The sequence below is a fragment of the Rhinolophus ferrumequinum genome, chromosome 3 (genome assembly GCF_004115265.2).
Source record: "Rhinolophus ferrumequinum isolate MPI-CBG mRhiFer1 chromosome 3, mRhiFer1_v1.p, whole genome shotgun sequence".
In the NCBI taxonomy this organism is placed as follows: Eukaryota; Metazoa; Chordata; class Mammalia; order Chiroptera; family Rhinolophidae; genus Rhinolophus; species Rhinolophus ferrumequinum.
Window position 1 is genome coordinate 11,800,271 of NC_046286.1, and position 508,858 is coordinate 12,309,128.

At 42.5% G+C, this 508,858-nt stretch overlaps 8 protein-coding genes, 1 long non-coding RNA gene, 2 other non-coding genes and 1 pseudogene across 30 annotated transcripts; 6 read left to right on the forward strand and 6 right to left on the reverse strand.

The window, feature by feature from the left end:
* Positions 1 to 5,141: 5,141 nt before the first annotated feature.
* On the forward strand, positions 5,142 to 5,749 carry GUCA1ANB (GUCA1A neighbor). The gene is made up of 2 exons (XM_033100283.1): positions 5,142 to 5,249; positions 5,384 to 5,749. Exons 1-2 carry the CDS (start codon positions 5,142 to 5,144, stop codon positions 5,747 to 5,749), a joined length of 474 nt encoding a protein of 157 aa, XP_032956174.1.
* A 7,668-nt stretch (positions 5,750 to 13,417) lies between these two features.
* Positions 13,418 to 19,194, forward strand: GUCA1A (guanylate cyclase activator 1A). The gene is made up of 4 exons (XM_033103461.1): positions 13,418 to 13,635; positions 18,156 to 18,305; positions 18,691 to 18,784; positions 19,020 to 19,194. The coding sequence occupies exons 1-4, from the start codon at positions 13,435 to 13,437 to the stop codon at positions 19,181 to 19,183; spliced, it is 609 nt and encodes a 202-aa protein (XP_032959352.1). The 5' UTR covers positions 13,418 to 13,434; the 3' UTR covers positions 19,184 to 19,194.
* A 3,206-nt stretch (positions 19,195 to 22,400) lies between these two features.
* Positions 22,401 to 31,692, reverse strand: GUCA1B (guanylate cyclase activator 1B). The gene is made up of 4 exons (XM_033094835.1): positions 31,486 to 31,692; positions 24,570 to 24,719; positions 23,255 to 23,375; positions 22,401 to 22,528 (listed from the first exon to the last, which is right to left on the reverse strand). The coding sequence occupies exons 1-4, from the start codon at positions 31,690 to 31,692 to the stop codon at positions 22,401 to 22,403; spliced, it is 606 nt and encodes a 201-aa protein (XP_032950726.1).
* Positions 31,693 to 39,356: 7,664 nt separating this feature from the next.
* MRPS10 (mitochondrial ribosomal protein S10) lies at positions 39,357 to 49,469 on the reverse strand. Of its 2 annotated transcripts, none has more exons than XM_033103676.1 (7): positions 49,322 to 49,469; positions 46,888 to 46,940; positions 46,718 to 46,787; positions 44,626 to 44,762; positions 43,512 to 43,620; positions 42,324 to 42,413; positions 39,357 to 41,410 (listed from the first exon to the last, which is right to left on the reverse strand). In XM_033103676.1, the coding sequence occupies exons 1-7, from the start codon at positions 49,367 to 49,369 to the stop codon at positions 41,327 to 41,329; spliced, it is 591 nt and encodes a 196-aa protein (XP_032959567.1). In that variant the 5' UTR covers positions 49,370 to 49,469; the 3' UTR covers positions 39,357 to 41,326. The 2 variants fall into 2 exon arrangements, with proteins under 2 accessions (XP_032959567.1, XP_032959566.1); XM_033103675.1 differs by having other exon boundaries at positions 46,718 to 46,790; positions 49,322 to 49,468.
* Positions 49,470 to 57,917: 8,448 nt separating this feature from the next.
* On the reverse strand, positions 57,918 to 251,442 carry TRERF1 (transcriptional regulating factor 1). 15 transcript variants are annotated; one of them, XM_033103430.1, is made up of 19 exons: positions 250,904 to 251,025; positions 250,407 to 250,488; positions 188,786 to 188,858; positions 175,029 to 175,111; positions 118,991 to 119,105; positions 92,512 to 94,203; positions 90,978 to 91,024; positions 89,926 to 90,076; positions 88,606 to 88,908; positions 84,722 to 85,106; positions 83,592 to 83,658; positions 82,363 to 82,502; positions 82,130 to 82,233; positions 80,496 to 80,571; positions 74,477 to 74,565; positions 72,198 to 72,368; positions 65,861 to 66,064; positions 62,890 to 63,137; positions 57,918 to 59,579 (listed from the first exon to the last, which is right to left on the reverse strand). In XM_033103430.1, the coding sequence occupies exons 6-19, from the start codon at positions 93,943 to 93,945 to the stop codon at positions 59,255 to 59,257; spliced, it is 3,744 nt and encodes a 1,247-aa protein (XP_032959321.1). In that variant the 5' UTR covers positions 93,946 to 94,203; positions 118,991 to 119,105; positions 175,029 to 175,111; positions 188,786 to 188,858; positions 250,407 to 250,488; positions 250,904 to 251,025; the 3' UTR covers positions 57,918 to 59,254. The 15 variants fall into 15 exon arrangements, with proteins under 15 accessions (XP_032959321.1, XP_032959320.1, XP_032959329.1 ...); XM_033103429.1 differs by lacking the exons at positions 188,786 to 188,858; positions 250,904 to 251,025 and adding an exon at positions 251,336 to 251,442; XM_033103438.1 differs by lacking the exon at positions 188,786 to 188,858 and having other exon boundaries at positions 62,890 to 63,101; positions 72,255 to 72,368; positions 88,666 to 88,908; positions 250,904 to 251,357.
* LOC117020943 (U6 spliceosomal RNA) lies at positions 86,801 to 86,907 on the reverse strand. Its single transcript, XR_004422768.1, has one exon. It is a non-coding gene; the product is annotated as a U6 spliceosomal RNA (small nuclear RNA).
* Positions 225,044 to 227,158, forward strand: LOC117018942 (60S ribosomal protein L32-like; annotated as a pseudogene).
* A 1,188-nt stretch (positions 251,443 to 252,630) lies between the features above and the next one.
* Positions 252,631 to 255,859, forward strand: LOC117020766 (uncharacterized). The gene is made up of 3 exons (XR_004422733.1): positions 252,631 to 253,042; positions 253,396 to 253,474; positions 255,271 to 255,859. It is a non-coding gene; the product is annotated as an uncharacterized LOC117020766 (long non-coding RNA).
* Positions 255,860 to 350,850: 94,991 nt separating this feature from the next.
* On the forward strand, positions 350,851 to 458,404 carry UBR2 (ubiquitin protein ligase E3 component n-recognin 2). Of its 5 annotated transcripts, none has more exons than XM_033096838.1 (47): positions 350,873 to 351,363; positions 359,000 to 359,259; positions 378,876 to 378,954; positions 380,809 to 380,922; positions 386,749 to 386,879; positions 388,790 to 388,928; positions 389,852 to 389,914; positions 393,064 to 393,184; positions 395,067 to 395,174; positions 395,561 to 395,649; positions 396,615 to 396,713; positions 407,043 to 407,206; positions 407,296 to 407,395; positions 410,073 to 410,201; positions 411,292 to 411,475; positions 413,798 to 413,859; positions 414,518 to 414,628; positions 415,477 to 415,542; positions 416,924 to 417,046; positions 417,184 to 417,247; positions 418,216 to 418,340; positions 420,150 to 420,202; positions 421,206 to 421,308; positions 422,113 to 422,161; positions 422,583 to 422,737; positions 424,746 to 424,848; positions 427,094 to 427,203; positions 427,313 to 427,393; positions 427,724 to 427,902; positions 428,449 to 428,648; positions 430,973 to 431,066; positions 431,829 to 431,990; positions 433,483 to 433,586; positions 434,290 to 434,368; positions 436,753 to 436,901; positions 437,305 to 437,360; positions 442,736 to 442,832; positions 443,089 to 443,156; positions 445,534 to 445,669; positions 446,158 to 446,248; positions 447,397 to 447,527; positions 448,643 to 448,751; positions 450,391 to 450,447; positions 451,981 to 452,058; positions 452,999 to 453,169; positions 454,854 to 454,955; positions 456,230 to 458,404. In XM_033096838.1, the coding sequence occupies exons 1-47, from the start codon at positions 351,286 to 351,288 to the stop codon at positions 456,369 to 456,371; spliced, it is 5,268 nt and encodes a 1,755-aa protein (XP_032952729.1). In that variant the 5' UTR covers positions 350,873 to 351,285; the 3' UTR covers positions 456,372 to 458,404. The 5 variants fall into 5 exon arrangements, 4 of the variants coding, with proteins under 4 accessions (XP_032952729.1, XP_032952735.1, XP_032952719.1 ...); XM_033096844.1 differs by lacking the exon at positions 396,615 to 396,713 and adding an exon at positions 396,784 to 396,882 and having other exon boundaries at positions 433,486 to 433,586; XM_033096828.1 differs by lacking the exon at positions 396,615 to 396,713 and adding an exon at positions 396,784 to 396,882 and having other exon boundaries at positions 350,875 to 351,363.
* A 3,899-nt stretch (positions 458,405 to 462,303) lies between these two features.
* On the reverse strand, positions 462,304 to 476,554 carry PRPH2 (peripherin 2). The gene is made up of 3 exons (XM_033103367.1): positions 475,960 to 476,554; positions 465,339 to 465,585; positions 462,304 to 462,553 (listed from the first exon to the last, which is right to left on the reverse strand). Exons 1-3 carry the CDS (start codon positions 476,538 to 476,540, stop codon positions 462,341 to 462,343), a joined length of 1,041 nt encoding a protein of 346 aa, XP_032959258.1. The 5' UTR covers positions 476,541 to 476,554; the 3' UTR covers positions 462,304 to 462,340.
* On the forward strand, positions 467,297 to 467,403 carry LOC117020946 (U6 spliceosomal RNA). Its single transcript, XR_004422770.1, has one exon. It is a non-coding gene; the product is annotated as a U6 spliceosomal RNA (small nuclear RNA).
* Positions 476,555 to 493,152: 16,598 nt separating the features above from the next.
* On the reverse strand, positions 493,153 to 494,568 carry TBCC (tubulin folding cofactor C). Its single transcript, XM_033093462.1, has one exon. It carries the CDS (start codon positions 494,517 to 494,519, stop codon positions 493,479 to 493,481), a length of 1,041 nt encoding a protein of 346 aa, XP_032949353.1. The 5' UTR covers positions 494,520 to 494,568; the 3' UTR covers positions 493,153 to 493,478.
* Between the last annotated feature and the right edge of the window lie 14,290 nt (positions 494,569 to 508,858).

The following is a 508,858-nucleotide window of genomic DNA, read 5'->3' on the forward strand; positions in this document are numbered from 1 at the left end:
CTGTAAGGGCAGAGTCAGGCCCTGAGCTCAGGCCTTCAACCTCCAAAGCCCAGGCACATCCCATAGGACCAGCTGCCCCAGGAGGCTTAACCAGCAGCCTCACCCAATGTCATTTGCATTTCAATAGGGCAGGAGGCCTTCCACCAAAGAGTGAGGTGCTAATAAATGGTGAACTGTCAGGCCTGGGCCAGGCTAGTGGATGGGCCAGGGGGCCTGGAGTATCTCAGAGTCCAGAGTGTCTTCCCAGTAGACCTGTGGTACTGTCATGTATGAGGTTTGCTTGCCCTACTTAGAAAGCCCCACTCTTGAGTCCTCCTCTTGCGCATTCTAAGCCCTGGTATAAAGGACAAAAACATATATGTGTATGTCTAAAAGGCCTTGGTGGTCTCTGCCTGTGGGGGTAGGGGGTATGAAGGGAGAGTTCTATTTGCATTCCTTCTTTTGGCTCTAGCTCAAACCCCAAGTGAAAATAGGGAGAGGCTGGCAGGACCCTCTACTTGCCCTTTAAGCTTCATTGCTCGCTGTGGAAGGGGAGGCTTCAGTCAGGGCTGTAGGAAGCAGGGAGGGGAAAAAGGGTCTGCCTGAAACCTCTAAACCGTTTTCTCAACCTGGGCACTATTAACATGGTGAGCTGATCTTTGTGGTGGGGCTGTCTGGGCACTGTGGCACGGATGGTTTAGCGGAATCCCTGGCCTTAACCCATTAGATGCCAGTAGCACCCCCGCCCCCAGTGTGACCACCAAAAATGTCTCCAGGATTGCCAAATGGCCCCTGGGGATAAAGTCATCCCCAGTTGTGAACCACTTTTTTCAAGTCTCTCTCTCTCTCTCACACACACACACACACACACACACACACACACACACACACACTGCACTTGACAGGGAAGACCTGATTGGGGAGGAGATGGTTAAATGAAACCAGATGTTAACCTAGAAAGTATGCAGTCAGGCCCCACCCTCCCTCCAAAGCTGCCTGTGCTGGTCCCTGGGGAGGAGATGGAGTGTTCTCAGCCCTCTGAAGTTAGTCACTGGGAGCCTGGCAAGGCCCCTGGAAGGGGCAGGGCAAGGCTGGGGCTCCCCCTCCATCTCCTCTTCCTCTTTCTTGCCCAAGGTCTTCTCTTCCTCTCCTCTCTTCCTCCTCCCTCTCTCCTCCTCTTCTTCCTTCTGTCCCAGTTTCTGCGAGGGTCTTATCCCTGGATGTGCTTGGGGCCCTGGTCTCCCCCCACTAGGGTCCTGAGTATTGCAGAAGCAGCGGCTGGGACATAGCTGACTAGTAGGCCCAGGGCAGGTAGACCTGAACCAGGGCCTGGGCTGGGACAGAGAAGGAGGGGAGTGTTCAAATTAATTCTGGTTCCTGCATTAACTAGGCACTTGTCATGGGACTTCTGCAAGGCTCTTACACACCACTTCGCTAACTATATGAACTTAGACCAATGCTTAGCTCTCTCTGAGCCTCACTTTCTGCATTTGAAAGATGGAGAGTGACATGTCAAATGGCTCTTAGGAGCTTTTGCAGAGCTGAGTGGTTAGTGCCTGGCACGTGATGGATGCTCAATTCTGTTATCAAAGAGTGTCTCCCTTTCCTCTGTGGGGTCTCTGGTAAGACCCCCCTCGCCCCCAACCATTCTGAAAGCACTCGCCTCTGTTACTCCTGAGCCCGAGGTCCAAGTGGCCAAGACTGAAGGGTGGGCTGGGGAGCAGGTGTGGGTGTGGCTTAGGGCCTCTGCAGTTTCATCGCCACGGTCACAAGCTGAGCCCTTCTGTGCTGTCAGGAGTACCAAAACCCCACGTCCTCAATATCGTGCTTAACAGGAAGAAACCTGAGCCACATCTGTGACCCAGGAAAGGAAGAGTCTACAGGGCCAGGCTTCAACATTAACACGGAGGATACAGAGATTGTGATGGACGCGTACAGCGTGATTCTCACTGCCCCCAGGTGGCTTTGGCAATGTTTACGGACGCTTTTGTCTGTCGCACCTGAGAGGTGGGTAGAGTGAATAGGGAGGCCAGGGATGCTTCCAGCCAGCCTGCAATGCACAGCACAGCCTCCACCACAAAGAATCAATCATCCAACCCAAAGTCAGTGATGCTGAGGGCGAGAAGCCAGGCTCTACACAGCTTCATATTTGTGATGTCTTTGTTACCTGCACACTCAGAGCCTGGCATACAAAAGGAGTAGTTCTGAAGGAATAAATGAACCAATGCCATGTGCTCAGCTCTGCTAAGAGATGATAACTCATAAAATAAGCCTCACACTTCTCAGTGTGTCGTCCTATCCATGCAGGGTACAAGAACCCAAATCCAGCATCCAGAACCCCAGTGTTGCAGCCAAACTGGGCATTCTGGCTGCCTGAGCCTCCAGCGAGCCTGGGGTCTGTGGAGGGTGGTCTTGGCTGCTCAGCACACCTGGCAGGAGCTCGGCAAGTTGACGGAGCAAGGGCAGAAATGGCGTGGCAGGCCTTATCCCCATAGTGCAATGGACCCAGGAGATACATCATGGAATGTAGAGGGTGTGGAACTTGGGGTCAACCAGGCCTGAGTTCAAACCTCAACCTGGCTCTTTACTGCCATGTGACCCTAAACATGTGACTAACCTCCATACTTAAGTCGTCTCACCTGTACAAGGTCTGACAATTCGCGAACTTGTTGCAACGCTGTTGCTAACCTTTTTTTTTATCAGAGGGATTATTTGTTATGAATTTGTACCCACTGGACAAACAGTTCACCAAGTTTACTATTTGGAAGTGCTGAAAAGGCTGCGTGAAAAAGTTAGACGACCTGAACTTTTCACCAACAATTCATGGCTCTTGCGTCATGACAATGCACCAGCTCACACATCACTGTCTGTGAGGGAGTTTTTAGCCAGGAAACAAATAACTGTATTGGGACACCCTCCCTACTCACCTGATCTGCCCCCCAGTGACTTTTTTCTTTACCCGAAGATAAAGGAAAGATTGAAAGGAAGACATTTTCATGACATTCAGGACATCAAAGATAATACAACAACAGCTCTGATGGCCATTCCAGAAAGAGTTCCAAAATCGCTTTGAAGGGTGGACTAGGCACTGTCATCAGTGCATAGCTTCCCAAGGGGAGTACTTTGAAGGTGACCATAGTGATATTCAGCAATGAGTTATGTAGCACTTTTTCTAGGATGAGTTCGGGAACTTAACTGTCCGACCTCGTAGCTGGGGTTAATAATAATACCTTCCCTAAAGGGTGAATGTGAGCATTAGAGGAGATAATCCATTTTATTTGTTTATTTATTTATTTATTTGAAAGCTTATAAGAGTTTATTTGAGCCAAACTGATGACAGTTGCCAGGAAACAAAATCTCAAGGGACTGAGCAAATGCTCCGAGATAATCCATTTTAAAGAGTTTGGTGCTGCGCTCATAACCCGTGGCGAAGACAGATCGCTGATGATGACCATCACAGCTCCTTTCCGGCGCTTGCCCCTCTGCTTGTAATCCCGCATTCCGGGGTTGAGCCTGGAAGACTCTGGAAGGCCGCTGAACACCTGTTCACACTTTCTCCAGCTTGTCTGTGTGCCAGCACTGGTTAAGCCCCAGGAACACAGAGCTGAATAGGGTATGGCCCTGACTCCTGGGAGCTGTTTACAGGCTGTTGGAACCTCAGCAGGAGCCCAGAAAGATCATGGCTTGCAAGTAGGATGAGGCAAACAGCCCCCAGGGTGCCACACGAAAGGAAGCGCTCTCACTGTGCCCTGGCAGTACTGAGAGACAGCACCTCCTTAAAATGTAGGCATTTGCCTTACCCTATTCCCAGCCCAGCAAAAAGGACCACAAGTGCTGAAGGCACAGTGGAGGATGAGAGGGGGCGGGGGCTGCAGCATCAGAGGCCTTCCTGGAGGAGGTGTCTCCAGGAAGTGAGCAGCTGGCTTGGAAAAATAGGAAGAATTTTGAAATGCAAAGCTGGGGCACTCCTGACTAGGAACCTGTAGGAGCAAAGACTGCCTTGAGGAAAGCCCTGAGCAAGTTCGAATTGTGCAAACAGCTTGTCCGTTAACTGCAAAAGAGCTTACGTTGTGACTTGAGTACTAGAGATTTCTTTTGTAAGATGGTGGGGGCTCAACTTCCAGTAACTGTGGCTAGGGATTCCTTCCCAGGTCCTGGGGCCTGCGAGGCTGGCAGAGAGGAAATGGGTTCTCCTGACAGTTGTAGCCTAGGGGAGCAGAAGAGAGTCAGCCTGACACATGAGCCTCTCATCCTTTGGGTTGTACTGTCATGGCTCTGAAAATCCCTCGTGAAATGGGCATCCAGTAGCTGGGAGACAGTCTGGGGATTCAAAGGAGGGTGCAACAAAGAAGCAAGTAAATGCTAGTACGATGTGATACATGGGGACCTCCTAGAGGGGCAGACCCCCATACCTGGTCACCCAACAGCGGGCTTATGGAGAGCAGGCATTGTTGGGTAGGAGACACCCCTAACAATGAGAGAGATTTTACAATAGAATGGACTGGCTGGTGAGAAGGGGCGCTACCCCTGACTGGAATTCAGTTCATTTGAACCTCCTGTTCATTGTGTGCTCACTAAATGCCTTGGTCTGGAGTAAAAGAAGGAATAAGTTTTGGAGGCTGTTATCAAGGGTAAGGGTCAAAGGGCACTGCCCTTAGGGAGCTCATGACTGAACAGGAAAAGACACAACTTCCCTGATGAATGGGAGGGAGGGCCCGAGGCTGGGGAGACAGCCTGAGCAAAGGTCTCTGGCTGGAGGCCCGATAAAACCAAGTGTGACCTGGTAAAAGAAAGTGGGAGACAGTGTGGTGGTTCTAAGGTCATAGGACCGTCAAGGAAGGTGGTGACAAAGAAGCAAATAAATGTCAGGTAAGGCTCGAACATAGGGTAGGGGGAAGCCCCGTCCTTAAAGTTCTTGCCTTCCAGCCTGGGAGCCTTGGGCTTTCTTTTCTAGGTGGTAGAGAGCAAAAGGTACTTTGAGGAGGGGAGTCACACAATCTGGCCATTAATACAGGAAGATGAATTCAGTGTGAGTGTAAAGCACAGGCTGAAAAAGCGAGAGATCAGGAGAGGGAGGACAGATGGCTGGGTGGAGCCGTGGCAGAGCACAGGGAGAGCGGGCTAGAGGAGAGTGATGTGAAGGACGCTGATGGACAGATTAGATGTGGGAGGACGGGATAGAGGTATTTGAGGGTGAGCCCAGCTTCCCAGCCTCTGAGCTGGCAGAGGCCTCTGCGAAGCAGGCCGAGGTCCAACTTAGCAGGCGGCAGGTCAGCAAACCTGGAGAGCCCTCCTGTGTTTGGGCATCTGGCTCCACAGGCGGCAGAGCTGTGCTCCAGGTGGCTCTGTGGGCCTCTGACCAGAGTGGCCCCTTACTCCCCTCCCTATCGCTGGCCCGTGGCAGATGCCCCATCTCTCCCTCTCTCTTTCTTCCTCCCAGGACTCACAGAAACCCTCAGTACCCAGCCATGGGCCGAAGACACCATCAGGCAAAAAGGTGAAGGTTCCACACCCTCCTCTGTCTCAGTCGTGGAAGCTGGGCCACGAGCAGACTTTGGCAGCAGATTATGTGCCAGTGGTGGTGAACTCCGGGGGCCTGAACCTGGACAAGCTCAGGTTCAATTTCTACACCTGCCAGTGCTTCAACGCCCTGAACCCCTTCTACACTTTGCAGAAGCCTACCTGTGGCTACCTGTACCGCCAGGACAGTGATCACACCCGCAAGCGCTTTGATGTGCCTCCTGCCAACATGGTTTTGTGGCGCTCCTAGCCAGTAAGAAGCCCCCCGCCCGTCCACATGCACCCTCAGTCCAACGATTCCTGCTCCTGGAGGAGATCGTGCCTGGGCTAAGACGGCTGTGACATGCCCACTGTCAACAATGGTAGCAATGAAAGTCTGTCATTCCTTTCCCCGGCATCTTAATGAGTGGGTAAACTGAGGCTATAGGGGTGGTTTACAGAAAGGTTATGTCCAGAGATGCCTGAAGACTTAGAAGGGCTTGATTCTGAGTCCCCTCACCCTGAGAGTAACCCCCACCCCTCCACCCCGCTCCATGGTTTGAGTCCCAAGCCCATGCGGGTCATACCCTCCCCATGGTCCAGGCTGGGCAACCCCTCTAAAGAGAAGAAAGAGATACATCAGCCGATCAGGGCCCCCAGCTCTCTCAGGAGGCCCTCTCGCCCCAGGTTGGAGCAGCCACTGGAGAATGCAGGAGTAAGGTACCAAGTGAACCCAGCCAGTCTCAAGGAGAAGAGGGATGAAGGCCAAGGGCGCTTGACCATAGCAGTGGCCTGAGGGAAGCCCTGGTCACTGCCGCCCAAGGTAAATCTGTGGTGTGCTGGATGGAGCCTGCTCTGACCGGCCTGTGACAGCTGCCTGTGGGCCTCTCCTCCCAATTCCACAATCGGCAATTTCATGTTGGCAGCTTGAAACCGGCCTTAGTGGGAATATTTACACCACTGACATCAGCAAACACCTACACATTGGGGGTTTCTTTTTTCCAGAGAGCCAGTTGTTAAATATTTACCAGCTCACCACTGGGTGAATCCCGCTGGTTTCATTTCTAGGAGTCACATCTCATTCTAGGTAGAGCGGTATATTCAGTGGAACATACTTTTAGAGCCCAAGAAGTTGGGGCAGGTGGGATAAGAGGACAGGATGTCTGGGAACTCAGACACGCAGCCAGTGCAGTGGCCGGGCCTCCCTGGATGCCTCTCTCTGCAAAGAAGATGGTAAGGATACCAAGCCTTCCTGGAGGTTATCCTACCAGCCTTGAATCCAGCTTTTTCTGTGTTTATTGTAGACTCTCTTTCAAGTTAGAGGCTGTCCACAGGTGTCTGATGGTCGTGGCTGGCCCATTTGGCAGCTGTGCCAGGTCTCCCCTGCCTGGCTGTGGGTGTTTGAGGAGCCAGCATGGGAAGGAGCTGGAGGGGCGGGGGCGTCTCACTCTTCATGTGCAGACTTCCCCTTCTTAACTCCCCAGTTTTCAGAGCATCCCTTCTCTCTTCCTGACCTGTGGCCAGAGGCGAGGGCCCTTCTGGTTCAAATCTCCAGAATAATCTTCGGGCGGGGTCAGGAGGGGATAGATGCCTTGAGATGCCTGCCCATCCAGCTGCCTTTGGAGGGCATCTGGGGACGCAGGTGCTCCTTACACAAACTTCCCCGTTTATTTACTTCTACCCCATGTCCCGCTCCCCACCGTTCAGGGCACCTCTTGTGTCCACCTCCTGAGTTCTGAGGCAGGAATAGATCGGCTTCGTGTCTGCACCAACCTCTCAGTCCTCCTTTTCCTTGAAAACATTTAGGCTTCAACTTTCTGCTCTCTAACCAGGCAGTTAGCACTTGTCCATCTGCCTCCTGTTTTCTATAATTTTATTAAGATCTCTCGTCTGCTGTCTTCTCTTTGCCACCATGGATGTGTAGCTTTGAAAAATGCATTTGTTGCCATTATAGTGGAATTTGGAAAAGGAGCAGAGATAAATACAAGTTTCCCATCTATGTAAAACCCAATGTCTTCATCTTCCATCCAGTCAATCATCCAATAGACATTTGCTGAGCACCTAGTACTGACTGGATCCTTGGGCTGCAAAGATAAACAAGAACCACCTCTGCCGGCCCAGACCTGATAGCCTTGGTGATGGGGGGGCGAGGCCAGCATTTTCACTCCCCCAACTGATGCCTCTTCCTGTCCCCTGGAGAATGGTCTCCCTCTTGAGGTTCACCTTGGTAGAGCAGCCTCCATGGAAGCTTCCAGGAGCCTTTTTAAAGAAGCCGGCTCAGGTCCCACGTGGGTCTGGGTGGAATGGTTCCAGGAGGCAGAAGAACTGCTCAGTTGTGTTTCTGAGGGGCTGGCGAGTGGGCAGGCAGCCCTGGAGGAGGATCAGTTAGGCCTGGGATTGCCTCCCGTCTCTTCCCAACTTCCACCTCTGGCGCCTGCCCCACCCATCCGTCTCCTTGATGCCATTGGATCCCCTCACTCTGGTATGGCATCTGCCCCAGGTGGGATTCCTGCAGACAAAGCAGCCCAGGAAGTACAGGCTCTCTCTCCATGTCTACCACGTGAGCTGTCCGATCCAGCCTTCTGGACGCCTCCCATATACTCACCTCTTCCTGGAGGCCTTAGAATGTATCCCAGTCTTCCCTGACTTGGCACCTCTGTCTTTGTGGGGAGAATGGACAGTGGGACTGAGAGGGGCCACTGAAGAGGGGGAAGCTGGGCTCTAGGATTGGGAAGCTGTGGGATTCCATTCCCGCCCTGCCCTGGCCTGGAGACATGGGATGGGGGCCCCTGCAACCAGTGGTAGCCAGCTCTCTGTCAGCGGGATCGTGCAGACAGAAGGGCCACAGGGGAAGGCACTGGAGTGAGGGCCTGGAGGGGTCTCCCGCTCCACCCAGGCGTTGCTCAGAGATTTAAAGACAGGCTATAAGCATGGTGATGAGGTGCAAAGACTTTGGTCCCGCCACTTAAAATTTTCGTCAGACTCGGATTGTGATTTGTCTGCTCCCAATTCCGCTTGTCTCACGTAGAAATAATACCCACCCCACAGAGCTGTGGTGAGCTTATTCAACAAGCCAAGCATGGTGCCTTGAACACAGTAGGTGGTTGATAATAGTTCCGTCCTACTTCAGCTGTCTTTAATCCTTGCTTTCATCATGCATGCATGCATTTACTCACTCCATGTTTTCTTGAGCTCAAGCCCCTGATAGTCAAATGTTACTTTCAAAAAGGTAATTGAGCAGGCGGCGGATGGCTCAGTCGGTTAGAGCGCGATCTCTGAACAACAGGGTTGCCGGTTCAATTCCCGCATGGGATGGTGGGCTGCGCCCCTGCCCTACAACTAAAGATTGAAAATGGCAACTGGATTTGGAGCTGAACTGTGCCCTCCACGACTAGATTGAAGGACAACAACTTGGAGCTGATGGGCCCTGGAGACACACTGTCCCCCAATAGTCCCTAATAAAATAATAATAATAAAAAAGGTAATTGAGGAGAGTTTATTGAGGGGACTATTTAGAAAGAAGTGGGATGGTTAAGGGACTGGTGATGTGCCCAGACCATGGCAACAGAGGGAAGGGAAGCCATTCTTATTCCTCAGCCTGTGGGGTAAGGAGAGAGGGCTTTGTTTTAGGAGCCCAGAGGGAGCTCTGGTAGAAGCTGTGGCTGAAAGTAGAAGAAAGCAACCAAACTTTCTCTCTCCTACACTCCAATCTCCATCTAGTGCTTCTCAATGGATGGAGCCTGGGTGACCCAGTTCTTGGGGGTCAGCTTCCTGGGGCTCAGAGCAGACAGAGAAAGGTGAATGAGTGGGGAGGTGGCAAACAGAATAAGCAGCCCAGAACCATGTGGAACCTATGCTACCATGTTCTAGGAAGAAGCAAGAGATGAATAAGGCAATGGTCTCTACCTTCTGGGAGCTAGCCGGATTCTTGAGGGCAGGCTGGCACTAACAGCTGCTTGTAATTCCAGAAAGAAATGGATGTTATGTCTATAGTATTGTAAAGTATGAATGTTGTCACAGACTCTAGGGTGACCCCCACTGTTTCCCACCTCCTGTTATCCTGCCTTTGTACAATCCCCTCCCTCTGGCTGTGGGCAAGACCTTATGCTATACGTTACATCCCCACCACTAATATGTAACAACCAATTTGTACTTCTTAATCCCTTCCCCTTTTACACCACCCCCCACCCGCTCCCCATTTGGCAATCATCAAAATGTTCTCTATATCTATGAGTTTGTTTCTGTTTATTTTGTTCTTTAGATTCTACATATAAGCAAAATCACACCGCATCTGTCTTTCTCTGTCTGACACTCCACTCAGCACAACACCCTCCAGGCCCATCCCTGTCGCCACAGATGGCAAAAACTTTCCATGACTGAGTGATATTCCATTGCATATATGTACCACCTCCTCTTTATCCAGTCATCCATCGACAGACATCCAGGCTGCCTCCACATCTTGGCCATTGTAAACAATGCTACAATGAATAAATGGATGCACACGTCCCCTAGAAATAGCATCTTGGGTTTCTTTAGATAAATACCCAGAAGTGGGATTACTGGGTCCTTCTTTGTCACTTGTTATAGCCTTTGTTTAAAAGTTTATTTTGGCTGTTATAAGTATTGCTATCCCAGCTTTTTTTTTTTTTTACATTTTTATGAAATATTTTTTTCCATCCCTTTACTTTCAGTCTGTGAGTATCTTTTGATCTAAACTGAGTTACTTGAAGGCAACATATTGTAAGCGTTTTGTTTTCTTATCCACTGAGGCACACTATCTTTTGATTGGAGCATTTAATCCATTTACGTTGAAAGTAATTTTTGATAGATATGTAGTTATTGCCATTTTATTATTCATATTTTTTATCTGTTTTCCCCCCAAATCTTAAAGAAGTCCCTCTAACATTTCTTGTAATGCTAGTTTGGTGGTGATGAATTCTTTCAGCTTTTTCTTGTCTGGGAAGCTCTTTAACTGTCTTTCAATTCTAGACGATAGCTTTGTTGGGTAGAGAGTAATTTTGGGTGTAGGTCCTTGTTTTTCATTACTTTGAATATTTCATCCTAATCCCTTCTGGCCTGCAAAATTTTTGTTGAGAAATCAGCTGACAGTTTTATGGGAGATCCCTTCAATTACATACTTTGGCCAGAACCATATCATGTGGCTACTCCTAGCTGCAAGAGAGGCTAGGAAAACAATTTTTCGTGTTTTTCAAGCTTCTTTTTAGTAGAAGCAGGCAACAGGACAGGGAGTTGGGAATGAAGTTGGATTTAGTACTGTTTTTTGTTTTTTTTGTTTTCCTCTTCTTCTGCTTTACCCCACAACCTCTGGTTCATGCCGTTGTTTCTCAGTCTAGTTGTGTAGGACACAGCTCCCTGGCCCATGCTGGTATTATGAGCCTTGCGCTCCCCCTGGCTGAGGCAGTCAGTCACCGGTCGTCGGTCGGCTGCTCACAGCAGCTCATGGCAGCTCACAGCAGCTCTCACCGGCTGCCAGCCATTCTCGCTGGCCACCGGCTGCTCACGGCAGCCCTGCTCCAGGGAGAGCTGTTGTTCACAATCTTAGTTGTAGAGGGCGCAGCTCAATGGCCCATGAGGGAATCGAACTGGCGATGTTGACGTTAGGAGCACTGCGCTCCAACCACCTGAGCCACCGGGCCGGCCCCTGGATCTAGTACTGTTTTAATGACGGTCTCCACATTCTCTAGTGTCTGACCACAGCTGGTAGATGTCCTGTGTGAGAAAGATGGATGTCTGTCCTTACACACAATCCAGGGCCATGGTGAAAGGGGCTAAAGGGACAAAAGGCATGATTGGCTGTCATCTTAGGGACACTGCTGTGCCCAAGATGCACTATAACTACACCTAGATTCTAAAGTCAACAGCATGACAGTCACTGTAACAGATATGAAGTAATAAAGTGATAGCTAATATGGGGCAATTACTCTATGTCAGACCCTGCTCTAAATGCTTTCCATATATTAATTTTAATTCACTTAATCTTAACAACCCTATCAGGTGGGCACCATAATCTCCATTTTAAGGATGAAGAAACTGTGACCCAGAGAGGTTAACATACTTGCTCAAGGTCACCCAGCCAGTAGTGTGAGCAATAAACTTGCGGTGCTTTAAGTCACTGAGATTTTAGAGTGATTTTTCACTATAGCATAGCCTGGCCAATTCATATGTATGTACTCTGATATCTAATATATGTTACATATAATATAGATTATAGAACATATTTATATAAATTAATGTATATGTAAATATATATTTATATGTCATTATATATTTATATTCTACAATTTATATGAATATAAGTACATGTACATGCATACACTGTATATAAAAATCTTCCTTAGTTTTCACTTGGAAGAAAAAGTGCTTTGCAGCCTGGAGTAAAGAAGGCTCTCCTGCAGCCTTGCAGTCTTGGAAGGACTTGAAATGCTGTTGGGGTTCCTGAGAGGGGCTCGGCAAGCCTGTGCTGCTAGAAAGACTCATGACATTTTGTGCAGTATGTAAAATTGCACAGTCTTTGTATTAGTCAGGAGAGGGTAGATAAGCGGCAGTAACCCCCTTCCCCCGCAACACACACACACAAAGGAACCTCTTCAAATACACTTTGTACTAGTGTATCAGTGCACAACCTGAACACATGTCCAAGTGTCTGCTCGGAAAGCAGAAATGTGGTTAGTGGTTCCCTCTGGCCAAAGTAGGGGACCTGGCATGGTCCACATGTAAAGGAGGAAGGGAACTCAGGGGAAGAGGCAGAGTGAATGAGTGCTGGTTCTGGGCTTTTCCAGTAGCATCCAGCTTAAGTGCACCTAGATGTTGGTTCCATAAATAAACCAACCTGAAAGTCTATGGCCGGAAAACATTCCACTACGGGTCAGGGAAAGCTATTGCTGCATAGACAGGCCCCTAGGCTTGGCCTGGGAGCATTCCAGGAACACCAGGTAGCAGCTCACCCATGCACACGTGTGCCAGCTCTCTCACTCACACACTAGGCACACACTCAATGGCCCCTATTCCCATGCCCTGGGGAGGTGATGGTGTCAGGTTCGGAATCAGATGCAGGGCTGAATTCAAGCCTCCCAGGATGGGAAAGATGCAATCTCTGGGAATATGAGAATGTGTTCAGAGAAGGACCAGTGATTGTGTATCTGTATGGGTATGTGTACTTGTGCAGGTGTATGTAGGAGGGGTTCCCTCTGAGTGCTCAGGACTCGTCTTGGAAGCCCACACACACTGACTGCATCACCCAGGTGCTCTCAGATGTTAATTACCCATGGTGTCATTAGAACCCCTTCGTTGTTATGGCCAAGTGCACTGCACAGCCTGGATGGCTGTACATAGCATCCCTGTGAAGAGCCCACAGCCGGCCCAGCTCTGGAAGAGGAACCATCGTCTATCTCATATGTACCTCCATTCCGAGTCTGAGAGAGAAACCAGAAACGTTGAGAACCCACTCAAAACAGGAGGAGAAGGGAGTAGAGGTCACAGGATCAGAACAGCCGTTGGCTGGCCACCCACTCTGTCCTGGTAACAAGCGATAAGGAGACTACAACCTGGATAAGAAAATCCTCTCACCTATTAGCTCAAAGCTGTAATCCTGGGCCTCTGCTCCTCTCAGCTTTATTCTATTTTCACTCCTCTTTCCCAGGGAGTAGTCCCATTGGCTGCAAGGATTTAGTGAGGACTTGTAACAACACTGGTTCTCTGTCATCCCCTGGATTTGGGTGTAGGCTTGTACAGCCCCCATCACCTTCTCCCTTCTGCTTACCTCCTCCTGACGTTTCCCTGCACTGATTCCTCAGGCCCTTTCCTGCTCAGATATGGAGAACTCAGGCCCGTGAGTGAGGAGGGCACAGTTCTAGAAAGCCAAGTCTCCCTTGTGCAGGGAACAGCGGGCCACAGTACTTGTCCGTCTTGGGCCTCGGCTTCCTGCGGGCCTGGGCAATGGGCAACGTGATGGAGGGTAAGTCGGTGGAGGAGCTGAGCAGCACCGAGTGCCACCAGTGGTACAAGAAGTTCATGACCGAGTGCCCCTCCGGCCAGCTCACCCTCTATGAATTCCGCCAGATCTTTGGCCTCAAGAACCTGAGCCCGTCAACCAGCCAGTATGTGGAGCAGATGTTTGAGACCTTTGACTTCAATAACGTGAGCAGGGATCTGGGTGGGGAGTGTTGGAGGGACACCTGGGGACATCTGACCAGCGTAGGGGTGAGGAGGAGCCAGTGTGAGAACAGCAGTGTCTGCTGGCGGAGTGACTTCATTTACACAGCCCTTTGTTTAGCGGGGAGGCTGAGTGTCGACATTAAGGATTTCATGGATCTCACGTTCATTGAGCGCCCACTGTGAATTAGGCACTCGGACCCCATTCCTGCCCTCACTCTCCAGGGAAAGAAAGAGAGGTCTGCAGTGAGTGAGCCCACAACCAGAAGTGAATGGCTCCCTCTGTTTCTCCTCTGCGCACATTTCGGTTTATTCCAGAGCAGGTGTGAGCCTTTACAAGACAGTCATTGAGCCCCTACTAAGTGCTTGGCACTGTCAGTTGTGCTTTTGCACAGGCCCCTAGATGCTCACAAAGACGCAGAAGGAGGAGTGGAGAGCAGAGAGTAGGGTGAGGAGGCTCCAGCCCGGGCTGGTCTGGGATAAGCAGGCCAGCATTTCTCGGGTCACCCATCGCGCCCTGTGGGTATTAGACCTGCGCATGGGCAGGGTGGCCTGGTCACTGGGGAATCCAGGCCACTCCAACTCCAAAATACCGAGTAACCTCAGTTCACCTTTTCTCAAGTGGGTGGAAAGGTCTGCGAGAGGCCGAATATGTCTCCCCTGGACGCATTGGATGAGGACCGCTAGATAAGCCAGAGGGGACGCTGAAAGAGGAGTTAGGCACCGTGAGTTTGGACCCCTACTTTTCATCAGCTGGATGACCTTGAGCCCATTCTCTCCCCCTCAGCCGCCACTTATTCACCATGGATGTATCTGCCGTGGATGTTGGGAGCATTAGCTAAGATAGTTGTTGGTTTTCAATAGCAAACGTTTCCATTTGTTTGGAACAATTTAGTCAAGACGAAGTGGTGGAAGAACCCAGGCCCACAACCCTGTCTGCCTGCACCCCGCCCCTCGGCTGATCCCCACCCAGCTGGCGCTCACTCGAAAGGTGAAGACATCATGATGTGTTGCCATGTGTCCACCGCAAGCCGGGAAGAGGCTGCCCAGAGATTTCCAGACTCCCCTCACTGCCCGGAGGTCCAAACACCATTGTAGGCGAGGTTTCTAGGGAAAGCTGGGGCTCAGAAGCTATTTAAAACTTGCTACTATTCGGGGTGAAGGGGCCAAAGCAGATTATGGGCTTAGAGTCCCAGCCTCAAGGTCAGTGTCAGAGGGCTTTCCTGCAGGGGGAGCAGGGAGCAGCGTACTGGAGCTGGAGGGAGGGAGACCAGGAGGGATGGCGCCAGCAGGCTGGACCCCCAAATCCTCCAGAAGCAGCAATAATTGCTGAACAGGAGGGGGAAGAGCCTCAGCACCTTACACCCAAATGTATCCAAATAACTTAGCTTCTCACCTGCTAAAGAAACCCTTTGGATCAAGACAGGTCTTCAGAAAGAGCCTCTAAAGTCACACATATGACACCAGAGAGCGGCAACCCACCCACCTTGTATTAGCCTAACCTGAGTCATTCATATGCCATCTCTTCAATTTTTGTACAGCACCTGTACTGTCCCAAACCTGACTTCCTCGATTATGCCACACGTTCCCCGACCTCAGGGCCTTGGTGCTGCCTGGGACCCTCCTCCTCCAGAATTCTGCTTGGTTCTGCTCAGATGTCTCCTTCCCACTGACACCTGCCCTGATGTCCTGGTTTAAACCCTATTTAACGGGGACTAGCCTCTCTCCCTGCATTCCCAGTCCCCTCCTCCCCCCAAGCACGTCTCATCTCCTAATACATGATGCTGACTAACATTTGGCCACTCTGTTGATTGTCTGTCTCCCTGCTGGAATGTGAGCTCTACGAGGGCAGGGATTGTTGTGTCTTGTTCATTATTGCATCTTCAGCACCTAAAACAGTGCCTGGAACACAGTAGGTGCTTAATAGATGTTTGTTATATGAATGAATGAATAGATGAGAAATCAGGAGTTTATGGGCTGGTTTTATATTTCGTAATACACGTTAATTTAAACATATGTTTATTTAAATGAAGAGCATCTTTGTAACATCTAAAGGGCCTCATAGACACCGTGATGTAAATCACAGTTGGGACATCGTTGCCTGTATCCATTGTCATGAATACAGAGCCGTGTAGCAGACTGGCTAGGCGATGGCACACAGGACTGGGACATTCTGAGACAGAGAGGAGTTAAAACAGATGTGCAAACGATGGCTTATGGGCCAATTTTATAAATAGTTTTATCAGAATATACCACACCCATTCGTTTACATATTGTCAAAACTGAAATATTTGCTATCTGGACCTTTGCAGAAAAAAATATCTGCCAGCTCCTGAGTTAGAAGAGAGTTGTATCCTAGGGAACTGCGCAGGCTTGGTGGGGCGGGGTACAACAGTGGGAGTGGGGGTGTGACCTGGGGGACAAGCATATGCTCTGCTTGCTTCGAAGTTTTGCCTGGTTTTGGCTATGCCTGGTAGTCACCCAGGCGCCCCAAATCAAAGTAAATCTTGAATAGGATTTAGGAGACCCAGTTTCTGGGCAAGGCTTTGTCATTTGTTAGCTGCGTGGCCTAACTTCTCTCAACTTGAGCTTTTCATCTGAAAATGGGACCAAAAATATTAATACCCACCTCCTGGGGGTGCTTGTGAGATTAAACGAGTAAAGCGAATAAAACACTCCGCACAGGAAGCAAGTTAGTATTGTTACAGTAATGTGGTATTGGTCCTGAATCTAATCCGTACCACAATCTTGAAAAGCACATAATGTCGTTTCCATTTTACAACTAAGGAAACTGCGCCTCAAAGAGGCCTCGTGACTTGTTCAAGAAGTGTCCCTAAGAAGTGGTTTAGGTCTTTCTGGCACAAAAACCCATAACTGTTCCAAAGCTCCTTTTTAGCCATTAAAAAAAAAAAATTACAAAAGCAATTCAATTCCCTCATTGTAAAAATTTCCAAGAGTACAGGAAGGTAAAAATCGAAAAGCAAAAATATCCTCACTCTGTGTCCCCCGCCCTGAGGAAAACTCCGTGGCAGTTTCCTCGCTTCTCAGCATATTTGCACAGGGGCCTTGCTCCAGTCTGACAACGGTTCTGGGAAGGGGTTGGCCAAGGATTGAGTAAGCCAAGGTGTGTGCGAAAGCCCTTGAACACGGGAAAGCACCACGTAAGTGTTATGGTCCTGATACTCACTGTGGGGCTCAGAGTGCTGAAGGCCCCGCCAGCACAGCACCGGAGCTCAGAGGCCGCCCTGCCCAGCCGCTGCCACATCCCTAATAGCAGTCCTCCAGCTTCTGCTTGCACACCCTCATTGACAGAGAGCTCATTATTGCATGAGGCTGGCCCTTCCACAGGGGCAACCCTGCCTGTTAGAGCTCACGCGGACCCAAAATCTGCCTCACGGTAACTTCCCAGTTCCAAAGTCATGGGTGTAAGTGGAGGAACAGGGACTGGACTCCAAGTTCAGGTGCTCAGCCTCTCTGCAAGACACAGGCTTCCCTCTCCCAGCCTCACGGGGCTTGTGTGTGTGTGTGGGGGGTGGGGCTGGGCAGAGGCTGCCTATGCTTCCTGCTTCCCTGACCCCACTGGTAGGGCTGGCAGGGCCGAGCAGAGTCTCAGCCAGTAAACATTTGCAGGACCCTGGAGAGATATCCCACAGGAATGTCCCCTGTGGCCAACCCCTCCAAGACTCAATGAGGGCATCACCTCCCTCAGGAAGCCACCTTAAGCCCCTCTCCTGCTCTGACCCTAGCAAAGTTGGGTGTTCCTATTCTGTGATTCTATAATGTCCTGTCCAGATGTGTTGTTGCTGAATACACATCATGATGGCATAGTGGTCTCTTTATAATAATAGTAATAGCAGTAATAATAGCTAATGTTTATTGAGTACTTACTATATACCAGGCAGTGCTGAGTGCTTTACATACATGAACTCATTTAATCCCTTGACCATCCCATAGACGTAGGTACACGTAATTATTATAGATGAAAAAATCGAGGGCCAGAGACATATTGAGTCCTTTGTCCCAGATTCCACAGCTTTGAGAAGGTGAAACCAGGATTCAAATCTGCACCCTTACCTGCACGTAGTAGGTACTCAGTAAAGTTTGAAGAATAAAGGAAAGAATGAGAAAGGCTCCCCTTACCTCCACAACTACCTTCTGCCCTTTCCCCATCTTAGAAAAGCTCCTCCAAACCACGCCCCCATCCCTCGGAATTCGGTTTCTCTCCTCCCACCTACAAGCACCTTCTTGCAACTTGGAAGGGCTCAAATTTGAGAAACAGGAAAGCAGACCAGTGACAGCTAGAACCTAAATGCCTGTGAAGAGATAGCATCAGACATTCATAACCGAGTGGGAGTTAGTTTATCGAATTTGATCAGCAGGCCCTGGGGCAGGCAGGTTATGTGGTACGCAGGGCGTCCAGGACAGATGGGGGTGGGCATCAAGGGGAAGGGTCGCGGGGCGGGGCCGGGACTGGGCTCAAGGTGGCCTCGCCCCGCCCCGCCCAGGACGGCTACATCGACTTCATGGAGTATGTGGCGGCGCTCAGCCTCGTTCTCAAGGGGAAGGTGGAACAGAAGTTGCGCTGGTACTTCAAGCTCTACGACGTCGATGGCAATGGATGTATTGACCGCGATGAACTGCTCACCATCATCCGGGTAACTCCAGGTGCAGAGGGTCGGGCTGGGGGCGGGGGCGGGGCTGGGGGCAGAGCCCCAGAAGGATCCGAGAGCCCAGAGGTTGGGTCTTCAGGGCATGGGACTGCAATCTCAGAAGGGGACAGGATGGAATGAAGGGGTTGGAAGCTCTGACCCTCACCACGTGCGTGACCCGCGCCACATTTCTTTCCTTCTCTGGGCCTCAGTTTCTTCATCTGTACCTAGAGACTATACAAGCTGTTAAGTCCCAGCTCTGCCTCTACTGCCTGCTCTGCTCTTCGGGCCACCTCGGCCCTACTCAGGCTGGGAGCCAGAGGAGCTCTTACTGCCTCCACTCCCACCCTGAGACCAAATTAGGATGAGTCCTCTCACTTCTTCCCTGCAGGCCATCCGAGCCATTAACCCCTGCAGCGACTCCACCATGAGTGCGGAGGAGTTCACCGATACCGTGTTTTCCAAGATCGATATCAATGGGGATGGTGAGGAGGCCGGGGTTGGGGGTGGGGATCCCCAGGGGAGGGGTCACCAGGGTGTAGGGCTCCCGCCACAGAGCTGGGTTTTAGGGATCCTTGGACCCGTCTCTGGCTCCTTTGCCTGCCCATTCACCGCCACCTCTTCTGGCATTGGCCTGTCCCCCTCGAAAGACTCAGCTCTGGGCTCTGGTCGAATGCTACCAGGTAGACGTGGACACCCGACTCCCTTTCTCTCTCCCAGGGGAACTGTCCCTGGAGGAGTTCATGGAGGGCGTCCAGAAGGACCAGACGCTCCTGGACACACTGACACGAAGCCTGGACCTTACCAGCATTGTGCGCAGGCTCCAGAACTGCGAGCAAGATGAGGAGGGGGCTGGCGCTGGGGCCGTTGAAGCAGCTGGCTGAGCCCACCACCCCGATGCTTCTGTGTTGGGGAAGGGGTGTATGGTGGTGTTGGAGTCACCATTGTTGGTTTAATCCTAGATAGAGTCTACTGGACTCAAAGGCTCAGCTCGCCTCTTTAGGGTGCACGGTGGCAGCAGAAGGGCAGAGATAGGGATCCAAAGCTGGGGATGGTGAAGGATGGTATCTGATCCCTCTGGGTGACTCAGCTGTGGTGAGTGCTCCCGGCTAGGGACACTCCTCAGCATCCCTCTGCCCTCAGGCTCCTCCCATGCCCCTTCTAGCCCCTCCCCCAGCTTCTGCAGTCCCACTGTCTTCTAGACATGGAAGCCCTGAAGCAGAGATGGGCTTTCCGGGGATTCTGATGGAATCCTACAGATCCTGTGGCCGCAGCTTCCATCCTGGTATGGCAAGGAGCCCCAGGACCATCAGAGCCTACCTGTGTGCTTCACATTGATTCGTTCTTATCACTTAACAGGCATTTATTGAACACCTACTATGTACTAATGCTAGATGTCAGACGTGCAAAGAGGACCATTCTCATCCTCAAGGAACTCACAGGCTAAGCATCATTATAATAAAATATGCTGAGAGAAGCTCTGAATGGATTCCTGTAAGAGCACAGGGAACGGTGAGCGAGTCTGACTCAGAGACTGCCTCCCAGAGCTGATCCATGACTTTGAACATGAAAGAGGAGTTGGGGGGATGCGTGTGGAGAAGAAGGTGACGTGTGTGGGAGGTTGGAGGTACATTCTATGTGATGTATGTGTGTTACATGTAGGGGCTGTGTAATGTGGGGAGGAGCTTTCTTAGGTGTAAATTGAGGGTATCTCTTAGGATTTACATTTTACCAAATTTGAAATAATAAGGGGTCAACATGTCCATTTTTAGGGAGCATCTCCCAGGGCCCCAGTTATAGGAAAAAAACAAACTCCTTCAAGAAGTTACAGTGTTACCAAGGAGACAAAGAAGGACTGTTTGGATGGCAGTACAGCTCTGAATCATGACTGAATGAATGACCAGGCATGGTGTGTGTACTCCTACCTGGTCATTCACTCGGGGAGGGTCCGTTTCAATTGGATGTCGGCCAAAACGTGAGAGAAGGTGGGGTGGTACTGTAGAAAGTCCTCCTTTATCCCAAGGAAGTCCTTATTTATTCAGAAGTGACTGCACAACACCCCATACTTCCCCTGCTGGCCCCTGGGTGCCATACGGTGCTGTGTGGTTTCCCACAGGTCTGTGACTCATTGCATGTGACCTGCCCATCCTTGGTCCCAACGAAATCCCTCTTGCTGCAGTGACACCTGACATCAGTTAGGGAGTGGAGCAGTCTGCTTCGGGGGGGGGCATCATCCCCACTCTTTGTACACCCCAACTCTTGGAATACCTGTCTAAGGACCTGAGGAGAGACAGAGGCTGGAGCAGCTGTGCCCATTTTTTCAAAGATGCTCTTTCTTCTGGGCTTTGAGTTTTCACTTCGGCTGGATGTGAGGGAGTACGGGGGATAAATAAAAATCCAGGGCAGGAAGGAGAAAAAAGGGGAAAGGGGAGTGCAGCCCCAGGTTGCAGAGAGCCTCCTGGAGAGATGAGAGGGTGTGCTTTGCTCACCCCCGCCCTGTCCATCTCTTGGACCGCCTCAGACTGGGAAGCCAGCCAGGGCCTGCGCACAAATGGAGAGGCAGTGGAGGTCAATGCCAGGGCAACGTGGAAAAGCAGGGAGTGGACATTTCTGCTCCTTCTCTTGGTGACTGCCTCTTGGGAAATCCTGAAGGTCAGCATTGGGAGGGTATCCGCAAAGAATAAGGACAACACTTCCCCAACTTCATTTACATACCACCTTCATGTTTCAGGGCATATCTGGATTCTTCCTTTTTTTTATCAATGAATTTTTACCCAAAATTTATTCCTAAAGGAACCTTTTTATATGAATATCATGCCTATGAAATCACAGGTTCAACAAACTTAGTTTTATTTTTCATACATCAACATGAAAACATAGCTATTCAAGGTAAAGCAAGTGTTTTTCCAAGTTCCACTTTAAATGGTCTCACAGGCGTGACACTGGTCCAGGACCCTGGTTTTTAATTTGTGTTTTCAGAGGTGCTTCTGGCTCCAGGGGTGGGAGGGGTCTGAGTTGCTCAGCCCCTCTTCAACCAAAGCGACTCCCTTTTAATCTAGTTTGTATGTTGGGGTTGCACACAACAGTTTGTATAACAAAAATAAATCCACATCTAAAAAAATAATAATCTGCCTATGAATATCATGCTGGTCTAGTCCAACCTGCTCACTGTGTAGAGGAGGTACCCAAAGTCGGGGCAGAGAAGTGGCTGTCTTAGGTCACATAGAAGTTGGAGGCAAAACCTGACCTCAAACCCAGGTCGTCAAGCCTCCAAGTCTTCCCCAGAGACAGAGGGAAGGTTTCTCCATCCGTGAAGAAGACACAGTTCAGCTTGTGGTTGGAAAGCGTGGAAGATCCATGCTGGGGAGGGGATTGGAGAGGAGAATGTGGGGGATGGCGGAGGTCGGGATGGGGAGAAGAGGGGTGGGGAGGTGGAAGCAGGGCTGGGGGAGCAGTTCCAGGGCAGATCTGAAACAGCCCCTTTAAGGGCAGCTGACCCCTCCAAGGACAGGAGACCACAGCCTGATTTGTTGTTGCTTTCCCTTGTTGACATCCTTGGTGGGGACAACTTGGGGGGGAGGAGCCCTGCATCCTCTCATGACCACGCGTCAGGATCCTGGGGGGATGTAATTATTATCCAGCCCACCACCTCTTCTTCTGACTCACCACCTTCCGGCCCTCGCCTTCTACCACACTGCTTCACACTCTGTGGGCGCCCTCTTTGTTAATTTGGTCTATGGGACCCCGCCTCTCCGTTTGCCCCTGCTTCTAGCTAAGAACCACGTAGGAATTTGTGGGAGTCCCACAACCACCCAGCCAAGGCATAGTTCTCCCAGAGGCAGCTGGAGGGGGTGAGTAAGCCATTTCCTTCACCACCCTAGTAAATCCTGCCAACGGACTGTGCCCTGTTGACAGCTTCAGACCAATAACCCGTACCCCACCCCACGCAGCCCCACCCCCTTCACAGGGCTGCCAGGATAAGTGTGGCCATAAGCAGGCTGAGCCAGGGGCCCTCCCACTACTCCGGAAAACTGGGGAGCCCAGAGGCTTGGGGTAGGGGGCGCTGTGGACTCCTATAGGGCTCCCAGGGTCCCAGACCCCTCAGAACATGGCACTTTTCCGCCTCTGCTGAGAAATCCAGCCACCGGGATTCACATCCATCTGCAGCATCTTCATCACCCACTTGTCACGACGGGCCCCTTCAATGAACTCATTCAGAGACAGCTGGCCTGAGTGAGGGTTAGGAGAGACAGTCATGCAGGAGAATGGAAGAAATGAGGTTGGGGGCAAGAAGAGAAAAGGGTGCGCCTACAGCTCTTATCCAAACAAGCCTGCAGCCTCAGGGTCTATCTCAGCTTGGGGCCTGTCAATTCTCTGATTCTCCAGGAATCTCCTGACACCTACAAGGGTTCCTTTAAGGGGATTTCTTTGCAAATTAATTAAAGTTTTGCTTTTGCCCCTGGTACCTTTGAAATGTTCTTCAGGGGTCTTCTGGGTGTGTTCCCAAATAGCTCCCTCCCTGCACAGCCTTGGGGCTAGGCATCCAGCTACAGGAAGGAGAGCGCCAGTAGCCTTAATGGAGGCCTACACTATACCTGGTACTTAAATACATTGCTCCTTTTATTCCTCTCAGCATCATTATCCCCATTTTCCAGATGAGGAAACTGAGACCAAGCTGAGAGGTTACATGTATCATTCTGTCTGCCTGACTCTAGAGCCCCTACTCTTCCGCTATGCTTGCCTGGCCTCCATCAGCAACTCCAATAGGAGTTTTAATTTTTAATCACTCTTACAGACATCACATGCTAGTGACGCCCTTTGTAATTTCATGTAGTCCTCTCCACACCCAGTTCACAGATGAGGACACCAGTTAGGAAGAGGAGAGCTCTGCCCAAGGTCACATGGCCAGGAAGCGGGGGTGCTATGGAGTGGGCCACCATCTCTGCCCCTGTTACCATCTCCGTTCTCATCCACCAGAAGGAAGATCCTGTCCACGACCTCCTCTGGTGTGAGCAGCTGGCCTTGCTGCTCAGCGTCCAGCTCCACCCTGCAGGCTTTCTTCAGCTTGTAAATCGCCTGCCAGAGAAAACCCAGAGGCATTGATGGGATCCTGCAAACTCCACCCCGCCCGTCCCAACCCATGTCCCTCAGCACTGCGTCCCCTGCAGGCTGTGCATCTGAGGACCACAGGACCCAGATCCAAATCAAAACTGACCTGTCCTAAGGCTATTCTCTCAGGGTCCCATTGGCCTAGTTCCAAATGAGGACTTCCTGACCCCACATACCGCCCCACCCCAATGTCATGGGCGTTTCCACTGTAAGCGCCAGAGCTGAAACCTAAAACCGCTAATGAGGGATGTATCTGTGATGATCTAAACTGCACTTTACAGAGGAAAATGGAGATTCGGAGAGGAAAAGAGAATTTAGTGTATCTCTGGATGTGTGTGTCTATGAGTGTGAAATAGGATCACGGGAGATTCAGGTGTTTGGACTAGACGGGATGGGGACGAACAGGTTTTTCCTTTGCCCTGTTCCCTGTCCCAGTGAGATAATGTTTGTGAAGTGAAATGGGGACGAGACACACAAACATGAGGATTAAGCATAGTTCCTAGAGTGGATGCTCTCTGCCGGCCGCTCATGGCAACACACAGCATCTTATGCCAACATCTGGCTGCTCACCACAGCCCAGCTCCAGGGAGAGCTGTTGTTCACAATCTTAGCTGTAGAGGGCGCAGCTCACTGGCCCATGTGGGAATCGAACCGGCGATCTTGACGTTAGGAACACTGCTCTAACCAGCTGAGCCACTGGGCTGGTCCTTTTTTTAATTTCTTGAGATGATTTCTTAGATCATTGATTTTCCTCCTCTCTTATTTTCTAATAAATACATTTTGAGGCTATGCATTTGTTTCTGCAAGCCCAGTTTTAGCAGCATTCCACAAATTTTGTTATGTTATTTTTGTATTAGTATTCAGTTTCAGTTCACAACAGTTTGAGTGCGTGTGTGTGTGAGAGAAAGAGAGAGAGAGAAAGAGAGAGAGAGAGAGAGAGAGAGAGAGAGAGAGAGATTATTTCTTTGATTCATAGCGTATTTAGAAGTGTGTTGCAAACACATGGGCATTTTTTTCATTATCTCTTTGTAACTGATTTCTAGCCATGGTCAGAAAGCACACTCTGAATGACGTCAGGGCCTCCTCCAGCCCCCCAGCCCCAGGAGCCCCTGCTTCAGCCCTCAGAGCCCCAGGTGCCGGGCCCCACGGGCAGACACTGGCCTCCACGATGTCAAGCAGCTCCAGGCGGTCGATACAGCCATTGCGGTCCTTGTCGTAGATCTTGAAGGTCCACTTCAGCTTGTGCTCCAGGGTGCCCCTCAGCACCAGGTTCAGGGCTGCCACATACTCCAGGAAGTCGATAGTGTTGTCCTGCATGGGGAGTGGGAGCTGTGAGCCGCCTCCTGCCCACTGTCCCACCTGCCCAGAGTGCACGTGTGTGCCCTACTCGGGGCCATCCTTCCCTACAAACTCAGGCTTTCGCCACTTCCTTGCAGCCCGTATGGCCTCTGACTCTTTGCTCGTGCTGTTCTCCATCCTGGCATCCTTCCCCAGTCTCCATGATCACCCCATCCTGCCCGTCCTTCAAGGCTCAGCTCAAGGACCCCCTCCTCCTGGAAGCCTTCCTTCCTGCCCATGTCAGCCATAGGGTTCTCTCTCTCCCTCTTCTAACATTCACAGCCCCTGCTACCTATTCTGCACAGTTTGGGACTTACTCTGGCATTGTCGCCTGTTTCGTATGTCGCATTCTCTAGCTACATGATATGCTCCTGGAGAAAAGAGAGGGGTTTACATCGGTTCTGTTTCTCTTTCACGCCTAGCACAGTGCCATTCATGCCCAGATTTGGGGTCTTATAAATATTTATGAATCAATGACTAAATAATCGACTTAATCTGGATTTAAATCAAGGTAGTTTTGAAAGGAGATTAGAAAGCAGTGTTCCCATTGAAAGATTCCTTTGCGCATTTGTTTGCTCTGAGCCCAAGGGCAGGTGGACAGGGCGGTGGCTCCAATCCCCACTCACCTCTATGCCCAGGTGGACATTCAATTGAAGAACAGGCCTGCACCCCCACCCCCACCTAGGAAAGCAGGGGCCAGAGCTTAGGGGTTCACTGGCCAGAGGATGGAGAAAGGGCAAAGTCCACTTCTAAGGTGACTCTGACCAAGAAACAGAACCTTCCTCAAACAGAAATGGGACAGCAACCATTATTCCCAAGGCAGTAAACAAGGAGTAGGGGGTGACCAAGCTTTGAGTCCAGAGGAGTTTGAGATGAGAGGCTGGTGGTGGAGGCTGCAGTGGGTCTGTCCGGCCAGGGTCTTGGGCTGAGCTTCACAGGCTGTTCCCACATACACCTCGTGACCTCACGTATTTCAGGGTGGGGAATACCTCTTCAAATCCAAAACCTGAGTCATCGGCTCCCCCAAGAGTGTCTGTCATTCCAATGACTGTAATCAGAAATGGCATTGCTGGCTCAGAGCACCACTGTCCCCCTGGGTCAGGCCACTTGTTGACGCAGCCCGAGATAGGGGTGCCTGTGTAAACCAATAGGAAAACATGGCAGAAAATGAGGGAAATCGCAAAAAAGCCTCAGGAAAATCCAAGAAGAAAATAAGATGAGGCTACCTCAGCTCCTGAAGTTTTTTATTCAGCATCTTTTATATAATTCCTTCTGGCCCTCCACACCCCCGACTATGTATTTACCTAATTGAGGTCAGACTGTAGCTATAGTTTCATTTCCTGGATTTTTTTTCTTTTTAAATGTCCCATGTCTTCAAAATTATTTGAAATCATTTTTTTTGAGGGGTACCGGGCAGTCCTTCTTGCGGAACATGATTTTAATATTTTACTTTACCTAATGAACCTCTTTGGGCATATACTATATTTTTTCTTCCATCTGCAATAATTTCTTTAGGTTAGATTCTATCAGTGGTTGGTTGTTCCTCCCCCTCCACCCCCACTAGTCTTTAATGCACTGTTTTTGTGGATATACACTTTCATGAAATTTTATCACATGCGTAGATATGAGTAACTATCAACACAAACTCTCCTGTGTTCTCTCTTCATAGTTGCATGCTTCTCCCAACTGTATCACTCGGCAACCACTGATCTGCTCTTCATCACTGTCATAGTTTCACTTTGAAAATGGAATAGGAATAGAATCATACAGTATGTAACCTTTTAAGATTGTTTTTTTTCCCCCACACAGCACAATGCCCTGGATATTCATCCAAGTTCCTTCCCTTTTTATGGCTGAGTAGTACTCCACGGAGTGAATGGTCCCTCTTCTGTTTTTCATTCACTCACAGAAGGTTATTTGACTTGTTTCCAGTGTTTTCCGCCCAGCTTTCCTGAGATTGATTGCAAATAGCCTTTTAAGGAGCATTGTGTAAGTTTAAGGCTTACAATGTAACGATTGGTTGTTCTTTAAAAGGCTACTGTCATTAGTAATTGTGATGTATTAAGCTTACTAAAAATAGCTCATACATTTCTTTTTAAAAAAGAGTTGAATAAGGAAATGTAGGGGATGGCTAGATAGCTTAGTTGGTTAGAGCCCAGTGCTCTGAACAACAAGGTTGCCTTTTCGATCCCCACATGGGCTACTCTGAGCCACCCTCCACAACTAGATTGAAACAATTACTTGACTTGGAGCTGATGGGTCCTGGAAAAACACACTTAAATAAATAAAAGTTAAAAAAAAAGTGGCTGGTAGGGACCATCTATTTTACGTACCTCATCTCTTTCAGGTCTGTTATCCCCATTTAATGGGTGAGGAACCTGAGACTCAGAGGTCGAATAAATTGCCTAAGGCAGAGCTTTCCAAGCTACTTGTCTTCTTTAATTCATCAAGTGGGGAGAACTTTCTTATTCCACTCAAGATCTATCATGGTCTAAAAAATGAGCCTGGTGTCTAGCACTAAGGGGAAAGAAACAAAAATGACAACAATAACAACAAAAACAAAACCACTGGCAAATCCCTGCTCTCTAGATCTCTGGATTCTCCTCCATTCTTTGTCTGGAACCTTCTCACAATATCCCCTCTCAGCATGATGCACTTTCCACAATGATCCTGTGGAAACTCAGAAGAAACCACCGCACGATATGCTTCTGTGGTATGTGGATTATTTTCAACTAAAGGCAACTTTAGCCACGGGCTCAAGAGAAACTTCTGCCCCTCCCTTAACTACCTAGAAGAACTGGAATTAGGGGTCTTGCCTATAATAAGAGATTATCAGAGATAACCTCTTTTGACCTGTCTATAGGGCAGGGCTAACGTTTATGTAACACACATCTGCTCTTCCTACCATCCTGCAATGACCCTTTGAAGCCCCCGAGACACCTTACCTCAATCCTAGCTCAGAATGTCTCATATACCCATGTTCCCTTCCTGTCTCTGAACCTCTGTGAATGTGGGGGTCTCTGACTCTCTCACGTATATGGGGTTGCCATATGTCTGCATGTATTAAAAGTTGGTTATTTACTCTTGTTAATCCAGCTCATGTCTATTTGATTATTAGATCAGCCACAAGAAACTTGAGGGTAGAGGCAAGTTTCCTCCTCCCGTACAATCCCTCTGTAATGCGCAAGAACAAGAATACAGGATATGGAGAGGCCAAAAAGGAACAACAACGGAGCTATAGACAGGGGAGTCATATCACTATATTCTCAACAGCGGTTGAGACACAAAAGCAAACATCCCGCCAGTACCCCAACAGGGGGTCTTCCTGCACCCCAGTTGGCCGGGCGAGACACAGGAATTAGGATGGACAGGATCTGCACTCTGCCATCCACGCTTGCTAACCACACGTGCTAGGTGCAATCCGCCATCCGCTTCTCTGCCCCCAATCAACTCCTTTGCTAATAGTAATCGCACTTGCTAGCGTAGCCACGGCAGTTATATTAGTGGCTAATGGCCATCTGATCACAGCTGATGACCATCTACTGCCTGAGCCAGCACCTTTCCACGTGAGGCTGAGAGTCTGGAAACTGCTCTCTGGGACTCTGTCCCCACACCCTTGCTTTACAAGACGCACATTCTAGAGTAGCCCCTTCCTGACAGGTGAGCTCACCTGTGAGGTGACCGCAAACCCCAGGACCATTTCTGGGGAGCTTCTAGCCCGCACTACTCTCGTCAGCTGTGCGCCAGCCCTTCATTACCCACAGAGGCCCAAGGCGATGGAAACATCTCTATCTGCTCTAGAGTAAGAGCAGAAGCGACAGGTGTGTGATCTGCTCTGTGGGATTATCTGCCCTGTTTCTCCCTGAATTGGGTATTTGTGCACCATCCTGACCCCAACACAAGTTACATGAGGATCCCAAATGACATTTGGGCTTCATTCTCCCTTTTCTTCCATTCCAGTGCGTCACAGGGCAACCACCAGAGAGGAGTGTCACAAGGGAGAGTGGCAGCAGAGACGAGATGCTCCTCCCTCCTTGCCTCCACTAAACCTGTTTTCATCACCCCAGATTTTGACATGTGAGCTAGATCTATGAGCTCTTTTTATTTTATTTGACCCAGAAATCTCAGACCAGTTGCCCAGAAATGAGACTAGCTGATATAAAAATTCTCAAGGTGGTTGGGGTGGCCGGTTAGCTCAGTTGGTTAGACTGTGGTGCTGATAACATCAAGGTTGCTGGTTCGATCCCCACATGGGCCACTGTGAGCTGTGTGTGCCCTCCTTAAAAAAAATTGTCAAGGTGGTAAGTGAAGTTAGGTGTGGGTTTGGAGAGAGAGACTAAATGGGAAGAGAAAAGAAAGAAGGCTCAATCCCTGACAGAGGAACTTAACACACCTTCTAGTAGAATGCCAGTAGAATGCCAGCTAATAAATAAATAGAGAAGGGATGGTGGAGTTAGAAAATTGTCAATGGATGCCAAACCTAGTAGATGAAAATTTGATGAGCAACAGGATATTTGCTTCGTCTGAAAGTACCCCCCATAAGTTGCTTATTGATTACGAAGGAAGAATAGTCGCTTTACAGTGAAGAGAAACATGGCCAACACCACGTGACCAAATGATGACGTTAACCACCCCAGTAACGGGACAAACCAACATCATGTGCCCCTTGACGTGATGCACTGAGGACAAATGTCACTTCTATGGCATTTTTGCTAGAAGTGTAAAACCCGAATCTAATCACAAGACAACACTGGACAAGCCCAAATAATTGGCAGTCTTCAAAAATGTCAGGATTAGATAAGACAAAGAAAAGCGGAGATTCAAGAGTGCAAATTAAAGACTAAGTCTTAAAAAAACAAACAAACAAACAAGCAAAACAACCAATAAAATCTAAAAAAAAAAAAAAAATCTTAAAAAAAAAATAAAGACTAAGGAGAGAGAACAAGAAAATGTAATGCATCATCAGAACATGATGAAAAAAAAAAAAGCACTGAAGGACATTATCAGGACAAACTACCAAACTTGAATGTGGATTGCCAATTAGGTAATAGAACTGTATCAGTGATAAATTTCCTGATTTTTATAGTATTAAGTTATTTAAAAGAATGTTCTTGTTCTTAGGAGAAACACACTGAAATACTTAGGGGTAAAAAAGGTGTGATGTCTCCAACTTTCTCTTAAAAAAGAAATATATATATATATATATATAGAGAGAGAGAGAGAGAGAGAGAGAGAGAATGATAAAGCAAATAAGGCAATTGGATAAATTGTACATGGGCGTTACTTGTACTATTCTTGCAACTTTGTGTAAATTTGAAATCCTATCAAAATAAAAGTTCTAAAAAATAGAAAAAAAAGCCATTGATTAATGTATATGCTAATTTATAAGACGAGATAAGGGGTACAGCTATATTATGCCCAGGGACTTAATAATCTCTTTTGGATCCTGAATTGTTACATTGGATTTTTAGGTGAATATGGGGAAGATTGATATATTTATGACAATAAGTTTTTAAAAAAAATCACTTTCTCTCCTTCAGAAAACAAACTTATTTCTGGGCAGGTGCACTTGCCTGGAGTCAGGACTTGGGCAAATCAATTCATATCCTTTTGCCCTAGTTTTCTCATCATTTAATTTGAAGTAACAAACTCCGCTTGCTCTCTTGCAGGGCTGCTGCTGACTCAGAGACTGAGGAAAGGAGGAGCTTTGGGAGCTCTGCCCTCTCTGTGCCCTGAGAGGGAGTTTATAGGGTTCATCTCCAAGGAGGTTTCTGTTGCACTGAAGACGCTGCCCCCACCCTCCCAGCCCCCACCCCGTGCTGAGGAGATAGGCACTGACTGGTACCAGGCCCAGGTCAGACCTGACGCGGCATTCCCGTGATTCAGCCTAGAAAGTGAAGTTCTCCATGCACAGAGAAGTGGGGTGCTGAGGCTTTGTTATGATTAATTATCTAGGTCCAACCCACTCCCCTTATCTGAGAGCTGAAATAGGTATTTGAGGCAACCCTAGTGGGGTAAAGCATTACAGAAGCGCTGCACTGGACACTGGATGACCTTAAGTAATGAAGGAGTTTCAATTTTCAAATTCAATTTCTAGGTGCGCATTTACAAAATGTATTATCTTGTTAGCTGCTGGTGTCCTTGGAGGGCTTAAAGAAACCCTGTGGTTGAATGACATCATGGAATCTTCCAAAGCTCAGGGAGTCAAAAGGGACTTTCACAATAATCCATCGGATGTCCCAGTCCAAGAAGGAGCCTTCTCCAGCATTCTTGGTGGGAAGACCTGACCAGTTTCAATTCAAAGGACCCCAATGAGGACGAGCTCACGATCTGTGCCAAGATAGCTCGTCCTATTTGGGACAGCGCCTTTGTTAGAGTGGCAGGGGCTCTAGAGGGGGAGAAACCAGGTCCTGGGGCTACAGAGCCCCGGCTGACATACACAGAGAGGACTGGCCTGTGTGCCCTTCTGCCGAGCCTACCTTCAGCTCTCAGGAAGAAGAGAGAGGGAGAGTCAGACGAAAGCACAGAGACGGGGAGGAGGGAAGAGAAGATGGGAAGAGGCAGAAAGATGGGGGAGAGAGAGAAGAGTTTTAGAGAAAAGGTGAGAGGGGAATGGAGAGAAAAGAAGAACAGGAGGACTGGGGGGCTGGGAGCCCCCATCAGGGATGATCCTTTCACTCAAGGAGGAGAAATGTGTCAGGTGGACCGGCCACCAGTCCTCCCCTTCAGAGGGCCTTACCCCGTTCTTGTCGAAGGCTCGGAACATGCCCTCTACATACTGGGTGGCCTCCTCGTTGCCTGTGACCTTGAAGAAACGCTTAAACTCGTGCATGAAGAGTGTGCCGCTGGGACACTCCACCACGAACTTCTTGTACCACTCCTGGAGCTCTGCCACGTCCATCTCACCCTCCGTCTGCACCGCCTCCCAGCTGAACTGCTGCCCCATCTGTGTCCCCAGGAATGTCACAGACCGAGCGTCGGTGCCTCTTCCCGGGCTTCTGCTGATTGATTCCTTAGGTTAGGGTCTTCTTCCTCCCTTTCCTTTGCTCAGCCAGCCTCTTCATCATCTCCTGGACAACGGAACATGACGGGCCGTGTAGGGGGCCAGAGACAAGGGGGCGGGACCAGGCCAGCTAAGCGCCCTAAGATCATTAGAAGATTCCCCTGGAAGGTCTGACCTCCAGCCTGCTAAGCTCCCCCAGTTTGACCCCTCCTGTTCATCTAAGCCATCCAGCAGATTCTGAAAAGGGGGGGACTGAGAGGTAGGCAGTGGGAGGGTGGAGTGAAGACAGTTGGGAACAGGCTGAGACCCTCCCACCTCGTACATACTCCCTGCGCCACACGGCTCCAGAGAGGACCATCTTGGAGACACAGGAGACTCAGAAGTCCACAGAGGAAGCAAGACCAACTCCTAGCCCATAAGATAGGATTTGGTGGGGAGCTGGGGCTTGCTCCTCCACGCGCTCTAATGAGGAGCAGCAGAATCTGTGATGTGAAAGGTACCAGGTGAGCAGATCTGTCCCCAGCCTAACTCAGTCCCCAGCACGATTATCTTTAGATCCATCACATATCACAACGGAGTCTTGGAAGTTTCCCATTTTCCAGTTTAAAGTACAAATACTTCCCTCCAACACCCACCCTTCACCCAAGACCTAGTGGCTTTTCCTAGTTTCTCTCCAAAATGTGAACATGTGAGTAGGATCTGGGAGCACGGCTTAACATATCTCTGAAGTCTCTTACTTTTAGAGAAAGGTTCACACACATTGGTTTTTGAGTCAATTATATACGCATGCTTATTTTAATGTAACATAAAAATGACACCTCCAAGCAAGCAGAACACCTGGAGCACCGATTTTTCTAGAAGATTTTTAGGGGCAGTCCTACCAGTGAGTCTTGTAGTCTCAGGGGCAACACTGCGTGTCTTCCATTGAATGTCCATCCCTGAATTATTTTGCATATCTCCAGGTCTGACCTCCTCTCGCAAGGCTTTCTGCCTCCATTGGTCTCTAATCTCTCAAAGTTGTTTAGTTTCCTTGCTATTCCCAACATAGGAACCTCACTTCCTCTGTCATCCTTTCAAGTGCTGATGAATTTTTCTCCCACATCCCTCAGGGTCGGAAGAATAGGGCTAGTTTCCTCCTCTTTCTTCATCGTTGCCTCCACCTTTTCTTTCTTCAGCCTCAGAAATGCCAGTCCCTCCGAAGCCACGTCTGACTGGGCCCCTCCATGTACTCATTCTTGTTGCCCTTGTTCACTGGTGACGTCACCAAGTGTCTCCAAGTGTCAGCTCAGAGTCATCCGCCTCTAGGTGGAAAGCCGGTTCATCCCACACTCTGGCCTCACAGGTCCTTGATCTCCTTCGTTCCAGAGTTTTTCTTCCACGTCACGTTGACCTCCCATCCACCTGTGGTCCCTGGGCCAGCAGCTGCAGCATCTGGGAGCTGGTTAAAAAGGCAAATCCTCAGGCCCCACCTCGCCTACTGAATCAGGAACTTTGGGGGTGGGCCCAGCGATTAAGTGTTTTAAAGAGCGCTCCAGCTCTTTCCAATACACGCACAGTTTGGGAGCCATACCCCAGGCCTGGCAATCAGGCATTTCCGTGCTCCCTCTGAAACATTCAAACATCATCACCACCTTTTCTTCCAGCTCACTTATTCTAACACCTTGTGGGGACAGAGCCAGGAGGGCAGTTTCCAGGCTCTCGGCCTCATGTGGAAAGGTGCTCACTCGGGTAGTAAATGGCCATCAACTGTGATTGGATGGCCATCAGCTGTGGCTAGTTGGCCGTCAGCTGTAACCAGTGAGCCATTGGGCACGAATATAACTGCCGTGGCTACGCTAGCAGCAAATGGGGGCTAGCAAGAAGATGGTGGCTGGGCTGGCAAGTGCAGATTGCAGTTGGCAGGAGAGGTCGGTTGGTAGAGAAGTGGACGGCAGGTTGCGGATAGTGTGGCTCCAGTTTCCTGTGTCTCCAACCCAGCTGCCAGCGACACTATAGTGGTATGACTCCCCTATCTATGGCTCCGTGGGTGTTCCTTTTTGGCCTCACCATGTCCTGCGTTCTTATGTGGGGAGTGGGAGCAGAGACCCCGCGTGCCACCCTGCATGACACCTGCCCTCCGATAACTGAGACGGGCAACTTGTTGATCTGATGTTGTTTTTTTTAACATCTGTCACCTCCCGCATAGCCTCGCTTTCTTCCTTATCCTTATCTACAGCCCAGCACTCTTGCCATTTCCTTGACCTTTGCACCCCTCTCTCCCTCTAACTACTTACTTGGCAAAACCTGAGCCTGGCTCAAGTTAACCACTAACTATGCACGAACACCTCACCTGCACCCAGGAGGCTGAACACGGCTGGAGAAAATCCTAAAATCATGCTGGCTGCACACCCGTCAAATAAAACCAGACGATCGCATTACATACTCTTCCCTCCTGACTTCACTCTCCTTCTCCCGACGATGACAATCCCGTGCTTCCCGCCCTCACACGCCCCACTCACTCCCATGTTCAGCTGATGACCTGGTCATAGTTTCGCTTCACAGACAGATAAATAACGTCAGACAACCACCTCATCTTCCCACCACAGACACAGTTCTCTGCATCTTGCACCTAGGTCCTGTGCCCTGTTCCTGGTTCGGTGGAAGAAGCGTCCCTTTCCCACTTCCTCCACCTGTCAGCTCCTCCACTGGTTTTCTAGAGCTCATCTCTCTGCCCACGGAAGCACTTCCTACCCACAATTATTCCTTTTCTCCATCCTCAGTTTATCCTTCTCTGATGGACCATTTCCACCTGAAGACATGCTTTAATATCATCTTTATTAAAACAAAATAATGTAACAAAAATCCTGCTTTGACCCCCCCCACCTTCACGGTCCCAATATGACTTTCATGGGCGACCACACTTTCACCTTCATAGGTCGTAAGATAAATATGGATTAAATGCTATTTAAAATATTTTATCACTCATTGGTATAAAGATGAATATGATCCAGTCCTGTCCTGACGGGATGAAACTCATTCTTCTGATTTTCAAAGGAATTAAAACACTTAAGAGAAATTAAAAATATTTTTTGCTCTCGGCACTCTGGTTCCCTAGATCCATTAGCCCCGCCCACTTCCCCCTCCACCTAATGTCCTAATTTCGGCTCCCTTTTCAACAAAACCCTTTGTGGCAGAATGTATTTTTCAAAAATGACGCAGAAGTAGGTCTGGTCTAACATCTTCCTCCCATCAAGGGAGGAGTCTGTTTCTCCTCTTCAACTTGAATGGGACTCTGTGGCTACCTCACTGAAGAGAATGGGAAGAAGGGACACGATGTGACTTCCAAGGCTAGGTCATCAAAGGCGATGGGGTTTCTGCCTGGTTCTGTCTCAGGACTCGCCCTTGGAACCCAGCTGCCATGTTGTGAGGAAGCCCAGAGCACATGTAGGGGTTCTGACTGACAGCCTCAACCACCAGACGTGTGGGTGGGCGAGTGACTCCGGCCCCCAGCTGATCCCAAAAGGAGCTGACAATGTCCCCACAGAGCCCTGACCAAATTGCAGATTTGTGTGCAAAGTATAAAGGTTGGCACTGTTAAGCCACTAAGGGCGGGGTGTTTTTTAAGGCAGCAATAGACCGACCTGTTTTGTGTCCTCGTCTTCTTATTCTCACCTCAACTTCCTCCAGTTGGATCCTCATCCCTGTCACTCCATGGAAAAGGCTTATACAGTGGTCACAAATGACCTGCTTTTCTCACTCAACTTGCCAGCAGATTCACCAAATGAATCTTTTCTCCAAATACTCTCGGTTTCAAGGGCCCCATACGGCTCTGATTTCACTCCAACCCCACTGATTGCCCCCCTGCTGTGCTGGCACCTCCTCCTTCTTACCAAGTATCTGCCTGCTTGGGGCTTCCCAGGCTTTTCCTCAGTACTCTCCTCTTGTTGACTTACCTACGCTCTCCCTACAGGAACTCCTTTATCTTGACATTACATACTATTTGTAGGCTGATCGCTTCCAAATTTACATCTTCAGCCTGGACCTCTCTCCGTAACTCAAGATTCATGAACCAGCTGCCCACTGGACATCTATACTCAGATCGCAGACTTGGCAAAGCCAAGACCAAGGTCAAATCTAAACTATTCATTTCCTCCCCCAATCCCTTCTCCACATCTCCACAACATTTACCCAGTTGTGTAGGCCAAAATCTAGGAGTCATCCTTGAATTCTCTTTCTCTTAGATCTCATTTTAATCTATCAGTAGGTCATTCCATCAGCTCTACCTCCAAACTATATTCTGAATCCAACCCCTTTTCATCATCACCTCCACTCCGGCAACTCCAGTCCAGGCCACATCCTCTCACCTGGTCTCCTGCAGCAGGTCCTAACCAGTCTTGCTGCCCCCTCTTGCCAACCTCCACCCTACAGTCCATACCCAGCAAACAGAGTAGTGTGTTCTAAGGTATAAGTCAGATCCTGTAACTCTCCTGCTCCCCACCTCCTATGGTTTCCCATTTACTCTCAGCGTAAAATCCACACTCCTTCCCACAGCCATGACATTACATGATCTAGCCCCTGCCTACTGGGTCTTCATGTTTCTCTGCACTTGTCTGCAGACACACCAAGCTCATTGGGTCTTGTATTGATTGGTCCCGTGGCTTGACTGCTCTCCCCCAGGGTGGAGACATGGCTGCCTCCTTCTTGACATTCTTCCCTCTTCAGAGAGCACTTTCCCAACCCTGCCTTAAGTAGCCACTCAGGTAATTCTGACATTATCCTATTTCATTTTCTTCACAGCGCGTAACTGCAGCTGAAACGATCTTATTCTTTTTTTCTCTTATTTATCATGTCTTCCCCATCGAGTCTAAGATCCTTGAGGAGAGGGACTTCACCATATACACTGCAGAATTCCCAGTGCCTAGAACGGTGCCTGGCCCACACAAGGAACTCAAATACTTGTTGACTAAGTGACCAAAGTGCTTGGCACAAAGTCACTGCTGAATTAATGTGAGCTCTTACTCCTTAATTTTAAAAGACAACTCCTTTTGACTCCTTTGAGAGCAGCTGGGTTAGCAAACATTTGTTGATGTGAAAAGATAATGGGACTTTAGAACTGGAAGAGGCCTCAAAGATCACCTAACCTTTTCCCCATCTCGTCACTCCTGCAGACAAATGTGTCCTGCAGCTGCTGTGGCTCTGAACGAAGAGCAGCTCAACTGGCCTGGTGTGGAGATGGTGTCACCCTGGCCAACTCTTCATAGTTATTGATATTTAAGTAACATTAAGGAGCGATTCAAGGACGGTACCTGTGCTCACGTTAAGAAATTCATGAATGAAATATAACTTGGTTTAGCCTCTGGCTGAGGAATCTCAAATCCGATTGGCTTTTCATGTGGGTCTGTTGCTCCTGACTTGCCCCAGAAATACCGCTGAGCTTGTTGAGCTATAAATATGTCGTTTTAAAGAGGATTAGGGCTCCATAGAGAGAAATGATAGCTTGGAGTAACAACAGTACGGATTTAAGGAGGGCAGCGTCAGGAACTGAGCGGGGGTTTGCAGAGAGCCCTGGGGATCGCAGGCAGTCAGCCATAAGCCTGGCTCCCGGAATAAAGAAATGTTTGAGCAACAAGTCTACGTCTGCTAAGCCCTAGGTGAGCCTGGCCTGAAGCCCTACTGTAAATCACCTCCATGCCGGTGTTCTTGTGACCCAGTAGGTCCCTTCTTGCTGAAGCCTAAATTCACGCCCCCCCAGACACTCGGGATCTTGAGACCACAGGGAGTCCACTGTATGTGACACTTTGTGTCATATACATACATACATATTCATACCAGTTACAAATTTTATTCCTTACATTTTTTTTAACTTCTAGTAAATCTCTTTATTTTTAATCTTTAGGGGAAATAAGTACATTTTGCTAATGTGAAAGGGGAAATCACTCTGGATTTCAGGTTTGCATATTCTGTATTTACTATGTGGACATCAGAGTCCCTCAGTCTTTAAACATTAGGTTCTGGGCTGTCTTGTCACTAACTTGAACTCAGACACATCAGTTTTATCCTTTTTGTCTCAGCTTCATCTGTAAACTGTACGGGTGATGAGTGGGCAAGTCCTAACTTGGTTTCCTCCCGTGTGAAATGGGGATGATAATAGTAACTACTTTATTGGGTTGTTATAAACATTAAGTAAGATAGTATCTGTAAATGACCGTCTATGGAAAATGCTTGGCGTAATGTATGGTGATTCTAATAAGCACGTTACATGTTTTCTCATCGAAATTAAACTTCACAGCCACTCTCAGGTAAGTATTATCCTCACCTTGGAGATACTCGGAGGTCCTTTCCAGCTGGTTTTTAAACAGCACAGCACACAACTGTCTGGAGTATCATCAAATCTGTACTGCCGCCTAGTATTAACTATTATTTATTGAATGTCTATTATCTATGCAGTATTGTGAGGTGCTTTCTAAGTTGTCTAATTTAATTCTCCAGCCTTAGTCAGTAGGTATGATTACCCACATTTTACTAATGAGTAAACTGAGGCTCTGACAGAGTTCAGTATCTTGCCCAAGTTTATCGCAGTTAATGGATTTGAACTCCTGACTCAGGCTTTCTGACTCCAACGTCTACGTTTTCTCTGCTACTCATTAGTGTTATAGTAAAACTAACTTAATATAACATAGGAACGGGGAATGGGAGCTGGCAAATAGAATGTTAAGAAAGTAGACGGCTGGTCCTAAGTTTGGTTTTATACTGAACTGTCTGGGAATTCCTCTATTGTTAGACATCATACGGGCTCGTATCCAGGAAAAGCTCCCCTGCATTGGAGTCCAGGCGGAGATTTGAAGGCTGGCACTTCAGAATTTCTGCTTGCTAATTAGTTTTTCTATTTAATACAATTAATGATGTTACTGGTCAATATCTTTATTCCCCCAACAAATCATTGCCGACTCATATCTAGTATGATATGAGGATACCAGAGAAAATCCCATTGGCCCTAGATCCTGTTTTTCATTACTTTTCAAGTATCTGCTTTGTAATTTACCCCATCAGTCTGACCTTTATTTCTTACGTCTGAAACTGCTATTTCAGAAGAAAGCAACGGGAAAAGATCCTAAAGCAATGAAACAATGTGCTCAGCTTTAATAGCTTTGATAACATGGGACATTTGAGACTGAACTATGTGAACTTTTTATTGATAGTCATGATAGATCGTCTGATCCATATTTGGCAGGAGAGGAATTGGCTAAGGTTCAAATTCTTAGATGTCCCCCAGACAGGGTGGAAAGGCTACAGAACCAGTTGTTCATTCTTTCCTTCTGGTCATTTCCATACTTGCAATGTTCATTTTGTATAATTTTTTATAGATTTAAATAATTCAGTTATTTAATGATATTTTGCTTCTGATACATCTAGTATTTTCCCCAAGTCTGCTAACAAGATGATTAGAAGATGTAATTAAAGGAAGTGATAGAAAAAAAAAATTAGACTACTTGTTTAAAACAGTATTTTTATATTGCTTTGTGTATTTACTATGGCATGTCTACGTGACCAAAGGAACATATAAGTAATTCTCTTTGAAAGCAATGAAACTCGGCAGTGAACAAGTTTAATCTGTAGAGTCCTATCAATAATTTTAAACAGACCATATTTTATTGAACATGAAAAGAAAATATACTTCAAATCAGAGAAAGCAACAATGAACTCAGGGCTACACCTCAATAAAAAAATAATCTCACTTTCTACCTGCCTTCTGGTTCATTCTATCATCAGGTCCCCTTTTCTTTCACCACTTCCCATCCTCACCATGGACAGAAAGTGAGACTTGGGCATTAGGGCATTAACTGTAATTTTCAGAATAAGCATTTTACTTGGAAAACCCAATTGAAAAAAAAACACCTTTCTCAGCTTACCAGGCTAAAGAAGTTACCTTGTTTGTATCAAGAAGTTGGCTTCAAATATGCCAAATACTTTTGTCAAAGAAATATCACTGGTTTTTGTCATGTGTGTAGTTTATTTGCGTATTTATCTTAAAACAAGATTTTAACATATAACTTGAAGTGCTGAACTAAGAAATCTGGTTTACAGGTTAATTTAGAAAACAGCTGGAAATGGATGCACGCCTTCCAAGGCACCACTGGAGCTGAGTGTGCATAAATCATCCTACTATACTACAGTGATTCATAGTGTCGGTAAGAAAAATACAAAAAAGCTACACTTATTTTTAAAGAAGTATTTCTTTAAAGTAAAAATGGGCCACAAATTGCTGCTTTGCTAGATGTAATTACCATTATATGGCTCTTGTTTTGTGGACTGGTTCTTAATCCCCAGGCTTCTATCTGCGATCAGCGTGCTTGAGGCATTTGTAAGTGACACAGTCAACAACGGAGCTGCGAACAGAATGAGGTCATGGGGCACAAGGCTGTCATTCTTCCCATGGTAATGACAGTAATAGAAGTCTGATACCTAAGCAGTGTGCATTCAAAACATGACACCTGATAGGCGGCCAGGAAAACAGAATAGGAATTCCAGTGTGAGGCGGGGGGGAACTGAGAAGTCCTAACTACTCCAAAGATGTGAAGGAAACCACAGAAGACATGGACCTGATTCTGCTGTAAAAAGGAAACGAATCACTCCCTTGGGTTTGCTACTCCAACAGTTTCAGCCCATTGTAGTCTTGCCTCTTTCAGGGCTTGAACGACTATTTAATTTCATGGAAAAGTAGACATCTCCAAGCAAAAAGAATGCCATTTACCAATAGAAAAAGGGCTTCTTATCAGTGAGGAACTTAATAAGGAAAATATTTTGTGCCTTGCACAATTTTCAAAAGCCGTTATATCTATTCAGTTTTTGGTATTTACTACAGTGCTGGGCACAAAGTTAAAATAAAAGCCTCCTGAATGGATAAATCACAGGAAGAGCGAAACAACACAGGCGGTAATTTCTTGAGAGCTCAAATTCCATCATAGTGGCCCTTTTAGGCAGCTCTGTAAGGATCTGGGCTACAAGAGTTCAGGGCATGCCCCAAGTGTGCCTGATGTGCTGCAAAGTATACTCGTTTTCAAGAATGTAATGCTTAAATGAGATAAAAGTGGAGGTCATCACCCCCAAACAAGCATACGCCAGCCTGCACGAAGATAAATTACAAAAACTTTAATTGCTCAGTGTTAAACTAATCAAATTAACTAAAGGTTCCTTTTAGGGACCTCAGAAGAAAAAAATGTGGGCGAGGAGTATTTCAAACATTCACTTTCAGAAGAATGACATAAATGAAAATCAGTACAAACTAATAACTGAACAATAACAGAATGACAAAATATAAATGGACTCTTGATGCATAGTAGTCAAAATGGTTTACTCACACTTGTTAAAATCAGAACTGAAATAAAAGAATGTATAAAAGAACAGATAAAGTAGTTCTTTCTCCGTAGCCCACTGTATCATGACCGTTCCATCCGTTTTCAACTGATCAGGACACGTGGACTCAACACAACAGTTAGGTGAACTCAACCTTGTCTCAAATGGAAGCTCTCTCCATTTCTTTGTACGTGCCTGGTCCATTCTCATTCCAAAAGCTGGCCCAAGTGGTCGCTCTGAGACTTTATGACTTGCTTTCTTCTTTTTCTTCTGGTACCGTTTCCCAGATTGGCTCCTTGATGTGTTCTGGTAACCGTTCTAATTTTGTCTAAAAAGAGAAAAACAAAACTATAATATAATGTAGACTTAATTAAACTCTTCGGCCACAAATTAGGTTTATTAATTTTGTTCCCTTAAATCCTCCTCTTTTTCCTTTACCCCTCTCATCTTTTTGTAGGGTTTTGAAATGGAGAGAAGAAAACTTGATGGTATGTAAAACTCTCACATATATAATCCATTAATATTTGCTCCTCAATGATCTCCAGGGACTGCCAGCTAATGTGGTCCCCATGTCTAGACAACTACTAAGAGGGAGGGAGACTTCAGAAGTTGCTCAGGGAGAATGTGGCTGCAGTGGCAGAATTCTGTTGAGCTGCCACCACTGCCTGGGGACGCGGAGACCCCATCCACTGTAGCAACTCTGCCTCCAGGTCCACCACAGGCCCTCCTCTCTCCACTCAGTGGGCCAAGTCCAGGCTGTAGTGCATCATAACAATACAGATTGCTGGGGAACGTCATCAAGACAACGAGACTGCCAGACCTGCGAGCTGGACCCGGGCAATCGGAAGCTCCTTGTTCCCTCCCGTTTCGGAATGTGTGCTCTGCTTGCCTTCCCTGCTCCCAGAAGCTGCTTTAAGGATACAGCCTTGGGACAGAAATGTGGTTTTGAGACTATCTGACTGGATACGTGGCCGACCCCAGTTAGGGCCTCTAATAAACTTTTAAGATTTGGCAGGTGGGTGAGGAAATCTAACCACCTTGCAGCCACCCAAGACAAACCTGGTAAGTAAGTTCCCTTGCTTATTAAACCTGCCACCTACCATTCTGGAACTGTCTGCCTCTTTCTTTCTCTCTCCAAGTCCTCCGCATCCAGAGGTGCTTTCAGATTGCACCTAGGAAGCTCCCGAGAAGGCAGCGAGCCAACACAGATCTCCCCCAAAAGAGGCAGAAATTAGTCATACCTTTGTAACTTCCATGGCAACTCCCTCAGGTAAATTCCGTTGAATGTATTCCAAATAGACATCTGCTGTACTTCCAGTTAGATGTTCTAACTAAAATTTCAAACACGAAATTGGTTCATGCTATGCTGCTAAAACAGAAACTTTTACGTTTTACTGGTAAAACTGGTAGAGCCTTTCCCCCCTCTATGAAATCTTACACAGAATCCCAATTTAAAAGAAGTGTAGATCCTCTGGTTGAACAGGACTGAGCATGGCCCTGAAACCCCCTTCCTCCCAAATGCCTTAAAGCCAGGGCTCCATGACACCCAGCTGTGCTTTGCACAGCAGCAAAGCAGTATACTGATAAGTTTCACAACACAATTCAAGACAAAAGGAACACAAGACTAGATTATAAGATAGACTCGGTGTAAGATTTTCTGCAAGCTCCATGGTAGAGTGTTTCTGTTGCACATGGGATAAAAATTTGGGGTGGTTTTTTTTTTTTTTTAAGGGTGGGACTATGTTTTAATCATATTTGTATCCTCAATGCTTCCAACATAAGAGGTGCATAAACACTTGTTTTAATAACATGCATCAATCATTTACTAAGTGATGAAAGCATTTTCAGTACTTTAGATAAACATCTCATTTACTCCTCACACTAGCCTTATGAGATGGGTACCATTATTATTCCCATTCTACAGATGAAGGAACTGAGGCACAGGGCACACAGCTAGTAAGTGCCAGGAATGGGCCCTGGCCTGCTGACTCCAGAACCCATGCTCTCTTTAACCCCAAGACTATGCTGACCCTACTCGATGCACAAATGAGTAACAGATGAATGAAAAGCCTTAATGCTGCCCACCACAGACACGGAAAATCCAGTTAGCCTGTGAAAAGAATTCTTAGATTGTGTGAAAACTTAACTAGAATTTTTGAAATGTAAGCAAAATCAGTCCAAATGCTATCTTACGGTATAAAAATTAGTCAGCATAATCGGCATTACTGAGTTAAAGTATGAGCTACTCGAAAGGATGGCTTTATTTAAGTTTGATTTCACTATCTGTCGCTTCCATAAACACAAAACGACATTTACCTTCTCTATAGCTATCAGGGAAATCAACCCAGTCAATGTAAAAGGAAAGTTGTGATACGCTAGTATGAAACCTGGGCATTTCAAAAATGCCTGAATGTCTGAAACAAACTCACCTCTAAACATCTGTAAAGAGTTCGCATTTCATACTGAACTCGGTGCTTCTTGAAAATATGCACTGATTTGAGAAGAGTAAATCGCTCTATTTTCCTTGGAGGTTCATGTCTGAAAATTAATGGGCAAAACAAAATACTTAAGCTAAGTGATGTTACAACCTTAGTCACTGATATCAAAGCATGGTTCCACAATGTTGTAGGTTGGGCTCACACTCAATTACAGGCATTAACTACCATTTACAGACGTCTATTTGTCAAGACTGTCATCTATGCTATACTAACTGCTGTCATAAAGCCAAAATAAACACCTCAGACAGCAACAGAAATTGAGCCTTGACACGCAAGTGCACGCGCTCACACGCACGCACACATACACACACGCCTCCAGCTCTCACACCCTGGAAGTCCCGTATTGACCAAATATGTGAACTGTGAGGAGTAGCACCATTGTGTTGGACATAGGTGTAACGTCTGCTGTATGTGTGTTATTTTAGGAAAATCTATAGACACATCGATAATCACAACACTACAGTCTGTTATGGGAAACGTGGGTTCCTTCTACTCGGATTTTGTTCAAAGGCAAGACTGGCAAAGCCCCAAATGGGCCTTGTTTTACATCAGAAGGAGGAGGTGACAAGACAAAGGAGGTAGTTATATTTGGCTCTGCAGGGACCTCAGGGCCATACGAAGCTCACCTTGCTCAGGCATGAAATTACTGGTGAGTGGTGTTTCTTGGGGCAGTTTTGAAACAAGGAATATATTAGCCAAAGATCATTAAATCCAAAGGATCTAAAAGGATTGCTTTTTCACCTCATCTGCCTCCCGGCCCCATGGGGATCCCAGACATGAGGACTCCTTGGGTCTCCTTATGTCTATGCCATTCGTAGAAAAAGGATTGTCTTCATTTTCCTGGTTCACTCATTCTAGTATTTAAACATTCTAGCAGACGGGACGGGCTGTTCCTACTTAGGATAATATGACAATCTACACTCTACCTCCCTCCCAGGAGCTCTAGCCCGTTTTAAGAACTCAGAGCTCGCGGGGTCCAGCACCATTTTCCCGGTACATCATGCTACAGCAGCTGACAGGTCAGATTAGGAAAGATCATACTTACACTTTAATGGAGATGCCGAGTTCTTTAGCAGCAAGCACGGCAAAATACTCATAACTGTCCAATACAGCCTTATCGTGGCCTTTTACTAAAACTGACAGGCGCTTATATAATGTGTCCGGTTCATCAGAAATGGTTATCTACAATTTTCAAATCAAAAAGAAAAGTTTCAGTCATGATTCCCCTAATATTTACAACTAGAAAATTTAACATATTAGCCTCAATTCAGCAACTTCAGAGTTTAGTAATAAATGGGGAGAAAAATGCTAAGTAATATCTTAACACTGTTAGCTTAAGTATCTAGATCCTATCGCATTCAGATCTGCACAATAACCTTTAGAATCTGTTAAAATACAGTTTAAACCAAAAGGACTTTCAAGGCAACCTACAAAATCACTAATGGAACCTTCTAACTTAAGAGTTATCGAGCCCCAAATTCACAATGGGAAAAGATTTTTGGGTCTGTTAACAAAAGTAACTGGTCAGAAGACCTGCACTGAGAATTAAACTCTGCTACTTCTACTGAATGACAATGGGCGAGTCATATAATCTCACTGAACTTCAGTTTTCTCATACACAAAACAGAATACTGAGGCTACAGCTCATAGCATTTCTTTAGGGAATAAGTAAGAAAACACACATTAAAGTGCTTATAAATGATAAAACATTGTTATATAAGGGTGAGCAACTGCTATCCATATTTTTATTAGGTTTTATTCATGTGTTTTGCCTGCCATAACAGAAAAATTACTCATTTCTAATTAAAACATTTATGACACTGACTGTACATTAACTTCTACCTCTTTCACCCTGATACTTAAAATCTTAGAAATAATGGTTTGACATTTCTGACTTTCTTCCAAGAGGTGAATTACCTTCACTTCATCATCCATTAAACCAGTAATTTATATTACTAATCCAATGATTCAGGGTTAATTACTTTGCCCCTGAAAGGAGTTCTATTTACTAACCTAAGCTAGATATTTACTCTCAATTACCCCAAATAGGGTTGGTACAAGAACAGAATATACTGATATACTATCTCACAAGTTGGGGGACAGGGGAAGGGGGGATATAGCCTTAAGATATGTTCTGATTGGTTCCTATAGTGCTTTAAAGATATTTTAAATCTATTGCAAATAATAAAAATCAGGAGACTTCACATAAAAATTTGGATTTCAGTTTAGCTTAGAAAATTTAGACCATCAGGCATCACTAGTTCTGATTTCCCACACGGCAACAAGTGGCTAGAATAAGTAGCAGCTGTCTTGCTTATCAAGGGCATAGCTGGCCATTGCATCCATCCTGTCACCTTTCCTACAGGCCTGGCCCATGCAGGCATCTGAGTTGGAGACCCAGGGTGTATATGTATTGCCATGGAAATACATCCAGTGTCTACTAAGTGAAAAAAAAGAAACAGCAGTATATTATGTATAATACAATTGCATTCTGGTGTGCATGCGCATAGATATAATGATTACATGCAAATGACTAGAAGGATGCACACCAAACTGTGAAAACGGGTTATTTTTGAAGGGTGGAACTGGAAAGATTTGAAATTTGTACGGTTTCTTTGTAAATTACAAATAACACAAAAACTGGGTTAATGAAATCATGGCTTTTACTTAAATGAAACAAGGTTACACAGCTACTTCTGGTTTTCTTTACTTGTGCTAATGTTCTTTCTCACGATGAACATAAGCACTGTCCAGGCCCAGCCTCAATGTCTTAAAACAAAAACAAAGACTTGACGGCTATAAGAAAAATATTTTTTCTAGAACATATCAAGTCTTTTGCATCATGAATTACGACAACTCTTCACATTAGGCTGAGTTAAAAGCAAAAGACTACGCATTCGCACAGTTATGTGGGGTAAATAATTTATTCCGTTAGAATTTACTTTGATACCCTAGAAGAGAATATGCGCACCCTGGGACAGTAGAGAATACTTTACTCAGGCACAGTGTGCATTTGCCAGGATTCCAGAACAAAACTGTTTTAGTCATCAAGTATTTGGGAAACAACCCCACATAAAATAATGAAAAAATTGTATTGCTAGTGTAGCTTCTTATATCAAGAAATAAGGAGTACATACTGTAGGCTTGGTCAGATCCTTGGGAATATCAACGTGTAGGTTTGAAAACTGTACCCACTTCATGTTGGTACTGCTGTGTGTGGGGAAAAGAAAAAAGAGAAACCTACGTAAAACAGCGCAAGAGCCCATTTTCTTGTTCAACTTAGCACATCCAATTACATAATACTTACAGAAGAAAGCCACCATTTTTGGTTGAACTGTTGACAGAAAAATTCCTCGAACTCTTAAAAAAAAAAAAAGAAAAAGGAAATGTGTTAGAATTAAAGTCAATCCCCCAATCAGTCTTAGTTTCCAAAAAATCAAAATATGTACAATGATGCAAATAAAGGGCTATCTCATTATTTTAGCTATTAGGGTAACTAAAATGCCAAATTAGATTTTATTTTATAAAAAGGGGACAATGGCAGAGTTGATAATCAAAAAGGACTCTCAAAATACTATAGAATCTATGTATCTTAAAGGTTAGAAGAACGTTAAAAAAATCAGTTCTGACATTAAAATAACAGCTATAAATTAAATATGTGGCTATCAAAGAAAAAACGTGGCTTGATTTTCCCTTTTTTAAAAAATTAGGTTAATGCAAAGGTAATTGCGGTTTTTGCAATTATTTTTAACCTGTCAACCCACAATTACTTTTGTACCAACCTAAAACATATTAAAATGTCCTTCAATATAATATTTATTTTGCCTGAATATTTTTGAGCAATGAAAAAGTGTTATTATAATTTAAGAGCTGGAATAAGAATTCTAAAGTATCTTTCTTTTGAAATTTTCATACATTTTTTCCCCCCAGCATATGTGTTTCTTGGCCTGGCTGGGATAACTAGCTTATAAATAAATCGAAATGTACACTAAAACTTACACCCATCTTACACCACAATTGTGGCTTTTCCAAATCCTTTATTGTCAGCTCCCCCTAGTGGAGCAAAACTTCTAGATGTAGGAAACCTATGGCACTGTATATAATAATGGAACTTGCCATCTGCTTTTCCCTCAAACTTTCCTGAGATTTGAAAGTGTAACCTGAGAAAGAGGATGCATTATAAAATCCTCAAAAATACTTTGAAGATCAGAATAACAGTGTAGCACAAGTAAAAGTTAAAACAATTGAAGGTCACCTAAGTATGTTTAAAAACATACTTAGTATGTTCTTAGCTTAAAAACATACTAAGTATGTTCTTAGCTTATTGTCTTTCTTCCTTTTTTCATCCAAGATGGAGGTAAATAAAAACTTTCATTTTCTCCCTTGGATCAAAGGTAAACAAGAAAGAAAGGAAATCAGGCACAATACAAGATAGGAAGAGGTGAGTGCCATTCTCCACACATAATCAAAGAGAAAACTCCCTCCGCCTATTTGTGCCAAAAACCCCAACAATCAATCCAGTCGCGGGTCTAAAGAATATGACACTTCCCAATCCTATTCTCCCAGTATAAATGCCTGCTTTTAAAAGTTGTTAAAGTGCTGTAACATCCACAAATCAACCTTCAGTTGTTTTTAAGATTTTTTTCTTTTGAGCGGGTGGAGAGATGTCTGAGTAGGTGTGTTTTAGTAGTTCAAAATTTCAACCTACTAACATCATCTGACTTTTTTTCTTAAGAACAGTTGTTCTCCAAGTGTGGTCTGAGGACCTTCGGGGTGTGGGGGTGGCCCGAGACACTTCCAGGGGGCTTTGGAGATTAAAACTACTTTCATAATAATACTAAGGTGTTATTTGCAACGTGTCCACTCTCATTCTCTTAAAAGTGTGCAGTGAAGTTTTCCAGAGGCTGCGGGGTGTACGTGATATAGTAGCACTGACGAGGCAAGCAGACTTGAGAATCCCCGTCTTCTATGAAATCACACATTAAAGAGGTTTGCAAAAACCGTAAAACAATGCCACTCTTCTCGCTAAATGTGCTTTGGAAAACTTATTTTCCATAAAACTGTTAACATGTAACGAGTTTATCAGTATTATTTTAAATGAATTAGTATTTTTAAGAGTCTCAGTTTTATTTTCTAATAAGCTAAATACCGACAGCTAAACCCAGGAAAAACACAAGTTCTTTGGCGTCCTCGACCCCTTTTAGGCTGTAAAGGGATGCGGGCCGAGGCCAAAAAAACCTTGAGAATCGCCTCTCCTCCAAAGAACCACGCAGAGGGTCTTTAACCCACTCCTCTGACTTCAGTGACTTTCCTCTAAATCTCAGAACCCCCGGATGCGAGGAGGTTATCTCAGTTTAGTTTCGTGGGAAGAATCTAAGCTCTCGTGCCGGTTCAGCCCCTAATTTTCGCGCGGCCAGTTTCCTTGTCTTCTCTGCGCCTCGGTTTCTTTAGCAAACGTGAAATGAGGGGTGTAGAACATCCGATGTTCAACATCCTTTCCAGCTCTCGCATTCTACGATTCTTTTTGGGCCTGTCTTTGCCCTAACTCATTAATTTATGTTTTATTCCATGAAAATCAGATATGAAACCGGCCCCTTTCTTGCCCCTTTCCTGCAAACAACGAGCCGAGGGGCGGAATCAACATAGGAGAAGGCTCCTGAGGGGCAGAACGACGGTTGGCAGTCAGACTTTGTGGCCACTGTCCCTGTCGGCCCGCCTCGGTCCCCCAGCCTGCACGATACCTGCCACAGGCGCCCGCACACGGCCCGGAGCACCGCGCGCGCCGCCATCTTGCCGCCCCGGCCTCCCAGGATCGCTTCCGGGGTCACGGCTCGTCCTCGGGCCGCGGAGTTCCGCAGGAGAGCGTATATGCTCGTGTTCTGGCGCAGGCACAACCACAGAGACGTAATTATGTGCTTCTTGAGGGTGGGGCTGAGACTCCAGCTGGCTTCACGTAGGTCGGCTACCAGCCCCAAACCGATCTTGATAAAATTCCTTCAGCCGATATCTAGATAGTTACCAAGTTCCAGCAATGTTTTCCAGTACAAATCGTGTTTGTCCTGTGTGGTTCCTGTTTTGTTGGAGGCAAACATAACAAACACATGATTGGAAAAAAATGTAACTAATATATTGACAGCAGTTAGCTCTAGGTAGGGGATTCATGGTTGATTTGATTTCCATTTCTGTATTTTTAAAACATTTAACAAAATCCTAATTTCATGAAATGAAAAAGTTGACCACTCCTTTGAGCCCATGTGCCATCCCTTTACCTCATTGGAATAACCTTGTAGCTACGGTGTTTCCCTGAAAATAAGACCTAGCCAGACAATCAGCTCTAATGCATCTTTTGGAGCAAAAATTAATATAAGACCCCATATTATATTGTATTTTATATTATGTTATATTATTATATTAAAGACCTGGTCTTATAGTAAAATAAGACCGGGTCTTATATTAATTTTTGCTCCAAAAGACGCATTAGAGCTGATTGTCCAGCTAGGTCTTATTTTCGGGGAAACACAGTATGTCCCTTAATCCTACCTTCCTTCCCCACACCAGTTGACATTTTTGTACTCCAGCCATGCTGTACACCACTGTCCTACTGATCTTCCAAAGTATTCATTTACTTATGTTAACTCCAGTATTTCAGAATTCACAATGGCTGTCTTCACCTAGTACCACAAACCAAAAATTATAACCAAAACATGTCTGGGTATTAATGTCCACCATAATTTAGCATCAACTAAAAGGCTTATATCGAATACACAATGTGATATATATATATATATATATATATATATATATATATATATATATATATGATATATTACAGAATTGTACACCTGAAATCTATGTAACTTTACAAACAATTGTCCTCCCAATAAACTTGAATTAAAATAAATAAATAAATAAATAAAGGGCTTATAACTGGGGTTTGCTGTAATAAAACTTTCTTCCATTTGTGCAGTTCTCTAAGCTTTATTTCCCCCAAATGCTTTCACATATGCAATGTAGTCTAATGGAGAACTCTGGACTTATGATTGGGAGATCTGGGTTGTAAACCACATTTACCACTCAGCTGAGTTACTGTGGGCGAGTTACTTCCCCATCTGAGCCTCAATTTTCTCATATGTATAAACTAGAGATGATAATAATAGTTCCTACTTTAAATGGTTGCTGTGAGGATTAAATGAGATACTGATGTATGATGTTTAGTACAATGCCCCGCATATAATAAATGCAAGATAAATGTCATCTGTTATTCGTACTATAAAGTTCTTTCTACCTGACCTGCTTTGCAAGATTGTTGAGAAGATTAAAAACGTGTTTTTTTTTTTGTTTTTTTTTTTTAAAGATTTTATTGGGGAAGGGGAACAGGACTTTATTGGGGAACAGTGTGTACTTCCAGGCCTTTTTTCCAAGTCAAGTTGTTGTCCTTTCAATCTTAGTTGTGGAGGGTGCTGTTCAGCTTCAAGTTGTTGTCCTTTCAGTCTTAGTTGTGGAGGGCGCAGCTCAGCTCCAGGTCCAGTTGCCTGTTACTAGTTGCAGGGGGCGCATCCCACCATCCCTTGCGGGAGTCGGACAGGCAACCTTGTGCTTGAGAGGATGCGCTCCAACCACCTGAGCCATCCAGGAGGCAGCTCAGCTCAAGGTGCGGTGTTCAATCTTAGTTGCAGGGTGTGGAACCCACCATCCCTTGTGGGACTCGAGGAATTGAACTGGCAACCTTGTGGTTGAGAGCCCACTGGCCCATGTGGGAATCGAACCGGCAGCCTTCGGAGTTAGGAGCATGGAGCTCTAACCGCTTGAGCCACTGGGCCAGCCCTAAAAATGTTTTAAAAATCAACTTTATGAGAACATTTTGTAGCATCTTACTAAAGTATTGTGCAAATGTAAAGTTGTGTTTAATTTTCCCCTCCTCACAGGTAGGTAATATCCTATTTTGCAGGCAAGAGAACCAAGGAAGAGGTAGAATGATTTGCCCAATATCACACAAATTGATGAAAGATCTAGGGCCCCAAACCAGTCTTCCTGCCCCTTAGATTGGCCTGTGTTCACTAGAACTCAGTCCGTGTGGGGCTGTGGCAGAGATGCCCAGTGCCCCAGAGTGTGGAAACACCACACTTTAACCTGCGTGCATCTCTGCTGTGCTCAGTGGTGCCTCACTTTGGCAGGCTGCCCAATGCCCTTTGCAGAACTAGGCTCCCTCTCTGAATGGCGACCTTCAAAATTGGCTGTTCTCTCTCAGCCAGTAGGGTTTTCCAACAGCTCTCCAACTCTGTTACAGCTTCTGAAGTTTGCATCAGTTTCTCTGTACGGCACTTCCATGATGGCCCCTCAGCCGGCCTCTGCCCTCTTGGAGTAGTCTCTTGGAGGGCAGGTACACACATGCAGACCTGGAAGATTAAAGGTAATTATTTTTTTGTAATTAATGAAAAAGTAGCTGCTAAGCACCTATTTTAAAATGTTGGGTATGTGTGGGTGATGGTGAGAGGGTTCGAATATTAATAAAACATGACCTTTGCTCTTCCCAGTGGTGGAATTGGATCAGTTCCCAGGGCCCTGTATGTTCTAGGAATTAAATTTCTTGGCAGGAAGGAATGATGCCACAGTGATCTTTATACACTCAACTCCCCCATGTATAATATAGTGTGGCAGAATGCCTGGTGCCTGGGGCTCATGAGTACTGAATGAATGACTGTAACAGTAGGAGAAAGTCTTCAGGTTGGACATCTGAGCCCCTGGAAGCTGGGTGAGGATTCTGCAGCCACAATGATGGTGACATCACAGCTTTCAAACAACTTTCACCTACGGTACCTAATCTGATCCTCGTAAGAAGACATACATTTTATTCTAATTTTATAGATGAGGAAACTGAGCTCAGAGATGAAATGACTCAAAGACATTTGGTTAGTTAGTTACAGCTGAACCAATAACCCTCTTCAAGACCCTTATTCTATGCCTTTCCACCTCTGCAGTGGGCGGACTCTATGATCAGCACCAGTTGTATTTAAGTTTCTTTTGGATTCGAAGATTAGCTATCTCCACTTCCCCACCCTCCTGCAAGAAAAGGTGTTTAGTTTTTATTTTAAAAAATGTGTGGCCTAGACTGCTCCTGCCACTAAAAGAGTAGGCTCAAAGCAACCATAAGGACTGGCTGTCCAGTCCATTCAGGAGGCCAAACATGGTCTCTTGACTGATGGGCGCTCTCTGCTTACAAATAATTTCTGCTTCCTCAGAACTCTGCCGAGCACGTGGCCACTGCCTGTTGCCTTTGGCTCACCAAATTTCTCCATTCTTACAAATTTGGGAATTTTATTTGGTCCCCCCATTTTCCTGGGCTAAGCTATGCCATGTGTCACCAAATGGCTTATGGGCCTACTAGCTTGATATAAAAAGGTGCCAGTCCTGGTTCAATTAGCAGGGGGCAAGGCGGGTGTCATTGTGAGGGACAAACAGGATTTGCCAACAGTGGACGGGCTCTCGGCACGGTGTGTGGGCAAGAACAGTGTTCTGAAGCTTGGCCTGTCTATTACAGGTTTATTACCTATGACCTAAACTTTCAACCTCCTACCTAATGTAGCTGAGCAGGTCCCATGATTCTGGATAGCTGATGAAAGTACTCCTTGCTTTATGTCCAGGAAAAATAAAAAGTATGTGCATCAAATATTTCTAAGTTACATCACATTTTGATTGCACTACTTGTTTTAAAAGACAGCCCTTTTCTCTTGGTTGTGATGTTTTCCTGATTATGCACTCATCTTCAAACTCATCAAGTCGTATACAATAAATATGTGTAGCTTTTTTTATGTCGATCATGTCTCCAGAAAGTGGTTAAAAACGGCACTACCACCAAAAATAAAATTATGCAAGCAGAGGAATGACTCAAAACAGTCAAAAGTGAGATCAGTATTGTATGTAACAGCATGTATGTTGGAATGCAAAACAAGCATGTATGGCTGTTCTGGCCTTTACAACTCAAACAGAAACGTTCAACACTTCCCCTTGGCCAGTGGGTGGGGGGAGGGCTGCTCTTTTCAAAAAATTCTCTTACATAAAGTGAATAATCAGCCCTTTGACTCTTCTATACTGGGATATCTGTGATGCAAAGGTCACTACGGTGCACTTAGGGCTATATTATTTAATTTGCAAACATGCACTCCTCATTATGCTTTGCTTTGTTCAACATTAAAACTCCCTCTCATTCCTAGAGCGAACCTCAGCTGGCTGGCTGTGGCTGAGGAAGTCTGGGGAATTCAGAACTGACTTTAGGTATATTCAGGTTTTATTTACACACACACACACACGAATACCTGGAAGATTAGAGGTATTTAATTTTTTGTAATTAATGAAAAAGTAGCTGCTAAGCACCTATTTTAAAATGTTGGGTATGTGTGGGTGATGGTGAGAGGGTTCGAATATTACTAAAACATGACCTTTGCTCTTCCCAGTGGTGGAATTGGATCAGTTCCCAGGGCCCTGTATGTTCTAGGAATTAAATTTCTTGGCAGGAAGGAATGATGCCACAGTGATCTTTATACACTCAACTCCCCCATGTATAATATAGTGTGGCAGAATGCCTGGTGCCTGGGGCTCATGAGTACTGAATGAATGACTGTAACAGTAGGAGAAAGTCTTCAGGTTGGACATCTGAGCCCCTGGAAGCAGAATTTAAATTTACAACACTGGCTCAATGCACACTGCTTCTAGAGGAATAGCTGTTTTATTTGATAGATATAGGACTGTCTAACATTGACAGCTAAAATTAAAGTAAAAAACAACACAACAAATCTAGAAGATCAGTCTTAACAGGTGTGTCCCACTTAAAGCAAACTGTATAAATCCACAATTTCAGATTTTTCTTGAAGTTTGTTGTTGACCATTAAAAAGTAAACATACTCTTTAGAATTTGGAAAGTCTGACTGGCAATGCACAGAAACCAGGGTGGGCTGGACTTTGTAGAGGGCTCACTGTGAGATACCTGTGTGGATATGCGTGCCCCTACACCCCAGTTGACGACTATGGTTAGAGACTACCATCCCTGCAAGTGGCTCATCCACTGCTTGAGTAGCAGACATGTAAGTCCTGGCCTCCAGAGTGGGGTGGGGGCACTTTAATGAGTATTAAATCTGACTAGCAGACCTCGAAACGGGTCTACAGAAACCAATTAACAGGCAAATGAGCATTTATCCAGCATTGAGAAGTCATTTCAGTAGCTAGAAATAAGGAATGTTAAAGCCAAATGAAACTCAAAAAGATAACATTTTATTTTCAGAGCAGCTGATGCAATATTGAATCAGGTTTTCACAAATAAATAGGACAGTGTCTATTTGGTTACATCTCTATTTGAAGAATGCCTCTCTATAGGAACTGTAATAAATTTCTGAGAAGGCTAATGACTGGAACCTTTAAAGTAAATTCTCCTGGCTCTCTTTCTGAAAAAATTATTGTGATAATTAAAAAAAAATAAATGCTTACCACTCGGGGAAACCAACCTAGAATGCCCCAGTTGTTTTTGTTTTTAAGGAATGCACCTTTTTAGGACAAGTCTATAAAACATCTTTATTTATTTGTTACATATGATGTTTAAATATAACTTTGCTTTCAAGCTTCAAACTTTTTTTTAAACCCCTGGTAAAATAAGACTTTTGGTTCACCTTAACAAAAACTGACCTAGGAAGAAACATTTTTAGCAAAATGTATTATAAAATTCACTAGAAAATACTGTCCTCTTTTTGCCAAAATGTTACATAAAATCCTTATTAAAAATACACACATTACAAAAGAAAAATTATGAATATGCTATACATAGTGCTCTTGTTATGGACCAAGGGACCTGCATTCCGGGAAAATACAGTTAAGCATACTAGATATTATGATGTCAACTTATAATAGTGCAAACCTGAATAAATTACATCCTGAAATGAGAAGGCATGCAAGTCATTTGCTGAGAATAGAACATAACGAAGCCAGAACAGGAAGCAATCACAACCAATATTTAAAAACGTTTTAATTTTTATTACATTAAGGTTTTTCAAAAATACTTTTCTTTACAATAGAACTCCTAGAAAATATTTACAACCTTCCTCTAATAAAATATAACAGCAGTTAAATATATTTGAAAATAAGATGGGTTTTTCCATAAAATATATCTGTTAACTTTTTATATACAAGCTTTCTCAAAGAGATCTAAATTCACTAATGAAAAACCATCTGATAGTAAACAGTAACCATGTTGAAGACATTGACCTTTAGGAAGAAAAGTTCTTTGGGGTTGGGAGGGGTGGGGGAAGCTAAAACACAACACATACATGCAGGCAGAATCATTTCAGAAAAGAAATAAGTACAATGCTTTACTATGAAGTCAATTCTTTTAAGTTGATATTGTCAAGAAATACTAATTCAGAAATTTGAACTGTCTCATTAAGGAGGAGTTCTTTGGTTATTTCAAGTCAAAAATGCTTACACTATACTGCATGAAAAATCAAAATTAAATTGTGCATTATATTTTTTCCTTGGCAACTCAGTTTATTTTTAATGTTTAAAACTGGAACGGCTGGGCAAGTCTCCAAACAGAATGAATACATTTGCTTTATAAACATTTCTCTGGGTGTTTGCTCCTTTGATAGATAAGCTTTCATAGAGCTGAGAGCAGAACCTTTCCAGAATCACTCTCAGACATTCACAAGCAGAAGGAAGTAGTCACTGGAACAGATGCCACTGGCCCACATTAGCTGGAATGGTTCTGGAACGGTTCTGCCACGAAGTTGATGCATACTGCCCAGGCAGTTATGAACTCAAAACATACAAGAGAATAACCTGTCTGAAATGGCAGCAAATAAAACTTATTTTTCCCCTAAAGGAAAGATGATGGGAACCTCCAAGACCTCTTTTCTGAAAACAGAATGACAGCAAGGAAAAGACCTTTGTATTTATCTTCTGCCCATAGCTTTCCTGAGATTCAGAGAACACTGCCCGCAGGGGCTGCTGTGGGCCACTGAGTTATGTGCTTCTGCGGAGTCAAACTTAAAAAGGATGCTCGGGTCTTATCTTCATGCTTCCGCTGACATTTTCTCTAACGTCAAACTATTAATGTGCCAGCAAAGTGGCCCAGCATCTACACAAGCTGGGGAACCAGCCTACCTGGGGCGGGCAAGACTGGGAAGCCCCCTCTCCGGGAGTCACACAGCATTAAACCGGAAGGGGGGGCCTCCAGCGAGGTCCTCTCTGTGCTGGGGCCTTGTACCAGCCTGAAGGGGCACACTCATTTGCCCAAACAGTGGGACGGATCAGTCTGACTCAGTTCAAAAGCCTAAGCTAAATGACAGTTTTGAAGGATTACAGGTTTATTACCTTCAAGTACAAATAGCAATCCCTGATGACAGGGACAGGAGGAGGCAGAGTTACGTAGCTTGGAGAATTCTAGAAGTGCTTTGGTAAATGACTTGAATGAATACATTCATTGTCTGAATGCAAACATCGTAGCTAGAGTGGTATCTGAAACCATTTTTGTTGGCTTTAATGCTATTTCCCTTGTACGAGGTGTGATCAAAAATACCGTGAATGTTTAAATACAAAACAATTTATTACAGCAAAAGATTAATTGCCATTAATTCCCCTGAAAATACTCCCCCTCGCTTTGAACACACTTATCCCATCATTCTTGCCACTTTCTGGAGCAGTTCTGGAAGTCCTCTTTCGTGTCTTTAGTTGCGCTGTCATGGCTGCCTCGATGTCCTGAATCAATTCAAAACATTTTCCTTTCATGGTCATTTTGACTTTGGGGAAGAGCCAGAAGTCGCAGGGTGCCGGATCTGGTGAATAAGGTGGATGAGGACACACTGTAATGTTTTCATTTGACAGAAACTGCCGTACCAGAAGCGGTATGTGACATAGAGTCTTTCCATTGTGATCACAAAATACGGTAAATGCTACTGCCGAGTGCCATCCAACAGAAAGGCAGGGATCTTCAATACGGGAAGTGGTGTGTCGAACCTTAGTAACAGTGTGTGATAAGTTTCAACTTGTTCGGTCTAGTCAGTCAGGTGTGAGCTATGGTTGAGGGAAGGTGTGTTTTAAAGTGTGCTGTAAATCATCCTCCATCATGACAATACTCCGTGTCACACTTTGCTTCTGGTATATGGCAATTTCTGTCAAATAAACACATTACGATGTGTCCTCATTCACCTTATTCACTGGATCTGGCACTGTGCGACTTCTGGCTCTTCCCCAAAATCAAAATGATTCAGGACATTGAGGCAGCCACGACTGTGCAACTTAAGACACTCATGACAGAGGACTTCCAGAACTGTTTCAGAAAGTGGTAAGAATGATGGGATAAGCGTGTTCGAAGGGAGGGGGAGAATTTTAAGGGGGATTAATGGCAATGTGTCTTTTACTGTAATAAATTATTTAAACATTCACCGTGTTTTTTGATCACACCACCTATTTGCTATTAAATTTGTTAGAAAACTCTTTTCATCATGGTTAGCGTCAAGGTAAACTTTGGTCCAACACAGATGAATTACAGCAAAATTCCAAGTGAACGAGATTTCACAGTACTTCCAAATGGCAGAGTCATTTCACAACTCCACTGATCGTTAACAGTGTTGTAAAAAAGAATGGGCTCTTCCAATTCAGTTTTTGGGCAAAAGAACACTTTTTTTTTTCTGCATTCTAGGTATTTAACGTGTGCCTCTCAACCACCCTCCCTCAAAACAGCCCTGGCAAGTTAATAGTTGGGGTTATTTTCCTCCCGACAGGTCTCCAGGGGGCTCACACTGAAACACAGCTCTGAGACCACTGAGCCCACAACAGAGCCACCCAGCCCCCAGGGAAACACAGGAAGATACTGCACTTGCTCTATGAACCAGGTCTTTAGTAAATCATTGCCAGGGAGTTTAAGCCTGAAATTATACAGTACTCAGTTCCTAGAAACAGGCCAACGAGTGACAGGCAAGGCAGGGAAAAGACTCATTTTCCCATTTGGTCAACTCTTCAAACGATGTGTGTGCTAGAGGAAAGCATGGCACATGAGGGCGTCCTTTGCTCTCTGGAAAGCTACCCACTAGCACAGTCTCCTGGCAGAGATGCCAACTTCACTGCAAATTACAAAATGAGGTCAGAACAAAAAATAACTCGGTGGGAAAGGAAGGCCCAAAGCCCCAGCAAGAAGAGGGCAGCGTGCTTCACTCACTCACTCACTCATTCACTGCAAGCTTTGGGATAAAAGGCAGCCAGGACGCTTGACATCTGTGAGCCAAAGAACACAAAAGTCAGGTTCCTTCCCTGCCAGGAATGAGTTCACGGGAATGTAGCCCACGGTGTAGCTCCTTCTTCCTCCACCCTCTCCGGCTGCACTCTCATCCCTGCACTTCAGCCCAAGTGTTCTTCTCAAGGTCACCAGTAACTGTAGCTCATGGGAACTGGCACACCTCTTACACAGAGTTGTGCCAATTATTTATTTGCCCCAACCTTCCACAAAAACAAATTTTTTTTTAAATAAAAAGGAAAAGAAACTGGATTTTTTTTTTTCCTCAACCTGAATAAAACGACCACTTTTTAAACAGGTAGTTTAAAATGGTTACAAAACAAGCAGGCAGTCCAGGTTTCCTGACTGAAGATGAAGATGGAGGCCGTTGAGTTTTCGATGTCTCTAGGTGACAACCAGGGCTTTAGAGTTCCGTGTCACCCTGAAGCAAAACTGAATCCTGATCATCCAAGAGGAGATTGGTGTCGACGACCTCGGCCTCTTCCATGACACCTCCTAACTGCTGGACAACGTCGTCATCAAGGATGTCCACGTCCTTGATGGGTTTGATTAGACTCAGCTGGTCCAGGGGCAGCAGCCCCGGCGCCCCCACGGGCCCCGTAGTCCTTTCGATTGTGGCTGCCATCTCAGCTGCAAAAGCTGCCTTCTGAGCCTTTTGCCTCTGCTGTTCCTCCTGCTGCCTGTGAGTCTTCATGTGTGCATTCCGGCTTTTGATCTTGAAGAAGACTCTAAAAATACAGAAAAAGAAGCATGTAAAATTTCGAACGAACGGGGTTCTTGGAAAGCCAGGCGTCCTACAGGAAATAGCAGGTGTGTGGTCTGACATGGTCTGGGGGGGCTTTGACAGAGTCCTCAGCTTCTGAGCTCTTAGGACCTCCCCCCCCCCAGGGACCTGTCACCTCACCTCGCTCCTCTCCAAGTATTACAAGGAGAGGAGATGGGGACAGGAACACATTTAGAGTGTCAGGCTTTCTTCCTGCGGCAATGGAGGAAAAATTCTCAAAGGGCTTCCTGTCCGTCTGTGGTCTGAAATACGTGCCTTTTCTTCTCCTGCAGCTTCCCTCATTCTCTCCATCACTAACCAAATCCGCTCTACCAATCTGAGAATCCCCAACCCAGGCTGCCGAGCTCTGGTAGTTCCCATTGTAAAACAACCCATCATCCCCCGCAGGCCCCCGGCCCTGTTCTCCCGCAGTCAGGATTAAGATCTGCACACACTTGGTATAGCTCCTCCCCTCCTTCCTCCACCCTGTCCAAGCCCAGTGCTCTCCTCAAGGCCACCAGCAACTGTGTGTGGCCAGATCCAACAGCCCCTCTTCTGTCTTTGTTGTACTTGACTTCTGAGCTGCGTCCACCACGCCTCTTCATCTGAGATTCCTTCTTGTCGGTCATCCGATTAGCATTATTCCTACTGTTTGCTTTAGAACGAAATAGTGGTTCTCAGCTGGGGATGATTTTGCCTCTGCAGGGAACATCTGGCAATGTCTGGTGCCATTTTTGATTGTCACAACTTGGGGGTGGGGTGGGGTACTTCTGGCCTCTACAATCCTACAATGCAGAGGGCAGCCCTTCTTCCCCAAACACGAAATTATCAGGCCCGAAATGGCAGTGCTGAGTTTGAGAAACCCTGGGATAAGGAGTCTGCAAACTACGGTCACTGGGCCAAATCCAGCCTGTTGCTGGTTTCTGTAAATAATCGTTTTACTGGAACACAGCTACGTCTGTTTGTTTATGTGTTGTCTACAGCTGCCTTTGCAATACAATGGCAGAGCGGAGTAGTTGTGACAAAGATAATATGGCCTACATACTAAAATATTCTAGCTGGGCCTTTTTCAGGAAAAGTTTGCCCAGATGTGAGACTGCCTGTTTTTGGAGGGGTGGGTGGTATAAATACTCTATTCATTCCTGAGCTCATAAAGGGAAAAAATATATCTGATTTCTAAGAACAGTCAAAACAGAGTTGATGAATCACAACTGGACATGCTGAAAACTGAATTTCAGCAGCTAAAAGGGGCATTCTGCAAACATTTACCTAATGCTAATTCCTACTCAGGAAAACCAGAAAATATTTCTGTTTTCCATCAAATCTTAACTGGAGTTATGGTAGAAAGATCTCCCAAGCAGCATAAAAACAAGACATGAAAAACATTTAATGGATGCCACTGAAAGAACCAGAAGCTGGAAATACTAATTTTTGTTAAAATGTCCTTTGTCTCCACCTGGTGGAATAAGGGCTTGCAAACTGAGCAGAGTGAGTAGAAGATGCTGGCTCCTCTTACAGGAAACTGGCAAGACCTAGACCACCCCCCCCACCCTCCATGACCCCAAGGAAATTGGGTGGTAGAGAACAGGTGTCAGTCTGAGGCAGTTTCATTATTTAAGGTAAATAAGCTTAAAGGTGAACTCAGGGGTCATTTTTTCCATGGTGACATAAAGATGGTATCACGTCCTGGTTCAGAGCAGAGAGGAGAGGACTGACACCTAAATCCATCTCCCCCATTTCTGTGCTTCAAAGAGGGAAGAGAGCCCCCAGTTCCAATTCACTTTGGCAGGTGCCACCGAACTGAGTCGAGCTTAGAGCACGGGCCCGGGGCCAGCCTGCATGGTGTGAATCCCTACTCGGCTATACACTGCGACAAGCAGCTTAACTTTTCTATGCCTCAGTTTCTCTGCTTGTAAAACAGCAGTTACTGAAAGTATGTACTTTGCAGGGCTACTGCAAAGATGAAATTAATCAATACCTGTAAAATCCTTTAAAAGAGTACCAGGCCAATAGTGAGTACCTGATAAATGGCAGCTGAAAGTTGCCTGAAATACATCACGAGGATGCATATTGTAAATAGAGATCCCAGTTGGTCTCACTCATACAACTAGGGATGTTCTCTTGGTAGAGTTAGAAGCTACCTGGTCGACATCTCTCCAGGTAACACTTCTCTTCACGTTTGAGGCACTGGAGATTATGGGCAGAGAAACTCCGCCAGGGTGCTAAAGGATGTCACTCACGACCATGTATTACCCCTCCAGTCTGGCAGCCTCACTGAGAAGTAAACTGGAATTCTATACTGGAGGCTGTGGGAAGGAACCATGTGCGTCTTACCATCAATGGTAGTTTCCACCTGAAGTAAATAAATAAACGAGGCAAACCAACAGGATGCAGCACTGGTCAGGAGCCCAGGCTCTGCCTTTGAACACAGCCGGGTTCAAATCTCAGCTCTGCTCTTATTGGTAGTAAAACCTGGGGCAGGTCATTTTACCTAATTTTCAATCCTTATTTGTAAAACAAGGATACAAACAGTATCTGCCATCACGTGGAGTTTCTGCGTAAGGATTCAATGACCTCATGCATATAAAGTAAGTGCTCAGTAAATGTTAGCTGTTATTATTACTACCCACTGTCAGTTTCTCCCCTTACTTATTGTTTTAAATTATACTTAAAAGAGCATGGATGACAAATGGGTTTTATTTTGTGAATTAACTCTGATCAATTGGTTGGGTCAGCTTGAAGCATTATGAGCTTGAAGCATTATGATGGAAAGGATCTGAAGTCTTGTCTTAATGTGGTAGCAAACAGTGCGGTAATTAATTAGTGATGTCTGCCCTGGGTGCAGGAATGAGCAGGAGTGGTAGGAAAGCTATCTCTGCTACAGAGTTCCTGATTAGGTGACTCAGAGCCATTCTCAAAGTCAGCAGGATGCAAAGAAAGCAACACTCATGAATATGGTTTGGGTGTGAAGGGAAGAAGGGGGAATCAGAGTCCCCTCTACCATATTTGGAAAAGAGTGAAGTTTCGCCACTTGAGGTTTGCTCTCTGAAGATGTCCATCCTTATTAGGCTTTAAGACATCAGAATGACCCTCTTCTGAGTCAGAGATAAGGTCCATCCACCCTGAGGCACCATGAGGCCCCCACAAATGGTACGAGAAAGAATTTGGAGAGTCTGGATTCTCTTTCTGGCTGAAGAAGCCATCTCGGCCCAACCCCCAGGGAGTGATTATCCATCACAAACTTAAGATGCAGTCCCTGCTCCAATTCCACCTACTTGCCACACTCCTTGCAGGGGAAGATGGTGGTGGGGTCTGTCTCGCCACTGGTGGTGCTGTGAGAGGGTGAGCTCTTCACTGAGCAGTACCCGCTCTGGGCACTGCCAGGCTTCTGCTTCCCAGAGGGGACAGCACCCCGAGCTTTGGTCACCTGGTTGGTGCCACCATGGATGCGGGCGTGGCCGTTCAGTGCCTGTCGGGAGCTGAACACCTGGGGAAGAAAGGGAGTGACATGACATCTACAGTCCTGAAAAGGAAATTAGGGTTATTAGTTACTCATTGGTAAAACATGGGATATTTGCAACAGTGTCTAATGGTAGGGCGCAGTGGTTTTACATGAGCAAACTTGGGGCATATGCTACAGAAAGTAGAGATCAAAGAGCACAACCACAAATGCTGTGCCAATCAAATAACCCCATCGTTGTTATAACCAGAAGACAAGAGGTGGCATGGCACAGTGCGAAGGCCAGAGCTGGAAGTCAGGAGGCTCGGGGGCCACATAGATCCAGCACCTCTGTCTAACAGGGTGGCTGATGGGCCATTCCCCCTCTGTCCGCCTTATTTTTTTCCATCTGTAAAATGAGGGGGTTGGACTAGCTTTCAAACTTCTTTTAAGGAGCTTCCTTTCTCTTCCACTTTCTTTTCCTTCTTTCTTTCTTCACTTTTTTTCCCTCCAATTTAACAAATCAGCTCTTACTCAAAAGATCAAAGTTAACAGCAGAGGTGCTCCAGTCGAAATAGAGACGGCACCCCAAAATGGAGCCGATTTGCTAAGCTCCCCACCACCCCAGGAAGAACTAGCACCCTAAGAAACACAATAGGAAAGACAGTGATTGGCTGCTGACAGTCTAAAGGTTATGTCCAAACCCCAATCAGTAGCCCATTACTGAAGCAATGTTTCAGGACCCCCAAATTTGATTACAGGATGATAAAAGGGGAAAGACCTTGACAATTTTTTAAAGTTTGCCATGAAGCAGGGTTTTCCAACCTCAGTACTACTGACATTTGGGGTTGGATTAACTTTGTTGTGGGGGGCTATTGTGCAGAATGTTTAGCAGCATCTCTGGCTTTTACCCACCAGATGCTACCTACCTCCCCAGTTGTGACAAAAATGTCTCTGAACATTGTGAAATGTTCAGGGGGAACAAAATCATTCTCAATGGAGAACCACTGCTGTTAAGGGATATAATCCACAACCCCGAATTCCAAAAGCCCTGACTCCCAGCTTGCTAAATACATCAGCTACAGGAATCCCTCAACCCACCCCCCAGCTGTAGGTGGCTACTCTGTGTCAAGTTCATGAGCTGTTTATGGTCTTACAGGGAAAAAAACAAACAAAAACCTATTGCTGATTTAGCAACCCAAACTTCCATGGTTAGTCAAGGATTAAAAAACTAACATGCTTTTATCCCCTGTGATTTGAAGAGCTCATTAAAAAGTATTCGCTGAGCCCTTCTGATTGGAAAAAATAAAAGATGCCATCCCACTCGGTTAAGAATTTACTGTACATTAAAACTATGACTTGAGGAAGCATCCAACTTCTAAACAAATTCACCACGAAGTACTGTCACTTAAAGTCACATCTTAATTATCCCTAAACGGAAGTGCTCTATACAGAATGGCAATGATGGAGTGAGAAGCATCCCGGTCATTAAACATCAAAGATAGAAACAAGCTAGCAATTTCTTATGTTCTTTTCAAAGATAATGCAAAATGCATACATGCTTTTTTTTCCAGCCTTTTCATTTTTTTCTTAAACGTAAATCAAATGAATTTCTGCTTTAGGATCTAAGTATTTTGAAGACTTGCTTTCTTTATCTAAGTGACAGACTCAATAAACAGCATTCAGTATACTCTGGAAAACAGTATTGTTCTATATAATGTACAAACAAAGATAAAGTGCTAATCTGAGGAAAACAGAGCTTCTTGTGAAAGAAGCAAAATTTTCGTGCTTTTTTTTTTTTTTTTTTTTTTTTTTTTTTTTTTTTTTTAAGAAGGGTGCATCTCACAGTGGCCTGTGAGGGGATCGAACCAGCAACCTTGGTGTTACCAGTCCCATGCTCTAACGAGCTAAGCTAACTGGCCACCCAAAATGTTCATTTTTTGAGTAATACCTCTAAAACTTGTCTGTGCAGGTATGCCTGGCTTTAAGGAATCTGATTTGGGAAATCTCATTAATTCAGACTAGTGGGGGACTAGTGGGGGGTATTGAGAATCCAAAGCAGACAACTTTAAGAAAATATCCTTTAAAATACACAGGGAGCCTTGGACTAGGCCAGTATAGATTCTGTAAGGCCTTCCTTTAGTGCTAAGAATGATCAAATGGTGAACTGGTTTTATGTTAGCTAAATGGTACTGCTACCGTACTTGAAAAATACTAGGCTAAGTAATTACACAGACTCCCATTTCATCCTGTTTACATGATTAGTTTGCCTAATAAATCTTTTTTGTTTCCCCCAAAGAATACAAAGAAAGTGGAGCTAAATCTCTGAAATTACGTTACAGAAGGACAATCCTCTGTGGGCTCTCCCAGTGTATTTAAATCAACTGGGCATGACCTGGTGTGACACACAGCCCAGAGGAGTGGAGAAGCACCGAGAGGAGTGAAGAGGCACCGAGAGATGGAGAGTGTTCCGTTCTGAGGCCAAGGCGGCATCGACACTGAACAGCTCGGAACCACACGCTTCCTGAGGGCAGGGATCTATTTCATGGCCTCTGAGCATGCAGCACAGTGCTGGACACAGAACACAACACTCCAGAAATATCTGCTGGCCGAACGAGTAGTCAATGGGATGAACGAAACGATACCACGGCAACATGGAATTCCCTCTGCCAAACCTTCCCTGCAGAAATGCATCATCCCTTCCCTTTCTAAAATGCATCATCTCTTCAAAAACGCCAGGCACAGCCATCTGTCTGGCCCTCGCTAGTCCCAGATCCCCGGAAGACGGAGGACGCAGAGACACTTACAGCCCCACAGTTGGGCATTTCACAGATGAAGGAGCCCGAGGGCTGGCCAAGGGCCTGCAGGGGTGGCCCCTCTGCGGGAGCCAGGACTGGGCCTGGCTGTGGCTCTGGGGACTTCGGCGCTTCACTCTCCTCTTCTCTTGTGGATTTCCTATCTTCTTCCGGATCCTCCTCCTCCTCCTCTAACTCTTCTTCTTCTTCACTTGTCTAGTGTTAAGGCAATAAAAGCAAAAGGGGGAAAGTCCCCAATGGCATTTTTAGTGATGAACAGAACCCACAGGCCTGGAGAGGGGAGAGGGGCTGGACGCCGGGGCTGCATCGGTTTCTTTCTGCCTGAGGAACGGCTGACAGAACCCTCTGTGGAGGGACACAGTCTCTACAAGGTTGGCCACTGGACGCGTGGAATTCTGAGGTCAAGGAAGGCCCCCTGGCCCTACCCCGGGTCCCATCATTTATACAAAAATATTTTAAGGCAGAGAGGAGAGATTTCTGTGTGGAGAGCTTCTACCTCTTGTTTGAGACCAGCAGACCAGACCTTGAAACTAACACCCAGGCAAGCTGCCCCACTTGCGTGTCTCTCTGCCTCACTCTGTCGCCCCAGAGCAGTGAGGAGGGTTTTCAAACAATCACAATATGGTGGGACCCTTTGGAGAGAGACTAAAGACCTATCACGAACTGTTTTATAGGCCTTCTCACACACTTCTATGCAAGACACCTGAGGTGTTGATTTGATCTGTGGAGGCACGTGACACACCGTATTCTGATACACTCCTGCTCTGTTCTTGTCAGGAAAGAGAATCAGAGAATGAACCACAATGACTTTGAAAAGGGGTGAAAAATGGAAGGGGGTATTCCTTCCCTTTTATTTATCATGTGCTTTTTTTTCCCTGGCCTCTAATCATGGGCTTGGAGAAAAAATGCCTTCCAGAGGCATTCTATGACGAACCAGAAAAATATATTTTTGGGGGTTGGAGGAGGGCAAATGAAAGAATGTAGGTAAACTGTCAAGCAAAATTTCTGGCACGCAGAGACAGATGAGGGGACTATACAAAGATGGGTCACACGGATACCACATGACCGATTTCTTTTTTTATTTTAAGCTGGCAAAGGAAGTGTATGATTTATTTAATGAAGAAATGTTGGCAAGTCTCTGGGTAATTAGTAATGCTTTTTAAACGAAAGCTTATTGGGGTGACAGAAAAATATTTTCTATGAATCATTATCCTCTCTGCTACCGTGTCCCCTCTCTCTACTTCAGAATGGCAACCAGGTGCAGAATTAAGCAGATGGGCCTCGCCTTCCTCAAGGCTGACAAGATAGTAAGTTACCGGAGCAGCTAGGAGTAGACACCCAGGATGGGTTGGGGTGGAGGGCAGGGATCTAGGAGGTTCCACAGTCTATCCGCTGCTTAACTAACAACTTTATTCTGCACTGTCTGTCCTCAGTGGGGGTGGGGGTGGTGAGGGAAGCTGGCTCCTGCAGGCTCGGAAAGGACTGCGGACCAAGGAAAGGGAATTCTATGTTACGTCAACCTCGTTTCAGCTTCTGTGTTAACAATTTACAAAGTGCTTTCACATTTGCTATGTCACTGAATAGGCTGTAAAAAGTCCTCTCATTTTACAAAGGAGGAAACGAAAGGTATGCCCAGCTGCCTCTAACCCTGATGATGGTCATTTGTCTTCTGCCACGCTCTCTTTGCACACCCATTGCTTAGAGCACGTGGGCTCCAGTTTGCTTTACCCCCAAAAGCGATGTAACTCTGGGTGAGCCTATGATTCTTAGAACCCAGAACCAAGAATTTCCAAGAAGAGTGAAGACTTCTGAGAGTAGTTCTGGACTCTGGGATTCAGAACCACAAGCTCCCTCTCTCCAGTTTGGATCAGGGGTGAGGGAGACAGACAATATCAGTATAATACGGGGCATTTAGCACCCCACTCACTGGCTCAGGAGTGTCTGTATTTAATATCATATATGCGTATTTTGAGAAATGATCCCAGTTTCCAATGAGTTAATTAGGATTAATTAGTAATAACTACATTTGCTGAAACACTTCAATGAATACAGATGTAGGCTTTAGACATTTACAGTAATTTATAATAAAAGCTGTAGGTTTCTTACTAATATATAAACACACAAGTTGATTTTACTTAAGTGGTCTTATTCCCATAGGAATCCACCATCTTCCGAACTCAAAGAGTTTCAGGTAAAACCACGTTGTGTCAAACTCCAAGGGTTCACTCCATTCCTTTACAGAACTGGAACTTTTTGGCCTCAAATATCAGTTCATTAAGCAGCCCAGGGCCCAAAACTTGGCATGTAAAATAAATTGTGTAATAACTTTAAATGACAATGGTGTTATTTCATGGTACTTGTTATAATTACAGTTTTCTCACAATGTCATTTTTTGGCTTAAGAACTCTTAGAAGAAATGTTCCACACAGCCAAAAAAATTACAGATTCAGTTATACTGTCCTGTCATTATATACGTCTCAGGAATTTAGATTAGGTTTGATTTCAACTGGTGATCAATACATGTTCTCAAAATGGTTTAATATCAAGTCAAATGGCTCACCAAAGTGACTAAGATATACAAAGATAGGACAAAAACCCTAACATGGAGCACTGTGTGTCAACAAGCTGGCCATTTTCTGATGTATTGTGAAATGAAACATTTAGTAATATTCTAAAATCGGTAGAAGGCGGGCAAATACAGGGTAGGGAGGTGGTTATATGTTAACATAGTCTGCAAAGCCGGGAGTGTCCACAGTAAGAGCTTCTTTTTTTAAAAAAAATTAAACTTAGTGGGGGGTGACACTGATTAATAATATTATATAAATTCCAAGAGCTTCTTGAGGAGATTTTTATTTCTCAGGCATACACATGGAATTTGTATGATGAGACATTTGTAAGTTAAACTGCAAATGTTCAACGACCCAAACTTACTCTAAGACCAGTGTGAGGGTTACGAACGATGGTGATGACAACATACTGAACGCCTGCTGTCAGGCTCTGCATACACACATGCCTAGTCCTCTCCACAACCCTGTGCACACGTTTTGTCTTTCAACAAACGAGGAAAACTGGCCAGAGAACTAATTCTCCCAAGGCCACTTGGCTGGTCAAGAAGTTGAACTGAGATGTAAAACCTGGGCTATTGGATTCTAGCACCTCTGCTTTCTTCACTCCTTGGCCGGCTGCAAATGTCCACAGATGCACAAGTGTCCACCTGGACATGGCTTAGGTTTTCAGCTCCAACACAGAGACCCTAAGCCTCTCAGAACCATTAGAACCAGCTGCCTGTAAAGGTCAAAGGGAAGGAGGACGTGCCCCTGGTCATCAATGGATCGTGATGCAAGTACCTAAGACGCTTAGACCGAGGGGTGAGCTTTGCTCTTGGAGCCCTGACCGCTGTCTTCCCAAGTCAGTTAACTGTGTCAGCTGGTTCCTTGAATTGTGCTCAATTTTGGTCACAGCCAGATGTACAGGTTTGTCCTGAGCGGGATCATGAGCATGGGCACGGGACAGGAAGGTGTGGTCAGCAACCTTTCCTCCCATCTCTTTAACAGAGCCCACCCTGGCCACCTTCTACTGTCTGCAAGGGTGGAAGGGCCTGTGATAGCTTCAGGCCAAAGTCAAACTACCTGCTGAGTGAACAGCTGGGCTCTCTGACCACTGACTCCCTCAAGAGCAATCACTCCTCACAAACTCTCCCCTTCTCCCCACGAAAGTCCTTAAGCCACCTGAGAATGTTCCATCTGGGGGGAAATGGTCACCTGTCTCTTTAATGAAACACTGAGGACACATATCAGGAGGGCCACGCCAGGTGCCCCAGAAAGGCGTGGAGGACCAAGAGCAGAAACCTGTCCTAGGATAGCATCTTTTGCACCCTCTCCAGTCCTTGCATGGTCCCAACTTTTCACCTCTACCTGGTGAACTGTCCTCAGAAGGCTGAGTGCGCCTTCACAGTGCCCCGAAGGGAGCTGCGAGCTACCGCGCTGGCCTTAAATGAGGCTTTTCTTCTTTTGGGGGGCCGGAGTTGTGTCAGCACATACCTTTGTATTCTCCCTAAGCTCACAAGTCACAAAGGTGTGCCTGCTTCTGACCCAGGCTAATCCTGGCTCCTGGTGAATAAGCTCAAGGGGTGGCCCCTCGGGCACCGTCTTAACCTCTCCTCCTCAGTCTGAAGCTCCACGCTGGCCTGGGCCTTTCTATCCACCTGCACAGCCCTGCTGGCCCACGATGGTTCCTCTGCCTCACGTGGTAACATCTCCCTGAGCAGCACTCCTCCGCTCAGAATCTCCTTCTTCACTCTGTCTCCCTCCAGGGAGTTTATACAGGGGTTGTGGCTCTGAACCTTGGAAAAATGTTTACTCATCAACACATCAGACATGTGTTGAGTGCCCCTGTTACGCCGGACACTGTCCTAGGCCCTTGGCAACACCCAAGCTGAAGAGACCCAATTTGCCTTAGGAAACCATAGCCTCTGATTTTGCCCTCTTCCAAAAACATGGCTCAGGCAGAGCCTAGAACATTCCAGAACTGGAAGGGGTCTTTCCAAATCATTTACGTCATGTGCCCCATTTTACAGGTCAGCATGTCTAGGGGCCAGGTCCTAGGTCTCCCAGGCCAGGATTCTTGATGCTTCCTTGGTTACCGTCCATTCGACTCATTTGGGAAATAATGCTCTGTGACCTGGGGAAAGCCCCTTGCCCTCTCTGGGCCTCAACTGTCTGCCTGTGGAATGGTGGAGTTAGATGAGAGAGAGAGCCTAAGGCTGTATCTAAGACTTTCTGGCTCTCATCTCATACTGCTCTTAAACTCTTGGGGTTCACGGTAAACTTTCCACTGTGTATGTCACATCTTCCCAACTGGAATATACTCGTATGCTCTCCTGAGGGGTGGATAGGGACAGAGGCCAGTTAATATCCCTGGTTCACCCACTGTGCTACAGACGTACTGCTGTTTACATTGTGGGGACTCGGTTTTAGTTGATTGAACCTGATGAGGCCACAACTGCTTTTTTAAACATTAGGTCACAGATGAACAAAAGGCTATTCTGATATAAGAAATCACTACTTAAATCAGTCAAACAAAAGCCCTGGTCACAGGAAACCCTTACTGCAGAATATGGCCTTCTCTGATGGACAAAATGGCAATTCTGTTCTATTCCAGAGATACCTACTTTCTCTGATATTTGGGACCAAATATAAATTCACACATGCATAGCTATTTCATAGCTGGGCTTACTTGGGCTTTAGAGCATTAACGAGTCCACGTGTTTTTACACTTCTTTAAGCGAATTTGCATTTGACTTAACTCTGAAGTATTACACAAGGGAATTGGGCTCAGACAACACACTCACCAGCCACTGACCATGGCTAAGTTACTCTGTGCCTCAGTTTCTTACCTCAGAGAACTGGTACGAGGATTAAATGAGTCAATATTTATCAAATGCCTAGGGCAATGCCTGGCACGTAGAAAATGCGATGTAAATGTCTGCTCAAGAGAATAATCCACACGTGTGCTAACACTTACACTGACTGGGGCACTACTGGGCATGAAAATATAATTACAAATATTCACACCATTCATGAGTTCCAAACACGTTCCCTGATGATGACAGAGGCTGGGGTTTAGTAACTTGTTTAAAGACATGTAACTTTTACACACACGTACATGGTAGGTAATGTTTTCCACAGTGGGCGAGAAGATTTCCCCTGGCTATGGATGCAGACAGGAGTTCACAAGGATGAAAAGTGGTATTAATTACCAACGTCACACATAAGGGGTTCAGAGATGATTCTGACTTCTGTCTTTAGTATGTATTTAATCTTAATGTGCACACAATTTTGATTGTCTGCTAATGAAGGAAAGATTGATCGGGGATATTGACCAGGGATGAATGTTGATGTGAGCATTAGAACGATTACAGACACCCTGCTCACCGATTCCTCAATAATCGAGCACTCCTGGCACGATGGAATGCTTTATGAAAGCTGTGGTAAAAGCTGAGGGCTCCTTCATCTTTCGGAGGCACGTCACATTCTCTGCTTAGTGACATCCGTGATGTGGAAGGATCAGGAAGGGACATGCCAGGGGTCCAGGGCACCTGCTTATAAACCAACCACCCAAGGCTGGGACCACCCTGGCTTTACTCCCTAGTTTCTATGTCACCTCCTTAACTGAATGCTGAGCCTCAGGTCAAACCCTAAGCCATCTTCCCTTGGCCTCTCTACACCAGGAAGTCAAGGCCTGAATCCTGGCAGAGAGCTGGCCTGTCACCCACTCACTGCGGCTACCTCAACAGCAAAGCCAAACCAAACCCCAGTCACTTACTAACCTGCGTGTGGGGCGGGAGTGGGGCCAGAATAAGCAGCGACTCAGCAGCGTCACTCACCACACAATCATCGATGATTTCCGCGAGGCGTGTCCGGTGCTTCCGCCCTAACCGCATAATTTTTTTCCACGTGTAGTAGTACTCCACACACTGAGCCACCGTCTTAGACTTCACCTGCCAAGAAAGCCATCTCAGGATCAGCTCCAGCTGTGTGTAGGGTGCAAAGCAGCAAGCTTTTGCGAAACTTTAATTTTGTAATAGATCATAGGTTTATGCCATTCAATTAAAAGATATATACCGGGGGGGGGGTGCCAAAAAAAGTATACACATTTTAAGAGATGTTATCTCGTCTCAAGCAGCAGTTTGCCATCATCAGAAGCATCTGGACGCTGATGGTAACCACTGTGAGTGCCTCTTGTAATTGCAGAAGTCAAACGTGACTTGTATTCATCTTTTGTTATCGGTATATATTGAGTATTACAATTATACAGTTTTATCCTTTCTTAAAAAGTATATACATTTTTTTGGCACCCCTGATAGTTATAGTGAAAAATCTCCTTCCCCTGCCTGTTCTCCATCTATCCAGTTCTTACTTCCCTCCCTTGCAATACAGGTAGTCCCTCTTACTAATTTCTTGGGTATCATTTCAGAATTTCTTTACGCATATATCAACAAACACAGAAATACATTTCTTACCCGCCATTTTCCTCACAAAAGGTAATATATATAGTTTTGCAACTTGATTTTTTCACAATATAGTCTGGAGATTTTCTCCTGCCAGTCCATAGAGAGCTTATTCCTTTTTTTTAACCTAGAAAGCAGCATGATTTTCATTAAACATGCTTGAACGTGTTTGGTTCTCTTCCTTGTTGACCTTCAAAATCTATTTATGAAAAATGTCCCTTAGTAATTGAACAGGAACATAAGGCAAAAGTTATGACAAGAGCTCAGTTTTTGCAGGAAATAAGCCTTGCTCTGTTCATCCCCGAAATGGGAAAAGGTAAATGTATTTTAAAGAGAAAAATTGCTTTGTTTAGCTCACAGATCTCTGAGCTAAAACTGAGGTTCAATAATGTGGGTTTTCTGGAGGCAGGTAAAGGCTGCTAGTAACCTGAGGGGTGAGAACATGGCCCACTGCATGGTGAGATGGGAAGGGAACCCCCAGAAGTCCTGTCTCCCCAAAGTTGCCCCCTTCACATCCACCTGACATCTTGAATTTCTACCCTAGAATAACCAAGCAGTGAGCATAGTGTCCCAGAGAGCCCTTGCTTAAAAACCTGCGCTGCCTGGCAAGCATGACACACGAATCTATCAATAGCCAGCAAGGAATGAGGCCTAGGACAGGTCAGTCCTGGGGAAGGTGATTCCAGAAATATGAGCATAGGAGATGCTGGACAAAGAATGTGGCCTCCAAGGCAGGGAAAGGCAAGAGTGAATATAGACAGACTGGAGATGAAGGCAAGCTGGAGAGAAAGTCCACTTATTCTGGTTCTCCTTCATCAAGGCCCTAGGTGAAGGACAGGAGACACGTACCCAGGACACCCCTGGGGATCATCGGCCCAGCCTGGAGCCAGTGGAAGCTGTCACCTGTGACCCTGTTCTCTGTGGACCTGCACACGTTAATGACCCTAACAATACATTACGGCTCCATCATTCATTCATCAGACTGCTGAAACACACTTTGAATTATTTTTAACTTTTAGCTTAAACCACCTCTCAGCCAATTAAGTCTTATTAAGTTCATTATTTGCTGTTTAAAGTGCTATTTCATCTATGTGGAAGAGTTCTCCTCTGCTGTGAAATGCCGTCCATGCATTGTTTTTATTATCACTGTCATTACGATCGGGGGCCCCAAACCAGAAACTGCTACTGGCTAGGAGGAGGGCACATATCCTCCCTTCTTTAATTTCTCAGGAAAAAATTCTGTCAGAAACATGACAGATCATCACATATACATGAAATCAGAGACGTAAATTGTGAACCAAAAGCCCCAGCTCTATTTATTCTGACAGAATGCAAAACGTACACATTTTTGTTAAGATAAAAATAACCCTCATCAATGCCATGTCCAAATGATCTGTGTCTTCCTTTCTCCCATGTCCCCGACACCAGGGCCATGCCACCCCATAACAAATGCCACCCTTCACCATTGGGGGGTGGGGGTGGGGAACAGACATCCTTTTGGAGAGCAGGAAGCCAGTAACCAAATATATCTATGTATCTTTAGGTGTACAATTTCCCCAATTCACTTTCAAGCGAGCAATGGGAAAAAGCATGCTTACCATCTTCTGTACAAAAATAAAGTCTTTGCTGTAAGTGGCTAGTGCTTTATTAAACAGTTTTCTTTCTAGGGAGGTCCACTTGTCCGAACCTACAACAAAACACAAACTTCGTAAGAACAGCTCCCAGTTCTCCCCACTTTGCTGGTTCCAGCTTCACCGGTCTCCCCGCTTGATTGGCTAAGTTACAAAATATAACTGTTCAGTAAATGATGTAATACCCATCAAACTCCTTTCTGAACAAAAAGCCAGTGTAGTGCCATGGTTAGCAGCCCTTACACCTCGGTTCAGATTGCAGCTATGGTCTCGACCCTGACACGTTAGGGAACCTAAGACTCAAGTGGGAATAATTCTGATTGCCCCCACCTCTTAGTATTTTTGTGAAGGTTAAAGATAATGAACAAAGTGTCGAGCTTAGTAACTGGAAAACAGCATTCAGCCAATTTTAGTTACAGTTTTTATGTCACGATAATGTTCATGCGTGCAAGTATTTATGTAGCAAGCGCTCCTCAAAATGCGGTGGGTTCCACAGTCGCCACCTCCTCACGTTCAGTCTAGTGGGGAGACAAACCAGTAAGCCACTGCATTCACAGTGGTGACTGCAGTGAGGAAGGCAGAGATCAGGTGCCAATGGGGCAGGAGGGAGGAGCACAACACTCAGGTGAGGACGAGGGCAGCTGGGAAGGCTTCCAGGTAGAGAAAAAATCTGAGTTGACTTTTCAACTCAGAACAGAAGCAAGTTAGGCAAGAAGGAGATGGAAAGGAATTCTGGGGAGAGGAAGTATGTGTGCAAAGTCAGAGAGCAGTGAGACAATGCCTTCCTTCCTCCCTCCCTCCCTTCCATCTATCCTTCCCTACAATCCCCCCTCCCTCCCTTCCATCCACCCATCCATCCATCCATCCACAGATATTAGGTGTGTACTGCATGCAAAACGCTGTGCTGGGAGGGTGGGGAAGCTAACATTTGTAATTGCTTACTATGTGCCAGGTTCTAAGTACTTCACAGATATCAGTCATTTGGTGCTACCAGCAACCCTGTAAGACTGGGTGTTACCCATTTTATAGCTGAAGAAATGAAGGTGTTCAAAGAGTGAGCAGGGATCCAATGTGGTTCAACTATGGGTTCCAGCAGAGGGAGAGCAAAAGAGGCTGGAGAGGTGAGTGGGACCAGTTCCTGACAGATCTGCAGACCAATAAAGAGGCCCTGCAGAGCTGGGCTGGTGCATCGGCCTTCCTGGCTAAACTTGATATTCAGTCGTCTTTTTCCTCCATAAAAGAGAAAGTAGGATATGCAGATGGTCATAGAGAATGGTACTGGGCTGTTTGGAGCAAGACATAAGGCCTATTTCTAAGGGGAGCCCTATTTTGGGGGGTCCAGGGAAGACTCAATCACTGTGGCTGGTTTGCATAAAAGTCAGCCTCCTTCGGGTTTTTGTGAATTCTCCATCTTCACTGCACCCTGATCATGAGATTCCCACTGGGCTGAGAATCCACCCCTGGGCTCTTGGACTGAATTCCCAGGTTAAAGCCTGGTATATAGATATAATACTTGAATGTGCTCTCCTCAGTGTCACTGTGCTCTGATCGAAAAGGGTGATTTGAATCAGGAGACCATGTGCTGGGAACCTGATTCTGCCACTTACACCTTCTGTGGCCCCAGACAGGTTTACATCATGTCTCTGAGTCTCAGTTTCCTCTCCCGTGACGTGGGGATTGGGACACCCTGGGACGGAGAGCGTTTGGTGCTAAGCAGGTACACACAGTAAAGGCTTTAGATCTTCACTGGCCTCTTGGAGAGCAGATTCCCAAGCAGCCTGCAGCTACGGGACACACGCTGTCCCCGGCTGATCTAGGCCTTAGTGGCACTCACAAAGACCACCAGGTCTTGCAGTGTTCTCTGTGCTGTGTATGAATAAATCCAGCCTTCCTCCCGGCTGCTGGTAACTTGTCTTCTACTCCCTGCCCCGGAAACCCTGTCTGTAATCGTCAAGGGACGGCTCAGGCATCTCTCGTCCCTGCAGTCTCTGTCAGATAGGAGCACTCTCCTCATTCTCAGACGAGGTTTTCTAAGCCAGCCCTTCTTAGATTATGCATCTTGGACCAAGTCCAGGATCAAACGCAAAACCAAGGCAGGGGGCTGCCGCAAACCCTCCCCTTGCCTTCCTCTCGAAGATCCCTGCTGTCCAGTCGGCATGCACACAGGGTTAGTGGGCTGACATTCCCCCAGCACTCATTTGTTCTACCTGGGGATTCCTGGCTATCGGGCTAGTATCAGCAGGGGCCCCTAACAAGACAATTAAGGCTAATAACAAAGGGCCTAATTAGCTGCAGGAAACTGCTGCTGGAACAGTATCCAGAGGAAAAACTGTTCTGAGCGTCTGTTGCTGGGAAACAGCCTCTGGACTGTGGCTAAATTTGGGGGCGAGCTACAGCGAACCCAGGCAACTGAAAAAGAGACTTGGAGACAGACGGTTTGGGCACAGCATCTTTTAAAGAGGGCCGTTCCCTCTTCAAGATTTTAAAAACTTTTATTGACGCTGTTGTTAATGCAGTTATACAAGAAAGACACGTGCACTGTAGGAAAAAAAAAGACTGTTTTTATACCAGACCTTCATTTCCGTGAAAGGTTTTCCATAGTGGGTGAAGGCTGAATATATTTTTAGGGGTGCAGGGTGAAGCAGGCTGCTACCAAAGTTCCCTCTGGAAGCACAAGGAAGGGAGGCCTCAATGTGAATGTATAACTTGAGCCTGGTCCGCTAACCCTGGTCTTTACAAGTGCGGTGTCAGGCAAAGCAAGAGAGTAAGTGTGAACTCAGTTCCTGCCTTTCAGAGGACCGGCTAAGAGTGCCTGGAAAATGATATCACATGCTGTGTTTCTTGCAAAGTATTCTCTTGAGTATGTAATGCTGTCTCCTCATCAAACGGGGGCAGCTTCCAAGACGGAGAGCAGGCTGCCCCCAACTGAGTGGGTGTTTATTTCCTCCAGGTCTCCCTAACTCTGACTTAGGTCAGGCTTCAGGAGTACTTGGGCTGTGATGGGGTCTAATAGTAGCTTCTGTTGAACACCGGCCAACACGCCCAGCGCCGGTTCTGACGCCCTCTGCACTCTGCACCCATCTGCAGGAATGACCACTTGAATGGAAAACCAAGGATGCTGCAGGCTCTAATCACAAACAGGCATCCTGACTCCCCAAGCTCAAGCTCTCCCCACCCAATCCAACTGCCACCTGGGAGCCACTGCAAACAACTGCTACCCACACCTGGGTGGAGGCTGCTGGGAGAGGGCTGGACCAAGCACCTTGGTGTGGATTAAAGCGTGTGGGGAGCCACTGCGACAGCACCTTCCTCTGGTCTTGGCAAGCCGCTCCAAGATTTGGGCGAGCCAAGACACTGCCCACCCACACCAGTGTCTCTGCTGGGTCCCCTGCGTCAGTCACTTTTTCCTTTTCTTACTGAACTGCTCGGGGTGGGATGGGAAAGGGAAGGTCATGAACAAAGTAAGGAACGTGATTTTCACAGGCTTCTGTTTCTGTCTCCCCCTAACTCGCAGCCTCCCTCCCTGAGCCCAGCCTTTTCACCTTCCCTCCAGGACACAGATAGGCCTAGGAGATCTGACTTCTCTCTCTGGACAGCTGGGAGCCTGAGGAGTGCTTCTAGCGCCAGGAGTCAGAGCTGGGAGTCGGGGTGGGGTGACACTGGCCACAGCCACAGAGTTGGAAGCCAAAAGACATCCACAAGATAGCATTCCTGGTGACGAATTGAACTGACAGACAGTCCTCCTAGAGAGCAGCCCAGTGGGGCTTGGCACAAAGGCCAAGGCAGAATGGGGCCACAGAGATGCGATCCGTCAACCCCCCAGAACCAAATAAGGAGCATGAGAACGGGGCAAGGAGCCCGTGATGGGGTACACTCTGTGGTTTCCCCTGTGGCTTGGAAGGGAAATGTTAAGCGGATGGAGTCTGGACAGACTTTGGAGACCAGTGACCTCTGCCCTTTTTGCTCATAATTCCAGGAGGTTCTCTGGGGCCCAGTCTGTGATCACTTCCTGGAGAAGGCAAATGACTGATAAATGTAGGCGAGCACTCTTTTCTTGGGGAGACACAGCTAGCAAGATACCAACCCCCCACACCTCTGCCCCACCTCTCTTGCCTCCAAGGGTTGAAATGATTCCAGGAAGCAACCCCGTTCTTCCTGGTCTGCCTGTAGGGGAAAGGGCCAGGGGATGGGCACAGGATTAGCTAGGAACCCCCCACCCCAACAGATCAATTCATTTTAGCAGAATTAAAGGCCCTCGAATTTCAAAGTTCCTCGTATTATTTTAGTGTTTTCATTTTGTTTTGTTTGGGGTGGGGTGGGGGTCTGCTAGTCCTTAACTTTCTGATCTTTTGTTTTAATGTCATGTCACACATAAAAAAATAATATTTGCTTGACACACTGGGAAGAACTGGAGGGGACTGGGGTCCCAGATGAGGTTGCTCACAGCTGGAGCTGAGCAGCCCAGAGGGCCGAGGGCAGCTGTATCTCGCAGCAGACGGTTCGGAAGCGCTTTCTCATCTACCGTCTCACCCGCTATGCAAAGAAGCTTGAGACAGGGTTTAATGGATGGTAGATGACACTCAGAATTAGGAGAGGATCGAACTGCAGATTAGGGAGATCTCTTACATCTTTCTACCCACATTCATGGCAGATACCAAGCAGGAAACGATGGAGACAATATTAAAAAACCGCTCCTTTAGGCCACTGATGGATTTCTTATCCTTTGTCCATGTATGTGTGATGTGACATACAAAACGTTAGAAACTAGTGGCCTGTGTGCTGACAGTGACCCACAGGCAGACATCCTGGGCTTGCTGTGCTCAGGTGACTAGCTTGAGGCCTTCACCCTGTGAGGACAGGCAGGAAGGTCAACTCCTAAGAGGAGCACGTTCAGTGAGGCCAGCGATGGAGGGGACGAGATGCCCACGGAGGACGCGCCAGTGTTTGTAAAGCAGCCCTCCGCTTAGGCCTACCTGGCTGCCTGGGCCAAGGACTGGAAAAGGTATTACTAGGTCCCCAAACCCACTCAAGTATTTGGCACCTACCTATGTAGGGTCTGCTCGAAGCACTAAGGAAACCTGTAAAGGATTAATGACCAAGGGGCCCTGGAGGCCTCATCCCCTCTGAAAGAGAGACCCCGGCAGCTTCGTGGTGACCCTCAGAACGGACGGGTTTGCCAGTTCATGGAAATAAAAACGCTGACCTCAATTTCATTTGTCATCTCTTAGGGTCCCCAACCTGTTTCCTTCTTTTGCATGATTCTTACTCCATTCAACGCTTCTCCCTCCCTCTTTTTGGTGATGCCATCGTTAACCCACATCCTCAGAAGACACACGCGTGTGGAGATGTGTATGTACCACTGCTCCTCTCAGTGGGATCCGCTGTTTAACAACTGCCTCCTCCGTACACTCCACGCTGCATGAGGTAGGACTCTGTCCATGTCTGTTTCATCTTAGTGCTTAGCACAGTCCCTTGTACACAGGAAGTACTCAATAAATGTTTGATAAATGAATAACAGTAGCCTCCAGGACGTGCCAGGCATGGGGCTACCTATACTATTTCTAATCGTCACTGCAGAGATGGAGTACGAGCCCCGTTTTCCAGGTGAGGGAACAAAGACAGCAGAAGAAGGCCAAGGGTGAACACAAGAGTTGAACCATGTCTCTACTGCTTCTAAAGCTGAGGGGCTGCTGTTCAGTGTCGTTGTCTCTGTGTTGTACCCTCTGTGGCTCTGTACCCCGATGCAGTCTCGCTGCCACCCGTGCAGGCATTGTCCACTATCACCCAGCTCTTGGCATACCCATGAGGGACAGGAGACCAGCCAACAGACCAAACTACCCCACCAGCGATGCCCCAGAAGGCCTTGAGATCACAAGTGGCGATTAGGACAGCAAACGTGCTATCTCCTGTTAAAAAGCGACACAACCAAACATGCAAACAAACCCCTCCCAGGAAGCAACAGGGCACAGGGCTCCTGGCAACCTACCGGCATAGTGGTAATTGGCTAAAGGATGACATTTTAACCTGACTGGTTTCCGCAGCAGCAGCATCTCCAGAGCAGCCTGCAGACCCATGGGAGAGAAAAGGCCAGAGTCAGTAATGGGTCTGTGTGTCCTGGGAAGACCGCCTACCTAATGGGGGGTCAGCAGGGCAGAGCTCAGGGTTGGGGGTGCTGGAAGGAAAACCAGAGGGAGAGTCCCCTAATTGGGGTTCCTTTCTGGTCAGCACCCAACAGGGCTTGCTCCTCTAACTCTCCCCCAGCTCATGACTGCAGCTCATGCACCAAGCCGGGAGAGTCCGACCCCACTCCCTGCTTGGTGATGGCCCCAGCCTGAGAGAGATGGTAAGACCTCCTCTGAATGGAGGCTGAGTCTCTGGGGAAGGACGCTAAGGAAATGAGTGGGTGATTTGTAACTGTGCAGAAAACTCATGTTCCATTCCAATGGAACATAAACAGCTGTATTAGTGACGACTGTATAAGATGCTGTCCTCGCAGAGAGCCTCGCTAAATAAACCCTTTCAAATCTACCTTCTTCAGCCTTATTGACTTTTTTTTTTAAAAAAGTTGAGCAGTGGATGCCTTAGGGGTAGACCAAGGTCTAGAATCTTGCTACTCCAAGTGTGGCCCACACACCAGCAGCGTGAGCCTCTCTGGGTGCTGGTTAGAAAGGCAGAACCTTGGGCCCCACCCCAGAACTCCTGAATAAGAACCTGCATTTTAACAAGAGTCCTTGGGTGCTGTGTGTACACGTTAGGTCAACAAGGGCTGCTCTGCAACACCAATCTCCAAGGGTTAAGGAGAGTTCTCCAACATTCTAGAAAATCCTTAAAGGGTACCAAATAATCTCAGGAGAAGGTAGAACTGGGGCATTTGCTTCCTTTCACGTTTTCATAAAATCAAAAAGGAAAAGGTAGAAAGCTAGATCTGGTAGAAGAATCATGTATTGACTAGAGGGGAAACAGGTTAGTGCTTGAGTGATCTCGCCAGGAGTCCAGGTTGAGGAAGCAAATGGTTAGCTCTGATTCTGGGAAGATGGCGCCACAGTTCTGGTTTGACCAAAGAACTGTGTCGAGGATGGAAGAATGAAGCAAACACTTCATCTTGGTTAAGGGAAAAAAATGTTTCTATGGACATCAACTTTGGCGGATTTCCAAGGTAATCAGCAGAGCACGATGGGCTGTTTTAGACCAACTACCTCCATTACTGGAGATGTTTTATGATGTAAAAACACAAGATTGCTTCAAAGTAATTCTAATTTTCCAAGACAGGGGTGCCCCTAATTATTACTCATATGTTTTAGACCAACTACCTCCATTACTGGAGACGTTTTATGATGTAAAAACACAAGATTGCTTCAAAGTAATTCTAATTTTCCAAGACAGGGGTGCCCCTAATTATTACTCATATGTGTTAAGAGAAGTTCCACTGGAGGTTTTCCGGCAGTTTTTAAAATCCTGACCTACTCACTGAGATAAGGAACATGGAGGCATGTTGACTGGTCATCATCTTATGAATTGGTTATATATGGTATGCGGGACAAGAGACACTTGGGAAAATACTTCTCAGAATTCTGACATGCAGAAAATGAACTGCGAAGCCTACTTTTCATGGTTCCTTACCATCACGTCACCTTTGGCCTCGAAGAGAGAGTGCAAAGCAAATTCAGAATTGGTCCCTCCACCTGGCAATGCACTTGAACAGCAAAAATTCAGGAGATTCTCCACTGTTGGGAACAAAAGGCCACTGCATTAGCGAGAGCTCAGTATCACGGAAAAACACACAGATCCTGGAGCCAGACATCCCTGGGAGAGAATCAAGCCTTCCCCTCCCACTTCTTCCCACATGCCAATACCTCTTTGCTGGAGGTCATGGTTTTCCAGCTCCGGCCAGGGCTTCCAGACCAGTGTGGCCTTGTGTGTGTCCTGGGCCAGGGCAGAGACATCCTGGAGTTCTGGGATCTCTGCTTGGAATCTCAAACCAATGTTGATGCGTCTTTAATGACAACAAGAAAAACAACAGTGTGGTCTTCAATTTGAGGCCAAGGGTAACTGACAGAAACTTGAAAAAGAAGGAAACCGGTTCCTTCTGCAAGAAGAATGTCGGGGCATTTCCTCACAGTGTGAGCCTAAGATTCCAGGCATGGCCTTTTCACTGGGATAAGGAACAGCTTTAAGATTGGGGAGAAAAATTAAAAAAAAAAAAAAAAGATTGGGGAGAGATGCGGGAAGGAGCAAGAGAGAAGTCAGCCTGGGGCTTCATAGCTCTAGAACTGAGAAACAGAGGGTGCCAAGTCCAAGAGAACAGCTGCCCAGGACATAACTGATGACACCATTTAACCAGGAAAAAAATGGGACAAATACAAAGTGCTTATTTCATTTTTTTAATCCGTTTCAGATCACTTTCGCATGAATTATGCCATCTTAACTTCACAAAGACCTGTGGTGTAACCAAGGCAGTGATAATTATTCCCATTTAATAGGTGAGTTAACTAAAGCCTAGAAAGGTTAATTTGATTAAGATCAAATAACAAAATGGTGCAGGAACTCAGGTTTTCTGATTCCTGACTCAATCTACTCATCACTCTACCATAGGGTCATTTCTGTGCTTATCCATGAAAAGAACTACTTTCCTCTCCTTTTATACCCCTCACCACCCACCCACTACTCAACAAGCCTGTTTGGAGGACTGGCCAAGAATCTTAGGGAGGGGATGGGGGAAGCAAGGACATTTGAAAGAAGCCTCATAGAGAGCTGGGCACCGTAAGAGAGATGCCTCAATGTCACTGGGGATGTGAAAACATGTGGCCACAACCCAACTGGCCTACGGAGCCGGAGATGGGGATGCCCTAAACACAGGGCTTCGTGCTTTACTATTTAGACTTTGGCAAAGGTCTCAGAACACCGGCAATGACCAGGAAACAATGGTACTCGAGAAATACCATGATCCATGATCCTGTAATTTCTACAACTTCTCCCTCAGTGGACACTCTGACCCCAGGAGTAATAACTCCACTTCTCAAAGCTCCTCATCCCTTTCCTCAGCTGAGGCTTAGGTTCTCAAGAATAATTGGCTTTTCCTTACGGTTCAACATCAATGGTATGCTCTCCAGGCCCAGGGGTGACTGTCACATTGCTGCCATCGATGCTGTCTGAAGCACAAAAACCAGAGGTCACTGGTCAACAGGGAAAAGGTGTTGAAGAAACTAAAACAAATGAGCAGTTACCTACACAGTTACATTAGGGCTCTCGCCTTTCTGTCCACCCCAGAGGTACTCCCAACTGTCTGCGAGGAGCTGGATGGAGTGTGGTGCCAACTGGCTTAGGGTTACCCATTTCTCTCCTCCGGGTAAGGAGAAACCAGCTGTCCCACTCTGGCCTGCTAAGCTGTATTGTTTCTATGAAACTATTCTTGCTCTAGAAAGAGAGCCTGGCTATAGACTTCTCTATCCTTGATTTACTTATTTTATTTTTTAAAATAGAAACGTTTATTTTTTTTTTGGGGGGGGGAATATTGGGGAACAGTGTGTTTTTCCAGGACCCATCAGCTCCATGTCAAATTATTTTTCAATCTAGTTGTGGGGGCGGGGGGAGGTGCAGCTCACTGGCCCATGTGGGACCCGAACCAGCGACCTTGGTGTTATGAGCACCGTGCTCTAACCACTGGGCAAACCAGCCACCCACTGGTGGCTCAGCTCCAAGCTGAAGGTGTCATCTTCAATCTTAGTTGTGGAGGGCGCAGCTGGGAATCCAACCATCAACCTTGTTGTGAAGAGCTCCCGCTCTAATCAACTGAGCCATCCGGCTGGCCCCGCCCCCCCATCCTTGATTTTTATACAGGCTTCGTCTTACTTATCATACCTAGTCCTTTTTGAAGTCTACTTAGCACATTTATTTTGGGTGTCTTACACGATTATCCACAGCAGTCTTATTTAGTGTATGCACACTTCAACTGTTTCCTTATCTCAAAGAGACTGTAATTATCGCTTTACGGGTTTGTCTCCCCAACCAGACTGTGATTCCCTGAGGATAAATACACATTTAATTCTAAGTATTTCTAGTATATCTAGTACAGTGCCTGGTACATAGAGCAGAAATGCTACAGAAGTTTGTGGCACGAGACAACTCAAGAAAGTGAGACCTCCCAGGGTAGTGCCCAGCACAGGCAGGGGTGAAATCCCGGGGACCCCCGAGGAGGAGCAGGGGGCAACTCACTGGAGCGACACAGCAGCACTCGCGGTGTGGGCGTCAGGGGCGTCAGAGGCAGCTGGGGGTGGGCGCCGGGGCCGTGCCCCGAGATGAGGACATTGCTGAAAAGCCCCGAGCCCTGGCGCACTGGGCTTAGCATGGGCGGGGGCGTGTAGGGGGGCAGCTCGTGGGCGGGGTCCAGGAGCAGGTGGTCCCCCAGCACGCGCGGGGAGCGCAGCTGGCTCTGGTACAGGGTGGCGCCCGAGTAGGAGGGCGCAGGGTTGGGGTTGTACGAGGGCGGTGGCGGGATGAACAGCGGCTCTGGCCGGTGCCGGAACTTTTTCTTCTCAGGTACGATCTTGAGCGGCTCTTCAGCTTTGGCCACGCCAGGCTGATGCTTCCGGGGAATGTCCTATAATGGGGACAATGATCTGATTCAAACACGAATGCGTTCCTCACAGACCGATTCCACAGGGTGAGGGAAGGGGGAACTTTCATTCTCACGGGGACCCCCTTCCACTTGTCTGACCCCAGCATCCTCTGCCTTAAGAAACAGCCACATCCGTTTTCCGACAAGGCAAGTTCTGGTGGCTTGACCAAGAGAAAACTGGTTTTGGAGGAAATCCCTACCGTCTGCAGAGACATGGGGTTGGTAGGAATACTGGGTGGGCCAGAAAGAAGAAATTCACATTCTTTCTTGCTTATCACTGCATTCCCATCTGGTGTGTGGAATCCAGCTGAGTGGGCCCTTTAATTCCCCATTGCTCCCAGGGGACAAATATCAGGGACAGAGAACACATGCTCTGAGAAGGGGACAGAATAACCTATCAGGGAAGCTGGGCAGAGGCTGTGGGGCAGGAAGAGGAGGGTCAGGCCTCGCCAAGGCTCCCAGGGCCAGTGACCCACACTGGGCCTTCCTTTGAGGTAACTTGAGGGCTGAGGGAGAGCCCTCTTAAAAAGCCCAGCTCATGTGCTCTCCTAATAACGGATCTGGTTCACCTCCCCCCTCAGCACCCCTCCACTACTGCTCCCAGCAATGGTGGCACATGTGTAGCAAGCCCTTTTCCTACAGTGACTTCCTGTCAGGGGGGTTAGTTTATTTTATGGCAGCAGAACCAAGTATAGTCTGGAAAGAAGATCTAGTAATAAGTAAACATATGCACGTAAATAGATAAGCAGGGCATGCCGAAGCCAAACAAACAGACTTGGGTTGTGTGCCAGCATCAGCCCAGGAAAACCACAAGAGCCACGTGTGGCTGCAGAGGCAGCTGTGAAGTTGGGAGAGGCTGAGGAGATACCTGCAGGAAGGTTCTGGGCAGTCTGTGGTAACTTCCCAGGTCGTGCAGGACAGTGCCTGTCACAACTGCAGTCCTTGGCAATTCCTGAGCCCAGGGTGGCGCCTGAGTAGAAGGCAGCAGGGGTTGATGGGAAGGGCTGGTCATGGTCATGTGACCAACTGTCTCCAAGTCATGTGACCTGCCCCAGTACCCCTCAGTTCTGGGCTCCTTTTCCCTCTCTCTCTCTGAGCCCCTGCTGCTGCCTTCAGCACTGCAGGCTGCCCTCTCCTCTTTCTCCCTCAGCTTCATAGTCTTCTGGATGCTGTCCCATCCCCTAGGAGGGGAGTCTAGGAAAGCAGGGAGGTACGTAAACGAGGAGGGGCAGAGGGCTCCTAGGCTCCCCAGCTCACCCTCCTTCACCACAAGAGGGCTATTCACCCCCTGAAGCTGAGGAAGACAGAGGGGACTGAGGAGAGTGGGGAGAGGATGCACGTGCTCCCCAACTTGGGGAGCAATCCCAAAACTTTACACCCTGTTCCTAAGTGACTGATGAGGTCATCTGAGCACATGCTGACCTCACACGTGACTTCAACCCTGCACCGGAATCCAGACCTCTGATCACAGGTCCAAAGGTACCTTTTGGGCTCCTTTACTTGAGGTCCTACTACTCCAGTGCTAAACCCAGATTTTCGGATCCTCCAGGCAAGGCTCTAAGACCCGGGCCACAGAAGCCACCCAGAATGTCAGACCTGGATGTCACTTGAGAGGACGCATTTATAGTGTTCTACCCCTAACAAGCTATTATTTTTTTTCTAATTTATTTATTTATTTAAATATGGAATGCTTCACGAATTTGCATGTCATCCTTGCGCAGGGACCATGCTGATCTTCTCTATATCGTTCCAATTTTAGAATACGTGCTGCCAAAGCGAGCACCTTACCGAGCTATTTAGATTCTGGAGGCAGGGCTAAGCACTGAATGGTTTTAAAAGCTCCCCATTGAGTCCAACCCCTGATGGACTGGGGAGAAACTGAGGCTCTGAGAAGAGGAGGGTGTCAGCTGCCTGTGTCCTAGCGGGGTACGAGCAGTGTTGGAACTAGAACTCAGGGCTCCTCTACAAATATTTTAAAACATTTTAAAAATATTTAAAAAATGTTTTAGATATTTAAAATATCTTTAAAAACTCAAAGATTTTAATTTCTTTACATCAAGTGTCACGTACTCAATCCCACCTACATGCTTCCACTTGAGCTTATCTCCCCACTTACGATGGTCTCACCCTTTCCACAAAGCCAAGTTCATCTCCGCCTTCAAAACCCTGCTCAGCACTCCCCTTGTGATGATCTGAGCAAACTCATACCAAACTCCCTTGCCTCTCCCTAGTTCCTACTCTAGCTACCCATGTGTATCCCCTCCAGCTACACCCAGGGCTGCCCTGGTCTTTATCTGTCTTGAATTGGGGTGGGTACGCTGCCTGGGGCTTCGCCTCCTGTGTGACTCGGAACCATCTCTCACAGCTTCAGGCTGCTGAGTTCTCCAAGGGCAGAAACTGTCTCTCCCACCAAATCAGGAACTTGCTGGGCAAAGAGGGAGTCTGGCTATATCATGTCATCTCTCTGCCTGTTGCTGGCCTTAACCCTGCCAACTTATGAGAATCCTCACCCCCAGAATTCTCCATCAGTCTCTCCTCTTCTGAGGCTTTGATATTACATAGAAAATTTAAAAAAAGCTCTTTCTGGACTTTTCTCTTCTCTTAATTAACCTCCCTACTCCTGATCTGGCCCTACCCCACCTTCATGCGTCCTAGAACCCCAGCAACCACCTATTCTTGGACAAATATGACCCAGCAACCTCTTGTGAGGAGGGGACAAATCTGATGTAATCAACAATGTGGGTTACAGACTCACTGGGGGAGGGAGGGAGGGAGGGAGGGAGGGAGGGAGGGAAAGAGAGAGAGAGAGACAAAAGAGATAGAGATCTCTGTTTCAGAGCCAAGCTGAGCTACTTGGGTGAAGTACTTGGAATTTGAGAAAGAAAAAGAAAAGTGAGCAGTGAGTAAGAAACACAAATCTCTTTGCTTTCCTGAGATTGGGGGTGGGTGTTTCTCAGTGGAATTCCTTTGGAGACCTTAATGAATTAGGTCCTCCAAGGGTATTTACACAGATGTGATGCTGAAAATATTAAGCATCTGGTATGACCGACCATCAGAATGGATGCCAAGGCTATTTACTGCCTGAAGGGGTTGTATCTTTGGTTGTTGAATTTGGGGAGCTCTGGAGATGCTGTGGGAGGAGCCAGGGTCCTGGGCAGTAGCTACTTATTATCTGGGCTAATACTTCTATATTTCAATAACTGTGATGACCAGTGATCATCTCCGTTTCAGTGCGGGAACACCATCAGGTCTCTCAGGATCTAACCCAGACCATTCGCCTGGTAGAGTACCAGGTGTTTCCTGGGTATCGAGCAGTGTGGACAAGGATGGGATTCCCCAGGCAGCCTTGGGGGCTCAGTGCTGAGAGGCCAACCCCTCTCTGAGCTCAGGCCAGGGACCCTGGGATGATGGTCTGTCCCCATCTCCAAGAAAGCAAAGGGATGTCCCCACCCCAGGCAGGTGGGGCAGAGCAGCAACTCACAGCAGGCGTGCAGGGGACAGCCCCTTGGGGTGAGTGTGGGGGAGAGAGGGTCATCCTCACGAGCACGGGCATCTCGTCGTCCGACATCGAACTGGCTGGCTTGTCTCTGGCGGAGGGGGCAGCAACGACGCTGTTGGCGAAGCCCTGAGAGCCGGGCTTGGGTGCGAGAAGCTTGACAGGGACAGACACGGGCATGACCATAGGCGTGAGGCTTTCTGCCTCGGGAGGGAGCGGCGGCGGCGGCGGTGGCGGCGGAGGCTGCAGTGGCTGAGGCGGAGGTGGCGGGGCCTTCTCTCCTTCCTCCTACACAGACAATAAAGGCTTTCATCCCGGGCTGAGAGCAGCTCTCACGGGGGGACGCACTGGGCTTTTCCTGGGAGCTTCCAGGACATCATGCGTGGGTGACAGAGGACCACGGCACGGTGGTTTCCTTCCTGCAACTCGGGGTTCCTGGGCTTAAGGGACGCCAGTCGGCAGTGGACACCACCACGCATTCTGTTGTCTCAACACATCCTGACCGTGCATCCTTTGTGTATTAATACAAATCTTAATAGTTTTGGTGGTGGTCACGGCTTTTCCAGTAAAGGATATGGACTTATCATCAGAAAGGAAAACCTAAGCTCTTGTGGAGGACCTTTTCGTTCTATGGGCCTCAGTTTACTCATGGGTCAAACGGAAGGCAAAGCTCTTGTATCTGGTTATGGTCAAGACACGGCGTGACCTGGGCAACCTCAAGGTTTGGTGAACAGAGAGTTAATCCCAGAGACTTACATCAAGAGCAACAACGTTCAAAGAATTGAGGAAATTCTTTGAATTTTAATCTAACTCTACTAAAACTGAATGGATATCCTACCTTGATAATCGTGAGGGTATTTAAAGATCTTTGGAAGTTAGAGTCTTAAGACTAGTGCGCTGGGGAATAAACGAGCAGGCTGACAGCCTGGCGGTCACATTAGCTTTCCTTGGCCATTGACTATCGATCTGGAAGGCCCCAGTGATCTTGATCTTGGGTGCTTCAAGCAGCCAAGTTAAAAATAATATCGCATCTACATGTTTTCTTGGCTGTCTTCTCCAGGAGGTGGGGGGCTGGGATCCCCAAAAAGGATTTTGTAGCACCCGTTTTTGATCCTTGTTCACGAGGCCAGTAGAAGTGGGAACTGTTTGACCTGACCGGCTCACAGCATCAAAGCTTAAGCCTTCCCACTGGGAAAGGACTGTGCCTCCCAGGTGCCCTCACGGGGCTCACCTCACTCTTTGACGGCAGCAAAGCAAAGCAAGCAGCACACGGCCTGGCAAGGACAGGGGCTGGCTCCTGCTAACCTGTTTGAGGCTGGGGGAGGCCCTCATTCCCCCGTGGGACCGCATGTGGCCATTCAGGGCAGGTAGGCTCTTGAACTCCTTCAGGCAGATGGAGCATGTCAGCTTGTTCTTGGCATCAAACTGCTCCCCAAACACTCCTTTGGCTTGGCCACTGCTCCAGGGTAGGGCCAAATGGAGAGGACACACACGTTGAGGAAGGGGAACAGTGATTTACTGCAAAACCTCACACCCCACAACAAACCCATTTTATTCATCCAGTTCTCCCAGGTCCATGGCCCCACTTGTATCACCCCAATACCCTTCAGGGTACTATACCCAATTTACAGATGGAAAACTGAGGCTCAAAATGGGAAAGGGCTTGTTCAAAACCATGTAACAAAATGTCCTTCATTCAAGGCCTTCAGGTGCTAGGTTCTTCCCACCTATGGCTTATTACCCTTCTAGGGTCAGCTTAGGTGTGCTTCCTCCAGAACCTTCTCTTAGAGACATGTGTCTGAGTCCTCTGTTTCAGTTTCCAGACCACACGTTATAGCACTCTATCAGTTCTGGCTAGGTCTTTATTTACCATGCCCATGAGGGGAGGAAAGAAGTCTGAACTATTTTCACTGCGTCATTCTCAAAGATGAGCTCTATGCGTGGCACACAGTAGGTACTCAATAAATACTCACTGACCGAATGAACGGACAGTGCACAGAACATGGGCTTTGGAGTCAATCCCAGCGTTGCTACTTACTTGATGTGCAACTTTAAGCCGAGCTTCAGTTTTCTCATTTGCAAAGTAATAGTAATAACAGCTAACAGTGGTTGAGGACTCACTCTGTGCTAGGCTCCTGGTAATCATTAATCATGCCCATCCTCACTGGGTTACTTCGTTACAGATCATATAGAATGCCTAGCACACAGGGAGCACTCAAACACAACAGCCGCTATTATTATTCCTATCAACTTCTTTGAGGAATTGACTTTGAATTTGGAAATGAATCATGAGAGACAACCCAGGAAAACCTCCCAGTCTCCTGCAATACCAACAAGCCTCCCTGTACCCATCCTACCTTGACTCAGGGGAACCTGGCTGGGCTCTGCCATCTGGTAGGTGCATCTAATTTTGAGCCATGCAGGACACCGAAAGAAAGAAGCAAGAAAAAATGTGTTTCTGACGGGAGGAGTCCTTGAGCAGCAGAAACCCCAGCACTGCACTTCCAGGACTCTGCCCACTCTCCGCCTGACACTGACCATGCTCGCAGCTGCTCGTGCCCTCCCTCTTCCACACCTCACACTTCTTTCCCTTGACTGCTCCCTAACTTGAGACCATGGCCCACTCCAGGAACTGCCACCAACCACAAGCCCAGCAGGACTCAACCCCCGACTCGTTCCTTCCGTTCTCCCAATCCACCCACTCTGTGCACAGACAGGCTCCATTCCCGTGAGACACACACAATAGAGAGCAAACAAAATAGCATCACGCCAGGGGACCTCCTGCTGGAATTCTTTTCCAGCCTGACCATGTCATCTTATTCTTATATCACAAAGGCCCTCAGTTACTACTGGGCCTGAGGCCCAAACAAAACAGAACTAAGGGGAGTTCATCTCTAGCCATCAACCTCCATCAGAGCCCTCTCTCCATCTAACCTGGTCCTTCTATTCAAGGTCCCCTCCTCCCTTGACCATGCTGTCACATGACTGTAGCACTCGGAACAAGCCAAGGCATGAACAGTACCCAGCACACAGTAGTCTATTTTGTGGTCAGATACATTTGGGAAACAATCGAAGTTTAATAACTGTGGCCTACGGGCTGAACCTGGCCTACAGACGTGTTCTGTTTGGGTACACTGTCGTTACAAGTCCTGAATAAGAATGCCGTTAGATGGGGCATCTGCTCTCCAGGCCACCACAGTTGCCACCACTCCTATTGTCCCATAGCAGGCCATTTTGCTTATTCACTTTACCTGCCTGGATCCTGTGGGCAGCTAAGGTTTTCATTTCTGCACCTACGTGTGTTCTTCTCTTTGGGAGACTCAGAGTGCACATTAGAATGTTAAAGGCACTGAGAAGCCCTGCAGCATTGTGACCTGATTCATTTTAAGAAACCCCAAATTTATCCACAGAACCTCCCCAACCCCCTCCCAGGTAACATACATTAAACATTCTATGGAACTCCTGAGTAATACTTTGAGAACTGCTGTCATAATGTGCTCTCCCTTGCAAACGGGGAACAATTTCACAGGGCATACCCTGAGGATACAGACCCAAGGGGGACCAGACACTGCCACTGTGTGGTCCCTGACACTTGACTCAAGGCCTTGATCGTCACATGCATCATTTAGGACCTGATGCGATGCTTTAGCCATGCCCTTAGTGAGATTAGAAGCTCTATGGGCAAAAGACTGAGTCAAAATTGATTCTGTATTGCAAGTGCCTGGTATAGACACATGTGCCAAGTGGCTGGCACATGTAAGTTAACATTTATGGAATGAATAAAGAACACAAGGGTCGAAGGGGATGGACAGAGGACTGGACACTGCATATACTCAGCCCTGGTTGGCCCTGTAGCTGAGGTACCAGAAGAAACTTCCATTGTGAGAATACCTGGGGCCACATGGCACTGGGAGACAGCTGCTGGTGCTGAGGCCCCATGTTGTTGAGGTGGATCCCACTGGGGGACAGGAGCGGCCGATGGGGGAGGGCACTGCTGACCCGGTTCAGGTCCGAGCTTGCTGGGTCTCCCATTGCTGTATCAGGAGGCCCCAGGTCCCCGTGGGAGCTCAGCATGGCCTGGGTCTGCCTGTCGCTTGGGTACGTCTTGGGCTGACTGTCCTCACGCTGCTGGTGCTGGGACAGGTGGCTCTGCTGGTAGAGGGGGTGGCTGTAGGGCTGTTGGGGCTCCTGGTAGTAGTACTGGGGCATGGAGCCCAGTTGAATCAGCTGGACAGCGTGCGCCTGCTCTGGGGTGTACTGGTGGGGGTCCCTGTGATAAGAAGGGGGCTGCAGGTGCATCTGTTGCTGCTGCTGCTCTTGCAAGTGCTGCATCATGGGTGGGGACTGGTAATACTGAGGTATCTGCATCGAACCCTGCCGCTGCTGCAGCTGCTGCTGCTGTTGTTGGGGCTGCTGCTGCTGCTGCTGCTGAGGCTGTGGTGGGCGAATCTGCTGCTGTTGCATTTCCTGCATGGACATGCGCTGCTGCCCAGCTTGCTGCTGTTGCTGCTGCGGGTAATACTGGTGCTGCTGCATCTGTTGCATGTGCTGGGATAGCATCTGTGGGGCCTGCAGTGGCTGTCCTCCCTGCACTGGCATCTGAGCCAGCGGCTGCTGGTAGTCGTAATACAGGTGCCCTTGGCTAGGGTGCTGCCCGACCTGCAGAGCTGGTTTGGACAGTCCACCAGTGAAACCAGGGTGAGGCTGCTGGGGCACCTGCTGGTAGCGAGAAGAGAGAGCTGGTGCTGGGGTCTCCATGGGCTTCTGGGACAACAGCTGGCGGAGGGCACTGTCAGGGGCTCCATCCATCACTGCTGACTGGGTGTGCAGCACCTGGGCCATATTGTTGACCTGGATCCGCAGGTTTTGGTTGGCAAACACCTGGGTGAAAGAGTCTAGCTTGTGCAGGACACCGCTGGTGAGCTTCTGGGTCCGGATCTCGCTGGCCTGGGAGTAGGTATATTGGTAGCCATCGGGGGGCTCGGCCTGGGCTGGGGCCCCCCACATCATGTTTGAGTTGGTCAGGTTGCCACGTAACTGGACATGATTTCCAGGCCCTGCATGGCTTCCCCATCCTCCCTGCCTTGAGGTATCCACCTGGCCAAGGTTTTTGGAGCCAACAGGCAAGCCTAGGCCATCCCGAGTGTCTTGAGGGAAGTGGGGGGAAATGGGTGATGCCTGAGGGGCCTCCATTCCAGCCCCCGTGACTGTATTCCCATAGTTGTGGTTCAGCCCGCCGTGGATGCCAAGTGGTGGCTGTTGGTAGAAAAGGTTCTCACCACCGTGGGCCACGTGGTTGGTCTTGTACAGTTGCTGATCTCCCATGGTGCCTGCCTTGGTTGTGAAAGTCCAGCCACAAGACCATAAAAAAAGGTCAATGAAACAAATCCAATAGGACTGAAACCCTGAGAAGGTGAGAGAAACTGTCCACACTACTCCACGGCTGACATGTCTGTGAACGTGGCTGGAGCCAGGTGTTCCTGTTGGCCTGTACCACTCATGTACAGACTGGGGAGTTTTACATCCTCACCCGGGCTGAGGTATGGACCAAACACCACCGTGGTGAACAGATGCCGCTCACACCTGCAAGACAGATGCAAAGAACAGGAAGGATTTACGTGGATGTTTTGCAATGAGCGATTATATCTACCATGATCAGTTACAGAAATAAATACAAGACAGGAGTCTTGATTAGAGACAGCCAGTTTCATACACGCCATACCCTTTATACTGATTCTACACATCTTGACCCTCACGTGAGATGGGACCCTCTCACTTTCAAGCCGTTGCCCAATGGCTTCTTAGCTTATTGATTTGTTAATTCAATTGTTTTGCTCACTGGTTAATTCATCGATTTTTCTGGGATTCTGCTATCGAAAGCCCAGCATTATTCTAGGATCTGTACATATGAAGAAGTTTAAGACATTCATTAATCAATGTATCTGCTCAACAAATACTTAATAGACGCCTACAAAATATAAGGCACGTGCAAGGAAATGATTGAGACATGGGCCAGCTCTTGAGAAGCTTATGGTAAGAAAAGGTGATGGGTTATCCTTTTGTGAGGGGTGTAAATGTCTAACTATTAAATTGTTTTGTACACCTGAAACTAAAAAGTAATTTAAAAAAAAAGGACAAACAGGAAAAGAAAAGGTGATGGGTCACATGAGTAAGCACATGACATCAGGGAAAGAGATGCATGTGATAAAAAGGTAAAAATTATAGATATGGAATCTCATAGACTGGAGAGTGTATATTACTGGCAGAACAGAACTGGAGACAGTTTCAAGGAGGAGTAACGCACTTGTCAGTTTGCCTGTTAGGTCAACAGTTACCTGCTTCCTTCTGGCCCCTGCTCAGGGAAACATCTGTGCACAGAGCTGACCACCTGGCTAGAAGCCTATGTGTGGCCTGGCACAAAAAAACAGGCTGGGCCAATCCGATTCTGTCTCTTAGAAACCTGAACTAGGAATTTGGAGACACTGGGCTAGTCTGGTTTGAGTCCATACAGATTCTTTCGGGGACTTCAAACTGAGGTGTGCAAACCCTTGGGAGTACTCTAAGACTTTCTAAGCGCTATACATGCATTCAAAGTTTTAGGAGAAAGTTTCAAGAGAATCAATTTCCACATCTTCAACTTCCATAGAAACTCTTATCTAGAACTGATGGGTGCCAAAGGTGCAAGGTGTTCTTTTATACCTGCTCTTCCACAAAGCCGTCCTCCTTTACAAAAGAAAGGCAAACCTCTTACCCATCCCATCCAAATCTCGCCTGGGTTTACTGCCCCAGGGATTAAGCCAGTGGTCACCACAGAAGAGGACACTTAGAAAATTGAGAAAGCAATTTTAATGTGTACTATATCTTTTTTGCAAGCTGGGTTTTTTCCCATTCTTTATTATTATTATTATTATTATTATTATTATTAATAGGAGGGCCAAACAGAAGTAATTAAAATATAATTGTTTGTGATCACTTATCAGTTACAGAAATAAATACAAGACAGGAGTCTTGATGAGAGACAGCCAGTTTCTATGTGATTTTTGGCATGTAACTCAGAGGCAGATCAAGAACTGAGAGACTAACAAACTTGTATTTCTATCTAGTTCACTAGTTCATTTCTATCTAGTTCATTTTTATCTAGTTCTACCTGATTCACTAGTTCATGTGAATCAGGGTTTTCAGTGCACACAAATGAAAAAAGGGAAGACAATCAATGCGGCTCCTTGTCTCATGTCTCATGCAATAAATAACATTCTTCCTTGGATAAACAAACAAATTAAAGAAATAACCCAGTACCGGCAATATTCTATTTCTGGGACTGGGTAGTAACTGCACAGATGTGCTCACTCTGTTGTGATAACTCAAACTGAACATTCTGACCTGGTCACACATAGATGCGTATGTTGTATGTCAATTATGTCACTGTGGTCTAACCCCTCTTACCATCTTGTCCAACGTAGGCCCTTCCCTCATGCTACTTCCTCTGTCTAGAACGTTCTTTTACTCTTTTCTCACTTGGCCAACTGCTACACATCCTTCAAGTACGACCCTAACTTTTAGTTCTACAAAGAACATGTTCTTGCCCCCAGAATCTACTATATTCCCTGCTCTCATAGTTCCATGTACTTCTCCTTTCGGCATTTAACACAATGAAATTCAAAATATTAATTGTGGAATAAAAAAAAAAAAATTAAAAAAAAATCATCTAGCATCACCATCTCACTAAGAGATGCATTTTCAATATAATTTTAGTTTTTATGGTTATTAATTATTTATCCAAATTAGTAGTACATTTATGTGGCTTTGATCAATTGCATACTATTAATAATTGTAACGATAAATCAAACCAGAAGAAAAATTTTAATACTTAGAGCTCTATGATTTCAGGAAATTAAAAAAGTTTTAACTTCGTATAAAATTGTTAGAGAAATATGATAAACAAATGAAAAAGTTTTAATCATAAATATATATATATATATATATATATATATATTACATTACAAAATTCCATGGGGAAAGTGAAACAAATAAAATTTTAAGAAGAAAAAGGAACACTGGCTATTAACAAAGAGAGCGCTCATGCATTTTTAAAAAGGATGATGGTGGGTATTTATTAGGCTGCTATGATGTTTAGATGCTACCAGGTAAATTTAAAACAATGATGTAATAGTTTTTACTTAAAAATATCAATGTTCAGGGGTGCCAGATGATTTAATTGGTTAGAGCGAGCTCTTAACAACAAGGTTGCCGGTTCAATTCCCACATGGGATGGTGAGCTGTGCCCCCTGCAACTAAAGACTGAAAAGGGTGACTGGACTCGGAGCTGAGCTGCACCCTCCACAACTAGATTGAAGGACAACTTGGAGCTGATGGGCCCTGGAGAAACACACTGTTCCCCAATATTCCTCAATTAAAAAAAAAAATCAGTTCACAATATACTAGGAATTGCCTCTTCTACAAATGTATGATTAAAAATGTAGATGTAAGCTTAAAAATATGTAAGGGGGCAAACAGTTTTACAAAATCCTTTTAAGGGGGCTCTTAAGCAGAAAAGTTCAAAGACCACTGCAGCAGTCCCCCTCCAACTAGGAGCTAGCCTGAGTTGGTCTCTGACCCTTTCTGAACAACAAGAGGAGACAGACAAATTCAGAGGGAGGGGTTTAGTTTGGTGGCATGAAGGGTGGATGAAGGGAAGCAGTGGGAGGAAACAAGGGTTGGCCAAAGATGGCTGGAACAGATCCTGAAAATGAAGTTATGCGTGAGCCATGAATGGCCACTGACGGCTTCTGAGCTGAGGCATAAGGATTCTGGGTTTTGAAAGCAATGAGCTTCAGAAGTAGGGAGACCAACTCCCCTTGCTGCTCAAAATGTGGTCCATATCACCTGGGAGCTCATTAGAAATTCAGAGGCTTCAGCCCAGATCTATTAATCAGAATCTGCAATTTATCAAGACCCTCCCAAGTCACGTGTGTGCACATTCAAGTTTGAGCAGTGGGTGAGCCCCTCGCAGGTTCCTTATGCATCCAAGTGAGACATAATTAGACCTGAACTTGGATAACAGTGAGCAGAAGGAGAGGGAGAAATGAAACATCCCCATGCTGCCCGTGGGAAGTGATTCTCCTTCCTCCAAGTGCTCTGCCTTTCAGGGGCTTTTGACCCAGTCTGAGGAGACACCCCCCTTTTTTTCACACATGCGCTCTCTCGACATCCTCACCCACCCACATACACCTTGCTGATCCCAGTGATTACCCCAAGCTCAGAGGGGTACGCTCCTGATCAGCTGCTTACTCCACACCTCGCCACTTCCATGTTCAAAGACAAACTCAACATCCTCGCCCCCAAAATGGATGCTCTTCCAAAGTCTCGCTCTTGATTCTTCCCTCTCCCTTAATCAACTACCGCCACCTATCAATTGACCTCCTCGTATTTTCCTAGCTCCATCCATTTTTCTCTGGTTCCACCACTATCACCCTAATTCAGGACATGGTATCTGTCTTCTAGGCTACTTCAACAGCCTTCCAATTGGTCTCCCCGTTTTCAGTCTTCTTCAGACAGCAACAGCAGAATGAATTTTTCAAAACGTAACTCTGACCCCATCATCCCCCTGTTTAAAACTCTTTGATGGCATTCTAGCACTGTCAGGTCAAAAATCAAAATCATTAACAAGGTCCATAGGGTGCCACGAAGTTTGTCCCCAGCCTCATGATGAAGGTTCTCCTGTTCTTTACCCATTTTCCATCCCTCACTCCCAGCCATTCTGGTCTCCTCTCAGTTCCTTGAACCTCCAATGCTGCCTCCCAAAATAGGAACTTTGCACATGCTGGTCCCCCCAAGTTGGAGAGCTTCCCTCCCCCATCTAGCCAAGTCCTGGGCGTCCTTCCAATCTCAGCTCAAACTATACTTAACTTAGTATAGTTTACCTCAGGGGCTTTTCTTATATATGTTCTCATAAAACCATATTGCTTTCCTTTGACCACTCTTCTCAGTTTGTAATCGTACTTCTACCTGTGTGATTATTAGAGTGATGGATCTTTCTGTATTGGAGCAGGGATCGTATCTATTTTTGTCTTATGATTCTATTCCCAAGCCCAGCACATTGTAGCCCCTCCAATAAGGAGGGGGTCATATCTGTCGAACAAATAAATCAATGAATAAAAAAAATAAGATGATCAAGTGTCTCAATGAATTGGTAGAAAAAGATACTCACTGTAGGCTCTGAGCAGATAAGTTCTCATGGAGAAGAGCTAGATTTCATCTTGATGAAATCAAAATGGATAGATAGTCCTGATGGATAGATAGGGCTTATAGAGGTAAGAGGACCAGGAAAGGTATTCCAGAAGAGGGAATAGCGTGCACAAAGGCATGGAGTCAGGATTAGGGGTTCATGCTGGGGCACCATGTCCTTGTGAGGAAGTCACCGATGACCAGGCTGAATTAGGAAGGTAGGGATAAACGGTAGGGGCCTTAAAAAGATGTCCAGCGGTGTTATACTGTGGGCATTAGGCCTGCTGATTTCATGGCTGGCTTAAATCTCACCACTTAACCTTCCTGGAAATCCTGTACAAGTCACCTCCTCCAGGAAGAATTACTTGTTGAAAGTCATGAGAGCATGATCTGATTTTGTGTCTTTCCTCCCTGCCCCTGTGGGTGAAATGGAAGCGGATAATTTTACTTCTGCTGGCGTGTGTGCTTTGTTATGTGTTCCCACACTGCTGGGGGAGGGGATCATTCTGTGTTCTGAGCTACAGAAACTATTCTTCATTCATTGATATTTTCAGGACTGGAAAGGTAGTTTATACGCACAGAACCCTAGAAAGTCAGAGGTGGGCTCCCAAAGTGTAGTTCCTGGGCCAGCAGAATCAGCATCACCTGGGAACTTGTTATAAATGCTAATTCTTGGGCCCCGCCCAGACCTACTGAATCAGAAACTTGGGGGTGGAAGGGGGCAGCAGTCTGTGTTTTAATGTTGAGTCCTCCTGTTGAGTCTGATGCTCTCTCAAGTTGAAGACTGCCTCACAGTTCCTCTAATCTCCCTACATAACAGATGAAGAAACTGAGGCCCAGAGACGTAACTGCTGGGCTGAGAACAGTGCCTGGCTCACAGACAATCAAGAGTCATGTTACATGAAAAAGAGGGAAAATGACCTCCCTAGAAATACGTAAGGAGGTAATGGCAAAACCGTGTGCTATTTATTTTACATTCAATTTATATATTTTTTTGAATAGGTACTATATTCACATGGTTCAAAATTCAAAAAGCATAAAGGAGTATACAAAAGAGTAAAAATTACTCAAATACATGCTTAAATATAAAGTGAAAAGTTAGCGCAAAATTTTTTAAAAGGTTATCTTCAAAGTCTCCCTCCCACCCGTCCCCAGACACCCAGCAGCCCTCCTGGGACAATCACTCAGGTGCTTGCATATTCTAAAGATATTTTATGCTCATATAAAATGCACACATCCCATTCCCACCCCTTTTACACAGAAGTTAGCATGCCAGGCCCTCAGTTCAGCATCTTCTCAAAAGGCTATTTTAAACATACCACTTAAAACCTGGAGACTGTTCTTCTTGGTGGATTAGTCAATCTCATAGAATTGTGATAATACCCACTCCGGATTCAAGTCTTTATTATTTTTCTAATAAGGTAACTGTTTTACTCATTATGTACAACATTTCCTATTGGGTAATTGGCACCAGGAGCTTTTTCATTCATGAAGTAATTAACAGAACTACTACTTTTACATTTCTTTGGTCAATTCCTTCCTTAGAATAAGACTCTGGGATTCTGGAGTGGGCTCAATAAATAAATGCCTGTTCAGAACCCGAGGGGCCCTCTATGCTCCCCCCGCAAAGCCGTACAGTCAAACGACCTGCTTCCGTGCCCATCTCCCCTCCAGCTGTGCAGTCATTCCAAGGCAGGGACAGCATCCTACCCGTCTTGTGTCCCCAGGGACTGGGACACAGCAGATGCTCACGGAATGGAAATGCTGAGCCAGGCAAAAGAGACCCAGAGACCCAGAGCAGGCACTTCACCCCAGGTTTTCATGCTTCTGATAAGGACTGAGGCCCGGACTTTTCCAGTTTCTGTTGCGGGCACAGTGCCCTAAAGCACACAGACCTCCCAGCATGGGGGGTGGGGGAGTGTTTGTGTACAGGGCCAAGCGTAAATAGTTGCAGCTTTGCAAGCCATACGCTCTGTCACAGCTCTGCAGGTGTAGTGTGAAAGCAGCCACAGGCGATATGTAAATGAACGGGCGTGGCTGTGTTCCAATATAACTTTATGTATGGACACTGAAATTTGAATATTATATCATTTGCACATGGTAAGAAATATTACTGCTCTTCTTTCGATTTTTCTTCATCCATTTAAAAATGTAAAAACCCTTCTTGGCTCACAGGCCGTACAAGAGTAGGCGTGGACTGGATTTGGCCCGAGCCACGGTCTGCTGTCTCCTGTTCTATGCATCAAAGTCCCTGTCCCCTCCCTCGGCATCTCCAGGGGCCCCAGGAGACGGGGCACAGTCTGCAAGGAGGATATCTGTCCAAAAGGACCATCCTTTGAACCAGAAAGAGAGAGAGAAAGAGAGGAAGTTGACTTTGGCCAAGGTCTCAGCAGACTTGTTTGCTTACAATTCAGAAGGAGTAACACCCTGTGCCTGCCAGACCACCACCGCTTGTTTGAGGAAGAAAAACCAAAAGGATTTTCCTTTTTCCGACATTCAGAGACTGTATACACAATTCCCCAAATGACTTGGCTTGGGTTGCAGTCAAGCCTTCCTCTCAGGTCTGTCAAAGGAGCTGAACTTGGATTCCTCGGGGAGTCTTCTTCCTCCAGCCTGCTCCCCAGCTCCCAAAAGGAGGCAGAGGCCAAGGCATTTCTCCAAGATGTGGGCTCATGGTTCACGGTCTCCTTTATCGCAATGATGTTGTTCTAAACGCTTTCTGATTAGTCATTTAAATAAAGCCGGTGGGTGTTTTATAATCCAATAACCCAATGACTGTGGCTGAGTTCTGCCAGGATGGCAATTGGCACCGAAATCTCCCTCTGCACACAGGGACTGGCTCACTCTTGTTTCTTCACGGCCCTGGGTTTCCTGCTGACGCTCAGCTGTGAGAGGATTTTCAAGGCTTCCTTCGGGCAGCAAAGGATCTTTATTACTCGATCTTTCAGTCTCACCCTGTGGCATCAACTGCTCCCTCCAAGCCCTAGGAATCAGGAAGAAGCCTAACTCACCGCCTATAAAATGGGGAGTTTGGACTTTTCTGCCTGTGGACAGCTCCCCATCAAGAAAGGAAGCTTGGAGCTGGTTCACTTTCTGGTGGCAAGCTCCTGGTCCTCACTCTCACTGCTCTCTCCTCTGGGTTAGCAGTTCTCTACCAGGGAATTCACATCGTCTCTCCCTGGCGACCGCCACATGCCACTCCTCTCCTTCTCTAGCTGGCACGGAGCGTATGGATGCTGAGGACGTGGGGAGAGGAGAGAAAACCGCAGGAGTCTACGGTGGCTTCCTGGAAGAGGTAGCCATGGTCCCGAGTGTAAAAACCTTTCCACTACCCCCTTCCACAAATGGCTGGGACAAGGTAGGGAGATGAGCAATATGGGCACTGACTCTGAATAAGGTGCAGTGCGAGGGGCAATGGAGTAGCTGGAAGTTGACAAGAGGTCTGCAGAGGGAAGGCAGGGACGGGGACACACTTGAACAATTCACACGCGAGTTCCTGAGTGACTCAAACCCTCGTGACTTCATCATCACAAGTTTCTCCTAAGGAAGATCTGCTAGGAGAATTTCAGGATCCGCAGCCATACTGAAGACCTAATTTGTGCCAGATCTGACTGGGTCATGGCTGCCGGCCTCGTGGTCTGGAGACTGGCCTCTGTGTCCTGTCTTGTCCTTTACATTCTTTCATACAAACTGATACTGATGACCTACTGTGCTCGGACTACTCAGGGAGATAAAACCCGGCAAACCGTGTCTTTAAGCTTATACTCTGGGGTGGGGGGGCGGGGCTTCCTAAAGACTCCTAGAAATTTCACAAGGAGGCAGCAGAGAAGGGCCTTGAAAGAGGTGAGGTCACTCCAGCCAGGGCCCAGGAGGCACAGTGGACAGACCCCGGCTGTTGGGGACTCAGGGAGGGTCTCAGTGGGATGCCAGCTGGAGGAGTCTGGGCCTGAGCCCACAGGGAGGATCCTTCACTTCTGTCCCCGAGGATTTGGGGCTCAGACCTTATGAATCAGCACTTGTGACTACAGCCAGAGAAAGGCTCCTCATCCCCGCAGCTGTCCTGGGTAGGGCAGGGCAGGGCAGGGCAGGGCAGGGCAGGGCAAGGCTGGGAGAATGGAAGATTTCCTTCCAGCTGCTCTGAAAAAGCCCCAGGGAGTGAAGACAGACGGGAAGGGGTGGTGGTTGGAAGGTAGATCTGGCCCCCGTGGCACCGTCCTCAGAGTCAATTATAAACCTAAGAAAATACTAGTCAAGCACCCAAGGGCTCAATTTCTATCAAGCCACACACCCAGCACCCTGGTTGCTGAGATGCGAAGAAAGCCTCCAGCCAGGCACAGGCTGGCTTCCTCTGCAAAGGGCGATGGGGAGAGGACTGGCCAGCACTGCCACCTGGATGGAATCACACCTGCCCCGCATTTTCACACCCTCGGATTCCAGGGAGGCTCCTGTACTTAGGGGTTCAGTTCCCACATGGAGCAGCAGTTTGGCCTGGCCTGTGGCCTTCAAAGACATCAGACTGCGTGAACAAGAAGGGGTGAGTGTCTCAAAGGAACTCCCCTTGCCCCTTTTTTCTGGAAACAGCTCACAGCTCACTGAGTAACAAAGTCTGCGATGCTCCCTTATGTGTTAAATAACTGCATTGGTGTTTCCTTGTGCTTGGGGTGTCGGTCTCTCTTGGCTCTCCTGCCTGTGATTCAGATGGGAGGTACCCCAGGTTATGACGTGAATGCCACACCAAAGCATTCTGTAAACAGCGGCAGCAAACACGCCCCATCCTGGGGCCACTTGTAAGATAAGGGGCTGAGATAAGCAACCCCCGTGGCCCTTCTGGCTCAGAGCTCTAAGACTTTTGGGAGAATTTTGGGAGTCAAGAAACAAACCAGAGGAGCCTCTGGTGTCTGGGGCCGGAGGCCGTCCCAGCAGCATTTCCTGAGTGGCTCCCTCCTCCAGACCCCTGTGGACTGGTTCTGGCCTCCTAGAGATAACCACCGGTCACCAGTCACCGCTTACAGCCCTACCTTCCCCGTGGGTATGAGCTCTCTGAAGGCAGCCCTGTCAATCAGAGAAGAAGGGCTCCTCATTCAAGGGTCCGGAGGAGCCTCGCCCATCCCAGGGGCACCCTGAGCAGGCTGCCAGGGCCCATGGAAAGCTGCTGAAGGAGGGGAACCAGGAATGACCAGACAAAGGAACGAATCGGGAAGCTCTGCAACGGACAAGCCAAAGGGAGCTGCAGAGACCAGTTTTGTCAGGAGGGCCTTGTTCCAAGCCTCAGCATGCCAAGGTTAAGGAAAACGGTACGCTTTAATCTATAGACACATCTGAGAATTCAAGTAGTTTAGAATACAGCTGGAAGCGAACATTCCCCATAACCCTCTTCACCTGACATTCCCGCTGGCAGGAGTTTTGTGTGCAGATGCCGGGAAAGACCACAAGGTTGGATTCTGTCCACCAAATGACACTGAGCGGCCTCAGGGAATCAAGAGGGTATCTTGGCCTTTTTCTGGGTTTGCTCCTTCCTCTGCTAATCCTTTACACCCCCCTGGGAAGCCCCCAAATCTATCTGGACAGGCTCAAGACAGATATTCTGTTGGTCATTGCCCCCCATTATCTCACTGTCCCAATTTCTTGCCCTAACAACTTCCTTTTACTGCTCCGAAACCAGGGGACTGAAGTGACATATCGACCAGGGGCCCTTGCAGCTGCCATGGAAGAACAGAACCGGGGGCCCCCAGAGCCGGGGGCCTTGGACTGAGCATGAGAACCAAATCCCAGGTGAAGGTTTAACAGGTCCAGGTATCCTTTTACTTGTTGGAAACATTACTCCACCAGGCCAGTCGCCTTGAGTGTTGTATTTTTCAAGTCATACTGGATTTTAAGCTCTACAGTAGAATTATGTCTTAATACCTCTGTTTTAATGTCTCTCCCTCCCTTTTCTACCATGCCACAAGCAGTGTTTAGACTGTAGTGGATTCACTCAATGTTTATGAAATGCATCAGACAAGTTTGTCAAACACCAACCCTGTGTGTATGGCTAAAGATCAGGAAGTGAAGGAACCAATCCCCTTCTCAGGGAGCTGAGGTGGTCCAGTTAAGGCTAGGACACCCGCATAAACATGTGCCCAGCACTGCCCAGGCATCTTCCAGCCCTGTGTGGAGACGGATCACAGAGGGGGTGACCCGGCTGCAGCTGAGAGCGCAGCAGGAAAGACAACCAGCCGTATAGGGTTTGCCGAGGGGTTGGACTAAGAGGCCGCTGAGCAAATGGGAAGGAAGAACGATCATGATAGCTAACATGTATTGGGCGCTAACCTCAGGACAGGCAGGTGTCAGGTCCTTCACACGCCCGTCACAACGACCGCACCAGGTGGAAACATGCATGCATCGCACTTTATGACCTTGTCAACTTGCGGTGAACACTCTTAGACGTGTCCCCTTATAAATCTTTGTGAGCACTTTTTTAGGATAAATACCTGGGAGTTCAGAATTCCCTTCCTAGTAAGTTGGTTACAGCAGAGACTCCTAACCTATGATAGCATGAGAGGTGAAACAAGATGGCAGAGTGTCACCTTGATCCACCTCAGCTGGGTGTCAGGTGACTCCAATGTTTCACTGCTCTTTCATGTCTGCCAATGACTGCAAAAGCGCCACGAGTATTGACTTTGGGGTTACAAATGAATTTGAGAGAGTAGGAGAATTTGTGAATGTGGAATCAGTGAATACTAAGGATTATATTATTATATTCAATTACTTGTTATGCTTAAAGAAAATCTGGAAAGATCCAAGAAACTAGTAATAGTTGTCTATGGGCTGACCGGGAAGGAGAGTAGGGAGGAGACTTTTCACTTTATAGCTTTTATATTTTTCTAAATTATGGAACCATGGGAATTACTTCTTCAAAAACTAAGCAGATGTAATAAAACAGTGAAAAACGCTGTCTGTACACTTAAAAGCAGTACATTCATGCCTTAAAATTTTATTTTAACAAATTTCTTATTAATCTTTTGAGGCAAGGTCCAGGCCTTTTCTTTGCTCATAGGTCTGTTAAACAGAGCTCTCCATTTGTCTTTTATGTGTAAACCATCCCATAATGCATAATCTATCATTTTTCGTCCCAGTTCTGTAAAAAGGAGCCGGAAGTCAAGGATACCAGCAAAGGAACGGTGGGTGCAGAATCCTCTAACGCGTTCATATTCTCTCACCCTCTAATGCCCGTCTTCAACAATCGTCTCGCTGACAACTTGGCAGCAATTTCCTTTGGGTGTCTTGCTTTTATAAATTCTTTACAAAACATTCAGTTTACTTTTCAGAAGAACAGTATTTCTTTTTTTTTTTTTGCATGCATAGGTCATCAGCTTATATCACATTTAATTAACTTGTGCAATTACAATAACAAGTACAACGGGCATAAGCAGGTTTGGGAACACAGCCAGTGCTGGCTTAGCTCCAAATCCACTCGTGAGTGTGCAGGAGTGTGGGTGCTGTGGTGGAAGGAAGGTCAGTGGCCAGTCACTGGGTAGAAGTTGGTTCATGACAGCTTCACCTGTGTGATTGTGCCTTGGGAACTTTAATACATGACAAAAACGCACAATGTCGTTGAATTACAGCTTCTTGCATTGTTGTTCGTGTATTTCACACGTTAGTTATATGTCTATGGATCAGGCACAGACTCTGGGGGCAGAGAGCTGGGTTCCCCGTGGTGCTGAGCAGAGCTGGAGTGGGGTAGGCTCTTTTCTGAAGTGAGAGAAACTATTTTTTTTTCCCCTCAAAAGGCTTCAAGATAGGATTTCCGACAAATTAGACATCACATTTTTGGAAAAGAATGAGGAAAGGTAGGTCTGTAAGATCTCCTACTAACTTCTTAGTGTCCTACTAACCCCCAGAGGAGCCGTTTGGGATACAATCTTTAGTCGGAGTGCCCAGCTGCTCCTGGCGGATGCAAATCCCCCCACAGTTAAGGGACCTGACCCTGACCCCACTTCACAGAAACTAATGGAGGCTGCAGGCTTTTACCCCCTCCGCTTCCTGGCCCCCAAATAAACTTTCGCCTCTCTACTCCTGCCCTAACTCTTTTCACTCACCTTAAGAACTGGAGGAGTTTGAATCAGAAACCTGGGACCCCAAGAGCCCACCTCCCCACCACTTCCAATAGGTTATCAATTCCCGATGACACCCACGGCATTTCCCTGACCATCTTCTCCTCTCATCCCCGCTGCCTAGTCTATGGTACAGTGTCTTCATAGCTGGCCTCACTCCGCCAGCCCCTCCACCCCTCTGCTTAAAACCCACAATGCTCCCTCTGCCAACAGGAGAAGCATCCAAACAGCTCAGGCTAGTACATGAGGCCCCTCACAAATTGGCCTCACCTACCTTTCCAACCATTCACCCAACGACTCACCCATACACACCCTGAGCATCTGACCTAGAGAGCTGCCATGTCCAGAATGCTGGGCTCTCTGCCTGAAATCTCTCTCCTATTCACCATCTTCTTAGTCTATAAGTCTTGTTCAACCTTAACATCACATTTTTGTGATGTTAACATCACATCTTTCATGAAGTCACATCTTTCATGAAGTCTTCCCCTAATTCTCAGCCAGTCACTGTAACAAGATATTTACTGAGTGCCCTCTCTGTACCAGGCGCAGTGGATTTAATGGGTACATGACACGGTGTCAGCTTGCAGTCCGTGCTGTGGAGTGTCACACATGGTCCAGTGTAATGCTATGAGTGTGGCGAGTGGCTAATGAAGAGCCATGACCTTAGCAGAAAGGTCAGGGAAGGACCCCCTGAACAGGTCACGGTGATGTAGCCATCTCTGTCACTTAAATAGGGAAAACAGAGCGTGGAAAGCTGCATTCCACAGGCCCTGTGGCAGGTGGGGACGTGGTGGACATAAGGAACTAAAAGAAGGCCAGAGTCGTGGGAATGGAGGGTCAAGGATGGTGAATGGGAGGAGCAGACCACCCCAGGTTCTCGAGGGTAAGGAGTTTTACCTTTATGCTAAGAGCAATGGGGAGCCATGAAAGTGTTCTGAGCAGAGAGAGAGAGAGAGAGAGAGAGAGAGAGAGAGAGAGAGGAGAGAACAAAAGCATGTGTGACTGACTGGATTTTCATTTTGAAAAGGCCGCAGTGTAGACCAGGGTCAGTCACTTTTCCTGTAAAGGGCCAGATAGTATATATTCTAGACTCCACAGCCAAGAAACAAAATATAGGCTATGCTGTAGACACTTACATAATGAAAGAAAAAACAGATTTCTACAAATTTTTTTTTTGAGGAAACTTATAATAATAATTGAGTATAATTTTTTGTAATACAGATCTACCAATGAGAAGAATGGAACTTTTTCTTTCTTTTTTTTTTTTTTAGAGGGATATCATGCTGCTTTATGGGTGTTCAAAGTCAGTGTTCCCGTATTTCCAAATGTTCATACGTACAAACGATTTTTAGCTTGTGGGCCGTACAAACCCAGGCAATGGCTGGGTTTGGCGCATGAACCATAGTTTGTGGAGCCCTGGTGCAGGCAATGGACTGGGGGAAGATAAGCAAGGACATGGGGAGACTTAGCTTTAAGGTGGTCCAGGCCAGGCAGTTTGGATGAGGGTGGTAAGAAGGGCATTTTGAGATGACTCGGACAGAACTTAGTGACGGAATGGGCATGGGGGTGTAGGAGTGGGGTGTCAAGATGATGCCTACATGTTAGGTTTACATCTGGGAAGATGAGTAGCACTCTGTAAGGGTAGTTTTGCTTTGAGACCTACAACAGGAGCTGTCACTGAGGCAGCTGGACCAAAGGCTCCAAGGCTCAGAGAGATTTGTGAGTCCCCTGACAATAGGCGGTAAGTGAAGGCAGGACCATGAAGAAAAATGTCTTGAAAGCAAGTAAGAATGTGCTTAGGACTCAGTCCACATGTCTTTATTATACCACTTAGCATCCTGTTCCCAACTGTTCTATCTACCGCCACCATCAGACTGGGACGTCTTGTGAGGAGTGCCTCATCAACTCTGTCCTCAGGGGTCAGTGGAAATGGGGCCAGGGCGCCCACTGGGTGCTAAGGACATGAGAGAGGAAAGGAGGGAGGGAGGGAGGAAGGGAGGAGAGACCTTCTGCTTCCACAGGCTAACACAAAGATCCCCTCAATTCACAATGGAAGACGGCTTTCCACCCCCTCTTTGAAGAGCTGACCATCTCCTGGGGCTAACCTTCCACAGGAACTGATTTTGATTAAGGGTCACTGGACCCTCCCAGTCACTTTAAATAATCCAAGTGTGTTCGAGCACACATGCATTTACACACAAATCTCCCCACCTACCCTTGGAACATGATTTGTGGTGAGGGTGTGTTGACAACAAACCCATCAGCTGTCACTTCAACATGTCTAAATATTATGTTCCATCACCCAGAACGCCATTTTTTTAATTGAAAAAAAAAAAAAGTTAACTGGCAATTCCACTCACAGCAAGGAGGCAGAAAGAAAAAAGCCACAGGTTGAAGAGAATCATTTTTTATCCCCTCCCTCTCTTTTTTTTCTCCCTTTTCTTTTTTGAACAGAAGGGTTAAGAAGCTCATGGCTCCATCTTTTTAGTAGCCCAGGGATGAGGAGATCCATGCTGAGATGCAATGTGACCTGCCCTGGGGACCACGGGGTGTGTTTGCCTGACGTCACTGAAGCTCAGAGTTGACCAGGCCCCCTGGGCCACAGCCAGGAATCCTCTGGACCAATGTGGAGTCTCTGATAGAGACACTGAAGGGTTCATAGGAGGGTGTGAATGTCCTTACAGCCAATAGGAACATTCTGGAAAGCACCATACACAGCACAGGCATACACTATTTTATATTTTGTCCCCACTACAAACTGTAAGGTCAGAATTATTTTCTTTACTTGAAAGTTGAGTCTATTCATATACAGGGGATGATCTGCCCAAGGCCACACAATTAGTGACAAAGGGCTAGGCCTCCAAACCTCTGACACCAGGAGGAGGCTTTCTCTGATATTTCTCAGCAGCCCTGGTTCACCCATTGCAGATCTGATTAGCATGATGTTACTACTTCCCCCTTGTTGGATCCTTCCAGCTCTGTTCGTGACTTCTGAAGGGTAGAAGAGACCTAACTCGGAATTATGAAAAAGAAATGGATGCCCTTTAGACCAAAAACCTTTCTATTCCTAGGCTTTCAGGGCTAAGCTCCCGCTACCTGGAAAATGCTTTTACCCATCAGGCACTTTTCACGGAGATAAACAAAGGGGTTATATAACAAGCATTTTCCTCACAGAAGTACCAAGATCATGAGTTCTGGTGTCAGAAGACCGGAGTTCAAACCCTAATCTTCCACTGGCAGGCTGATCGAACCTTTTTTCTTTTAAATTTTGGGCCTCAATTTTGACATGTGTGAAAACGGAACAACTACACCTACTGGTCCGGGATTTTGTGAAGATTAAACAGAGAACGCACGGAATGTGTGTGGTACCCAGTGAGGTCTCCTAGACGCTCACCACCTGGGGTGGGGCTTTTCTGTTGTTTTGTTTTGACTTGGGTACAGTATAGATCAAGCTCAATGACTCAGTCGTGATTGAATCAGTTTAGTTATTTGTTTCCTGGGCAACCTTCAAGTCCTCCCTTTGTTTCAATTAGCAGAATGGTCTTTAGGGGCGGGACCTGCCAGAAGTGGAATCAGAAAGGAAGAGAGAAAAACCATCTACTGGAAAACCTCAGTGGTCTGGGCCCTTTGGGATAGGGACCAACAACCTCACGTGCCCTGCTATCCCCTAAAAGCACCACTACATCATGGTACGTTCACTTGTATCTATAATGAAGCCTGAGAGACACTGGAAAGACTGAAGTGCATTTAGTATACTATTCCCCAGGCAGAGAAATAAACAGAGTGTAGATAGATACTCCCGTGACTTGCTCACTGTTCAAGGAAGCTTTCTGCGGCAGGATGGCCTCTGCAAGAGAAGCTTACAGTTCTCCAGGGCTCAGTGCAATTTAGCAGGTACCTACGAGGGGCTCTGAGTGTGGCCCAGGGTCAGGCCAACTTGTCCAACGTGGCTATTGGTAACGAAGGAGGGTTTTGCTCTCTGGGGCCTAGCTCTCAAGCAGTTCAAGACCCCAAAAGAGGAAAAGATAAGTCATTATTTAGTGGCCATCTAATGCTTAAGAATATCTTTGGTTATCATTAAAGAAAAAAATTTAAGTGGGTGTGCCCCAGTTACCCGGAAAGAGTCATTTCATTCCCTCATGACACCAGATAAGGAGACAGTCTACTTCCCTTCCTGTTTCAAGGGGGCCCTCCGGCTCTCAGATTCTAGAAAATTGGCAGTAACTCTGTCCATATCTGCCTCGTGGCCTGCTTAAACAATGGCCTCCTTTAAGGAACTTGGGACACACTATCTGGCAGAGCTGTTCCAGGGAAGCAGGCCTGGGGTGGCCTTGGTGGCCCACATCTGCTACCTGATTGGATGGGGAAATGAGACCCTTCCCGGTGGAAGCTCCTAACTCTCACAGAGCTCAGTCAGCCTCGCAGATGTCAGAGAAGAAAAGATGAGGCATTTGCGGGGCACCGCTCACACCCATTGTTTTTCTGTGAGGCAGACTCATCGGGAGGTTTAATTCCAATTTTGAGCTAAGTTGTGGAAGCTCCGAGGGAGAAAGAGATTGCCAAAGGATCACATGTGCTGGTGAGAAGCAAACCTGAGGGAGATAAGAGCCGGAGGCCTCTGGTCCCTGACCAAAGAGCCCCCAGCAACCACGAAACCACTGCCACTAAAATGAGACCAGAGCCCCCACGTGACCTGAGAGTTCTCCAAAAAAATACAAACAAGAAGGCATCATGGAAGTGCAAAGAAACAAACTCCTATTTATTTCTATTCCATCGATAAAAATGTCATAGGCTTCTCCGAATAGCTCTCATTTTGTTCTCCTTGTTCCCTCCACTCTTGGTCTTATGGACCTAAACCAAGTCTCCCTCTGTCCTCTTGATTGTGTGCTCACAGATTATCTCCTTCTTCGTGGGACACTCACAGGAAATTTAAACATTCTCAGACAGTGTTCTTTTAAGCCCACTTCCCCTGCCCTCCACCCCTACCTCCCACCTAGTTGCTATGTGTTCAGGAAATGCAAACCCAATATAGAGATAACCCGGACCAAACAGAAAAGGAGACTGGCCCTGTGACCTTGTTGGGCCAATGACTTCCCCTCCCTACACCTCAGACTTAGCTTCCACAGAATGAGCTTGGACCCAGTGGGCTGCACAAAGCTCCCTCTGGCTCTGACTTACAAGGGCTCAGCTGGATGAACCTTCCTAGACCCTGCCTGTCTCAGGGACACTCAATAATTCTGAGCCAGGATACTGAGGCAGTAGGGTTTTCCACCACTGACACCTGATCCCTAAGGATCCCAGCCTAGTGGGGGGAAGAAAGAGCCGGGAGTCAGGACACCTAGATTTCAGTCTCAGTTCTGCCATCTTTTGAAAAAGAGAAGGGAGTGAGTAGAAGAACTTATCCGAGGAGACTTGAGCTCCAGCTATAGTGTTTTAATTAAAAAAAAAAAAAAAAAAAAAAGAATTATATATGTGACTAGTACAATATATTTAAAAAATACTTTTCAAAGGTAGATCACCCAACAGTAAGAAGGAGATGGGGCCAATGTCCAAGCACCTCATAACGACTCCGTTTATGACATATTCCCACTGGCTTTTACATGGCCGTGCAGCCTACGAATCCTTTGTTTGGGTGCCTCTTATCTCTACACCCACAATAACCCCAGCTCCCCAAACTCCTCAGACAGCCCCAGACATGATGTGTCCCGACTTCCTGGTTCTGGAAATGGTCTCCACATCTGCATCTAGGACAACCCCTCGTTTCACTGTGAAGGGTTTGGCAAACAGGAACTCAACCTGGGGTGTCACCTAATGAAGACTATTCCATCTCCCAGTTGAGCTCCCCATGGGCAAGGCCAGTTGCATGGTACAAGTAGTCAGTCTTGGCTCACAGCTCTGAATAACTAAAATGGAGGCGGCACAGGAAGCATGAATCATCATCGGGACAGAGGCTGTTAGACTGAGGTTTGCAGGCGGGGTAGGGGATAGGCTGGAGTTGTGCCGGGCACCTCAGCTGGGTGTCAAGTACCCAGAACATAATCTTGGGAGTGTGGAGAAGAAAGAAGCCCCTCCCTAATTCCAGCGACATCTATGCTCAGGCTTCTAGAAACCCTCACCCTTCTAGATATTTGCGCAACACTTGGAAAAAGAAGACAAGTGGTTTAGTCCCAAGAATTTTTTTCATCCTCACCGACTGCATTTTTAAAGAAAGTTCCCCCAATCCCTGTTTTACAAAAGTGAGTTGGTGGTCTGGAGTGAACGGAAGCATCGTTAGACAAAAGCCAAATGCAAATCTACTCAAGACTATACCATGTTCCTGGGCCATGAGTGGTCAAACACACTTTGGGAAACCTGGTGAAGCAGTCACACATTAACTGTAGGACTTCTCAGGGCCTTTGATATGCTAATGGCTCTCCAAGAAGGGCCACAGAGGCCATCTGTGGGGCTGGAAGCACCATACTGAGTCTCAGTGAGAAGGCCCACCTCAGTTCACACTACTGCTACACTCAGAATGCACCAGGCTCCTTTTCAGTGCCTCACCCTACCCGCCTCCAGATGGCCAGCTCCAATCTACCTCCTCCAGCCTTCCCTGCCGGTTCAAGGGCCCGGTGCTGTCCCCCTGGGAAACACACTCAGGATACCTGACACTGAATCTTATGAAGATGGTTTATCCTTTGTGCATTTTTTGGTTACAACGTCTTTTAAATTAATAGGCTTTACTTTTTAGAGTAATTTTAGAGTTACAACGACTACGCAGTTTTTTAATACCACTTGCCCACTGTACAAAACTAGAATACTACAAACAGCAGGTGCTGTAAAAAGTTGTTGCCTGATAGATATCAAACCAGGAAGTGATATAAATTTGAGAGTGATATAAAGCCACTTACTAGAAGGAAGTGTCTGAAATAAAACGTGTCACAACAACTGTAAGAATGGAAGTAAAATGGACAGTGAAAACCACCCCTCCAACCCCTGCTAGACATATGTCCAGCAGAGCGGCTGCGCCATCCCTCGACCTGGGGGCTCCACAAGGGACAACTCCCCAGTGAGTGGTGTCATGAGACGCCAGCCCCTCATGGCTCCGTGACAGGGCACACTTGGAAGGAGGACAGAGATGCTGGGGTGTCCCATTTCCAGAACCCATGCAAACACTGGCCAGAGCAGTGTATGTTTTCCCTCATATTAATTTTAAAAACACCTCAGTTTGGAGAACATAATAGTAAGGCTGGGAATCCCATTTTAACCCTAGATTTCTGCCTCCATTTTCATCACATTTCATAAACCAGTTCTGTCAACGTAAAAGCATCACTGAACGACAGCATGGGCCTTGAAGGGGTCTGTTCTCAGTCATAACAATATTAACTACCATGGACTGAGTGCTTATAATGCTCCAAGTTTGTGTTACGAGCTCTATGCATAGCTCCGTCTATTGTCCCCATGTTACAGATGAAGAAAGTGAAGCTCAGAGAGACTAAGCCAGTAAGTTGCTCTTTCCCTGTCCCCCCAGCCATAGTCTCATATCACTGTGCTCTGAGGCCTCCCCTTGGAAGAAAAGGGGCACCACTAGGAGACAGAAAAACCAACAGCAGGAAGGATGAGGGTGTGGGGAGGAAGAAGGGGCACAGGGAAGGGAAGAGAGAGAAAAGGACAGAGTAGCATGAGGACAAGAGGAAGCTGGCATCTGGAGGGGTGCCCTGCGACCTGGCTGTGGCTCCAGGAGACCTTTGCGGGATGGGGACGAAGCAGGAAAGTTGCTGGTGACGGCCAGAGAAACAAGCCACAAAATATGCAGAAGCCATTTCCTCTCCCGAGGAAGATAAACAATAGATGCATAAACAAATTTTACAAAGCTGTCCAGCTATTTAAAGTGTTCTGGTAAGAGCTCATATCCTTTGTGAGCATAAAGCTAATTCCTAAAAAAAAAAACACCACCAAAAAAAAAACCGGTAAAGGTTATTTTGGGGAGAGGAAAGGTGGGGAAAAGGGATAGGAGAGGAACATACTCCTTCCTGGTCCATCACCTGTTAGCCCTGTGACTATAACCAGTTACATGTCCTCTCTGAGCCTTGGGTCACTTTTCTGTGAACAAGGACAGTCATTACCCCACAGGGCTATGGTGGAGAAGAATGTACTTTTCAGCTAGATACCTACTTGACTTTCTCAATTGAAGTAACTAACATGCTGGATAAAATTTAAAATACAGAAGTTGTATACACTGTAAGAATGCTGGGCTGGTACAAATGAAAGGATTCTTCAAAGACCAAAAGCAAACCAAAAGCAGGAACCTTGGGAGGTTATCTAGCAGCAAAGTTGGCTTTTGCCCTGAGGATTCCTGCTGAACCCTAGAGATTCGAGATTCCCCACGGCAGATGCACAGGATTCAGGAAACAGGAGAAAAAGCCTGGTCCATCCTCAAGTTGGGACTCCAAAAGGCTCCACCCTCAGCGAATGAGAAATAAAAGCACAACACAGAAGGAAACCTGGTGAGGGGAAATCTCTCCTGAAAATCTGTAACCAAAAGCTGGATCTCACACAGGCTTGCAGTTTGAATTCAGGCTACTTGTGAAACCAGAAAAACCTTAGGTAGAAAATGAAAGTGATTTTTGGTTGGTGGTGCCCCCAGACAACTAGCAGAAGTTAATGCAAATCCTCTCTGGAAAAATCAACATCAACCCATAACTCAAATAATTCTCAAAGATAAAGTTGCAACAGAAACAAGCAGCTCACAGAAGACAACAAAAACAGGAAACAAAGCCCAGTGAGTAGAACCAACGGACGGCAGAATCAGACCTGCACAGATTTCAGATTCTGGAATTACTAGACATGAAATTCTATAATTTTAAATAGCTACTTCAATATATTAAAGAAACAGAAACAAATTTGCAAATATGAGCAAGAAATAAGGGGCCAGAAAACCACCAAGAAAAATAATGGACCAGAACTAGAAACAATAAATAAAGGAAGTGAAAAGAAAAAAATTCAACGGATGGATTAGACAGCATTTGAGACACAGAGTAAATTAGTTAAATGGAAGACATATTTGAAGAAATTGTTCAGAGATCACAGAGACACAGAGATTAAAAATATGAATAGAAGTTAAGAGATACAAAGAATAGAACGAGAAGGTCGACCATAACTATAGTTCTAGAAGGAGATATTAGAATGGAAAGGAGGTGATATTCAAAGAAATAAAGGGTGAGAATTTTCCAAAAGTGTTGAAAGACACCCATCTTTAGCTCTAGGAATCCTAACAAAACCCAAGCAGAATAAAGACAGAGAAATTTACACCTAATTACATGACAATGAAGCTGCAGAACACCAAAGAAAACAATATCTTTCACATAAAGAGAGAAATGCCAGGTGACTTATAAATGAATTAGACTGACAGCCAACTTCTCAACAGCTACATTCACAGCCAGAGTCAGTGGATTAATGGCTTCAATGACCTATGAGAATATATCCAGTAAAGCTACTTTAAAAATATATATATTTTTATTAAAAATGTAGCTAACATACAGTATTACATTAGTTTCAGGGGTACACCATAGTTATTTGACATTTATACACCTAAAGAAGTGATCACCGTGATAAGTCCAGCAACCATCTGACACTGTACCATGCTATCACAATATTATTGACTATATTCCCCATGCTGTACATTACATCCCCGTGACTTAATTTGTTTTTTACCTGGAGATTTGGACCTTTTATTCCCCTTCACCTTCCCCCACCTTTCTAATTTTTCAACTACAGTTGACATTCGATATTATTTTATATTAACCACAGCATAGTGGTTAGACATTTGTATAATTTAAGAAGTGATCCACCTGACTAATGTAGTACCCACCTGGCACTATACTTAGTTATTACCATATTATTGACTATATTCCCTATGCTTTACATCCCCATGACTATTTTTAACTACCAATTTGTACTTCTTAACGCTTTCAACTTCTTCAGCCTGCCCCCCCAGCCCCTTCCCTTCTATCACCCCAACAAATCTAGTACCCACCTGACAGTAAAGCTACCTTTCAAAACTGAGAACACAATAAGATATTTTTAAGCCAACAAAAACCAAACCAAACCAAAAGAGAAAAAACTTGAGAGTTCACCACCAACAGACTCTCCCTAAAGGAAAATGCTAGAGGATTTATTTTAGGCAGAAGGAAAATGATCTCAGATTCATGAAAGAATGGTGAGAAAAGATACTGATAAGTATGTGGGTAAATCTATACACTGTATAGAATAATATCTAACCATTAAGGGGAAAAAAACCAAACAAAACAGGACAGAATGAAAACACAAAATAACAACTGTATATACATTGGAAGAAGCAATGGTTAGAATGATGGTATTATTTTGAATTATAGTCTTTTTTGTTTTGTTTTGTTTTTTTAGAATTATAGTTTATGGTGCTTGTATTGGTTGGGAGGAAGGCAAAGACACTGATTAATTTTATACTTCATTAAGCATGCCTGTTAGAATAGCTGGGGTAACCACTGAAAGAACAGATACAGAGCATATAATTTCCAAATAAGAAGATGGAAAATGGAATGAGGGGGAAAAAACACCTCAACCAAAAAAAAAAAGGCAGAAAAAATGGAAAACATATAAAGATGGTCCCAACTCATCAATTAGGTATACCTACTGTAAACATCTATGCACCAAATAGCATTGCCTTAAAATACATAAAGCAAAAATTCCAGCACTGTGAGGAGAAATGGACAAATCCAGTGGGACATTTTTAACACACTTCTCTCAGTAACTGATGGATAGATTAATCAGACAAAAACAGAAAAGGACATATGGTAGGTGATTTGAACAGAATAATGAACTGACTTATTTTGATGCTCTTATGAGTACATGGAAAACTATATCTAATAATTAGAGAATACACATTCTTTTCACTCACGGAACATTTAAGAAAAAAATTGAAAAGAGATAAAATATAGAAAAGGAACACACAGAAATGGTTCAATGCTTATTTCCAACTCCCTCTAAGGATCCAAACCTATTTTGTCTTAAAAAAAGACAGAGACCCTGTCTTTCTTGTTCACTCATGTATCTCTAGAGTCTAGCATAGTGACGGTCACAAAGGACGCTCTTAATAGGTATAGTAAGGTATAGTATGTCCTCACTTAATGTCACCAATAGGTTCTGTGACTTTAAGCATAACGCCATATAACGAAACCAATTTTACCACAGGCTAATAGATATAAACAAGAGTTAAGTTCCCACAGCATCTCATCAACATTATATTGAAATGACGTTGAACAAAATGACATCATTCCAGGACCACCTGCCCTAATGAATGGTGAATGAAGGATTCTCTGTTGAGGACGGCACAGGTTGAGCGAGTAACCGGAGGTGATGAAGTCCTTTCCTACACAGAGGGGAACTAGAGGACAATGTGAGTGGCGCCAGTGTCTAGGCAGAATTTATACAAAAAAGGAAGCAGAGTCATGACAGCCATCTTCAAATCCGAAGAGAGGGTCATGTGAAGGAATCTGTGAAAACCCAGTCTTTGTGGTTCCCCATGGCAGAGCAGAGATGAGCAGGCAGGAATCCCAGAGAGGAAGAATTTGTCCCAACAGTAAGAAGAATTTTCTAACAATGCACTGTTCAGTATTGGCTGGGAATTGGCCTGGCTGAAATGAACCTCTGAGGCCTCTTATGAAGCTGAATGGGACAGGAGGTTCAGTCCAGTCTGACCGTCCTTTTGATTCCATCCTGTTCCAGAGATTCCTTCATCCCAAATTCCCTGGGTCCCCAGTCCCTAAAAGATCTGTCCAACGTCCCAGATTCAGGATGTGGGGAAGGAATAGTGAGAGCTTCAGTCCCCAGAAACTCAATTCAGTGTCCTATCTCCTCCACCACTGGCCTCCCCATGAACCAAAACGAGCACGTTTTTCCCCATTAGGCTGACGCGCACTAACTTTATCCATGTCCCAGGAAAGCCCCTTTTTCCAGCACATGGTGAGGGATTACAAAAGCAACCGGAGTTTTAAGATGAGAACTCCTAAACTTTCCAAGAGGAAAAAAAGTAAGCTTACCTTGACCTCCGCAGCAGATGGTTGAGTTGGGGGTCTGGCTCTGGGGGCTTTTCCTGCGGCCGGCCGGTCATGCTGCTGTCATGCTGCTGGGCAGGTGGGAAACGGAGACCTGGTTCTGTGGGAAAGAGAGAAGGGTAGGTCACTTCTTCATCCTTTGCTCCCAGCTCTCCATCACCGGCCTGTAGAAGACACTACCCAGAAGCCCTGGGCGTTTCCGAGGCTGGCCTCACCCACTCTCGTGTCACTGGGGAGAAGGCAGGCAGGCATTAGACAAATGTTTCCCACGCCCTGCAACGTGCCAGGCAGGGCTGTAAGGAATGAGGCTATGAAGATGTATTAGATGCAGTCCCTGCTCTCAAGAAACAGGAGAGAGAGGGAGAGAGAGAGACACGCGCAGACAGACACGTGTTTCATTACAATATAATGTGGTAAGTGCTGCGATTTCCCCAAATTCATTCAACAGCCTACCTGTCCCACGGGGGAGCAGAGGCAGCTTACAAGTGCTACAGCACAGGGCTTCTCAAACGACTGTACTCGTGATGAAGGACCAGTTGTCTTTAATTTCTAATCCATCACAAATGAATACTTTTATAAAATATAATAAAAATGAACTGCTAAAGAAATGAAATGAAAAAATGTTCATACAAAGTACAAGCCTACTTTTTAAGTATTCAATGCAACCGATTACTCTGTCCAATCGGTATGAAGAGTTTCTAAGGGCTTACTCTTAAAATCTGTACTTATCTCGTGGACCGGTAAACCGTTTGCAGACCAGACCATCCCAGGAACCACACTCGAGAAGCACTGCTACAGTAGAAGTTCACAGAGGGCAACTTTCCTAAGATGTCTCGCTGATCTCTTGGTTCCGAGTTCAGTGAGTCTCTCTCCAGGAAGGAGAATCATGGCAGGGACTTTGGGAAAGTCTGGCTTTGTGGTGTTTGGACAGAGGCAGTGGGTTCAGGTAACAGAGCAGGAGGCTCATGGAACCTGGTCAAAAGTTGTGGCTTCACCTTGAACTTCCAACCCTAACTATGGCAACCCCCGCTGAAGCTACCGCTCTGAATGGGAAGAATAAAATGTCTTCTATTAACGTGTAACGGGACATTTCAGAAAATAAATCATTTCCAAAATGTCAAGAGGGCTGCCGGTGTTCATTCCTACTATTTAATGTTATAAAAATAATTTTTTTAAAAAATTGAGAAATCCTTTGTCTGTGACAGCCAGCTCAAAAAAAAAAAAAAAAAAAAAAAGCCTCTAAGTACCTATTGCCTTAATACTTGAGGGAGAGATTACAAGTCATTTTCACCCATTTGAATGTTTAAGAGAAAGTGCTCATTCCTCTAAACTCTCCGCTTTTAAGTAGTTCTTATTTTAAACTTTACAAGAAGATAACGCTGCAGAAAAAAATTTCTTTTCAAAGTCTTTTTTTAAAAATGCAAACACACATACGCTCTTTCTCCCGGCTTCAAATGCTAAATCATCTGCAATTTGGGAGTTTGTTACTCATGAAATACTAGCGATAAGCACATTATAAACATTCCTATAGCAATAGAACGCTTTTGAAGCCATGTCTGTGATGTTACAAAGATTGTATATCATTATCTCTGAATGTTGGCGAAGAGAAGGTTATGGAAATAACTATTTATATACAAATAAGTCAATACAGTAACTGGCAACCTGAATAGCAGACCATGGCATAGGCTGGGATGCAGGAATGTACTTCCCTCAGCTTCCACGAATAAATGTGCTGGCCTTACTCTCAACATGGGAAAATAAGTCTCCAAGGTTCCCCATGAGTCAGTCCTTGGAGCTAGTTGTCTCATGGGCAAGCATTAAGCTTAGACAACCACACCATGTGGTCACCTTTTATTGGCCACCTACTGTATGGTAGGTGCTGTGCTAGACCTTGGCGTTCTCAAGATGGGTTCTTCCTCAAAGAGGCCCAGGCGAGACATGTAAACAGGTGATTACAATTCCCTTTCCCTGCTAAGAAGTCTATTGGCCGGCGTTAAGGGAAAGTAAATGAAGTTACCTAGCTCAATCCATTCATCTATCCAATGCTGACTGAGCACCTAATATGTACCACGCAAGTGCAACGCAGTAGGCATACAGCAGTTGAGGCCAACGTGGTCCCTGCCTTCATGGAACTTACAGGATAGTGGGAGAAAACAACTTTAGTAATTAGAAATAGCTATAATAGTGATATGCTCTAAAGAAGTACGGCTACTGCTAGATAGCACATGACGGGGTAGACGGAGCACGGAAAAGGGTCGGTGGTCTTTCCTAAGGAATTCGTCTTTAATCTGAGCCCTAAGAATAAATTAGAGAAGCAAAATAGGGAGGGCAGATAGCCAGCACAATAAATACCCTGTGCAAAGGTCCTGGGACGAGAAGAAACAAGGCCCATTTTAGCTATGAAAGGAGGCTCTAATAAAGATCAAATAGGGTCTTGACCTTACACCAAGCTTGCATCCCTGTCATATTAAGGGGAAGCATTAAAGACGTGTAGGTTTTCCAAAAAGTGCCCAAGAAGTTCCCAGGACAATAAGGTGCATCTCTGCTAAATTCTCCCTCATTTCAGGCTGGCACAAGGCAACCAAAACAGGGGTCACCTTGTCCTATTTTATAACAAGTTTAGGACTCATGTATTTTCTCTTCAACAGCAGTACCTTGGCTAAATCCAGTTTGGCCAGTGGTAAAAATTAGTCAATGCTCACTGACCCAGAGTGTGGCTTTGAGGGTGTACACGAGCATTCTATGATTAATTATGGTTGGAGAGGCCTCATGGTGGATGTTACTTTACGAAAAATCATACAAGTTCACGTACAAAACATGGGCTTTGAAGCCAAGCAGACCTGGGTTCACATCTGGCCCCATCCCTCACTGGCCCTTTGGCCTCGATCTTGTGTAAATCGGGGTTAGCAGTGCCTTCCCTGCAGTGGTCCCAGGGACGTCATCAGCAAGCATATAAGTCCCACACTGAGCACACTGCTGGCTCCCAGCAGGCCCTGGGTAAGTGGCAGTATTCCTCTCCCCGCACACCAGTGAGTGGGGACAGCCATGCCCATCCCTCAATGAGAAAAATCAACAGGAATCCACAAAACAAATTTCCCAGCCAGTACTGGGGCTGCAAAGCAGCTTTGCAAGGGCAGAGGGGCCAGCCATCAGGGACCATGGGTCCTGATGACTCACCATTTCTTGGTGTGCCCGCAGGATCCCCGGCCACTGTGCTGAGGGGTCCTCGCTAGAAGTTCCACTCCACACCAGGGCTGTCCATCACTGAGTCACAACGCATCAGCCCTAGGCTCAGTCTCCTAGGAGGGATCCAAATGTCCTCTCCGGGAAATGATAGATCGCTCCACCCAGGAGCTGGGCAGGACGTTCTAGATCCACAATGAATGACTGGGATTCCCGTGAACAAACAACCAAGTCCCAGAGGGTAGATGAGATGGAAGAGCTAGCTACCCCATCCTGAAAGCCTCATACAGGCAGGCATGGTGCTGGGATTTCCCAGACGGTTCCAAGCCCTACTAGGGCACAGGCAATGTCTGCTTTTTTCACCACTGTGTCCCAAGGGATAGCAGAGCAGTTCTCAATCCTGACTGCATATAGCTCAAAAAATGCTGCAGTCACCGCTGGTATCACCATTTTACAAGTGAGGAAACTGAGGCTCACTGACTTGTCCGAGACCACAAACCTGAGTGGTGGAGCCAGAATGTGAAGCCCGGAAGGTCTTCCTTTACTTCATTACGACACCACCTTATGGGATGGAAATCTTACTTATCTCTTTCCCAGCGAGGACACGGCCCTGAAAGGCTGTGTGCCGTTCCAAGGACTCCCGGCTGGCAAGTCACCAGGCTAGGCCAGTCTTCCCACTGTCCCTAACTGCTGTCTGGGCCTCAGTTTCCCTTTTGCACTGGCGGTGACTCATGCTATCTTACCACACTGTTGCTAAAGTTTAGTGGGGGGGATGAAGATTTAAGAGTCCTGGGGAGAGAAAAAAATAATATATAGAAAGGAACACTTTAAATGGCTAGTAAGGGGCCCAAACCAAAGAGAAAGGGTCCTCTTTAGCCACAAGGCAGTTGAAATGAAAAGAACAGCTCACATCCCACTGGGCCAGGGGGAGGGTTCAGCTGAGGGAGGGACGGGACACAGGATAGAAACTATGGAGCTTCTGAAATGGAAAGCAGGGCCAAATGAAGTGTGAAGAATTCCTTCCATGCCATCTACAACACATTAGAAGTTGGCACAGATTTTAAAAAGCAGGAAAAGGAGAAGGGGGAGGAAAAGGAAAACAAGGAGGAGGAAGAAGAATTAAATTTGTAGATTGACTCTAAGAACACTAAGAAATAGTATGGAGAGTAATCAATGCTATGAGAACTCTTAAGACTCTAGTCACTTGGGGGCCAACCGTTCTGTCAAGTGAGTTCTCCTACGAAGAGATGATGGTGACATGGGAGAAGGCCTAATTTTCAAGCGAGACACCCCACACCCCCAAAAGCCAGGGAAGCCTGAAAACGTTCCAGATGTGGGCAAAACTGCCATCCCCTCTCCAACCACCTCTCCTCTTCTTTTGCGGTCCCATTTCCACACCCATGGACGTTGGGAAAAGAATAATTTGCGTGCACTAGAGGAGGTGGTTCCTGCTCAGATCATTATGAGATAAAGGCAGATCCCTTAATCAGGCCTTTATGCACCTGATTATTCCAGAACACAGAAGCCGGGCCATTCACATCAACATCAGAGCCACTCAAACATTGCGAGCACATCAGATGGACTCATCGTAGGCCGACAATGGACGGCAGGCCACCATCCACTCTCCACCCTCCTCAGATCCTCTCACCTCCACTCACAGCTCCAACCAGCTTGTCTTTCAGGTCTTTACACACTCCACGCTCTTTCCTACCCCAGGGTCTTTGCACGTGCTGGTCCCTCTAACTAGGATACTCTTCTAGCTCCCCTCTCATTCATGTCTAGTTAGCTTTCAAGTTATAGCATCCGCGAGACTTCTCTGACCTTCCAGAAATTTAAATGTGCAGCAGCACTTATTACCGTTGTAATGAATTAATTATGTGACAAACAAGTTAGTGTCTCCAGACTGTGAGCCCTACTAGGGCGTGGGCACTGAATTTTTCACCATTGTATCCCATGGGCTAGCAGAGCAGTTCTCAATCCTGACTGCACGTCAAAGTCACTCAGGGAGCTTAAAACAAAACATAGATGCCTGGGTTCTACCACAAACCTATACATAAGTGTTTAAAGCTTGCCAGCTGGTTGTAATATGTGGCCAGGGGTGAGAACTGCTGACTCAAGGAGGCCGCAGGTGCTGCCGGGCTTACCTCCTACTGGCCCAGGGAGATACAGTAGGACCTTGCTCCCTTTGCTCGTGCGGATACAATGTATAACTTCCATGTTGTTTTCCACCCCAGAGATTAAATGTGAAGAAATTCTGAAGAGGGAAACAAACTCCTTATTGTTAGACAGAAATGCTGTTCCTTTCGGTAAGTGCTTCTCCGACAGCCCCGCCCCCGACACACCTCGTCCACTAACCCTGGTTTATCACCTTTATCCTCAGAGCCACAGATTAACCTGATGTGTTCCCGAAATACACATAAATATTTGGGGTGAAATCCCCTAATTAAAAAAATTAAAAATAAAACCGGCCTAGCTATACTATGAAGCAGAATGCAGAACTTTACATTAAATTGCATTAAAACAGGAAGAATTCAAAACCAGTTAGTGCTGGGACAGGTCCTCCAGGCCAGCATCAGGCCGTAAGTATAGACGCTTTGCAAAAACTCACCCATGGGGCACTGGGGTGGGAGAAGTCATTCATGGGAGGCAAGCCATCCACGCTGATCTGGCCTTTCCAGGGCAAGCCAAGAGCAAGCCGTCCCTACTCACTCAGTTAACCCTTAGTAAAGGGGAGGGAATAAGTGCTATGGTCTCAATGTCTGTGCCCCGCCCGCCATTCATATGTTGAAACCTAAACCCCAAAAGTGATGGTGTTAGGAGATAGACCCTTTGGGAGGTACTTGGGTCATGAGGGGGGAACCCTCATGAATGGGATTAGTGCCTGTATAAAAGAGACCCCAGAGAGCAACCTAGCCCTTTCCCCCATGTGAGGACACAAAGAGTAGAGGCAACAGCTACGAACCAGGAAGAGTGCCCTCACCAGGACACAACCTTGATCTTGGACTTTCCAGCCTCAAGAACTGTGAGAAATAAATTTCTGTTGCTTATAAGCCACCCAGTCTGTGGTATTTCATTACAGCAGCCCAAATGGACGAAGACAGTAAGATGTATGGGGAAAAAAAATCCAACCTCTTAATCAGCACACGATGCAACAACTCCAATTACCTGATGGTTTCATCAGCCCAACCAAAGCCCTGCTCAACCGAGTCCCACAATGCTGTGCAAAGCAGACTGTCATTTAACTAGCTGTAAGGGTGACCTCTCCTTCAAGGAGTGGTTCTCTGACTTTCGTGTCCATAGGGACCACTCGGAGAACTTAAGAATGAACCTTCCCAGGGCGGCTGGATGGCTCAGTTGGTTAGAGCGCGAGCTCTCAACAACAAGGTTGCCGGTTCAATTCCCGCATGGGATGGTGGGCTGTGCCCCTTGCAACTAAGATGGAAAATGGCGACTGGACTAGGAGCTGAGCTGCGCCCTCCACAACTAGATTGAAGGACAACAACTTGGAGCTGATGGGCCCTGGAGAAACACACTATTCCCCAGTATCCCCCAATAAAATGTATTAAAAAAAAAAAAAAAAAGAGTGAACCTTCCCTTTGCACCCACTAGGTTGGCCAGAGAATGAAAAACAAACAAACAAGTATTGTGAGAATGCGAAGTAGGAACCCTTGCTGGTAGCAATGGGAAAATAGTGTGGCCAATTTGGAAAGCAGTGTGGCGGTTCCACAAAACCTTAACCATGCAATCACCATATGATCCCGTAATTCTACTCTTAAGTACAGAGCCAAAAGAAAGGGGGGGGGAAGGTACTCAACCCCCCAAAAAAACTGTTCACGAATGTTCAAAGCAGCTCTATTCACAATAGCCACAAAAGTGGAAATAAATGTCCATCAACCGACTAATAAACAAATCCGGTCTATCCGTACCATGGCATATTATTCAGCCATAAAAAGGAAGGAAGTACTGATACATACTATAACATGGGTGACCCCCGAAAACATTTTAAGTGAAAAAAACCAGACACAAAAGGTCCCATATGGTATGACTGTTTTTATATGAGACACCCAGAATAGATAAGTCCACAGAGGCAGAAAGCAGATCCGTGGTCGCTGTGGGCTGCGGAGAGGGGAGAATGGGAGGTGACTGCTTAGTGGGTCTGGGGTTTCCTTTTGGGGTGATGAAAACGCCTTGGAACTAGGCAAAGGTAATGGTCCCGCAATACTGTATGTGCACTAAATGCCACACATTTATATACTTTGAAATGGTCAACAGTTACTTTTATGTTATGTGAACTTTACCTCACCTGGAAAAATAAAAAGTTTCCTGAGCCCCCCCATGACAGAGTCTGACTCAGCAGGCCTCTGCTGGGTTCAGGGACCTGCTTTGTAAAAGAACTTCTGTAATTATTCTGACACGGGGGTCGCCGGCATGGCCTCAATGCCAGGGCTGAACGGTGTAAATGATGCTTTTACTTTAGATGAATCAGTAATACTTGTAGCTATTCCCTGAGTGCCAAGTACTCCCTGTGCCACGTACTCCCTGTGTGCCAGGTACTGAGCTTGGTGCTTTCAAATACAGTATCGCGGAATCACCCTGCAAGGAAGGAATGATCACTGCTTTGTTTCAGAGATGAGGCGACTGAGGCTCAGAGAGGTTAAGTAAGTTGCTCAGGGCACACAGCTGATTAACAGTGGATACTGTCTGATTCCACAGACCTTATTTTCCCCATCATCCTATACCATGCCACGGTGTCCTTTAACAATCTCTTCCAGGTGGCAGAAATGTCATTTTTGTGTTCACATGTACAAAATACTCTTGGTTAGAGACTTAGGTCGTTTTACTGAAAGCGTGGTCTTCAGTATCCCCTAGGAATTTACTAGAAATGTAGACTCTTGGTCCAAATCCAAGGTATACTGAATCTGACTCTGCTATCACCAGACAGTCATGTGTACACTGCTCTGAATAGCACTGTCTCTCTATAGCTCTGCTCCCCAACATGGTAGCCAAGAGCCACAAGCGGCTATTTAAATTAAAATGAAATAAACATAAAAATTCAGTTCTTCAGTTGCACTAGCCACGTGTGGCTAGCAGCTGTCATGTTGGACAGTGTAGAATAGAACATTTCTGTCATTGCAGAGAATTCAACTGGACAGCAGTATTCTAGAACTTGGCACTACTGACATTTGGGGTGGCATAATTCTTTGTTGTGAGGGGCTTTCAGCATTGGTAGGTAGTGCAGGAGTTCTCAATCTGGGGTGATTCTGCCCCTCCAGGGACACCCGGCAATGTCTGGAGACACTTTCTGGTTGTCAGAGCTGGCGGGGGTTCTACTGGCATCTAAGCATCCGGTCATGCATAGGACAGCCCCACAACAACACATCTGGTTCAAAATGTCAGTAGTGCCAACGTGAGAAACCCTACTCTAAAGGAGTCAAGAAAAACGTCATTCTCAGTAAAACCGGAGGCAGGAGACTCATGAGACCCAAGTGCCCCGCCCCCTCCTTTGCTCAATTCAGAACCCCTAAGCAAACAGGGGTCTATTTTTGACAAGAATGAAGAATAAGAAGTCCCGGTTCATGGGGCCGGCCCGGTGGCTCAGGCGGTTAGAGCTCCATGCTCCTAACTCTGAAGGCTGCCGGTTCGATTCCCACATGGGCCAGTGGGCTCTCAACCACAAGGTTGCCAGTCCGACTCCCGCAAGGGATGGTGGGCTGCGCCCCCTGCAACTAGTAACGGCAACTGGACCTGGAGCTGAGCTGCGTCCTCCACAACTAAGACTGAAAGGACAACAACTTGAAGCTGAACAGCACCCTCCATCCCCAATAAAGTCCTGTTCCCCTTCCCCAATAAAATCTATTAAAAAAAAAAAAAAAAGAAGTCCCGGTTCATAATCTATGAACTCATTACTAAAATGAAGTCTCTACACTTCGAATCCCATGGGCTAAGAAAGGCACACATTCATTTTTAGCACTGTTGTTTGGAATGGGTGATAAATTCCACGGGCAACCAAAGTCTGCCTGTTGGTCAAGTGCAGACAGCATTCATTTGTTCATGCATCTATTTATTTAAAAGCCTTTATTGAGCACGTACTACATGTCAGGTAGTCTTCTCGTGTTGGAAATAGAGCAGTAAAGAAAAAAAACCAGGTCCCTGCCCATGTGGAGCTGACATTCTGGTGGAGGAGACCAACAGTACTCACATAAACAAATACACAAGTAGCGTAACGGTGTATGAAGAAAAATAAGCCAGGATAAGGACACAGAGGAGCGATGGGGGAACAGTCATTTGATGTCACCTATCTGAAGAGTGACCAGAAAAGGTCCCCTGAAGAGGTAACATCTGGGCAGAGACCTGAATGAACTGAGATTGAACCAGGTAATTCAAGGAGGCATGAGAGTTCCAAGCAGAGGGAACAGCAGGTGTTGGGGTCTTTGGTGAAACGAGATTGGTGGAGGGGGAGAGCTGGCAGTGAGGTCAGCGAGGCAGGCAGGGGCCAGGAAGCAGGGATAGAAAACACTGGACAGCTCTCAGCAGAGGAGAGATGGGTTTGATTCAACTTTTTACATGGAGAACAAACTATGTGAGAATAAGAGCAGGAAAGGCCAGACCAGTTACAAGGCTGCTGCAGTCTTCTAGGCAACCGATGGGGAGGACTTTTTGTGAATGAATGAATTAACGGAATCATTACTGTTAACACTCGTTCTCTACTTGGCCAGTGCTATTAATATTCTATCTCAGATATATCACGGGTAGACCAAGCATGAAGTTCAAGCGACTTCTACGGGAAAATGCATTCTGGGTTCCAAATGATCGACTTGGGTTTTAAGTTGAGAGCTGTGTGATCTGGGAGAAGAGAGCAGGAAAGGGAGGTGGGGGCTAGGGCAGATTTGCAGGAGGAAAAGGGGATATTCCCCTTTCTCCAAAGCTATCAGAGGAGAGAAATCTGAGAGGGGCCTTGCCACTGTAATTCCTCCAAGGGCTGTTGGGCAGCGGATGCATAAGACCCAGCTCTTCTGCTACAGGCAGAGCAGAAGGGAAAGGATTGGTGCTCCCAGAAGGATGGCACTACAGCTGTGAATGGAGGAGGGCGTGGAGTCTTTTCCAAAAGCAGGAAAAGCTCTACTTCCGGAGTCTCTTGAGTTTTCAGGGCAACGCAGCCACGTCAGGGAAACAGACATGGAGCCGGGGGATGTAGGGCAGAATAATTCAGCGGTGCCTGTTCCTAACTGCACAGCAACGGGTATGCCTCCCAATCTCCCCGATCCCCTGTAAAGTGGAAACAAGAACCCCGTCTCTCAGAGTGCTTATGAAGGGGCAAAGGACACGATGACTATGCAGAGAGTGATGACTACTTCTGGTCCATGGGCCAAAGTCTGGGCACGCACCTCTGGAGCAGATGCCGAACCGACCACCCCCCACGTGGGTTCCTGCTATCCTCATATCCTGGCAGTTCAGCTTTACCCATGGAAGGAGGATTTCTTTCATTAATTCACCCATTCGACACACTTTCACTGGGGTTTCGTGCCAGGCATGGCGTTTGGAAGAAACAGTGAGTAAGATGCAGCCCCTACTCTCAAAGAACAAACGGGCATGAGGAGTGGCAGGAGACATGAAAACAGGTTCCTCTAATCCTCCTTTTCTCTCGGTGCACGGTGCCCACTGTGCAGATAGATTTCATTCCTTTAGACTAGTGCCACCAGCCTTCTGGGGCCTGCAAATCCCCTTGACTACAGGTAGCCTGCAGCATCCACCCTGGGGACAGTGTCCTCTGCTCCTGTCTAGACTGGCAAGTAGGCCTGGTACTTTCTGCTGGAGTGGAAAAGAATGGTGAGAAAAAGGCAGGGCTGGCTGGGCAGAGGGAAATTGGAGAAGCTTCTGCCTTCAGCCAGGCCTTCCTCCCTCCCATGGACATGGCTCCAAGAGAAAAAGAAGACCAGGATGGGTCAGGGACCAGGTCACCCACTCCTGACCCGCAGCTCGCCTAGGGCACAGCCATCTCTCCAGCACTTCCCAAGGAGCATCTTTAAGAGAAAGCTCCAGCTCTGAGTCATCTGAAGCACAGAGGAGACCTTGTAAAAATAACTCCAAGTATGAGGCTCCTGTATTCACATTATTCAAGATATAAAGAATTTAAAAGCAGGGCAGGAAGCAGAGGAGGAAAGTGTCGTTCACATCAGTTTTCTTCACATGACAAGCAGCCAGGAACTCATTTGCAGAGGGAGCCCCACTGCTCTCTCTTCTTGGAGTGGTTACATAAGCTAGAGACAGGGTCTTCTTTGCACCCTTCTGACTCTCCCACCCACCTCTCTTGATCTGTCACCTCCGAATCTGAGCCTTCCCAGTAACCCCTGCCAGGATTCAGAGGGGCTTGGTTGTGCCTTCTCCTGGATGTCTTCCCTAAAACAGGGAGTTCACTTGAAACCCAAGAACCTCCATGAAGCCCCAGGGGTGGGATTTCTGGCACCATGACTGTGTGATAGAGAATCTCTGAGGGGAGGACGGCAGGGTTGGCCAGATGCCCGATGGCACACGTGGTGGGGCTTTCTTGGAAGACCCTGGATTTCAAAATGTTAGGCTACCCACGCTGGGTGGCCTTGGGAACTCGCCTGGTCATATTTAGGGTTTCCTGGGCTCCAAGAAGGGAGATACTGCTGACTCACTTCCACTCAGCTTTGGAGAAGATGTGGATCTTTAGGGGTCATAGAGGTAAGGATCAGGATTTGCAGATAAGGAAGAGAGCCCAGTAAGAGGAAAAGCAAAAGAACAAGATGGGAGTACGGAGAGATGAAAACCAAAACGATCCTGGATAGTAGGGGACAGCAGAGGTTTTTACTTAGCACTTATTAAACATGGCCCTTTATAGGGAGCCATCCTAACGGTGGTCCTGACCTCCTGTGGCTTATAATTAAGGACAAACTAATATCTCCTTTTAGGCAAGTGCACATACATCTTAGGAAAGAGAAACCTCAACCAAGGAGTGGTAAATCTAAGTCACAGCGACAGTCACAACTCTGCCTCATGCTAGTAAAAAGAACTAGTAGCAAATTCATCACTTTGTGCTTTGTAAATATCCCTATTCACAAGAAAACATGCTTGAGAGGATGATTTTACCCTGACTGCAGACTCTTCATCCACATTAAGTTTCTGGCTTCACAACAAGAAGCCCAGCTCACTCCATGCTTTCCAATGTCCACAGTTATGTTAGGGCAGAGACATAAACATGCCTTGCAAAATAGAGCTTGTGCATCCAAAAAATATTTGTTGAGTATCTGTTCCACGTGAGCCATGGTTCTATGTGAATGCATACAATGGTGAACAGGAAGACAAAACTCCCTGTCCTCGTGGAGCTTTCATTTTAATAGGGGAAACAGGAAATAAAGTAAATAATTAAAAGACATGGTATGTTAGATGGTTATAGATATCGTGGAGAAAAATAAAGCATGGGATGGGCAGCAGTCAAAGAAGGCCTCTCTGAAGTGGTATCTGGAAAACGACCTAGAAGAGGTGAGGGAACTATGGGGAGACCTGGGGGAAGGGCATCCCAGGCAGAAGGAACAGCAAGGCCACAGGCCCCGAGGCAGGTACCTGCCTGATGCAACGGAGGCTTAGGAGAACAATGGCGTGGCTGGAAGAGGCAGCATGAGGAAGAAAGTAGAAGGAAATGAGGTCAGAGAGATTCTAAGGATGATTCAAAAATGAATAAAACAGAAACATAAATATGAAGGAGCGACCAGATTATTCACATAGGGCACCGAGGGAAGGCCTTGGGAAGGAGGTGTCAGTTGAGCTGAGACCTAGAAGAACAGTGAAGATCTGAAAAGATCTGAGAAGAGACCATTCCAAGCAACAGCAGAATGGCCCTGAGGCGGGCTGAGCCTGCGCACAGCAGGGGCACAGTGGGTGGGACAGAGACCTGAGTGGTGGGAGGGGCTTCCCATCTCGTAGGGCAGTGGCTCTCAACCTGGAGTGATTTTTGCCCTCCAGAGGACATTTGACAATGTCTGGAGACATATTGGGTTGTCACAACCGGGGAAGTGCTATTGGCCTCTGGTGGGTAGAAGTCAGGGATGCTGCTAAACATTTTAGAACGCACAGGACAGTCCCTCTCAACACAGAATTATCTGGCCCAAAACGTCAATAGCACGGAAGTTGAGAAGCACTGGTGCCTTGCAAGAAGCCTGAGCCTTGCAAGTCATGATACAAAGTCTCTATACACAGAAGCCCCGAGTACTAACGAATCCCAGTGCCTGCCAGCGTGTGTGATCCTCACACAGGGCGCATCCATCACATCTCGCTCCAGGATACGTGTGCGGAGACGAATGAGAAGGACGCCAGGATCAGCTCTGACGACGCAGGAGTCAGTGTGGGAGCAAAACAGCTGTGGTAAGGTCACGCCGGCCAAAGTTAGAGCTAAGAGGGGGCTCCTGAAGCAGAGACAAAGGAGACGGGATGTGAGGTGGCCAGTGAGGTTACGTGCAAGCAGACAGATGCCACCGAGAGCTGTTTTCCAGCAGTTGATGTCCCTGAGAGTGAAGGCCGGACCCTGGATGAGGGGGAGAGGAGCCACCTTGTTACGGTAAAGGGGGCAAAGGGCTGGCGAACGCTACAGGTCTGACAAGTGTGACGGGCGCAGGTGGAGGCCACTGTGGAGACAGCCCAGGACTCAGGAATGAAACTACCGGGAGAAATAGCTATGGGTTGAGAAGGGACTTGGGGGGGCTTGATATGGGGGGGGGAGACTGTCAAACCCAGCCACACAATAGCAGGAAGAAGCGAAGGAGGAAGCAAGAGGGGCCCAGAAAACCAGGGGCATGTCAGTATGATCTCAAATTTGGTGATGACTACAGAATGGGCTGTTCTCTGCTCCACTGGGGGTGGCGGCGCCCGGAATCAGGCCTCCTGGCTACTGACCAACACAGACAGCACTTCAGGTGGCAAGCTTTCACTTCTCCCCCGAGTTAAGTCCACAGGTCTGGGGAAGTGGCAGAGATGACCAATGACTCTGACATGCCGTTAACCGCACCCATGGCCCTCCTCCCCACCCTCCTGATAATCCCCATGAGTCATCAGGAGAAGCTGGTCCCGCTTAAGTGGAAAGAGCATCTAGATGAGGTTTTCATCACTTAGAAATGAGAAAAATGTCTCAGTGCAGAAGCAGGCCAGAACCCTTCCACAGTCACTGGGTAGGGAAGCCTTCCTAATTGTTGGGGGGTGGGGGTGAGCAGGAGGGGCTGCCTCATAGTGACTCTGTTCCACCAGAATCTCGGGTGGTGTTCTGAGGTCCGGGTATGTGTGGGCACAGGCAGTTAGACACCCTCACTAACACTCACTCAGCGCTAGCTCCCTTCCTCTATGGTTTTTTCCCAAATCACATTTATTCTTCTCCACCTATAAAATATGTTCGTTGTAAAAATTTTAGCAAACATATACAAAATGAAAAGGAAAGCCACTCATAATCCTGTCACTTTAGGAGAATATTTCTTTTTTTTTTCCCCTGTGGCTAAACTTTTAAGACACTGTGGTTGAAATCATATTGTATATATAATTTTGTATCCTGTTCCTAACGTAGCATTTTGACATGTTATTAAAACCTCTTTGTAAATACCACCTTTATCCATTGAATAATAATCCATTGGAAATGATGGCATATTCCATAATTGGAATGGTGTAATATTATGAGAAATAGAAACCCATATCCTCCAAGGACTCATTTCACCTAGTGACCCCAGAGCACTGAATACAGGAATTGTCAGCATTTTCTTAGTACTTACTACAGTGTTCTGCTGGGTACTCTGCTTCCTACTATGTCAGGTGGCTGTGGGGGTTAGATGAGGGAATGACACAATATCATACTGTCACATGCAAAATGTATTTCCTTTCTCCAGACTTGGTACTGCTACACTTCACTTGGTTGAGGGTCATATCCCATCCATCCCATTCTTCTCACAGGAAAACCAGGGTCTCACCCTCCTCATTCAGTTGAGGGGAACCTCCGGGTCCTATTTAGGCACGAGGAATGGAGATAACATGGGTTAGGTCCTGAGAAGCAGAGGAAATGTGGACAATGGAAAAGCTCCTAATGGTCATCGGGTGTAGACATACGGCAGGGCTTGGTCGACTACAGCCTGCAGGCCAACCAGCCATCTGGTTATGTAAATAGAGCTTTACTGGGACATAGCCACACCCATTCATTTAAATATTATATATGGCTGCTTTCAGCCATAATGAGCAGAGTAGTTGTGACAGAGACCATACGGCTTGCAAGCCTAAAATCTTTACTCTTTGGCTCTTTTAAGACAAAGTTTGCTGAGCCCTGTGTTTGTAGGCCAGTCATCCTCCAAAAGCTATGCTCTCCCTTATTTAGCTGAGAAGCAGCTGCCCAGCCAGGAACTACATCTCCCAGCTCGTCCTGCAGCAAGGTGAAACCCCATGATTAGTTCTCACCAACGAAATTTGGGCCAAGGGATGTGTGTCATTCTGGGGCCAAGCTGGTTAAGAAGTGGGTGAGCCTCCAACACCTTCTTTTCTCCCTTCCACCTGAACTCAGGGAACTCTTAGGCCCTGCAGTAGTGTTTCTCATTCTTTTTTCATCATTTTCATCATTATTCCCTCGGTAAGGATCCTTTTCAGACACTTTTTTCCTAGTCTCCTTCCTCCATAAAACTGTAATACCAAATACACTGTATATCTGTTTAGGTACCATATGTGTATGTGATTTATGTGTAAGAATATACGATTTTTTGGCCCCCTTGAATGAATATTACCCCAATGAGAATATATCCTCCAGGGCATAGCAGAGCCACAAGATAGAAGGTGTCTGGGTCTCTAAATACCTTGGGGGAGGAATGCTATGCCCATTTGACTGAGAGCAAGAAATGACTTCTATCATGTTTAACCCACCCCCCCCCCAAAAAAAGAAAACTAGGAGATGATTATGGCAGCTAACACTGCCATAACATGTTACTATAAGATCTAAATTTCCTTATTTTTTTTTAAAGTACAAATTGGATAGGCATATAATATTAAAAACAACAGGGAACCTCTCCTACATCCTAAAGGAGGTAAATTTAGGATTAAAAGCCCCTATTTCAGACGGGGTAGAGTTTAGCCTGTTGGCTCTTGAAGTGATATAGGCAAAATTTTTTTTAAATATTTAAGAAGAGTCGAGATCAATTCATGAGAGCAATCTATTAAAGACGGACAATAAATTAAGTGCATTCATTTTTATCCTCTCCATCTGACATATCACCAAGATGGCTGTGAAAAAATTTTAAAGACATAATTTCAAACAGCAAAGGAAACAGGTGAGGGCTACTGGGAAAGAGACTGAAGCAGCTGTATGGAAAAGAGACCAACTACGAAAGATTAGAACTCACGACGCAGGCTCACGAAGCCGGAGCTTGGAATGGAGTCGGATATTACGGGACTCTACCAGCCTGGCAGAATGACCAAGAGGCTCATGACTCAGAGATGCCAGGGCAATGGAGGGCAGGAATCAGAAGTGAAGGGGAACAGAGGGATTACATAAAATCTGAAGTCACAAGAGTCAAAGTCCTGCACAGTAGCAGTAGAACTCACCTAGTAAAATAGTATAGGAAAATCCCAGATGACAGTTGTGCAGCAGGCCTAGGGAGCAACCAGGTCAAACTCGAAGAGACTAGAGAACTCTGGGAGGAATGGAGAATAACAGAAAATACCCAACTGGCTAGAGCGTTTGGGGGAGCGGGGAAAGGAAAATGAGGATATGATCATGGCAAATGGTTAAAAACAACAACAATGAGATACTCTTGGAAAAATAAAAAGCTGTTTTAAAAAAAAAAGAATTCATAATATATTAGTTGGCTCCAAAGAAGGTAAGAGATCAGGCATCAGGGTCACACACTTAGATGTCTTTAGGGTCAGGCAAATAAGTAAACGGACTAAGCAGAAGAGGAAGGTGAGCACACACACGCATATACTGGATGAGTGGCACAACTGTGGCAAACTGGACCGGGCACACCCACTGCAGAGCAGGCAGCCTCCAGCAGAGTGTCACCGTATGGGAACCCAGACCCCATGTCAGATCTCCCGACTTTTAGAACAATAACCCAAACGTGAAATCTTTTGTGAAAATGCTCTCTTTTTTAAAACATTGGCTGAAATTTTTTAAAAAAATCACTAGGCAAACCAAACACGTATGTCCGAGGGGGGACTGTCCACGCATGACTTGTTTGTTGGTACATTCACAATGACAAATTATCTGCTGATTTTTCAGTCTTTAGGATCAACCTAGAGATAAAGTATAGAAGATTTATTGGCAGTTGCAAAATAAAAATGCTATCATGCTATCACGCTACGTACAAGTAAAGAGAGAGATGACGGAAATTGGGAAGGGGAAGGCAGCTGGAGTAAGGACAGGAACACCTTTGTCTCTCGGAGCAGGGAATCAAGAGAGACTCTTGTTAACGAAGAAGAACTAGGATAGTAAGAATCTCACTTATCAAGCTCATCAAATAGAGGAACTATAAATAATGATACAACTATGTTGTCAGGATGTGGGGAGGGGAGGTAGAAGGGCGGTCGGTATAAGTGAGCTAAATTGTCATCTATCACAACAGGAAGTAAGTTGATAATGTCTCAAATAGGAGTAACAGTAAAAGGGCATTCTTTTAAAATAAGGAGTTAAATGCCAGAAAAAAAAAATAACTGAAAGAGTTAAAAGTGGTTGCCCCAAGGGAGTAGGGCTGGGTTAGGGAGAGAAGGCGCCAGGAGACTGTTATTTTTATTATAAATTCTTCTGAATGTGTCCCCCCCACACACACACTCTGGTGTGTGTGGGGGGAGCTTTTACAAGAAAACAAAACAGATCAATTCATGGGGTTAATTACTAGGCCAGATAACTAAGCCTGTAAGGTTGACTTTCCCTAAGATATTATAGATGGCACTCAAAAGGGTTTAAGTGAAAATAATTGGATGAATGGACCAGTTACAGAGATGTGGGAAGGTTAAGGGAACCAATATACGTAGATGGTGCAGCACCCAGAGACTAGCACCAGCAAGAAGCCCTTACCACCCCAAAGTGGGGAAGGGCACGGGGAGGAAACAGTGCTCCTGGAGCTCAATGAACTCAGATATATTTATACTCCAACTCATCTTTCCTCCTGTTCTTGGATCTGCTGCTGGTGTCTCCGACTGGCCAAACCCAGTAAAACCCAGCAGATAAAGTAAAGGAGCCAGCTGACGCAATCCATTGGGGCCAGGCTCCCAGCACACAAGAGGGCAGAGAATGGAACTGGGAGGAGAGGGACAGATGGAGAATAACCCTCACATATTTCATACTCTCTATCACCGAACCAAGAGTGAAAAAGTGGATTAGATAAACCACACATTTGCCCAGAGTGGGAATTTTGACCTTCTTTAGTTCAGCAGCAGAACTGAGGGATTGCCCGGAAGAAGTGATGAAGGACATGTCATTTCCCTCAATTTTCATTAGCGAATATAGATAGATGACTTCTATCTGTAGGCCCTGCATTTAGTCACAGAGGAGAAACGAGGTATATGAAGCAAGGATCCCATTGACTGACAAAAGGACAGTGAAACAGAACCGCACAGAAAGATAACAATACAGTGTCAGGTGATAAGCATCCAAAGGAAAGTGCAGCCACACGTGCCTCCAATCCCCAAACCTGGAGGCAACACGTCTCCCCAGGGTTTTCTGAACAGGGAGAGTCATGTTCTGCACTTGAAGGGTGAGTGGAATTAGACAGACAGGAGAGGTGGCGTGTGAGACATGTTAGGGGGTCAGCAAGGTCTGTCTGATCACGGGAGGAATGAGAATCACGCTGGTTGTCAGGCTGGGACAGCATAATGGAGGGATCCAAATGTCAGGCTCGGGAGCTGGAGCTTTATTTTTGGAAGAGGACATTGCCAAGGTTTTTGGATCAAATGACATGTTGAAGCAGAGGGAAATAACATGGGCAGGACCTGAACCCATGTCAATGAGAGAGGAGGTGGGGACAAAAAGGTGGAAGACTTGGTCCTACTAGGTGCTTATATCTGTGGAAGGAAGAGAGGCAGGGATGATGGATATAGGGAAGCACTTAGCTTGTCTTTTAAGACTCAGCTACAGGCTCATCTCCTCTATTAAATTTTTCTTGACCAAACCCTGCCTTTCCTTGATAGTGGGAATATTAGACCCCAACTATCTGAAGTTGGGAACTTCACTGATCTCCTGTTTTCTGCTATTAATGTATGAATCCCAGGGATGCAAGGATGGTGACTTATTCACGTTTATATCACCAGATCCTAGCTCAGGGCCTGGCCCACAGTAAGTGCTCCACGGGACGGATGGACGGATAAATGGATGGATGGATGCAGATGACGGGGTAACAGGGGCCTGCGTTAGGGTGGTAACAGCTCAAATGAATGAAACACCAGACTCAATAAAATTTGACACCTGGATGCTTCCCAGATTGTACAGACCTGATGTCTGTTTCTTTTGGAAAATGGGAGATTATAACATAATTGCTTTATCACTCAACAAATATTCTCCAGCTTGTGAGGGCATGTTTGGTTATTAACAGTTCGCGTAACAAATGAGACACAGGAAACAAACCATGGATGACAGAAAGGCAGGTGGGGCCCAAGGCAAGAACCAGAGACCAAAGCACCCTCTTACATCCTTTTTAGGAGGATGGGGTCAGACACGTTAGCTTGCTTTCTTTAAAGGTTTGGCCACTTCATTCTTTATCTCCCCCTTTGAGAGGATGACGAGGAGCCCCTTTCCACAGCACTGTTTCCCTGCCACACACCAACCTCTCATTATTACCACGGCCTTGTTTTTAACTAATGGTCTTGGCAAAAAACATAGGAAGCAAAACAGTGTTCTTGCATTAGGTTCCAGAATAACACCAGCTGTTGGAATTAAACAGCCAGGCTGGTAGCCTAATGATGAATAAGAACAACTTCCTTGAAAAAGTGCCATTAGTAGTAGGCAAAGGAAGGGACTTTTGGGTCCCTGGACAATAAAACTCACCACCCTCAATCAGGTGAGGCTGCTGCCCTCACTCCTGCAATCCTATTGACCAGTTGGTTATATAAGTACACTGTCGCATACATCAGCGGACCGAAAAATGATTTTGAGATCCTAGCTAGAATCTGTGAGACATTTAAGAATCCCTTGATACTATAAAATGCCTCCAAATAATGGGAGGGGGTGGAATCTGGTAAGAACTTAGGACGACCAAGGCAGCGATGTGTGGTGGCTAATTCTCCCATCCAAGTACTAAACAGGCCCGACCCTGCTTAGCTTCCGAGATCAGGCACATTCAGGGTGGTATGGCCGTAGACATGTGGTGGCTAATTCTCGATCTTTCCTCCATCCAGGTAGGAAGAGAGAATATGCCGTCTCCTAGTCTCAGAGCGAGGCTGCCCAGTGACTCCGCATGTGTACTGCCCTGTGCATTTTCCAAAGTGATTTCACCAACAGATCATCTAAGAACGCCAAGGAGTCACTAGGGCAGCTTTCTTGATTCCTATTTTACAGATGGGAAAATGAAAGCACATGACTTGTGTAAGCAACTTGCCCCAGGGTCTCCGAGAGGACAGAACTGGCCCAGTCGGTTCTGGAACACTGGTCTCCTGATGACTTAACACAAGGACTGTGACTTATTTTGATACTCCCAGATCCTAGCATGGAGCCTGGTCCTGGTCCATAATAAGTGCTCAATAAATGTTTACTCAATAGAGGACTCACAGTATCCAACTACTACATTAACCTCTCTCGGGACTGGATTTTATTTTTTATCATCTCTAAAATGGGAATAACAATATTCTTCTCATAAGATTAATGTGCAGATCAAATGCATTCATGTAAGAAAGCTTTTACCACACTGCCTGACGTGCTTGGGACGCTAATATTAGCGACTATTATCATTGTTGATGTAAGTGCTACGAAGAGAAGAGAATATGGTAATATGAGGGCGAGTGGCATGGCGGTGGGGGGCGGTGCTACCTGACCTAGGGCTGTAGGGAAGGCCTCCCTGAGGAAGCGACATGGGAGTGAGAGACCTAAGCGAACAAAAGGGTCAGCCCAGCCCGATCTGGGGACGGGCAGGGCAGGCGGAAGGCACTGCCGGGGCAAAGGCTTGGAGATGGGAATAAACTCGGAGTGCCCGAGGAGCAGAGGGAAGGAGTCGTTTTGTAATTACGGTTTTTTTATGTCCCAATTCCTATCCCTAATTTTTAGGAGGAAACGTGGAATTACCCATCCTGAAGGGTCACCCCACCCTAGGTAGTCTTAAAAGTCACTCTGGAAATTCGGTCAAAGTATCTCAAATAGGTCTGAAGGACCCGCTCTGCTGAAAGTTCAAAAAAAAATTCCCTTCAGCGCTGTTCTATAATTGACCTTACTTTCCAGGCCGGGGAGAACAGGGCTTTAAGCCACCTCGATCCTGGAAGTCCCCGCTTACGCTCAGCAGTAGCTGCTGAGAGCAATTTACCAGCATCCACCCCCAGTCGCCTCCTCCCCGGGCAGGTCTCCCCAGGAGCAAATCTGATAAATGCAGAAGGAGGAGGCAACTCAGTACAGTAAGCACTGGGGAGAGACACACCACTGGAAGGTAAAGCCACTATATTGAAACAATAGTGTCCCGTATCATCTGAGGCTGTGCTGTGCTGTCACCACCACAGGAAGCCTGAGCTGAACCAAGTCATGTGGGCCCTTTAAAGCCCTGGTCCCACTCGTCTTGTCTTAACTTTCTTTTAGGCTTAATTAGTGAGAATGGATTTGGACCAGAACAGCTTCTCTCCTCTTAGCAGCAGCCCTAGTGGTCAACACTGCCCCCTGAGGCCAGTCGCTAGAGGCAGGAGGGACTCAGGGAGATCCGCAGCCTTGCTTGTCCACATCATGTCCATACCCCCGTGACATCCCCCTCCGCCGTGGATCACCCCAATGTGAGGTGGGTCCCAAACACTGTGGCCAGTGGCACCCCAGGTCAATAACATGGAGTCCCAGGCTGGGGCTGCCTCTTCCCCAGGGCCAACCTCCCCCCTCCACCCCCTACCCCTACCATGACTAAGCAGCCCCCAGGGGCCCCCAGAACTTTAAATGGTGAGCTTGCCCTTCTTCTGAAGGAACTGAGGACCACAACGTGGAACTCAGCTGCAGACACATTGGCAGCCAGCCCATCAGTCAGGCCTCAGCAAACCAAGTAAAGGAAACCGAGGAAGCGCAAGGTTCAGGTCATTCCAGAAGCATACCATGAAGGCAAAAGACTGACACATTTTACTATTTAAAACTTAACAGTTGTCTGTGGAAATAAACAATGAAGGATGAACAAAATTAAATGTCAACAAAATGAAAACATAATTTGCCACATGCATAATAATACCTTTAATATATAAAGTGCTTAAAAATCAATAAGAAAATGATAAACACACAAAGAAAAAAAATGGGTTATGGGTAATCCATGAAAGGAGAAATAGAAATGGCATGAATACATGAAAAATTGTCAGCCTCAGGAGAAATCAATAACATGTAGATGAAAATAACCTACCAAATGAGAAAAGATTTTTATATCATACTGCAGCACTGGCAAGAATGTGGAAGAAACGAGCGTGCTCAAACACTGATGGTAAATTGACCAACGTCTATGAAAACCTTTAATGTGTGCGCACTCTGACCCAGGAACCTATCCTGCAGAATGTTCACATGTACACAAAACGACACGTTCAATGAGACTGGGCATTGACTAGAGTGTAGAAAAGCAGGTACATTCATGTCCTGCCAGTGGAAATGCAAATTAGCATCACATTTAGGAAGAGAAATTTAGCAATAGGCACCAGAAACATCTTAAAAGTTTTGCATATCCTTTGACCCAGAAATTCTACCTGCGGAAATTCACCCTTAAGAAATCATCATGACTACGCGGGGGACGACACAAATGTGCAAAAGGCGAGACTGGGTAAGTAGAAAGAACACACAGAGAATGGAATACTACGAAGCCATTCCAAATTAGACTGCAGGCCTCCTTTTCCTTCTAAGACTCCACTAAAATGACAGCAAAGGAATTTTTTTAATTGTATTAACTTACAACATTGACAAGAACAGGAAAGAGGGAATTACCAACACATTATAGAAGACCGCAAATGGACAGGAGGTGTGGCTGAGACGGCAGGACGATCGGCTCATAGAGGACAATGACAACTAGAAGGGCGCCTGTGCTCTGCTCGGCAGACTCCAGATAGTGAGAAAAGCAAAGATATTAACCTGCATATGACAAGCTTGAGGGAGGGTGAAGGGTGGAGGGTGAAACAAGACTGAAAATGGGGACTAACTGGAAGTCGGAAAACAGAAGACTGCTCTGTCACTCCCTCCCTCCCACGTGCATGCACCTTGCAGGTAGGAGACTGGAGGTTCCTTTTCTAGATGAATTGAATGACAAACCGGTCATCCCCAGTAGTGGCCAGTTCCCCGGGGGTCACCCAAATAAGCTCCCCAGCTGCTAACCGTTAAGTCAGAGGGGAAAAGGCAGAGACACAGGACAGTGAAGGGCCATTGGGTGCTGGAGATCCCCGAGCAGGAAAGTGAAGGGATTCAGAGCCTGGGGGAGGGTCTGACCTTAGAAGGGAGGAGGCCCTGGGCAAGTGCTGGCTGCCATTCCTCCCAGCCCTGGCATTCTGGGCCACTCCGAATCCCGGGTAAAGCCGGACTAGCAATGCTGCCACGGACCTGTACATCCCCAGGCCACATGGACAGTCCCGTCTGCTCTCAGCCCCCCTCCTTCTCTTGACACTGCCAAAGAATTGGGAATGGAGAACTTTCCAGGGAAGTAAAACATGTGTCACTAGCCATTCTTTTCTCTGAAAAGTCAGAAAATGTACTAAACCAGGAGTGACAGCCTTGCAAAGAACGGGTCCAGTGAGGGATGGGTGGGACGTGGGGTTGAGCCCAAGGAAGCTTTGTCCACTCTGGCTTTTCCTTACATCTTCAGAGAGAACGATGGCTCTGAAAACAGACTATCCATTACAGGATTCCTGTGGACCATCAAGTCTCTCTCAGAGGTGAAGCTCACGGCAAAGCTACCTTACCTCCTTGGGGTGTAGGCGAAAGTGAAAGGGAGACAGAACTCATGTGGGTGGGGGCTGACGGCAGGAACATCTCTGTTCAGCCATTTAGGCAGGCAAAAGTCTCAACTCCCCGATGGATGGGACAGTCCCCTCTAAGGCAAGGAGACAAGCCTTGTTCCTTTTATAGACCTCTCTCCCCATCACCGTGAATCTTACCTCTGTAACTGTGCTCCAAGGGCTCTCGCAACTACCTATGGCCCGAGGAAGTCTGCTTCCACTGGTTTCTTACAGCAGACAGTCAGTATTTATTTTCCTGTTATAGTGTTCACTCTTTCTAAGAATTCCAGAAGGCTGTGTTCTGACCATTAAGACATAGGTCAAGGAGGGAAAACGTTTCCCACTGGGTAAAACGAGGGTCTTCTAAGGAGTCTCTAAGGTGTGGCTCAGTGATGCCACACCTTTCTGCTGAGCAGAGAGCAAAGGACAGGAACCTGGCCTGCTTTTATGGACCGGCCCTCTGTCATGTTTCCAACAAATATACGCGCATGTCGAGAGAGCACCCATGATATTCCAGGGACTGTTGGAAGGCAAAAGAACCAATCGTGTCCCTGAGGAGGTTCTAGGAAGTGTGGGTGTGTGAGCCAACAGAACGACCGGGCTTCCCACAGCCCAGCACAGACGCACTCATCAGTGAAGGGTTTGTTCCTTCACAGCGGCCAGTCCCGTGGTGGCTGGTGTTAACGCAGATGGTTCCTGATTAAAATCATCAGTAAATGAGAATGTGTCTTAATTTTCAGAAGCTGATTTCACTTCTCACTTTTATCTTTCTTGGACTCCACATAAACCGTGGAGTTGGGCTCAGACAACGTTTTGGGGAGCTCACGACTGCAGCCAATGCTTAAGGCCTTACGTAGAGTAAGTTACCACCTGCTTCGTGAGAGCTGAATCAGGCGTCCAGGGGAGTGTTTTCCAAAGGTTCTGTAATGTGTTTCTATCACGCAACTGACTCGTTGGTCACTTAAGCTTCTTCCCTGCTGGTACTCACTCTGCCTGAGAAGAACTAACCTTGGTCCCTGAACAAGGATGCAGTGCTCATGCCACCATTAGGGAAAGGGACCTCCCCGCCCCCATCCAACTGGCACAAGGGGTGGAGAACAACTACAAGATCCAAAGGGGCCCTGTTACTGACTTCAGCCTCACTGGCGCCTCCAAGGGCCACATGGGCCCCTCTAGTGCTTACTTAACGTGAAGAGGAAATTGCCCCACAGACACCAACGGATGCAGAGATGCTGAGGCCAAGGGCAGTGACGAATCCCAACGGCCACATCCGACCACTCCCCACCATAAAGAAATGGAAAATTTCAAGGATGCAGCAAAGATATTTTTTCTTTTAGGCTGGCAGTACTAGGTAGGCTTTCAGCCAGGGTCACTAAAACAAACATGTATATGTATATACACATACGTATACATATATATGAAAGCTAATACCATATATTGAGGGTGCCAAAAAAATGTACACACATTTTAAGAAAAGAAAAAACTGTATTAAAATTGTAATACTCAATACGTACCAATAACAAAAAGATGAGTACAAGTGTATATATTTTTTTGGGCACCCCCAGTATACCGTATTATATATACTAGAAACTACAATATGTATACATAAACATATATATGGAAGTTAATACATAACACACACAGACTCAAAGGGGTACCCACACATATATATGTGAATGTGAGCGCGGGCGCACGCGCACGTGTGTGTGTGTGTGTGTGTGTGTGTGCATTTTATATGCAAGCCAAGAAGCCCTGGAAGGATAAATGAGGAAATCTAAAAATAAAACAAAGGAAACTTCGGAAAGGCAAGTGGAACCCCATGATTTGAAGGCAGCTGAGTCGTGGGGGGTTATGGCAAGCTTAAGATAGGAACCCCAGGAGCAACCACTGAAACACTCACTCCTTCCAGAACAGCTAATCTCAGGTCCCACCATTACTGCACTCCTTCACATTTTAAAGCAACCCAAGTCCAAACTCTAATATTCTCAACAATTACATAACCCAGCAATTTTATACAGGCCAATCTCATATATCAAATCTCATTACAAGAAAGAATTGCTTGGATGGGCCAAGTCATGGTGATGTTTTGATGTGGGTAGAAAAAAGCCTGTCTGGGAACTCATTCTACACAGCAAATCCCCTATGTAGGCTTGACAACTTGACTTAGAGTGGTCCCTCTCGATGCTGAAAATAGCTGGTTCTTAGGACAGACATGACAGAGGGGCCAGAATACATCCTGGCTCCGCTGAGGGCCTCAACTGCCTAATGGGAAAAGGGAACTGGACTCTGAGACCCCACCCAGGCAAGGGACCCCAGAGGCCCTGGAACTGACAAGGCGAAATGCAGGGAGCGCGGGGTGGGGGGGGGAGAGGGGGCGGGGGTGCTCCTCCCTCTGATGTTTCCGAGCTGTGAGTGAGCGATCTGGTCGTGGTAGCAGCAGACATCAAGACACCCTGCATGCACCTGAGTGACACAGGGTGGGGGACAGGAAGGGACACTGGGGTTCCAGTCTGAGGGACGATCCTGGCTCACTCAGCTTTCTCATCAGCTAGATCAGCGGTGTCCAAACTGCGGCCCACCGCCCAACTGCAGTCACAATCCATTGTTAATTGGCCCGCAGCAAATTCCAAAAATATATTTAGTTTACTTAAATAACCAGGTGAGGCAATACGTACTTCACCTCGAGTGAGCGGCCCGGCTGTTTGTGTATTTTACCGCATGTGGCCTTTGGTGAAAAACGTTGAAAAAAGTTTGGACATCCCTGAGCTAGATGCTCCTTTCTCTCGAGTCCTAACATTCGCAATGATGTAAATCTGACACGAGTGTCAGCACTGCCCTCGCGGATGGTTAGTAGACGCTATGGCACTCGGGACACAGAAGTGACTGTAATTGCTGTGCCGTCTGCACAGCCAAACCAAGCATTTATGGGGTCAGCTGTGAGGATTAAAAGCAGAGAGGAGGGAATTGGCTGGGGAGGGGACAGTAGGGAGCCTGGCAGTGGGAGCCAAGAGCCCAGAAGCCTTGCTCCCAGGTGCTGGGACTAGCACCAGGTACCCCTCGATTCTACAGGCAGCTTGAGGAAGGGCATCCCTCTGCTGACTAGTCAGGGGCACTGGGAACAACAATAACAGCCAACACTTAATAGCACTTATGGTGTGCCAGAAACCTCCAGGTGCTTTACATGTATTACATGAATTAATTCGTTTAATCCTCACAACAACTCTATCATGTACATATTATTGTGCCCATTTTACAGGGGAGGAAACTGAGGCACTAAGAGTAAACAGAACGGAACCCAGGCAATGTGGATCCAGAGTCTGTGCTTCCACACGGCTCTGGATTAAACAGTCAACATATGTGTGTGCAGGGCCAGCCATTTACCGCATACGCCAGCAATATGCTACGTCTAGGCATTTTCTCTTGCATTAACTCTGGTGTTCTCTCCCTTCTTCTCTGCTCCCCAACTTTCCTGTCCACCTGCTTGCAATCTGGTCCCACTTCAGCTCAGCCATCACTTCCTTAAGGAAACTCTGGCTGCCCCCAACTCGATTTGATCCCCATTATTTGCTGACATATCCCCCTCTACTTCGTCTTCCTATCGCTTTCCATGGCTCCATGTGATGTGCTTGTCTGCTTATTTAACAAATGCTTCTCTCCCTTGCTAGACTCAAGGCCAGTGCCGTCCAGTAGAACTTTCTGCAATAGTGGAAATATTTTACATTTGCGCTGTCCAGTGTGGTAGCCATTAGTCTGCTGAGCACTTGAAATCTGGCTAAGTGATTTGGCCAGAGGGGTCTGCATTTTAGGTTTCACTTAATTTTAATTCATTTAAGTTTAAATATCCACATTACTAGTGGCGATTATATTGGACGGCGAAGCCTAATCCCCATGAGGACCTGTTTTGCGTTGCAATATCCCCAGAGACTGACACAGCCAGGACTTAATAAACATTTAAATGAGTGAGGAATGAACAAATGAATGAATGCAAAAACACGTAAGAGGGAAGCTGATGAGGAAGAAAGGAGAAAGATCCCAGGAGGCACCATTCTTCTTCCCCGTTTCCTCCTCACGGTCCCACTAACCTGCGACATGCCACCATCCCATCCCTGATGGTCACACCCTATCCCGGTCTTGAGAGGCTCCCCGGAGCAGCTTCCTGCTCCACCTTCCACAGTCTCGGAGGTCCATTAGAGTGGGGAGCCGTAAATGCCCGTTTCTATCCCTCTCCACTTTTCCCAGAACGTGTGTCTTCTGTAGGCTGTCTTTTTCCACCTACTGCAGATGCACAGGGGACAACGAGCCATCCTCTGCAAGAAAGATTGTCCCAAAGGAAATGTCATCGCCCCTCCCTCCCCACTCTAAGCTCTGCATCTCCTGGGCCCTTTCAGGGGTTCCCATCACACCTGCATAGAACTGAGTGGGGCAAATGAAGATCGTCTTATCAGATCCTCGCTCCCAACCCCTGGCTGAGAAGCATGACCTGAGGAAACAGTGGCTTGTATGGCTCAGGGCAAGTTCACAGCATCCCGGACTGGGTGGTCTGCAGCTTGGGGTCAAACTTCAGTTCTGCCGTTAACATACCACGTAGCCTGGTGAAGTCTCACAGCAGCTGGTGCTCAGTGTTCATTCAGCTGGCATTTATTAAGCTCCTACTTCGTCCAGGCTACGTGTAAGATACTGGGAGAATGGTGGAGGGTAGTCATGGTTCCTGTAGGCCCCAGAAAGGGCCAAAAGAAGAAAAATACATGATGATTTTCTTTAAGGAGGGCATCCAGGGGCAACAGGGTCCTGGAGGGCAAGGGAGAGTGTGTATCTGGAAAGGGGAGAAAAGGGAAGCAGGAGGGTGCCAGAGAAACTCCAGCTACTGGTGCGTCCTTTGGGCACCTTGAGCTGTTCAGTGCCAGTGTAGCACGAGGAGTCTGAAACACGCTTTCTGCAGGGGTGCTTGCCCCAGGTCCAGCGGGATAGCAGCTGGTCAGAGAAGGGCTGTGGGCAGATGGCCAAGGGACCCATCTCAGAGCTGAGCTGGATGAGCTGTGTGCAGCCGGAGGGCAGTGGAGCAAGAAGCGTAATATCCTTGACCTTCTCCCACATTCAAAGCACCTCTTCCCACATGGCCTTTTCCTCTTGGAAAAACTGGGTTGCAAGTGCTAATTCCTCTCCTGCTCCTCAAGGAGACTAAAGAGAAATTAGCTGTAGCAGGTCTGAGGCCCCTGTGAGTTGTCCCTGGGCCCCGGAACAATCTGACTTACTCCCGAGTCCCCACTTGTAGATGAATGTGTGGTCCCCATCCATAAGGCCAGCCTAAGCTACTGGGAGAGGCAGCCGTGCTCAGACCACCTACACTGTGAGGGGGAACTGCAAAGACAGGCAGCTGTGACATCCTCCATGAGGGTGCAGAGGGAAGGGAGAGTGGTAGCATTGTGGGGATTGAGAATGGCTGCCAGGAGACACAGCGTTTGAGCTAAACCTTGAAGGACGTATAGCACTCTCATGGGGAAGGTGTAAGTAGAGGGACGGCATAAGCAAAGACGCGGAGGTGGGAAAGTCCCAGATCAGTGGTGCTCAACTTGGCCGCATATTAAACTCACCCTTGGAGCTTTTAAAACAGACGGATACCCAGGCTCTGCCATCCAGAGACCCTGATGTAACCGGTCTGGGGTGGGGTCCCAACACTGGAATTTATTACAAACTCCCCATCGCTGAGATCCTTGCTACCTGGGTCAGCAGCATCAGCATCACCTGGGAGCTTACTAGAAATGCAGAGTCTCAGGCCCCACCCCAGACCTGCTGAATCAGAAACTGCATTTTAACAAGATCCCCGCCTGCGTGATTTGTGTGCACATTGAAGTTGGAGACGCCCTGCTGGAGAGTATTAGAGGAAGCGCAAGGAGTTGCATTTAAATGAGCCAGCTTACATTTTTTTGATCAAAGGCATCTGGCTCACTGCTGTGGGGAAGTGGCAGGACTCAAAATGATAACCAAACGACCAAATGCAGCAAGAACCATGTATCATAGATCTGGCTTCTGCTGAGCACCACAGCGAAGGAGGGTCATCACATGAGAGATAAAGAAAAGACGGAAGAAAGAAATTGGGAGACAGGGAACCAGTTTTATGACAAGGCTGGGATTCTGTGAGGCAATGAGAAGAAATAGTGACCTGGGCCACAGGGACGTGAATAAAGGGTGCATGTGTGTGCATGCGTGCGCACACACACACACACACATACTCTCTCCACACAGGCATGACATTCAAAATGGTGCTAAAGATGCATCAGGCTTTGAGCTACTATCCGAAGCCAAGTGTCCTAAAGGAAATGCATCTTAAAATGAAATGTAAGAAGCAGTTAACAAGTGCTCTACTATTTACTTCTGAAAAGCAGCAGTCTTGCTTCTGAGAATATGGGTTGGAAACCGGAGCAAAGGTAGATCCACAAAGACACTACTTTTACCCACAAAGGGCTGCCTTCTGGTCTCTGCTCCCGCCCAGCAGTATTTAACATGGCTTTCCCTGAATCCAGTCTGCATTCTCACACACAGACTTTGGGAGTGATCAGTCACATTGCTAGAATGGAACCTAAAAGAGGGCTTCCTCACCCTCACGCCAGGGTTCCTTCCTATCTGGGATTCCATTCACAGACCATACATAGGAAACTCCCAGGACCATCTGATGTTTTGTGGTGACAAGTCGATATATATTTGTGATTTATTTCCCCCCCACAACTGATCTGTGCCCAACAGGTGGCTGGATAACCCACCAGCCTTTCCTAAGCCCTCGTACCCATCTCTACTACAGAGGCTGGAAAAGCTAAATAATTCCTTCGCCAGCCTCCCTTGCAGCTAGGGGTGACCACATCATACTCTGGGAACTGACAAAACAAGAAGCATGGGGACAAAAAGCCAAAACATTAAGTAAGGAGGGCAACGCAAAAAGACTGAAAAAACTCCTATCCTTGACGTCACTGTTGAGCTGCCAGACCAACACCAGATGACAACGACATCCAACCAAACTTGTCTGATGAGAAAATGTGTTACGCAGACCACTGTTTGGTTTTCTGTTACGTATAGCCAAAAGCATGCCTGCGGTCTTCTCCTATCCTCACTCCTCTCCCTCCATTTCATCACCTTAAGTGGAGCAGTACAGTCAGATGCCCAAACCTCATTTTGAAATGTCAACGGTGAATGTCCAATCCTTGGCCCTCACACAGCAACCTTGTCTGATCTCTGGAAACTTTAGCATACATGCCAATTTTACCCAAAGCTGTAAGAACAATGAGCAAATTCCATTATGTTTCTTTACTCCTTGGATTTACCGTTATGAGCTAATGAAAGTACATAAGGCTATTTCTCAAGTGCATTTATATTTAACAAACCTTGAGTTTCATAGCAGGTATCAAGACTCAGCCAACTCATCCAGGGTGACACATCAACAGAGACAGGAGGCCCTGAACAAGTAACTACTTCTGAGAACAGATGTGTAAATAGACACAACATTTTATGAATTAGCCTAATGCTCTTCCCAACGTAGACTGATGCAATCCGGACACTACCTGGCTGGGCCCTGGAGCCTTTCTCCAGCATCTAATTGGGTATACGATTGGGAAAATACATTTTAATCTTTATTAAGTTTCAGATTTGCATCTTTCAGTTTACCACCTAACATATGTTCAAACCGACCTGTTTTCTGCAACTCTCAAGATGCCTCTGCCTCCTTCAGGTTGTGAAGAGCTCCCAGGCAAGAACTATGTCCAAATGGCACTGTGTCCTTCCACACTGCACCCACCATGGGGCCAAGTCTGATTCCATCCCCAAAACAACAGCAACCAGTCAAAATTAGAAATTACATGGGAGTTGCCAGTCACAACCAAACAGCCATTTCTTACCTGTACATGCTACAGAAATTAGTCACATTTTCAGAGCTCCCTCATTTCAAGACTGATTCACAATTTTTTGTGACTCAAACACACCACCTATTCCTGCTCTAGCTCATAAGGAGTGTGGAGTGAAAACTTCAAAGGATGGACAAGTACCCCAAGATGACCCTGGGGGCTGGCAGGCAGACCAAGGAGGGATGGGAGTTCATGAGGAACGCCATTGAAGGTGTAGCATTTTTAACTGCAATGTGCCCCAAAAAGGAATATTGTCGCCATGTTCAATATTGATCCATCAGTACATGAACTAATCTATTCGTGCTTTTTTACAAGTGGTACTTTTTTCCCTTTCTTAGCTCTGTTTCTTCTTCACATACCACACATGAAGCTTCAGAAGGGTCACCTTTCCCCAACCATGAATGCAAAAGAGAAAACGCTCTTCTCCGATCACATTAAATGGACATTCTGAAGATTCTCCTGAAATGATCTACTCCTTTCTGGAACTTTCTCTGACCAGTACCTCACTCCTTCATAACATACCCAACTGACTGGTTTTTAAGGAGTAATCTTTGTGCACCTGGCACTTGGCGGTGGATGATGGGAAGTAGTTCAGAACCGGTTACTCCAAGGCTCCTGCCAGTGAAGGCGCCGAGAGCCCATCGGTGGTGACTAGCTCCCAAGCAGTTCCTGTGTACAGTGGTGAGCCCAGCCTCGTGGCTTCCCCTCATGTCCTTTCAGATTTGGGTGCGGGACTTTCATGACCCCAAGTCATTTACCAGCAGAGTTGGGGGGGGGTGGAAAGAACAAGGGGATTTATATACAGAAAGCTCTGAGTATGAACCCAGCTTTGTGTGGCCCCAGGAGTGTTACTTAACTTCTCCAAGCCTCAGCTCTCTCATCTGTCAGTTAGCATGTGCCGGGCAGGGTTGTTTCAGGGACTACAAATAGTGTGGGAAGTTTCTGGCCTAGTGGGGACCCTCAGTGCTGGGCCATCACCAATAATCAGCACCCTTATCATCACAGTGAGAAGCTCCAGAAACAAACACTCACCTAGGTGAGGCTGAACCACTTAAGTACAGGTACTGCCTCCATGCAGGGGTTTCATTCTGTGGGGGTATCCATGGGTCTGCCCTAGAGTCTAAGTAAGGCCCCGGGGACAGCAAAGGGCGAGGACAGGGCAAGGTTTGGACAATGCAGTGGAGGAAGGAGCTGAGGCGCCTGTTATTTTTCTGGGAGACCTGACTTACTATCACAATTCAGTGGTTAGCTAACGGAATGATGCTGGAGCCTGATCCTGACGGGGCTCCCTCCTCGAGAGCCACGAAGCCCACACCCCTTCCATGGCTAGCTCTTACGTGAAGAAAATGATCACCTGTCACAAAGAGCAAACGACCACAACTTCCTGGCACAATCAGAAGAAAACCAAAAATCTGTTCCTCAATCCATCTTGGACACGATGGGGAGAGGAGTTTCAACTTTATTTGTAGAAAGGATGGCAATTAAATGTTCAATATCAATTCATATGCTGACACACACCACCCCCACCCCCACCCCCACCGCCCGCAACCCCAGGCTTTGGTAATTATTAGTGCAGCCATCTGCTCAGTCTAATGAAATGTGCAATCTCCTGTTCATATAATTAGTGAAGTCATTTTAATTAATTAAGCAAATTAATTAATTGCAAGGATATTGCAAGCATTTCCCAGGAACTGCATTCAACTCATTTATTCTGCGTGCGTCTAACTCAGTTCCTACTGAGGACAGAGCCTCATGCTCATGCTCTGAGCAGATCAAGATAGTCATGGCACATCAGGAGTAGAAACAGAAGCCCAATGCACAGTTGCTGATAACCATACCTGGGACTGTCAATTTTAAAACTAAAGTCCAGGCCCCAATGACTCCATCAAACCAGGGCAAACCAGAATGGTTGGGCACCCTACTTCTGCTTGACCTGAGTCAAAGTTCACCAACAGACAATCACCACTGGAAAGGAGATGGCTAACACTGGGCCTCCTGCACCCTGGCCCCTGCCACGGCAGACATTGCGAATCAATCAAGGAGCTCCGACTTGCTAATCCCAGACTAAGCCAGCCCCAAACCCTTCTCACCTTTGCTCCAGGCAGCCACCATTAATCACCCTGAATAGGAGGCCCCGAACATTACATTTATTTTCCACCTATGCCCTAGAATCACAGAAGCTCTAGGTTAGCAAAGATCTTTGAAGTCTAGTTTAATAACTCATCCAGGGCTTAGTATCCTTCACAAGTGGCCAGCCAGTCTCTCCTTGCACACTTCTAATGCTGGGGAACTCACTATTTATTAAAGCAACTCATTTCCTATCTTCAGTAGTTTTGGCTGTTAAACTCTTTCCTGTAATTATTACAATGTCTCTCTTATCAGTCTCTTTTTGGGGATCACATGATGATGCTTCCCATAATGAAACACAATTAAATTTCTCCCAAGTCTTCTCTTTTCTAGGCCCCCTTTCTTCATCTGCTACTCCCATGACTTGGCTTAAAGTTGGAGTCCTGTCCCAGTCTTAAAGCATCCCGTCTAAGCCCGCCGTGGGGCCCAGTGCCCAGGTACGCCGCCCACACCGGTCACCTTGCTCGTGGTGGAGTCTCTGCTCTGTCATAGCATCTGGCAGCCCCACCACACACTGACTCATACCAACACCCTGACGCCCTTTCTGAACATGCTACTGTTGAGCCCCAGCTCCATCCATCTGTCACAGGACTTCCCAGGAGCTTACTTTCCATCTGGAATCCTGGGATATGAGAAACCCCACGAGGTGGTTAAGAAAATACACTATAAATTAGCGACTGCCAATTTCCCTGTTACAAACAACTTGCTCTAACGGTTTGCTTAAAAGTAATTTCTTTAGAATCCTGCCAGCATGTAGCCACAGAAACCATATTTAAAATGATGGTTAGACTCCCAGGCCAGGCCCCACACAAAAGCCTTCTGAACTTACAATGTACCTGCAGCATAAAACTAATAGTGCTATTTTAACTGCACGTAGCCACCATTTATGCTATGGTTTCTATGGTAACACACGCTCTGCGCTCCATTTCGGAGAACTAGACATGAGGTATATGAGGTGCTGCATTACTTCAGGTTGTCTATGCGCACTGGGGAGGGGGGTGGCATTGACTAAACCCTAGTCCCCCCATTCCGTTCAGACCCACGGATCCTTCAAAGTGTGTTATGCTAAGTACTACGGGTACAGCCTCCACACACAAGGGTCTGTTAGGACCTGGTGAGCTGTGAGGCTGCTACCAGGAGACCTTTGGGAAGGAAGCAAATGATCACAGTTTGGGGGTTTGGTTGTGTTGTTGGTAGTGGTTTTTTTCAACAATTTACTGTAGACCCAAGGGGAGGGGTATTTCTCAGTCAGAAACTTCAAACTAGAAAGGTCACTAATTATCGTGTTGTTCTCTGAGTCCTCACGAGGGATCTTCACAAGTTAGTATCTACAACGACTGGAGGGGAGGGAGGGAGAAAAAGATGCGCTGACACCAAATTGACAGCCGTGGCAATGCCACGCAGAGCTGCTGAGCCTCAGTTCTTCTCTGTGGAAGCTCCATATGCTTCCTTTCTCCTACCCAGACCAGTCCTGCTTTCACCACCCCAGAGGGCTGCATCTCCTCTGAGGAATGTATAGAGCAATCAGGAAGGCAGGGAAGGGAATTTGAGGCCGTGTCTCCTAGGCACCCGCTTAAAGCAGGAGGAGCAGCGCCCACCTGGAGGAAGGCGTGTACTTGCCTAGACCAGGCTGGGCGCCGACTCTGAAGCCTGGGGTTTGAGACCCCGCTCCACCATGCACTAGCGCTCTGAACTTACGAACTAGTGGTGCTGACCTCCTTGCACCTCAGCTTCCTTATCTCTGAACTCAGCATACCATCCGCCTCGCAGGACTGTCTCAAGTAATAAATGAAACAAAGTAATAACAATAGCTGAATTTCTTGGTAATAGCTCTTATCAGCACTGTTCTGTGTACTTGGATGAACTCATTTAAATGTATCGGAATCCTAATATTTCATAAATGAGGAAACTGGGGCCCAGAAAGGGTGGGTGATTGCCCAAAGCTCTATGCAGCTAGTAAACAGGGCCAGGATAATAGATTTGAAAAACTGCTTTGCAAAACTAACATGTTCTACCAGTGGTGCTCATTATTTTTGTTAATGACTAACATAGGACCGTGCTTAGATTCTCACGTCTGCATCTGCTACCACAAGGGATCTGAGTGGTCCCTGCCTAGCACTCCGAAGGCTCAGAGGGTATGTCTCCTCCAGCCACAACTGCAGACCTCACCCCAGCGGTCACCTTAGCAGTGCATGCTGTTCACTAAACATTACGGCCCCAGTGCGTGTTCCGCGGCCTCCCTCTCACTTGACCATCCTGTTTAAAATTGTAAAATGCACTCCCCGCCCTCCCCGACATTTCCACTCATCTTCCTTATCTCATTGTTTCCCTACAGCACTTATCACCTTCTAATCTACTATATATTGCCAGTCACCCTAACTAGACTATAGGTTCCATGAGCACAAGGAGTTTTACTTCTTTTTTTTTTCAATGCTATATTCCCAGCACCCAGAACAGCGCTGGACACATGGTTAGACATTCAGTAAGTATTTGCTAAATAAATGATAAATTACTCTTTATTGGCACAGAGAAAATGTCCATAATACATTGTGTAGGAAAAGAGGCCCCTAAATTGTATATAAAATGATCCCATCTGTGTACACATACTATTGTGTGTGAGGATGTGCGTGTGTCTGAGCATATGTGTGAATGCACAGAAAAAAAAATCTATAAAGATAACAGACGAAAATGTTCATTGTGGTTATTCTAAGAAACAGGAGTAAAGACAGTTTTAACTACCTTCTACATCGGGGTATCCAAACTGTTTTCAACGTTTTTCACCAAGGGCCATGTGCGGTAAAATACACACACAGCCGGGCCACTCACTCGAGGTGAAGTACGTATTGCCTCACCTGGTTTATTTAAGTAAACTAAATATATTTTTGGAATTTGCTGCGGGCCAATTAACAATGGATTGCGGGCCGCAGTTGGCCCGCGGGCCGCAGTTTGGACACCCCTGCTCTACATGTTTTACAAAGACTATGTATTATTCTTATAAAATTTTTAACGCTGTTTACGTTTGAAAATAAATACACTTGCGCGCGCGCACACACACTCACACACACACACAGCAGAAGCACGCAGCTGGTTACAGAAGACCCAAGCAAGAGGTTAGGACTGGCAACAACTTCAAGTACCCACCTTCCTGGTAGAGGGCCAGAGCAATGCTGATGGAAAGAACAGAATTAGGTCTACAGGGTCTGGGACTCGGCAGCAGCTCCTCCGGAACTCCTCCAAAAAGGGAACGAGTCAAAAAAAGAAAACCTCTATAAAAATCAAAACCCACTTTCCTGCATCTCTTGAGAAGTCTCAGAATTGTTTAATCTTCTGTGATTATTTTAAAGTTATACTGGAATGTTCCAGAAAATGTAAGGCTAATACATAAAATGAGGTATTTTGCAACTAAAAAGTCACTTTAGGTTCGAGAAGCCTCATTCCCCCGTGCCAGGATTAAAGAGGAAGTCGGGATAACTGAATCGACCTGAGATCCTGGGCCTGGCTCAGGGCACAGTCTCAATTTCAGCCTTCCTCTTCCTCATGCTGCCAACGTATTGTGTGTACAGGTGTGCACTCGGAACCAACCTACTGTCACCCACAAATCACTGATACCTATTGCTGCCCATCAACAATAGGTAGCAAGTAAGAGGCCAGCTGTGGGCCCAGCGCAAAGCCAGGTGCTGTGAGGTAGAAGGAAAGGAAACATAGGATAAGAAGCTTGCCTTCAAAGAAGGACGAACAGATGATAAATGCGGAATAAAACAATTACACTCACTTAATGGAGTAGGACTTACCGTGTATGAAATTAAGGGTTCTGAGAACAAAGAGGTAAGTGGGGACAAGGAGGCTTTGGGGAAGAGGGCAGGCTGCAGCTAGGCCTCATAGAGAGCTGGAGGCCATGGTGCAAGGGGAAGACAGCTGAGGGCCGAGACCCAGACAGGGAGGTGGGCCTCAGTGCCCATCGCATGGTACTGAGGGCAGAGCCACGCCACACTGCTGCTCCCCCTGCCTGCCTGACTGCAAGTGTACAAAGAGCCTCCCGCAGACAGGGCTCACTCTCCCTGAAGGCAGACAAGTTCTAACTATGTGACAGAAGCTTCCACAGCATAGTTGATTTCAGGAGCCCAACGGAGCCCGAGAGGATGAGAAGGCAGCACCTACCAATACGTCTAGTTTCCAAGAACACTGCTCAACCCAGTGATTCAGAATACCGGTGTGCAAAGGCCCCTGAGGGAGAAATGCAGGCATGGCTGGATTAGCTTGAAAAAGCTAGGATAGAAGCAATGGAGAAGGCAGGAAGAGGAAAAAGGTCAAATCAAGGAACTGAGAAAGAGAGCTGGCGGCCAGGACAGGGAAGGGAACAAGTAGCATCTCAAGTGACCACCCAGCCTGGTTTGCCAGGGATGCAGGACTTTCAGGACTAAAACCAGGATGAACTAGTCAACCCAGAGGTACCATATGCAGGGATGCTAAGGGGTTGCTGACCTTTCCTTTCTCCCTTCCTTTGTGGCTCATTAGCACCTACCCCCACCCCCTCCCAGGGCAACTGGAAGGAAGAGATCAACACAGGGAAGTGACCATACGCTCCTCCTTCTGGCTTTCGTCCTCTCATCTCAACCATACAGATTTCTAAAGGAATTCAGATAGAAGAGAAAATTCTTTATTGTTGTTGTTACAAATAAAACCTAACGTCATAGCCACTATTCCTTATTCAACTATTTCTCAGGCGTTGAACTCACCTGGCAAGAAGACGCAGACAGCACTCTCCCTTAGAGAAGTGCCTTAACTGTGCCTGGAAATCAAAGGAAGCAGGAGAGGTTGGCACACCCAGCTCTTGAACCCATCCCCTCCAGTCTCAATCACCCTCCTCCCGCTCAGAGCTTCAATTGCCATCTGCTTCTTTCCAAGGCAGGTACCAAATGGCTTCTCCCCACCCATGAAATCCATTCACTCAACAAGGATTTATTGAGCATTTACTATGTAGCAGACACTGTTAGGTACCATGGAGAACACAAAGAACAATAAGCTACAGTCTCTGCCTTTAAAGAACTTATGGTTCCATGAACAGGAGAGTGAGTGGCAGGGTGAGAGGGTGGGAGGGGGTGGTATAAAGAAGGTGAAAATCATTCAATCAGTCAACGCATATTTACTTTGCCCTTAAAATGTGCCAAGAACTATACTGGAGAAATAGAGAACAAGTAACCAGACAACTAAAGCCTTTAGTAGCAGGATGGTGAAATGAAAGCACCCCGGTGGAGCACCTATGCCAGTCACTGAACCAAACACCAACTGATTACCCGCTTCACTTCAACATGGAGGTAAGGGCTGTGGAGGATTTTAAAAAAAAACAAAACAATTAAAAACACACACACACAAAGACCCACTGACTTCAAAGGGTTAACAGTGATTAAGGAGATATTAATAAAACCCATACAAATGGAGCAATTAGTGCATCACGGGATACAGTGCTAACTGTGGAATGCCGACCTTCAGCACAACGAGAAGCAGAGCCGGAGAAAGTTTCCCAGAGGAAGTGGAAATAAAACCTGAGAAGAAATATTGATGATGGGGGAGGGCTTTCTGGGCAGGGAGAAGACAATAGGTACCTGTGATTTGTTTTCAAAACATGAAAAGCAAATGCATAGTTTTTACTCAAACTGTTTCTAAATGGCGCCCCTATGCACAGTTCTTTGGTTTGAGCAAATGGGGACCTTGCCAATACTGACTTTCACAAAGTTACACTGAAATGGAAAGACAAGCATCAAATCTAATTTCACCTGTCCACACTAAGGAGGCGGGACACTGAAACATACTTAATTTGTAATGCAGGTCTGTGTGCATGCATGCACAGTCAGGGTACACACACACACACACACACACACACACACACACACCCACCCCTTAGCTCCTTTCTGTATGTCTGTCCTCAAGTGATTCAAACTCCATCCTTCCGTTAGAAAAACCCCATAACTCAGGGAAACAGAAACTGAATTACCAGGGACAATGTACAAATTCATAACCTGGAATCGACCACATTGCGTTTTTGCTACAATGATATTCACAAAGTATGAGCAGAAAGGCCACGTTTGGTCTGATGGCACAGCGATCAGTCAATAACAAGTTAACAACTATTGACTGTCTATTTAATGAAGAAGGCTGAGCCGGCGTTGGGGGAATGGGAAGGAAGGGCTGGTGGGATGGATCGGTAGAAAGAAGGCAGCATTATAATGAGGACTAAGAAGGCACTGAGTCTGGTCCTAGATCCACCAATGACAAGGCCTGGGGTAAACTGATCCCATGGTGAACTTCCTCATCCATGAACATGTCCTACCTACCTCTCAGGGTCATTTACAGTCCAAAGGAGAGAATGTAAGCCTAAGTGCTTGGAGAAGCAGAAGGCTCTGTATAATGAATGCATCTTGGAGGTTTGGAAGTACCAACCAGCTTCCCTACCCTATCTACTTTCCCAATAGTCCCCTGAATCTCCCAGATAGTCAATTTGTCCAACCCCCTCCACATCGTACTAGCTCAGGAGAGCACAGGATCCAAGGCAAGCTAACCAGGAGCTATTAGACTCAATTCCAAGCCTTTGGTTGACCCACCAAGGAAGCCATCTTCTTTTCTCTCACTGGATGAAAACAAGGAAACAGGCCAACTCAGGAGTTGTGGGCTGCCATCTTGGGGAAAGAAGATTTAAGGAGAAAAACTGGGTCTTTGGCACTTCAATTGAGCCCTAGATAAAGAAAGTCTCACCTGATGCCAGGATCTGGATTGCTTGGTCACATTAGCCAGTGCATATTCTGCTTTTGCTTAAACCAGTTTGAGTTGGTTTTCATTTACTGTCACCTAACTTATATAAAATGAGAAAAACTGGCTAACGCAACACTATAAATCTCTCTAGTCCATCACCAAATCCCTGTGGCTCCATAAACTACCTAGGGAGCCATTTCATACCTAGTGTCCCCTAAGGGGGTAAAGACATCAAGGAGATCAAGCAAGGAAGAAAAAGAAGAAAGGCAATCATAAGCAATAAGACTTAAGTGATGGAAGGGAGAAAACAAACCCTAAATGATAAGCTGAAGAATGAGAGTTCCCATCTCAGCTCTACTTCTGCATGTTTCCTCCAGATGTTTACCTATTCTCTTTTATGGCAACCAATGAAGGGCCAGAGAAACAATACCAGTACCCTACTGATTTATATCTTAAAAAATTACTCGGGGCCTGCAGTACTGAGCTCATGTTTAAATTAAGTTTGTTAGAAATCGAATTTCGGATGAGTAATTTAATTTGGCTACTACAATTAAAAGTGGTGCAGTATTTGTGTTTTAGAGGAAAACCATATTAGATTCGTCTAATCTTATTAGGAGAATATCATATTTAGATCACATTATATCTGGAACAGATATATACTGGATTGATTTCTTTCATAAATCACTCAGGAGACCAAAGGGACTAACCTTCTCCCTGGTCCCCGCCCACCCACCTGACACAGGTCAGCGCAGGCAGTGCATGTGAAAAAGGCCTTGTGGAGAACCCCACCACAAAGCCATGGAATTCCTGCACCCCAAATATCGCCTACAACAACCCCTCACGTTTTGCTGGTGAGTAAACTGAGAGCTCTAGTGGTCAAGTGACTTGCTCAGGGTAACAATCTTAGTGGCAGAGTTGAGACTACAACTCAACTCCTTGACCCCTAGTTTGGGTTTCTGCCCTTCTACCACATGTTTTTAATAAGATCTAACTGAAAAACAGCCAGAGGGCCTCTGAGACCCTGTTGCTACTCAGCTAAAACCATGCAGTCCTCAGATACCATCCTGGAAAGAGAAAGAAGTCGATTTCACTATCTCCATGGGTAACTTAGACCAGTGCCCCAAATCCTTCTTGTCAAGTCCATTTTTTTGACGACTACTTTAAACGCCCTCACTCCCAGATAACTAAAATTCATATTAAAACTATTCAAACCATATGATGGGTCAAAAAAAGAATCTGCTTTGCTTTTTAAAATGGTATTAATCTCAGGAGTACAGCTAATCAGGCAGATTCAGTGGGTGTGATATCACACATTAGGGTTCCAACTACAGAGGTTAATCTAAAAAAAAAAAAGAAAACTAGGTTATGGAACAAAATCAAGGGAAGGAGAAGCTGGATAAAAATATTTGTAACATATGACAAGTTAACACAACATACTGCATAAAAGTCTCTTTAAATGATTAAAAAAAGATGGAACACTGAAAAATCAAAATGAGAAAGGACTCAATGAGGCAATACACACACACACGAAATCAAGATTACTAATAGTTTCATGAAAAAATGTTCAAACTCATTACTAAGTAAAGCTTACAAATAAAAACAATGCAGTACTGTTTTCCACAAATTGGCAAAACACACAACTGTAAAGCCCAGGATAGTCAAGAATATCTGAAATAAGGATCCTCAGACACTACTTGATGAGAGTGTAAATTAGTCCACATTTCTGAAGGGCTATTTGGTAATATGCATCACCAGCCTTAATTCTGAGCAAGTTCATTCCCAAGAATTTTCCCCGAGGAAATAATCAGAGGAATACACAAAGATTTATGCACAAGGGCATTTATAGCAGCACTACTCACAGTAATAAAAATCTACAAAAACCTAACTCTACCATAAGAGAAAAATGAATTATGATATATCAATACAGGGAATAATAAGTAGACATTAAAACTCAAGGTTTTGAAAAAAATTTTAAAGACAGGGAAATGCTTACAAAATTATGCTAAAATTCAAAACTCTTAATAGGATGATTCCATTTTGTATGGAAAATATATATAATACACATTATAAATATATTAAATGGTGGCAGATTCAGCTAAATGTCCAACAAATATTCATGCTCTTTCCAGAATGTAGAGTTTTCTGTCCAGCCAGTGACTACATTTCCCAGCATCCCTTGTATCTATGCAGTGCCATGTGACTATTCCCATCAATGAAATATAGGTGGAAATGATGTGAGGCTCTTTCAGGCAGACGAGGTTAGAAAGTGGCAAGTCTTCTCCATGCTCTCTTCCTCCATCTGCCAACTAGATGCAAAGGACCCCAAAGCCCTAGGGAATAGAATAATCATAAGATGGAAGGAGCCTGGACCACTGAATCATTCATTGGAGAACTGTCAATCAATCAGGAGCATCAATGTTGGACCAGATAAGAAAAACTAAGCCTCTACTGTGTTTTAAGTTATAATTTGGGGTTTTAATTGTTTCTTCAGCAAGTGTTACTCTTACTAATATATACACATGTAGAAATGTTACTGAAAGGAAAACTACCAAATTTTATTCAATGCATTGAACAGTAGTCAAATTATAGGTACATTTTCAAAATGTATTCTTTCCTACCACAAACATGTCTTATTTGACAACCAATCAAGTTTTTAAAATAAAAAAGCAAACTTTAGAGGGCAATGCTATATAATGAAATCTCTTACTAAAATATAGAATAAGGGGCCAGCCCGGTGGCTCAGGTGGTTGGAACTCCGTGCTCCTAACTCTGAAGGCTGCCGGTTCGATTCCCACATGGGCCAGGGGGCTCTCAACCACAAGGTTGTTGGTTCAATTCCTCAAGTCCCTCAAGGGATGGCGGGCTCCGCCCCCTGCAACTAAGATTGAATACGGCACCTTTCTGAGCTGCCTCCCAGATGGCTCAGTTGGCTGGAGCGTGGGCTCTCAACCGCAAGATTGCCAGTTTGATTCCTCGATTCCCACAAGGGATGGTGGGCAGCGTCCCCCTGCAACTAAGATTGAACAAGGCACCTTGAGCTGAGCTGCAGCTGAGCTCCCAGATGGCTCAGTTTGTTGGAGAGCATCCTCTCAACCACAAGGCTGCCGGTTTGACTCCCGAAAGGGATGGTGGGCTGCACCCTCGGCAACTAGCAACGGCAACTGGATCTAGAGCTGAGCTGCGCCCTCCACAACTAAGACTGAAAGGACAACAACTTGACTTTGAAAAAAGTCCTGGAAGTACACATTATTCCCCAATAAAGTCCTGTTCCCCTTCCCCAATAAAATCTTAAAAAAAAAAACATATATATACACACACACACACACACACACACACACACACATACATATATATATATATATATATATATAATAAGGTTCCAAAACTAAAAACATAGAGAATTACAAAGGCTTAAAAGGGGGGAAAAATCTAGATTTATAACCTTTAAAAATCTACTAAAACAATTCCAAATGATTATTCAAAAATGACCCAAGGTTAAATAACAAACGACAAACCGGGGGGTAGGGGTGAGAATTGGAATTCTTACAATATATGAAATATTAATGTCCTCTAATATGTAAAGAATGCTTATGAATCAATAAGTGAGAGATAATACAAAAATTGGCGGAAAAGATATAAATACCTAGTCACAAAATAAGAAATGAAACACTTTAACTCACTAATACAAAAAAATGAAAATTAAAACAAGACATTCTTTATCTATCAGATTGGTAAACATTTAAAATATTGTGAATATAGCACCCAATGTTGCTGAGATTATGATGAAATGGATAATCATATACACTACAGGAGAAAGTTCAAAATGGTATCACATTTCCAACAAGCAGTTTGGCATGATAGGAAAAAAAAAGACTTAAAAACTCTTTGACATTCTAGATATTTGTCAAAAGAAATAAACAAGTATGCAGAAAAATTGGTTGAATAGAAAAAAAATAAAACAACTTAGATACCCATCTGTAAGGGACTGGTAAGAAAAAATAAATTATGACATGTGTGTGTAGTCACATACTAGAATAATTTAGCCATAATTTTACATTATGATGAAGATCTAAATGTACTAAAGTACAATAGTGACCACAATATAAAAAAGCAGGATACAAAACAGATAGTATAATTTCTTATTTAACAACATATATAAGTAAGAACACGTGTTGTAACTGCATAAGAAAAAACTATAGAAAGATTTTTATCAAAATGTTAATAGTAGTTATCTCCAATGGGGTGGTATTACGGGTGACTTTCATTTCCTTCTTTATACTTTTCTATATTTTATACATTTTTAACTACGAACATATATTAATTTTATTTTATTTTTTGTTTTATCATGAAAAATTCCAAACATATACAAAAGAACAAGAATATACGTACCCACTGTCCAGTTTTAATTACCATACACAGTTGACCTTGTTTCATTTATATCCCGCTATGCCCCATACCCCTGGATTTTTTTTAACATAAATTCTAGATATATCATTCATCCAATCCATTAAGGATTTTTTATATGTAACATATTCAAACTCTTAATTGCTCTTTAATTATTTTAAAGTAAATATCTGATGTTTTAATAATTGCCCATAAATACTTCAGCATGTATCTTTAAAACATAACTAAGATAATAACAGTAACATACCTAAAAATTAACAATAATTTCTCAATATCAAATATTCAGTCAGTGTCCCAATTTCCCCAATTATCTCATAAATGCCTTTTTACAACTGATTTATTTAAATCAGGATCCAAACAAGATTTACATTTGCATTTGGTTATGTCTTTGAGTTTTTCTAAATTTATTACATAGCGATCCCACCCCATTTCCATGTCATTTTACTTACTGAACATACGGGTCATATATCCCAAGAGCTTCTTTCGCATCCCCGTGGTATCTTTTAAACATATTACTCTATCCCTTGTATTTCCTTTCAACTGAGATTTATTGCTAATGTTTAATCAACTTAGGGTTCTATTATTTTTCTGTAAGAATATTTCAAATTAATGGGAGTATTTTTATAATGAGACAAAACAATAAAGCTAAGACAAATTTTTAAAGGAACCCAAAGAAATACTGACCTTGATAATTCATCCATTTCAGTAATTCAGCAAAACTCAGTGTCCAAAAGTTTTTTCAGACTACAGGCTAGGTCAATGCTTTCTCACACAAGATGATCAGTGACTATTCATGGACTGACTTTTTTTTCCCCCAAACACGTTCCTTTTACATTTTAAATCCATTTCCCCTTGTGCCTTAGTGGTGAAGTTTGTCCTTCTCTGAAACAATGGTATTCCCTCCACTTACCGCTTAAATCATCTTATGATTCCAGTTGTCTTTATTCCTTTCTTTTCTTTCTTAAAAAATGTAATGTAAGCACATAATCAAAAATGAGAAAAAAACGATAGAACAGACCACCCATAATTTCATCCCTCCAACAGTCACTGTTGTTACCTGTATACATATTTCCTTACAATCTTTCTTAGGGATAGATGTTTTGTACCTAATTGTAATCAGTGAATATGGGTTTTAATATTCCTTTAGTTAACATTAAATACATTAAACATTTTGTAGTTTATGTTAAGGGTATAAAAAAAATAGTGATAATATATACATATGTCCATATCTCAGCTTGAGGAAGAGAACTTGACCACTTCCCTAGTTAGCCCCTATGGGCCCTCCCTCATTCTGTCCTCTCCTCCCTCCACTATCCAGAAATTTTGTCTATGCTCACTTGGTCTTACAGGTCTTGCCACATGCATATGGATGTCTAAACATCATATCGTTAGTTTTGCATGCCTCTGAACTTTATGTAATTGGGTTCACACTGTAGCTAATTTGCAACTTACACTTTTATTTAAGGTTATATAATTCCTGAGATTCTTCTGTGTTGTCATATGCAGCTATGGTTCATTCATTTTAACAGCACAGCTATATATAGGTGTATTCCACCGTGAAACTATACCACAATTTATATTGCAATTTCTGCACATAAAATTATATTGTAAATATCTTCTCATATTGCTACATATCTTCACAAAATAATTATTAATCATAGTAGAGCATCATGCTGAAAGAAGACTATTTTATTTTATAGTTACCCAACTGTTAGACATTAATTGTTTGTGTGTTTGCTTTGAAAATAATGCATCAGGGAGTATCGTTGTCTGAATAGCTTATTTAATATTTTGTATAATTTCCTTCATGGGAGGATATGGGAAGATGATTCACAAAGGTGATATTACTGGATCAAAATGTATGAAAGAATAATATGGATTCTTCAACATGTTTTAAAATTGCTTCAGAACATTGCAATAGCACCAGAATTGGGGATAATCATTAAACATGTATTTTTGGCTAATATGTTAAAATAGTACTTTACTGTTATTTAAATCTATGTATCTCTTACTACAAAATTGAACATTTTCCATATATTTGTTTAGTATTGTATGTAGTTATCAGTTCAAATGTTCTACCAAGGTTTTAGAACTTTTCTTTTTAATTTGAGCATTTCACATAATAAAGATATTAATTCTGTCATGTTACTGCATATCTTTTCCCAGTCTATTGTTTACCCATTGGTTTTTTTTACATGAAGAAATCTTTGATTTTCCTGCAGTTTGACTATCTTTTCCTTTTTGAATGTCTCTCTTTTTTTTCTAAGCAATATTCAAGTCTATAGATTTCCTGTGCCTCTACATTTTGCACTTAATTGTTGAATCCATCCATAATTCATTTTGGGGAAGTCAAAATAATTCTTTCCAAATTGTTAACTAGGCCTCAAAATAATTTACTAAATAATTTCCTTTCCTCACTGATTTGTGATGATTTCTTTATAATTTATTGATTTATGTGAGGGTCTATCCTAGGTCACTCATCTTTTAATATTTCCTACTCTTACGCCAACATTATAGTATTTTAATTACAAAGGCTTTATAATGCATTTAAATATCTGGTAGAGCTATATATTTTAATATCCAATAGATCTAACTCCCTTCCCCTAAAACCATTTTCAGAATTTCCCTTAGGGTTCTCCTCTACTTATTTTTCCAAATAGTCTTAGAGCCATATTGTGAAATTTTAAAAATCCTGATGGGACTTTGAGAGGAATGGCATTTAGACTTGTGAACTAACTTCAGAAATAGCCAAATCTTTCATTTTAATCTCACCATCTAGAAATAGAAATAAGTCTTTTTGGCCTGCAATTAAGCAATCTGTAGTTAATGATAATTTTATCCTTTTCTTTACAATATTTATTCTTCATGTTACTGTTTTATAACTTTCTGCATCGGCTTTTTGTTTTGATCTCAATAATATCCAATGATATCTTTATTAAGGCCCCAATAAGTATAATGCCAGTGAATGTCTGAATTCAGTCTTCCTTATCATATTAAGGAATGGTCATTTTATATATTCCTCTTCAAGCAGTTTGTAAAAATTAGAAGCTGAATTGATTGAATGCAGTTTTGGAATTAATAAGATTATTACATAGTTCTACTTAAACAATTTATGTGAATCACATAAAAATATATGCATATGAAGCCATTCCTGCATTCCAGGAATATAACCTACTTGGGTAGGTAAAACATTCACACTCTATTGTTGAAATCTACTCACCAGTATTTTATCTAAAATTTTTACATGCGTAAGTAAGACTGGTATAGAGCTTCCCTTTGGGGGCTTGCCAAAGTTGTTATCAGTCAGGTTTGCTCGAAAGAGGATCTGGAAGTTTTCCATCTTTTTATAAATCCTGGAACAGTTTATATAACACAGGAATTATCTGTTCCTTGAAAGTTTAAGAGGATTTTCAAAGGCCTTTTTATGATTTAAAATATTCCACCTGGCACAGGTGTGTGTGTGTGTGTGTGTGTGTGTGTGTGTGTGTGCATGCGCGTGCCTGTGGCCAAGTGGACATTAGCATGTTTGTACACATTTTAAATGATCCTATAAGATATTGATCTCTAATGGAACAGGGAACATTTTTATTATAATTTATTGCCTTTCTTTTCCCCACGAAAAGGGAGTAAATGCCCAAGATGATAAAGTGCTAAGAAAAAAACCCCATTTTCCCAGGCTTTGGTTCCAAGGGCCTCCCTTTTCAGAGGCCCATAAAGGAGGCTATGGAAGGTGGTCAGGGAATAGTAAATACTGAACCATCCAAATGTCATTGAGGCTGACCAAGTTCAGCAACCACGACTTGATCGCTGACATATGGAAGCAGGACAGTAAGTTCTGCAAGGCAAGCAGATAAATGGATGCCAGGTCACCTCTAGTTCTGTGGTAAAGGTCTTCCAACTTTTGGTCCACCAAGCCACCTTCTCCAGATGTAGGACACTGCACCTCTTCCACAGCCACTGAAACTTGCAAGCCTAAGGCTTTCTCTATTTACTGCAGGGTTCCTGGACTAACGACCTTGTGAGCATTCAAGGGGCCACCAATAAAGATTCAGAATTGTTATGGACTGAATGTTAGCATCCCACTCGCCAAGTTCATAGGTTGAGGCCCTAGCCCCCAATCTGATACAATCAGGAGGTCTCTGGGAGTAAATCAGGTTAAGATGAGCCAGGATGGTGGAGCTCCCATGATGGGATTAGTGTCCTTATAAGAAAAGGAAGAGACACCAGAACTTCCTCTCTCCAGAGTACACAAAGAAGAGGCCATGTGAGCGTACAGCAAGATGGTGGCCACCCACAAGCCAAAAGAACAGGTCTCAGTATGAAACCTACCCTGCCAGCACCGTGATCTTGGACTTCCTGGCCTCCAGAACTGTGAGAAACAAATATCTATGTCGAAGCCACCCAGTCTATGATATTTTGCTATGGCAGCTTGAGCTGACTACCACGAGGGGGTTGTGGTAACGTCTGTCCAAGAGAACACTGAGCTATCGCTATGTGGATCGATTGGCCTGCTGTAGAGCGAGATACACCTTAGGAGAAACAAGTGGTAAGGTGTTTCAACAAATTAAGATGGAGTATCTGCTGGAACATGCTGTATGAGCATATGCAAGACTATAAACAGGACTCAAACAGTAACACCAGGCCCGAGAACGAGGCTGGGAACAGAGCCCTAACTGCAGGTGTGAGTGAGCCACAGAACAGTCTGCTTCTGCTTGACAAAGACACATTTTAGTCCATGTCCTTGCTCACAGAGAATCCATGAAACGTTTGAGCTCAATGCGAAGTGAGGATTAGGACAGCTCTTGCCAGTCAAAGTGATGGGCATTAGGATAACCCGGCAGGAAGACAGGGACCTCAACACCCTTTTAGGTTCTAGAATTCCACAGTTCCATTCAGGATTTCATGTCGGCAGGCAAGCAGTCTTTTTCTGCCCCTCAACCAGCGCCGGGAAGTTGCTTTCACACGTCATGGCCTCACACGGAAGCTTAATCCCTGGCTGGAAGGCAAAACATGTTTGTGGCCAAGCCAAGTGGGCATGTGAAGTGAAGCAGAGAGAGGAACATTTTTATTACTGTTTTGGATGCCAGGGGTGATTGGGTGTATGTTTGGGGTTTAATGACTCCAAAGGCATCTTAAAAAAGTCATACTTTTTTGGCAGCTCCAACATCCAATTGTTGCTACAAGTACTAACACGTACCAGTGACTGATGTACACACTGCTTTTCTCAAAAACACCCTTTCCTTATTGGGGCTTTTCAGACCAAACTAAGGGGTGTGTGTGTGTGTGTGTGTGTGTGTGTGTGTGTGTGTGTTTCATACCACACACAACTGAAGGCCAAATCAAATTGAACAGATAATTCATGTTTTAGGATTTCATTGTGGAAAAAAAAAATGTTGACATATCTTTTAATTTGAACAATTTAGGTATTGCAAGATTTTCTTCCTACTGGTGGAACATTAAACTAACAATTCTAAGTTAATGACTTGAGAGTAAACAGTTTCTTCCTTATAAAAGGAACTGGATTTATCAAGACGTGTTCAAGGGAATTTCTCCCATCCTTTTAAATCAAATAAAGACATGACTTTAGAGAATGCCTAGGCTCCGAGACAGGCTTCAAAAAAGTATGATTTCCACCCCCTACAGTTGCACATTAAATAGATAATTTCTCTTCTCCCCAACACTTGTTATGGATAGATGGCAAGGCAACCATCCTGGATGTAGTTTTCACAGGTGATGTCAGAAAAATAAAAACAGTTTATACATTCTTCCTAAAGCTGATTGTTTTCAATGTAAAGGTTTATGTTTTAGTCTTATCTCTTTCCTTCTATTTTAGCCTCAAGATAGTCTTCTGTTAGGAAATTGTGGTGATAGATACTAGATTTTTAAAAACATCATTCCTTGTAAAAATAAAAAATTGGTAGCCCTAAGCCAACCCCACCAATCTTTTTATTTTGGAAGTTTCTTGGTCCAGGCAATCTGTATGTGAGAATCACTTGTCTACAGCACCTCCTGAACCAAGGAATTTAGGGTCGATCATGTAGTTATCACTAATTCTCATCTATTTATCACAATGGTGACCAGACGTGGGGGCAACAAACAACCTACGGAAAATTTAAGTCTATCAATATTCAGGGGAGAGGGGACGAAAATTTTTATGGTCTATACATTTATAGTCCACAGAACTTTTTCCTCTATCTGCAGACCCCTTGCTGCACCCTATCCACCCCAGATCCACAAATCTGTCTCTTTCAGATTTTGGAACACAGGTGATAAGACTTTGGGGGCACTGTGCAATCTGTGCTCTCTCCCCACTGCTAATGTGGAACCCCAAATCAAGACACTATATCCTCCTGGGATTTTGAGAGGTCAGCCTTATGGCATCAGAGGCTCTAGAAAATGAATCACAGTATTTTGTCAGCTGAAATAGATGTCCAACATTGCTTCTGGTTACTGCAGAATCTCTCCTAATCCAAGCGATCCTAAAATCCATCCACCCAAAAAAACCTGACTGCGTGGCTGGTTTGGGAAACCAAGGCCCAGGAAGGTCACTTGCACCTCCCCAGACTCCAAACTCAGAACAAAGGCAAGAAAATCAGCTGGAATAGGTCATGACGGGCCGTCAACTACTTAAAAGATTTTTCAACTAAGAACACATTAATATTTTAGAGCAAAATTAAAAATCCCTATTTTCCAGGGATTATATACCTACCTTTAACTTAACTGTATGTTACCTAAAATTTTCTTTATTTAGGTTTTCCCCAAAATAATTTTTTTTAAAAACCCACTTCAGTAAAAAAAAAAAAAATTCCATAAACACTAAATTGTTAAATACTTTTATTTACTTCATCTCTAACAGAACTAATCAGTGGCAGATAATATATCTGTGGCGAAGAGAGTTAATTTCCTAGATTAGATATGCACTAAATACATAAATGTGACAATATTTTGAGATATATGACTCTAATAAAGGTAACATTTATTGGGCCAGCCGCTGGGCCACTGGGCACTTTACTTAAATTACCTCAGTTAATCCTTACAACAAGCCTATAAAGTAGGTGCTATTCTTATTCCCATTTTATAGATGAGGTTATAAATGAGGAACCTTATTACTGTAATTTAATCTCCACTGACCCAAAATTTGAGTTCAGTGTTTACTCTGGCTATAAAAAGGTTGAATAAGCAAATTAGAAATTAAACAGGATTGCAGGGGGCATATTTAACCTACTAGAAGGTCCTAGGTTTTAAGATGTATGCTAATTGCCAGTCTTCCAACAGGAACTGTTTGGGAAGATTCTGTCTGAAACTAAGCTGTGTTAAAACACTTTAAAATTTAGGCTTTTACTAGTTAAGAGTCGGTTTCCTCTCACTATTACCTGCAACAATTAGTCCAAATTATAAGGTTATTATAGATGATACAGTATGGTGGGTGTCAGCTGCCACTCTCCCAGTATCCATTTCCCCCCCTGAACAGTGCCCAGAGTTCTGTGTACCCAGAACCCCACCCTCACGCGGTGCTTTGGGGAAAGTTGACACTATCCCCTCAATAGGGGGATAGGCCAATCAGAAGAAAAATCTCCCCGCCCCACCAATCAACAGAGGGCACTCACCTCGCCATTGGAATTGGCTAAGGAATGAGCATGACTCATTCTGGCCAATGAAATGCCAGGGTTGGTTTGCTGGGGAGGGACTAGTAGGGATGTTTCCTTACTTTTAACCACAGGGATGTGCAACTATGAGCCCAAAAACTTCTGCAGTCATTCCATCTCCAGGAGAGAAGCCAGCCTGAGGGTGAACTGACACCATGGAAGAGTGAGCAGAGACGGAAAGAAACTGGATGGTTGATGATATGCTGAGCTGCTGTTTCTAACCTCTGCAGTGCACACCATGAGCTGATAAATTAATCCCCTGTACTGTGGAAACCCCTCTGAGTTTGGTTTTCTGATATGCACGACTCCAAAGAATCCAAACTGATAAATGAGAAGCACTAATCCACAGATTCTTCTAGCACTTGCTCAGATTTTGCTTTACACTGTCTCTTAACTGCGCTAAGTGTTTTGTGTTATTTTCCTACAGAAAATATAACGGGTTCTGAAGAAACACTTTCATGAATTAATGAATAGCCTTAGGCAAGTCACCTGACTTCCCTAGATCTTTTCAACTATAAAAAGGACTAAGTCTGACTAGAGGATTTCTGTTGCCCCTTCCAACCCTCACAGCCAACGGTTTGGGTTCTACAGTAGAAACATCTTTTATGGAACCTTAATACACTATTGGTGGGAATGCAGATTGGTGCAGCCACCATGGAAAGCAGTGTGGAGGTTCCTCAAAAACTTAAGAACAGAATTACCATATGACCCAGCAGTCCCTCTCCTGGGTTTTTACCCAAAAAATCTGAAAACATTTATCCTTAAAGAAATATGTGCTCTGATGTTCATTGCAGCTTGATTTACAGTGGCCAAGATATGGAAACAACCAAAGTGTCCTTCAATAAATGATTGGATAAAGAAGATATGGTATATATACACAATGGAATACTATTCTGCCATAAGAAAAGATGAAATAGCACCATTTGCAACAATGTGGATGGATCTTGAGATTATTATGCTACGCAAAATAAGTCAAACAGAAAAAGTAAAGAACCATATGATTACACTGATACGTGGGATATAAAACTGAAAACAACAAAGGAACAAGATAAACAAATAAAGAAACAAAAACTCAGACACAGACAATAGTTTAATGGTTACCAGAGGGTAAGGGGGAAGGAGGGTGGCAGATGAGGGTAAAGGGGATCAAATATATGGTGATGGAAGGAGAACTGACTGGGTGGTGAACACACAATGGGATTTATAGATGACGTATTACAGAATTGTACACCTGAAATCTATGTAACTTTACTAACAACTGTCACCCCAATAAACTTTAATTAAAAAAAAAAGAAAGAAAAGAAACATCTTTTATAATATAGACCAAGCAATCTGTATCTCACGCTCCAGATGTTTTCCATTTGCATCTCTATATCTACCCTCCACCCTTCTTCACTCAGCTCTGCACCCCCAGAGGTCCCGATCTCGGTGGACAGCATCAACGTGGCTCCCTGCCTTCTGGCTTCCCCTGAGTAGGCCTATTATTGGGAGGCATCACTAGGAGACAGGAGAACTGAGGGGAGTTCAATGAGGATATTTATTCTCTTGGCTCGTAACCAGCCATGTTGGTGTTGACTGCATCCTTCTACCAGAGACCTTTCCATACGGCTTTTCTTTCCAGTTCTGCTAATCAATCCTGCCCCCTTCCTTTCAGGCCTAGGCATGGGAACGGCTCCCTGACACTACCAGCCCTGAGATGCTTCAGCATCCCGTGCTGATTTCTGTTACCCTGCCCACGCCACTATAAACAGTCCCCTCAGTAGTCTCTTGGAGTACTCCACTTGAGTGAACCATCTGTTTCTTACTGGAACCCCAAGACACAATGGCTTAAAAGTTCGATCAAAATTAATCACAACAAAAAAGAAAGAGAAGGGATCAACTCTGAGCTTCACGTAAGAGAGATAAAACACGTGGCACTTGCTGAGAAAAAAAGACCCGCACACCCCAAAAGAATCAAATTAGACATCGCTACCCTTCTCCCCCAGTGTCACTGAGAAATTGCAGAAAATAGCCATCTCTTTTTAGACCAGGGCTTGAACCTCAAAAAAAGAAAAAAAAAAAAAAAAGCTGTTTATACACAAATGTATTGACCCTTCAGACAGCTTTTGTGTGGAACCTGGCAGGGGAAACACAGCTATGTGCCCATTTTCTAGAGGGACAAACTGAATCTGGAAGAGAACACAGGGCTAGAGCTGTAAAAGCACTAGAAATGCCCCAGGGCCAGCTCTAAGGCTCCTTGATCCGGGAATCTGCCTCTGAGAGGCTCTGTGCATTTTCTAAGGGCGGCCTCCTACCCTGTTTCCCCGAAAATAAAGCCTTGCCGGACCATCAGCTCTAATGCGTCTTTTGGAGCAAAAGTTAATATAAGACCCAGTATATTATATTATATTATACCTGGTGTTATATTATATTATACCCGGTATTATATTATATTATACCCATATTATATATTATATTATATTACATTATATTATATTATATTATTATATTATACCCGGTCTTATATTAAAATAAGACCTGGTCTTATATTAATTTTTGCTCCAAGAGACGCATTAGAGCTGATGGTCAGGCTAGGTCTTATTTTGGGGGAAACACGGTACAATACCCTTCTCCAGAGATGTTTAATTCCCTCCTAACACGTGTAGAGCTACTATCCATGAATGTCTTTTGGACCCTTCACTAGTCACAACTCTGCAAAGTTGCCCTCAGCCCCATTCCAAGTGATGTTGAATTCCAATGTGTGACTCCACAATCACTGACCATTTCCCAGGCAAAGTTTTCCAGAAACCTAGAGGTGTTCAGGCCCAGAGCAGCCATCCCCTGCTTCTCAGGCCATTTTCCACACCATAATGATTAAAGAAATGATCTTATGACCCCCTTCGTCATAAAGCATTCAGATACCAAGAGTTTCAGAGAAGCTACCTGTCTCAGGGTTAAGACGCTTAATCTTTCAGGGTTGTCCTGCTTCTGTGTCTTCCTCCTTCAGCATCCTCCAGAGCCAGGGCCTGTAGGAGTGACCCAAACAGCACATTCAGGATTTTTGGCTTCAACATGGGAACAGATCATATCGATCAGGGAAAGAGACTAGAACCAGCCAAGGATGGAGCCCTAAAAACCCCCAACAGTTGATGGACCTGCCCAGGAAGAGGACCCTGCAGAGGGCGCTAAGGAAAAGTTCCAGAGGAAGGAGAGGATTTATGAGAGAAAGACACCCAACTCCATTCTTCTATTTACTCAGGTCCCAAACGCAGGAGTCACTGTGACTCCCCTTTCCCTCCATGGGGGACCCCATGTCCAATTCATCAGCAAATGATGTCAGCTCTATCTTCAAAATACATCCAGACGTCCACCACCTCTCACCATCTCCTGAGCTACCACTTCGGTCCAAGCCAGCAACTTCTCTCACTAGGTTATTGAAGTAGCTTCCTAACTGGTCTCCCTACTTCCATCCTCGCTTTTCTACAATCCATGTATTATGTGCACTGAATTGTGTTATGGGTTGAATTGTATCTCTCTCTCTCTCAAATTCTTATATTGACGTCCTAACCCCTAGTACCTCAGAATATGACCTTATTTGGAAATGGGGTTGTTGCGCTATAATTAACTGGGAAGATGAGCTCATACCGGAGTAGGATGGGTCCCCATTCCAATATGATTTGTGTCCTTATAAAAAGGGGAAATTTGGACACCGACACCCACACAGGGAGAGCATCATGTGAAGGCTGGCGTTATGCTGCCACAAGCCCACAAACTACCAGCAGCCAGGAGAGAAGCTTGGACCAGATCCTTCCCTAGCGCCTTCTGAGGGAGCATGGCCCTGCCGACACCTTCATCTTGAACTTCTAGCCTCCAGAACTGTTAGACAATAAATTTCTGTTCAGTTGCCCAGTTTGTGGTACTTTGTTTTGGCCGCCCTAGCAAATTATTACATCATGCTCCCCACAGCAGCCTATGTGATCATTTAAAAATCACTCTCCTGCTCAAAACACTCCTAGAGTGTTTCATCTCTCTCAAAGTTAAACACAAAGTCCTTGAAATGACCTACAGGGCCCACATGTCCCTTCCTACTCTGCCCTTTGTCAATTTCCTCCAGCCTCGATGGCTTCCTCAAATATCCCAAGCAGGCTCCTGCCTCAGGGCCTTTGCACTTGCCCTTTCCTCTGCCTGGAACACTTTCACCAGGCATCCTTTACTTCCTTCCGGTTTCTGCTCAAATGTTACCTTCTCCATGAGGCCTTCCAACCCCATTCCTACACCTTTTCTATCCCCCTTCTGTTGTACTTTCCATTGTAGCTTTATTAAAGCATTGTAGCTTTAATGTTCCTAACATTTGTTTATATTTTTATCCCTTTTCTCTCGCACTAGACTATAGCCTCCCTGAGAATTAAGGACATCGTATTAAAGTACGTCCCAGAGCCCGGCACATAGTAGGTGCTCAAGAAATAGTTGTTGAAAGATTTATTTGTGGAATGAAAAAAGCCAAGAGAAAAGAGAGTTGCAAAAAGGAGGAAGTTGTCCACAGTGTCAAAAGTAGCAAAGAGTCCAGAAAGATAAGGACTGAAGTGTCCGTTGGGTGTGGTAATATGGAAGCCACGGGTGACCTTAAAGAGGGCAGTGACTGTGGAAAGCAGGAGCCCTCTGCAGCAAATCCACCAGGTAGGTCCCTTCCCTGTGCCAGGCACCCCTCCCACAGCAGAAGCCAGCCTGAGTGGGCTGTGTCCACAAAGGAGCAAAACCGAAGGGCAGATGCTTTCCAGTCTTCTGTCTATGAGGAAAGGAGAAAAAAAGAATGCGAAATAGAGGGGTGTGAAAGTTTGAGGAAAGACTTTATTGCTGAATGACTGAAGAGAGTGAGGTCCCAGGAGCTACAGGTGACAGGGGGACCCATGTACCAGAAGGTTCTCTGGCCAGGGGGAGGGAACATGTCCTTCTCTGAGTGGAAGGAAACTAGGCTGGGGTGAGCCCAGATGTCAATAACCACCTAGGAGAGGAGGCAGGAACCTGAATGGTCTCACTGCTGGGGGGACTCATGCAAGAGCAGTGCCGGTTCTGAAATGGAGCACTTCCTTCAATTTGCCTCAATTTGCCTCAACCAATACCAACCCTTATCCCCTGCATGGAGAGAGAGCTGGCTTCTGGCCAGCAGCACAGAGGGCTCAGCTGAAACTAGAGCTTTCACACAGGCACAAACCCCGTGGCTGTGGGGTTTCTGGAACAGGCCCTCGGCAGCCTGGATGTAGGAGAGGCTTCCTAAGACTGAATTCGGGGACCCCAAACAGCTCCATCCATTTCCATCAAGGTTGCATCATTCTTCCAGACTTCCAGATTCAACCCTTTGAGGACTCCCTCCCCCTCCGCCAATCCCTCCCAATGAATAACAAAGCATGCCTCTCACACCATGAGAGCACTCCTACTTACTGGCTGAGCACCTACTGTACGCTGGGTGCGACACAAGTTAAAGCCCTCCCACAACAGTCCTGTGAAGTGTTTTCAGCTTCTATTTACAGATGATAAAACTGAGGTTCAAGAGATTAAGTAATCTGCTCAAGGTCACACAGGTCCTAAGTGACAGAGCTGGGATTTGAAACCTTCCATCTTTCTATCTACTTTTCTTATTTTATTTTATTGGGGAATATTGGGGAACAGTGTGCTTCTCCAGGGCCCATCAGCTCCAAGTCACTGCCCTTCAATCTAGTTGTGGAGGGTGCAGCTCAGTCCCAAGTCCAGTTGCCATTTTCAATCTTTAGTTTCAGGGGGCACAGCCCACCATCCCATGCGGGAATCGAACCAGCAACCTCGTTGTTGCGAGTTCACGCTCTAACCAACCGAGCCATCTGGCCGCCCCCTCTCTATCTTGTTTTCTATATTCATGTCACCACCCTAGCCCAAGCCCTCAACATTTCATCCCTAAAATTCAACGTGATAAATGTCACCTAACTCACCTCCCCGCAACCCCCATTTACAGTGCACACTTTCAGATGAACCATCTTCTGGCACTGTTTTCACCTATCCCCGTCCTATTCGATTGGCTTTGGTGGCTCCCCAATACAGGAAAATCAAACTCCACAGCCATCCTTTGGGATCCTCCATAAACGATGCACACCCCCTTCTTCTATTTTGTTTCCCACATGCACCCCCTGTTGCATCCCATCCAGTAAGCTCCTCCCCGTTCCATGACTCCCCATCAAGGTCCCAGTGTTGGGCACATTCCTCCCCCCCTCTGACCAGCCTGCTCCCCTGCAATCCACTGAGCGGCACCACCCCAGCTTGCCGAGCTCACCCCTGCTCTTCTGAATCCACTGTATTTAGCTTCTCTTGGCAGGTGTTCCATTTGCCCAAGTAGACTGCAAACCCCTTGAGGATAATTAACATCTGTGTTGAAAACGCCTGGAACTGCACACTGCTCAACACAGGGTCTTCACTGGAAAACATGACTTGATCCACAGAGCAATGCTGATAAAACTCAGAGAATATCTTTCTAGTGTTTCAGAAAATACAAGAGACCTGGGAAGGGTCTCAGGGCCTTCTTGAGGTCTTTGGAAGCACACCTATTCTTCCTTTGCAGGAGCACCCAGAGTCTGACACCCTAAACAGCTCTCCTAATAAGGTGAAAGGTGGCTAGATTTAGCTCTCCCCTTCTCCTCCAGCCCTTATACACTTCGTATCCTTTCTTAGCTACCCCATCACACACTTTCATAGACATAAAGATTCTATCTTCTTCCCTTTTCAAGGAAGAGCTTGAAATGTGAGACATCTGGCTCAGGAGAGTTTATGGTGACCACCGAAATGGTTAATGCTGGGTGCCCAGAAATAGGAAAAGAATTCTCCAGTTCTGGGAAATTGGGACTTGGTCCTAACACACTTCGATCGTCAGCCATGGACCACACAACAATTCTGGGATTCCCGGGGCCACATGGGGAGAATGGCTGGGAAAAGTGAAAGTCAGCAAAGCACTCAAGGGCCATCAAATCACACACCCCACACAGACAGAATGAGCAGCACCTGAATAGCGAGGGTCTGAGAGAAAACTGTAGAGACCAAGGTGATACTATCTCCAAGATGTCCAATAAGAAATCAAGATCTTCCCACACCAGTGGAACCAAGGGCGTAGTGTGGGCCCCATGACATAGTTGAAATAACAGGAGCTCTAGAGTTGGGTCTGGGATCGAATCCTGACTTAGTCACCCAGTGGCTGTCCAACCTTGGGCTCGTCACTTAACCTGTCTGAGCCTGGTTCTGCATGAACTAATGTGAGGCCTAAATAAAACAAGCAATGTATAAAAACATCTAGCACTGTGCCTGGCATTATATAAAGGGCCCAAAAAGTGTTGTTCCCCTCCCTCCTTCCAGCTTTTTCAGATCTCACAGCCCTAACCCTCACTAATCAGAACAAGTACGGAGGTTACAGAGCATTTCCCAGCGAGAAGGTCTGCAAACGCTGGCAAAAGTCAGCAAAAGGGAGGAGAACAGAAGGGCTACCCCATGGCCGCTAAGCGAGAAACGCTGGACCTCTGTGAACGCCTAGGTTTCAAAACACACAATGCTTTGAGCCTCAGACCAAACCCAAACAGGAAGTTTGTGACAAACTTAGCAAACACGCATGCACAACTGCAGGAGGTTGCACACCACTCAGAAAAGACGAAAACCAGCACTGGGTGTGTGTGTGGGGGACGGGGGGTCAGTGTGGAATACAAGGGGTGTGCCTGACCGATGTTCCAAATGCACAGAACTCTTCCTGGGTGCCAGGGAGCCCCTCACCCCAAGCCCTGGGTCAGTCACACAGAGCTGCTCTGGTTTTCCAAGGCCAAGGTCTGTAGCAACTCCCCACTGTGCCCCTCTCCCACCTCTCCTCAGGCATGTAGGACATCGAACACTCTGAACAGTCATGAGGGGCCTGGGTGACAGGTGTGTGGGATCATTTTTCAGCTGGGAGAACTCAGCACAGAAAGAGGCAGTGATGTGTCGGGGTCCCACAGCTCCTCGATCTCCATGCGGTTGCATGGCCAGTGTATTTCATCAGGCCCCCTCCACAGTGGGGTCCTCAGGCTGCCATTTTTTTCTCCTCTGAACTCCTGTCTGACCCTAACATTTTCACGTGCACCATGGACACGGGTACGGTGCGCTATAACTTCGGTTCATTTCTTTGCAAACGTGGGCAAAGATGGACACGCCTAACCTCCATGATTTGTGTCCCGCCTCCCCAACCAGAGTGAAAACTAGGTGGTTCCTTCCTCTTTGTTCACAATGTCCCAGCATCTGTGGATTGAGCCTTGATACGAGGTGGGTGGGCTCCAGAAAATACTCGGCAAATTAATAAATAACATCAATACCATTTCCACTGCCCTACCCCCCATCAGGTTGTGTCCCACTTGCCTAGATCCACCCTCAGCACACAGGTCCCTGGCCCCACCCCTCCGGGGTGAACGGCCCAATTATAAATTCAGTCCCCTGACTGTCAGCCTCACTGCCGGCCCCCACCCGGCCCCCACCCTCGGCACCTCCGGCAGGGCAGTGGTTTCCCCACCTCCCCAAGTTAGGTTCCTTTTTAAAAAAAAATGACTCATTTAGGAAGACAAAACCAAAAACTTCAATGGTAAAGATAAAACAGCACCGAGTCTCTTTAAACACCTCCTACTCCATGCAGAATTTAGATCTGATAAAGCCTCCCCAAACTGGACCTCCTAATTTGGAACTTACAGTATACACAAATCTTCTAGCAAAAACATTTCCAGTAATGTCTTCTCTCTGAACTTTTCAGGGTCTTCTTTATAAATGGATGTGGCTTGAGGCCTCCAGTCAGTAGCTTTTTCAAAATGGGAATAAAAAACATTAAAGTCCAGGTTTTCAACTCCTGGGTCAAAAACGAATTATTTGATGTTTTATTATGATTCTGACTTACTGGTGAAAGAACGTTGGCATTACCTCCTTGGCCTAATGAGAATTATGGGGAGTTTTTCATAAAAAGACTTCTTGGTATGTAAGAAGTTTACAACATTTGTGCACAGTATTTGAAAGGTACAAAACTATAATGCAATACATAGAATCACAACCCTTTAGGGCTAAAATGAGCAATTAGGATGATCCAGGGTTCTCAAACGTTGGCTGCATTAAAAAAATTCCCACTCCCCGAGATTTGGATCCATTTGGACTGGAGTGAGGCTCTGGTACTGGGATTTTAAAGAAAGTTTCCCAGTGATTTTAATGTGCATCCAGGGTTGAAAATCATTGATCCAGGGCAGATATGAAAGTTGAGATCAGACGAAATTCAGGTGCAGTCCAAGGCTGCTCAGCCAGAGACAAAACCAGAACCGCATCTGACACTTACAGCCCCCCGTCCAGTTCTGCCGTGTTGCTCAGATTTTAAGTATTTACAGATTTGTGAAAATCTTTTTGGTTTTTGAATTTGGGGACTAACACAGAGTTGCCGACTTTTTCTTTTGTCAAGCAAGGGTATTTTTATAAATACCTACCAATTACTATCACTGCTTCCTGACAAGTCTCTTGCTCATTTGCATACTGCCACCCTCTCCATCCCAATCCCCTTCCAGGAGGTAAGAGGTGACCATACCTGGTCCTGGCCCACAGTCCCACTCACCTCTACTCACCCTGCTCCTCACCAACACCTGTGTGACACACCCAGACAAAACCCAGGCCTCAGAAAGTCTCCATCGCCTCCTTTCCCTAACTTCACAATTTCTACTTCTGAAAATCCCTTCACGGAACACAAACTACTGCCCAGTCCCGCCAAACCCACCCTATACCTTTCTTCTGATTGACATCTGACAGCTACTATTTGTACGAGTTACAACAACCAGGATTTACAGTCTGTTTCTCCATACACATTATCTCTTCTAAATTTCTTCCTCATCAAAGATATAGTAGAAACTTTTAAGGAGGGCTACCTCTGAGGAGTAGAATTAGGGGGGAGGAGGGCAAGGGGAGTTTTCTCTTTACACCTTCCGTTTGAATTTTGGGCAAGTGTGTATTTTTTTAAATGGGACAAAAATCACACACACACACACACACATACACACACACACACACACAGAGCAAGTTACAAAATATATCTATGGTTCGCTTCCACTTTGTAAATACAGAAAATCGTCTGGGAAGGCTCCGTACCCAAGTTCTAAATGTAAATGATATCTGGGTGGTGGAAGGATGGGTGACATTAATTTCACTTCCCTTTCCTCTTTATCTTTATTATGTTTTATTTATGTAATAAAGGAATAATGATCATTTAAAACCCGAACCAAAGCATTATCTGATCTCTGGAACTTCTATGGTACTGAGAAGCAAAGGCTCCAGAGCCCGTCCCAGTCTGGCATGTAGAAACATCTCCTTTTCGTAAAATGAACGATTTCTCTGCCGTCTTGCCCTGGCTTCTGTCCCATGCCTAAGGCAGAGTCTACTGCTGCAACTGACCCCAAGCCACCCTCAGGTCCTGCCAGCCCCCAAGGACAGATGTAGAAGAGGTGCCCTAGCACAGCTGTCAAGCCTCTTCTGAGACCTGACTTCCTTACCTTTATCTCCTCCTGCTCCCCGAGTTTCAGCCACATGGACCAATTGTGTCTCCTCTAAGTGTCTCCTCTGATCCTGTTTCTAAGTCTCTACCCAGGCTGTGTCACTCACCCCTATTTGGTTTCTTCCCAAGTCTTCATGAAGGCAAGCAGCCATCCCTACTCCAAGTAACAGTCAAACCTACAACTGGTAGATCAGGAGCCCAGAAACTCTTTACATGGAGTGTACACTGTGGAATTCTCCGCAGTCTCCACTCCTCCCTAATGCCTGGAGCATGTCCAAGGCCCAGCAGAGAGAAAAATCCAAAGATGCTTAACAGCAAAATGTACAAGGGCCAGCAAAGAGAGGCCCAAGCAAAGGGTTCTCCACCTCTCATCTGCTACTCATCCTTCCAATTGCTTCCCCACAATTCGCTCTACCCTTCCAGTGTCTAGTTGGGTCTAAGCCAACAGGAGTGGGTGGAAAAAATAGGAATAGAGAAAAAAGAAATGAAATTAAGCAACACCACACTGAGGAAGGCTGAGGTCCTCCCGGGGCAACATCACGTCTTCCTAAGTGGTCTTGGGTCACTTTTGAGGGGGGCATGGTACTTAACCCTCTCCTTGATGTCAGCCCCAAACGGGAAGGACGTTTGCCAATTATCAAAACTTCTGGAGACCCGCAAGAGACACTTCTGAAGAAATTGGAAACTCCAAAACACAGACTGGCCGTGCTCCACCCAGATGCCTCTGTGCCCTGTGGGGCCTTTCGGGAAACCCACGTGGAGGGTATTAGACTGGCACCCACGCTCTGTCCTGTAAGAAGGAAGCCTTTACCACTTTTGGCTCCTCCTCCACGTCCATTAGGCCTGACTGCTTGGTTGATGTTACCTTCATCTGTCCATGGAGAAATGTTGCTCTGTAAAATTGTGCTGTTTTACGCAGGGCTATGTGCCACCTTCTCTGCTCCACACACTCAACTAGACTCTAGGCTCCTACTGGACTCAGCTCTAGCTTCGTCTTCTTCCTTCTAAAATATCCTGCATTGGCTTTCAGTGGGCTTTTACTAACCAAGTAGAAAACCAATCCTCCAATCTCTCAGCTCTTATCAGTTGGAGTCTTCTTGGGAGATTGAGGAGGTCTATGCACGCACACTAGCTGGGTAACACCCTGCCTCTGGAAAGGTGTGTGTTTGGGTCGTTGGGGGTTGGAGAAGGTCTCATAGAGGAAGTGAGATCTGAGTTGGGTCTTGAAAAAAGGGTTCAATTGGGTTCAAGTGGAGAGGAAGTGGGAAGACCATCCCAGGCAGTGGAACCAGCACACACGTGGCACTGACCACAGGGTGGGGAGGGCCCCACTGTGGAGGAATGAGACCGTGAGGCAATGAGAGGTTATGAGTATGCATTCAGGAGGCAGACAGACTTCGCTCTGCCTCTTGTTAGCTGTGCACCTGGGCAACTTACCAACTCTCTCAGTCCCGCATCCTTCACCAGCAGCATGGTGCAGATGAGAGTAATAATGGCACCTACGTGCTGGGGTTATTGGAAAGATGTGATGAGAAGATGCACGTAAAATGCTTAGGACGCTCAGGGCCGGCCATCAACGAATGTTACTGTGTCTGTTATTTTTGCTACAGTCGAAACTACCCAGTACCCGTCTTGCTAATGCAGACAGAGCACTTTCCTCTTTATAACAGCCATGGTGCTAGGAAGAAGGGAAGGCTGGTTGGCTAACTGGTCACATCCTGAGGAACCTAAGAAGTGTAAGTAAGAGCCAGCTGAACATAAGAATGACCAGGCAGCCAGGGTATTCTCCACTAAACACACACTCTCTCTCTCTCTCTCTCTCTCTCTCTCTCTCTCTCTCTCACTATTTTCTACCCATCCTGGACCACCAACTTCCTCGTAATAAATACAAATTTATTTCCCTCTTCCTCCCACCTCTCCAAAGTTTGGCATTGTGTCCCTTCAGCATCACAACTGTAGTGGGGTGGGGTGGGGGGTTGGGGGGTGGCGCCTTCTCCTCAACTCTGGAGCTCCCACCTCCTGGCCTAGGGAAGGTAACAGCTTCCTACTGTTGCCCGCCCTGGGGTGCCTCACTAACCTTTGGTTTCCCTAACCTGCCCACACTTCTGTAAACACTCCCCTTCATTAAGTCTCTCCAGTTAAACCCTTAGCATGTGCCAGCCGTCTCATGCTGGGACCCTGACTGACAGAGCCAGCCTGATTCACCCGAGGCACGGGGCTGAAGTGTAGACCTGTCTTCCTCTTCCTCTTCCTCCCTTCCTCCCTTCAGAGGCAGTGTGAATGGCAGTGTTTAAGATATAAGCACCCATGCCTTTTTTTTTTTTTTTACCCAAGAGCAATCACGTGCAAATTCACTATCCCTAGAAATCGAGATAAAACTCAAGAAGCTGAGGGAAAAGCAAAACCCAGGCAGGGCATATGCAAAGGCCCTGGGCTCCCCCAAACCCATCGCACAACGGAGCTCCTCCAAAGTGACAGATTCTAGATCAGTACTTGGCACACAGTCGGCACTCAGTAAATATTTGCTGATGCACGTCCTTCTGGCCAAGGATGGAAGCCTGAAATCTAAGACACCTTTCAAAAAAGGAAGCAACTACTCCATGGGGCAGCTCCTGTGATGTCCTGAGCTCACCATCTCACATGACATGAAGCTCTGAGATGCCCCCATCCATATCCAGCAGGAGTTCAGATTCCCGTCCTTCTTGTCACAAATGCCATTTCCTTGTCTCTTATCGATTAATGACTGAGGCTTATAGTTTACCCCGCATGTCTCTTGCTGAGTTCGTTACTCCTACTCCCTCACAGGGCCAAACACAGCCTTGGTTCAGGGCAATTCAAAAGCATTTATTAAGTGTTTACTGTGTACAGGAATTGTGCCAGGCACGGGAGATCCAAAGATGATTAAGAGAAAGGTCTCGGGATCTGAGGACCACACAAACAGGAAGGATGAGGGCTTATTACTGACTAAGGGGATTCTCAGGTGACAACACTTGAACTACACTGGGAGGTGGAGGGTGGGGCTGCGACAACGGGGAAGGAGGAGGAAGGCCGCAGATGTCGAGAGGAGCAGAGGGCAAGGATGAGTAGGCCCAAACTGATAGGCACGAGAGCAGAAAAGAGCTGGGCAAGGGGTTTGTCTCAAATTGGGACCACCTGATACAAAAACCAACCTCACTGGGTGGCCGGTTGGCTCAGTACACCCAGGTCGCCGGTTCGATTCCCACATGGACCCGTGAGCTGCGCCCTCCACAGCTAGATTGAAAAAACAACAACCATGACTTGACTTGGAGCTGATGGGTCCTGAAAAAACACACTGTTCCCCAATATTCCCCAATAAAAATTAAAAAAACAAAAACCCCCACCAACCTCATTAACGAGAGAAATGAAATCTGACCAGTAGGATATTTCCTCCCAGCAGCCTCCAAAGTCAAAATGTCCCCCTTTGGAAAACGTTAAAGGTAGCCTGGCCAGGTCAGGGCAAAGTTGCTTGTCCTGAATGGAATGTTTCTTACCCTGCCACTCACCACCAAGCTGGCCCTGCCTTGGGATCAGCTGGATCTGTGTGTGAAAAGGAGACCAAGCCACCCCTAGCTCCAGAGCCACTGAGAACACCCTTACCCCACGAAAAATAAAAAAACCTTCCACACATGCTTGCTCTTACTTGGAATTCTAAAATTAAACGTTCATCCCTTTCACCTAAAAGCTTTCTCCCTTTATAAGCTAATATGCAAATGCCTTGGGAGAGGCTAAGTCTTAGCAGCCACATATCCGCTTAGCATGAATGCTTCCAGAAGATCTTTCCTGGAAAACAAGCTTTGCATAAAGGGTGCTCAACAGGTTATCTGTGACTGAGGGGGAGGCAGGAAGGAGAGAAGGGGGCTCCCGCACTGAACCAACAACACCCACCAAGGGCAGAGGGGTAGAGAGTTTCACGTTAAGCCTTCAAAAGACTTTTTTTTACTACTTGTTTTTAAATTCAGATATAATTCATGACCCATAAAATTTACCATTTAAACTGCATAACCCAGCGGTTTTTAGCATATTCATAAGGTTGTACAACCATCGCTACTACCTAATTTCAGAATATTTTCATAACCCCCAAAGAAACCCCATTAGTAGTCACACCCCATTCTCCTCTTTCCCCAGCAACCCTTTCCTCTCTCTACGGACTGGACTTGTCCATTCTGGATATTTCATACAAATGGAACCATACAATAGATGGTCTTTGTGTCTGGCTCCTTTCACTTGGTATGTTTTCAAAGTTCATCCTGTTGTAGCACGTGTCCGTACTTCATTCCCTTCTCATGGCTAGATAATATTCTCTTGTACATATGTGCCACATTGTGTTTACCCATCAAAAGACTTTTTAAAGGGCCAGTACCCTTGGGGCTGCTTGGGCAGTGCAACCATTTGCACACTACCCTTCTCTGTTCCTCCCACCAGCACTCATGGACCAAACCCTCCCCACTGGGCTGGTGTGATTTTCCAAACACACAGTACAGCGGCTCAGGTCAACAACCCTGAATCACACCAGCTGTGACAGAAACAACTCAAATTCCTTCTGAGGGAATTTGTAATGACTCTTAAAACGTGTTGTATAAATCTCCATGGTCCTGGTAACGTAAGATGCAAGAGCAGAGCTGGCTTCACGGGGCATGTGACCTGTGCAGACTCACAGGGCCCCCCGTGCTTGGCTTAATGCGCTGCTGTCACCATCTTGGAAGTCTTAATTTTTAAACAAGAGGCCCCACCTTTGCATTTTTCACTGGGCCCAGCAAATTATGTCGCTGGTCCTGGGCAAGAGGCAGGGGTTTGGGAAAGGACTGAAACTTGACATGCTTCCTAAAGAGACTGCTGCGTAACAGCTCACCCAGCCAGGAAGGGTGCTGAGAAGGGGGACTGCAGGTAAATTGGGGAGAAGTGCCAGGTCTACCTACTGTAATGCTGAAAACTCAGCTTCCAAACCGCCCAAGACCATGTCTTCCTATCCTGAGGGCTAACAGTTGGCTGATAAGGCCTCCACGTAACAGCCAGACTAGTTGAAAGTAAATGTGATAAGTCAACTCCGTACAGGTTCAGACTGTAACGTAGGGGGGACTCAAACTGAAACTTGTTTGATCTTGTAATCACTTATAGGTTGAGATCAAGAAGAAAGAAAAAAAAACCCACACTTACTAAAGTAACTGGTACTGAGAAAACTTTTTAAACATCTACTCTTCTAAATAACTGTCACCTTTATTTCCAGCATATTAAGGAAGTCAGGGTTTCGCCAAAAATCTGGTATTTGATCCAAACAGAAGAGTAAATTTAAGATGCAGCTGTCTATGCCGATGTCTAGACGGGACCTTAGGAATAACACTTCCATATGGATCCCCAGGAGCCTTGACCCCCCCAACCCCCAAATTTAGTCCAATTCTCATTTTGTAGATGAGGAAGCTATGCTGTGAGAGGGGAAGTAACCGGCCAGGGCCACCCACAAAAAAGGGGGCAGGACCAGAACCCAGGAGCTTGCAGCTTCCCCTTCCAACCTCCCAATTTCATGAGTCCAACCAAAACTCATATACTGGGTGTATGCCCCCGATTTTCTCCTGGATCCTCCACTCAAATCTTCGAGTACTTGTCTTTGTCACTGGGGAAAGAGAGTCAAGTTGTACAGAAAAACTGAAACTTTTATTTAAAACCCTAAGGAAGAAGATATGGCTTCCTTCTACCAGTGCAATATTCCATCATTCAGTGAAGGGTCAGAGAGCTCCAATGTAGGGTTCAGGGCCTTTCTATATCCAAGGCATTTAGTAAACACAGTTTTTCTGGGAAGAGTGAAGTTTAGCCCAGTTTTTCCCAGTGACAGGTACAAGGATCGTGCAGGGTGGGGCAGACCGGAAGTGCTACCATCTCATCACACCAAAAGAGACAGGTCCAGACGACCCCTGGAAAGTAATGGGACTCGGCCACCCCATCAAGTTTCATCTTTTTTCTAAAGCACAGACAAACCAAATCAAACCATCCTTAACACCAAGTGCCTGGATTCCTTCAATCTCAATTTGTTTTATCCTCCCTCCCTTCCTTCTTCCTTCTTTCCCTCCTTTATTCTTCCTTTCCTCCCTCCCTCCTTTCCTCCTTTTCTTCGTTGAACAAATAGATTCTGAGCACTTACTATGTGCCGGGCACGTTCTGGTTGCTGGGGACACAGCAGTGAACAAAACAGATCGTGTTTTGGGATTTATATTCTAAAAGGAGGAAACAAGGAAAAGAGTTAATAAATAAATGAATAGATACCATGTTAAGATGGTGAAAAATTCTCTGGAAAAAAACACAGCAGGACAAGAATGCCAGGGGAGGAAGGTATTTTATTTAGGACGGCTAGGTTAGGGCTCTCTGAAGGAGGTGAAGCAGTGAGCCATACAGATATCTGGAGGAAGGTATTCCAGGCAAAAGGAACAGCAAGTGCAAAGGCCCTGAGGTGGGAATGTCCTGGTTCGTTCAAGGAACAACCAGGAGTCTAGTGTGGCTCTGAGCAATGGAATAACTGACTGACATAGGCTTCACCAAACCCACGCTGACGGCTGTTATTACCAGGCTGCCTGTGCTAGGGGACTAGATTCAGAAATCAGATCCAGCCCAGCCTCTAAGCAGCAGTGCAAAAAATAGTTCCCTTCTCTGGGCCTCCACACTTTCCTCTGTGAAATGGGAAGATAGGACTCGATGTCTAATGTCCTTTCTATAACATTCTCATTTTCTGACCCTAAGATGGATTGCCCAAAGGGTCTCTCACCCTCTGCCTCGGAGAAAGGCAAGGAACAACAGCCAAGTGTCAGAAGCCCCCAACAGCTCCCCACTGCCTCCCCTGACTGACAGCAAATTTTCACCCCACAAAAGACAGAGCTCTCTAGGGAGAAAGGTCCAGCCCAGGAAGCAGCCACGTCAGCAACGTCCTCTAAAGATTACGCAGGGTGACCACTAAAGATAGCGCAGCCTGCACACATGTTTCAGGGTGGGGCTCGGCCTGCAGAGGCCGGTGAAAGCGGCTGCTACAGGCAAATCAGGAGGCACTGCTGAATCTGCTTCTTCCCTGGGCCGCCACAGCTCGTCTATCTCCCCCACTGCTAGCATGGAGCGAGAAAGAAAAGTCATGGGATTAAGAACTGCTCCATTCCATCATTTCCTTGAGGGTTCTGTGTCTCACATCATCAAACTGGGTCAGTAAGCAAGACTCAGGTCTCCACCATCAGGCTGCATTAGCAGGGTTTGTCTCTCCCCATCCGAGTGGGAGCTCCCCAAGAATATGAACCATCTCCCCCAGCAGACTGTGAATTCATTCTATGTTCTTCTGACGCCTCCTCCTCCATCAGACTGGGGGCTCCATGAGGGTTGGGGCGGTATCTCCCGCCACAGATTGGGAGCACCTGATGTCAGCGACTGTGCCACCCCCGCTGGACTGGAAGCTCCTGGGGGACAGGGCTTATCTGCCCCTTTGCTTCCGTTGCCTCACTGCACCCCAGAGGTCTTCTGTATATTCAGTGATTTCTTAAAACAAGGTGCTGATCGAAGCACTCGAGATTGAATCTCCCACCCATACATGCGACCCTGTGATCCCCGGCCATTAAACAATCCATGAAAACGATCTGAATACAAACTTCCCAGCTGGATGAAAAGAAATTAAAAGTTGGCTTCACTGAACAATGTTTTGGTATCCTGTTCGTATGTTCTAGCCAGAGGCTGTCCCCATTTTATAAATAACCCTTTCTGAGGACTGTGGCTGAGGCCAGGCTGAAATGCACCTAGGGAGCCTACTAGCCCAGGCCTGACCAAGGCCAAGTTCTACATGGGAGGCCGGCGCGCAGCCCAGAGACAGCCATCCCCCCAGCTTCCAACTTGGGCTTTTCCAAGGCAGTCACACCAAATGATGCGGTGGGGAGTGGGAAAATGGCTGTGGGAATTGAAATCAGAAGAGTGGAATGGGGAGGAGACTCATCTCAGAGAGGCAGGTCCATGCTGCCCTGAAAAGAATGGAGGAGCAGAGATGGGGTCGGCTCAGCAGAAGCTCCTGGAGCCTCCGGGGAGAAGCAGAGCCCACCCTCCCCAGGCAGGGGAGGGGCGCTGGTGTACATGTGGACTCAGGGAAGCCACTAGGGGCTCCCATGGCATCTGGGATACTGGCTTCATTTCCACGATGGGTTTCCACAGAATTGCAAAGGAGGGGCAAGAAGGTTGGAACTTCCAAAGGCTGAAACCAATAATAATAATAGTAAATAATAACAACTAACACGAGCACTGTGCTAAGTCCTTTCCACATACTCAGTTAATCTTCACAACTGATGCTTGCTAATACGACTGCTTGTTTACAGATGAGGCAATTGAGGCCTGGCCAAAGTTACACATACGGGAGGAATGAAGATTTCAGCTGGGCAGCCGGGGTCCCCAACACGTGCTCCTAGCCACCCCCCTCTCTGAAAACAAAGAGGAAAATCCTAGGGTATTTCTGCTGGCCCCCCGAACCTCTGGGTTGAAAGGCCACCTGGCAACAGGCATCCTGAAGGCTTGGGAAACTGGGGTGCTGGAGACTCAGACAGCCCAGCAGGGTTTCAGTGCCCTCTTCCCACCGTGCTGAGAGCCTGGAGACCCTGAAAATGCCACCCTGCTGGCATTGATGATTTTCCTTTCAGGAGTCTCAGGTTAAAAAAAATTCTTCCCTTTCTGTATCTGGCATATCTTTAAGTGTGAAAGGAGAGAGCAGGAACAAGTGGAAGTGACAGCTCTTAGCTGCCATGGGAGGCCCACAGGGTGTCTGAAACTCAGAAAACATAGGAAAGACATTTTTAAACAGTGTGCTAGTTACATTTTCAAACAAAATCCTCAATGTGTTTTTCCTCAACCTCCACACCTTTTCAGGTGAAGTGCATCTAAATGTAATACATTGATGGGTCCCACGGTGACACTGCAAAGGGTCCAAAATGTCTGAAAACTGAAGGAAAGAGTGGATCGATTGTATTTTTTTTCCAGATTAACAACTGGACCCCACTGCTTCATATGAGAGCTGTTCTTGTATTGACACTATTGGCATTTCAGGCCGAAAAATGCTTTGTTGTGGGGGGCTGTCCTGTGCCCCGTGGGATGTTTGGCAGCATCCCTGGCCTCTACCCACCAGACGCCAGTGGCACTTCTCCTCCACCCCAAATGTGACAATCAAAAAAATGCCTGCAGACACCGCCAAACGCCCCGGGGCAGCGGTGGTAGTGGGATGGGGGGCGGGGGGCAAAAGTCACTCTCGGTTGAGAACCACTGCTTTCTGTTTAAAGTTCAATGAAAAGGTGTCTAAAGGTTGTAAAACAAGCATATTCTATTGTCCCTCACTTCTCTGATACCAAGTATTTGACATTTTTCAGTGTAGCTGCCATGCCTCTTTCCCGTGAATCTGCTTAAATGGACATGCTCAGTACCCTGGATGCCCACGCCCTGCTCCTCCTCCCAACCCCAGCCTCCCCCATCTTATGTCCATCCCCCAAAGCCATCAATCCTTGTGTGTTCCACACAGCAGTAGGCACTTGCTCTCTGCCTGAGTCAGGCTGCTGCCAGCTCTGCAGGGGTGAGACCAGAAACCACTGGGGCTTGGGGACTCCACATCCTCAAAGGCCGCAATGGCCACACCCAAGAAAATGCACCCATTTTCCTCACCAGGGCCCTCGATCCATCCCACTCTCCAAAGCCTCCTTTGAAAATATAGTCTGCCTCAGGCCCCGGGAGTGAGCAATGCCAAACACAGAAATGGATCACTGGATACCAAATTAAAAAGACTGTGAAAGACCAACAACCTGATTGAAACATGGGCAAAGAATATGAACTGCAAGCAAAGGAAATATAAATGGATTTTAGACTTGTGGGAAAAAATGCTCAACCGCACTCATAAAAGAAATGCAAATGACAACTAACTGAGATACCAATTTTTATCTATCAGGTTGGCAAAGATCAAAAAGTTTGATAACTCACTGTGTTGGCGAGGATACCTCATTCATTAACGGTGTTGGTGTACATCGCTACAACCTTCTTGAAAGGGTACTTGCAATGTTACCAAAATCACAGACGGATATATGCTTTTACCAGCAATTCCACTTCTAAGAATCAATTGTGCAGACATACTCCCACACATGCAAAATGGTGCATATACAAGGACACTCGCTGCAGCATGATTTGTAATGACAAAAAAACTGAAAACCGCCTCAGTATCTACTGTCAGGGGATTGCTTTAATAAATCATGGTTCATCCATGGAATGGAATGCTCTGCAGTTGTGAAAAACAGGGAGGGCATTCTCCACGTCACGATACGGAGTCATTTTCCACGTATACTGTTAGGTAATACAAGTAAGGCACAGAATGACAAGCACGGTATGCCAGTAGTTGTTGAAAAGACTGTGTTCATATGTGCATTTAAATGCATAGAAAGATAACCAAAAAGCTAGTAACTCGTTACCTTTAGGAAAGGGAACAGGGAGACTGGGGGCAGGAAGGGAAGAAAGAACTGCTATACACCACGTTAGACTCTTCCTAACATCCACCTTTTATACCACGTGCACGCACTAACTATTCAATCAATCAATCAACAGAAAAAGACTGTAAGTAATTGATCTAGCTCTACCGTCATTATGCATGTGTGTATGAAACAGATATTACAGGTCAGTTTCAATTATAAATCTTCTCTTCCTATAAGTATCCATATTTGTCAGTTCCAATGCCCCAGGTGATTTTGATTCAAACGTAGGAGGGTCCAGAACACACGAGAAACTCACCAGTCTCCCTCCTCAATTAGGTTTTGAAAGCATTCATCCTCAACACTACCTTCCTTATCTGAAAAGTGTACTGTTGGCCCCATAGTGTAATGGTTAGCACCCTGGACTCTGAAAAGTGTACTGTCATGGACACGGGACCACTGCCACCCTGAAGTTCCACATGCAGGCAAGTGGAGGTGCATGCAGGATCCACTGCTAGGGTCCCGGGGGCACTTGCGCTTTTAATCGTGCACTATGAGCTGGAGCTGCGCATACATGACAAAGGGACCTGGACTCTGATACCGATGGGGAGTGGCAGGAACCCCAAGGGGCACTGAGACTCCTCCTGCAGCTCTGCCCCTGGCAGTGTTTTAATGGCATATCACTCAAAGGTCGCACAGCCATCGCTTTTAAACCTACCCCACTACCACTGCCACTTCATCATAAAATAACCCTTATGTATATTTTAAGCTGTAAATCAGCATTTGTCAAGTTCTAAATTGGGCTACGGTAATATTTATTCATCAAAGGATAAATCTTCCCTGCACAGTCATAAAACTGCCTAATAATTTAACATGCTATCACTCTTACCTGAAACTTGTCAAAAAGTAGCCTGAAAGAGGCATGTGTTTTATAGTTGACTGGTGGTTAAGTCTACAGTTTATTAAATAGTTCTTATTTTTAATTCTCTATGTGGGGGGGCATGGCACATGGGACGCATCCTATGCAGAACAGCAATTTGGAGATTCAGTAACCTGTTTGGGGGTAGAGAAAAGCAGATTCCCCACGCAGGACCAATGGCCTGTCCAATACAACCTTAAGATGGTTGGGTTAGGTAGAAAAGCAAGAAAAATTATAGCATTTCAAAACACACTAAATGAGAGAATTCATATTGGAAGAAAGATCCGTGGAGCAACAAGATGGAGAATGGTTAGAAGAAAGGGTGAAAAATGATTCTACCTGCAAAATTATTACCGCTGGACCAAGATGCCAATTTGGGGGACCCTTTTAGATCTTTGGAGCAGTAAGCTTTCCGGACCTGGTGGTTTCACTCCAGTAGAAGTATGTACTTCCCGTAGCCCAGGGTCAAGACTCTACTTCGTTTAAGGATGAACGGACAGAAACCAAGCCCTTTGATCAAGGTTTCTCCAACTCGGCACTACTGACAGCTTCGGCTGGTAATTCTTTCTTGTGGGGGCTGTCCTACGCATTGTAGGATATTTAGCAGCATCCTAGGCCTCTAACATAGTCCCCAACAGTTGTGACAACTAAATATGTCTCCAAACATTGTCTCATGTTCCCTAAGGGCAAAATCGCCCCCAGTTGAGAACCACTGTCCTGGATGAATTAAGTCTAACTTGACAAAGCTGGGCTGATGGAGAGAAATCCATTCCACTCTAACAAATGTGATCTGTTTCCTTTATGGTGCTTTTCCTTGGAAGTTTCAAAATATAAATCTAAGGAAATGGAGAAATCAGAACACCAATATTTAGTTCACAATATTTAATTAACCTTCTCTCATTAGCAAAGTCCAAGCCTACCTAAGGGCCAAGTGTACCCAGCCACACCCTGCCTTCCCTTCTCCTTCTCTATTCTGCAGCCCCCACCCACCAGTCTTTACCTTTTGCTTCTAACTTACCCTCCATTTCCTTTGTTTTCCCACAACCTTGCGGTTTACTTTGGCACAAGAACATGTTTCAGGCTGGCATTCTCTGGTGGTTGATGACAAGGTGGGTTTCTAAGCCACAACTACTGTCAATGTTAAACTGTTCAAATGCATGCTCCCTGTCCCTGGTCAAGCAGGGGAGGTGATCTCTCCCCAGTGCTGTACACTGAACTCCTTACAGAACTTAAGTAATCAAGCAAAGATAGAGAACCGCCTTTTAATTAAAATAAATAAATAAATAAATAAAAGCCAAGTTCATATGTTCATGGCCCATAAGAATTTTATAATCAACACAGACCAACATGCTACACTGAACCTGCAAGCTTCCATCCAGGGAGCCATCTAGCTTTCAGGGCACTAAAAGCAACTGGGAGAGATAACAAACAGAACCTGGGGTGAACGCAGATATATGTTGTTAAAAGATTCAGCTTTGAATTCATTGTAGAGTTAAAAAAAAAAAAGGTAATATTGGAACAGGATGGGAAATATTAAAATGAAACTGGACCAAAGGTTTAGAATGGCTTTTCATCTGTATATACTCATCTGTCAAGCAGTCAGATGGTGCCCAGCTCCCAAGGGCAAAAGAATGGGAGAGACGGGAGCTGGGCCCAAGTGTATGTCCTTGGACTTGGGGCTGGGTGGCCTCACATTAGGGCTGCACTGCGGCCACTGACCAGTCGAGTGACACAGCTTCCAATCACGCAAACCAACTTTTCTGCCTGTTTGATTCATAAAAACCTGAAAACCAGATGGCCATGAGATTTGCCTTAAATCTCTACCTTTCTTCCCCTAGTTCTACCCACTTGAAAAATGCCAGCTAGCACCACCACTGCCTAGCACACTTCTAGACAGCTTGGTGGCATTGCCAGAGTAAGAGACACCTAAGGTGTGGGCTCTTCAGAAGGTGGGGACTCCACTAGCAAGTTGTTGGGTACTCCCAAAATTAGCCCATAAATGCCAAATTTCCACTGGAAGCAGTCCTGCTTGAGTTTATATAAAGCTGTTTCAGTCCCATGCCCTATTTGTTCCGTTCACTGTGTACAAGTTTGCTAAATTAGCTGACCGTCCAGCTTGCTATGCCCCCCATACTTCTACTCCAAGAAAATAAAATTAAAAAAAACCCACAAAACAGTAATGAAGCCACAAGCAGGTAGGAAGGTGCCCAAGTTATGTGCCCCAAGTCTCGCAAGTGAAAAGAGCCTCTGTCACACAACCCTTCCACCAAGACTTAAACTCAAATGCTCAGAGCAGCCCTTACATATAATCTGATCGTGGCAAAGCCAAAATGCCAGAGACATAAAATAGAACTGGGGAGAGAAGTGGCTTAAAAAAAGAAAGAAAAAAAAACCCTTAACTTTTCTTTAAAATAGCCTGTGCCCTGATATATTTCCAGTTGACAGATAAATCTGCAAGGCTGTGGCTGTGGTAGGTAGCCAGGTATGCTTGTGTATCAGTGACAAGGCTGCCTATCCATCAGTGAAGCTAACGGAGTCAGGCTCAGGACGTCTCCTGGACCAGTGAGCTTCCCCCAGAAAGATATTCAACTGCCAGGCCACAGGCCACACCCCAAACCCAGCCATCTCAGAAACTGATGCCAGTGAACATAGAAGGTGACGTAGGTCACAAGTTGTGACACAAGTGAACTAAGGGACAGGACACCTGCTCCATCGTTTCGGGTCATTAAGCTTATTGTTCCAGGCCTCCACTGCCCATCTGTACAAGGGAGCTCCCTCAGCATTAAATGAGATCATGCCTGCGACCCAGCATCAGGCCTTTGGTGCCCAGTAAGTGCTGGCTTACCATTCCTGCTTTCATTATTTCATAATTAATAGTATCCAGCCATCATTGATTGAGTACCTCTAATTCCTCCCAACTTCATAACCTTGGTAGGAGGGTAAACGGGGGGGGGGGTGGAACTGCAGATGAAGCTTCTACATACATGCAGCTCTTATCACTGGCACTGTTATTTGTTGGCTCAAACCCCACTCAAAGCCCCAATGTAGCTAATTCAACCTGAGCTAATTGGGCTCCAAGATCCAAAGAGCTTCTATCAGTAGCTTCAAACGTATGCCCATATTTGCTCTTCAGATGAAAAGCTATCTGTCTAAACTAACATCCCTCCCTCCATCTAGCCAGCCAGTGATCCCCCCCCACGTGTGAAGTGTGTCCCCGAACGTGTGAAGTGTGCCCTTGCCCCTCCCCCCTCAGAGGCATCTTAGGGAGCGACAGTTCTCGCAATGCTTGACGGGGTCTCGTTAAAGTCAACTGACGTGGGCCCTCACCATACCAGAAACTAATTACTGAATTTGCCCTCTCTCCTTTTTAAGTCACTAGTTAGGAAATGAGAAACTAAGGCAGAGGCAGAAAAAGAAGAAATGTGGGGGCAGAATTCCACTTTCCCCACCATCTTCAATTCAAGAAGAGCTAAATCAAGTCCTATAAAGGAAAGTCTAAAACAGGAGCCATTTAAATAACTTTCCCCAGCCCTCAGTAAAGAAAAGTGGAGTGAAAGGATCAAACAGACCCGGAGAACACTGACTGACATGAATTTGCATACCTTCTGCCAAGCACAGAGGGGGAGGGTGGTTTGCATCTTCCCTAAACTTGTTTTACACCGACCACACGCTCTCTCCATAGGCTTAAGAAGCTGAACCTTTAAAAACAAACAAGAACTTCTACCTCAACAATTTAAGATAACTATATGATTTTTAAAACTAAAAAAAAAAAAAAAAAAAAGGTCAACAGCGTTCTGAGTACACATCGCAAGCTTTGTTCTGCTCACTTCCCCACTTCCTGTTGCTTCCTCACCTCATCACTTTTTAGTTTTGAAGCGTATGTTTGCTCTGGTATCACTGTAAGGTTTCAGTGGGAGGCCATGGGGGGACCAGGATGAGGATTAGACCGTTTTGAGACACAAAATCACAACCGCCCAACCATTAGGAAAGTACACCCAAAATTTCATCCCCTTCTGTCAACAGCGGTATGCTAGGAAAACACTTGTGGGCGAGCCTTACTTTGTGGGGAACGTCCTGTGTGGGCAATGGCCACCTAACCACTAGCGAATACCAGGTGGCTTAGAACTGGGAACCAAGCCGGAAAATACTCGGCACCCACAGACCAAGAAATTCCCTGAAGGCGACACATTCCAACCCTTAAATCCTTCCCCAAACCTTGCACTCCAGGGAGCAAACCCCATTTGAGAAAGAAACTGAAAGACTTAAATGCTGTCTAATCTCTGGCTTGGAATAAAGGTCAGAGCAAAAAGGGACATCAAAAGCCATTTGGCCAGCCCCCTCCATTTACAGAGGAAGACGCAGAAACCAAGACCTATATCACAAAGCTAATTTATTAAGAGCAGAGAGGGTACTGGATCCCAGTACTTTTACTTCCCAAGGCAGGGTTTTCAGTATCTTATTGAATGAACAGGGAGCAGATGCTCAATAAATGTTGGCTCCACCACACTGGACAGACTGGTCCACAAGGCATACGGGTGGGAAAGGTGACCCTAAAATACTTTTTGTCTGTTACACATTAGAAGTCCCCATCTTCTAGAAGTACGTTTTTGGGGGTAGAGTAGCCTGTCCTCATAACCCACTCTGGCCCCTGGATGCCTGGAACCAGGGGGCTGCCCTTCAGCAGTTCCCTAAACCCATCTGCCATGATTCCCCACCAGGGAATAAAAAAAATAACATCTGGGAGATGGTCGTGTTGCAAAAGGCACAGGACTGGGAATAGAAGACTGGGCTCCACCCTCAGTGAACAACGGGGTGGCCTTGGAGGAATCATCCTGCCCTCCGTGCCTTCCTGTGTCCATGTGTATCATGAGAATACTGACCTCCCCGAAACCACTAGCCCCGGGGGTCTCAGATTCTTAACGTGCAGTTCCTCTCCCACCCCGACCACTACAGAGCTCATTCTCTTCCTGCCACGTTCACTGCTCAGCCCTCCTGCCCGCTCCACCTGCCCAGCACATTTGGGAGCCCTCGGCATGTGTGTCAGTACACTGCAGGGTCCTGGGTGCATCTGTCCCTGATTTGAGCTTACTGGGAGCTCTCAGGGTGCCTTCCTACATTATCCCCATGGATAAGGCTTTGTTCCCAATCACCTAAGCAATAAAATTATGATGAGAGGCTACAGTGCGCAGGGCGCTAGGCTAGCTACAGGGTGGGCTGCCTTTCAAGGGCAGTGCGACAGACATCGAGGGATGAAATCCACACAGCCAAACCCCAGCCCTGCCCCATCAGCCTCTACGTCCTTCCCCTGATTGATTTTCTTTGTAGCCCTCAGCAACACCTGGCATTGTAGTATATGTTTGCATGTTTATTTATTATCTGTCTTGCTCACCAGAAGGACTGCTCCATGAGGGAAGGGGCTGGTTTTGTTCATCCTGGCAGCGCACAGCACTCAGGCACATGGCAGGAGTTAGATGTTGGATGGATGTGATAAAAGAGAACTGGCATCTGAAGATGACTAACCATAGAGCTGGGAGGACTATGGGCAGAGCTGGGCCCCTTGTTAACTCTCTAGTCCTGACTTCCTGTTAAACTTTGTGGTAACTTCCAGGGGAGGGATGCCAATAAACAGAATAGCCATTTAGGAATTGGGGCTTTTTCTGCTTCATGTGGGAGGCTGGTGGGAGTGCCGGTCAGAAGTGTCCAGTTGCACATTTCTGGGGTGACCTCGTTTTTTTTTCTTTTCCCGAATAAACTGTTCTTTTGGTGGATTTTCTGGAGTTATTTTTGCCAGCAGACAGATGAATGGATGAATGAATGAATGAGCAGTCAATCCTAGATATTCCTCAGTCATCACCAAGTTACTTACGGTCTCTAAGTTTCATGTTGTCCTCATTTATAAAACAAGGATAATATTAACATATTCTTTACGTAACTGGAATGAGGCTTAAACAAGAAAATGACTGTAAAAGCATTTAGGATGCACCTGGCACACAGCAAACAATCAATAAATGTTAGCTATTACTTGTGAGCCATTATTATTACAGTCACCGATGGAAACACAGGCAAATAAAATGTCTCTATTATTCCCCGGGCAGTTTTTAGGCTAAATAACTAACACTCTGTGTATGTAAGACCCATCTATAAAGGATCGTTAAGAGAGGACGGGGCCATGGGCCTGCCTGGCTCCTGTGGATTGCTCAGAGCTTAACTTACGTCTCAGTGAAAAATGTTTTCATATCAAGTCATGAGCCCATTTGTGTAAATGCTGCTTTATGGGTCCCTATCATAGCCATCATCCAAGCAATTGAAGTCTTAAAATATTTAATTCCTGCCCTCAAGAGCTTGTAAGTCCAGCTGGGGAAAATGAGACAGTAATACAGACATACCTTGTTTTATTGCACTTCGCTTTATTGCGCTTCACAGATGTGCTTTTTACAAATTGAAGGCAAAATCCTCCACCAGCAAAAAGAGTATGACTCACTTTATTGTGATACTGCTTTGTTGGGGTGGTCTTGCCAGTATGTGAAAGGAGACTATATAAACTCAAATTCAAAACAATCAAATGTCAAATAAGTGCACTAGAGACTGTGAAGTATTGGTAAATGCTGAACGACCGCCTCTCAAAAAAAAAAAAAAAAAAAAAGTCTTGATTTTTGTGTTTGTCACTTTCCATGGTGTAAATACTCTCACTATGGCCAATTTCAAGTAATCAATGTGAGGACCAGTGGACGTGGAGTTGGGAAGAGATATGCCCAATCCACTCTCATGAGCTGGTGTGAACCAGCTGCAGCACCCCACTCAACTAAGTCCTATAATTATTGGACTTACCTCAAGGTCAAGGGACATGGGCCAACTGGTCAATGCTAACAACTAACATCTTTATGGGACTTCAGGTAACAAAGCTCATTGGAGGCCATGACTGTTGTTTCACCCTCACCATCTCATCAGAAAGGCATTATTGCCCTCATTTTGCAGATAGGGAAATAAAGAGTGTCAAAAAGCTAGTGAGCGACACTGTTAGGGCTTGAACCTTCTGGGGAAGCAGTGAGCTCTCATTGTACCCACTGACGCTGATCACTAGGGCTTCCTAGAAGAGAAGGGGGTTGGAGGGTGAGCAGAATGGGGAGAACAGTGTTCACCTAGGCGCTGAATTCACTAACAGAGCCCAAAGATCGAGGGAGCACGTAAGGGCTGAAAAAACTTGAAACTCATGAAACCGTTTGGGTTCAGCATGCTTCACCAGAGAATTGTTACTGAAATCTGCATTCCCCAATTCACTGCAGCATGAGGTGAAGGAGCAAAAGAAACGGAAAGCAATTTAAATGACGAACAATAGGGGGGCTGGTTAAATAAATTATGGAATATCTGCATCACAGAATGCTACGCCACCACCCAAAGTCATGTTTTAAAGAACAGCTTACAACTAGGAAATGCTCGCAGGATATTGTTTTAAAAGCACATTACCTAATAATACGTGCACTAAGATTCCAGTTTTATAAAAATTAACAGGCAGGCGAACACATCCTATGTATATATGCACAGGAAAAGAAAAACTGGAGACAGAGACTTCAAAATCCTCACTCTGGTTTCTTCCCGGAGGGCAGGATTGTGGATATTTATGTTCTTCTGATTGCCTGTATGCTCCAACTTTTCTCTAACACGTTGCTTTTATAACCAGAGAAACAATAATCTGACCGTATTTTAAAATCGGGGTTTTCATAGGCTGAGAAGGCTAACAGCAAAGAATCAGAGACAGACCCCTCCCCCTCCCAGGAAGACATTCTTCTGGGGCCAAGGTTCAGGGGCTCAGGACTCTGATACTTTCTTCATATCCCCCAAGGGGTCAATCCAGGTTCCCCCAGAACTCCAACTCCCCTGCACCAAACACACACCAGCACGTGCCTCCACACCAATCTCCTGCCCTGTCCTCTCAACCTCATCCCCTGATCCATTCCCAACTTGGTGGGGTGCAAGGCCTAGAAGGCACAGAGGATGGGCAATCAATAAGAACTCATGAGAACCTCCATAACCCATGCAACATGCCAGGGGCTTCACACATGGGAATTCGGACGTCCAGCAATTCTAAAACGCAGGTATTGCTACCAACATTTTACAAAGGAGGAAGATGAAGTTCAGAAAGGATATCCAGGATCACGCAGCCCACAAGTGTCCAGAATTGGAAACGAAACCCAAGTCTAACCAGAATTGATCTACAGACGTTTAAGTAGCTTGCCCAAAAATTGTACTTGACCATCATGAAAGGCAAAAAATTCCAGTTCAACCTACTTTAATGTATAATCAACCAGGCTGAAGTGGAATGCACCACCAGTCCTGATTAGAGAACACAAAGATAATAATTTTAAAAAGAAAGAAAAGGGAAAGTGGGGGGGGGAACCTCAGCTCTGTGCTCATTCCTCATTCAGTGAAGTAAAAATAAAGATTGAACCTTCCCCCAACACATTGTGTTTTAATGAAAGCACCAAGCCAATCTTCTTCACTACCACCCACCCCAGCCCACTTCATTTAAATTTAGGCAACCACCAGGCAAACTGTATCCAACTGTATTATCTGAAATGAAGTCATGAAGTTCTCATCCAACATGCCAGCACTTGCTCCAAGGGAAACGGGGCAGGGCAGAGAGGGCTGGCATCCCAGGGCAGTCTGGGGCGGTGTCTTGGAAGACCCCTTTCCAAAGAGCGAGTTCTGTGAGCTGGCTCTCTGCCTGGAGCTGTATGACCTTGAAGCAGCCAATTTCCCCTCTCTGGGTCTCAGCCACCCCTCTACAAAGTCAGGGGTGGGTGGACAAAAGGGATATGGAAAGCCCATCTCAGTGTACAGCTCTATGGTTCCTAAGACCCAACCATGCAGAGGGCAGCCCACTGGGCTAAGCGTGGACACGTCACCCCACCTCCCGACACCCAGAAAATGAATGACCAGCAACCCAAGAGTGGGTGATCAGGGCTAACTGAGGTGTCCAGAACTGGAGCTGGAGTTCTTAAGCTCCCGCTTTGGAGTACTCGGTTCTCAGTAAATGTTTGGCAACAGGAGGGAGAGGGGGCTGAACCACCAGTAAGGCTTCAGCAAGGAGGGCTCTGTGGTCTGTCACCCGCTGGCCCCGTCCAGGCAACAAGAGAGATTCTGTCCACTGGGACTCAAGGAACCTGGCAGTCCCTGATCCCTTCTCCCCACATTTGACTTTTTAAATGGGATCTGGCCAGAGAAAGGAGAGTTACTAGCTAATGGAAAACTCTCCTTAGTTTTCTGGATGTATCTGAGGCTTTGGGGGGCCCACAGGCTACCTGTAATTTTCTTCCAGCAACCTAGTCCACGGATTTCTTTTCAAGTTTTCCCTCCAGAGTTTCATTAGTGTGTCTAAGCCCTTATAGTAGGTCTGTAGTCACTCCCTCAAACAGAAGTATGTATGGAGCACCCTAGAAAAGGGAAATCAAATTAATATTCACAACTCAAAGAGAAGTATTGCCTGAACAGAGCACAACACACAGTTCCATACCGGAGACATTAAACTACTTTGTGCTCACTGAGACCTATGGATTGAGTGCACTGTTTAACCAGACTAGGACCCCAATCTCTGCAAAACATGGACGAGCAATACACATCTCAATTCCACTCCACTCCACACACACGCAATTCCAGTCCTCCTTGGGCCCCGCCCCCTTCACACCTAAAACCTTCCAAGCAGGTTGTTCCAGGTTCCTCATCTGCTGAGCCACACTCCAAGGGTTCCATCAGAAATCCAGAAGAAGACCAGAAAGAGTGAGAGCAAAATTTAGAGAAAGAGGAGGGCAACCAATGGCCTAGTGCTCTGAACCTCCCCGATGTGTGACTTTACTATCTGGCTCAGGGTCTGGGAGCCTCCCAGACCTCTCCTCTCACCCTGACTTTCACTGAACCCAAGAACTCGGAGCCTGAGCCCCCAACCCTCCTACCTCGGCCAGTCATCAAAGCCCAGAATGCCTGACCATCCAAACACAGTACTTTCAAAGTGAATAAAAGTGAGAGACACATATTACATGACTTTACACAGCGCTAAATTTACCCAGCCCACTTGTCAAGAGGGGGCAATGATGGAGAATGATATTTTTTACTATAGATAAAAAACATGGTTGATGCACCTGGTAGTAAAAATCATGAATTCTAGAATCAGATCTGGATTCAAGTCAGAGACCCTTTCATTTATAAGCTGTGTGACCTCCAGCAAGTCACTCAACCTCTCTGAGCTTCCTACTCTCAGAGGGATGAGTATTATAGCAGAGAGTATATATATGTAACTTGGGACTTATTCATTAACTCACAAGTTGTTTTCCTCAGCAGGCTAAGATGAAAGGAGGGGAATTATGAGTACCCCAAGAGCTAGAAGGACCCAAATTCCAGAAGCAGAGTAAGAGCAACAGATCAAGCACATCTGTCAGAACGCGCCCCCCCCCCCCCCAATGCACCTTGCAGCAGGGGGTATGGCCCTCCCTCACAAACCCCCTCAGGCCACCCTGCAGACAATGAACACTGAAGAAAAGCTCTAGGCATCTGGTTTCCAAACTTTTTTTTAGGAGCCGAATCCCAGACCCTATATAGAGAATAAAGATAAAAGGCAAGATGTGTTGGAGAAGCGGGTTCTAAGATTAACTGATCTGCAGCCCTGGAAAAATCCTGCAAACTAAAATTGTACTGTAATGGAGAAAGGGGGGAAGGAAGGAGAGGAAAGAGGCAGAGGGAATCAACAGAGGAGAGTGGGGACAAGAAATTAGCTGTGTAACAGGATTGGGACCTGCCATGGGGATGGCACCTCACTTATGTGACAAAACCGACCGGCTCAGGCACCTTCCTCACACAATACACACTACACAAACCCTTCCTGAGAGGGGTCCAACAATGACAAGACAGAGGCACCACTGAGCTATACTCCAGAATTACAGTATTATTTCATTATTGCCAAATATGTATTAAGATTCAAATACCCACCCTACTCCCTGAATGACGATCACCTACCTGACACACCCCTCATGTCTCAAGACACCACTTGGGAAAATGGGTCTCAAATTCCCAGCGCCCGTGCCCCAGGAAGTGCCATTTCTTACTCAGCCACACTGTTCCTCACCCCTCTCACTCTCATTATTTCCCCTTTCTGGTCTCATAGGAGGGCATTAGTTTGTCCAACAAAAATTCACCACACCAAACAGAAGGAAGGACAATGGGCCAATTCTGCCAGCTCGAAAGCTTATCTCCACTAGGAATGTATTAACAACCCACTCAAGCACAGGATGCGACTGCCAGTTCAGGTCATAGGTCAGAAAATACCTGCTCCTCAGAAAATAATACAGAGGGTGCCAAAACATGGAGACACATTTTAAGAAAGGAAAAAAACTATATTAAAATTGTAATACTCAATATATACCGGTAACAAAAAATGAATACAAGTCATAGGTATACATTTTTTTGGCACCCCCAGTATACATACAGTTTATCATCTGATAAACCGGTCAAACAGTACGCCTCAGAGGGGCTTCCAGAAAGCATGACCACAATGGAAATATTCCTTCCACTAACCACAGAAAGTTTAAATTATGTGAGTTAAGACAGCAAATGATTTTCACAAGCATTCCTACCAGTCAGAAGCCAATTCTACTTTGCAACCTGAAACCTACCGTTTGAGAATGACTGTTAGCATCAGTGACTCCCCAGGGAAAGGTGATAAGGCAGTGGTAAGGAAAAGATCAGGGGTCCTGGATTCAGAGAGTTCTGAGTTCAAATCCAGCTCCAGCACTTGCTGGCTGTGTGTTCTTCATGAGATGATGTATGTCGATTGGATAAATGTAATTAAAACACTCAATCAGTACTAGTCTTCTCCTAATGCCAATCTTCTATTTCCAACCCTAACTCCCAAGTGAAGCAGGTCCAAGCATTTTGCAAAACCATTATTGGGCAAGTAGCACTTAAAACCAGGATGGGATGACATGTGTGTGCGGTGTGGTATTAAGGAGTGTGGCCATGGCATACCCTTGGTCCTTCCTTCCCCAAGTGCCTTTTCATAGACTGCCCAGCACCAAAATTTTATTCATCCTTCAAAACTCAGCTCCAGTGCATCTCGCAACAAAAATAAACCCTCCTTCCAATACTCCATTTTGCTTGCCTGCTTATTAAAGTACTTACTTTGTTCTGCTTTGTATTACAGTTGGGTTATGGTTCTGTTCCCCAGCTCCAAAGAAAAGATTCTTCCAAAGTGGGATTTTGTCTCTCTCATCCCTCAAACCTTCCAGATCTGCCTGGCATATTGCCCTCTGCAGTGCAGGCCAAGAAATATTTCGGATAAATGGATGGATGGGGAAGGAATCCATCCAAGATTGTCCAGACCACATAAAATACGTTATTATAACAATTTTTTAGTGAGAGCTCATGTTAAGTAAGCCAATGAAACCGCAAGGAGGAAAGGCTAAGAATACACACCGACATAGAGCATATTCCAAACCTAATACCAGTCCTCTGGGGAGATGCAGAAGCACTAGCCCGGAACCTAAGCAGTATACACCTGATTCTAGTCTTACTCCAGTGTGGACTTCAGTCAATTCCCATCCCCTCTATGGGCGTGCGTTTCTCCATGTCAACATCTACCTGCCACACAGAAAGATGCAACCAGATGGTGGGAAGGAAGGTGCCACGGAGGAAAAGTGCTGTGTATTCCCCTGGGTCCTGTGTTATTTTTCTAAATGGTTTTGGTTTTCACAGTACATTGTTTGTGACTTTTCTACAAGAAAAGTCCAGAGGAACAGAAATGAAACAGATTGTACAGAATTTTTAAAAATAAAACAAAAATCAAGAGGAAGTGGGTCCCTCTCACAGGTTTCTCATTGAACCAAGTCAAATTTTAGTAATCAGTTTGTGTTATGGATTCATGACAGATGAGAGCGTATTAAACCTACAACAATCAAACAGAAAGTATAGGCCCCACTGCAACCAGATTCCAGCCTCAGAGCTCCCTAGATAGTGAGGTCTTATCTTTCCCAATTCCCATCTGCAGGTCCTGGGTTTCCTCGGGTACCTCCTTGCATAAAAAGAAGATGCACTGCTGAAGGGAAGGTGATCTCAGGGGCCAACACTCAGGCAGAAAAGGACCCACACCTTCTGAGGGGCTGCAGCCCTGGGGCGCATGGCCAGTGCAATCCTGATGTAGCTTTATATTAAAAACACTGGGACTAGAGAGTTCTTCCAGATTGAAGGCTTTAGAAAAGGAATGCACATTGCTGTAGACACTGCCAGGCCCAATGCTAATCTGAAGTAACCAGACACTGACAGTGGGGTCTGAGAGGGAGTAGGCAGGAGAGAGGAGCTCCAGGGCTCGCTGGGAACGACGGTGTACCGAACCTGTGCGGTGGTCACTGAGGGCTCTGGGAACAGAGTCCAGCTTCTCTGTCCCAATTTCTGATTCCCACCCCTCAAGGTCAAAGTGTCTTAGTGCGGCAGGGAATACAGAAAATCACTTTCGGTGACCAACACTTATTCACACTCTTTCTGTTCTCCAAGCAGGTCCCACAGGACGCAGGGCGGATTGGAATGCCAGTGTTAGAGCATTCTAGTATTCCAGGAGTCAGTGCAGCACACGGAACACTACCTTTGGAGTCAGAACCGCATTAGAATCCTGATTATTACGCAAGGGGCCACCCAACCTCTCCGGTCCACCGACATGAGTAGGCTTTTTTCCTCCCATTGGGTCCAGTGATCATGAAACAGAGGTCATAGGACCTGTATCTCTTGTGCAAGAAAAACACTCCTGGTGCCAGTCACGAACTGTCCCCCTGTCCCTGGCCAGCCATATCCTAAAGCCATACCATTACTACACTAAGGAAAACCAAGCCGAGGGATCTCTCTGCCTCAATGTGGTACAACTAAAAATGACAGCTACCCAGCCCAGCACACAAACACATACAAAGAAAAGAGGAGAATAAATTATAACTGCCCCCTTCTGGGGGGGTCGGGGGCAGTAATTCCATCCTGTCTGAATTTTCGCTCATTGTGAGGGGCTTTCGCGGGGCCCTTCATTCATTCACTCCCTCCCTGGCTTACTGAGGGTGCGCTCTGGGGATACCGCTGCAAACAAGACACAAAGTCCCCCCACCGAGGCCTGTACCCTCTGGAGGGCAGTAAACACCAGGCTGGAAGAGGCAACAATGTCACTGTGGCAAATTCGAGAAGCAAGGGTGCTCTGCTCTAGGTAACAACCCCCACCTTCCAAAGCTGCGGATGGGAGAAGAGAGAATGGATTGGGAGACACCAACAACGAGGAAAAGGGCAGAAGCAACGACGGTCCCTTTCTCCCTGGTCCTTCACTGCAGATAATGTCCAGCAATGGCAACCATTATTCTGAGTGTCCCCAAAGTCCCGATTGCAAAGAGTCTGTCACCACTGCCCCCACCTCTCCCCTATACCTTGGCTATGTCCCAGAGAGCCCCAAACTTCAGAATCCCAAATAGATGTTCTCCTGTTTCCATACGAGGCACAAAAATCTCTGGGAGACTCAAGGCCTGACTCATGCCTTAGGATCACCGTCTGACTGGCCAGGGCACGTGGGAGGGTGTAAACTGAATTACAGGGGCTCATGGTCATCCTCTAAATACACCAGAAAAGCATGGTCTGGCCAATTATGAGAGAAGCCCAAGAGGAGGGGAAGGGCCAAGGAGGAAGGGAAAGAGGGTATTCCACATAGATCAACAGCAAATCCAAGGTGGAAAAGCAGAAACCAATCAAATGAACACAGAGGCCAACTTAAGACATGGATTTAATTACCATCAAATAAAAAAAAAGGGAGGGGGGAGTTGCCACTGATTATCTAAGTGGAACAACTTAACTCCCCTCTTCTGAACACCAAAGGGCTCCCTCCATCAATCCTGCTCTCAAAATAAAAGATTCAGAGAACTTCTCATAATTACAACGAGGTACCACTTTTTGAGCCCTACTATGTACCAGGACTGTAGTAGGTGCCTTAAATATGTCATCAAATCCTTAAAACCACCCAACTGAGGAAAGTGTCAGTAGGCCCATTTTACAGATGAAGAAACTGAGGCTGAGAGGTTGCATAATTTACCCAAGGCCCCCGTGGCACAGATATACACACAGACACGCACAAAACTGTTTTCACTGTTCATCAGATTTTTAATCTCATGAATGCCCCAAGCCCTGCCATGTAACCCGCTTGCAGTTCTTAGAATGGTGCCGGGCATGTACAGGGCACACCATGAAAGCCTCTCCAGCCACTCCCCACTCCCCACACCCTACCCCACCCAGCCCCACCTGCAAGAGGGAGCCTTTTTGCCTGAGAGGCTTTTCAGTTCTTCACAACTGAGTTCATCCTCAAAGACTGAAATGCCCCAAGCCCTATCTACCACTGCAGACCAAATGGAATTTCACAGGTTTATCTCTTGAAAGGAAAAGAAAACCATCACCTGCAGGCAGCCAGGAGCCAAAGAAGTTCCTACTTCAAAGGATAAAAAGGTCTCAGGATATGAATGAAGCTTTGCTCTCAGGGGCCCATGATGAAGAAACAAGAGTAGGTCCCTTAAAATTTTTTTTTAATATTCCACGCAAAACCCAAACCAGACACAAGCATAACCTCCAGTTAAGAAACAAGCAAACACAAATTTGCACAGACTTATTTCACTGACTTCAAAATATGCTCGTGACTGTTTTACAGATCAAAATAAAACAGGAGGAAATTTGGGAAGGAAGGAGCGTCAGAGGACTGTGGGCCGTCACCCAAGATCTTCCTGCTATTTGGGCCCACAAGAACTATTGTATGTGTCTTTTTAGGGGCTCATAGTTAGATCGCCTGATTGCGGGAGGCCTTGCCTCTCCCGACTGGCATGTGTCTGCCGGGCATCTGAAAGCTTTACAGTAAATGGTGACTCATATGTTGCAGCCACCATAGGTACCGCTAATGTAATAAACCAAAGTTTGTTCCATCCACATGAAAGAGAAAAGCTGGGTGCAGGGCTAGGAGCCTGACTCAAACTGCGACCCCTGTTCACCGCCACTCGCCACTCGTCAGCATTTAGCTGAAACTCAAAGTGTAATTACCCAGCTCTTAGGGACCTGAGGGCAGGAAGAAGGGGGGTTTCTAAGGAAGGGTCACATCCATAAACAAAGAAGTGTCACTTCTCATCAAGTCTCCTCACGCGGTCACTCATCCAACAAATATTTATGGAGCACCTACCAAGTGCCAGATCCACAAAGGAAAATAAACAAATGTGGCACCTACCCTCCTGGACTTCTGAGTCCTGCACTAGCTGCTGTACACGTTTTCTCACTTAATTTATTAAATTTTCACTTCAGATGGGGAAACTGAGGCTGAGAGGGTAGAGCAGGGTCACATGGTCAGTCAGGCGGAGAGCCAGGACTCAAATCCCCTTCCACGGCACTCCGGGGCTGGGCTCTCAGACACCACGGTACCTGCACTAAAGAGAGACGGGCAAGGTCAGGTCACATCTCGAGGAGCTCAAGCCCCGTGGAGGACGTGCACAATAAAGAGCGTCGGGGTGCACGTAGTGGGAGAAGCTCACAAGAACATGAACCGCAGCTGGGATGATTCTGGACATCTTCCCAAGAGGAGGCCATGGTGGGGGAGGTGGGAATAAGGCCAAAAAAGCAGGTCCAAGTGAGGCCTACGCTGCGTTGAACAGTGTCCCCCCACAATTCACGACCACCAGGAACCTCAGAATATGATCTTATTAAAAAATAGGGTCTTTGCAGGTGTGATTAGTTAAGATGGGGTCGTTCTCATCTCAAGCCCACCCTAATCCAACGACTGGTGGCCTTATAAGGAGAGGAAGCAGAGACAGACACGCAGAGGAGGCCACGTGACCACAGAGGGAGATTGGAGGGATGTGTCTAAAGCCAAGGAAGGTTAAGGACTGCTGGCAGCAAGCAGAAGCTAGGAGAGAGGCATGGAACAGATTCGCCCTCAGAACCTTTGGAGGGAACCAACCCCGCCGACACCTTGATTTCGAACTTCTGCCCTCCAGAACTGGGAGAGAATACGTTTCTGTTGTTTTAAGTCTCCCAGCTTTCGAGACTTTGTTCCACAGCCCTAGGAGGCTAACGCAAGGCCTGCTCTGGACAGGCCTTACACGCCGGGTCAAGGAGTTTGGATTCTCCTCGGCAGGCTGTCGGGCAGATTTTAAGCAGCAGAGTGGGGGTACATTCAGGGTGGGGCTGTTTCATAAAAATCACTCAGGAGCTTATACCCACCCTTTAAATCTGTGGACTCCAGACCTCCCATGTTTCCCCGAAGGTAGACCTAGCCGGACAGTCAGCTCTAATGCGTCTTTTGGAGCAAAAATTAATATAAGACCCGGTCTTATATTATATTGTATCATATAAGACCGGGTCTTATTTTAATATAAGATGATATAAATATAAAGGTAATATAAATAATATAAAATAAGACCCGGTCTTACATTATAGAAAAATAAGATCATATTTTTTAATAAGATCATATTCTGAGGTTCCTGGTTGTCATGAATTTTGGGGGGACACTGTTCAACCCAGTATAGGCCTCACTTCGACCTGCTTTTTTGGCCTTATTTACATTATAGTAAAATAAGACCAGGTCTTATATTAATTTTTGCTCCAAAAGACGCCTTAGAGCTGATGGTCCGACTAGGTCTTATTTTCGGGGAAACGCGGTATACCTGTGAGTGCCTTCCGGGGCTCCACCTCCATATGCGTCTGCCCGCCCACACTCTGCTTGCTGGTCTCATCCACCACTGTGGCATCAAGTACCAGCACTGGCATGCAGATAGCACCCCAACCTCAGCCAAGACATTCTTTTGACCAGATGCCCCCACCTGGCATTCTCACAGGTTTCTCAAACTCAACATGACCCCAAGTGAGCTCAGCTCCACATCTTTCCACTGTGTTTCTGTTGGGTTCCCCCCACCTCTGTTGGTGGTACTGCCAAACCCCCGATCATCGCCCTAAAACTGGGGTTCACCCTCGTCTCTCCTGCACACTTCTACATCCAGGGTGTCCGTCACCCACTGTGTCCATTCTACTCTCACTTTTTCAACCTTATGACGAGCACAATTCTACCTCCTTTCCCACCCAGATTTCTCTGTGGCCACATCATGGGTTTTCATTCCTCTAGGAAGACTCCTCCTTTTCTCTCTACCCCCCCCCACCCCGATCCAGTCGTCCTGAATACCACAGCCAAGACCAACTGGGAGAAGCACAGCTCTCAGAAAACCTGTCCTCCGGTCCCACTGCAGCCAGCCTGACGGATTCTGGCTGATTCATAGGCCTTTGCTCAGTCAGGAGCCCCACCCAACCTCATTTCCCTATCCTCCCAGCTCAGTGAGACACTCCCCTCCCGCCTGCCTCTGGAACCTACCCTCTCTCTAACTGTTCTCGCCGCTAATTCCTCCTTCCTGTGCTAGCTAAGCAACTGTAGAACCAAAGGCCCCAAGAAGTCTGCACAGTACCTTAGGGCTGCCTGCTTTCTCTTACCAGAAATTCTCACATTGAGCTTCCTTTGGATTCATCAAAAGTGGAGTTGAGTTCACACTTGCAGTTCTCAGACACTCCTCTTGCCTGAGGGCACAAACGGCCGGTTGGAGAGTCACTACAGTATTTACATAGTTAGTCAAGGCTAATATACCGACTCTGCAGGCTAAAACCAGAAAATAGGTCCCTTTCCTGGGGGGCTGGAGAGTGCCTGAGGTTGCAGCCACCACTTACAGCTGTGCTCCATCGCCTTGGGTATCAACTTCTTTAATCTTCCCAATAACCCCGACACTGCCACTTTACAGAAGAGCAAGGCACTGAGGGGTTAAGTACCTTGACTCAAATTCTTACAGTTAGGAAGGAAAAGGGCCGCGATAAAGGACCACCCCAGTTCACTGACTAGGAAGGGGCAGGAAATTTGGCTCACTCGCCCCCCGGCCACCAGGCCCAGCACAGTGATCCACTGTATGTTTGCTCAGGGATCCAGACAGAAATCTCCTCCTGTGGGACGCTCTAAGCCTCAACTTCCTTATCTGAAAAACAAAAATAATTAACCTGCCCTCAAAGAATTAGTGAGTAGATTTCAATGAGCTAATGTATGTACAATTGCTGAACCAAATGTCTGACGTGTAGAAAGTGCTTAATCAAGGTCAGTTGCTTTAAATTGAAACTAGAGACGGGCAGAGACAGAGAGAAGCATCTACCCTCACATCTGCCTATGTAAAGTAAAAAGTGTTACTGACTCACTAGACAGCAAATCCAATAACACAGAAACACCATCATTTCCGAGAGGCACCAATCCTTCGTGATCACAAAAATAATAATGGCCACTATCGTGTATGGAAGTCTTAGCGCCAAACATTTTCCATGCACAACTCCCAATGACCCATATGAGGTGAGATGGTCATCCCCATTCCACAGAGGGAGAAAACGAAGCTCAGAAAAGTGGATTAACTTGGTCTCGGTCAGGGTGACTGGCAGTTGTACAACTGGGACTGATCCCAGGTGACTGACTCCAGGTCCCATGTCCCAATCACTGCCTCCCAAATGTCAGTCTGACCCCCTTCATGACCTTCACTTTTCCTCTTCTCTACCTCAAAAATTTCCTGCCCCTCTTTCATCCTCTACCCCTCTCTTCACTCAGAGAGAGAAGCTGAAATCTCATCAGTCAGAGTCCACGACTCATCTTCTTGAGAGGGAAGGCGTGTGGTACAGATGAAGGAGCACAGGAGAAGAGGCAAGAGGACTCTGTCTTAGGCCCGAGTCAGCCTAGGAAGTAGCTTACACCCCTTCAGTACCTGCAAAGCTCACCTCACCTTCAAGGTTGCTAGAAGGCTCCCACGAGGTAATAGACATGGATGTGTTCAGTGCATCCTACAGGGCTACACAAATCCATCTCAGGCCTTCCAGAATCTTCCCCCTCAAATACTAACCCTCTCTCGGACATCCCCACGTTCTGCCTCTTGACTAGTCACTAGCCTCTTGCCCTAAATGGCCCCAGTTTCCCTCATCCTAAAAACACCATCCCTAATCTTGCTGCCTTCTCATGACATACCTTTGTAGGGATTTGGGTAAAGCGCCCCAGAGGCAGGGACAATAACTCAGACAGTTCTGTATTCCCTATGGGATTCCAGCATCATGCCTTTTTTTGACATGCATCCAGGGAGAAAATCCTGACAAACTGTAACTGAAAGCACAGAGAACATTTAAGCGCAACAGCCTAAGTCATTCTTACAACAAACTAGGGAGATGGAGTGTTTCCTCACAATGAGGAAACTGGGGCTCGGGTTAAGAAGGTCCAGGTCACCTAGCTGCCAAGTAGAGGAGTTTGCCACTAGAATTTATTAGTTAGGCCCCAAAGTGTCCTGAACACACCAGACAAGTGGCTGGCCTCCTTCCCTTCTTGCCTTGTCTACAAGCGAGTCTTCTAAAGCAGTTCAACAGCATGGTAAATCTGAATCCTATTGCCAAAATGTTCTCTTGAAGTCTCTTCCTCTCGAGCCATGTGGGGTTCCGAATGGAAGGGCACACCTTTGTTCCCTGGGGGCTGCAGTGCCTTCCCAGGGTTATGTGCAACGGCGCTCTAGGTTGCTTATTTGGGAACATGTTCGTCTGCCTCCGCTTTCTGCTGCCACACTCGAAGTGGACCTGCCACTGAACTACAGACATTCTGCAGAGATGGGGACAACATGAGGGACAGCAAGGGACCCCAGCACTCTGCAAAGCGGTTAATGAAAAGAGTGTTTGCTCGGAAGCCAAGAACCCCTGGGGTCTAATTTGTGGGTGTCACCATTACCTCCTTCTGGTGTGGAAACAAGGGAGCTGGGGGAGATCGGTGAGTTGCCCCAAACCACATGGCAACGCAGTGACAGTGACAGTGACTCAAACCCAGCCCATGTGGATGCTCTGCCCAGTGCTCTCTCTACCACAATACGTTGCCTACGTTTTCTGTTTTTACTACCAGAATTTCCCCCCTTCCTTTTTTCTTTTAAAAACCTGAATTACATATTAACAATTTGACAGGGGGCGGGGGGGAGGGGGGGAACCCGATCGAAAACACATCAAATAAGCCCTGCACTTTTCCAGATTCTTATCAAGACGTGCGCATCGACTTTGGTTGCCACTGACACAGGTAAGCTATCCATGTTCTTCTTGCTGCACTGAACTTTATGCCACGTAACTATAGGGGGCATAGTATTCCACAGTACTGTTGTCACAGGGTTTACTTACCCATTAATTCCCTAATTACCTACATTGGGATTATTTCCATTCCACACCCCGCCCTCCCCCACCCCATCTTTGGACAACCTGGTTTTCTGCCCTTTTGAGATTGTCTCTGGGACTTATTCCCATAAGTAAAAATACCGGTCAAAAGGCATGAACAGTGTCACGGCTACCGTCACCCAAAGCCGCCACGCTCTCCAGAAAAGCTGCTCCACTGTTCAGTAACACTAGGGGTACCCTGTTCTCTTTGCCACGGGCCTCAGCAATGGGCTTTATAAATTTGATCCATCTGTCACTAATATAATAGGCCAACTGAAGTACTACCTCAGAACTGTTTTAACATACCTATCTTTTGTGTTTAGGAAGCTGAACGCTTTTGCACATCTCAGTTTATCAACTGGGCTTCATATGAAATGATCTGTCCCTATGCCTCGTTATTTTACCAATATCATCTCAATATTTGCCTTAAAGATCTTTACCAGTTCTGACACATTCTCATCCACCAATTTATCACAACTGTTTCCCTTGTCTATTACCTTCCCCTGTAGCACAATTTCTATTACCTGTTTCCCTGAAAATAAGACCTAGCCAGATAATCAGCTCTAATGTGTCTTTTAGAGCAAAAATTAATATAAGACCCGGTCTTATATAATATAAGATCCAGTCTTATATTATAGTAAAATAAGATCTGTTGTGTTGTGTTGTGGTGTGTTGTGTTATGTTATGTTATGTTATACCCAGCCTTACATTATAGTAAAATAAGACCGGGTCTTATATTAATTTTTGCTCCAAAAGACGCATTAGAGCTGATTGTCCGGCTAGGTCTTATTTTCAGGGAAACAGGATATTATTATTATTTTTTAAAATCCATTTTATTGAGTCTCACCCAGCTGTAAACATGTCACTGTAAGAGCTCTACCCCAAGCCCCAGGCCACACCGTCTGTAATAAAATGACTGGGTACATGGGTATTTTTTTTATTTTACAGATTCTAGTCCTTTATAGTTGAACACATCCCATTTCATCAGTGATCATTTTTATAGAATTTTCACAAAAACATTTGCTCTCATCAGTGAGGATAAATATTCCACCTGCTTTCTGAGTTTTAAAGAGTTTCTAACACTAAGTTTTTAATACATCTAAAATTTATAACATATGATGAGACATAAATCTGAGTTCATTTTCTCCATATTGTTATCTAGTTTTTCCCATGAACCATTTACTTTAAATCATTTCTTTCACTATTGGTCTGCCTTTCTAAATTTGCCATTTATATGTCTTCCATTTATTTAGATCTATTTTATTGTACTGATCCTCCCATTTTTCCATTTTATGCTAATACTGTACAGTTTTAATAACTACAGCTTACCTGCTTAGTTTGCTTAGAGGAACCCACTGCTAAAAGATTTTCAAAACATATTTCGGTATGCTTGCCCACCAATTTTTTTTTATTATTATTATTGTTCTTCATGCTTTATAAAGTATTTCATTGAAATTTGAACTGCCAGGACGTGAAATCTAGGCAAAACCCTTAGGATATTGACCTTCCAATGCTCTAACTTCTGATCAGAAAGAAGCAGCCATGTAGGATTTTGTAATTTTCTTTGAATAGAAATTGTGTCATTTGCAAACAGCGATATTTTTATCTCTTCCTTCCCTATACCAATCCCTCTAGTTTCTTTTTGTTCCTATATTGTTACGACAAGAGTCTGTTAAACTATGTTAAATAAGAGTCGTGATAAGGGACATTTTGGTTTAGTTCCTGTTTTTGGGGGCATGCTTCTAGTATTTCTCCACTCAGTATCTGCAGGGAACGCTGGGTATATGACTATACACAAGCAAGCTTTTTATCATACTTAGGGGTAAATCCCCCCAACACACCTACTTTTAGTTTTATGATGCTTTATAATGCAAGCATAATTATTTCCAGTATTTTTCTACATCTACTGAGACCAACTTCATTCATTCATGAAATATTTGTTGAGCATTGATTATATTCCAGGCACTGTGCTAAATATTGAATGTTCTGATTTTTATGGTTTATTTCTATTAAGATTAGCCTTTGTATCGAACCAGACATGTATTTCTGGAATGAGCCCTGCTTGGTAATTTTTCAAGCGCCTAAGTGACTATAAAATTCATCTGGAAAAATTAACAGACAAGAATACTGAAATATCAAACTCCAAGAAGCAATTCAAATGTCATCTACTCCAAGAAGCCTTCCCAACTCTCACTTTCCCAAAGCAGAGATCTCAGCTCCTTTCTCTGGGATCCCACTGTCCACCCACCCTCCATTATCACATTTGTCTCGGGGACTAAAATGCAGTAAAATGTGCATGTGTCTGCTTCCCCAGCCCGACTCGATTACTGCCCTGTACACAGAAGCATGGGTAGCTCACCAATACTAGGCACCACGACTAGTGGATGGGAGCTGCTCAATAAATAGTTCCCGAAGTAGTTAGGTCATTCACCTATTAATTTATTTCACTGATGATTTTTGCAGCCATATTTTTAAGTGAAATTGATCTGTAAAATCCTTCTTGGGATCAGCAGGGCATGGACAAGCCAGCCCGCTTCCATGCACACACAGAGGAGCTGTCGTCCCTGGGCAGGCCTCCTGTCCGAGGAAATACTGGAGATCACCAGCTAGAAGTTGGGCTCACAGTGACATCAGGGAAGGAAGGGGACAGCATAAGATGGAAGTGACAAATAGTCCCAACAAATGGACAAAGCCCTGTGATGGAGGGAGCCAGGACAGATGACCGTCTGTAACACAGGCATCGGGACCTCTATGGAAGGTCACCAAGGTTACCCAGCTGGCTGGATGAGGCAAGACTCCCACCCTTGAAAGTAGGACCAGTCATGCTAGTTACTGGTTATCAACACGTATACTATGAACCTGACACCTTACACAATTATCTTTCCAACCACCCTCGGAGGTATATTCTATAGTTCCCATCACACACAAGAACCTGGGCCAGTCAGGTTACGTATAATTTACCCACAGTATCACACAACCAGTAAGTGGATGAGCTAGAATTCAGACTGATGTTTTCCCACCACTACTTGCTATCTCTAGCAAAGGGACTAGGCTGGGTCTTGGTCCCCACCACAGAACCCGGATACCAGGCACGTTAGCAGAACAGGAACCAACAACACAGAAGCCTCTTAGAAGAACTGAGACTTAGAGAAGGAAACGGGACACAGGAACAAGGCAGGAGGCCCTGCCATGTCAAATCCAGAACAGTGTCTGAACCCAAAATTCTGGCCAGAAGGGATCTAAGTCTCTACTTCCTCAGACCACATGTAACTCTAAGAGCTAAGGTCAGGGCTGAACTGCAGGAAGTTACCGGTGGCGCTGACCTCACCTGGGATGATGCAGGCTGGGTGGGTCTGGGGTGGGTATGACCCTTTCAGCTCTACAAGACAGCAATAAGAACCAGGGTCTAGCCAAGCAGGCCCTCCACTGCCACAGACAACACCGCCTGCATTTAGAACGGGAGCTTGTGGAACATGGAGAATCTGACTTCGAATAAACGGCTGAAAACCTTGACCTTTGGTTTCCTTCTCTTGTAAAGTGGACAGGGCTGGACCAGATGGATTCTGTTCCTCATCTTGGGAGTCTTCCCCTTAGCAGTATCCTTGAAATAAGGGGTCCTATGATATATTCACAGGCTTCAGGATAGTTGAAGCCCATACAAACAAAAGAAAAATTGGGGGTTTTGGTGTGCGTGAATAGGGGTGTATTTCTGGAGAGGACGTCCATAGCTTCCATCATATTCCCACAGGGCTCCATGGATCAAAAGGCTCAGAACAACTGATCTAAATGTCAGCTAAATCAGTGGAGGCTAGACAGCAGTCCTGAGCCCAGGCCAGTCAGCTCAAACAACCAAGTATGAGCAAAGCCATTCTATAGCCACAAAGGTTCTTCTACCATCTCAGACCATCTGGAAAGTGTGTGGTCACTACTGAAACCAGAGAAAGTGATTGGGTGGGGCAAGGCTTTGCATCTTCATGACTTTAAAGGAGAACAGTATGAATTTTATTGCAATAGTTAGAAGCATCATCTTTACACAGCTGATGGATTTGGTGGATCGCCGGACACTTGGAGACTTAGTGCCCTCTGGTCAGAGGAAAAGCAAGTGCCATTCCCGCTATTTTCTGGCTCCCCAGCAGTCGGCTCCTCCTGGAGCCAGTTCGAAATGTAGAATCTGGGACCTCATTCCCCACCTGCTGGGTCAGAACCTGCACCTAACAAGGTGATTCGTGTGCACCTTAAAATTAAAAAAGCACTGCTGGATTTTTGTGGATGGAAATTCACGGAATTAAAAAAGGAAGGGTAAAAGAAAAGTTGAGAGTGAAAATAGAATTAACAAATGAGAATGTGAGCAAACATCAGGAAAGAACAAAAGCCAAAAGCTGGCTTTTAGAAAAACAATGAAATTACTAAACCATAGGCCCAATTAATTTCAAAAGAATTAAATTGCAAAAGTTAGAAGAGAAGTAAAAAACCCCAATAAATGAGCCACTGATATACACTGTTCAAGGAATTTTAAGTGAAACTGGAAACTAATAACTGAAAAACAATGTTAAGATGATACGAATTTATAAGCTACCCAAATTGAAGCAAAAGGAAAGACAGACACTTAACTGATCAGTAACAAGATGAATTTTAAAAAAGGCAAAAAAAACCCGAAGGAAAAGCACATGGGGTCAATGGGTTCCTTGGAAAGTCTTTCCATAATGCGCAAACATTTTGTAATCACTTAAATGATTAAGTATAAGCAAAACATTCATACTTTCCGTTTTACAAATGAAAGCATGCAATTTAAAGCTGAGGCCGGTCTAAATATCACTCCAGTCCCCAAAGGGCACCCTGCCAAGCCTGCTGCACATCTTTGAGGCCTGTTTTGTATGAATACAGGATTCCACCATACATATGATACTATCAAAAATATGCCGTTTTCTTTTTCAAAAATGGCATCACATTGTACATACCGTTCCGCTTTCATCAATTTGCTTTCATCACTCAACATCACATTTTTGAGACCTACTCATATCCCAAGGTATCGATCTAATATGTTCCTTTCAACTACTCTTGCAGCGTTTCTCCAAGTTTTTGGACTGAGCCCTACAGTAAGAAATATATTTTCTATTGTGACACTTGTGAATATGCAAAACTGTTCACACTTGTGAATATGCAAAACTGAAACAAAAATCTCACCAAATAGTCAACCACACTATGTACAATGCACTCGGTTATTTTCTATTCTGTTTCACACTGTGTCACAACCCATTAAGTTGATTTACTGACCCCACTAATGGTCTGAACAGTCCCGGTCTTATTTAGCCCTTACTAAATAAATATTTATTTATTTATCCATCCCGCTGATGGATATTTACATTGTGGTCTTCAATTTTCCACTATTACAACAATGGTCAACGAACACTGTGCACGTGAATGTTTCTCTGGGGCAGATACCCAGGAGTGGAACCACAGGGTCCTAAGACATGGGCATTTATAATTTAGATAAACATCACACATTGCCTTCCAAAGCAGCTGTATCCATTAACTTTCACCAGCAATGCACAAAAGCACCTTGTCTTTCCCCCCTCACCAACTCAGTGTATTAGCAAATGTTCTGATCTTTTTTTTCCAATGTGATAGGTCACAAATGCCATTTCACTGTACTTCTGATTTGCATGGTTTATTTTAAGAGAATTTGTGCATCTTTTGTTTTTACGAGTCATTTATCCTTCTTTTCCTGTGAATTTCTGTTCCTGTCTTTTGTCCCTTCCTCAAGTCTACGATCTTTCTTTATTTTTGCATGTTAAAAAAAATTAGCTGCTTTTATCATATAGTTGCAACTACTTTTTTTTCCCCGATTATCACCTTTTCACTTTGTGGTGTTTTTCTAATGCAGAAGTTCTCATTTTTATGTTATCAAGTTTATCAATTTTTTATTTTATGTCTTTTGGGATTTGTGTCAAACTTAAGAAGGTCTCTCTATTCCAAGACTGTAGAAAACTCTTCTAGTACTTTTATGCTTTCATTTTTTTCTTTAAATCTTTGATCTATCTTTGATAGACTTATTTTGGTCTAAGGCACAAAGTAGAGATCCTGCTTTCTGCACACTCGCCCCCGCCCCAGACAGCTATCTAGTTGTGAAGATACGATCTTTCTCCACAAATTTGAAATACTGCCTTTATCGCAAATTACACACACACACACACACACACACACACACACACACACACAAGTATTTATTGGGGGGCTTCTCTATTCTGACCCATCACTTGTTTAATCTGTTTAATACTAAATTATCTTAATTATTGTAGCTTTTAAAATACTTACTATCTGTTAAGAGCTAGACACTCCCTTTTCTTTTTCATAATTTTTGGCATGTTAATTTTTCCAGATGAACTTAGAATCAGCTTTACTACCATCAAAATAATCCTACTGGTAATTTTATTGTGATCACATTTTAAATGTATAGACGTCATATTTTTGTAATACTTGACTCTTTCTTGCTGGGGTTATATTATCTTTCTGTTTAAGTGTTTCATGCCCCTTTGTAGCACTGAAGTTACACGTAAACATAATTTTATTAAGCTTGTAACTAGATATTTTATCTCTTTTGTTGCTTACATAAACGAATTTTTTTTCTTCCATCATGCTTTCTAGTTGGGTCTTGTTTATGTGGGCAAGGTATTGATTTTTGTGTATTATTTATTCACCCAACTACCTTACTGAATTTTTTAATTGTTTTACTTTTGCCTTCTTCTAGTTTTCATATCTCTTATGTCTTTCTCTTATCTAATTATACTAGCTTATCCCTCCAAAACAAGGTTATATAATTATGGTGCCTAATCATAATTTTAATGGGAAGGCATCTAAGACTCACCATTTCTACGCTAAGCAAAATTTGGCTACCAGCTTGACAAAGATGTATTTTCTCATGATGATATCTAATTATTCCTACATTATGAGTTTTTATTAGAAACAGATGCTTAATTTTTCATAAACCTTTTCAGCATCTTATTTTCTCCTTAGATCCTTCAATATTAATAGAACTCCTAAAAGTAACCTATCCTTGCATTCCTGTTCTGAAACCCATATGCCCATGGGGTGTTTTCATTGGGCTGCTGGATTGTATTTGTTAATCGTGTTATTAGGATTTTGCATCAATATGCAAAACTGAGATCACTCTGCAGTTCTGTGTGTGCACACGCTGCTCTTTTGTCACATTTTGTTACACTAGTTTCATAAAAAGAATTTAAGCATTCCTTTGTTGTTTGCTCTAGAATAATTTAAATGGCACTAGAATCACCAATGCCTTCAATATTTGAAAAAGTTTACCTGTGAAACTGTCTGGTCCTACAACTATTTTAAGGAAACACTCTTTAATAACTTTATCAATTTCTTCTATGATAATTGGTCTGTTTAAATTTTATTCTATTCTGGTGTCAGTTTGGGTTTTTGTTTTAATTTTTAAAGAACACATACTCTCATGTTACATAAACTGTTTCTAAACTTAGAAAAAGATCCTACCAGCACTACTGTAAGAAGTAAATATAGCCTCCACCCCAAACAGCCTGGTTCCTAATTTCTGCACCCATCCCCCGACTCCTCCTAAGACCTTATCCTTTCTTCTCACCACCACACTCATGTACAAAGAGAACAGACAGGTTTGCAATAAACCAGAAACACGCTAGCGCTCCTTGTGCACCTCCAGTCCCATCAAGGAAGGACTGTAGGCAACTGACCCAACTCCCTCCACCCCCCTCAGTGAAGTCCCTTCCAATTCTTCTGACCTGCTTTTCAGAGCCCTCACCCTACCCCACCTTTGAGGCCGGCAGCCACTTCACCTCACCCACACCAAATCCTCAGCCTCCTGATGGAGAGACATCATCCAGGAAGCCACAGGTGTTCATCACCAGGCACCTGCCAGATGCCTGGGGTACCTGGCATACAAGGGTCCTGCCCTAAAAGGATGTTATCTGAGTGACAGGTAAAGACCTGCCCACAAGTAATAACAAGGCCCAGAACGACTAGGTACAAAGTAGCTCAGAAGAGCAAAGAAGAGGACAGAGGACAGAGAAATCTCTGGGCGTTCAGAAAGGCAGTGGGGAATACACTTCAAGCGAGGGACCCAAAGGAGGATCAGCCCCGTGTGCTGATGGTTATGCGGTAGGATGCTGCCTGGCCAGAGAGGGGGGCAGGCAGATCAGCCTGGGCCCCAGGGGACCTGAGAGCCCCAGTGAGAAGTTTAGACATGACACAGCAGGCAGTGGGAGCCACTGGGGGCTCCTTGGCCGGGCAGTAACAGGAATAAAGTGAAGTTTTGGCCACACCCCCATATTCTATTATGTCAGACTCGCATTCAGAGAAATGACTAGCTGTGCCAAGAACTCGGTGAGCTGTGGGGAAGGGCCGTAAACCACAACCCTATGCTGATGCCACAAGTGACAATGGATACACACACACACACACACACACACACACACACACACACACAGGGCCCAGGTTCTAATTAAAGATTGGAATCATACCAGGGCACTAGGGTTTAAATAGTTTATTGCACTGCACAATAAAAACCACATTGCCACAAATCTCTAACCTCAGGGGGCATCTGTGCTCTGCCCAGCTCTTCTCAAATGTTACAGTATACCCGGATCACCTGAGGATCTTGTGAAAAATGCAGATCCTGATTCTGCAACTGTGGGTTCTGCACTGATATCTAAGAAGCGGGGCGGGGGGAAGGGGGAGTGATGCCGGATGCCACTGATCCAAGGACCACGCTTTGAGTAGCAGGCAGCCGACTATGGGCATTAATTACAGGCAGAGAGAGAGCTGAAGGGTGTCTGGGGTCTACAGCAGAGCACCCAAACTAACCAACTCATTATCTATTAAAAAAAATTCACCGCAGGGTTCAGTAACAGACAGGGCTCCCTCGAAGCTATTAGTAAATGGAAACCACCCCTGCATTTCACAACCACCATCTAATTACTCTCCCAGTAACCTTTCACAGCAGTCCTAAGCCAGCTCTTTCAAGTGTTGATGCCACTAATCAAGTCATAAAGCCTTAAAGCGTCATATTATTAACCTTGATAACAGAGCGTAAAACAAACCCAACAACAACCCCATTTGCCTTTCCTCTCAGCTGAGGCCATCAGTCAAGCTAACATTTGCGTTACATTACATCTGGATCAAGGGAAAACACATGTAACCAGTGAGAATCTCCTATCCGTGATGGACCATACAAGAGAAATTTATCAGCTCTTTTATGATCCTCTAAGAAGATTCTGGAAACCGATCGCAATCTGCCCCAATCCTAGCAACTTCTTTACTGCTCCCATCTCCTTGGGTATCTGGGAAGCCTGGAAGAAGTTTCTGCTCCTCCCCACCTCCCCTCAGGTCACCTACTTAGGCACAGAGTGACCCACTTCAACCCCATCACAAACCAGAGAGCTCCTCAACACGGCTCTATTCTGAAATCAGGTGGCCTGTGTTTCAAGCTGCATGCCTGTGATGCTTGGAAATGAGACGAGTGGTCCATCAACAGATTGTTCAAAGGTAGACTTGGACCCCGCCTCCATGTGACCCAGAAACTACACACACACACACACACACACACACACACACACAGAGCTATCAATTCAATGAATCAGGTGTCTACCATGTACAGAACCTCAACACCCTACTGTACTGTGGGCATTCAGAAAACACAATACCTGAACTTGAGAACTGGACGAAGAGGAGATACCCATGATCATGCAGCAACCATACTTTAAGTTCCCCGATGGCCGACACCCACCAACCTGGAGAATTTCCTGTATTGTCGCCTAAAATTCTACAGAATATAGCTAATGACAACTTTTCGGTGAAGACTAGGCCTTTGGCTCTGAAAGGAAATACACCTGAGGACATGTTCTGCTCGGGGTGAGTTGACTAAGCAATACCTAAGGAACAAGAATGAATCTGCCCTCCAAGGGCCGGGGGCAAATGACTCACCCAAGATCACACAGTGAGTTTCAAAGCTGGGAGCAGAACTTAGGTCCTTCAACTCCCAGATCGAAGTTCTTTCAACTAAATCACAATCCGCTCACCTCCACTTTGGAACTTCCCTATGAAATCAGAAAGTTTGCCACTGCTTTGCTTTCTTTATTCCCCTCCAACCACAACCAGCCGTTAGGACCCCCTTTCTCTTGGGGAAGCAACATATGTTATTCAACCCATCGGAGAGTGGGTACGGTTCTGCCCTCTGTGAGTTGGGCAGAGGACAAAGCAAAGTCACATCCCCTCTTCAGGACTTAACGTGAAGAGGTTAATGGAGATGACGTCTAAGGGTCTAAGACCCTTTCCTGCTTTAAAGGGAATCAACGGAAGCTACACTTTGCAGTTAGGAGGGAACAGGGGGTCCCCCGAGCCACGGCCCTTACGTCATCCCGTGCTGTGCAGGGAGGATGGGCTGGTCCAGGCAACTGATAAGCTGTAGTACACAAAGAATCTATCCACCAATCGCTTCCCATAATCCACACAGAGCTCCCCTAGCCCACAGAAGAGGAGGAACGGCCAGCTACCAGCTGTCTTCGCCAACTTGCCAGGAAGAATTCTTAATTAAAGTTCTTTGTTGCATTGCAGTATTATTTCCTTTTTAAATTATAAAATTGATTTGTGTTCATTACAAAAAACAAAAAAAAAATTTTATTTTTAATAACTTTTTTTAAAAATCATAAAATAAATATACAGTCATTACAGAAAAATCAACACTTGTTAAAAGGAAGTCCCAATTGCAAACAAATCTAATTCTATTTGTTAATTAAATCACATTCCCATTGAGACGCAAAGAAACCCAAGAGTTGGAACTGACCTTAGAGACGTACAGGTAGCATCCTGAGCCATGCCATATAATGTCAAGGGGAATAGTTAGGGATTCAGAGTAATGATCCAGTCCAAGCCCCTATCTCCACTGTCCCTAACAGGTGGCCACTCAGCCTCTGCTTGAACACTTCCTGCTTTCCAGCCCTTTTCCAGGCAGCCTGGGCCATTTTGGGAACACTCTCAATGGTTATTCCTGCAGTAGAGGGTAGTCATTACACCCAAAGGCTAGTGAGAGCCTGGACGGTTCAATTACACACACGGCCTCCTATATGCTCCACGACCCTGGGAAAGTCACTTAACCTCTTCGAACTTGAATATCCTCATTGCTAAGATGAGGATGATAATACCTGCATGAAAAAGTCATCGTGAGATTTCAATGAGAAAATGTATACTCACTCAGCAAAGTGCCTAGCCCAATGTAAGTGCTCCATAAACAGCGAGTAGCAGTATTAAATGGTAGCTCATAACAATAGTTTTCCAACTTTTTCCACCTTACCCCAATCAAAGAAATTATACTTTATATCATGACACAATACACAAAATCTCTATCTACCCATATAGCTCTCTTCCTCAGCGCTGCCTACGAAGGTGGCAGCCACCTCCTGCTTTAAAGGGAATCAACTCAGCATCATGCTACCCTCAGACCCGTCATGAAGCCCAAGATCGTCAAAAAACGACCAAGGTGGTCATCCAGCACCAGTCAGACAACAGATATGTCAAAATTAAGCATAACTGGCGGAAACCGAGGGCATTGACAATAACCAGGTGCACAGAAGAGTCAAGGACCAGATCGTGATGTCCACCATTGGTGATGGGAGTAACAAGAAAACAGAGCACATGCTGCCCAGTGGCTTTCGGAAGCTCCTGGTCCACAATGTCAAGGAGCTGGAAGTGCTGCTGATGTGCAATAAATCTTACTGTGCTGAGACTGTCACGTCTCCTCAGAACCGCAAAGCCATTGTGGAAAGACCAGCCCAGCTGGTCATCAGTCACCAATCCCAATGCCAGGCTGCACAGCAAAGCAAATGAATAGACAGCTTTTGTGCACATTGTATTGTGTTAACAAAACCACAAAATTCTGTCAAAAAATATACAGAAAACTGAACAAATATTTTCAAGAAACAATGCTAATCCATACACATCTGATCCACTCATGATTTTTCTGCCCCTATTCTATTCCTTCCTTTCTATTCTATTTCAGTTTTTTAAATTGCTGGTCTTGATTACTACATTGACAATTGATTGCAAATTGCACTTTGAAAAACACTGACTTACAAAGACCAAATATCTCCCCCTGTAGCTTCTACCTTTCAATCCTAGCTTTACCTTCTGGAACCACACAGAACAACTTCGCACCATCATCCACATGGTGAATTTTTAAGCGTTTGAAGCATTCCGTGTTCTCGCAGTCACTCACTGTTTGTGATCTGGCTTCCCGATCCCACTTCATCTACATCTCCTCCTCTGGACTCTTTCCTTCCTTGGCAAGCTTTCCTCCTTTATTCACTGCTGTCCAGAAGGGCCACGCCCACTTAGCAGGTGCTCTGCTCCTCAGTGGCTTCTAGGTCACCTCAGGTCAAGCAGCCTGACCCGAACATCTTTTTGTACCTTCCCACCAGATGCGCTCTTCATCTCCAGAGGAACTCATCTACTACCGTCTTTCCCTGAAAATAAGACCTAACCAGAAAATAAGCCGTAGCATGATTTTTCAGGATGCTCGTAATATAAAATAAGTCCTAATGCATCTTTTGGAGCAAAAATTAATATAAGAACCAGTCTTATTTTTGGGGAACTATGGTAGGGCTTATTTTATATTACGAGCATCCTGAAAAATCATCCTAGGGCTTCTTTTCTGGTTAGGTCTTATTTTCAGGGAAATACGGTAGATTTTTTTCAGCCCAACCGACTCCTCTCTGGTTCTTTCATACTAAGGTGTTCCCTCTAGTTCCTACTCTGTCCTTCCACAAATGACATTAGGAGGCCTCAAGGCCCATCGCCGAGAAGAGCGAAAGTGAGGAAGAGTTTCAATATGTATATCAGAACCCGAATCTACCCCCAGAAAATGCTTCCTTCTTACTCATTTCTGAACTAGCTCTGCCTGCTAAACCTGGAACCAACCCGAGGGGCCTCATCACCCAGCCAGCCTGTCCCTTCATGGTGAAAGCAGCCCTGTGATAGGGAATCTCCCACCTGGTTGCAAACCCAGCCCTTCAGAGCTGAGATCTCCCAGCACCACCTTGCATGTGCAGGAAACGCTAGATATCAGATACAGCCACAGTTTCCCATTTCCTATCTGCACCTGTGGTCATCAAAAAATCCGTTCGTGGTAATAAAAAATAAATAAAATGCATACACATGTACCAAGTGTCGCTACTCTGATGGTTAACATTTTGTAATTTGGGTTTAAAGAAAAGAAAAAGTTTCCAAAGCAGAAACCAAAAAAGTCTACTAGGCCTTCAAATGCCGAGCCAGTTCCTCCTCACGCCCGTTTCTATCATGGTACTTGGAGATCTCGTCACAAACATTCAAGAGAGTCTCTCCGCTAGAAAGGAACTTCCCACACCCACCACCCAACACTTACGGTTTTATTACATATATGTACATATATATATACACACATACATATATATATATGTATGTGTGTATGTATATATATATATATATATATCTGCATCGCTGAACAATGTATTTTAAACTTTTTGTTGACTTTAAAATGTACTGAAAAGTACCATGCTGTATGGAAAATTCTGGGCCTTGCTTTTTAAAATTCGACCTTAGGTTACTAAGACTCACTCCTATGGCTGCAGATACATGTTGTTCGTTCATGTTGCTGCTGCTGTAAACAGCGCATCAGATGCCATGGTGTGTTTACCCATTCTCCAGCTGATGGACATTTGAGTTTCCAGCTTTCTCCCAGTGCTACTGGGAACATTCTTAGTATACATCTCCTGGTGCCCACGTAAATGCGTTTCCATGATTATTATGTACCTAGCAGTGGAAATGCCAGGCCACACAGTATGTGCATGTACAACTTTACAAAATGATAATACCAAACTGGTTTCCAAAGTGGGTGCATCGGTTTACCCTCCTTACCAGCAGTACGTAAGGGACCATAGCAATCGATGTCTTCTCCGACGCTTGCTATTACACAACTTCTCGATGTTTGACAATCAAATGGGGATAAGATGGAATCTCCTTGCGATTTTTGTATTCCATGATTACTAATGGAATTAAGTGTCTCTCCCAACCTAATGCCCTATAGTTTTCTTTCACAGCTCTTATCAGAGTCTATAATTAAACATTTGTGGGATTATTTGATTAAAGCCCATCGCCAGGCCTGTTTTCTTTACCACTGCACATTGTACAACAGGCACAAAGTAGAGCCTCTGTGTATGTGTTGCATGAATAAATGCATGAACAGCTGTGTAAATGAGACAATCCAGTTAGTCTTCAGGCTCTAACCTGATTTTATTAAAAGCCTGCGCTCATGAGTCAGCGTCTGATCTCCCCAACTAAGGTATCAAGGTAGGGATAGAGATAAGATATTATAGAGCCTCTGAACTTGGATTGAAGGGAGGGAAGGGTCCACAAAGGACAGAGCCAAGTCCAGTCTTGGTCCTTAAACCAATAAGAGTAAAATAACTACTGTTGTAATCGTGAGCCTAATAATGGACCACACACTTCACAGCAAATAGTAACAGCTCTTATTTATATAGCATGCTTATTATACGGCAAGCACTGTTACATGCTTACTGGATTATTCATCTGATCCTTACAACATCCCTAGGGAATGGATATGACCGCCCCATTTTACAGCAAAGGAAACAGGCTCAGAGAGTCTAAGGAAGTATCCATACGGCACATAAAGGACAAACCCAGAGTCAGAGTCAAATACAGGTCCGACTCGCCCCAGAACCCATTCCCTTTCCACACACCTGTGTCTACCCTGTACCTTGGGGTTTTCTGACTTCTCTGCAGGGGGTTGCCTTTCCTCCCCAATCACCCCCACAAAGCTCCTCAGATTCCAAGTTGTTCTCCACAGTCCACAGATGCTCTCCCTGCACTGGGGGAGTAGTACTCAAGTAAAAGGTCCATCTGCACATAAACATTTGCACTGGACACACACTAACCTGGCAGATCTCTGGCTGCAAAATGCTGGATGCCACCCAGGAGGTGACACAAGGATATCACCCATGCCTGGCTCTCCCAATTTCTTCTAACCAATGGAGGTTCTGCAGAAAACAGCTCCTTTTTCAACTTTGAAAAGATTTTTACTGCAACTGGAAACAAACATCTAATAAATACCTACTATACCTGGGGCACATGACAGGCCTTACCTCAGCAAGAAATACTATATAACCATTCAAATTATACAATCCAGGCCAGTGCATGGAAATATGCAGGTGAAATTATGTTAAGTGGGGGGAGAAAAGCAACTCAAAAATAGTATCTATATGCCAAATCAAGTATACACAGTACCCCCAGGGACACTGGTAGATAATATAAACGGAACTGAGTGTTCACTTGAACCTTTTCTTTAGTCAAGTTGCTTAAGTTTCCTATGCCTCCCCCGCAGAGCTACTTGTCAACTATGTATAAAGGGTTGCAAAGCAATGCTACCAATGGTAGCAAAGAATTATTCCCAGCAAGAATGAAAGCTCCCTGAGGGTCCTGTCTGTTTTGTTCATAGCTGTGTCTCTAATGAAGGAGTTGAAGGGGTGAGCAACTGTAGCCTGCCTGCTAAATCCCACCCACCCCCTGGTTTTGTAAAGCCAGTTTGATGGCAACGCATCCATGTATGTCTATAGCTGCTTGTCTATACTATATGCCGTCTATACCATGGCAGAGTTGAGTACTTAGGACAGAAACATGGCCCACAAAGCTGAAAATATTTACTCTCTAGCCTTTTATGAAAAGTTTGCCAATCCTTAATCTAATGCTTAGCTTGGTATTCTGCATAGAGTGAGGATTCAATAATATTTATTGAATTAGTTATTTCAAATAAGCTCAAATCAATCTAATACATAAGAACAAAGACTGTATTTATTAGCCAGGACACATAACAACAGATGCCCAGCAAATAAGAAAACAAAGCGGGGGAGAGACTCCTGACGTCCTAGAGCAGTTTCTTCTCTCGTGGTGGAGATGGATCACACTGAGTCATATAGAGTCCAGAGATGCAGTGACAGACAGCAGGTAGGTGCTTGGCAGGCCACCTGGGCCAGTAGCAGGAGTCAAGTTTGGATAACCCGTCAAGATGCTGTAATAATACCCAAGTGGGGCTCAAAGCAGGATTTTGGCTGCCGTAGCCTCATATTCTAAACAACTAAGATACAGGCCGAAAACCAACCAGGCTGGAAGCACTTCATTTATCTCCTATGTAAATTCTGGCCGGGACAATGCATCAGTAAACAATTGTAAGCTCTATTATTTTCCCCTTAATGTATCAGTACATCTGCATTATAAGGCAATTGTATATTTTTAGTTCTGCAGACTCAATTTCTCAGAGGCTAATCATTCAGCTAGTGGCTTTCTGAAGCTCATTATGGCCCCAGAACCAGAAGATAGGAGAGAGGAAATGAAAGGAGGTGAAACTATAATCAGTTGGTGTTGCTACTTTATTAGCAGATGAGATACCAAGATTGGGGTGGCAGAGTGGTAACGGGTGAAACCCCAGGTCTTAAGAGCCAAGGCTCCCATCAGGCTTATTCTCAGCTCTCCACATCTGACACCACTACACGTTGATAGCCTATCAATAACTCTGTTGTACTCTTGTATTGATCCAAGACTATTACTACTCCTTTGTTCATGAAGAAAAACCAAGAGTCCAAAGGAGATTCAGAATCAGAGCTCCAAGGCCTACAACAAACCCTTGGCCTGCTGAAGTCAGGGGACAGGTCTACCCCACTCTGAAAAGCCTGAGCATGGATTCATTTAGGGAAATGTTTCAAAAAGAATGCTGGGAGGAGTCTATGCCACTTCCTCATCGGCCGCTGCCCCCTCCCTCCCTTCCACACACATTAATTATTCCCAGCAGGCCTTCCCACTTCCCAGGAACCCACAGATCCAGGAGAAGTTCAACACACTGGCTCTCAGCCACTGGGCTACACCCAAGGTCCTCTGGTTGTGTCCCTCCTGTAGAATGAGCGGTGACTAGAGATTTGACTCCAGTCCCAGGCCCGCAGCCCCTTCAAGCCTGTCTGTAACCACAATAGGCACCCCATAGCTGCTACCAAACAAATGAATGAAATGCACTCATTATTTTAAGTGAAAACGAAGTCACACTCAAGGAAGACCACATCCCTAATTCCTCCAGCTGAACCACGGGAAACCCACCTCACTTCTCACTTCTCTCTTCTCTCTCCTCTCGGCTCTCTCCAGCCTGCCTTTTTCCTTCCACCCTGAGTACTGGTGACTGGAGAAACCCTTCCCTGCAGGAAGGTCGCGTTCTCCTTTCTGGCTGACAGTAAACCCTTCCTCAGAGGTACCCTAGGAGGTCTGGGGCCCCTGCTCACCTTACCCAGTGGACTTCAAGCCACCCTAAGTGGACCAACCACAGGAGAAAACCAGGCAGGGGAATACAAGGAAGCACCCGCCACTGCGGCCTCCTCTCACTTTCCCCGGGGCCTCAGCTCTGTCAGATTTTGAAGCATAATGAGTTTTGTTTCATAACAGTCTTAAGTGAACTGGAAGGGGGCAGGGGATGACAGTGATAAAAATCTTAATTTAAAAAAAATTCCTACAGGCAAAGAGATTTTCCAGATTCTAAGATGTGATAAGTCTCTTGAGCTGGGGTTCCTACACAGCCGCCCAAGGACCCAGCCTTCAACATACATTTCCTGGGTGCCAACTAGGCGTCTGGCAGGATTCTGGGTGTTTAGGATGCTGCAGTGAGCAAATACACAAAGATCCCTGGCTTCTGGGAGCTCATATGCTAGGAGGGAGGAGACAGACGATAAAAATAATGAATAAGTAAACTATATGAGACGTTCGAGGTTAAAGTGTTTAGATGAAAAAGGAAAAGAACAGATAAAGGGGATGGGGAAATCAGGCAGAAGGCAGGGTGCAGGGTTAAATATAGCAGGCTCAATGAGAAAGAGAGACACCTGAGCAAAGACCAGAAGGAGGAGAGTGAGTAATACAAGTGGGTATCTAGGTTCTGGAAGAGCAATCAAGCAGAGAGAATGGCCTGTGCAAAGGCCCTGGCAAGATCATGCCAGGTATGTTCAAGGAACAGCCAGGAGGCCAGAGTGGCTGGAGCAGCGTCAGCAAAGTGGAGAACAGTAGAACGAAGCTAGTGTCACAGAAGCACGGTGGAGAGGGGGCAGGACTCTGGCTTTCAATGACTGAGGAAGGGGCCACTGAAAGGCTGTAAGCAGGGAAGAGATAGGTTCCCCTTTAATTCTCTGCCCTCCCGCCATTCTTCCTGGCCACTTCCTTTGATACGATTGAATAAAAGGGCTCAAAGCGATCCCTCCTGCAAAACCTTCTCCGACTAATCATTGCAAGTTATCCACTCAAACAACTCAAAGTAAAACAGGCAATTCTCATACCTACACTCCCCTCCAATCAACTCTGGACCCAAAAGGCAAAGTGGGTAATAAGATGCAGAGGGGAATGGGTACCAGGAAAATATGACAGACAGAGAGGGACACGAAGATATACACGGAAAAGTAAAGAAAGCTCCAAAGAGAGGCAAAGTCCATCAGGTTCCTTCCTCTGCATCCACTCCCTGCAGTTAGTTTACTAGGTCCAAAGCACCAGCGCTTAACCTTTTCAGTCTCTACTGCCCTGTGGCTGGCCTGATACTCCAGTCAGCGGATGAGCCCTCTCTTTATACCTCTTTACTCTTTATCCTGGTGTTAAGTGGAAATGGGAAGAGAGGAAAGAGAAACATTACTTTACTCTTTCTCTCTAAACTGCAAAGGCAGTGAGCGGCCTAGCTAACACTAACCAGTCAAACCAGAGATGGAAGCACAAAGTCCCTTGTCATTAAATCCACATCAGGGATTGCCAACAGATTCACCCCCAGCCACTAGGCAACCTTACCTGGTCACTCTATAAAGTGAGCTGCCATCACACAGCCCCAATCCCAACAGCAACTTCTGTCCATGGCACCTCCTTCCCCAAACTGTTCCCCAGCAACCACACTGCAGAGGAGATAAATAATGCCCAATGAAGAAAAGGCTGGGGAAGCCCTGGAATAAGCTAAAATTGGTAGAAAGGAAGTAATACATTAAAACAATTAGCTCAGGGCGGCCGGATGGCTCAGAGCGTGAGCTCTGAACAACAGGGTTGCCGGTTCGATTCCCAAATGGGCCAGAGAGCTGAGCCCTCCACAACTAGATAGAAGACAGCGAGCTGCTGGTGGGGTGGTTGGATGGGCTCAGTTGGTCAGAACACAAGCTCTCAACAACAAGGTTGCCAGTTCAATTCCCGCATGGGATGGTGGGTTGTGCTCCCCCACAACTAAGATTGAAAATGGCGACTGGACTTCGAGCTGAGCTGCGCCCTCCACAACTAGATTGAAGGATAATGACTGATGGGTCCTGGAAAAACACACTGTTCCCCAATATCCCCCAATTAAAAAGAAATTTTTTTTTAAATTTATAACTAAAAAATTAAAATAAAACAATTAGCTCAAAGTGGTACAGTGTAGTAGCTAAAAGCATGGGCTATGGGATCTAGAGCCAGAATGTATGACACAGCTCTGCATTTGGCTAAGTGTGTGACTTTGGAAGTTACCTGTATGACCGCAGACAAGTTACCTACCCTCTCAATGCCAGAGATTCCTCACCTTTCAAAAGGTGAGAAAGGAGGCCGTGCCTGGCCTGAGACAGGAAGGAGGTGACCCAGCAAGAGGACAGTGAGAGGACAGTCCTGAGGACAGTTCCAAAGACAGAGGAAGATAAGGAGCCAGTAACTAAGGAATAGGCACTAGAAATAGGCACTAATAGGATCATTATTAGTACCTGTGTCCTGGGGCTTTTAGCAGAATTAAAGTTTGTATTATAAAAGCATGTAAAAGAATGTCTGGTACATGGTAAGCATTATATGAGTATTTCCAAAGAAAGAAAAATACTTTTTTTTAAAAAAGGGAAACTTCCTTCTGAACCGTCAGAGAAAAAGGTCTACAGTTTTTTATATGTACATGACTTATGCATGAACACAATTCCTACTGATTAATATTTTCAATTCTGGTAATTCCTATTCCATATTTTTAAAATATTAATAAAATGTTTTGGCACAAAGATATTCATTGCAGCATTATTTACAAAAGTAAATTATGGGAAATGACCTAAATATCTGACAATAGAAGAATGACTGAGTAGATTATAAAGTAAACAGGGGCTTTGTGCAGATATTAAAAATCACCTAATGAAGAAATTTTACAGACACAGAAATACGTACAATGCCAAATAATAAAAGATAAAAAATTAGACTTCACTTTCAGCTATTATGACAAAACAGCGATTAAACTAACCCTCCTATACAGAACACCTATAAAAGATAGATAAAATACCAAACAATAATAACAATAATAACAACTGTGTGAAAGTATGGGAGTACAATAAGACAGCTAGTACTTGAGGGACTACGCCCCATAAGGAAAGGGAAGCTCAGTGAGGTGTATATCAGTAGCTAACATTTCCCCTCAGGACATTTTCTAATCTGGTAGAAGGAACACTGAGGTAAAACAGAAAGCAGCAAATTAAAGCTCGCAGCAACTTTCTTCCTGGACTGGAAAGACAAAAACTGGAATTCAGGGCTATGAAGATATCCTGGATTTGACAGGCCAAGGTCCCAGAGAAAAGAGAACCACACAAATGGTGAACTGGAAGATAGGTCAGTAGAAAAAAAATAGTCATACTGAGGCACAGAAAATATAAACAAGTTTCAGGGACATGTAGGATACCATGAAAGGGTATACGATATCTCAAGAAATCTAAGAGGAGAGAAATAATGAGGCAAAAGTACTATTTGAAGAGCCCAAGAACTTTCTAAAACTGACACACACACAAAAATCAAGCCATGAATTCTGGAAGCTCTCCAAACTCCATGTGCCCACTTGTGCATATGCATATCTTAGTAAAACTGCCAAAAAATAAAGCTAAAGAGAAAAAAATAAGTTACTCTCAAAGGAGCCACAATAAAATTGACAGATGACTTTTTAATAGAAATGAAGGAATCCAGAAGACAACGAAACAATACCTTTAAAGTATTTTTTTAAAGACAAACTATAATTCTATACCCAGTGAAAATATCCTCCAAATACGAAGGTGAAAAAAATCATTTTCAAACAAATAAAAACCAAGAGAATTATGATACCAGCAGACACTCTATACACACACACACACACACACACACACACACACGAAAAACTGAAGTGAGTTTTCAGACAGAAGGAAATTAATTCAAGAGAGGAGCAGGAGCATGGTTATACAAGAAGAAATGAAAAACACCAAAAAGAGTAAAACCTGTGGATTAATCTAAGTTATTATTGACTTTTTAAAACAATGACTTATGCTGTTTCATATAGAGATAATTAAAATCACAAGGCCTCAAAAGGCATTAAGGTGGTAAAAGGAGTCTAAGTGTCGTAAGAAGCTTGTATTGCCCAGGAAATGGTTAAAGAATTAATTTAGGGTAGGCTCAAAAAAAAAATCATACACACAAAGCATCCAAATAGATGATAGATAGATAGATGAATTAATACTAGAAAGAAACACACCATTTTGTTAAACAGAGGTTCTATCAAGATGATGAAATTACTGGTTTTCATTTTCTTTATACTTTTCAGCATTTTCAGTAGAATAGTTTTTTCCTTAATATTTAGTTTCATATAAAAATACTACAGTATTTTCTTATAGTTGAGGGAGGTGAAAGTAGCCTTCATTTTCCTATAAAGTTTCAAAAAGTACAAATTCCTAGAAAATTGGATAGAGATCCTATAATTCTGCAGCCAATTAGCAACATTTGTTTGTATGAGTGAAGAATGCTGTTCGCCTGCCTACACTGACCAGATATCTGATATATTCTGCACCCCAGACAGGGAATGACTCCTCACTCACTCGGTGTTTGGTGTGAGAGAAGCACTCCTGAAGTCGTCTTCCCATAAACATGAGGAAATTTTAACTCAGCAGAAAGAATCACTTTTGATAGTAATGCAGGTTATTTGCATAATCTTTCCACAACAGAAATCCAAAGATCTTGCTAAATTAACAAATAATAGTCATCATGCAAGAGACATTCATACTCCACCTTGCAGCAAGAAAAAATGGAGCCCAGAGCAGTGACGTTTCTTGTTTCGAAGGTAATCTATGCTATACAAGAATTACCATTTTTGAAAAACAATATTATTAGGGCTGCTGAAGAGAGGTGGGTGCTCTCATATGTTGGTAGTGTGAATAAAAATTAATTATTAAATTTTTGTGAGGCACAATTAGGAAATATTATTGAGAACCTTAAAAATGCCCACTCTCTTTAACATAGGAATTCTCCTTTCCAGGAATTTATCTTAAGAAAATAATCTGAGATGTGATCAAAGACTTAAGTACAAGGATGTTCATCAAAGCATTATTTATACTAGTCAAAAATGATAAACAATCTAAGTTTCTAATAATAGGGACTATTAATTAAATAATGAGTTAAATAAATTAGGGGACCCAGTGGCTGGCACACAGTAGGTGCTCCATAAATATTTACTGAACACTGAATCCATTTGAGAAGATAGTAAACAAGTATTTAAGAAAGATAGTTTCCAAGGAATTTTTTTTCCCAAGGAATATTTAATGATCAATATATTAAAGCACATTCAAAATAACCCCAATACTATTTTACAGTATAATATAATTAATGTTTATTGAGAACTTAGTATCTGCCAGGCACAGCCCCAGATGTTTTACATGTGTCATCTCATTATACCTCACCCAGCCCTACAGGTCATTGTTATTATTTCCAGTGAGTGAAGTCTCCTGGATTCAAACCCAGGAAGTCTGACTCCAGAGCTCATACTCTTAATTACCAGACTATATTGCCTAGAAAAATTCTGGAAGGAAATTACTAAAATGTTAACAGGAAGGAATAAAGACTATTTTTATGTTCTTCCTTATACCTTTCAGTATTTTCCAAATTCTCCATCATTACCGTGTACTATTTGTAGTCTCCCTCTCCAAAAGAAAGTTTTATAAACTACTCTTACTTATCATTTACACAACTTCAGTGAAAAAAATTCTTAGCTCTAATGAAGCTTTGAATCACATCTTCTCCAGGCCTTAAAAGCAGGAGAGAACACTGTGTAAATCCATGATATTGTGTAAATCCTGAGCCGTGACATTCTGACCAGGGAAAGGGGATGGCCCAAGAGTCTGCTCAACAGACTGGAGTCCATGACTTCCAGTCCACAAATATATGTCACCATATGGCTTACCGAGGTGCTGGTTCTTATGTATATTCTGCCATTAATCTTCCCAATGACCCATCCAAGTCGAGGTGACCATTTCAGGAAACAGAGGTTTAGGAAGGTGAAGTGACCTTATCCAAGGTCATGCAGGGCACTCCAGCTCTGGTCAAAGGTCGAGCGCCTCCCCAACCGTTCCCTCAAACCATGTGGAACAACTAGGGTGGAGCTGAGAGCACGTTGAGGCCCGAGCACTTCTGGAAGTTAACGATAGAGATTGTGTGACCCACACACACATCCTGCCCAAAACTCAGATACAGCCCTGGGACCCGACCCTCACAGAACTGTGCCCCTTCAGAAAACAATTACGCAGAAGAGTGAAGAATATGGCTTATAGTTCTTCCCGGCACGTTTGCATCTTTTATCTCCTTTGACTCTCAAAGGAAACCTTTTCAGCCAGTAAAGCAAAGGTACGAAGGACAAGCAGGATGAGGCTCTTGAGTTCGACTGCTGTCCCAGAATACCCTAGATGGTGGGTGTGGTGCCCATTCCACTCCATTATAATAGCCGTATTTCTGAACACAACGCAGGCTACGCGGACTGGTAAGGCAACACTGGGAAGAAAGAGGGTAAAAGCACCTGCGTTTATAGTCACCCGGGTCTAAGTTCAAATCCCTGGTCTGCCATTTACTAGCTACCCCTTCAGCAAGCCTCTTCACCCCTTTGTGCCTCCATTTCCTCACCTGTATAATGGGGACAATGATGCCTTCCTTACATATATGACCAATGAGGTAATATGTGTAAAATGACGGCATATGTCTGCACTTAGTAGGCAGCTGTTATATTTTGAAATGTATCATTATCCCCCAAACATATACAACGTGAGCTCACCATGGCCAAAGCACACTGCCTCCACCTTCCTTCCACAAGAAAATAATCCTCTTATGCATCTCTAAATTTTGCTATCCTGGTTCTTTCTTAACTGTCTCAAAAAGACTAGATAGATCTCATTATTTCCCAGATTCCTTTTCAAAACTCTCTCTGCAAGCTTCTGAAATATAAGCACCCAAAACTGTTTTCAGAGAAGAACCTGGCACAAGCTGATGAAAACAGAAGGCTAAAAACCCCTCTGCTCTGAGCTTCTGCTCAGATTCCATCTTAAGGGTTTAGACATGAGACAACATACCCCAAGGGGAAACAAACAGGTGAGCACAGGGCGGAAAGGGAAGGGGGAAAGAGGGCAGCCCACCAACCAAGCAGACAGTGGAAAGGGGAGGTTACAGCACACGTGGCCGGGGGCCTCAAAGAGGAAAAGGGCTGAGGGACCCAGAAGAAGTGAGAGGAAAGTGTTTCTGCAGTTTCCCTTGCAAACTGAAGAGCATCCAAAATGGAGACAGAAATGGTAGGAGGTCCCTGACGTGGCAAGAAGGTGATACTACTCTTTCAACATCACTGCAACGGCCTAAGAGCCCAAGCTTTAGCTATCTTGCCCGTGTTTCTAGCACTTTCCTAACTGATATCTTGACCTGCAGGCTCAGCCATTCCAGCCTGTCCTCCACACATCTCAGAGGGATCTTCCGAATACATAAATCTGCCTCGACCCCGTTCCCCCCCACACACACCCCTCCTCATCCCAAACTCTGTGCAGTGACCCCCACAGCCTACAGGGTCAAGACCCTACTGGGGCAGGGGGTCCTCTCTGCCCAATCCCCACTTACCTCTCCAGCCTCATCACCTGCAACTGTCACAGAGAACATCCTACAGGCGAGGCTCCAGCCAGGTGCTGGGGACACAGTGATAAGCAGGACATGACACAAGGATAAATGAGACCCAGCTTATGCCCTGTAAGAAGCTGAAAGTCCTGTGGGGGAGACAGACACAGAAAGGGATTGTTGCAATCCAGATGGACAGTGGGATGGAAGCTCAGCATGGGGTGTTTAGGGCAGGCCTCTGGAGGAAGTGGGAGTGAGCCAGGTGAGGGGCAAAGGAGGAAACATTCCATTCAGAAGAAACCTCATGTGTGAGCAGCGTTAGTAACAGAACTTTCTGCACTACTGCAAATGTTCTATATGCTCTCCATGTTCCCTTGACATGCGGCTAGTGCAACTGGGGAACTGGACTGTTAATGGTATTTAATCTGTCACTAATTTAAATAGCCATGCATGGCTAATGGCTACCGTACTGGACAGTTCTAGAGTATTACACTGAAGGTGATAGAAAATGAAGAGGTAGGTAAGCCTTGAAGTGATGACTCAGTCAGGCCCGGCTGCACGTGGCTTCCTATACTCACCATGCTATCGGTTGCTCCCTCCCCCTGAACCCACACAAGCCCACCCATGTACCACCTCTCTCTGAAGACTTCCAAGGCCGTTCTCCACAGCCTCTCCCACTTACTACTTCTGAAATGTTGTCTTTGTCTAGGCAGGCCTCACTGTGCATCGTATTTATATGTTCTCATAACCATCTTCCACTAGACTGTGAACTCCATCTCTTATTTGTCCTGGTATTTGCAGCCACTGGTTCAACCTTGGCACATGGGAGGCACTCAATAAATGCTTGGTGAACAAGCTGTCAGCAAAGTCACTGCAGCCTGGCAGGGATGGGGGCGGGGCACTGACCTCTTCTAACAAAGATGTGAGTCCCTAACCTTGACCTTCCTTAGAATGACAGTTCTGTCCAGGGACTCGTGATAAGTCCTCATGAACTTCTTGATCACTCTACCCATAAGCATCCACGGCAGGCCTTGTGGGTGGCTCTATTTTGCCCTGGTTCCTAGAATCCAGACGTCTGTACAGGGAAAGCAACCAGCCAGTTTTTAAAGGCAGCACAGCCTAACGTTCAGGAACAAGTCTTCGGAGTTAGTCCTAGGTCTGGGGACCAGATTGACAACTCATCACCTGAGTGTCCTGAAGCAAGGTGCTGAAATGCCCTGAGGCCATTGCCTCAAATGAAAAGTGGGCATCACATTTGCCTCCGACAGTTGTTGTGAGGCTGAAATAACTAACACATCTGCACAAGGCCAAGCACAGAGTAAGATCTCTATAAACAGTAGCTACCACCACTAAAGTGCTCTGGAACCCCCATCCGGATAACCCCCACAGAATATGCAAATTTCTCAGCCCCTAAATTGCTGCTTCTTGGTGCCCTCTGGGATGCAGGGGCTATGATCCAATCTCTGACTCACAAAGTGTTGCCAAAATTCTCCTCGGGTTCCCAAGAGAAAACGTATTTTAATTCCCTCTAACTTTAAAAATTAAACAGTCCTTACAGCATTCGGGGCGGCAGGGGTGAGGAAGGAGACCATGAAATCCAACAAGCAGCTTTGAAAAGGTTACAAACTGATCCCAGAAAGAAAGGAGAAGGCAGCTGGAGGGGGCGAGCAGGGGGGATGGAGGCCATCCCCTGAGTTTCTGCTATTATTGACTACCCCAACTCTCAAAGCAGCCCAGCCGCCTCCTCCTCCACGTGGGCTAAGCTCTGTTAATGAGAAAGCAGAGCTCTGCCTGCATTACCACAATAATGATTTCCCCCTTGCATTTGTACATGCCAGCCGCTTTATCATAGCAGAAGTAGACATATATTTTCAATAAATCCCTTCTCTCCTTCCTCCTCCCCAACTCCAGCTCTCCCAGTAAAAGCCGTTCCCTCTGCGCCCTCCCCCAACGCAATCTCAACCCCGGAGCACAATGAGTTCCACTAATCAAAACAGAAAGAAAAAGAAAAATGGAAAAATCACAGCTGCTGAAAAACAGCATTCGCTACAAGTCAAAGCCCTCCACATTTTTTCTGCACGCAGCAGCATTTACTTCTTCAAGGACACGGCACCCCTCCCCTATCAGAAATCTTACGTAGAGTTGCTCAAAGGGGAGGGCGGAGGGGGCGGGTAAAGAAATCTAATATTCACTCTCTTTCCTATTTTGACTAAGCCAGCACAGACAGAAATATAGATAAGGCCTTGAATAACTGATTTAACAAAATGTCACTTATTAAAGGGGGTGGGGGATGGGGCCAAATTTGCATTTGAGAGCTCAGTTCAACCACCCCAGCTAAAAGCTGTGGGGCCAGAGGGAAGGAAACATTTTTCTCTAGTCTGGTCTCCTTCAGCGGCTGCAAGAACTGACCCTGGTGGCAGAGAGGCCTGGGTTTCTTCTCCAACAAGAACCAGTGGGGAGAAAACCAGAGGCAAAACAAACAACCCCCCCCACATAAAAAAACCCCCAGCTGATTCTTAAATAGCACTTACCCTGCACTAACTAGTGCCAGGCTCTGTGCTAGGTGCTGGGGGTACAAAAATGAGTGATGACCCAGTTCTGCCCTCCCCAAAGGTGGAAGTCACGCCCAGTGGTTAAGTATGACAACAGCACCAAGGGCTGCAGGATCCCAAGTGCATCCCCTCGGGACTACCCCATGGCCCTAACCCATAACGCGGCACATAAGAGCCCTGAAGAAAGATTTAAGGAATGAGTGTCTGCACGGTGAAATTTTTTGAATTCCATACCGGTTTCTAAAGGAGCTCATACTCTTCAAAAGGAAGGAGGCCCCTACACGTCCTACCTACTGTGGCTCCCCATGAAAACCCCTCAGCTCACATGTGTTCATCCAATTAAAAAAGAAAAGTGAACAAGTCCCAATACTTAAGAATCAGCCTCATTACTGGTATCGTTCAGTTGAATGTTAAGAGAGTTTGGTATCTCCCATTGGGATGACAACAGAGGGAACTCAAGAGACACTCCTATTAAAACTCCCTGGGCATCAAATCCATCTTTTTTTCTTTTCCTTTTTAAAAGCATCTTTCAAAGAAGTTAGATTGGAGGCGGTTTCCCAAAGACAAGGAGAGGCCCTGAGAGCAGCCTCTGTTATGACAAAAACCCCTGGGGCCCTCAGGAAGCTTTGGAAGGTAGCAAACTGCTCAGGGCCCAGTTATATCCAAAGCTGGAGCCTGGAGACTAAAGGTCACACTATGTAGAATCGACCACGACTGTCCTGGTCCTCCACGGAGGGGCCCCCAGAAGGGACAGGGCTGAGAGTAGGAGGCTGATGCAGAATAGCCATGCGATTTGTTAAAGTCAAGTTTTGGCTTTAATTATGAGGCAGCCTTAGAGCTGTGTGCTCCAGACTAAGCCAGACAATTCAAGTTTTTAAAAAATGTAATGCCCAAAACATGCTTAAGTCATCTGAGTATTTCCAACTAAGGTCACTGGAGTAATAAGCCTGAAATTCCAAGATGACCGTGTTGGTTTCCATGATCTTTTGCATATATTCTGTATCACATTTTTATGTAATTCTGTACGGCATTATCTATTTGAGAGTACATCAAATTTGGAGACCGTTCAAATTTTGGCATTAAACAAGGGCTTTGGATGCTTGCTAGACATGTGACTCTGGGTTAATCACATATTTATATTTTTTCTATTCTTCTTCTTGAGCTCCCCTTTCTCAGCTACAAAATGAGAATATTAGCTACCTCCTATGGTTGTTGCAAGACACAGATAAAATAAGACATACCAGAAAGGCTTTGAACCTATAAAATGCTAAGTAAACATTAGTTATTTCAGTGACGGCATCCATTTCCTCTCTCTCTGATTTTTCGTTGATTATTCTCCCCTCTATGAAACAAGATTGATATCGGCTTCACAGATCAAAACTGACAACTTATATTTATCATATAAATGCAAGAGGTCCCGTTATCCACAGGTGTACAAAATCTGACTGCTAAATCTAGGTGAGAGGTGCCAGGGAATTCGTGACACTAATCTGTCTGCTTTTGTGCATGTTTAAAGATTTTTCATAATAAAAATTAATTAACAGAGGAAGAGAGAGAGAGAGGAAGGAAGAGAGAGAGGAAGAGAGAGGGAGAGAGAGAGAGAGAGAGAGAGAGAGAGAGAGAGAGAGAGAGAGAGAGAAGAAAAGGAAAAGAAAACAAACAAATAAAGAAAGGCTCATCCTATTAGGCAGATACCCATCAGTGAAAAGCACTGGATATTTTTTAAAACTGGAAATGATTTTCCAGATTTTACAGAGTAAAACTAAGTAAGGGCTAAGGGCTGTTTTTAGGTAGACTCGCCTTTATAGAACAATCTTCATTTGCAAACGAAACACTAAATCCACATGAAGACTGCTAGACCACGGAACTATGGTGGGGTTTCTGGGGTAGGTGCAAGGTTCCCCATGTTTGGCCACAGAGGCTAGCAGTCTATATAGCATGTTTTTATGAAAGGTAGCCTGAAACAGAGGCGGCCTTTTGCTTTTTTTTTTTGAGCTTCTTGTTCAAAACGTATGACACAGTGCCCACCAACTTTTGAACAGGGCTGAAAATCACAGATGTCTTTTTCCAATCATAGTTTTCAAATACATCTAATATGAGGCCCAAATTACTTTAACTGAAGACTCTTTTCCCCCAGCGAAAGAATCTGCTCTTTCCTCTGTACTGCTCAGTAATGCAGTCAAATGTTCAGAAAAATGCAGTATAATTTTCTGATGCAGTCTTAACCCTTGCAGGCTCCGGTTGGTGTCAAGTTCTGAGCCCAAAGCCCTTCCCCAGGAGGGTGTGGCTTCAGCCTGGACAGGCAGAACACCTGAGGGTCCACGCACAGCTCCCTCACCTTCTCTTCTCTGATTTTCTCTCCAGCCAAATGGAGGAAGTGTCCCTCCCCCAGGAAAGGCCAGATCTTCCCCCATAGACCTCAAGGGCTTTTGCTCAGCTGACTCAATCCATTGCTCTTGATCAATAACCCCCTCTCCAACGATCTTTCCTATTAGCACACAAATATATCACCAGCACCCCCCCAAAAAAAAAATCACAAAAAAATCCTTCCCTTTACCATATATGCTTCCAGCTCCTGTTCTATTTCTCTGCCACCCTTTCACGGTCAAGCTTTGCCCAAAAGTTGTCTACACATGCTACTACCAGTTTCCTCACTTCCCATTCCGCCCCCACCCCCGAACCCTCTCCGTTCTCACTCCTACCCAATCCATCACTCCACTGAAACTGTTCTTCAAAGTCCCCGATGGCTTCCATTTTGCCAAATCCAATGGTGATTTTTCTGGCCTTCTCACTCACACCCACATACACGTTGCCTTTTCTCCTCTCTCTTCAGACTCCTTGGGACATCTCATCCAGTGTCCCGGATTAAAATACCACCCCTGGCCGGTGGTGCCCCCATTTTCATCTCTTGTCTGGCCACTCCTCTGTATCAGACTGCCTGCTTAACATCTCTACTTGTGTCTAACAGGCATCTCAAATTTACCGGTGCCCAAACTGAAACAGCTTGATTCTGTTCCCCTCCTCTCCATCTCAGCAAATAGCATCACCCATCTCCCCAACTGTCAAGCCAGAAACCTGTTATCCTAGATTCTTCCTCCCCACCCCCTACCAAATCCATCAGCAAGCCCTGCGCATTCTACCTACCTCTAAAGTGCATCTCACATCCACCTGCTTCACCTCCTGTCACGTCCTGTCACCTCCTCACACGGCCTGCTCCAACTGCCTCTTCACTGTGCTCCCCAATTCCACATCTGTCCCTCTCCACCAATGCAATCCCCTTTCTATGTGAGTTAGGGGGTGTCACTTCCCACTGCAAACTATCAATGACTTCCCACTACACTTCGAATGAAACCCAAACCATTTCAAAACCCCCAGAGCCCTGCACAAGCATCTCTCATCTCATGCTGCCGTCTCTCCCTCTGCCTGGTCCACCTGTGCCTCCCAAAGCTTACAGTCCTTCCATGCAGGTTCTCCTCTGCCTGGTGCTCTCTGTCTCCCCAACCCCCAATCCTCCGAGAGGCTTTTCTAGGCTACTTTACCTAAGTAAGTCCACATCACTGCTCCCTGGGGTTTCATCACATTTTGCAATATATATTTCTTTGCATGTCTACCTCCCCTCAGGACTGTAAATCAGGGGGTGGTGTGGGGGATGGATAGAGAGATGATAATGTCTGTTGGAATTATCGACAGAGGCTTAACACAGTGCCTTACAAATAGTAGGTGCTCAATAAGTAGCTGCCAATGTACTAATGAGTAAACCAGAGCCACTTACGGCATGAAAATACCTTTCACCTTCTATGAGCCCAGAGTTACCACTGCCATTTAGCCACCAAGGTTATTTTTCCCCTTACTCGCAAACAAAAAAGTTTTAACACTGTTGAACCAACAGCCCAATAGCTCGGCATATCCTACCCACCCCCAGCTTGTTGCCGTCCACGAGAAAAAAGCAAAAATTATCCATTTCCTCGGTAAACCCAAATTAACCAGAAGACCATACAGGCAACTGCCCTGAGAACTGGAAAATTCTTAGAAAATATCACAGGGGCTTTTTCTTGTGTATTTTCTTTAACACAGAAGAAAAGATGTACTAAGAGAGCCATGGGATCAAACTCTCGTTATCAAGCCTATATATTATTCCTTAAAATGCCACCAAACCCTTGTTGAAAAGCATGCTAATAACTGGAATCCAGCTGCTCTTATCTCCCTCTCCCCATAAAAGAAATCAACTATGTTTTATTTTCCTCTTTACTGGTTCCCCTCCAACAAGCAAATGCAAAAATATTACTAATCCACAAGATCCCAGCTGATTCTAATCCTCTCTCTTCCCTAAATCACACAGTTTTATGAAGTCAGAAGTAAAATGAGTTGAACTCAGCTGCTTTCAGAGCAGGACAATCAGCACCCACTTGTCCTGCCCGGGGTCTGAGTCACTTATCTGGATCCTTACTTTTCACATCAATGTGCAACAAAAATATCAAGAGCTTTTCCCCAAAAAATGCCTGTGGTGAAGTATCTGATATGCCAGAAGTGACAGCAATACAATATCATCATCATGAATCCTAATGCAAATATACAACCAAATCCCAATTACCAACATGAATTCTCCACAGAAGGTGGTGTAAAGCCACACTAGGCTTTCTGGTCTCCCACTCATCTGCCAGACTACCTCTTTCTGCTGCCTGGAATAACTGCTCAATTAACCTTAGACTTGACCAAGCATAATTAGATAGGTGAACCAGCTGGCTGTAGGGAAACTTCCAAGATGAACTGAAATTATTTTTGGTGCCTGAAATTATGTGCCCCATTCTCTACTAGCACAAATAATTGGGTATCAATCATGCACTTTTTTTTTTAACCAAGACAGCGGCAGACTTTTCATAAGTATTTCCTTGCGTTTGAAGGCCAAGGTTAACAAGCCACTCAAGAGTCTTTTCTGGAATGCCAAGGTACAAATCCACTCTCTCCATGAGAAGACAAAAACAGAAGTTAATCAACTCACCCAAGTCCATGAAGCAATTTGGCCGTTGGCCCAGGAAGACACTGTAGAGACCTCTGGAGACCTCTCTCTCTCCATAAGACCGAGTCGTAGAACTTCCGACACGGATGGAACTCATGGATCAAACTGTGCTTTTTTAATATAAAACATCCAAAGCCTAGAAATGCTACAAACTGGTACCCTCCCCACTTTTCAATGATGTTTCTCTCTCTGCTTTGAGCATCAAACCACCTTAAAAGTCCTTTGTCACTTTACAAATACTATAAACTTGAACCAACTGAAGAATGAAAGACAATGCTAACACTTTCTAATTAATTGACCTTTGACCTTATGGAAAATCCTTATACTTCCTCCCTCTTCCCCTAAAAAATGCTTTTGATTATTATGACCAACCCAACCATCAAAGGAGGAGGAAAAGAATATTATAAATAAGCTTCGGTTTTGTGACCACACCTTTTATTCTATTAGCCATAGTCCCCTCTAATAATTAATGCTCATACCTCAATAAAAACACAGGCCCAAGCAGGTTAAAGGGGGCAAAACTGAGCACTTTCCACGCACACAACAACTTGCTGTTTTCGCAGCAAGTTCACAGAAACGCTATGTGATATTAACACATGCCTCTACGTGAAAGCCTGATTACAAAGCTGTGAAAAGCCCCATGTTTACTATGGAACCTGTAAAAATTAATCTTCTCAGTGCCTATAAAGCAGAAAGGACATGCTCTTTTTTGAGATGTCAAGCTGGCTTCTAAACAATCCTTCAGCAAAAATGGACATGCCTAAAAGGGTGGGGCCCAAAGAGGTGTGTCACTCCCGGTATCAATTCCTATAAATCAAATCCTGAAAAATCACCGCAATATTTTAAAAAAGGATGAATTATGATTCATGGGCCTTTATTACCACAAGAACATCCCCAGCAGAAGAGGCGGGAAAAAAGCTACTGTCAATTGATTAATGGCCAAAGCAAGACAATAAAATAAATCTCATAAATATAAGGAAAAACCACTGAAGGGCTGTTCTTGGCTTCGAGGGTAGGCATGACAATAATTCCACGATCCTGGGATAAACACACATAAAGATCATGTTTACCCTTCCAGCACACACACCAACCAGACTCCGATTTTCAGCAGGGTAAAAATAATAGCTAATTTGTTTAACTAATGCTTAGTTAGGAACATTTGATAAATGGCAATAATATTTAATTTCCAACAAACTCAACTGTCAAGCTGCCAATATCAAATTCTCAGTCTGGAAATCTGATGGCAGGAAAGAAAGGAAAACAGTCTGTCTGTCCATCAGTAACATGTAGAGAGCTTTTTTCCCCCCTGCTATTACTGAGTCTGGTTACAGAACAACAGAAAGCTTAACCAACTTTTCGTTAACCGCACTGTCTAGAGTTTACCCTGACCCTACTAAACATGCCTGGGTTTGTACCTCTTGCTGCTAACATTACCCTGGCAAGCTCAAACTCCCAGCATCATCCAGGTACCTGACAGAACTACAACCCATCTGCAGAAACCAGTAGGCTGAGAACCAGGGACACAGAGGCAAGCAGAAGCAAAGACTGCTGTTTAACTAGTTAACTGCTGAGTACTCTGGCTTGCTATAATTCCAGTGGGCATCAAAACCACATCCTCCCTCACCAGGCTGCTGTCTTGAAACAGTTAATGATGCAGGAGGTTGGTACCAACTAGGACAACTACAAACTCCTTTCTGAAAGCTCTTCTCCACGGTCTGCTAAAAAGTGCATCTAGCCGGCTTTCGGGAGGCATTTTTTAAAGAACTCTTCAGCCATCCCTGGATCCCTCGTTCCTAAGCATCACTTCCATGCACTTCACAAGACAACCCAGGCCATGCTGTCAGCAACCGGCTTCAGCACGTTCACTTACCAAAGCCGCGTCTAGCTGGGAAGAGTTTCCACAAAGCTGGCTCTAACCGGCCAGTCGAAGGCACACGGAGGAACCAGAAGTCATTTTCTTTTAACCTAAGGATGGCAGGCGCACATGCAGCCCAGGGCTGACCAGAGGTTGCCGGCCAGGTGCTCTCGGCCTCCGCCAGTGAATGGGTGGTTTTGTGTTGTTTTCTAATATCTATTTCTTCAGACCAGCAGCAGCAACTTCCCAGTCTCCCAAATTGAAGTTTGGGGAGTTGAGGGGCAGGTTTACCCCTCACACATTTCTCCCATCTAGGTGGCCACTTTAACTTCTGGGGGGTACCCAGCCCCCACAGAGCCCACAGGCGCATATACATACACACATGCATCATGTCAAAAACCCCAAAAGGCACATCCCTAGGGTCCTGCGGTTTCTTGGCTGGAAGAATGAAGGCTTTATAACATCACAACCTTCAATTGCAAGCCCCACCACCACCCTTTAGGCCGGGGCTGCCAATTATAGCGCCCACCTCACCCCTCCCCCTTTGCTGGGATGCCGTGCAGCCCAGAGAGGGAAGAAGGGAAGCAGAGAGAAGGCCCTGCTAACATACTCAAAGTAAAGAAATGGGGGGAGACTTTCCCTTCTCTGTCCCCCACTTTATCCCTTCCCCTCCCCCACCCCCGTCTTCTCACGGAGCATCCCCCAACTAATTTTTTTAAAAATGAAACTTAAGCTTCTTGCCTACCTTGGCTGTTTCTGCAACAAGTGCATGGGCAATCCGACAAGACCAATCTCCGCTCGGGGGGTGCGATGGGGGGCGAGCAAAGCTGATGGAGTAATTTCAATATTAATTTATGTCAGAGCCGCCTTCTCGAAGCGCTACTCACTTACAGTACTGCCCGCAGCCTGTAAACAAATATCGCTCCGCCAGGAAACATACTCCCCAGATGTAAGCCCCTCTCCCCAGCAGGGAACCTGGCCCCTGGCCCCCCTCCAACAGCGCGTGCTCCCCCACCCCCGGTAGGAAGCTCCGGGTTTTCAAAGCACCAACCCACCACCTCCGCCACCACCCTAGCAAGAAACTTACTCGGTCCGTCTACGCCTCCACCCTCCCTTCAGGAAATCTACTCTCCATATGCATTCAGCCTCCCCGCAGGAAATCTGCTCCCCCCTCCCCCCTTCTATATACATGCACCCCTCCCTCTCCTCCTCCCCACGCGCCCTCCCCGGCCAGAAACTTACTAGCAAGCAAGCGTGCAGGCTCTCCTGATCCTGGAAACTTACTCCCAGATATAACGCCCGCCAGCCCCCTTCCCGGCCCTGCTCCCCTTCCTGTCCTCCGCCGCAAGCAACTCCAAACTCTCCGCATCCAGCCACTCTCCCTCCCCCGTGAAAATTTGCAGCGCGGGGCCGCGCGCGTGCATCCACCCTCCCCTTCAGGAAACTTACTCCCCATCTGCATGCACCGCCTCTCAGCCATCGCTTAGAGGGAAGGGGGTGTGCTAGGGAGACAGAAATACATATGTATCTCTCGCCCCTCCCCCGGCCGCAGCCCACTCGGGGCCGAGCCGCGGTAACCTGGCCTTACCTTTTGCATTGCTCCCCAGCCTCGCCCCCTCCCTTAACCCTCCTTATCCGCTCCCCGGCGCCCCCCTTTTTTCACCCATTACCCACCCCTAGCAACCGTTCCCAAGCTCCTCTCGGCCTTTTTTTTTTTTTTAATCCAGGATGCAAATTCCTCCCCTGTCAGCAAATCGACTGTCAAATTATTTTCTTGCAAAAGGAGAAAGGCGGAGTGGGGGGGGGGGGAGCAGAAGCAAAAAAAGGGGGGAGGGCGGGAGAAGGGAGAGAGGGGGACAGAGGAGGGGAGAGATATCCCTCCGCAGAGCTGGGTCTGGCCGCGGGCGGGGAAGCAGGAAGTAAGGTGTCCAGCGCCGCGGCCGGCGAGTCCTCAGCCCCGTCCCCCGCCCGCGCCCCCTGTCCCCCGGGGCACCGCGCTCGGGCAGGCGCGGGCCGTCCGGCGCATTGTTCGCAATCTTCCCGGCGATGCGCCGCCGACCTTATTTGTGTGCTCTGCATGTGCGTGAGGTTGCACCTTTTGTAGGCTGGAGAGACTCTGGACGAGGATGGGGCGGGGGACGCGGACCGAGTTGCGGCCGGGCGCGGGACCTGTCAGCCCCGAGGTGTGGCAGACTCTCCGGCGTAGCCGGAAAATCGAGGCCCAGGAGAAGGCGGCGTGGCCGGGAAGCTGCCGCCTTAAACCCAGACCAGTGCAGGATTGCTTCCTGCGTAGCCGTCCCGGTTATTGTAACGCGCTTTGCAATCTAACGACTGGGGTTTGGCTTTTTGGCTTATTTTGTTAAAAGGGCTCTAAAGATACCAAGGTCTAGATGGGCTGCGGGGAGACGGTCTGCGTCTACCCCCACTGCACCCCCGCCTCGGAGGGGCTGGGAGAGGAGTCGGGGCTCCCGGGAAGGGGCTGGAGGTTCGTGAAGCGCGCGGCTCCATCCCTCCGCCCCGGTGGGGGCGGGGAGCGGGTGCTGCAGGCGGCGCTGGAAACGCAGCTCTCTGGGGAGGGGGTCTCCATCTCCGCGGCGCAGTAGGCTGGGGAGGGAGGTTGCCTAGGAGAGGGGCCGGGCCGGGCGGCGGAGGGGAGGGGGCGCGGGTGCAGCCGCGACGCGGGCTCGCCCCTCCTCGCGCGCCATGACTGTGGAACGTGGTGCCGGGGAGGAGGGACGGCCGCCGGGGGCCGCCCGGGCCGCTCGGCATTGGTGCGGAAACCCGAGCCGGGAGTCGCTCCTCGCTCTGTCTCCTCCTCCTCTGCGGGGGAAACCGCTGCACCCAAACCGAGAGCAGCTGCGAGCAGGGGGCAGGGCGCGGGCTGAAAGGCGAGCTCAGGGTTCAAACCTCGGCGGCGCCAGGAGGGCGAGACCGGGACAGCCCCCAGGTCCCGCGAAGGCTCTGCGGCCTCGGCCTCTCGGTTCAGCCCAGGACCCCAGCATTTCCAGGCTTCTTTCCTGGTCCCAGGAAACGTGAACCAAAGATGGTTCAGCTCAGCAGACCACCTCGAGCCAGGTTCGAGGTATCCACGGCGGCGAGTCTTTTTTGCTCAAGGGAAAGTTAAACCATGCTTTTTGCAGAATGGGGAGATCGTGGCGCCCCTTCCCTCAAATCTCACGCAGGATAAATAAGGTTCTCCCGCTCCCCAGGCCATCGCCACTATCCCCCACCCTACCCCCACTCGGCGATGGGTGTGGACAGGGCGGGGGAAGGCTATAAGGGAGCTTAAAGCGTGAGGTCATGGACCCAGGAGTCTGCTGCCAAAAGCGGCCGAGGTTTTTGTGTATTTTGAGGGGTAACGGTTCTCCATCTTCAACAGTGGTAAGTTCTCTCGCATAACCCTACCAATTTGGGGGCACCTGGGCCAGAGCCCCCGAAAGAGGAGCGAGCTCTGGGCTGTTTTGCTCAATGAGAATTTGGCCGGCGCCCAGCCCCCTGTGGGGCCCTTCCACATAAGCAGAGAAAATCGAGGGATAGCGCCCAGTGTCGCGGAGACAGAAAGGCTCGGATGCTCGGTCCTCGCCCCCACCCCCTTCCTCAGTCGTCGGTCATCTTCCAACCCGACTGCTTTCTGTGATAGCCTCCTATCCCTGATCCATTCTTCCCAAGAGCGGCTAGAGGAGTCTCTAAAACTCCTGACTACATTCTTCCAAACCCCTCCCAATTTCTCTTAGAATAAAGCCAAGCTCTGAAGCCCCCTTGTGATTTCGCCTCTACGGACCACTTCACCCTCACAGCTCCTCCTCCTATACCGTAAGCGGGTCGTGCTTCTTTGTTCTGGGGCTGGAGGGTGGGGTGAGGGACGCTAACCCTTCCCTGTCCACTTCTTACTAACTCCTGCTAAACCTTCAGGACTCAACTGTCACTACCTCTAAGAAGCCTTCCTGAGGATACAATAATCTCTAACTCCCTCAAGGAAAAAGACCTACCCTAGACCTCCAGGCAGTGGTCGGAGCTGGCCCCAGTGGCAGCCCTTTTCTAAGCGAAGGAGTGATTGCCGAGCTCTAAAAGCGCGATCATTGCCTGGGGGCCTGACCTCCTGGTAGGGAATTGGCCAGGACAGACCCTCAAAACACCCTATTAACTCAAGAGACCTGAGAAAAGCAGCGCACTGCCCAGAAACCTCTCCACCTCCCACCCCCCAGCACACACCCACACCCATGGTACTGCGAGGAGAGGTCTTTTAATCTATAAAACTCCTCCCCGGCACAGATAAGGAACCTGAAGCTAAGGGGGAGTGAGTAAATTGCCCGAGGTCAATGAGGAAATTCACACCCCGGTCTTTCCTGCTCCTAAACCAGAAGCTGTAGAGAAGGGAGGATTTGGGATTTGGGACTCAAAGTATTGCTGCTACACAGCTAAGGATGCTTGTGTAACCGTCAAAGGACCACTACGTGATTGGCCCGCTGCCAACCGAGAGGTAGTATGGCCTAACGGTCAGTCTGCAGTCTCTTGGGCAAGTTACTTAATCTTACTTGGTTCTGTTTCTTTGCCTGTAAAATCAGAATAATGATACCTACAGTTAGTAGTAGTATGAGATTTAAATTAGTTAATATACATAAAGCCCTTAGAACAGTTCTTATGCAAGTTCTTGATTATTTGTGAGTGGGATTTTATGCTCCCTCCCTTCCCAAGGACTCTAGAAAATAAGGTCTCCAGATTCTTAAGTGATTTAAGTATCAGAAATGATCTATGGCCTAAAAACCTGGGAAATGCACAGACAATCCATACAGACACCTTATTTAGCCAATAGATTCAAACCTCAACAATGCATTTGCTTAAAGACAATCCAAGGGGTGAACAATCCCAAATCTGACTGGTGGTTGTGGACTCAATGAGTGTCAGGGAGGATGACTGAAATTGAAAACTTACCTTGGGTCTTTGAGATCAGAGTCAGGCATAAATAGTCCCAGTCCTGGTGCAAGTCCTGCCCTGTATGACCAAAGCTCTCCCAGGGCTGCAAAAACTGTAAGGGGATTATTTTTATTATCATTAGATTCTAGTCTTCCCATTCTCAGCACTTACCCCACTGGTAAAAGAGGTTTTTTAAAATACAATTCATTTTTTGGAACATGTTGAATGCATTCACATAGCTCCAAATTCAAATATTGAAAAGTCAAAAAAAAAAAAAAGTCTCTCCCGCCCCGACTGCCACCCAATGGTTTTCCCTCTGTGGAGACAACCCGGGTTAGCCTTCAGGAGGCATTTAACTGTTTTTCCAAGTGAGGCCTCAGGAAAACTCCTTGGGTGCCTACTTAATACTTTATGTCCAGGGCTCCCTTCTCTAATCCAGGCAGAATCATTACCATACTCCCACCCTTCCCAGCCCTTCAGCCTCAGTCCCAAACAGGTTGTATCAACAATGGTGAACCATTGTTTCCTGAGTTACTGACAAAAGCAAACACTTCATGGTTCTTTCTCCTCCTCTGCACTAATAATATTCACTAAGATTTATCAAGTGCTTTTTATGTGCCAAGCACTGCTGAGACATGCATTATCCTATTTAATCAGCCCCAAACCATCATCATTACAGTATTCTTATTTTACAGATGCAGACAGAAGTGGAGGATCAGAGAGATTACATAACTTGTTCCAATTTTCATCCAGGCCAACCTGAGCCCGAAACCTCTGTCTTAACCACTTGCCTCTCTCTGCAACAAAGAAAAAATTCTGGGAGCCTGAGGAGAAGGAATAAAATAGAGTCTTTGGACTTGAGCAGACCTTAGTTCAAATTCTGAGTCTGGCCCCCACCAGCAATGAGATCTTGGAGAGGTTTCTTAACTTCTCTCAGCCCCAGGTCACCCACCTTTGAACTGGGACCATACATTTTTCATTGGCTTAATGTAAAGGTCAAATGCATGTAAATAATGCTTTTTAAAATGCCTAGTAAACCACATGCAATGTTTAGATCTTGTGTGGCTCTGGTTTGAATAAACCAATGTCAAAAAGACATTGTTGAGACAACTAGGGTAATAAAATGTAACTTGACATAGATGTTAAATTATTAATTTTATTAGATATGGTAATGGCGTTGTCATTAGGATTTTTTCCTCAGTTCTTATCTGTTAGAGATGCATAATGAGGAATTTTGGGCGAAAGTATATCTAGGATTTATCTTCAAATACTCCAATCACCTCTTCCCCCACAAAAAAACAGGAGATAAAACAAAATTAGCCAAGTATGGATAATCGTTGAAACTGTTCATCATACTGTTCCTTCTACTGAATGCTTGAAATGTTTGAAATAAATTTAAAGATAAAACATTCTAAAGCATTACAATTTTTAATTGTCAGGCTTATATAACTTGTGAATTGTTATTAATAATTGCGAAATTTTAATGTAAATAATTGAAATACAGTACTGGCTTATAGTAGACATGTAAAAATGGCAATTTTGTTACTGTGAGACAGTCAGAACAGCACCTGCGTCAGGCCGGTAAGCCAGCTGTGGGGTTCGGGGAGTGGGAATGAACCCTGCAGATAGCAAGGACCCATGACTAAGGACCCAATCAACCACACAGAGGACAATGTACAGGAAGGAAAATGGCAAGAGGACTGGGTGACGGGAACAGGTAAATTAAAATTGGGGGCAGAAGTTCCCCCAAAATGTACATCTCTGCAGAGCCACTTCAAAACCATATGGATCAGGGATCAGATGAGCTGGGTGAAACTCTGCGCTCTGCTTAACAGTTCTGTCACCCAGCCCAGAACTGCAGCTCTGCGTTCCCTCATTTGTTGTTTGGGTGCAAGACCTCTCTGGCCCCTTCCAGCTGTCCAGACTGGAAGTCTAAGGAATGCTGGCGGCTTTCTCAAGAGAAGGACCATTTCTGAGGCCACACTGGTTATTCGCCTATTTCAAGAATAGATCAGAGCCGAATGGAAATGAAAATGTAGCCAATTCATAACCAAATGAAATGTTTTAGGCCCGGCAAGCATCCATGTGTTGTTCTAGGAGTAATTTTTCCGTGCTCTGAATTTCAACAGCTGGAATTATTTTTACATATGATCCTGATTTGAAATGAAAGTTTATCCTCTTTGACCGAAAAATTTGTGTTTTTCGGAGAAAAGATGAGAATATATTTGGTAACTCTTCAAAGAAGTGAACACTTCTGCATAATACGTCCCTTTATGTTAAAGTGGCTCTTCAGGAGAGCTTCTTAAAAGCTGGAAAAACTGGAGGCATGGAGAAATGGGGGGTTGTGGGGAGGCAGAAGAGCTTGGAAAGCAAATATCACCTGTGCTTCCTGCACTCTCCAAGGCTACAGAACAAGGCTCTAAGGGGCCACGTGACCAAAACAGGTACCCTGAGGACAGAACATGTCCAGTGTATGCTTTAGGAATGAGTGATGGATGTCCCTTACTGTCGAAGGCTTAGTACTCAAGAGCAAAGGAGTCTGTGGCGAGTTCAAGCAGTGAAACAATATGGTTGTGGGGTATTTCTCAAACTCTAGTTTCTTTCCCATCCTTGAATCAGTAAGAACCAATGAAAGGAATGAAAGCAAAAAGTTATGGCACAGAAGGGCTTATAGGACTCCCATTTTAAAACCAGTAAGACAGCATAATTCGTCGATAGTCACCTCAACCTCCAAGTCTGTTAAGGATGGTGTTGAGAGAGCAGGCCTTAACCAAGACAGGAGGCCTCACTGGTGCTTGTTTAGTAATCAGTTTCAGGGCAGTTTCTAGCCAGACAGAGAAAATAGGTTCCAGGTTATGACAGTGTTCTCAGTTGGTCATATTTCTAAGAGAAAAAGCTAGGATATGTAGTAGATCCTGTATCTAATACAAAAAATAAAAAGGGACTAATTGGTTGAAATCTCTGCTAAAAGTTCCTGCACCTGCCCAGAAGGTATGCTTGGGAGTCACACGTTTCAGCTACATGGTAGGTGGTACTCAAGGGCTGTGGTGGGCCATGATGGTTCCCAAATGAGTGGCTTTATTAGTGGTGAGGGTGAAGGAGAGATTAAGTGAATTTTCTGCTGTGGATGCAAATCTATTAAATTGCACAGTGTTTAAATGTAAGTATAGATAACTATTTTTCCGGAACCCCTAATGGAGCCGCGATTTTTTTTAAGTAGTAGAGAGAACCCATGAGACTTTGTATTTAGAAAGGATCCTGGCAGGGAACAGGTGGCACACTCACCAGGTAACTGAGGAGCGTTTTAAGTTAAGTGCTGTTTACAATAGTGTACAGGCAGGGCGCGATTCTTGGATGTGCAACCTATGCAGTCACGCAGGACCCCCACACTTAGAAAAGTCTGGCACTTATTGTTAATGCCTTGTGGTTGCCACCTTGAAATTCTTAGTAATTTTTGAACACAGGTTCCTGCATTTTCATTGGGCACTGGGCCCCACAAATGATGCAGTGAGTCCTGTGTGCGGTGTTATATACCATAGAAGGGATGGTTTAGCACCAAAGGACTAAAATCCGCGTAGAGCCTTTACCACCCCTAAGTCAGAAAGGGCAAGAAAGAGAAATAGCTGGAACAGGGAGAGAGCTGTTGCTAAAGTTACAGCTATGGCTGTAGCTATAGGAGAGGGTCACACAACAGAAGTGGTGGCCTTCTATGAAAGAACACAGCCATAGTCAACCTGTAGCCTAAGAGAGGGAGGCAGGTGATAAATACCCAACTTCTCTCTAACCTGCCCTCTGACCCGCATGTACCTCCCGTAGGCCGAACCAACAAGGAAGCTGGAGGGTCTGGGAGCCCACTGATGAAATCAGCCTGCAGGGCATAGAGTATGATGGGAAAAGGGAAGAGTGAGTCTGGAAAGGGCAGAAAATACCCAGCTCAGGACTTTTACCTGAAGTACTCAGGATCAGGGTTAAGAGTAAATAAAGTGGAAATGACACAAACAGTGCATTTCAGTAAAGGATTTGGGGGTGATTTTTAAAGGATGATGATTTGTATGCAGCATGCACAGGTTTATACACACTTTCAAAGGAAAAACAAGATGAACTTTCATGAAAAGAGGCTTGAGTATTTGAAAGAGCCATTGTGAGTGAAGACAGAAGCCCAAGATTTCAAAATTTTAGAAACGTGCCAGGCCCCAAATCAAATTTTGCCGACAACACCCCATTCCCGCTCACCTTTACTTCTCTCACACTTAGGCCAACGTCACAACAAAAGGTATCTGTGGTAGGCACAATGTCCCAGGAATGGCAAGGGCCACTAGGGCAATAGCAGCTGGAGAGATGTATTCCACCAGAGGATTTTGGTATAATTAAGTGTTTTGGAGATACCTTTTGCACATGAGGAGCATTAGAGAGCTCGTACAAAGGGAGTTCACTATGATTTGTAGCCATTCCAACTTCTCAATTCCTCTGAACATTTTTAGACTATAGTAGTTCCCTCTTGTCCATGGTTTTGCTTTCAGCAGTTACAAGTTGCCCATGGCAACCGAGGTCCAAAAGTATTCAATGGAAAGTTCCAGAAACAAACAATTCATAAGTTTTAAACTGTGCGCCGTCCTGAATCGTGTGATGAAATCTCGTGCCATCCTGCTCCATCCCACCAAGGATATGAAGCATGCCTTTTGTCCAGAGTATCCACGCTGGAGATTCCACCCACCCATTAGTCACCCAGTAGCCATCCGGGTTGTCAGATTGACTGTCATGGCGTTATAGTGCTTGTGCTCAAGTAACACTTATTTTACTTAATAATGCCACATTCACATACCTTTTATGACAGTATATTGTATTAACTATACTGCAGTTATAATTGTTCTATTTTACTATTAGTTAATGTTGTTGATCTCTTACTGTGCCTAATTAAAAATTTAAACTTTATCATGGGTATATATGTATATGGGTAAAACATAGCATATATATAGGGTTCAGTACTATCTATGCCACTGGGGGTCTTGGAACTATCCTGCTTGGATAAATGGGGACTATTGTATTCAGATCACTTTAAAAAAAGTACATATCACTGATTAATTTACATTCAACTCAGAGTGCCTAACTATTCAGATATGGGCTAAACTAAATTAATCCTTTATCATTTCCTTGGAAAACAAAAATTTTGCTACAAATGCGAATAAGATTGCAGGGACTCACTTCGTCTTTTTTTTTTTTAATTGAGGTAAAAGTCACAGAACACAAAATTAATCATTTTAAAGTGCACAATTCTGTGACATTTAATATATTCACAATGTTGTATAGCTATCACCTGTCTCTAGTTCCAAAACTTTTTCATTACCCCAAAGGGAAACCCCAAAGGGAATGTTCAGCAGTCACTCCACATTCTCCGCTCCCCCCAGCCCCTGACAACCACTAACAGGCCTTCTGTCTCTACATTTACCTCTTCTGGATATTTCATATGAATGAATCCTACAATATGTCACCTTTTCTCTCTGGCTTCTTTCACTGAGCGTAATGTTTTTGAGATTCATCCACATTGTAGCATGTATCAGTGCTTCGTTTCTTTTTATGGCTGGATGATATGCCATTGTGTGGATATATAACATTTTCTTTACCCATTCATCAGTTGATGGACATTTGGGTTGTTCCCACCTTTGGGCAATTGTAAATAATGCTACTATGAACATGAGTGTGCATGTACTTATTTGAATACCTGTTTTCCGTTCTTTTGGGTATACACATAGGAGTGGAATTTCTGGGTCATATGGTAATTCTAGTTTAACTTTTTTGAGGAACTGCCAAATTGTTTACACTTAATCTTTTTAAGGGAACTCACTGTTTGAAGTCCTTTTAGAAGCACTTGTTTACAATCACTTGTTTCATACCTAGAGTAAGTAAGCCCATTCTTGCCTACAAAATAAAACACTGTCCCAAAAAATTTCTATGTGAAAGATACTCTAGTTAGTAATTCACTTGAGTTTTTATAATTTATTGAAGTTCTTGGTTTATAAAAGTAATACATGCAAAAAGAAAATAGATTGCTTATAACCCATTGTGAACCCTTCTACATACACTTTTGTAAAATAAAAATAGCTCCAGAGTGCTTATCAATAGATCCATCCTGAAATAGAAAATGAAATTAAGTCAATGAAGAAAAACAACACAGTAGGACTCTGAATGGTAACAATTTCACATCAGAAAGCACTCCAACCTAGGTTTTTCTAAATTCAGCTTGTTGCCTTTAATAATTTGAAACGTGATTGTATAGTTGTGTAGGATAGTATTTACCTAATAAATCAACTCTGGTATTGTGTTGAGACTACATATAGTAGGTGTGATTTTGGTTTGTTTTCTTCTTGCTTTTTTAAACAATTTATTTATTTGATTTAAGAATATTTGTTTTCTCCTTTTGGAAAAAAAAAATTGGAATTGAACAGGAAACACAAAATTTTGGCAAACTGTATCTTTCAGATGGATTCAGATCTCCTGCCTAGGTGTAGGCTTTCTTTTCTTTCTCTTTAAATTAACATATAGTAAATAAAATTGACGTGTGTGTGTACAGTTCTGTGCGTGACATTCAACACATCAGGATAGAGACAGATCTATAACCCAACCCAAAATCCCTTGTGCTGTGTCTTTAGAGTCACACTCTTCCTCTACCCCTAACCCCTGGCAACCACTGGTCTGTTCTCCATCACTCTTTTACCTCATCTCTGTCCTGAATGTTATATAAATGGAATCATACAGTATATAATCCTTTGAGACTGGCTTCTTTCACTCCACATAATGCCTTTGAGATGCATTCATGTTGCTGCATGTAATAACAGTTCATTCCTTTTTATTGCTAAATAATATTCACATTATACTAGCAAGAGTATTTATTGCTAAATCGTATTTTAATGCTAAATAGTATGAATGTACCGAGTTTATCCACCCATCGAAGGGCATCTGGGTTGTCTCCAGGGTTTGGCGATGATTGCAAATAAAGCCAATATAATGTGCAAGGTTTTGAATGAACATTAAGATTTGTTTCTCTAAAATAAATACTTAAAAGGGGGAATCCCTGTGTCATATGATAAGTGTGTGTTTAACTTGATAAGAAATAGGCAAATTGTTTGCTGAGTACCATTTTATATTTTCTACCAGCAATGAATGAGCATTCCAGTTGCTCCACAAATTTGCCATCAGTAAGTACTGTCAGGCTTTTGTTGTTACTGTTTCTTTTTTTTCCATTCTAATACAGTAGTTGTCTAGTCGTATCTCATCATGGGTTTAATTTGCATTTTCCTATCAACTAATGATGGTAAGTAAGCATCTTTTTATGTGCTTATTCTCCACCTACATATCCACTTTGATGAAGTGCCTAGATGTTTGTCTTTTGCTCCTCACCTATTTTTTTTTTTTTTGGTAACCATCTAACAAACTACATATTTCACCTATTTATTTTACTTATTGTCTGTCTCCCGCATAAAAATGTAAGTTCCACAAGGGCAGGTATTTTGCTCTGTGCTAACAGCTATATGCTAAAAAGCTTATAGCTTACAATTACCTATAATAGTGCTTCACACATAGTAGATATCTCACTAATATTTCTTGAATAAATGAACGAACATTTATTGAGTATTTACTATGTATCAGGCAACATTCTAAAAGCATCAGATTTATTGGGTTTTGTTGTTGTTGTTGTCATTTAACTATTTTATCAATAATTTTTTTTCAAGCCTTTAGCTGTTCAACAAACCCACGGAGTGATTACTGCTTGACAGTTAGTATGCTAGGGTTTAGGAAGAAAGTGAAAGGTCCCCTTAAGACACAGACAGCTTAATACTGTAAGATAAGGAGATGCTGTGACAAAGATATGTACAGGAACCTGGCAACGCACAGCAGAGGGACACTGAAGTCATACTTCAAGGTCAAAGAAAACTTTCTGGAGGAGCTGATCACTTGAATTAAAAGGAAGTGAATAAAATGCTTAGCTTTTCCCATAATATTAAACAGAATTAAAATTTAAAGCTCAATTACTTTTGTTCTCATTTATAGTGATGCAAATTATCCAGGAAGTACTGTATTTTAGAAAGTCATTGGAAATGAACAAACAAAAGCTATTGGTCATTAGTTCCTAGTATCACGATAAGTATCTTTGTTTTAAGAATTATAAGAATTAAACTAGAACAAGATGGTCATTTTTTTATTGGGTTGTTTTCATATTATAGAGTTTTAAGAGTTTTTCTAGGTGCCAGTTCTTTGTTGGATATGTGATTTGAAAATATTTTCCCCTAGTCTGTAGCTGTTCATTCTATTAGTGTCTTTCAAAACGCAAAAGTTTTTCATTCATGAAGTCCAATTTATCCATTTTTTTTATTTTTGAGATTTTAGTATCAAGTCTAAGAAAACTTTCCCTAATCCCAAATCATTAACATTTCTACTATATTTTCTTCTGAAAGTTTTTAGTTTTACATTTTATTTTTACATCTATGATTCATTTTTGTTGTTAATTTTTGCATAAAGTGTGAGGTTGAGTTCAAAATTTTTGTTTTTAGATTTTTTTTGTGGGATACTTTTGCCTGTGGATGGTCAGTTGTTCCAATACCATGTGTTGAAAAGACTATCCATCGAATGACCTTTGTACCTTTGTCAACAATCCACATTTTGTGAATCAATGACTGGAATTCTCTTCTGAACCATTGATCTATGCCTCTATCCCTTCACGTTGTCTCGATTACTGTTTCTTTGTAGTAAGTCTTAAAATCGTGTAGACTGATTCCTTTCATTTTTTCCATCTTTTCCAAAAATCGTTTTGTCTATTCTGGTCCTTTTGTCTTTCCAAATAAATTTTAGAATCAGCTTTTCTATATCTCCAGAAATCCTTTTGGAATTTTTATTGGAATTACATTAGATCTATAGGTTTATTTGGAGAAAATTGCCCTGTTTAACTAAATTGAGTCTTAAAACTCATAAACACAGTATGTCTCTCCATTTATTTATGTACTTTGATTTCTTTCCTTGGTGTTTGTAGTTGTCAACATTCAGATTCTGTACGAGTTTTGTTCAATTTATACCTAAGTATTTCTCTCTTTTTTTTTTTTTTAAGTGTGTTTTTCCAGGACCCATCAGCTCCAAGTCAAGTAGTTGTGTTTTTTTTTTTTTTTGGGGGGGGGAAGGGGAACAGGACTTTATTGGGGAACAGTGTGTACTTCCAGGCCTTTTTCTCCAAGTCAAGTTGTTGTCCTTTAAATCTTAGTTGTGGAGGGCGCAGCTCAGCTCCAGTTGCCGTTTTCTAGTTGCAGGGAGCACAGCCCACCATCCCTTGCGGGACTCGAGGAGTTGAACCAGCAACCTTGTGGTTGAGAGCCCACTGGCCCATGTGGGAATCGAACCGGCAGCCTTCGGAGTTAGGAGCATGGAGCTCTAACCGCCTGAGCCACCGGGCCGGCCAGTATTTCTCTTTTTAAATTTTTAAATTATATATTTTTTAAATTTTGGTTTCCAAATTGTTATTGTAAGTATATAGAAATATGATGCATTTTTTGGTGAATTGACCTCATATTCTGTGGTTGTGTGGAACTCATTTATTAATTTAGGACATGTTCTTGTAGATTCCTTGGGATTTTCTATATGGAAAACTGTGTCACCTGCAAATAGGCACAACATTCTCTTTCTAATCTGTATGGCTTTTACTTTCTTTCTTGGCCTTATTGCTCCGACTAGGACTTCCTGTACTATATATTGAATAGGCACTATGAAAGAGGACATCCTTGCTTTGTTCCTGCTCTTAGGGGAAAGTCCTTCACCATTAAGCATGATGTTAGCTATAGGTATTTTGTAGAAGCCTTTTATCAAAATTAAGGCAATTCCCTTCTGTTTGTAGATTGCTGAGAGTTTTTATCATGAATGGGTGCTGGATGTTTTCAAATGCTTTTTCTGCATTGTTTGATATGCTATCATCATTTTTCCTCTAGTTTTTTAATATGGTGAATTACATTGATTTTTGAATTTGGAACCAGCCTAGCATTCCTAAAATAAACCCTACTTGGCCATGGAGTATTATTCTTTTAGATATATTGCAGGATTTCATTTCCTAATATTTTTATGAGAATTTTTGTGTACTGTTTATGAGGGATATTGATTTGTAGTTTTCTTTTCTTGTACTGTCTAGGTCTAGTTTTGGTATGAAGGCAATTCTAGCCCCATGAAATTAGTGTTCCCTTCTCTTCTATTTTCTAGAAAAGAATGTGTAGAATTGGTGCAATTTGTTCTTTAAAAGTTTGGTAGACTGCACCAGTCTACCATACAGGCCTGGAGTTTTTTGTTTGTTTGGTTTTTAGGTTTTTACCTATGGATTCAATTTCTTTAATATATATGTTACCCATTTGTTCTTGGGTGAATTTTGGAAGTCTGTGGCTATTGTTTTTCTGTTTTCAATGTCATCAATTTCTGCTTTTTATTACTTCCTTCCTTCTGCTTACATTGTGTTTATTTTGCTCTCTTAGTTTCTTAAGATGCAAGCTTAATTTGTTGATTTGAGACTTTTCTTCTTTTTTAATATAAGCATTTTAATGCTATAAATTTTTCCTTTAAGCACTGCTTTCACCTCATCACACAAAGTTTTATGTGTTGTGATATATTAAAGTATAGTTGACATATGTGTTGTGTTTTCCTGTTTGTTCAGTCAAAAATATTTTTTAACATCCTTTGGGACTTTCTCTTTGACCCATAGATTACTTAGGTGTGTCTTTAATTTCCAAGGGTGTGGAGATTTACCAGTTATCTTTCTGTTACTGATTTCTAGTTCAAGTCCATGATAGTCAGAGAACATACTTTATATGATTTCAATTCCTTTAAATGTGTTGAATTTTATTTTATTGGCAGGATGTGGTCTGTCTTGATAGTTTCCATGTTTATTTGAAAAAACATGTATTCTGATGTTATTGGATGGAATATTTTACAAATGTCTGTTAGATTCAGTTGTTTAATAGTGTTGCTGTTTTTATATCCTTACTAATTTTCTGTCTGGTTGTTTCATTTATTAATGAGAGAGGAGTATTGAAATCACCAACTACAATTGTGAATTTGTCTGTTTTTGTTTCATGTATCTTGAAGCTCAGTGGTTGGTGCATATACATCAGGAATATTATGTCTTCTTAATGAAGTCACCCATTTATCATTATGTAATGTCCCTCTTTATGCTTGTTAATTTCTCTTGTTTGAAGTCTATTTTGTCTAATATTAATATAGCCATTCAAGTTTTCTTTTGCTTAGTGTTTGCATGATATATCTTTTATTTATGTTATTTATGGTATTATGTTTAAACTTTGTTCCTTATAGACAGCATATCTTTGGATTTCTTTTTTAAGAAAACAATTCTGACAATCCCTGTCTTTTAATTGATGTGATTAATTCTTTGCTTTTCATGTAATTTTTGTTATATTTGGACTTATATTTACCTTTTTTTTTACTACTTGTTTTCTGGTTTTTGTTCCTCTGTTTCCCCTTCCTTATTTCTTTTGGATTATCTAAATACCTCATGACATGTATGTTAGAACTTTAGGTATGGTTTCATGGATCTCTGAGGCTCTGCTCATTTTTTTCTCTCTATTGTTAAGATTGAATCATTTCTATTGATCTGTCTTTAAGTTCATAGGTTCTTTTCTCTGTCATCTCCATTCTGCTACTGAACTCATCCAGTGAGTTTTTAATTAATGTTTTTTTATTGAAAATGTTTCCATTCAATTTTCTATCTCTCCTATTTCTTCACTGAGACTTTCTATATTTTCATTTGTTTCAAGTTTGTTCATCCGTACTTCTTTGAGCATGGTTATAATTGTTGTTTAAAACTTTTTGTCTCATAATTACAACATTTGTATCTTCTCAGGGTTAGTGTCTGTTGATTTTCTTTTCCTTTATTAGTTGAGATTTTCCTGGTTCTTGTATGCAGATTAATGCTGGATTGTATCCTGGACATTTCTAAGAGTGAAACAAGAGGCCTCAAAAATTAGGATGTGTTTGTCAAGTTTAACTGAGTTCTATAATATCATTACAAACCACTGGAATATAAAAGAGGATTGGACATACTTTTTGGAAAAATGCATACACTGAATATGTACCTAAGCGTTCATGTTGAACTCTATTGTTGTTTAGCAAATGAATAAGAGTATTGCTTTGTTAATCAATAATATGTTGTATGGATATACAAGTTAAAATACTTGTTAAAGTATTAAAATATTTTTGATAGCTGTGGCCCTAGTCCCTCAATCGCTTTCCACTAGGCCCCCATTACCTTAACTTCTCCTTCAGGAAACCCCAAACCTTCCTTTAATCCAGCAACTAAACAGTTAATGTCTGGCCCAGCAGGGAGCCTACTGGACCCTGCTCTAGAACTGTTCTGTTCTGAAGACTATTCTGATTGGTCAAGGCCAGTGCCTATCAGTCATTAAATATTTGGAATATAACCTCTGCCTGTACTTTGTATTTATACAGCATTTTATAGTTTACAAAAGATGTTTACATATATTGTCTTAGTTAAGCTTAGTGCCAACTGTGATATCAGTAGGAATTATTATTGCCATCAGAAAATATTATAATTATAAAATTAACACATATTAGTGTAGAAATGAATTATTATGAGGGAACTATAAGCTCAGAAATGTTATCACTTACCCAAGATCACATGGTTATGGGAGCTGGAGTCTAAACTCCTAATACCCTCAAGAATGGTACATATCTTAAGTGCTAGGTTTTGGGGAGGAAGATTTCACTCTAGACTGGTTAGATCTGGGAAGGCAATGATGGGAGGACGGCACTGAGCTTATACTGAGGCACTGAAGCATACAGGAAGAGCAAAGATATTTTATTCAGACGAGTGTAAAATGTGGTCCAAACGTGGTAAAATATCTTATTTCCATGATCATTTCAAGACCCCTTTTCTGGAGGTGTTGGAATTGAAATTCCCTAAGGTTCGGTCACACAGACCCCCTAAGGCAAAGGTCTCCTATATTACACTGTTTGCTCAATTCTGGATTGCTGTTGAAGGAGGCAGGAAACGAACATTCAAGAGCTGCTGAAAATGAATTATACTTATTGGGCCATTTTTTGCCTTCACACCCTGGTCCCTCCAGATAAAGCAACTGGTGAGAAAGAGAGTGAGGAAGTCTTACGTATTAGACACAGCTCCTTAGCTGCTTTTGCCAACTCCACAAAGCCTGATCCAAGGACAGAAATGATGCTCTAAGCATAGCGACCATAGTCCTAAAGTTCTGTGGTTACCTGTGTCCTGTCTGCAATAGTAATGGGAACAATTTGCTCACATCACACGCCTTCAGCGCCTTTTATCAGTAGGACTGTATCCAAGGTATGTGGAGCCCAAATCTTCTACAATTTGGGGCCTCTTTTAAAAAAGAAAACACAATTACATATCAAAAATTAGATACAGGACTTTGGTAAGAACTCTAGAAATGAGGGTCAGGAAGCTCTAACGTCATTAGCTTCATATCAAACATCTACCCATGTTTGATAGTAATAACAAACCTGGTAAGAGGGGAAATTCTTCAGTTAGATAGCATGGGAGTATTTTTCACTCTATAGTCACTTCTACTTAACAGTAATTTTTTTAAGTCTGCTAAAAGAAAGGGAAATTATCCGATTAATAGCATGGGAGTATTTTTTTTTAATGGTACTTGTGCTTCCAGGCTGTTTTGTTTTTCTTCCCTCCCCAGTACTTTTAAAACAGAAAAATATTAGCAATCTAAACACAAGGAATTAAAGAGATGCTCCCTCATGGTAAGTACAGTTTTGAACAGAGAAACTAGAAGAACAATAATCCACAGAGAACTCCCTAATCATAAGGGCAAAAGTGGAGAGCACACCTAAGAGGTGCATCCAGTCCAGAGGGATCTTTCTTTGCACACTCATAGATGCACTTTGGGATGTGGTCATCAATGCAGAAATGATATAAAAGAAGAAAATAACAGACTTTCCCCCTACATTTGACTTGTCATAAACACACAATGAAATCAATTTTGGTTTCTGTTTTCGTGTCTTGTGCCTGCAGTCTGAGAAGGCTATGAGCCACTATTATGCTGCATTTGTACTTGGGCCCAAAAGAAGTTTCTATATGAATTCAATAATTGTTCAATGCTTCACTTCGCTTCAACAGTGCTCACTGAACACCTGCTGTGTTAGGCCACAAAGGCAACGTGGGGGTCTGCAGAGATGCCTGCATCCTCCCTCACCCTCTGCCTAGGTGCTGGCAGATGCCAAGCTGGTTTATCATCTGAGGCTGGTTCCACGGGCCCGTCCTAGGGCCACTCAGCCCAATCATTTTTTCCTTCCGTAGTACTTTGCAGTTGTTCATTTAGTTCTCAACGAACACTGTTTCCTGAATACCTTGTCTTATCTAAATATTGTTCCAATATACGTTCTCTCTTATGAATGCTATCAGAAACGTCTTAAAGGCAAGTACATATTCCTATGACTTCTTAGCAGCTCCTACTTTTTAGCATCTCTGTCCTCATCACAGAGCCTAACACAACTTAATATACATTTATTTTACTATAATATTGTTATATAATTAACACTTGTTCATAATGAAAATATTCATTATGGAAATGTTAGATAATGCAGACAAGCAAAAATTTTTTTTTTTAAATTTTTTTTTATTGGGGAACAGTGTGTTTTCCAGGGCCCATCAGCTCCAAATCAAGTCGTTGTCTTCAATCTAGTTGTGGAGGGCGCAGCTCACTGGCCCATGTGGGAATCGAATCGGCAACCCTGTCGCTAAGAGTTTGCACTCTAACCAACTGAGCCATCTGGCCGCCCAAGCGAAAAGATTTTTAAATTACCCATAATTCCACCCTCAAGAATAACCACTGTTTACATTGTGTGTAGGGTGAACACCAAACTGGACATATGTTTGCCTCAAGGGAGCTAAAATGTTAATGCAATGAATTGAAATATATACAACCACAAGTAAGAAGGGGTAAAAGGATAGAGTTACATTCCTTGACAAGCCAGGCTTCTTGTGTTTCTTGTGGCCCAGGGTGGGCAGCATAAGTTTACTTTTAGAGACTTGGCCAAGCATGCCCTCTAGAAAATAGTTCTCCCATCAGTTCTTGGAATCTTTACAGCAGGAGTAAGGACTGTCCTTCCACAGTCACGTTAAATGACTTAAGGAGAAGTGTGGTTCCAAAACCAGCAGCATCAGCATCACCTTCACCTGGGAATTTGTTGGGAATGCAAATTCTCAGACCCTACCCCAAACCTCGTGGATCAGAACTTCTGGGGGTGAGCTGAGCCGTCTGTGTTTTAAGATGCCCTCCAGTGACTGATGCACAATAGAGTTTGAGAACCACTGTCGAAAGACTGCGATTGTATCTTGTTCAGTGTTGAGTTCTCTGTCTCAGCACCTGGTGCCTAGAAGGTCGAAAGAATTTGTTAAATCAAGAATACAAATACCCGGGCTGGCTGGTTAATTCAGTTGGTTAGAGTGCGGTGCTCTTAAAACAAGGTTGCCAGTTTGATCCCCACATGGGCCACTGTGAGCTGCGCCCTCCACAACTAGATTGAAACAACTACTTGACTTGGAGCTGATGGGTCCTGGAAAAACACACTTAAAATAAATAAAACAGTTTAAAAAAAAAAAAGGTTTTTTAAAAAAAGAATACAAATACCTCTTAGAGATGCATCAATTTTAAAATTATTTTTATTATGGTATATTTCTCATAGAAATACATAAAAGATGTAATGAACACCTAGTATATCTAGCACTATTGGTAGCAAATTAAACCTTAACAGTTTGCCACATTTCCTTCAGATATTTTTTTAGAGAACAAAAACATTGCAGATACAACTGAAGGCTGTGTCTACTCTTCCCAATCTCATTTCTCTTTCTTCTTCTCCAGAAATAACTAAGATCAGGAAGTTAGTGTTAATCATTATCATACATGTTTTTTGCTTTTACTACATATTCATGTATCTATAAACAATATATGGTACTGTTTTGCAGGGTTTTAAACAATTTTAATGGTCACGCTCTACATACCCTGCAATTAGCTTTTCTGTATTGTTTTTAAGATTTATCATTGTGCTGACACAAAGCTGTGATTCCTCATTGGAACTGCTGTCAAATATTCCCTTGTATGAATACACGATGATATATGAATCTGATCTATTAATGACATTTAAATGGTCCAGTTGATTTAGTTTTTCACTATTCAAAGCAATGCCACAAACATACATATCTTCTGGGGCAACCAAATAAAGTTTCTCTAAGGTATAGACCTAAGAGTAGATTTCTTGGGATGTAGGAATATGAGCATTTCCAGTCTTAACAGATAAAATCATACTGCTCCCTAAAGTGGTTGTACCAATTTCTCCACTTTTTCCAACGTTTGGTTTGGTTGCCAGTTTGATGACTGAAATAGTATCTCATCATTGTTATACATTTTTCGCTACCTTAATTTCTAGTGAGGTTAAGCATCTTTTTTATATGCTTATAGGTCATTTGGATTTGAGAAATATAAAATTAACACCTATTCATACCAAGATATAAATTCCTGCTATCATCTCCACTTCTGAAAGAGAGTTTTAATAGGGAGAAAGCCTGAGATGGAGAAAAAAGTGGAAAAGGCCCTGCGGATAAAGGAGGACATGAAGTTAGAAGAAGCTAGAGGTACCATTTACCTTCTTCAAGGTCCCTTCCAGGGCTGGCTCTAGCCACTTGTCCCATCAGCTCTGCTCCCTTTCCCCAGAGATGGAGTCCTGCACTCTGGGAGAGGTTGACACAAAGTGGAGGTTGTGGTAAAATCTTCACTGAGAAAGGCTTTTTCTGGTCTTGAGTTTTTCAGGCTTTTTTGATTTAAGACCAGTTCACCCAGTGGTTCTCAATGATAGATGTGTATCCCCACTAGGGTGTGTTTTTGGAAATTTGGGGGGATTTTTGATTATCACAATGATTAGAGGATCAGCATTACTGATATTAGTGGGCTGGGACGAGGGGTTCTACACTTCCTTCTATGCATGGGACAGTCCTACTCAATGAAGAATTTCCATGACGGCTCCACACAGCGTTCAAAAGTCCTGCTGGACATTTATATGGGGGGAAAGCCTATTCACAATGATCAAGCCTAGCGCCTAACTCTAATCACAAAGGGTCTTAATGAGTTCACACTGATTATTCCAGGAATGCAAACTACTACCTAAACTGAGAGACGATTCTAACTTCGTTTTGTTCAGAGCTTTGCCAAGATTAAAAAAAAAAAAATCTGACACTCAACAACATTGATCACGGCGTTTAAGTCACCAATATAAGCTACACACTGGTCTGCAGTTGAAGCTCTCACCTTCACAGTGATTCCATACGTAGAGAGAAGCATCTGACAACTTCACGATGTTTCTATTATAGTTAGGCCTGTACATTTTATACAGTTTGATGATATACTGCTCTTCTTTTCTTTTGTCTTTATATCTGGCCATTATAATTATTTTTTAATTGTATGTGTAGAATGATCATATTATCTATGAATTTCATGTTGGTATAGATAAAGGACATTATAAAGTGTTTATTGAGAATCAGTAAACTCATGGTTTATTGATAAGGAAATTTTGGATATGAGAGTGAATAAAACCTCATTTACCCCAAGATGGCGCAGTTAGTAATTGAGAGAGGAAAGGTTTACACTCATTGCTGACATCAAATCTGAGCTCTTTCCGTTAAGTCCCTACCTTCCAAAGCAATGGCCTCCATCCCGATAACAACAACAACAACAATAGTTTATACTTACATGGCACTTGCTATGAGCCACACATGGTCCCCTAAGCTTTTTCCATTTGCTAACTCTCCGACCCTCATAACAACCCTCTAAGGTAAGTATTATTAAGATCCTCATTGTACAGATGAGGAAACCGATGCACAGAGGGGTTAAGAGCTCTGCCCAAAGGCACACAGCTAATGTGTGGCACAGCTAAGATAATACCTGGCTATCTGGCTCTTTATCACTTCATTGTATCATATCAAAGACAGAGTCAGAAAGCTGGGCAAACACAATGGAGGCATTTGGCCTGTAGAAATGGAGGGAAATGGAAACACCCATGCAAAACCACCACTCAATTATTAGACTGTCCCAGGATGAGCTTCAGGGGTTATGTGGATCCCCTGAAACTACATGCAAATTATGTATATCAGTGTGGGTATTTGCACATTATTCTATGGAGCAAGTCCATGGTTCTCATTTGATTCTCAGAGCGGCCCCTGACCAGAAAAGTTAGAACCACTGGTACAAAGGAGTATCAGCAGGACTTGGTGAGCAGGAGTATCCAGGCCCAGAACGTGCCCACCCACGCTGGTGGGCAGGGACCGGCTGAGGACTGGGATAGAAAGTCTCTTTCCCTCAAGTTTGCCAGAACTTCTTTACTCTTGTTGGCATCTCCTCCAAGGAGCAGCCTCTTAATTTCTGTTCCTCTTAAAGCAAACCTTGAGGAAACCAATACGCTGTACACATGGGATCTTTTCTATGTGCTCAGTTACATGCAGAAGATCGGAAGGTACTGGTTTAGAGAGTTAAGGGGGAGAGAGGACAATATTCTAAGAACATGAGTGAGGTCTCAAGGGCCGCTCAGTACACAAATGACTCTCAAGCCTTTTCTGTCTCAGCACATTGAAGGAGGGCACAAAGTGCCCGTGGCCATGTCAGGATCTGATGTGTGACCGGGGTTTCTGAGGGAGACGTTGTCAGTGCCCCTCGGTGCTCCACACTCCCTCGGCCCACCTGGGAGCCCACCTGCAGCAGAGGTGGGCATCCCTGTGAATGCCAGCAGCTTCGTGTGCCAAGCACCTGCTTCTCCTGGCTCGGAGCCTTCTCTGGTCCCAGGAGCATGTCAGTCCACACTCCCAGGAAAAATCGTTAATCAATCAGGGTGGGAGTTAGTGAATAAAAATCTCGGTTTCCTCGCCCTCAGTGAGACAATTGGAAGGTGCGTGTTATACAGTCTTTCAGAGGGTCCCCAGGGGGATCGGGCCCAGCCGCCCACTGCAGTAGCCTTCTCAGTGATGCATTCTCTATTGCCATTCCCCCTTTCCTTGTCTCAATTCCCCAACTCCTTGCTGTGTTTCCTGGGACCACCTCTGAAATAAACGATTTAGAACCAAATCCTGGTCTTAAGGCCTGCTTTTAGGGGAACCCCCGCTAAAACAGTCCCCTTGGGGATCACACATCCCTTGAGAATTCTGGCTGTTCTTGGCCCATATCTTGCCAGGTGCCCCATGACCATGACGTTGTTGAGGGGTGGAAGATCAGAAGACCCTGGTAGGATGAATCTGAAGTGCATCTAAAACCAGGGGAAAAGCATTTGTTCAAATCCTTAAATGGGAAATTCTATCATAGAGAACATTCTTACTAAGAAGGCTGCATATCATGAGTCCTGTCCTGGGGTAGAATTAAGGAAAAATATTTCAGAGAATCAACTTACAAACAGGCCTGAAAAGAACAATCTTGTGCAACCAGGGCCTCTGCAAAAGGTTATAAGTTGTGGCCTGGCTGAGGGGGCAAATGGAGCTGAGTGCCAGCCTGCGTTCCACTCCCCAAGCTGTGTGCCCACGTGAAGGGTCTACCTTTTAAAACATGCACAAAAAATTTCTCACACGTGGCCCTGTGTGCCACCACCACCATCGTTCGCTCTATAACATCAGCTATGTTTCATCTTCAAATCCAAGTTATCATTGCTAGAAATACATTCTTTATAACAATATTCCACTGATCTAGAACAAAAGCAATTTGAGAGCCCCGGGCTGTTTGTTGTAATGGAATTTTCCTCATGTGAAAAAGTAAGCATTGCTGTTGTATTATTAATGGAGTTTTATCCTCTTCTTTCCACCAAGTTGACAGTTTTAGTATCATGTTGGTACGATTTATTCTACTAAATGATTAGAATACTTCTATGTCACATTTCTATCTTCCTTTGCTAAATTGGAAATGTTTGTATTCGTGCTGCAAAGTCCGACATTTGATGAGATTTGAACTTGTTTGCTTTGTGTGGAATGGGATTAACCCCCCGCTCCCCGCCCCGGCCAGCACCCATTCTCAAGTCTTTGTGTTGTGGAGGCTCGAGTTATGTGGGCAAATGGATGGTTATTCTCAGCAATAAAAGTGAGCAAATAATGTGAAAGCACCCATACCTCAAAAAGCAGAAGAGTGACCTCTGTTTGACCTTGAGGTCTGTGCACTGAAGAGAAAAGTTCCTAACAGACAAAACAAGCTTTGAGCCAGAGAGAAAGAGAAGAAGATTGCTTACTTTCTGATTACTTTGTTTAAACCAACCTCCTCGCTAGTTTATAATCCTTTATGGGAGCGTATTAGGAAGGGGCAGGTTAAGGTCTGTTTAGAGCTGAGAAGAATCATGAAGTAAACAATTAATATTTAGCAAAGGGGCCCAGAACCTTCTATTGGTAGACTTGTCTGCCCCCTCCGTCATTTCATAGCCTTGGACTGTGGTCTTAGTCGTCCCATGTATTTATTTTGATTACTATTGTCATCTATTCACTTATTACAGTCTTTGTGTTATTTGGACAATCCAAAACTAGGGGAATTCATTCAAGTCAATTAATGCGATCATTTCTGCTGGCGTGAGTCACGTATAGAATATAGGAGTGTCCATTCCAGTAACTGGGAAGCAAATTCAGTATTCACATTTTATCCTGGCAAAGGGGTCTTGGAACCCTTTCGCCTTGGGTAATTAAAACACAAAAACCAGTCATTATTCCTTCCCTTCCAGCCAAAGACTCCATTACATCCCAGCTTCACATCTGGTCAGTGTTGCTCCTGCCCAAGGCTGATCTGCGTTGTCTGGCTTCCAGGCTTCTGCTCACGTCAGTGCCGCCTGCTGCCATGCTCTCCCCACTCTTTGGTGCCTACTGAACCTGTCTCATATCTTCAAAGGGCAGTTCAAATACTAATTCTTCCAAGAAGCTGACCCAGGCTGCCCTGATACCATCTCTTCTTCTTCCAAACTGCAGCAACACATTGCTTGGCCCTTCCCAGTGTGCTATAAATCGTATTTTCAAGCCTACACTTTCTTATTTCCCCAAGTAGATTTTCGCTTCTTAAGGCAGAAATTGTAAGTTGCCACCAATATCCATTCTCCCCCATCTTTTAGTAACAAAGCCCTAATTATTCTGTGTGGCAATAAACCCACATGGAAATTACCCTCTCCAAGTATGGTCATGTGCCTAAATTCTGATCAATGAAATATAAGGAGAAATGTTTTCTGGAACTTACAGGAAGACTGCTTAAGGAGAATAGATTCAGGTGGAAGGTTGGACCTTTTGTCCTTTCCTCCTTCCACCTTCGTGCTGTCTGAGGTGAAGAAGGGATAGCTAGAGCTAAGAAAGCCATCTTGAATCATGGGGTGACCTTCAAGATGGAAGCCACCAGCAAAGGATAATGGAATAGAAAGACAGAAGGAGCCCAGTATCCAGTGACTTCACGGAACAACTATTCCTCTCCTGGATTACTTCCTCTAGACTTCTTTTCTGAAAAAGAACAAACACTTTTATGTTTAAGCCATTGTTGTTTCACACAGTTAAATCCACTTCTTGTCTAGTCCAGCTTCTTGAGGGCAGATCAGCTTTTTAACCATTGTATCATCAACAGTGCCTGACACAGTATACGAGGTCTGACAATTAAGTTCCCGAACTCATCCTAGAAAAAGTGGTACATACCTCATTGCTGAAAATCACTAAGATCACCTTCGAAGTACACCCCTTGGGAAGCTATGCACTGACACCTAGTCCACCCTTCAAAGCAATTTTGGAACTTTTTTTCTGGAATGGCCATCAGAGCTGTCATCTATGCCTTTGATGTCCTGAATGTCATCAAAATGTCTTACTTTCAATATTTCCTTTATGTCCGGGTAAAGAAAGAAGTCACTGGGGGCCAGATCAGGTGAGTAGGGAAGGTTTTCCAATACAGTTATTTGCATACTGGCTGAAAATTCCCTCACAGACAGTGCCGTGTGAGCTGGTGCATTGTCATGATGCAAGAGCCATGAATTGTTGGCGAAAAGTTCAGGTCGTCTAACTTTTTCACACAGCCTTTTCAGCACTTCCAAATAGTAAACTTGGTGAACTGTTTGTCCAGTTCGTACAAATTCATAATGAATAATTCCTCTGATAGCAAAAAAGGTTAGCAACATCGTTGCAACAAGTTCGCAAACTCAATTGTCAGACCTTCACATGATAAATTCTCCACAGCTATTTATTAAAGCTTGAAAATATTTTCCTTCTGACCCATAATGTCAGATAGGACAAGGGTCTCCATGACTGGGCAGTTCTTACTAAATGCTAAATGTTAAAACGTAGCACAGTATTGTGCAGATGCATCTGGAAATAGGATGAGCTTGACGGAAACTCACCTTATGGATAAGTGTAGCCAACAGTAAAGAAGAAATCAATGTGTAATTAACCAAATAATGTACATAAGCAATGGCTAAGCCTCCCTTCAGGGAGAAGACCTTTGGCTATGAACCCCCTGTCTCCTTTACTTGCTGCAAGTAAATAAAACTAACGACAATCACGTTGTGTTCTTGAATAGAACAGCCCAAGCGGTGAACCCTTTGAGTTCGGTAACAATAACAGTTCTCATCCTCATTAATATTGCAATTGCTCCCTTTAAAATCATCCCATTGATCTTATGCTCCAATTTCAAAAGTTGCTATTGTTTCCACTGCATAGTTTTTATCCTTACAGATGAAGTCATTATTTAAGAAATACTTTCTCAAGTCAGCCGTGCGGATTGCAGGTGGCCTGAGCCATTAATCCTAGATGCTTCAAAGCCTCGTTAAAACGTTTGGGTCTCCGTGAAGCCCTAATACATTCACCCAGGTTTATCAGGCGATTTGGGTAAGAATGAGGTTGATGGACTTCATCGTTTATACAATTAGGAGAGCTGATAAAAGAAGTTAAGCTTTGAAACTTCGAGTCCTGCACCTGCTCAGGGTCCTTAACCAGCTTTACTTGAAGTGTATTTTAGATGGATGTCTGTTTGGCTGTAAATTTCAGCAAGCTATGTTAGATAGGAACATGGAACATCGCTGTATGCTTGTAGATGTGCCATTTTCTTTGGGGCATGAATAAATGTACCTGTAAGATGCAAAGAAAAGAAAGAAAAAGAAGAGATGGCAGTTAAAGACAAGGGAGAAGGCCATTATTATGTCACGGGTTGAATGAGGAAACCTTTCCCGATGACCCAGAGGAGCCCACAGGATGAAAGGTGTATGGGGTGGGTTTAATTTCATCTGGTCAGTTTTGTTACATTTTAGGCAAAGGAGAAACAAGGACTTTATATGCCTGTACAATTCTCTTTAGCCATGTCTTCTTTCATTTATTTGGCCTTCTAATGCTGACCTCCCTGAATCGGCACCTATAACCTATGATATGGACCCCAGCGATCTAGCATGAAGAAGTCCCACAGTAGATTTTGAACCATATGGCCCAATGTATCAGTCAGAGCTTGATGAAGAAATCAGAAGCCATTCCAGATATTTCAAGAAGGAAAGGATATTGTTTTTGAGAGTGTGGGGTTATCGTGACATTTTCCACCTTCCTACTGTTTCCTATTTTCCAAATTTTCCACAATGATCATGCACTACTTTCATAATCTGGGCAAGTAAAAGAAATTATGTTTTTAAAGAAAACGTTTATTCCAAAGACTTAAGACATCCCCATACTCTTGGAAGAGAAACACATTATGTGGTCAGTGATTAAAATATAAGAAAATGATCATCAAACTGTCCCTAGGGATCTGTAAGTGGACCTTTGACGAATCACTTAAATTTCCTTTGCAGCCCTTTGGCTGTCTCTAACATTGTCACACACGTGTACCTGTTCTTTCACACAAACGTGACTGGGATTAATGAGGTCACCATTTCTACATGTTCTTCAAGGTCCTTCCAGGGAAAAGCACTTTGCAGGCAGAACAAATGATTATTACCCTATTATTATTTCCTAGAACATTGATGGCTGCCAACCTTGAATAAAATCTTATTTACAAAGAAACACTCTTCTTTATGCATTTCACCTAAATACAATAATTCTTAGGAATAAATGGAAGAAGAATTCTGTTCCAAACCTGCATAGAATTTGTGGCAAATAGTACATTTGTCCTTTTCAGGGAAAACAAGTTTAAATTCAAGTTTACATTTTTTCTTTCCACTTAGCATTTCTGTGTTCTATGTCAAACTTATGTATCTTGGGGGCAAAATAAAATGGGAAGCTTAAATTTTATTTGTGCTTTAAATTTTAAATATGTAAAAACCCAAAACTGGAAAAGGACCTTGAAAGAATATCTGATTTTGCACTCTTTCTTCAGATAGATAGATGAACAGCTAAACTATCAGGACAAGTTTCAATCCCTTCCTTTCATAAAGGTCTCTAGGAATCAGAAAACCCATTGCTCTCTCAGATCATTTTGTCTAGCCTTTAAAGATTCTTTCATATTTGATCAAAATAGCTACATCTCCAGCCACACAACTGTCCTAGAAAGATAGTTCTAGAAGGACATCACCAATATTTGGAATCTCTTATTAGAAACCCAATTATACATAGTGACAGGACAGGGATAGTGAAAGGAAAAATCTTCAGGTCCAGTCCCTGACTTGCTATAATTTTCTTTTAATTTTTTAAAATTAAAAAAAAAAATTTCCCCCCTTCTTCCACATTCTCCCCCCACCCACTGCCGCATGCCCCCCGCCCCACTCCGGTTCAAGCCGTTGTTTCTCAGTCTAGTTGTGTAGGACACAGCTGGACCATGCGGGGATTATGAGCCTTGTGCTCCCCCGGCTGAGGCAGTCGGTCACCAGCCGCTCACAGTAGCCCACGGCAGCACACAGCACCCCATGGCAGCTCACGCCGACCTCCAGCTGCTCACGGCAGCCAAGCTCCAGGGAGAGCCATTGTTCACAATCTTAGCTGTAGAGGGTGCAGCGCACCGGCCCATGTGGGAATCCAACCGGTGACCTTGGCGTTATGAGTAGGGCACTCCAACCACCTGAGCCACTGGGCGGGTCCCTAAAATTTTTGATTGAACATAAACAGGCACACCTACACACAGGACACACAGTAGTTTTTTAAAAAATCAAATCAGTAGCTAAGCGGATAAGGAGTTATTCATGTCATAAATAGAGAGCCTTCCCTCCATTGTCCAGGTCATGAATTCTCTCCTGGAAACTCATTTATAGAAGGGAGTGACTTTTCTGTAGAATAAGGGAACATCTTTCCTGGGAAAAATATTCCCCAAAAGAGAGGATTGATTGGGGTGAGACCCAATCTATTTGAAACCCATATATAAAATTAGGTCATGCATTTTCTTTATACACAAATAATTATACCCAAATAATTATTACTCAAACTCCTAGTAGATTACTTGCTCTAAATTACCACACACATCCCCCAATGTGTTTAAGAAGCTCCGCCTCAATCCACACCTCAGAACTCAATGTTCTCCTAGACACAACTCTCTTCTGCTGACTGGTACTGCTAACCATCTCTGCCCAGGGGCAAGGGATTCCACTTTTCCTTCTAAGTCTTTGCCCCAAGCCTGGGCACCAGCTCTGTCCTAATTTCCCCAGCAGTATTGGGACTGACATATAACATTAATTATACCTACTGGAAGTTAAGAGTAATCGGCAGGGTGTACCACTCAAGAACAAGTTATAATTACTTCCTAAGCCCAGGCAAGTCCCCGGCCATATTCCTGGCCTGCCTCCAAGTGGCTCAACCTCTACCACGGAAGTCTTTCTTTTCTACGAAGTATGGGTGTTCCCACCACCAATCATTCTGCAAATCGGCTTATTTTCCCTCGGAATATAAAAATGTAAGAAGACTCTTAAATGAGAGTGGGAAAAGTGAAATTTTATTTTCCTTCTGGGAACTAGAGATCAGTGTTTCCAAGACTTGGAAATGTGGAAAGACCTGGAATGACAGCCATCTTGATACCAGTCTGAGGATTAAGCCAACCCATGAATAAGTTCAGGGCCAAGAGAAGTGCAGGAAAACAGAGCTAGAGATACCGGATTGGATCAAACTTGAACTTGCCCTACCTCTTGATCTTTAGTAATGAGAGCCAATACATTTCCTTACAATCCAAGTCAAATTGAATTAGTGTTATTGTTGTTATTGGGGAAAAGCACCCTAACTGATATACTTCCATATTCCTAAATATGTTTCTACTGCCATTTCTTGGTTTATCAATATTAGACATTATCTATTTAATCTGTCATATGATAGATGAAAAAAATCAGCTCTTTCTTTAGCTGTCTTCTACCTCCTCTTTTAGTTGCTCTGTTGATAACCTTTATAACTATAAATAACATCCAAACCTTTATCTTTTGTTCTATCAACAGCTTTTAATGCTCCTTTTACAATTTAGATATTAGCTCCCCAACCCGTCCATTCAGCAATTCTACACTTCACTTTGTACCCTCTGTCATCTAGACTTGACTTTTATATTATCAATGTTCATAACATTTACATTATAACTAAGTCTTCTGAGCTTTATCTACAGGATGGTTATAAACAACTAAAAATCAATTAAATCTCTTTGCTGTTGGCTATGAATGCATCATGATTTCAGAGTTGGACACTGTTCAATAGTAGCATCATCCATCTCCTCTTGTTTTAACTTCATGGCAGTCCTTGAGAACTTGACTTGCTATGTAGCTGACATACAGATACAGATATAGAGATAGAGATAGAATTAGAGTTAGAGAGAGACAGACAGATAGGGATGATGTGACCATAAGAAGCAAGGATGTAGTCTGCTTGGGAGTTATATTTCACACTATACATGAGCAAAATTTTATTATGGCATGAATTTTTGTGGACATAAAATACTTGTAGAAATTAATATACTCACATATGTGTGTATATATATTATATACATGTATATATGTATTATATATACACACATATGTGAGTATATTAATTTCTACAAGTATATATATTATGTGTATATATATACACACATATATTCATTCATTCATGTATGTATGTATATATATACACATATATATATTCATTCATGCACACCTATGTAGAGGGAGAGAACAAGAGAAAAAAACAACAAAGAAAAAACAAAAAAAAACCCCAAATCTCAAATGCTTTACATTATTGAGAACGTGAAATATTGTTCATTGTTCACTGCAGAAGCCATGATCATTAGAGCCACCTTTTCTTTCTTACTACTTTTTATTTTTCCTAGAGTTTCTATCTGCCTTTGTTTTTATTCTGTACTATTTACAAATTTTTATAAATAATGTAGGAAAATTTCCCACCTTACTATTTATATTTTTTCCATAGTTACCTTTTTAAAAAATCTTTCTCTAATCATTTGCATATGTGTGTGTGCATGTGTATGTGTGTCTTTGTAAAGAGAGTTTTATTTTGTGGTTTTCGTTTTCCGTAAGTGTTATAACATTGTACATATGGTCCTTTCACTTGTTTTTTCACTTAATAATATGTCTTGGAGATGTTTCCATGTCAAAAAACACATAGATCCACTTAATTATTTACCTTTAATTCTCACCTAAGTATTGGTATGGTTGTATCATAATTTTGTTCTTTTTTGTTTTTCTAACTGTGTTAGACCTCAGTTGTACAAATGGATTGATGTGATTTGATTATTCATATTCCTCAGTTATATTCAATTTTGAGTTTTATTCCTTTACCACTACTCTTCTCCATTCACCATAGACATCTTTGTCCAGATATTTAATGTATACGTTTCCAACCCACCTGCCATATTTTTCTTATAAAACATGCAGCATTATTTTGTGAATTAAAAATTTTACAAAAATTGTATCATGCTATATGTCTCACTTCCTTTTATAAGGCAATTTATGTTTGAGTTCCATCACATTGATAAATATGTTTGTTTATTCCTTTTAACTGTTGCATAATAATGTATCATATAATTAGACCACATTTTATCTATACATTCCCCCATGGTTGTCATTTAGGTTCTTTACTATTTGCTATTCCAAACAGTGATGCAATGAACGTTATTGTACATGTCTCCTTATGTACATGTACGATATACAGATTATTTAACCATTTCACCATTGATGGATAGTTGGTTTGTTTTAAATTTGATTATTATAGATCTCTTTATCATATGTACATATATATTAGGTTGGTGCAAAAGTAATTGTGGTTTTTGCAATTATTTTTAACCTTTTAAACCACAATTACTTTGTTTTTTAGATTTTATTGGGGAAGGGGAACAGGACTTTATTGGGGAACAGTGTGTACTTTCAGGCCTTTTTTCCAAATCAAGTTGTTGTCCTTTCAATCTTAGTTGGGGAGGGTACCTTTCAGCTTCAAGTTGTTGTCCTTTCAGTCTTAGTTGTGAAGGGAGCAGCTCAGCTCCAGGTCCAGTTGCTGTTTTTTCTAGTTGCAGGGGGCGCTGCCCACCATCCCTTGCGGGACTCAAGGAATTGAACTGGCAACCTTGAGGTTGAGAGCCCACTGGCCCATGTGGGAATCAAAACGGCAGCCTTCGGAGTTAGGAGCATGGAGCTCTAACTGCCTGAGCCACTGGGCTGGCCACAATTACTTTTGCACCAACCTAATACTTCAAGTGTATGCTGTGTAAGTATCATTCTTACATAAAATAGTATGCATTTTTTTTAGTATTTTGATATCACTAAATTATCTTCCATAAAGATTATATCAATTTAAATTCCCAGCAACTGAATATAGAATATCAACTTTCTATATATTTGCCTGCCCTTGACATACCAATATGAAATTCTTGTCTACGTCACAGTTAAGAAATAGTATCTTGTTGTTGTTAAGATCTGCATTTCCCTGACTAACTATAAATGTTATCTTTTAAGATCTTTATTGGCTTTTTGTTTTGCTTCCTTATAGTCTATGATAATTTTTCTTTTGAATTGCTTTTTTCTTGCTGACTAATATATTTTTTTATTAACTTTTTGTTACTGTATATATGATACAAATCTTTTCTTCTAGCCTCTTGCCTTTTCTTTCACTTTTGTTTTGGTATATTATATAAGAATACAGTTTTATTTTGAGTATAAAATTTATCAATCTTTTCTGTAAAGCTTTTTGTGAGTGTGTGTCCTGCTTTAGAAAATTTTCCCTATCCCATGGGTTATAAATATCTGTCTATGTTTTCCTGCATGATTTTGTATGTATGTATGTATGTGTGTGTTTGATTTAAAGGATCTTTCCTTCTTCTCAGAATATATATATAAATTATATATATATATATATAATTTTTTGTCTGTATTTTCATCTATTACTTTCATAGCTTGGTGGTTTTGTTGTTGTTGTTGTTGTTGTTGTTTTTATGTTTAGCCCTTTAATTCATCTGGAATTTAATTTTGAGAATGGTAGCTTTATTTTTTCCCCCCAATTATCCCAACACCACTGAATGTGAAATAACACTAATATTATATACTAAGAAAAAATGTATATGATTATCTCAACTGATACTAACAAGGATTTGGAACAGAGCAAAAACCCATTGTTGATTTTTAAAAACACCCCCAAAATATAAATAGATGATGTATTTGACATGAATGACATGATTTATTAATCCTGAAACTAGAGTCAATCTTAATAAAGAAAACTCACGCAATAAAAGAACTCATGCAAAAGTAAGAAACAAGGCAAAAATACCCACTAATATCACTGCTATTTTCAAATGACATGATTTTATATTTAACAGAATCAACTGAAAAATTGCTATAAATAATAGAATCCAGTGAATTGGAGGATATAAAATTAATATACAGCAATGAATAAGTTTCCTATATAAAGCAATACCAGTTAAAAAATGCAATGGAAAACAAGACCACATCTGTAACAGCAAAAACAACACACATAGATAAACTACATAAGAATAGAGTTCCAGTCAAGGTGGCACAGCAGGTAAACACTGTGCTTGCCTCCTTTAACGACCACATCAAAATTACAACTAAACTATAAAACAAAATTACAACTAAACAACCATCACTGAGAACCACTTGAAGTCTAGCTGAACAGAAGTACTACAGCTAAGGACATACAGAAGAAGCCATATGGAGACTGGTAGGAGGAGCAGAGCTGCAGAATGGGCTGGTCCCACACTCACAGGTGGTGGTTAAAAATCAGGAGGTATATCTTGGCTATAGAGGACCGCCCCCCCCCCCCCCGGAGGAGCAAGGGGTCCCAGCCCCATAGCAGGCTCCCCAGCCCAGGGTTCCAGTGCTAGGAAGAGAAGTCCCCATCACTTCTGGTTGTGGAAACCAGTGGAGATTGTGTCTGAGTGAGTTGGAGGGTGGAAACAGTCCCAGGTGTTAAAGGGACCACACACAGATTTCTGGTCAAGATGGTGGAGTAGGTAAACACTGTGCTCACCTCCTCTCACAATCACATCAATTACAACTAAACCACAGAACAACCATTATTGAGAATTACTTGAAGTAGTTGAACTGAAGCCCTTCAACTATGAACACACAGAAGAAGCCACCTCAAGACTGGTAGGAGGGGTGGAGATGAGAAACAGGCTGGTCCCAAACATGTGCGTGATCATTAAAAATCGGGAGAAATATCTTGGCTACAGAGGTTGCTCCCCTGAGTGAGAGGTCCCAGCCACTCCCCAGCCCAGGGTTTCAGTGCTAGAGAAAGAAGTCCCCATAACTTCTCGCTGTGAAAACCAGCAAAGATTGTGGCTGAGTGAGATGGAGGGTGGCTGTACTGCCAGGTGCTCCTCTTAATCACTGGTCATAAGGATGCACAGACTTACTCGCTGATGGATTCACTCGCTCTGAGCTCCAGCCCTGGGGTAGCGACTTGAAAGGCTCCAGGAACATACAAGGAGGAACTGAATTGTCTAGCTGCAGGGTGAAGGCTAGAGGGGCAGCTTTCTCCCAGATAGAGGAGCTGGCAGAAGCCATTGTTTCTTTGTTGAATCCTCCCCAGCCCTGCATGCAGATGCGGGCAGACACCATATCTGAGTCTCCAGCAAATTGGCTATCACCTTTTGTCTGCCTCATCCTAGTGATTCCCTGAGACCACACCCCACCCAAGCTGCTTCCAGTGGCTTTTCTGTATAAACAGCCTGCCTTGGCTCATGCTGAGGACTTTTTTAAAGTCTCTCAAAAGTTCACAAAACCCAAACAAGCAGCATCTGGCTTCAGCATGTCCTGTACCTCTGGCTGATCAGCCTTCAGCCCAGTATTAGCGACAGCTGGTCTAGGTTTGTGGCTTGGCCTCTCAAGGCACCTCCAAGCACAGCACATGTGGCGGCCATCTCTAGATTGTTCTGTGGCTCATGCCAGGTGGCTTTGGGCAATATACAGACTGCGGCTGAACTTGGCCTGCAGTGGGCCCCCACCTAGGAGGCCCCAGTACTGGCAGGCCCAGTGGCCAGCTTCAGACTGGGCCGGATCATCACCTGGCTACTTCTAAGGACAACACACACAAAGGGAAGGCTGGACAGGCACTAGAGCCACACTAAAGTGAACCATGCTCTCTAGGGTCAGCACTTCACAATCGCTCCTCCACTGTAGTCACAGCCAGTCCTCACAACCAATCAGCCTGTGGGTCAATCCCTCCCACTGACATGCAAACAGCAATCCAGTCTCAACAACAAAAGGAGGGCACACAAGGGACATACCTGGAGCACTTGGCTCTGATGACCAGGGAGACTGCACCGCTGAGTCCACAGGACACCGACTATGTAAGGCCACTCTACTAAGACCAGGAGGCATAGCAGCCCTACATAGACACAAACACAGGGAGGCAGCCAAATGGGAGACAGAGGAACATTTCCCAAATGAAAGAACAGAACAAACTTCCACAAAAACAACTAAACACAATGGAGACAAGCAATCTACCAGACACAGAGTTCAAATCACTAGTCATAAGGATGCTCAATGATCTTAGATAGAACTTCAACAAAGAGATAAGAAACATAAAAATGGAGGTAGAAAACATAAAAAAGAACCAGTCAAAAATAAAGACTACAATAACTGAAATGGAAAATACATTAGAGGGAATCAACAGTAGATTAGATGAGGCAGAGGATCGAATTAGGGATTTAGAAGATAAGGTAGCAGAAAACACCCAATCAGAACAGAAAAAAAAAAACCCAAACAAACAAGTTTAAGGGGCCTCAGGGACATCAAGCAATCAAGCATACCAACAGTCACATCATAGAGTATCAGGAGAAGAGAGCAAGGAATTGGAAACCTATTTCAAAAAATAATGACTGAAAACTTTCTTAACCTAGAAAAGGAAGTAGATATACAAGCCCAGAAGCACAGAGAGTCCCAAACAAGATGAACCCAAAGAGGTCCACACCAAGACACATCATAATTAAAGTGCAAAATGTTAAAGACAAAGTGAGAATCTTAAAAGCAGCAAGAGAAAAGCAGTTAGTTACCTATAAGGCAGCTCCCACAAGACTGGCAGCTGATTTCTCAACAGAAACTTTGCAGGCCAGAAAGAATTGGCACGAAATATCAAAGTGATGAAAAACAAGGACTTATAACCAAGATTATTCTACTCAGCAAAGCTATCATTTAGAATTGAAGAACAGATAAAGAGCTTCCCAGATTGAAAAAGCTAAAGTCTCAGTGGGTGGTGAGTGTAAAGTGGGTCTCAGTGTAAAGAAAAGCAAACAGGTTAAATTCTGAAATCCTTTGGGGGGAAAAGGAGAAAAACAAGAATAAAGTTAAGAAATATACATCTTTATGAAGAAAATTTCAAGACATTACTATGGGACACAAAACTAGAACTGAACAATGGAACTAGAGATCATTTTCTTTGAAAGAAAATTTCAATATGGTAAAAAGTGCATTCTCTGTCAATCAATCTTAAATTTATAATTTTTTTCCAGGAAATAGATAAGTTTCTACATTCATTAAAAAAAATAAATAAGCAAGATTAACTATAAAAAACTTTGAAATGGAAGAAAAATGTGGTGGAGCTATTCATAACAGATATTAAAACATACTAACAGATCCCAATAATTACAATAGTATGATAATGGTGCATGACTAGACAGACTAAAGGAGAATAAAAAGTGCAAAAATAAAACAAAATACATCCAAAATTTAGTGTATGAAAAAATGGCAACTCAAAATCAGAGTGGCAAGAAAGAATTTGAAATAAAAAACTGGTAGCCACCTGGAAAAAACATAAAATTGAATCGATACCTCTCATCATGTACTAGGAAAAAGGCAAATATCTTTAAAAGCTTAATATTAAAAAATGAAACCATAAAACTATTCAAAGAAAACAAAGGCGAATTTCTTTAAGAGCTAACTATGACTCAAAACATAAAAGACACACAAAAAGATTAGTAATTTTGACCATATAAAAAAATTTTTTTAAGTGCATGGAAAAATATGCTATAAGCAATGTTGAAAGGCAAATGACAAACTGGGAAAATATATTTGCAACTTACATTATAGATGAAGCACTGATTCTCCAAATATATAAGGAATTATATTATCAATATCAATACATCAATAAAAAACAGCCAATAAAGATCAATATTTTAAAAGAAAAATAAGCAAAGTACAAGAATAGAAAGTTCACAGAAAAAAGATATACAAATGGTCCTGATGCATATAAAAAGAAAGTAAGCTTCCTTTAACTCATAATAGGAAAAATGCAAATTAAAACTTAACTGAGATAACCATTAAATCAGGAAAAACCCAAAATTAAACAGTAGTTTCTGTTAGCAAGGCTATGGGGAATCAGGTCATCTCACACATTGTCAGCAGGAGTGAAAAAGACACAACTATAATGGAAGGCAATTAGCAATAGTTCGTTTACCCTCTGACCTGACATTTCCACTTCTGGAAATGTTATATGTTCCCTGAACACTGACAAAATGACGTATGTACAGTATAGGGTAATTCATTGCATCACCATCTACAATAGAAAAAGATCGGAAACAGCCACATGCCCATCAATAAGAAACAGGTGAAACAAAACTGTTCTCTATTTACTCGTGGAACACAACACAGCTCTAAAAAAAAATTGGAAGATTTTAATGTACTGATAGGAAAAGACCTCTAGTATCTGTTTTAAGTAACAAAAGAAAGGTGCAAAATAGTAATAATGTTCTGCCTTTAATGCAAGAGAAAGGATAAAATAATATATATTCTTATTTGCTTGTATCTGCTTAAAGAAATATTGGAAGCATTCAAAAGAAACTAATAAAAGTGTTTGACTACAGAGGGAAGAGGGACTGTGGTAGCACATCAGAAGGAAAGGGAGTGACTGGATTTATTGTTCAGAAGGAGGATAAAAATGTTGATTAACTTTAGCTTTCATTAATCAGGTCAGGACAGGCTTGGTTATGCTGCAGTAATGAGCACATCAAAATCTCAGTAGTGTAAAATCTCAGTAGTCTAACAACCAAGATTTTCTTTCTTTCTTTCTCTTCATCATGTGAAGACTGTGAACTCTATTCTGTAGATCTAGGATGGGAAAATGACATAGTTCTGGCCATAAGATGTGATGAAATATTCTGGAGTGCTTCTGGGAAACATTTCCTCAGTCTTGAAAAGAGGCAAATAGGAATAAACACCACTTTGGTGTCACAGGTTTACTTATATAGGATGCTTGATAATATGGGAGCCATCTTGTTGCCATGAGAGGGGCAAACTTGAGAGAATGGCAAATCTGACCTCCTGGGTATATTAGAGTTAAAAATAGAAAGAACCACATCTTCTTGAGATTATTATGCGAAGCAAAATAGGTCACACAGAAAAAGTCGAGAACTGATATGTGGGATATAAAACTGAAAGCAACAAAGGAACAAGACAAACAAAGAAATAAAAACTCATAGACACAGACAATAGTTTAGTGGTTACCAGAAGGTAAGGGGGAGGGTAGTAGATGAAGGTAAATGGGTCAAATATATGGTGATGGAAGGAGAACTGACTCTGGGTGGTGAACACACAATGTGATATACAGATGATGTATTACAGAATTGTATACTTAAAACTTATGTAACTTTACTGACCATTGTCACCCCAATAAACTTTAATTAAAAAAATATAGAAAGAACTGGGTCCTTAATGATGTCTATAAAGCACTAAATTAACCAACTGGATTTCTTATGTGAGATAATAAAATTTATTTATTGTATAAGCTATTTCAAATTAGATTTTCTGTTACTTGTAAATGAAAACATCCTCATTTATAAGTTTCTTATTTATTTTTCTTTTATTCATTGACTAGATCTCCCAGTTTAATGCTGTATAGTAGCATGAAAGCAGGCTTCCTGGTCTTGTTCCTATTTTAATAGGATTATCTCTAAAATCACCTCTAAGTATTGCGATAGCTGAAGGTTTTTGGTAGGTCTTTTTATTAACTTAAGAAATTTTCCTTTGGTAGCTGGCTGCTTAGAGTTTTCTTAAAAAATCATTAACAGATGTTAAATTTTATTAACTAATTTTCAGATTAATTTTATTAATTAGTAATCAGATACTTTAATCTGTAAATGTAGTGAATTATATAAACTTTCTAAGTTAAAATTAGATTCTTGAATTTCTGTGATTAACCTCTCTTTGTCATGATATACTGTTGTATATTGTAAATTGCTGAAATTTAAATAGGATTTTCACATCTGTCTTTCAAGTGAGGTTGATGTTCAGGTTGGCATCACTGCTTTGCTGGTCTCACAAAATGAGTTGGATAGCTTTGGAACACTAGAATAATATACGAGTATATTACATAGAAATTCTCTTTTTGGAACGTTTGGTAGCACTTACCCACTTAGGCTTAGTGTCTTTTTTCTAACTTTAAAAAATTTATCGAAATACAGAAAATAATATGATAAACCCCCACTTACTAACTCATAGCCAAAAATGACCCACTCATAGCAATTATCATTTTGAAGCAGATCTTTGACATCACATTTCATCTATAAATATTTCATCATGTTATCTCCAAAATATAAGAACTTTTTAAAAAACATTACCACAATATCATTAAATACCCAGTCAGTGCTCCAATTTCTCTGCATATCTCATAAATATTCTAACAGCGTATTTGTTTGTATCAAGATCCAATTAAGGTCGATACATGGAATTGGGTGGTATGTCTTTTAGGTCTCTTTTAATCGACATAGCACCCCGCTGCCCACCCTCCATCCCCAAAAAACTTTCTTTCTTCCTTGGATTCTTTTTGTTGTTGAAGAAACTGAATCATTCGTTCTGTAAACTTTCCTTACAATCTGGATTTTAGTGATTATATCCCTAGGGTGTTGTTTAATGTGTTTTTCTGTCCTGTTTCTTACACAAAGCGACCAATAAGGATTTTTTTAAAAAATTATCGCATCATACTGAACTTAAATTTGAAGTGTTTTAATACAGTGTAGTTATTATTTTTATTAATGCAAAATTGTCACCTCTTCGGCCAGTTGGAGCCTCTTCAAGTTTGTTCCTAAGTGTTTCTGACATTCTCTGTATTTAGCTTTCTTGTCTCTGATACAACTTGTTCATCTTGTACTTTCCTGCCCCCGACCTGAAACCAGCCTTTTCCCAATTGAACACTCATTCCTTTTGGTGGGAAATGATGTTTAGAGACCACTATTTAGGTACCAGTGTCACTACTACTGGGTACATCCACTTTCTAGGCCTTTCTTGAATTCTATTTTATTTGCTTTAAATATAATCAAATAGTTCACTTTTATTCATTTTTTCTTTGAATATCTTTCTCCATCACTTTTTCTTTAAAAAAAAATTTTACATTTAAGTATAGTTGGTATACAATATTATATTGGTTATATTAGTTTCCGGTGAAAATATAGTGATTTGACAGTTGTATGCCTTATAATGTGACCACCCCACTTATTCTAGTAATCATCAGTCACCATGCAAACTTTTAAAAAATATTTTTTCATTTCTTAATACAGTTGACATACAATATTATATTAGTTTTAGGTGTACAACACAGTGATTAGACACTTATATAACTTACGAAGTGATCAACCTGATAACTCTGGTACCCATTTGACACCATATATAGTAATTACAATACTACTGACCATATTCCTTATGCTACACTTTACATCCCCATGACTGTTTTGTAATTGCCAATTTGTACTTCTTAATCCCTTCACCTTTTTCACCCATTCCCCTCAACCACCCTCACATCTGGCAACCATCAAAATGTTCTCTGTATCTATGAGTCTGTTTCTGTTTCGTTTGTCCATTTATTTTGTTCTTTAGATTCCACACATAAGTGAAATCATATGGTATTTGCCTTTCTTTGTCTGACTTACTCCACTTAGCACAGTACCCTCCAGGTCTATCCATGTTGTTGCAGATGGCAGGATTTCATTCTTTGTTATGGCTGAGTAACACACCATTGCATGTATGTACCACCTCTTCTTTATCCATTCATCCATCGATGAACACCCAGGTTGCTTCCATACCTTGGTTACTGTAAATAATGCTGCAAGGAACATATGGAAGCTAACGTCTCTTCGAAGTAGCATTTTGGGTTTCTTCGGATAAATAGCCCATTCAGTGTCTCTGCCCCTCCTACCAGTCTTGATGTGGCATCTTCTGTATATTCTTAGTTGTAGGACTTCTGTTCAGCTAGACTTCAGGTGATTCTCAATGATGTTTGTTTTGTAGTTTAGTTGTAATTTTGATGTGGTCATAAGAGGAGGCACACACAGCATTTACCTCCTCCGCCATTTTAACCAGAACTCTCCATCACTTTATTATCAATCTTCTTAGGTGATTTTATTTTACATGTGTCTCTTATAAAAGCTAGATTTTTTAAATCATATGTAAGATTATCTTGTCATCCATGAACTTAACCCAATCACACTTAGTGTGATATTGATACATCTGAACTCCCATCTCATTTTGCCTTTTTTACTTACTCTGGATTTTTGTTGTTTCTTTTCTCTTTTGTAAGATTGATTGCATCTTATTTGTCCTATTTTACCCTTTTTAAAACATGGAACTTGTACTTACTATTTCTTCCAGAGATTACCTTAACATACGGATTTACAATAAGTTTCACTGGTTTCTTCAATAACGTGTTTCCCCGAAAATAAGACGGGGTCTTATATTAAATTTTGCTCCAAAAGACGCATTAAGGCTTATGTTCAGGGGATGTCATCCTGAAAAATCATACTAGGGCTTTTCTGGTTAGGTCTTATTTTCAGGGAAACACTACTGTGTTTCCCTGAAGATACTGCTTTGGGGATTACATTTTTCCCTCCATTTTTCTAGGTAAGTGCAGCCTCTATTAATACTTTATTTGTGGTAAATTTTCTGTGTCCTTGAATATCTATAAATGTATTTATTTTCCATTCACACTTGAATAGCTTAGTATAGAATTCTAGACTCATAACCATTTTTCTCTCGAAATTTGAAAATATATTTCTATTGCCTTCTTGTGTCCAACATGTCTCCATTGAAAATTCCGATATCAGTCTTTGTAGAAATTGTAGAAATGTTTTTCAAAAATTTTGGATGTTTTTAGGCATTTTTCTAATGCCTATTGTTCTAAAATTTCACTCTGTGTATCTAGGTGTAGTTCTCTCTCTCTCTCTCTCTCTCTCTCTCTCTCTCTCTCTCTCTCTCTCTCTCTCTCTCTCTCATCATTTCTTATTTATTTTATTTAGTTCCCAACCTGAAGACTTGTGTGTTTCTTTAACTCTGGAAATTTTTCTTTTATTATATTTATAAATTTCCCTCCCTTTCATCTTCTCTGTGTTTTTTTTTTTCTTCTGCAAAATAAATAGGTTTGGGAACCTCTGGTTCTGTTGTCCATGTTTCTAAACATTTCTTTCATACTTTCTGTCCTCTTGTACTACATTCTGGAAGAATCCCTTGGCTATCGTGTCTAGTTCACTAGTTCTTCATCTGTATTCATTCTGCTCTTTCCCCTTCTTTTGAAAACATTTCATTTCCAAGATCTCTACTTGGCTCTTTTATATAAGTTCCTTTTTATCTTATGGGTTCAATTATCTCTCTTACCCCTGCGAAGACTGTAATCATATTTCCCTTAAAATCACCTTCTGTGAATTCTATTAACTGTTTCATAAGTACTAGTCATGTGTTGCATTTTGTGCTTCTCTTTTATGATGTATTAATAATTCTTGGCTCCGTGGACATCATTTCCTTTGAGAGTCTCTGTTATCCTGACTATGGGAGCTGTTTATTAAAACCTGCTTCCAGCAGCTGTTGGGGAGGAAGATGGGGATGAGCCCTTATCTGGCCTTCTGAGTGTGGGGAGGCTCTCTGTTTCTGGGTATCATCAGCCTCCCAAGATGCTGCCTTGCCTCTTGTGCCCAAAGGGTTCCCTTCACTCTGCTATCCACTGCATGGCACAAAGTGGGAAGTGGTGAAAGGTAGAACTATCAGCCTCTTCCTACTCGAGTGCACTGGGTTGACTGGTGTCCACCCAAAATTCATGCTCACCCAGAATCTGTGATTATGACCATGTTTAGAAGTAGGGTCTTAGCAGATGTAGTGAAGTCAAGGCAGAGGCCAAAATCAGAGAGCTGTATCTACAGGTCAAGGAAGGCCAAAGTTTGCCAGCAACTACCAGAAACGAGAAGAGGCAAGGAACAATACCTTCTAGAGCCTTTGAAGGGAGCATGGCCCTGCTGACACCTTGATTTCAAACTTCTAGCCTCTGAAACTGAGAGAGAATACATTTCTGTTGTTTTCAGCCAGGCAGTTTGTAGTAATTTGTTACAGCAGCCCTAGGAAACGGATACATCACATAACCCTACCAGTCACCCTTGATGCCCTCTCCGACCTATTTTCAATCTTTTCAATCTTTAACTGTAAGACTGTTGGTTCCATGACATAAGCCCTCTCCATCTCCCTCGTAGATGATGACAATAAGTTGACCACATGCACGCACACACCCGTCTCTTCAGCCAAGAGAGAGAGACTCACCACACAAGACAGTCTTTCTCCCTTGATGTCCCCGCAGTTAAAAGTCTGTATGCCTTTCTAGATATCAGGTCACAACGGATTATCTCTTCAAGTCTCAGTTTACCTACCTAGATAATAGAAATATAACACCTCCTACTCTGTAGAGTTATTATGAAGATCAAAAAAGATAAGGTTGGTACAGGGGAGGTATGAGTTGGGACATATTAAACATAAGCACATTTTCCCCTATGCTTAGATAAGCAGATAAGAATAGCGATGATGACACATATTAAAAGTAACACATGTCATCCTAAAATTTGGACGAATAACCCTAATTCTTCGAATATACCCTAAGAAAATAACAAACTATAGAACCATCATTATGCTTGGAAAACTGTTCATCATAGTAATCCTTACAAAAGCAAGACACTGGCTGTAACCCAAATAGCCAACAACGGTGGAATCATTACATAAACCTGCCTTTCCTTATATATGCACATATATGGACACAGATTTTTTTTTTTTACTATGCAAGTATCCTTTGCCAGCTCATGTAAAATCTCATAAAATTCATAGTATTTGTAAAAATCATGTTGTAATTTTTACATTATTTTTATTTAGCAAACAACACATATAATACTTAATATGTGCCTGGCATTGTTCTAAGTGCTTCAAAAATATTGTATTTATAAACATTAGTGCATTGACATATATTTTTAAAATTTTTGTAAAATATTTTATTTTTAATAAACTACTATTAAAATTATATGATAAATATTATTTTACTACAACCTTCATTAATATCCATGTTATTCAGACAAAATTTAACCTTCTATTAATATGTGACATAACTTTAAAATAATTACATAAGAAAAAGCATAATTTGTGATATACATTTTTAAGTGGAATCATTTATTATGTTTTGTTTAGGGACAAAAATCTATATTTAATATAGATTGAAAGAAACTACATACCATGACATTAAAATGGGCAAAAATTATTTTCATTGCCTAATGTATAGGATTCTTACTTTTTAGTTAAAATATCAACTGTTTTATTTTTATAATTTTTATATTTTGTTTCCAAATGAAGGCAAGAGACAGATATCAGACTGTTATTTGCAAATACTTCTCTACAAATACATTTAGGAATGGAATTTGGGTGTGGATAATCATTATTCCCCATTAATGAATTCCTCCTCCCAACTTTCAAAACAGATTTTAACATATCAGACATGTTTTGATTGAATTCAGGTTATTAGAACTATAAATTAAATAAAACTTACGTATCTGGTAAGGACTATCTCAAGGAAAAATTTCAGAATTACAATATTTTATTGGGGTAAAATACACGTAACATAAAAATTACCACTAGTGACATTTAGTACATTTACGATGTTGTGCAACCATCACCACTAATTCCAGAACATTTCCATCAGCCCAAAAGGAAACCTCATAACCATTAAGCAGTCACTCCCTACTCCCCCTCCCCCCAGCCCCTGGCAACCACTAATCTGCCTTCTGTCTCTATGGATTTGCCTATTCTGAATATCTCATATAAATGGAATCATACAATATGTGTGGCCTTTTGTGCATGGCCTCTTTCACTTAGTATAATGTTTTTAAGGTTCCTCCATGTTGTAGTATGTATCAGTACAGAATTATAATTTTAATGCTTCTCATTAACTTATTATATTTCAATGACAGTATTCCTTATTCTTTCTGTTGTTAGCCTGCAATTCATTACGAGTGTAGACTGAATAATTCAATAAGGAATAAAGACAATTTATAACTGTCCCAGGGTTGGTTATATAGTCCTATGGTATTATGTTGAGTGGAGTAGGAGCCGAGGGATGGTTCAGAGCTCCACTAATCCTGTTGTCTGTGTTCACCAGACACACCCCCAGGGATTTCCTCACCACTCAGCTTTAAAGGGGAAGTGTTTTAATTACTAATTGAACTACTTTTTACTTCTGAAATGCAAATAAATGCCATTGCGATCTTTGAATGCGGAATAATGTTACATATTTGTTGGCATTTTCTGAAATAATGTTCATGGATCTTGCAGAGGATCACAGACACGTTATGGGACCCTCAGAAAGTGGACTGTTTTGCAGCCATTAAACAGGATGCTTATCAAGACAATTTGTTACATGAAAAATATTTATGATATAATGTCACAGAGCGGGGAAGAGGATACAATGTTGTATGAATGCAATGAAAATGAGAGGAAGACCACTTAAAACTATGTAAAAACACTTCTAGAAAAAAGACAGAAAAGAAGTATACAAAATAATAACAATAGCATGATGGATGGTAGAATTATGGGAATATTTTTTGCTTTCCTAAGTTTTCCAAAGCTCTGTAATGTACTTACGTTACTTTCATAAGTTAAACAATTATACACAAAGAGAGCGAATAGCTCAGAATCATTGACCTTAGCAGCTTTCTGCTCAAGCCAACCTTAATTCAGGCCACCCTAAAAGGAAATGCAGACCCGTGTGTACTCTACAGATAGAAATCTTGAAGTTAAGTGATTGGAAAATTACAGAGGAACTGCTTTCTAATGCTCCCCTTGGAAAGGTAACTGCCATTGGCCTGCCTTTTAGAGGACAGTTCCCATTAATGAGGTCCTTTTTGTACTTCATTAATCCCTCTTGGATGGCCTTTACTTAGACAAGATTCTGCTTATTATATATACTTCCTAAAACAAAAGGACAGCGCAGTCACGTCATGTAGCAGGCCAGCAATGGAAATGTTCTGGGAAGGACATTGGCTTGGGTGTGGAGGCCTGAGTTTGAGTCTTAGCTGTGTGGCCTTGGGCAAGTCAAACCATCTCTGAACTTTATCTTCCTCACGTGCATAAGGGCGATGGGAGTCCCGACTTTTTGGAGCTCTAAGTGAAAAGGAAGTGCTCAGTTATTGAAATGACCTCTGATTTCTCACACAGTAGGGATGCTGAGAAACGTGTCTGACTCATACTACAGTAAAAATAGCTGGAGAGCAGGAAAAGGCAGAGTCACCAAAAAGGGTACACTTGAAAATAATGAGGTAGGAGAAAGGGCACTGGAGGGTAAATCTCAGGGGACCTGAATTCTAGTCCTAGCTCAGCTACTGGCTAAGGGTGTGATCCTGAGTTAGTCATTTCCCTTCTCTAGGGCCTGGTTTCTTCCTCTGTGAAATGAGGTGACAGGTCTCAGGCCCCTTCTGGCTACAAATTCTATTAATTTGTGATTCTATATTGTAGGAGATGGGTAACTTCACTTGGCTCTTACAGGGCCTCTTTGTTATTCAAGGGACTCAGCACAACATTGACTTTTTAATCTTTTAATTCATTCTCGTGTCACCCATGAAGTAAATCAGAAGAGAAAATCCAGATGGACATTCCCATTCAAGCCAGTTTCTTGAGGCTGATATTTTAACAAATAATAAACTGATGAATCATGAGATGGCCTTGGAAAATATTAGACACTTAAATCTTCTCAACATTTTTCAGGAAATAGCCTGTAAATAGGGGAAGAAAAAAATGTAAATGCTTTCAAGATGGGGAGCTGTCTTTAAAAATAACTACATTTTACTTTTAAATTAAAAAAAAAAATATTCTCCTAAAAGAGTGCTTGGGGTGGGTACAAAGTGTCAGGGATTTTTCTTAGATACCACAGCCAACTCTTTATTTGCTAAACAGAGCATTTGGGAAAATTTGCATCATATATGCAGACCCAGGCAAGGAGAGCCGCTGAGATGGGCGACTTCTCCAACCACTTTCTCAGTTACTTGGTTTTCCTGTAACTCTGCTCTAAAACCAAACTCATCATAATCAGAGGAAGCTGTGGGGTAAAACTGTGAAGGTGGCAGAACTTAACTTCTGGCTCAGCGTCTGGTTCTCCCCTATTCGTGGTAACTCCTCTCCAAAGGTATCTTTTGTGCCTATAGTTCTTTTCCTTTCTTCCCCTTCCTTTCCATGTCTTCCTCACCTTCCAGGCATCAATTCCGTCTGGATTTATGCTTCTCGTTCTTCTTTTTCTTCTTGTCTCTCGTGCACTCTGGCTTCCTTGCGGGCTTCTCCCTCCCGCCTTTTCTCCGACCTACTCCTAGGGTTTGGTTTCTTTTTCTTTCTTTCTTTCTTTCTTTCTTTCTTTCTTTCTTTCTTTCTTTCTTTCTTTTCTTTCTTTCTTCTTTCTCCTGCCTTCCTCCCTTCTTCCTTTCCTTCCTTCCTTCTGCCCTTCCTTCCTTCCTTCCTTTTTCTCCACACATCCAAAATCTTTTTCCAGGAGAAATCTAAATTTATTGTTCTGAGCTATAATTGGTTGAGAATATCCTTCAATGGGTTATATATTCCAAGAGTTGGTAAGCTTTTATAGGACTCAAAGCCTCAAGCAAATGGAGTACATTTTCCAGCTAGAATTATAGTCACCTGCCGTGGTGGAGGGAACGTGGGGATGTGAAAGGTGGGGGCGTTTATAAGGTCTATCAGTCAGGGTCTACCTGCAGATATCAGAAACCACTTTAGCTAGTCTAAACAACCCTTAATAAGGGAATTACATGCTTACAAAATTGATTGAAGGGCTGTCAAAGAGCCCTAGGATGAGCTTCCAATAATATCTCCCCAGAATAAGGTGGTAGAAGTGGCCCACAAAGGGAGTCAGCGATCTGTCAACAGTAGTAAGTTGAGAAATCAGGAAGCTCTAGAACCACGTTGCTCCCGACACCCACAAAGCTAAGAACCAGACACGGGGATTCCTGCCACTGTTATCGCAGAAGAACCCAACCCATCTCTACTTGCATGCACACCAGCAGAAATGACAGAAAACAGTAAAAGTGTGACCTCCTCCTATTCCTGCCTTCCAAATTCCGAAGTGTGTTTCCTTGATGGACTCGGGAAAAACTGAAGCTGTCAAGGAGTCCAGGAAATATGTAGTCTTTCTTCTTTTACCTGAAGTATTTATTTATTTATTTATTTATTTATTTATTGATTGATTGATTGATTGATTGGAAAGCTTATAAGAGTTTATTTGAGCCAAAGTGATAACAATTGCTGGGAAGCAAAGTCTCAAGGGATTGAGAAAATGCTCCCTATCTGAAGCATTTAGCAAGGCCACAACAAGAGAGTAGGAGTGGAGCTGAGTGAGTCTATGTGCAATATTTGACATGGGAGGTGGGAGGGAGACCAACTTCATTCTCCCTGAGGCCCCTGGAGATTCATACTCATACACCAAGGTCAGCCATGAACATCACGTGTATAAGGAGAAATCATGCAGAGCGTCAGGCCTTCTGGTGGGGGAAGACTCAGAGTATGAGTATGAATCACTCATGGCTTCCTAGAGTTTACACTGTCTCTGAAAATAGAAACACAGGCACACAGACTGGCACGCCAATACTATAAATATATGATAAACTTTGAAAATAAATGCATTTGAAAACAAATGCATTAGGGAATTATTATTTGCATTTTAAAAATCTACTCTTAGATGCCATCTATATGTAGAGACTAGAGATATGTCCAACTGACATCTATTTTTTGAGCCTACTGAGTACCAAGAAATATTTTCATATGTGCTTTCTCATTTAATCTTCATAACATATGAATTCAGAATTCCTGAAGTATGAGATTATGTGTATCTATCCATCTATAGCTATATTAATATAGCTATAGACACATAAACAGCAATTGAACTTCCCTGAGGAGGAAAAGTGGAGCAGAAATTTGGTATGTGTGGAGGTAACTCATTTATCTTTACTGGAGAAAGTGAGAGTTGAAAGACAGGTGCAACTATTTAGAAAGGATGTCAGATTTCCAAAATCAGAATAGGTGAGGAAATTTATACAAATGTCTAACTCTACATGGCATTGGACTGCTGAAGGTAATCATAACTTTAATTTAATGGTGTTGTAAAAGAAATGTTTGACCTTGTTGTTTCTTTCTAGTTAGGCAGCGTGTCAGGTGTGTGTGTGTGTGTTGGGGTAAGAGGGGTTCTATTTCAGAAGACACCACAGAGAAAGTTATTCTTTCACTGAAGAGAGAACAGATAATCACTAACTTATGGGCACAACAAGTCATAAAAAGGAACACAGACATAGCTGGTCAGAGGTCTCATATTAAAAGGCAAATCTGCTACCACCGACAGCCAAAGTCTTAAGCCACAGCTTGGATAGAATAACTACAGCAAGGCTAGTAAGTAGAGGAATGTTTTCTCAGAACCCTCTTGAGGAAATCAAAAACTTTTTGGCAATAAAACAGGCAGAATATGTCTAAAATAAATGGAGAAGGACTTCTTCATTTTAGGAGGTAGGTTTTGCTACCAAAAAGCACACGTAATTTTCTGTCTTGTTTGTTTTTATTTCTTTAAATTTCTATATCGGGGTTAGCCAGTTAGCTCACTTGGGTAGAACATGGTGCTAATAACACCAAGGTTGCCAGTTTGATCCCCACATGGGCCACTGTAAGCTGTGCCTTTCTTAAAAAAAAAAAAAAAAAAAAAATCCTTCTCTCAGTAAAGATTGGAACCATTGGGTAGACCTGAAAGAGGAAGGTTGAAAGGTAATCTAAAAAAAAAAAAATTATATATTGATAATAATGCTAATAGTGGTATCTATTGAGTTCCTATATATGTATTTTGTGTCTATTATCTCACTTAATAGATAAGTCTTATTATTATTCCCATGTTATAGATAGGAGACAGAGGCTTAGAGAATTTACCAAAGTCATACAAAAAATAAGCATGCACTCTGGGATTAAAAGCCAAGTCTGACCTCATAGCCTGAACTTTAACAACCATTGAAGTCCTAGCATCAAGACTGAGTGAGCTGAGCTAATATGGGCCCATTTCTTTCACAAATATATAAAAGGCGCTGAGTTTAATACAATCCAAATATCTATTTAAGTAAACCACTAGGCTTGAAAAAAGTAAAGGAAAATCTCTAAAAGCTAGGAATGAAGAGAGACTTTGGATCCAAGATGGCAGAGTAGATAAACACTGTGCTCATCTCATCCCATGAACACATCAAAATTACAACTAAATTATAGGACAATCAACCTGGAGAACCATCTAAACTCTAGCTGCACAGAAGTTTTATAACTAAGGATATTTAAAAAAAGCCACATCGAGACTGGAGGGAGGGGCAGAGATGTGAAACAGGCTAGTCTCACACCCATGGGTTGTGGATGAAAATTGGGAGAGATATCTTGGCCACAGAGGATCGAGGGACCCACACCAGGCTCCTCAGCCCAGAGTACTAGTGCTAAAAAGAGGAGCCCCCACAATATCTAGCTGAGACAAACAGTGGGGATTCTGACCGTCCGGGTGGGACAGAGGGCTATGAGAAAAACCCAGATGTTCTCTCTAAGGCCCAAACAGACTCACTCCCTTGCAGGCACTCACCTTGGCCTCTGGTGGAGGGATGGTGACTTCGGAGGCATTGGAGACATACAGGAAGAGACTGAGTTGTGTAACTTTGGGGCAAGGACTGGAGGGACAGTCACCATTTTCCCTGTATGGAGCCTTGCTCCCATGCAGCTGTCAGGTGGGTGCCATCTTTCCTGTGTTGAACCCCTCCCCCATGCCAATGGCCAAATTTGAATATGAATTGGTCTGGTAAGCTCAGCTTGCTCCACCCTGACTCACAGAGACCCCACCACACCCAACTCCATATCCCATGAGGCTTTATCAGCCACTGAACCTTATGGGAGCCAGCAGTTGTCAGCAGGCCCGGAACTGTCCTGGCCTTTTGCAGAGCTACCTCAGACCTAATACTTGTGGCAGCTGTCCTCAATTCAAAGCATAGCCTTTCCCACACATCTCCAGGTACAGCACAGGCAGCAACCAACCGTGGATTGCTTTGTAACTCCTACCAGGTACTCCCCAGCCGGTCACATGCAGGAGTTGACCTGGGCCTGCACCAGAGCCTCTCCCAAGAGGTCCCAGAACCAACATACTTGGAGACTGGCTTCAGGCCACAGCAAAGCACCACCCAATTAGCTCCACAAGTAGCATACCCAACGGGGGGTCTCAACAGGCACCAGAGCCCACTGGGGCAAATCCTGGTCTTTGGGGTAAGCCCCCCATATGGCAGCCTATAAGCTGTGGACATGGCCAACCCCCATAGCCAGTCAGCCTAAAAGTCAATCCTATCCACTGACATGCTGATAGCAATTAAGGCTCAACTATAAGAGGAAGGCACACACAACCCACACAAGGGACACTCCTGGAGCACCCAGTTCAAGTGACCAGGGAGACTATGCCACTGGACCTCACAGTATACCTAGTACATAAAACCACCCGGCCAAGACTGGGAGACATAGCAGATCTACCAAATACATAGAAACAAACACAGAGAGGCAGCCAAAATGAAGAAACAAAGAAATACATCCCAAATGAAAGAGCAGAAGAAAAATCCAGAAAAAAAGAACTAAATGAAATGGAGGCAAGCAACCTACCAGATACAGAGTTCAAAACAATAGTTATAAGGATGTTCAAGGAACTCAGTAAGAACTTCAACAAAGAGACAGCAAACATTAAAAAGACATAGAAACCACAAAAAAGAACCAGTCAGAAGTGAAAAATACAGTAACTGAAGTGAAGAATACACTAGAAGGAATCACCAGTAGACTAGATGAAGCAGAGGATCAAATCAGCAATTTGGAAGACAAAGTGGCAGAAAACACCCAATTGGAACAGCAAAAAGAAAAAAAGATCAAAAAAAAAAAATGAGGAGAGTTTGAGAGATCTCTGGGACAACATCAAGCATAAAAACATTTTCATCATAGGGATACCAGAAGAGAAGAGAGAAAGCAAGGATTTGAAAACACTTGAATAAATAGTGACTGAAAACTTTCCTAATATGGCAAAGGAAATGGACATACAAGTCCAGGCAACACAGAGAGTCCCAAACAGGACAAACTCAAACAGACCCACATCTAGACACATTATAATTAAAATGGCAAAGGTTAAAGACAAAGAGAGAATCCTAAAAACAGCAAGAGAAAGGCAACTATGTAGTAACTTATAAGGGAGCTCCCATCAGACTGTCAGCTGATTTTTCAACAGAAACTTTGCAGGCCAGAAGGGATTGGCACGAAATATTCAAAGTGATGAGAAGCAGGAAACTATGACCAAGATTACACTACCCAGCAAGGCCATCTTTTAAAATCAAAAGATGATAAAGAGCTTCCCAGACAAGAAAAAGCTAAAGGAGTTCATTACCACCAAACCAGTATTACAAGGAATGTTAGAGGGACTTCTTTGACATGGAAAAAAAAAAGATAAAAAATATGAATAATAAAATGTTAATAACTACATATCTATCAAAAATTACTTTCAATGTAAATGGATTAAATGCTCCAATCAAAAGATAGGGTGGCTGAATGGATAAGAAAACAAGGCCCTCATAAATGCTGCCTACAAGAGACTTCAGATTGAAAGTCACACACTGATTGAAAGTAAAAAGATGGAAAAAGATATTTCATGAAAATGGAAATGGAAAAAAAAAAAGCTGGGGTAGCAAAATTTATACCAGACAAATAGACTTTAAAACAAAGGCTATAACAAGAGATAAAACATTATTTACAGTGGCTAAGATGTGGAGGTAGTCTGGGTGTCCGTCGGTGGATAAATGGATAAAGAGAAGGTGGTAGATAGTATATACAATGGAATATTGCTCGGCTGTGAAAAATAATGGGTTCTTGCCATCTGCGGCAGCATGGATGGACCTGGTGGGTATTGTGCAGAGTGGAGGATGTCAGAAAGAGAAAGACAGATGCAATGTGATTTTGCTTATGTGTGGAATCTAAGAACAAAATAAACAAACAAAACAGAAACGAACTCATAGATACAGAAAACATTTTGATGGCTACCAGACAGGAGGGGGTCAGTGAAAAACGTGAAGGGATTAAGAAGTACAAATTGGTTAGGCAGCAGATGTAAAATGCCATAATGACCTCCTCTTTCAGTGACTCCTGCTTTCCTACCAAACCCCCAGGCCACTTCACCATACCCTTCTATTTCTGGGGTACCCAATTACTAAGCCACTTTCATCTCATGGCACAATCTCTAGTTAATCCCCCACTTCACCTAATTCCCCCTCAGTAACAACAACCAATCCAGAATTGACGCCCACTTCCCTTAGAAATCTCAGAACCTTTCAGCAGGACTTGAACCTTATAAAAGGTGCTCCCCTTCTCCCTCTTGTGGAGCCAAATTCCACAATTCTCCTGGAGTGCCCTCTCTTGCTGCATTGAATCAATAACTCTGATTTGGCCTACAGACTAAAGGTACATGTACTCCAATGTTCATTGCAGTATTATTCACAGTGGCCAAGACATGGAAACAACCAAAGTGTCCTTTGATAGAGGATTGGATAAAGGAGATGTGGTGTATATATAGCCAATGGAATACTATTCTGTCACAAATACGCCATTTGTGACAACATGGATGGATCTTGAGACTATTATGCTAAGCAAAATAAGTCAGAAAAAGTTGCAAACCATATGACTTCACTAATATGTGGGATATAAAACTGAAAGCAGCAAAGGAACAAGACAAACAGAAACAAAAACTCATAGACACAGACAACAGTTTAGTGGTTACCAGAGGGTAAGGGGGGTGGAGAGGGTGGCAGAAGAGGGAAAAGGGGATCAAAAATATGATGATGGAAGGAGAACTGACTCTGGGTGGTGAGCACACAATGTGATATATATTACATGATGTATTACAGAAATGTACACTTGAAACCTATGTAATTTTACTAACCATTGTCACCTCAATAAATTTAATGGAAGGAAAAAAAAGACTACAGACTTACTCCTGGTGGTCTGTGGCTAATTAGGCTTTATCAGTAGAGAGTTTGCATATAAAGAAACAGAAAAATTGGCACCTCCTCAAAAGTCAAAATAATATAAAACCTGAAAGATACTATAAATAAGTAGATTTTAAATGATAATAAAAGATAGCTAACACTAACATAACACTGTTCTAAGGGCTTTCACAGAATATTAATTCATTCATTCTTCACTAAATCCCTGTGAAGTAGCTACTATTATTTTCTCCATTTTACAGATGTTAGGAAATTTGTCCATGGTCACACAGCTGTCAGAGTATCAGAACTGGGATTTGAACCCAAGCAGTCTAGTTCCAGAGCACAAGCTATTCATCACTATAAATCAAAAGCAACAGGACACAATTAAATAAGAACAAGCAGATCTGAAGAAAGAACAAAATCAAAATTCTAGTAATGAAAAATGGAGTCACCCATTCATTCATTCACCAAATATTTACTGAAACCATATTATGTGTCAGACACAGTTCAACGCTCTGGAGATATTGCTGTGAACAAAACAGACAAAAAGTCTTGTTCTTAATAGAGTTTCCATTTTAATGATGAAGATAAATAATAAGTATAATCTATAATACGTGAGGTGGGGGTAAGTGCTAAGGAGGAAAAATAAAGTAGGGGAGAGGGGTATAAAGCATCAAGAGGGAGAAGTTGAAATTTCAGATAAGGTATCCGGGAAAGCCTAACTGAGCAAATGATGTTTATTCAAGACCTGAAGAAGCGAGAGAGCAAACCATATGGATGTGTGGGAAAGAACTCTCCAGGCAGAGGAAACAGCCAGAGCAAAGGCCCTGAGCAGGTTTGCCTGCTGTGTTTTAGTACCAGCAAGGATCCCAGTGTGGGTGGGTGGGAGTGGAGAGAGGGAGAGTGAGCAGTAGGAGAGGAGTCCAGTAGGTAATATGGGGCTGGACCATACAGGGACATGCAAGTCACAGTAATGATTTTGGTTTTACTCCAAGTGACAAGAGTCACTGGTACATTCTGAGCAGAGGGCTCAGACTAACAATTTAACAGGATCACTCTGGCTGCCATGTTGAGAATAGACCAATCAGGAGGCTCTTGTAATAATCCAGGCACAAACAACGGTGACTTGGACCAGGGGGCAGCAGTGAGCATCGTAAGAAGTGGTCAAATTCTGGATCCATTTTTAGGTAAAATCCGTAAGATTTGCAGTATTGGCAGTGTGAGACAAAGAGAGGAGATAAAGATGGCTCCTTGTATTTTAACCTAAACCTCTGTAATAATAGTTACTATTAGCTGAGATAGGAAAAACTGCAGCTTGGGGAATGAAGGTCCAGAGCTCAGTTTTTAAACTTCCAAGTGGAGATGTCTCAGCTGGATAAAAGAGTCAGCAGTTCAAAGGAGACATCTGAGCTGGAGATATAAATTTGGAAGTTATCAGCATATCTATTTTATTTGAAGTCACAAGACTGATGACTTCATCTAGAAAGTGGTTTAGACTGAAAAAGAGAAGAGGTCCAAGAGCTGAGTCCTGGGGACTTCATCACTTAGAAGTAGGGACGACGAAGAGGAACCAGCAAACAAGACTGAAACAGAGCAACGAGAAATACAGGAAGAAAAGCAGATGAGTATGTGTCTTCAGAGCCAAACAAACGAAGTTATTAAGGTGTAAAAGTCAATAGATGGGTGCTAAATGTCAACTATAATTAAATATATATGTATATATAGCCTCAGGATGTGGAGTGCGGCATAGTGACGATGGTCCGTGGTACTGAGACAGCTATGTGCAATGTCAGAGGAGTGGTATGTTGGGGGTGTAGTTGTCACTTTGTGGGGGGTGTAAATGTCTAATTATTACATAGCTTTGTACACCTGAAACTAATATATATATATATATATATATATATATATATATATGTATATATAGATAGATAGATAGATACATATATTAGGAATATTGTTGTAACATGAAGAAAAGTATGTTAAAACATATTAATAATGTGTTAAAAAAAAGTCAACAGATGGATTAAATAGCAAATTAGAACCACATGAAGATGAAATTAGCAAATTCAAAAAGAGAGATGGACAGATGGAAAATAAAGTGATGAAGAAAAGTGAAGGATAGAATGAAGAGATTCAAAGTGCACTTAGTGTATGTCCCTAGAGAAAAGAATAGGGAACGTGAAAAGTCAATCTTTAAAGAGAAAACATCTAAGAATTTTCTATAATTAAATTTAGAAAGACCTGAGTGTTGCAGGTTGGATTTCCTCGGAAATAGATTGAGACAGAGATTACTGTGCAGGAGGCTTATTATGGATTCCACTTGGGATCAATACCAATGGAAGGGATGGAAGCAGGACCGGGCAGAGAGAGAGGTGAGTTGTGATGTGGTCTCAACAGAGACTTCAGCCAACTTCATTGTCCTGGTTTCCCCAGGATAGAGGGGCTTCCCAGAATATGAGATTGAGGGGCTTGGGGGATTTAAGTCCCCGGCAAACCTGAATGAGCTGATCATCCTACATTGGGGAGCTCTGAAGCTAAGACCTTTAGAGTTGTTCCACGTTGGGACAAGAAGCCTGGCTCTTTGAACCCCTGAATGAACAAATCACTGATGCAAGCTGTCCTTGGAAGAGGTGTGACCTTGTGGGCAAAGCAGCACTATTCAGCTGCTGTGGGTAATTCCTGGGAGGGCTGACATCTGAGAATTGTCTTCTGGGAGCACCCTCAGCTCCCAGCACCTGGGGGTTTATGTCCTTCAGTCCTGAAGAGGGATACAGGTGGTACAGGACAGCATAGAACATAATAAGTCTTTCTAATTGAAGTAGCAAATTGAGTCTTGAACAGAATAAATAAATACAAATTCACACCTAGAAACATCATCACACCAGAACAATACAGACAAAGAAAAGATAAATCTAACCAAATTGGAAAGACAGATTGCCTACAAAAGAACAATGATCACTGAGAACAGACCTCATCAGAAATAACAAATGCCAGAAGAAAATGAAACAATATCTTCAACGTATTGAGGGAAACTAATTGTCAACCTGGAATTTTATATTCAGCTAAATCATGTTTCTAAACTGAGCAGAGAATAAAATAAAGACATTTTCAACAAAAGACTAAGCAAGTTCACCTTTCATTGACCCTTGGGGAAAAAACTCTGGAAGGATATTCTTCAGTTAAGATTATTGAAGGAGTGGGATGCAAGAAGCAATGGTGACCAAACAGGTAGGTTGATAATCTAAACCTTAATGAATATTGACTAGTAAAAATTACTAATTTGTGTGGGGATGTTTAAAAACAAGATGGAAACACATTTTAGGTAATAGTAATGTGGGAGAGTGGAGAAAGGAATTAAATCCTCACAGGACCTTGTGTTTTTTGGGGTTTCTTTTAGGAGGAGAGTGATACCAATTAATTTTGTGCTTTATTATATAAAGAATGCATATAAAAATTCTAAGTGTAACTCCTAAAAGAATAAAAATAGAATACAAAACTTCCAAACCCGTAGAAATAAAAAGTGAGTGGGAGGAGCAGCAAATCTTTAATACATTAAAAAGCAATAAAAGAAAAGGCATGACAAAGGAAAAGCACAAGAAAAGGAAGTCGAAATAAATCCAAAAAGATTACTAATCCCAATAAATTTAAAAGATGAAACCCACCTGTTAAAAGACAAAGATTTTTAGACTAGAAGATAAAACACAACCCAACCATTATGGTCTTTTTGATGAGACAAACCTGAAATGTAATGATATAAGAGACTTCAAAGTGAGGGCATGGAAGTATATATACCAGGCAAATAGTAATGGGAGGAAAGCTGGTGTAGCAATATCACTATCAGACAAAAATAGATATTAAGGCAAAAAGCATTACTGAAAAGAGAGTGGACTTCAGCTTCCAATCAAGACAGGATAATAGGGACTAGATTTATACTCTCACCGGAAACAACTAAAAAACTAGACAGAGAATCTGAAACAGTGTTTTTTCACACTTTGGACAACAGGCAGCACAGACAGTGATCCCTGACAGAGGAGACAAATGAGGTGAGCCCAGTGATTGTTCCAGCTTGGCGCCTGGAGAGTTTCCACATCATAGCACAGGGAGAGGGAAGCCAAGCAACCCCACGGTCTACCTGAGTTGAAGAGACAGATCTGGGAGCCTGAGGGTGCCAAAGCTGCTAGAGTTTGCAGGCACAGTACTGAGAAGAGACATAGAGTGCCAGGGATCTGCACACGACCCCCCTCCAGTCTCCAGCTGAGTGCACATTGCACGTGAGTGTAAGGAACCTACCGAAAATCAGAGAAGGAATGACCCAAAAGGAGCACAGGGAGCAATCCAGGAAGATGACACAGGGCTAGGAATAGTTGGACCCCTTTCAGACAGAGTGGAAAACCTTGTAATTCATGGGACATTGAGTAATCAGTAGTGGGGAAAAACCAGCCATAGACTAAAGACTTACTCGGGTCCCACCTCACAAAGCTTAAAAATTAAAAAAAAAAAAAAAAAAAAGGCTTAAAATTATATCAAAATGTTTCCAAGTCATTTAACTGTGTCCCAGAACAAAGCTCAAGAATAGTTATGAGAATATGAAACATTCAGCATCTAACAAGGTAAAATACACAATGTCTAGCAACCAATCAAAACTTACCAGGCAAAGCAGCAGAAAACTATGACCCATAAGGAGGAGAAAAATCAATCCTTAAAAACACATCCAGATGCAGCCGTTATGGAAGGCAGTATGGAGGTTCCTCAAAAAATTACAAACAGAATTACCATATGACCCAGGAATCCCTCTCCTAGGTATCTACCCAAAAAATCTGAAAACATCTACACATAAAGACACGTGTGCTCCAATGTTCATTGCAGTTTTGTTTACAGTGGCCAAGACATGGAAACAACCAAAATGTCCTTCGATAGATGAATGGATAAAGAAGTTGTGGTATATATACACAATGGAATATTATTGGGCGGTAAGAAAAGATGATATAGGAACATTTGTGACAACATGGATGGATCTTGAGAGTATAATGCTAAGCGAAATAAGTCAGACAGAAAAAGCAGAGAACCATATGATTTCACTGATATGTGGTATATAAACCAAAAACAACAAAAGAACAAGGTAAACAAATGAGAAACAAGAACTCATAGACACAGACAATAGTTTAGTGGTTACCAGAGGGTAAGGGGGGTGGGGGGTGGGAGATGAGGGTAAGGGGGATCAAATATATGGTGATGGAAGGAGAACTGACTCAGGGTGGTGAACACACAATAGGATTCATAGATGATGTAATACAGAATTGTACACCTGAAATCTATGTAATTTTACTAATAATTGCCACCCCAATAAATTAAAAAAAAAACAACAACACATCCAGAAATAGCACAGACAACAGCATTAGTAGATAAAGACATTCAAAGTTACTGTAAGTATATTCCATAAGTCTAAGATGGTACAGGAAAGATTGTGTATATTAAGCAGAGACATGGAAGATATATTAAAAAAACTTAAATGGAACCTCTAGAGATGAAAACTACAATGTCTGGGACAAAAACTCACTGGATGGTGTGAACAGTAGATTAGACACTACAGGAAATAAAAAAAAATTCATCAGAAAGTTATAAGAATCCTGAGCCACTGGGCACCTAACAGTGAATCCTCAAAGTATAATAAGCAAAAATTGGCAAATCTAAAAGAGAATTTGATGATTTCATGACGATAGGGGGAGATTTTAATATTGCTTTAAAAAAAATATAGATGAAAAAGCAAAGATTTACATTACAAAAAAAATAGGATTTGAGAGTACAAATTCAAAGTAAATATAAATTCAAAGTAAACTGGCATTGTGGGTCTTATATCCTCATGTATTGAGATATTTGTCACCTACTATGAGCTGCTTGACGACAGAAACTGTGTCCTGATCAGGATTGAATCCTCAGAACCCAGCATGGAACCTGACACATTTTAGTTTTCAATAAGTAAATATTTATTATTTTGATTCTAAATGAAGTAGTTAAACATTAGTAAAGTAACCGAGGGCATAAATGTGCAATTAACAAGCTTGGATTAATGGATATGCATAGAACTGTACCTAATTACAAATAGAGAAAACATATTCAATTTAAAAACATGTAAAACATCTATAAAAGTCAACCATAGAGAGCCCATTACACAATGAGAAATGTGCTACCATGCTGTAAACTTAGGTCTTCTTGCTATGGAAGGGATGAATTCAGATACTTTTTATGGTTCTTGCAAGTATAGGTATGAACGTAGTTTTGTTTTCTGGGAAGTTGAGGAGGGGGCAATACTTCCCTGTTCCTTTTCTTCATGCTGACAAGCTAATATTGCTTCGTAATCAGAACACAGCAGATCCCAAGAGGTGATTTAACAAACCCCAGTCAGAGAATATAAGGATTCAGACCAAATCTCTGCACTAATCTTCACCTTATAGGTAAGAGGAAGATAAGAATATTAACTGTAATATTATACTATATTAATTGTATAATAAACTGATATTGAATTCTCATTTCGTACGTTATTTCTATAAACTCTCTCGTCAAAAAGCCCACTCAACTGTTGTTACTGTTAGCTCGCTGGCTTGAGTTAGGCTTGTCTGATGACAGTCAAGAGTCTGGCAGACAAAGTGGTCAAAACAAAATAGACATCTGTCTTATAGAATATTGCCTTTGTAAAAAAAAACTTTTATTGAGATACAATTCACACACAGTACAACTCATCCATTTAAAATGTACAATTCAATGTTCTTAGTATATTCACAGAGTTTGAAATCATCAACACAATCAAGTTTAGAATATTTTCATTACCCCAGAAAGAAATTCTGTACCCAGTCTCCACTGCTCTCCAGCCCTAAGCAACCATTAATCTACTCTCTGGATCTATAGATTTGTCTGTTTTGGACACTTCATATCAGTAGAATCATACAATAGGTGGTTTTTGTGACTGGCTTCTTTCACTTATGCCATTTTCCAGGTTCATTCGTGTTGTAGCATGTATCAGTACTTCATTCCTTTTTATTGCCAAATAATGTATGTATAGGTGGAACCACATGCTATTTATCCATTCCTCATATGACGAACATCTGTGTTGCTTCTGCTTTCCAGCTATTATAAACAACATTGCTTTGAACAATCCTGTACCAGTTCTTGTGGGGACATATATTTTCATTCCTCTTGGGTATATACCTAGTAGTGGAATTGCTGGATGAAATGCTAACTCTCTGAGGAACTGTCAGACTCTTTTCCAAAGCAGCTGCACCATTTTACAGTCCACCAGCTATGTATGAGGGTCCCAATTTCTCCACATGCCTGCCAGCACTTGTCGTTATCCGTCTTTTTGATTATAGCCATCCTAGTGGGTGTAAAGTACTATCTCATTGTGGTCGAATATGCTTTACTGGGGCTTATTTTTGCTTGGGTGTTCTGCAAGATAAATGAATGGTTTTAATCACTTTGCTATAACATGCATTTTTATTAACTTTTCTTCCCCATAAAAATAATCAGTTTTGATATAAGAAAATGAAAAGTGTTTGGTTATCTATTACTATGTAACAAACCACTCTACGACTTAGGAGCTTGAAATAACAACCATTTTATTATCGCTCACGATTTTGTAGGTTGACTAGGCTCCACTGTGTGGTCCTTCTGCTCTGTGTGATATCAGCAGGGGCTGCCATCACCCAGGAGCTCAACTGCACAAGACATCCAAGACAGCTCCATTATATATCTGGCACCTTCTCAAAGATGGCTGGAAGGCTGGACTGAGATGGAATACTGGGGTAGCTGGTACTCCTTCTCTGTCCACATAGTCTCAGGGCCCCTTTCTCTCTCTACATGGCCTTTCCAGCAGAGTAGTTGGACTTCATGCATGATAGCGCAGAGCCCCCAAAAGTACAAAAGTGGAAGCTTTGAGACCTTTCTAAAGCCTATGCCTGGAACTGGCACCATATCACTTGTACCGCATTCTATTGGTTAAAGGGAATCTGGACCAGTCTAGATTCTGTGTAAAGGAATTATACACATGGGCGTGAGTCCTGGGAGTCCTGGACCCTTGAGGGCCATTGTTGGAGCCTAGTTCTACAAAAAGAATAGTTCACTCACTCCATGACAATTTTTTAAATTTACTAACATTACTGTTCAATGCTTTCAATTTTTAAGGCATCTATCATTGAGGACCTTTTGAGAAGCAGGGAAAAACTTGAGCTCACAAGAAACCATCAATACTCTAAGAAAACATCCTCCAGACTTCCATATTTCTTACTCTCTAAAGTGTAAAGGACATACAAAAAGGATCATTCTTACAAAAGAAGCTAAAGAGAAAAAGACCCCAATATCAGCTAATAAAGATTTTGCCATACATGGAAATTGTCAGGTCATTTTCATTTTCAAAGCACACCTCCTTCTAATAGCTTTTAAAGATTGCCTTATCCACCATTCCACATGTTAGATTATTTCTGGATGTGCATGCTTGTATTTTCCAAGACAGGCCACTTTCCCCCATAAGTGTCATTTTGGGAGAGCAATAGCAGTCTCTGTGCTGCAGAATTTCAGACTCCAGTCCTGGACAGTGCATCTGAAGACATTCTGCATTTTACAGCATTTGAAAGCACTTTGCCAGCATCCAGTCCTAAGGTAAATTAGGGCCTAATATTTTTGTTTGTTTGTTTTTGGTTTTTTAATTAAAGTTTATTGGGGTAACAATTGTTAGTAAAGTTACATAGATTTCAGGTGTACAATTCTGTATCACATCATCTATAAATCCCATTGTGTGTTCACCACCCAGAGTCGGCCCGAATGTTTTTTAAAAATACTCTTTAATTCCTACAAGGGAGCCAACATCTGGTGAGGCACGAAACTCCCATCTCCAGAGGGGTTCGGACAGAACTGGTTCACTTGTCAAAGACGCTGCTGTAAGGATTTGGGGAAGTTGGGAAAGCCCTAACAAATTCCAGATCTTATTATTTTAAACTTTGAAATGCTCCGGTTCTGAAGTCAGACAGACTTGGGTATATAACCTGGCTTCACCATTTACCAGCTATATGATCTTGGACAGGTTATTTACACTGTTTCCTCATCTGTACAATGGGGATAATAATACTATCGATATTTAAGGTATGGGTTCTGCAGCTGAACCAGAAGGCATACAGATGTCCCATTCTTGAAACCAGGGATCTTCATTTATGGGATCATTCACTTCTCTGAGAATCTAATGAGAACTTCGGATTTTCCACATTCCCCCAACCCATGGAAATATAATGAAAATGTTGCTACAAGTTCATGGGGTTCCCAGACCCTCAGTTGGCCATCTGTGGTCCTCCCAGGGAGTTACAAACCCTAGTTCTAGACTAAACAAAGCAGCAAGAAGCCTACAAAGAAAGGCAGTGATTCTCCCTTCATGAAAATCATAGCAGCTCTGAAGCCACACAATTTGTCTAGTGAGAGTCTCAGTCTATCTCTGAAATCTGGAAGTGTAATCTTCTGAGAGTGAGCTGGCTCTACAGAAACTTTCCTTATTTTGTAGTTTTAAGAAATATCTTGGGAGGAATAAAATTGAATAAGCAACATATGACCATCTTAAACATTTTATTCACTTTCTATACTCTCAATTATTATTTTTTTTTGAGAAGTTCTCTGAGGAAAACCTCATTTAATTTTTTCCAGAGTTTTCCCTGGGTTTTCTCTCTCTGTTCTCCCACATAAAGACTAGAAGGCATGAATACATGGAGAAGCTGACCTTTGAAACCAAGTCTATCATTAAAAAGGAGGAAGGGAATTTTGCTAATTTTTGGTATCTCTATCAAGCCATGCCCTGGAGTATTACCTAGGGACTTACCAACCTATGATGGTGTATCAGCTGGAAACTCTGAGTGCCCACTGGGTAAGAAGACCTGGTCCCGTGACTGATGAGAAGTATCAGGTTAATCCATCTAGGGACTAAGTCTATACCGTCCCAGAGGTGGGTCAGAAGGTCTCTTTATGGATGACAAAACATTATGATATCTTTTGAGCACATTATTATTGTTAACTATTGATTTTTACCAAGAAACCAATAGGTAACATCTCTCATGCTTGAATAAGGAGTTTGTTGTGTCCCTCACCTTGTTGTACACGTCTCCTCTTAGGTTGTTTTAAGTCAGAGCTTAATTTTTAATAATTCAGTAATGAATCTTGTTTAATCTCTCTTAATCCCTTCGTCTAATTCTCTTTGACATTAAGGGATTAAACACTGAAAAGAAGACAGGGCCAAAGGATGACTCATTCCTCTTTCAATGCTGATCCCCAAAGGCAGACAGACAAGAAGAAATGTCCCAGAGGTGAATGAAACACACAAGTCTAAACTGAGAAATAAATCATCTGAGTCTCAGCCTATTTAACTTCCCCTTTCATGGCAATAAAAATTAGTCTTAAAAGGTTTGCAAATGCTATTCACGACCGTAACTTCCACAAAAATACTCTCCAATAAAGCTGACATTACTAATTCACTGCCACACACTACTTGCTTTGAGCTGTTTCTCTAATAGTGGGGATGGGCCACCCTGAGTCATCCACACTCTTGTCCGGTCCCCTAAGAACCCAGGAGAGTCATTGACATGATTATTACCAGGGTTAGCAATGCACGAACTACGGCTATGGAGTGGCGCCCGGGGCAGGTAGACGATGGACTTTTGGGGCCCAAGGCAGTATTAGGCTGAGGAGTCTGACAGGTTGAGTCTCAGTGGTTGGATGGAGCCTGCTCAGGTCACCTTACTCAACAGAACCCAGAAATGGTGCTCTAGTCACGTTCACAGGGCTCTGTGTCACCCTCACCAACTTCCTGTTTCTGCCGAAGCTGGTGAAGTTTATCTCCATGAGGTGGGCCTGGAAGGGTCCCTGCTCTGGTGTGACCTGTGTTTTGCTCCTTCCGAATTAAACCTAGAAAACTCCCCCCTTTCCCACCACATTCTTATAATCACCAGTCTGTGTGTAGGAGAATAAAGCAGGCGCTTCCTATATGCCATGACTTAGGAGTGCCAGATAAAGCATCCCTCCCCGAGGAGACCTGCCACATGGCTTAACACTCCTTTCAGGACACCCTCCTTTGAAGCAAGGCATTGAGAGTGGCTGCGACAAAGCAAATGAGGTTTGGGTGGTCTAACACAGAAACCTGTTCACTGCTATTAACCCCTTTTCAAATTAGTTTATCAGATTTGCCCACTGGGACATGTGAACTCTGAAGATAGCACTCTGGACTGGTTACTTTTACCACAACCTGGGGCTCAAAATTTCAAATTGGGATCCCTGCATAATTCTGCCAATGAGAATTCCAGCCATCACACTGAGATTTGTGTTGAAAGTATCAAAATATGATGAGACCAAACACAAAACAGTCCATGCTTTGCAGCCCACATTCCTCACCTGGTTCAGAACGTGCATTCCTCATATTGTAAGAAAGCAAAAGCCAAACCAGGATTGGGGAGAAATGTTTAAATATTGTGACCTCTCAATGATCCAAACCCGCAGAGGAAAGTGAGAAAGATGGTAAGCAATGTAGAGTAGCAGATTGTCCAGTGCAGAAGTCCATGCCTTTGTTCATCCTTGCTCCATGCCTTACCCCCACAGCAGGCCTGGTTTTCTGAACTCACTGTTGCTTGGGCCCGTGGCTGGCAACCTGGTCTAGGGGGGCAGGTGTGTTCTGGTCTGTTCCTCCAGCCATGTGGTGAGCCAGACAGGACAGCCTCTGTTCCAGTAGGGGTGGCATTTTGAAGGGTAAGTTCAAACTAGGACAGTATTAGCAAGCGCATTTGACTTCACAACCGTGCCACGCCCTCCAATCCAGCTTTGTAACAAGGCCGACATTTTAATCTCCAAAAATGTTTTTTAAAAATAAAATAATTATAGCTAAAGAGAATCCTAAGAATCCAAATGGGAGAAGAGACATCGTCTTGTGTGTTGCCCCACCCTGCATCTAGAGTAAGTTTCGGTTCCGTGTACCAGTTTTCAGGAGTGCACTGCCAGGGGTGCAGGGCTCGAAGGCAGAGTTCATTTTTGACTCAGCCTTTACCGACAGCCTCACGTGGCTCTGAGACTACTCGTGTGTGTGTGTGTGTGTGTGTGTGTGTGTGTGTGCACGCACACACACATGGGCTGGGCCCACCACTTCCACACTCTCAGGGAAGAGCACCCTTTACACCTGCCAGAAGAGGGACTACATGAGGTCTTGACACCAACGAAACAAATACTTCTGTGTTAGATACCAAGAAGGATACTGAGATTACAAAAATGAAAGAAAATCCATGAATTCTTTGGGTGATCGCAGAAACACATCCTATCAATGACTATTATGCCATATCTTAGATTAGAGGTATTTACAGGGGCTGCAGGCACATACAGGAGGAAATGTTTAACTCTTATCTAGGGAAGGGAGGGCTTCAAAGAGAATATACATCATTTTTGCCTGCAAGTAATAGAATACCCAATTGCAGTGGCCTTAGTAGGAAAGGTATTTATTATCTCATATAACAAGAATGGAGGCAGGAAATGCAGGGTTGGTCTGGATGCCATTAAGAGCCAGGCTCCTTTCATCCTGGGCATGGGGAGAGAAGCCTTCACTTTACTTTAAATCTTCTCTATTGTGGATTTAATATGAATATTCCATTCTTATAGTCATCATTTCTGATCCATCATTTTTGGATTTCTCCAATGCAAAAATATATTACAGGGTTTTTTTTTAAATTTTAATAACTCACTCAGGACAAACATTTTTCCTCTCTTTATGCTGCCTGCATGAAGCAATACCTTTCAGTTCTGCAGTGGGCACTACCGTGTTTCCCCGAAAATAAGACCTAGCTGAACAATCAGCTCGAATGCATCTTTTGGAGCAAAAATTAATATAAGGCCCAGTATTACATTGTATTATATTATATTAATCATATTATATTATATCATATTACACCCGATCTTATATTGTAGTAAAACAAGACCGAGTCTTATATTAATTTTTGCTTCAAAAGATGCATTAAAGCTGATTGTCCAGCTAGGTCTTATTTTTGGGGAAACACGGTATATACCCCTTGATTGTCTCAAGCATTGGTGAGTGAGGATTTACAACCATTATTTTCGAGTACAGAGATAATTTCTCTCCCATTCTAATAAAAATGCCAAACTAGGTCAATCTCAGTTGTCTTTAAAAAGTTTTAAGAAGAAAAAGTAAGGTTGAAATAAAAAAAAAATTAAAGCTGTATTTATTTGTTTGATTACACAGGAGTCACACATGTGCACCTTAGAAGCTATGAGCACTAAAGAAGGTTGTACAAGTTGGAGGTGTGAGGAGAGACCAAAGGGACCTTCTGGGTTGTGCAGTATACAACCTATGAGACCGTATGTGGCAACCTTATTCTGAACACAGAGCACAGAGGCCAAAAGCAAAAACAGTAACTTTTTTTTTAATTGGGGAATATCGGGGAGCAGTGTTTTTCCAGGATGTCAAGTCGTTGTTTTTCAGTCTAGTCTGGGGAGTGCAGCTCAGCTCCAAAGTCAAGTCATTGCTTTCAATCTAGTTGTGGAAGGCGCAGCTCACTGGCTCATGTGGGACTCGAACCTGTGATCTTGGTGTTATGAGCACCGCACTCTAACCAACTGAGCCATCCAGCTGCCCCGTTAACATTTTGCTAAGTTTCCTTCCAGTCTTTTTTCTAGGTATATTGTACTTTTAAATGATACTATAATGTACACCTGCTTTATACCTCTTTCACTTAACAGTTAAATATGAACATTTTAAATATTTAATGTTGAACACATCACTCTCAATGGCACCATATTTTATTATTTCATTTAATATATATTTCAATTAATATAGAAACGTATATTTTTTATGTGCCAGCCACTATTCCAAACTCATTAAAAAATATTAATTCATGTAATCTGCACAGATGTCTTTGCTTCCCTCTCCAGATACTTCTACTTTCTTCTACCCCTGTGCCCCTAAACGCTGACCTGTATAGACTACATCAACACGCTTCCATGCCCTCTCACTTCCCTTGGGTTTGGCCAATGACGACTTGTGGTAGATTGGATTCTCATTCCTGACTTGACTCCCTCTCCCTGTGTTAGGATTTGCCATATGAGTTTGCCTTCTGCTAGAGAATATGTAATATAAATATCCCTGCTCTGTTTAGTTTAGGCTTAGTCATGTGACATGCTTTGGCCAATGGAATGTTTGCTGACTTAGCATGAGCAGAGGATTTGCGTTTGATTTGGCCTCTTGGCTGGTGGACCCAAAATCAGAGGCCCATGAAGCCGACCTGAACCCAACTAGTCCAAAACCTGAAGCAGAGCCACCCAGTCAACCTGCGAGTGAGGAAAACAAATATTTGCGGGTGGTAGCCACTGAGACTTGGGGGGTTTGTATGCACCACGATTGCAGCAGTGGCTGGCTACTCACAGATGTCGCAGAAGGAGCCTAGAGAGTGAGGTATTTATGAGGAGTCACTGTGCTTTCATCAAAGGGCACAGCTCCTCCTCGGACCCCTCTCTCTCTCCAGGTTTCAATAACTGCCCGACTGCTCCCTATGACTTCCCACTGTTACAAACGCAGAGCACTGCACTATTTTTGGTGGTTTCCCTACACCTTGCTCACACCACTGTAAAATGTCCCTTTATTAAACGTGCCTCAAATCACCCAATTTGAGTGTGTCACCTGTTTCCTGCATGGACTCTGACTTAAAAATTCTCATACCATTCTATGTTGTAGTCACTACTGTTATCCCTATTTTACTAATGAGAAAATTGAAACTTAGGTTCAATAAGTGGTACAAGACCACACAGACAGTAAGCAGCAGAGCTGAGATTTGAATCCAGCCAAGCTGGATGCATGCTGGCCACTATTCTGCCATAGGTCCATCGAACGGGCCTGTCATCATTTATTTATCTAACTTCCTATACTTGGACACTTAGATGGTGTTTATATGTTTGTTATTGAGTTTTTTGTCTTTCTGTTATAAATAATGCTATGATGAGCAATCTCTGTATAAATATTATACTTGCTCACATTCAGCGTTGAGAACATTTCTAAAAGTGAAATTGTTGGATTAAAAAGCATGAACTTCTCTGTTTCCCAACTTTTTCTTTTGTATTAAAAATTATTTCCTTTTGGCTAGAAAAATTATCACATTCAAGAAACAAAATTCAAGGGGCCGGCCCGGTGGCTCAGGCGGTTGGTGCTTTGTGCTCCTAACTCCGAAGGCTGCCGGTTCGATTCCCACATGGGCCAGTGGGCTCTTAACCGCAAGGTTGCCGGTTCAACTCCTCGAGTCCCGCAAGGGATGGTGGGCTCCGCCCCCTGCAACTAAGGTTGAACATGACACCTTGAGCTGAGGTGCCTCTGGGATGGCTCAGTTGGTTGGAGTATGGGCTCTCAACCACAAGCGTGCCAGTTCGATTCCTCGACTCCTGCAAGGGATGGTGGGCAGTGCGTCCTGCAACTAGCAGTGGCAACTGGACCTGGAGCTGAGCTGCGCCCTCCACAACTATGACTGAAAGGACAACAACTTGACTTGGAAAAATGTCCTGGAAGTACACACTGTTCCCCAGTAAAGTCCTGTTCCCCTTCCCCAATAAAATCTTAAAAAAAAAAAAAAAAATTCAAGCATTACAGAAGTATATATCATAGGACATGAACATCTCTGTAATTTCATATCCTCAAAAAACCACTGACTCAGGATCTAAGTTCTCTTTAATAACAATTAATAGTAATGATTAATTTTTCTTATTAGAAAACAATAAATGTGTACTGCAGAAATGCAGAAAAGTAAAAGAGAAAAAGGAAAAAATCACTTGTAATGCACAAGTAAGTCATGCTGAGTGTGTGTATGTGTGTAAACAAACATAGAATCATACTTTGAATACATCTTAATAACAGGCTTTCTTCATTTAGCAACATACATTCTCACAAATATTTTTCATGTTATTAAATATTCTTCTACAACATTAATGCATAGTATGTATATTCCTATAATTGCCTCGTATATACTGAAGCAATATACTATCATTTCAGCCATCAGTTCCCTAGAATTAGACATTTCAGTTGTTTCTTCCTTTTAACTACAATAAATAAAATTCCCAAGTACATAATTATAAAGGGATATTTGCACATATTTTTGATTATTACCTTAAAATATATAGAGATGTGAAATTGGATCAAAATGGATGCATGTTGATAAGGCTTTTGCTTCCTATTACAACTGGCCTTACAGAAAGGCTGCCGATTTATTCTCCCACTAGCAAAAGTTATAAATATTTAATTAAAAAAATTTTTTTTTGGCCAATGTCATTAAGTTAAATTAAAAAAAGGAGGGGGAGATATTTTTTATCTGTATTTACTTTCATTTGCTTACTAAGGAAATAGAACTTTTAATAGTTTTGTTGTCATTTGTACTTCTGTGGAAAATTGTATACTTTGCCATTTTTGTATTAGAAGTCTATTTGTGTTTTTAAAAATGATTTGTAAGAACTCTTTTAAATTGTTACGTATTCAACAAAGGTTTTTCCCACATTGTCATTTCTATTGTACTTTCTAAAATGGATTTTCCATGTAGTCAAATTTAATCTATTTTTACCCTTTTGTTGTTTGCCTTTCATGTTATATTTAGAAAGAATTTCTTCACTCAAAGATCACATAAACATTCACTGGTTTTTCATCTCTGATTCTTTGGTAGCTTTATTTTTCACTTTAAAAGTTGTAAGCCATCTGAAATTTATTTCAGTATCTTGGGAGAGCTAAGGACCTAATCTTATCTGCAATCAAATAATCAATCCGTTTGCCCAACATCACTGACTACATAAACCATGATCCTGCAATTGACCTGAACCACCTTTACTTTATATCAAATTTCTTATATACTTTACGTTCTCTTTCTGGACTTTTTATTTTGTTCCATTGATCAATTCAGTGCCAACGTCTCACTCTTTAAAGTACTGTGGTTTAGTGCCTCGTAATATAATTCCCCCACCTTCATAATTGTTCTTTTGTTAATTTTTTTTGAACTTTTCTTCAGTAGGTGTTCTAGAAGATCAACTTTAGAATCATTTTGTCACAGTCCAAGAAAAATCTTGCTGGAATTTTTGTTAAAACTGAATTCAATGTATTAACTACTTTTAGAAAAATTGTCTTTATAATATTGAATTGTTCCACTTAGAAATACGATATTCCATGTTCCGTGTATGAAAGCCCTTTGGATCTCAAAGTACAATTTATGTTTTTCTTCACAAAAGTCTTGTGCAATTATTTAAAATGATGGAAGTCGTGGCTTAAAGTTTCGTGGTGGATATTTTCAAATTCTAGGAAGACCCAATTAGAAATCAAAAGACCTAACTCCTAGTTTTGGCTAGTCACTTAATACCTGGAAAAATTCACAAAACTCATTTCAGCCTCAGTTTTCTCAACTGGACCAGTAACTCCTTCCTTTTCCTGTTTTCAGAGTTTACCTAAGGATCGTACAAGCACTGCACAGAGAGAGCCACATCAATACAAGGAATTACTATTTTGTCAATATAGTACAGCTGAAAATGGGAATGTGCCTGGTAGGGATTTGATCATATAAAACAATCCAATCAGTCAAGAAATAATTAGTGAGAACCCATAAAGTACCCAGCTATCTTGCCAGAACTAAGTGGTTTTTGCAGATATGGGGACTTCAGGACTAAAACCAGGAAAGTCCCAAACGAACAAGGATACATTGGTTCTCCTGTCAGGCACCCCCTTCAAACTCCAAAATACTGTAATTCCAGGGTTCTACACATAAGAGAGAACAGGCCCATGTTCAAAGAGTGTTTCTAGTTTAATAGTGGAGACATAGCGAATGCTTATGAATAATGAGGGGATGTATATGTACTGAATTGTTTCATGAGGACTGGTGGTGCAACGGGGCTCTCAAAAGGGGAAGATTGTCTTGGACCAGAGATTCTCGTGGAGGTGCTTGAACTAGATTTAAGAACCAGAAGCCTTTGATTGGTATGGGATTCCAGATGGGATCTGAGTGCGAGGTAAGAATCTGAGTGTTGTTGCAAGGAAGAGAAGAGTTAGCACGCAGCCCCCAGCCTGGCACATAGGAGGTACTCAATGAATGCAAGGTCAATTGAGTTCAGTGCACTTGGTAACACAGAATTGGGATAGGAGTGGAGCATCTATTTTGGGTCACACACTGTGAAGTTCCCAAGAGTAAACAATTAGAAATACAGAAAATCACAGTCAGAGGCTCTCTTGCACAACATGAAATGAAATAATATAAAATTTATACAATATGTTTCTCTTTTTCCTTTGGCTGTCAGTTTTAGGGCTAAATTTAGTGCCCAGGACAACCTCAAGACCTAGTTCCCATTTACTCCTTCCACTTCCTTTAATCAGGCATTGTTCTTTCATATCCTGAAATATCTTAGTTTTCATTGCTTTAGAAAAAACACTACCTGAAAGATACATTATGGAAAAATTATAAAGAGAAATGTAAAAATGAAAGTGAAAATTCCTGATATTCCCTTTAAATATAGCCACTGTTAATGCTTTAGTGTACCTTCTCACACACATACACCTAAAGGCTGTTTCTTTCTGGATATTGTACTGAATATATTTTCTAATGTGCTTCCTTAACTTCATACTTCTTCATGAAGATTCTTCCATTTCAATAAATTACATCAGTACTCTTAGCTGTTATATATTATTTCATTTTACACTAATTTATTTAACTAGTCTCCTAAAGAAGTGGGGCATTGAAATTTTTCTAGGTCTAGTTTTGTTCTGAGTTATGCAATTGTCTGATTGCTTCCTTGAGTAAACGTCCTAGAACTAAAATAACTGGACAAATTCTAAGTATATTTTATATGATATCATTTAGCAGTGAAGAGGCAGGTTCTGGGGACAGATGGCTTGGGTTCAAATACTATATTTTCCAGCTCTGTGGCCATGGGTCTGTTCTTTAGTCCCTCCAGCCCTTGTTTTTCAAATTAAGATGATAATTGTAATGATAATTGTTTGCTAGGATTAATGCGAGTACTTAAGTGAGATAATGTATGTGAAGCAGTTATCACCATGACTGACACAAAATGAGTACTCAATAAATATTTTCTGTCATTACATTGCTAAAGTGATCTCCAGAAAGATTGTGTCAATTGTCATTCACATAAAGGTCAAGTCCTTTGAGGGAATTCATAAGATTTAGCTCCAATAAAAGTTAAAAAGTAGCAATGTGTGTTGGTCCTTTGCCCACCAGGATGGCAGTGCCAATTTGTCTCCACTGTGAGCAGTTTCCCCAAGGACACAAGCCTATCCTCCCCAAGTATTTCAATCCAGTCCCCCTGGTGGCCAAGAAACTGAATTTTCAAGATAACTAACCCTGTTCTTTCACGGTTAATGCATAAAAGGGAAATAAAACAACCTCAATTTTTAAAACATTAAAATAAAATTTAAAATGACCCAAGTAATACCCCTCAAGATCGTTTTTGGGCTCTGTTTTCTAAAAGTTGCCAGATGAAAAACGGATTCTCCAGAGATTCTGATTTCATCAGAAGATAGTGTGGCTGAGCGTCAGGATTTTAAAAAGCTCTCTAGGAAATTCTAATGTTCAGCTGAGGGTGAGAACCATTGGGCTAAAGTAAAGAAGGGTGGCAAGGATGGCTTCAAACTCATTTTAACCTCTTTTCCATCCAACCCTAAATCGCACAGGCTAGGGAGAAGTTGTTTCCTCTCTCACCACTTCCTCTGTTCTCAGGAGGATTCCAAAGAGAATAAACAACAAACTTTAATAATCCCCAGGATCTAATTTGTTGCCTCTGCCCAGCTAGAAATAAAGTGTGAGCCACAAATGCAAGGCACATAAGTAATTTCTAGTAGCCACATTCCAAAGGGGAAAAAGAGATAGGTGAAATAATTTTAATCGTGTATTTTATTTAACCCAAATACATCCAAAACAATATCATTTCAATGTGGAATCAATATGAAACATTATTAATGAGCTATTCTACATCCTTTTCACTTCACACTAAGTCTGAAATCTGGTGTGTAGTTTTCACTCACAGCACATATCAATTTGGCCCAGCCACATTTTCAGCGCTTGATGGCTGTATGTGGCTGGTGGCTACCATATTGGACAGTATATGGCTAGGAGTAAAATGTAAATTAAGTAATTCAATTAATTAATTAAGTAGGGCTCGGTCTCCTTTAAAATGGGGATAGAGGAGTGCTGTTCCTTGGCATTATTACAAGGATCAATGAAATGCCTATTATAATAGTGAGTGTTTAGTGAGCTCTCAGTTTCTTTTTTCTCAACGGGAAGAGATGCACCAGGTCATGTGGTAGATGGAGTGACTCCTCTTTTTCCTCTAAAACAGAGTTTTTCAACATGTTTAACCCATGTTCCTTTTTGCTAAACATAAAAAGCTCATACCATCTTTCTGTGATATTTTACATTTCGAACTACAATAGAAATTCAATATCATGTCTAAAAAATACAAGAAATGGCAGAAAGATTCTGTTATTATCACATTGTCTTTCGCAGCCGGGAACATGTGCCCCCTCCCCACCCACTCCCCTTTCTATTGTGAAACATCTTCATCTCAAGGTTGCTGTCTAAACTTCAGATGAGCTTAGCATTTATTTAGGGTTTTTAAAGGAAAAATGACTTCTTTATCATTATAAAAATAACACATGCTTCCTAAAGAAAAATAAAAAATATATAGACAACCAGAAAGAAGAAAATTGGGGAGAGATCCAAGATGGCGGAGTAGATAAACACTGCCTGTGTTCTTCCATGAACACATTAAAATTACAACTAAATTACAGAACAACCAACCTGGAGAACCATCTGAAGTCTAGCTAAACAGAAGTCATATGACTAAAAATATAAAGAAGAAGCCACCTTGAGAATGGTAGGAGGGGCAGAGACACAGAATGGGCGCCAAACCTCCGTGAGGTGGCTGAGACTCCAGAGGGATATCTCAGCCATGGAGGTTCCCCCCCGGAGGAGCAAGGGACCCCAGCTCCCCACACCAAGCTCCCAGCCCAGAGTAAGGTGCAAGGAAGAGGAGATCCAATAATATCTGGTTGTGAAAATCAGTGGGGATTCCAACCATCCAGGAGGGATGGAAAGCTGTAGGAAACCCAGACTTCCTCTTAAACAGCCCTAGCACAGATTCACTCACTCGCAGGAACTCACCTTGGGCTCTGGCAGAGGGACAGTGACTCAGAAGGCGTTGGTGATATGGGGGTGGGGGGCAGACTGAGGTGTTTCACTTCAGGACAGTCAGTATTTTCCCTGTGTGAGATCCTCCTCCCGTGCAGCCTGCAGGCTCACGCCATCTTTCCTGTATTGAGTCCACCCCCACAGGCCAAATCTGAATCTGATTGGCCTGATGAGCTAGGCTGGTCTGTCCTGCTGACTCAATAGGACACCACCCTACCCAGCTCCCCCAACACTGGAAGCACTTGGGCCAGGGGCAGCCAATCCCGCCCCAATTTCACTTTTTCTTAGAAAACTATTGGAGTCAGGCATGCCCTTCAGAGGACTGCTCTGAGATTTCTGCTGAGCAGCTCCAGGCTCAGCACTGGCACCAAATCAGAATTAACATTAACCTCGTAACCACAACTCTTCCCACTCTAGTGACTCCTTGAGACCCTGCCTCATGCAACTTGCATACAGCACGAGACTCTATCAACTGCTGAACCTTAAGTGAGCTGGCAGATGGTAAAAGGCCTCAGGATGTCCTGGCTTCATGCAGAGCTACCCCATGCCCAGTACTGGTAGCAGACATCCTCGGTTCATAGTTTGGCCTCTCCCATGCACCTCCAGGTTTTTAGCACAGGCAGCGAATGACTGTGGATCACTTTGTAGCTCCCACCAGGTAGTCACTGAACAATCACAGGCAGTGGGTGACCTGCTCCTGCACTGGAGCCACTCCCAAGATGCCCCAGAACCAACATACTTGGAGGTTGGATTCAGGCCACAGCAAGCACCAGCCAATTAGCCCCACAAATGGCACAAGCAAAGGGTGGTCTCAACAGGCACCAGAGTCTGCTGGGGCAAATCCCACTCAGTGGAGTAAACCCCCTGAACAGCAGCCTGTATGCAGTGGACATGGCCAAACCCCAGACAACCTAAGGGTCAATCCCACCTAGTAACGTGCCAATAGCACTCAAGGCTCAACTATAACAGAACAACTCACATAAGGGACACTCCTGGAGTACCTGGAGCTGGTGACCAAGGAGACTGTGCCTCTGGGCCCACAGGATACCTACTACATAAAGCCACCCGGCCAAGAATGAGAGGCATAGTAGATCTACCTAATGTATAGAAACAAACACAGAGAGGCAGCCAAAATAAGGAAAAAGAAATGTGTCCCAAATAAAAGAACAGGAGAAAAATCCAGAAAAAAAAAAAAAAAACTAAACAAAATGGACCTAAGCAACCTACCAGAGTCAGAGTTCAAAATAATGGTTATAAGGATGCTTAAGAAACTTAGTGAGAACTTCAACAAAGAGATTGCAAGCATAAAAAGGACATAGAAACCATAAAAATGAACCAGTCAGAAGTGATGAATACAGCAACAGAAATGAAGAATGCACTAGAGGGAATCACCAGCAGACTAGATGAAGCAGAGGATCAAATCAGTGACTTGGAAGACAAGGTAGCAGAACACACCCAGTGAGTAAATGGCCCAGCCAGCAGCTTTCGAGGGGCTCTGCTATAAAAATGCAAAAAGAATTTTAAAAAATGAGGAGAGTTTAAGAGACCTCTGGGACAACATCAAGTATAACAACATTTGCGTCGTAAGGGTACAAGAAGGAGAAGAGAGAGAGCAAGGAATTAAAAACCTATTTGAAGAAATAATGACTGAAAACTTTCCTAACCTGGTGAAGGAAACAGACATACAAGTCCAGGAAGCACAGAGAGTCCCAAACAGGATGAACCCAAACAGGCTCACACCTAGACACATTATAATTAAAATAGCAATAGTTAAAGACAAAGAGAGAATCCTAAAATCAGCAAGAGAAAGGCAACTAGTAACTTATAAGGGAGCTCCCATAAGACTGTCGGCTGATTTCTCAACAGAAACTTTGCAGGCCAGAGGGAATTGGCACAAAATATTCAATGTGATGAAAAACAAGGACCTACAACCAAGACTATTCTACCCAGCAAGGCTGATTTAAAATCAAAGGACAGATAAAGAGCTTCCCAGACAAGAAAAAGCTAAAGGAGTTCATCACCACCAAACCAATATTACAAGGAATGTTAGAGGAACTTCTTTAAGATGGGGTGTGGGGGGGAATCAAAATTATGAATAATAAAATGGCAATAGCTACAGATCTATCAACAATTACTTTCAATGTAAATGGATTAAACAGCTCCAATCAAAAGACATGTAGTGGCTGAATGGATAAGAAAACAGAACCCTTACATATGCTCACTTACATATGAGACTCACTTCAGATTGAAAGACACACACAATCAAATATATGGTGATGGAAGGAGAACTGACTCTGGGTGGTGAACACACAATGGGATTTATAGATGATGTAATACAGAATTGTACACCTGAAATCTATGTAATTTTACTAACAATTGTCACCCCAATAAATTAAAAGAAAAAGAAAAAGAAAAAAAGAAAGAAAGACACACACAGACTAAAAGTGAAGGGATGAAAAAGATAGTTCATGAACATGGAAATGAAAAAAACAAAATAAGCTAGAGTGGCAATACTAATACCCGACAAAATAGACTTTAAAACAAAAGTTATAAGAAGAGACAATGAAGGACCCAGTAATCCCATTTCAGGATATTTATCCAAAGAAACCCAAAATGCTACTTCGAGGGGACATGTGCATTCATATGTTCATTGCAGTATTGTTTACAATGGCCAAGATGTGGAAGCAGCCTGGATGTCTGTCAATGGATGACTGGATAAAGACGAAGTGGTACATATATACAATGGAATATTGCTCTGCCATGAAAGGTAATGAGTTTTTGCCATCTGTGGCAGCATGCAAGGACCTGGACGGTGTGATGCTGAGTAGAGTATATTAGACAGAGAAAGACGTATGCAATGTGTTTTTGCTTATATGTGGACTCTATGAACAAAATTAACAAATAAAACAGAAACAAACTCATAGATACAGAGAATATTTTGATCGTTTCCAGATGGGAGGGGGACTGAGGGTATGGGTGAAAAAAGGGGAAGGGATTAAGAAATACAAATTGGTTGTTACAAAGTAGTTATGGGGACATAGGGTATAGCATAAGAAATAATGTCAATAATATTGTAATAACTATGTATGGTGTCAGATGGGTACTAGATTCGTTGGGGCGATAGATAGGAGGGGCTTGGGAGTAAGGTGAAAAAGGTGAAGGGATTAAGAAGTATAAATCGGAAGTTACAAAATAGTCATGGGGATGTAAAGTAAAGCATAGGGAATATAGTCAATGATATGGTAATAACTATGTATAGTGCCAGGTGGGTACTAGATTAGTCAAGGGGACCACTTCTTAAATTACATAAATGTCTAATCACTATGCTGTACACCTGAAATTAATATAAAATAATATTGAATGTCAACTGTAATTGAACAATTTTTAAAGGGGGGAAAAGGTGAAAGGGAATAAGAGGTCTAATTTTCCAGGTATAAAACCCGTAAGTCATGGGGATGTAATGTACAACATAGGGAATATCGTCAATAATATTGTAATTGTGTAGTATGATGTCAGATGGTTATTGGACTTAGGGTGATCACTTCTTTAGGTATATAAATGTTGAATAACTATGGTGTACCCCTGAAACTAGTATAATATTGTATGTTAGCTATATTTTTAATAAAAATCTTTAAAAAAAAAAGGAAAGAAAGAAAGAAGAAAATCAAACCAATAGATTCCCACCATCCACAGGGTAAACACGCTAATAACACCTGGGGGTATATCCTCCCGGCAACTGTTTCCAACCCTGGCTCCTTTTCAGGATCACCTGGGAGTTTTAAAACATGTGATGCCCAGCTGTACACCCCAAACTGTGATTTAATTGGTCTGGGGGCCATCTGAGCATCGGGATTTTTTTTAATTCTCCGTAGGTGAATTCCAATGAGCACCCAGGACAAGAACCAGCTTTCCAGAGCAGTGAGCCTCAGGCTTTAATGTGCACACGAATCATGTGACGATCTTGTCAAAAGGCAGATTCTGACTAAGTCTGGAGTGGGGCCCCAGATTCTACATCTCTATCTAGATGATGCTGACGCAGCAAGTCTGTCAACCATCCTTTTAATATTCCACATCTTTAGTTATTCATAGATATCTGTGGAGACAGAGCCCCAGAGAGCAGTTTCCAGGCTCTCGGCCTCACGTGGAAAGGTGCTGGCTCGGGTAGTAGATGGCCGTCGGCTGTGGCTAGTTGGCCGTCAGCTATAGCCAGTTAGCCAATTGGCCACTGATATAACTGCCGCGGCTATGGTGGAGAGGAAGAGTCGGTCAGTTGGCAGAAAAGCGGACAGCAGGTCGCACGTCGTGTGAATCCAGCCTCCAGTGAGACTATAGTGATATGACTCCCCTATCCATGGCTCCGTGGGTGTTCCTTTTTGGCCTCACCATATCCTGTGTTCTTGTGTGGGGAGCGGGAGCTGAGACCCCGCAGGCCGCCCCGCGTGACAATATCTATATGTACTCCTTTCTCTAAAAATTCCTACCATAGTCTTGTTTTATTACCTGCCTGTTTAATTCAATGATCCATCATGACCTTTTTTGTAAGTTAAAAAATAGATACATCGGCAAGATTGTTTTGATTGGCTACGTGAGATTCCATTTTAAGGACATACAAGTGTAGGTCACTTAGTGCAGTGCTTTGGGGTGGGGGATTGCAGCTGGTGTTTCCTATCGTCTGGGAAATTCAACCTCTGCCTCCTTTCTGATGACGTAGATCAGGGTTGGGGTTCCCTAAACAATTCTGATATATTGTCCCTATCTCCTCTTTCCAGATATTGAGAACCACTGGCTTAACAAATTCCTTTTTGGAGGGCATTAGATTTCCAACTGTTTTGCATTACAAAAATAGCAAAACAAACAAACAAAATTCTGAAAAAAAAATAGATCTCATCAATCTCACGAGATGTTATTACTGTCCCCCATTTTATAGCTAAGTAGCTCCTAGAAGTCTGCACTTGTAAAAATGTTCCTATGAGATTCTGTTATTCACCTGTTTTGGGAATCATAGAAATTCCAATTTAACCCTTTTATGCTTGTGGGAAGGATACCAACGCTGCCTGAATAAAGCCAAGTTCAGAGTTCTGGGCATGCCCATGACCCTGCTATATCCTTGTGCTGAGGAGCAAGGCCCCAGACAGAGCCACATGTCTTCCACGGCCACCGGTGAATGGACCAAAGGTGGAAAACCAATACAAGGTCAGCCAGTAAATGGCCCAGCCAGAGCTTTAGAGGGGCTCTGCTATAAAAATGCCTGCTTGTCAGACAGGAGGCAGTAGAAGGCATAGCAGTCCAGAACTCTTGATCAGCAGAAGCTTGGCGAGAGTAGAAACCATAAGGCAGAGAAAAGAAGAGTGAGAGGTGGGCTGGCAGCAACAGAAATGTGAGAAGCAGAGGCAGAAGCAAGCTGTGTCGCTGTCCTGACAAGGAGAGGACAATCTCCTGCCGAGGTAGGGACAAATCACTGTCCTTAGAGCTCTGAGTCTGGACACCCCCTCCCCCCCCAGTTTCTAAGCTGTTTTCTAGTTTCAATGAAGCTCAGCTGGGAAGCCACTTTAGGTGCCTGCAGAGCCCTGATTTCCACGATTACCACGTAGTCTCTTCACAATAATTGTGTATACCCCACAATCCCACTGGGGGAAGGGAAGTATTTGAGGTAAACCGAGGAAGACTCTTTCTTACAACCAAAAGAGCCCAACACACACTCTGAGTCATCTGTTTCACTTATTAAGTTTTGTGAATAAAATATATAAAATCTGATCTTAATGGAAAGAAGAATGGAAACACAGAGTAACTGCAGAAGCTGGAGATGGGAGTGGGAAGGGGGTTGTCCCTGGGGAAGCAAAAGAGAGGGAAAACATTATAGAGAGGGTAGAGTGGGGAGAGGAGAGAACAAATTTCTTCACTGGTGGCCCTTCTAAGCTATTCCTGAGAACTTGGACTGACCAGTCAGAAAGAGGACCCAACTGGTGGCTGGAGTCAGAGAGAAGGGAAACTGAGCTACACAGCATGGTCTAGAAGGTGCTGAGGGGGCAGCGTGATGACCAGAGAGGCTCAGATGGTGCAGGGAGCAGGTGACTCCCCCAAAGTGACTGCCATTTGCTCTGTTAATGACCAATCAGAAGTAGCAACCAGGTTTGCCAACCTGGAGTCCAGTCTCTCCATCTGGAACCAGAATAAAGATTCTGGTCCGCTTTCAGAGGGTAGAACTTCGGCATCCCAAACGTCTCTGCTATTTTCCCTAAGACAAAAGACGCAGAAGCAAAAACAAGAGTCAGGGATCCATGTCTTCCTGTTGACCATTGGCTTGACTGGTTTATAAAAGTCCTTTGCTACCATCTCACTCCCAGATAAGCCTGGGTTTTACCAGTACCTTTTCAAAAGATCTGAGTTAGAGCATCAGTCTGAGAGGGCTTATAGAATAATATTAACAACAATAACAACAGTTAATATGTATTAAGTCCTTAATGGGGGCCAGACAGCATGTCAGAAGACTTATACCCCAATATCTCATCTCATTTTCGCATCTGCCTGATGATGTAGATACTCTGTCTCCACTTTACAGATAAGCTGATGCTCAGAGAAGCTCATTCATGTGACCAATGTCATATGGCTAATTAGAGCAGAAATGGGATTCATGCTACATTTGTCTGAATCCAGAGTCTGTGCTCTTGGTCACTTGAGCTATACTGACATCAACTATCTCCTTAATTATGACAGTGAAAACGGAGTATAGAGATGATCTAAGTTCAAAGCCCCATTTAAAATATGAAGACATCGTCAAAATCTCCCTGTTTCATAGAGTAATAGACTTGGAAAATTAAAAGAGTCACCCAATCACCATTGATTCAGCCACTGATGGTGAAGTCAAGCCTCTGGAGGCAGCAACTTCCATTTGCAAACACAGAACGTCCTTGATAATATACTAACCTCTTTCTAGAATCTTCCACCTCAGCATTTCTCCAGGTGGTAGATAAATTTTGAAAAGCCATTACATCTTAAAGTAGACAGCCAAATCAAAGCAGGTACCATGAATCGAACACCATCCTTCATCAGGGAAAGCGATCAGCAAGTCACTCTACCAACACAGGGCTTTGCCGTTTCTCAGCCAGTACCACCACCAGACCTTGTTCCAGTGCTACAGAGAGGGCCTCACGTATTTCCTCTGGGGAAGCTTCTACAAAGGCTACTAGGGTTACCACCAGATTGTGAGGCCAAGTCTGAGTACTGCGGAGAAAGGAGTAGTAGAAATTCCTTTTACTTTGCCCTAGTTTATCAGCCCTGCTGAAGAGAAACATGGTCTGTTGAACTAAATTCTTGTCCGAACAATACAATTAACTTCCTCCTCCTCCTTTTCCTTTTCCTTCTCCTCCTTTTCCGGCTCCCTGAAGCTTCCAGAAAGTAAATTTTGCATCTTTCATTCAATATTACCTCTGTGCCTACTGAAACTATAGCTTACAGTGTGTGTCTGCTTAGAGGTGGGTATCAACCTACAAACTGTGATTTGATTTGAAGGACAGTGGAGGGCCAATCTATCTAAGCACTGGACACTGTAATTTCTAAAATTTACTCACCAGATAGTTCCAATGTTGTTAAACTATACAAAAGCATAAGAGAGGAAACAAGCTTTCAGACTCGTTTTTGCAAAACCAGTGTTATAGTGATACCAAAACTTAAAAAAGGATATTGGCCAAAGGAAAACTACAGATTTCACTTATGAATATACATTTTAAAAATCGGAAAGACTCATCATGAATTTCTGATAAAAATCTTTTAATAAAAAAAGAGGGCGATTTCCTTAATATAATAAATGTATGCAGTCAAACCAAAAGCAGCATCATGCGTAATGGTGAAATACTAAAAGACACCCAGTGAATCTATGAAACAGAGAAAGATGCCCACATTGCCACTACCATTTCATGGTGTACTGAAGGTATAAGCTAATGCAATTATAGAAGGGGAAGAAATAGGAAGTATAAAACTTAGTAAAGAAAATTTTCATTATTTGCAGATGTTATGGTTGTATATTTTGAAAACTTAAGAGTAAGAAAAACGCAAAATAAATATACAAAAATGAACAGCTCTCCTGTAAGTGAATGACTGAGACCTGAGAAAATAGAATTCCAAGGTGGCAGTGGGAAAGACAAGAATCAAACCCATTTCTACAACAGAATCCCCCGAAGGCTAGGAATTGGTGGAACCAGTGACCTTTGGAAGTGAAGGAGGGATAAAACTAAGAGAACTGATTGAAACACTGTTTAAAAAGCAGTGGGAGCCCTAAATACCCTTCCTAATCCCTGCCCCACCACAGCGAAAGTTTATTCTCTGGAAAGGGAAAACCAGAGAGGTCTCTGGTCTGGAGAACAGCAGGCACACTTGAGGGCAAAAGTACCAGAGAAAAACACTTGTAATTATCACATGCTGAAACATCTCACTTTTCTGCCTCTGTTCCTAGATAGAGACTGGAAGAAATGAATTTGACCAGCTCACTAGGGAAGACATAAAGATACAGACAACAAGCGTTCCCCCAATGATTCCATCCAGCCAAAATACCTTACAAATCCTTCCCTACGCCATCAAAGCTTCCATTCAGCTTAAATAGAAGCAGATAACTAAAGATCACTAGGCATCTCAAGAAAACTTCTAACATGAAGCATAGAAACCAAAATGCGCAAACAGAAAAGGGAACTTGGAGGAAATGAGTTGTGCAATTCTGCAAACAGAAGAAAACAGAAACAAACAAAACAAAAAGTATCATTAATATCCTTAGAAAAATGAAAAGCTATTTTGATATTGCATCCATAAAATACGAGAGACTCCTATAAAGAAACTATATTCAGAGAAAACAGTGAGAGAGAGCTCTTGGAAATCAATGGAATGACATCAGAGATTTTTTTTTTTTTAATCTACATAAGGTTTGGAAGATGATATTGAGAAAGTCTCCCAGGGTATAGAGTACAAGGAGATGGAAAATAGGAGAGAAAAGAGAAGAAAATTAGAAGTTTGGTCCAGGAAGTCCAATATCCAAACAATCAAAGTTCTAGAAAGAAGAAACAGGAAACAGAACTCCTGTTGTATAACAGGATTCAATATGAATTCCAGAAGTCGCACGGTGTGGGTTAAAGAATAGACTTTAATGAGGAAAGATCAGGGTCAACAAGAGAAGGCCCGTGATCCCCATGAAGCCATTTGCCCCTGGAGAGGACTGGTGGGACCAGGCAGTCTACTGAATGTGCAGTGTGGGTTTGTGTTCCATGGGGGGGGACTCCCATGCCCTGAGGGGCGCCCTTTTTTTAGGGCAAGCATGAGAACCACCTTATTAATGAAGCATAAGCTTGGACGTTGTGCCATCGGGATAAGATGCCAGCCAGAGGTAAGACGTAGGGTGAGGCAAATGAGGTACTTGTCTCTGGGGCAAAATGTCAGAGGCCACCAAAAACTTGGTAATCAAAATAAATTACATTTCAATGCAATATTTTAAAATAAAAATGAATGTATAATTCAGTGTGACTCAGCATGGTGCTGTTACTGATCCAGTCTTTATTGCAAATTTTGACATTTTGTTCATCATAGATTTTTTGCATTAATTTTTTTTAAATATTGTATTAAATATTATTTCTCTTGATTACTGAGACTTGAGTGCCCTCCTAAATTTTGCATCCAGGCACCCAAGACTCAGTCCCTTTGCCATGGTTTATTGCGTTGTCTGGGAAAGCCAGCTGCCAGCACCTGGGTGAAGGAACCCCCAGTTCTGCTGGCAATGCGTTAAAATTGAAGCCCTGCCCACTGGGAGAAGGAAAGGGGAGGGAAGCTCCAAGTTCTGACTGTCTCATTGTCTAGACTACCCAGAAGAAGCACTTTTGGACAATCATTGCACCACAAAAGATGTTCACTGAAGCAGCAATCAGAAAATGGTTGAAATAACCTAATTGACCATCAGAAGAAACTAAGTTTTTTAAAGGATTTCTATGAATCTGTGAAAAAGAATAAGCAAGATATAAAGTAGAAAAAAAACAAGATATAGAACAATTCATATAGTATGTCTCCATTTGAATTTTTAAGACATAACATGATATTAATAACAATACAGGGCCTTCTGTGTGCCAGATATTTAACCATTAATACTCTCTGAAGCAGATACTATTATCCCCATTTTATAGATAAGGAAACTAAGATCCAGAGAAAGTAAGTAACCCTTCCAAGGTCACCCTGCTCGCAATTGGAAGAGCCAGGATTCCAACACACAGATAAATATTTCTGTATATTCACAAATAGTTTATGGAAAGATATAACCAAAACCATTAATGGTAGTTATCTCTGCACAATGAGATGGAGAGCCTAAAGTCTTTTAGATTGTTTGAACTTTCTTTTTACAGTTTGGGTTGCCAGATAAAGTACAGGACACCCACTTAGTCTGAATTTCAGAGAAAGAACAAATCGTTAGTCTAAGTACATCCCATGCAATATTTGGGACAAACACCAAAAAAACTGTTGTTTCTCTGAAATTCAAACTGAACTGGGTTTTTGGATTGCTAAATCTGACAACCTACTTATAAGTGAGCCTTCTTGGCAAGGCCAGAAGCTCCCTGGGTCCTGCACAATGAAATATCAATTCTCCAGCCATGTGCCATAATCTGATAAGGCAGGATTTCAACAGGTGGCCTAATTCAGATATTGAAGTTACTTGATTCAATTACCACATATTAATTAGGGATGATTCAGAAACAACTGTGTCAAAAGCTGTGTCTTCCCTTGATCTTCTGACTGAAAAGGAATGTGTTGTCATCCACAAGAAAACTCAGGGTCCTCTAAGATACAATTCGGCTCTATCTCAGGCACCTAGACGATTAATTCACCTTGAACCAGGCAGAGGCTTTTGTTCTTCAAGTCCCCTACCACGAAAAAGCAGGCATAGATATTAATGGGCATACGGGACCCCGGAGACAGCAATCCCCCATCTGGGTATTGCATCAGAATTTGTACAGGGTCTGAACCGCACGCGCACTGCCTGGGAAAGCCTTACAGACAGCTGTGTACACGCCGCCCTTCCTCTGGGTCCATATCACAGATCAGAATAGATGTCTCCTTGACTGATGAAGGCTACAGCCTCTTTGGGATTCTTGAGTGAAGGGAAGGAATTGGCCTCAGGCTTCCAGTCCTGAGGATGCCAAACACCATACTCCCTTTGAATGTCAGTTACCAGCTCCTTACTGAATCCAAAACAAGAAAGGGACATCAAGTACTTCTGCGTCCCAAGCTGTGCAACGGGAATCGGTGGTGTTCAAACGAATGCAAGCTCCATTGTTACGGAAGACGAACCCCACAGGTAGGAAAACCCAGCCCCAAGGATATTCGTCCCTTCTGGCGCTGCGACGGCCAGCCCTGGGCAAGCGCGCCCCCTGCAGATACCCAGCGTCATTGCCGAGGAAGCACTGTCGTCTTACTATGAGCCGCCGCTAGGTGTGCGGAAGGCTCTGCCATCCTCACTTCTAAAGCCGCCATGTGTGGCAGTCATCTTACACCTATCCTGGGGGGAGGGAAGGAGGCGCTCCTTTGAGAGGAGAATGGAAGTGGGGGGGCAGGTCTCATCCCAGTGGGAAGATTAAAGGCTGTACCCACGGCGTGAACTTGAGCTCTAGAGATAAAACAAGACATTCTCCCTGTATTAAAATTCCTGGGCTGTGATTCATATTTAGACCACTGGCTTGGCTACTTGATTACATTGGCGGGCAATTCTGACACAGTTAAGCTCCTGGTTCCTCATGTGGATGCCACCAAATCCCGGAGAGGAATCCCCTTGGAAAAAAGCTGTAGACATTCCGACAAGATGAGGGCGGCAGGCAAGTGGACACATGAGTGATCGCATGAACAGAGTGCTCACCCAGGCAGGGCAAGGGTCCAAGCTATTTAACAGCCAACGTGTTCCTTTCCACATCCCCGTGAGGCTGGCCTTTCCCTGCCCACTGCTGTGCCTGGAGGTAACACCGCACCCATTGCTGAAAGATTGATTATATTTCACTGCTGCCCTGCCCATCAAGACCGAAAGTATGTTCTCACAATAATTAATGCTTAATTAAATTAAAGTGATTATTATAGAATCAACTTTTAGGGAGCTTAGAAAACTGTGCAGAAGGATTTCTGATTCCTTAGCATCTGATTTGGAAACACCATTTCATAGCTAGTGCAGTTTAAGAATAAGTTTATAATCTAAATATAAAATAGCCCTTCCAACATGTCCATTTCTCCCAAGCAGCAGGTGACGAAGGATGAAGGAGTTGACCCCTCATTTTGTAGGTGAGGAGGTTTAATAGCTCAAGAACATGCATGAGGAGGCCTCTAGTCCTATCACAAGTCATTTACTCCCGTGATAATTGCCCTCTGTCACATACCTCCACGGTGGCAGGACCACGGAATGAGTAAAAATAATAAGGTATATGTAAGAGTCCCGCCAATAAATGGTCCAAACCCCATCACCATATATCTGGTGATGCCACCTATGAAGGGACGTAAAAAATATAAATACAGAGTTTTTAACTCTGCTTTGATAAAGCACAAGTGAAGGATTGGTGCAAAGAGTGAGAAAAGCATTATGAGTTGGGAAAAGTAACAACTAAACATGTGAGTCTAAAATGAAATCTAACCCCTGCCTTTTGGGTTTTACACCAATTTGGGTGACGAATTTGATGATTCACTGAGTAAACAGAGACGGGAACGTATGATTTCACAATTCACCAGGAAAATTAAAGTAAAAATAAAAACTTTTAACCAAATGGTTGGCAAATTATGAACACACTATCCAGGAATCAACTATGAAGGGGAGGGATGCCCAGGAAACTTTCAATATGATCATAAACACAAATTTGATATCCGTAAGTCATGTGAATAGGTCTTCGATTGAATCTTCTTTTTCTAGTTTAGCTGCTCTGATCCTGCTTCTTTTCATGATGCTTCTGCTGGTCAAAGACCAGTCCTCGATATACTATGTGGGATTATTCCCTCCACTGGGAAACAGCATAAACTATAGCATCAGGTGGCTTTTCATGCATCAATTGTGAACAGATTGAACACATAAGAACCTCCCAAACTAGGATGGGATGTATATAGAGAACAGATACATTCTCTAATTAATAACACTCAATTATACAGTAATTGCAGATAGAAGACCAAATGAGGGTAAGCTCACTATGGAAGGATCCAACTATTGTAGCCATTGGCAAAAATAAGTATTAAGTGATGGATTGAAACAAATGACAACAGTTATTGGTGTATACAGACTCTAGATCAATGGGCACGATTTAAAAAATGTATACTAGTGCCCTTGCAGCAGTAAAAAATGAACACACTCATCCCTTCTAGTCTATAATGAGTTTACGTTGCTAAACTTGAGAGTCTGGGAATTCTGTTTTTGCAGATTCTGACAGTGGGTGCCATATTGGACTTGAAAGTGGGAAAAGACAGCACCATTTTACCATCCAGGCTAAAGACTAAGTATCTATGAAAAATATGACTAATTGAGAGGATAGACCTACAGATGCTGACATCAGTGGTTTCCCAATGAAACATCCCAGACAGATCATCCTACAGCAAATTTCACAATTGATAGCCCTACCCATGCTTTGCAAACATCTCATCAGTTTTTTAGTCTCCCACTCTTATAAACAAGCCAAGAACCACAGATTAAAGCCTCTAATGTGAAAACTAGAGATCAAAACTAACTGGAAAAAAAAGACCAGATAAAACAGAAACTATATAGGAGGGAAGAAAACTTGAACAACAACAAAATAAAACAAAAAAATCCCATCTATAATTGAGATCCTCAGAAACAAACTATTGAAACCATAAAATAAGAACAAGATGTTGTTTTAAAAAGAATAGTCAGTGAATAAAATTGAGTTCCTGGATATTAAAAATGGAAAGAAGAAATAAAAAATTCATGAAAAGGATTGAAGATCAAATTCAGGCAATCTCCCAGAAAGAAAAGCAAAGAGACAAAGAGATGGAAATAGGAGAGAAAAGATAAGAGAAATAGAAGACTAGCCCAGGAATTTTAGGAGGAAATAAAAGAGAAAAACAAAGGAGAACATTATTTTAAAAAACCAATTCTTTAAAATTTCCCAGACCTTAATGATGTGAGTTTTCATGTAGAAAGGACTCACTTGACGCTCAGCATCAAGACTGACCCATATTAAATCACGTCATTGTGAAATTTAGGAAATCTAGGAATCAAAGAAGATCCTCTACTTTTTCCAGAGATAGAAAAACAGATCAGAAATAAAAAAAATCAGAAATCAGAAGGGCTTTAGATTTCTCAATAGAAATGTTGGAAGATAGAAGACAATTGGGATCTGCCTTCAAAATTCTGCAGGAAAGTTATTTCCAGCCTTGAATTGTATACTAAGGCAACCTATCAATCAAGTGGGAGAGTAAACTAAAGATAATTTCGTAATTGCAAGGTCTCAAAATTAATTTCTAAGAAGGTATTGTAATATGTGCTCCACCAAAATGAGGGTGAATCTAAGAACGAAGAAGGTAAGAAGACACAGGACCCAGGAAACAGGACTTCAACACAGGAGGGATGAAGGAAAACTTAAGGATCACAGAGATTGGAGATTCCAAAGAGAAAGTGGAAAGAGATTTCAAAATGTCTGCTGTGTATCAGGCAGGGCCTGAGGCTTATACAATTTGGGGATCCTCTTTAAGAAAATAAAATATAAAATTAGATATGCAAAAATAAATATTTATGTGGAATGAGAAATTATAACAAATTACAAATTTTAAAAAGCTGACAAATACCACAAACATGACAAAATTCATAAAAACAGAGTATTTTTATGAGTTAATTGCTTGATCCATTCTCTGCTACTTTTTTTCTCTATCTTTTTCAGCTGCCTAATTTTCCTCCCAACAGTTTATTATGAAATATTTAAAACCTATAGAACACTTACAATAACTTTATAATACATACCATATACCTACCACCTAAATTCTACACTTAATATTTTACTATACTTACTTTGTCATCTATCTAATTCCTCAAACCATCCATTAATTCATCTTGTTTCCTGGTGCATTTTGGACAGAGCAATTTGCAAATGTCAGTACATTTACTGCCAACTACTTCAACATGCATTATTGTTAATAGGAGATCAATATTTTTTTTTTTACAATTATTGCCTTTTTAAAATTTTAAATTTAAGGTAAAATTTACACATGATGAAATGTAAAAATCTTAAGTGCAGGCTGTATATATACTTTTTTGATCACTTCTTCATATGACAATATTTTTGTAATATTTTTCTGTAGAGAGAATAGGGAGATAATTCTGTCTTTTCTTGAGCACGGTTATTCAAAATTTGTTTTTATTATTGAGAGTAGAGATGTATAAAATAAGCAACTTCATATATACATGGTACTGTTTGGAATACAGCCACAGGTTTAAGCAGAATTCTGATAAACTCTATTGATGTTTTTCCGACCAAAAAAAGAAAAACTGTACAGTGCTTTTGTAATTGTATGTGTTGCATTATCCAGTATGTTCCTTCTAGGAGAGAAATGAATTGCTGAGAACTGAATCCATCACTTACCAATTTCCTACATCTGTGAATGGACAAAAAATGTCCAGACTAGCTTCTGGTTCCTTACATGCAGACCTTGTTTCTCTGCGCCTACTCAACTACGGGTGCAGGTAAGGACCACAGGACATGTTCATACCTTGTTATCACCTCTGACCCTACACCTTCATGTTACAACCCAGGGTGAGTAAGCACAGTAGGAGGGAGGAATATTCCTGAAGCAATTCCTACTTGGACGGCTGACAGTGAGCTAACTTTATACAGATGTGACTGCAAACTACATAAATACTCGTAAATCCAATTAAATCTAAACTGAATGGATTTCCAACTTAACTTCTCCTTGATTGGATCCCAAAACTTCAGTGTGAAAGAAAGCGTGACAGAGGGAAAGTCAGATAGGAAAGATAGAGCAAATTTAACCAATCATAGTTAAAACATCTTATTTTGCCAATTTTACAAAATCCATAATCATGTGGATACATTACTAAAGTAAATGAGGGCTCCTGAAGCGTAAATTTCATTAGCTTCATGGGAAATCCACTGGCTCTCAGCTACCAGTAACAGGGCAACCAGTCCATTTTGGAGTAGGTCAGAAAACTCCAGGAGAGATTTCTACCAGATAACATTTATAGACAACTGGATGCATCTCAGTAAAATGAGAGATTTAGCACTTGGAGAATTGGGGCTTGAATAGGCTGTGTTCAGAGAGAACTATGAAAATGAAAAATAAGAATTATTAACTCCATGGAAAACAAAAAGTTGTTCAGGAAAAGAAAAGTCATCACAATTTACTGTATGGCTCAGCAATAAGTAACTTTTATCGGCATAATAATGTAAACTCTGAAAATTTACCTAGCTAAATTGTAATAAAACCATATTAGGAGGATGGAGGAATAGGGAGAGTGGAATGTGGTGGGGGTAAGGGCTGAAAGAGAGTGAAATCCTTATCTTTTGTAACAGGAAGTACATAAATAACGCCTAAAATGGGGGTTGGGGGGCATCAAGACGCAATACCAGGAAGCTATTTTGAGATAATGGAAGCAGTTAAAATAATTCAAAGTGATTGCCTCTGAGAAGGCAGAAAAGGGAGGGGGAGGGACAAAAGATTGCTTTGCTTGTTTTTTTTTTCTTTCTTTTTTTAAAAACAAATTTGTAGAACTATGTAACTTAACATTTGCTCATATGTAAGTATATCTGTGGGATAAAACCTTAGGGCTGGAATCCCTAGATTATGGGATATGAGTGTTTTTTAATTTCAATATTTGTCAAAATATTCACGGCAAATCATTGGGAAATTTTAGACTATCAGGAACAAAGAGAGAATCCTACAAACTTCCGGAAAAAGAAAACACAAAGGCTCCAGAATCAGAATGGTACTGGATGTGTCAATCTTTAAAATATGCATTTCAGATTGTATGTATCATATTTTTACCCAACATTTCTAGGTATTTGTGCTGAGAGTGGTGGTAGTTTAGGTGATAAAGTTTGTCATATTTCCAGAAGAGCTAAAATGTGAGTTCAGTAAAGGCACAGACCCTGTTTTTACGCATGTATTCATATTCCTATAACAGTGTCTGTAGCATTTTGGGTACCAGAAACCCACATTGATTTTTTTAACCTAATAATGCTTCATTATTTTCCATGACTGCATAATATTCCATGAATTATAGGAATCGTAATGTATTTAACCCTATTGATGAACTCATTGGCTCTTTCCAGTGTTCTGTGTGATTAAAATAATACCGAATGAAATTCCTTGTTCATATAGAATGATAATTTTCTTTAAGTACAGCCAAAGGATAAATTCCTAAAGGGGAGTTTACTAGGTCAGAAGGAATGATGTAACTGGTGAAAGGAACAAAGGAGCAAAGTGAGGTCCAGAGTGGATGGACAGCACTATGAAAAAGGCCCATTTCGGTGGCCACCTATCACTCCCAGGCACTCAGAGCCAATCCATTATTTTAGGATCTGTCAAGGAAAAGGGAGACTGGACTTGGCTTATTATACATGAGTGTGGTTAGTTTAATTATGAAAAAAATAATTAATTAATTTCCCTAGAAATGGTTACATCGGGGGAGCAATATGACATGGAAAGAATATGAGCCTTGAAGTTAGAGAGATCTGAATTCAAATGTGTCTTCTGCTACTAATCTAACTACGTGACTGAACTGATTAGCTATTTCTGCATATAAAACCCACCTCAAAACTCAGTGGCTTAAAACAACATTTAGTTCGCAATTCTGCAGGTCAGCCATTGAGGCCAGTTCTGGTCTCCCGGGACTCCCTCCGGTGCCTGCAGCTACCCACAGGTCCGCTAGGTGGCTCTGTTTCCAGGAGTTGGCAAGCTGTTAACCTGTGCACCTCGGTTTTCCTCCATGTGGTTTCTCACCCTCCAGCAGACTAGCCTAAATTTGTTCTCATGGAAAAAGCAAAGGTCCAAGAGAGAGAGGGTGGAAGTGTGCAAGACCACATCTAGGGATGTAGGCTTGAAACTGGTATACTGTCACTGCCACCCGCATTCTAGTCTCTAAAGCAAGTCACAAGGCCAGCCCTGGTTCAAAGGATGGGAAAATAGACGCCACTCAAAGACTGGCAGAATCATCTTGCAAAGGGAGTGGATACAGGAACGCCATTAATTAGGGCCATAAAACTGCAGTCAATCTACCACAGTGACTTTGGGCAAATTACCTTAACTTCATGCCCCTCAGTTTCATCATGCCTTAACTGAAAATAATAACACATATCTGAAAGGGCTTTAGTAAAAATAGGAATAATATACCTGTAACTATTAATAGTGAGCTTCGCAGTTACTAGTTCATCTGAAAACATTTTCCATAAAGCCATAGCTTTCTTTTTGTTCTTCATTTATTCCAAGTCTGTCCCAGCCTCAGGGCCTTTGCACTTGCTGTTTCCCTTGTATAGAATACTCTTGTCCCAGATCTTCACGTGACTAACTCTTCTTTTTCACTCAGGGCTCAGCTCAGTTTTCCCGTCCTCAGATATGCTTCCCTGACCAACCTGTCTAATGCTCCTACTCCCTTTCTCCACCTTCCATAAATTTTCATTTATTTCCTTTTTAACATTTATCAATATCTAAAAAGTATGAAATGTGTTCATTTGCTTACTTTTTCATTGCCTATTTCTCCCACTAAAATACAAGTTCCTTGAAAGCAGTAACCTTGCCTGTTATAGCGACTGATTTATATCTTCAGTAGTAAGAATGCAGCTGGCACTTGGAGCTCAATAACATATTTGTTGAATTAATTACTTCCCTAACCAATCATTGAATGGATAAATAGGGCACTAGGTTAGGTTCTGTGGGAATGGTACACGTGATGGGAAACTCGCCCAAGGTGCACTGGAACTGACCTCCAAAGGAGAAGAGGGCTGAGAGACCGAAGAAAGAGGCTGATGGCTCCAGAATTTTAAAAAGAGTTTATTAAGGGAATTTATGGACAGAAACAGAGTCTTGGGCGGCAGCAGCAAGAGGATGGATCTTGGGATGAAGGGCATGGGTGGCTTGATACAGACACAGCTCCAGGAACACCGGTGGCTTGCAGCCAAGTGGCATGTGCTTGTTCAGAGCTGTATGTCCCAAATCAGTAAACAGCTTAATGGATCTACTTAGCTACGTAAGAACATTCCTTTCAGGTGATATGGGCCCATCCCTCCTCAGGTGAACAGGCAATCACTGACAGCAACTTGCTTCTTAAGATGGCATCATGGTCGTGTCAGGCACTAGAAACCATTTTGCCCAACAACATGAATTGGTTACTTTTGTAGGGGGAGAAATATGAGGTTAGGTGAAGATTGGGAATATAGAATCATGTCTAGGCCCAGTGAGAAGTCACAGTGAAAAGCCCTGAGCAGAGGGAGGCAGTGGGTGCTCGGGAATGATAGATGGCCACTTAAATGGGCCTTTTCTATGATCCTGTCCACTCTGAGCCTCACTTTGCTCCTCTGGCCCTTTCACCAGTTACATTATTCCTTCTGACCTAGTAAACTCCCTTGTAGGAATCTGTCCACTGGCTATACTTAAAAAGGGTTTGCCCATCTATGTGACCAGGGAATTTCATTCAGTATCATTTTAATCACACAAAACACTGGAGGGGCTGCTGGATGGCTCAGTTGGTTAGAGCGCGAGCTCTGAACAACAGGGTTGCCGGTTCGATCCCCACATGGGCCAGGGAGCTGCGCCCTCCACAACTAGACTGAAGACAACCAGTTGCCACTGAGCTTCCGGAGCGGCGGCTGAATGGCTCACTGCGGGCTCTCAACAACAAGGTTGCCGGTTCAATTCCCGCATGGGATGGTGGGCTGCGCCCCCTGCAACTAAGATTTAAACAGCAACTGGACTTGGAGCTGAGCTGCGCCCTCTACAACTGGATTGAAGGACAACGACTTGGAGCTGATGGGCCCTGGAGAAACACATTGTTCCCCAATATTCCCCACTTAAAAAAAAAAGGGTCACTAAAAAGATGACTGGAAGTTCTTTGTACCTGGGTCAGGTGACCTGACTATACCATTTTTTGGGGGTCTGTTATGGACTAAATTGTGTCCCTCTCCCCCAAATTCATAATGTAAAGCCCTACCCCCCAACGTGACTGTATTTGGAGATAGAGCCCTTAAGGAGGTAATTAAGGTTAAATGAGGTCATACTAGTGGGGCCCTAATCCAATAGGACTGGTGGCCTTAATAGGAGAGGAAGAAACACCAGAGACCTCTTCTTCTCCACACACACACACACACACACAGAGGAAAGGCCATGGGAGGACACAGCAAGAGAGTGGCTATCTGCAAGCCAAGGAGAGAGGCTTCACCAGAACCAACCTTGCCAGCACCTTGACCTTGGACTTCCATGCTCCAGAACTGTAAGAAAAGAAATTTCTGTTGTTGAAGCCACCCAGTCTGTGGTATTCTGTTACAGCAGCCCAAGCAGTCTAATATAGGGTCCCACCCCTCTGACACATTTTCTTTCTTTTGGGTTGATCATTCTCTCTGGAGAAGACTCTCTCAAACTCTTGCCTGGGAGGTATAAGCCAGCCACTGGTGTTCTCAGAGCGGAAGGAGAAATGCACTGGGGTGAACCTGTTCAGTGTACGTATAGACTTTGAATTAGTGTCCTAATATTTAGCTCAGCATGCCTGTCCTTAGCCTGCTCTCTCCCAGTCCAAAGACCCTCAGCTATAGTCTCTCCAGAAGATAAACCTCCAGTCTCTTCCAGGGTTGGAAGATAGGGTGATCTAACTTCTTGCTACACAGACTTTCAAACAATATTCTTATTTTTAGCATTGTTTCACCCACTTTCAGAATTAAGTGGTGCTTCAAATTTCTAAGTCTTTCAGTGGTCTGCACATGAATCAGCTTGATTCTGGGTTGCTCTGCTGCTGGCTTAGGTTTCAGCACTCTCTAATTGCTATGTCAGTTACTTCTCATCCATTTGCTTTCCATCTTCCAAAATTTTGGTGCTGTCATTCCCACTCCTAGTCTATCTTACTTCTTCTTCTTTCCCGCCCCCCCTTTATTGTCAGGAGGTAGTCAATATGCCAAATTTAACTGAAAGCTAGAGCTTAGGTTTTAATGCCCATATGGGAACATATGACCAGACCTTGGGTCCAAGAAACATGAATTGAAACTGAGATCCCTACATACAGCCAAGGTTTTCAAAGGAATGTAACATCAGTGAAAAAACAGACTAGAGAAAAACTCACTCACCATCAGAGGGAAATGACAAGGAAGATTTTAACCTTGACTCTGAGTAGGAAAAAGAACTCTCCCTTAAGAATTTAGAGACAAATGCCACACAATTGATTTAATACTATTAGGGAACCCCAAAGCCAAGAAACTGACATAGAAATTGGTCCTGAGTATATGATACTCCTAGAGTGCCTGGTCGGAGTTTATGGTGTTTCTAGAGTGCCAGACCTTACAGAAGCACATGAAAAACTATTTTGAAGGTACATGCTCTTAAGACAGGCCTCTCAAGAGTCCCACAGCTAACGTTAAGTGAAAATGATCTCAAAATTCATAATTACAAAGCACAAAGGAAACAGTAATTGAAATGAAGATTCGCGCACACACACACAAAAAGTAAGATTATATTCCCAAGATCTCTGATGAACACTACTGAAAAAGCATATTTAAAAGTATTAAAGATATAAAACAAATACTTAGAACCATAAATAAATAATAAGACATTATGAAAGTACAGGAATGTTTGAAAGTGAACTGAATATAATTTCTAGAAATCAGAAATGAAGTCAATGAAAATAAAAACTCTAGATAGGGCCGGCCGGTGGCTCAGGCAGTTAGAGCTCCGTGCTCCTAGCTCCGTGCTCCTCAATTCCCACATGGGCCAGTGGGCTCTCAACCACAAGGCTGCCAGTTCAATTCCTCGACTCCCACAAGGGATGGTGGGCAGCGCCCCTGCAACTAAAATTGAACACGGCACCTTGAGCTGAGCTGCCGCTGAGCTCCTGGATGGCTCAGTTGGTTGGAGCACTCCCTCTCAACCACAAGGTTGCAGGTTTGACTCTTGCAGGAGATGGTGGGCTGCGCCCCCTGCAACTAGCAACCGCAGCTGGACCTGGAGCTGAGCTGTTCCCTCCACAACTAAGACTGAAAGGACAACAACTTGACTTGGAAAAAAAAAGTCCTGGAAGTACATACTGTTCCCCAATAAAGTCCTGTTCCCCTTCCCCAATAAAATCTTTTAAAAAAAGAAAAAGAAACTCAGTAGATAGTTCAATATCAGGCAAAAAGAGAATTTGCACACTAGAGGATATATCCAGAATGTAGCACAGTTAAGTCAGGAAAAATGAAAAAGAGATGAAAAGTCCTGGAGAATACAGAAAAGGAAGTCAAACAGAACTTCCAGAAGGAAAAAAGAGAGAGAATGTAAGAAAGGTAATATTTGAAGAACTAATGGCTCGAAGAGTTACTTAACCATATACCCGAGTCCACAAATCAAATGTCATCAAATACCAAAGAATCTATATCATATAGATGGTGTTTTCTGCCCACAGTACGATACAGTGAGAAATCAGTAATATAACAAAGCCACACATATTTGAAAATTTTAAAACACATTACATGGGCCAAAGAAATCATAATAAAATTAGAAAATATTTAGAAATGAGAGATAATGAAAATACTATATACCACAATTTCCAGAATGTGTTTAAAGCAGTATATAAATGTATTGCTTTAATGAATCTGTGAGTCTCAAATCACAGATTTGACCTCTGGGTCCCAGGCCACCCAGCAATTTGAAAGAAATGCAATTGTTAAGCCTCTACCCAAAACATACTGAATCAGAAATTCGGAAGGTGGGGTCAGAAATCTGTATTTTATCAAGGCTTCCCAGTGATTCTGATGCATGCTCAAGTTTGAGAAGCACTGCCTTAGATGTACATACTGAAAAAAAGAGAAAATTTAATAGCAAACATCCAACTCGAGAATTTAGAAAAAGAACTTGCAAATCAATCCAAAAGCAATAGAAGGAAGAAAATAATAATGTTAAGAGCAGAAAATTTCTTTACAATCTACTTTACTGACTTTAATTCTATGTTAGGGGCCTTAGAGAGGTGTTATCTTTGCGTCTAGGTTGGAACAACCCCAGTTTTCCTCCAGGTTGACTCTGACTAGGGAGTCCATCAACGCAAGGAAGCTGGGCAAAAAAGAAAGTAACACATAGAAGAACATTTCAAGATAATCTTATTCTAGGTATCTACACAGATATATGCATAGAATCCTAAGAAAGCATTAAAAATGATTTTCTTTGGGGAGAGCAATTTGGGGTAAGGGGGGATTTTTTATTTTTCCTTTAAAAATATTCCTATTTGGTTTGAATTTAGAATCTTATATTACTTTTCATTTTAAAAGTGATAATAAGGCTTATTTGGACTATGAGGTTATGGGCAATTTTCATTTCCTTAAAAAATACTTGGTTAATATTATAGTATTAACAACAATAACAGAAACATGTCCCAAACCTGGACTGACTCAGAATTTTTTTTTCCCCCTAATGTAATTCACAGTTTCCTTCCGAGAATAAATTAGCATGCCTGATAAAAATATGTCAGGAATTTCCTGATAAATTCTAAGGGAATTGAAGACTTGTTCTAAGAAATCCACTCATCCAACTGTCAGTCAAGACTGAGCCTAATTATCTCTAAACAAACATAATTTTCTTTTGTATCTAATCTAAGGATTATCTATTTCTGTAAAACGTTCCTATCAAGAATACAACTTAGAATCGGTTTGCTAGACTCCTTTCCTTTGCAGCAAGATTTGTAATAAATTTTGATAAGTGGTAATAACCAAATTGTTCAGAAATGTTTTCTTTAATAGCAATTAAATATGTTTTAAAACCTTCACAAACCAGGGTAATGTTCACCTTGATGATGAGTCTAAAGGATGACGGGATGATGAATGACAGGGATCTAGAACTATAGGAGTAGAATGGAATTCATTCAATTATCCGAGAAGTATTTGAGTGCCTACCATATACCATATACGAGGCTTTGAAAAATACTCCAGTGTCCACCACGTGCCAGGCACTGCCCTAGAATCTGGGGCTACAAAAATGAACAAATGGGGTTTTGGGGAATAAAACTACAGTTCCCACAATACCTTGCTCTTCCGCCTTTTCCCAGGTGGTGGCTTCTTTCCATTATTCTCGTCCCAGGATTCTATAATAGAAAAGCCCCGCCCGCTCATCGACCCTTGCCCGTTCTCTCGTTAGGAGATGGACTACAACTCACACAAGGCCTTCGTGGGCGTAGCCTGGAAGGGCTCCGCTGCTTCCTGGCTGTGCCGCGGCGGACTACAGTTCCCAGAAAACTTTGCTTCCCCTCTTGGGTGTTATTGCCGCTTTCCCGGTGCGGGACACGGTAGCAGCGAGCGAGTGCCAGGCCTGTGGTGCTCCGTGTCCTTCCCCGGGGCAGGGACAAGGCAGTGACTTGACTCTTCTTGGGCGCTGAGCCGGGGAGGGAGCGCAAGGGGCCGCCGTCCCTCGCTGGCCGGCTTACCTCCCGCTACTTACTCTCCCGGCTTCTCCACCCGCCGCCGCCTGGACGATTCCGGACCGACTGCCTGGGGCAGAGGAGGCGATATCGGTCGCCGGGGCTGTGGCGAGGCCGCGGCCCTTGGGGCGGCGGTAGCGGCGTCAGCGCTGGGGAGGAGGAGGAGGGAAGATGGCGTCGGAGCTGGAGCCGGAGGTTCCGGCCATCGACCGGAGTTTGCTGGAATGTTCGGCTGAGGAGACCGCGGGGGTGAGTGCTGGGACCCGGGCAGGGACGTCTGTCCCCTGCAGGCCGAGCCCCGTGGGAGGAAACGACTCCTGGAAATCCTGGAGCGGCCCCGGCTCTCACTTGGGGTAACCACTGCGCGGGGCTCCCCGGCCTCCCCTGCTGGGGAGCAGCCGGGGGAGGCCACCGATCCTTCCCCATCTTCCCCTCTTTATCCTCGGCTAGCCCGCAGCTTGCTCTGTGCACCAGCCACCTTTACATTCCTTGTCTGCCCAGGAGAACCAACAGCTCTTCCATTATCCCACTTTCCCCCCACAGTCCCCTTAAGTCCCCAACACAGGGCTTTTGCCCTGTATGCCGGGTCCTGGAATAGGGCAGGGAAAGGCACTTCCTGGTGTTTGGGGTACAGCCGTCCTCCTTTATCTTTGTGATGCCTATTCCTGAGATAAGCGGAGCCTGGGCTCCTCCACCGAAACATGCTGCCTTCACCAAGCCCCTACTTTGTTTCCGGGACGGCCCTGAGCATCAAAGGATGCAGGCGACACAGTTGTCCCTCGTCCCCCTCGTCCGTGCGTGTGGACGCCGGTTCGCTCAGGCGACAGCACTGATGAATGTGCGGAAAGCCGTGTCTCGACTGAGGGGAAGAAAGTAGTGGAGGCTGGGAGAGCCAAAATATCATTCTTCTAGGAGTTGGGGGTCGTTGGGTGGAGAACAAACGTTATATAACTTGGGGAGAGCAGCTTTCACCAAATATTACAGAAGTTAGTAATGTGAGGTTTGGTCACAGCATAGCGGGAGCAGTTATGCTCCAAACTTAAACCTTTCCAACCCAGTATTGGACTGAAACTGTAACATGAACGTGCTTGTGTAAGGCACAGAGTTGTACAATGATTACTTGAATAAACTCGATGGCATCTGCCTTCAAGAACTGGGATCAGCCATTGGAACAGATTGTCCCGAATGATTATGAATGGACCAAAACAACTTCGGCCCCTCCTCTAAAGCCTTGGATTTAAAAAGCTACTAGGAAGGGAGTGACCTTTGAACATAAGTCAACAATTTGAATGTTATGAACAAAATTTTAGTGGGGCACTGTGGAGCTAGTGAGAAGTTATTTTGGGTGAATTGATGAGGACACTAAAGTCAGAGTGGAATAAGTGACAGGAGAGGTGAAAAGCCCTTGCTTGTTTTGTTTAAACCAACTTGTTTAGTCTAGGTCTGTTTTCATTTACTTGCTGCTTAATATTGCAATAACCCAAGGCTTTTCAGTCCCCACCAGCCTTTCATTTATCAGAGATTTGGAAAAGAAAATGAAAGCAGTGTTACAAGTAAACAGTAAAATGGTAATCAGGATTTTCTCTATCCCTGTGGCCCCCTATTAAGATCCTTATTGAGATCCAATCTGTGATTTACCTCCAAGTAATTTTTTTTTTTTTACTTCCATCGAATTTTGTGAGTGTTGGCCCAGTGATACAGGCTATGCACTCTTATTTTCCCAATTCTAAAAGTGCAAACTACCAACCAAGTGATTCAAGTTGCAATTTGTTGAGGTTCCTGATGAGATCTGTGGCAGAGACCAATCAATGCTCCTAGTTCTTGTGCAGTGAAATTCTCAAGCAGATGCAGCAAGGGAAATGCAATAAAAATTTATTAACTTGGACCTAATTTGAGTTTGTGAGGAGGTACGTTTTACTTTTGCTGTTTACTTTTAAATGGTTTTCTGAACAAAAAGATGAAAAAAAAATGTTTAGTCTGAAGGCTAACAAAATTCCTTAAAGAAGATTGAAAACTAATATTAAAACGTAAGGTTCTTCCAGCTACATAACCCGGCCTTTCTTTGTGAAGGGTTTATTGTCTGTATTTAGTTAAAACAGCGTAACACTTAAAACGATTCTTTTAGCCTAGGCTCCAGGATGGCTCTTTATCACAAATTAAAATGAATGAATAAAGTTTTCTCAGGTTAGAAGTAAATTCTAGAGAGGGTAAACGAGTAAAGAAAGCAGCTATTGCAGCCTTTAGACCTCTGTTACTGGTAGTTTGTTGGGATCACATCTATTTAAAATTACTTAATAAGCACTAGTGTCATTTTCCCCACACTTTGTTTATACACTGCTTCTCTTCTATTATGAGGAAGAAAGACTTTTAACTAGTATGCCTCACAGATAAAAGTGTTCTCATCAATAACTAAGTTTAGGATATTAAAGTGGCCCTCCCTTCTCAGTTTTCTCTTTTTCTTGGTAGAATTGATTCCACAAGTATGACTTTCCCAACACTTCTCAAGTCTACGTTGCATGCTCCCATGGATTTGATTATAATGTGTTCCAGTGGATGATTAGGATTTAAGAAGTTAATATATCGTTTTTCCCCGAGTATTAAAGAAATACATATTCTTATAGAAGTTTTATGTAGGTTTGTATCTATTGGTTATTTTTTTGCTTTAAAATGTTTGAATTTTATATGTAATTCAAATACACAATTATCTCCATAGATTTTCCAATTCAGGACATTTCTTGTAAATTTCACTTAACCAGATTTTCAAGATTCATTCACGTAGCATGTATCAATACTTCATTCCTTTTTATTGCCAAATGATATTCCATTGTATGCATATACTATATTTTATCTATCAGTTAATGAACATGTAGGTTGTTTCCACTTTTTGGATATTATGTATCGTGCTGCTGTGAACATTTGTGTACAATTTTTTGTAGGGACATGTTTTTATTTCTCTTGGGCCTATACCCAGGAGTGGAATTGTTGGGTCATATGGTAATTATGTGCTTAACATTTTGAGGAACCTCTCAATTGTTTTACAAAGTAGCTGCATCATTACATATCTTACCAGAAGTATAGGAGAGCTCCAGTAGATTTCCCCACCTCCTTGTAAACACTTGTTACAGTCTTTTTTATTATAACCATTTGTTGGGTGTGAAGTGGTATCTCATTGTGGTTTTGATTTGTATTTCCTTCCTGACTGTGGTGGTGAGCGTCCTTTCTTGAGCTTAATGGCTATTTGTATATCTTCTTCGGATATTTCATTTCTTATTTTTGTCTATTTTCAAATGAGATTTTTTTGTCTTTTATTATTGACTTTCATATTATTTTGATTTGTGATTGCCTTTACTTCATTTCTGGAATCCATAATATGACTTGTTTAAATTTTTATTAGTATACGTAGTCCCCAGAACTCTATTTCAGCACTAGCGATTGTTATTTTACGATGAACTTAACATGTTATCTTTGTTTGAGAGCAAAATCAAATGTGGTTAAAGGATACAATTTTAATTGGCTATAGAGTAATAATTAGGTAGGCTAACTTCTAGGGATTCTTTCCTTTTTATGTTGATGGTAGTTGCTCTCTATTCCAAGGCTTAAATTTAGCATTCAAAAGAGGAAAGCTCCTGGAAACATTGTCATAACATGTTTACTTTAGTGGAATGAGTTGACAGTTTCTTTACTTCCCTAAGGAGGACTTCTAATAAGATAGTGCTTATTACACGCACCCAAATTGGAAATCTCAGTAATTTTCATGTTGAATACTTACAGTTAGCTTATGTTAGTGAGAATTAATATGAAAAGCTATAGAATTTATTCTTTTGAGAACTACGTGAGCCATTATTCTGAAAGGCAGCCAGAAAGTTTTTCCTCCTGCTTGCTTTCTCTTCACAACTTTTTTCTTCTTTTAATCTACGCTGTTGCAGTTACTAATTCAATGTATCTGGTATAGAATTCTCATGTAAAGGTACTTTGCTTTATATATTGTTTAAATTTAATGATGTTAAAATGCCTGTAATAGATCCCAAATCTATTCCATGGTTTTGAATTTGGAGCATATGCCTGCCTTTCTTGAACCATATTTTTATGTCTTGTTAATAATTTATAATAGCATATAATAAATGATATTTAGAATGAAATGCTTGTTTTACTAATGTGTTTTATATGGGGTGGCTGCTTTTTCTTTCTTAACCAGATGCTGATATAGTTTCTGAATTTTTTGTTTGAGAAATCTATGAACAGATTTGACCTGCCAGTGTTGTTGGAGCCACAAAACAATGTAATTTCTTCTGGAAAGCATCTCCTTTTGTTTCTCCTGGTTTAAAATTCTGCAAAACTGAAGTTTTAAGAGAAATGGGACCATAAAATATAAGAAAAACGAAAATTGCTTTTTAAAATAAAACCTTTTAAATGTGTTGTAAATTAAAATTACCTGAAGCAACATTCTTAGATCGCGGAGGTGAATTCTTGGAATCCCAGTGCTTAAGTTTTCATTCATAAACAGTAAATTGTTTAGGATAATTTGACTACATTCCTATTTGCTGACAATGGATGAAAAACTGGACATTTACCCTTGGATGTGACCCAGAAAGGGCTTTTTAGTTCAAAGTATTAGATTCTAGATTGTTGGTTGATTGATGACTCTGCCTTTTACTGTTGACTTTGATGACTTTTTTCCCTTGTTCTTTTATAATTACTGAAGTGTGTGTGTGTGTGTGTGTGTGTAAGAGATTTAGATTAGAGCCACTGCTCTAAATGGACAGAGACTCCTTAAACCTGTGGAATTGTCTTCCAAGGAGTGCTGTTTAGGAGTAGTTTAATCTCTTTCCTACTTACATAAAGTAAACACAACAAAGTAACATTTGGATTTCCTCCTTGCATAAAGTAAACACAACAAAGTAACATTTGGAAAAGATAGTTTTACTTTAGGGGTGCAAACTTTTTCACTGTTTTTTGGTCATAAGCTTCCAACCAGTCCTATAAATTAGGAACAAGATTTTTATATTTTTAGTAGAAGTTCTCTGAAATGTGAAATTGACTAGAAAGTTAATATATACCACCTCCTGAATACTTAAAATCTCTTTTTATGCGTTATTTTTAGAAGGGAGAAAGTGGGCTGAAGATTGTACAAGTAATAGTAACATGAAGATTCTTATACTGTTGTCTTAGGGTGTTAGACATCACTTGAATGTAAACTTTTTTTGTGGAGGATGTGATTTGGAACTTAAATTGTAATTCGTAGGTAAACACTGGACCTATAACTTAGTTCAGTTAACTGTATTTTTGTAGAAGTGAATCATTTCTTTTATTTATTTAAAATTTTTATTTGATTTAGAGGCAGAATGAGTTGCAATTACAAAAGTAGTATGGAGCACAAATAACCGTATAGACAGAATTGGCAGGGGAGGCAGGGCTAAATGATAAGACTATAGGGAAAAGACTTGAGACTTAAGAAAGGAGGTGGTTTGAAGGATGCTTTACATAGGGCTTATTTGATTTAGTCGTAGAGGCTGCAGGCCTGGATCTGCTTTATCTTTGCTTTCATTAAAACCACATGGAGAATCTTCCGCAGTATCAGTGTTATGTGACAGTAAGTGGTATAAACGTATTTATAGTCATTCAGTTAACAGATTTTGCTAAATGCCCACTGGGGCCAGGTTCTGTTTTAGACCTGGGAGCCGGGGGTGGAATATGGAAATGGAGGATGTGGTTGAGGAATCAGCTGAGAAAGCATCTTAGAGAAAGTGAAACATAAATTGAGATCTGAAGAAAGAGTAGAAAATAGCAGAGAGAGAGGAGCCAGTGCAGGTCAGGATGAGGAGACAGGAGAGGCTGATACCAGGCGAAGGACCTTGTAAACATGTCAGGGGAGTTGACTTGGTCCTCAGTACAAGGGGATGCTGAATGACATGATCAGATTGGCATTTTGCAAGAATCAGTCTGGTAGTGAAGTTGGAAAATGGACCGTAGAGGGGTGGGACTAGTGGGGATCACCAGCTAGGACACTGTTGCACTCATTAATCCTAGTGAAAGATCCAGTGAGGGGTTTAGACGAAGGTAGTGCCTGTGGAGGTGGAGGGAAAGAACTAAATAGATTCAATAAATGTTTAAGAAGCCTAATAGACAAACTTAATTGGATGTTGGAGTGAGGAAGAAGGAAGATTTTCAGGTTTTCTGGGTAGATGCTGATATCTAAAATAGGGAAATGAGGAAAATCGGGGTGGGTGTTTGGTGGTGGTGAGGAATCATTTCAATTTTGGACATACCGAGTTGGTGTTTGAAAGGAAAAACTCTGCTGCTTCTCTTTCTCTCTGCACACACCAATACTCTGGCCATCAAATATGTGTGTCTGTGGGGGGGGGGTTCCCCACACCAAGCAATTCTGTAATTTTCTGCAGACACCAAGTGGGTGTTCTACAGTTCAATTCTGACACTATACACCTTGAGTTAGTATTAGATCTCACAGATTAAGGGCTCAGTCCCACAGGACTGCCCCCTTCACCACTTAATATACCAGTGGCAAGTAGTGTGTCTTCAAATTACCCACAACTTCTGTCTGACTTGGCTATAAATCGGGGGTTTCTGCGACCCTTTCTTTGGGTTTTATAATTTGTTAAAACAGCTCGGGGAAATAGTTTATTTGCTAGATTACTGGTTTATTAGAAAATGATACAACTCAGGAACAGCGAGATGGAAGAAATGCATCGAGCAAGGTATGTGGGAAGGGGTGCAGAGCTTCCATGCCCTGTGCCAGCACCTCTGTGTGTTCACCAGCTCAGAAGCTCTCTAAACCCCGACTTCTAAGGTTCCTCATGTAGACATGCTTGATTAAATCACTGACCACTAACTTGGTCCCCAGCCTCTCCCCTCCCCAAGGTTGGGGGTAGAGACTGTAAGTTTCAACCTTCTAATCACTAGGTTGGTTCCCCTGGCAACCAGCTCCCCTAAGGGGATAGTTAGGAATAACAAAAGACTCCTCTCACCTTTATCCCACTCATCAGGATATTTGTTCAAGAGTTTTAGGAGCTTTGTGCCAGGAATGGAAAGAAGACCAAAATCTATATTTTTCTTATTATAAGTCACAATATTACGGTATCTGTTAAGGATCTAAGGATAATTATCACAGGTAATTGAACATAAAAGTTTGGGGACAGAAAAGTGGCTGTTTGGGTTTGTTTTTAGCGGGGAGAGCAAAGGAAAGTGATTATAGGGAGGTTGATAAGGGAAAGAACGCATAATTGACGGAACAGAGTCTCTTGACATTCATAAAAGAGTGATGCATTATGTCATTTATTAATCAGAAATATAACTAATGTATTGGCTGTTCGTGTTCACTGTGTGCTCTTCCTGTCAGCAAACTGACAAGAGAATCCAAGTCACAATCAGAATATTGGGGCGATCACTTCGTAAGGAATAAATCACTAATCACAGTGTTATACACCTGACACTAATATACTGTTGTATGTCAACTGTAACAGAAAATAATTGAAGAAAATAATTGAAAAGAAAAAATATAATTTGAAAAAAGTGTTAGGGAAGTCAGATGGGCTCAATGGCTAGTGTCTTCTATGATGATATGTTGTCATTTTCCTGTACTGCCTACAGAGGGTTGCTTCTGGAGTCGAGGAGAGGAGGGGCTCATTTCACTTTAATTTTACTTTCGCTTTGAGCAAAGTAGAATTCTAAAATATTTTGCATTTTAATAAAGTTCTAAATTTTACCCTTTTTGGAAAGAAGACATAGCATTGATGAGTGTTGTCACCAAAATAGTTCATAAGACTCTTATTATTTTTGTACCTAAAAGAAAATAGAGTAGATTTATTCTAAATTAGCAGTTTATTGACATGGTTTAAAACTTTATTTTTCTTTTTTTTTTTTTTTAAAGAAATGGCTGCAAGCAACTGACCTCACAAGAGAAGTGTACCAGCATTTAGCCCACTATGTACCCAAAATCTACTGCAGGGGTCCCAACCCTTTTCCACAGAAGGAAGACATGCTGGCACAGCATGTTCTGTTGGGCCCAATGGAATGGTACCTTTGTGGTGAAGACCCCGCATTTGGATTTCCAAAACTTGAACAAGCCAACAAACCTTCTCATCTTTGTGGTCGTGTTTTTAAAGTAGGAGAGCCTACATACTCTTGCAGGTAAAGTGCTGTAATTTTCTTTTTAAAAAGCTCTTGTTTTTACTTGACATTTTTTCCCCTGAAACCTTACTTTTTTGTTTTAAAATTATGAAGTATTTTATACACACACACACGGTGCCCCCAAAAATGTATTAAATGTGTTTCCTTTAAGGAAGGAAAAAGTGTATTAAAATTGTAATAATATATACCAATAACAAAAGGTAAATACAGGTCATATATATTGGGGGTGCCAAAAAATCATATATATATATCATATATCATATATATATATATATATATATATATATGCAAACATGTATGGTGTAATAAATAATTATGAAACAAATATTCAAGTAATTATTTTCCAGGTCAAGCAATAGAACATCACCAGCATTCCAGAAACCTGTATGCTTTCTTCCCACTCCATAATTAACTGCTGCCTTGACTCTTGTAATAATCACTTCCTTGCTTTTCTTGATAGTTATTCTTTTTGATGTTCAGATTATCCCAAATTTGGCCTGTGGGAGCTCCATCACACTAGCTAGCTTCTTTGTCCTTTTTGTACTCCTTCATTCGTGTTTGAGTGCTTCTTTGCTTTCTGTCTCAAGGTGTTCACAGCTCACTTTGTATGTACTCTGACCCGTATGTAGAATCATGGTACTGGACCGAACCGGGTCCTAATGCTTAGTAGTTGCCAGCCAAAGGACAACGCCGAGATGATTTTATGAGAAGGAATTTTATTGCGCGGCAGCAAGGAAGGACACACTGGGGTTATTCCCAGAGCAGTGTGTCCCTGAACAAAGCATCTAAGCTATCTTTATCGCTGGAAATCAGGCATAAACATCAAGGTAGTAGGCTTTGTCATTGCATGTATAGGTGGGGACATTCCAGCGCACGTGCAGTCAGGAAACGTGGCTATACATATATCACATGTTCAAAAAGGGCGGAAGATCTCTGCCCCTGGGTGGAGATTTTAGTATTGTAATGAGGGAAGTTCATGAGGTCCCTGGAGGGTCCTTCAGGCTGTTCCAGCTGGTCTCAGGCGATTTCAGCTGGTTTACCCTCTGGTCCTGCAATACATTCTGGGTTTGTTCCTGAGAAACAGGTCTAGCGCACGTCAGTGTCAGGGTATCGGTATGGATAAACACCAGACTAAATGTTGGTCTTTCTGTGTAACGTTCAACAAAGCACAAGGTAGCATTACACAAACCTTAAAATTTTAGAGTGATCTAAGTGGGGTTACAGGTTAAGCGAGGCAAAGTTATAAACTCTAAACAAAGGTTAATCTATGCCAGGTTACCTGCTAGGCTACATGTGTAGGTTAGGTTTCAAACAGCCATTTCTGCAAGGAGTTTCCTTTTCGTTGAGAACAGTAGTTAGAAACCATGATCTGGGTGCTATACGTATGTGCTTCTTGCTGCTATGATGACTTGACTTTTTTTTTCTGTTTTAATTGTTAAGAGTTGAGGATACAAGGGTAGAGGGTAAGGAGGAAAATGCCTGTCTTCTTTATGACTTTCTATTCCTATTTCTCAGAACTAATCATTAACATTTTCTTATGTATCCTTCCAGAAGTTATCTATGCATATGAAGGCCTGTATATATAATTATTTCAAACATACATACATGCAAACATACATACAAAAGGGGATACGTTATATATACTGGGCTAAATTTTCCTTTCTCTAACAAAATTTTGACATCAGTTCATTTCAGCTGATATAGCTAGATTGTGTGGATGTACTATTAATAGAGGCATTGTATAACATTTTTTCCCCAAGTCTTATTTCCTGTAAGACTAATAAGCTTAATTTTGGTGAAGGCCTCTGGGCAGCCATGGTAGTCTTTATGAGCATGGTTAGAACACCAATAGAGATATTTTTATATATTGAAAGACTGTTAGATCTAGTTTTTTGTCTGTCTTTACAAAAGTCTCTTTGAGTCCTTAATTGATGTTGGAAGCAATAGAGATAGTTTAACCTCATAATTTACAGATGAGGAAACTGAGGTTCAGTTATTTCGGAAATGCCTTTTGTAGCAAAAGGAACCAATTTCAAAGCATGCATATGTATGTCATGCCTTAATTTTCAGTCTGGGGCATTTCCTCAGTTTTTATTTGACTTTCATGATCTTGACACTTTTGAAGATTACAGGCCAGTTCCTTTGTAAATGTCTGTCAATTTGCGTTTGTCTAGTAAACTTCATGATTAGATTCAGGTTGCATCTTTCACAGGAATATCACAGAAATCACCTGTTTTCATTGTACCTTATCGAGTAGCATATGATTTTGATTTGTTCGATAACTGGGGATATTAATTTGGATCACTTGATTAAGGGGATACTGCAAGACCTCTCCACTGTGCCGTTACTCTTTTCCCCTCTGTGATCAGTATTTTGTGGGGAGTATTTTGAGACTATTAAATATCCTGTTTATTATCAAGCATTCAATTTATTCATTTATTTATCTCAGTATGTATTCATAGAGTCCCATTATTCTTGTGCTCAAATTGTTCTAGATTTGACCAGTGGAAGGTCCTTCAAGCTGTCGTCTTTATTCTTTTTCATGTCCCCATTGTTCTTTGAGCACTTCCTTTTTCTTTCCGACACAAGATGTTTTGGGTACATGTTGGACTTTTCCCTTCCCCAGCTCTGAAGCCAACCATTTCTGCAAGGAGCCTGGTTCCTTTTTGATAGAGATTAGTGTGTAGAAATAAGATACAGGTAGGACTGTTGCTGTTGGTATGTCACTAATCCCAGGTCCTCAGTGGATCTATGTTCGTATCTATGTATAGACACATATTGAAAGAGTTAGTGAAAACCATGCTTTTACGTTGATCGCTCCAGTTCCAGTCCAACCCCATAGGATTCTTTCTCGTTTTCTCCCTGTGCATATTTGTAACTCCCTTCTGTGATGAACCTGATTCTCATCCTAAACTATTTATTTATTTGATCACTCCCCTTTATGTACCCATTCTCTTGCTGTTACTGCCGCACAACTCTGTGTAGTTGGGGTAGCCCTCCTTATCCCATTTGGGCTCCACCCCCTGTGCTGGGCCATGGTGGCCTCCCTTCACCTCCTGTTGGGGCAGATATAAAATGAGTCTTACTGTAAGATGCATGGTCTTTAATCCAAGTCATGGCCTTTCTGGTATCTCGGCTGTATGTCTGCCTGGACCAGAATTCCAACGTCCTCTAGTATCTCTGTGGCACTCTCAGCTCCACAGCAGCCACTCCCCAGTAAACTTGGAGAGTGGCTCCCTATGCGTGGGCAGCCCAACCCTCAGCCAAGAACTCATTTACTGGCGACCCCCACATAGACGTCCGCCCCTCTCTGGTCCCTCCCATTATGCACAGGTTCCACCTTTCTGGTGCCTTTACCCAGGGCTTCTTGCTGTTTCACCGCCCCCGACTCTAGTCTCAGCTCAGCAGTCTCGTCCTGCTCTGCTTAGACTAGCTCACTGTGCCACAGGTGGAACTTACGCCCTCAGTGAGGGGCAGAGCCCTCACGGCGCTCAGTCACCTCAGGAGCTTCCCTTCTCTTAGTTATTGCAGTCTCGTGCTACCTGTTCAATGCCTGGAGATAGTTGCCTCGTGTATTCATCTAGTTTCATGATTGTATACAGTGGGAGGGCTAGTTCAGTACCAGTTATTCTGTCATAACCAGAAGTGCAAGTTCCAAAATTAATTTTAACAGTGAAAGGTGCTTGTGCTTGCAGCTTAAGCTCCTCCTAGGCACCAAATTGAATGCTAAGTGCTTTCTTTACATATAATCATGTTTAATCCTTCTGTAAACTTCTGAGCACATGGGCTCAGAGCAGTTTAAGTGACTTACCTGCAGTCATACAAATTGAAACCAGGGCTCTCTGACTCTAAAGTCCTTGTTCTTCATCTTTCTTTGATTCTCAAATACTGGTGTTTTACGAATTTTTCACTCAGTAAAATGAGGGAAAAAGTAGGAAAATGACTGAGTTTTTCTTAGAGCTAAATTTGTTTAGTTCTTAAATTCTGAGATTCTTTGTTCAAATGTTAGTATATAAAACCAAGGCAATTAATTAAGTAGTTTTGTTTTTTAATATTCTTAGAAAAAAACTTAGCAGCCCTTTTTTTGGTCATTCTCCTGGTCCCCGTAACTCAGCAATCTGGGAACTACTACACAGTAGCCCTCTGATTCCTAACCAGAAAATCAGGTTGCAATCAATACTGTCTTGTGTACCACCAAGTACATGCAAAGAATATTAAATAAAAATCATACGTGGTCTGGAGAAAGCTTTTGGTGACGCAGAATTAGGGACTTGACCTGGACCCTTTTCTCCATCATTATCCAGTTAGGCTGCTCTATAAACCACTCTTTCCCAATTGCAGGTGTTTGGCACGTATTATAGTGCCTCATACATACTTGGTGCTCAGCAATTATTGTTGAGCAAATGTCTGTTACATTGTTTAAAATACAGAGGACAGTTTTAAAGATGTTATTTTGCTGTTCCTACTTTAGTTAAATAGCTGGAGTATTCCTGTTTGTTGCACGTTTCCATACTTGTCTAGCCCATACTTGTCTAGTGGCAATATTGCTTTTATTAGAAACCAGCTACTTTCTTGGGTGTTGCTCATGGTTCTGTACATATCCCATTTTGGATATGTAAGATTTTTTAAACCAAATACTTAGGCTTCAGATAAGTTACTGAGCCGTCTCAAGCAGAGGGGGTTTTATTCCTTCTGTCTGGAAATAAAAAGCTCTAATATGGAAGAGCCCCCTTATGTCCAGTAAGAAACGTTGTGTATTCAGTTTCTTGCTTTTTAAAAAACTTGGAAGACTTGATGTCTTTTTAGCAGAATTCTATTTTAAGACTGTTTCTTTTTAACGTGAGTAGTCCAGAAATCGAAATCAGTGCTGTTTTAGTTTTTAAAATGTTAGCTACCTCTAATCGTGGATGTGATACATGAATGAAATTTGACTATATATACTGTAACTGTGGCTTTTTTTTATTTCACAATTTGTCTTAAAGATATTTCCCTGTCCGTATCTACATCATTGTTTTAACTGCTGTGTTTCATAGTAAGGCCAGGCCGTAATTTACTTGAATCCCCGAGGGTAATTACCCTGAATTTCCAGGGTATTTTTCCTGTAGCCAACTGTGCTGTGAAGAACACCCTGTACATATTTGTACACATCTATTTTTCAAGGTAAATACCTAGAAGTAGAATTTCAATGCTGTGTGCTGTCACTGTGGCCTTCAGTATATTGGAATTTCCCTTGTCTACAATACTTTCTCCTACCTGGGAAAATGACAGTAGGTGGGCGGTTGGTATCTCCTAGATAATCTAGTCTGGATGCCTATAACTTTTTATAATTAGTCTTATATTCTTGGTTTGGAGATTTATGATCATTTTTATTCTGCCCCAGTTTCATGCAGGATTGAACATAGAAGTACGTGGGGTATAATATCAACTTTACATGTATGCTTTTGTCTGTGTTAGGAAATAGTAGAACTATGAATAGGTTGCTATGGGGTAATCCTTTCAGGTAAGGAAACTCAGGCTTATATTACCAAAACTTTCCTGTTGGTACCCTATTTGAGTTTTTTTAAGTGAAATTGTACATATTTCTAAAGGCACAGGTCTTAATTGTACGTTTTTGACAGTAGTGAACCTCATGTGATTCGCATTCTGTCAAGATACAAGACATTCCCATCGGACTAGAAATTCCCCTGTTCCCAGCTTCAGCTCCTACATAACCACTATTCTGATATTTTCCCCTTAGATTAGGTTTGCCTGTTCTAGAACTTCATGGAAATGAAATCGTACTCTTGTGCCTGGCTTCTTTTACTCAGTACAATGTCTATCAGATTTATCCAGGATTTTATAATTATTAGAAATTGGTTCCATTCTTATTGCTGAGTAGTAGTCCACCGTATGAATGTACTGTAAATTGCCTTAATCTGTTGTCCTGGTGATGAATGTTTGGGTTTTTTCCAGTTTGAAGCGATCATGAGTAAAGCTTCTATGATCTTTTGTTTGAGCGGCTCATTCCCTTCTCTTAGTGAAAATTCTAAAAATGTGAAGGAAAGAAAAATAGTAATTTAAATCATAAATCATATCAGCTCATGCCAACATTATTTGAAATGCAACATGTTAAAGTATTAGGCATTATTCTGTATTTAATCATACTTCTATGTGCTTAATATACCAAGTAACATAAATCTTGTGCTATTAAAAACCTTTAGCTTTTTATGACACATTTTAGGAATATCAAGACACCATGAAGTTCGGCCTTTCTAGACTGGAATCTAATACAGTGAACACTCTTCACTGATAGAGTAGCTGCTGGCTGTGAGCATTTGTAAACAAGTTTTTTTGTAGACATATGTTTAATTTTTCGTAGCTAAATCCTTAGGAGTGGAACTGCTGGGTCAAAGGGCAGGTATATGTTGAACTTAGTAAGAAACTGCCAAAACTTTTGCCAAAATGGTTTTTCATTCCCACCAGTAATGTATGAAAGTTCCACTTGCTCAATATTCTCACCAACATTTGATATTGTCAGTTTTTTCAATTTTAGCCATTCTGTGTAGTGGTATCTCATTATGATTTTAATTTTCTCTGATGACTAATGATGTTGGTGCAATTTTACATGTGCTCATTGCTCATCATCTGACTTCTGAAGTTTTTGTTCAAGTCTTTTGTCCATTTTCTATTGGATTGTTCATCTTTATCATTGAGTTTTGAAGTTCTTTATATATTCTGGATACATTTACTTTGTCATACTTTTTTTTTTAATTAAAGTTTATTGGGTGACAGTGGTTAGTAAAGTTACATAGGTTTCAAGTGTACAATCCTGTAATATACATCCTCTATGTATCACATTGTGTGTTTACCACCCAGAGTCAGTTCTCCTTCCATCTCCATATGTTTGATCCCCTTTTCAGACATTTTTGTGAATATTTTCCCCCAGTCGGTGTCCTGCCTACATGGTGTCTTTTGATGACAGAAGTTTTTAATTTTGATGAGGTTCAATTTACTAGTTTTTTTCTTTTGTGATGATTGTTTCCGATGTTTAAGAAATGCCTGCCTTCTCCCAGGTGGCAAAGATTCTCTGTTTCCTTTGAAGTTTAGATTTTATATTTGGGTCTATGATACATCTCAAACTCATTTTTTATATGACTTGAAGTGTCAGGGTTGATCTTTGTTTGTTTATTACGTGTGGATTTCCAGTTGTTCCAGCACCATTGTTCCTTTTCCCATTGAATTGTTTTGGTACTTTATGAAAAACCGTTTGACTGTAAATGTGGGTCTATTTCAGATCACTCTAATCTATTACTTTTATTGATATGGCTATTCTTATGCTAATAAGCACATTCATTATCTTGATTACTGTAGCTTTATAGTAAGACTTGAATTGATTAGTGTAATTCTTCCATTTTTGTTCCCTTTTTTTAATCTGTTTCAGGTCCTTTGCATTTATACGTTTTAGAATTAGCTTGTTAGTTTTTATTTTTAAGAAAGACTGCTTAGATTATTGTTTGGATTGCATTGAATCTATAGATCAGTTTGGGGAGAATTGACATAGCAATGTTGAGTTTTCTAATCCATAAACTTCTTATACTCGTATCTCTCCATTTATTGAGGTTTTCTTCTTTAATCTCTTTTAGCAATGTCTTACAGTTTTTAATGTAAAAGTTGTGCACCCCTTTTGTTATATTTATTCCTGAGTATTTTATGATGGTATGTTTTTTAGTTTTAGTTTCCATTTTTTTCCTGTGAGTATAAAGAAATACAGTTGGTTTCTGATATTCAACTGTATCCTGTGACCTTACTGAAGTCACTTAGTAGTTCTAAGTAGTTTTTGTTTTGTTTTTTTCCTTCCTTGGAATTTTTACATAATCATGTCTTCTCTGAATGGGCAGTTTTACTTTTTCCTTTTCAATCTTTTTGCCTTTTATTTCTTTTTTGTGCCTTACTGCACTGGTGAAAGTGGGACGTCTTTACCTTGTTCCCAGTTTTTTAGTGGGGGAGGCATTCAGTCTTTCACTATTAAGTATGACGTTAGGTATCGTTTTCTCATTCATATCCTTTATCTCATTCAGGAAGTTCCCTTCTGTTCCTAGTTTGTTGAGTTTTTTTTAGATTTTATTATAAATGACTATTGGATGTTGTCAAGTCCTTTTATTGCATCTATTGAAATTATCGTTTTCCTTTTTCATTCCATTAGTGATTGCATTGAGTAATTCTTCAAATGTTTCTCATTACTGAGATAAACCCCACTTGAATGTATTGCTGGATTCAATTTGCTAATGTGTTAAAGGTTTCTGTGTTTGTATTCCATGAAATAAACCATTCTGTCATTTTATTAAAATTTATTTGTCTGATCTTAATATCAGTTATGCTGACCTTATAAAATGAATTGGGAAGTAATCTCTTTCCCTATACTTTCTGAAGAATTTGTATAAATTTGGTATGATTTCTTCCTTAAATGCTTGGTAGAATTTGCTAGTAAAACAAACCATCAAGATCTGGTGTTTTCTTTGGAGGAAGTTTTTGATGATAAATTAAATTCCTTTGTTACTTATTAGAGTTATTCAGAATAGTATTATCTCGTATCAATTTTGGTAACTTAATTTTCAAGAAATATGTTTCATTGTATAATGTCAAGTTTATTGACATAAAGTTGTACATGATATTTTCTTATCCTATTGATGTCTCTGGTATCTATAGTGATGTCCCCTCTTTCTTTCGTTTCTGATAGTAGTAATTCATGTTTTCTCTCTTTTATCCGTTTTATTAATCTTTTCAAAGAATCGGTTCTTGGCTTGGTTACAATAATTTTTCTTATGTCTGTTTTATTGATTTCTGCTTTAGTTATTCTACTTATTTTAGATTTAATATGCTTATATTTTATTCTTTAATCGACATGTTATTTACATTGTTGAATTTCCAAATATTTGGGGCTTTCCTAGATACCATATTGTAACTGATTTCTAACACAATTAAATGTTCTATAAGGTTTCATTTCAGTCTTGAAATTTATTGAGACTTGTTTTATGACTCAACAATATGATCAGTCTTAAACATTCCATATAAACTTGAAAAGGTATATTCTTCAGTTGTTGGATGTAATACTCCGAGTATAGGTTAGGACAAGGTGGTTGATAGTGCCATCCAGTTCTTCTGTATACTTACGATTTTATTGACTAGCTCTGTCAATTACTGAAAGGGATGTTAAGATCTTCAGATGTGATTTGTGTATTTACTTCTTTTAATTCTATCAGTTTATGTTTCATGTATCTATAAGCTATTTTATTAAACACATAGGTAGATATTTATAATTACTGTTACTTCCTGAGGTTTGACCCTTTTATCATTATGAAATGTCAATATCTTTTATTCTGGTAACATTCCTTGTCTCAAGGTCTATTTTTATCAGATTTTAATATAGCTACTCCTTTCATAACATATCAGTTACACTTTTTTCCCCAGTGGTTCCCCTAGAATTTGTAATGTGTAGTATTTACAACTAATCAAAGTCCACTTTGTTCAAGAAATTTTTTCTTTTGCCTTTACTTTTGTTTTTTGTTTGTCTTGACTTGTTTGCCTTCACTTTTTGTTTGTTTGCCTCCTTTACTTTTGAAGGATAACTTTGCAGGAGCAGAATTCTAGATTGGAGGGTTTTTTTTCTTTCATTACTTTTAAATGTTTCACTCTCCTCTTGCTTGCATGATTTCTAAGAAGTCAGATTAATTTTTACCTTCCCATCTCTCTATGTAAGGTGTTTTTCTCCTCCGGCTTCTTTCAGGATTTTTTTTTTCTTTATCTTTGATTTTGTGTAGTTTGAAAATTATATGCCTACATGCGTATAGTTTTTTGGGATTTATCCCACATGTTGTTCTCTAAGCTTCCTGGATCTGTGAATTTTGTGTCTTTAATTTAGGGAAATTCTCAGTAATTGTCTTTTAAAATTTCTTCTGTTCCTTGCTCTCTTCCTTTCTTGTTGGGATTTCCATTACACCATTTGTAGTTGTTCTCCAGTTCATCGATATTCTGTTCTGTTTTTCTTCCAGTCTTTTTTCTGTTTGCTTTTCAGTCATAGAGCTTTCTATTGAGATAGTTGCAAGCTCAGAAATTCTTTGCTCAGCCATGTCAGTCTATTAATTAGCCTATCAAAGGCAGCCTTCATTTCTGTTGCAGTGTTTTTGATCTCTAGCATTTCTTTTTGGTTCTTTCTTAGGAATTCCCATCTCTGCGTACATTATCCATCTGTTTTTGCACGCTGTCTACTATATCCATTAGCGGCCTTAGCATATTAATCATAGTTGTTTTAAATTCCAGGTCTGATCATTACAACATTTCTGCCATGTCTGAGGCTGGTTTTGATGCCTCTCTGTCTCTTCAAACTGCATTTTTTGCCTTTTGGTATGTCTTACAATTTATTATTTTTTTATGTTTTTTTTGAGGAGAGCAAGAAAGTAAGTTGATTCAAAATGCCAGCATCGAAGTTTACAATTTTTTCTTGATAGCCAAGCATATGATACTCATGTACTGGGTCAAACGAACTCCTGTAAATGGGCCGTTAGTTAGGGGATCCCATCACACATTTTACAGTGCTGTGATTAGGCTGCAGTCTTTCAGTGAGTGGACTGTGCACTTCACAAGTGCCTCGCAGTAACTCCCTTCCCCCACTTCCGCCACCTGATTGTTAGGACAGGACGCCTACAGTGGGCTGAAGGTGGGTATTTCCCTTTTCCAGGTCAATTGTACTCTGATAAAACCCCAGCGGGTTAGGCTGTGATTACAAATAGTTTCCTCTAACAGCCAACTTTGTTAAGACTAGAATGTTCTGGCATATTTCAAAATGGTTCCTTTTCCTCTTCCCCTGCTGGAAGCATGAGACGATTTTTCTCTGACACTCACTGCGAGAACCTAGTAGAACTCTAGGGAATAAAACTCTCCAAGGTATGGGGATCCCCAATGAATGGGTGGTCTCCCTGGAGTTTTTAATCTCTCAAACTTGTCCACACTGAGCGTCCAGCAATTCGTCAGTTATGATTCAGGTTTCTCTATCTCAGCACTGCTTCCTTTGTAGTTTTGTGCTTGTGGGTTTCCTCTCTCATAAGTTGTGAGTCTACTCCCCTGTTGGTTTCTCCAATTTGGGGGGAAGTATTTGGCACTATGACCTCACTTGTCTTTAAGCTCTACGGAGAGTTGTTGATTTTTCAGTTTGTTGTTAGAACGAAATGACAACTTCCAGACTTCTTACATGCTGGACTGGAAACAGGAAGTTGCACTCATTTTTTTTTAATTTTTTTTTTATTATTTAAATTTATTGGGGTGACAATTGTTAGTAAAATTACATAGATTTCAGGTGTGAAATTCTGTATCACATCATCTATAAATTACATTGTGTGTTCACTACCCAGAGTCAGTTCTCCTTCCATCACCATATATTTGATCCCCCTTACCCTCATCTCCCACCCCCCATCATTTTTTTAAAGAATATTTTTCTGTATGTAGAAATCTGGGATGATACTTTTTTTCCCTTTTGAACATTTTAAAGATCTCGTTCCAGTGTCTTCTGACCCCTATTTTTTATGATGATGTCAGCTTTCACTAGCATGTCTGTGTTCACTTGTATGAAATGTATTGGTTTTCTCTAGCTGTCTTCAAAATTTTTACTTTATTGTTGGATTTGGGCAAGTTAACTGTGATATGCCTAGCTGTGTGTTCTCTGTATTTATATTCTTGGGGTTCCTTGAGTTTCTTGGATCTGTGGGTTGATGTCCTTAACCAAATTTGGGAAGTTTAGGTTGTTATTTCTTCAAATATATTTTCTGCCTCATTTTTCCATTCCAATGTGAGATTCCAGTTACACAATAGTATAATTAAGAGACTTTAATTAATACAGCAGCGTGTATATATAACTTATAAATATATGTAAAATTAACATAAATGTATAAATATGAACACATTTACATATAGATAGATAGTGCATGCGCTGAACGTTTTATAAAAGGGATGCATAATCAAGTAAGTTTGGAAATGACTGCTTTTGACAAAGCCCCAATATCTCAGGGATCCTTGAGTGCTTTTGCCAATCCAGCATAACTAACATGGCTGTTAACAACTGGTAATATAACTGTACACGTTTGTTTTTTCTGTTAAATGATAGACTCCTAGAGGACAAGGCTCTGGCTTTGCTTTTCTTTATAATTATATAAAAATATAATGACAGTGCCTCTCAGCTTGATTTTGAAAAATCCAAAAATGTTGTCTACGTGAGGCAAAGTATTAAAACAGAAAGTCACTAGGAATAAAAACTGAAATATATAGCAGGCAAAAAGTATGATACGAAGCGTTTCATATCTGACAAATAGAATTTGTGATAGAAAACATGGGACACAAAAAGACGACCCATTTTAAAAATGGACAAAGAATTTGAATAGACATTTCTCCAAATGTTCCTGTTGGTTATGGTTGTACAACCTTGTAGATACAGTAAGGACCACTGAGGTGTATACTTTAGGTATAAAACGGTATATAATAAATACACAAATGGAGAAGGGATCTTTTCGGTAGTTTTTCATACTGAGGAGTCCCAATTAATAATCAAACAGGAATGAGAGAAGTAGAAAAATCTGTTTTTTAAAGTGATTTGTATATTTGGCATTAAAGGAAGCCTTAGTTAATTCTTGAGGCTCAAAGCCATACAGATTGTTCTCCCACTACATTTAAGGCAATAAAATTGCGAACAAATAACGAAAGAGTAGGTTATATGAATTTTATGTTTGGAAACTAACATTGCTAACATTAAGTAAAAGAAACTCAATAAGGAAATTTAGAAACAACTGAATGATAAAAACATTACATGTTAAAATTTGGGGACATAGCTAAAGGAGTATTTAGGAGGAAACATACTTTTAAAATATTTGCCAATTAAAAAAAGAATAAGGTGGGGCGGCCGGTTGGTTAGAGTGCGGTGCTCTTAACAACAAGGTTGCGGTGGGATCCCCACATGGGCCACTGTGAGCTGCGCCCTCCACAACTACATTGTAACAACTACTTGACTTGGAGCTGATGGGTCCTGGAAAAACACACTTACCATACATTTTGTAAAAAAAAAAAAATAAATAAAAAAATAAAATAAGCTGTACAAGCATACAACTCCTAGCTCTGTCTGTTGAAAGAGCCTGGGAACAACGAAATTCCATAGCAGTGAGCATACCTGGTACCCAAATAATGGTTTCTAATACCATTGTCCAATAAAGGGAGTCAGAGCTCCATGGAGAAATGATTGACTCCAAGGCTGGGACAAGGAAAATACAAATTAAGCCTGAAACATCTTGTGTTGCTAGAAGGTACGAAAGTGATGAGAAAGGAGGGGACATCTTGAAAGGACACAGAAGCCAACCAGAAAGAGCTCCAGTGGCCACAGCTGAAACAGTTGGAACAATAAAATAAATAATAGTAGTGTTAAGTTGTAACCCATAGAATAAAATAAATATCCATGAGTTCATGCTGATGTAACCAGATATTTGAATAAAATACACAAATGGAGAAGGGATGTGTTCGGTAGTTCTTCCATACTGAGGAGTCCCAATTAATAATTAAAAAGGAATAAGGGAAATAGAAAATCACCATTAGGCAAATAACAGTAATAATTGTAGGTAAGATCCATTGGTAAATGCTGTATAACTAGTGGGTGAAAGTTTGAGGAGAAATAGGAGGATATTTGCATCGCCACAAAGTATCTCTCCAAAGGTAATTCAGTACAAAAGGAACAGTAGCAACTTGACAGTGCAGAAACCCGGCAGACACCATCTTAAGGAAGTGAGCAAAGTTAGTCACTAGTAATAAGACCTCAAATCAGCATCATGTGCTCCCTGTTATGATGTTCTGAGAAGCACTCAGCAAATGCATAACAATCTAATAGTGAAAACATCAAACAAACCCAAATTGTGGGACATCTACAAAATAACTGACCAGGACTCTTCAAAAAAGTGTGGTCATGACTCAAGGCAAGAAAACACTAAGGAACTGGCACAGATTGGAGGAGACTAAGGAAACATGGCATCTAATGCAATGTGGGATCTTGTATTGGATCCTGGAAGAGAAAAAAGGACCTTAGTGGGAAACCTGATGACCTGTGAATAAGGTCGGTAGTTAATAACCTTGCGCCAATATTAATTTCCTTCTACTCTGGTTCACGTTAGGTGTAAGTGTATAAAGAAACTCTCTGCTGTTTTTGCAACTTCTGTATAAGTACAGTTATTTCAAAGATAAAAAATAAACATTCAGTTTCAGAAGTTAGAAAAAGAACAGTTGAGAACACTCAAAGGAAAAAAGAAGAAAGGAAATAAAGTGGTCAGAAAATGAAACAAGTAAAAAGTTGAGGTATTGAATCTTTCAAATTATTAAAGCAATTGTCTAGCAAGATCGAAAAAAAGAGAAGATGCAAATACTCAAAATGCAAAATGAAAATTGAGAAGTACACTCCTGACATTCCTTTTAATGTCGTGTCTTGTCTGGCCTTCTGTACTGCTGTAACGAAAAGGCAAATAAATACAGGCATCCCTGGCTTTCTGAGAGTTTGCATTACGCCACTTTGCTTTATAAAAGACCTGCCTTAGTTCCTGCTTTCTGTAACTGCAAGAAATCCAGAGAGGATTTTTCGTATTTTATGACAAAAGGCAAAAAGTGAAAATCATGTTAGTGTTTTGAAGCAAGCCACTGCACACCTTGAGCAGCGAGAGTGGCCCTTCTTTTACCAAATGTCAGGGTTATTTTAGGTGTTTCGTGTTGTTTGGCATGATTTGGTAGGTTATGTTTTGAATCTACAAACTGAAGACTTTTTTCCTTGTAAATCAATGGTAATTGCTTCTTTGCTTCACACCATTTTGGCTTACTCATCTTATGCCCTCTACTTTTGGATAGCGGGGAAAATCTGTACTTTGTGGAATAGGACATGAGGGTGGCAGTATACAGTCTGATTCTGAGATTTGAGAAATTGCCGTATCCAACAGGTGCTAAGTTGTTTGAGCCTCACTTTGACAAGTGGAATGGTTTAGCATTGCTTTTGTTCTAGGGATGCCCTGGGAAAAAAACTATTGAGACACTAAAGGTGCCATGAACCCAGAAAGTTGGGCAACCTCTGAAATATGAGAATTATGAACAACTAAATGCTAAAAATAAAAATTGAAAACTTAAAAGTGGATAAATTCATAGAAAAATGATAGGCAATTTGAATACAGTATGAAAAACATTGGAATGGTAATCAAAGCCCTTCACTCACAAAATCGCATACCTGGATGAAGGTATAGGTGAGAGCTACCAAATTTTGAAAGAATAATTCCTTCCTTACACAAGTTGCTACAGAAAACAAAGAGTGAAAACTGCCTAACTCTTTATGTTGCTGGTATAATCTTGATTTTAAATCCTGATAATTCAAGAGAAAACATTATAAGGCCTTTTTCCTTACGAATGTAGGTGAAAGGATCCTAAATGAATCCTTTCTGAATCCAAGAATGTACTAAAACAGTAATGCATCCTGAGCAAATGGAGTTTGATACATAGTTCATCTTTAAAACAATTATTACTGTAATTGACCATTTTAATAGTTAAGAGAAGAAAAATGTTTTTGTCCGATTTGATTCAGAAAAGCATTGTATAAATATCTACAATTGTTTATGACATAAATTCTTAGCAAACAAAGTATATGTAAGGGAACTTATTTGTGTATTGGCTTTTTAGAAACTTTTTGTTGTGGACATTTTCAAACACCATAAAAGTAGGGTAATGGTATAATGGACCTGACATGTCCTCATTACTCAGCTTCAGCAATTACTAACATATGGCAACCCTTGTGGATGTATGCCTGTGTGTATGTACACACACATACTCTCTCTTTTTCCCCTGCCCTGCCATTTATTTTGAAACAATTTCCAAACAGCTCGCCTTTTTATCAGCAATCAGTGCATAGCTTTTTATCTCTACAACCATTAATATCCTAAGAAATTAACACTCATCCCTCTATATTTTCTAGTATCCAGAGTTGAAATTGTCCTGATTGAGTCATGTGTATTCAGAGTTCACATATTTCATTTGGCTGTTATTCTTCATTTTTTCTCTTACTCCGTAATAGTTCTTCTCCCTCTTTTTCTTTTTTTTCATTTATGTTTCCAAGAAACCAGGTCATTTGTCCTGTGGAATTTTCCACATTCTTGGCTTGGCTCATTGTGTCCCTGTGGTCTTGCTGACCATGTTTCTTTATTCCCTGTATTTCCTCTGAACAGGTAGTTAGTTAGGCTTAATTAAGTTTGTTATGTGTTGGGGGGAGTGATGGTCACTGCCTAATTATTAATGTGTAACTTCTTAATTCTTCATATCAGGAAGCACATGGTGCTTGGCTGCTTTCGTTTTGTTCATTGTTTTGTTGAGATTGATCACTAGGTTTAGGTACCTGACAGATGCAACTATTATAAAAGTGGGGGTTTTTTTGTTTATTTTTAAATAAATTTTATTGGGGAACAATGTGTTTCTCCAGGGCCCATCAGCTCCAAGTCATTGTTCTTTCAATCTAGTTGTGGAGGGCGCAGCTCAGCTTCAAGTCCAGTCTCCATTTTTAATCTTAGTTGCAGGAGGCGCAGCCCACCATCCCGAATGGGAATTGAACCGGCAACTTCGTTGAGAGCCCACACTCTAACTAACTGAACCATCCATCTGCCCCCTAAAGGTCTTTTTAAAAAGCCTTTTTACCTGATGTTTTATCAGTCACTGTTGCTTGTGGCCTAGATCATTATTTTATTAGAGGGTAGCAAAATGGTGATATTCTAACTTACCATTTCTTTATTAGCTTATCAATTTATTATTAAAAGAAACGTAGTTCCTTATCAATCCTTTGATTACCCTGAGGTACAGTTTATATAGGAAAGGGAAGATTCTTTATAGAAGATAAATGCTTGGCAAAATAAATGCTTGGTTCTTTCTTACTAAACCTACAGTGAACATAATACTTAATGAAAAACCTTTAGATATGTTTAATATCTAAAGCAAGACAAGGATGCATGCTATTACTGCTGCTATTTATCATGTTACTGGAGATCCTTGTCAATATAAGGGAAGAAAAATAAAAGGTGTAACTATTGTGAAGAAAGATACAATTGTTTTGTACAGATTGTAACTCATTTATTTTGAATACAAAGGACTCATAAAAAAAACTTTAAAACTTCAGTAGAAGACATAAATAATCATGGACATGATAATTTGCTCTTAAAAGGATGTTATTACTACTGAAATTTTATCAGTAACTTCCAAGTAATCTGTGTCAGAATTTTAGCTGGATATTTTATTTAGCTGGAACTTTATAAACCTAAATGATGTGTGGAAGAATAAGAGTTCATGTATAGATGCTTATGTAAACCTTAAAAAAAGGAGAAAAAAAGATGTAAACCTTAAAAAACAAAGAATAAAGGGGAACTTATTCTACCAAATATTAAGACATACAACAAGCTGTAGAAATACAGTGTGGTATGGTAGAAGAACAAGCAAATAGATCACTGAGACATATTAGAGAGCTTAGAAATAGACCCAAGGATATGTGGGAACTTAACAAAGGCTACACCACAATCAATAGGTAAAAATTAAATTGTTTAGTAAATGGTGTCGGGAAAAAAAGGTAGCTTATTATATATGGAGAAATGAAACTATATTCTGTATCATACACAAAGGTAGATGTGGATGAATTAAACACGTAAATGTGGAAGATAAAACCAAAAGGTTAATAGAAGAAAATGAAATTTATTTTGTGACCTGGGTTAAGGAAACAGTCTTAAAACCTCTAAGCACAAACCAATGTGTGTGTGTGTGTGTGTGTGTGTGTGTGTGTGTGTGTCAGTTTAATTGCATCAAAATAAGGATTTCTTCTTAACAAAGGACCCGATGAGCAAAATTAATACACAAGTGACAAATGGGAGACAATACTAGCAGTGTTTAATATTGCCAAGTGGTTAATGTCTTCTAGACTGGATTATACAGGCAACTCCTGTAAATAATAAGCAAGATAAAGAAAGCAATCCCAGCAGAAAAAATGGGTGAAGGATAGATAGGCGATTTATAGAAAAAGAAGCCCCCAAAGCAATAAGCATATAAAGAGTTGCTCAAACATATTAGCAATCAGGAAAATACAAATTAAGACACTCAGATATTATTCTGTCTATGTCAGGCTGGCACATATTAGAAAACCAGGTAAAACCAAGTGCTGATGAAGATTCAGGACTATTAAAAACCGTCACACACCAGTGGGGGATATGTAGCCACTCTGGACAGCAGAATGGAACTCAGAATAAGAACTGTACATATATATATGACTCAGCAATTCTGCCACCGAGTTTCTATGCCAAAGAAAGTCTCAAACAGGGACGTTCCCTGCAGCAGCATTTGTGGTAGAAAGGCACTGGAGGTAATCCAGGTGTCCCCTGCGGGATAGTAGAGAGAGAAAATGTTTTGGATCTACGCCATGGTATACGCTGTAGCTGTTAGAAGCAGCGATCAGATGTACATATACAAAATGAATGGATCACGTTACAGAAGTGACAAAGTAAAGAACAGAATGTGATCTATAACACAGATGTGTGTATGTTAAAAATACGTACGTTTTTGCAAAAACATACACAAATAAAAGGACACAAGATAAGCACAGTAGAGTCGTTGCCTAATGAGGATACAGGAACAAGGATAAGGGAAATTTAAAGATTTTCGTGAATCCCCACCTCATTTCATAGACTTAACAGAGATTCGCTTACAATATGATCTGTAAATATATGTGACTGGCAGTATGATGAAAGCAAGTTGAAATGACTGAGGATATCACTGTCAAGCCATCCACCTTGTGGAATTGTTCCTCTCCTGTCAGGATATCTTACGAACCTTATGTGTTGTGTGACCGTTAGACATCCAGACCAAGTGAGGAGATGTGTCAGTCTGTGTATTGAACACTTAGAATGTTTATCCCTTTTAAATTAGTTCAAATTTAAATAGAAATAGAAATAGAAGTTCTAATATTTTCTTGCATCTTAGACATCTTGCCTTTTTGGGGAGTGGGGGGCAGTGTATACATACCATTTTGAAAACTCTTGGTCTAAAATACCTGTTTGGAGGAAGTTATTTGAAATCTCAAGATACATCTTAAGAATTCATAAAATTTTAAATCTATAACATATACATCTGTGTGTTTTAATATAAAATGTGATTTCCCCAAATCTTCAGGGAAAATTACTGTTCTTAGAAGAGTATGTGCCTTCAAAGACTCCCTAGTACACATCCAGTATGAGAAGCAGGTTCTTAAGCTGACTTCATTGATCATCGCTCTGCTGGATCTTTGGGAATGATACTTCCTTTCTTTTTTCTTTTCTTTTTTTTTTTTTAAGGAGGGCGCAGCTCACAGTGGCCCATGAGGGGATCGAACCGGCAACCTTGGTGTTACTAGCACCACGCTCTAACCAACTGAGCTAACCACGCCACCTAATATTTCCTTTCTTTTAACACCAAGGCACTTCCCTATTAATGGCTCTTCTATGATTGATTCCAATTGAAATATGTTGTGAAATATACAGTTATTTTCTGACACTCTGATTTTTTTTTCCCCTTTACCTTTACAGAGACTGTGCAGTTGATCCAACTTGTGTTTTATGCATGGAGTGCTTTTTGGGAAGTGTTCACAAAGACCATCGATACAGGGTGAGTAATGTCCAGCTAAAAACCAGACCCAGTATTGAATTTTATACCAGATACCTTTGCTGCCTTTTTAAAATTCCAAGATTTAACACTAAAACGGGAGAGTAGTTTAAGAAATGTATAACGTAAGCACTATTAAACATATGATAGCAGCGTAGAAATGAATGATGAATCCAGATTTTTTGAAACACGTGATTTAAGAAAGACAACACAGATAACAGCTCCTCCCTGTTGGTTTTCAACTAGTTTGTTTTGCTATTTTTTAATGTTTATTATCTTCATAATTCTAGGTTTATGAAGAGGGTTATCAAAAATCAGAGGATAAAGGTGAGAGTTAAAAGTATGAGAGGGAGGATCCGAAAGGAGGATGTGTGAGACAAGTAAGGAAAAGTGACAGGATTATACATGTAAGAAATATTCTATTGGTCATCTTCTACAAAAGATTTGTCATTTCTTAATATTAAAGAGATATCTTCTATAGGGTAGAAGAGGGTCCAACTCCAAAACATAAGACCTGCCAATTTTATTATCTTTTACTGCTTATAATGCAGTCAGTACTTTTCTAAAAATCAGGTGTGTTTGCTTTTAAGTCAGGGATACAGACAAAGGCAGATTATTATTAAGCCTGTCTGGATTCCTCTACTAGAAATTGAAAACAGAGCCATGAACATTCAAAATTTAGGGAACTCTTAGTAGCTGAAAATTTTTTCTCCCTAATCCCCAATAAAATGGTAGAGAAGGAATATTGCTATCTTGTTATCATTTCAGGAGTCCTGTTGGCTCAGGATGTTTCCTCCTGTTTGTTTTTATCCACAATACCTGGGAACTGATAACAATGAACTAAAAGCAACGATAAAATTGAACTCCTTGTATTTTTGTGTTCTCTTTATTTTCATAAAACAGTAGGTGAATCCCCGTTTCCTTTAACCTGTTCTACCTGTCTTTGGTAATGAGAACAAGCGTAAAAGCTATAGGGTGGGGTCATTTTCCAAATGCCTGCTTGCCCATGTTTCTTGACATATATCTTTGCAGCCCCTGGGAATAACTGTCATTTGGGGTTTGCATTAATTTTTGTGATATATAACACACAACTACTTTCTTTGGGCAGAATATAATCCGGCTCATCTAAAATTTGTATTTAATACCCATCCTAAACTCTCACAGTATTTTTTTTAAAGCTGAATTTCCAGTCTACCAATTACTAAATAACAGGTTCTGTCTTGCCAGATTCCTTGAGTCATTTCCATATCTTAAGGAAGGAAGAATAATTCTTGAACCCCGCAGGTGGCAAAAAGTTTTTTATGACCAGGCAGTTCACTTTTGTATTTACTGAGCTTCCTTCCTTTTCAAAGGAAGCTATTTGTGGAGTGTTAGAAAAGAAAAACTGTTTCTATAGTTTTTGTTAGTTTCTCTAATGCAAATGTAGTGCTCTTATTAGATTCTTCCATGGGATAGCAGCTCTGGGAATCTTTATAACTCTTGAATCTCCTATAGCATTGTAACCTGGTAGCACAGATGCCAACATTAAACTAACAGCCAAAACCCCTCCCAAAAACCCTTGTGATTGATTTTCCTAATTAAGGAGGTCGTGTAGGTGAACATATTTTACTTTAAATTATATGGAGTTTATGAGTTCATTACCAAGTAGCTTATTTTATTGTGAAATCAAATTAGTTTATAGGCTTATTTAAAATCAGCTTTAAAACATTGAGAGGTTTGGCATTTTATTGAATTTTATCCCTCTAAAAAAATTAAATACTTTAGCAACACTTTAGTGTTTCCTTAGCACTTGATGATGTAAGCTGATAGCCCTCAGTAAATACTTACTGACAAGGTACTTTAAAATTTTTTTTCAAGATGACAACATCAGGAGGTGGAGGTTTCTGTGACTGTGGTGATACTGAAGCTTGGAAAGAGGGTCCTTACTGTCAAAAACATGAACTTAACACTTCCGAAATTGAGGAAGAAGAGGTAAAAACATTTTCAAAACGTTGTTTTCAAGGAAATACTGTTTTAATCATGAGTTTGAAATATTTTCAGACATAGGAATAAGGCTATAGTATGAGAAATGGATACGCAAAATAGTCCTGTCGCTGTTACAAGTGACCAGGTCCACTTTGATCTTTGTGTTTTCTGGGTGCCATACCATTGCTAGTAGTGCACACTTGAAATTCTGAAAATTTAGTTTAATTTGGACTTTTTATTTGTTTGAGGTTTTGTTTTACTGTAAGCATTTAGGAAGGTTTTTTTTTAACTTCTCAGTTATTGTTGAAGGTACTATTTTTCCTACAGGTGTAGACCAGTTGACTGTTGATTTTTGCGTATTTGTGTTGTCACTAGGACTTTCTAGGCTAGATACCTTTCTTTTCTATAGCCAAATACGGCAGCCAATCCTAACATTCATCTCATGGTAAGTCGATGACATTGGATATGTTATGTGACCAAGTGTAGAGACGATAGCCCAGTACCAATCACGCTCACTTCAGCTGTAAATACATGCTTTTTAAAATTGTTGTTGATCCTGCATTATTTTCCTCTAAATGATATTTATAATGATATAGTAGACTCTCGCTAAATAAATAACTTGAATCTCTGCTGCTGCTTGTGACAATTTGCTGTTTGATTCAAGATCTTTATTTCAGATTTTATTTTTAAATGGCAGAGAGATGGGTGCATTCAGAGTACTTATGTGTTATTAATAGGTCTGATATAGATTTTGTGGCATTAATAGTCCTTCCTGGTACACATACCTCACAGGTCTCAGATATTTTAATAGAATGACCAGGGCTTTATGGTGCAGAACCGTGTGTTTCAGACTGTGTGCCACTATGTTTGGACACACAAAATTTGTGCAAAATTACTCAGTGCTATAGAAGACATATATTTTGTGTTTTATTTGCACAAGTGTTCTGGAATTTGCTACAGAGACACCAAGTGGTCAGGGTTCCAGATTTCTCCACTTCTATTAGAGCCGCTTCATTTTCATCTTTTATATATCGGATTGGAGTTCTGTGCATAAAAATACAAATGACAAAGCTACATTTGAAAAAAAGACTTTTGCTTTAAAAAAATTGTAAACTAGTATAAAACTTCAGGACTATGGGCGAAGATATCTGCAAATCATATATCTGATAAGGATCTAGTATCCAGAATATATATCGTAGAGCTCAACAACAAAAAGACAACCCAGTTAAAAAGGGGCAAAGGACTTGAATAGACATTTCTCCAAAAAAGATGTAATATAAATGATTAAGACACATGAAAACATGCTCAGCATCATTAGTCATTAGGGAAATGCAAATCAGAACCATAATGAGATACCCTAGAGTGGCTATAATAAAAAAAGGAAAATAAGTGTTGGTGAAGATGTAGAAAAATTGGAACTCTTTGTATATTGCTAGCAGGAATGCAAAATGATTCAGCGCTATGGGAAACAGTGTGGCTGTTCCTCAAAAACTTAAACAGAGAATTGCCGTATGAGCCTGTAATTGCACTCCTGGGTACATATCCAAAAGAATAGAAAACAAGTATTTAAATAAATACATGCACGCTTATGTTTGTAACCGCATTATTTACAATAGCCAAAAGGTAGAAACAGTCAAAATAACTTATCAGTGGGTAAACACATTGTGGTATGCACATACAATGTAAAAGAAAAAGAAATGAAAAGAAAGTACTGATGCATTCTACAATATGCATGAACCTCCATAACATTATGCTAAGTAAAAGCAGCTAGACACAAAAGGTCACATGTCGTATGATTCCATTTACAGGAAATATTCAGAATAGATAAATCTGTCTCCTCAGAACACAATTGTTGGTTGCCAGGGGCTGGGGAAGGGGAGAATGGGGGGAAACTGCTCAATAGGTTAAGGGGTTTTACTTTGGAGTAATAATAGAAATGTTTTGTAACTAGATAGAGGTGGTAGTGGCACATTATGAATATACTAAATACCACCGAGTTTTTCACTTTAAAATGGTTAATTTTATGTTCTGTGAATTTCACCTCAATACATTATTTTTAAAAAGAAAAACTTGAGGTCTTTGAGAGTAGACTTAAAATAGTTTTCTAAGAAAAATTGTGAATCTGCCTGCAGTTACTCTGTTGGCTTATCCTCCTACATCAGTGAAGTAGCTATCAAATCGTGCAGGCTTTGGTTAACTTCCCGAATTTTAAGAATCAGCCAGCAAGATCACCTGCCTGGCTGCAATTACATGGCCCATTCTAGAGAATATACACTCCAGCAACTTCACAGAGAGTAAAACTGCCAGACTCTGCCACATCATTCCTATTTAAGGTTTCAGTTAAGAGAAATGAAGTCTTCAAGAATAAGACTGTAAGATATTAAAAAGCTAATACTGTGTTTAGCATCTTGGTTCCCACTTAGTGAATTGATACATATCTCTGTAAGTTTTCTGTATTTTAATGCTTGAAATGGAAAAAAGCTATGTAATATTTGGAATTACATTTTTTAGTATGTCATAGAATTGTTTTTGTTGCACTGTTTTTTGATGATGTTATACATTCAGCCTGCATCTTAAGAAAAAGTCAGAAAAATCTTGATAACATACCTTGGTAGGGATAACGTTTAGACGTTCCACAGGTCTTCTCAACTCTTGGCATTTAGGGTGGGACATTTCTTCATTGTATAGGCCAGGGATCAGCAAACTATGGCCTCACCGGCCAAATTTTGTTTGCAACCTGATTGTGTTTCCTTTTGTTGAGGCTTTTGGAAAATAGAGCCAAATGTTTGGAAATAAGCCTATCTGTAGGAGCTGTATGGAAATTTGTAGGATCTGTATTCATAAGGAGGTACTATTAGTGTTTCCAGGTGGGAATTCCCGCCATTCACAGGAATTTTTTTCGCTTTTCCATTCCCAAATCCTGAGAAAAGTTGGTCTGGAAATCAGGAAAACCGGCTCCTTGGACCCAGGTGGTTGGTAATAGTAGGCGTCACTTTGTGGAACGGGCAGGAATTCCCACCTGGAAACCCTAGGTACTATCTTGTCTTCAATTTATTTTCCTACCTTTATTTTCATTTTACCTGCTTTGTACATCTATTTTTTAATTCTGTTTTATTACACTGGATGTATTCTTCAGTTGCTGTAAATCCTTTTTGGAATGAAATTTAATACAATAACAAATATTAGCTGAGTGAACAACCTCAGTGAAGATTTTTTTATCTGAAATTTTCATTTATCAATGTTGCTCTCATCTCATTTGAATGTAGATCAGTGATTATTAATAGCTAAATATTATGCTAAATACTATACTTGCCTTATCTCATTTAGTTCTCAGAACAGCTCTGTAAAGTAAATACTGCGGGTACCAGTATTTTATAGGTGCAGAAGCTTGAGTTTTAGAGAGATTAAGAAACTTGTTCAAAGTATCCCACACAGTAGGTACTGGAGCTGGGCTTTAAACCTAAATACTAATAGAATAGGTTCCAGTAATGGAACTCGTTGACAGTACATTATACTGGTTTTTAAAAACATTTAGCAGTGGAATTGTTATTTTAAGTAAAATTCTAATTTCAATATCCCAGTAATAAAACATAAAAGTAGTATTAGTAAATTTATTTTTTATAAATTGAAAGGTAGATTATTTGTTAGAAAGTCAATTCATGAAATAGGGGAGATTGTTTTTGATGATTATTCAGTTTCTAGTTTATTTCGAGTTTTAGTTGTGCCGCATGGAGAAAATCCTCATTCATATCTTATTTGCATATGAAAACAGTTAAAATCCTCATTGCAATACATATTTACATTTTAAAAATTCAGACTTTATGGAAGCGTATCACATAAAAGATGAAAGTTCTCCGTAATTCCCACTGCCCTCTCCAATATCCACAATAACCTTTTTAACAGTATGGCTTGCATTCTTCTAATTTGAAAGAAGAGTAAATCAGAGTTGAGTCACTGGCCAAAGCTTGCATTCTGTAACATAAATGTAATCACAGAACTATAATTATTAGTCACAATTGCTAATACAGCATAGGATAAAATGGTCATTTATTTACTTATTCCAGCTGACTTAACGCTGTGATAAGAGCACTTTGAGCAGAAGTCTTTCCTAGCATTTAATTTCCCATTGTACCTGAGTAGACTTGCACAGCCTAGCATCTCTTCACTGCAGAAAGAATTCTTTCTTAATCAGCGACCATTTTTCAGGAGGTTATTTAACATGTGTGCACAAAGATAGAATAAGCATCTATATTCCTAGGCCTGCCCCAAACTCGGTTAATGTAGAGGCAGAATTACCAGTTGGCGATCCCCAATATGTAATATAACACATTTGGTGTATTTTTATATTACCATTTAAAAATATATTTATATGTTTTAAAACTGATAAGTAACTCAAATAGGGAACAGCTCTCCCAGGCCCTGGGATTTTGTAGAACAGACTTAGAACACTACTGGCTTGGGTTCTCGAGAATTGACGATTGTTTTTGCCCCAGGACCATTTAATTCTTATAAATCCTGTTTACCTTAATTCTTCAGTCCTCTAAATGTCTTATGGGACATAATTGTTAGAAAAGGAATGACTATCTTAGTGAGATAATATCACCAAAAAAACTGAGTTTTGGTTATATTTTCTATTTTGGTGCAGTATGAGGTTTATATTATTACTAATATAATTTTATGAATCCCCAGGATGTACTAGTTGTAGTTTCTCCTTTTATGGGTGGTTTCACTATGTTAACAGCTTCTGAAGTCTCCATAAGAAATAGTAGTAAACCTTGCTAGTAGGATAAAAAACAAAAAATTTTTTTTGATGGGACATATAAAGCAGCCAATTGAGAAGAATTGTAGGCAACAAGTAAAACTGAAAAAGTAAGACTTCAAAAAATCTTTTTTCTTACATTCTTCAAGTCCTAGGCCCATCTCCTTTAGGAATCTTTATCCTTTTCCTCCATTCTTTTTATTCCTCTTCTCCATTTGTTTTATATCAGTTCAGTTCCACTAAGCTTATCTTTGGTGTACAAAAATTTTCTGTATCCTTATGTATATTTACAAGACTGTGCGGGTTCCCATTCCATGGTGTTGGAACACTGATCTTATTTGAGAGATGAATATAACACTACTCAGCCATTAAGCTAAGTAGCGTGTTCAGATTTCAGGTAGAGCGTTAAGATTAAAAACAATTTTGCCAACCTTGACTGACAGATACCATGATAAGCTTAGTATATGTTTATAGTAAAACTTTTTTATGTTAACCTAGAAATTCAATGATTTACTCACTGGTAAGTCTAACGTGGGACATCCCCTGTCACTTGCATACACAACCTGCCCTGCTGAGAGAAAGTAGACAAGTGAGTGATTCTCACAACACTGAGGAGCCGTTTTCTGACCTTGTTGACTTCTCCCCTTTAGAGTTCTCAAAATCAGTCTCTCCTTTGTACCTGTAAAACTAAATAGTGCTTGTCTGTCCTTAGATAACATTCCTTTGTTTATTCTGGAAATTGGGAATTAGTAGGATACTAAACTATAGAAATGGTTTAATGTTTGATTTTAAAGATCCTGGACTGCCATTCTAAAGATATTTTAGATGTATTCATTAGGCATTGGAGTGCCATTGAATATGTTGGTTCAGTTGATTCAGTAATTGGGATTATTATAAAGAAAACATTTAGGAAGCTTGATCCAATGTAATATGTAGGATCCAATTAAAGAGAAGCTGAACCAGAAAGATCAGTCAGCTTTTTACAGTAGTATTTTGAGGGGTAGAGGTAGAATGGGCAAGAGGGGAATTAATGTGCATTCAACAAGGTTACATTTTTTTTCTGTTTTTTTCAGGACCCTCTTGTGCATTTATCAGAAGATGTGATAGCAAGAACTTACAACATTTTTGCAATTATGTTTCGGTATGCAGTAGAGATACTAACCTGGGAAAAAGAAAGTGAATTGCCAGCAGATTTAGAGATGGTGTAAGTACAACCCTTTTATTTGTTTTTGTATTTACTCATACTCGATTTTAACCATTTTGGTTTTAATTGCTCATGTTAACTTTAATACATCTAGGATAGAACATCATCTTCTCTTTTTCTATAATTTCCAGCAGAATAGCAACCTTTATTTTATAATTTTAAAATATGTGTGATCCACTTAATTGGTGGAGATTTCTTCCTTGTTGGTTGGTTTGTTTAGTTGCTTTATAGCCATATTTAAGCCACATCAAGGTTCTATCACTGGTTTTAGTCACAGGCAGTTTTCTGTTTGTGTGATAAAACTGTTAATTCTACAGTTCTTTTTGTTTCAGCCATCAGATATGATTAGGGAATGAGCTCTTTGATATAAGTGAGTTTTCTGGTTTGACTAAATGCTCAAACTCAGTTTTAACCATTTTAATCCTAAACTTTCATAAAATATATTCCACACTTGGAGCTTATTTAAGTGTACTTCTAATATGTTTACCATTTATTCTTAGATTATGGAGAGGGTCGCGAACTTGGGACCAGAAAAGTGTATTCTGCCATAGCTCTAGTAAGGTCAAGGGCTGACTTTTTCATGTCAGTGTGCTTGCCTTCAGCGGCCTTCCCTTTTACTTTTAATTCTAACCAAGCTTGTTGGCATTGTTTTCATAGTTAAAGTTGAATACAAGTTGGAGTGAAGGGCATTGGTGGTGTTTCTTTTATGCTTCCTCAACAGTGTTCCAGATAATTAGTTGTGGATTAAGTGTTTTTTAATAAAATGAGGTGTTACTATAATTTTTCAGAAATGTTGAAAATGACTTAGTACCTCATGACTGTATCTTCATGTCCTTCAAGTTGGGAACCATTGATCTAAGATCCAAATTTAGACCCTGGAGAAAAGAAAAGTTTTGTTTTTATTTTTTTGTTCCATTGTAGGTTCAGGGCCACCAGCATAAAAGAGAAAAGAATCTGACTTGCTTCTCTTGTGATGTTTTCCCATCCTATGAAGTGTCATTCCATCTACCCAGAAACCTGAATCACCGATATCCATTTAGATTTCAAGTCCAGCTGGTTCTCCTTCTTTTAAATTGTTCTACTTGTGTTCATCTCCATTCCTGCTGTCCCGGTCCCGATTATGTTCATTTCGCCCTCAGATAACATGGCCCCCTAAGTGTACTGCCACGTCCACCCTCGTCCCTCACGAGTCATTCTCCGCGCTGGAAGGCAAACTGACCGCATGTCCTATTCAAATCCTTGATTGTGCTTAGGATGGCAAAACCAGAATCCGTTCAAGGCCTTTAAGACTCCTGCCTCTCTGCAGCCTAATGCCCTCCTCCCTGTGCCCCAGCTCCCAGTGTTTACCCTTGCCACCTCAGGACCTTTGCCTTCACCTTCCTCTGGCCCAGGGTTTCTCAGGCTCGGCACTGTTGCCATTTTCAGCCAGATTAACTCTTTACTATGGGTACTGACCGGTGGGTGTAGCCTAATAAGCAGCATGCCTAGCCCGTACCCACTGGATGCCAGTGGCGTTCCCATCCCGGGCATGACAACCGAAACTGCCTCCAGCCATTGCCACATGGTCAGCTATGGGGGATGGAGAACTGCCTCCTGTTAAGAACCACTGACAGCCAGTTCTGACTTCGGGTCTCAGGTTACTTCCTTAGCAATTCTTTGAACTGCGAGACCCGGTTTACCTTGCTGTAGCATCCTACTCTTGCTAAAAGCCAGTTCACATAGAATTATACGGCCAGTATCTGTCTTCCTCTCCAGACGGTAATGTGTGTCATAGAGACGGGGACCATGGATGACTTTGTTACAGATACGTAGCCAGTACATTCCCTAGAACAAAGTATGTTCTTAATAAATCAGCCTGGAGCAAGGTAACGTGCAAATAGACAATATATCATTAATGTTTCATCCCACAGAGAGAAGAGTGACACCTACTACTGCATGCTGTTTAATGATGAGGTTCATACCTATGAACAAGTTATTTATACTCTTCAGAAGGCAGTTAATTGTACACAAAAAGAAGCCATTGGCTTTGCAACTACAGTAGATCGAGATGTAAGTAATTTCATTATATTGATGTCACATAATAAATTGAACTTTTGTTATAGACAAGTTGTCCCAGGATGTTGAATTAAGTTATGTATATTTAGGCTATTTTTTTTTATTTCATTTGAATATTGGCCCAAATTTATATTGGGTATAACTGTAAGCTATTATCAGATAGAAAGTTTAGGATAGATCAGATAGAAAGTAGGTGCAGTTGTCCTCATTCTACCCAGTGATTAGAAATATTCAGTTATGAAAATAGAAATTACAGTAGTTTAAGTACTATGCTTTATAAGAAAGAAAAATTGTAGCAGCCTAGATGAGTAAATTTTTGTTGTTCAGCAAATACATTTATTAATGGCTTGGAAATGTTGGGATAGCTTTGAAGGAAAATTACTTATTTTTCATCAGTAAATAGAATAAATGTTGTAAATACTAAAAATTGACTGGAGATGTGCTCAAATATGTTTGTTTACTTATTCAAAAGTTATTAATACTGATGGGGCAGCTGGGTGCCTCAATTGGTTAGAGCGCAGTGCTCTTAACTGCAAGGTTGCCAGTTATCTCCCACATGGGCCAGTGAGCTGCGCCCTCCACAACTAGATTGAAGACAACAAGCTGCCGCTGAGCTTCCAGAGGGGTGGCCGCATGGCTCAGTTGGTTAGAGCACGGGCTCTCAACAACAAGGTTGCTGGTTCAGTTCCCTCATGGGATGGTGGGCTGTGCCCCCTGCAACTAAAGATTGAAAACGGTGACTGGACTTGGAGCTGAGCTGCGCCCTCCACAAGTAGATTGAAGGACAACGACTTGGAGCTGATGGGCCCTGGAGAAACACGCTGTTCCCCAGTATCCCCCAATAAAATTTACTTTTAAAAAAAAGTTATTAATACTGAATATAATATTTTTACAATTTTAAATATCTGTATTTACAGGGACGTAGGTCTGTTCGATATGGAGAGTTCCAGTATTGTGAACAAGCAAAATCAGTAATTGTGGTAAGTAATATTAAAAACATGTCTACACTATTATTTTCTATTAGTTTAAAACTAGTTTATATCTTGACATTTATGAAACCATTTTTCTGCATTCATGAACGTGAAGCCAACACCAGCCAAAAATGACATTCAAAGATATGTTTCTTGAGCATTGCATTATTGGTTTATCTAGTTTTTTAAAGCTGTATAAGATTGACGTAGAAAATGAATATTTAGATGAGATGTATATTTTCTACCTTCCTAATTCTCTATCAGAGATGTCTTAGAAAGTTTTTTTGCTTTTTGTCCTGTTTTGTTTTTGATAGGGTTTCATGTTACTTTTTAGGAATTAAATTGGCCTTTAGCACCAAGATTAGAATTCAAGGGAAGGTGTTTCTTGGTACCTTATAGCAAGGTATGCTGCAAATTTTAATAATATTTAGTATACATATTTCTCTGAAAGAAAACTTCCCCACATTTAGATTTATTTTTAAAAATTAGAACTTATTATTTTTAACTATCCCATGTAACTGCATTTTTTGTAGATATCCTTTTTAAAAAATAATGCTATATATTGTTAAACATTTTAAATATGCAGATAAAAGTAGAGATAATACAATGAACACATTACAATTTGCCCACATTATATACATTATTTTCTTCATACTTATTTTAAATAAAATAGTATTAGAGGTCCCATACTTATTATAAATAAAATAGTATAAATAAACGTATTATCCCTTAATCCCATTTCATTTCCTCCTTCCCTAGAGATACTTTAATTAATTCATTTTTTCATTCTTATGCATACCTTTATACTTTATCTATTAAATGTCTGTCAATATTATAGGTCTTTAAACATTATATAACAATATTGATACTGAATGTATTATACTGCAATGTCTTTTCGTGTCAATATTGTTTCTAGGTTTATCTGTGTTGACATGTACCTGTAAAGTATGCCATTGATGGCTATTCCATGATTTTTCCATTCTCCTGTTGATGGAGTCCTGCTGTGCACTCCAGCAGTCCTGCTGTGAACAATATTTTGTCCCCTTGTTGCATATGTGTAAAAGTTTCTCTAGGATTTATACCAAAAATGGAATTTCTGAGTTGTTAAGAGTATGAGCATTTTCAGCTTTGTTAGATTTTGCCAAATTACTAGCCTCCAAAATGATAGTACAATATACATTCCCACCAGCGGTATAATTTTAGCCAGTCTGATGTGTGTGAATGGCATCTTGTCAGCTAAATTTGCATTTCTTTGATTGCTAAGTATCTTATTTCATGAATTTATTGTATTGGTCACGTAAGTGTTCTGTTTTGTGAATTTCCTATTCGGACCTTTTACCCATATTTTTCTGTTGGGTTGTCTTTTTTTTTTTTTATTTGTAAAGTTAATCTGAATTTTGATCTTCTGTTGCAAATATCTTTTCCCAATATGTGACTTATTTTAAGTTTGTTTCTGGTGCCTCTCATTGAGCAAAAGCTTTAAATTTTAATGTAGCAAAATATATCTCTTTGATTTGTACATTTTGTGTCTTAGGAAATTCTTCCTTGTTGTCTGGACATAATTGAATTTAATAATGCATCAGAAACTATACTGTGGTCGTGTAAAAGAATATTCCCATTCTTAGGAATGTACACTGAAGTGTTTAGGGAGAAGGGGACATGATGCATATAACACACAATGGTTCATTTTTTTTTTTAAAGGAGTGTGTGTGTATGTGTGTATATGTCTGTGTATGGAGAAGGTAATGTGCAAATGATAAAGCAATTGCAAAGAAATGTTTATAATAGATAAATCTGGGTAAAGGAAAGGGTATTTTTTTTTTTCTTTTCATTGTTCCTTTGTAATTTCTTATATGTTTAGGAGTGTTGTTTCAATTTTTCCTTTTTTAAAAAATTAGTGTTTGTAATCTCTGGTGGTGTTTGCATAGATACATTCATAATATAGAATAGAAAGACCTGAAATAGATATTAATATCAGGAAAATCTAGGAAACTGCAGGTACATTCTAAGGGAGGAGGAGAGCTTCTTAACCAAGGAGAGCGTCTTAGAACCCGAGGAATTAGAAAATTATTTCTAACACATATTTTTTGGCTCAATTAAAAAAAAAAAAAAAGGCATAGCAAAATATTCCATAAAAACAGTAGACAAATAATAGATTTGAAAATTTTATTTCTAACACATAGGGTAGACATTTAATGTTTATGATAAACAGTATTCATAGATTATCAAGTAGGAAACAAATAACAAAACAGAAAAATGGTCATAAGATATGAAAAAGTAATCACAACAGAGGAAATGTAGGTGGTCTATATATATGAAATGAGACACAAACTCAATAGTAATCAGTAAAATGACAGGATTTCATACCCATCAGAATGGAGAAATTAGAGTGATAAAATACCTTGCTGGTAGAGATTCAGAGGATAGAATACTTGGATAAAAATAAATTGCTACAGCATTTTTGGAAAACAGTATAGTAGCATCTATTAAAATTTTACCTTTCCTAGTAATTTATATATCCCATAGAAATAAGCACCAGTAAGTGTGTGTACAAAGATGTTTAGTACTGCTTTTTTTGTAGTCACAGGAGACTGAAAACAAAGGGAATATGAATGCCCTTCTCTAGAGGATGTTTGAATAAATCCACACCACAGAATATTACGAGTCATTAACCAAAAAAATCGGTTAACGCAAAGATGCACAAGAGTATGTATAGTATCCCATTTTTGTAAATCGAAAATCTTTATTAATGTATACATATATAATATATAGAGATGGAGAAAATATGCAAAGATGTACTGTGTTAATGTGGGTTATGGAAATAGGATAAATGGGGGGAGGGTAGAAAGATGATCCAAACAAAAAAATAAAAGGGGGAAACCTTAATGTTAAATAAGTTTTGATAGACTTAAATAAACGTTTCTCCAAAGAAGATATACGAATTACCAATAAGCACATGAAAACATGCTCAACATTACTAATCATTAGGGAATGCAAAGAAAACCACAATGAGATACCACCTGTACCCATTAGGACGGCTATTATAAACAAAGTAAAAATAATAACAGTTTGTAGTTAGATCAAATGAAAATACTAACTTTTTTCTATAAAATAGTCTTTTAAAGTTTGTTTTTTTCATCCTGCCATTTCTTTTTAAGAGAAATACCAGTAGACAGACAAAGCCACTCAAAGTTCAAGTTATGCATTCGTCTATTGTCGCACATCAGAATTTTGGTTTGAAAATTTTGTCTTGGCTGGGAAGTGTTATTGGATATTCAGGTAGGTTCATAAAAGCTTGTGCTAAGTGACTTAAAAATGCACTCATATGCCCTTGCAAAACTGTTTTGGAAAAAATATCAAGTGGGATAATTTCTTGCTTTAATGTCACATTTTAAAATATAATACCTTCTCAGAATATCTTTATACAGAAAAACCTGTTTCCCAAATTTTGCCCATAGGATTTTTCTATATGCATACAACAATTTTGTGTTCAAATAAATGCAGGAAACATTGGGTTTTAACAATTATAAATGACTTTAATATGTTTATAAAATCTAAATCTCACAAACTTGATTAAAGAACCATTTTTTTCACAGAGCATCCTTTGGTCTCTTTCACTTAAGAAGCTGGAAAATGCTACTGTAAATAAATCCTAAATGGTTAGCTCCTTAAAGGATGAAACACTAATATTGATATCTTTGTTTTGACTCCCACATCTTTTGGTTCCCAATAATTTACAACTCTGAAAATTTGTAAATTTGAAGTTACTGATTTAGTGTTTAGTTTTTCCACAATCTACAAATTAGATAATCTGTTTAATGTAATGATTGCAGAATTAAGAACCCTCATGTCCAATGCCAAAAATACACGTTTGGTGTATAACACTAAAGAGTAAAATAGGAATAGATCAAAGCCATCTGTCATGCTGTTCCTCAGGCAAGAGAGGTGGTTTGGATAACTGACATTCTGATATTTACTATAAAGAAAATTTCTGAAACATGTATTGAATGGCTATTAGAAAGAGCTTTGCCACCCTGAACTGACAGGTAAAAATATGGAGGTATGGAAATGGAGAACATGTTTGCTTGCCTCATAAATTTGTCTTTTCAGTTATTTTTCTTACCTCATTTTTTTTAAGTTTTGGTGTTTTCCATTTGGATACCTGTATGCCAAGTGTTGTGCTACAGTAAAATTACTCCATTTTCTTTCCTGATTATTTTGCATGCTTGTAGAAGACAAAAAAAAAAGTGATTTTTAATTATAAAGTAATAAAACAAAAGGTTTTAAAGTTTTGGTTATGTTAATACTTGCATTAATATTTAAAGAACTTTTTTTTTTAAGTTTAGCATTTAGAGGATGTAGGAATTTGTCTTCAAGAGCCCCTCACATAGTACCCCTTTGCCCCGAAAATAAGACCTAGCCAGACAATCAGGTCTAATGCATCTTTTGGAGCAAAAATTGATATAAGACCCGGTCTTGTTTTACTATAAGATAAGACCAGGTCTTATATCAATTTTTGCTCCAAAAGACGACCCAGTCTTATTTTACTGTAAGATAAGTCCGGGTCTTATATTAATTTTTGCTCCAAAAGATACATTAGAACTGATTGTCCAGCTAGGTCTTATTTTCGGGAAACACAGTAGGTACACATAGGTAGGTACACAGTGAATTTTTGTTGAATAAATGAAGAACATTTTGCATAGCATTAATAAAAAGTGCTGGTATATAGTATATCTCAGAGATCATGCATTCTCTTAAATGGTAGCACAATTTTATATCTCCCTTCAGTTGTCATGGGGTATATATAATTTTACTGCAATATGATTTGATTAGCATCGGTGCCTGAAAAATAATGTTCGTTTCAATGGTTTTTGGAACTTAGCTCTTCAAATTCTTTACAGCATAAGAGGTCACTGCCTTTGTGATAGACATGTATTTTGATGAAGTTAGAGTTGGTGTATAATGCAAGATTTGGAACTTCTCTTCCTTTTTATGAAAATGTTAGTAAAATATTTATTTTAAATGTTTACTTTTTCTGAATAAATTTGACCTTTAATAACAGGTACAATTATAGATCTATTTGAACATTTCTACTAAAATGTCATTTTATTTTAATGTTGGAAGTTACTATTTTCATGATTACTTTTCTTCCTGTTTTAAGATGGCCTTCGCCGAATTTTATGTCAAGTTGGTTTACAAGAAGGGCCAGATGGTGAAAACTCTTCTCTTGTGGACAGATTGATGCTTAATGATTCCAAATTGTGGAAAGGTGAGTCTCTTAATTACTTTCAAGCTATAGAGGAACTTACATAGGTAATTGGGATATTAAAAGTTTTTTTTATTCCTTTGGGCAGGTATTTAATGTATTTATGGTTTTTAGAATTAGCACATGCAGTTTCAGTCTTTAAAAAAGCAGACAGATTGTGGGGTCCATGACCCAAATTAAATAGCCTTTATATTTTGTTAGAAAACTATATTTAGAGGGGCTGATTTTTTGTTTGTTTATTTTTAAGAAGTAGATTACAAATATTTTATACTAAGGAACACAAGTAGAGTTTTGCTCTGAAGACTTACAGTTGGTCATGTAAAGACTTTGGAAATGTAATTTAAGCTTGTTTGATACGTCCTTATCTTAACATCTGCTTTTTGTGAAAGGTGCTAGAAGTGTGTATCATCAGTTGTTCATGAGCAGTCTACTTATGGATTTGAAATACAAGAAACTGTTTGCTGTTCGATTTGCAAAGGTAACTAGTTTCTCAGTTTTGAAGATTTAACAAAATAGATTATATACAGAGTAACTGTAGCCCATGATCATATCAAGGCTCTGTAAAGTTAGCAGCTAATAGTAATATGTCATTGTGTTGATTTTAAATTCTAAGAAACTTCAAAAATGATCTTTTTATCAATAGAATAAAAATCTTAACAGTGAGGCTTTTCTTGTCCATCATCTGCCGTGATAATACGAATATCCATCTAGACAGTGTGTATGATATGAAATGATAAATGGAGAATTTAAACCTAGTTCATTGTGAATTATGGTTTTATTCCTATTAAGATTTGTATAAAGAAGGGATAATTTTAGATGAAATGGCATGTATATTTGGATGTGATTTAGGAATCATGAACTGTAGGTTGTTGATATTGTTGAATTATGTTCTTCCTTTTTAGCAGCATGTGATTACGCTAACTACCTATTTTTTATTTATTTATTTATTTATTTATTTATTTTTATTCACCTAAGTTAGGAGTTCTTAACCAAGATAATGTGTAAGAACGTTTCGGGACCTCTTTCAAGATACATGTGTTTGTGTTCTATTCTCAAACCGTCTAAAGCAGATTCACCAAAAATGGGGCCCAAGCATGTGTACTTTGAAAGAGCCATCAGTGATTCTGATATGTATCCAGAAGTAATACAAGTCTGGTTCCATCAGAGACAGTATAGAGCTACGTGGTTTAACTCCACCTCTGTACAACGACATCCCAGGATTTTAGTAGCTGTTACTCCTGTTTCAGCTCGTAAACTGCCATTTGTGTTTGAGAAGCTTGTCTAGTGAATCCATATTTATACTGAATTTAATTGGTAGAAATCCTTCCAGTTGTCATTCCGTATGGTGTTACCTTCTTGACTCCTCCAACACTGACTTCTCATTATAACCCTTAAACATTTGCTCAATGTGGATTAGAGGTGAATCTCCCCCTTGTTGTTTAGAATTACCAGCAGTTGCAGAGAGATTTTATGGAGGATGATCACGAGCGAGCAGTGTCCGTGACTGCTCTGTCTGTCCAGTTCTTCACCGCACCTACTCTGGTGAGTAGTGCCTGCATTTTCTTTGTAACTGATAGTTGGCACCCCTTGCCTTTTTTTGCCTTCTTAATAGAACTATGAGCGTTTGCAGAGTGATTATGTGACAGATGACCACGACAGAGAGTTTTCAGTCGCAGACCTCTCGGTTCAGATATTCACAGTTCCTTCACTTGTAAGTACTGAAAGATTAAGAAGAACATTTTTGTTTTCCATTAACAGAAGTAAAGCCCTAAAATAATAAGAGAACTAAGATCTGTATATTCCTGAAGAGAATAATATTTTATTAACGGGCGATCAGACTTCAGACACCTACAACCATACTAGAATATATCCTCGAATAATGTAATCTGCAAGGGAAAAGTCGTTTACCTTAATCTGTACTTTCTCATCTTAATCTGTACTTTCTCATAGTACTTTCCTGAGGTTTTGAACCAGTGAGTTAAAATTAAGCTGATTGGTTTAACAAATTTATCCATTAGAAACAGACAGCATGTTATATGTAATTTCACATTTTGAGAAGCCCCCTTCCCCCTAAAAAGGAAAGGGGTAGCTAAGACAACTGAATCATGATTGTTAGGTAGCCTTGTGCTAAGTTCCACTAGTTGCTCCAGAAGCATCACTGTTGTAGTACAATTCAGTAATTAAAATACATTTCATTTGTTTAACAAAAATTTGTTGAACACCTGTTATTTATTGGACACAGTTCTAGGCTTTGGGAATGCAGTGGTGAACAAAAACAGATGTGGTCCTTGCCCTCAGGGAACTTAAAATAGTGGGAAAGACTCACACAAATGGTTAATTAAAATTAGAATGAAAACTGAAGAATTTGGTTGTTTTGAGAGGGAATGATAGAGAGATCTGACCTTTTCCCACATTCAAAGAGGGATTCTCTGAGGACCTTTCTTCAGGTTTGTGAAGGGAAGTCTATGCAGAAGGACCGGCACTTAAGTCCTGTAGGAGGGACGTTCCTATGGGCAGGTATTTAATGTTTACGGTTTTTAGAATTAGCACATGCAGCCTTAGTCTTTAAAAAAACAGATTGTGGGGTCCCTGACCCCAATTAAATAGCCTTTATGTTTTCTTAGAAAACTATATTTAGAAAAGCTGATTTTTGTTTGTTTTTAAGAAGCAGATTACAACTATTTTATACTAAGGAACACATGTAGAGTTTTGCTCTAAAGACTTAAAATATAATTGATCATATAAAGACTTCGGAAATTGTAATTTAGGCTTGTTTGATACGTTCTTATGTTAACAAGTGCTTTTTTGTAAAAGGTGCTAGAAATGTGTCATCAGTTGTTCATAAAATGAGACCAGAAACGCAGGCATGGGCCAAACTATAGATTTAAGATTATTCTACAGTTATTTTACTAACAAGGTATATTCTCTATGGTGTGTGTGTGTGTGTGTTTGTGTGTGTGTGTTTTCCCCAGGATACTTTTATGTTCAAGGATATATTCTAGTACAGTTGAATCTCTGAAGTCTGTTTTTCCCATTAATGAAATATTATTATAGGCCAGTTAAGGATTTTTGGTTTTTAGGAGCACGGGAGGGCATTGAAGAATTTGAAATGCTACTTACATGGTCACGTTTGTGATTGTTATAAGATCACGCTGTTTGTAAGTTTGGAGAACAAATTGGTGGAGGGCAAAACTGAATGTGGGGGACCTAATCAGAAGCTAATGCGGTGATCCAGACAGAAACTGATGGTAACTGGAACTGGGATTGTGGCAGTGGACATGAGAGTCGTGAGGGATACTTAGGCAGTAAAATCTATGATAGAACAAGCCAGATGTTGCCTTTGAGGGATATTGGGTTTGGTGAAGATTGGCTTTAGGGTTTTAGGGAAAGGTATAAAGATGATTCTTTGGTTTTTAACTTGTCTCCAAGTGAATGAATGCTGTGCCATTTGCACAGGGAGTTTTGGAGAATGAATAGGATTTGTGATGAGGGAGAACAGTGCTTTCGATTTAGTCGGGGATAAGTTTGAGAAGCCTCTGAGACAATCCCAAGTTTATTCAAATCTGTGTTTCTCTCCTCCATTCATCTTTTTGTTCCTTTCCATGCCAGTACCCAGTTTTAATAATTTTAGTTTAATATTCCATTTTGATATCTTACAGAGCTAAATCTTTCATTATTCTTTTCCAAAATTTTCTTAATTATTTTTAGGCCTTTTTTTAAAACATGAACTAAAATCACTTTGTCAGTTTCCCAAAAAAAGAACCACACTAGGAATACTGAAGAGGTACACATATTTATAGATAATTTGGGAAGAACTGGTTATCTTTGCAATATTGAATACCCTCATCTAGGAACATAGTTTGTTCTCATTTATTCAGTGCTATTTTATGCTCTTAGTAAAACCTTCATAGTTCTCTTGTTATGGAGTCTTATACATTTTTAAATTAAATTTATCTGTTTTATATTTTTGATGTACACAATTATTCACATTTTAATTCTGGTTATAGCTACTTATATAGGAAAATTACTGATTTTTATATATCCATCTTGTATCTGTGTGGCCCTTTTATTAACATTTTTTTCTAGTATTTTGTGTTCATTCCTTGGAATTTCTAGTAATCTGCAAATAATTTTTTTTCTAATATTTCAATTTTTTTTTGTTTCTTGTCTGACTTCTTTAGAAACACTAGAAAAATAGTGTATATATTCATTTATTCAAAACATATTTATTTAACACTTTTATTAACTAGGCACTGTTTGGGGCTCTGGGACTAAATACAGGAGTGAACAAAACAGAGAAAAATCCCTGTTCCTATGGAATTTATAGTCTAATTGGGGACAGGTACACAAACATACATACTATTTATTATGAATCAGGTGTTGGTAAGTGCTATGAAGTATGACGCAGGCTAAGGGGATAGAGAGTGACAGTAGAGGGATCATATTTCATACAAGGTTATCAGAAAAGGCCTCTCAGAGAGATGGTTTGAACAGAGACCTGAAGGAAGTGAGAGAGTAAGTGGTGTGACTAACTGGTGGAAGATCCCCCTGAGCAGGGGGAACAGGAAGTACACAGTTCTAAGATGAATGTACACTTGGCGTTTTGGAAGAAAGAACCCAAAACAGGTTAGTGTTGCAGAGTGAGTGGGGAGAATGGTCAGTGAGGTCATTGAGTTTGGGGGTAGGGGTGAAGGTGGGAGTTGGCAGTGCCAGACCTCGAAGGCCATTGTAATAACAACTTGGGTCTTTTGTATAAAGAAAGTAGAAAAGGAGAAATAATAAGAGCAGAAGTTAATACAAGTAAATGTACAAAAGGGAAAAATCAACTAAAAGTTGGTATTTTGAAAAAACCAGAAAAAGAGATTAGATTGCTAGAAAGACTACTTAGAAAAACAGAAAATTTAAAATTTAAACAAAAAACTACAGATCTTACAGATGTTAAATACAAATTAAGACAATACTAAGACCAACTTAATAAAATTAGAAATGTGGATAAAATAAATAAATTCCTAAGAAAAACCACAGGTTATTAAAAGAGAAGTAATACAAAATTTTAATTAGTATATAAAAATCTTCTCACAAATCCTCAGGCCCAAATGTCTACACTGAGGAATTCTTCCAAATATTTAAGAAAGAGATAACACCTGTTACATCAGAAGACAAAGAGAATGTACTTGTTGATTTGAGTCCTCTGTAATCTTGATACCAAAACTCAACAATGCAATTACAAGAAAAGAAAAATACTGTCTAATCTCTCTCACAAATGAGTTTATGCAGATTAAATCAAGCAATATAGAAGAAGGATAATACATCACAATCAAGTTTGGTTTATTTCGTTAGTGCAAGAATAGTCAACATTTGGGGGGAAAAATCAACTGGCATAATTCACCTTATTAACAGACCCAAAAAAAGGGGGAAAAATCATGTCAAATGCTTTTCCTGAATTCATGAAAATTAAACACTTACTCATGATTTAAAACAAAAAAATACCTCACAGCAAACTAGAAATGAAAAAGAACTTTTTTAATTTGATAGAGTACCTGGACGCAAAACAAAGTAAAAAACGAAAGCAAACATTATGTTTAATAATGAAATATTAAAAGCTTTTCCCCTGAGATCAAGAAAGAGAAAGACTCTTTTTTAAAATTTTTTTATTTATTTATTATTATTATTTTTTAAAGATTTTATTGGGGAAGGGGAACAGGACTTTATTGGGGAACAGTGTGTACTTCCAGGGCTTTTCTCCAGTCAAGTTGTTGTCCTTTCAATCTTAGTTGTGGAGGGTGCCGTTCAGCTTCAAGTTGTTCTTTCAGTCTTAGTTGTGGAGGGCGCAGCTCAGCTTCAGATCCAATTGCCCTTGTTGCAGGGGGCGCTGCCCACCATCCCTTGCGGGACTCCAGGAATTGAACTGGCAACCTTGTGGTTGAGAGCCCACTGGCACATGTGGGAATCAAACCGGCAGCCTTCGGAATTAGGAGCTCTAACCTAACCACCTGAGCCAGCGGGCTGGCCCCATGAGAAAGATTCTTGCTTTTATTCACCACTTGGTGACCGACATTCCTTCTGTAATTTCTTGAGATATTTAGATCATTGACTTTCAGCCTTTCTTTTGTGATAAGTGCATTTAAGGCTTAAGTTTCCATCTAAGCATAATTTTTTTAGTTACATCCCACAATTTTATTATGTCATATTTTCATTATTCAGTTCATAAAACTAATTTCCTATGTGATTTCTTCTTTGACCCATTTTTTCTTCTTTGTGATTATACTTCTTAGAAGTATATTGCTAAATTTCAAAACATTTGGACATTTTCTAATTATTTTGTTATGAATTTCTGGCTTAATTTCACTGTGGTCAGAGAACATACTCTGATTTCAGTCCTTTGGAATTTGTTGAGCCTTGCTTTATAGCCCAGAATGTTTACAGTTTTGGTAAATATTCAATGTGGACTTGAAAATAATTGGTTGCAGTATTTATATATGTCACTTAGGTCAAGTTTATTCACTTTCATTATGTAAGTCGTTTATATACATACTAATTTTTTGTCTACTCGTTCTATCAGCTGTTGAAGCATGTTAATAGTCTCCCACAATGATTGTTGATTTGTCTTTCTCCTCAGTTTTTGCTTCATATATCTTAAAGCTATGTGATTGAATGTATACAAATTTAGAAATGTGCTTTCCAGATAGAGCGTTTTTATCATTATAAATATCTCTTTTCAACTCAAATTATACTTCTGACCTTGAAGTCTAATTTGTCTGATACTATAACAACAACTGGTTTCTTTTGGTTAGTATTTGCATACTATGTCTCTTCCATTGTTGTATTTTTAACTTTTCTGTACCCTTCCTTATATTTAAGTTATTGCTTATAAAAAGCATGTTTTTGGGTTTTGTTGTTAATCCAATCTGACACTTAATATTTTACTTAGATTTCTGCTCTTTTAATATATTTACTCATATATTTGGCTTTATCTGTATCACTATGATTTTTTTTCTGTTTGGCCCACCTATTTTGTTTCTTGTTCTCTCTTTACCTTCTTTTGGATTAAATATTTATTATTTCACTTTCCCCCTTTGTTGTTAGTTGTGTATTCACTTAATACTTTTAAGGGTATCTAGAGCAGTTTTACTCAATGTCAGTTAATGAAAAGATAAACAGTTTGTACTAGAATGCAAATTACCACACTGCTGCTTTCAGCAAAAATCTTGTTATGAAACAAGTGTCAGCTCAACGAAACTGTTGTAAATAGTTGATTTACCTTCTTGTGCAAACTTCTCGTCACAGCTGGCAATAAGCAGTTTACAGGCTGCTGGTCTATGGACCATGCTTTGAGTAGCACTGCTCCAGACGTTATGGCATACATCCATGCTTGACTTACCGTAGTCAAGCCATGTTTCAGCCTCTCCAGGGTGGAAGTCCAGGCTCCCCACTCGGCCTTTGCCAGTGTTGGTGGGGATGGAGCCACAATTTGTTTCTGTAGTGGTTGGCTAGAGTGGAGGGATTATTGAGGAAAATTTTCTGTCCCGCTAGGTTACTCCTTCTCTGTGGCTAGAGAGAGCAGGAGTTTATTAGGGCTTTAAAAAAAAATAAAAAATCTGTGCCCATTTGGCATTTCCAGGTTACCAGCTTCTTCAGCTCCATGTCTGGGATGTATGAGGTGGGGGCGGGGAGAGAAATCTCTTTACCATGTCATTCCTTCTATTCTGAGGTCCCTAGCCAGTGTACCTTCTTCTTTCCACCTTTCAGAGTCTTCTGGGTGTTTCCTTTGCATGTAATGTCCAGAATTTTTAGTGGTACTTAATAGGAAGACAAGAGAAAGTATTAGGTTGGTGCAAAAGTGGTTTTTTTTAACCAAAAAAGGTTAAAAAATTAAGTTTCTGCAATTTTGTAACTTTTTAAACCGCAATTACGTTTGCCCCAACCTAGTACATCTACTCCATCTTCCCTGAACACTGAAGCATAAGTTCATTTTTTTTAATAGATTCCAGTTTTCTGGTGAAATTCTCCATCTTTTCCTCAATTTCCTGAATATGTAAATCTTAGCTATTTTAAAGTCATTGTCTGATAATCTGATAATGCCATTATCTGTATCATCTGTAGTTCTGTTCCTGTTGTTTGATTTTTTTTTTTTTTTGTCTGGGGGGGCGGTCTTTTACCCCTTTGGATTTTCAGTCATTTGGAATGCCTTATAACTTTTTACCGACATTTGTCTTAGGTTCTAGCTGTTTTACTATGATTTACCTAGGTGTGGTTTTCTTTATATTTATAGGTATAAATTGGAGTTAGTAGATATTAAATCTCCAGTCCAGTGCCTTTCCCAGTTCTGGAAATTTTGGAGCCATTTTCTCTTCATATATGGTTGTTGCCCTATTCTCTTTCTCACTGCCATTTGATAGGACATTGTTTATTAAAAAATCTTAGACACTGCATGACATCTTTCTCCCAAGAAGATTCCCCTTAATGTTGTTGGACAAATAGAGTGAAGCTGATCACCGTAGTCCGGTCAGAAATTGACATGACTCCATGTTGTTTTGACAAGACTGTCTTACTCTGATTCATCCTCATCCCTGGGACAGAACCCTGGAAGGGTTTCCGGTTTAGAACCGGAGTGTTCACTAGCGTTCTCCCATCTACAGGGTCCTGAACTCCAGTCGTGTTTTTCCTCAGTGTGGTAGCACTGCCACCTCACTGTTTGCTCTTCTCGGCTTTCTGCTCTTAGACTTCTGTCCTGCATAGCCTCAGAATTTTGCAGAAGTCTCGAGGGGAAAACTGGAAGAAAGTTGGACTTGGTTCCCACCCTTCTGCTCTTACTGGAATCCTGGACTTATCAACACCTGGGAATGGCTAAAATCGCAACAGGTTTTTTTGCCTGTTAGTATTAGCACCTCTGTCACACTCCTGGGATCTTCAGTCCCATCTTGCCCCGCGCCCAGGAGAGTCCAGTGCTGAGGGAAGAGCAGTTGCCGAATGTTGGCTCGCCTCTGCCATTCCCCTTCTCCGTGGTTGTAGCCTCTCAAATTCTTGTCGTCTCAGCAATCGCTAATGATTCCAAACTTTTTAAAGATTGACTTTTTCTAGTTGTTCTCGGTGGAAATGTCAGTCAACCTCAAGCTACTCCATCATGGCTGGAAGCAGAAGAGTGCGTGTAGAGTTTATTGGAAAAGCGCCATTAATAATTCTTATAAACATCCCTAGTTAAAAACCACTTGCCCTAGATATTAGTGAAATGTTTCATAGCAGTGATAGAATTTCATTTATTGGTATCTTTTGAATCAGAATTATCTTACAATTAACCCAGTCTTTATTTTTAAATAGTTTGGTCAAGGACATACTAATAATAATTCAAGTGATTAGAGTACCTTACTTGTTCTAATTTATTTTATTCATTATGCCCTCATTATAGTCAGCATTATATGCTGATATGTGCTCCATCGTGTTTAATTTAACTAAAACCATGTGCACAGGCCATTATTACTCAGTGAAGTTTTTCATACTCTTAGGGGAGAATTTGGTCCATTTTGAGTGTGCTGTTAGATATGTAATGAGCCTTGCAACACAAAATTGAATATAGATTACATAAAATGAATAAAAACTATAATTAAGTAGCGGGGATTTGTTTTAAAGCAAAGTGAACTGTAGGCATAAAAATCAAGTAATTTTTTTAGGGTGGGGGATACGTACTGGAATTGTGTAATAGTAATGTTAGGTATTTAATGTTGAAAATTGCCTGGAAACAAGATTAGCAGCAATCTGGGCATGAGGTCATGAAGCCAAGCACTTAAAGTTTTTTGTTTTTCTTTTCTCTTGTAACCTTGGAAAAATATGATTTCTTTAGTTATCTTTTTAGAAGTAAAAATGCCTGGATAACTTCCCTACTTTAATGGGACAGTATTAATGGGCCACTATTGATTTCTTTTTATTTGGCACCCAGTGGAGACAGAATCTAATCCAGACGATACAGTGCATGAACCATCTCTTTGAACATTTATCTGAAACTGAAATTCTAAAAAGTGCCGTGGTTGGTGAGATTCACATTCCACCAACATTAAATTTTCTCTCTAAATTTCCTTTGCCTGCCTGCTGTGAGTCTTGCAAGCAGGCCCTATAGAGTTTTTCCTTAGGTTAGTGAAATTGCATTATACTCACTTAACTTCCTCAAAAATCAACCAATATAGCAAACAAAAAACAAAAAGGAAAATCCTGTTAACACCTCCCCTCCTTCAAACTTGACCTTAGTCTTCACTATCTAGGAAAATTAACAGCTGTTAATCAATTCTGTTGACTTTTGAGCTTCTTGGGGCCTAAGTCCTGGCAATGTGATGATTATTTAAGTTTTTCAAAGGTGTGTTTAACTATATAGATTTTCTCCGTTTCTGATGACCTTAGAACTTAATCTCTACATTAGAATACAACTTTCTATATTCTTACACTTCTATCTTTTGCATTTTTTTGTCCTACTTTTTGATGCAACTTTTTGTATTGCTAATTAATTACCTGATACTGACTAATGTGAGACCTGGTTAAATAGTCACCCTGCACCAATAACAACCTGGAACCTAGTTAGACTATAAAAGTGAGGGGAAATCCATGATTTTTAATATCAGAGTAATAATATGGTATTCAAAGTGTTATTGGACCTTCTGATTTTACTTTGGAGCAGAAAAGGAAGTGCAAATTGTTATTCAGTAATATTCAACTTCATTTATACTAAGATATGCAAATTTAAAACCATCAGAATGGTAAAGATTAAAATGTTTGAAATTGCATTGCATTATTGAGGACATGAGGGGAAAGGCACATGTTGTAGATGGGCATATAAGTTGGTAAGCTTCTTTGAGGGGACAGTTTGGTGCTATTAGTCAAAATGTATAATGTACATACATTTCAATGTAGTCGTTCCAATTCTAGGAGATTACTCTGTCCATATCCTTGCAGCTGTACACAGTACATATTTGTTACAGCATCTTTTGTAGTAAATAGCATAAGGGTGGGAAAAACCCAAATGTCTCACCAGTAAGCACCTGGCTACATAAAGTATTGTAGAATACCTGGTGATAGTTAAAAAGAATGAGGGAATTTATACGAACTGATAGGGGACAATCTCTAAAATATATTAAGTAAAAACGAAGTGCAGAACAGTATTTATAATATGCTATCCTTTGAGGGGGAAGATAGATATAATTATACATATCCGTACTGATATCTACTTAATAACACTTTATCCATGTATTGTGTTTACGTGTGTGTATACATAGATGTATATGTATGTTTTTATTATTATACACACACAACCCCTGGAAGAATATGCAAGGAAACTGCTAACAAATCGCTTTTGCAAGGGGGATCTCAGGAGCTAGGAGACTTACTTTTTATCTGTTGTTTTTGCTTCATTTCAATGTATTTGCTTATTCAAAAATACATAGACATCTATACATAGAAACAAATAAATCTCAACTAGTGAGGTTAAGAGGAAATACAGTTTTATACTGAGTGCTACAGAATCTGTGATATAAACCTCTGGATCCTAGAATAATTATACCATACCATTATAGGTGTCTAAATGTCTCAGTTAAGGAAAATTTGCAGCCTGGTTCAGACCCCCAACCCTGAATTGTCTTTGAATAATGAGCCTTGGATCTGTCTCCTAACATTCTGGCATCTTTCTCCGTGATATAATTGTTGCTTCATACAAGTGGCAATTGGAGTAAGTAATTGTTATTTAGAAATACACAGTAATGCATTTATGATGTTAAATAGTTGTGTTGAAAAGGTTTAAACTGGAAAAGCTAACCAATATTGGTGACTTTTTTTTTAGCTTCCTAGGTAATAGGTTTTGATTACCGTGTACTCTGATGCACTTTGTTCTAGGCTCGGATGCTCATCACAGAAGAAAACCTAATGACCATTATTATTAAGACGTTTATGGATCATTTGAGGCATCGAGATTCCCAGGGCAGATTTCAGTTTGAACGATACACTGCTTTACAAGCCTTCAAATTTAGGAGAGTTCAGAGCCTTATTTTAGACCTCAAGTAAGATTTTGTTTAATTATTAAACCAGTTGCAACTTGTAAAATGTCAATGTTTATCCATGTATTCATTGCTATTTTTATCTTGTTCAGGTATGTGTTAATTAGCAAACCAACGGAATGGTCAGATGATCTGAGGCAGAAGTTCCTAGAAGGATTTGATGCCTTTTTGGAATTACTCAAATGTATGCAGGTATGTATAAACTGACAAGTTTCCAAAGGGAAACACTCACTTTCCTTTCTTCCCTTTTTGTTGTTGTTAGTAATTGTTCACTCAGCTGAACACCTTTCTGTCAATGCGTTTATTTCATTTGGGGCACATTTCCAAAAGAATGATTTGGATGGCTACAATTTGGACCAAGAAGTTCCTCTGTAATTGGAAACTCTTAGAAAGGTGTAGAACGAATGAGTTCCCAGCAAAGGTTCTGGCATCTACTACTGTTCTTTTGTATTTGGTTTTTCTTTTGGTTACCATGAACATACTTTCTCTGGGGATTGCAAGCTGCTTTTGTTTAATTCTTACATGGAAGTATTGTCAGTTATTTAAGCAACTATAATGTTGGATTTTTTTTTTTATGTTTTCATTTTTCTTTCCTTGATGTGCTATTTATATAACATAAAAATTTTCCTCTCTGTTTAATTCTTTTTTGGACACACCCTCATATACAAAATAGAATATAGAAGCAGAAACCAACTGTCATATTTAACCAGTTTTAACTATAAGAAGACAGGTGACATCTCAAAACATCTGAGCTTACCATTGTGACTCTTTTAATAGCTATCTGACTTTCTTAAAAAAGGAATAAGCAAAGTTGACCTATTATGTTTAGAAAATATTCTAGTTCTCGTGTTGGGTGGTAATTTGTGGGTTTTAATTTATTATATACTCTATGTTTTGCAAGGGTTTTTTAAATTTTTGTTAAATTTTTGGCATGGGTTAGTAAAATTACATATGTTTCAAGCATGCAATTCTTTAATGCATCATCTATATATTGCATTGTGTGTTCACCACCAGAGTCAGTTCTTCTTCCATCACCATATATTTGATCACTCTTACCCTCTTCTACCACCCTCCTCTCCCCTTACCCTCTGGTAACCACTGAACTGTTGTCTGTCTGATTTTTTGTTTGTCTTATTCGTTTGTTGCTTTCAATTTTATATCCTACATATGAGTGAAGTCATAATGGTTCTCAACTTCTTCTTCCTTACTTCCCTGACCACGATAATCTCAAAGATCCATCCATGTTGTCACAAATGGCAGTATTTTATCTTATGACAGAGTAATATTCCATTGTATGTATGTACCACAACTTCTTTATCCATTCATCTATCGAAGGACACTTTGGTTGTTTCCATGTCTTGGCCACCATAAATAAAGCTGCAGTGAACATAAGGGTACATATATCTTTACAGATAAATGTTTTCAGATTTTTTTGCGTAGATATCCAGAAGAGGGATTGCTGAGTCATATGATAATTCTGTTTTTAATTTTTTGAGGAACGTCTATACTGTTTTCCATAGTGGCTGTACCAATTTACATTCCCACCAGCAGGGCACAAGGGTTCTTTTTACTCCACAGCCTCTCCAGCACTTGTTATTCCTTGTCTTGATGATAATAACCATTCTAACAGGTGTGAGGTGATATCTCATTGTGGTTTTGATCTGCATTTCCCTAATAGCTAATGTAGTTGAGCATTTTTTCATGTATCGGCCTTTTTTCCTTCTTGAGAGGAGTGTCTGTTCAGGGCCTCTGCCCATTTGTTAAATTTTTTGTTGTTGTTCAGTTGTATGAGTTCTTTATATATTTTGGATAATTAGCCCCTTATCAGAGGCATTGTTTGCAAATATCTTCTCCTTTTCTGTTGGTTGCTTCTTTGTTTTGTTGATGGTTTCTTTTGCTGTGCAGAAGCTTTTTAGTTTGATATAGTCCCATTCATTTATTTTTGCTTTTACTTCCCTTGCCTTTGAGGTCAACTTCATAAAGTCTTCTCTGAACTCAAGATCCGTCAGTCTATGCTTTTGTCTATGCTGTTTATTGTTTCAGGTCTTACGTTTAGGTCTTTGATCCATTTTGAGTTAATTTTGGTACATGGTGACAGATACTAGTCTACTTTCGTTTTTTTTGCACGTGGCTTTCCAATTTTCCCAGCACCATTTATTGAAGAAGCTTTCTTTTCTCCATTGTATGGTTTTGGCTCCTTTGTGAATTGTCCGTGCATATATATGTGGGTTTATTTCTGGGTTCTCAATTCTATTCCATTGGTCTGTGTGTCTGTTTTTCTGCCAATACCATTGCAGGGACTTTTTTGTCTATAGAAACAATATCTACTTTGGTCATTTTGAATACTCAGGGTGTCCTCTGTTTTCTATTATTTAATCAGTTCTGACACACCAAGAGTGGTTAGGCTAGTTTGTAAAAAGTGATATGCTTCTGTATTAAAAATTGTTTGTCTTTTTCTTGCAGTCTCTGAAAACTTTTAGTTGCGGATTTGGAATAAATATAAAAACTTTGTTCTAGTATATTATAAAATATATTTATAAATTCAGTAACATTTTAAGAGCCTGTCAAATTTCTTTTAATAATTTTCCTGTAGATGATAAAGATAAAAGGAATTTGAAGGATTGTTGCAGTGAAGTATTCATTTTATTGTCTAAAACAGAAGATTGCCTCTATAATAATTTGTTATATACTTTACTGGAATTTTTTTTTAATTTATATTTTAGAGAATGTTAGATAAACATGTAATTTAAGAAGTTGGACTTCTCACACTACTTGAAGCTTCCTGTGAAGACATAAATGTTTTTTAAGTTTCCTTGTAAGAGAACGAATATAATTTTTATTCATTTAAAATCTTTTCACTTTCTTTAAGGGAATGGATCCAATTACACGTCAAGTAGGACAGCATATTGAAATGGAACCAGAGTGGGAAGCAGCCTTCACATTGCAAATGAAATTGACGCATGTCATCTCAATGATGCAGGACTGGTGTGCTTTAGATGTGAGTTTCTTCTAGTGCTAAGGGATAGGAACGGGGAATAAACAGATTTCTAAGTAAATTTTGAGATTTGGAGAAGATGGTGTTGATACTTAAAGGCTCATTAACCAGCGTATTTTCCTCTTTCACCTATAAATTTGATAGAATTCTGAAGCCTTAGCAAAAACATAGAAAATAGATAGAGGAGGAAATAATCCACACTCTCCTTCTCTTATGTTACTTCAGTTTTTTTCCACAATCCCATCTAGATTTTGAGCGTATGAAAAGAATAGTTTCTAAATTTATCCAAAACTGAAGTTTTACTATTGGTACATTTGTCCTATTCTTAAAAGTATTTTGTCCTTGTTTTAGCTATTAACTCTATATGAGAGCCTACACACATTGGCAGGTCAAAGAAGACTTCCGTCAGATCTGAACTATGTGCCGACTTAACTGATCAAAGAGTAAAGAATATTCCCGACTGAGGAACAGTTGTATCGTGCTCTGTGACAAGGAGTATGGCTATTAGGAGAGCTGTGAGAAAGCTCTGGTTGGAGCGTAGAGGGTGAAGGTAGAGAAGTGGACAGGGGCCTGACTTTGTAGGGCTTTGGACGCCATGGAGAAAAGTTTGGATTTTATTCCAGTCGAAGTGGGACACCACTAGAGGCTACCAAGCAGAAAGGTGACAGACATCCAGTTTACAAGTTTTTAAAAATTACTGTGTGGGGGGCATGGAGAGGGCAAGAGTAGGAGCAGGGAATTTAATAGATGGCTGATTGGCTTTCCTTTGAGTTACTGGACATAATCAATGGCCAGGTTTGAGAAAAACTTCAAAGAAAAAATTGCCAGCTTAGTAATAGATCAGTCAATGGTAAATGAGTGAAAGGCGGGTATTGGAATAACCTCTGGATTTCCACAACTGTACAGAGATATCATTCACTAAGACGGGGCACTGGAAGAAAGAGACCTAGTTGGGGAGGGAAGATTGAGTTTGATTTTGCCTATATTGATATTTGAGGTATTTACTCATCATCGAATTTGAGGTGCTTATTCAGTGTTGTAGAAACCCAACCTTTTGAGTAACTTACAGAAAACCCTCTTTTTTTTTTTTCAGGAAAAAGTGTTAATTGAAGCTTACAAGAAAAGCCTTGCTGTATTGATGCAGTGTCACGGTGGTTTTACTGATGGTGAACAGCCAATCACATTAAGCATTTGTGGACATTCAGTGGAAACTATCAGATACTGTGTTTCCCAAGAAAAAGTTAGCATTCACCTCCCAGTTTCTCGCTTACTTGCAGGTAAAGTATTTCTCCCCAAAAAGAACCCTGATATTATCTTTTAAATTGACTTGTGATTAATATTTATTGAATTCCCACCATGCATTATTCTGAGAGCTTTACATGTATTAACTTATTTAATCATCACGTCGGCCTATGAGGTAGGTATTATAATTAAGTTTGCGTCACATATGGGAAGACTGAAACATGGAGGTTTCACACAGCAAGTTTGCGTGGTGTCACACAGCAAGAAAGAGTCAGAGTAGGAATTCTGAGGTAGTTTGGCACCAGAGGGCATATAATGACTGTACCATAGAGCTTCTTCAGACTTAACTGTAGGTACCATGTTTTATTGTTTAATTCCACCCAACTTTAATTCAAAGTGATTGCTAACAAATTGAAACCACCCTAGATTTTCTCTCACTCTCAGCTGTTTCTTAATCATTAATTGATAAGCTTTTTAAGCAACAAGTCAAGAGTAAGTTTCAAATTGGGGTGATAGTTTTTAATCATTAAGTAGTTGATTTCCACGCCATTTATACTTGGTAGAATATTTGTTGAAGCTGCCACCTTGCAGTGGCCAAAAGCTTTGAATATCTCTGCGGACTCAGTACAGCTTCCTTCTATATTCCTTAATTGCAGGAATTCTTATCCTACTCACATAGTATTGTTCCATTTAGTTTCAGAGTAGAAAAGAGAAGTTCTAAAGGTAGGTATTTTTACTCATTGCACAATTTGTCATTTATCTTAAGTGTGTAGCTCAGTAATTTGATATGATGTGAAAGTGGTTTTGTGTGTGTATAAGTGATTATGGGGGATTGGTATTATTTCTTCCTTAAATGTTAGGTAGAATTCACCAGTGAAACCATATGAACCTGATAACTTCCCTTTTTGGAAGGTTTTTAATTATTGATTCAATTTCTTTAATAGATACAAGCTGGTTCTGGTTATCCATTTCTTCTTGTGTGAGTTTTTAGTAGTTTGTGTCTTTCAAGAAATTGGTCGATTTCATCCGAGTTATCAGACTAGTGGGAATAGAATTGTTCATAGTATTCCTATTTTATGCTTTTAATAATGTCCCTGGGATCAGTCTTTCATATCTGAAGACATTTTTTTCCATTGTTCTGAGCATGATCACATGATCCTGCTGATAACTTTTGGATTGGTACTGAAACTGGGGTGATTTAAGACAACTTAGACATCTGAATATCCATAGAGCAACAAATGAGTACCTAGAATGAAGGTATGACTATAGGCAATCTCCTAACTCTTGTAACTCGTTCAGGCCCAGTTTTGTTTTTGTAAGTGCTTTGAGCAGCCTGAACTGTTGATCCTCAGCACCAGCAAACGACAGAGTGGCGTTGTGTAAAAGTATTCAACTAGAATGCAGGAAGGAGGGTCCTGTCTGGTTGTGCGGGTGAAGCTGATGCCGACAGTTACCCACAGGGAAAATGGTCAAGACTGAAAATGGACTGATTTCTTCCAGATTGTTACCTCCCTCAACTCTTCTCAGTGGACATTTTTGAGCATTCTGTCTCACTGTTTGACAAACTGTGGCCTGAATGCTTATTTTCTAACTGGAGAGCTAAGTAAACATACACAAAACAGCCCCAGAACAGCCCGGAGTGTGTGCTAATGAAGCGGCGGCGGCAAAGGCCCAGTATAAGTTATTAGAATGGGATTCGTGATGCAGGTGTTCTTGGATGAGGAAAGCCTCCAACCAGGCTTGACCTAGTGGCCAGCGTTTATTGATAAGACTGTGCAAAGCATTCTGTGTTTAGACAACATTCTTAGTTAATTCTTAGTTAACTGAGGTTGAGCTATAAAAGAGCCCTATGTATTTAGGGACTAAAGAGGCTTTGACCCTGAACTGGGAATTCCAGGGAACTTAATACTGAGCTTAGGATCAATACAGTGAATCCCAGGGCCAGTTCCTCTGTGCAGTTGCCAGAAGGATCTCTCACTGCTATACTTCAAATGGGAACAAACTCCATGGCCCACTGAAATATGATTCTTCAAGTTGGCGTAACATGTATAAATGGCTTTGATAGTTACAATAGTTCCTTCTGCTATGTTTGTATGTCTAACATTTACTTCTGTAAAATGTGATCAGCGTATGTTGGTACATGTAATGAAGACTCTAGTTCTAAATGTGCCTTTGATACAGAGGTTCATGAGAATAAAGCTTCATTTTTGGATGCAATTCATTTTATATCTTAATTTATAACATGGCAGTTTCCCAAAGAGAAAGAGAAGTTAGATATAAAATTGAGTATTTAGTGTTTTTTTCCCTAAATTATTTTCACTTAACACAAATACATTTTTGTTTATTCTTCCATGCAGGTTTGCATGCATTATTAAGCAAAAGTGAAGTGGCATATAAGTTTCCAGAGCTCCTACCTCTAGTAAGTAGTACTAACTTGAAAAGTAAATACGTATTTATTATTTTCCATGTATTTGAAATCACTTTGAAGCAACGTTTATTAGTCGGGGTTCTCCAGAGAAACAGAACCAATAGAGAGAGTGTGTGTGTATGCGTGTGCATGCACACATGTGTATGTATGTGTGAAGAGAGGAAGAGGCTCAAAGAGATTGATTTATTGTAAGGAATTTACTTATGCAGGTATGGGGCCTGGCAAGTCAGAAATATGCCTGCAGGGCAGCCCGACAGGCCGGAGACCCAAGGAAGAGTTGCTGTTGCAGTCTGAAGTCCAGAGGCAGCCTGGAAGCAGAATTTCTTCATCCTTGGGGGGACCTCAGTCTTTTCTCTTAAGGCCTTCAACTAATTGGATGAGACCCACCCACTTTTATGGAGAGTAATCTGCTTTACCCAAAGTCTACTGATCTCAGTACTAATCACATCTACAAAATACCTTCACAGCAACGTCTAGCCCGGTGTTAATCAAAAGCTGGGTACCATCACCTGGCCAAGTTGACACATAATTTTACCGTCATACAAATATATCTTAAAATAATTTTAACTTGTGCTTTATTTAAAGCATCCATCTCAATCAGTCTTCTCTATAAAATTGAGAATTTTGTGTGTTTTTTGTGTGTATACAGAGTGAACTTAGCCCACCCATGCTGATAGAACATCCTCTTAGATGTCTTGTTTTATGTGCCCAAGTTCATGCAGGAATGTGGAGAAGAAATGGGTTCTCGCTAGTAAACCAGGTACGTGTTTTTTAATTCTATGGAGAGTTCTTGATCCATTCCTTGGCTTCTATGAAGGATGTAATTTCCAGTGTCTTTCCTCATTGACAGTTGAGTATCTATATTAAAATTGTTTGAGAAGATAAATACATTAAACCAAAAAAATTTCTTGGAAGTTTTCTTCATACTTTGTCAAGAAACAGTATCAAAGATAGAAATGCACTTAATTTTTTGATTTTTCACTTGAAATCATTTATAAAACAAAGTTGGATATTAAAAAATAAAATAGGGGGCAGCTGGTTAGCTCAATTGGTTAGGGCGTGGTACTCATAACAGCAAGGTTGCTGGTTTGATCCCCACATGGGCCACTGTGAGCTGCACCCTCCACAACTAGATTGAAACAATTTGGAGCTGATGGGTCCTGGAAAAACACACTTAATTTAAAGAGAAAAAAAAAATGTGTGTGTGAAAAAATAAAATGAAAATTCAGATTTTATCTACTTAAATTGGGTTAAAAGACAAAAGTTCTGTTAGTATAGCTCTGAAATTGAGATTTTAATTTTTAAGTCTCACCTAGGCTTGGTATAGGTTTTTTCCCCCCATTTTTGTTAGCTATAAGCCTTTGTTGAGAGACTCAGAAAGTTGGATGCAAAATGTGAACCATAGAGTGACACTGTAATCTGGAAATTTCTAATTAATCTCTACTACGATGATATTAACTACTGGGGAAAGCACACGGTGTGCCAAGCGCACGCACGCACCCACTTACCCAAAACCCGTGTGCTCTTGGTGGGTGGGGGAGAAGGGGGTTCACAAACAAAAACCTATTTTCCCAGTATAATTCTGTTTTTTTTTTTTTTTTTTTTTAGATTTATTACTACCATAATGTGAAATGCAGGCGTGAAATGTTTGACAAGGATATAATAATGCTTCAGGTAATGAATTAAAAGCATTAAACGTAAAGGTGTGGGGAATGTTCCTCTTCCTGGGAACCCCATGAGAGCCCAACACTGATGATCTCTCCCCCCAGATCTGTAACTCCAGCCTAGCCCTGTCTCCTAAGCTCCTAACTGAGATGGCCAACAGCCTATAGAACTTTTCCATCTAGATTTCCTGGATGCATCTCAGATTTAACGTTCAAAATAACTCCTTACTTCTTCCATGCCTTCTTCCTATCTTGGGGTCCCTACCTTAGTGAATTGTTCAGCAATCTATGTAGTTGTTAAGTCAGAAACCTGGATGCTGTCCTTTCTTCATAGTCCCCTGGTTGAAGATCCAGATCCCTTAAACTGATTTTCAAGGCCTGTGATACTGAACTATGTTAAATTCCCTGAATTTGCCATACTTTCCCTGCAGTCTTAAATGCTGCACATTTATTTCTTTTGCTCCATAGATTGTCCACCCTAACCCCTCCTTTTTCCAGTTGCCTAGTAACTTCTTTTCCTGCATGTCTTAGTGTTTAGTTTAGTGTCACCTTTTCAGGAAGCCCTCCTTGACACACCAAACCGTGGCTAAGTTATCCCTTTTGGGCGGGCTCCTAGCATGGTGCTTCTGCTCACCGTAATATTAAGAACTGTTCGTTGTGCTTTCCTGTTTACTTTCCATCCTCTCCGCTGAACCATGCCAACAGTATCTTGTTCCTTTTTTGGCCGTTGTGCACAGCACAATGCTTTTCACATAGTAGTTTTTTCACGTTACTGCTGAATGGATTTAGAAATTATTTTAAAAGGTACAGAATGTAAATTTCAAAAAAAGAAAATTATTCCAAATAAATTAAAACCCAGGTTGATTTGGAATTTATACAAGACGAATTAAAAGAGAATTATAACTAATATTTAAAAGCTGTAGCTTCAGTTAGTGTAGTGTTCATCACCAAAAATTAGTTTGAGTTCTTGATAAGAGTTTAATACGGTTTATATAAAAAATACTAAGTGAAGCTTAATTGACATACCACATTTCTCTCAGAGTCTATACCAGATAGTGATAAAGAGAACCCTGAAATAAAACTTCAGAACTGAACTCAGAGGGATACAATTAATTCAAAGCATTAAAAGAAAATAGAACATACAGTCCATGTTATTCTGATGTGTGGATTTCGGTAGGGGTTATTTTGTTTATGCTTTGTTTCGTTTTACAAGCTTGGATTCCTGCCCACACTTACAGAGATTGGGGCTAAATGAGTTTCCATCTTTTATGGGAATTGGTGAACAAGCAAGCTGCTTTCTCTTGCTCCAAGCGAAATATCTCCCACTAATTGTTTAGTAGTGTTTTTGACCTTCCTCTTTTCCTTTATCTCAAAAAAAAAAAAAAAAAAAGACAGGTGTCTCCATGATGGATCCAAATCATTTCCTGATGATAATGCTCAGCCGCTTTGAACTTTACCAGATTTTCAGTACTCCAGACTATGGAAAAAGATTCAGTTCTGAGATTACCCACAAGGTAAGAGCAATTTTTATGAGACCACAACACATCATTAAAGAAGCATCCTTCATTCTGTTGGGTTATGTTAATCATCTGAAATAATACAATATTTATATTCTTATCTCTGAAGTTTATCTCCCCCCCACTTGTTACAGGATGTAGTTCAGCAAAACAATACTCTAATAGAAGAAATGCTATACCTCATTATAATGCTTGTTGGTAAGTTTGGATTGTTTGAGACGTTTATAAATTACATTGGCTTTTGTGGTAGCAAATAGTTCAGAATTTCTGAACTGTGTTTCTTGTTTTGTTTGAGCGGCTACTCAGTTTTAGGGAAAGGAGATCAGAGCATCCATCTTTCTCTCCCCTCTGGTTACTGTGATGTTGAGAGTAACAGCACTGTGGAAAAAGGAGTGCAACTGCTGAAGCAGAATAAACTGGAAGACTGGGTGAAAAGAGGAGGACAGGAGAGTTTACTAGCAAGAATAGAATGTTTAGGAGCTATTTACTGTAACTTTATATCTTACCTATATTTCCCTCCATGGTTTTGTGGTGCAAAGTGTCATCTTGACTTCAGATATCATAATTCCAGGTTAATAGAAAGCTGTCACTAATAGATGCAGATTTCTTATTGCCTACATTTTCAGTCCATCTTTCCTATCCTCGTATCCTTTACCTTCTCCCACCTTCCCTGCAATTTCAGACACTTTTTAGTCCATAGAACAGAGACTCCTGGCAATTGTCAGGAAGTGATACCAATGAAAGAGGTCTCAGAAGGTGGTAATCTCCTTTGCCACAAGAGAGGACAGAGGAAGGCTCCCTCCCTGCTACATGTGGCAGATGGCATGAAGGCAGTTCCCTAGGCTACTTGTACAACTGCCGCTATATCAATTCTTGACTACACGAATCCCTTCCCGCCTTCTGATCCCATTCTTTCAAAACTGCAACCAGAGTTCTCTCTCCACTGCCTAAAGCCTGCACTCACCCATTGTGTGTGAGACTCAGAAGTTTGGTTGCGAGCTGCTCACCTTAGCTTGTTGCCAGACCGGTCATTGCTTTTCCGTGACACAGAAAGAAAAATAGATTGTGTTGCATGCATTATCAGTATATATCATGTAAATACTGTGTTTATATTAAATATGTGTGTGTGTGTGTGTGTGTGTGTATGCTTTTTTCATTGTTCACAGGAGAGAGATTTAGTCCTGGAGTTGGACAGGTAAAAGCTACAGATGAAATTAAGCGAGAGATTATTCATCAGTTGAGCATCAAACCTATGGCTCATAGTGAATTGGTAAAGTCTTTGCCTGAAGATGTAAGTACCTACATTTTAAAAAAGATAGTCATAGAAATCTTTTCCTATCTATCAGTCTGGTGTATATAGATTTACTTCTGTATACCTTTTCCACAATTGTAAAAACTACAGTTCTAGGACATACATAATGCTAGTCACTCTTATTAGAAATAATTAGAAAAGAATGCTAGGGACTAGGAGTGAAAAGCATGTGAATAGACACTTTTACAATGAAACCTTGCAAGAGATAAATATGCTCAGTAAAAGTAAACTTGGTCCTTGGGATTGAATATATGTATCCATCAGAGAGGGGTTCTTATAGGGTCCTTAGTACATAGTTGCCATCGGTAGAGTATTTTAAGAAAGGAAGTGAGTAAACTATAGTTTTCCAGAGCTTTTTCCTTCTGAAGCGTCCAAAGACTACTTAGTTTATTGAGCCATCTCGTTTATTATAGTGAATGTAAAATAATATTCACATGAGCTTTCATAGGTTAATTGTAACTATTTTTCCTCCCAGGATTATTAAGTAGTCAGCCACCTATTTTTCAGCCATGGGGCTTTTTAGAAACCCATAACTTCAAGTTGGGAAAGGACTTTGTTTCCCTTGAAGCTTTTCAAAATATTTTCCCAGATTTGAAATATAGATCAAAACTTTCAACCTTAATGTTCATTCTTCTAGGAATTAAACCTGTATTGTTGCATAGTGATACTTCTTTTAAACTTTGTATTATAAAAAATTTCAAACATCTATAGGAATAAACATGAACCCATCACTAGCTTCAACAAATCACCAGTCTTGTTTTATCTATATCCCAACCACTAATCCCTACACCCCCCCACTGGGTTATTTTATAGAGAATGTCAAGTTTACCACTCCATCTATAAATAAAGTTCTATATACCTAAAACAGTGGTTCTTAACCAGGAATGGTTTGCCTCCCCCCTCCTCCCAGGGTATCTTTGGCACTCAGGGCAGGGTGTGCGGTGCTCCTGGCATCCAATTAGCAGAGGCCAGGGATACTGCTAAACATTGCACAGTGCTCAGGATGGACCACCCACAAAAAAGAATCAGCTGGTCCAAATGTCAGTAGTACCAAGGTTGAGAAACTGATCTAAAAGATGGGGGCTTTTAGGAAAAGCTATCCATATGCCATTATCATACCTAAAAAAACACACAATAATTTCTTAATAATAATTTCTAAATTCTAGTCAGGATAAAAATTACTTGTACTTTTTAATGCAGGAAATGAATCCTGAGTTATTAGATGAGGAAACAGTTACAGTTTCACTTAGACTTTAAAATGAGGAACAATAAAATTTAAAACCACATTTTAAAAGTGGTGTATGCTTTGTATAAAGTGATAGCAACTATATTTGCCAAACATTTTTAACCAGAGAATTCTTTATTTACAGAATTCCTATTAACATCTTATCATGGGATATGATATGATTTACGAAATACTATTTTTCTAAAATTAGATAAGAAATTAGTATAAGTATTGCACAAAATATTACAATCTTACATAATTTTGTTTAAATGTTATGTGTACTTTGTGTTTTCATTGAATTCCTTTTGAAAGCTGTCTTCTTGATTCCCTATAGTAGTGACTTGTTTTTAATTATATCAGTCTGAATGAATGTTTGCTTACCAAATAAGTTTCCCTAATTGTATATTAATCATTATGTTCACTATAGAATCCTCATCTGTAAATACCAGGATAATAGTGTATCTGCTTCATAGGATTGCTGTGTGAGGTTTAATGAGATAAAAAGCTCAGAGCACTAGCAGATACTAACATGAAACACACTTACTTGGTTCCTATACTTTTAGGAAAACAAGGAGACTGGCATGGAGAATGTCATTGAAGCAGTTGCCCATTTCAAGTGAGTTTACTTTGTTTTTTCACATTCAGTTTTTTTAAACATTTTCTCAGTGGGTTTTTTAGTTTGTTTGTTGTTTTTTTATTTGTTTATTTTTTGTTATGGAACTGGGAATGAAAATGACTGCTTTCAGAGAGTAACAGACATTTTGAAATACGTAATCCTGAACTATATTTCTCACTGCCTTTCACTTTATCTAGTGCTATGCTCAACAACTTAAAGTAGCTTTATGGGAATTTTCATTGTATTCAGAATAGGTGTTCATAACTGATGGTTTCAGATAATTACAATTAACCTGAGTGGGTGAGCTAAGTAACTGCATTGAGCTTTCTTAAAATTGGTTTCATTGTTTCTGTTTGAATGTACCACCTAAATAGTAGGCCGGCCTCTGAATGCTGCCTTCTCTCTGACATTCATTGTGTTGCCCAATCAATAAGTTAGATTCTCCACTTAAGGTTGTTGAGGCAATGTCTTAGTCCTGCTTTTCCCTACTCCCCACCCCAATGGCAGTGTCTTTGTTGTTGTTGATTATAAAGACGATACTTGCTTCTAGAGAACAGACAGGAAAAAAAATACATAGAAAAGATTCTTTAAACCCTGAAATTGTACCTGCTTTTTTTCCACTCGGTAGAACTTAACCACAGGCGTCCTTACATGTCCCAATGTAGAAATTAACATAATTTTTAATGGTGTTCAGTTGTTTGGAGACGTCATAGTGTGTGTAACCTATTCCTTGTTGTTAGACTTTGAATTGGTGCCACTACAGTGACCATCACGTTCAATTGTCCAGTTAGGATAAACTCAAAAGTGTGGACATGCTAGATAAAATGGATGCTAAAATTTTGGATGTAGATTTTAAAATTCACCCACAGAAAATAGTACGAGCTTACACTTATCAGCAGTATATGAGAGCTCTGCTTTCTTATTCTGTTATCTAAGACTGTCTCATGAATTAGTGTGTGACTTCAGTAATATTTTAAGGACTTTTTTTTTGTTTCCCCTATAGGAAACCTGGATTAACAGGACGAGGCATGTATGAACTGAAACCAGAGTGTGCCAAAGAGTTCAATTTGTATTTCTATCACTTTTCCAGGGCAGAGCAGTCCAAGGTAATTGGGAAAACTAAAAGTGTACTGGGGAAGGGTTGGGTGGGGTTTTTGGGGTTTTTTTAAGTTTGTTCTGTATTTATCAAAAAAACTTTTATTGCTTTTCACAGATTGAAAAATGATACATTTTTATTATAGAAAATTTGGGAAATATAAAAAGATACAAAGAACAAAATACAGATTACCTATAATACTGCCACCTAACATTTTGGGTTTTCCCCTAGTGTTTTGTGCATACATATACATATAAGATCTATATAATTTTATATACATATATGGATATATATATACACATATATATCCATTTATATATAATCATATGTATTTTACAGACTTTTGAATACGAATTGTCAACCTATATTATAATCAGTTAGTTCATTTTCCACTCATGTCAGAATTGCTACTACTTAACATTGTGCTTTTCCATAGTGATTTATGGAGTTTTCCTAATTATTCTTAGCTAGTTAAGTTTTGCCTTTATCTATTCTTCAAACACTTTTTTCTATAAATGGCACTAAACAAAACTTAAATGTGAAACTTGTTAGTTTTTAATGCATGTCTTGGACCTCAAACTTAAATAAGTTTTTGGTTTGGGTTTGTACATGTTTCACATGCATTTTAAAGCAATACAGAACTCTTTTGGGGGGAAAAGTTAACCTTGATATGTCAGTTTTGGGGTGACTACAAAACTAAGGATAACTAAAATCCGAAAATAAGATGACAAAGATGAACTTATGTCAGTAGTTTAGGATATTGGGTTGTTTGGTATTACTAATTCCCTGTCCAAATTTTTTTCTTTATTATTAGGCAGAGGAAGCTCAACGGAAATTGAAAAGACAAAATAGGGAAGATACAGGTATTTTTAATCTTTCCAAAGATCTCATGTCAAACTCCTTTACTTGTTAAACATTGTTTTCTATTGACTAGGATGTTTATCCTGGGTGAAGAAGAAGATTTGAATATCAACTTTCTGACTGAACATTCAAGGAACTAATACATATGCTAATATAGAAATAGTCTGTGCTGAGTCATCTCTGGGTTAATGGTTTTATCTCAGATCTTAAGATAGTTCTATGGAAAAGAAAGGCTTGTCTTTGTAGTGCTGCTATGTAGGTAGTTGTTTTTAATGCATTGGACTGACCTTGAGAAGATAAAATATAGCTTTAAGCTGTGTGTTAATGAATATTCATTGAGTGAAGACTATCAAAAGTATCTAATAAAGGGATAGTTTTTTAAACATGTTCCACAAAAGAAACCAATAATTACTTTATTTTCAGCACTTCCACCTCCAGTTTTGCCTTCATTCTGCCCTCTGTTTGCAAGTCTGGTTAACATTTTGCAGTCAGATGTCATGTTGTGCATCATGAGCACGATACTGCAGTGGGCCGTAGAGCATAATGGGTACGCCTGGTCTGAGTCCATGCTGCAAAGGGTAGGTTTGAAGACATTTACTATTTACATGTTTGGTAGTAACAGCCAAAATACTCTTGTCAGTATCTGTACACAAAAAACTTCGGACAAATGTAGTGTTAACTTAATTTGAAATAATAGCATATGGTGACTGCTTTTGTGTCTGACAGTGAAAATAAGATCTTCGCATACTGTAAACTGAAGCTGAAGTAAAATAATATTGTATGTCAACTATAAGTGTGTGTGTGTGTGTGTGTGTGTGTGTGTGTATTCATGGGAGGTGGAGTTTATATGGCATAAGGAAGACAGTCAATGGTATTCTAACAGTTATATAAGATGTCAGGGGGTATCATTTTGTGAGGCATGTAGATGTCTAACTATGATGTTGCTTTGTACACCTGAAGCTAATTAAAAAAAAATAAAATGAATCAGCTAATTCCAAAAAAATGAAAATAAAAAAATAAGAGCTTTGCAGATATTTTGTACATGATTATGATTTCCGTGGGCCTGTTGGCCAATCTGCCTTTCATTGATTGGTCCTAAGATATCTTTGTTTACACAGTACTCTTATAATTTATATAATGTGTTATCTTTGACATACGTTTTTCATTTAATTCTCAAAAAACCTGTGAGTTCATCAGTGCCCATATTTTTCAATTGAAACTGAAACTCAGAGACATATGGTCCTATGGCTAGTAAGTGGCAAGTCTAGAACCTTGTTTGTATTTTACTTTTTAGCTTTAATATAAGTCATTCTTAAATTATTATCTCTTTGAATTCCCACAACAAGTAGATACAACTTTTTCCATTGTTTAGATAAGGAAGGCACATTTCAGTGAGATTCAGTTAACTAACTTGTCCATGTTACTCAACTAGTAGACAACATAATAATTATTTAATTTGTAGAATTAGCCTACTCTGTGCCTTATTTTATGCTAGACAGGTACAATATTTGTAACCTTCAGACCTCAGGAGGGAGGCTGGGTGTTTTTCCTTTTTAAAGATGATGACATTAGGCTCAGAGGATTCCTTAAAGGCATGTAGCTTGAAAGCAGTGAAGCCAGGATTCAAATTAAGTTCTAGAATCTTCCTCCAGAGCCTTCCTCCAAAGCTACCGTTCTTTGCTTTGTCTCAGCAGGCTCAGGTATCTCATGTGTATACTTAAACTCTCCCACTCCTATTTATAAACATAACACTTAAAATGTGAAAATATGGGAACTCTGGTATAATAGAAACCATTGGTGTTACATGAGCAGAAGATTTGTGTGGAATGATGGACAAAAAAAGGAGCGAACAGTATATACCTGATAAATGCATTTGCTTCAGGCTAACCTAGTTTGTCCAAGTCTGACAACCACAATAGCCCTATGTGTAGGGAAAGATACAGACCCCATACACATATCGTTCAAAAATTGGAGATAAGGGTTAGAGCAATAAAAATGCAAATAGATTTAGTGTAGTTACATGTTTCCTTAGAAGTCTGGTAAGGAATTTTTTGTGAGATATATTGAAGAACTATGAATATCTTTAATGTGGCATTAGAGATAAAAATATGTCTCTTTCTGAGATGATTAAGAGTTTTAGTCCATAAAAAGAGAAATTAAACTAGGTAGGATTATAAACTGCATAATTATTTGATAGATGCTTTTAGCTCTAATTATTTGGCCACTGATTCTTAGAAGGTTTTTCTTAAGACTATAGTGTAGGGAAAGAATAAAACTGAAAATTATATATTATATGAATTGCTGGTCACATCTGGTAATAATTTTAATTTACCCTAAGAATTTGCAATTGAATTTTCTTCCTAGCAGAAATAGAAATTATTGTTTCCTTACTGAGAATTCTTTATCACAAAATGAACTATAGAGTTAAAACTTAATAAAAATTAGTACTTCAAATTATATTGTATTGCACTTAGTCTTTAATAGTTTGATTTATCTTTTTTAATAGTGAATTTTTTTGTTATTTCTTATAAAAATATGTACTTGATTTGTGTTTTACTAAAAGTTACAAAACATATTGTATTTGAGGTGTTACATTTAATTGGAATGGCACTACAAGAAGAAAAACAGCATTTGGAGAATGTAACAGAAGAGCATATAGTAACATTTACCTTCACTCAGAAGATATCAAGTATGTGTACACTTTTTATTAAACTAATTCAAGATATCAGTGATTTTAAATATGTAATTTATATACAGTGTCAGAGGGGTAGTAGACTTGGAGGGCATTATCACTGTGAGGGGTGTAAATGTCTAGTCATGTTTTGTACACCTGAAACTAATATTTGAAAAAAATAATAATTTTTAAAATAAATAATTATGTAATTTAGCCTGTATTACTTGATCACATAGGTTCTAAATCGGTTATATTCAACCCAGATTTCTGAGGCTCTATATATTCATCTGTATCAAAGGTACTATGTCAGATCCTGACATATATTTATAAAAATACTTAGGGCCTACACATTCGTAAATACAAATTTTAATTCATAAACAGAAAAATTAATGAGGAATCCTTAGTTTGAAATCAGTACAGCACATACATATAAACTCTAGGATACATTTTTTAAAACACAAAGTATGCTATCAGGATTTCCCTTTAAATTGTTGATGTTATCTTACAAAAACATTGAAACCAAGAAAATTGGCTTTATATACAATGTTAGATTATTGTTTTGTATAAAGTAACGTGACTCTTTTTTAAGGCCAGGGAGGCTTTGTTTCGTTTTGTTTTAGCTTTTTATTAAAAATTTCAAACATATAGACAAGTTGAAAGAGTTGCACAGTAAACATCCATATACTTACCACCTAGATTCAGTAGTTAGTATTTTAACCATTTGTTTTAGACATAATATTTTGCCTCTAAAGAGAAGCTTTTTCTTTATAATTTTCAGAATAAGTAGTTGGTCTAAAAGTGACCTACAGAGGTGGCAACTGAGTCTTTTTGCTTAGTGTTGTTTTTGTTTTAATATTACTCATGGGTTTTTAGTTTATTCAGTGTTTTATAGTCAGTTATAATCAGTATTCTTTTTGATGCTCACCCTGTGCCAGTTTTGGTCAGTGGAAGTCTGTTCCTTTGCCTCTTTGTCCTTTTGACCCAACCCCATTAGTTATTGAGCACCAAGTCGCTTTCTGGCACAGAAGATGTCCCAGGCTCATGTTATAAAGACCTGCAATCAACCATTTGCTGAGGTGTTTAAATGAATTTATGGTGGTAAAATAGGAGTTTATGAATTCCTTGATTGCAAAGCATTATTTCTATAACTTTGTTCAGTGTCGTGTTCTTTGTCATCTCTTCCTGAAAAATAATCACTGTGAGAATACTAGGTTCTCCTGGGTGGTGGAGAAGAATGAAATAGTCCTTATGTGCTGCTAGATCTCTATTTTCTTTTTTCCCCTCATCCAGTTAAATGGGAGGAAAAGGGGAAACTGCCTTTTCCCACTAAAGACTGTATTCTTGGTTGCTAGCCTTTCCCTACTCTTTTCCCTGCCTGTGTTTCTTTCTATGAATTAACATTTTTGTCTTTTGCCCTTTTTTTTAATCACCAGTGCTTTTTCTTTAGAATAATCACACAGAAAATTCCCTGATTTTACAGTCATCACCATACGGTTAGGTTCTCTCACTTTTTCTTTCTTCCTTTTCCTTTCTTTTAACAATCATTTTCTCTGGATATTTCTCTTTAAACACTTTATGCAATTAAAACACACCATTTAGAGTCAGATCCCTAATTTATAGCCACAGAATTTTAGACCTGAAAGAATATTAAAGATCGCATAGTTCAGTGTCTTCATCTCTTAGGAAAGAGGAACCAGAATGGTCACACCTAAATCAAGAAAATCAGTAATTGGACATTTCCGACTATAAAACTAAATTAGCTAATATTGGATTAAATGTTCTCTTAAGAATATGGACTTGACTTTTATCTTTTTCTTTTTTTTTTTTTTGGACTCAGTATCTTTTCCTCAAATAATTCATAGAGGAAGACTTATTTTTTTTAGTGAAGAAAAGGTCAACGCAAATAGTTATATTTATACACTATGTACGCCTGTAATCCTAATTCATTTTCTTAGATTTGTAAAATCTCAAGTAGACTTTTTAGCAGGGTTTTTATTTAATTAGACACTATGTTAAAATAATCATTTGGTACAAGATGTAAGTTTTGAATGATTAAAGCATTCTGGTTGTTAATGACTTGTTTGTGATGTACAAATACGTCACATTGTCAAGAAATACTGAAGCTCTCCAAGAAATAGAGCTGTAATCAAATGATAGGCAAATGACATTGTGAGCAACTTCCTTTACCTTTTTGCACATAGTAATTAGCACTATGGATTGTTAGCTGTTGTCATTGTGCCTTTTATTTTTTCCACCTTAGAGCCTGGTGAAGCACCAAACAACTCTCCTAGCATTCTAGCTATGCTGGAAACTCTGCAAAATGCTCCCTACCTAGAAGTCCACAAAGATATGATTAGGTGGATTTTAAAGGTAAGATTTTCTGCATCACTCATGCTTTTTGTGGGAAACATTAAATATTTATCTTTAAATTTTGATAATGTTTCATAACTTCGGAATAACTAATGCTTTTTTTTCATAGACTTTTAATGCTATTAAGAAAATGAGGGAGAGTTCATCCGCCAGTCCTGTGGCAGAGACAGAAGGCACCGTAACAGAAGAGGTACAAGAAGTGAAATGGAGTGATAAGGAAAAATTGTAGCAAGTTCACTATTTAAATTTATCTGCAATACGTTGATTGTTGACATTATTCCCCCCAAAATTGTAAATTTCAAGAAATGGGCCACTATTTATCTTTTATTAGTTGTAGCAATTTTTTTAGTCTGCCTTTTTTTTTTTTAAACATGGTAGATTGATTTAAGAAATCTTTTATTTAGATAAGTGAGATTGTAGAATAGCTTTTCTTTTGTATTTACAATAAAGATATTTCTGCTTTGGGAAGAAAATGTGCACTTAGTATCTAATGGTCTAATTAAATGAAGCATAATTTCAGAGTCCAAGAGACAAAGACAAAGCCGAGAGGAAGAGAAAAGCTGAGATTGCCCGACTGCGCAGAGAGAAGATCATGGCCCAGATGTCGGAGATGCAGCGGCACTTTATTGATGAGAACAGAGAACTCTTTCAGCAGACACTGGAACTGGATGTCTCTACCTCTGCTGTTCTTGATAATAGGTACAAAAACAAAACAAGTCAAAAAGTTTTTATTTCTTAGCCATTGATTCTCAACTGGGAAAGAATTTGGTTTTTCCCTATAAGTACACTTTTAATGCTAAAATAATATAGAAGATTGATAGGTAAATTTTGTGGCCTCCACTTACAGGAATTAATCTTAGAAATCTGAGTTTATTAGTATAAGTTTATGAGAGTATCTCCATAGATAAGGTAATTAATGCGTATGCTTAAAATGATGTGATATACAGAAGACCCTTGACATTCATAAAGAACGAGACACCAGGCTCAGTTACCTCAGTGTCTGCCTTCTGTGTTGTATGTGGGATTGTTACGAGCCTTAAAGGAGATGGTTTCATTCACATGAAAGACTTCGGTCAATTTAAGTCATTAAAACCATGTGTGTTGAACCTGAAACTAATATAATAAAAAATAATAGTTTTTTAAAAAACGTGTGTATTGAATAAGTGGATACCTGGAGCCTACTGTTGTATGATTATATAGAAATTTCTTAGGCTCATTGATTATACTTATAACCTTTTATTGCAGCCCTATGATTTCAGATGTGACACTTACAGCATTGGGCCCAGCACAAACTCAGGTCCCTAAACAAAGACAATTTGTTACCTGTATATTGTGTCAAGAAGAACAAGAGGTGAAGGTGGAAAGCAGGGCAATGGTCCTGGCAGCATTTGTTCAAAGATCAACTGTATTATCAAAAAACAGAAGCAAATTCATTCAGGATCCAGGTAAGCCATAGCTAAATCCTCTCTTCCGTGTTAACGACTGCCACTTAGTGTGGGTGGTGATATACAGAATTTAATTGAATAATAACTCCATGGTGTGGTGGTATCTTAGGCAGGTATTTAGGCAGAAATTCCCCACTTGACAGGTGTGGAAACATTCCACCAGGTTAAGTGTCATTCCTGAATCACACAGCTGGTAAGTAGCAGAGATTCAAAGGAAAGCTTTTTTTTTTGTGATATAACATTAACATACTTTGGTACTTAACAATGTTTCCCATTCTTCAGCACACTTGTAAATTCTTTATAATTAGTTGACACACTAAAATAACAATAACAATTATTTTATCTCATGGAGAGATCCAAAGAGGAATCTCTTGAGAACAGTGTGTGAGTTAGCTATGTGAGCAGCAATCCTTGAGCCACATTCTGATTTAGTGATGATCACAGATAGGGTTCCCCAGAAAGTCGATTCTTGAGAAAGAGATTATCGTGCAGGACATTTATTAGGGAGAGCTTTGGCGTCAACATTTGTGGAATGGGGGAGAAGGAAGCAGGTTTGGGCAAAGGGAGAAGTTGAATGGTCCCCCAAAGCCCTCAGCCAGTCCCATGGGAGTTCTGGAGGTGGGTGACCCTTCAGAGGTGTCCTGAGTTGCGGCAAGGGGGCTGGGTCTGTCTACCTGGACACTGATCAGTGATCAGTTGTGAGGGACCTCTGAAAAGAAGAGTGACCTTGAGCAAAGCAGTCATCCCTCAAAGAGGAGTAACGGTTGAGTGCCTTCTTCCAACTGCTGAGGAAGTAAAGCGTTCATTCCTGCAGGGGTGTCTAGGCTGCACATTACTGAGTCCAGACAAAGTTTTATGTCTCTTCTCTCAGACTTGTTTATATGTGCAAGTGCCTCAACAATACCAGTAAACTTTTTTTTATTTTGTTTGTTCATTTATTTTTTAGATTCCACATATCATGTGGCATTAGTCCTATGTGTCTGACTTACTCCCCCTCAGCACGGTACCCTCTAGGTCCATCCATGTTGTTGCACATGGCAAGATTTCATTCTTTTTTATGGCTGAGTAACGTGTGTGTGTGTGTGTCCTCTTCTTTATCCATTCATCCATTGATGGACATCCACAATACCAGTAAACTTTTTTTTAAAGGAGGGCACAGCTCACAGTGGCCCATGCGGAAATCAAACTGGCAACCTTGGTGTTATTAACATCGCGCTCTAACCAACTCAGCTAACTGGCCACCCCCCAGTAAACTTCTTGAGAGTAGGAACTGTGTCTTAGGGATTTCCAAAGCACTTATTTAGGGAGTGCCTTTCACACTGTAGTATTGAAAGGAAGTTTGAAAACCCACTGATGAGATTGCCTTTCTCTGTATGGAAAGTCTGCACAGTGGGGCTCTCAAGCACCTACCTAGTTAAGAAAGGTTGGTCTGGTTCACCTTAAAAAATGGTCATTAGGACGAGATGATTTATAAATTTCATTCCAGGCCGAAGATAAAGTTCCCAAGTTTACTTTATTTCATAAAGAAAAACCTTCGGCTGACGATAAGCAGATTTTCTTTGTGCTATGACATTTTCACTGTTACATAAAGCAAATTGAAACTTGAATATTTTTTTTCTAGACTGTTAGGGGATTTCTAAGATTATGCTAATTTATACAAAAAATTTCAGAAGAAACCAGGCACCCATCTTATGGTCGTTTTCATTTTTCATCTCCTTAAAGTATAAACAATTAGCACCAGAACAGAAGACTGTCGATTTGCCCTTCTCTACACACACACACACACCACACCACACCACACCACACCATCTGGATATTTTGTCGCCACTTTGGCTGGCTCTGGTACAGTATTTGTTCCTCTCTGCATGAGTGTCGTTAGGCAGAATCTCCTCTAGGGAGCGCCCCATTACTGCCTAAACATCTTTTTTTGTTAGAAATTGTGACCCAGCTGCCTGCAGGTGTTAAAGGCAGTCCCATCGAGAATATCCCTTTTACCGAGCTCAGGGCTTTTGCAGGGAATAAGAGTCTCTCGGTGCCCTGAAAGCATGAACTGTTCAAAAGATTAGATGTACTTAAATACAGAATTCCAATTTCAGTTAATAACGCAGGGATGTTTTATTTGCTCAGGGTGACAAAAAAGGGTCCTGCTTTCTAAGTAATCCAGGCTCTTGCATAAATTATTCTATCTCAAAGGAAAAGAATAAACTAGTATTTCATTTCAAGTTTACACGCCCTTAATCGAGGGTTTCACAATTTGAAGTCCATTCATTGTAGGAAAAGTAAATGCGTGGTGTTTTGTTTTGTTTATTTGTTTTGTAATGCAGATAAATATGATCCATTGTTCATGCACCCTAACCTGCCTTGCGGAACACACACTGGGAGCTGTGGACACGTGATGCATGCGCATTGTTGGCAAAGGTGACTTGTAGTCTTCATCTCAGTTAAGAGAAGCTTATCTGAACCCTCAAAATATAAAGGAAATTGCATTCTAGAAAAAGGGAGAACTAAAGATGTTGCAGAAAAAAAATCTGTATTACTGCCTAATAAATAGCAATTAAACTTGATTTACTTTGTCATGCATGTATAGGAGTGGCAGAAATTTCGTAATATATCAAATATATGTTTTAACATGGGGATCTGTATTGACTTACAAACTGGATGGAGAAAAATGATTTTTACAGTGGGATAAAGCCTAGAAGAGCAGTATCTTTCGAAAGTGAACAACTCTTGATTCTGAAGGTGTTAGTACTTGTCTTGTGCTTCCTGAGACTGTCATGGCTCCCTGAGCCTAAGTTCGGATAACCTCAAAGTTGTTCTATTTGGATGCTTTCTATGCTTCTGTAAAACCAACAAATCAATACTGTTATGCTAGCACTGTGCTCATTGAGTTATCATGTAGCCACAAACCCAGACAGCACGGGGACCAAGAAATTGGCTGCTTTCTGAATGCTTATTTGCAAAGCAGTCTGTTTTTGACTGTTTTAGAACTCTTAGAACCCATTTTGATCATTAAAGCAACTCCAAAATTAAAGTCCCAGTGTTAAAAATAATTCAGTTCATTTTAAGATTTTAATTTTTGGATTATTTGTGGAAACAAATTATTTAAAATGTTGAAGCTTGTGGCTCTCATTGAAAAAAATTACCCTTGTTTTTGATTCCTCATGTTCTCTAATTGTAAAGGTATTTTGATTCCGTTCAAGCTAAAGAACAGCGAAGGCAACACAGATTACGCTTACATACAAGCTATGATGTAGAAAATGGAGAATTCCTTTGTCCCCTTTGTGAATGCTTGAGTAATACTGTTATTCCTCTGCTACTTCCTCCAAGAAATATTTTTAACAAGTAAGTTTTAGCTCATAAAACCTTAACATCAAAGTAATAGTTGCCTTTGAAGATGAGATAATAAACCAGAGGGAGGGAAATCACTCTAGGTAATTGCATAATGTTTTCCAGATACTTTCCAAACTTCATTTAGTCATTTCTTCTAGCAGACTTGCAAAATATGATTTGGGTTTTTAGAAAGGAATAGGCCAAAATTTAAGTTTCTTGGTCATCCATCCATAAGCGCTGTAGAAGATACAAAATTCTTCTGTATTCGTGAAAACTCTTCTTTATTTCTGGAACACTACTTTAAATATCTCCCTCATACTTTTCAAGAGATACTCAGTAAATTGATAGGGGAGAGAGGGACATCTCAAACTGACTTGATTGAATATACTAACAATTAAATATAATTTTTTTGCCAATTACTGGCTTACAACAGCTTCAGGAATTGAGCCCAAAAAATGAAAATCTATTGGTATGTTTAAAATGGAAAAATTTTTGTCATCTCATAATTTTTAGGGTGCTTCTAGTTAATAGTATTGGACATGCTCATTGCAGATATGAATTTGATACTCTGCTATTTAAATCTGATTTTCATTTCTCAGTTTAGAATTATGGTATCCAGCTTACATGCACAAATACTAATTTAAGTTTTATGAATATGAATCATTTATTAATTTCTGTGATACTATTTGGATTCAGTTCAAAGCAGTCCTTTTTTTTTTCTCTTCAATTTTAGGAGTTCAAACTATGGTTTCTTAATTAATGCTACCACAAAATGTTCTTAAAATGCTGTTAGATTTGAGTATAAGCTCATGCTTTTTTATCACAAAAGAATATGGTGCTGACTTACATCTGCATTTGAACTGATAAATTAATCATTAGATTAAGGATTCACTACATAAAAGGAGGAAAAAAATCACCTTTGGATCTCACCTGTCACTTTTGTGGTTCAGGTTTTTTATTTTTTCCATGCGAGTCAGTTATGACGTAGTCATGAAGAACAGAGGCTTCGGAGTCTGATATAACTGGGTTTGAATGCCAGATCCATTCCTTACGTGGCCTTAGTCAAGTTACATAGCTCTAAACCTCAATTTCCTCATCTGTAAAACGGGGACAATAATGTAAACTGTTTCATCTGAATATTTTGAGGATTAAATCTAATACTGTTAAATGTTTTACTAAGTGCTTGTCGCATAATAAGTACTCAGTAAATATTAGTGGTGCTGTGGTGACTGATATTTAAGAAATACTAGCAAATTCTAGTACTGAAAAAAGTGAAATTTTTGACAAATAATGTTATTAGCTTCATATTAGTGGCAAATATGTTTTTATTTCCATTGGCAAATATCTATTTTTCTAAAGGAACAGATTTCCCCCAAGCTTTTTTTTTTTCCCCTATATATTTAAAGTGTGTTTAAAATATTACACCCATGATCATTTAAGGAGTCTTTTTGTATCTTAAACTAAGCAACAACAACAGAATACTAAACACTATAATCTTTTCTAGCAGGTTAAATTTTTCGGACCAACCAAATCTGGCTCAGTGGATTAGAACAATATCTCAGCAAATAAAAGCATTGCAGATTCTTAGGAAAGAAGAAAGTATTCCTAGTAAGTTCTGATAACCTGCTTTCATTTTTCCGTAAAGTCTAAGATTATTGGAGAATGTGGTTCCAGAGAGAATCGTTCAAGAATATTTTTAAAGTGAAACCTCGCACTTTAAACTTTGTCTTATTCTCATTTTCTTTGTCTTAGTGAACTAAATTTGCTTGACTACATTACCTCCTATTCCTCGAAAACCCTCAGGCTTGTGTGAAGTTTATAACAACTACTTCTCATTCATTCCCCCATTTTATTGAAGAGCTTCTGGGGGCGGGGGAATAAACTGAGTATTGAAGAGCTAGCTTTAGTTCTCGGTGGCCCACCTCGCTTAATTGTTGGAATTACCAAAGGCTCCCCAAGTTTCAAGACATGCACTGCACTTACCACCTTATGAGAAAGCAACCTGAGCAGAATTTATACTGTTGGTTTTTATAAAAACAAAATAGCTTACTCTTCCTTTAGCTCCCTTGCCTAGCTATGTTCTAGAGGCTACACTATTAGGAAAAGCAGAGGTGACTGAAGAAGGCGCCTTGGTCAGTCAGAGCAATACTCATTCCCAGGCTTTGAATGCATGTTATGCCGTTTTTATTAATAGAAATTTTTCCTGTTGTTTTTTCAATTTCTTTGACCTACATTTAGAATGAAATATATGGCTGAAATTCATAGAAATGTTGTAGAGATGAATAATAGTATGAAATGCTTGTTTCTATAGATATTGCCTCTTCAAAGAATTCAGAAAATATGGATGAATTGCAGCTCCCGGAAGGGTTTAGGCCTGATTTTCATCCTAAGTGAGTGTATTATTTTATTCCTTTTGAGTACGGCCTACTTGAAATGAAAAATTAAGTTAGCAGTTGGTAAGAATATGATTTGTAAGCTAGGGAGCAAAAGATCATGACACTGATCTTGAATTCTGAGGTTTAAGCATTACATGATGATATTTATTGCGAGTATATTAATAAAAAGCTAAGAACCACATGGCATGTCTAACTCTTATCAATCTCTCCCGGTCTGTATTGTTGACTTCGTAATACGCCCTTTTATCTGCCTCTCCTGCACAACACTCATCAGTACATCGAAATCCAAACTGCAGCTTCCCCACCAAATCCTGTGCTTTCCTTCTGACTTCCATGTTTATATTTATGGCCCCACCAACCTCTTTGTAACCCAGGATCAAACCCAGAGTATTTTCACCCTCTGTTACCCCCTGGCCAATTAATTATAAAGTATTGCCTAGATTCTAGAGCCAGGTGGCGTGGTTCAGTTCTCAGCAGCACTGCTTGCTAGCTGTGCGACTGTGCAAATTGCTTGACCTGTCTGTACCTCAGTTTCCTCATCTCTAAAGTGAGGAAACTAATACCTACCTCAAAGTGTTGTGAGGATAAAGTGACATAATACATGTAAAGCCACCTGGAAGTTATTCCTGACATGTAAATAACTCAGTACAAATAGTACTGAGAAGCTTAAGTACAGTAAACGTCAGTCCTGTGCCTCTCACGTTCCCCCTCCCTTTCCCCAATGCTGTCATTTTGTTTGTTTCTTCTGCTTTTTACTTCCATATATCTAGTTAAAATGCTTGGGGACTGTTTCTTGAGTTCTATTGACTGGCTGGCAGTTTAGTATTCAGCTCTTAACCTCTGCGCCTCCCCAGTCTCCCAATAGAGTTCTTTCAGAATTTTTCGTTAAATCCCTTGACAATTTTTACATTATAATTGTTTCTACTGATACAAGTTGTGTGTCATAATTCTGTGTCTTTTCTTGTGTAATTTTATCTTGTGGTTAAAAATCACCTTGTTTTTTTTCATGTACTTTGTTTTCTATGTATGTGTTCCTTTTTTTCTTTTCCCATCAAATGCTACACTAGAGCTTTCAGGTGCCTAGCAAGAGGTTTTTTTGTTTTTAAGCAATGTATTTTCTAAGTGCTTAGACCTGTCCTGGAACCTTCCTCCCACAGCCTCTGTAGTCCCGCACCAATCAGGACAGGGCACCGCTGTCACTCAGACTTTCCGTGGCCACGCACCTATTATGTCACTGGATCTCATATTTTATATTCTTCTCTTTCCTAATTTACTCCCTCATTTTGTACGAGTGCATCCTTTGGCAGGTTCCTGAGAAAAGGTGCATGGGTGTTAAGTTTTCATGTCTGAAAATGAGTTTATTGTATCCATATGCTTGATTGATGGTTTGGGTATAGGATTATAGGTTAGAAGTAATTTTTCATCTAGATTTGAAAGGCATTGTTTTACTAACTTTTCGCACCCATTGAGATATCCACGCCATTCTGATGCCTGTTCCTCTGTAACTTGATTACTTCTGGAAACTGTTGGGATCTTCTCTTAAGTCCCCAGTATTCTAAAATTTCTGTGACATTCCTTGGCATGTGAATCATTTCTTCATTCATTTTTGCAACATTTCCAGTATACTCTTTGAACTTGAAGATTCAAATCCTTCAGTTCTGAGAATTTTTTATGTTATTTCTTAGATAATTTCCTCCTCTTGGTTTTTCTGTTCTTTGAGGTAGTCCTACTGTTAGCTTGCCCTGGGCCCTGTTGGACTGATCCTCTAATTTTCTTACAAGTTTTCTGCTTTCTACACTGTCTTTGTTTTCCCTGCATTCTTCTTTCTGCTTGTTTGTTTTATCTCTTTGATGTCTGCTTCTTTCCATAAATGTTTATTTTCCTTGGGTGACCATTCAAGAAGTCTGTGAGAAGCTCAGGGGATACGTGGTTGAGCAGGTTGGAGCTTTTGGCCTGTGAGCCTCGCAGTGAGGTGATCAGACCCCCACCAGTCTTTCACTTGGGACCCCCAAGTGTCAAAGTGTCAAGAGGCTTTTCCCCTGAGGATTGCTCACTGGAGAAACTAAAACCTATGACAGTGGACATACATTGCCAGTGTTCTCAGGGTGGAGAAAGAGGGTAAGGGTCTCACAGTTCAGTATGTAGACTTTTACCTAATACCTTGTTTTCAGCCTGTGCCTCACCTCTGCCAGCCCGAGTGGAGCATAACTCCTCTTAAACAGAGACAGTTTGCATGTCTTTAATTTCCCCTTTGCATAAAACTGTCTTTAGATAGTTTAAGTATCTCAATTCTAACATAGCAAATAGCTGTTAGAAACTGAACCATTGATTGACATGAGCACATTGTTTTGAGCTGATCTTATACATGTTTACTTCAGGAACCCTTATTCTGATAGCATAAAAGAAATGCTAACAACATTTGGAACGGCTACTTACAAGGTGGGACTAAAGGTTCATCCCAATGAGGAGGATCCCCGTGTGCCCATAATGTGTTGGGGGAGCTGTGCGTACACCATCCAAAGCATAGGTAAGAGATTTAAAGTTGTGTCTCTAAGTCACGAGCACAAGTTGACAGGAGTTATGTGTAGAAGCCTGTATTTGAATGAGGGGTTTAAAATGGGCAGCAATATGAAGAAATAATATAAAGACTTTGAAATAGGAAATGTAGTGTACTGACAAAATACTAGATTTATAGTTTATAAATTACAGCAACCAATAACTCACTTTGGTGGTGGTTATAGCTTCTTGTCAGTTGAGGAAATGTGTTTTCATTTTTACTTCTCATCCAAAGTTAGTAATTCATGTGAAATGACTTAAAGATTTCAAAACCTGACAATATTGTGCTTTCTGCAGAAATAATTTATTTAAACTTTTTTGAAATGTGATAAAATATATGTAAAAAAATTTACCATCTTAATTTTAATCTACAGAAAGAATTTTAAGTGATGAAGATAAACCATTGTTTGGTCCTTTACCTTGCAGACTGGTAAGTTATCAGTTTACTCAATTCATAGAATGGTGGAATGGAAAATCATAGAGTTTTTGCTTTTTTTAATCTTTTTTTTTTTAATCTTAAAAACTTGAATTGATTATTTAAGCATAGCTTCACTCTTTTCATAGTAAGACCCATTTTCTGTAATGATGTTGAAGTTATGTTTGTGGTTTAATTTCTCATTATTTTTCTTTTAAATAGGCTTTGGCTCTTTTCATCCAGAGCTCTTGGTTAAGCACATGAAAAGAGGGGGAAAAAAACAAAACAGAGTGTTCTTGAATTTTAATGCTATAATTGGAAATATAAAACAGAACACCCCCTCTACCACATTTGACTACCTTATAAGCAACATCAAATTAATGTCAAAACTCACAAATTTTTTGGTTTCCCAGTGCATATAACAGTTACGTTTACACTATAGTGTAGTCTATTACATGTGCAGTAGCATTATGTCTATAATATGTGCATATTTAATTAAAAAATACTTACTGCTAAAAAAATGCTAACCATCATCTGAGCCTTCAGTGAGTCATAATGTTTTTGCTGGTGGAGTCTTGACTCAATGTTGATGGCTGCCGCAATTTCTTAAAATATGACAACAATGAAGTTTGCCGCACAATTGATTCTTGAACACTTAGAGGCCAGGGTAGGGTTATTAATTGGCCTAACTTCAATATCGTTGTGTCTCAGGGAATATGGAGGCCCATGGAGAAGGAGAGAGAGGGGGGAACCGCTGGTCAGTGGAGCAGTCAGAACACACACATTTATCAATGAAGTTCACTGTCTGACATGGGCACGGTTCGTAGTGCCCCAAAACAGTGACAATAGTAACATCAGAGATCACTTGTCACAGAGCACCACAACAAATACAACCATAATGAAAAAGTTTGAAATACTGCGAGAATTACCAAAATGTGACACAGACTGGAAGTGAACAAATGCTGTTGGAAAAATGGTGCCAGTAAACTTGCTCAACGCAGGGTTGCCACAAAACTTCAATTTGTAAAAAAAACTTGGTATCTGCAAAGTGCAGTAAAGTGAAGCACAATAATATGTATGCCTGACCAAAAACCATTAAACTCCTTGAAGAAAACACAAGCAGTATACTCTCTGACATTGCTCTTAGCAATGTCTTTCTGGCTATGTCACCTTGGGCAAGGGCAACAGTACAACAACAACAACAAACAAATAAACAAATAGATAAATAAAACTATATATGTAAAATATATATAATAATAAAACTGTATATATATATATATATATATATATATATATATATACATCTCCATCAAACTGAAAAGTTTTTGCACAGGGAAGGAAAATACCAACAAAACAAAAAAAACAACCTACTGAATGGGAGAAGATATTCGCAAATAATATATCAGATAAAGGGTTAATATCCAAAATACATAAGGAACTCATACAACTTACCACCAAAGAAAACCAACAGTCCAATAAACACATGGGCAGAGGACCTGAATAGTCATTTCTCCAAAGGGGACATGCAGATGGCCAATAGACACATGAAAAGAGGCTCAGCATTACCAAACATCAGGGGAATGTGAATTAAAACCACAGTGAGTTATCACCTCACAGCTGTCAGAATGGCTATCATCAAAAATCAACAAATAACAAGTGCTAGCAAGGATGTGGAGAAAGGGGACCTCTTATGTACATTTACATGTACATTACATTCCTACATTAGTAGGAATGTAAATCAGAGCAGCCATTGTGGAGGTGCCTCAACAAATTAAAAATAGAGCTGCCATAGAATCCAGCAATTACATTTCTGGGTTTTTAGCCAAAGACGACAAAAACACTAATTCAAAATGGTATATGCACTCCTATGTTTATTGCCACGTTACTAATAATAGCCATGATATGGAAGCAACCTATATGTCCATTGTTAGATGAATGGATAAAGGTGTGTGTGTACACACACAATGGAATATTATTCAGCAATAAAAAGGAATGGCGTTTTGCCTCTTGTGACAACATGGATGGACTTAGAGGGTATGCTAAGTTAAATAAATCAGAGAAAGACGAACACCATGTGATTTCACTTATATGTGGGAATCTAAAAAAACAAAGCAAATGAGTAAACACAATAAAATAGAAGCAGACCATAGATACAGAGAACAACTTGATGGTTGCCAAAGGGGCAGGGGTTGGGGGGATGGGCATATTTTTAAAATATAAAAATAAATGCCATTTAAAGCAAAACAATGAACTTATTTAAAGTGGTGTGTTTTTTTTTTTAATAACTTAGTCTGTAGCAAGGGTTTATTTGCACTTGGGAGAGATACCGCTTTATGTGGGAAGGCTCTTTGTACACCCAAGATGGGGTTAGTCTCCATAAAAAAAATTACACAAAGCATGCCTGTTTAGAAAATACAGTTCATTGACTAACTTTCCTTTTCATTGCAAACGCCTAGAGTCTCAGGACCCTTTTTATGGTGTGCGGAATGTAGATCCTATATCAGAGGTTCCTGGGTAGGGGATGTGCATTAAAATCTTAGAACTTCTTAAATATATAAATACCTGGGCCACTTGGGACTTACTAAATTGGAACTTCTAGGAGTAGGTCCTGGTATTAATACTGGGTGAAGCAAAGGCAGTTCACATTAGTCTTAACTGTGATACGGGATACCGTGTTTCCCTGAAAATAAGACCTAGCCGGACGATCAGCTCTAATGCGTCTTTTGGAGCAAAAATTAATACAAGACCCAGAAGACCGGGTCTAATATAACATAACACCTGGTCTTACATTAATTTTTGCTCTAAATGACGCATCAGAGCTGATTGTCCAGCTAGGTCTTATTTTTGGGGAAACAGGGTAGGATAGGATATGGCTGTCAATGTTGGCTGTGATATTTTTTGCTATAGTAAATAAGAATTGATAAGTATGTTGATTATTGAAAAGGCAGTCACAAATGTGTAACATCATTTTGTCTAGTTTTTAAGGCAATTGTTATATATTTCCTTGATTCTATATACTTCACACTACCTAGTCAGCAGACTGTAGACTTCTTCTATTATGTTAATATGATTTTGTGTTATCAATTTGCATTAACTTTCCCGTGTTAAACCAACCTTGCATTCCTGAAATAATCCCAATTTGGTCATGTATGTTATCCTTTTTATATATCATTATATTAGATTTGCTAATGTTTTATCTGAGAGTTTTACATGTATGTTCATAAGAGAGGTTGGCCTGTTAACTTTCCTTTATTGTACTGTTCTTATCAGGTTGTTCATATCCAAGTTTGGCAGGCCTTATAAAATGCAGCTTATTCGGTTTTTTTTTGTTTGTTTGTTTTTTAAGTATAGTGTCATTAGGAGTGAACTTCTATTTTTCTGACTCCCTTCAAACTTACATACATCTCCACTCACCTTTCTGTCCTGTATCAGGGGATAAGGGATCTTGGGTAAGGCGGCTTAGCCTTCCGCCTATTGCCTGAAATGCATCCGCTCTCTATCAGTTATCCCGTCTTTTACCTCTTCCTTTCCTGGCACATCCCCTGTTGTCAAGTGTGCTCCACTGTCCTCTTACTATTGCCCTCAGTATTATCTTTCTTCCATCTATGACCCTCGCTTTTTCATTCATTTTTATATCCAAGCCATTTTAAAGAGTATTTCGCTTTATTTCACCATGCAGTGAAATGTGGATAAGGGAATAGCACCTGCAGTTTTTAATTTCATTTCATATTGAGAGAGAGATTTTATATACAGCAAAATTTCCTTAAACAATAGTGTATACTCTCTCTTCAATTTCTTGCTAACCCTTCACTTTTCAACTCCCTGCAATTTGGCTCCTACCCTAACACTTTCACTCTTTGGAAACAGCTGTTACCAAGTTCACTGAATGATCTTCTCATTATCTTTGTAGGTGGATATTTTGTACTCCTTATTTGATATTTCTATTTTATTAATTACTTCCTTCTGAAATTTGTTTTCTCTCGGTTTCTGTGACATTCCTGGTGTTCTCCCTACCCCTCTGGCACCTCCTTCTCAGTCTGCAACCCCTCCTCCATCCTGCAGATGTTTTAAACCCCCCGAGTTGGGCCCATGACCCTCAGTTATTAGACACTCTTCCCTGGTAGCCCCGTCTACACCTCTGATTTCTGATCCACTGATTCCCACGTGTATAGCTCCAAACCTGGTCTGTTATCTCATTGCCTGCTTTATTTTTTTCACGTGGACCTCCTAAAGACACCCCAAATTGAACAATCCAAATCATTTTTCTTACTATATTGCCTTTCTTAGTTAATGTCATTACTGTCCATCCAGGTGACCAAGCTAGAAACTCAGAAATCCTATTGGATGCATCATTTGGTCTGGATGTTCATATCCACTTGGTCAGCAAAGTTTGTTCAATTCCCGTCCTGCATATTTTTTCCCGTTCTTTCCATTCCTACTTCTTCTACTTGTTTGGTTCAGCCCCATATTATTTCTTGCCAAGATTCCATACCAGTCTCTATCCTGACTCTCACTCTTTTCTAATAAATTATCAGAGAGGTTCCTCCAGAAGTTACCCTGATCGTATCTCTTAACACTTTTTAGCCTTTTTCTCCATTATCACCTGCCAATCCTCACAACCATGGTCCAGGCTTGTAGAATCATGGCTGGTCCCCAAACGCTAGTTCCCAGGCCTTAGTTACTGCTAGAATACCCTAAGTAGACTCCTTTCTAAGATGCTCTAAACCACGTCCTGTGAGTGAGGTATCCCTCATTTGTGGTACTACCTCCTTCAGTTGCCACCGCCTCCCTTTTCTTCCCCCTCTCACCTCCAAGGCTGTGAGCTCCTTGAAAGTAGGAGTGTGGGGGTTAACTTTTCATTTAAGATTTTCAAAACCAAGACTATCCTATAGTAGGTCCTCAAATCTGTTGAACCAAACAACTTTACGGAAAAATTTGGAAAAGAGAGCATTAAACAGGAAGAAAAAACTCATCAACTTATTATTCATCTGTCTTTTTTCTTAAGCATGTTTATACCTGATTATAATTCATATTTACATAGTAAGAGTATCTCTTTAGAAGAAATATAAATACAGCTTTACATTCTTGGGAGTCTCTGTTGGTTGACGTCTGTCTGGGTGCATGTATCCTTTTCCATAGAGAACCAGCAGCATGGTGGCAAGGAGATAGCTTTGGTTTACTCAGCATTCAATTAGATATTTCCCATTCCATTCATTCCATGTTAGAGACATGTCATTAAAGATGTCACAGATTCGGGTCCACACCATCTAGAGAGATTTCATTGTGCATCTAGCTTTGTTTCAACTAGCTGTGCTTTAAACTAGCATTCATAAAAGAAGAGAACTACTTCATATGCTGGCTTCTTTGTTAACTGTGTCAATCTCTTTCAGGATGACTGTCTTAGGTCACTAACAAGATTTGCTGCAGCACATTGGACAGTGGCATTACTTTCAGTGACACAAGGACACTTTTGTAAACTTTTGGCATGTGAGTATCAATACTTGTACCATGTACGTTACGGTAATTTCTCATCTTCTGTCATTTTGTTTCTAGTGGCATGACTTCTCTCCATTATAAGAGAAATATTTTGGTAATACTGTTTGTCTTATGGACAAGTTCTAGCTTATAAGTTCATGTATATCTTGCAAAAAGATAAATTTAAATGAGGTTATGTGCATTTTTAAAATAATACTTATGTTGACATATGAAATGTGCTAATGCTTTTTTTTCTTTAAATATTTAGCATTGGTACCAGATGACAATCATGCAGACCTTCCATGCATATTAGATATCGACATGTTTCATTTATTGGTGAGTAGCTTGTAATTAGTGTTTGAAATTTTCTTTATCATACTACAGAACTTTACCTTAGACTTGGTGCGGAGTGTAGAGACAGACAGGAGTTGTCATCTATTGTTCATACTACTTTTATGAGAATGATTCTTTTCTGAGCAGCCTCAAAAAGAAAATGTTAACTAAGCAAAGAGGCACCTAACCAAACAGGAGAAGATATTTGCAAACACCACCGCCAATAAGGGGCTAATACCGAAAATATATAAAGAACTCATGCAGCTCAACAACAAAAATAAACAATCCAATTAAAAAATGAACAGAAGACCTGAACAGACACTTTTCCCAAGAAGACAAATGACCAACAGATAATATGAAAAGATGCTCAACTTCACTAGCTATTAGGGAGATGCAAATCAAAACCACAATGAGATACCACCTCACACCTGTTAGAATGGCTATCATCGATAAGACAAGGAATGAAAATTTTCATGTAATTGAAAAAATAAAGGAAAAGAAAACCTTGAGAAATCTAGTTGAGAGGCTTGACCTGGGTGTCTAATCTTTTATTTTGCTTGTGGCCAAGGTCAGTAATTTAACCTCTCCATGCATTTTACCTACAAAGAAGTAAAAATAACACTGGTAATGTAGTGCTGACCCATACCGAGCTTTTAGGTAGATACAGCCCTGTCTGGGGCCACACTACTTAGCAATAGGTAGCTCCCTTGTGTGATTTAGGGAAAGGTGTGTCTTCTGTGTCATCTGAAGCTAGGACATATCGCTGGCCAAGAAGTGGGTGGCTGAACTTGAGCCCCACCTCACCTGGGTCCCCCTCCGCAGGACACTGAGAGCAGCACCACACACAGCAACCCCCGTGCTGTGCCTATAATCTCTTTGGACATCAGATTCTGTGTCTTTAAGAGGGTCAGTAGCTATGATTGTGTCAGAACTCAAGGGATAATCAATGGAAAGAGCTTAGAGCAAGGGGTCCCTAGTAAGTGTTAGCCATTGTTACTGTTCCCCTTGCTCCTGTGAAGACCACCGTCGTGCAGACAGCAGGAGGCTAACACAAGAGCCAGCATGTATTGTGTACCTGAGTGCTTTCATGTTCAGTCCTGTTTAGTCCTTGCATCCTTACTACTGAAGTGTTAAAAACAAACATAGGGCCGGCCCGGTGGCTCAGGCGGTTGGAGCTCCATGCTCCTAACTCCGAAGGCTGCCGGTTCGATTCCCACATGGGCCAGTGGGCTCTCAACCACAAGGTTGCCAGTTCAATTCCTCGAGTCCCGCAAGGGATGGTGGGCTCCGCCCCTGCAACTAAGATTGAACACGGCACCTTGAGCTGAGCTGCCTCCCGGATGGCTCAGTTGGTTGGAGCACCGGGTCTCAACCACAAGGTTGCCAGTTCAATTCCTCGACTCCCTCAAGGGATGGTGGTCTCCGCCCCCTGCAACTAAGATTGAACAAGGCACCTTGAGCTGAGCTGCCGCTGAGCTCCCGGATGGCTCAGTTGGTTGGAGTGCGTCCTCTCAACCACAAGGTTGCCGGTTCAACGCCCGCAAGGGATGGTGGGCTGCGCCCCCTGCAACTAGAAAATGGCAACTGGACCTGGAGCTGAGCTGCACCCAACACAACTAAGACTGAAAGGACAACAACTTGAAGCTGAACGGCACCCTCCACAACTAAGATTGAAAGGACAACAACTTGACTTGGAAAAACAGGCCTGGAAGTACACACTGTTACCCCAATAAAGTCCTGTTCCCCTTCCCCAATAAAAAAAAAAAAAAAAAAAAAACACATAAACGATCTCTAGTTTCCCAGCAGAGAAACAGGCTCAGAGGTGTTAACTTGCTCAAAAGCTCATAAGAGGGTGGCCAGTTAGCTCAGTTGGTTAGAGCACGGTGCTCTTAACAACAACGTTGCCGGTTCGATCCCCACATGGGCCACTGTGAGCTGCGCCCTCCACAACTAGATTGAAACAACTACTTGACTGGGAGCTGATGGATCCTGGAAAATCACACTTAAAATAAATAAAAGTTAAAAAAAAAAAAAGCTCATAAGAGGAGTTAGGGTTCATAGCTAGATCCTTATGGATCCAAAACCCGTGCATTTTCCACTGTGCACTTCCCTAGAAAGATTTCAACAGTTGCTAACAATAGACTGTGTATAGGGGAATCACTAGGTTAATGAATGGATAGTACCCATCAAGACTCTCTTAGCTCTTAAGTAATTTCATTTAGCCAATTCTAGTGGAATTTCTAACGTTGTACCCTTTAAGACCAAAGATTCCTTAAGGGGCGGGGCTGAGCTCTGAAGGGGTCGTACAAGAAAATGGAAGTGTGTCTAGATGTGAAAGGAAAGGCTATGTATGTGTCTGACTCTGTATTTGACATCTTAGGTGGGCTTGGTGCTCGCTTTCCCCGCGCTGCAGTGTCAGGATTTTTCAGGGATCAGCCTTGGCACTGGAGACCTTCACATTTTCCATCTGGTTACTATGGCACACATCATACAGATCATACTTACCTCATGTACAGGTAACATCTTCTTGACAGAAGTGCTTGAGTTTTCTCAGTTAAAAAAAAAAGTATTAAAGGAAAAGGTGCTTGGATGAAAATAATATCTAAAAGTATAATTAGGCTACTTGTTTTTTCTGTTTATCTTCATGTGACCAGTTTTGAAACGAATTCTGTTAAAACCCCTTAGCAATGTGTTTTTACTTATTTGTATTTCATAAGTTTAGTACTGCTGGAGTACCACGACAGTGTATGTAGCTGCTTTTGTGCACAGCATTCTGTGGGCACCGTGACTCAGCACTGTGGCTTCCCTCTCCCACAGCCTGTGGGCTCCCTGTTATTCTAATGGAGATCAGTACTGCTCACACCTGACGGGGTCAAGTCCTGTGTTTAATGGGGGGAGTTTCATACTGTATTGCAGAATATGAATATGCTGAGTACTTAAACAATGTGGTCATCTATCTATTTCGTAGGCACCTTCAGAGTACTCATACTTCCTTCTCTTTCAGAAGAGAACGGCATGGATCAAGAAACTCCTGCTGGTGAAGAAGAATTAGCAGTTCTTGCTTTGTATAAAACACTTCGCCAGTGTACAGGAAGGTGGGATCATAATCTTTACAGGATATTAGTAGGTGATGGCATGAAAAAGGAATTCATTTGTTAAATTAGGGAAATGGCTGTCTGTTGATGTGTTTTTAAAAGAAGATGAGAGGATGTCTATACTAACTGGATTGGAAATCTCTGAGAGGAGTAATATGCAGAGTCCCACATTTATTTGGCCATGGAACCCCTTTTTTGCTCAGAGGATCTGGCACAGGGAGACATGGAACTTTAGAAAGTGCTATTCTAAAACATATATATCATCTCCCTGGGAATTTAAAAATGCACATTAAATTGGCATAATACATTTTTAAGGCACTATTCTTGACTGGCAAGAGTGCAGTGAAATTAGAACTTCGCATGTTGTTGGAGTCATTTTCATTTGGTACAACAGTTTCATTTAGCTTTTTCATGGTGTATGTCAAGAACTATAATGTTTGTTTTTTTAAGTAAGTTATCCCATTTCTGAGACTCCACACTAATAAAATAATCTAACATGGTGAAACCTATAGACATAAAGATGTACACTCTGATATTATTTATATTAGCAAAGAATTTAATGCACTCTAAGTGCTTGCTTGCAGGGGAGTAATTTGGTATCGGTTAATGATTGATGTGTTCCAAAATATTACAATTTTAATGAAAATTATTGTTTATCATTTTCTAAAAATCTTGTTAATTTTAAATTTCATGTTACAGTTATGACTCTATAAGACAGATTAGTATGAAAATAGTTTGCCAGAATAATACCTTCTGATAAAAGATTATAGAGTAGTGGAAGTTATATTTTATTTTTCAAATTTTCTCTTTTAATATTACTTTTATAAATTTTAATAACAACATTGGAGGCTATATCACCATTTATTCCTGATATCCTATAATAGTCAGGGCTACTATTCCTTTTAATTCCAAATAGCACTTGTCTATTTTCACATTGTGCTATATCTAGAATGACTTTCTACCGTGTTTCCCTGAAAATAAGACCTAACCGGAAAAAAGCCCTAGCATGATTTTTCAGGATAACATCCCTTACATAAGCCCTAAAGCGTCTTTTGGAGCAAAAATTAATATAAGACCTGGTCTTATTTTCGGGGAAACATGGTATTAACATTTTTATGACCGTTCTATTAACATTTTTCTCTTTTTAGTGCCTTGAAAGAAATATCCTCTGGCTGGCATCTATGGAGGAGTGTCAGAGCTGGCATCATGCCTTTCCTGAAGTGTTCTGCTTTGTTCTTTCATTATTTAAATGGAGTTCCCCCACCACCTGAAATTCAAGGTAATTTCTAATTTCTTCTAAAATGTAGGAAGTACATATATATAGTCTTTCAGTCCAGCAGCATAGAATTAAGGTAACTTGCAAAATTGAAAACCGAAAAAAAAAAAAAATTGAAAACCAATTAAAAGTTTAGAACATAGTTAATTGACTATGATGATGTACACAATTACAAAATAAAAATGCGTATTTATATGTTTGACTTTATTGGATCTCAGTAAATGTTTTTTTTGTACATGGAAATGTACAAAAATATTAGGTTGGTGCAAAAGTAATTGCGGTTTAAAAGGTTAAATTGTAAAAAAAAACTCAATTACTTTCGCACCAACCTATTATATTAGTTTTTTCATATGTTAAAATGTTCAATTCATAAACTGGGTTCTGCGGATTTTAAAAAGTAAAAACTGACAATTTCAAGTGTTTTGTAACTTGAATGTGACATTAAAGTGTAGAATATCCATAAATGCACACAAATCTGATTTTAATGTAGGAATTCATTTGCTATTTCAGTTGTTATCTATGTTTTGTTTTGATTCATTGCATGAAAGTGGTATAACGGTAGACTTAAAGTTAACTGTATCCCTTTATCTCATAGTGCCTGGCACAGGGCAGGGGGAACCGGCCCTGAAAGTTTGTTGACTGACATCTCCATTCAGCTGGGGGCCCAAGCATCATGTAGAATAGTTTAGACTTCCTAAGCCTTTGCAGGGATGATTAGAGTTAGTGTTTAAATCCATCTCCTGGGATAAATCATCTTATATTTCTGTACTGCTCTATACTTTCCAGAGCACCATATGTGATTTTTGTCTTTGAATGTTCACAACTAACCCCATGAAGGAGATCGTGCAGGTATATACCATTTTGCAAAGGATAAAACTGAGACACCATGACAATGTAACCAGTTTGGTGTAGGAGTCGTCTGACTCCTTTCAGTTGTGTCATTTTATGGATCCCCTCCAATGTGCTATCTTGTTCACTTCCTACAAGTTATGTACCTAGCTAATTTGAACTCTTTCCTCTTGCTTTTTTCTTTTTTTTAAGCTCTGCTATTGCTTACCCTCACACAGGATCTACTCTTAGTTATTTTATGCATTAATTACTCTTTTCTCCATTTGCAGTTTCCGGAACAAGCCATTTTGAATATTTATGTAACTATCTTTCCCTGCCAAGCAACCTCATTTGCCTTTTTCAAGAAAACAGTGAGATAATGAAATTACTGATGGAAAGGTAATGATTATACATTTTTCTTCATTGTATTGAGTAGTTATATGGAAACAGACTTCAGCTTATTACATATATTGCATAATTCCCAGGTAGTGAGCCTGGCAAAATTCAGTCCATGTAATTTAAACTATAATGATTAGGCCTTCTTAATTAAGGATTTACCTTTGTGGTAAGGTTTTCGCCCAGCTAGTGAATAGCATGAGCAGATTTGCTTGGAAGGAGAGGAGTGGTAAAAAAATGTTTATTTCCTCTGATCAACTTACTTGTTTAGGACTCTGTTCTGTAGACTTTTAGAACTGAGAGAAACATTAAGGGTTACTTAGTCCAATACCTGTACTTTAAAATTTGGCTGTTTTATGCAAAGAATGGGAGGAAATATTCGCAAATCATATCTGATAGGGGATTAATATCCTGTGTGTGTATGTGTGTCCAGAATTCCTACGTCTCAACAACAAAAAAGCAAACAACCCATTAAAAAAATAAGCAAATAACTTCTCCAAAGAAGATATACAAATGGCCAGTAAACACGTGAAAACATCCTCAACATTACCATTTATTAGGGAAATGCAAATCAAAACCACAAAGAGATACCACTTCATACCTATTAGGACGGCTATAATCAAAAGGCAGAGAATAATAATATATGTTGTTGATGATGTCGAGAAATTGGAATCCATGTGCATTGCTAGTAGGAATAGAAAATGTACAGCCACTCTGGAAAAGAGTATGGTGGTTCCTCAGAAAGTTAAATACAGAATTACCATGTGTACCAGTAATTCCACGTCTAGGTATATATTGCAAATGAATTGAAAGCAGGGGCTCAAATAGATACTTGTACACCCGTGTTTATAGCAGCGTTATTCACAAGTAGCCAAAAGGTGGAAGCAACCCAGATATCCATCAACTGATGCATGGATAAACAAAGTGTGATATATACATACAGTGGAATATATTTATATAATTCATCCTTAAAAAGGAAGGAAATTCTGACACATGCCATAACATAGATGCACCTCGAAGACATGCTAAGTGAAATAAATAAGCGAGTCACAAAAGAACAAATTCTGTATGTTTTCACTTACATGAGGTACCTAAGGCAGTCGAATTCATAGAGACAGAAAATGGAATGGTGTTTGCCAGGGGCTGGCGGAGGGAGGAATGCGTTAGTGTTTAGCAAGTACAGTTTGTGAAGCTGAAAAAGTTGCAGAGTTGGATGGTGGTGATAGTAGCCCAACAATGTGAACTTACTTAACGCCGCAGAACTGTACACTTTTAAATGGTAAAATTTATGTGATGTATATTTTACTACAAAAATTTTTTTTAATATAAGTGTTCTAGCTCCAGATAACAAAAGCTTGTCAGTAATTCAGACTGGTTTTCCATAGTGTCCAAATTATGGGGGAATAGTGTATGTAGCCACAAATTTTATACATTAAGCATTCTTGCTTTTAGAAAATCACAGGTTATATTCTTCTGATTTTAAAAGTTGCAGACAAAATATGTATTCCTCCAAGCTTCTTTTGATGAGATAAATTTATTAAGCAAAGTTTTTTTTTTCCTCTTACTGGATTTAGAGAGGAAAAAATTCAAGTTCTAACCCTTCAAAAGTAAAAAGTGTTTTTTTCCCCCATTTATATTAAAGTTGGTGTCAGAACATTGAAGTTAAAAGATATCTAGAAGGTAAAAGAGATGCTATCAGGTAAGTTGAAAATTGTCAAAGATTTGGTGGGGGGTGGTGGGGCAGGGAGAAGCAGGGTGTAAGTGCTGTGTCCCTTCCACTCTGACTTCCCAGGCCATTGGTGATTCAAAGAGGTAGGCCATCGTGGTTTCATACGTTTTTCTTCTTAATCTAATGGTGGTGAGAGTTTGTAAAAGAATCAGAATTAGGAACATAAATTGTATATTATTCTTGACAGAGGAAGCAAATAACAAAATGATTATATTTTGAAATGCTTTAAAAACCTGTGGGTCCTTTTTCAGGTTTATCTTAGCTGGTTTGTTTTGTTTTGTTTTTGGTTTTTGGTCTTTGTTGTTTTTTTGCTATTAATGGCAAATTTCAAACTATCCAAAAGTTGAAAGAATAGCATAAGAAGTCCCCACTCAGCTTCAGTAATGATCAAATCAAGGCCAATCATGTTTATATTTTCTCTATTCCTTTTGACATTAGATCTCTTCTGATTCTGTAGTCAGGTTTGCTATACCGGGTGATAACAGGTGTATTTCATCTATTAATGTCTCCTTGGTTCTGCTGAATACATTATCCATAAAAATCAGGGGCTAAAGGAGATTGTTCTGTTTCTTTGGTTTCATACATAGTCTGTCCCAAATCCAGAGATGACTTATCACCCCAATTTTATTAGGTTGAACCATACGAAATTTCAGTTTTTGTAAGTCAAAAATGGTTGAATATCACCAATTTCATGTGGTTTAACCCTTCAGTCAGAAGACTTACAATGTGGAACAGTAGTTCTCAACTTGATATATACATCAGAACAACTTTGGAAACTTAAAAAAGACTCAGGGCCCTACCTACCAAATCTAATTTCTCTGAAGTTGGCCTTGTTGTATGTACATCCCCTCAGAATTTTCTGGTATAAGAATTGTGGTCTCAGCAGCTCCCTTGTGGTTTCAGTCCACTCCTGACTCTGCCACAGGTAAAGCAGGCAGAGGCCGAGCCGTGTGGCCGTGCGGGGCAGGTGTGCCCGCTGGGAGAGGGGCCTCAAGTGCCAGTTAACTTTGGATCTGAATTGGATCTGAATTGTCAGAACCAGCATGACCTGGAATTCACCTATCCTACTTTCTTCTCTCCTCCAACTCGTTTCTGCCTTAAGATCACCCTTAAAAAGCCCCTCTTTTCCGTCTTCTTTATCCTAAGTTCTATGTTGGACTGTCCGTTGTTGGGTCTTTTGGGTAGAATCCCGGGGGTGAAAATCCTCTTCTGCAACCCCCGTGCTTCCCAGAGCTACCACATTTCACTTAAATGGGGCAGATTCTGCGTACTGTCTACTGTCCTGATCCTTTATTCTGAATTTTCGAGTGAAAATGTGAACCCTAAGACCCTGTGTTATTTAAGTATGAATGTTTAATTTCTTACTTACCCCTGTAATTTCTTGTTACCCCTGTGGTAGCACCAATCACTCAGTCTGCTTTTATTTGTTTTGACTAAGTTGAGTTACCCTGTCGTTGTAATACGGCCTCATAGTAACTGGTTTTGTGTGTGTGTTTTTTTAAGCTATCCAAGAGAATCTAACAAATTAATAGACCTTCCAGAGGATTACAGCAGCCTCATTAATCAAGCATCTAATTTCTCGTAAGTTGTGATATTGAGCATTTCCTACCACTGGAAACACTTCTCTACACAGAGTTTAACGGATTTTGTTTGTTGTTGTTCTGTTTTGTTTGGGTTGGAAAATTGTAATCTCGGTCCCTAACTTGTACAAGTATCATTCCACCAAGTTTCGGAATAAGATACAGAAAGGGGGTGATGCGGGAACAAGTTTGGTGCATTGAAGTTTATCTAACAGTTTGCACTATGAAGTAATAAGAGCTCTTAGTAATGTGTAACACACTATTAAATATTTAACGTGCTATCAGCGTAAAGAAGAATCGGTAGTGTAAAAAATTACACATTACCTAGACAGTGGAAGATGCCTCTGTATCTTCTCTGGTGCCTCCTCCTCCTTCCCCAGCAGAGATCCACTCTTCCAGATGGAGTGTGAGCATCCCTGTGCGTTTGCACGTTAACTGCAAATGTTTATATTCCTCAGCAGTATCAGCATATATTATTATTATTATTATTATTATTATTATTATTATTTTATTATTATTTTGCATGTTTTAAGCTTTAAAATGGCATTGTACTGTGCCGTACATTCTACATCTTTTTTTTATTCAGCATGGCTTGTAAGATTTATTTATATATTTGACATACATAACTTTTAATTCATCATTTCTCACTGTTGTATAGTATTTTATTACATGATAGTAGCAGAATTGACGTTTTTTCCTCCTACTGATGAGTTTATCTTTTTTCCGATTGTTGTTTGTTTGCAGTACATGGTGCTTGTGTATATGCGTGAGGTGTTCCCTATTCTAGAAATAATTTTACCTGGGCCATAGGATATATGTGCCTCTTCACTTCTACTTGATGTTGCAAAATGTTTTTCCAGGGTGGTTTTACCACCATCAGCTCTTCAGCTACTCTTTTTTTAGAGCAATGACTTTGTGCTTTTTTTTTTTTTTCCATGAAGGTGCCCCAAATCAGGTGGTGATAAGAGCAGAGCCCCAACTCTGTGCCTTGTGTGTGGAACTCTGCTGTGCTCTCAGAGCTACTGCTGTCAGACTGAACTGGAAGGGGAGGACGTAGGAGCCTGCACAGCTCACACCTACTCCTGTGGCTCTGGGGTGGGCATCTTCCTGAGGTGAGGCCCTGGAGGCAGCTCTTTAGCTTTGGATCTGCCGCGGTGTATGCGCGGAAAACTACTCATTGCAGCGCGTCCTGAGACCGCTGTGCTCATGTGTCTTATTCATTTGAGAAACACGAGGAGCCTTGTCTCCGCACATATCTTCTTCGGCTCATGCTAACTGTGCTGGTTCTTCCATTATCATCACTCTCACCCCCATGACAGTTCTGTTCTACTTTTCTCATGCTCATTCTAATGTGAAACTTCCAGTTGTCTTTGATTTTCTACCCACATGTAGTCAGAATTAGTCCTTTTGTTATGTCCTCGTGGTTTTGGATTCATACATATCATAGGCCTATGTATATATAGTTGTGTATATTCCACAACATACAACAAATACTAGTGACTACTACTTACTGAGCCTGGAGAATGCAGTAGTCAGCAAAGCAGACCAACATCTCTGCCTTCCCTGAGCTCATTTTCTAGTGAGGGAAATAGAAAATAAACAAGACTGGGAAGAATTTAAGAAGTGATACATGCAGAGGGGAATATGCAATGACAGGTAGGGAATTGAATTTTCAATAGGGAACCAGAGAAGGTTCCTTGCGAACGTGACTTTGAAGAAAGACCTAGAGAAGTGGGGAGAGCATTAGAGGCAGGCAGTAGTAAGTGCAAAACAGCTGGGGAATGTGCCTGTCATGTTCATGAAACAGCCGGAAGCTGGTGTCGCCGGGGAGAATCGTGGCAGCTGGTGTGTCCTAGTGACATCTCTGAATGCCATTTCAGAGTTTGAAAGAGAGAGGTGACATGAGCTTGAGCTCCTCTGGGGCATAGCTTATCTCCGTAGCTTAGTCATCTTAGTATCCCCGGTACCTGACAGCTTCTTGTATGCGGTAGTTTCTCAGTAAATGTTGCATTGAGCTGAATTATGCATACCAGAAAGTCAGGCAGACCTCTCAGAAGGACCAGGAGACACATGCTTAAATAGCCCCTAGGAGAAATGTGACAGTAGCATTTCCCCTTGCCTGGCATATTTCACAATTCTTTTGCTCATGCACAGTGTTGCCAGTCAACCTAATTCATAACGTGCGTGTACCATTTTTGTAAGGAATAATTTTCCTCATAATAGTGTTTAAAATGTCAGTAACTGTTTTATGTTTAGAAGTGAACTTGCTCACACTTAACAGTTTTATAAATGCTAGTATCACATGAGCCATCGATTCCTTATCCACAGTGTCCCCTCTGTCACTACCGTGTTTCCCCGAAAATAAGACCTAGCCGGACCATCAGCTCTAATGCGCCTTTTGGAGCAAAAAGTAATATAAGACCCGGTCTTATATTGTATTGTATTGTACTGTACTATACTATATTATACTATATCAGGTCTTATATTAAAATAAGACCGGTCTTATATTAATTTTTGCTCCAAAAGACACATTAGAGCTGATGGTCCGGCTAGGTCTTATTTTCGGGGAAACACGGTACATTGACTTAAAATACAGTCATTACTGATTGCAATACAATCATTTTAGTAATTTTTAAAACTTCAGATGTGTTGATACTTTTGTAAGTGTCTCTGCTGTAAATGCCGTTGCTTCTCTTCCAACACTGGTAAGGTTTATTTTTATAGGAATTTAATCCATTTGGAATCGAATCCAAAAGTCGGTTACTAATATATAATGTGTAAATGGTCTCTCTGCAGAGTACGGGAATGTCAGGTGCTGTTTTTAGCCGGCAAAACAAAAGGCTGTTTCTATTCCCCTCCTTACCTTGATGACTACGGGGAGACGGATCAGGGGCTCAGGTAAGACCTGTCCTGGGGGCTGGCTTGGCTGCATCTCAGTGCCTGGTGGGCGTGACGGGCCATGTGGTCCCAGGGGCTGGGGGCTTCCATCCTGGCACAGGCGCCTGGTATTCGTGGGCACTTCCCAGGAGGGCACCCGGCTCCCTGGCTTGGCATCCCCTTTCCCAGCCCTCGTAACGTCATGAGGGCCATGAGCACAGGACAAAGTGCAGCTTTGTTCCATCTGTCACTCCGGAGAACCAGAACTGTTGGGATTGCCATGTGGCATCCACAGCAGCAGAGCACTGTGGGCACAGCCCTCTGTGACTTTCGTGGCTTTGTACGGCGAGAGCCCGCATTGGTCACGTGATCTAAGAGAGCAGACTGTCATTGATCAGAGATGAGCTTATCTTGTGACCTAAGAATCTGGGGACAAAGATTGAGGACATACAGAGCAATACAACAGTACTTGAGGCTTAATCACTTCTACTCTGGGAGCTTCTATTGTACCGTGAGCAAAATGCTAACAACAGTTCCCCCAAGCACTAGTAGAGAACTTCTTTTAGACCAAAGGAGGTAAAAGCCTTAACCTAGATATAACCGTCCAGCCTTGGGGAGGAAAAGTTGAAGGCCTGGGAACTGAGTCAAGAGAATAAATGCGCTGCCCAGGCACCTGACCCGCAAGGTCACAGGCGCCTGCCACCTGGGGACGGTTCTTCGTGTTCTCTGAGGGGTGTGGGCTCTTAGGAGGAGCAGCCCTGGGTGGGTGAGGATTGCTGCACTGAGAGCTGGGAGCAGGGGCACCAGGCGTGAACTCAGCCAAACCTGTCTTTGGTTCACTCAGACCCAGAAGTCACCCACGTTTGCCTGCTTTGCTTAGACTTTGCGGCTGAAAGACAGCACTTTGAGGAACATATGTACCCCTGTAATTTTCCTTCCATCCTCTCCCCTGTCCCTTCTCTTTTTTAATTTAACCGACGAAATGGACAGTGAATGGGTAGTTTTAGCCTCTCAGCCCAGGCCCTCCTGCTCAGCCCCACCCCTGTTCCCTCACCCCAGTCTGAGGAAGCAGAGCTCGTGTGCATTTCCCTCTTCTTTGCAGTCCTTAGACCCCTTCAGTTCCTCCTAGCAAACCTTTGAAGCTGACGTAATAATAGCCAGCGTCGCCTGCTGAACAGAAGTTTTGCGGAGGATCTCAAACCAGTAACTTACAACTTTTCCTAAACCAGGAAAGTTTGGGGAATAATAGATGAATAAACAGAATGCATCCAGAGTGACATCTGTCTTCTTTCTAGACGGGGAAATCCTTTACATTTGTGCAAAGAGCGGTTTAAGAAGATTCAGAAGCTCTGGCACCAGCACAGTATCACAGAGGAAATTGGACACGCACAGGAAGCAAATCAGACACTGGTCGGCATTGACTGGCAGCATTTATAATCACTTCGCTACCAAAACCATAAACTTGGATTTTTGTAATCCAGTGGCTTTTCAAGAAAGAGACATAGGAAATAAGTTCTCCTGGATTTGGAAATAATTCTTCATTTAAGCTTTTCTTCCCAGTTTTATTTTTATAGTTTCTGGCTCCAGAGACTGATAAACTCATCCCCCGTCAGCAGATTTTCGTGCACCATTGGCTGTGTCCTTCAAACATAACTTCTTACGAGGAGCTTCTCTTCCTTGACTGGATTCAGCCCATCTGTGGGCACCCGACTGGTTCGGCCGTTCCTAGTGGTCTGAGCCACGTGACATGACATGTCACAGGGCACTCCAGGCCTGAAGCTGCTTCGACAGCAACAGGAAACAGTCTCTGTGGTCTGTTGGGTCCCACTTCTAGGTCCCTGTCAGGGACTCTCAACACTGGGATTGGGTCTGTGTCCCCTCTGCTGACGGGCCCCTACTTCTGAGAGCAAAGCAGTGGATTTAGAAAGTGACGTTTCCTTGTCGCCGTCAGCTGTGAGAAGGTGGGGGCATTCATGCACAAGGAGCCCCTGGGACGGAGGGAGGGAGGGAGGGAGGGAGAAGATTGTGTTTCAGGGCTGTGGAAGGTTGGGTTGTTTTCTTTCTTCTTTTGGGCAAGACTTTCGGCTTTGAGGAAAAAAAACTCATTTTAAAGGGCTTTTTGAAAAACTTACAGAGTATCCTAATTTTTCAGACGATATATTCTCTTATTTCTAAGATTAAATTGAGAATATGCATCTAGAATCAAACGCTAGCAAAAAATATGAGAACTCAGTGTTTTTGAGGTTCTCCCACCCCATCCCTACTAGCAGTTCCTGGAATAGATGATTGCTGTTTACCCTGCTGGCTCACTTAGTACAGTCCTGGGACGACCCGTGTGCCCAGGCTTTTTATGACTTGTAATTGTAAACATTGTTTTTACTGAGAGGTGCCTTCCTAGAATGATAGCCGCTTAGTAAAATGGCTTATAACTATTACATACCACGCAGTCACTCACTTGGTACACGTGCTGAGAGCTCGAATGCACTCGGGGAGTGAGGGCACATTTAGTGGAGGGATAAATTCGGAGCCTCCCTAAGGTGGGGCTCAGGGACAAATGAATAATGAAAGGCTTTGGGGGATTTTTAGCCAATGCAAGTAACCCTTTTATTCAGTTCTGTTTGAACTGCATCTGAAAGTCCTGTTCCACTCAGCTTGGCACACTTCAGTCTACCTAGAAGGAAGGTCAGAAATCTAGACTTCAGGCGAAACTGAGTGGGGACGCAGAAGCTGTATTCACTGCTTCCTCCAAGGTCGTCTTCTGAAAGGATGACCTTGGCTCTTCTTGCTTGGGGCTGGCTCACCCATCTAAGAGGAGGTGTTTCTCACCCAACAGGAAGAAAGGCCAAATTCGAACCCAGTGCTCTCCCCCCTTTTGCTGGCCTTTCTTCCATTCCTGATATCTGCTGGTTTGAGTTGTTTGGGTGGCATCATGATTTTAATTTCGGCCTTTGTCACATCCCCCTCCCCCCATTCCTTTAGCTTTTAGATCCAGCTTCTTTTGACTTTTCTCAATAATGTTCACCAAGATTAGATTTTTAATGACAAAGATCAGGTTTCTCTCTCGTAAATGGATTCCAGACGTTTTCACCAAGTCTTAACAAGACTCCAGCTTTCAGGACTGACTTCCCAGAAGGCTGTTGTTAGCAGAGTGTCCCTGGATTCCACTCTCTGAAAATGGCAGGGAGTCTGAGAGGAGATGAATTTACATGGATGCTTTATCTTCTGGTATTTGCATCATTAAACTAATTGTCTTCCCTACCTAATGAATCATCTTAGTTTTATGATTTGTTCCACATGTATTATGTTTATTGTGGAAATGTTTATGTAACATGCTTTTCATATCAGGGAAAATTCTATCTGTAATAAATTGGCTATAACTTTAATATCTGTGGAAAACTTGTAAAATTTGGAATGTATCATATGTAAAAAGTTTAAAGATATCCAAATAAATGCTTTAGGTGTTAACATTACTTTGGGAATGCCTACATTTTCTTTCTATTTTGTTTCACACACTGAAATGCTATGGAAGTGTTCCCCGTGTCACCTTGCTATAAATAAATTGGGGCATCTGTGTTAGCTTGAAATTTAAGATGCTTATATTATTAGTGTCAATTATGGCCATGAGCCAAACACTCGACCTTCCCAGAGAAAGCTTGATCATCATTTCAGCTGATTAAGTTTCACGTTCATTGGCTACAACCGCGTATGACCTTTCTGAACCATTATGCACCTCAAATCACTGGGAAAACAGGGCACTCGACGTCGCTCCAAGACCTGTCTCCAGATTTAAACTCTTCTTGCCCATCCTTACCTCGTGATCTCCAGGTCTGTGTTGTTACACACACCCCAGACACTTCCTGTTTATGAGAGATACATGTAGAAAGGAACTGCATTCTGTGTTTGCAGGGGAGGCATTACCTACGAGATCCCTGCTGTGCTTTTCAAAGGGCTCTTAGAAGGAAAGCATCAAGCAAACAGCAAGGTGTCCATTGTGCTTTCCCTGCCCCCTGGTCGTTAATGCTGCTTCCAGCGTCCTCCTTTCCCTGTTCTAATGTCACCAGTTCCAGGACTCATTAAGCCCTCTGATACACTCCTACCTCTGTCTCTACTCTTATTTTTTTAAGTCAGGTTTTCTGAGGTTTATTTTACAATAACCCCTTCCCCCTCGCACCCCAATTCCTGGATAAAATATACCCTTTTTAGTGGACAGTTTCCTACATTTTGACAAATGCATAAGGTTGTTTAACAACCACCACGATCAAGAAACAGAATAGTTCCTTCACCCCAAGAAGTTCTCTCACCCCTTTGTGTCACCTTCCCCATCCTGACCCTTAGCACCCACTAATCTTTTTTCTGTCCTTGTCTTGCCTTTTCCAGAATGTTCCACAAATGTATCAGATATCTTATGTAGCCTTTGAGACTGGCTTCTCTCACTGAGAAGCCATTTGAGAGTCATCCTTTTGGTTGCTGAGCCCTAGTCCGCTGTGCACATACAGCAGATGGATTTATGTGAAACAGCCACACACACTCGTCTATCTTGTGTTTGCATCAGCAGGTGATACTTAGGCAGTCATCAGGTAAAGGACATTTGGGCAACTTTTGATGATTATGAATGAAGCCACTATAAACATTCATGTGCAGGATTTTTTGTGTGGACCTGTTTTCATTTCCCTTGGGTAAATATAATAGCTAAGAGTTTTCCTGTGTATACTCGTCCTCTAGAGGTCAGGGTACAATGCCATCAGGAGTTAAGGACCAATGTATCCAATTTCAAGTCCCCTGAGGACTGGCAGACATCCTCTCTCTCCCTGGATTTCCATAGTATTCCCCCACATTCCTGTTACTAACACGGCGCTGGCTGCGCTGTCGTCAGGAGCCATCTTTATCCAGTAGCAGGTCAGAGGCCCCAATTGTCTTGGACACCCCCCCCCTCAACCCCGCAATTCCTGGCTGAGCTGCAAACCTGCTGGCCTAGTATGACAGGTTCCCAGACAAGGAGGCAGGGCCGTGTGCAGAGCGAGCCCCTAATCTTACTGACCCGTATTGAGGTTCCTTGGGGGTTTATTTGCCAGTGGCGCAGTCCCAGTCTTGAAAGTTGCAAGCTAGGGCTATGGGTTCATGAGCTGAGGCTACAAATTCTAGGACACCCGTCTCCCTTAATGTTCGGAATAAAACTCTTCCTCCTTCACTGTGGAGTCTTAAAAATACAAGTCCTGAAGAACAGCCTTTACCTCTCGCCCTTCCCCAGGGCGACGCTGGCAGGACTTTGGAAACTGGCTGAGTACCTCGGGTGAGGTGAAATGCACTGGCCCAAGGAAAGACAGGTTAGACACAAGGAAGAGCCTGGCGCCAGCCTTACTGGGCAAAGGCAGATGACCAGAAGATACGGGCCAGCTTTCTCTGACGACTGCCTGGCTCCCTGAGAATGCCTATTAAAATAGCAGCTCACCAAGGTGGCTCTGAACCAACTGGTGACATTTCTCGGAGGGTCAGTTTGCCTTTGGTCCTCCCACCAGCTCTCAGATTCTGAGGTTGCTTACAGCTGCTCTAGAACCCTGCCCCATAGAGACTCGTTTTCCTCTTTGGGGAAATAATACATTTTGACCAGAGCAGGAAAAAAAAAATGGTTTGGAATTTTTGCTTAAATTACTAAATTAAGATTCCATGTATTAAAATGTTAGATAAATTCAGCCTTGGCCCAAACGGGAGCAAATGTTGAGATTACTTGGTCACTGTTCTTAATAGTCACTGTTCTTAAAGATAAGAGAGCGAGAGTGGGAGAGGTGATTCCCATGCTGTTGAAACACAGCTACTCTGATCATTTACAATGTTTCCTTTTAGGGTCGGGTTTTGTTTTGTTGGAAACTATTAGCTAGAGTTAGGGGTCCTGTGATACATACTGTTGAATAGGCTAAGACAGCATTTTCATACAATACACAAAAGTCATTTTCATACAATATAAATTTAATGTCTATTGTACAGCTGTTGACAGCATAGTAACACATCTGGGCCCAGAGCAGCCTTTTCACGATGGTTCTCGGCACTCCTGAGAGGGACGAAGTTTCCACGACCCTCGGCAGAGACAGCGGACTCCTTCAATGTGGATCCTTCCTTGGTTTCAAGGAGACTCGGAAGTCAAATCTGGAACCAAAGTCTCTCAGTGTCCAAACATCTTTGATCTGGTTTTAAGCGTGGGAGAATTAGAGACCCAGAACATACCCCAGGCAGCACCAGAAGTACTTTCTCCACTGAAAACGCAGGACAGCAATGAAATCATTCTCTCCTTCGACAGAAAAAGCTTCCTTTCTCTTTTTCCTGAAGGAACTGAAAACTTCTCTTGCAGTTGCTAGCTCAGGAAGATGGTCTGTCTCAAAGGATCTTCCTTAATGCAGAGGCATTCCAGAAATAGTGCTTTGAAGGATGGATACCTGGGGAAAGAAACAGAAGGAAGCTCCCAGAGGACCCCACCCTCCACTGTAGACAATTGGTGCTGCCCATGAGGGCCGTCACGGCCACCTGTGTGGGCACCCCACCAGCAGGTGAGGCCTGGTCTCCAAAGTGTGGAGTCCTGTCTGATTGTTGCTCTCTTCCAAAGAAGGGCAGCCATCTAACCCAGTGCTTCCACAGACACGCCAAAGGTCACACAGCCCTTTCTGGGTGGGGTGTTGCTAAGACATGCCAACAACTTGACTTCCTCAGCCCATGGCTCACTCCTGGCTGAGTGAGGGCATGTGACACAAAAGCAGGCCTTTAACTGCATTTTTGCTGAGGGGAAATAATCCTCTGCCTGAGTTCTCTTGCCCCATAATTGAAGAATTTTTTTTGAGCCCTCAGTGCTTTGGAGAGTTCATAACTCTTAGAAGAGTGTAACTGTCCCCCACCTTCCGCCACTGAATAAACAAAATGGCTAACCTGTCCATCTTGGCATTTAAAAAAGAAAAATGACAGCATGACCAGTACGTTTTTTTTTCAGATTCCCGTGCTTTTTATGCATCTAGTGGCGCTGTAGATATAGAATGAAGCGACTTGGAGCTCATAACGGCAAACACATCAAAGGGGAGTAGCCCTCAGGCGTGGCCAGTAGCCTCGGGGTGGAACCGAATTCGGGTGCCGTGAAGAGACGGGTTGTGGGCAGAATCATCCCTGAGAGAACTCCTGAGTCCACCATGAGGGTATATCCTAGGGCAGTGGGCCTGCGGGGACTCCTTCACTCACACTTTGAGTCAGTCATTCAAGAAATGTTTGCCAAATGCTTTTAGGGACCCGAAACTTGCAGTCCCACCATCAAGAAGAGTCTCTGTAGACGGCCGCCCTCCTTGGGAGCATCGGGTTGGATGAGGGGGTACCCGCCTCTCTTAGAGTCCACTACTTCTCAGTGTTCATGAGGGGAGGGGGCCCCGGGGCCATCAGCCAGCCTCTGGGGCCTGGCCGGCGTCTGCGCCCTCTGCTTCCACCTGGTTACTCTTGCCCAGCTTTTTCAAGCTCTCCAGAAAGGCCTTCCAGGTCTCTGGCACGCTCTTTTCCAGCAGCCAGCCCTCACTTTCGCACTCAGGGTCTTCGGGGTTGGACACGCCTTCCAGTGCCGTGTGTAGGTAGCGCAGCCCAATCGTGATGGTCACCTGGCCGGGCGGGCGAGAGGAGACTTAGAGGAGATCTGGGAGAAGTAGCTGGGAGTGGGGGCTGTTAGGAAACCATGGGAGCCACTGGCCTATTCATCGCGAGGGTCCTTCGAATGAGGTGGGCTCTGGTGAGTGTGGGTTGGTGAGAGCCTGCCCACGCCAGCCTGTCCTGGGCACTCAGGGTACCTGCCTCCATTCAGCCTCATCTCCCACCCATTCTCCTCCCTTTCCAGCCTCCCTGGGCTGCTTTGGATCCCACCCGCACCCCAGCCTTTCTCTTCCCGTCTTTACCATTTGCTGTTTTCTCTGCCTAGAACATTGTTCCCATCCACTTTGCACCTATTAATTCAGCTTCAGCCCTCACGGAGGGCCTCATTCTCCCTCCCTGCTTCCTCTCAGGGCTCTCCTATCCTGGGCTCCTTCTCCCTGTGCCCTCTCTCTCCCCCTCCCCCCCCCCAATTCCTAGCATGTTGCTTGGCACATATTGGGTGTTCAGTCACTATTTGCTGGACTGAATTTAAAAGTAACCTCCTTTTCTGCAAACTATGCTATGTGGTTTCCTCTACTTTATCTTGAGTAGTGTGGGGATGAGTGGGTGACTGCTTAGATGCGTGCACTAGCAGTCACTGGGGCAGACTCTGGTGCCAGACTGCCTGGGTTCAAATCCTAGCCCTGGCACTCAGCGAGCCACGTGACAGGGAAACCTCAGTGTACTCATCGGGCTTGCAGATTTTCAGGTGAAGTGTCGCCTGCTTCATGTGCGTGCTGTGACACTTTAGTATGTGTAGAACATGGCACCTGGTACACAGTAAGGATGAACAGAAGTGTCAGCTGTAATCAGTTATTAGTCAGCGTGGTAAGTATTGTTTTTACTTTTCTAATAATGTATCGTGTTAGCCACTTGTTTCTACACAAGTGCGTGGTTTGCCCTCTTATACTTCTCCTTTTGTGGTAGAGCAAACTCTGTGAGGAGGACTAGGCCTGCTAAGGGAGGACATCCGTGCCCTGAGGGCAGGGGTGACCCTGATCCATCTTGTTCACCCCATATCCCAGCCCCTAGAACAGCACTGGGTGGTTGTAGGGCCTCAGTAAACTCTGTAGATTGGATGCTCTGGGCGCATTTTATAATTAAGGTAGTAGATGATAACAGTAACTACAAAGAGTTTTAGGTTTTTGTTATTATCAATTGAAAGTTTAAGATTTTTACAGTGGAAAAACACCTCCTCCTGGAAGTCCCCCTGATGTGCGCGCACACACTGTGATCCGCTCCTGCTGCTCTATGAGTGTTGCATTTGGTCCTCCCTTAGGCTCATGAGTTAGGTGTTATCTCCTAACTGCATTGTGAAGCCCAAGAGGGCAAGGTCCAGGGCAGAATCCTATCTCAGCCACCCTAATGCCCATCACAGAGCTCTGCCCACGAAGGGCCTCAAGTAAAACTCAGGGGCAGTCACGCTTCCTGTTCACGGTGAGCTGGTTCTCGTCTTATGCGGTACCTATATTCCTAGAAAGATGGGTAAACTGAGAGGCAGCCAGTGGAACTCCACCTTCCCACTGACTTCTGTTCACCCTTCCAGCCTCCTCGCGGTGACCTTGTTTCCTGATTCTCCCCACTCATTCCCAAGATGGCCTCAAGGAGTCAGTGACCAATAAATGTCCATGAATGTGCTTGTGTTTGCCTGAAAGAAGCCCTCCCACCCCGCCTCACCTCCAGGAAGTACAGCCCCTCTTGTGTGATGTGGTGTTAGAAGTGGTGTATCTCAGCTGAGGGCACAGCGGCGTGAGAATTTCCATGGCATTCACTTAAAGGACCCTTTCAGTCAATCTTTTCTGTTGGAAAAAGTTTCCCCACCTAACCTATCCGATTATGTCTGGATTTCGGAGTCTGGATCTTCCCCTGTCAGCTGAAAGCAGGAGCCGGAGTCCTTCGCTGTGCCACCTTGGTCTACCGCTCACTCACGTGCTCTCCGGTTCAGCACCCAGGACAGCGCCCAGTACAAGGTAGGTTTGCCAGATCTCTCTTCCAAAAATGAATGAAATTCAGCGCATTCACTGAGGGTTTGCTGCATTCCAAGCTCTGTCGGTACAGAGAGGAATTCGGCCTGACAGCTGAGATAAGATGAAGCCACAAATAACTGGAATATGGGCAAATAAATGGTGACCGACCTCTTGAGAGAAGCACAGATCCTAACCGCAGTTACTGAGCACCCATACCTATGATCTCCTGTTGCCTCCCAACAGTCCCACAGTGAGGCGTTGTGAGCCCTATGTAACAGAGAGAGGTTAAATAATTGTCTAAGCCCTCAGACTCAAAAAGGGGGGACACAGGGTGAACCTCCAAAACATGAAAAGTGAAAGAAGCCAGACACAAAAGGTCACCTATGATACGATTCCTTTTATAGGAAATTGGCAAAATAGATAAATCCACAAGGACAGACCTAGATTGGAGGCTGCCAGGGGCCGGGGGAAGGCGGGGATGGGGAGTGACTGCTCAATGGGTAGGAGGTTTTCTTTGGGGGTGATGGAAGTGTTTGGGAACTAGACAGAGGGGGTGTACGTAAAATGGTGAATTTTATGTTCTGTGAATTTCACCTCAATAAATGATTTTTTAAGTGCTAAGACACAAACAAAAGTGGAGGTGCTGAGGTTCGAGTCCAGGCCCGCCTGACCCACAGCTAGGCAGAGGGCTGGGTCCAAGAAGGGAGCCATGTGCTCCGGGCTCGGCTCCACCCCATTCAATCCAAATGCAGCGCGTGGCTCCCCTCTGCCCCCCTGGGCCTGGGCCTACCTCACAGAGCCAGACGAGGAGAGTGGTGGCGCCCATGGAGTTCATGAGGCTGCTGTAATAGCTCAGCAGGGCCGCCCTGCAGCCGCGCAGCCACAGGTTGAGCTCCTCCGTCTGGTGGTCGTAGCTGTAGTGCGCCGAGTTGTTGGTGAGCTGGTACTGGATGCAGGGCCGCGGCGAGCTGGGGTTGCAGCAGCTGAAGGGGACGCTGTCCACCAGGTACCGCCCGTCCACGTTGCTCTTGATGCGACTGAGGAGAAACGGACAGCTTGCGAGGGGCTTCGCGGACTTCCCACCTGGCGCCAGTTCCCCCCACCCCCCACCTCTGAAAAGCTAGAATATTCATCCATTCATTCGTTGGCCCGCTCAGTAGATCCTTGCTGTGCACTCACTATGTGCAGGCCCCGTGCTGGGTGGGCGCTGAAGGAACATCACTGACCCTAGAGAGCCAGTGCCTCTACCTTCCTGGACTTATGTTCTAGAGAGTTGAGATAGATGATAAACCAAGAAACAAGTAAATAGGGCATCTAGAGGTGATCCAACTTCTCTGTGTGCTACAACGATTTCGCGGAACCATGGCAGGCTGGTAGGAAGAGCCGCAGGACAGGCAGTGACCATGGACAAGGCTCTGCCTTGCATTCACGACCAACAGCCTTTAGCCCCCAGACCCCTCTCCAACCTCACCTCTCCCTTTCAGGTCACTGGGGACCAAGACCCCCTCTGGCCAAATCAGTTCTGCTCAATCGATGTTTCCAGAAGGCCTGCTCTGGCCCCGGGCCTGTGCAGGAGCAGGGGATGAGATGAGCACTTGGCTTGCTCACTATCCATGCTGAACTCTGCCCCCAGCCAGGGGGGAGCTCCTTACTCAGCTGAAGGATGCAGCCCTCGTAACTTTTGCATATTTCTATTAATGTGTATGGTTGGTTAGAGCACACCATACGTTCGTGTGGGTTCAGAATTCAAAAGGGGCAGATATCTTCATGGCGAAAGTTCTCCCGTCCCCATCAGGCAGTCTGAGGATGTTTTACCTGACCCGAGCTAGGTTACCCAGGCGTCTTTATGTATCAGAATCCATTGAGCAGCACACTTAGGACTTGCACACTTGACTGTAGGCATGTTATCTTGAGTAAAAAGGTTTTTTTTAAGTTGCTCACGAACAGTGCAATCCATAAACTATCAGCAGACTTTTACAACACAAGAATAGAAAGCCTGTAATTGTTTAAAATACAAATTGTTTTCAACAATGTTGAAATGATAATTATACTCTTAAAAAAGTTGTCCATGTTTAGCGTCTAAATAAAATCCCCCTTAAGACAAAAAAAGTCTCCCACTCATTCTTGTCCCTGGGCCGCCAAGTCCCCCACTGTGGCCGGCTGTCTGTCCTTCCAGGGAGCCCTCATGCCGGGACAAACATGCACAAACTCTACAAATGTTCTTCCTGGGTTTGTTGTTGTTCTTTTTTTTAGCCATTCTTTTTTCCCTCAGCAATATCTTAGAGATTTTTTTATATCTATCAATGGGGAGTGTTCTCAGGTTTTCAATGAGCTGCATGGAATCCCCACGTGGGGTGCAGATGGCCCGTGGGGTGCTATCCACTTCCGCATGATGGACCTTTGGGGTTTCCCAGGCTCCTGTTAATACAAACACGGAAGCGGGTCATGTTGCATGTTGTGGATCTATCTAGAAGGGTACATTCCTAGAAGAGGCATTCCTGCATCAAAGGGCTGGTCCATCTGTCCAGCAGGTCCCTTCTGGATTTCTCCTCAGAGCTGTCCAAGCACACCCCACGAGCCACATGTGAGAGAGCCTGGCCCCCACAGCTACACCCACACAGGTTTGATAGATGATAGACAGATGAAACCTGATAGATGAAAAACAGTATCTCGGGGTTGTTTTAATTTCCATTTTTCTCATTATGAGTGATGTTGAACATCTTTCAATATGTTTAAGAGCCATCTGTGGTGCTCGCTTCAGCAGCACATATACTAAAATAGAAACAATACAGAGAAGATTGGCATGGCCCCTGCGCAAGGATAACATGCAAATTCATGAAACATTCCATTTTTTCACTTAATAAAACTTGAGACTATAAAAAAAAAGAAACAGATCCATTTTGGTTCCTTTTCAGTGAACTGTCCTTTGCTGTCCGGTATGATTAAAACTTCCGCAAGGCTCTGCCTAATGCAGCCTCCTCAGTTCCCGAACAATCCTTGCCTGGGTTGGGGCAACCATATTTCCATACGCCCTGCAGTCCCTGGCTGCTACTTCATGGAGAAGACTCACTGCTCAAGGAACAGGTGGCCCTGGGTGCACAGCAGTCCAGGTGATGAGAGCAGGACTGCCAGGGTTTATTCCCAGGTCACCCCTCTGGACAAGTTCCCTGACCTCTGTGGGCCTCAGTTTCCTCCTCTGTAAAGTGGAGCTGACATGAGGGGCAGATGAAGGAGGACAGGTACAAAGGCTTAGAAGAGCGCCTGGTGTGTAGTAAGCGCTTCATGGGCCAGCGCGGGGCGCGTGCTGAGCAAGAGGCTTCGTGCGCTCTGTGTGCTCTCAGGGAGCAGCTGTGACAGTAGGACATACCACACCACATTGCTGGGGAACAGTCACTTGCATGTGGGTGGCATGGGCTCTGCCAACTGTGGAGAAGAAGCTGTGAGCGCCTTGTGTGAGAAAAGGGCTCACCACAAGCCCTCAGTGGGGACAGTGAGACATCTGTCCACGGACAGAATCGGCTGCTACTGAAGCTTTTGCTCGAGCCCTGCTGACTGCCCCATAAGCGCAAACCACCCCCCTTCTTGAGCGACCAGAGGCCCCAGCACGCCTGCGCAGGCAGCAGCCCCAACATGTCCTCCTCAAGCCTGGAGGTTTCCAAACTCAAATGCTTTTTGTCCCTTTTCCTGACAGGCACAATGTCCCACCTGGGCCATCCCCAATCTCCCTGTGGAAAGAGAGTCCCAAATCTGCATTTGTGAGCAGATTCACATTTGTGATCAGCATTTGATGCATCTCTCTGAACCCAGGTGAGGTGGGGTTAACCACATCCCCCTCTCGGGCAGTGGGGGCGGTTAAATGGTTAAATGCGACAATGCAAGGCATGCACTTGGCCCAGGCCCTCAGAGAAGGTTGGCTGCTCCCCTGAAGGCGATCTGGGTGGGACCTTGCAAACCACCAGATTGTTCTGCAGAGGAGGAAGTGGGGCCCAGAGCACGGCAAGGCCTCACCCAAAGCCACACAGGAAGTGGCCCACAGCAGTTGGCCTCTCCTCCTTTCAGAGTCTCCTCAGTGTCTCTCAGAAACTTCCTGCCTGCTGGCTCTTTCAGTTAAACTCCCTGGGAAAGTGTGAGTTCACTCCTTTTTCCTGTGCCAGCAGCAGCTCTGTCCTATCCACCGTTGTCCCTCCTTATGCATTCTCCAGATGTCCCTAAGCTGGGCAAAGCCTGCAGACCTGCTCACACAGACTACGTGTGTCTCTGAAGTGGAGGCCAGGCCTGCAGGTGTGTGAGCTGAAGCCAGCAGAGGCTCTGAGCTGCCTTTAATTTGCAGGCTGGCCTCCGGGCAGCCTCCATCTCCCCACCTCACCTCTGACACTTCCCCCCCCCACTGAGGGTCTCCGAGGGCAGGTCTGTGTCCCTCAGACTAGGAACTCCCTCAGGACAGGGCCCAGGTCAGCCTGCGGGTGGCAGGCCTGGAGGTTGTGGCTTTCCTGGGCCCCCAGCCTGGGACCTCTTGGGATCACAACTCTGGAACTCATCTTCTCCCCGCCCCCAGAAGCATCATCTGGTTTACCCAGTGCTTGCCCTGATTCCAACCACAGATTAAGGCCCCACTCACCCTCTTAAGACAAAGCCAGGCAGAGGGGAGCTCCTTAGGTGGTGAGCTGCCTATTTATATCAGTATTTCCCAGGCTGCAAATCTCGCTCTGCTCAGGGCTCACCAGGGCTTGTAAGGGTCTTCATTAACATAAGGCCTGTGCTCTAGCCCACTCTCCCATGGCCAAGCCACATATGACTCAGGAAGATCATCACATCAGAGTTTTCTTGGAAAAATCAACATAATTTAGTCAGTGAATCAATAAATTAATGAAGAAAGCCATATGGAAATGAGCAGGCCTGGGGAGGGAGGCAGAGGTATAACTGAGGAGTCAACCCCCAGCTGCGTGACCCCCGTGGAACCTTAACAACTTGCTTGACCTCTGTGAGCCTCAGTTTTCTTATCTGAGAAGTGACAGCATAAGTACCTGACGGGGCTATGGTGGACATTAAACGGGGTAAAACACACAGAGCGCCTGGTATACAGCAAGGGCAGTGCTGGTATTTCTTTAAAGATTTCTTTTATGAGTATTCACTGGATATGAAGTTCTATAGATGGTGAGGGAGGACTTAAGAAGAGGGAGACACAGCCCTGCCCTCAGGGAGCCTCAGTCTGAAGGACAGCCCTGCCCTTGGGGCCCCAGTCTGAGGGGAGACTCAGCCCTGTCCTCAGGGAACTTTAGCCAATGTCTAGACTTCTTGAGATGTCTATAAATTGTTCAGGAAGAGTGAACAGGTGCCTATAGTCTATGGGTTCCCTGGAAGGATGGTAAAGTGAGACAGTTTGGTGCCAACTTCTCCCTCAGTCTGAGGGCCCCAGGCTAGGCCTTCCTGGCTGACAGTTCGTGGTGCTGAGGCATCTGAGCCCCTTCATGTTCTGCCTCTTACCCCAAGACACTGAAGCTCTGCTTATCCTGAAAACAGGAAAACATTGAAGGAGTTGTTATAGACAGGCTGAAGACCTCATGTCCCTCCTGGTGTGATGCCATGAGATGCCCAGAACAGCACACTTGGAGGTGTTCTTGACGAACCAAACCAGAATCCACTCACACCCTAGCACCAACTATTGGCTTGCAGGGAATACAAGGGACAGAAAAACAAGTTAGATGGCTCCACGTGCTGCAACTCCAGAATGAAGGGAATTCGGGAGGACAAAATGGCCCAGTTTCTCCAAGACACACATGGCATGAAAAAGGTAACTGTTACACAGGAAGAGATTGAGGAAACCAAGCAACCAAATGCAAAGTGTGGGCTCAGTTTGGATCCTGATTTGAACAAACCAACTAGGAAAGACATTTTGAGACAATTAGAGACAATTGAACATAGATGGGGTATTAGATGACATTAATGTTAATTTTGCAGTATTCAATGCAAAGAATATTGTGCGTATATTAAAAACAAAACAGCAAAATAACAAACTGTCCTTATCCGTTAGAAATACCTCCTAAAGTACTTACAAGTAAAGGGACACAATACCCAAGATTTGCTTTGATGAAACAAGAGAAGCAAAATGTTTATATTTGTTGACGCTGGGTGGGTACATGGGAATCTCTTTACTTTGATGAACGCTTGAAATTTTCTGTAATCAAAGTTGAAAATGCAAAGAATAAAAGCATGGGTTGAGAACTACAAATCTATCTCCAGACACCTTGCTCTGAAGACTGAGTCACTGGGGATTTCTGGACTTGGCTCCTCCCACTGAAGGCTTCCACCAGTTATAACAGAATAACCTCTACTAACCTCTCCCCAGGACCACCAGGCTAGGGAGGGAGGGAGAAGGTAAACACAGATAGAAAGGTTGCCACAGGCCACAGGGGGCCTGATCCTGGGTTTTGTGGGGCCACCTTGTGAATATCTGAGACCCTGGCCCAGACGTGCTGGAATCCAGTCAAAATCCACAGATGTTTTTTCAGCCTGCATCATCTCTGCCCACACCTACTGTCCCTCTGGAGGAGGAAGCGAAGAAGAGACAGAGAAGGACAGGAAGAGGGAGAAGGATGAGGCACTGCCCTCACCCCGCCTCCCAGAGAGTCTGTAGAATTTCAGGGTTCAGTCTGTCAACAAAGATTTGTTTCCCCCAAAATCGGTACAGGATGCCGTGTAAATCACATCACTGAGAAGCAGACGCAGTGGAGTGGAAGGAGCAGAATTAACACCTGGCACTCCACACATCAGGATGTTATTCAGACCTCACCAGGAACGAGGTTCTGATACAGGCTGCAACACGGATGAACTCTGAAAACATTATGCTGAGTGAAAGAAGCCAGACACGAAAGGACAAATATTCTGTGATTCCACTCAAATGAGACATCCAGAACAGAGAAGGCTATGGAGACAGAAAGTAGACTGGTCATGAGAAGCTGGGGACTGAAAGCTGAAGGCTGCAGGGTTTGTCTGCGAAGTGATGAAAATGTTCTAAAATGGACGGCGGTACTGGTTGCACAACTCTGCGAAGATAACCAGAAACTATTGAATCTCCCCCTTTAAATGGGTGAGTTGTATGGTATGTGAATTATATCTCAATAAAGCTGGTTTTTTTAAAATCTACCCCTTCTACCCGCTGTGAGGTCTTAAGCACGTCCCTTCAGCTCGCTGAGGCTCAGATTTCTCATCTAAACAATAAAGATAATAGCACCTAAAAAAACTACAACCCCTCCAGGAAGGGTTTTGTGCAGAATAAATGAGGGCATTTTTCCCTCCAAAATCACCTGGCAACATAGTGACGTGCAGACTGGAGGTGAAATGCTGCCACAAAGCTATTAGGTTGGTGGGTGCAAAAGTAATTGCGGTTTAAAGGTTAAAAATAATTACAAAAACCACAGTTACTTTTGCACCAACCTAGTACCCATCTGGGACAGGGGGACCAAAAAGCTTGCAAATTCTTGTAAAAACCTTGAAATGTTCCCACCTGATCTCATTGTTTAGATCAGGAACCTTTAGGAAACAGTCCTTGATGTGAAAGAGTACCCTGAGAAATGTCCCCAAAACCAGCTCCCCCCCCCAGACCCCGTGCTTGCTGAGGCCATGAGCTGGGGATGGGGTCTGGGAGGGGTAGTATGGGCGCTGGACTGGAAATGCTGGAGGAGGCTGAGGACCTCAGTTGTCTCTAGCCCAGTCCAGCGAGGTGTACGTCGCCCAGAATGCAAAGCGGTGCTCTAGGGGAAGAGCCTACAGAAATGACCAGAAGTCATGGGCACCAGTAGTGCCGACGCCCAGTACCAGCACCCATGGAGAATTCGGGTGCATTTCCTTCCAGATGTCCCACCCTCTGACCAGCTCACTGCTCCTGGGATTGCCTCCCAGAGGCCTCAGCGTCAAGGCTTTCTGCTGGCTCGTCCAAATTTGGTAGGGAAAGGAAAAAGGAGAAGTCCTTTTAAAAACATCTTGGTGAAAGATAGATAACATTGCTCCCTGGCCCTGCCCTCCTGTTGGCCACACCCCTGCTTCTTTGCCTCTGTGGCCTCAGAATCCTAGCCCAGAAGGGGCTGCTGAGAAAAGACAGAAAAAGGTAAACACTTACCACTTCTCAGTGCTTTAGCATCTCAATACATACATACATACATACCTACATACATACATACATACATACATACATACATACATACACTTTCTGTTTTTCAGGGGAGGATTTTGGGGAGCCATTTCTGTCAGATAAACTTAATAATCCTTCTAAGTGGAACAGACAGGTTGTGAACAGGAGACATTTTAGCATCCCTGGAGAAAAGAGGGAAAATCCCGTTCCACATCCTCTCATTCATTCCTTTGTTCCTTCTTTCCACCTACAGAGAAGCGCTGGCCCTCAGGCAAATCCAGCCCCACAAAGTTTTCTGGACACAGCCCCAGGGAGCCTCCCTCCGCTGGCAGGTATTATCCACTGATTAATTTAAATGTTTGTGGGAAATGGTGATGTGGTCCTCTCTTAGTGGGTGACCCTCTCAGACTGTGCCCGTGGCCGCACGCACAGGGGTGTGACGTCACTGGAGGCTTCGGAAAGGAGAAAGGCACTTAAGTTCTACAATTCTCAATTCTAACATTCCAGTTCTGGAAATTCAGCCTAAGGGAAGTAGGAGAGAGAGACAGAGAAATACAGAGAAGGAAAAGCCTCAAAGATGCCCACTCCAGGCTTACTTATAACAGAAGTAAATAAGAATAACCTAAATGCCTGCCTAAGCGTGTCCATGTGTTCTGTGGAGTATTATGCAACCGTTCAACATGATTGTTTTTAGACAAATACTGCTTCACTTATATGTGGAATCTAAAAAAGCCAAATGCAGAGAAACGGAGACTAGAATTGTGGTTGCCAGGGGCTGGCGGAAAAGGGAAGATGTAGATCAAGGGGTACAAACTTCCAGTTGTAAGATGAGTAAGTTCTGGGGGTCTAAAGTACAGCATAGCATGGTGACTGTAGTTAACAGTCCTGTCTTATATACTTCAAGCTGCTTAGAGACTAGAGCTTAAATGTTCTCACTACAAAACAGCAGTGGTAATTATGTGCTATCATGCAGGTGTTTGCTAGTGCCGTGGTGGTCGTCATTTTGCAATATACAGAGGGTGCCAAAGAAATGTAGACACATTTTAAGAGAGGGAAAAACTACTAAAATTGTAATACTCAATATATAATGCTAACAAAAGATGAATACAAGTTGTAATGTAATGTAATATAATAATACAATATATACCGCGTCTTATATTAATTTTTGCTCCAAAAGACGCATTAGAGCTGATGGTCTGGCTAGGTCTTATTTTCGGGGAAACACAGTACAAAGTGCTCAAAATGGTTCCCATCAGCGTCCAGACACCTCTGATTAGTGAGAACTCCTGCTTCAGCAATGTTGACCAAAGTGCCCACTTGTATACATTTCTTTGGCACCCCCGGTGAATGTGTGAAACCAGCACAATGTAAACCTTAAACTTACACGACGTTATTTGTGAATATCTCAATAATGCTGGGGGTAAAAAATGATCGTTTTGTTTTGAACATTTATGCCAGTGTTGTACTATTAAATTACAAAATGAGGCACTTGATTGCATTTATACCGTGGTTACACTATGTTATTATGTAAATGGTCACAAGACTAGACTGAAATGTGAAAAACTTAACGCCACTGATTAGTTGTGGATGAGAATCTGACTTGAATTTCTTTTCCTGGTTTTGTTTCCCTTAATGTTGTCACCATATTTTTTGTGGGTAACTGAGACAGTTTTTTCTAAGTCAGTGGAGTTAGGATAATTTCATACCAACAAGTTGGTATGGAGCATTGAAGCACTTTTGACCAAGCTTAATGTTTGCCTGATAATTTGGATACGCCAACCATTGGGAGTGGAGCAACCTGGAGAATTTCTCTGCTCTGGGACAAAAGGGCATTTGGGGATTACAGAGAGATTTTAAGGTCTCTCCAAGGGCTGACCCTGGGCAGAAAACAACCAAGGAAAATGACAAGAAAAAATGAAAAGCCCCTCTCTTCTGCTCACAAAGGCTGGTGGAACCATCAGCATCCCTCCTCCCCGGCCCCCACCCCCAAGAACTCTGCTTGTCCCTCTGGCTTCACACCCTCCTGAGGCAGCTTGCGTAGATCAAGCCACCTTGTGCTGTCGCTGCACACCTGTCGTCTAGGAAGGGCAGAGCGGTTTACAAGCTTCTCATTGACTAGCAGTAATCCCCACTCACAGAGCAAATAAAATGCAGCAGTGACCTTCAATGACATCCCTTCCATCTGAGGTGCAGCCTTCTGGCCTTTAGTGGTGTTGTCTGGGCTTCAGCCATGCCCTGCCACCGAGGGGCCCAACACCCTTTGTGTAAGTCCCCTTGGCCAGCCTTCCTCAGAGGGAAACCCACCTGGATGAGCAACTGAGGCCCTTGCTCAGCCAGGGAATGGGTTAGAGATGGACAGAAAGAAGAGGTGCAGGAGGGCCCTGGCTCAGGGCAGGCTGCCCTTTCCCAAACGACTCGAGACCCTTGATGGTGGGTCTTGGGAGAGCGGCGTGCTGGAGTCCGCACACGTGTGGTATTGCTAGCTCAAAGGGTGAGATTCTCTTTCTCACCAACACCTCCCTGCACCCCACCTCAGGTATATTTACACATACCAGGAGTACTTTAGAAACACTGTATCGTGTTGCTCTATCAGGATTTAAGAAGTAAACACCAGTAGGCATTTAATGAGCACCTGCTGTATGCCAGAGCTCGGAGGTGACCTTCAAGATGATCTATTCTAGTGTCTTTATTTAAAAGATGGGCAACCACAGCCCTGTAGTGCAAGTGACTTACCAAGGTCACCAGCTAATTAACAAGTCAAACCCATGGCCTGGCCTTTCTGACCACCCTGTCCTCGGCTCTTTTCACCGTACACGAAGACAAACACCTTGACAGTGGCTGCTCAGGGTCCAAAGGTTGGAAAACAAAGGAACTAACTGGGAGATTTAAGCCTCTGGGACCTAATCCATGCATGTACTTTTGAGTGAATGAGACAAGTAACCAAATAACGTCTCACTGTATGTGATCTACGCATGCCCCATTGCTACTGCTTGAAGCAGACCATATGCCAGGCTGGTGCTTCCTCCCTGGGGACTTCCACCCAAACAGCTCATGTAAGTTGAGACCTTCCTTCCGCCTTAGCCAAACATTAGGTTGAACCATATGAAGTTGCTCTATTTATAGGTCAAAAACGTTAGAATATTGGCAATTCCATATGATCCAACTGAATACAGCCCCATGTGCCCCCTAATAAGTTACGCACAGAGAGCACCCAGAGGGGAGGAAAAGGCCCCGGGCTTCCATGTCCCCATGAGCTCTGCCCCCAGGACTGGTGGCCACTCACTCTTTGACTTCTTTGGAGGAAAAGTCCAGGTAGCGATTGCTGATCCACTGGATCTCAAACCAGTCCCGGAAGCCGTTGTTGCCGCAGCATTTGAACTCGATCTGCAGCATGTCGATGGTCTTCTTCATGAAACACCTGCCAGGGGTGTCTGTGTCCCGGTAGTACTTCATGCCATTCTTGAGCCCGTGGGCCAGGGTGCTCTCCAGCGAGCCCCGCAAGAGGAAGCAGCAGAGGGTCACCAGGAAGAGGACAGTGTTGAAGAGGACGCAGACGGCCAGGTATGGCTTCAGCCAGGGCTTCCACTTGGCATACTTGGCAGGGTCCACAGCATCATAGCAGATCTTGCCAGCCAGAAAGTGGAAGACACAGGCCAGCATCCCCATCGCTATCAGAGAATTGGGCACCAAATGGCTCTCTGCATTATTCATCACGTCGCTCCTCTTCCTGAGTTCAATCTTCAGGAAGAGCCCTAGGCCGAAGATGATGATGCCAGCCAACACGGAGAGCCAGTTCAGGAGCCAGAGCCCTTGGGCCAACTTGACCCGCTTCTTCTGGTCAAACTTGACTTGCAGCAGCGCCATGCTTGCAGGGTGTGTTCTGGACAGCCTCCCACAGCACAGCTCCCACTCCTGACCTTAGTGAGCCCACGGCCTGAAGACTCAGGGCCGTGGGAAGGGTGTGGACAGTCCAAGCTGCAGGGAGCTGCTCTGGGGGCTGCCCATGTTCAGCCCCCTAGCCTGGGACCCCCGTTAACTCAGTAGTGGCTGCAGGGGCCTCAGAGTCGCAGCTCATGAAGGGGCCAGGCCTCTGTGTAGTTTCTGCAGCTCCCTCCCCAGCTGAGAAGGGACAGCCTGAAGGCTGCAGATTAAACGTGGGATCCATGAGACATCTTGCTAATCTCTTTAACCAGGTTCATCCCATTAGATAAAGCTGTGCCAGTTTCAAAACATGCCCCAAAGGAGCCTCCATGGACACACTGGAGCAGAGAGCTCTGGGTTCAGCCTGGAGAATCGGGAGCAGAAAGGATAAGGCTGGCCGAGGGAATGGGCTTTATCTGAGGTCTGGCTCAGCTCGCGCATCTCCCGAGAAATAAGGTTCCAGGCCAAACTCTTTCAAAATTTAAAACTTTCTATAAACAACAGACACTATTATCCAAATTGAAAAACAAATGACAGATTGTGAGAAAACATTTGCATGTAAAACAAGAATTAATGTGCAAATAATTTTTAAACTCCCACTACTCCACAATCAAAAGATCAACAATCAACTGGAAAAACAGGCAAAGGACATGAATAGATTGTTTATAATAATAGAACTTGAAAAGTCCAACAATCTGGAAACAGTGTTCAGTCGGAATAGAATGCAGGGAAATGCAAATTAAAACAATAATGAAAGACCAAACTTGCTCCATCAGATTGAACATCTGTCAAAATTCTGTCACCAGTTAGTGTAAACAAAAACAGCAGAAAGGGAGATACATACTCTTGATGAGTCTGTAATTTAAAAAAATTTTTTAATTAGTAAGCTTGATTTCTTAAAGCAGTTTTAAGTTTACAAGTACAGAGAATTCCCATATACTCCTTTCCCCCAACCAGGTTTTCCCTATAATTACCATCTTGCATTGGTGTTGTACATTTGTTAAACTGATGAACCGATATTGATACATCATTATTATTATTAATATTAACTAAAGCCCACAGCTTATATTAGGATTAACTCTTTGTGTGGTATGGTTCTATGGGTTTTACTAAATGCCTGATGTCATGTAACCACCGTTACATGTCATACAGTATCGTATGGAATAGTTTCACTGATCCAATAATAATAATCCCTGTGTCCCACCTACTCATTCCTCCTCTTCTCCCTGCCTAACCCCAGGCACCCACTGGCTCTATAATTTTGCCTTTTCCAGAATGTCCTATAGTTGGAATCATACAATATGGCCTTTCCAGTCTAGTTTCTTTCCTGTAGCAATATGCATTTCATGGTCCTCCGTGTCTTTTTGTGGCTTGACGGCTCATTTCTATTTATTGCTGAATAATAGTCCATTATATGGATGTGCCACTGTTTGTTTGCTTATCACTTCACCTATTAAAGGGCATCTTGTTTGCTTCCAGTTTTTGGCAATTATAAATAAAGTTGCTATAAACATTCAAATGCAGGTTTTTGTGTGAACATAAGTTTTCAACTCATTTGGGTAAATACCTAAGAACAGAATCGCTGGATTTGTGGTAAGACTATGTTTAGCTTTGTAAGAAACTGTCACATTGTCTTCCAAAGTGGCGGCACCATTTTGCAGTCCCACCAGCAGGGAATGAGAGTTCCTGTTGCTCCACACCCTTTGTCAGCATTTGATGGTGTCAGTGTTCTAATAGCCATTCTAATAGGTGTGTAATGGAATCTCATTTTAATTTGCATTTCTCTAATGACATACGATGTGAAGTGACTTTTCATATGCTTATTTGCCATCTGTATGTCTTCTTTGGTGAGGTGTCTGTCTAGCATTTTTGCCTACTTTTTAATTCTGTTGTTTATTTTCTTGAGACTGTAAATTTTTATAGCCTTTTGGGAGAATAATTTATCTATATTAAAATTTAAAATGTGCATTCCCAATGATTCAGCAGTTCTACTTTTTAGAACAGCCTCTGCATAAGCCCAAGGAGTTTTCATAAAACACCAACCTTGTCCTTAAATTCATGTCCATCTAATCCAAAGAATGTTTCATGATTGGAATAAGCATCCCATGAGCTCAAGGCAGTAAGTGGGTCAAATTTCCAACCTGGAATCTCCTTTCTTCCCTTATGTGCATTGGTTTCACTAGATTCAGCACCTGCACAATCCTCTTTAAGACCTCCAAATCATTAAGTAAAATCAAAGGAGTATTTCTCCACAGATAGAGGTGTGAGAACAAAACAATGAGACGTGAGTTTTTTTCCCTCCGGTGTAGTTACCTTAGAAAACAAAACACTTAATTCCATTGCTCAATCCTAGTTTGGACTCCAATTTGGGAGTGATTTCCCAAGGTCGGGTTCTGAGCCACATGGGGAAATCGGTCTTGTTAATTTTATTGTCACACCACATTTTGGATCCAAAACAATATTATCCCAGGTGACCACTCATCTTATAGACAAGACTTGGCTTCTTATAGACAAGCTTTGGATCTTCAAAGGATTTCTTCAACTCTTCACCACTGAAGACATTGAAAAGACTGTGCTACAGTTTCTGGAGCTTTTCTCTCCCAAGAGAAGATGTTCAGAAATAAAACCAAACTCCTGTCTCATACATACAAACTCTGAACTGCCCTGAGCTCTTGAAAAGAGATATGAACGACTGAGAAGTTATCTCAGAGAACCTCTTAGGAACGTGCATTCAGACAAGAGAAAATCAGAGGGAAAAAGATTTGAAGTAGAAACCAGAAACAAAAATGTAAAACTAGCTCTACAGAGATAACCCAATTAGCCAAGGACCTCATTCTCCTCAAATGGCCAGAAGGGGCAGCGCTGAGCCCTTGGCGAGCCCGTGGATACCCCCTGGTGGCCATAAATAGAATGGCTTCAGTGGAGGGTAAAGGGCACCTCTCAGGCTAGAATCGCTGAGGATGTTCAATTATCTAGAAAGGTAAAAGAGAAAGAAGAGACACATCAGAAGTGCCCCTGGCCAAACCTTTCAAGTATGAAGCAAGGCAAGATATGGTGAGAAAGAAGCAGAGAAAAGTGGACTGGCGGAGAATGGGGGAAAACTGGCTCCCTCCCCCACTGGACCCATGGATGTGAGTCCAGATGCTATAAATCTATTATAAAGATAAAAGAATAGATTAATGGAATGAGGGATGATTCCTTGTTCTTTAGCTATTCCTTTAATGCTAATATAATAATGGGATGAAAATAATGAAATTATACGATTTTAGAAAATAAAGGAACCCAAAAGATAATCCCTCTGGATCGACCACCCAAGGAAGAATGAGGCACAGGTTGGCTCTTTGAATAATTAACTGACTTTTATTTCCTTAACCTCTCTCCCTTAATTGTCATCCTGAATTCTCTTTACCCTTTACTCTTTTTCTTTCCTTCCTTCCTTCCTCCTGTCCTTCCTTTCCTCCCTTCCTTCCTCTTTCTTTTTCTTTCCTTCTTTTTTCCTTCCTCCCTTCTTTCCTTCTTTCCTTCTTTCCTTCTCTCCTTCCTTCTTTCCTTCCTTCTTTCCTTTTTTCCTAACTTACTTACTTCCTTCCTTCCTTCCTTCCTTCCTTCCTTCCTTCCTTCCTTCCTTCCTTTCTTTCTTTCCTGACAAATACATCATACATAAAGAGAGTAAAGAATAATGCTCAAATGAAGATCTATATTCCCTCCCCTATCATAAGAAATAGAATATCACCAGTATCTGTGAAGCAACCTGGTGTCCCTCCGGGGGGGGGGGAACGAGAATTTGGTATTTATTCTTCTCTTGAATTTCTTTAGTGTTACCACCTATGTGTGTATGCTTAAATAACATATTGTTTAGTTTTACATGATTTTGAACTTGTCATAAATACAATCATATAAGTATTCCTTTTGCTCTTGCTGTTTTCCCCAAAACATTACTTTTAAAACTTTCATACATATAGAAAAGCCCACAAATCATAAATGTACAGCTTGATCATCAATATATACAGCTATAGTTTATTAATTTTTTATTTTCAAATATAATTTTTGGGCCGCCCTGGTGGCTCAGGCGGTTAGAGCTCCATGCTCCTAACTCCAAAAGCTGCCGGTTCGATTCCCACATGGGCCAGTGGGCTCTCAACCACAAGGTTGCCGATTCAACTCCTCGAGTCCCACAAGGGATGCTGGAGGTGGGTTGCGCCCCTGCAACTAGAAACGGCAACTAGCAAGGGCAACTGGACCTGGAGCTGAGCTGCGTCCTCCACAACTAAGATTGAAAGGACAACAACTTGACTTGGAAAAAATCCTGGAAGTACACACTGTTCTCCAATAAAGTCCTGTTCCCCTTCCCCAATAAAATCTTTAAAAAAAAACCAAAAAGAAAAAAAATATATATATATATAATTTTTATACAAAGAATACATATAACAAATAATTCTTTTTTAAATTACATTTCTTTTTTATTTTTATTAGTTTTAGGTGTACAAAACAATGTAATAGACATTTATCATTTATATCCCTCACACAGTGATAACCTCCCTGCCCCCATCTACTACCCCTCTGACATCGCATTCAGCCATTACATTTCCACTGTCTCTATTCCGAATGTTGTACTCCGCTTCTTGTAACTATATATATATATATATATATATATATATATATATAAACTTGTGGTCGACATTCATTATTGTTCAGCTTCAGCTTCAGGTGTACAGTGCAGTGATCAGGCATCTACATCTTCCCTGAGGTGGTCTCCCTAATGAGACAAGTGTCCATCGGATACCCTACAAAATCTTTACGACATTATTGATTACATTCCCCAAATTGACTGTCATAACCCCGTGGCAATCTTGTGGTTACTGACTGTGCTTTCTAATCCCCTCCCCTTTCCCCTTATCCTACCCCCCTCCCATCCAGCAACCCTCAGTTTTTCCTCTATGTCTCTGAGACTGTTTCTGATTAGTTCATTCATATATTCTTTTCTTTAGATTCCACATATAAGTGAGATCATATGGTATTTGTCTTTCTCTGTCTGACTTATTTCACTTAGCATAATGTTCTCTAGGTCCATCCATATTCTTGCAAACGGTAAGATTTCTTTCTTCTTTATGGCTGCGTAATACTCCATTGTATAAATATACCACAGTTTCTTAATCCAGTCGTCTACCGATGGGCATTTCGGTTGTTTCCAAGTCTTGGCTATTGTGTATAGTGCTGCAATAAACATAGGGGTGCATAAATTTTTTTGAATTAGAGTCTTTTATTTCTCCGGACAGATACCTAGGGGTGGAATTGCTGGGTCATAAGATAGTTCCATTTTCAGATTTTTGAGATACCTCCATACTATTTTCCATAGTGGCTGCACCAATCTGCAATCCCACCAACTGTGCGCGAGTGTTCCCTTTTCTCCACATCCTCACCAACACTTGTTGTTTGTTGATTTATTGATAGCCATTCTGACTGGGGTGAGGTGGTATCTCATTGTGGTTTTTATTTGCATTTCTCTGATGGTTAGTGAGGTTGAGCATTTTTTCATATGTCTGTTTGCCATCTGTATGTCCTCTTTAGAACAATGTCTCTTCATGTCCTCTGCCCATTTTTTAATTGGGTTGTTTGTTTTTTTGGAGTTGAGTGAGTTTTTTATAAATTTTTGATATTAACCCCTTATCAGATATATCATTGGCAAATATGTTCTCCCATTCAGTAGGATTCCTTTTTGTTTTATTGATGGTTTCCTTTGCTGTGAAAAAAAACTTTCTAGTTTGATATAAGACCACATGTTTATTTTTTGTCTTACTTCCCTTGCCCGAGGGGATATATCAGTAAAAATCTTACTCCGGGTAACGTCTGTAAAGTTTCTTCAAAGAATTCTTTTATACAAAGAATTCTTATATACAAAGAATACACATATGTTATAAGTCATCATAATAAATCAAATACTCATCACCCAACTCGAATATCACAAGTAATTTGCATCTACATATATGATTCTTCCCGTCACATTCCTCTTTGCTTCCAATTCATATGTGGAAGCCCCAACCCCCAAAGTGACTGTATTTGTTACCTATACAGAGATAATTAAGGTTAAATAAAGTCCTAGGGGTGGGGCTCTAATCTAATAGGACTGGGCATCCTTATAAGAAGAGGAAAAGCAAAAAAAAAAAAAAAAAAAAAAAAAAGGAAAACAAAAAAAAACAAGGAAAGATGAGGAAGAGACCAGGGGTTTCTCTCCTCAAGCAGGCACTAAAGAAAGGCCAGGTGAGGTCATAGCGGGAAGGCAGGAAGAGAGCTTTCCCCAGGACCCAAATCAGCAGGCACCTTACCCTGGGGCTTCCAGCTGCTAGAACTGTGCCACCCAGTCTGTTGTATTTTGTTATGAGATGTAGCCATTATTCTGAACCTTAGCTTTTCTTTTCATATGAAAAGCATGTAGTATTTCCCTACACATAGATCTGGGCTTGTTTCTGAGATTTACAAAATGGTATCATGCCATATATAATCTCCAAGGTCTTCTTTCTTTTCACTCAGCATCATGTTTTAAGATTCATACATGCTACTGCATATAGCTACAGTTCATTTTCATACATACATCATACCACATGGGATGTATTCTCGTGTTGGTGGATATATGGGTGATTTCTAGTGTGTTTTCTAAATGATTTCTAGAGTTGCTTCTATGAACACAGCTGTTCTCAACATTTTGTACATGTCTCCTGCTGAGCAGTAGTTTCTCTGGGGAATAACCCTAAGAGGAGAACTGCTAAGAAGTAGGGTATGGAAAGCTTCTCCTTTATGGGGTAAAACCAAAAACTTTTCTAAAGTGATCAAGCCAATTTATACTCCCACCAGAAATAAATATATGATCCACAGCCTCTCCGACTCTTACTATTGAGCCAGATTTGTTAATGTTTGTTTCCCTGGTTTTAATTGTGGCTTTAATTTGCATTTCCCTGGTTACTAATGAATCTATGTACCTTTTCATAAATCTATTTGCCATTTGTGCTCTATAAAATGTACTTGTCTTTTGCCCATTTTTCCCTTGGGTTATTGGTGTTTTTCTGATTGATTTGTGGAACTGTCTTGTATTTTCCATATAATATTTCCTTGGCATTATATGTGTTACAATTATTTTCTCCCAATTTGTGACTTGACTTTTCACTTTCTTTATGGCATCTCTTGAAGATCATAAGTTCTTTACAGTAGAACTTGATATAAGTTCTTAACTGTAGAACTTTCCAGTCTTTTCTTCGTGGTTAATGCTTGTTTAAGAAATTATTCCTTGTCCCATACATGGAAAGATATTGTCCTCCATTGCCTTCTAAAAGATTTATAGTTTTTCTCTCGTTAAGATTTTAATGTTTCCCGAATAGAAACATTTTTGTATGTGATATGATAAAGGGATATGATTTTATTTTCTTCCGTATGAATAATGCCAGCATACTGAATCGTCTCTCCTTTTCCCGATAGTCTGCACTGCCCAGTCATAAATCAGTTTTCCAAACATGCTTGGATCCATTTGTGAGTTCTTTATTCTGTCCCATTAGTCATTTTATTTATTCCTATCATACTACGCTATCCTCATACTGTGTTAATTAAATATCTTCATATCTGATAAAGGGCAACACACACACCTTTCTCTTTTTCATCAAGAATATCTTGGCTGTTTATAACTGATGTATAAAAACATAACGCTCTTCTTACCACTAATGATTTCTTTCTAGATTATTTTGGAGTTTTTACGCTATGATCATACAATCCACAAATAGTAACTTTTGTTACATCACTTTAAAATTCTTATCATTTTAAAATTACTTTTAAGTCTTATTGCAACAGCTAAGATCTTCAGAACAATTTGAATACAGATGCTGATAACAGGGATCCTTGTTGTGATCTTGATCTTCACTTCTAAATGATTCACCAGCAGGTTTCATGGTTGCTGTAGGTTTTAACAGATGCCCTTAACAAGTTAAAGAAGTTCCTTTCTATGTCTACTTTGCCAAAAGTGTGTTCTCATGAATAGAAGTTAATTGGCTAGAAGGCTTATTCTACCTCTATGAAGATAATCTTATGCATTTTTCCCTTAATCTCTTAATGTGATCAATTAAATCAGTCATTTTCCCTAAAGTCAGACTAGTTTGGTCTTTCTAGAATAAACTCTGGTATATTGTCTTTTTATATACTTCTGGACTTTGTCTATTAATGTAAGTTTAGGATCTTCACATATACATTTGTGTTCGATTGCCCTGTCATTTTCCTTTCTCAGAAGGTCTATGGGTATCAATGTTATGCTAACTACATACATGATTTGGTGTAAATTCCTTCTTTTTCTACATTCTGGATTTCTTCTATACACATTTGATAGAATTTACTGTCAAAACCATTTGGGGCTGATGTTTCCTTTGTGGGAAAATTTCAATTATTTAGTAGTGATAGAACTTTCAGTTTTTCTATTGATTTTGTAGTAAATTGTATTTTCATAGAAATGTATTCATTTAATTAAGGTATTCAAATTTATTGGCAGAAAATTGTTCATCGTATCCCTTTATTATTTTTCTAATATCCACAGCATTAATGGTAAGGTCCCCTTTCTTTTATTGTTTTTATTTGCCTTCTGTCTTTTTTTCTTGGGCAAGTGAGCCAAAGTTGATTTGTTTCATTAGTCTTTTCGAATTTCTGGTTTGTTTGTTTTTTTCGATCTCTCTATTGTGTTTATGTCATTACTTCTGACTCTTATCTGTGTAATTTCCTTTCTTCCACTTCTGCTATTCTTTTTCTAACTTCTTAAGCCAGTCATTTAGCTCATTCATCTTTGGACTTTCTTCTTTTCTAACATTAGCATTTAAAAAGCAAAAAAATCTTAATTTTTATGGATAAAGCACAGATATACATAATAAATAATAAAGCATAGAAACAGATATACAGTATATCTGTGGTCTTAAAATTTCATAGGCAGGGGAGCGATTAGAGGGGGAAAATGTCTAAAAAGGCTTCTTAAGAGGACAATAATGAAAAAAAGGCTTGAGAAATCCTGCCCTAAGACAAGGATTCAAGTAAAAGTAGTTAATTTGGGAAGTTTGGTGACACCAATAGGGAGTTGACCAAGTGACACAGGAAGGAAGGCACCAGTGAGAGAGAGTATGCTGCTGTGCCAGTGGAGAAATCCCGCAGGAAACATATCTCAGAGTTACCGCATCTGCGGTGAGGGCGCCCAGGTATTCATTTATTCACCAACTCCTCACCAGCATTTATTGGTGCTGCTTCTGCTTTCCTGCCTGCCACGCTAGGACAGCAATATGGCTTGGGACAGGACAGTTCTGGGACTCAGAACCCTCAGGCACCAAATACCGGCCATTAAAAGTCTGCTGGGGCACAATGAAAAGTCCAAGAGATGTGGGTGGTCAGTGACTCCCTCTATTACACTTAAAATAATAGAAAGTGCTTTTAGGAGAAATTTTCTGGTAAGACTTAAGCCCCCTAAGGACATATCCTGGTCATGTAGGTGCTACTGGACTGAACACGTTAGCTGGTTCCTTACCTTCAGTCACAAGTCAAGCCACTTCATGTCTACCCCATGTTTCCTAGAGATGCAATGTTATAAATTGAGTTTCCAGTGCAGGCAACACATTTAATACCGTCAAAATACCAAAGATGAAGCAAAATAAAATACAAATATATAACAAACATAAATAAGTATGTACGCAGTCAAAAAACTAAATTGTCCATGATCTTTTGGGGGAAATTTTGTGTGTAAGCTGGTTTCGCTAAGGTTTCTTAAACCACAGCCTTCGTGAGATGTCACAGTAAATGTCCATAAGTATTCTCACTGCTCAAGTCATTCAACGTTCCAGTCACCTTTCTTGGAAATTTCCATTACTGATGAGATGTATATGAATACCCCGCCCCCTCTCCTCCTTCCTTCATGTCCCCCTCAAAGATTACAGATGACTTTTATGTAAGTCTTTGACACTTTTATTTGGCACTGGAAGCTTTTTCTGTTCTTTTCCTCTAGAGTCATTCTTTGCTCTTTCTGAGAAGTTTTTCCTTTGATGTCTCCTCTTTTCTTAAACTTTGCCAAAGAGACCATGACTTTGCTGAAATCACTGCTTGATTTGGAGACATATTCAAGTAACAGTAATACTCAAGTTTCTCTGTCTAATCATGCTGACATGCAACCTGAAGTTTTGCCATCACATGAATGTTAACTGAAGGGACCTACAATTGTCACTTTCTCCAAATCTCTTTCTTTCCCTCAAAAATGCTGCTGACTGGAGAATGCAACAACTTGACCTCAGAGACTAGCTCATTCACTTTTCTTTCTTGCTCTCATCGTCTCAAAATATCGTGCTTCATTTTCAGAGACACTGAAGGAAATCCCAGAAGACTTCCCAAAGGAGGTGACATGTGGCACGTGCAAAATTTTGGCTAGTGCACATGGACTCCAACTATGTGGGAACTGCTTGAAAAAAAGGCCAGGAAGTATGGCAGAAGGTGTTTGTACTGAATATCTTCTATGTGCTCCTCTAAAATCAGTCTTTATTTTTCTCCACCCTACTTTGTAGCCTGGGAGCTGTCCCATAAAGACTGCACCAATAGACTTCCTTGCCCTAAAATTCCCAACTGGGTTCAGCCAATGGAAGGCACCATCAGAAGAGAGTGGTGTTTTTAAAATCCCATGGCTCTTCCCCTGCCAAGTCACAGCGGATTGCTTGCATCCTCCCAGGTAGTGTCCTCTCTCTTTCTGAGTTCAGGTGACACTTTTGTCCCTTCTGCCCCAGGAGTGATAACAGATATTGCTCCATCTCTTATTGCTTTCCCTAAACTCTGCCCACAGCTTTTTAAATAGCTCCTGTATTAAGCTCTTCTCAAATTATCCCCTTTGAGTGTGCCATCTGTTTCCTGCCAGCTCCCTGACTGATACAATGTGTTTGATTAATGGGTATTAGTTCAGACGAGTTGGAGCATGAAGTGTGTGTGATGAAACAGTAAAACGTGGTGTAGGGACAGTAGGTGAAAGCAGATGGTGGAGGAGCTTGTCTTCCAGGCCAGGGAGTCCAGCAGGTTTTAGATCTCAGGTTTTAGACCAGGAGTGACATGATTTAAGAAAACTAACTTGGCAGCTGCATGCAGAATGGTTTAGAAAGTGGAGATGGGGAAATGAGTTAGGAGATGATTGTAATTATTATTATAGAAAGCTAACATTTTGTAACTATCAGATTGGCAAAGATCCAAAAATTTGGTAGCATAGTATATCAAGAAGGATATGGAGAAATAGCACTCTCAAACACTGCTAAAGAGTGTGTAAATGCTTTGGAAGACAATTTGATAAGATCTATGAACATTAAAAATGTTCATAATCTATTGTCCCAGCAATTCCACTTCTAGGTAAGGTACTTACCCTACAGATAATATTGCACACATGCTACATTATTATGTACAAGGATATTCATTGTAGCACTTTCCTAATGGTTAAAGATGGAGAGCAACCTACATGGTCATCACAGACTGGCTGAATAAGTGTGGTGCATTCCATGTAACAGAATACTCTGCGGCAGTTAAGAGAATGAGAGGATTCTAAGTGCTACATGTGGGAAGGTCTCCAGGACACAGCAGGTTCTCGAATAACATAATTTCGTTCAATGTCCTTTCATTGTAACGTTGATGAGATTCCATAGGAACTTAAACTCTTTTTTATATCAATTAGCCTATGGTAAAATAGGTTTTGTTAGAAGTCATTTTTGCTTAAAGTCACAGAACCTATGGATGACATTAAGTGAGGACTTATTGTAATGTGAATGACAAAGAAAAGGTGCCTAATAGTATATATAGTCTGCTTCTATTTGACTGGAATGATAAAAAAGATATATTGCACATAAGTTTGTAAATGCATAGACCAGAAGAATACAAAGGAAACAGGTAAAGGATGACTGTTCTCCGAAGAGAATTGAATGGCTGGGATCAAAGGAAGGAGGGAGATTTACTTTTTTTTTCTTCTTTTTTTAATGTTATTGGGGAATATTGGGGAACAGTGTGTTTCTCCAGGGCCCATCAGCTCCAAGTCGCTGTCTTTCAATCTAGTTGTGGAGGGCGCAGCTCAGATCCTAGCCCACTTGCCGTTTTCAATCTTTAGTTGCAGGGGGCGCAGCCCACCATCCCATGGGGGAACCAGCAACCTCTTGGCGAAAGCTCGCTCCTTAACCAACTGAGCCATCCGGCTGCACCGAGATTTACTTTTTTTCTAATCTTTTTGTACTTGTGAGTGAGTTATCTATGTTTTTAAAAAGTCCATTGCAACTGTCATCTTAGAATCAAACCTCTACCTTGATTATCAGTTCTAAAAATTAGATTATGGATAGATTTCTTGGTGAAATAAACACAACTGAAAGATATTAAACTAAAAGAAAAAAATCTTTATAATGAAGTATTTGAATGGCTGAACACAATGTTGAGTTTTGTTACCAGGTGAGTAAATGGCCTTGAATTGTCTTGCTTGGTGGTGTCAGTTCTTAAAGTTCAGGGTAAATACAATATCAGAACAGTTGGACTGCAGGCCTTTGAATAGTAACTACTTCCTTCTGTAACGCTGCTACTCTGAATAGATAGTGGGCAGGGATGTCATCCAAGGAATTCAGACGCTGGGTTGGTGGTTGCTATAAATGCTTTTTTTAACGTCCCTTCTAACCTGAAGAGGTTATGATAGAGCACTACCCTGTCAGAATTCTCAGAATTTCTCTATCGTGATTGTTTCTTTCATTCACCTGAACTTCAACCAGACGGTAACTTCCAGAGAGGAAGAGCACCAGCTTACTTTGTTTACCATTGTGTTCTTAGCAATCAGCACTAAAACAGGTGCATAGTAAATGCTCAATTATTTGTCCAGGTGACTGGAGCATGGCTTTCTGTGTCATATTGTTCTTGCCCTTTTTTTTTAATTTTTATTGGGGAATATTGGAGAACAAGTGTGTTTTTCCAGGACCCATCAGCTCCAAGTCAAGTTGTTGTTTTCAATCTAGTTGGGGGGGGGGGGGGCGCAGCTCAGTGGCCCATGTGGGAATCGAACCGGCAACCTTGGTGTTATGAGCACTGTGTTCTAACCAACTGAGCCAACCGGCCGCCCCTGTCCTTGCCCTTCTTGAAACTTAAAGCTGGGTAAATAAGCGACCCTCATCTTAATTGTAATGACCAATTTATTTTCTTTGTAAGAAAATAGTCGAATAGTGTGACTAAGTTTTTGAGTTGGTGATGAGACTTTTGAATGAAATGCAACTTAGTTGTCCAGTTTCTCTGGTATTAGGGTAATTGCCATGATGTTTATAAAATATTGTATTATCATGTAACATTAGCCATAGAGTGTTGAATATTTACATCTTGTTGTTTTTGTTCATTTCTGCCTGGTTAAGAAAATTAAAACTAATTTTTTTCCCAATAATGACTCTTGCATTGTCATCAAAACTTCAGCACTGAAACTTATAAGGGAATTGGCCATTTCTCTTCTTACGGGATTGAGACTCTGGAGTGATACTTTATAATTATACAATACTCATATACTACTGTACACGATATTTAATATAGCTTTTCTTAAATGAAGTTTAATAAACTGTTTAACTGTTATTGTATTGCTTTTTGAGTTAATTTTAATGAAAACTGTGGTCACTACACTTATTAGTACAATAAGCCCTCATTGTAAAGACCATTATTATTAGATTTGCATAATAAAAACGAAAATTACTTTAATTCATGATTTTAATTCAGGGGTGTGACTTTAACATAGGTTTGGTTTTGTTCTGGGGTTTTTTTGGGTTAAAACAACTCCACTGCAGTTTATGTTTAGAGAAAACATAATAAAGTCTACCTTTCTGAAGTGGCAGAAAGAGTTGAAGGACAGGACGAGTGGGCAAGGCCCGCTGAGCAGAGATCCGACACGATTTGGACGTCTGATGTGACAAATTGGCCAGCTCAGGGACCAGATGTAGACTGCAGAAAAGTTTTGCTTGGCTTGTACAATGTTTTGAAAATGCTTGAATTTGTCTGCCAAGTCATCTGGTCCCCTACTTCCTATTGACTTATTTCCAACAGCCTTACTCACTACCTGCTCAGCCCTGGTAAGCATTACGTGCCTAGAGAACAGGTACAGCATTAGATGAAACATGGACCTTGGAAGGGAAAGAGGTGAAAATGGAGGTTGTAAGGATATATGGAACTTGGAAAGCAGTGGAGCCCACTGAGGGTGGAGGCTGGGATACACACAGGTCTGTGCAGACAGGTTGAAATTGGAGGTTCTGGAGAGACCAAACGCAGGAAGCTAAAGGCCAAACTTTGGGTATCACTCATATTTAACGGATATGAGTCACCAGAATCCCAATGAAGGGAAAGAAGCCGTCATAAGAGAAACAGGGTAGAGCAAGGCTATGGATGGAGGTCAAGGAAAGAGAACGTGGAGGGTAAGGTAGTAAACTGCACCTGGAGTGAAAGGGTAAAGATGGTGGAGGGGAGGAAGCTATTAGCTTTGGTCATACCATTAAAGAGCTGGTTCAGCAGAGAAAAAGAGGGGAAATTACAAAGACTTAAAGAGGGGGTTAGGTGTAGATGTAGGGGTCACAGCTACTCTAAGATGGTCGACAGCAGAGGGAAGGAGCTGGGACGTCCTTCAGTGGTTTGTAGGGTAATGGATCTCAAGATCTGGTGTTTTGAGAGGAAGAAAAAGGCCAATGGAACAGGAGCAAGATCCATAGGAGGTAGGAAGGGATGGGCACAAGTGGAAGAGGTAGGTCCAGGCAGGAAGGAGTAATACCTCTAATAACACCAGGGGTGGCCAGTTTGCTCAGTGGTTAGAATGTGGTGCTAATAAAACCAAGGTTGCTGGTTCGATCCCCGCGTGGGCCACTGTGAATTGCACCCTCCTTAAAAAAACACAGAACACCAGAGATGGCAAGTTTTTCAAATGTTGAGGGATTGTCTTATAATGTGTTAGGTGTTGCTAGTTGGATTGTCTTACAATGTGTTAGGTGAGGTCGGTAGTCATGAAATTGTGAGCTTTGGGAAAGTATCAAAAGGTCTGGGATAGGTGGCATATGTACTGTGGAGTGGGCCATTCAGGAATGCAGCACAGGCCAGCTCAGCGGAAATTCGCAAGTAAACGTTATGTTTCAAACTGTCATGATTTTGTGATTTTATTATCTATTACAAACTGTAGGTTTGCAAAAGATTCAAGGGCTTTTTTTTTTTTAGATGTAGTTACCTTTCCAGTAAAAATTGTCATTCCACACATATGAATTGCAAGTTCATCAGTGCCACAACCATGGTTTTTCCTAGGGTGTACTTAAACTGTCAGTCATCAGGGCATAGCCTTAGGACACTGATCATAGTTTCTAATTTGAAGATATGGTTCAGAATTTCATTGTTTTCTCTTTTTATTATCAAGATTATTTCTCCCAAGCGATTTTCTCCCCTCTTCTTTGTGAATGTTGCAAATTGTGAAACTGATTAGGATCCTTTTTCAAGTCAGCTAATATAGTTGAGGAAAAAAAAATTCTGGATTCACCTCCTGGTAAGGAAGAACTCTCAGTGAGTTCCACTTTTTATTGGCAATATTTTTGCCTCCATTTTGTGACTCCTTGTTCCTCCTTCTCATTTGCTTTTGTTATCTTGTTACATTTCACATATTTAGGAACCACTTTAAATCCTTTTTGGGGGAACAAGATAGAACATATAAATATTAAACCTATAAATATTTAAAGTATTTCAAGCATGTTAATATTTGTGGCAATTATTAAATAAAAAGTGTATCTGTAGTTACAAGGCCAATAGACCTAAAAAAGCTTTTTCAAATTCTTGTAACTCTCCATTTAAGAATATTGGATGGTAGTGCACAGAGCAGAAAGCCAAATTTGTAACTGGAGAGAATCATAGCAAAATAAGTGGAAAAATTAAGACTCAGCTAAATGTTTGCCTAAATTCTTCTTGTATGAGGACATGTAGCATAATTATGCCTAATTTAACAAGGCTATTTGCACTCTTTATTTTGGATGCTTTCTTTTCAATTCAATTAACACTATTCAAAATCACCCTCTTGTAGTGGATAAGAAGGTGGGCTCTGGAACCAGCTTACTTGGTTTCAAATCCCAGTCCACCAGCGTGTCTGACCTTGGGCAACATAATTATGTTTCCTCACTTGAAAAATAGTGCTAACAGAACCTACCTCGTATGATTTTTGAGGACTTATTAAGTGTATGTAAGGTGCTTAGAACAGTGTGTATGCATAGTTTAAGTGCACAAAAAATTGGTAGCTATAATTATTTTAGCTTTACAGTTGGGAAAACTCAGGAGACTCTCAGGGTCTAAGCCAAAATTTTGAACTCCAACAAGTTGATGACTAGCTTGATTCCAGAAGCCCAAGCTAAGTTGTAGCTGACGACCAAGGAGAAGCCCTTCCAGCACCCTGCTGAGAAATACCTGAAGAAATTAAACCTTCAATTCAAGAAAGCTCAGTTAATGGTACTTTGCACAGGGCTGATACCATAATTCCACATTAATTGGCTCCTACCAGAGCCCTGCTGAATTCGTTTATTCAACAAATATTTATTGAAGGCCTGCTTTATCATGCAATACATTGTAAATACCACAAATCAAAAAAACCCACACCATTTCCCTCCATGGCTTCAAACAATCAAATACTACCTCCCAAGCATTACCAAAATAGCAAAAATGCTTTCAAGTGTTAGACCTGTCATGAATTTAATGGAAATCACCAACAGGAGCCTATCACAATTTCAAGTCTTACACTGAAAACATACAGTGTGACAATAAAAAAAACTTTGGGGTCCCATTAGTTGGAGTCAGTCCCATATGGGAAGAATTTGGTAGAAGAAAAAGCGTAATAATTGCTTAGTCCCACTGAATCATTCGCTCTTCTTCAGGAAGAATACTCCAGTTTGGAGAGGCCACACCCCGGGCCAGCCAGTTGAAATCGTCAACGTCGTTCCAGTTATTTTTGTTCCTATCTAAACCAGAGCCTTCGAAGTCTTTGTCGATCCCCGGGTAGCTCCAGGTGTAAGGGGCGAACTGGATCCCGTTGCAGTCCTCCACGATGGCCCTGCTGGTCACCTGCAGGAAGATGCGGGTGTCTCTCGTAGTGTGTACGCGGAGCTGTTGGCAGACCACGGCCAGCACGCACTCACTGCAGTCCTCCAGGAACACAGAGGTGGACACCGGGCCGCAGAGTACCGTGCAGCTGCGGGCCTTGGTCAGCCGCAGGGTGTTCGGATTGCCATACAATCTGATCTTGCAGTTGCTCAGTTCGGTCAAAAGGACGTCTTGCTGGTGCAGCTCCTCCGCTCTTTTCTCCAAGACTTGGGACTTGAGGTTGGAGAAACCGCAGACCCAGCTGGAGCCGAAGCCTCCCTCCCCCTTCAAGGGCGGCGAGGAGGCCTGGATGCCTTCCGCCGCAGGGGCGCCAGGAGCCGCACAATCTACTTTGGTGGCCGAAGCTGCGTCTTTCCTTCGGGTCTTGAAAGCGAAACGCTTCTTGGGCTGTAGTTGCTGGCGCCGGTCCGCCAGGGCCGCCTGTAGCCGCGCCATCGCCTCTTGTCCCTGCCGCAGCTCGTAGGCGGCCAGGAACAAAACTGAGTCGTTGAGAAGTTTCTGCAGCCCCTGGAGCCGAGCGGCCGCCTCCTCCAGCTGCTCGACCGACTCCCCGCCCTCCAGAAGGTCTTCCACGGCTGCTCGCTCCCGAGCAAAGGCGGCGGCGAAAAAGTCGCTCTTCTCCTCCTCTACCTCCTGGTTCTGCCGCTTTTGCTTCCGCCTTTCCACCTCCAGTTGCCTCTCTTGTTCTCGTTTCTGAAGCCGCTCAGGCACCAGGCTCCGGTCCCTCTGGGACCCCACGTTCCCGTTCCCCGCCGCAGCAGCGGAGCAACTAGCAGTCTCCATCTTGACTGCAAGCTTCCTTTCTCCTGCCTTCCTTCCTTCGGGCGCGCCCTCCGTGAGGCCTCCCACCAACGCGTCCTGTGATTGGCCGGCCACGCTGACGTCAAACCCCCGGCCTATATTCTTCGCCCATTGGTTCCTCCTCTTCGGAGGGGCGGGAACATGGGGCGGGGCCAACTGACAAAGCGGGTGGAGAGACAAAGGTCCTTGTGGATGGGTGGGGTGGGAGGCAGGCGGGGGAAATTTTTTTTCCTCTTAAAGGGGCAGGATTTATATCCGGGATTGTGGGGTGAGTTGCAGCAGCGGCAGCTGCACATGTGGGTTTGTTTATAAGAACAAGGTTAGAAACTCGCAGGCCTCCCCCTCCCCCCCAGCTCCTCCCTACTACCCCCTTACAGGCCAGAGATCTGCTACTGGTGGGGGGAATGTGTGCGTGTGGTGGGTGGGGGGACAGGTAGTGGTGCGAAAGATGGAGGGGGGGGAATATTGCACCGCCCGGCCCGCGCCGGAGGAAGCGGCAGCTGGAACAGCTGGCTAGGGAGCCGCTTGCATGCCTCTGGTTTTTTCTTTTCTCTTCCACCACCCCTTCCCCCAACCTATTCCTGCCGCCCCGAAACCCTTATCCTGCCCGCCCCCTCCCCCTCCGCCGCTGCAGTTCGGCGTGGCCTGGGGCTCCTAGATCTCCGCAGGCAGTTACGAGGGCGGGAGTAGGCGAGGGGCACTGGGATGGAAGAGATTGGGTTCCTCACTGCAACGGGGTACAGGGGGCTCTGGGGGAGCCTAAAAACGGATTACTATTTTTTTGGCCAATTGCTGCAGTCGGCGGGGTGGGGGTGGGGGTGAGATTCCACACCCCCTTCCTCTTCCTCCCACGCCCTCCCCCCCTTCGCTGTCACTCCCTTCGCAGCTGGGCGCCGCTGGCCGCGCCGGGGTGAGACCCCAGCCCCGGGCTCTGGCTCTCCGTGGGGCCGTGGGTCTTTAGGACAGCGATGGGGGAAATGCTACATTATTTCTAGAGGTGGTGGGAGGGGTTTGTCACCGGAAGTAAATGAGCCTTGCTTAAAGTCAGGACCAGCCCGAAGTGTGAGTGGGCAGCCGAGACAGCGCAGTCCTTAGCAAACCCCAGGGCAGTGCGGACGGCCGAGGACCCAGACGCAGCCGGCCGCCGGCGCGCGGCGACCTCGTATGCTCGGTGCAGCCCGGCGGAGCGTCGGGGCCTCATTGACCCGGCCCGCCCTTCCAGTCTTGTGTTTCATCCTTATCTCCACCCCCGTTCCCGGCCTCCATCGTTTTTAATTGGGATATTTAACTGTCCAAGAAATTGTCACTTGACATTTCACGGATATGCCTGCATTTCATGCAGAGAAAGATGGGAGGACAGGAAAGAATTAAGACTCATCTCCAATTCTTCACGCCCCACCTCCTCCTTTCCTTTCCATTTAAAACAAAACAAAACAAAAAGAACAAAAGATATAAATTCCCGTATTTCTCCATATTTCTCCACTGAAAAGTCAGCACAGGTCACACGTTTGGCAAATTCCGCGCGGGGTTTGGGTCGGGGGACTTGTGTGTTTGTATGTGTACGTGCGCCCGATGGAAATGGGGGTGCTGGAAAATTCCTATGCTGACGATTGTAGTATATACTTCGTTTGTTTTGTTTCATGGACAAGCTAGGTGAGGCTTTTTGTTTTTTTGTGAGGTATAGTTCTGAGGCTGGTGAATGAAATTTATAGCTGGTTATCTTGTCTAAATCATACGGAGGAATGCAATAGCTGCTTTATTTTATGAAGAATTGATTTAACTAAGGAAGGTCTAAAGATTTATTTTGCTGGGGGGAAAAAAAACACCTGACCTGCCTCCCTTAAGTTTTCCAGTAATTGAATCTGTCTCGCAAAAATTTAGAAAGTTTGTAGGCAAACAAGGTTTATTGGACTTGGGAGTTACAGCTGAGGTCAGGTAACATTTTTGTATTAGCCATAGTGAATCTCTGAGTGGTTGTTAAGTGTTGTCTGTATCAGAAATGCCATAGAATTCGTTAAACCTTCTCAAGAATTTCATTTCTGCCTAACAATAAGTTTGGAAGTTTCTGAATATTTTAGGTTGGCCAGTTCAAATTTTTTATGAGAAAGAAGTCGTAAAGGACAACAGTGAACAGGTTGACCCAGTGTGTTGGAGGCAGTTTCAAAAACTTATGTGAAGCCTGAGTGGGAATGGGTGTGGTCAGTCTTGTGGTCATCATGCAGCATCAGCTTGACGGTCCCTTATGCCCCCAGGACAACTGCTAGGTGAGGTGGGTGGTTAAGACATAAATATAAAGCTACATTTCTGAGTTCGAAAGCAGTAGGAAGGCTGGGAAACCTCTGGCATTCCCAGACTGTATTTCCATCTTTCTGACATTTGAGGGCAATGGATTCAGTGTGCATCTTTGAAATGGATCCCAGCTCCTCAGAGGTAAGTGCCTGTTGTGATGGAAGTAAAGGGGTGATGTGTTACAACAGAAATGTGACAAAAGGCAAGCAGCCATGAGTTCGGAATCCTACTTTCAGATACCTTAAAAGGCTTGTAAATCAAAGTATTGCTCTCTTTTTAGATATCTGAAAAAGTGAAGGAATTCTAAGGTTTTACAGATTTTAAAAATTACCAAAAATTGAGATACTTTGTGGTTCTATTAGTTAGAGTTACTTCTTTCACTGTTTGAAAATTTCAAATATACTGGAAAGAAGCGGGTTGGTTATACTGGAAAGAAGCGGGTTACGTGTACCCAGCTTCAGCAATTACCAACTGACAGTCTTGTTTCTTCTAAAACGCTAGCCACTTTCCACCCCACCTCATTCAGATTATTTTACAGCAAATGCCAGGCTTTATATTATTTTATATTTTATAATCTAGAAATATTTCAATATCTATCTCAAAAAGATTAGGACTAACCTTTTATAAAATACCCACAATATTATCACCACACTCCAAAAAATGTGGTGATATTTCCTTAATATCTTCAGAGTTCCAGTCTATATTCACATTTTTCTAATTATCCTATAATTTCCTTTTAAAGTTATTTCATTTGAATAAGGATCCAAACAAGTTCCATACAATTGTCTACTTAATGTCCCTTTAAAAATCACTCTCAAAACCTCTCTCTCAAATGTTTTGTCGAAGAAACCTGATCATTTGTTCAGTAGTTTCAGACAGTCTGGATTTTGCTGGTTGTATCTCCATACAGTATTTGTTAGATTTGAAGTATTTGTCATGTATTTGATCTTTCAATGTCATAAAGTGAATGTTTATGGATTGGTATGCCACATGAAATCAATAACCATATAGTGAAAGCGTTTAAGCACAAATAAAACAGTCTTTGGGTACGGTTAGACAGCAGCAAGTGAATAAGTTCTTTGGGTGGTGTACGGATTTTGCCAGAAACCCTGTACGGTGGGAGATGCCAGCCACATGTAGGTAAATAAAACAGATCCAGGCTCTGTATTCTTGTAGCTTGATGCCAGAAGGTGTCAACTATTCATTTTTCAGCAAACGTTGAATATATAGTAGATATAAAACATTCATTAAAGAGCTCTACATGTCAAGTATCAAATGGTAGGCAAACATTCCTACCTTGATCCCTGACTTTTCTGACACAAAGATGAGAAAGATGACAGCCGTGGGGGTACATGCTATTCTTGAAAAGGCTCCAGGGGGCGGCCCTTAGCTCAGTTGGTTAGAGCCGGATGCTCTTAACAACAAGGTTGCCAGTTCGATCCCCACATGGGCCACTGTGAGCTGCCTCCTCCACAACTAGATTGAAACAACAACTTGACTTGGAGCGGATGGGTCCTGGAGAAACACACTTAAATAAAAGTTTAAAAAAGAAAGAAGAGGCTCCACATTGGTGTGGGAAGCAGGACAGGAGAAGCCGTTTCCTTCCACCTTTGCCTGTGGCTCTCCTCCCCCCAACACCTTTCAATTTCTGGAACTTTTCTCATCATTGTACGTCTAATGCCTAGCATAGAGGCTTGTACTGTTGTGTTTTTTTTTTATCTAACATCAGTTTATTAAGCACTTATTGTGCCCAGCACTGAGCCAGGGAGAACCTCAGGCTGCCAAAGTGACTGAAAACAGACAGTCCCTGTTCTCCTTCAAGAGGACTAATTTGGGCAAATAATCACAGAAACATGTAAAATTGTAATAGTGAGAACTGTTGCAAAGGAAAGAGGAACAGAGAGTGCTACTAGTGGGAGGTTTGACCTCGTTGGGGAGGTCAGTGAAAGCTTCCCGGAGGGGTTGAGCTGAGGCTGGAAGGATGAGAAGGAATTCACAGGGAGGAGTGAGTGAACACTGAAAAGTGTCTTATAGATGCACAGGCCCCTGGGGTCACTGGTGACTTGATGGAGAGCTGTGTCAGGGGAGTGCGGTGCGCAGTTGGCAGGCTGCAGGGGTAAGAGGAGGGGTAGGAGTGGGGCAGTGGAGCTAATGACACATGTAACTCTTCTGAGAAGTTTGACTGAAGGGAAAGGGGCAGGAAAAGGGAGATGGGAGGAGGCCAGTGAGGTGTTTTTGTTTTTTTAGAGACAGAGAAGACTTAAGATACATTATATAAGGTTCCTGAAAAGGCTTGCCGGGTAGGGTAACCCAAAGCACAGGTGCAAGGGTTAGTTGTCCATAGGAGAATGGACAGCTTCTCTATTGCAGTGTTGTTTTAACTTTTTATTATGAAAGTTTTCTAACATACACAAAAACTTTTTGACCTCAGCCCATAGTAACAGATGCATCGTAATTGAAATAGAAGCTTTAAGAAATGGTAGATACTCTTAACTATGTGCAATAGATACCATTTTCTATTCTATTGATTGCATTTAAAAATGCTGATCAAGACCCCTTAAATTAATCTGCAGTTTAAAAAATGCTGTATCAGCCAGAGAGGGTGCAGCTCTAGGTAAATGTGTATGTTTCGTCATTGGCAGATGAGTCTGAATTGATGGTTTTTGTGTTCTCTATAAAGGAGGCAGTGAGATCCTCTACTGCGTATAGGAGGAAGGGATTGAGGGTGTCTGAAAAGTACTGGGAAGGTGTGAAAGCCCTGTGGGACAAGGGGGAAACTATGTTGCCCTAAGAAATGGGGCTGGGTGGTGTGGATGTTCAGCAAACACTTGGAGAATGAATGAGGGAACAAAGGAGAACGTCCCGGGGCAGCAGTCTAGGTTGGAGACCAGCTCAGGGAAAGGAGATGGGATATGGGGCAGGCCAGAGGACAGAAGCTGGTGCGGAGGGCCTGACCTTCAGAAGCAGGGAATCTCTATAAGGCAGCTTCTCTAGAAGAGTCTGGAGGCTGGATTCCTGGAGCTCCTCATACATTCCTACAAAGCTCTTCAGAAACTTATGTCACTTTTCCCAAGACCTGTCACTTTTCCCAAGACCCGCACTGCCTGTCAACAGATGACGTTACCTACTCTTCACAGAGAAAAAAGGCCACCAGATGTAAAGCTCACCTTGCCTCCCATCTCACTTATAACTTATCCATGAAGTTCCACCTTCTTGTTTCTTTCCCTCTCATCCATCCAAAGCATCCATCCATGTCCCTTCCCTCCCGTTTCGGAGGACCTCCAGGCCTCCTCTCTTTCTTCGGGATCTTTAATGTCTGTCTTCGTTGGCATTTTCTTTGGCACCTCTCAGTAAGCAAGTTGCCTCAACTTTAAACAATTTTCCTTTTGTCCTATCATCCGCCCAAATGAATGCTCTATGTTTTTTCCTTAACAATAGACTTTTTATTCTGTTTTTTTTTAATCTTGGGGGGAGGTAATTAGTTGATTTCCCCCTAGCTTTATTGAGATATAATTGATATAAGACACTGTGTGAGTTTAAAATGTACAATGTGATGATTTGATATTTGTATAGATTAAGAAATGATTACCACAATCAGGTTCGTAAACATATCCATCCCCTCACGTTACTTTATTTTTCATTTATGTGGCGAGATCTTTTCAGATCTACTCTCTTAGCAACTTTCAAGTGTGCAAGATAGTATCGTTAACTACCATCACCATGTTGTACATTACATCCCCAGAACTTAATCCTTTTATAACTGAAAGTTGGTACCCTTTGACCTACTTCATCACGTCCCACACCTCCTAGCTCCCGGCAACCACTAATCTACTCTCTGTTTCTATGAGTTCCATTTTCACAAGAGACTTAAAAACAGTAATGTACATTTGCTGTGTCCAGTTTCTCAATTATCATTCCCTCCTTACGCCCTGGTCATCCAACTTCCGCCTGGGCCACTTTATTTGAAACTGAAATCCTTGCTATTCCCTCCTAACTTTCAAATCCATTGCTCTTTGTAGCAGTAAGCTGTCAAGTACCCCTTCTCAAAGCACAGCTCCCTGGTTCTGTCTTAGTTCTCTGTCCGTCCTTGATCATTGCTTCTTGTCTCCTTCACAGACTTCTTTCTATTCATCCTTTAAATGGCTGTGTGGCCAGAATACGATCTCGGAACCTCTTGTTCCTCCCACCTCCCTCGGCAAGCTTACCTTCTCCCAGGTACCAAGTCCTGTCCGTATGTTGAGTAACTCTTGAATCCCTGTCTCCTCCCTTCACCTCTCTCCTGAGCCCAAACCTGAACTTCCCACACCAACACCTTTCTAGATATTTCCATGTCATTGTCTACTATCCAAAATTCCTCATATTTAAGATGGCCTAAAATGAAGTCCTTATTGCCCGAATGATGTCCTTTTATACAACGGTTTCGGTTATTTATTGCCACATAACAAACCAATGCTAACTTGTTGGCTTAAAACAGCAATAATTTGTTATTTCTCATCATTCTGTGGACTCAGCTGAGGTCATAGCCTCCAAGAGAGACTCACTGTCACGTCTGGGGCCTTGGTACAGGCTGTCAGCTGGTGTCCCTCGCTCCCCTCCCCTCCAGTGTAGCCTCTCTCGCACACTTGGTCTCCTAGTATTCAGTAGTCAAGCTCAAGCGTCTCCACCTGATGGCTGGCTTCCACAAGGGCAAAAGCTGACCCCCCCCAGGCCTCTTAAGGCTTTGGCCGGAATTGGTACAATGTCACAGTGTCACCTTTAGTGCATTCATTCAGTCAAAGCAAATCACAAAGCCAGCCCAGGTTGAAGAGGGAGAGAAACAAACTCCACCTCTTGATGGGTGGTGCAGCAGGCATTTAAAGGGATGGAAGGAATGGCAGCCATCTTTGCAGAGAATCCACCGTGCTATGTGCTGGCGATGTCTGAGCATTTACATGTATTCCCTCATTCAGTCTTCACAGCATCCCTGTGATGTAGGTACTGCTTGTATCCCCATTTACCAGATGAAGAACGGAAGAGGTGAAGGCGACTTCCTTAGGACTGAGAGCTAGTAAGTGAAGGAGCTAAGATTTGAATGAGGCGACCTGGTTCCAGAGTCCAAGCTTTTAACACCATCGTGTGATCATGATACCACATCTGATCATGCTGCCCATACCACATCCGTAGTTTTCCAAGCAGGAAATCAGAGTCATCCACAGAGCCTCATTGCCTCACTGGTCCACCGAGTCTGCAAGTGCTTTCTCTCTCTGGCTCAGGCCCAGTCCCTCTCTTCATGCCTCTCTCATCATCTCTGCATACCCGTCTGGTCCCCTACCTCTGTGCTTCCTGAATTCCCCCAGTAAGTGGCTGGGGCCACTTATTCAAGCCGATCATGTCACTTTACTTAAAACTTCTGTTGGCTCCCTCTTGTCTAATACTGTTCAGACTCCTTAGTGTGGATGCCAGACCCATCACAGCCTGTCCCCAGGTGCCTCTCCGGCCACATCTCCCATCATTGCCTTTACTCCGGCCACACCCGGCTCATGCACTTCCACTGGTTACTTAATCAGCACCGATTGTATGCCTGGCACTTTTCTGGGTGATGGAGGTACATTGATCCACACACAGACAGGGCTCCCTCAGAGCTGACGGGCTAAATGAGGGCTCCAATTACAGGGTGCTGTGAGATACACTATTCGGTTGGTGCAAAAGTAAATGTGGTCTTTGCAAATTTTAACCTTTTAAACTGCAATTACTTTTGCACCAACCTAATCTAATGGGAGAGATCTTTGGTGCTGTGATCACATGAGGTTACTTAACCCAGACCAGGGAAATCAGGGGTGAGGTTCAGAGGTGGTGGGGTAGGGGGGGTCTTTTAGGAAATCTAAGCTGGGTCCTAAAGAATGAGTGAGATCTAACTTGATGCGGGGAGAAAGCAGAGTCATTCATTCATTTCTTTTCTACAGATACTCACAGAACACCAACTACGTTCCAGGCACTGTTCTAGGTGCTGGAAATACAGCAGTGAACAAGACAGACAAAAAGTCCCTGGCTTCATGGCCAGGAAGCTGGGACAGCTCCAGTGACTCTAGCAGTAGAGACAGGACATGTGCAGCAAACCTGGACATGAGAAAAAGACGCGTTAGACTTGAGCAATGGCCTCACCCCTGGCTGCACGAGTATCGCGTGGGGGGCTATTGAAGCGCCTGATGGCTGGGCCTTGCCTAATTGTTCAGTCAGACTCTCTGGGAGTGGGACTTTGGCATTGGTATTTTTTATTCATTATCCAATGACAGGATCAGATTATCTCCCCCCCCCCGCCTTTTTTTTCCTTTAACAAAGGATCAACCTGGATACTGTGTGTGGAATGGATTCACGTGGTGCAAAAGTAACCTGATGGCAGTTTGGAGGCTGTTGCAGGAGCCAAGGAAACATCGCGGTGTTGGGCTATGACAATGAGAATGAGGATAGAGAAGGAAGGGGAAATGTCAGGAATTTAGGAGACTAGACAAGACTACGTGATTAATCAGAAGTCAAGGATCCAGGAGGGCCAAACATTGTAGGAGGTTCTGGCTTGAGGAGCTGGTGCCGTGTGATCACCGTCCCTGAGACAGTGAGTGAGGTGAAGCAAGTTTGGAGAGAGAGCTGGTGGGACCATCTGGGCCCTGCTGCTTGCTCCCTTGTTTTCCTGCCTGTCATCCTGTGCTTTATCTTCTCTACATCACTCACCTCCTACAAGACCTGTTTTACATGTCTCCTCTTCCGGGAAGCCTATCTGGATTCTTCCCTCTGTTGGCTCTGGGTGAGTGTTTATCAGCCTGTGAGGTCAGGATCCATTTACAGATCTGCTCTGCAGCTTGGGCTCCTCCAAGGAAGAATGTGTTTTATTACAAGCTGTATGCTTGGCACGGTGCCCGGTACACTGGAGGTACATAGTAAATGGTTATGAAATAGATGTGTTAATGGACAAAGACTTGGGCCAGACCTCTCTCCTAGGACTGTGATTGTTCTTGTCACGGGGGCTTGTTTTTGTTTCCAGAGTATGGGACAGAAGGAGTCCAAGGGCGGAGAGGAGGGTATTTGCTGAGCTGATCAGGAAAGGTACCTTGTAGTTAGAGGTGCGTAAGCTGTTGACTCTAAGATAGAGATACATAGTCAGCCATCTAACTTGTCTTAATTTTGTTTCAAATTGCTTTCATGTCAAAAGGCATATAAATCTCTTAAAATTGTTCTACATCTGTTCTTTCTCGTGTCTCTTCCTGTCAGTGAGGTGTGCTGGTAATAAATGGACAGATAGGAGTTTAAATTCTGATTGCTAGCTGTGTGACATTGGGTATGATATTTAACCTCTCTGTAAAGTAGGGAGAAAGAAATATATGCCAGGGGTGCCAAAAAAATATAACAAGTGGACACTTTGGTCAGCGTTGCTCAAGCAGTCCTTCGCCGTCATCAGAAGTGTCTGGACTCTGATGGTAACCACTTTGAGCACGTCTTGTAATTGCAGAAGTCAAACATGACTTGTATTCATCTTTTGCTATCCATATATATCGAGTATTACAATTTTAATACAGTTTTCCTTTCTTAAAATGTGTATACTTTTTTTTTTTTGGCACCCTCTGTATTTCTCCTGGGATTGTTGTGATGTTAAGTAATGTGTGGAAAAGTACCAAATATTGGGCCAGACCTGTAGTAGACCCTCAAGAGTTGCCAGGTTCTTCTGCCTTCCGGTCACTGGACCTTTGTTCCTTGGCATTTCCCAGTCCTCAAATTTACTGGCGGAGCCAGCATTTGCTGTGTGCACTCTGACCTTCTCCAAAAGGGCAATTCTTCTGTGAACAGTTCTCCGGCCTTTCTGCAATTCTGGGGATAATTGGGCAGAACTGACATGTAAATCGTGCTGCAAAAGAAAACCAAAGAATCCTGGAAAGACTGAGCTGGACAATCCCGGAGGGATCCTTTAATACCAGGACAAAAACGGGCTTATACTAAAAGGGAAAATAAGGATATGTATATAGTGAGTGTTTTTTCGTGACACTTGATTCATTTAGTTTAAAGAACTGTATTGTGAGAGTGTATCCTTTTACTTTTTCTTTCTTTTCTTTAAAGTATTTCTTTTATGAAAGCCTATCTCTCTGTGAAATCTCCCATTTTGGGAACCATGGATCTAATCATACGTCACTTTACAGTAAGGGAGTCTAAAGCAGTCATATGTCATAGCCATGGAATGTGCAATGTTTTTCCATACTCTGAGCTCTTATTTGACTGTAGGCTCCATGAGTGCCGTGGTTGTTTCTGCTGTTTTTTATACCCCGTAATTCCAGCATACAGCATCATGCCTAGCAGGGAAGGCTCACTGTCAGTATCTGTTGGAGGAATAAATGAAATATTGTAGAATCCTAGTTTGTAACGATATTTATTGTGTATTGATGGAGCCAGGAAACCGGTTGAGGGACCCTCTGTTCTCTGTTGCCCAGCAGGATAGGTACTTAGTGAGTGAACGCGCCCTCAGGTCACACGGAGATAAGGCTTGTCCAGGAGAAGATAATCCAAGAACCTGACTGATAATAGCATGAGCTACCAGGAACCTCCCAGGCACTTAAATTATCTCATTCAATCTTCACGGCAACCTTGCTGGGAGGGTTATAGTTTGAAGCAACAACAATTTTAAGAATCTTTAAAAGACACAGCCAAATTTTAATCCCAAACAGATGTGTTTTTAATACATGGGGGTAACTTTTCAGCCTCAGTTTCCTTGTTCTTCAGTGTTAGAGGAATAATGATGCACAAGGTTCTGAGATAATTTAAAGGCTTTTGTAGACATGCTCATTCATTGAGATCAGTGCTTTTAAAGCATTCTGGCAGTTGAAAGTTAAATAAGCAAAAAAAATTATCCTTTTCAACTCTTTTGCCTAGTTTTAAGATTTCTTCTTTAGATAGGATTTCGTTATTTGCTATGAGTTGCCACTTTTCTGTGAAATACTATCAATCACAGGTTTTCAAAACTCGGGTTCCAACCCATAAGGTCATGAAATCCATTTAGTGGGTGGTAGTCTGCATTTAAGAAAAAACGATAGAAGAAATAGAATATGTCAGAGTGCATTGTATTGCATAAATAAGTTTATATTATATGTGTATGTTTCAAATATACACATACATGACCTATGAGATAAAATGTATTTCTTTTTATAGGTTATGGTCAAAAAAGTTTGAAGAAAAGGGTTATATGAGTGATCCTTGCCCATTTTGGTACACAAGTGTTCATGCACGTGGGTCATGACATGACAACAAGGAAATACGGATGCTGAGCCAATTCTTGCCCAATGTCAAGTGGGAACCTGTTTGTGCTACAGATACTTCCTCCTTTTTTCGTTTGTAAGAATAATGAAAGTTTGCTTATAAAATGTGAAAGGTGCCAGCTTGAACGAGAGAACAATGGCACCTCCCGGATCCAGTGGTCCGTGACATGTAGTAATTTGAAATTTGCTGAGGCACACATCTGAGTGAGTGCATCCTACGAGGCCAGCCGGCCCTGTGGGTGGGGACAGGTAGTCATTTAGCTCTTGAGTGAGCTACACCCCCTGCCTTCCATCTGCATGTCAACATGGCATGCCATGTTTTCCATTCTTTGTCTTAGGAGGCGTAACTCCCTTACAGTGATCCAAAGCTTGTTTCTGTCTTAAGGATGACCCTGAAATGAAAGGTGAAGTTTAAGTGAAGCTTGTGGTGTGAGGATATACCAGGAAGGATAGGCTCTTGACAAAGGTGTGGTGATTCTCCAGGAAGCTGAAGTCTCTGGATGTACCTGCGTTCTACAAGTTGGCAATTCCTGGAGCTCTCTGCAGGTAGCTTTAAAGGCTGTCAGGGGTCTGTGTGATATGCTTTGTTGCGTTTTCAGAACCTGGGGGTGAGCGTTGACTTGAGGCAGTATTCACCTATTGTATAGCCTCTGGAAGATAGAAATTTAGTGTGTGGAAATGTTCGCATTTGTTTAAAAAGAGGAGATAATGTGTGTATGTATTTTGCATATTAATTCCAATACTTCTTGATCGATTGCTTTAGGAATGACTGTGTCAAGTCCTGATATTATCCGAGTGGTTACGCTTTTTAGGGTTCTGTATTGTCTGTCTTGGGTTTGTCTAGAGCCGAAGCCTTCCCACAACCCTGGAAGGGAGAGGAGTTGGGGACAGGACAGGGATAGTGGACAAATCAGGATCAGATTCTGCTTCTGCCTTTACATATGGATACTGACTCTTTTGAAAGACCTACAGTCAAGTCACTTGTGGGTTGACCTACGTGCCCTCCTTCTGAAACATATAAATTGGGTAACTGAGTGGCGTGGGTTTCACCTCCATCCCATTCTCCAGTTGGTCTTGACCCAAAGCTAGCATTCTGTGATGTGAGTCACAATTGCAACTATAGAAAGCGGGAGAAAGAGAAGAAAAGGGGAGAGGCATGTTAGTTTATCAGGATATGAGAAATTATGCCTCACTTTTTATTTAAAAAGAAAAAAAGAGACTGAGAGTCCTTCGTTCATCGCTATACCATCATGTCACCAGGAGTCTGACTCTGGTCTCTCAGCTCTGCACCTGGAGACATTGGGTCCAGGGAAAACGTGTCCGTGCCACCCCATCTGACTGTCATCAGTTCAGTGGCCATTTGTTGAGTGTCTGCTACCTCAAACATAAGCCAGGTGTCCCGATACAGTAAATGCTCAATAAATGTTCGTTTAACTTATCCATGCAAGATGCTGTAGCAGCCCTGGAGACGGGGGAAGTATAACATTGAACAAAGCATAGTCCTGTCTCCTTGAGGTTCATGATCCAGGGATCGACATGGAGACAACTAACTGTAAGTCAAGCCGACTGCAGTGTGTGTTACAAAGAAGGGAGGAAATTCTGTGGAAGTACGAAGGACACAGGGAAGAGGGGCAGGCAGAGGAGATACCAGAGGAAAGCAATGCCAGGCAATGGGAAGAACAGGAGCGGAGCTGGGAAGGCACCAGTTAGTTGTATTTGAGGACCTCGGAGTAACGCTGTGTGGCAAGAGTGGAGAGCCGTCAGAAGGAGCTGTTGGGTGGGTGGAAGATGGGGCTGGAGCCTCCAGTTATTCCGAAGGCACTGGGACCCATCCAAGGGTTTCAAGCAGGAAACGGGGCATTGAATTTGTGTTTTAGGAAGAGAAGTTGAACTGAATGGATTGGAGCAGGGGAAGCGCTGTCAGAAGACGATTGCAATGGTTCGTTGGATAAATGACAGGGCTTGACTGAGGGCAGGGGAAATGAAATGGAGGTTATTCGAGAATGATTTGTACTCGAAAGTCAATCTGTGAATTTGTAATGGGCGTGAACCTACCCAAACACTGGGATGATTAGGTCTGCTGGCCAGAACACAACTTTTTAAATTGAAGGACATTAATAATCAAAGGATTAGTCTGTGAGAATGGAGTTAAGGCAGAAGGAGCTGGATGGTCTGCAGGGACCTTTTACTCAATCCTAGCAGTTTTTGTATAGCAGTAATAAGAAAGCTTAGTCTCTGGTGAGTTGTTTTTCTTCTCTGGAGAGATACTTGGCCTGCCACAGCAGGGGGAACTGCTCCCTTGGCCAGCGCTGGAACCGAGCTAGCTGGCATATTAGTGTATTCGAGGATCTTTTGGTTGCAAGAAAGGGAACTCACTCATAGAAGAGCAAGTAAAATGGGGAATAATTATAAGGAAGGGATCCTTCCAAACCGAGCACTAGAAAGGCAGCCAGGCCTCATGGGGCTTAGAATATCAGGTACTTTCTCCTCTCATCCTCTCCCTCTACACCCAGTGAGCTCTTCTTCTCCCTGACACTCAGGCCTGTCTGTTCCCACCCATTTGCATGGTCCCGTTATAACTGCTCCAAAATGGTGGCCTTGACCCCTAGTCTATCCAGCCTTATAGTCTGCTCCCCACAGCTGACCCGTTTTCCCAAGTACTAATATAATACCAGCAGGGAGAATCTGACAGGTCTAGGCTGGGTCTTTCTTTAATCTAGTCAGGCTGAAGATGTGATATGACGGACTCTTCAAGAAAAC

What these genes read in the sequence shown, in the direction of transcription:
- GUCA1B (XM_033094835.1), bottom strand. Translation starts at nt 31,692, where the DNA reads ATGGGGCAGCAGTTCAGCTGGGAGGCGGTGCAGACGGAGGGTGAGATG. An exon ending in GAGCCTTCGACAAGAACGGG is followed by an intron (nt 24,720 to 31,485) that starts GTAAGGCCCTCT and finishes CTCCCCATGCAG; the next exon opens with GACAACACTATCGACTTCCT. An exon ending in AGCTGCTTGACATCGTGGAG is followed by an intron (nt 23,376 to 24,569) that starts GCCAGTGTCTGC and finishes TTTCTCTGGCAG; the next exon opens with GCGATTTACAAGCTGAAGAA.
- GUCA1A (XM_033103461.1), top strand. Translation starts at nt 13,435, where the DNA reads ATGGGCAACGTGATGGAGGGTAAGTCGGTGGAGGAGCTGAGCAGCACC. An exon ending in AGACCTTTGACTTCAATAAC is followed by an intron (nt 13,636 to 18,155) that starts GTGAGCAGGGAT and finishes CGCCCCGCCCAG; the next exon opens with GACGGCTACATCGACTTCAT. An exon ending in GATCGATATCAATGGGGATG is followed by an intron (nt 18,785 to 19,019) that starts GTGAGGAGGCCG and finishes TCTCTCTCCCAG; the next exon opens with GGGAACTGTCCCTGGAGGAG.
- PRPH2 (XM_033103367.1), bottom strand. Translation starts at nt 476,540, where the DNA reads ATGGCGCTGCTGCAAGTCAAGTTTGACCAGAAGAAGCGGGTCAAGTTG. An exon ending in TCCTCCAAAGAAGTCAAAGA is followed by an intron (nt 465,586 to 475,959) that starts GTGAGTGGCCAC and finishes GTTTCTCCTCAG; the next exon opens with TCGCATCAAGAGCAACGTGG. An exon ending in TCCTCGTCTGGCTCTGTGAG is followed by an intron (nt 462,554 to 465,338) that starts GTAGGCCCAGGC and finishes CCGCCCGGCCAG; the next exon opens with GTGACCATCACGATTGGGCT.
- TBCC (XM_033093462.1), bottom strand. Translation starts at nt 494,519, where the DNA reads ATGGAGACTGCTAGTTGCTCCGCTGCTGCGGCGGGGAACGGGAACGTG.
- TRERF1 (XM_033103429.1), bottom strand. Translation starts at nt 93,945, where the DNA reads ATGGGAGATCAGCAACTGTACAAGACCAACCACGTGGCCCACGGTGGT. An exon ending in CCTCCCCCAGCCTCAAACAG is followed by an intron (nt 88,909 to 89,925) that starts GTTAGCAGGAGC and finishes TTGTCTGTGTAG; the next exon opens with GAGGAAGGAGAGAAGGCCCC. An exon ending in AGTGCTGCTGTGTCGCTCCA is followed by an intron (nt 83,659 to 84,721) that starts GTGAGTTGCCCC and finishes TTTGTGCTTCAG; the next exon opens with ACAGCATCGATGGCAGCAAT.
- GUCA1ANB (XM_033100283.1), top strand. Translation starts at nt 5,142, where the DNA reads ATGTGGGAGGACGGGATAGAGGTATTTGAGGGTGAGCCCAGCTTCCCA. An exon ending in TCCAACTTAGCAGGCGGCAG is followed by an intron (nt 5,250 to 5,383) that starts GTCAGCAAACCT and finishes GGCCCGTGGCAG; the next exon opens with ATGCCCCATCTCTCCCTCTC.
- UBR2 (XM_033096838.1), top strand. Translation starts at nt 351,286, where the DNA reads ATGGCGTCGGAGCTGGAGCCGGAGGTTCCGGCCATCGACCGGAGTTTG. An exon ending in GTTCTGAGATTACCCACAAG is followed by an intron (nt 417,047 to 417,183) that starts GTAAGAGCAATT and finishes CACTTGTTACAG; the next exon opens with GATGTAGTTCAGCAAAACAA. An exon ending in CCAGGGCAGAGCAGTCCAAG is followed by an intron (nt 421,309 to 422,112) that starts GTAATTGGGAAA and finishes CTTTATTATTAG; the next exon opens with GCAGAGGAAGCTCAACGGAA.
- MRPS10 (XM_033103675.1), bottom strand. Translation starts at nt 49,369, where the DNA reads ATGGCGGCGCGCGCGGTGCTCCGGGCCGTGTGCGGGCGCCTGTGGCAG. An exon ending in TGTGCGGGCGCCTGTGGCAG is followed by an intron (nt 46,941 to 49,321) that starts GTATCGTGCAGG and finishes TTTTTTTTTAAG; the next exon opens with AGTTCGAGGAATTTTTCTGT. An exon ending in CTCTTTACAGATGTTTAGAG is followed by an intron (nt 42,414 to 43,511) that starts GTGAGTTTGTTT and finishes TTGAAATTTTAG; the next exon opens with TTAGAACATCTAACTGGAAG.